Genomic DNA, 576716 nt, shown 5'->3' on the forward strand with positions numbered 1-576716 from the left:
CAGAAACCATCAATAAAGAAAACCAGACTTTAGACATACTGTACAAGGATATTCATAAAATGATCCTCACTAATCTCAAGGAGATAAAGTAAAAGATGGAGAAAGAATGAAAGGAAGACAATGAATTAACAATGTGAGAATCTCATTCAAAAGGAATCAAACAGAAATATTGAAGTTTAAGACCACAATAACTGAAATGAAAAAATTCTGTAGAGGGTTTCACTAGCAGACTGGAGCTGGCAAAAGAAAGAATCAATGAGCTCAAAGACAAGACAATTGAAATAATTCAGGCTAAAGAGCAGAAATGGAAAAAAAATGAAAAAAGTGAACAGAGCCTAAGATATGTGGGACACCACCAACTGTGCCAATATATGCTCTATGGAAGTCCCAGGAGAAGCGAGAAAACAGAGCAGAAGAAATATTCAAGAATGTTATGGTAGAAACCTTTTCAAAATAACAAATGATGTGAATGCGGATATTCAAGAAGCCCAGCAAACTCTGAACAGGATATAAACAAAGAAAGTCATGCCCAACATGTAGTAGTAAAACTGTCAAACACCAAGGTCATGGAGAGAATTCTAAAAGCTGCAAGAAAAAACAGTGTTATGTACGAGGGAGTTCCAGTAAGATTAAGTTCTAATTTCTCATTAGAAATTGTGAGCAAAGAACTTTATATCCAGCAAGACTGACTTTTGAAAATCAGGGAGAGGATAAGACATTCCCAGATAAACAAAATCTGAGGGAGTTCATTACAACTAGACCTGCCCTCCAAGCAATGCTAAAGGGAGTTCTACATAGATTAGGTAAATAGATTAGGCACTGGATTGAAACAGCACAAATAAATAAGGACCTCCAATCAAGGTAACCTATGGTTAATTATAAATGTCAGAACTATTGTGTTGTATTTAATGGTATGTAACTTCACTTTTTACTTGTTACAGTTCTAAAATACAAATGCATTAAAAGTAATGGTAAATCTATGATTTCGGACAGTGTGTAAAAATATAATTTGCAACAAGTACAGCAAAAAGATGGGGGGTTCAGAGGTACAGGAAAAGTGTATGAGTATGTCTGTGGGCTCTTGAAGTTAAGTTGGTATGAAATAAAATGTGATTGTTATATATTTAGAAGGTTAAATTTAAGCCCCATGGTAACCACAAGGATAATATATGAAAAGTTTATGCATGAAGAAATGAGATGGAACTCAAAATGATAAAATATAAATAAATAAATAAATATGAAGTATGCATTAACAGAAGAATAGAGGAAGGAAAAAAGATATGACTTTTATAAGCATAGTAAAATGCAGAAAAAAGTACTGCATTTCCAGTAGTTACTTTAAATATAAATTGATTAATCTATCTAGTCAAATAGCAGATTGGCAGATTGGATTAAAACGTGTGGCTCAAATATGCTGTTTATAAATGATTCAAGTTAAATTCAAAGACAGAAGCAGTTGAAAGTGGCAGATGGGAAATATATATGTCTTATAAGTAACCAAAAGAGAGCTGGGAAAGTTATACCATTATCAGATAAAATAGATTTTTTAAAACTTTTTTCTAATTGTATAATATATATCCAAAGCAAAGAAAGAAAAAAGCAATAGCTTTCAAAGCACTCTTCAACAAGTAATGACAGACAGATACCAGAGTTTGTCATGGGCTACCATACCGCCATCTCAGATTTTTCCTTCTAGCTGCTCCAGGACATTGGAGGCTATAAGGAATATATATATTTTTTATCATCACAATTGACCTGTTTTTTCTTTTTTTGTGAAAAATAACATTTATACAAAAAAGCAATAAATTTCAAAGCACAGTGCCACAATTAGTTGTAGAACAGATTTCTTAGTTTGGTATGGTTTACAATTACACAGTTAGGTTTTTACTTCTAAATGCTCTAAGATACTGGAGATTAAAGGAAATATCAATATAATGATTCAGCAAGCACACTCATTTGTTGAACCCTATCTTCTCTGTGTAACTCGACCATCACCTTTGTTCTCTCTATCCCACTCTTTTGGGGTATTTGGGCTATGCCCATTCTAAGTTTTTCATTGAAAGGGGCTATCAATAATATGGGGTAGAGCGATGGAACTAGCTGATGTTCTGGAGAGGCTGGCTCTTCTCTAGGTTTCAGGACTTATCTGGTCCAGGGACCCATCTGGAGGTTGTAGTTTTCTGGAAAGTTACCCTAGTGCATGGAACCTTTCTAGACAGATAAAATAGATTTTAAATAAAAAACAGCTATGAGATACAAAGACAATCATTATGTACAGATAAAGAGTTCAATTCAATAAGAAGACATAACCATTATAAATAAATATACACCTAATGGCAGAGCACCAAAATATATGAAGCAAATATTAACAGATTGGAGGAGAAAAGTAGATCCTTCTACATTAATAGTAGAAAACTTTGATATATCACTTTCAATAATAGGTCATCAAGACAGGATCTCAGTAAGAAAATAGAAGACTGGAATGATAATAGAAACCAACTAGATATTACAGAATTATATAGAACTCTTCACCCAACAGCAGCAGAATGCACATTTCTCTCTGTGCACTTGGAATATGTGGACGTTAAACAACATATGATTAAACAACCAACAGGTCAAAGAAGAAATTGGAAGGAAAATTGGGAAATATCTTGAGACAAATGAAAGCAAAAGTATAATATTCCAAAATTGATGGGATGCAGCAAAGACAGTACTGAGAGGGAAATTTATGGCTCTAAATGTTTACATAAAAAAAGAAAGAGCTCAGATTAGAGATGTAAATTCACAACTGGAAGATCTAGAAAATGCAGAATAAAGTAAACTTAAATTGGGCAATAGAAAGGAAATGACAAAGATTACAGTGAAGAAAAAAAATAAGAGAATTAAAAAAAAAATAGACTCAATGAAACCAAAAGTAGTTCATTGCAAAGATCAATAAAATTGAAAAACTTTCAGCCAGACTTTCAAAGGGGAAAAAAAAGGGAAAGGATTCAAATAATGAAAAGTCACAAATGAAAGGGGGGACATTACTACCAACCCCTCATTAATAAAATGATTGTGAAAGTATACTATAAAAACCTGTAAACCAGCAAAATAAACAGCCGAGATGAAATGGAGAAATTCCTGCAGTGACACAAACTACCTACACTGTCTCAAGAAGAAATAGAAGAACTCAACATTTCACTAACAAGCAAAGAGATTGAATCTGTAATCAAAAAACTTCCAACAAAGAAAAGCCAAGGATCAGATGGTTTTACTTGTGAATTGACCATTCGAAGATGAATTAACACTATTCCTGCTCAAACTTTTCCAAAGAATTGAAGAGAGAACACTTCTTAACTAATTCTGAGGCCACCATCACCCTTATACCAAAGCCAGATAAAGGTAACGCAAGAGAAGAAAATTGCATGTCAGTATCCCTTATGAATATAGATAAAAACATCTTCAACAAAATACTAGTAAACCAAATTCAACAGCACATTAAAAGAATTATACACCCGGATCAAGTGAGTTTATTCCAGGTTATGAAAGTGTGAATCAACAAAAGAAAATCTTTTACTGTTATATACCACATTAATAGAATGAAGGAAAAACATCTGCTTCATCATCTCAAGTGATGTAGATGAGGCATTTTACTAAATTCAGTACTTCTTCCTGGAAAGAAAAACACATCTAGAAAACTAAGAATAGAAGGAAATTTTCTCAATGCAATAAAGGGCATATATGAAAAACCCACAGCTGCTATCATAGTTAATAGTAAAAGGTTGAAAGCCTTCTTCTAAGATTGGAACAAGACAAGATTCCTACTGTCACCACTGTTATTCAGATATTTTACTGTAAACCCTAGAGCAATTAGGCAACAAAAAGAACTAAAAGGCATCTAAATTGGAAAAGAAGTAGTAAAACTTTCCCTTTCTTGCAAATGACATCGTCTTATATATAGAAAATCCTGAAAAATTGACAGCAAATTGACTAGAGCTAATATACAAGTTTAGCAAATTGGCAGGGTACAATATCAACATGCAAAAAGCAGTAGTGTTTTAAGTGCTATAATGAACAATCTGAAGGAGAAATCAAGTAAGAAATTCTATTTACAGAGCAACAATTCTTAGGTATTCAATATCTAAGAATAAATTTAACCAGATGCAAAGGATTTATGCATGGAAAACTATATAACATTGTTAAAAGATATCAAAGAAGACCTAAATAAATGGATGAACGTTCTATGTTCATGGAGTAGAAAACTAAATATTGTTAAGATGTCAGTTCTACCCATAGTGACTCACAGATTCAGTCCAATCCAATCAAAGTTGTAACAGCTCTTCTATAGTCACGGAAAAGCCAGTTATCAAATTTATTTGGAAGAATAAATGGCCCCAAATAGCCAGAGTCTTCTTGAAGAAAAAAAAAAGAATGAAGTTAGAGGACTCACATTATCAGATCCTAAGAATTAGTACAAAGCTACAGTAATCAAAACAGCGTGGTATTGGCACAAGAGCAGGATTATAGACCAATGAAATCTAATTGAGAGTTCAGAAATTAATCCTTACATTTGTGGTCAACTGATTTTTCACAAGGAGGCAAAGATCACTCAGTTGGGATAGAATAGTTTCTTCAACAAATGGTATTTGGAAAACTTTTTCTCCCTATATAAAAGAAGGTAGATACCTACCTCACACTGTATACAAAAATTAATTCAAAATGGCTCAAAGACCTAAGTATAAAAACCCGAAATATAAAACTCCTAAAAGAACACATAGGGATGGATCTTCAGGGACTCAATGTTAGGCAATGGATTCTTAGACTACGCCAAAAGCATGAGCAGCAAAAGGAAAAAAAATAGATAAATGGACTTCATCAAAATTAAAAAAAAATTGCACATTGAAGGAATTCAAAATCAAAGTAAAAAGAAAACCTACAAAATGGAAGAGAATATTTGGAAAGTAGGTATCTGATAAAGGCTTAATATTCAGGTTACATAAAGAAATCCTAAATTCAACCACAAAAAGACAACCCCATAAAGATATTGGCAAGCAACTTAAATGGACATCTCTCCAAAGAAGATATACAGATGTCCAATAAGCATATGAAAAGCTGCTCAAAGTTACCAAACTAATGTAAAATGTTAGTAACGGGAAGGTAACTGTGAACTCTGTATTTTTTCTGTGTTTTTTCTATAAACCTATACCTTTTGTAATAAAAAAATTAATATGGGTAAAAGGAAAAGGCAGAATGAAGAGAGAAAGTACTTTATTTTTAAAGAGTCCATTTAATAGTTTCAGACAGAGCAGTAATGAATATTTTGTGTGGACAGATTTCTATTTTTATATTCTTCCTTCAAGCAAGAGAAATTAGATAAGGCCAAGAATCAAGTGCCTTCCAGTTGCAGATGTGAAATTCTTCAATGATCTTGTTGAGATCTGGGAAAAAAACCTTCTACACTTTTATTTCAGCATCTAAAAATTTACCATTTGCCATTAGACCACTCTCTCAGGGGAAAGAAACAAACCCTGGTATGCAGGCACTTAATTGCTTTCGGAACTCAGGGTCTAGAAGCCTGTTTTAGGGCGGGCCACGGTGGCTCAGCAGGTAAGAATGCTTGCCTGCCAAGCCCGAGGACCCGGGTTCGATTTCCGGTGCCTGCCCATGTAAAAAAATAGAAGCCTGTTTTAGGGTTAACATATATCCACATGCATACACAGACACCAATAGGGCCTTAGCTTCTATATCCCTGGCATGAAAGAAACATTGCCTCTTAGCATGTTGAAAAGTCTTTTGCTCTTGAGTAACTATTCACCAGTAAAGACACAATTCTATCTTAGTTTGTTTCTATTCTGAATTTACAAGCTTTCCAAATTTGTACCTACCTCTACTGATGCCTTTTTCCTGTTTTGACAGAATTTAGAGTTCAACCAATAATTGGCTTCAAAATTCCATTCCTCACTGAAAACAAACAAACATAAAATGCATGTAACCTCCAAGAGCTTGAGGTCTCTGTCTTCCAGCCTTCAGGAACCCTACTCTGGTTGCTTCCCATATTCTAGTCAAAGGACTATATGCTCTCAACGGAGGAGGAAAATACTGGATAAACTGTCATGTCAGACCCAGGCATCTAAGAACATAGCTGGGAAACAAAACAAAACAAAACTGCCCTTTAGCTTTTGTTTCCTTTCTGTTAAAAGCTAACAACACCTTGCTGTCTTGTGAGACAAGGCAATGAGGGATGACATTTAGTCTCTAGGAGAGGAAGACCACACAAATGAGAAAGGAGAATCAGCACCAGAGCTAGAGTTGATAGCTCCACAACACTCAGGAACTGGGGGAGAAGACTAAATAGAGACATTTACACTTTTCAAATGGCCTTGGAGAGGCCACTCACTCACCTTTAAACTTCTGACTTTACATAACCTTAAAATGATGTCCTCTCTCCTGTCAGTCCTTATAGCCCAGTGTTAATAGAAAGAAAGAATGAATGCCCTGGTCTCTTTCCAGGTTTGAAAAACAGAAGCAATTCTAATAAAAAATGGTGAGGCACACTTTTTTTAACCTTATCAAATTTGCTCAAACCTCATGACATTCTTTGATTTGCTTGTTAATTATATTGTTTTGACTAAGAGCCTCCAAAAAATAATAATAATACCTCAAAGGAAAATCCAAACTATGAAATCACCCAAGTGATGAGTATTTTGCATCAAGGTAGATTATAATCAATAGAATAGTAAATAAAAAGAGAAGACGAAAAAACATAACCATCCTTGACTATAAGATAGAAATCACGTTGGTTCCCCAAACCAGGTAGAAATGTCAAGTGGTAAGCAATATTACGGCCACAATAAAGGGGACTAAAAATGATATGGGAGATCTGAAAGCAGGTTTCTAGAACTAAAGTCTAGTTCCAGGATAAGGCTACCTGCCAAGGAAAATGGCCGAAACTATTGCCAACCAACTGGCTGCACCTATGACTGTATTTAAAAATGTGAACCTGAGAGTCTAGCAAGGCAAAGACAGTCTGTTCACTATTAATCAAACCAACAGCCACTTCTGACATTGAATCGCCATTGGAAAACACTCCCAAACATATTACCAAGACCTAACTCGGTGCTACTGAAGGACCAGGTTGAGGCAACTGCAAAGTCATTAACAGAAGGAAAGAAAAGTTTAAAAAAGGAAAGAGAAAAAAGTAAAAACAAAAGTGACAGCAAAAATTCAAATTTAAATTATGTAGAATATCCTAATGCTAAGAAAGAAAACTGACTAAATCAACATCTAAACCATGAATTCACAAAAACTAAATTAATTTTATGGAACACTGATAAAAACTTTTAAGTTTGTCTGGGATGCACAAACAGAAAATGAAACATTGGCTTTTCTGAAAACAAGTCATGAAAGAATAATACAAAAAAAAGAGAAATATGTAATGTGAAAAATATATTTTAAAAAATAATTCATATAAAATAAAGGAGAAATAAAAATATAATTATTAAAATAAAAATAACTAAAAGGTTAAAAAAAAAAGAAAGAATGAATGAATGATGGGCTTGATTTCTAGACCTACCTTTATAGATAAATTATTTTATAATTATTATCCAATCAATTATCTTCTCTGAGCCTGTTTAAGAGAGTTGACTAGAAGGTTACATTCATCTGATCTCTAGAGTTCATTGACTTGGAAATTGTAATGTTGAAGGATATTTTTAAAAAGTCCAGACACATTACTTACTAGTGTTAATAGAGCTTTTTGCTGATAGAGACGGGCCTTGGTGATTGCTGCTTGGTGTGGTAGCAATGAATTTAGTGTTCATTGAACTCTGAACCTGTGGTTCATATTATATAAACTTTTAAACCTGAAATGGTTTTCCTTCCATTACGTCAACATTGGGCTTCTATCAATAAATGTTTATGGATTAAGAATCCACTTAAAAACAGTATAACCCAATCAAGTTTTGATGGAAAAAGTAAAGAGTAAATATCAAATATAACCCAAAACAGCAAATAACCTTTTGATTTTACAGTATTTTATTTATTATTGCTACTTCTCCCATAGCCAAGTGACTTCCAAATGAGTTACATCTCAAGTCTCTTGAGGAACAATGATGTTTCCAAGACAATTAGTGATTACTCAGGAGTTTCTGAAAACTCTTGCAAATATGTTAATGTCACAGAGATTAGCCTTAAGCAATTTCTAAACTCTTGCAAATATGATAAGGTCACAGAGATTAGCCTTAAGCATTTTCTAAATATCTTACAGTTCTGTTTTTGTCATCGCAGCTAACTTTATGGGGTTCAAAACAGAACTTTGAAAAATAATGGAAAAATATATCTGCACGCATAAATAAATAGTATGTAGGATGGCCTTGAAAATGACTTATCAGCACAGAATGGTACTGATTGATCAAGTGTCTGGGAGAAGCATCCCCATTCTAGGAGAGAGAGAAAAAAATGCAGTGACTAATAAATGTTTTGAATTTCCAGTCTATTAAATAAAAAGTATTCAAGTGTTATGTTTCAAATTAAGTTAGAGCAGGTTTCAGTCTTGAAACATTTAAAAAATATCCACCAAGTCTTTGAAAATATTTGGATATATTTGGACATATTTTCCTTGTGGCAGAGTTTGGGTCACAAGAAATAATTATCTTCATTTTTAAAGTAGAAGAATGCTAATGCATAAATGTATTTCTTCTAATGTATCAGTCTGTAGGGTATTATTTTTCTCATAACAAGAAATGGCAGAAGTAGGTGACTACATTCTTCGGGTAAAAAAGAAAGTGAACAGTCTTTTACAATTACAATGCATAGACTAGAGTGATCCTAGTGCAGGAAGCATAACAATTTGCATATTTTAATTTAGAGGTTAGGGACCCCTGTCAAAGTAACAGCTTGGACCAGGTCAGCCAGGAGAAATGGAGAAGAGAGAAATAATTGAAAAGGCAGTTCCCAACAAAATGAAATTTGTCTCGTTGTCACTTAAGGTTGTCTTCTTGTCTTTCTGATGGAGCAAGGTCAGCTTAAGAATGAAGGGAGAGTACAGCATGGTAGATAGCTAAGGACCTAGGGATAATTTTTTAAATAACAGTGGAAATTGCAATATATATTTATGAAGGGGAGAGGAAAAGAATGCATACAGCTTTCCAGTTAAGAGTCAGCAGGTGTCCTTTGAGTCAAAATATTGCAGACATGTACAAGGCAGATCTAAAGTTTGTCCTCAAAGACAAGCAGGTTACAGAAGAGATGAAGTACTTAATGAAATAATTTAGGGTGACATATTGATATTGAAGGCTGGAAAGCAGACAAGGATTTGCAACAAAATTACGGTATGTCTCTCTTGAAACAGTTCCCCCATTTCTTTCTTGGAGGGCTGGAATGAGTTTTTCATGAGAAAAACTTTTTTCTCTCTCCAAGTTTATGCCAAAACATATATGCCAATGTGAAGCTCAACATCTGCAACCACATGAAAATCTCATTGGAATATAGTCCAAGGGAAAGTTGAGTTATGAAATGTTTCTTTGGTTATGTTTTAGAGTGGTTTTAATCTCTTCAATGTCATGTGTTTTCAGTTAGACTGTACATTAGTAAAAAACTAGGGCACTAGCAGTGAAGGGAATTAGGCTTGGGGAATGTTAGTTTTAGATAACGTCCATGTAGGACGGCTAGAGCTATTATCAGGACATAAAGACAGCAGCCAAATGAGTAGGAATAAATTTGTCACAAATATCCGGGTACATTAAAGAGCCCTTGCTTGAAAAAAATGAAGTATTTCATGTTCATGATATAGTTTAACAATTTATATAAAAAGGAAAGAACAAACATCCAAAATATATATAAATATCTGTGATTGGCAAGCTATTTTCTGTCCTAACCCATCTGAGAAACGCCTTCATGCACTCTCATCAGGGATTAGGAGCCACATTGGTGAGTCTCAATGTGGGAAGGGCTGTGGGTTGGGGGGATTTGCATACAGGTGGGTAGGGAGCCTGCAATTTATATGACTTCATCCCTCCTTCCTCAGTTTAGAATCAGAAGTTAATATTGGGGTTAGGAGACTAGCTGTGCCATGCTAGCTGTGTTACCTTTGTCTATTCCACAGGGCTTTTGTGAAGCTACACCTATGAATGTGCTATTTAAACAGTAAAAAGTGTTGCAAAAAGTTTTTCTTATTAATTGACAGAGATGAATGGACTTACTTGGATTCTCAGTTGTAAATCCATTTGCTAAGTTATTTTTCCTGAAGCTAAATCTCATCACCTATGCTTCCACTCTGTTCTAATCAGATGTACAATGTTATCATAGGTTTCTACTCACTCACCTACCCACGGCATCTCATGAGCATGAGTGGACTTATCTTCACAGTTTCATATGCAATATAAAGAACAACTGTTGCTAGAGAAATGGTTCCCAACTTTCTGTCACCCTAGTACTGATATCTAGGTTGGCTATGATATCCCCTTTTAAAAATTTGTGACAAACACATTTTCTCATTAAATATGTTTAATAATGGGAAGCTTGTGTGAAGCTCATACAGCTTTTGGTAAGAAGATGTAAAGTGACAATCTTGGAGACAAAGTTTATAGAATATGCTTGGCAATTTTGAGCCTTTCCATTAAAAAAAGAAAGAAAGAAAGAAAAAAAAAAAAAGCAGACCACATAGTATGTATGATGAAAGTGTTCTCCAGAGAAGCAACACTTCCTCCTTTTTTCTGGAGGTTTTCCGAATACTCTAAAGTGTTTTTGCAGGTTACTTTACTTAAAGTTATTAAAACTCACAAAATATCCATGAAGTAATAAAGTGGAAACTATTAGTATGTCAGTCAAACAGATATGAGACAGGGCTCCTGAAACAATGTGACTTGTCAAAAGCCCTCTGACAACAACTGCTGCACCCAGAAATAGAATCAAAACATTAGGCAACACTTCCTGTCTTCAGAACTATTACTGTTAGTAGCCTGTGCACATAAACAACCTCCAGCTCCTGGAAGACGGATGAGCTCATGCTAACAAGTCACCCATTCTTTCCATAAGAAACACTGCAGTCATGGCCAGTGAGCTAATTCATGTAATATTCTCACACCATGAGGAACATACATAAGCACTCTTATTCTCACTTCAGACTGTTTTCCCTTGTTGCTTTAAGCTAAACTTCAGTTGAGATTTTAATTTCAAGCTTTAGCCCATAATTTTTGCCCAGATTTCACACTCTGTTCCTTCCTATCCCTTCTTGCTCTTCCTTCTGTATGTCAAATGATGAGTTAGACCATGGTAGGCTAGATTTTTAAAAAGGTATTGTAATCTAGGTATTGTAACTTCAGCAAAAGGCATTCATTAAATGAACATCAGGGATCTTTTCCATGGTCAAGTTTGAATGACTTACAACACTTCTAAATTCTATTTCTTGTCCATAATATGTTAGTTTAATTTAAGGTTATCACATCAGAATGAAATGCGGTCTTAAAGATGATGAAAAAATGAATATTTTTTTAGAAAAATACTTATAAATTTCATCTCAATATACTGTCTGCAATTTTTGCAATTTATATACACTTTTTCCTGTCAAAATATGCCTGAGAAAAGACAATGGAAAAGATGCAGTAGTAAATAGAAATTGTTTACTTCTACTTCAAAGACCAGTAGCAGTTATAGTCCAAAGGTACTTTGCTCACACAGGGTTTAGGTCAAACTGGCACATAAAGATAAAAACCATTAACAGCCTCACCTTCTTTAAATGTTAAAGAAGATGTTCTGGTTACATTGTTGCAGTTAGCAGTGCCTGATTTATTCCCTGCAACTCTTGTACTACAATGTCCAGGGAAAGAGATGCAAAGGTTCAACAACAATGGAAACTGGAAATATTGGTCAAAAATGTGTCAGGCAAAAGTTGGAGAGTCAACTAAGGAAAGCTTAGGCTGGAGGCAGCATGGTACAGTCACATGGGGAAAGTAAGACAGGAGATTTCTATTTAGACAGGCTCGCAGAGAAGCAAGTCCATCTCTCTATTTTTTGATGAAAGTTCCTTTCTGTGGACTCCAAACATGCTGTTGTACCTTTGGCCCAACTTCATCCTTTAACAGCTTTCTGGGCCCATTATTCCTCTGGAATGCAGTGTTACTGAGGCCAAAATGGATGTGGGTTAGAATTTTAGATCCAGATGTTGAAATATTTACTGCCTCATTTTGTTTTGTTTTGTTTTGTTTTTTACAATGCAAGAAATATAGACAATTTCAAGTTATATAGGATAAAACCCCTCTCTGATAAGATAATCAGGTCAAAAGGCCAGAGGATTCTCCCTCAGTCCCACAGAGCCTTGGTAAGTTAAAGACAGTGCTGAACCAGAAAACTGATTAATTTGTGAATGGCGGTTCCTCCTGTATCTTGACATCTGAAAGGATGATGTGAACTACCTCAGATAAATATTGATTAACATCAGCACAGGATGATCCGTTCTTTTCAAGGATGAAGGGATTTCTTTCAAAACAAATAAGAAACACATGAAATTATTCTACAGCACAAAACACAGAAACTATAGCACTAGAGGAGAGCCTGAACATTAAACATTTTCCTCTTCATGTATTTAGTTTCAGCTTAAAAAAAAAAAAAAGACACAATAACAAATCAACAAAAGCTAGAATTCTTTGACTGGTTTCTTCAAAAACCCGAAATACCAGAAACCAACTGAGCAACATCAGTGCTCCAGATCTTAATTTCCTTCAGAAGTCCGGTAATGCAGAGGAGTGAAACAAGTACTTTGTGAATTAGAGATTGCAGGTCCAAAGGCAGAAGTTGTTGCTCTACTAACTCTATATTGCTACGTGAGAATGCTATTCTAAGGCTGCCAACAGTTCTAAACTTTCAAGAGAATCCAGAAATATGGATTTCTATGTGAAATCTCCAGATCTTTACAAAGCCATCAACAAATTCATATTTTCACTTATTTCACAGCTCGGTATACATTCTATATGTGTATCTATCCTACATTAAAAATTTAAAAACACCAGTGTATAATGCAGCTGACAAATCAGTGAATCACAGCAAACAGTTCAAAAATGAGGAAGTAGTGGGATAAAAAACTAATGAAAAAAATGTTAATAATGGCAAATATCTAAAATACAGAATGAAGCCAAAATTTTAATTATGCCAAGAATAAATTTTACAAAATATTCATAACTTAGACATACGTAGACCAGGGAAAATAACCTAATTTGTATGGAAAAGCAATTTATGTGAATTTAAAAACTGGAGAAATTTAAAGCAGTTTTATTTCTTAAAATTGACCAATAGTCAAATTAAATCAGAGTGTATAAGATCCAAATCGATGTCTAAATTTCTAGATGGGGATACATGGTTCATAATGAGAAAGATAGGGATAAATGAAAAGAAACAGAAAACATAAACAGTAATAAAATGCTTAATCTCTCAGATTAGTTTACCAACATCAAATTATGTTACATAAAAGGTTATATCTCAAATAAAGGTGTGCAAACATTTAAAAAAATTTCATACAAAGTTATGTTAGGAAATAGAAATGATATATTAGCAGCTGTTTTCTTTGTCCAATCTATGAATAAAGTTAATGGCCCATAAGAAAAGTCTATGAACTGATGGTCGATGGGTCAAATACTGTTTGTCACCGCATGTGACACTGTTTTGTAAATACAATTTTATTGGAGCACAGCCACACCCATTCATTTATGTATTGTCTATGGCAGTGTTGCGTATATACGAGAGAGACCATATGGGCCACAGAGCTGAAAATATTTACTATCTAGCCCTTTACAGAGAAAGTTTGCTGACACCTGCTCCAGATCATGCATAATGCCATTATTTTGTGGTTCTTCACACTCCCTGTGCATGGTGGCATAGCACTAGAGATATAAATCCTCCAATTTGATGAGTCAGAAATTAATGCATTAGCATCAAATTGATTCCAGTGCAAGTTACACTGGCCAGATTAATTTAAAAAATTGTTCTTAAACTTGTAATTATTTCCACTGGCACTTGAGTATAATGGCACAGGTCATAGTTTTTGTGTCTCCCATTGTCATAGTGAAATATTATGTCATATTAAGGGCATTGTGTCTGCATTAATTTTTATGTTGCTTAGCTAATTTCATAATTATGACTTTTTAGAAAGTTATTTCCTTTCATCTTCATATCTTCCTGCCTTTTTTCTGTCATAGAAAATAATTCTGATGCATTTAGTGTGTATCTGTTTCATTGTACCTATTCTTAGAATTTGTGTATGTATTCTGTAGGATGTATTTTATTTACATTAATGTTATTTTAAACTAAATTTATCCTATTGTTATTTTTCCTTATATTTTAAAATAGTAACCCATGTTGTTATATTTACATCTAATATATTACTTTAACTGCTTTTACTTGCTGCCCTCTGTGGTGTGCATCTATTATACTTCACCATTCCATTTTTCTCAATGATGTACACATGATTACTTCCAATTCCTCAGCTGTATATATGTTGCTACAATACTCATTTCATCTGAAAACGCATGAGATCCTCTTAGGATATAACCCAGAAGCAGAACTGTTGTGTTATAGACTTAAGTGTTCATATAATATAACTAATTAGTGCCGATTACTTTCCAGTTTGGATGTCCATGTCCACGGTCCAATCGCAGATCATGAGATATCCTACTATCCTGTTAGAGCACCTTTTGGTAAAGTCAGTAGGAATTTTCATATAGACAATGATGTTGTCTATTTCTAGAGACATTTATATATCTTCTTTCCTTCTTCTCGCCTGTCATTGGTGAGAACCTTCTGTATAATGTAGAATAGAAGTGATGAGAACAGACATGCGTACACTGCTCCTGGCATAGAGATAAAAGTCTTCAGTCATACAGTACTGTGCTGAGCCAAACTGAAGTCAGAGACAAGAGGAAAAGTCAGTAGTATTGATCCTGTCTTTACTTAAAATTTTGATGTTTTGGTTGTCATAGAGATTTCTGCATTAATTCAGATGTTTAAGATAGTGCATTGAATTAGTATTTATTTTAATGACTGGGTATTTTGATGCCCCTTTTTTGATCCTGAGGTAAGTGCCTCTCTTGCTACCCTCTAGTCCAGGTCCTGCTTTCATCACTAAATATGATACTAGTTGTAGTTTTTTTTCATAAACATCCCTTAACAAGTTGAGGAAGTTTCCTTCACTCCTAGTTTGCTTAAAATTTTTTCATGAATGGATGCTACATTTTGTTAACAGCTGAGCCCATATCTATTGAATAGATCCATTTAAAAAAATCTGGTGTTACAGAGAATTACATTTATTTATTTTCAAATGTTAGTCCAACCTAGGCATGGTATAATATACATTTTATGTATTTTTAAATTTTATTTTCTAGAATTTTTTATAGAATTTTTATGTACCTGCTCACAGGGGTTATTGGTCTATAGTTTCGTTTTCTTGTTCTGTCTTTGTCAGGTTTTGGAATCAGAGTAATGATAATCTCGTAGAATGAGTTAGGCAGTACTCCCTCTGCTCCAAGTTTTCCAAAAGAGTTTGTGTCAAATTGGCATAATTTTATCTATAAATGTTTGATAGAATTACCCAGTGAATTAATCTAGGCCTGATGTTTTCATTGTGGGAAACTTTTTAATTGCAAAATCAATTTCTTTAATAGATGTAGGGCTATTCAAGCAATTTATTTCTTCTTGATTGAGCTTTGGTAGTTTATTTCCCTCAAGGAACTTGTCCATTTCGTTTATCATATTTATTAACATAAAGCTGATCATTATATTCCCTTATTAATCTTTTAATATCAGTTGGATTTGTAGTGATATTGCCACTCTCATTACTGATATTGGTAATTTGTATATTCTCTCTTCTGCCTATTTTGAGGTCAATTTTCTTTTCTTTTTCTAGTGTCTTATGCTCAATTCTGAGATCATTGACATGAAACATTTATTCTTTTCCAATGTAGTCATTTAGTGTTATAAACTTCCCTTTATGTACTGCTTAGGTACTTAAATACTTTAAGTACTATGAATATTGATATATTATCTTTTCATTTTTATTCTTTTTTTAATACTTTTCAAAATTTCATTTGATTTCTTCCTGTTTATAAACCCATGGTTTATTTAGAAATTATTTTATTTTCAAACACTTAGGTATTTTCCAGATATATTTCATTGACTTCTGATCGAATTTACTTGTCACTAGAGAACATGGTAAGACTTGAATACTTTAAAATTTATTAAAACTTGTTTTATGCCTCAGAATACATTCTATCTTGGTAAAAGTTCAGTTTACACTTGAAAAGAAAGTATTTTCTGCTGTTTGCTGACTGGTACTATAAATTTGAAAGAGTTCAAGTTGACTGATAGTGCTAACAAAGTTTTATCTGTCCTTATTGAATTTTTGTCTACTTGTTCTATTGATAATTTGGAGATGGCTGTTGAGATCTCTGGCCATACTTGTCATTTGCTTACTTCTCTTTGCAGTTCTTTCAATTTTTGTTTCATGTATTAGGAAGCACTAAAATTTGGTGAGCAGATGTTTAGGGTTGTTGTGTCATTTTGATGAATTTATCCCTTTATCATTCTAAAATGACCCTTTTAATTCCTGCAATTATTCATTGCTCTGAAATCTACTTTGTGTGATATTAATACAGAACCACCCCCACCCCCCACACAGTTTTCCTTTGATTCGTTTTAGCATGGTTTATCCATTTCCATGAAATCTGTGTATTTCTATTTATATTTTGTATTTCTTCTAGGCAGCAGATAGTTATGTACTGATTATATCTTGATTTTTTAATCTATTCCTATAATCCATGATTTTTAATTGGGGGATAAGCCATTTATAGTTAATGTGATTATTGGCAAGTTTGCTCTTAAATCTACCATATTGCAGGTTTTTTCTTTTTGCCTCTTTTGTTTTTTTGTCCACCTTTTTATTTTCTGTCTTCTTTTTGATTATTTTTTATGATCCCATTTTATCTCTTTTCATTAGATTACTTCTTATAAATCCTTGTTGTGTTATTTTACTGCTTACTTTATGGTTTATAGTATACATATTTAACTTATCACCATCTATATTCAAGGGATGTTATACAAATATGTAAAAAGAAACTTAAAAGTCTGTTTCCATTTCTTTCCTCCCAGCTTTGTGTTATTGTAGTTATATATTTAGCTGCTACAAATTTTGTAAGTAATGCTATATCCTGCTATTAATCTTGCTTTAGACAGTGGATTATCTTTTAAAGAGAGTTAATTTTTTTCAAAAGCTTCTTATTTACGTATGTAATTACCATTCCCAGTGTTTATTGCTTCTTTCAGGGTTGTGTGTTTGAAAAGTCTTTATTTCACAGTGGTTTTTGAAGGTTTTCCTTAATGGATAAAGAATTTTAGGTTGGCAATTTTTCTTTTAGTAATTTAAAGAGTGTGCTCCTTTGTCTTCTTTTTTTGGGGGCATGGGCAGGCACCACCCGGCCTGGCAGGTGAAAACTGCCACTTGAGCCACCTTGGCTCTCCCTTCTTTGTCTTCTATTCTGCATTATTTTCCATGTAAAATATGCTGTGATACTTTTGTACTTTTATATGTAATGTGCATTTTTTTATCCTCTGGCTGCTTTTAAGATTTTCTCTCAATCAGTGATTTTAAGCACTTTGATTATGACGTGAATTAATCTTTTCTTGTCTTTTGTACTTGAGGTTTGTTGAGTTTCTTGGATCTGGGAAGATCTTCATCAAATTAGGAAAACTTTTGTTCATGATCTCTTCAAATATTCTATCTGTTCTCCTGCTTTCTTGCCTTTCGGGTACTCTAATTACATGTACGTTTGTCCCACAACTAACTGATGCTCTGTTCAATATATTTTAAAAATCTTTTATCTTTTATCTCTCTCTTACTTTCGATGGTTCCTTTTGATATATCTTCAATCTCACTAGCTTTCCTCTGAAATGTCTAATTTGCCATGAATCCCATGAAGTGAATTTTTCAAGTGAAACATTGTATTTTTATCTCTAAAAGTTCAATATGGATCTTTTTCATTTCTTCTTGGTCTCTGCTTAACATGTTCAATATTTCCTGCATATAGTTATAATAACTGTTTGAATGATCCTGTTTATTAATTCTCTCTTCTCTGTCATTTCTAGTTCATTGAGTATGTTCATTATGGAGTATTTTCCTTCTTTGTATACCTGAAAACTTTGGTTTGCATGTCAAACATTGTGATTTTTACCTTTTTGGATGTTAGCTATTTCTGTAGTCCTATGAATATATTTGGCTTTTTTTTTTGTCTTGAGTTGCTGTTAAGTTATTTCGGAACAGTGTGTTCCTTTCAGATCTTGCTTTTAAGCATTGTTGGGCTGGACCATAACAGCATTCACGTTTGGATTGGTGTTTTTCCACTAAATTTTTTTACTTAATGTTCCCATTTAGAACTTTTTTATAGCTCATTGTTCTTTCTTATGGCTAATATCTTCTGATATTTTCTTAACACAATCTATCATGTTATTTTTTTATTCTTAATCTCTCAGTTCCAGTATTTCTGCTTGAGATTGTATGTGTTGTCCAATTTGTGCTTTTTCTTTTAAGTGAATGTAGGCCTTGACATCTAGTTATTTTGGTAATTTCAAGCTCCTCTGGTACATCAGCTAATCTGTTTCAGCAGCATTGCTGAATAGAAAAGATGGACCTGAATTTCTGATATGTGTTTTATGTACATGTCAAAGGTTAGGCGGCAGTGTATGTGAATTTTGTTGAATTTATAAATAAAGGCAGCCCTAAGCCCATGAGCAGAGACTCCCAGGCTCCATAGAATGTCTGTGGATTTTCAGCTACTAATTGTCACTCTTCCAGGAGTTTCAAGTAGTCAGTGATTCATCTTTAATTTATTGGTAATGCAGCAAAGGAAGTTGGCTCTGGGTATTTGGATGGAGAGGAAGTGGAAGAGTCATTGTCCAAGGGCAACTAGTCAGCCTTTGCACTGTTGCAGTATCACCTCAGACACTACAATGGTAGTCTGATTAGCTGAACAGATTTCTGGGTGAAAGGGAAGGCAATGATTACCCCAAGAAGAGGTAGGGGAAATGCAAGGGCAAAATCTTAATATGCTCTTCTCCTCTTTATCTCTTCAAAGCTGTCTTTGGAGCCCTTGCATAGAAGGATGAAGATCCTTTCCCGCACATACTAATTCCTGATAGCCTTCTGTCTCTGCAAGGCCTTTTGTTAGTTTTCAAGGTTTTTGTTTTCATTGTTGTTTCTTTTGGTTAGTTTTTCATATAGATGTTTACCTACAGTGACAATATTACAAAATGAATTTTAAAGCTGATTTGAGGAAACTGAGCCAGCAATATGAGCCAGTTCACCATCTTGTTGAGAACTGGAACCCTCAAATCAGTTGCTTAGTTAATTTTGCAAGTAATTTGCTTTTTGCTGTTGTTGTTATTGTTGTTGTTTAGGTAGTTCAAAACCTTCTGCCAAGAGGAGTAATAACTTAAGACCATTCGCATAGGTTTTTTCCTAGAGAGCTCTTAAATAAGCACCAGTATCCATATACAACTCATCATGCATTTAAGAGTTCTGGACTCCAAAGTGGTATCTATTTCAATAAGAAAGACACCAATTTCACATTCTTGTCATTTAAAGTGAAGGAAATAGGAAAGCTTGAACCAAGAGGATTCTTATTCCTAATTTAGTATATTGCTATTCTACTAGTAGTTTAAGCTGACAATAGAACAGATCACAGTGCAAAACAAGTTGAATCGCATTTTTGCCTCCCCCTTCAATTTAGGGGCATTTTCAAAATTAGGCATCAAAATGCAGAAACATTATAAAACAAATTAAAATGCAGAAATTACTACTTGCAGGAAGTCGGTTCAATTTTAATTTTAAACATTTCTAAAAACTCTTCTAAGATGGCATGTATTTTTTTTTTTCTGAAGGGAGGTCGAATGGATAATTTGAATTACAAAAAGCCTTGATAACCCCCCACACATCAATTTACCTGTGAACAAAAAGATTCACACAGAGAAAATGGGATTTGGGACTATTTGATAAATTACTGCAGACTACTTGAATATTCCATTAGCAAAATAATAGCTCGTTATGGAACCTCAGAAGAATGTAGTATAATTACAATAGTACTATCCTCCCATGAGGGGTGGGGGTAGGAATGCTAATGTTAAAAAATGATAGCTATTTTAGGGGAAAAAAGTGCCTCAAAACAAACTGAGAGGTTATATGATTTCTGGAATTCAGGGAAATCTATGTGGTTTCCACCAGCTTTAATTAATTGAATGTGGCTCTGCCAATTGAAGGTTGTCCATATTCTTGAACCCATATAGATATACACATGCACACCTCATGTGATCACAGTGATAATGGAACTGCCCAAGCCTCTGGTAACGTTTTCTGTATACTCTATCTGGCTATATGTTTGAGAAATGATTACATGTACCTTTGGCATCTGCCACATTCTGTGTAAGAGAAGTTGATTATTGGCTGGAAAGTAAGGTAGAAGATCAGAAGAGGGTGTAAAATCAAAGGAAAGAATGGTGAGAAGGATAGGGTGGGCCATGGTGGCTCAGCAGGTAGAGTTCTCACCTGCCATGCAAAAGATCCGGGGTTCGATTCCCGGTGGCTGCCTGTGTAAAAAAAAAAAAAAAAACAAAAAAAAAAACAGTAAGAATGGTGACAAGGGTGAAAGAGGAAAGAAAAAGAAAAGAAAAAGGAAATAATGCAAATATGCCTAGTGTCTAAATTATAAACGTTATACATATCATTGAGCTGAAATACACAATGGCAACTTAATAAACTTGCCCAACTTCATGAACTATTGAATTTGTAGCAAGTGCCCCATCTTTTGCTACTGAAACAAAATTGTAACTGAGAAATCAGGATTTAAGGGATGATTTTGATTATCAAATTGTTATATAAATATTCCTTTGTGCTTTCTGGCATATTGGAGTAGACAGGGAAATACCCGAAATCTCTGAATTGTGATCTAGCTGCCTTGATCTCTGATAATGGTTGTATAGCCCTTATTTTCTGCCCTGTGATTGTAAAAACCTTGTGACTGACCTTCATCTATACCTATTTATCCAGTTTTTCAACTTTAGAGTCTGGTAATCACAAAAGACAGCCCCTATAATATTTGTTAATGAAGGGTCTTGGATCCACCCCAAGTCCAAAATTATATTGATGACTGAGGCTGTATTTAACCTAAGTGGGCACCTGGCATGCGCAGTAGCTTAGACTTTAACCTACAAGTCACCTAGACCTCATTCCACCATGTTCCTTCATACATTCTGTGACTAAGCATGTGATCAATCTGCGCATGCTCAGTAATTGGATCACCTCTAATTACATCATCTGGGGCCACTGTACTCATCCTAAACCCTGGCCACCTTTTCTCCAATAAAACTATCAGAACTACTGCAGTTGAGTAGACAGATTTTGGGCCAGTAGGCCTTCCGTACTCCTACTATGCGCCTAGTAATAAACTCTGTCTTGGAAACCTTGGTGTCTCAGGAGTTGGTTATTGAGCACACTGGGCAGAAGAATCTATGGCCTTTGTCCGGTAACAAAATGATATGTAAATGAATACACAAAAATAATTTTCTTCAAGATTTTAGCTTCATTTTTCAGGCATCAGGATGATAACTGTGACATTCACTAAATCGTCGAGGAAAAGCTGACCCATGCTAGTCAATCTGTCATGGGGCAAAGGCTGCCGATTCTTTTGCCCCATGTGCTCAAATGACTAATGTAAGAATTCGAGAATTCGAGAGTTTTGCCACGCAAAGGAAGACTCCAAGAGACGTTCTCTCATGCAACACGCAAGGGGTTTATTTACCACACATGCATGGGGCTCACTGAACACGCAGGAACAGAGAGCCCCGAGCCTGGATTTTGGGAAGCTTTTTGAGGGCCAGGATAAGGGGGTGGGGTTTGAGGGTTGAACATGAGTTACAGGTTCTGCTTTATGCAGGAAGTAGATAACGAACATTTTGCAAGAAGTAGATAACAAACATTTTGCAAGAAGCAGATAACAAACATTTTTCGCGCATGAGTCATGGGAGATGCTTCATGCAAGAAGCAGCTGTCTTGTGCAAAACTCCCTTACTCAACCTTCTCAGTTGCATTCTTAGATAAACTTCCTCCGGCAGTTACAACCTTGCATAACCAAGGCAGCAGAAAACCTTGCATAACAAAGGCAGCAGATAACCGCCCCTGGGAAGTCCCGGGTTGTTTTTCTTAGCCTGATGGGGCCCATAACTCTTTTCTTTACAATCCTTCTTTACATAAGAAAAGTTAGCTACTGTTAAGTTTTATAAAATCCTTCTTTACACTAATACCTGAGACACCGGGGTTTCAAAGAGAGAAAAAGTTTATCACTAGGCATGTAGCAGGAGATGGCCTGTCAGCCCAAACTCTCTCTCCCTGAACTGCAGTAATTTTGATAGTTTTAATAGAGAAAAAGATGGGCAGGGTTTGAGACAATGAGCACAGAGTCCAAGGTGATGTTATTAGAGCACGTGCAGATAGATTACATGTTTAGTCATAGAGCTTGTATAAGAAAATGGTGGAATGGGGAATAGGTGACTTGTAGATTAGAGTTTAAGCTACTGCGCATGTCAGGTGGGCCCACTTTGGTTAGACCCAGTCTCGGTTATCAACATAACTTCAGAATTTGAATGGGTTGGTTCTGGGTTGACCCAAGGCCCTTCATTAGTAAACATTTGCTGTCTTTAGTGATTACACTAAAGACAGATTAGACTCTGAAGTTGAAAAACTATATAAATGGGTACAAGTGAAGGTTAGTCACAAGGTTTTTATAGTCACGGGGTCTGAAGATAAACGCTTTATAATCATTATCAGGGATCAAGGCAGCTGGCTTACAATTCAGAGATTTCGGGTATTTCCCTGTTTACTCTAATATACCAGAAAGTAAAAAAGGAATATTGATATAATGATTCAGTAATGAAAGTCATCCCTTAAATCCTAATTTCTCAGTTACAAATCCACTTTATCTCTTAAATTAAAAGGCTGCTTTAAGAAAATAAAAGGTATAATTATTAACTTCGGTTAGGAAAGCACAAATCAGAGTAATAAGAAGATTGGAGTCTAGATGTAGCCCCTACGCCTTTCGTAAACCTGGTGTATTATGCCCAAATTTAGGAAATTTGCAAAAATATTTCTAAGCAAGTATTTTACAGTGAGTATTTTACTCACTGAACAGGGATATTCATACCAAAACCACATTGCTATGTTTAATGTCATTCAGTTGAACATGGAGTTTGTAATGCCCCAAATTTCCTCAGGGTAAAGTATATTTGAAAAGAAATGTGATAGGTCCCGTCTCCCTCCTGCCTATAAAGAACACCAGAGGCAAAGCAAGTTGCAGAATAGTTTAGGGGAAACTTCTCCATATTCAAGTCAAGAATACAGAACAGTTGTGCTTATCAGTGTGACTGTGATATTTTATTCAAATATCCTAACCAGTAAAGTGAAGGCAGGACTTCAGCAGACTTATTTATTGCCACGCTGTCAAAACTAGAATTTTGCAGATTATAGACACTGAATAAATATTTGCTGAATGAATAACATAATAAAGAATATTATGAAATAGCATTCTATAGTAAGACTGTATATTATCAATACACAGCCATCTTCCCATAGCCTTAACTAATGTTGGTAATCAGTGGCATGGATAATCCCAAATCATGATTATTTAAATTTGGAAGGTACTATTTTATTTTTTAAAACTGTTTTTATTGAGAAAACTTCACACATGTACAGTCCAACCATAATGTGCAATCAGTGGCTCACAATATCATCACATAGTTGTATATTCATCCCATGATCATTTTTAGAACATTTGTATCACTCCAGAAAAGAAATAAAAAGAAAAAAAAATCCTACATTCCATACCTCTTACCCCTCCCTCTCATTGACCACCTGTATTTCAATCTACCCAATTTTTTACCCTTTCTCACCCTTATTATTTATTTATTTATTATCCTTATTTCTTTTACTCATCTGCCCATATCCTGGATAAAAGAAATTTCATACACAGGGTTTCACAATCATAAGGTCATATTGTAAAAGCTGTGTAGTTCTACAGTGTCTTCAAGAGTCAAGGGGAAAGTAGTATTTTAATGACGAATGCTTTAACTTTATAAATGCTGATCTTTTTGGACACGATTCAAATAGCCTAATACTTCAATATATTGGCAATGTGATGAGAAAAAGTGACTAAGACTATAAATAAAGAAATTAAATTCCTTTGAATAATCTATAAACAGAAAAACAAACAGGGCATATTTAGTATTAATCTGTTATTTATCCAAAGACCCAAAAAGTAACTTATTGTGATATGTAGTAATTTCCCAAGAAATTTTTTTATCCTTTGTTGCTTGAAAATTATTCTGGATGAATTGTTATTGGTATAATAAAGTAAGCATATCTTGCCTTTCCAGTTGAAAGTACCTTTAGAACATGTGTAGATTCTATGGACTGACTATTTATGGACTCTGAAAAATAAATAGTAGCAAGAGAATTGGAGAAGAGTGGAATTCATTACTCAGACAGTGAATTTTCTTCCCCATCTCTGCTCCCTTCTGGTATCTCTTGGCTTGGATTTAACGCAGAAATCTGGATGTGAACACTGTGGTGCAGAGAAAGCTCCAGGAGAAGCTTGGCTTGAGGAGCAGCAGAGGGAATTTAAAACATTCAGAAACGTTGTGATAGCCAACCCCACCCCCATACACACTTTTGTTCTTTGTTCTCTCCTGCACCAGCCCCCAGATATCCCTTGGCAGCAATGTCAGCTGCTCCCATGGAAAGCCACAGGAGACAGAACTCTAAAGGAAGGGGATCTTTCTTTCTGCTCCAAAGAACTGTGATTACAAGAGGGTGGGACTAATCACCATTACTGTTTTCTCTCCTTGTCCTCCTGTTGTTTGGCCCAGGATGGAGACAATGTTTTGCAGGCATTCACCAATTTGGGGACATTTTCAGCTGTTATAACTTCAAATGTATGTATGTGTGTCTGTGTTTTCCAACCCCACCCTCCTTTGCATTCCCTGGGCCTTGGGTGATACAAATGTTCATTTCTGTTTTTTTTTTTTTCTTTCTATTGTTCAGATTAAATAATATATATTAACCTCTCTTCAAGTTTACTGACTTTCCTCTGCCACCTCTATTCTATTATTGAACCATTCTTATGAGTTATTTCACTAATTGTATTTTTCAGTTCTAAATTTTCCATTCAGTTTTTGTTTTATATTCCTTTGCTGAAATGCTTTCTCTTTTGTTTCATGGGTGCTTCTGTCACTTTTTCTTTCGGAGAATTTTATAACTACTTTAAAGCTGTCATCAGATAATTCCAACATCTATGTCATCTCAGTGGTGGTGACTAACCAGGTTCTTTGTATGTTGAGTAATTTTGGATTATGTCTTGGACATTTTGAATATTAGGCTAAGTACTTATTTAAATTGTACACATATTTGATGTTTTTGCTTGAGCAACATTCAACCTGACTGAGTTTAGGTTGTATGTTTTGACAAGACTTGTTTGGGTTGTGGCCCCAATGTCAACTTGATTTTAAAATCCTTAGTGCTGGTCAACTTTGTCCCACATGTGCACTGCCCAGTTTTGAACTTAGGCAGGAGTCTATTCTATAGCTCATTTACTAGTATTTTCTATGCATTTTAGGTTCAGATCCATGTTTGGGCACCTCAGGGTAAATGCAGGGGTTGAAAAACAACTAAAAGGGCATGCTTTCTCAAACTCTTCCTTCATTTCCATTTCCCCTGTACTTTCTCATTCTTTGAGACTCCTTTTCCAATCCTCAGGCCAGAAAGTTGCCACTTATGGTACTTTTTTCTGCTATCCACTTTGCTGGGGACAGGAGGGATGTGGAGTGGAGTGAGGGAGGCAACTGAACCTCCTCCAACCACTTTGAGTCCACATCTCTTTTGTTTGGAGAGAAAGGATTTTTTTTTCTACTCAGAGTTTTTGGTTTCTGTTGGGTTTGGTTGCTGCTGCTGCCACCACTGTCATAAGATTACTGGGAAACTGAGGCACAAAAGAACAGGGCAAAGAAAAAATAAAACCAGAGGATTTCTGCACTCTCTCTAAACATTAGGAGAGTCTTAGCCCTCTTCACGCCAGATCTGGAGTGCTTCTCCTGAAGGGCAGTCTGTGCTAAAGTCTCCTTCCAGTTCTCAGGCTATCTTGTGTTTGTGCTGTGGAATTCTGGAGGAGAAAAACGAGTAAATTCACTATTAGTTTGATGGTACTTTGAATTCTGGACATCTTCTGCAATTTATTTTCTCTTCAGAGTTCTCAAATAGCTGCCCCATGCATTCTTTCCAGGTTTTATACGTGCATTCATGAAAAGGGATGGAATGATGTGTGCCTGGTTTGCAGAAACTGAAACACTCTTTCTCTCTCTCTTTCTCTCTTTCTGCCTTGCTCCACTCTATTTGGACTAACTTAGACACTAGACTATAAAGCTATAAATCAACATTTTACTTTGGAGGTTAAAACTTTGTAGTTTCAGGAATCATTAGTATAAGATATAAAAGTGTAATGAAGTGATTTAGGAAACTGAGTCATTCAAAGATGATGCAGAAATGTTCCACTGTGTTTTCTTATCCTGGTGTAGAATTAGAGATACAGATTTAGACCCATAATCAGCTTCATTATTCTGTCTGAATCAGTGTTTTAAGAGACTTGGCAACCTGAGCCATTTAACCATTACGTATTTGAATCCCGTTTACAGTATCTTTGCTAAGTGGCAGTCAATCTAGGATGAAACTAGAAACATGGCTTTGTAAGGCAGTCCAGTCTGGTTGTTATATAAATACTTCTCTAAATTGAAGCTAAATACATTTTTCTACATTTTCAACCCATTTTTCCTTTTTCTACCTCTTAGGGTCTTAAAGAAGAGGTTTTAAATGTAATTTAATTTAATTTTAACATTGTTTTTTCAAGCAGAGACCCCTTTTAACAGTTAAGGACAGCTTAGCCATCCCATCCTAAATATTCCTGGTTTCTTGTAAAGCTTTTCATATGAAAGCGTATGGTCATGTTTCTCTGGGTGGTCTGTAGGCCATCTGTTGCAGAATCTTCTGAGGTTTCTATTAAAAAGACTGATTTTTAGGTTTCACTTCAGATGTACTGAACCCGAATGTTAGCTTTGAGAGCTTTTGCTCTGTGCTCTTGGAGATGGGCTCCAGCTGGGCTCTGTGTCAACCTGCTCTGTGCTTCTTTTAACTGAGTTTCCTCTGCCCATCAGGTGAATACCAGCGAGGAAATCACCCTGAATGCTGAAAAGTACTTTAAAAATGTTTCTTGAAATAGGCAAGGGCATATGCCTTCAGATTCCTGTATTCTCTGATGAATTATAAATTGATAGCAAGCATGGAGTGAGAGCCACTACATCTGAGGAGCCAAGATACTGAAGCTACAAGTTTAAGGGACCATTTCTGGGTCAAAAAGATGACTAATTAGGGAGAAAGAGAGGTAAAGGTGTGGAGCTTGGTAAACTTGTGACATTTCATCTGGACTCACAAGCTAAGCTGTAGAGTCCATTGCTTCACAGAGAGAGGCAGGAAAAGTTTAGCTCAAATTTCCTCTTTTGTGTCCTGAAAGAAATCCTGTTGTATAAATTTTAGCTCAGTTTCCTATCAGACTCAACTGGGAGCTAAAAAAGAATATTAATGACTGCCTGCTTGTCTATAGATTCTGATATGGTTCATCTGGAGTAGGGCCCAGACATCCGATTTTTTAATGCTCTCCAGGTGATTCTAATGTGTATCTAGGATTGAGAACTGGTCTCCTAAATAATTAATGTAGAACGACCTTTCTGCTTTCATTTTTTGCCAGTGGTCATATGGACCCTTCCAGCTAACTGTTAACTGAATCATGAAAAACCTGGTAACTCTTCAGGACTAAACTCCTTTTTCCTAATTCAATGCTTTTGTAAAAAAACACCACCACCACAGACAAAAAAAAAAAAAAAAGCAAAACAATTAGGAGGAAAATCTCTTTGCAGCAGCAGGGAACAAATAAAAGGAAATTGGTTAAGTTCAGGGAGAAAAATCCTTCACATTGCTTCAGAATCAGTAGGATAAAATGAAACTTGGCCACTTATTTTTAAAGCATAATTTTGCTTCATTAACCTCTCTAACTAAAAAGGGCCCTCCCGAACCCCTCCAACTCCCCTCCCCCTCCCCACCTCCTCCACTCCCTCATCCCCCAACCCCCCCCACCCTGGTTATCCAGTCCATGAAAGCTATAAGACTAAAAGCAGTGACTGTTTTTGAAGATACAAGCTAAAATGTATCCCACATTTCAAAGGCAAGTGGTGATTATTCATCCTATCCCCGAAAACCATGTATGTAATTGGGATTGTAGGCCAATTTCTTCAGCTTGAAGTAAAACTAACATGTTTTTCTTATTTTTTACTCTCTACATATTCATACATAGTGGATTTTCCCTCTTCTGAAAACAATATACTCGCGCAAAACCACATTATAACCAGTCTTGACCTTGTTTTTTTGCCTGCAAGATTTTAACTTTCACAGCTGCTGGGAGCTGTGGGCCAAATCAAAGCTGAGAGAAGCTTTGTAGTTTCTGAAATTTTCTCTTCTTTCCAGAAAGTAACAAGTCTTGGAATGACTGAACCACTGCCAGCCGTCGATAGATCCTGCAAGCCCTGCCTTCCGTCTCATTTCAGAAACTCAGATGACTGAGAAAAGCCACCTGTTCTCAGGCCACCGATTTTCCTTGCAATCAAGAAGTAACCACCACATGGGGAGAAGAATCTCTTTGTTGGTTCTGGTGAGTGCCCTAGGGATTTTGTGGTGCAATCAAATGTAAGCAAACTTCAGCTGAAATCAATGCCAGAACACAGCAGAGGCATATTAATGGACAGCTTTCAGTTCATTTCTCTGTTATGACCAAATTCATCTCTGCTGATCCCTTGAGTTACTGCTTAAAGTTACATAGCTAAGTAAAGAAAGAGACCTTTCCCCTGGCCCACCTTTGGAATTTTAGCTTTTTTTTTTTTTGTCAAGAGAACATTTTTTTTTTAAAGAAAGATGTCCCAGTAGTGATAAGTGGCTGGTAGAAAGGTTTTGTGTTAGGAATCAGTCTTTGAAACACCAGGATCTGACCTAGGCTTGTCCAGTTAGAAGCTTTGGCCTAGCAATTTTAATCTGGAACAGGTGATTCAAAGAGAGAGATTTATAACCCATTCATATTCTAGTGGTATACAATGAAGGTGCAGGTTTCAGCAGCTGTCAGTGTTCTTCATTGGAAGAGGCAACATCCCAGTTGGAGAGTTTTGCTACAAAGCAGTTGTTTTGCTTCTGGCATTTTGTCTTTACGCAAATTCCCTTACTTTTTCTCCATTTCCTAAGTCTGATCTGCCATCCTTCTAGAGAATCTGTGAACCCCATTGGAAAGTCTGTATGTTTCTAATAAAGACTTTTCTATTTAAAATAGCCAGAATCAGTTTCTATTGCTTGCAACCAAGGATCCTACCTGATACACTTGAGGTGAGTGAGAATGGTAAGATTATTAGAATAGGAGGTGATACTTTTCTTTCCAATCCTAACAATAAGTATTTTGGGAAAAATGTCTGCAGTTCTGCAATGTATGTGAAAGTATAATCCAGAGCATGAATGCTAGAGTTAAGATAAACATTAGAAAATTCAACTATGGAGTACTATAAAAAATTGATAGGGGTTATTGAATTTTGAGAAGAAATATACTTCCCTGGAGCTCCATAAAATTCAAAAAATGGTCACTGTTTTAAAGTTGGATGAATGTAATCCTTCCATAAAGCAAGGGATTCTATCTGTGGTTTTCGTATATAATGTGCGTTGAGACTCTCAGCAGTAATGTTTAATGTGAGCAATATTTCCCTTTCTGTGTTCTTTAATATTGAATTGGATATCTTACCTTCTGATGATCTGAATCTGGGTCAGCTATTCTCCACTCTTGTGCGGTTGAAGAAAACAAGCAATAAGCACTCGATCGTTTGGAAAGCTCCAGTCCTTTTATTAATCACTTCGGTGTCCTCGTAACAAATGAGTGCTCTCTGGGACATACAGACTTTGAGGAGCTCCAAAGGAAAGAAAATAAAAACACTTCAGCATTTTTGTTAGTTTGTTTTTGATCATGTGAGGGTGTGGCAGGTGAACAGATAAAGTCTAAGCCCTTGTTTGGTTAGACAGAGCAAGTTAAAGAAGAAGAGCTAGTGAAGCCCCTGGGAATAAAATCATTCTCTCTATAGTTTGCTTTGTAAAGGATAAAGATAGAGTTGAGTGGACCCAGAAGCTTTTTCCTGTTGGTGGGAAGTGGGATTAGAACAAAGATTTCCTTTGAAGCCAGTATGTTTAGTACCGTCTAGTAACAGATGAATCTCACATGACTCAGTTGTGATAAAGCCCTGATGTGTAAATTCTGGGTTAAAGCAGAGTAACTTCTCCAAACTTTTCTCTACTGATCTTTTGTTACCTTGCCACCTAATTTCCTGTTTCTGGCTCTGTTCCATCATTTTAATCCCATTTTACCCTTTACTTGGATGTATTTTTAGGAATATGCCCCCCTTTAAAGAATTACAAGTTGTTGAACAACCATTATTTCACAATAGTTAAGATGACAGTATGTTGAAAGTTCCATAGAGTTGAAGTTCTTATTTTACATTGGACATTCTCCGTGATTGTAGTCTTCTAAATTCATTTTTCCATTATATAATATTTCCTTATATTAGAGGAATTCTGGAAGGAATAAATTATAACGGTTAGTAGACCACTTAAAACTTCTACTGCCCTAGAAATGGTTAATGTTATGAAAATCCTATTGTAAGCTCCAAAGAAACAACTCCCCTTGCTTACCTTTATTCATTTTTTTAACTGCAGCTTTTCCTTAGCAGCTGGGCATGTACATAGCTCCATGCAGTTATACTATTGCCATGTATTTCTATACATGTTCTAAATTATTTTATTGACTTCTTAATCATGTTTTTGATGAAATTTTACTGTTTTGTTACTTTATCTTTCTCTAGCACAATACTCTGGAGTATTATATAGATCATAGGCTCGATAAACATACAGAGGAAAATGGTTTAGAAATGCTTGACTAAGGTGGCCTGATTACATAAAGTCCATGGAATTGTATAGTCCTCGGTTTTAGCACTTTGATTCCATGGTCCTACAATTATTTGCTTATATTTATATTTCTTCTTAGTATATAGTCAGATATCTAGAGAAGTGAAAATTAAGAAAGGCTTTCCCAGCACATGCTCCTAGGGCCACAGTCAGCTGTTGTGTATTGCACAAATCTAAGGGGAGCCATTTCGATTGTATTTTAGATGGTAACCATATATGGCCCCCAAATATACCCCATTTTATACATTTCTCCCCTTTTTTTCAGACAGTGATTACTAAATAATACAAATGACAGAAGGTATCCATTAGATCACCAAGCCGAATACAAGCAATGCTGTTTGTCAGTTATTCCATGATTTTGTGGGAATTGGCTCTTATCTATTTTCTGTCTCATAGCACAGTAATTCCCCTTCATTCATTTATGCTACAAATATTAATTGAATTTCTACTATGTGCCAGGTTGTTAGATAATAGGTACTCTATTCTGTCTGCAAAACTTGAATTTGCTATTCTGTATTATATCTCTGAATCTTTATGTATAGTCTTTTTTCTGACTTAAGGTGTAATTGATGTACAGTGAAACTAATCCTTTTCAGAGTATAGTCCTATGGATTTTTGACACACATGCACAGACTGATAACCACCCCCACAATCAAGATATATAACTGTTCTATCACCCACAAAATTTCTTTCACACCCACTTAAAGTTAACCTTACCACCCAACCCATGGAAACGTTTGATTTGCTTTCTCTTCCTATAATCTTTATTTTAATATTTTTATTTTAAACAATGAACAGACATACAAACATTCTTGATATACAAACATTCTTGACATGATTACAATCAATGGCTCACAATATCATCACATAATTGTGTGTTCATCATCATGATCATTTTTTTGAACATTTGCAAGTTCAAAAAAGAAAGAAGAAAAAAACTCATGCGTACCATACCCCTCACCATTCCCTTTCATTGAACATTAGTATTTCAATGTACTCAATTTACTCTAACTTTTGTTCCCCCTATTATTTTTTTATTTTTATCCATATTTTTAAATCATCTGTCCAGACTGTAGATAAAAGGAGCATCAGACACAAGCTTTTCACAATCATGTAGTCACATTGTAAATGCTAGATCATTATATGATCATCTTCAAGAAACATGGCTACTGGAACACAGCTCTACAGTTTCAGGCACTTCCTCTCTCCCCTCTAATACACCATAAACTAAAAAGGATTTCTATATATCCATAAGAATATATGCGTAAGAATACCCTCCAGGATAACCTCTCAACTCTGTTTGAAATCTCTCAGCCACTGACAGTTTATTTTGTCTCATTTCCGTCTTCCCCCTTTCAGTTGAGAAGGTTTCTCAATCCCTTGATGCTGGGTCCCAGCTCATTCTAGGATTTCTGTCCCACATTGCCAGGGAGGTTTACACCCCTGGGAGTCATGTCCCACGTAGAGAGGGGGAGGGAAGTGAGTTCATTTGTCATATTGGCTGAGAGAGAGAGAGGCCACGTCTGAGCAACAAAAGAGGTTCTCTGAGAGTGACTCGTAGGCCTGATTTTAAGTAGGCTTAGCCTCTCCTTGGTGATGATAAGTTTCATAGGAATGAACCCCAAGATTGAGGGCTCAGCCTATTAATATGGTTGTCTCCACTGCTTGCGAGAATATCAGGAATTCTCCAAATGGGGAAGTTGAATTTTCCCGCTTTTATCCCATTCCCCCAAATCTCTCCCTATAATCTTGCTTTTTTCATTATGTCATATAAACGGAGTCATACATTATTAGTGTATTGAGTCTGGTTTGTTCACTTAGCATCATGCATTTGAAATTCCTCCATATTAATATCCATGTCAGTAGTTTATTCCTTTATATTGCTGAATAGTATTCCATTATGAAGTTGTCTCACAGTTTATTTATCTTTTCATTCACCCATTGAAAGATATTTGGGTTGTTTCCAGTGTTTAGACATCATTAATAGAACCACTCTAAATTTTCTTGTAAGGGTTTTTGCATGAGCATAGGTTTTCATTGCATGCAGGTAATTATCTGGTAGTAGAATTTGATTATTTGTTAAGCAGAGTTTGATTTTATAAGCAATTGGCCAATGTTTTTCAAAGTAACTATAATACCATTTTTTATTATAACCAACTATGTGTGGGAAATCTAGTTGTTCCATATCCACGCCAGCACTTGAAATTGTTGTTTTTATTTTTTTATTTTATTTTTTTTTATTTTAACTGTCCCTTTAGATAGTATTGGTATGTGATTGGGGTTTTAATGTGCATTTCCTTAATGACTAATGATGTTTGCACATAGTTTGATGTATTTATTTGCCTGTATTCTTCCCTGATTCTCTCCCCCATAAGGAATAACAGGTTAAACATTCCTTTTTATGGAAACACCTTCTCGGACTGCCCCAGTCAGAGATAAGCTTTCTTCATTGACCTAAGGAACTTGCCTCTGCTGGTACATTTTTCACTTGACTATACCTGCCTGTTTCTCTGTGAAGGTTGTGAGTTCCAAGTAAATGGGAACTTTGTTCTCTTCATGATTGTATCTTAAGTGCCTGTGTCAGAGCCTAGTGCTTAATTTGTCTCTGACTAATTCACGATTTAATACATGAATTCAAGTCAATTGACCTTCCTCATGTGTGCAATTATGGGGTCAAACAATATGATTACTGTGATTCTGTCTTTCGAGATGCTATATGATCCTGTCATTTAGTCTTGCTGTAGAGAACAAAATCTAGTAAATATGTTGAGGGTGCAAGTTGGGGGGCATATGCATATATGCATGAAGCAGAAGGCATAATAAACTATAATAAGAATAACATGTATTGAGTATAGTCTAGGTGGTAAGAATTGTGCCATGCCAGAAATTTAATGCACTATTTAATTTGTTTCTCATAAACAACTTCTGAAGTAAGTATTACTAATTAATACCCTGATTTTACAAATCAGGGAATAGAGTATTGAAAATGTTTAATAAACTGTCCAAAGTCGCCTGGTTACTAAATTGCAGAGCTAACATATAACTGTATAAATACACAAGCATATATGAAAAGCATATATACATTTTATATATATATATATATTTGTACACACACACACACACACACACATGAACATATAGGTCTGTTATGCTCTAAACCTCTGCCGTTACCCCCTCTGTAATGGTTTCTGTCCTGTGCCATGCACTACCCTGGATCAATTGCACTCCAATTGCACTCCACGAAACCTTGTCCATCCATTCTAAAAACTGTAGTTTAAAGACCTGGAGAATAGGGATTTCTGCCTTTGAATAAACCTAAAGAAAATGTTAGTGTTTTATAAATAACCCCTTAAAACAGGTACAGAGTGGAACACAGAAATAATAATAGGTAGAATTTAATGAGCTGCTTGGATGTCTGAGGCACTTTATCATAGTAGAAAATACTGTACCTTTCTTTGAGAAATTGAAATGCCATATTCTGGGTGGATGAATGAGGAGGCTGATCCCCTGCTGACCACAGTTCGACAGCTGTTAAGTACCTGCCATTTGTGTAAACTCTTTTGGGGGCGGGGAGGTTCTATTCTTTGTGTCACTCCTCTTCCTCAGCCTGAGATCCTGTTGCTTTCTTTAATTGCTTCTGCTTTATTTGGTAGTACCTGACAGTTTATTAAGGCAGAGAGAATCTGTGGTGATTTATCATTAAACTTCCACTGTAATTACATTTCTACACGTGGAAGCTCTTGTCAGCCTCACAAGTCGGCTCGATATTGCGTATGTTCATATTATTAGGATATCAACAACTGTTAGATGTTAGAGCAATCTGTTTCTTCCTGAAGCAAAAGTAACGTTCAGGAATGTGCTATTGAGGATATTGACAAAAGAGCAAAACCCTTAGGCACGGAAAGAAGCGCCCTGTTGAAGCTGCACAGGCATTACCATCCCCCAGTTACTGAGAATTGTGAATTAGTCACCCCAATGTTTACCTGGGAGTGTTTGTCCACAGCAAGGCCCTGAAGTTTTGAGTGGGTAAAAGCAAAAGTTTAAGGAGTTGAGAAAAAGATAATTAATAGTTGTAGTATCTTTTCTGAGAGAAATTCTTGAGGTACGAGTAAGGTAAGACTCATGCTGTGACTCAGGTGAACAACAAGCTTACTTGCCCTCCTCCTGCCTCTCTCTCAGGCTTGGTGACCACTCTTTTGTATTTTCAACAGTCAAGGCACTCCCACCAACAGTTTCCCACTAGGATACGCTCAGGGTCTAACCCTACTGAGATACCATCTGGCCAAAACCGAAGCCCTATCTTAATCAGTGAACTCTGTGGTAATGAAAATTCTGGTAATTATTATTATTTTTTTTAATTCACAAGATTATGGAGGGAAAGGATGAGATGACTGGTTTTAGTATAACAAATATCTACTTCAAAGGCTTCAAAGCAAAATGGAGTACAAGAGTACTGATAGTGAATATATGACTATATTCACCATCAAAAGGAAATGTGGAAGTATTTCTGGAAAGAAACAAAGTGAACCCATGGAAACTTGTTTATACGTTATATGGAATGTCATAATTTAATGTGATATTAACTGCCACTTGGACAAGGTTTATGAATTATGCTATTATCTACTTTATTACCAGACTGCTACCCCCCTCCCCCCTTACATAGGCAGAGCACCAGGAGTCAAACCCGGGTCCTCTGGCATGGCAGGCGAGCATTCTTGCCTGCCGGGCCACCGTGGCCCACCCACCAGACTGCTTTTAAAATATATTGATGAGCTTCCACGGCAGGTTGAAGCGGTTCCGGGCGCAACCCGGTACTTGTACCACCGTTCGGCTTCTTTTTGGCATAGCGATGCCTCAGAAAGCTGGTGCGACAAACAAGGATAAAAGCCAGAGTAAGGAACCAGAGAGACCGCTTCCTCGCTCTGGTCTTGTGGCAGCTGATCCTAAAGGTTGTGTCACCGTAGCCATCCATGCCAAACCCGGCTCCAAGCAGAATGCTGTAACGGATTTGACACCTGAAGCCGTAAATGTAGCTATTGCAGCGCCTCCCTCAGAAGGAGAGGCTAATGCAGAGCTCCGTGGATACCTTTGCAAGGTCTTAGAGCTCAGGAAGAGTGATGTGGGTTTGGATAAGGGTGATAACTCTCATGAGAAGGTGGTGAAGCTTTTGGTCTCCACAACTCCAGAAGAGATCTTAGAGAAATTTAAAAAGCAAACTGAAGCCAAATAGAGACCAGAAATGAAAAATACATCCTTCAGAAACTTTTTTACTGCTACCAATGGAGAGGCTGTTAAATAGGAAAACATATTTAAGTACGGGGGAAAAATATATATATGTATGTATATATCAGGAACAAAACTAAAAATTTTAAAAGTACTATGCATTGATTACAGGGTTTTAAATTCCTTACCCAAAACAGCTTGGAGCACGTAACAATGCTTTCATGGCACTACAGAATGACAGAGCTGGAAAGGAAATTCAAGATGACCTCACTTTACCCCTTTCATTTTATAATGGAGATTCTAGGATCCAGAGGTTGAGAGTCTTAAGATCACACAATGTGAGATGGTGACTAGAACCCAGATCCTTTAATTCCTAGTTGAATGCAATTTATCCTGAGTGTGAATTAAAATGTTTCTATTTGTGCTTTACTTGTTTAGAACATTTCTGAAATTCTGACTGTTTACAAGTAACAGGAGAATACCTGTCACTGCATTGTAGTCTTACCTTATATTTTAAAATGCTTATCTAAATGCAAAAGTGTTGTCTACACATTTTTAAAAAATTATACTGAGGGTGCACGGGTAGTTCACTGGTAGAATTCTAGCCTGCCATGTGGGAGACCAAGGTTAAATTTCTAGCCTATGTACTCCAAAAAAATAAAAAAAATTCAACAGATGGTGCTGCAATAATGGGATATCCCCAAGGAAATGAGTGAAATGTGATCCCCACTGAACATATACCAAAAAAAACTATATTGAGCCTTTTTATGAAAAACTAAATAAAAATAATCCAGACTTGTATAAAAAATACATATATATATATATATTTTTACAAGTCTGGATCTACTTTATAGGATTTCAGAAGCAGCTATAGATACAAGAGAGAAGTTCAATATATATAGATAGATAAACTATTGGATTTTAGATAGCCTTATAGATTTCTCCCCAAATAGAGGTATTTATTAACTATTTGCAGTATTTTAGATGGTTTTCTATATTTTCATAAGATAAAGGACAAGGATTTACCTTGTTTCCTGTGGTTTTGGTAATATGCAAGTGGAAGGGAAAGTGCTCACTTCACTAGCTTTTCTCCCCTCACTGTGTCCCCTTCACCCCACTAAAAGTTGCCATTTGACTGAATTCAGCGTATCTGGACCTTTTCTGGGATGGTTTTGCAGTGTCACTGCAAGCATAAAAATAGCAAATGGTTATTGACATTGGGCTCAGAACCACTTTCCAAACTTGGAGGAAAGAGAATTTAAATCTGAAGAAAGCCTGCTGTTCCTTTCGCTCCATGTTTCCTTTGCTTCCCCCATCACACCCAGAACTTGCTATTCTGGTCAGATTCCAAAACACAAATTAGACCCATTTTGCAGTGGGGGATGTATCTGTTAAAAAGTGATGCACATTAATGTAGCCCTGTGAGTTTTATTTCTTGTTCCTATGTGGTAAGTCAACATGCTTACCCCCACTCTCTCAACCTCTTATCTGTACTGTAAATTAGCAGAGTTTAGCCTGATTCTTTGGGGGAATGGTGTGCTATCACAGTTGTTTTGATGCATTAAATTTCTCATTGATTTTGGCTCAGCAACTTGCTAAAGATAGGATGAGAATTTTAACTTAAGGCCAAGGAAGAGCCTTTTCTTTCCTCTAAGTCAAGCATCCATACCCAAATTTATTACAGGGTTCAATCGAGGTTATGGACAATTGGATAATTATAATAATGTGTAATTGAACTTCTCTCTTGTATGTATAGCTGCTTCTGAAACCCTATAAAGTAGAAATGATGGAACCTGTAGGCTTTGGACCTTCCTGGATTTCATAAAATAAAGGACCTTGCCCTAACTCCTAACAGTTTAATTATTGGATATTTTTAGTACATGAACTTTAATTATTCACTTGTAAACCTCTGTGAAGATGAGACAAATATATATTCCAAGATTTTATCCCTGGTGAACTATAATTATAAGAGCTATAGTAATGGATACTATTTATATTTTGTTTTTTGAATTATGTATACATGTATTTCTCTCAAGGACACTATAAGCACCATAAAGACAAAGATGATATTTATTCATATTTGTCAGATCTAAGAACACAATGCACAGCATGTGTTATTAAGTAAGTGCTCAATAAATGTTGAATAGAATTGAACAAGTTCTATCAATGACTATGTGTCAGTGTTGAAAGGTTAATTTTCTACTGTAGTTTTGTTAAAATTTCTTCCCATTTTTGATCCTTTAGAAAAATAACATCAGAGTTATTTGTAGGTTTTATTTCTGATGTTCCCATATTAATTAAAAATATGTGGCCTAGATCACTGGTGCGTTTGCTCTAGAAGTTATTACTACATTGTTGTGAATAGAGAGAAAGGTTGGAGTTAGAAAAACACTGCTTGTACAATTTTTTTTCAATATCCATTATCAGTTAGCCAGTCCTATTTATCACTAATACCAGTTGTGTTGTTGAGTGAATAAATACAAAATTAAATTAAAGAACTATGCAGGTATTTTATTTTGTTTACGGTTTAGCAACGCTCTATTTACTAAGCAATACACACAGCAAATCTTGTCTTGGTGTTTTGCTTAAGGAATATAAAGAAAGTGGACATTGTCTTTTCCGTATCTCTATATTTCCATCTTCTTAAGAGTCTCTACAATTCTCCATTACTTATGGACAGTGGAAGGTGAGTGCTTCTCCTTATTCTGATGGACTTAGATATGACCAGTAGAAATTTATTGATGGAAGGCAATTACCTCCAACTTTAAAATTTTATAAAGAGCTTGTCATTGTGAAGTTTTATATGAGAAAAGACTGTAATAAGATAAACAGTTCTGTTATATACCATGAATGATTCCATCAAAGAAAACTGATATGCCAAAAAAGATAAAGCACCATTGAATAATATCTGATTTGGAAAATTATACTTTTAGATTCCTTTCTTTGTTAGAATGCTGTAGGGTAAAGTACTGAAAATTGTGTTCTTTGAATACTGAGAATTGTGTCTTTTGGGGATACCTGTTCAATCTTTGAAGCATAATACCCACTATCCCATAACAGAGATGAAAATGATCTGGGTGGCAGGATTTCAGGAGATAATGAGGCTCTTTACAGAAAACCTGAAATATTTAATATAATTTTACCATGTGATCTATATTCCCAATCATAGGACATATGTTTAGGGGAGGGAAGGAGCTGATAAACCATGAGCTGTGTTTTATAAAGCTTTGGCATTGTGAGTAGGAGCTCAAACCTGGAGTCAGGGTTGGGTTCAGATTCCAGCTTCACTACTTGCTCAAGGATGTTCTTGGGCCAGTAGCTGACTCTCTCTGTGGCAGAAATGATGAGCTGTCTGCTAAAAGATTTGTGCTCCTCATCCATCATGTGGAGCTGTTGCCGGATAGTGGCTTTTAGGTCACAGACTCAAGTTCTCAGTCCTCTCCATCTAAGTGGAGTCATGTAATCAGTCCTCACCAATGGGGAAGGTGAACAAGAGTGAAGTATGTTATTTCTAGGCTGACATGAGCAAGGAGGTGGGCCTCCTCTCCTCTGTTTTTTTCCATGGTGACTTTGAGAGCCAAGTGTTGACAACTGTGGAGTTAAAACAGCAAAGAGCATGAGTATTGAATCACTGCATGGAAGGCCCTCCACTTACACTCATTAGACTGCTGCGTGAAAGAGAAACACTTCTTTTGTTTAAAACACTGAGATTTCAGGGTTTATCTGTTCTGGCAGCTGATATTACCTTTATTGCAGTCATTGCATTTTAGTTCTTCTCATTGATAAGAGGAAGATAAAGGTATTTCAACTTCATATATACAGTGGTTATGACAGTTCAAATGAGATGACGTGTGGTGAGCATGAAGCACACAGAAAGCTCTCAAAAACTAATTAGCTAGTACTGTTATGAGTGTTTGCTGTTTTTATTTTTATGCAATTTCTATAAATTTTACTAATACCAAACTTTCCTAGAAGACAAACAGGGGCAGACTCCAAGGGGTATGGATAAATATTTGTGGGAAAATAATTAAACTGAGAATGCAAGTAATGATAGAAATGTTTTTGGAGAAAATAACAGAAGGTAAGATATCCATTCTAAAAAGCATTCTTATTCTGCTTGGGTCCTCAGATAGCCTTATATCCAGAACTAAGTAATTGTGCAATAAAGTTTTGTTAAATCAAGATGTTTATGCAATAAAATCTGACCCCATTTTAAATTCAGAGTTCACACAGGTTTGCAAGTTTAGAGGATTGGATTACAGTCATTAAACCTGTGCACATGAGATCTCATGAATGTGCTGCAGTTAGTAGTAAAGGAGCTTCTGGACTGAGCCTTTTTATCATGTAAAAAATGTCCTCTGAGTTGTTCTGCTTCTGCCAGTTAATTTCTGGGCAAAAGCCCTGAAGACTTCAGGCAAGGCTGATGGCCCTTAATCCAAGTGGTCATTAACTGATAAAAACACTTGACCCAGAGTATACAACACTGCAGAAATATTAGAAAAACCAAGAAAATCCGTGATAATGAAGTTCCTTTTTGTTTGAAGGTCAAATTTATTTCTGTATTCTTCCCTTATGGAGTTTTATTCTTATTCTAGTAAATGACCAGTGGGAAGCGAAATATGCTTTTCTATGCTAGGATATGTGTGTAAAACACACACACACACACACACACACAGTGAAATATCCAATATACCATGATATCATGATATTCTGGGTTGTTCATACAAATCCTTTATGTTATTTGGATGTCTTAATGGCTCTTTTATTTGTCAAAATATATTGTAAAATTAACTTAGACAAACTACACCTGACTGTGTAATGTAGCAGAGTATGTAAAAGAGACCCAGAGTTTTGAAGGTTACTCTTAGTTTTGCAGTGTACAAATTTTGCTATCATGAACAAGTTATTTATTCTCTTTAGTCTTCAGTTTCTCCATCTATATAATGAAAAGAATAACTTTTGACTGTGTTTCAGTAAAGCTGCAAGAATTTAATAAAAAATATAAAATGAAGGCATTTGTATGGTTATACAACTTAAACTAGATTTAACATATCAGATTGAATGTTATAAGTTCAGCTGTAACAATTCTCAGTTTAATTAATGTCCATCCAATTATATATATATATATGATGATATAATATTTGAAAATTAAGTCATTCCCATGAGTACTTTATAATAGTCACAAATCCTTTTTCTTGATGGCAGGTATAATATTACTGTGACAGAAATAGTTATTTAGCATCCATGATGTTTATACTCATTTAATATAGTTCAATAACCTATAATAGTTTGGAAAATTTGTTTCTTCAGAAAACAGGAAATCTTTAAGAAACCCACTCTCTTCTGAGTGTGGAAGATGAAGGTATAGAGAATTTGAGGAATACCCTTTTCCTTCAAACAATCTTGAAATTTCTCCTTGTTTGTTTATGAGTGTTACAAGTATTCAGCACATTTCCCTAAAGTGGACTAATGGTTGCTGCTCATTTTTCTCTGAATATGCTTTCATCTCTCCAGGATGTTATGGTGTTACCTCCGTCATGATTTAATGCAAAAGGTCATTTTGAATGTTCAGGGAAAGCTGCAATTTGGAAGACAGAAATCATTGAGCTTAAGGGAAGTCCTTGCCCAGAACTCACTCAGACCAGACATGCTTGGCTTTAGAAACCTTGCTTCTCTACACTTGATTCCAGTCCCAGATGCACAAATGCTTCCTTAACAAGAGAATTTCACACTGATATTTTAGTGAAATAAGAGAACATTCATAATCTTTTCAATTTTCTTGGTTATTTGATTACTTTCAGTGTTATTTTAGATATTTAATGAAACTTTTATTTGTCAGTTTTTCTATATAGACAGTCTCCCTTATTTTTGTCCATCAGTAGTAACTTAAAAACTTTCTTTTTTTTCCGAAGAAACACCTTTATTCTTTTGTTGTATGTGTATGTGGATGGTCAACCCTGTTTCCTATCATACTGATAAGGAGTGAATTACAGAGATTTTGCAAATTTTATTTGTCTGGCTTTAAGAGTAAGAGAGAAGGAAGGGGTCAGTAGTGAGGGATACAGAACTCTTGGTTTTATGATGCAGATTTGAAAATGGACCTTTTCCTGTTGTATAATGTCAAAGTGGCATTATCAGCCTATTTCCCTACAGAACATTGCAGGGAGAATGATTGGCAGTTTTGCATGGAAATAAAAGCTCTATCAAAAACAACTTCACTGTGGTAACAAGGTGAGGAGTAGCAAGACGCTGTTCTGGCAGCAGTATGGCAGCTAAGGGATGAGCAGCCCCTCCATATAATGCTCCATTTTTGCTCCACAAGCTTCTCTGCACTTCCTTCCCCAAGCATCACAGTACATAACTCCAGAAATCCAAATAGAACACTCAGTGTTGAGTAGCAAGATCTTGGTCATAAATAAAATAAACTGAAAGGCATTTGTTAGTTATCACAGAAATAGATAACTCCTTGCTTGGAGGTCACCTGCCTACACAGCCACTACTTAAAGTTGAAGAGAGAGGATACATAGTGGGGTTTAGTGATTGATTCAAGCATTTTTCTTGAATAATCTTTTTTCTAAGAATGTAAGTCCTCCAATATTTGTAGTTCTGTTTCTTTTAGATTTTAAACTTCATTGTTTTAAGGAACTAGTATCTACAGAGCAAAATATTTTAACTGTTGATAACCTAAAACAAACTATTATTATAGAGTGTAAAAGTGCTTCTCCAGATGCTCAATGAGAGTGCCCCTTTCCTTCAAATAATAGCACTTAATACTGGATAGAGAAGAAGGGCTTTCCATCTCAAGACTAGAACATGTTCCTCCATTTCAGGGGGAATTCACCTTTTTTGTCCTTTTTAATTTATATTTTTAAATCTCATTTCATTTGGTTCAACTATGAATGGATGAATTAATCAGAACTGATTAAATAAAACCTCTCTGGTAATGTACTTTATTTCATCTGATTATTTGAATTACATAAGCTTAAAGGAAAGAACAAATCTATAAAGGAAATTGAAGGCTATTTGTCACCATTCATTGTAAATAAGCTTTAAGGCTGGGATATTTGGCATGACAATCTGGAGGATGCTGTACACATTCTAAGGTTTATAAGTACAGTCCCTCCATCTTGTATCACTTCCACATCTTGGGACTTAGAGTGTGGCAAGTAGAAGTAGGATGTATCTTGTTAGAAGACCTGAGTTGGAAGCTCAACTCAAATGAAATTGCAGAAGTCAAAAGGTGGAAGAGAATTCTAGAAATTGTCTGATTCTTTCTGCTTTTAGCAGATTTCATTACACAATTCTGTGTTCTTTATTTCAAGATGCTTTCTAAAAAGTAGAATTTTAAAGATGCTATTAAGATGGTAATTTTTAAAACTATGCCAACATTTTCAAAAAAAAAATAACACAAATGCAATTTAGTTAGAAGACTTGGCCCAACTTTCTACCTTTTGTCCAAATAGGCTGAACAATTTCAGATGTTGTCCTTTTGATGCTGTCATGGCTAATTTTATGTGTCAACTTGTCTAGGTTATGGTGGCCAGTTGTTTGGTCAAATATTGGCCTATTTGTTGCTCTGGAGGGATTTTGTAGATGGGATTAGCATCTACTAATAGTTGACTTCAAGTAAAAGAGATGACCTTTGATACGGTGGGTGGAACTCATCCAGTTTCTTGGATATCTTAAATAGCAAAAACTGAAAGTTACAGGGATTAAAAGGAGCTCTACTTCAAGACTACATCTTCACTTCTTGATTAGTTTTCTAGCAAAAGGGGTACAGACACAAGAATTTAGCATCACTCTGAACCAAATTTCCAGTCTTTGGCTTGCTCTAGAATTCAGATTTGCTAGTCCCAATAATTGTGTGAGCCAATTCCTTACAATATTTATATTGATATCATCTACATCTATCTCTCTATGTATCAACTCTGTCTCTATGTATCTATGTATGCATCTATGAATGCATGTATGTATGTATCTATCAATCTATCAATCAATCATCCTTCTCCTGATGGTGCTGTTTTTCTGAAAAGCACTGACTGATACAGAGGCTTTGTTAGATAAATTTGAATGCCTCTGTTGTGTTTTTATGCTTGTGTGTCTATGTTCTGCTATATGTTTTACTGCCATTCTTCTCTCAGCCTTATCAGTATGTTTGTAGTTTTCACTTCTGTTTAAACTGCTACTATTAGCTTTTAGCAGTGGAAATAAATCTGGAATAAAAGGGGTTCGGGTATAACTGGTTTGAAAGTAGCAGAATTCTGGGAAGTTGTCTATAAAGTTGTCTCTGAAAACCAAATCACAGGTATCCATGCATTTTCTGAGTGGCTATTGATTACTATTTAGTAATGTTTGTATAGCACTTATGCTCCAGTCTTGATTCTTTTATTAATGTGAGACTAGTTGCTTAGTCCTTATAACAATGCAGTTACAACCTAGGAGGTATTATTTTTATTTCTTATTTACAGATGAAGAAATTTAGGTTTAGAGAGGTTAAATATCTTGCCCATATAAATGCAGGCAATGTGGCTCTGTGGGGTCCCCCTTGTGAGACAGTACATCAGCACTTGTCAACCTACTTTGCTGTCCAACATGATAATAATAAAAACAAAACAAATAATAAAGTTAACAACTTAGTCAATTAAAAAATAGGGATGACATAGCCTTATTCCAAATCAAATCAGCAAACATTGATTGGACACATAAACCAAGCAATATGCTTCTTTTTAGACCAATATTAAATTTAAATCTGGGATTTCAAGAAGAGTGAGGTGTCTTACTGGAATAGGTGGAAGAAGTCACATTGAATACTGTATTTAAAATTAATCTGCTGGCTGATGTTGATTAATAACTGATACAATAAGAAATATAACTTGAATCCTTCAAGTTGTAACTTCAGAGACTTTTGTATCAGCTGTCATCCTAATTTTGATTCTGGTGACATTAGCAATTCAGGCTTTATAAATAAGTTAAGATTTCAATTATATAGAACAGTGTTCACAAATGTGGGCCAAATCTATTGGTATAAACTATATTAGGAATTATAAATGGAAGCATTAAAAATATTTATTAATGCAATTTATAATAACAACCCTTATTGTTATATGTTAACATAAATGGCATGTTGTTATGAAAAATAACTATAATTTTCTAAACAAAAAAAATTGAGAAGAGTGACATTCACAGTTTTGAAAATTTCTTTACTGTTTGGCTTAATAGAAGAAAGCTGGATTCTCAGATTTGCCTCTCTATTCAGACTATTAATGATCTCACACTTTATGCAGCCTCCAGAAAACTTCATTGGATGGTTACATGAGAATGAAAATGAAAGAGGAAAACCATATCTTAGTTATTATGAAAACAGTTTTGAAATCACGGACCTTTAAATTTGTCTTATGAATTCCCAGAGGTTCACTGACATTTTGAGAACTGCTGCTATAGAATAAGTCTGCTTTCAAGGTAATCTTTTGTTATGATATATTTTTGCCTTTTTCCCTCTAATATTGCCCCGAATTTGAAAGTTAGCAATTCAATTTCTTGCTTATCTATGATTTAAAAATATATATTTTTATTGGGAAATCTTCACACACATACACTCCAGACATAGTACACAATCAGTAGCTCACAATCCTATCACATAGTGTGTATTCATCACCATGATCCTTTTTAGAGCATTTGCATCACTCCAGTAAGAGGACTAAAGAGAAATAGAGAAAGCTCATACGTCCTATACCCTGTACCCCTCCTTCTTTCTCATTGACTACTTCTGTTTCAATCTACACATTTTTTAAACCCATTATCTCCCCTATTATTTATTATTTGTTTTTTATCCCCCTATTATTTATTTTTCCTTTTTTTTTTTTTTTTTTTTTTGCTTATTTGTCCATACCTTGGATAAAAGGGGCATCAGACACAAGGTTTTCACCATCACACAGTCACTTTGTAAAAGCTATACAGTTATACAATCGTCTTCAAGAATCAAGGGAAAAGTACTACTTTAGAGACAGATACTTTAACTTTCTAAATGCTGATTTTCTTTGACACAATTAAAATATAGTAGTACTTCAATACACTGACAATGCGATGAGAAAAAGGGACTAAGAATATAATTAAAGAAATTAAATTCCTTTTAATAATCAAGGCTGCTGGAACACAGTTCAACAGTTTCAGGTACTTCCCTCTAGCCTCTCCAATACACCATAAATTAAAAAGGGATATCTATATAATGCATAAGAATAACCTCCAGGATAACCTCTGGACTCTGTTTAAAATCTCTCAGCCACTGAAACTTTTATTTTGTCTAATTTTTTCTTCCCCTTTTTGCTCAAGAAGGCTTTCTCAGACCCATAATGCCAGATCCTTGCTCATCCTGGGAGTCCTATCCCACGTTGTCAGGTAGACTTAAACCCCTGGGAGTCATGTCCCCTCTAGGGAGAGGGCAATGAGTTTACCTGCTGTTTACCTGCTGTTGGCTTAGAGAGAGGCAAGGGGACTTCGCAAATAATTTTATATTCTCTGCCCAAGTTACTCTGGGATATGTTGGGGCATCACACTAACCTGTACCAAACCTGTAAGTTCTCATGCTCTATTCAAGGTTCCATGTAATTATGATATTCAAATAACCTGACCATATATATTAAATTAGATAATGCACTACCCAAAATATAAATTTTGCACCAAATACACATCTCTCTCTGGTTTCACATAGAAGTTGACGTTTTTAAAATATGGACCATATTATCCCTTACCCTGTGTTCTGATTTACCTTAGTTCTATCCAGATTAGCTTCATAAATACCTCTAGTCAAAGTCGGATCACTTTTTCAACTTTTTAACAGCAAGGGATAATGCTGACTTTCATAGCTTTGGTGCTCTAACTCTTGAGTTTTTGGTTTTTATACTTTTATATACTTTGAGTATATAAATACTCACAGTTTCAGGAAATGACCAGGTTATACACAAATAGCTGAGTAACTTAGAATTTAGAAATAAATATTACAACTCTTGCATATATGTGACTGCTATAAGGGCTTACAATCTAGGAGCCTTTACTATACGCATAACCCATGTCTCCACTTCACTTCTCCTAGTTTGTATATTATAGTCATCCATTTGAGTGAAGCATGATAATATTTGTTTTTTTGTTCCTGACATTTCATTCAACAAACTGTCCTTAAGGTTCTTTCACCTAGTTGCATGCCTTACAATTATCTATGATTTCTTTTAGTCTATGATTTTTTTAAAGAAGAACTAGTTGACTCATTCCTAGCATTGGTCTATTTTATGTACTTCGAATATCCTTGAATAAAAAATATATTTTTTTAATGAAGGCAAATGAATATTTCAAGTACTCTGATACCCGAGAAGCTACAGTTTGGTATGCTCAAGCTGATTTGGGCACCAGGTAAATTGAGACAGATCAATAGATAGAACAAATTAGATGTAAATGCAACTCTGTAGGCATCAGCGTTTGGGTTAATGAAAACATAAAGTGTTTATCATCTATTATTTTGTCATGAAAATTAATGGTCTAGTAATTTTGTTCTTTTTACCTTATGTTCCTGGACTTCCTTCTTAAATAACCAGAAGACATAGAAAGGTTAATTAAATCAGCAACAAATGTTACCCTTGTGCAATTGAAAACATTGTCTAGATTGGAAAAGTCAATAAAATATTCAATATTTATAATTATTGCAATAATTTCAAAAGCGTTGTTAATTCACTACAGTATGTTCCATGATGGCACATATTTATTTGGTTGATTTGCTTTATTATGAGTGAAAAGCAGGCCCACAGGTAATAAGAGTGTTTTTAGTGGCTCCTGGTACAGAGTGCAGAGGTTCTTTAGTTTTCCTAAATTCAGGCAGGTTTGGCACTTTTAAATTTACACGGTATACTTGCAAATTGCCTTCTATTTGTACATAACTGTTGAAATATTTCTTTTCCTTTTAATGCCTAAAGCTGTCAGGTATAGAGCTTTTGAGTAAATATTGTGATTTAATTTTGAAGAGCATAATTAATTTTCATTGCTTCAGATGAGTTACTCAGATTTTCAAATTGATATGTTGAAGGAAAGCACAAACAAAAAGTAATTTTATTTTGAGTACTAGGCAGGGAATATCTTTGTCCACAAGATGGTAAACATTTTGTCAAAGAAAAAAGAAATTAACAAATCTGAGTGTGTGTCTGGTTGTGTGTGCATGTTACATTACCCTTTCCCAGAAAACTTGATATTGCAATGATGGTTCAAGCTGATATTTTCTGCCAGTGTGGAAATGTGTCTAACATAAGTCATGGTACCTAAATAGGGCAGAGAAAATAGCCTGGGCTCTCCCTTGTGTTTGGAATTGTATTGACATGGATGAGCAGCTTGTACGACAAGTGCCAGCTGCCCAACATTCACACACAGGAGATTATTCTTTTTCACGGTTACTATAGGAGACTTGAAGACCTCCTCCCACATTTGGAGGATAGAAGGGCTCTTTTCCCTTGGCATCTTCCTTTGGCAGCTGTAGAAGAGAGTTGCCTGGCCTCAAAAACTGTTGCTAGAGATCTCAATATGGTGAAGGCTACAGAATGACATAAAATGTATACATTCACTTAGAGCAAACCATAACAAAATAGGGTGAACAAATTCATGCAGAATTAAAGAGACTTAGTAGTGTCAAAATTTAAAAATATTTTCTTTTATTTATTCATTGTTTGGTTAGAGGTATTCTCAATTTTTAGACACTGATCTAAAACTTCTGAAGTCTCTTTTTTTTTTGATTAGATATAGGTTAGAGCTTGTAGAAATAGCTCCCTTTCCAGTCAATCACTGAAATAAAATATTACATAATTAAGGCAACCCGTTCCCCAATGTATCTATACTTTGTTGATGAGTTGGGATGTAGAAGGAGCTGGAGCCGTTCCTTTTGACCAAGCAATAGCAATTGCTGAAGCCAAATCAATCACATAGCATACTGCATTGATTGTTGGGATGGTCAAAACGAACAGAAACAATAGTGGGGTTTATTTCATATGCATAGACGTAGCCAAAGAGTAATATAGAATACTACCATACACGGGACGTAATATATGCATTTCAATATATAAAGTATTTGGGGAAAAATTGTTTGCCTACCTGAGAATTTGAAGTACACAAAGGTTCTGTCCAGCTACAGTATCATCTTTGAAAGCTGATCTCCAAAGTGGCTACCAGCTGGAGTCCTTGCACTAATGTGACCATCAAAATGAGTTTATTTTCAAACTTCTGTTCTTAAAGTAACCATTTCATAAGATCTCAGTTAAATGCATATATAGATTTTTTAAAGACTTTTATTCATCAATAAAATCACTTCCAACTACAATCAATGCTGTCACCATATCCCACAAGTCTCCAAAGAGGACCGCAGTCAAGCAATTCTTGATGGTCTGGTATTGAGCCATTTCTTTTATTATCCAGAGGATGACAGATTTGCCAATATAGAAAGTTTCTATCCCCAAATTTCCATTTATTGGTAGCATTTATTCTAAACTTTAAGTTAATTGTTTTCAACTAATGTTTGAAAAGCTCACTTTGAAATATTTTATTCCCCCAATAAAATTATGCCATATTACAGAGTGTTAGGTTTACTCTTGCATTCTAAGGATTCTGAATTAATCTAAGATTTCACTAATGGAAAAGTAAGGGGTGGAGTATGTGAGGAGCCAGAACTGTAAATTCTAACAGCTTTTACGTATGGCACAGACCTTGGAGGATAATGAACTGGTGGAAATTCTTTGAAAGATAATGATCTGGAGAAAAATCTTGGTCAAGTGCAGCTATTGTGATGAATAGATATTCAGATTTCTAATTTGAAAAGAGATCATTGTCTCACAGATTGAAAGATGAACCACTGTCATCCATCAATGGCAAAAGGAGGAAAAGTAAATAAGTGCAATTCTTCTTTAGGTAAAGATTGCTGCACCCAATACAAATACACATTTAGATTTCCTAAAAGACAAGGTGAATAGGTCTTGAATAGTCTCATGAATTGAAAATTTGATTTTGATCCAAAACCAGTACTGTTTACAGAGAGCTATGAGGAAGGACTTTTGTAAAATATCTTACAGTATGCTAGCCCCTATTTTGAGAGAAAGAAAAAATATCTGGCCAATTTGAATATGTCCTTTGTTTTATTAACTGTTAGGACATGACAAGACAAAACAATTGGTGCTTTCTTCTGTTAGAGGCTCCTTTGTGTGGGATAATGCCATTGTTTGAGACAAGTAGGATACCTGTTTCCATATTTCTCAGCTTCTTGATGTTTCTTGATGTTCCATGTAACTGCAAAGGAATAAGTTGAGGAAACAAACAATCCACTAAAGCTTTGCTCTGAACCTCACTTGCCCTCAAAGGTCACGATTGAGCGAAGTTGGTTCTTTGACCGACACATTTCATTTAATGACAGGTTTTCCACCTCTGACAAGTGTATCATATATATGAAACTTGCCTGAGAGTCTTCTGAAGAAAGTGGGTTGGAGAGGAAAGCGAGAGATTTCAGTCTTGACTTTGCAACTTGCCTAACCTCTTAAACTTCAATATTTATAAACTCTTTCTGAGTTTCTTTAACTCAGATGGAAATCCCTATTTCACAGTATTTTTGCGAAGAGTAAGTTAGTTGTTTTATTTTTAAACTGAAACTGTCTTGTAGAATTCTCTTCAGCTTACACAATTGCCTTGGTTCTTGGTTTTTTGGACAAAGATATCTGGGACATAGCTATCTGATGGGAAACGACCTTAAGAAATAAACCTGGATCAGAGAAACACAATTTTGTGGAATTATTTGCTCAAGGCATTTGCTCGCTCAGTTCATTTGGTTCATCATGGTGAAGAGGAGAGAAGACAGGTTCTAGAATTAGACCTGGCCTCAAATTCTTGTTTCACCACATAACAGCTTCAGACTCAGTCTGAAATAGTTTCTTATACTCTGAGTCCCAGATCCTTCTCTCTAAAATTTAGAAAAATGATATCTACCTCACAGGAATGTGGAGAATATTAGTTGAGATAAAGTATGTAAAGTACATGGCACAAAGTATTCAATAAATATTAGTACCATTTAATTCAGGCCTTTGAATTAAAAGTCTTTGCTAGGATTTTAGAGCTATAATGTTTCTGATTGGCTTTGTAATTTACATCATTATGTATTTTTTCTTTTATCTAATAGTTTATTAATATTTTATAATATTTTCATGAAGTTCTTTAAAAGAGGAGCATATGGAGAAGGTGGGGGAAGGGACTACTCAATGAGCATTGCACTGGCCAAACAAGAAAATATAGGTATAAGCCCTTGAGGGGGTTGGTCACAGTTCTGACATAGTTCTCATTCCGTCTCTATATTGCATCCTTGATCTTCAAAATCCAAAGTTCTTTTAGTTTTAATATAAGTAAATCTAATCACTGAAATCTAGAATTTCCCATACAGTCAATTTTTAATATTGAACATATTGCATACACCATTCATATACAAAAGGAAGTGTGTGGGAAACCATGACTAAAGAGACCTTCAAGAATTTAATAATAAAAGTTGCCCTCAAAGTTACGTAAAACTCCTGGAAGGAGGCAGGAAAGAAAATCCTTAACCAAATTTTAGAGCTTTCACTTTTATTGATCTGCATTTCAGATGAGTAATTAGTAAAAATAGTTCCCAATTGAAAGAGAAATTACAGTTTATAGGGTACAAGAACAAAGAACTTGCGTTCTTTCCTCTTGAACAGGGAAAACAGATTTGCCTGAGCACAAAGTAGATTCTTTCTTAGCAATAAGGGGAAGAGAGGAGATGATACTTTTTGTGTGGTTTAGTTGAGTCCCCTCCTTCCCTCAACCCACATACACACATGCACTTTAGAGGAGAGGGCAGATGCCTCACTGAGGTCAGCAGCGTGACTTCCTTTACCCTAGGTGTGGCTATAGGGGCATCCACTTCCACTCAGTTCCAACACAATTGAGTTTATGTTGCTAATGCTCACAGAATCAGAATGCTAGATTTGGCTTTGAATATATAATAGGGCAGTCTTTTCCCAGATCTTTCCCCAGCTCGATAGTGGCACAACATTGCCCTCATAAATTATTAATAATTTCTCCCTCAGTAACAGCATCCAGCTTCTCAAGAATAACTGCACCTGAAGTTGGTGGCACCACCCCCTGGTGTCATGGAAACAGAGTCTTATGGACAGATAAGACGCTGCTGTGGCTTGTTTACCAACTGTCTCCTTTGGATCAAATGAACAAAAATAACCTCCTATCAAAGCAAGGCTTTGCAAAGATTTTCCTACTGGCTAATTCTTTCCAGCTCCCACAGTGTATCAAAAATAGGATCATCCTCATTGAGGTCTCAGGATGAAGTACCTGTGCTCCTTCTTTTAGATTATCCATCTGTCAGACAATGGAGGCCAAATTCTCCCTTGGCGATCATGTCTGAATTAAATTGCATCTCTCGTAACCTGTAATCTGCTATGACAAAGCTGAAGTACAGCCTCAGACTCAAGAGACATTCTTGGAACCAGCATTTAATTAAGATGATCATTGGATTTTGCCTCTTTGGAATTGCAGAACAAGCTTGGGGGAATTTTTTTCAGATTATAGATAAATCTTTTACTATTGTTAAGAAGTAAAAATTGGCTACTCATTAAGAGTGTACAGTTATGAGTGGTGAGGGTAAATAGGCAACAGGGTACCTCATGGTTCAGACATCAAAAAAAAGCAATAAAAAATCTACTTGCAGAAAACAAAGTCTGTTTTTTTTTACATGCTGGTATCTATTAGCTACCTCACATGTAGGGAAAATAAAATGTTACTAAATGTTACTAGCTTTCTAATCAGATGTATCTGAGAAGTTTTGCGAATAAATATGAAATATTGAAATGTTTCTCTATTTTATATCTATCAATGACCTTGATAGTTAAAAAAAATCCTCCTCTGTTTTTAATAATATGTAAACTCAGTTATGTTTTTTAAAATCTTGTTTACTAATAAAAGTGTTAGGTGATTTCCATTTGTTCTTTGGTTTAAGGCCTGACCAGGTTTATGTTTTTATTTTCCCTATTTTATGCCTAAGAATTACATGATAAAAAATATTTACAGAAATGCACTATGGCCATAAAAATGTGAGTTGAATGGAAATTCTTCTGGGCTATGTTGTTACGACTATTTCGCACTGCAAAAGCTGATGAGTCACACCAGAATGTCATGGGTTACAGAGCCAAAGAAAAAAGGACAGAGCCCACTTTGGTATACCTGGAGTAGGTTACACACACGGGACTTATCTTTTCCTCAAAGCCAGAAAGCACGGGTAATGTGCTCCCCACTCTGCTTGATAAAGCAGGGCAAAACTGGAAATTAATCACACAGTGCTACCAAGGCAGTTCATTAGATGCGATTGACAGCCTCCTCTCTGTATCTTTAGATGGCTGAGAATCAAGTAGTTGCACATCAAAATATGATTTTTTTTCCTTTGCTTCTTGGCAAGGGACCTTTATCTGTCATTGTTTCACGTCCTCAAAGGCCTGAGAGGGGTTGCCATCTTTAGTCAACAAGGAATGCCATGCAAAGTGGCTCAGAGCTTGAGTTGTTTCAACAGATGCTGTTTTATGTTTTGCCAAAGAATGGCCCCTTTCATTTCTGTCATGAATGCAGTCTTTCTTTCAGTTTCTAAATGTTTTCCAGTATTAAACCTAATCCTTATCTGTCATTCTTTTTGGATGATAGGCTGTCTTGTTGCCTTTCAGACCAGCATAGCCTTCACCAGGCAAATCTGATTTGCAAAGAAATGGAAACTTCACGTTCTTCACTTGACAGCTCCTGCTGATTTCTTTGGGGATGGGAGATGATTCAAGGTCCTTGTAGCTGAGCCACGTTATCCCAACTATAAGAAAAAATGCTGAGATAGAAATGAACAATTTTGCTCCTCAAAGATTCTCTATTTGGGTGAACAGAAGGATTAGAAAGGTAGCTGGTTGAGGAAAATGCCAGAATGAACAAAGCAAGCTCAGAACAGTTTATTCCTATGTTTATTCTTGGAAATGGAACCAGGAAAGGCTGATGGAGGCCTGGATTAATGTAATCTATATAGAGAGAAGCTCTCCTGCAAGGTGATATACAATTATCTCTTACCAGAAGTATATTCAGGATGGCTCCCTAGAAATCCAAGGTATGCTAAGGCAAGGATGGCTTTCCCAGATCTTTATAACCTCTTCCATTTTGCTTAGAGAGCTCCCTGACACGGGATCAGAATTGTGAATTAAAGTTCCTCTGGTGAAAGTTTGAGGGTGGTTCTATTTCTTGTCCCCAATCAAGTTGTTTGAAAGAATTGCCCCAGGAATCTGATTTTCTACAGTATACTAGCAATTTCTTATCTTTGGACGGGCAAAGAGCTAACCACAATTCAAAACTGGGACTTCTCCCATTGTAGTCTGTAGAAACACTTGAAATTTGTTGGTTTGTTTGGCCTGTCTGTCCTGAGGCTGCTTCAGTTCAACAGGTCTTTTTTTTTTGCTTTTTAAGTGCAAAGCCTCTGTTGATAGTGATGGAGGGATTATAGAAAGGAGTGAAAAGCACTCGCTCAAGGTATTTCACAGATAGAGCGATACTCATATACAGTAATGGCAGTGAGGAAAGGAAGAAAGCCATTAGAGATATGAGGAACAAAATATTATCCAGATCTCATAGATTTAGATTGCTGCACAGTCGCTTTGTTTCCCTCTTTCTGAACCCGATTGGAGTTCTCATAATAGCTACCTTCTATATGCCCTTTATGCACAGAGAAGGAACTTCCAAAGAAAGCAAGAAGCCTCTAGCCTATATGTAGAGTAGATATCCTTTACTATTTTTGTCAAAGGCCTAGATAAAACCATCTGGACAATTGAACTTTTGCATTAACATGCAATGTTGGCTAAATCCACAGGCAGCTGGCTGAATACTATTTAAACTGGGTGGTGGGATGGGAGTAGACCTTGACAGGCAGTAGTTAAGGGGCATTCATTTATTTTACCCATGTCCCTGCTAATGATACTGTAATTCTCTCCAAAATGTGGTCCTTTGGCTATTTTTTTGACAAACTGATTGTTATTCAAGGGTTTGTGTTATTGAAGATACATAGACTAGACATTGACATACATATATGCATGTGCATTTGTTTATATAGTTGTGTGTATATATATGTATATTGAAGAATTCATGAGAGTCTGTCATCCATATTAAGTGTCTACACTTTGAAAAGCACTTTTTCTGTTATAGAAAAATATGGACAAAATGTATAAGAGCACTAAGTCCAGGAAAGATTAATCATTTATCTTTCCAGAATCTCACTTTGTGTTTCTAGCAAATGACTCCTAGGAAACAGTCAGTATCACACATCGTTTTTGGGTCCTCAATTCTATGAGTCCATGTTTCTAAATAGAAAATAATTATAATGTTAAACATGAACTAGATTAGCGATTAAGAGAAGAAGCATTGGTGTCAGTTTTACTCTAAATACAACTGCGATTTCTGCCATTTCTAAATTTTGTGAGCCTGAGGAATGTATTAAATCTTTTTGTGCTTTAGTATCCTGAACTGTAAGATGGGAAGTAGTAATTGTAATTAACTTCATAGGATTTTTGTGCAGATTGAATGTGGTAAGACATGTGAAGCATTTTGCAGAAATCATGGCAAAGTATAATTATTACAAAAATGTTAGCTGCTATTTTGGTCATAATTATGGGAGTAATGAAAACTGGGAAAAGCCAATCAGTGAAACTGGGAAACTTGATTATTTCTTTGCACTGCCTGTTTGGTTTGAAAGCTTGTTGACTGAATAGCTGTACCCTGTACTGGTAGAAAAGAAAGTAGTGCATTTCTTTGCAAAGTTTAGAAAAAATAAGGAGATGTTCTCACTGTACCACTGAATTTCTATTAGTGCTAATCATCACACGAATGAACTCTGGGCTTCTTGAAGTGAGGTGCCTGAATCTATTAAATCAGTTTATTAGCAGTGAAGGGATGTGTCTGTGTATAATCATCTTGGTATTTTTGTGTCCATGGAAAACAGCTAGGAGCTATGAATTGGAAGACAATAGACTCAGGTTCAAGCACAGGCTCTAGTAGTAACTTGCAGTGTCATTGTGGGTAAATTACTGAATCTTTTTTAAGTCTCAGTTTTCTTCCTTATACATTTAGGGCTTTGGCTTTTTAAGCTGTCTTAGTTGCAACGCTGTCTTGAAATTCTATGACTCTTCATCAAAAATGGATCCATGAATGCCAACTTCCACTCTAAGAGATTGACTAGGATAAACTGTTGAAGTCCCAGTCTAGTCCAGTGCTTGTCAAATTATAAGACAATAGGGAAGAAACGGAAGAGTAAGACAATAATCTGATCTTAAAAAAAGGTTATGCTTCCTTAGAAAGGTTCTTATATATGAGTCTGATGTGCTTTGTGCTGGAGAGTGTGGTAGCCATTTTGATAGCATTTTGAGGGGTATATTGGAAGGCAAAATTGCTGGAAAAGAGTCCTTTTCTAAAGAAATTAAAAGGAGTATTCCAGTGTTTTTTGCTTAGGTGACTGAGTGAACTGCGACCATTAACATCTGGGGAGGAGGTGTACATTTCATTGGGAAGTACAATGAATTCAGTTTTGTTGTGTTTATGCATGGATATAGATTTTTCATTAGAAAGTCTTGAATTTCTGCTGTCCAACAGAAATCCAATGCAAACCTCTATTACAAATAACCTAGTAGCCACAAAGAATGTATAAACAAGTAATAGGGGATTATAATATAAATTAAACAGTAAATACATTTTCTTTTATTTAACACTGTACCTTAAGTATTATGATTTCACTTCATAATCAATTCAAGAATTAATAAGATATTCTCTTTTTATTTTTTTATGTGATGTCTCAACATCCAGTTTGTATTTTACACTTAGCACATAAAGCCACATTTTAAGTGCTCGATAGCCATATGTGGCTGAGACGTACCATACAGGACAGAGCAGTTCTTGAACATCATAATGTTGATTTCTTTACCAATTATTAATTGAGAACTTAATCAGTTTCCAGAATCTGTGCTAGGAACTGAGAATTCAGTGGTGAATAATACAGAAACAGCTTTTCCTTTGTGAAACTTACAGGTTATGAGGGAACATGGCTTCTGGTTGCTTAAAAGTATCAGTGTAAATGAGTTAAAAACACAGTGTCTGGACAGAGCTGTCCCACCCCAAGGGATCACAGAGTGCAGGCGAGATTTACATTCCCTGTCAGCTCCTCTGCTCTGAACTCTTGCATAGTATAAACACCACCACTCTACTTGTGGGGATGAAGTCAGGAAATACAGATGTTTAAAATAAAATGGGCTGATGTTACAGTGGAGGAAGTTCATGCAGGGAGACTCCGTTGTTTCAAGATCAGGGAAGTCCACCCTAAAGTCATGACAGTTAAGCCTCAGCTTAGTTAGTCCAGCCTGAAGGATGACCAGGAAAACGACCAAGGTGAGGTGAGAGGGTATGCCAGGCAGAGAGAGTAGGATACATTCGACAGCACGGAGGCAGCGGCTTCAGGGCAGGGCATGATCGTGAGAGAGGTTCAGAGCACAGCATGAAAGAGGGCATCAGGCCATGAGGTTGACAATACTGGGGAGTTGCCTGGTAAGAGGGACCAAGGGACAAGCATAGCCCTGAATACTATCCGTGGTAGACAGCAAAGGGATCTGAGAAGGAGTCGTCAGAAATAAGCAATAAAAACCAGGGTGGAGTTATGGTGTTAAAAGCCAAGAGAAAGAAAATTGCCTCTGTGAAGAGGCCAACATCATGTCAAATGCAGCAAGGAAGTCAAGGAAATAAAGGGCAGAAAGCAGCTGTTGAATCAGGCACCAGAGGAGGCACAGGGTACAGCTGTGCTCGGCAGAGAACAGATGGCACGGTGGTGGAGAAGTTTCAGAGACAGCTGACTGCTGGGAAAGAAGTGAGGAAGAGAATGTGCTCACAGAAAGTACAGTGTAAGTTGTTTTTGTTTGCTTTTTTTTTTCTAAGTGATGGAATATCAGCGTATCTCTAAAATTGAAATTCATATTGTGCTCTCTCCAACACTATTACGCCAGAGCAGAGAAATCATCTACAGAAAGAGGCAAGCCTGATGCTCTTTAGAAATGGGCACAAGAATGGAAAGGTGGTATTGAAGTCTCTTTGTTAACAATGCAGAATTGGGGGCTTTTTCTGATCGTATGGGCATCGAATCAAGATACACAGGATCAAGTCATCATGAGGCTATAAGGTGAAGAGCTTAAGAGCCGCTTCCACTTCTCTCTTCTCTTCCATCTATGTCAGTCAAGTACTAATGAAATCATTACTTTTTCATTCATTCAGTAAATCATCATTGAGCACCCACAGTGTGCCAGAAGCTCAGGTCAGCTGCAGCAGCAGTGTATTTATTGATAATTTACTATGTTTCAGACACTCTTCAGACTTAATTGAATGCATACTATTTTTCCCATCTTACCATTGAGAAAAACTGTGACTCAAGAGATTAAATACACTACCCAGAGTCACAAGGCTACGTACTCAGTCAGGCCCTTTGGCCTAAAATACGTGCTCATGCCAAGCTGCCCGCCCACATAATAGGGACCAAATCAGCTATGGCCCCTTCGTCCATTATCACTTCTTTTTAGAACTTTGGTCAACTCTTCTCTTGAAATTCCCCAAGATTTACTTGGAGCCTCCCAGGATACTGAATTTACCTTTTTCATTGTGTTTACTTGGGGTAATTTGCAATATTTTCCTTAGATATTGCTATGTAGCATTCCTAGTTCATTTTCATGTGGTTTAGTTTAGTACCTAGTTGAAATAAGGCCAATTCTAATTCTAAGATCCTCCAGCGACCTGTGTATTTTATCTTCTAGTGGGAGGGCCACCTGAGGTCAATGTCTACTAGTGCGATCTTGGCCTCATCGAGACTCGGGGGAGCGCCCTCCTGCTTCTTTCTTTTTCTAATCTTTTGCCTCCCTCTGTTCAGTTTAGAGTTGATTAGATGACCAAGGTGCCTGGCCCTTTGCCAGGTGTTACAGATGACATAGAGCAGGTATCATCACTGTTTGACCGACACCTACATTCCAGAGGATCTCATCAGAGACGAAGAACTCTTCCGGATGAGCAGTAATTGGTTCTCACAGCACCCCTGGAACCCTTGGGAAGTACCTGGGTATGCAGCAAATATGCATAAAGTGTATATGAGCTTTTCCAGAGGGCAAGACAATTTCCTCCTCAGTGAAATGGGGACCATTAAGATGATCCACCTTACAGAAGTGTCAATTATCCACAATCTAAAAGCCCAGGGAATTACAAACTGCACTGTGAATACATACACACAGCTTTCTTTTATTGTATTTAATTGGCATTCTTTCTTTCCCCTACCTGCTACCTGCAAAGCATACCAGGTTGACACCCCATGGGTTTACCTGCGGTCCTTATTACTGACATGGAGCCTGCTTCCCTGAATCAAGGATTTGCCTGGATCACATCAGAGGATAGAAGAACCAAATTGCCAGGTGCTGACAAACCCATGACAAGCAACTTAAATAGAATTCTGACAGGCCTTCACAACTTTGTACATAAACATAAGTAATCAACACAGAATACATGCCAGTAAACTATAAGTAAAGCAGAAAACAAAAATGCAAGGGGACCATGATAGCTTAATCTAGCTAAATGATAGAAATTACAGTGGCCCAGTTGAATGGTGCTGGGCAAATGAAGTACTCCAAATAAATTCTTGTTAACAACTGCCTGTGATGACACACCTGCCTTTGGGTCCTATTTATTTGTTTCCTTTAATAACTCCTCCTTCTCTACCACCCTCTCCTCTACCACCTTTTCTCATCTTTTTATGTATGACTGTCCTATCTCTCTGATGAATTGAAATTGTGTGCCTCAGGCAAGGAATATATCCTATATTTTATTTTGATTCAATTAAATATGAAGCATAGTCAGAAAAACAAAACCTACCATTTCTACTTCACCTCCTCTTCCTTTGAAATTGCTTATGCATTTTGTTACTGGCACATCCACCATTCGATTGCTTCATTTCTCTTTGCTTCAGCACTTCTTTATTCAACTCCTCATTTCATGCAATAGTTGTGATTTTATTTATTCCTGCACAGACTAGTAAATTGTTTGCCTAAGAGGTAGTTGCAGGAGGGGCCATAATAAAATAAGTGTGAATAACTTTTCTGGGGAAAAGAAAACTTCTATATTTCCTATTGACTACCCCTAAATCCCTTTTTCTCCTAAAGTTAAGTGGACAGAGATGTGCTCCAGCGCATGTAGAGGGGAAACTGAGGCTGAAGGAAAAGGAAGTAGAATGATTATCAGATGTGAAGTCAAAGGCAAAATTGAAAATTAATAAATAAACTATTCCAAGAAATTTCTTTCAAAATATAATCCCAGATCATTCTTTAGAACCTGAGGCTCTTAGTGGAAAATACCATCACCTAATAACTTTTCTCCCAAATATGTGCAGTGCCATACTCTGAACCTGCCGTAGCGGGTGAGCTGAAATAACTAAAGCAAACCATAGAGAAGGGGACAGAGAAAGAGTCAAGTAAATTAGAGCCATAGGTATTGGGCCAATCGCACAAACTCCTCACACCCAAGTGACGAGAAAAGTTCCATGCTTTCCATTAGTCAGACCCTTGCCACATGATTGTAAACTTGACCGTCAGTCGATTGATTGCATATAGAAGAAATTGTTTCAATGACCAAGATGAAAGTTATTTATATTTACCTTAGGAAGATGAGGCGTGAGCTCACACACTTTGGTCCTAAAGCTGTAATTAAAAAAAAAATCCAAAAAATACAAAGCATGTTATAAATATAGCAAGAAGTGATATCCAGGACTCTTCTTTTCGAACAGAATGCATTAAATAGCCTGGAAAATCATCCATTGTAGAGCTAAGCAAAGATACTTCATCTCTCATTCCTTCACATTAATTGAGAAAAGCGAGAGCGCCAAGCAAAGAAATCAACAAGAACTCTCCTCATCAAGCTTAAGAAAAATTTTCTGCAGCTGAGGCCATTATATATCAAACAAGAGGAAATGTAAAGAATTCTCCCCAGAGCTCCCAGTTGTGGTCACAGTGTGGATGGCGATAGAAAAGTGTCAACTCCAAAGAAGTGAGACCCGAATATGCTTGTGAAAGTTAATTTAAAAATACTTTACATGCTGTTAGGAGACACCTCATTATGAGAATGAACTCTGCTTTAAGGGTGGTGTGTTAGATTCAGTTGTCAACTTGGTCAGGTGAGCATACCTAGTTCTGTTGCTGCGGACACAAACCAATGGTATGTGAATCTCATCTGTTGCTAATTACATCTGCAGTTGGCTAGGAGGCGTGTCTGCTGCAATGAGTGACGTTTGACTTAATTGGCTGGTGCTTAGATGAGAGAACGCAATGTAGCACAGCCTAGCGGCTCGGCATTCCTCACATCAGCACTTGCAGCTCAGCCCAGGCCTTTGGAGATGCAGAAAGAAGTCACCCTGGGGAAAGTTGTTGGAACCCAGGGGCCTGGAGAGAAGACCAGCAGAGATCATCCTGTGCCTTCCACATAAGAAAGAACCTCAGTGGAAAGTTAGCTGCCTTTCCTCTGAAGAACCAACAAAATAAATCCCCTTTTATTAAAAGCCAATCCGTCTCTGGTGTGTTGCATTCTGGCAGCTAGCAAACCAGAACAGGTGGTATAAACAAAATATTTAAACTTTAAAGATGTTTTCTTGATTTTTCTTAATAAATGGATAGAGTATTGTTGGAGATCTATGAGAACATAGAAACAAGGAGATGTATTAACCCTGTCAGTGGAAATGCATAAAATATAAATTTAAAATAATAACCAAGCTATGATATATTTTTGTGGCTGAATTATCCAATTTAGATATTTACATATAGTAAAGTTACTGTCAGTCTCCCATATCACTTCTGTGCAGAATAAATGTTGTGGAAGAGAGACCCAGGGCATTAATATATTATTTATTCACTTATTTGCAAGATTTATATAGCATATATAGTCTTCAAAGAGCTAGCGGCCTTTTTTGAGAATACACTACTCTTGCAATATTTAACATTAGAACCTTGTAAAACAGCAAGTAAGTGGGAGTTTATGTTGTTCTGTGGGTGTTGGGACTGTGTGGAAGGACAAAACAACATGGGTTTACTCTAATGTCAATTAGAAAATAAAATAATAAGGGATAAGGTTTGTAAAGCTCGATTCATATTGTGAAGAATGACAATTCTGTTTCCCTAAAGATACTTAAGTAATGTGACTATTGAATATAAAAGAGGTCTCTGTTATATTATCCTCTGTATCTCTTTTGCATGTGAAAACTTTGACTGCAGTAACCAAACAAGAGCACAAAATTGCCCATATTAACCACATATTTACTATATCCTTTGAGTACACTGGAGAAATGTACTGTGTCTTGTTCTCTTTTCCTCAAAAATTCTGCTTCAGAATTTATGGCATTTTTGTAGACAGTTGAGATGCCTGAGAAGTTAGTTGCTGTGGGCTAAAATTCTTCTTTGTTGAAAAACAAATAAGCAAACTATTAAGGGGATGCAAGGGTAATTCAATGGTAGAATTCTTGCCTGCCATGTTGGAGACCTGGATTCACTTCCTGGCCCTTGCACTTCCCAAAACATTTTTTTTCAACTAACGGTGCTATAATAGCAGGATAGTCACATGGAAAAAGAATGAAATATGATCCCCACCATACAGCAAACAAAAACAAACAAACAAACAAAACCTATTAAGAATCTATCCTTGGCTGGAATTGATGTTGATCATATTTCAAGGTAGGTTTGTGATCAGGTAATAAAATATTTATAGGCCTAAACAGTAGAAAAATTCTGATTTCCTTTTTTTGTCTGATAAAGGGCCCCCCAGGACATGTCTTTGGCCCACATGAGCTTCTGTTCCTCAGTTACCTGAGTCTACTTGTTCCCTTCATTGCTTCTCTGAATGCTTTTTAAGTAAATACCCCAAACTTATTTACAGCCCAGCCCAGGTACTGTAGCGCTACAGATTGTCAGATGCTCACTGAAGGATGAGAGTTTCGAAGCCCAAGGAGTTGGCCACCATCGCATATATAGTTAGTGATTGAGTGGAGGCAGAATCCAGAGCTCCCATCCTAGAGAGGGTCCCACAGTGATGGCTTCATTTGTACATTATGGAGCTGTGTCCATTTCGAGTTGGTCTCAGGTTGGGCTGGTTCTAACTCCCAAGGTCGGTTTGGGGGCTTTGAGCATATCGCAGTGTGGCTCGGGTTTGTAGAGCTTCCTCAGGGTCAGGTGGCCTTATCTCCCATTAGCATTTTCCCTCTAAGAAACAGGATTTGTGTTCTTTTCTCAAATAAACTAGAGAATAATTCCCTTCTAAAATGAGAAGAGAATTTCTGTTTGCAGGTGCTTTTTTCACAGAGAAAATGTGATCACTGAGCCCTTGGACTTTGGTTCCATGTTACAGAGAACTGTGAGTTTTGGTTTTATACTCAAAGAATAGCTGAAAATACTTGAGGCTTTTTGCACCAGATGACCTCACAGGCCTTTCTGTCTCATACCTCTGTGGATACAACTCTTCAAAAACTGCCAGCACCTTGGAAAGACTTCAAATCACATCATTTCAACTGCGGCTGGAGTTTACAGGACCTCTTGGTAACAGCAGCCAAGTGATCTGGCAGGATTTTTTGTTCCATACCTGAACTCATTCTTTGCTGATAAGTTAAAACTGTTGTTCTGCCCATTTTGACACCCCAAAATTCTGCAAGTTCAGTATAGCTTCCATCCACTGCTCTTTTGGAGACTGTGTCATGGAGTCCTGACTTGCTCAATCAAGACTTGTATATCATTCTCACTTCTTCTCTGGAAATTGATTCCCCAATCAATTTGGCAACATTGTCACATCTTAATTTCAGAGTTAAAGGTTCTTACATTAGAAAGAGATATTTCTCCATTACATTTATTAAATGAAAGGTTTTGTATCCAAAGAACTGTTCTGAGGCTCTTTTCTGTTGTTCCCTTGTCCCTCCTGACATTGTAGAAGGAAGCCATATCTAGGAGTTATAAGGCGCATTTCCAATACTATAACTGCCCATGTGCATTTAGACAAATTGTTACACCTCTTCGAATTACAGATTCCTCATATTAAACTGGAAAAGCTGTCCTATGTGCCAGGTGGGCAACATTTGCAAGATAGATTTTAAAAAGGTTACAAGAGTAAACAGGACAAGTATAGAGTGGTCTTGCAGTTATAAAAGAATCAATGCTTTTCAATTTGCCCTTCCTTTTATCTCTTCTCCGATTTTGTATTTGTGGATTGCTCCTTTCATTTAACCTGCTTGAATTAGTCCCAGCTATGTAGCAAGTACTAACATAGGTTCTGGAGATTTAAAGGTTAATAACACAGATCTCTATCCTCAGATAGTTTATGATCCAGAAGGAGAGCTGACCAACCCAGTGATTAGTTCATGAGTGCATTGAGCATTGACATGAGTATCTGCAGCAGCTTCAGGGATCAGGGAAGACTTCCTAGATAAGGTGAGATTTGAAGGGGAAAATGGAGTAAATGGTGAGTTGAGGAAGTGAGGAAGTGTATCTCCATTAAAAGAGAATAATGTGGACAAACATTCAGGGATGAAATAGGATTAAGTATTTGGGAATTAAAATCAGTTTGGGATTTGGGATTTGTTCTAGTTTGCTAGCTGCCAGAATGCCACACACCAGAGACAGATTGGCTTTTAATAAAGGAGATTTATTTCATTAGTTCTTCAGAGGAAAGGCAGCTAATTTCACCTGAGGTTTTTTCTTACATGGGAAGGCACAGAATAATCTCTACTGGCCTTCTCTCCAGGCCTCTGGGTTCCAACAACTTTCCCCTAGGTGATTCCTTTCTGCATCTCCAAAGGCCTGGGCTGAGCTGCCAGTGCTGAGATGAGGTATGCTGAGCTGCTTGGGCTGTGCTACATTGCGCTCTCTCATTTAAGTACCAGCCAATTAAGTCAAACCTCATTCATTGCAGCAGGCATGCCTCCTAGTCAACTGCAGATGTAATCAGCAACAGATGAGGTTCACGTACCATTGGCTCATGTCCACAGCAACAGAACTAGGTGCCTTCGCCTAGCCAAGTTGACAACTGAATCTAACTACCACAGTATAGCTACCACATAATGTGATGGTGAAAAGAGAGCAGTTATGGAAGGAAATGAGGCTAGAACAGTGGTCATAGCCTAGGTGACAACAGCCCTTTCAAGTCATATTAAAAACTTGATCTTTATCCAACAGGAGTGATTTGTTGCTGTTGTTTATGGAAAGATTAAATCTGTCTTAGATGTGTGCATATGTTAGGTGTGGGGTCATTTTATATAAGCTTCCATTTTGAAATCATCCAGATTTGGTTCTCCCATACCCTAACCCATATATATAAATTCACTGGATAGGATGATTTCCTTCATGAGGATGTAAATTTTAATCCACAATAAAATGGGTTGGAGTTTAAAAAAATTGGCAGGTGTTCAGTGGCCTGGTTTGAATGAGGTGATTTGATTAAAATCCAAATGTGAATAAACAGAACTTCACACTCTAAACCACAAGTACAATGACCATTAAATTGGACTTGCTAGGGCAGGTCTGGCCAATATGTCATTGGCAAAATTGGTGTGAAGACTGATTTAGATGATGATTTCATGATATTCATTTTTAAAGAACAGAAAGAAATCTTCAAAAGTTTATAATGACTTTGTTGGCAATAAGGAAAGACATTAATTTACTTTGCAAACTGTTTAATTTTTTCAAACAATTTCACAATGAAATGTAGCCATAAGGTGAAAAACTGACCCTCTAAATGATGATTTTTTAGTATGGTTAATAGATTAATAGTGATGAAGATTGTGAGATACCCCATTGCTTTAGCAGATATGTTGGCTCTGCCATGTCTGTTTCTAGGTTCTCCATGTTTCTTATATATTCTAAATGATAAAAATTAATTTATGGCAATTAATCTACTTCTAAATAAAAGTAAACCGTTGAACAGTTGGAAGTTTTAAGGGGAAAGATTTTAATTGCTGCTGTTGTTGGTTTTAAAGGCTTGTGATTTTTCTTGTTTTAAATTCCCTTTTCTGTAACTTTTTGGTGGTTTTGCTAGTCTTACCTCAGGCCATAAACGTTCATTATGTGCTCATAACTCATAAATACTTGGTTTTCTTTCCCTTTTTTCTCTCTTGTTCTCCTCTCTCATTCCCCTTTCCCCATCCTTGTCCCGCTCCTTCTCCTCCTCTTTTTGCTATTCATTACATGTCACTTTTTTTCTTTTCCCACACAATCTTTGGCACTGATTTTGTTAAACCATCAGAAATCATTTCAAAGTCTCCTCTTGCTTATTTTTGAATACAGAGTTTCATCCCAAGGGAATTCATTTCCTGACCTCTCCTAATTCTTAATAACTAACACACCCACTCAAACCCACATCTATCCAATTACAGTTTATTTCTGATCTTTGAAAATTAGTTAAAAGTACTTTAAATTGTTTGTCTTCTATTTACACAGGAATAGAAACCTAGGTTCATTTCCTGGGGCTTCCATTTCTAGGTTAAGCTAAACAATTTCTGTGCCTCAAAATCCAGAAGACCCACCATAGATAATTTTCTAACTTTTCTAAACAGGTACTCATATGGAGGTATATAATGATTATTCATTTGAGATTAGTACACATAGTTATAAGACTCTTTTACTTCTAAGCAGAGCACTTAGTAATAACATTAAATCCAAAGTTCTATTTTTATTTTTTAGCAACAAGGATTTTTACCATGCTCTTTCTGGTTAAAACTACTCAATGTTTTGTAATATTTATGTTTTAGCCTCTATAATGTTAGCAAGATATTAATATATGCATGAAGAGTTGTAGTGAGCATAATTACAGTGGCAAAGTGATAAACACATAGCTATTTTGCCTGGTAATATAATGTATTTAACACGTTTATTTGTTCAACAATTCTAACTTTAATTATATTTTGCCATTTGGGAATTTTTTAGGCATATAACAATCATAGCTCTTCTCTGGCTATTAGTCTAAGAAGATTATTTCCATTATAAATATCATCCAGATATGTTTATTTATTTATTTTTTTCCTAATGCCTTACAAGTGAACTACCAAATGATAATTTTCTTTGCTTCTATATTAAGTGTCACATTTGGAAGCTAAATAAATCATTTTCCATTATTACATGTGGCAGTGAAAGAAGCTAACAGGGTTTGACCCCAGGCCTGCTCAGCCTCCAGGATTATGCTGAATGCTTTCACACAAAGCTGGAGGTGGGTGCTAGTCCTCAAGATTCTGGTTCCAGATCTGAGAATTTCAAACGCTTTGGGAAACAAGGCAACAAAAAATAAACCGGCAATGTGTAGTGAAGCTGATAAATGGATGCCGAGGGTCAGTGTTCATGACAGCCAGGCCTGATGCTTTTGTACTCAACCGTGGCAAGATAATCTTTCTGAAGTTCCGCCCTGTAGGGGAATTAAGAGAAGATGTGGATAAACCCCTAAGGAGGTGAGTTACTAAGCCTGTAGTGGGCTCATATAACATCAGTGAAAATTCAAGAAAATGTACTGATTGTATTTTTGAAAATTGATTATTATAGGATGTGTTTGTTATTTTGGTGTTTATGTAGAATGCAATGAAACTTTTAGTGCCCAAAGGTCTCTTCCACCTCCCATGATCTGGAAATGGGAACCTGCCTCAGCAGAGCTCTTTCAACTAAGCCACATTCTTTCTGTGGTCAATTCTTCTTATAAAAGCAGAGCCAAGGTTTTCAATCTGATAAAAGGTTGGTTTTAGTTTTATCATTTTGGCAAGAAAGTATTTTAGTATAACTGTTCGCCCCTGATAAATTGACCTGAAAAACCTGATATAATAGAAGAAACAAAAGTTCTTCCTCATTCATTCATTATTGTGAATTTTTATGGTTTTGATTTTGGAAATATAAAGATCAAAAGAAACAAATAAACAGGTTAAAAAGAAAAAAATCCTGGCCCTGAAGGAGCTTATAGTTCTGTCTTTTGGGCTTTCGTTTCTAACTATGGTTGCAAATGTGTGCATGTGTGGTTATGTATATACACGTGCGTGCGTGCCGCTATTATTGATTTTATTCCCTCTCTCCCTATATATAAAACAAAAAAGATCAGACAAGGTGTTCATCATGTTAGATGAACCAGATCAGTGACCTTCGTAATATCCTCCCCACCCGGGCATGAAGTTAAAAACGTCCCATAAAAGTTGCCAACTCAGCAAGCATGTTCTGAACCTGATAGATTTAGTTCGAGTTTTATGGTTTCCATCCTGTTGTCTTTCTGCCTTTTTTTTGCCTGACCTCTTGAGCCTGTTGCTTCATTTGGACCATATGCCTGGTTTGTGATAAACCCTTCCCTTCGCACACTGTGTTTGCAGTCCTGGCCCCTTCTCTGAAGACCCTGGGCTGTCTCAGACAGCTCCAGTTGAACCCCATTCATTAACAAAAAGTGTCCTGATAGTAGGCTCTTGCCCTAAGTAACAATATTCTCTTTGCATAAATAGCTGCCTTTACAACCAATTTTCTAGTACCCTAGCTTCCATTAGAAACTGTAAAATTTTCCTTGGAAATTTTTCATCAACTTTGGTAGATAGAAGATCCTACCTTTTTTTTTTTTTTCTTATTTAACAGTTTGGTAAGTTACTGTTTTTTTTTTTTTTTTTTCCTTAGATAGGTTTTCTTTATACCCTTGAATTAAGGGTGATTGGTAGCAGAACTCCTGTCTGTAAGAACCTAGGCCCTTAAATGGTCAACAATCCCGTTATTAAAACTCATACCCTCTTGCACACACATGCTCATATATCTTTACATTTCTGCAACTGTGGTTTAGCCATGAATTATTCTGGCAATGTTTAAACTGCAGATAAGAAACCACCATGAACATGTCACGTTTTTTCCCATTAATAAACTTTGCATCAGTTTGAAAGGAAATGCAACTGATGAAGCAATCGCTGTGTCGTAAATTATAGATATCTGGTATGTATTACAAGGAACAAAACAGTGAAATATCATGAAACTCTTTAATATATACGTTTATTCTGACAGAGAAGGAAAAACACCACTCCGGAGCACCTACTCTACCTTGGCTTGTTTGTGCCAATTTGAAATATTTGCTTCTACATTGTGTGGCTATCTGCAATTAGTGGGGAATTTATTTACAGACTAGAAGGAACTGAAGTTTACTCCATATACACATACGACTGTTGTGCTCGTTCAGTTATGTTGAAATGGAAAGAGTAATACGATGGAAACATTTGATTTGTTTCTGACTTGTGTGTTTGCTCTGTGTCCTGTAACTCAAAGCCTGTATCTTTTGATGTTCCAGAGAGGACACTTCAGATGAGCCTACAAAATGATGGCTACCTTATTTGTAGAACTCTGTCTCGAACATTACCAAGATGCTAGAAAACTCTTCATCTTTATGGCAGAGGGCATGATACGTGGGCTGCATCTTGCAGTGTACAACAAATACCATTTAAATCATTCATTTATCCATCTCATTGTTCAGTTGTTTTTGAAACCAAGTATTCTATGAGGAATAGAATATAATTTCAAATGTTAGTGAAATTATTCAAAATAAGACTTAAGAAAAATTTAAGTTTTGGTGAAAACTCCCTTGTTGCTTAGTTTTTAAAAGTAGATAATCAGCTTCTGGTCTTGGGTTTTTTATTTTGCAAGGCATAATACAGGGATACACTGCCTTCAGTGTGTGCTCCAAATCTTTTTCTTCTTTGAGAAGCTGAATGTTTTTCTTTCAGAACTGTATTTTGGATCTAATAATTTCAAATTGCTGTTAGATATGTACACTAAACTTCTAATCTTTGACATTCTCTCTTATAGCATTTAGTTGTTTAATCAGTTATTTCTCACATTTGTTAGAAAGTTTGTGACTTTTTAATACTTTTAAGTGCTTTGCTATACTAGACGTTACTATCTGAGAGTAAATTGATGTTTTCCCATGATATTTAGTATAGTAAGATAAGAGCAAATTTTTTCTCAGTATCCCCTTGTGTTATGTATTTTAACCCCTTAGTATGAAAAAATATATATATTTTAAACATTTTAATCAGAACTCTCATTTAAGCATTCCTCATATATTGATACATTAGAACATTCTCGATTTAAACTGGTATTCTTTTGAAGTCTTGTGTGGCAGTTCAAAATAATTAACATATGTGCACAGTTAACATTGTTCTTTTAAGGCAAGTTGAGTAAGAGTGAACATGTGCAAAAAATGAAGCAAAAGGAGCCAAAATGCAATGATTTTTTCTTAATATAGTCTTTGATACTATTAACACATTTTTTTAGTTTCAAGTAAGACAATTTTGCATTTTAAGTGCTATAATCTGTGAACTACTGTGAAAAGCTGCCATTTAGTTCTCTGATTAGATATGGGGTTAAAGGGTTGTACAGTTGGATCACCATTGCCACAGAATACTGAAATAAAACTAGGTAAAATGAGTTTGAAGAGATAGCTTCTCTAATTTTGTGTTTTTCATGCTTGCTCTTTGGACTCGTGGAAGTATGGATGTTCCAACATTTATAAATATATAACACTTATAAATATAAATATATCATAATAGTAACATATTTTTATTTTATTATATTAAATATAATATATTATATTTAATATAATAATATAATACATAATATATTTAATATAATATATAATTATATAATATATTATACTAAATTATGTAAATATAACATATAATATGAAAAAATAATATATGTAATATATATTATTATACTAAATTATATTAAATATAAATATTTATTAAATATAAAGACTTTTATACAAATTCCATAAAAGGCTGCGGAGTGTATGAAATCCATAACAACCAAACAAAAATCTTTAGTTTTGAGCCCTGATACTTTTTAGCATTTTAAAGGATTCTGCATCTGCTGGGTATTAATAGAAACAGCAGCACAAAACAAGTTGAATGAGTTCCTAAAAATAGGGTAATGACAACTTCCTCTCACTGATAACTAATTGAAATCAAAACTGCAAATAATACCCAATTAATTTTTGCTGGATGAAATTGAATAGCCAATGACTTCAAAAGTTTGGTCTACAGGAGAAAAAGGTTATTTACATCAGAGCAAATAGCCCAAGTCAAAGTCACGCCAGTAAATAAAATTAAATTTGTTGGCTCATTTGTATGAAGACCTCACATAAGTTAATGAAAAACATAAATTTCCAGCATATCTTAATAATATAGTTGTTATTAACTTGTTAATAAATGTTACATATTTATTCACGCATATTAAATAAAATTAGCACTCATATTCTCGGTTATTCTCACATAAAACAGTTCACTATTTGGATTTTGAAAAAGCAAAATTATCCACACTTGAATAAAGCTTTTCATAAGCTAATTCCACTAAACATTATCCCTGTAAGAAACTCAAGAGCATATGCTTTATGAAGATAAGTAACTTTATGCTCTGTATTAAGTTCCAAAAAATTAACACACATTTGTATTGGTGAATTAACACACATCTTCATTGCAGAAATTAAAAATTTGAGAAACATATTTAAAGCAACCCAGTCTCAGAAATTTATACCTCTATTTTTTATTTTTTTTGCATGGGCAGATGGCAGGCACTGGGAACCAAACCCGGGTCTCCAGCATGGCAGGCGAGAACTCCGCCACTGTGCCACCATTGCCCTATACCTCTTTTTAAACAAATTACTAACTTGTTTCCAATTATTCCTGTGAGTACTTAGAAATTAATTCATGTTTTTTCTTATTTCCACTGGATGTTTAGGCATTACATTATTGGAATAATTATGTGAAAAGCATTTACAGACAGACTTGAGAGAAGTAATTATGGGAATTGTATTGATTGGTAAAAGGTTAAGATGGGTTTCTGGAAACTTCAAACAATCTCAGTACTTTCGTGTCTCCTTCGTAAGGCTCACATTTTGGAACAGTGGCTTGTGTCCATAGTAATTGGTGAATTCAGATCCATTATGCCCTAATTATCAGACTGATATGCCAGTGCTTAGGAAGTAGTCAGTGTAAATAAAGACTTGCAGGAAGCACGATGATCAAAGATGATCAGGATGTTTCAACCATCATATCCATCCCTCTGGCTTTGCATAGGAAGTGCTGTTGGTGAGAGCAAACCAGGCAGATGTGGCCTCTGGAAACCTTAGCCTGAGCTCGAATGACCCTATCCCTTGTAGGCTGTGTGACCTAGGGCAAGGCACTTAACCACTCTGAGTCATATGTTACTCATGTTTAAGATAGGAATGATAGTAATCTTGCCTGTTAGAGTTGTGTTAGAATTAAATGAAGTTATGCTTATAAACGTTTAGTGCCTTATCTGTTATAGAGAAATGACTCACTACATAGTAACTATTATATTTGCCTACATGGATTATTTAAAACATTTATATATTTATTCAGAAGTATGCATGTCCAAGGTTTAGCTCAGCATGGTTTTCCATGGTGCCAAGGTTTTCCATCCCTCCATGGAAGGGGAGGGATCACCAATAACTAAAACCCAGTTGACTTGTGGGAAAATTTCATGCAAATCCAACATGGTTTGGCTTCAGGAAGAAATACCACCAGCATCCCTTACCATTATATATAAAATCGTGTTATAGGTATTAATGAAAAGGAGTGCTGCTCATTTTGGATCTTTAAGTGTAACTTTGATATTATACCTACTAGGGAATGCCCTGTAAGTATGGGATTGTTGGAGAAATCATACAATGTCGCTAACATGGCTGCCGTGCCTGATGCAAGGCAACACGAAATGGCTGACCTGAAATCTGCCCTCCGCCCTAGCAACAACGGTGACCAATCCCGGTAATATGCCCTCCAGCCTAGCAACGATGACCACCAATCCCAGCCCGACACGTGTCCCTGCATGCTTCCCAGCCTATATAAGCCTGTGCACTTCCTGAATAAAGTAGACGCCTTCCATTTTCCTCTGAGGGTTGTCTGGTGAGTGGTGTGGTGTGTGTCTGTGTCTGTGTAAGTGACTCAGAGCGGCCGCTTACCTCTAGCCATCAGCTAACCAGCCACCAGCGAGACAACAGGGATAAAGTGAGTGGTATAATAATAGAAGATTTGAGGGGTGAATTTCTGAATACTCTTTACTGGTGAGCAGAATATAGGAGAGTAAGAAGTCAGAAACTAAGATTGCCTAAGAAGTTTCCACAAAGATTATATGGATTAATTTTATGATATAATACACACAATGTTCCTTTTTTCTGGATCATTACTTGGTCAATGTAGGCATTTAGAGATATTGACTCATATAGTCAGAAAGAGGCCCTTTTACAGATACCATGTACTTATAATGTGAACCCCTTGAAGGCTCGGAATACCATGTATGGTCCCAGAGAAAATTATGAACTGCTTCTAATTTCCTAAATTTCTTCCACATTTATAAAGCACTAATCACTTTTTGAGGAACGTGTTAGCTAGAATATATAAAATTTGCCAGTGAAAGTACACAGGAGTCAAAGGATCTACTTAAATATCAAAACATATATTTGTAAAATCAGTATTCACAGCTTCCAAACCATTGCTTTCAAATCCGTCATGTTCACTCTGAACATACAGACCGATTTGGACAAAATGGAACATACCTATATTTATATCCAAGAAGTCATGTTTTTCAGTACTCCAAATTGAATTTGATTTACCTGTTTGTTTCCCAAAATTGCTTATTGAAGCGGTTTCTGACTCTCACCAAAATTGAAAGCATATATGTTTCCAAGAAAGACTGCTTGCTATTTTCACCTAACTTACAGCAGGAAGTGTTGGCAAGAATAAAAGACTCTTCTTGGATGGTTTCCCACTGACTTACAAAGAGAAGATAAGCAGTGTATGAATACCCAAACATTTTAATTTTTATCCTCACTAAATCTTTGTACAAACTTTCAAATCCTGTCCACCACTCATATATCTACACAATTAATTTGGAAAGGACAAAGGAAAATCAATGAAACGTTGAGTTGGCAGGAGAGTGGAACCTGAATTCAACACTTGGCTTTGAAAAGCACTGTTGTAGCTGTGCTGCTGAGACATTCAACTGGGAGAAGAAACCTGACGATAAGCCAGGAGAACATGCTACCTTTAGTGAGTGGAAGTGGTGGGACTAAGGCTTTTGGGTAAGAATCCTCAGCAACACATGACTATTCATCTGAACTCATTTATCTGATAAGATAATTTATCTCATTTTTTATCTCATTTAGCTGATAAGATAGATACCATAGGAGCAAAAAGGAGTGCCATCCATAATGGCACTCTATATTCTTTTTTTTTTTTTTTTTGAGAATTTTTATCTTTAAATAAATATCACAAGCAAAAGAAAGTAGAGCAATGAATCAAAGCATGCTTCAATAAGTACTTACAGAACAGATTTCAGAGTTTGTTATGGATGACCATTCCACTATTTCAAATTTTTCCTTCTAACTGCTCCAAAATACTGGTGGCTTGAAGAAATATTTTGTTTTCTTTTTTTTGTGAAAAATGATGTATATACAAAAAAGCAATAAATTTTAAAGCACATCGCAACAATTAGTTGTAGGACAGATTTCAGAATTTGGTATGGGTTACATTCCACAATTTTTACTTCTAGCTGTTCTAAGATACTGGGGAGTAAAAGAAATATCAATATAATGATTCAGCAATCATAATCCTTTGTTAAATTCTACTTTCTCTTTATAACTCCACCATCACTTTGATCTTTCCCTTACTTTAGAGGGGTATTTAAGCTATGCCCATTCTAACTTTTTCATGTTGGAAGGGGCTGTCGATAACATGGGAAAGGGGGATGGAACTAGTTGACATTCTGAAGGGGTTGGGCCCTCTGCATTTCAGGACTTATACCATGATCGTTTTAGAACATTTGCATTACTCCAGAAAAAGAAATAAAAATAATGAAAAAGAACTCATATATCCTGTACCCCTTACTCCTCCCTCTCATGACCCACAGTATTTCAACCTACCTGATTTTTACCATTTATCTCCCCATATTATTTATTTATTTTTGTCCTTGATTATTATTATTTTTACTCATCTGTATTGACTGTCTTTTTTTTTTTATTGTGGGATATAACATATATACAAAAAAGCAATGAATTTCCAAGTATGACATTTTAACAAGTAGTCATAGTATAGATTTGAAAGTTTGGTATAAGTTACAGTTCCACAACTTTTCATTTTTTCTTCTATCTGCTCCAAGACTCAGGAGACCAACAGAAGTATCAATATAATGATTCAGCAGTCATACTCATTTGTTAAATCCTATCTTCTCTGTTTACTCCTCCTTCTCTTTAACATGTATACATAAAAGCAATAAATTTCAAAGTACATCGCAGCAACTGGTTGTAGAACAGATTTCAGAGCTTGGTGTGGGTTACAAATCTAGAATTTTAGGTATTTATTTCTAGTTGCTCTAAGGTATTGGAGGTGAAAAGAATATCAGTATAATGATTTGGTACTCATACTCATTTGTTAAACCTGACTTTCTTCCACATAGACTATTTGAAGCATTTTACCCTAGTGCATGGGACCTTTTTAGAATCTTATATAATGCCCTAGGAATTCTTTAAGATTGGAAAGAATGGATTTGGTTAACATCTTTTGGCAATTGTGATTGGTGCTTCTGTGAACATTGGTGTGCAAATCTGTTTGTGTCACTGCCTTTAGTTCTTCTGTGGATATACCGAGTAGTCATATTGCCAGATCATAGGGCAGTTTTCTGGGGAGCCTCCAGGTTGTCTTCCATAGTGGCTGTGCTATTATACATTCCCACTAGCAGTGCATAAGTGTCCCAATTTCTCCATATTCTCCCCAACATTTCTAGTTTCCTGCTTGTTTAATAGCATCCATTTTTATAGGTGTGAGGTGGTATCACGTTGTAGTCTTGACCTGCATTTCCCTTAAAGGTAATGAGAATAAAATCTCTTCATATGCCTATTAAGCCATCTGTATTTGCTCTTCAGAAAATTGTCTATTCACATCTTTAGCTCACTGAATAATTGGTTTGCTTGTTCTTTTGTTGTTGAATTGTATGATTTCTTTATGTATACAGAATATCAAACCTTGAGCCAATGTGTGATTTCCAATGTTATCTCCATTGAGTTGGCTGCCTCTTCACCCATTTGACAAAGTCTTTTGAGGTGTAAAGCATTGGATTTTGAGGAGTTCCCATTTACCTGTTTTTTCTTTTGTTACATGTGCTTTGGATATAAAGTTTAGGGAGCTACCTCCTGTTACTAGGTCTTGAAGAGGCTTCCAATAATTTTCTTCTATGTTCTGGTTCTTATATTTAGGTATTTGATCCACCTTTTGAAGTGTTTTTATCAGAAAAGGATGTTGAATTTTGTTGAATGCATTTTTAGCATCAATTGAGATGATCATCTGATTTTTTCCTTTTCATTTGTTAATGTTTGCTATATTACATTAACTGATTTTCTTGCGTTGTACCATCCTTGCATTCCTGGTATAAACTGCACTTGGTCATGGTGTATAATTCTTTTAATGTGCTGTTGGATTTGATTTACTAGTATTTAGTTGAGAGTTTTGCAACCATGTTCATGAGGGAGATTGGTCAGTAGTTTTCCATTCTTGTAGCAACTTTACTTGGTTTTGGTATTAAAGTGATGTTAGCTTCATAAAGTGAATTAGGTAGTATTCCATTTTCCTCACTTTTTTGGAAAAGTTTGAGCAGGATTGGTGTTCTTTTTGGAATGTTTGATAAAATTCCCCTGTGAAGCCATCTCGTCCTGGGCTTTTCTTGTAGGAAGATTTTTAATGAAAGTTTGAATCTCTTTACTTATGATTGATTTGTTGAGATCTTCTATTTCTTCTTGAGTCAGGGTAGCTTGTTTGTGACTTTCCAGGAATTTGTCCATTTCATCTAAATTTTTGAATTTGTCGGTGTATAACTGTTCATAGTATCTTCCTATGCTTTTAGTACTCGCATACCATGATATATAGATTTTTGCCGATGCTGTTTGTTATTTGTGATTAGGACAGCTGAACAGCAGAAAAATGTAAAGAAAAATGAAAGTTTAAAGCCTATGGTAGGCAGACATTGAATTGTCGAGTATTTTTTGTTATATAAATACAGAGAGAAGGAAGAGGAGAGGTGAATACTGTGTTGGGTGCAAACATAGGAGGTTATTTAAATTGTTCTGTCCATTAGATGAAATAAATTATTTTAAATGCCTAATATTTAAAATAATTACATGTCATCTTTTCTTATGGAAAGAGATTCTATAACTTTAGATTATTTTACCGAATGGCTGTGTGCCAGACTAGTTCAAATCTAGGATTTTTTTTCAAATTATAGAATGTTATGTCTACTAATCCAACAATAAAATCTACTTTTTTCTTGAATTAAAAATAGAATATCTGAGTATTCTTATCTAAAAATTTATTATTGCTACTTACATTTGCTGTGTGACATTCCACCTTTAATTCTTCTGTAACTTAAAAAAGCTGCAGTGGGTTTGCTATAAGAATTATGATATTACTACTTACAGACTTTGGACTAATTGAATGTATAGTGACCTGATTACTTGTTTATTATTGACCTAAGACTGCCTTAACTCTCAAAAACAAGTCATGTTTCTCTTACTTCATATTCTTTATAACTTTACTATAGTTAGTCTAAATTAGCCATAGTATAACCTTTTTGATTATGTTCTTCAGTTATTTGAAAGCATGTGACACTTCCGACCATCAGGGGACATATTAGACATAGAGAACTTTAAAAGACTATCTTTGAATTTTTTAAAAACAGAATAGGTCAAGAGCCTACAGTTAAATGAAAATTTTATTTTTAAAAAGTTTTGGTGAATTAATTTACCATTGGTAAATATATTTCTAAACTTGATTTTTTAATTTTATTTTTTATTGTGGAAAATATACATAATATAAAATTAACAATTTTAACCATTTTTAAGTGTACAATTCAGTGGCAATAAATACATTCACAATGTTGTGTAACTATCACTGCCATTTCCAGAACTTTTTCATCATCCCAAACAATTAAACAATAGGTCCCCAACCTCCCATTCCCCCAGCTCCTGGAAACCTCTATTCAGCTTTTTGTCCCTAAGAATTTACTCATTCTAAATAACTCATATAAGGAGAATGATGAAATATTTGCCCTTTGTGTCTTACTTATTTCACTTAGCATAATACATTATTTTTTTAACTTTTTTTATTGTGTGCTATAACATATATACAAAGCAAAGAAATAAAAAAGCAATAGTTTTCAAAGCACTCTTCAACAAGTAGTTACAGGATAGATCCCAGAGTCCGTCATGGGCTACCATACGATCCTCTTATATTTTTCCTTCTAGCTGCTCCAGGATATAGAAGACTTGAGGGCTTAAATATTTTTTATCATCACAATTGATTTTTTTCCTTCTTTTTTTTTTTGTGAAACATAACTTATGTACAAAAAAGCTATAAATTTCAAAGCGTAGCACCACAATTAGTTGTAGAACATATTTCAGAGTTTGACATGGGTTATAATTTCACAATTTTAGGTTTTTACTTCTAGCTGCTCTAAAGTGAACTGAAAGAGAGATAAATTTTTTTATTAATTAAAAAAATTAACAACAAAACATTAAGATATCATTCCGTTCTACATATATAATCAGTAATTCTTAATATCATCACATAGTTGCATATCATCATTTCTTAGAACATTTGCATTGATTTAGAAAAAAGAAATAAAAAGACAATAGAAAAAGAAATAAAACGATAACAGAGAAAAAAAAGATTATATATACCATACCCCTTACCCCTTGCTTTCATTTACCATTAGCATTTCAAACTAAATTTATTTTAACATTTGTTCCCCCTATTATTTATTTTAATTCCATATGTTCTACTTTTCTGTTGATAAAGTAGATAAAAGGGGCATCAGACACAAGGTTTTCACATTCACAGAGTCTCATTGTGAAAGCTGTATCATTGTGCAATCATCATCAAGAAACATGGCTACTGGAACACAGCTCTACAATTTCAGGCAGTTCCCTCCAGCCTCTCCACTACATCTTGAACAACAAGGTGATATCTACTTAATGCATAAGAATAACCTCCAGGATAACCTCTCGACTCTGTTTGGAATCTCTCAGCCATTGACACTTAGTCTCATTTTCACTCTTCCCCCTTTGGTCGAGAAAGTTCTCTCAATCCCTTGATGTTAATTCTCAGCTCATTCTAGGGTTTTTCTCAGTCTCTTGAAGCAGAGTCTCAGCTCATTCCAGGACCTCTGTCCCACATTGCCAGGAAGGTCCACACCCCTGGGAGTCATGTCCCACGCAGAGAGGGGAAGGGTGGTGAGACTGCTCGTCATGTTGGCTGGAGAGAGAGGCGACATCTGAGCAACAAAAGAGGCTCAAAGAGAGATAAATTTAATGATTAAGCATTCATATTCATTTGTTAAATCCTATCTTCTCTATATAACTCCACCATCACCTTTGATCTTTCCATCCCTCTCTTTAGGGAAGTTTGGCCTATTTTAAATTTTAAATTTTAAATTTTTGATATTGGAAGGGTCTGTCACTAATATGGGGTAGGGAGATGGATCTATCTGATGTTCTGGAGAAGCTGGGCTAGGTTTCAGGACTTATCTGTACCAGGGACCCATCAGGAGGTTGTAGCATTCTGGAAAGTTATTCTAGTGCATGGAACCCTTGTGAATTCTTATATATTGCCCTAGGTGTTCTTTAGGATTGGCTGGAATGGTCCTGATTGGGGGTTGGCAGGTTATGTTAGGTAACAAGGTCTACCTGAAGCTTGCGTCTGTTCATGAAGTTATACTGCAGAGTAGCTTCTTGACTCTATTTGAACTCTCTCTGCCACTCTTAGTTTATTAATTGTACTTTATTTTCCCCCTTTTGGTCAGGATGTAATTGTTGAGCCCACAGTACCAGGTCTGGATTCATCCCTAGGAGTCTTCTCCCACTACACCAAGGAAACTTTCACCCCTGGATGTTATGTCCCATATGGGGGGAAGACAATGATTTCACTTGCAGAGTTGGGCTTAGAGAGAATGAGGCCATTGAATAAAACAGAGGTCCTCCAGAAGTAACTCATAGGCATGCCTATAGGTAGTCTAAGCTTCTGTACTACCTACATAAGCTTCACAACAGTAATTCTCATGACTGAGGGCATGGCCTATTGATTTGGGTGTCCCTAAAATTTGTCACTGTATCAGGGGACTCCCTGATGGTAAGGCTTAATAGTTCCATATTTTTCTCCCACCCTTCAGGGGACTTTGCCAATACTTTTTGATTATCTGCTTAATATACTCTAGGATGTAGCCAGACATTACAACAGTCTATACAGGATTAAAGGACCTCTTTCTTATTTTGTGCTTCCTGAATTTCAGTTGTTCAAATGAGCTATACAGATAGGTTGAGTTAGATTATGCCCTACAGAAAATTTCAGTTCCAGACCAAATAAACCTTTCTTCCATTGGTCTCAAAGAGTATATGTGGTTCTACAATATAGACACTGTCTTCCTTACCCCTGTATTCTGAATTACTTTAACCCCAACCTGTTTGGCTTCATTCTTATCTCTAAATATCAGGTTATCTATATAAAACAGCCTCTGAAAATCCAGAAATAATGGTCACCACACCAGACTTAATGTGTCTGGTGTAAAAGCTTACAATCTAGGCCCCTGTTTTCTTATAACCATTTTCTAAAGGTGACCATACCATTGTTGTTCCTTTGTTTCTGGCTTATTTTGTCTCACCGAATGTCCCACATGTTCATTCACATCGTTGCATGCCTCATGACTTTGTTCCTTTTTGTAGCAGCCCAACCTTCGTTCATAAGTATACACCATCGTTCGCCAATCTACTTCTCCGTCAGTGCATCCTTCAGCCACCTGCATTGATTGGGCATCATGTAGAGGGCCCAAAGTTAATTTACCATTGATATTTATTAGGAGTAGGAATAACTATAAATGTATTTGTGGCTTCCTCCTTTCATGTAGACTAATAGAAAATGGAATATTCCTAGTTTTATAGATTGACACATTTATTTTATTTGTTCATTGATTCCAACTATTTAGTGAGAAAATACCAGTGCTAATATATAAAACCGAGAAGACTCATGCCTTCATGGTGATTATGTCCCAATTGGAGAGGAAGAAAATGAAGATGCCAACAGATATAACAATTTTATGAACAGATTAGTTCTATGAAGGTAGTAAAATAGGGTAATGTATTAGAGATTGGCTGGGTGGTAGAGAAAATGTTTAGAAAAGAGGTGTGAGAGAAGGCCTCACTGAGAATATGACATTTAAGCTGAGTCATGACTGATGAGCTGGAGCCAATACCTGAACATCATGGGAGTTTAGAAATATGGAATCTGGGCCTGGAATGTGCTTCACAGATGTAAAAGGCAAGAATGTTTTAATTACTACATTGCCCACAGTTAGAGTTCTTGCACGGACCACAATGCCACCTTCCTTATACTTCCTTGATCTCATTCTGACCTGCTGGAGTCCTAGAAAACTGGTTTGTGTATCAGGCAAGCATTTGCTCTGACTGCCAGCAAGACTATCAAAGATTATAGAATCTTCTTTAATGCAATTGCTGTGGCAGTGATTAGGGGTGAAAACCTAATCCCCTTTCTCATCATTTTGGATATGATAGACCATGTTTACCAGCTCCCTCTGCAGTTAGGTATTGCCTCTTATAGCTCAGATGGAAATGGGAGTGATGAACTCCCAAATAGTCCTTTTTTTTACCCCATCTACTGGCGGAATTCAGAGAATTTCAAGGACTAAAAGAGGATGAAGCACGAGATAAATTGTGTCTGGGTCCTTAAATAGTCATGTGGGAGGTGACCAGCTAATCAGGAATATTTGTTTTAGACTGTACATGAGTGAGCATGAACTTCTCTTTTATTAAGTCACTGAGAATTTGGGGTTTATCCGCTACTGCAGCTGCTCTTGAACTAACTAAAGTAACATAATATACTGAATTTTCTCCTTCTTTATATGCCACCTCAAAATGCACTCCATGTTCTCACTCGTATTCTGACCAAATATTCTCTGACACAACCCCAGAGTTACCCTCTGCAATCCAAATGTCTCTGCATTTCTCTGATTCAGAATTAATGAGTAGCAGATTTCAGAGGCTGATGGCCTACAAGCCCAGAGGCTGTTAGCAAGTGCTTATAATCTAGGGAATGAGAAAATAGCAGGGGCAGAGTTTTCTCAAACTGTGACACTTGGTTCCCTGCATGGCTTTAAGCATACTCTGTATTAACTACTAGTAAAGCTTCCAAAAGCCCAAGTGTTATGTTCTAAACTAGGAGAGACTGATTCTGATTGTCTCTCAATCAGAGGGTGACTGATCGGCAGCTTGCGAATGAGATAGGATGCAGAATAAGACTTGCTTAAGGGAAATTGTACCAATGTAAAATATGAACCCTCTCTTTTGAGTTAAGAAATATCAATTTCTCCCCTTCTATCTTGAACATGCACACTCTCCCTTTAACACATGACTCTCTCCCTTTTTCTTAGTGTCCTTCCATTAGTCTTCTAGTTATAAGTAATTTAATGCTTACTATAAAGGACATTACAACTTCGATGCTGAATGGTAAGCTATTATGTTGAGAATGATAATAAACTATCACAAAGAACTAAACAAAGGGAAAGAGACTTTACATGAAATTGCAAACAGTGACACATAGTAGAAGAGCTTCTTGACTGTTTTGCACAGCACAGAAAAGGAAAAACATTTCTTTTTTTGGAGGGTTTTCTGGTCTCATCTTCTGGTTTGGGGCTTTAAGGGACTTGAGAGATACCAGGTACAGATGATCACACTTCGATGCATAGTTTGAAAATTGAAGCTGAGAATGTCTGGCCTTTGATGCCAGACAGCCCAGGGTTTGGAACTTGGCTTGCCTGGTTTTTATTTCCGTGTTTAGGTCTCTCAATGGTAACGATATTATTCACCTCACAGTCCTGTTAAAGCTTTTGCTATATAACGGTGACATCAGAGAGGTTATGGTATTGGCAGAGAGATAGGCACATAGATCAACAGAACAGAATAGAGAATGCAGAAATAGGCCTTCAAAAAATACTCAACAAAGGTGAAAAACTCAGTGGAGGAAAGGTAGCTTTTTAACAAATGACAGATGGTCATTCATTGGCAAAATCAAACAAACCAAAAAACCCCAAATAACAAAAAAAACCTTTACTTAAACCTCAAATCTTATTTTTAAAAAACTCAAAATAGATCACAGTAAAATGTAAAACTATTGAACTTTTAGAAAATAACAGGAGAAAATTTTCTGGACCAAGAACGAGGCAAAGAGTTCTTAAAATTGATGCAAAAATCATGATCCATAAAAGGAAAAATTAACAAATTTGATGTCATTAAACTTAAAAAACAAATGAACAGCGAAAATACTTTTGCTCTGCTGAGGAGCCTTTGAAGGAAAGAAGAGAAATTACAGACAGAAAGAAAATATTTATAAACTACATATCCGACAAAGGAATAGTATCTAGCGTATATAAAGAACTCTCAAAACTGAACAGCAAAAATAAACTCCAATTATTAAAAATATAAAGCAACTATAAAACACATGAACATTTATTTCACTAAAAAGGACATTAAGTTGTCAACTAAATGTGCGAAAAGATGTTCAACATGATTAGCCACTGGGAAGGTGCAAAAAAAAATCACCACACACCTATCATAATGGCTAAACTTGAAAATAAAATGATAATAGCAAGTCCTAATGAAAAAGCAAAGCACCTGGATCACTCACAGGTTGCCGGTGGGGATGTAAAATAGTACATCCACTCTGCAAAAGTGTATGGAAGTTTCTTACATAACTCTACATACAACTATCATATGACTCAGCAGACTTTATTCTGGGTATTTCTCCTAGAGAAATGAAAAATTATGTTCACGTAAAAATCTGTACATAGATGTTCATAGTGCCTTATTCATAATAGCCCCAAACTGGAAACAACCCATATGTCCTGTATTAGGTAAACAGTTAAACAAGCTATGTACATCCTTACTATGGAATACTACTTAGCAATAAAACTGAACAATTACTGATAAGCACAGTAACTTAGATGGATCTTAAGAGAACTATGTGGAGTGAAAAAACTACTGTCATAAAATTTACAGACATATGAAAGTGATTCCATTTTGATGTCTGTTCTGATTTGCAAAAGTTGCTGGAATGCAATACACCAGAAACATGATAGCTTTTAAAAAGGGAATTTATTAAGTTGTAAGTTTACACTTCTAAGGCCATGAAAATGTCCAAATTAAGGCATCCAGAGAAAGATACCTTTACTCTAAAGAAAGGGGTGATGAAGGTTAGGGTATCTTTCTCAGCTGGGAGGCACTGGTGACATCTGCTAGCTTTCTCTCCCCATTTCTTAAGTGTTCCCTGGGGGCATTTTCCTTCTGTTCCAAAAATCTCCGACTTTGTGGGCTCTGTTGGTTCTTGTGTCTCTAAGCTTTTTTCCAAAATGGTTCCCTCTTAAAGGGCTCCAGTAAGCAATTCCACCTTGAATGTGTGGAGATATATCTCCATGGAAACCATCTAATCAAAAGTTACCACACACAATGAGGTTGGTCACATCTCCATGGAAACATTAAAAAAGCTCCCACCCAGCAATACTGAATGAAGATGAAAGAACTTGGCCTTTCTGGGATACACAACAAATTAAAACCAGCCCAGTATCATCCTTAAAATGACAAAATTGTAGAAACAGAGAACAGATTAGTGGTTGTCAGGTTTTGGGAACCAGGATGGGAAGGCTGGAAATGAAGAAGAATGGATGCCGCTATAAAGGATTATACAAGGGTTCTCTGTGGTGATGGAACAGTTCTGTATCCTTATTATAGTGATGGTTACATAAATCTATAAATATGATTAAATTGCATAGAGTTATACCCACACACACGCACATACACACACACATACACACGAGTCCATGTAAAACTAATGAAGTTTGAATGATGTCTGTGGTTTGAACCGATGCCTATTTCCTGGTTTTGATAGACAATAGTTGTAGAAGATATTACCATGGGGAAAGCCAGTGCTGGGTACATGGGACTCCTATGTACTATTTTTCCAACTGTGAATCTGTATTTCAAAATAAACAATTAAAATATAATTTTAAATAGTTAGAAAAATTAGAACTATATAGAAATAAATCCAACAATAAATGTACAAGTTCATAAAATTTATAAAACTTTTTTTCTTTTTTTTTTTTTTAACATGGGCAGGCACCGGGAATCGAACCCAGGTCCTCGGGCATGGCAGGCAAGCATTCTTACCTGCTGAGCCACCGTGGCCCTATAAAACTTTATTGATCATCAAAAGAGAAAGCCTAAATAAATAAGAGATACATAGCGTGCTTCTACATGCTTGACATCATCATAATGATGGCAATTCTATAATAGCACAAAAGTTTAATGTCATTTATATCAGTTTACTAATGAGACTTTTCATGGTACTTGAGAATCTAAAATTCAAACAAAGACATTTAGTTATTACAAAATTATAATAATTACAATTATAGTGGACCAAAATATACCGATAAGACAAAGAGGGAAACTAGAAAGAATTTGTGCTATCAATTATTTGAGAAAAAAGAGCTAGGTCAACTTGTTATTCATATCAGAAAAATAAAATGAGGTATCTTTCCTACACAGTTCATTAAAATAAAGTCTAGATGAATTAAAAAGACCTAAACCTGAAAAGCATAACTGTAACAATTGTTACAAAAAGCAGTAATATGTATAGCAAAACCCTTTATTAATTAGTGTTGCAAGAACTTTTTTCAAGAAAACATGAGAAGGAGAACTGCAACTCATAAAAGTAAAGATGGATATGTTTGATCACATCAGAATTTAATGTTCTATTTGACAGGATACATAGAAAATACAAATAGGAATAAACATTACAGTGCATGTGAACAGACAACAGTTAGTTCCCTGACTTGGCAAAGAATTCCTATAAATCAATAAGAAGAATTAAAAAAGCGCTTTATAAAACAAATCTCAATTCACTTCAGAAGAAATAAAATTTACCAAAACATACTCAATTTCATTACCTATTAGGGAGATGTAAGCAAGAAAATCAATGACATAGCTTTATAAATTGGCAAAAAATCCCATATTAAATGTAACAATAAATCTTGGTGAGGATAGTGGGAATAATTATTATATAGCAGGTTACAGATTTGTGCCACTTCTAAATGTGCCAAGTACATAATTGTATATGGGAATGGTGCCACCTTTAATTGTGCCACATGTAGCTGCTCTGCCTATGTTAAAGGAAGATGATATCAGTACTGCCATCATAAAAGGCAATTTGGCTGTCTTAAAAAAGTTCAAAATACTCTTATCCAACAACCAACTCTAACATGTGTTCATAAGATGTCATAAAAAGGTGGCCACGGGCGGGGGGCCACGGTGGCTCAGCAGGCAGGAATGCTTGCCTGCGATGCCAGAGGACCCGGGTTCAATTCCCGGTGCCTGCCCATGGTTAAAAAAAAAAAATGATGGCCATGGCTTGGCTATTTGTAATGACAAAAATGAATGAATAAATGAATGATTGAATAGTTCAATCATTGGATCTCAATATAAAGTTGAATAAGAAAAGTGAATTGCATAAGGTACATGTGCATATATTGCACATGTGCACATTGCTCTATAGTGATATAGAGCAATTTCAAGGGAGTAGCTAGTTTCAGGGAACAAAGGATGGGAAAAGTTAAGGCTTTAGCAAAGTCTATAATATTTTATTTCTTTAAAAGATCTAAAGCAAATATGGCAAAATATGTTAACATTTGTTTAATCTTAGTGGTAGGTGCATAGTATCTGTCACTTTGGTTTTAATCTTAAAAATAATTTAAAGTAAGTTTTGCTTTTCTTTGTCTGGGTGTTGGATGGTCTGGGAGTGAAACTCAGGCTTTCCTCATGGAAGGCAAGCCTTCTACCACTGAACCAAACATACCCCTTAAAATAAGTTTCAAAGAAGAAAGAAGCAAAAATTCAAAAAGTGCAAGCAAGCAAGAGGCAATTTAGTGGTAGAAATGTTTTAAGTAATAAACCTGTACGTTTTATTTTATCCTTCAATCTCCTAAAGCAGTAATATAGAGAATGAGATGTTCCTCTATAAGAATTCAATGGGGGAGGCAATAGGGGACGGATCTTCTGAGTGGCAGGTTGTGGGGGGACAGTGACATCTCATAAACAAGCCTCCTCAGTTGTGTATGTACCCCAGGGTCAGGACAGCTGGCATGTGGTTGGAATTTGTAACAGAGGTCACCTTGGCCATTCTGCAAAAGCAATTCCCTCTGGTTGGTAAACACATTCAGGAGTGTTTACACCTGCCTGCTTGGGTGTTTCCTTATGGGTTTGTGAAGGTCAGTGGGGCAGATGAGTATGCCCATCTCCTCACACCCTTGAGGACTTAGAAAATTATGCCAAGTATGGCCATCAAAATTTTCTTCAGTCCATCACTGAGTCCTGACACAAATGAAAGATTTTTCTTCTCTGCAATTACTTATGGAAAAAATTCCGTATAAAATGATTTAATTTCTAGACTGTTTGTGCTCTTGGATCCTTGTTGCCTCTTTTTCTTTCCAGCATATTCTTTTTCTCATTGGCCACTCCCATTCCCAAGCAGCAAACAGAGACTGTATCTGGTTCTTAGAACAATTCCTCCTTGAATACATTTCTAGCTCTGCTACTAGGTCTTTTTGCTTAGGAAGGCCCTTGGATTAACATAGCCTTAGTTGTGCCATTTATGAAATAGGGCTAATTATAAATGCAGTTGTTGTCAATGAGGATTAATTAAAAGAACTTAGCAGTAGATAAGAATTTAATATATGTCCATGGTTCTTATTAATTATGAGGGTAATTAAACCCTATTTCTCAGAAATGTCATAACCCTAAAGAAAAAAAATATTGCAAGCAAAAAACAGGAAATGGTCTGGAGATAAGAGAAACTTTGATAGGAAAAGCAATTTACCATTCACAAAAACAATATTGAACGTTATAGAAAATCCTTTTTAGACTACCTGGGAAGCTTGAATCAAAAGAAAATCAGTAGAATTGTGGTTAAGATCATAGTCTTTGAAACCAGGTAACCTGGGCTTGAATTCTGGCTCAGTATTTGTTATATGGTCTTGAATACTGTCCTCCACTCTCTGTGCCTCAGTTTACACAGAGGGTTGTTGTGAAGTTTAAATGAAATGCTTAGAGTAGTGCCTGGCATGTACAGGTTGTGATGGCATTTTGAACATGTCATCATGGAAAGACTGGAGTCTCCAGCTATTCAATTGAGCACTAGTCTAGATGTTGCTGTAAAGGTATTTCAAAGATGTGGTTAAAGTCCATAATCAGTTGACTTTAAGTTAGGAGAATTATCCTAGGTAATTTAGGTGGACCTGATTCAATCAGTTGAAAGACTTAGAAGCAGAGCCAAGGCTTCCCTCAGGAAGTAGATGTTCTGCCAGCAGACAGCCTCTTCCATCCATGTCCCAGAGTTCCGGCCTGCCTGGAGGATTTTGGACTTGCCTAGCCCGGCCCTAAGATGATATAAACCAGTTCCTCACAATAAATCATTTTAAATATATATCTCTTACTGGTTCTGCTTCTCTGGTTGAACCCTGACTTATACACATATCTGGTATTATAAAAGATAGCACCAAAAAAAAACATGATTATTTTAGGTCAGAGGTTTGCCTGTGCTGACAGAAGAGAGGATAGGGCATGAAGTTCACTCAGGGGTAAGTGGGCACACCAAAAAAAATATTTGAAAGCTGGAGACCTGAGAAAAGTGATGACGAAATTCCTGAATTCTTATTCTACCACTAGGCTCAGGAAGAGCCTAAGCCGTCATCCTTTAGGCCTGGACTCTCTTGTATTTATCCTCCCCAGAACAGAAGGTCTTTCTGAAGACAATTAATCGTCCCTCACAGCACCCTCAGGAGTATTTCTGTCACATTAAAAGAGTGACACAGTTTTTGACAAATTACAAGTGCCCATGGTTTTCCCTATTTAACGTAACTGATTTAATTGTAAAGAACCTAAACCCTTGAGAAGAAATCCTATCTTATCTCTACCTACAGTTAGTCACTGAAGACTGGGCACTGCAGAGTGGAAATAGCACAGTATTAATTAATAATAATTATATATAAATATTTATATAAATAATTTATGCGTCAGTAATAAGAAGAACCATGGATATTTATTAATTTCTTATATGGGGCTTAGTCTTTCAGGATTTGTTTGACTCCTTGGCATTTGAAAATAAATAACCCTCAGATGTAACAGGGCATTTGAAAGCGTGCACTCTATAATTAGAGAAAAGAGGATTCTTCCAATTTGGAGTCACTTTCCAAGTTGGACACAAATGTGTGACAGGATGAAACTGTGGTTTGGTAGCAGATTTAATTCCACTTTGCTGTGTGTGTGTGTGTGTGTGTGTGTGTGTGTATCAGTTGGTTTCTGTCCCTCTGTCAACAGCTGTATTTTTTTCTACTTGTTTTTCCTGTACCTGCTCAGCACCTCTTTATATTAATGTATTTTCCCTATTAGCTGCAGTTGCTGATAATTGGCTCAATAGAGAGTCCCCAGAAGGGGCAAGCACAGAGAGAAGGTAAAGGTTTCTTTTAGGCCTAAACATGTATTTCTGCAAATGAATGAAATAATAAGTACAGCCTTTTTTGTTTGTACCCAAATTTTATTGACCTTATTAAAATACATTTTTAATGGAAGAGATTGAATTATAAAGACATATGAAATAGGATAACACCCAATGTTATAGATTATTTCTAGAAAGAAGGCAGATTTAGATATCTATAGATACATATAGACACATGCATGCTATATATATAATATATATAATGACTTCGAGCAGTTGTAGGCCAAATGATGAAATCAACTCACCCTTTCTGGGGAATCACTCTTGGGTTCCACACACTTCTAACCTCCAAACTCTCTCTTGACCCCAGGAAATGATCAGAAATGATCAAGGCCTTTATACAATAGGGTAAATCAATCCCTATGTTATGGGTTATTATGGAGAGGACATTTTTCAGTCTTACCCTTGACTGTATAAAGAGTTTTAAACATTAGTCAATGTGCGTGGTGGAAGAAGGTACAGGAAAGGAAAGTCCTTCATTTTTTTGGGCAGTGGAGGTTATTCCCAGCCTCCGTGGTATAACAGTGAAGTTGAAACCAGAAGAGTGCTGCAGCAGAATTGAGAGACCTGGGTTCAAGTCATGACCCTGGTACTTGACAAATATATGCCCTTGCATAAGCCATTTTACCTCCCGCAGCTTCATGATCTGCTAAATCGAGGCTATAATACCCACTTTACAGAGTTGTTTTGAAACCTTAGCATGTTTATTTAATGTAAGATTCTTTCTAAATTGCAGGGTCACTGGTAATAGAAAGATATACTTTCTCCCACTAAACGCATTTGCATCTGCTCCAGTGCTCAGTTCGGTCTTCTGGCCAAGTGCACATTGCTCAAATGGCTTATAATTATCAAAGCTGATACTGGGTTTTCAAAGTGCTAAGCACTGCTCTGAACTCTTTAGTCAAATAGCTCATTTAACTAACACGACGACCTCATCAGGTAGGTACTATTAGTATCATAATCATCCCCATTTTGCAAAGAAGAAAACCGAATCGCGGAAAGATTAAGTAACTTACCCAAGTTTGCATAGCTAGTAAGTGATGGAGCTGGAATTTGAGTCTCATGCAAGAGCAGAGTTATTACCACTCCATTCTACCCGATGAGTCTTTCCTTATTATTTAAGAATATCCAACTCTGCTGTGAAAATGAGGACAATATAGATAAAAATATTGTGAATAAGAAAGTAATGTCTGAGACATGTTAGACATAGATAAAGAAAATAGACCTTCTGTGTTTTGAATGCAAGTAAGAAGGGATGTAAAGACCAAGTAGCCAATAAATATTCTTGAGAACTTAAATCAGTCTCCCATGGGTGATGCTCATTCTGTCCCCACTGTCCTCTGCACAAGAAAAACATAGAAAATCTATAGCTGCTTATCAGACTTATTTCCAAGTTACAGCTATTAGCCATAGGTTCTTGTCCCTGTGCCTTTTGGATAGTGCATGTGTTGGCTCCAGGCACCTTGTCTGCTGAACCTCCTTTGCTCAAACTTCTGTTCTGATTCTGAAACCACAACATCCATAAGGATGGCTCGTGTGGTAGGACATGTGAATAGGGCTTATCCCTGGATTCAGCTAATGTGGTCCATCCCCACCCAGCCCCTCACGACTTCTCCTTGTTCTCACTGTATACTTTAAATTGATTTAATAGACCATTTGATAGTTGGATCTGTGAGTCCCTTTGTTCTGGGACCTCTCCAATAGCTTCCCTATTGGTGTAGTTAGAGGCCACTTAAAAAGCAGTTCCCCACAGAACACCATAAATTTCATGATGGTCAATCATTTCAGGCTCTTCCACCAAAAAGCATCTGCCAAGCAACTAGTGATAAGTGAAACTCATATTTAATTTCATATAGCCTCCCTTTCTTTAGCCACTTGCTAATAATGAAAAGAAAGCAGGTGATGAAAACATAGACCATGAAGCTGATGTGATGGTTTCTCATATTTATTGCCTATGTGATGTTCCAGATCTCATTCAAGCCTTGCAACAACCCCATTAGCAAGCTGCCATGATTATCCCTTTTTTTTGAAGTTGGAAAACTTCAAAATAGTTAAATAGATGGGTAAAGGTAATATTGTTATTAAATAGCTGAGCAGAGATTCATATTCAGGTCTGACTCCATCGTTTACTCATTTTGCCATTGTTTAATAGTATAAATAGACAAAATAGCCCTAAGTTCTCCAAATTAAGTGCTCACTTAAAGGAGAGGGTAAAAGAAGGACCCCAAGAGCTGGCGAATCAAAACCACAATTATTTGATAATCAAATTGACAATGTATATCTACTTATGTGAACACTCGAAAAAATTATATTTGTGAAAGCCCAGAAATAAAATAACTTTTAAATGACTAATTGAAGGCACCATATGTAAATGGATATATTTGCCATATTCAATGCTAAAAGGAGTAATATCTGGAGATCAACCATCGGGACAATGAAGAAGGCCTTTTGCGTTTTGTTTTTGCAATTGTGTATTCTTAGAATTTATACAAACCCATATAATTTTATGTTGATTTTGAAACAATAAACGGGGAAAGGAATGCTGTTTGCACCCCCAAATATGAGGCTGGTGACCAGAGCAGGTTACTGTGAGGCTAGTGAAGCTTAAGCTTCAGGTTCCCTCACACACGTGGGCCTGTTCCTAGAGTGTATACTTAATTTTGTATCTGTAATTTCCTATAAGCCTCAGGCCCTGCAAAGACACGGATTGCCTTGTGAAGACATCCTGGGCAACAGAGAAATACAGAAAGTTATATGAAAGTACCATGTTAAATATCACCATCCAAAGGTATTTTGAGCCATAGGGCAGCACATTGAAAAAAGCTCACACTTCCTGTTCTTTGTTTCCTTTTCTGTGCCTTTTAATTTTACCTTTCCTCCAAGCATCTCTGCCTTTTCATAGAAGGCTGAAAAGATGGCGAGGCCATTTCAGCTGGGAATTTTATACAGATGCAGTGTTTATGATGGCAGTCCTGGGGAGAGTCTGTGATTAATGATCACATATAACCTGGTTCAATATTTTTTTTTTAAGTAGGCTTCCTTATTGGCAGCAATGTGCTGCTAAGGGGAATATACGTCGCAGGATCTCTTAATCTGAGGACACAGACCAATGGGTCAATTGGGCATTGTTTATAACCTTTAAGATCAATGGTTTTGAAGGTCATGTATGGCACCCATTTATTTAGCCTGCCAGTAGCAAGTCTATTTCTTGGGTGTGTTAACGAAATTGCTAATGTTAGCTATTTTCTTTACCTGGTCTTGGATGCCATTTATTTTGCCAAATAACTATTTTAAGAGAGAATCCCCATATGCAAACAATCGTAGGGGCATTCAGCCTTTGACTGCTTCCTTCTAGACATTAGTCAGAAACCCACATACTTGGGAGGTTAAATTTATGTATCAGAAATAGTAGCAGGAACAATAACAGATGCCCTCCCAAATGAGGTATAAAGCATGTTAGAATTACGCTTCTTATGAACATCTTTTAATTTTACGGTTTGTCTTTCCAGATTCCTTCCACTATAGAGTTTTTTTTCTTTCTTTAGGGAAGCCCTAGGCCAGTGGTACTAAACCCAGCCTGCACTTTAGAAACACCAAGATAGGGTGAGTGGGTGGGTCTATTAAAAATGCTCTGTCAAACCATATCTCTAGAGACCTCATTTAATTGATAGAACCCAAGCATTGGTATTTTTAAAAGCTCTCCTGAAGATTATGATGTGCAGCAGGGTCGAGACTACTCATAACTCCAGCTCACTGCTCGGAAAGATATTCAGTGCTTTTTAGTTCCTTGAGTTGGCATTCTTTTGTCCCCTCACCTTTAACTCTTCCCTTTAGTAACTGGCTCTCATACCCTAATTCATTCATCCATCCAAGAAGCATGCGTTATATATATACTAAGTATCTTGAGGGAACATTGGGGATTAAATGATACTAATGGAAATACAGGCACTGTCTTAGAAGAATCAGAGTATATCAGATAGAAGATAAGTGACCAACTATCCTGATATGCCTGGGACTGAGGGGTTCTTGGGATGTAGGGCTTTCAGTGCTAAATGGGGAAAGACCTGGGGAAAATTGGTGCAAGTCGGTCACCCTCATTTGGGAGCAAAGAGCAGAAGGGGAATGCATGAACTGTCTGGAGGTGCTGAAGAAGGTATATGAAAGTCATCATACATACGCAGTTGAACTTTGTCTTAAAACATCAATAGATGCATGTTAAAATACCCATAGAGGCAGTGGAAGGAATAAGGTTTTTTTAAAATATATATAATTAGTTCATTTTTCCCCACTTAATAAGTATGTTTGACTTTTCTGACCCAGTATTTCCCAAACCTATTTTATCACAGAGTTCTTTTTTCATCCACTACTTTTACTATCTTTCAGATCAACTATTTTAGTAATTCTAGGTTCAGTCACATAGCTGGAAATTGGTGGTTACTGGAGGTAAGACTGGAAAGAGGCTGAGGCTAGATTGGGAAGAGGATTTTAAAGTACGTACTTAGAAATACGAATTTTTTTTGTTTCGGGTATTGAAGGGCTTTTGAAAGTTTTTGAATAGGACAATAACCTCAAAAGTTTTAGTTTTAAAAATTAAGACTCTCTTTAAAGTTCGTTCTAACTTTCCCTCATGATAACTGTTGACTATTGGTCTCATGCTGGTAGTTAGACTTTGAGTTGCACACCCAAGCAGGCTGACTTCAGTGCCAGCTTAGTACTTGCTGGTTATTTCAGAGCTGGAATCTACACCTACAATTTTGGACCAGTTTGTTTAGAGTGAACTAGAGGAGAAAGAGATTGGAAGAAATAAATCAGTTAATAGGCAGTCTACCTAAGTGGAAAATGATAAGGGATGAACTAAGATAGTATTGGAGATGGAGAGAAAGGAAAGACTCTTCCAGCGATTTATGTCAAAGGCACTAGTAATAGGAAAAGAAAAGGTATTTTTCTCCCCCTCCCCCTTTTTTTTTTCCTTTCCTCCCCCTTTAAAAAACTATATCCTTGGGTGGACAATGGTGGTACAGTAGCAGAGTTCTCACCTGCCATGTAGAGACCTGGGTTCGATTCATGGTGCTTGCCCATGCAAAAAGGAAAAAAAAAAAAAATATATATATATATATATATATATATATGCCCTACCTGCACATTCATGTTGGTTAGGATTGCCAAATAGGGAAAGAAACATCCAGTTAAGTTTGAATTTCCAATAAACAACAAATAATTTTTATTGTGTGCGTATTTTTCAGGCAATTTTTTCCCCTCAATCTGGTAACGCTCATAGAGAGTGATGTCTCATTTAAAATTTCTAGCTCAGCTAATAGATAACTCCCCAGAAAGATACCCCCTTCCCAGAAAAAATGGTTGATGTCAGCCTGCAATATAATGGGGTTCAGTTTCTTAGTAACAGACACATCAAATGAGCTACACATGCCTATGTTGGATAGAGATATAAACTGAGCTCAATAGCTCCTTGTGAGCATGTATGATGCTTATGCTACCAGCCACCATAAATAGTCAGATTTAGAAATTTGAACCTAACAGGAGACTCACCCTAGCCCCTGTATATAATTCTGATACAGGTGAATTGTTGAATGTTGTCCCAATGTGAAGTAGTGCCTGGCAACCGCATATATACGTAATGAAACCGGGGGACACTCAGAAAACATTATTTTTGGCTCATTGTCAAGTACGAGCTGTTTGTAATTTATACTCGTTTAATTTAAAAGCTGTAGCCAAGGAATGCAGGGGCACTTGGTGGTTATTTAAGAGCTGTAGTCTACACTTTGAACATCTATTTTCATTTTAACTGATCATTCCCTTCAGAATACCTAAACTGAGGCATGCACTGGAAAAGGGTAGAGCTCTAACATGTACGGAAAGACCACGAACATGAAATCATATATTGTAAATAGGCCTTGTGGTAGTCTGCTAATTGCCCCATGCAACTGGACTTTGTTACCTCACCCAGTCAAAAAGTTTGTTGACCAAATCCTCAAATATAGGATAATCCTGTTACTTGTTTTCAGTAATAGAATGTGTTGAAAGTGGCATTGTGTGAGTTCTGGAGCCAGGCTTCAAGCTATTTTACAGCTTCTGCCTTTACCCTCATGGAATAATTTCTCCATCATGTAAACAGAATATACTGGAAGATGAGAAGCAACAGAGAGGAAAAGTGAGGTACTGAGTCACCCGCCCCAGCCCACTGTGAAATGTGGAGAGGAGGTGTAGTCTACACCTACAATTTGGACCAGTTTGTTTAGAGTGAACTAGAGGAGAAAGAGACTGGGGAAATAAATCAGGCATCCCGGGTGAGCAGCCTCCTAAGAAAGCTGCATAAGTTAAGCAAAAGAGCAATATCCAAAATATATAAAAGAATCCTTCAACTTAACAGAAAGACAAACAACCTCATCTAAAAATGGCCAAGGGACTTGAATAGAAATCTCTCCAAAGAAGATAAACAAATGGACAGAAAGCACATGAAAAGATGTTCAATATCATTAACATCAGGGAAATGAAAATCAATTAATATAATAGTACAATTTTCAAAATGTGCCATCATCAATTGTAACAAGTATTTCACAGCAATGCAAGGTGTTAATAAATATGGTGATATATGGGACGCCTGTATTTTATGTGCAATAGTTTGTAAGCCCACAATTTAAGAAAAAAAGGGTCAACCAGTGAATGCACAGAATCGTAAGAAATAATTTATTATTAGAAATCTAATACAGTAGTATTTCCATTCATGGGCTTAGAAGGGAGACAGAAATAAACAACCAGCCCACTGTAATACAGTTACTACATGCAAAAGCAGGAGTTTTAAACAATGTCTGCGTAACTTTTTTCCCTTTCTGCTGTTTCTTAAGAAGCTGCAGAAAATCTTCAGGAAATTGAGGAAAACTGTGAGTAGATATGGATTAACATTTTGGCCCAAAGGTTTTATCTGTCAGGCAAAATTAATCCTCATATTTAGATTCTTTGACACTTGTGGAGCAGAGAAAATTAAATACAGATTTCTTATTTGGCACTGAGTTAGTGCAGGAATGAGCATATATCAAGTGAACTAAGTAAGGTGACATGAAGAAGCATTTAGCAAAATGCCTGGAACTAACATAAATACTGCTTCCCTTTCTAGCTACACACATACAGACCTGGTTAAAAATTAGAATTCATTATATTCAGTGAAGTCATGGGCATCTGGTTTATGAAACTTATTATCTGAGGCATAATTAATCAAGCATATTAAATTAACAGATGGGTATTTGTTGAGCTCATACAGTTCTGTGTGTGAGATGCTGTATCACATGTTCCATCTGTAAAACAAAGGTGGATGGTCTACCTGTCACATGCTCAGATTTCTGGAATGGTGCAGATAGTTCCCCTTGGTGATGATGATACCTGGTAAATGAAGGCCTTGGATTAATTGTTGCATATACTTGAGGGTATAAGAACTATTGGTCATCTGCAGATCAAATGAAATATAATCCTATGGTGTATATTTTATTCAGAAATCTATTGATATTGTCTGTCCATTTCAAATATAAAGAAGGCATCCTAATATTTATTTTTTCCTCTTTAGTACTTAGAATATTTCTTTACTTAGTGCATGTATTATTTCTATTTACACTACTTTTAAAAGTTACATGTGCTAAGAATCTAATGTATTCAAGACAAAGTATGTGTTTATTTTTCATCATTGTTGTGTGAGTATTTTTATATTATTTAACAGACTTTTATTCTCGTTATCTATAACAGAATATATAAATCCCTTTATGTTATTAATAAGGGACAGATTATGTATTCTTCTTTACATGATTTCAACATCTTATACTTATTTAATTATAAAAACAATAGTTTGGGTGGGCCACGGTGGCTCACTGGCAGAGTTCTCACATGCCATGCTGGAGACCTGGGTTCAGTTCCTGGTGCCTGCCCGTGCAAAACAAACAAAAGAACAGTTCATATTTAATGTCCCTTAGTACCAGGGATGGCAGTAAGTATTTTATATGAATGGTGGCCCTTTAATCATCAGCAACCATTTGAAGTAGATGAAAAAAATCTATTATTCCCATTGTACAAGTGAAAGAACTGAAATTTAGCCGTGTTTGTCAGTGCGAAAAGTTGTATGGCTGATAAGTGGCGGGGGTGGGGATGGAGTATAGCCTTTGGCTGCACAACAACAGTCTTGTGTAATAGGTATGGCAGGTACTATGTAGTTTGTTGGAGGCATAGGGGTGGATAGTACCTTTATCAGATTTCAAACTTCTATGTGGCAGGTCTATATATTCATCTTTGTATTTTTGGTGTCTTAGCTCATTGCTGGGCAAATGGGTGGCACTCACTTCCCTACTGACTTGAGGTTGGTTGGTTTGAATCACTAGTAGATGCTTTTGTGATTTATTCAACTTAGCATTGAAAAGCCAGAATAGTTATAAGGAGCACATAGCGTATTATTAAGTGTTTGCTGAACTTGAAATCAGGGTGCTTTATTCATGTTTGAATCAAAATTAAAAGACTGAACGATTTGCCAAAGCCACCCAGTTTATTGGTGACGTTAAAATTTTTAAAAATTAGAATTTTATTCTATTTCTGATCTAGTTACTTGACTTTTTATACCCAACTGGCCCATTTAAGAGTGCAAATGTCCTGGTAAAGTTTGTAGGAAGGAGAGAGAGAAAAACACAAATTGGATGTGGTTTTAAAAATGTTGTCAAGACTCCCTCAAAAAGAGTACCCCAATTCACAGCTTTCCTCTTTTGGCAGTTGGACCTTCATTTTGTAGCTCAGAGTCAATTTGAGATTAAGAGAATTCAGTGCTATTTTCAGAATAGCCACATCACTTTGCAATTATAAGGAAAAAACAATTTATTAGTGGACAAGCAATTAATATATGTCTCTCTGCATGCTTTAAGGTAGAAAATGCACCCATCTATTCCAAATTGTTTCCCTAGAATGCATACTGGTTTTGCTTCCACGCTTTGGCCAGTTTTAGCTTTAGTTTGAATGGAAAGCCCTGGGGTCTCAGTGTGCTTTCCATTAGTCTCCTCATCAGCTTTGTTTCCCCCCTTCAGCCATCTGGTTACTACTGTGAGTAAATGGGAATCACTGATGCTTTATCAAAGCACAGAATGATGAAACCATAACCACCTCTAGTTTTCCACTTAGAAATCAAATGCAATCTTGTTATTCTTTTTGCCTCTTTTATTGTAACTATGTCATGTGTTGTCTAACAAGCTTGCCTTGGCATTCCATCTTGTTAAAATAGGATAGTGGCTGTTTTCAGAAAATTTCTTAAGCACTTCCCATACTCAAATAGCCACAGAGATGTTTTATGTAATTCTTAACAGGTATTTTCAATGCATATATCTGTTTGTGATATACATATTTACTTCCTTTTATTACGTTTTATGCTACATGTAAAACTGATTCTACCACTGACTCAGTACATCCTTTTACAGAAAAAAATTGATCTTTTGTACCACTTACTTTGCTCATTGGCAATATGGAGACTGAATTACTTCAGAGGTAACCTGGGAAAATAAATTACAGTTTGGAGAGAAGTTTGTTTCTCTGCTGAAATATTTTATAATTGATATTATTTTTGTTTCCATCAACAGTGTTGGAAGTCATAGAAAAAATATCTTTAAATGGACAAGGTCCAAGCCTCATGCACAACTCTTCAAGTACAACTCCATTTCCTCCTGTCTGCCTCAAGTTCAATCTCTATGTGATTGGACCTACAAAAGTCAGACTCCACAAGCTCATTACAATCAAATGAGATTTGAATTCTCTTGTCTAATGCCATAATAAGCAATTATGAGTATCTTCTCAGCATTCAGATTGGTAATGGTGAAACCCTAGAGAGACATTATATGCTGGCAGAGTCTGGCTGATGGAATGTTCATATGCTCAATGGATCCCTAAAGGAAGGATTCCTCAGCTAGATGCCAGGGCAGACTGCCCTCAGTATTTAGAGTAGACTTTGCCTTCAATTATGGTTTGTGTTTTATAATCTGAGGAGTTATAATATGTGTATTCATTCTGTGGAACTCACTGCGTCAGTAGAGCAACGGCCTTTCCCTCTGTTTCCCATTTTCACAAGAGAGAACAGCAAATCAAACTCTTCTTTCAACTGATGCTGAAGTTGTAAAATTACAAGTTTCTACTCAGTGCCACCATTTCATTTTAAGTTCGTCCCCCTTTTGCTCACTCTGGGAAAGGTAGCAGGTTTTACATCATCAGTTGGATATTTTGTAGAGATAATTAGATAAATAAACGCTTGCTACTTTATAGCAAGGCATTGAGTAATAGCTTTTAATTATTGGAAAATTTCCCTGAAAATTAGTTACTAAACTACAGTGTTATTTTCAACTGAGCCCTTGCAGCAAAATGAGATGGGTTTTCTCTTTTTATTTTTTTTCCACTGGTTGAAAAAAGAGGTTCAGCTAGATGACATTCCTGCTTGACATTGCATATGATTTAGTGAGCTAATGATCAGATGATGCTTGTACACATTGTAGAACTCTTTACATCAAAGGTCTTTTTAGAAGAAAGCACCTCCCATAATGAACAGGCTAAATGATGCAAAATAAAAAACAAAATTGGGGAAAAAAAATAAAGCTGAACTAAATCAGTTCTGAAAACAAAAATAAGCATTTTTTTTCTGATTTTTTTAACCATGAAGAAAACATAGAGAAGTAGAATGGTTTTTGCAAATTATTGATATTGTTTTAATAAATCCATTATTTCATAATTTGCACAAAACCTATTTCCAAAAACAATTTATGGCAAAGAATAAGACTGAAAATTAAACCATTAACCTCTGCTCGTATAGATACAGCAGTTCTTACAGATGCTACTTCTGTCACTCATTTTACCCCTGGCAAAATGAATGGAGTTATTTCTTTTGTCTTAACAACAAAATCACACTGCTGCATGGTTGATCTGATGTGGGATGGCAGAATTGTTACTGAGATGTTCAAAATATTGAAGGGATCAGGCAATTGCAGATGTGGTCGGTCTGCTTCTGTGAGCCAAATCTCAACTGCATCCCAAATAGAGTCCCTTTATGCATATGAATGGGGAAGGGATTCCTTTCTGACTCTTTTAGACCATCAGCTTGAGCTACTTTAAGACTGTCTTACCTTGGAATGATTGTTTTCTCGTTTTGCAGATTACAGTGGTAACACTTTTTCTTCCAAGTATCATATTCTTGCAAGATTAGTCAAGGTAGTATCCGGTAAAGGGACTAGCACCCATTTTAACACTCAGACCAACAGTCCACTTCTTTATCACAGTCAAATGTAGGAATTTTTAAAGCTTATCGAAAGAAAGAACAAAAATGTGTAAACTGCCCCAAGCATGTTATGTTGAAATTATTTTCAAATAAAAAAACAAAAGGATAGCTCTTCCTCCATATTGGCACGTAATTCAGAGTAAAATTTATTTACACAATTAGGTTTAAGGATCGGATGTGAGGATTAAAAACAAACTAATTGACAACTAACAATTAAGGACTGAAGGAGTATCTGACCCAGTATATGACCCAGTTGATACTGGGTCAGATACTCAACCCAGTTGAATTGCTTCCTGGAGTTCAAAAGGTTTGCTTTACACATCCGTTTTCATAATTCTTATTCCCTCTGCAATGACTCCGACCCGCTGTTTCTATCTGATATCGAACGCTGGTAAGGCTGGGGAAGAAGCAGAAAACAGTGCTCCCAAGTGCCAGAAAAGCTGGGTTTTTCATGCTTTTAACAATGTGACCTTAGGTATTGATTTATAGCCCGCCGCAGCACCCCAGAGCAAAAGGGAAGGCTGGTAATTAAGTCAGTATCTGCACTTTCTAAAATAGTGCTGACTGGCAACAAAGAGAGACCCTTTATTTTCCCCTCTCTGTCTCCCCGTGAATGCAGATGCAGTCACCGACCTCTGACCTTTTTCCAAATTCTCTAGCTGCAGCTGTTATTTTTCTTTTACTGGGCCTTTAGCTGCTGGTAGATGGTAAAATGCATTAAATTGCGTGTACAACTTTCTTTTAAGCAAACACAAAGCAATTTATATACTAAGTCTTATTATAAGTGTACATTTTTTTTTAGCCTAGAATGAAAGTAAATGCTTCCATTTGGACACCTTTTGGCAATCTGTCAGATGAGTACCTAGGCCAGTGACTGCGTTAAGAAGGTACAGACATTTATTTTTGATGAATTAAACACAGAACTTTTCATTGTAAAAACCCCCAAGACTGTAAAGTGATTCGAGTCAGAAGTCTCCTTGTTTTTGTATTCCATTACTGAAATAGGACCACAAAAGGTAATAGCAATAAAACCAAATACCTTGAGATGTGCATGCAAATGATATGCTAATGTATGCTAATCTGAGTACTATGTTCAGTGCCCATAAAAATACTGAATACAGCTAATTAAAAGTAGGTAAGTTGCTGTGTTTTATACTTCAGAGCAATATGAGAGAGGTAGTATATTATGATAATTATAGCATTGCTTGCCTTGAGGAATACATTCAGCATTTTAACTGAATTTCTTATTCTTGTGTATTTGTCCATTTCACTGAATGTGATCACATTTTCTCTTTCTACCCCAGGTCTTAGATCCATGAAGTTAGTGCAAAACTGAATAACAAGTTAAGATTTTAGCCCTGAGGAAAGCAAACAATGTTCTTCCTAGAAACTTTGAAAAGAGTCATGGGCACCTAACATTCCTCTTATAATAAGTGCCGCCCCTCCCCCCCACCCCCACACTGGGAAAAGGGGTTCAATAATCAGCCAAATTGAAAACTTGGGTAACCAGAACCCAGAACTCTCAGCATACCTGGGAAATGCAAGGAACTGGTTCTCTCAGAAATGCAACCTCACTGGAGAGGATTCTTTCCCATAGCAAACTCCAATTATGCAATATATATTTACCTTTTTAATTCTTAAGAAAATGGAAAAATAAACACTGCACCAAGATTTATAAGATAGTATGAAGTTGATGAGACATCTATTTGCTTATAATATACCTGATTTTCCTTAATCTAACCAACAGCTTTATTGGTTAGGATGTCTATTTGATATGTTAATGGTACTTTGCCCCTTTAAATGAAATGCTTTTGTCCTGTTATGCTGAATATGTACTTTATCAGGAATATATAACCAAGTAAGGCAAAGAATATATCTCAAGGGAATTTATTATCTTATGTGTGAAGTTTATGTTGTTGCAGCTTTCTGGGCTTTTGGCTGGGGATTTAACAGCTTTCGATAGATCCATTGATTTTTCATGAATTCAGATGCATCCTCTGACATACTAGTAATTAAAAAAAAGTTACATGCAAATAACCCTTTAATATGGTTAGCAGGTAGATTATTTGTTCTCAAACTTTCGAGTATATTGGCATCATCTAGATTGCTAAACCCCACTCCCAGAATTTCTGATGGAATAGGTCCGAGTGGAACCCGAGAGCATTGTTTCTAACATGTTGCGAGGTGATACTAATGATTCTGGTCCCGGGAACAAACTTTGAGAAGCTCATGCTATAGGCTAAGAAAGCTAATTGTGTGACCTGCAACAATTCAGGTCTTGCAGTAGCTCTTTTTGTAGACCTGTCAGGCCACTCCAACAATCAATACTGTATTCCTTGCTTAAGTAGATGTCATGCTGCTTCACCTTTGTAGGGGGCAGTTTCATCTTCAACCACTCTGCTTGTGTTATGACCCTTTAGTTTTGTGACTCACTTAGGGTGTTTTTAAATTAACCTGGCTTATCTGATGACAGTTATATTTGCCAGGACTCGGGTAGTTGCAAGAACCATAAATCCAACTCGAAAGAATTTAAGCAGAAGAGGAGATTCGGATACAAGGTCCTGGGGTAGTTCATAAGATTAGGGCAGCAGAGAATTAGAAGCCAGAGCTGCATATGGACCTCTGTGACTGGGGAACCTAGGACCTCAGATTAGGGACTACACACACTCAGCAGTTTCCCCTTCTCATTAGTGATAATCTTCATTGTCACAAGCTATGTTATCCCGTCAGGACAATACAGGATAATCACCCTACCTTTAGATCAGCTGATTAGAAACTTAATTCCATCAGCAACCTTAATTCCTCTTTGCTATGTAATGTAACATATTCACAATTTCCAGGGATTGGGACCTGAACACCTCTGCCTACCACATTGGTGTAGGTGCTTGGGGAGTGGTTTCAGAAATGGCCCAGCTGTGAGCCTCCCTTCAGTTATTTCATAGTCTTTTCAAGAGATGGACATGCAAACAAATACTCATCATATAATTTAATACGAAGTATAATAGTTGCATTTTCATGGCTCACTGGTGACCCAAAGGAAGGAAAAGACAATGTAGTTTGTTGGATCATAAAACATTATAGAGAGATGAGGGAATTTAGCCAAATTACTGTATAGAAGTATGAGAAGAAAATTCCCACAGAAAAGTCAGATGGATGGGAATTCAATGCAAAGATAAAAGAACAGGGTACAGGGGGGTACATTGAGGTAGAAAGGGCCATAAGACTGGAGAGAAGCAGATGCACAGTCTTACAGGCCATGCTAAGAACTTGGGTTTTGTTTTGTATGCCATGACAAGCTGTTTATGGATTTCAAGTCATGTAGGTATCAAATCCAAATTTGTATATTAGAAAGATTATCATGTTTTTCTAGAGGAATTTATGTGGCAATTGACAGATCGCCAAGGGGATGGGTGCAATATTCTAGGAAAAATATGATTGAAGTCTAAACTAAATCAATGGCTGTGACAATAAAGGGAAAGAGATGGATTTAAGAGAAATCCTGAGGGGTAACGGAAAAGATTTGCTGAGTGACTGAATGTAGAGTGTGAGGGGAAAATTGAATCAAGGATCACTTCTGGTTTCTGCTTTAGGTGACTGGTTAGATTGTTTTGTCATTAACTAGGATAAGAATTACAAGAGAATAAGCAGTGATGGAAAGAAAGATAATTGCTTCCATCCTGGATATGTTGGTTTAAGTGCCTGTGGGAGGATTGTGTGGATCCTTTTTTATATCAATTAAAGTGAAAACATCCTTTTGTTTGGTTGATTTTAAGCTTAAAAATACCCCCTCTAAATAGTAATTTTAGTCCACCTTAAATGAAGAATTCCTTTACAAGTGGAATTGACTTGTGCAGAAGGAACCCACAGCCAACGATACCATGGGGACATGACACAGAATTGTGTGAATAATGTCAGTAAGGGAAAAAAAAAAGAAATGTACAAAAAAAGTTAAGGAGAACTAAAAGCACTCTGATGAATGTCCAGAGCAAACTGAATGTAAGCAAAGGACATGTTATGTAATATTAACAAATGGCACTGTGAAAGTGGCATCTACTGCGATTTTTTTCTTCTGTCTTCTCCAAAGAAGGGTCTTCAAACTGAAAATGGGTGTAACAAACATGGTAAAGAGGGAAATGAATCCAAAGATAGATGAGGTAGATAGTTAGAGACCATCTGTAGGCTTCAGATGAGTTCCTGTCTTTAAATTTACATCATTCCAGGACACTGAAATAATGCTATCCTAGAACCATTACTAGTAGCTGCTAAGGAGTTAGGAAGAATTGGTGAGGCACCAGAAGACTGGCATCTATAGGGTTAACAATGGAATGAGCAGGGGGATAAAGGTTGCAAATCTTCTTTTTGATCCTGGAGGAATTTGAGAATGGATTACTGAAGCAATTTGAGTGTTGAGAAAAAACTAGAATGGGTTAACAAAATACTTAAATGGAAAGTCATTTCATGTATTTCTGTTTTTCAGATAACAAAGTTTAGCGATAGAGCTAATAAATTGGGACAATACAAATGAATGGAATTATTTCCATTTTAAAATAATTAGACCCATATCAACAAGGTGAAATTTACAGACAGAAATGTAAGATCCTATTCTTAGTTTTTTAAAAAAATGAAATCAGCCAGAGACCCTAGTTTGATTCCCGGTGCCTGTCCATGCAAAAAATAAAATAAAATAAAAAAATAAAAATCAACAGTAAAATTGAGAGTCTGTTAAGGATCCATCTTTAGAACATTAAAAGAAAAAGATACAGAATATTTGGTTGTTTTTAAGTTTAAAAGAAAAGTTCCACATTGTAATCTCAGTTGGCCTTAATAGGCATGATCACCTCAAACAAGGAAGAAAACAGCTTTACTGTACTGGTAAAGATCCTATTTCAAGTATTGTATTGTCTTTTGAATACTGTATTTTAAAGGGACAGTAAGTAGCAGGCTAAAAGAAAGAAACTCATTATCTGGAAATGATGTCAAGCAAACAAAGTTGAAGGAGCTAATGATAATATTTAGGCTAGAAAAGACATATATTCAAATATTTGAAGATATGAGTTTAGGCTCCCAATTTTCTTTAGCTCTAGAAGCTGAAATTACTACAGTGAAGTACAGTTAAACTCAACATTGATAGAGGTATTAAAACTAAATCATCCAAAATAAGAATGAATGCACATCTGATGAGAAATATGGTTCCTCCCCAAAGCAGTCTTCAAATACAGGTGAAATGACGACTTGAAAGGGATGTTGGAAAGGAAATTCCAACATCAGATGGGAGTTTCCAACATCAGATGGGAGTTTGGAATACAACATTTTTTCTTAAGTTTTTAACTATGAGGCTCTCTTTTAATTTTAAAAGAATTTCATGAGTTTCCTTATGGTAATATTTCTAGTATCCATTATTTAAGTATATGAAGTAATAATAAAAATATTTTATTTGGGTCCAGAATTATTTTCATATAAGTATATATTAAAATGGCTCAAAAATGTTTTCATCCTTTTGCAAAATTAAATTCTCAAGACTTTTATTTCTTCCATAGACAATGCTTGTGCTCATTTGGAGTCACAGCTCCCATAAAAACTTCATGTCCTCTTAGGTTTCGAAGGTCCACAAATTAGGTACTGAACAAGATGACTAAATTATGATTCAATAGGTCTGGGTAAAGCTCAAGAATTTGCATTTTTAACAGGCTCTGAGGTGATGCTGGGGATGTTTCTGGTTTGCAAACCACAGTTTGAATAACACGAAAGCATCTTCCAAGATTTTTTTTTCTTACCTCTATCCAAACTTGAAGTTGACACTGCTCCCTGTGGATATTTATAGAGAAGATCCCTGGCTGACTCTAAATCCTGGTTCTCCCACTTCCTCAACCTGAGTGATTTTGAAGAAATTACCTAAGGGTTCTGATTCCTTCATTGGATATATGAGGACTAAATGACTTAATGTATGTAAAGTGCTTAGCATAGTATCAGACATACAGCATTCACTAAAAATTCATGGTTATTGATTGCTTTAATGATGAAAGTAAAGATGGCAATGAGAAATTAAGTAGAATTTGAAACAGGCATTTCTTCTCTAAGGCAATATGTGAACTCCTGGAAAATCTTATATTCTGAAGAATTGTGCAATAAAAATAATAGAATTTAGGGAAACAGTTCTTTCCCCAATGCACCTTTATAATCAAAGCACAAACAAGAAATAATGATTTCTATCTGGGGAGTCAATGTAGGTGGCTCTGGCAGACAACTTGGTTTTGCTGAAAGCTACCACCATGGATACTGGAAATAAACAAGGGAGGATACAGTAAAAATCCTGGCAACAGTTTAATTAGAGCAGCCCTGGTTGGTGCAGAGAGGGCTGAGATTGTAGAGCTGCCATTAAGTTGGGCAGTGCAAGCCACCTTGAGTTGAGAGCTCTGGATTTGCTGGCTGCTGGGCCCCTCAGATTTTTTCAAATACATTTGAATAGGTTCCTGCTGTGACTACAGCTGCTGAACTGATGTGTTTTCCTTTTCTCCTGAAGATTATAATTCTACTACTATTTAGCACCCCTCCTTGCCTGGGTGGGAGTGGTAGGTAGATGACATTTAAACCAACATGACTTCCACATTTCACTGACATCATTCCCATTACAAATTGCATTACAGAATTAATTACTAATTTTAGTTACAGAAACCTGCAGTGTAGCAGAACAGAATGCACAGGGCTTTATAGTCTACATTTAATCAGAAAAACTCTGAGAAGGAACAATTTCTATAACCCTGTTGGATTCTCTAATATCCAGGTGACTAGAAGACTCTCTAAGTTACTGTAGCAGAGACAGCCCTTTTGCAAACCCTTGCCAAATAAAAAGCCTGTGGTAGAGTGGCCAGTTGCAGGGGCTCTTGGTTAAATATCTCCCTTCATCCTCCATTCTGTGGAGATCCCACCCTGGGAAAGGACAAAATTCCTTTATAAAGCATTTTTTTCCTGGTTTAAACTCATTCATAAACCACCTCCTCTCATACCAAAATGCTTCTCTATGCATCTTTTGTCTATGACAGCAACACAAACGATGTGAAGATCTTGTTTGTAAATGGGCAGGTCTTTACATCAAGCCTGTGGTTGCACATCTTTGAAAGGAGCTGAAAGGATCAGGTGTGAGTTTTTGGTTGGTGACCTCAATCCTTTTGAGAAGGAAAGGATACCAAAAAAAAAAAAAAAAAAAAAAATTAAGAGTCTGTGACTGTTGGCTCAGTATATGGCTAGCTAAGCATTACGGTCTCTGCCTTGATGTATGTTTAGGCAGCAGCCTGCAGTCTGGCATGAGGTGGACTTTTCCTTCACTTGTTTTATTCTAAATAGTCTTCAAAAGCTTCTGTGGAACAGACTGTGGCTTTGATTTGACAAACGTATTCAGTACTGTCATTTCCATGAAAAACTTGCATTCTGACCAGCTTCAACCACTTTTCAAATTCTCCTTTAAATTCAAATTGCCCATAATCTTAACAGACTAGAGATAGACACAGCAAGGAAGAGGAAGTGAGATGCTTCTCATGTGTGCACATGACCCTCAGATCAAAGGGACCCATCTAGACAGCAGGGAGAGTAAAAATCCCTGAAGAAAATAGCAAAACACTTGCTGTGTGCTATATACTTCCTAATCTGGGGCTTCAGAGTGATGTTGGTTCAGACAAACCTGTGACATGTTTATTAAGCCTCCCTTAAACATAGTAAATCTGAAAAAAAAAATAGCTAGAAATATCTAAAGAACAGGCTGTTTTGCAAGATTTCTGAATTTTAGGAGCTCTATTCTTGGTCAAAAATAGAAATAAAGAGCTCAGTGTGGTGGGCATTATTGTGGAGGAGGAGCCCTCACTTGGTTTCATTTTATGAGATTTCCTAAAATATGTTGCTAGACTGTCTTTTCCGCCCTTATTCCCCATGCACTTCTCCAAATTCATACTCAAAGACCTTCCCTCATCCTTGGTAACTTGAGGAACGTGGTATACACTAGAGATGTGGGAAGTATTTGGAAGCTATGTGCCTTGGTGACAGACAGTCACACCTTTTCAAGCATGTTGCTCAGGAAATATGGGGTCTGTTTTCTGCTTTCAGCCTATGGCCCCAAAGAAGTAAACCTGATCTTCTACTTGCCTTCTTTGTTAAACAACTTGGTTCCTCCTGGTTTCCCATGGAGCTCCTCTCCCCTGACCCACACTTTGTTCTGGATTTGGTGACCTCTGGTGACTGTGTTTGCAGTTGACTTTCACAGCTCATCTCTCAGGTGAGCTCCTCATGGAATCCAACCTTAGGCTTCTGCTCTTTGTTCAGCTCGTTGGTCTCTCCACTAAGACCGAGGTCCACATCTATCCTCCTTCCCAGTCATTTCATGCTCTACTTTTAGGGGAGTTGTAGTTTCCTAGGATGCAGAAAAAGCAGATACCATGAAATGGGTTGTCTTTATGATGGGAATTTACTAGCCTAATTTTTGAGGGTGAGAGAAATGTCCAAATCAAGGAATCATCTAGGTGATACTTTCTTCCTAAATACTGGCTAATGATGATCCTTGATTCCTTTTCCATGGCAAGGCACATGGTGGCATCTGCTGGTCTTTTCCTTCTTTTTCAGGTTTTGTTGCTTTCAATTTCTCACTTCCATTGGGGCTTGAGCGCGCTCTCTCTCTCTCTCTTTTTCTCTCTTTATCTTTCTTTTTTTCTCTCTCTCTCACCATCGTTCTGTTTATAAAGGACTCCAATAAGAGGATTAAGACCCATCCTGAATGAGGTGGTTCACACTTTAACTGAAATAGCCTCGTCAAAAGGTTCTACTTACAATGGGTCCATAACCCCAGGAGCGGATTAAATTGAATGCCTTTCTGGAGTACATCTAGCGTCAAACCACTACACATAGGATAGCCTTTCTTGCCCCCAAATCCAATTTCTCCAGGAGAAAAGCTGACAAAGCACAAACTAATAATTAATTTATTATTGTTCTTCAGGATATTTAGGGGAGCACATTACGGTATTCTCAAGTGAAGCTCATTTCACCCAAGATTCTTCCCTAAAGGAATACATATATGATGTGGGGCATTAGGTAAGGGTGATTCTGCCACCTCATATTTTTTGAAATTATTCTTTCCTTCTTACCTCCATTTTCTCTGCCATTGCCCAGGCAGGGCAATATTCTTAATCACCAGTAACCTCTTAATTAGTACCGTTGCTGTCAGGTCTAATTCTTTTCACACTGTCATCAGGGGGTAATGTAAAAAATGTCAAAATAGAAGACTGATAAGGTCTCTCTCTTGCTTCACTCTTTAAAACTTTTCACTGCCTATCCAGCATTTACATCAGCATTCCCTAAGGGGCAGGGAATCAGAGATCTCAGCAAAGAAATAAATGGTCAAATATGTGTGGGGAAAGTTGTATAATGAGACCCTCTTTTAGAGATTCTGAATATGTTCAAAATTCAGAACATTAATGGCTCTGAAGACTCCTTCAAGGAAGAAATTTGTTCAATTCAGAATTTCCTAGATGTATTTGATCATGAAACTCCTTTTCCAAATTTTATTAAATATCTGCAGTACTACTTTCCACGAAACACTTTGAATATACTTTGTAGGATAAAAACCAGCTGCTTAACTTGTAGGAATGGGCGCATCCTAATGTTTTCTGTTTTTATCTATCCAGCCTCATTTTCCACCCTTCAATGCCTTGCTCTTTTACGTTCTAACTGAACAAGGTACAGTACACGGTGTTGCATTCCTTTGTGTCTTTAATTTGTATATCACAGTTCATGGAGTGTTTTTCCTCCCCTGATAAACTTTTTATTATTATTATTATTTTTTGCATGGGCAGGCACCCGGAACCAAACATGGGTCTCCAGCATGGCAGGTGAGAATTCTGCCACTGAGCCACCATTGTACCAGCCCCAATAAACCTTTTTCCTCCATCTTTCTAACCCAAGATAGATGACTCATTCCCCAAGTGGGAACCCTTCCCCAGCTCTTGCCCAATAAGGATAACCACTTTTTCCTTAGTTCTACCACACTATACCTTGTTTACATTTTGGTTGCATTCATCATTCTGATTTATAGTTATTGTACTTGTGGGTCTCATGCATCCAAAGGGCTGCAAAGGACTTGGTGGAAGGGGTCAACAATATGTATTCAGTTTTTGGGATATTGCCTGGAACATGGCAGAAGATTAACGATGCTTGTAGAGCAGATGCATGGTCACATTCTGGCCCTGTTGGTTTGGATATTTTAAATTTGGCAACACATAAACATCAAGAAAAAAACAAAATGTTCTCACAGGGAAATGAAATATCTGTGTGTGTGGCCTATATATATTCAATGGACATACGCAGATATGCTCAAATGCACACTTATCACTTATGCTTTCACAGATATTCCTTTTCCCAGTCATTAAACACAGCTCTTCGCTAAAGGAGAAAGAAATACAGGAAGAGAAGCTTCATCAGGGGCGCTGGAACACATAGGTTGTCTTAAGACATAACACCTTGGGAGTTTCAATCTTTACACATAACCTTAGCTTCTAAGGTCTCATCCCGACATCAGACCCACAGCATCCTGCCCAGCACTCCATTTATCTACCTGGGCTGAGTTGACCCCACTGGAAATCGAACATTGCTACAGATATTGATCCAGGTACACAGACACAAGCAATGCTTCCCCCCTCCGCCTTGTGTAAAATGTACAGAAGAGGCTGCTCTAAAGAGCTTGGAAGTGCAGAAGCATCCACAAGGCTGCTGCTTCCCTCAGCGGGGCAGTAGAAAGGAATCCTCGGCCACTGTTGGTGAGGGAGTCATGCCACTGCAGCTTGGTTTGCCTCTCTTCTTCCTCTGCTCCATCACGCCCTGACCCTTAATGTACTGTGACCTGTTAGTCATGACCCTCGCAGGCTGCATGGGTGCTCTGTTCTCCTCTGCTCTGTCTCTTTGGCCTTAAGCTATAGTGAACTCACTGAGCACGAGACTCCCTTTTTAAAAAATGGAACTGAAAGGAGTTTTGTTTGCTTTCTGGCCCTGGAACACCAAGGCACTGTTGTGCTCCTTAAAATTGTAAATTATGTCTGTTTAAGAAAATGTCAGTGTTTTTTAAAACAGAATAACAGTGCTGGAAAAGACTCGGCTGTGCTATTTGTTACCAAAGTTTCATGCAAGAAAAATGATGCATTCATCATTACGAGCACAGTCAGGCGGTCTAATGACCTGGGCACAATACTGCCTCAGTTCTATTAAGTAGCATGATGGACTTTTTTTTTTCCCTCTTCAACAAGTTATCTGAGTAATGTGAAAGCTCGTAAACTGAGAACCAGGGAGGCTCTATCAATAATGCACTATACTTAAAAACAATTAAAATGTAAGGCACATCTTGTATAATTAAATTGATTTTTTTTTTCCTGCCAGAAACAAGACATTTTCAGGTAATGATTGCTTTGGTTGTCTAAAATTGTATTTACTGGGGTGGGGGTGGGGGAAGGAGTTCTGTTGTTAGATTCTGACACCATTTCTTCTTTCTGCAAAATCCCAATTCCTAAATAGGCTGATAGGATGATTTTTGAGTAGTGAAGGGTGACTAGCTTTGGATAATCCATGCAATCAATATTGGATCACTGTATTAGTAAACATGTTATTTAGCTACATAGAATTTCAACTCCGTAAGTGGACTAACAGTTGTAGGAAGGCAAGAGTGCAGGTTTTAGCCTAGGGACTCAGGCCCTGAGTTTTGTGGGTCTGCTGAAAATTTGGGACCCTGCTCAAGGCTAGTAACTTAGCCATGTTTTCTCCAGTCTAATCCAAGCATAAAATAGTGATGTTTTTATGTGTCTGAAATATGTTAAGTTCTTTAAAACAAGAGGTTTTACTTTTTTCTTATATTCAACATTGCTTTTTAGGTGTAAATGTAACACCATCCCTGCAAAGGCAAATAGTCCTTTTTTGACCCCTGAACAACTATACTAAATTGGGATCTTTGCTTGAACTTTGCTTACTTGGCCTTCATTCATGTTAAACAGCTGTTGGAATGAATACAAAGGAACTTGCCTGACTTTCTAGTAATAACCTTGATTTGTTTTTTTCTTGATGGCTTGAAAGCATTTTTAGTGAATTAAGTTTTACCTTTTCTAGCAATGGTAGCGGCTGTTTTTCTATTAAATGTTACCGGGCTTAATGGAGGGATAGAAGCAACAGGAGTTGTAATGTAGAAATCACAAAAGAAAGAAAGAGAGAAAAGGAAGGTGGAAGGAGAAGGAAAGAAAGAAATGTCAATTTTTCCTCGGTTTTCATTTCTTTTTCAAAGCTAGAAGTAACCCAGAGGAGAGCAAATAGGGGGTTCTGTATGAGTGGGTGGAACATATTTGCTGTGAAATATGATGGAATGTTTATGGAGCTGTTTTCTATGAAAGTCAAAATGTTCCTACTCTCAAATCCAGGGGCCTTTTAAAAAAAAGACTGTTTGCTAACTGGTTTAGGGCCATGGGTTTCTCCCCTTGGAAGTGCTGGGCCTATATTCTGGTCAGCTACGCTCATGTGTTGGGCAAAATCCCTACGAGATTAGCTCCATTTCCCAACATGTGGTATCGAGTTCTACCTCTTTCCAGCATTTGCTGGGGAAAAGATTTTTGGGTTAGTTTGGGGGAAAATACTTACCCTAACAGTGCTTCCTTGCTATTTGGGTTATCTAGATGTGTTACAGACCCTGACTCTTGGCCCTGAGCCCACGCCTCTCTGCTCCCTAGGCCCTGGGTGTGTGATAGTAATGTGGTGTGATGGAGAGAAACGGGGACATGGAGGTGACCCAAGAAATAGTGTGGCCTCATGCTCTCTGAGCCTCCATAGTTCATAACATGAAAGCGGTGATACCACCCAACCTTAGTTTGACAACTATTTTTAATAATCGCCTGGATAGAAAAAGAGATGGAGCTTAATACAATAAATTGAAGCTGTAATTGGGTTAGGGCAATGGGATTTTAGATCAATGTTTTCTTCTGTTCTTCCAGATTTTCTACAATTTCCTCTACACATGCACACATAAGGAAAAGCAACACCAAAAGGCCTTTGGGCAGCTCATTCACTATGAGAAATTCAGCAGTTGGTTTTAATCTTCAAGTAAATCATCAATCTTTAATTTAGGAAAAAATAGAATTCATACAAGTATATATACACTATTATACCACTTCAGGGATTGTTTCGAAATTCAACTTAAATGATGAAGTCAGAGTACTGAATATTTTGTTGCATATTTCAGAGATAGTGGTTGCTATTTTGAAAATTAAAAAAATTGCGATAATTAATATCATAGTCCCCTTATTCTATTAAGAATTCACTTTAGGGCGATGCAGTGGTGGCTCAGTGGCAGAATTTTCGCCTGCCATGCCGGAGACCCAAGTTCAAATCCTGGAGCCTGCCTATGCCAAAAAAAAAAAAGAATGCACTTTATATGCCTCAATAATTCTATGATTTAGTTGGCAGTGGACTGATAATACAACTAAGAAAACCAAGAGTTAGAGAATTTGATTACTTGTCCAGGATCACACAGTGATAGAGCTGAGATCCAAACTCACCCTTCTTCTGATTTCTGAGTTCAAGATCTTGTACTCACAACTTATCGACTCACAGAGTACCAGAACTAGAATTTACTCAGTTTGACACCAGCCAAGCAATTATGTGACCATCTGAAGGACATAGTTTATCTCAAATACGTATTTTTATTATTACATATTCATCCTTTTGGGCATGGTAAAATATTAGTTTTATTTACTCAACTTTTAATTTTCAAATACCTATTAGCATTGCTAGATTATAGTGAATCCTATCATTTGTTTTCTAATGATCAAAGATAACCAACTTCTTGATTATAATCAGGTGATAATTTATACGTAGTAACAATTTAAAGTAGTGCTGTACTTAGGTCTTTGATGTTTGATAACAAACTCAATAATTTCAAAGTTATTTTGAATGTCAAACTTGAATTCATTCGGTTGACAGAATGTTAATGCAGATCTTTATTTTGGAAATATGAAGGTGATCCATGTTGGAGGCTGTTACTTTTAATAATTAAATTGTTGTGGTTTTTTGTTTTATATCAAAAAGCAGAGCAGATTTTTAAGTTTTAATTACTACCGTCGATAAATTTTGTGTTTTGGAACTATGTCCATGGTTTTCTCTTGTAAAAATTCAGCTTAGATGTCTGTGGTTCCTTTGGTTTCTTTCACTTATAGTAGATCCTGTGTTAAAAAGTTACCAATTTATTGTAGCTTTTAATTGGTTAAGGACAGATAACTGTCATTAGTGACTTCAGTTTTATAAAACAATGAGATCAAGTACAGTTCATTTAAAATAATTTTTATAGGATTTTTATCTTTAGAGTTGACTGTGACTTCAACTGGTGTGCTGTGATTAATTAAGCCACGTTAATTTGAACTTTTGGTCATTATCAACTAAACCTTGGTGAATTTATTTTGCCCTACATATGTCCACAAATTTGTTATTTATTATATGATCTAAAGACCTTAATAAATACTTGGAAAAGTACTAAATGAGAAAGTGTACTATTATACTTATCTATGTTAGAACTTAAAAATTCCTAAACAAACAAACCAAAAGCAAGCAAGTAAACAAACAAAGAAAAGGAAAGTAAGCTTCATCCAGAGGTAAGTAAACAGGCAGTATAATGTAGCAGAAAGAACACTGAACCGAAGTCAGGGCACTTGAGTTCAGTTTATGGAAATACCTGTGTGGATTTAAGTAAGTTACACCAGGGTCTTAATGTCCTTTATTTCTAAAAGGAGCTGCCTGGCAAAATTATGTCTTTCTAATGATTCTTTAGAAAGTCCAAATAGAAGGGACTATGTGTTCTTTACACATAATTTTTTTTTTAACTAAAGAAACTTACTTTTGTATATTTTATACATTCCTGTTCTATGTATAGTGCAGTTGTGGTAGAGGTGGGATCCTCTATTTTTTTGAAAAAATGCATACAAATATATATTCACATATATATTTATATATCTATATATACATGTATACATGCATGTATATTTTATAAAATCACTGAAGCTATGGCCTGCTCTAATATTATACAACTTAGGGCATTCCTCAGTGTAGAGAAATTCACCTATCTGAAATAATGAGTAGACTATGTATTAATGTCTAATACATGAAGGAAAACTGAAGTCTTGAGAAATAGAATCTCAGAAAGCATTGGGAAATCTGGAATCCAGTTGGGTTCAATCAACACCAGCCACACCACCTTGGTCAATTCTGCTTTCTAAAGTTTCATAATTTATAAGCTGATTCCCTGATTAATCCCACCTGGCTACTAACTTCCCACCTGGTACTTTCCCTCATACCATACAGGGAACATATTCAAAATTACTTTTGATAACAACTCTGACAATGCTACTGGCCTCTTTTAGATTTGTTTGCTCAGTAATTTAAAGTTTTGGATTTCTGGGAACTATTTTGTATTTGTTGTACTGTTCTATCCTTAAAGCATTATTTATTTACCTTAAGCATGAAGAGCTCTGGGCTCTTTTAAAAATGTAATTTGGAGAGAGAAATGTTAGTCTAATTACTTTAACAAGTACTTGTCCTTGGCAGGAGAGATTAAGATGATGGGATGGGATCTACTGAGTACCTAATTGGGAGGAAGGAAGGAAAACAGGAACTCTGACAATTGAAGTGCCACAGAAAGGGAAGATGAGAAATTGCCCCATACACCTACCACACATTTTTCTTGAGGCTCACAGAGGAATTTAGGTCCCTGACATTAAAAGCTTTGAAAATATTCAGTAAAACAAAGCACGGATACAAATGGAACTCTTAAATGATCATACAGGTATGTGCTGGAGCACATCTGTTTGTATATTAATAGACACCCAAAATGTATAAATCAAAAAGATTGCGGTGAACCAGCATCCTTCCATGCAAGTATTTTTTTCTGGAGAATTATGGTAAATTTTCAAATTTTCAATTTGTGGTCTGATTTAGCAGGTAGAATAACTCATCTGGAAAAGTGCTCATGATGGTCAAAGGGTGGGTATATATTGCACATTTTTAGGCCTCAAAGACAGAAAGAAAAATGAGTTGTCCTCATTAAGGCTCCCGGCAGCAGAACAACCTGGCCTGGCTGATAGTCCTAGATTCAGCCCATCCATTGCTGCAGGCTTTTTGTCTGTTTTTTATAAAAGTGATCAGTTTCCACATGCTTATACGCCGTTAGGTACTCAGAAGTAAAGAAATGAATCTATTCATTCATTTCAGTAAAGTGATCCAATTTTCCCAGCATGTACATGTGTTTGTGGTTTGTTAATTTTTTTTTTTTTTTTTTTTTTTTTTTTGCTTTTTGAGAAACACATGTGCTGCAGTTTCAATGGTGGAAAATTTTACACACTTCTATAGTGAGGAATTTTAATTGTAACTTTTTGGAGAAAACCTGTTTTTTTTTTTTTTTTTTCTTTTTTTAAAATAAATATTGCCTTTGCACCTGGAAATACAAATAAGATACTGTATTTAAATATCTCTCTCCCAGGCTCTCCGAAGAGGAATATCGGGTAACAAATGCTTTCTATGCTTCATCTTGGAGCTGTGTTAATTCTATATAAACATTCTAGAAAACAGCATGGGGATATGCCAGTTATCCAAATACATTCCGCTCTTCTGCATGCTAGAATATATTTGAAACAGATTATATTCTGCCTCTGTGTTTCAGTTTTCACAGTTAATAAGACAGGCATTTCCATGGTTGACTTGCTATTTTCATGGGTAGCAAATATTCTGATTAGTATTCCAGACGCTAAATTCCTCCAAATTTTATCCAGAATAGAAAGCCTCATAGACATTAAAGATTTTTCTTCTTGCTGTCTGTATTTAAAACATCAAAATAATTCTAAGCATATAGCTAAATATGTAACTATTGTTCTGGTAGCTGGTGCTTCTCAAAGAATGTTCTTTGAACCAGTGAGGATTTTTATGCCAAGTAAAAATGGTGGGATTAGAAAAATATCTCTTAACACTAATCTTATATTCAAAACTGTGAAATAAGCTCTTGCCTAGGACCAGAGAGATGACAAGAAGGAGGCATATGACGCTGACACTTCTATTATTTTAGTCTTTGCAATCTGAACCTCTTTGCTATTCTATCATACACAGTAAGACTTCAAAACCCCCTCCAGCGCTCGCATCGGCAGCACATATACTAAAATTGGAATGATACAGGGAAGATTAGCATGGCCCCTGCGCAAGGATGACATGCAAATTCATGAAGCATTCCCTATTTAAAAATAATAATAAAAAATAAAACCCCCCCAATATTTTAAGGTCATGATTTGTAAGTTGGTAATTTTTTCAATTATACTTGTGCAACTAACAGAATCAGTTGAGTTTTAAATACAGGGAATTCTCTCTTCTGTAAATTCATACTCTCCCTCCTCTCACAGAAAATAACCTAATGTTTCCACACAAAGGAAGCTCAGCCATTACCCACCTTTTCCTCATTTTTTTCAACCCCAAGTCTTGGGATGTTAAGGATGGTGACATAATAAATTGTACATATAAAAGTCAGTGAAGGGGTTGGAAGGGGAACAGGACATGTAGATGTCACGTGTGAGGGAATGTGAGCAGGGAGTGGAAATGGATATTTCTAAGGGAAATGATAATACAAGAACATATAAGTCTCGGGAGTTCTGTCACAATGTCTAATGAGCAGCCAAAAACTATAAAATTGTGGGGTTGTGTTTTTTTTTTTTTTTGCATTTTTAAATACTATATTCTGCATGCAAATATAGGATAATTTCATGTTGCAGGTTTATTTGTAAGCATGGTGATTTTATTAATTAGTTTAAGCCTTTGGGTTTGAGTACCATAAAATCTCCAAAACTCCAAGCATCTATCACTGGCAGAATAGCCTGAAACTTCATTTACATCATATGCATGAATTGAACTATTTGTCAGATATGATGAATTTTTTCTTTCACTGTAAATACTTTTCCAGGGAAAATATATTTAATTGAGTTTGGCATATAATAAACTGACGCTATTCTCTTTTCTAATAGGAGATGTGAGGATGCATCACCGCTTGGCCAGCTATGCCACCACCAAATTAAAGTTTAACAATGCATGCTGGATTAAGCAGCCTTCATGGATAGTTTTCCTTCTGGATTCTTATCTCACGCATGTTTCTAGTTGGAAAGTCTCTAAGATTTCTGAGAATTATGTATTCTGGACTTTCTACTGGGTTTTATTTTGGTTTCGAGCCAGAATATGTATCAGCATGGTGTTACCGTCTTTTTCCAGAAGTTAAATAAATTGAAGAGAAAGTAGATCAGAACTGAGAAAGAAGATACATATTTTTTAAGGCACGTGCCAATAAGGATACAATTGCACAATGTGCCTTTAAAAAATAAGTATTCTATTCCCATTGGCAGAATCAGGTCTGACCACTTACACTGTATTAACAATAATGTTTAAAAAAGGAAAGAAAGAAAAAAAAGAGCACTGTCTTCTGAAAATTTTCCAAGTGGGTTAATTATAAAAGCAAAATGAAAGTCCAGATCTGGTTACATTTACATAAATTAGCATTCAGTTCTTTGTCAGTTCATTTGTCGTTACCATCATTCATTCGTTCCTTCTGGCATGTGCTAGGAACTGGGACAAGAAAGATGTAAATGACCTCTGCCATATAAGGTAATGGCTTAAAACCACAAGAGAGACCCTTCCCTTAACATGCTTGGGAATATTTGACTCTCAGCAACGTGACCTCCACAAAGTGCCTTCCAATTTCCATTATCCATAAAGCTCTCTTGATATTTCTAGGAACAGTTAGAGTATGATTGTTCTGTTTAATATTTATAAATTGGTTAAATGTGTCAGGCTTTGACCTAAGCCATATAAGATAGGGCAAAATATGAAAGAGGATGGTCACATTCAGAGAGGAAAGCAAAGAGAAAAACATTCTCAACATAGCTGTAGTTATTTTCCGTAACCAACTGGCCCTCCGAAACAGCTGACATCCTTAGTCAGATGCTAAGCGTTTGATGAAGAATGGCCATGGCTGCGTCCCGTCACAGAGCTCTGTGCATCTCCCCTGTGCAGTAGTATTCCAGCTCCCGGGGTCTGCCAGCTAGCGATCATGTTCTCTAAAGAGCTTACACAGAGTTGTCTCTTCGTTAAAATAGGACACTTAGGGAAACACAGGATAGGACACTTAGGGAAACACAGGATACACTGTTGTTCAATTTAGGTGTTCTTGTTACCTCCCATCCTCTCATTTGTAAATTAGAGAAGCAGTTGCCCTCCATGCAGGCTTTACAATTCTTGTTTTCTACTTGTTTAAATTGGCATACACAGGTTCTACATAGTGACTACACAGCTATGAAATGATGCATGAAATGGGAAAAATTTGAAACATTTTTTTTTTTTGCCCTGACTGCCCAGGTCACAGAAATTACAGACATGGATTCACACACAACAAATGGTGTAAAGTCTCCTTTTTGCTTCAGCTAAGAATCAAGCCATGGTCAGTCATACCAATAAAAAGAGGATCGAGTCACAGGAGTACAGGGATTAGGTCTGTCTCTCTATTTGATGCCATGTAATATATAATCTTCTCAAACTCAGCCCTTTTTAATTGTGTGCTCTCTTCTCTTCTGCTCTTTTCTCGCTAAGATTCCTTATACTTAGCAGCTGATAAGGAAGCATGTTGAAGAAAGGAGGATTGGAATGGTGTAATGGAATTTAGGTATTTATTAAAAACACCCAGGAGGCAAAGCCACTGAGTGCTAACTATCTTTAGATGCCAATCCATGTATTCTAAGGAAACAAAAACTTTGCCTCATCATTATGGTTATGATTATTAACCCTATCTTGGGAACGCCCCCTTTCCGAAGCATCCCACGCTCATGTGTACATACCCATAGAATAGGGTCTGGTTTACTCCCCTGCTGTCTAGCTTGAAGTCCTTCCCTTTCTCTCCCACTTGAAAAAACAAATTGAAATGCAAGTGACGGAGTTTTACGTATAACTTGGAAATTTCTTTTAAAGTAAAATAAAAATTCATGCTGCATTTTAAAGGTTATGTTTCTCAACACTTGCTGTTCAGATGTATAAATAAGCCAATGAAACTGATTAGAATCCCCATTGCTTTTCTTTCCATGTGAATCCTTACTGGAATTCTGAGACCCGGGGGTCCCTAGGATATGTTTGGGACTTGACATTAGAATATTAGCATTAGCGTTATGGCTGTGGCACTCACTGGTTTTATGAACTGCGGAAGTTACTGTAGCCTTCCTAAGCCTCAGTTTTCATAGCGGTAAAATTAGAGCAGAAGCCTTCTGAGAGCTTTATGAATTAAATGAATTGGAGTATGTTCAATTAATTTTTATATTTTTATAAATTTTATAATTAAGCTCTTAGAGAAAAAGTTAGATCATATAATCAGGTTCTCTATGATGGTAGCCATGACAATTTTAAATGGCTAACCTATAAGAATACCTTTTTAACTTCTTCAAAATAGTAAGTACATAACAAAATATTTCCAAATATTTGGAGTTGAAGTAAAGAGCCCATTTTAGGCTATGCCCATTCTAACATTTTCATGTTTGAAGGGGCTTTTGATAATATGGGAGTGGGGAATGGAAGCTGACCCCTCTGCATTTCAGGACTTATCTGGTCCAGGGACCCATCTGGAGGTTGTAGATTTCTAGAAAGTTACCCTAATGCATGGAACCTTTGCAGAATCTTATATATCACCTTAAGTATTCTTTAAGATTGACTGGAATGGTTTTGGTTGGGATTTGGCATGTTATGGTAGGTAGCTATGTTTAACTGAAGCTTGTATTGAGTGACCTTCAGAGTAGCCTCTAAACTCTATTTGAACTTTCTCAGCCACTGATACCTTATTTGTTCCACTTCTTTTCCCCTTTTGGTCAGGATGGAATTGTTGATTCTGTGGTGCCACAGCCAGACTCATCCCTGGGAGTCATCTCCCACACCGCCAGGAGACTTTCACCCTGGATGTCCTGCCCCATGTAGCAGGGAGGACAGGAGTTTCACTTGCTCATAATTCACTTTTATTGGTGGTCAAACAGGTACTATAGTAATGGCATGTGGAATTTAATCAATGAATGGAGTTCAATAGCCCATTTTCAGTTGCAGTATTTGGAGAGGTTAATTTTGCAAACATTTGAATACTTTGGAAAAATTATACAGTAGACTGAAGTTATAGTGCATGCTTAATCTCAGCAGGCTGACCAGAAAATGCTCAATACCGAAATGTAATGTTTTCTTGAAGTGAAATCTTTCTCTATAAGTTGCTGGTTTTCTACTGCCTCAATATTTTTATCTTAAATTCACATTCCCCAGATGTTTTTGAAAATAGTTTTGCCAAAATTTTTTTCATGGCCTGGTGACATTTATTGTGTAAGCTGGCTTCCTTCTTTATCATGCCCACTTCCTCCTTCTTGCTCATATATCTGGAAATAAACCCCTATTTGTAACCAAAAGTGTTTATCATTCAGACATAAAATAATATAAAAGCAACCAACCACAAAAACAACAACAGAACCAACAAAAGAGCAAAAAGAAATAGAAAAAGGAAACATGTTGTGTGTTTGTGTGTGCAAAGGCAAGGATAATTGTTAATTCTCAGAATTTTTCATTTAAGTTTTTGGACTACTGATTATTTGGTAGATTTATTTGCTAACTATTTTATAGAGGATGGTTAATAGTTGCTAATAGTCATTGTGCTGGTTTGAATCTGTGATTTACCCCAGAAAAGCCGTGTCCTTTAATCCTCATTCAATATTGCTGGATGGGAGCTTTTTGATTATCCATAGAGATGTGTCCCACCCAATTGTGGTTGGTAACTTTTGATTAGATGGTTTCCATGGAGATATGTCTCCACCTATTCAAGGTGGGGTTGCTTACTGGAGCCCTTTAAGAGGGAACCATTTTGGAGAAAGCTTGAGAGCCATGAGAGCCCAGGCAGCTGGAGACCTTTGGAGATGAAAAAGGAAAATGCCCCTGGGGCAGCTTCATGAGAAAAGAAGCCTGGAGAGAAAGCTAGCAGATGTCACCGTGTTCACCATGTGCCTTTTCAGTTGAGAGAGAAACCTTAAGTGTCATGGGCCTTCTTGAACCAAGTTATCTTTCCCTTGGTGTCTTAGGTTGGACATGTCTATAGCCTTGCTTTAATTTGAATATTTTCACGACCTTAGAACTGTAAAGGTGCAACTTAATAAATTCCCCTTTTTAAAAGTTCCATTTATGATATACCACATTCCAGCAGCTTGCCAACTAGAACAGTCAGAACTGTGTTCACAAAACCAATCCTTTTTATAACGAACGAATGTCATGTTAGGAAATATGAAGTAACTAAATTATATCGAATTAACTAGTTCGTTATGCTTTAACCTTTTTCACGTGACACAAATGCAATTAATTCATTTTCTTAGCTCTATAATTATCGAACTTTTCATGCCTCAGAATCATCTGGAGGGCTTGATAAACATGGATTTAAGGGCCTGTCCCCAGAGTTTCTAATTCAGTAAGTTTAGGGTGGAGCCTGAGAATTTGCATTTGTAAAAAGTTTTCAGATGCTGCTGCTGCTGATCTTGTATCCACACTTTAACAACCACTATTCTTTATTTCCATTGTAACAAAAGTAAGTGACTTTTGTTGTAGGAGACATTAACATTTGGCTCCCTGCAAATGATACCTCCCAGTATCAGTGCCTTTCGCGTGAATAGGGACTAGGCTTGTGACTTGTTATAAACACTAGGATGAGGCAGAAGTAATGTGCCAGTTCTGGACCTGAGAACTAAGATGGTGTGACAGGTTTCCCTTTTGTGTTTGTGGAAACTGGCCACCATAGAGAAGTCCAAGTACTCTGAGACTATCACGTTTTGAGAAAGTGCAAGCACATGGAAGGGCAACATGGAAGAGAACCCAGATGAGAGGAGCATTGAGTCCCCTAGCAGGCAGCCTAGCTAGGCTCCCAACAGCCAGCCAGCACCAGCTTGTCACATGAGTGAGCATATAAATCTGTTAGCCATTAGCTGATACCAAGGTTAAGGGGAAAACCCAACAAGTCAACCCCTAATCATGAGAAATAAAACATTGCTGTTTAAGGTACTAAATTTTGGGGTGACTTATTAGGCAGCAATAGAAAAATCAAAACCAAATTACACCAGCAAGTGGTATATTGCTATAACAACAACAAAAAAGGCTGAATCATGTGGCATTCTTTGGTGTTGGTGGTAATCTGAGTCATGAAGGACCTTAAGGAAGCTGTTACTATAAGTTATTAAAACTGGGAGGTAATTGCTATTGGCAGTTGAGGAAAATGGGACTGGCAGAAAAATTAGTGAGACTTCCATCTGCAGTAAGGAAGATGATAACAAGCATATCTAATGAACTCATGGATAGAGCTCAGGAGAGTTCCACACAGAATGTTAAAAGTACAAACTTGCTTCTTCATGTACCTATAACAGAGAGAAGAAACAATATACTTTAAGAGAGAAATTATTTTTAAGCAAAATTAAGAAAAAATATTGAAGTCAGGTTTTTCTCAATTCAAAGTGAAACTGTTTCTCATTTTCATTCTTTCCACATGTCAGTGAATTCTCAAAATAATAAATACCCTGAGGATAAAGATCAAATAAGGTTGCTGCCAATAAAATATGACCTCTGAGTTGAGGTCTGGTATTAATACTTTATTAATTCCTTAGGAAGTTTATTCTTTCTAGATCCTCTCTGCTAGACAAAAGGACTTCTGTGTCTCACAACCAAAACCATGGAGCAGCCCTTTTTGAAGAGATTTGTGGATGTGACTTTTGTCTATTTTTTAATGGAATGAACTACAATAAGATTCATTGGAAACCCACAAAGTTATTAAGAGAACTGTATCAGCAGACCCATTGCCAACTTTGATTAAAAGTTCAAAACTAGCAGAGGCCTTTGGACCCTTGATTGAGAAAGTTACTCATCTGCAAGATTTGTTATAGAAAAGAAAGGGCAGCTCAGAGGATGGAGACAATAGCCATGGAAAAATATTCCCAATGCAGCAGAACTGATAGCTAATCAAGGAACTAGTTACATGTGCCCTGAGAAATTACAGAATTGATTTAAACCAATGATTGTTATGCACCTCCCATATTCCTGTTTTTGAAAGGGATAGTCTAAGTTTTGATTCTCATGTCTCCAGATCCTCCAACCCCAGCTGAGGCACCCCAGCTGGCACCATGTCAAAGACAAGCTCAGCCAAAATTGCAGAATTGTGAGCATATAAATTATTGTTATTTAAATCCATTAAGTTTTAGGTTGGTTTGTTAAGCAGCAAGAGATATTTGAAACATTTTGTCTTTAGCACAAGGACTGTTTAGGGGCCATCCTAAAAATGACTCTGCCACCTCCTTTCCATCTATATTTCTGATGATCTTTCCTCTAAGACTCCTATTATCTTTTGCCCATTTGAGAGTTTTTCCAGACAATACAGACCCAGTTTTTTTCTACACACATCTTTTTCCCCCTCTCCTTGTGATAATAATTAGTGGCCACATCTGCAGTCATGAACGTTTTCTGATTTTATGTTCAGAATCTAATATTTTATTTCAAAATCTCATCCTCAAAGAAATCATTAAAATGAATCCTATGGAGAAATGTTTGAGTTTGTCCTGTAGGAGTGGAGTTACTAGCTCCTCAGCCTCTGAGTTTTCTCAGCTTGTTTTCCTGGGCTCAAGGGATGCACGAATGGGGCCTAATGGTTGATTGTGCAACACCTTCATGGTACGAGGACTATTCTGGTATCTCTCTCACCATCTCCAGACCTACACAACTGGGAACTTATTTTGTTCTTCTTACTCTATTGTAAAGTTTACTAAATTTCCAGCTCTCTTTTAAGATCAAGTGGCTGAGTCATTATTTTATTTGGGGGCACTTAACACGGAGGCAGAATTTTTTTTCCAGCAATTGTAAGTTGCTAAAGAGAGCAAGAAAATTCCTGGCCTTTAGAAAATTCCAGGACTAAATTAACGTTCTTCTTGCCCTCCAAAGATGGCTCTATTTTATCTTCTAATTATAAACCTGAGTAAATGCTCAGTATGGGATCTATTTGTAGCATTGAACCTTCCTATGCTCCACTGAATTCAGCACCATTCATTCATAAATTCATTTACATATCAACCCATGTATTTTATGTGTTCATTCTTTCTGAATGACACTATTCTAAATGTTGGAATACACATGTATACACACATGCACACACACAGAGAATATGTTCTGACTTTCATAGTGTGCTGGTTTGAATCTGTTGTGTACCCCAGTAAAGCCATGTCCTTTAATACTCATTCAATATTTCTGGGTGGTGTCTTTTTTACTATTTCCATGGAGATGTGGTCCACCCAACTGTGGGTGGTAACTTTTGTTTAGATGGTTTCTTTGGAGATGCGTCTCTACCGATTCAAGGTGGTGTTGCTTACTGGAGCCCTTAAGAGAGAACCATTTTGGAAAAAACTTTAGGCCCCACTCAGCCAGAGACCTTTGGAAATGAAGAAGGAAAATGCCCCTGGGGAAGCTTCAGGAAATAAGTCTGGAGAGAAAGCTAGCAGACTTCACCACGTGCCATTCCAGCTGAGAGAGAAACCCTCAACTTCATTGGCCTCTCTTGAGTGAAGGTAGCCTCTGTTGGTGCCTTAATTTGGACATTTTCATAGCCTTGCCTTCATTTGGAAATTTTCACATCCTTAGAGCAGTAATTTGTAAATTAATAAATTCCCCTTTTTAAAAACAGTTCTGTTTCCGTTCTATCACTTCCCAGCAGCTAGCAAACTAGAAGACATCGTTTTTTATCTAGTTGGCTTCAAGGAATCCAGGAGAGGTAGATTATTTCTTGAACTAATTCTTTAGTTCTAAAATTTTACAAGAAAAACAAAAAAACAGATAGGAAAAATAGTATTCCTGACACATCGTAGAGGTCGCTGTAAGTTTGTTGAAAGTACCAGTACAATGAACGGATATATTGAATGAATGAATGAAAAATCATGTGGGTACTCACTCAAAACCCAGGAAGATCAAAGGAGTCCAAGAAAATTCTGTTTTCCAGATTGGAATATGTTCTGCTGAGTTCATGTAATTTTCCCTTTCTCTTAGCCTCAGTTTCAGGAAATTGTTCATCCTTTACCTACAGATTAACAATAAGGAGAGAAACATGAAAAAGTACTTTTACTTGGGAAATAAATAGCAAACTCTTCCAGATGATCATATAATTGTCCATCATCTTTTTTAGTTTTGAAGATTTGAAATCAAATAGGCTGTCTCCTAATGAGTCTCAGTCTAGGAGACTGAGTTGAAACTGGAGGAGTTGGAGAAAGACAGACTGTAAGAATTGGAGAGGGCCCTGTGTGTTATTAGTTTAGAAATAAATTTTATTCGAGAGTTTAGAATGCAAACAAAATCAAAGGGATAGAAGTATTTGGTTATCTTTTGCCGTGTAGCTAATACCCTATGGCCTAATGGCTTAAAACAATATCTCTCTTATTATTTCTCAGGATGACACAGGGAATTGTACACTGGGGTTGCAATACCCAAGATGGGTCCCTCATTCACACATCTTGGCCTCAGATAGGTGCATGGTTCAAAATAGTTCAACTGGTGTCATATGTCTGGGTCCTCCATTTTCTCTTTCAGTTGGGTTCATTTGTCCTTCTCCAGTTTTCTTGAGGATTTCTCCTTCCTCTTATGTTCCCTCCACATGGTCTTGCCACATGATCTTCCCGTACTTCTTACATGTAAGTTGGGGTTCCCGAAGTTGAAAAGACAAACGCTCCCAGACATTCTTAAGACTTAGACTTGGAATAGGTACAGCATCACTTGTGTCATATTCGATTACCAAAACGGTTAAAGGAAGCTACAGGCCTAGGCTAGACTTAAGGAGAGGGGACCACACAAAAGTGTGAATGCCAATAGGCATGGACCATTGTGAGACCCCAATATAACAGACCCCAACATGAGATATTTATGCTTATCAGCTTGAGTCACAAGTATAAAAACAAGGTTGCAAAAAATTCATTTGGCTCCTGCAAAATATGCAGATGGCAAGAAAGGAAGATCACCATATAATGATGGATGTTATGTCTCACAAGGATACAGTAAATAGGAGGAAAATGCCCTGAAGGAGGAAAGACTATTTGGTTGTCATCTTGAATATCAATTGTTTTTATCAGAATCATCCTTTTCGATATCAGGGAACAGAATGAATTTTACCATTTTGCTGTGAATCACACTTTAGAAAACTCAGACCCTGAATCTAGAAAATAATCTCTAAAGACTTTGTGTTTTCTTGCAAAATTTTATTTTTGATGCGATCTCTCATAAAAAATATAAAATAGAGGAAATAAAAGGCATGCTACCCTAACTAAATCTTACGTATTTTAATGGAGGGCTACAGCCTTCCAGAAGCAGACAGGTATCCAAAGTAATCTCGTACATCAGAACAACACTATTGCATCTTTTGTTCTCCTGTTTTCTTATGTGTTGTGCAGGATCCTAGCTAAAATGAATTAAAGGGAAGCTGTCAAGATGACAGCTTAAAGATAATCTTTTCTGTATTACTTCTAGGTTGTTTAATTGTGTAGTTAAAAAAGAAAAGACATGTTTAATAATCTCCTTACCTGATTAATTCACATTATCTCATTGTTTGATATTAAAAAGAATGACAGGGCACTTCATACTTAGTTTTTGTATTTTTATCTATTATTCTAGGCCTAGCTCAATTTTGAAAACTTATCTTGAAAGCGATGGCAAGGAAAATTGTAGACACAGAAAGGAAACAACAGGAAGCAAGAACTAGACAAAACACCTTATTGCTCATTGGACAATAATTGTTTTTCTTATTTAAACAGTATGTTTTAATTTAAAAATATATTCTTTTAACTTTAAATCGCAGTGTAGGTATTTGCTTAAGCTCACTATAATTATAATCCACATTTCTATTTTTCTATCCCACAGGATGATATAGACTCCGCATGCATTTTTATGCAGCTCTGCAGCAGTGTATATGAGATGAAATATTTGAATAGTAACTGATGCTGTGTGTGCTTTTCACACCAGGGGATTTCTTTCAAGAAAAGGCAGTGGCCAGGATGTCTGGCTCTCTATCTGTATTCACACAGCTTTTATTTACAGCTTGATTCTAATTCTCAGGTAGGAGAATTGGAGCACTAAGCATGTACTTTCTGTCTATACTACACAAAATGGCCAAGGAAGAGTGAAGAAACGAGATTTTTAAACATGATTACTTCCTTAATGTGAAGAAACTAGATGTAAAACCGTAGACAAAGAAACATGTGTGTCCTTGTATGTGTGTGTGTTTGTGTGTGGGGCGTGGTCTGCGTATAGCAACCTCTTCCTTGAATTATGATCAATAATGTTTTCAGAAAAGCTTATACGCAAGCATGTCTATTCTAATTTGATACCATCACTGGGCTATTTATTTTTTGGAATTCATGGCCTTTGTATATACAGGTTTATGAACCTGATTACTTATCATTAAAGGAAGCATTTCTGATTATGTCTCTTCATTAAGAAGGTGACTTCATTGCTTGCCTGAAAACATCAAAATAAGTCAAGCTTGCCTTTCTCCCCTCTTTTACTGGCAGTTTTTCTGAACTGCTCTAAATAACCTAAACCCTTATTCAGCTTGCCGCCAGATGTGAAAAATCACTGCTTGACACAAGGTACAAATAACACCTACTCCAGCCATGGCTCTTAAATGGGAGCTCTGCCCTTGACGGAGGCTAGAGCTTGCTCTGGCTTTTGTAACTTACACATGAACGGTAGTAGGCACAGAGTGAGAAGGATGCCAGGGTTTTAGGTTGCAAGCCTGGGGGCACCTCTGGACCAGTACCGAAAGAGAGGAGTCTGCTTTAAAATGTTTTGAGGTCAAAGGTCACAGTTCAGCCTGAAGGACTAAGTGGACTGATGTGTTCTGCAGATACAGACCATCTACATAAAACAAAACAAAACAAAAAATAAGGGTGAGGAGGGTGTAGGCCAACTTTGAAACCTAAATGACCATTTGCTTTCCTTCTTCAAAACATTCAGGAGGCTTCTAACCATCCAAGGCTAAAGCTGTTTGTGGTTCATGGTGTTAGAGAAAATGGAATCCTGACATCTGACCTTGCATTAACCTGAGTTACAGGGTGGCCTGAAAGGGTTTGGACAGGAAAAGTGCTTTTCCCTGAGCAAACTGCTATGTTTGATGGTTGTAGTTAGAGCTTACCCAAATCCTGAGACTGCGCTTTAAAATAAAACTAACAACTCTTTTTAAATCCAGGGCGTGTTATTGATTGGTTTTTGTTTCTGCTGCATGAATCTTTTTTTTTTTTTAAAGCTGGGTTGCAATGGTTCCTTCCTCTTGGATATCTACTGCTTGTTGTGTAGAATAACAGCATGTTCCATCAGCAGAGAAGGCCCCTGCTGAGTTAATTGTTCAAGTCCAAGGCATTTGAGCTATAAAAATCAGGAAATCAGGTAGTCTTCCTTTATGCTTCATTCGTGAGTTGCCTCTGTTTTATTTATTTTTGCCTTTTCCTTAAGTGTTGTTTTTGTCGAAAGTGAAATTGTGTTCTCTTTATAATCTGAGTATTGAATTTATCCCCTCAGCAAAAATGTGAAATGATTGCAGTTAACAGGGTACAAAACCAAACAGAACAAAATAAAAACTGATGATCCATAAATGGCGGTCAATACTAGTAAGGTTCAAGGTTCAAGGTTCAAAGGACACACAATATATTCTTTAAAATTGATCTAGGTTACTTAAAAGGTAGAAAATGCATGGAAATGTCTTCCCATCAAGAATCATTTAGAAATGAAACATAAGAATCTTAGGAGAGAAAAAATGCTATGTTTCTTAAATAAAAATAAATTGTTCATAGTCAACTCTGGTTCCATTTAGTGCTTGTTGCTGCTTGTTGCTGTGAGGTGGTCTGACTCTGTCATGGATTGCCCACGTGAAGCCTTAGTTGAAACAACTCACTCTAGTTAAATTAAGTTTCAGCCACCTTGGGTCTTATGGCAATGAACAGATTCACCCTCTTTTATTTTGCATATGGGGAAAACCACCTCCTATAAGAATGCTTTGTGACAATGCCCCTCTGAGAAGAGGTATTCAAATTCCTTCGAAAATAATCTTTATGTATTGAACATTTTCAGGAAGTTTAAAGTTGCTGAACTTAAGCAAAAAAATATAAGAGAAATGATCAAATGAAATATAAATGTTGAAAATGCTGATACAAATTAATGTATATGCATTTTGAGTAAACTAAAAACTAAACTTTTTTATTTTGTTAATTGAAGTATAGTTCATATAAAGTACACAGATCTGCATGGTTTTTTTTACATACTGTGTGCTTGTTGAATTATCCAAACAGTTTGAAATACATGACATTTCCAGCACTCTAAAAGGGTCACTTATCCAATAGTCAGTACATCCCCCATAAGGAGTCACTATTCTGTTTTAACTGTTCTTGAATTTCATGTAAATAAATATGTAGAATGTATTTTTATACATGGCTCTTTTTATTTGTCACTATGCCTATGAAATTCATCTACATTGTTATGTGTAGCAGTAATACATTCTTTTTCATTGCTATGTAATATTGTTATATACCACATTTTTGTGCTCATTTTGCTGTGTGTTGATAGTCATTTGTGCGGATTTTTTTTTCCAGTTTTGAATTATTATGACAATTGCTATGAACACTATCACATACATTTTTTTGAGGACATAACACTTATTTCTGATGGATATATACCCAGCAGTAAAAGTGCACGTCATAGGATGTACGTATAAAGAGATATAATAAGTGCTGCCAAATATTTTTCAAAAGCCATTGTACCGATTTGCAAACCTACCAGCAATTCAAGAGAGTTTTCATTGCTCCACATTTCCCTCAACAGTTTATATTATCCATCTTGTTAATTTTGGCCATTCTTTGGATTGTCAGTGATATCTCACCTTTATTGTCGTTTATTTGAGGAATAATTGAGTTGAGCATCTTTTTGGGTTTGTTGCCCTTAACCTTTTTTAAAATAAAAGCTTTTGCGGTTCATCTTAAGAATGGTATAATGTCAGTTTCTTGGCAATGAAAAAGAGGATGATAAAGAGAACTAATCATTACTTAGTGCCTCTTATGTTGAGAGAACTTACATATATCACCCCAGTTCTTTCAACATCCAAATATGGTAGGTCTTTTTTAATGGTTGTTTATGTATATACATTTATAAATTAAATTCATCAAATTTGTATACCCTCTTCTTTTCCTATGCCTTGATATGCCCCAATTCTTCTTTATCCCCACATAAATTGGAAATTAATGTGTTTATTTATGGAGTATAGCGGTTATTCCTGTAGCTTTCTATGGCATTCCTTAACCCGTTAACAACCTAAAATCATGTGCAGTAGTCGTTTGTATGCATTTTGATGTTTTTTGAATTTTTACAATTAATATGCATTAACTTTATAACAAGGAAAAGCTGCAAAGTTATTTCTGTTTCGAAAAGAAAGTCCCTTCTTTCTGGCCAAATAAGAAACCAGGCCCTTGCCTTCTCAGATTGATTATGAGATGGTAATCACTGACTTGTTTGCTCCATTACTTATTTTCAAATGTCTCTCACATCCAAGCTCTAAATTAATAAATAGTCTTGTCCCAACTCCTGAACAATTAAATATTTACACTCTTTTTAGTTTCAGCAATTCCCCCTTATCTAGAACTTGCCATTTACAAAGCTGTTCTCATTTTTATACTTGGTCTCATTGACATGATTAGGTTGCTTAAGAAAAAAAGAAACTGGGTGCAAAATGATGACTTGAGAGGAAAGCCAATAATTTTCTTTGTATATATAGTATTTTACTAAGGAGCATTCAAAGTTGGTTGATGGTGTGTATGACTTTTTTATTGGGTAAAACTTTCCTACAACTCCCTCTCTCTTTCCATTTCCTTACCTACCCTAGCAAACAAAAATAAAACCCCAAAACAAAACAGAAACATCAAAAGCAAAAACCTTGCTTGAAAGGATAAATTTACATTTATCTCTACAAAAAGATAAAAATGTACCCTGAATATTACCCAAAGCCTTTCCAGCATGGATCTTAACAATGAAGGTGAGGGTAAACTAGCTTGATTCCATATATAGGCTTTACGCTGTTAGTATTTTACACAAGGCTGAATACATCGCAAACATGCAAAACATAATTTGATTAATCTCATTCTTCCTTTTCCAGGTACTTTTAAGTATCACTTGTTTCACTGTGCTTGCTTGTCTTGAATATGAACAAAAGTCTATTTTCGGTGTTGGTTCCTTTTACTACAATGCTGTAAATAATGAACCATCTCTTCCTTGAAATGTAGCAAACCACTACAACTTCTGAAACATACCAGGTCCGGATCAGTTTTAATGTCTTCATTAAGGAGTATAGCATTATCCACAAGTGTCATCAGGAGCAAAATCATTAGCTTCTTAGTTCTCTTGGATAATCTCAAATAACATGGCATAACTCCAGCATACCCATGTTGTATATTTCGAATTCTTTTTTTTTTTTTTTTTACCCTTTTCTGCATTTTCCTACATGTGGTGCAATGTTCAGTGATTGGAGGTGTTCATAAGATTTCAAGACATTTTGCCATGCATTTGAGTAGATTCACACGGTTGAGTCAACTTAGAGAAAGCCTGTAGATTTGATATAAATGTGTGGTCTTGTGTTTGGCAACGGCAATTGTGTATTTGGATAGATAAAAGAGTGCTGGCTGTTACTCTCTGTGAAGGTAGCAATTTCTGATGCTTTTTGCCAAGTGTGTTTATATTGCCTTTAAAGTAACTTTCTTAAGTTAAAGAGTTCTCAATAAATCTCTATTGAAAAAAGACTCAGATGTTCTTTGGGAGAAACAGTGTTTGTCTAGGGGAGTTTGAAATAAGTCGGGTTTTTTGCTTTCATTCCAATCTCATTTGAAATGATAGAATGAAACTTTCATTAAGTCAGAGTAAGGAGCTCGAAAAACATACGAACACACAAAAACTAGAAATCTGAAAGAGTGTGAAAAAAAGTGTGTTTCAATTTAGAGAGAACAAGCTTTCTCTAAATTGGCTCAACTGTATGGATCTACTCAAATGCATGGCAAAATGTCTTGAAATCTTATGAACACCTCCAATCACTGAACATTACACCACATGTAGGAAAATGCAGAAAAGGGTAACACAAGAACCAGGAATTGTATTGAAGCTGCTGCTCAAATTGTGGGGAGTAATATTTCTAGCCTGCTATTTGGGATATATGTGTGTGGCTATTCTGAGATAAATGGATGGGCTGTACGGAATATGACTGGGTGTGGCTTCCCAGAAAAAGTTAACAAACATGGAAAGGGTATGATAGAAATGCATACCCTCCATTTAAACAAAGGTTCCTTGAAGATTGAAGTCTTAATCTATGAAGGTGTGTGTATAATGCCAAGGAAAAGCGAATGTCATTTTAACCAGTCTTGCTTATTTAACTTTGAGAGTCATTGTATACAACACTGAGATACAGTACATTCCACTGAAGATACAACTCTCCATGGCACAAGGTTGACTGCAGCCTGCAAAGGAAGGAAGGAACAAAAGAGGAAGAGCCAATTGGAATGAAATGCAATTGCTCCATGTATTTCTGGGACTGACTTGACTTAAGGCTTAGTACAAAGTAGTGACAGCTTTGGAATCCTTGAGAATCAAAGATGAAAAATGAGAGTAACACCTCGTAAATGGCAAATGAATAATATATTGTACTTTTGCCCAAATCCGTGACACAGTTCAGATTTTGACTGTGGGTCCATATTGGAGTGGTTCTCATCATATCATATAAAAGAATAACTTTTTAACATATTCATTTATTCAATAGATATTTTTGAGGACTTAGTGCATTCCAGATGTTATGCTCACTATTGATATGCAGATGTGTATAAAATATAGTTGATTATATGTTATGCTGACCATTGATATGCAGAAATGAATAAGATATAGTTTATTTCATTAAGTATCCCAAATTCTGGTGGGGGAGATGCACCTAGAAACCATCTCATGCAATTCACTTACATTCAATGCTAAAACCATGTACAGGATATTATGGGAACATGGAAGAAGTTTAATTACCTGACATGGCGTAGTAGAAGAGCAGTCAGAGAATTTTATGTCACAGTAGGATTCATGCCAATGGAAGGACAAAGGAGTGGAGGGAAGATATTTCAAGGAGTATGGCGGAAGAGAAAAAAACGCATAGGAGACTTCTTCTTTTCTCCTTATAGGAGGCTTCACATTCCTTGAGTATGAATTGAGGCTGGGAAAAGATGGAAATTAGACTGAAGAGATAGGCAAAGGTTACATATAGAAGGCCTGCCTTTTCCTTCTAATATGTTGGTCTTGTTCTTCAATGCCTATAGGATACTGTAGAAGGAGAGATATTGAACGGTTTTACACAGGGAAATCAGTTGTATTTTAAGTACTTTAAACACTCAACATTCACTTTTCTTCTGCTTTATGATTAGTTTAAAGCTATGCTTCCCAAATTTACCTGCACATTAGAATAATCTGGGAATATTATGAAAAGTCCAAAGGTCAGACCACAATCCAAACCGATTAAATCCCAGGCTCTGGGGATGTGTGTTTAAGGAATAAGTAAAAAGTGAGTATTTTTGGAGCAGGTAGAGTTCATTGAGAAGGGTTTGGCCAATTCACTTATTTATTTTACACTTGCTTTTCTCAAGACTGTTCACTTCCTAGTCTTTAAGTGATGGAGAATGGCATGATGAAACTGTGGCTTCGGCCAAAGGTAACTACTGAGTTGTATTCACTGACTAGGCAAGTGGTGTCCTACTAGTAGAACTAGGAGGTGGAGGTGAACAGAAAAGATGATTTTTTCCAGAGATCTCATTCTTGGGTACATAAACTTTCCTTTAATTTCTCCCATGGTGTAATGCCCACATGGTAATATTTCAATATGGCACAGTTAGAGAATAGCACTTTTTTTTTTAGGTGGTTGATAAATTTTATTATTTCTTGCAAATGGGTTAGACAGACTATATTGCTGTTTTCATTGTTGAGATTGGAAAGTAGACACAGGGAGGATACACATTTGACTGAGCCTGGAACTGGAATGCACTTCTTTTACCTTCCTTTATGCTGTCTCATTGCAGAGCACTGCTATGTTCATTGGTATTTTAGAATTTCAAAAAAGCTTGGACTCTTAAAGGAAAAAAAGCACAAAGAGGCACTACTTAGAAAAAATATTTTTGTAGATTAAATTTACATTTGTATCTAAGAACTAAGGATAGGTACATTGGGGGATAGTTACATTGATTCAACAAATACTTCCAAATACCAGGTATTGAATAGCACTTACTTTTATCATAATGTAGTGCAATGTCTAAGTAGGTATTACATTCCACTTCAATCACTTATAGGTATACCCTTTCTTTGCTGTTCAATTCAGATAGGGATCATTTAACACATAAATGGGCTTTTCCATTAGGTTCTGTGTTACACCTTTTTCTTCTGCTCTGGGTTCAAACTAGAGCCAATATCCTTGGCCTGCCTTGGATACTGAGAAGACAATTCTTTTGTCTTTTACTTCCAACATGGTATTTAATTCAAAAAACAACAACAAAGGCAAACTGAGGACTCATTTTTCTAGTTAGCAGCTTTAAACTCAGAATGAGAAGTAGGATAAATACAGTGATTCTGAGCCCTATTTCCATATTTGACAAATTTAATATATTGTTTAGAAATCCAAATCTTAAGTAAGCAACTAATTTCTAGTATAGTTAATTTTTTATCAATTTTTAAAGCACTGGCATAGACAATAGGATGCAAAGATAAGTAGGATAAAAGAAAAAAAAATTGCCCTGAAAGTGTTTGGGGCCTAAACAATATTTTGTGACTTCCATATTTGTCATAGATATTGTCTCAAATAATTTTTCTCACATCACAAGGCATAAGAAAGACATCCAAACTAGGCCCTCTTCATTGTTTAAGTAGGCTTTTCTTCTTTTTTTCCAAGCCTTTGATGGAGTGTTTGATTTTCTCTTCATCCGTATCTTCTCTCCTGCCTTAATTCAGTTATCTGCCAGGATATTGTTGGTTTGTGCGTTTGTTTGCTCGCTTTTCCACTACTTTTATAATGCTCAGCCATTAGGGGTTTTACGTGGCCAGCCCTGCTATCACAGTCACTAGCACCAGGTGAGTGTCCCTTGATATCTTTGTCCATTCAGTAGCAATGTTGTCACTTAAGGCAGTTGTGGGAAAAAAAGGAATACTGCAATATGTCAATATAGACTTCTGGGTGGTACAACAATATCTCAGTAGCAGAATTCTCACCTGCCATGCCGGAGACCCAGTACCTGCCTGTGCAAAAAATAATAATAAAGACTTCTAAAGACTCAAAAAAAAAAAAAGACTAAAGCAGTGGTTCTCAAACTTTAGTGTGCATCAGACTCACCTGCAGATTTTTTTTAAATGCGGCCTGCTGGGCCCAACCAAGAATTTCTGATTTTGCAGCTTGTGAATAGGAGTCTGGGAATTTGCATTTCTAACAAATTTCCAGGCAATGTTGACGTTGCTGGTCCCAGAACCACAATTTGAGAATACAGGTATCAGACATTATTATGAAATTATCTAATCTCTCCATATATGAATGCTCTCTGGAGTTCCCTTGACTGGAAAATTCCTGGATGCGATGAGGAACGTTAAAATGTGCTAAGAGTAATTGGAAAATTGAACAGGTGTGTAGGGCTTCCTAACATGCCTATCAAATGGGAACAATAAGCCACAAAAAACATGTCACAGGGGAAGCTCCATTCATCTCTAAGAAATTTTACTTTAAACACTGTGTTTTCTCAGATGATGAGTTAATTTACTTTCCTGGAATTTAGATGTGGCCAGCATTATGTTTTAAATGCACTTACAGAAAAGTCATACATGAAATACAGGGTTCCCATATACCATTTTATTACTAACACGTTGCATTGGTGTGGTACATTTGTTACAATTGATGAAAGTAAGTTTTTATAGTTGTACTGTTAAGTATAGGCCATGCTTTAACTAACTTAAGGTTCACTGTTTGTGTTGTGCAGTTCCACAGATTTTTTAAAAATTTATTCTAGTAACCAATACATAACCTAAAATTTCCCCTTTTAAACACATTCAAATATATAATTCTGTGCATCCATCATACCAAAACTTTTCCTTTGTCCCCAATAGAAGCTCTGTTACATTTTAAGCTTTATCCCCCTGTTGCCTACCCCTATCCCATCCCCTGGTAGCGTATATTCTAGTTTCTGACTATAAATTTGCTTATTCTAGTTATTTCACACAGGTAAGATCATACAATATTTGTCCTTTTGAGTTTTGCTTATTTCACTCCACACAATATCTTCAAGGTTCACCCATGTTGTCGCATTTATGAGGACGTCACTCCTTTTTACAACTGATTTATATTCCATTGTACGTATATACAACAATTTTTTATCCATTCATTGGTTGATTAACGCTTGGGTTACTTCTATCTTTTGAAAATTGTGAGTAATGTCACCATGAACATCTGTGTACACATAACTATTCCAGTCCCTGTTTTCAGTTCGTTTGGATATATACATAGAAATGAGATTGATGGGCCACATGGTAATTCTATGCTTGACTTTTTGAGGAACTACCAAATTGTCTTCCACAGTGGCTATAATGTCATTGCCACCAGCAATGAATAAATGTCCATATTTCTCTACATCCTGTCTGAAACACTTGAAATTTTCCTTTTTTTTTGAGTAGCCATTGGAGTGGGTGTGAAATGGTATCTTGTGGTTTTAATTTGCATTTCCCTTATGGCTAGTGATGTTGAGCATTTTTTTCATGTGCTTTTTGGCCATTTCTCTATTTTCTTTGCAAAATGTCTCTTCAAATCTTTTGCCCATTTTGTAACGGGGTTCTTGGATTTCTTAACATATTCTTCATATTAAACTCTTATTGGATATGTGGTGTCAAAATATTTTTCCTATTTTATAGATTGTTATTTACTCTCATGATAATGTCCTTCGAGGCACAAAAGTTTTAATTTTGGTGAGTTACTATTTATTTATTTTTCTCTTGTTTCGTGTTTGTTGGGTGTAAGTCTAAGAAACCATTGCTTAGTACTAGGTCCTAAAGATTTTTTCAATATTTTCTTCTGGGAGTTTTATTTTTCTAGCTCTTGAATTTAAGTCTTTGATTAATTATTATGTTGATTTTTGTATATGGTCTGAAGTAGGGGTCCACCTTCATTCTTTTACAAATGGAAATCCAGTTTTCCTGAAACCATTTATTGAAGAAACTATTCTTTCCAAATTGGGTTGTCTTTTCCATCCTGCCAAAAATCAGTTAGCCATAAATGTGAGTTGATTTCTGAACTCCCAATTCAACTCCATTGATCTATATGTCTGTCCTTGTGTTGGTACCATGCTGTGTTGAATACTGTTGCTTTGTAATAAGTTTTAATATTGTGAAACATGAGTTTTTTCCAACTTTGTTCTTCATTTTCAAGATGACTTTGGTTATTTAGGGTAACTGACTCCTCCATATAAATTATTTTTTCAACTTTTTATTTTTTTCATTCCTTCTAGTCTTTGCCCACGTACACATTTTTTAATGTACCTATTGTCATTCTGTAGAGATATTTGGAAACCCAAATTACTTTTATGTTACTTTGTAGTATAAATATTTCCCCACACTGCTACTAAGTTTTTAAAACCAGTTTTAATTATGAAATATAGCATCTATACAAAAAAGCAATAAATTTCAAAGTGCATTGTAGCAGGTAGTTATAGAACAGATTTAAGAGTTTGGTATGGGTTATACTGTTTCACAATTTTAGGTTTTTCCTTCTACTTGCCTCAAGAAAGAAATATCAAGATAATGATTTAACAGTCAGAATCATTTATTAAATCCTAACCTCTCTGTTATAACTCCTCCCTCTCCTTCACTCCTTCTCCCAGTCTTTAGGGGTATTTGGGTTTTTCCCTTTCTAACTTTTCATGTTGGAAAGGGGTGTTGATAATATGGGATGGGGGGCTGGTCCTATGTAATGTTGTGAAGCAGCTGGCCCCTCTGGGTTTCAGGATTTATCTGGCCTAGGCATCTTATCTGGAAGTTGTAGGTTTCTGGGAAGTACTCTTAATACATGAAACTTTTGTAGAATCTCAGATAGAGCCCTAGGTATTCTCTAGGGTTAACAGGAATGATTTTGATTGGGATTTGGCAAAGCATGGTAATTAGCAATATTTGGGCATAAGAGTATCTTCCAGAATAGTTCTCGACTCTATTAATAGCCACTGATACCTTACTTTGTTACATTTCGTTTCCCCTTTTGATCAGGCCTTCCATATAAATTTGATGATTGGCTTTTCCATTACTGCAAGGAAGGTTATTGGCATAATTATTGTATTGTTTTGAATCTTTAATTCACTTAAGTAATATTGACAGCATAACAATATTTTATCTTACAATCTGGAAACACAGAAATGTGTTTCCATTAGGTCTTTGATTTCGTTTAGCAATGTTTTATACTTTTTTGAGTACAGATCTTTTATATCCTTGGCTAGATTTATTCCCAGATATTTGATTCTACTAGATGTTATTGTAAGCAGAACTTTTTCTTGATTTCTTCTTCTGATTATTTATTACTACTGTACAGAAACATTGCTGATTTTGGGATATTGATCTTTTACCCCACCACTTTGCTGAATACAATTATTACCTCTAGGAATTTTGTTGTTCATTTTTCAGGATTTTATGTATATAGCATAATCTCATCTGCAAATAGAGAAAGTTTTACTTCTTCCTTTCCAATTTGAATACCGTCTATTTCTTTTTCTTGCCCAATTGCTCAGGTTAGAACTTTCAACACTATGTTAAATAACAATGGAAAGAGTGGGAATCCTTATCTGTTCCTGATGTTAGAGGGAAGCTTTCAGTCTTTCACTATTAAGTAGGATATTAGCTGTGGCTTTTTCATACATACCATTTTATGTTGAGAAAGTTTCCTTCTGTTCCTAGTTTTCTAAGTATTTTTTTTTTTATTCGAGAAGTGGTGATGGATTTTGTCTAATGCCTTTTCCACATCAGTTGAGATGATCTTATGGGTTTGCTTCCTTGATTCTGTAAGTGTGCTGTGTTACATTAATTTTCTTATGTTGAATCACCTTTTCATACCTGGGATAAATCTCACTTGATTGTGGTGTATAATTTTTTAAATGAGCTGTTGAATTCAGTTTGCTAGTATTTTGTTGAGGATTTTTGCATCTATATCCATAAGAGATTTGTAATTTTCTTGTGGAATCTACCTGGCTTTGATATGAGGGGGATGTTGGACACTTAAAATGAATTAATGAATGTTCCTTCCTCTTCAATTTTTTGGAAGATTTTGAGTAGGATTGCTATTAATTCTTCTGAGAATGTTTTATAAAATTTCTCTGGGAAACATGTGATCTGGGGTTTTTCTTTGTTGGGAGATTGTTGATTACTGATTCAATCTCTTTACTAATTATTGTTTTGTTGAGATCTTTGTTCTTCTTAGGTCAATGTAGGTAGTTTGTATGTTTTTTCAAATTTGTGCATTTCATCTACATCATCTAATTTGTTAGCGTGCAGCTTTTCATAGTATCTTTTCATAGTCCTTTTTATTTCAATGAGATCCTTAGTAATGTCCCCTTTAATTTATCATTTTAATTTTCACTTTTTTTGTTGTCATTCTAGTTAAAAGTTTGTCAATGTGATTGATTTTTCAAATAAACAAGCTTTTGTATTCATTGATTCCCTATATTGTTTACCTTTTGGGGGGAGGGGAGTGGGGAGTGCAGGGTCTGGGAATCAAACCCACGTCTTCCTCATGGCAGGCAAGAATTCTACCACTGAGCTACCCTTGCACTACCCTCCTTATATTATTTTAATTCTCTATTTTATTTATCTCCACCTTAATCTTTGCTATTTTGTTCCTTCTGCTTTCTTTGGGTTACTTTGCTTTTCTTTTTCTAGTTCTTCCAGTTTGACGTTAGGTCTCTGATTTGAAAGTTTTTTTATTAATGTAAATATTTCATGCTATAAATTTTCCTATCAGCAATGCCTTTGCTGCATCTCAAATTTTGCAGTTGTATTTTCATTTTCATCTAGATATTTCCTAATTTCCCTTGTGATTTCCTCTTTTATCTGTTGGTTGCCTAAGAGTGCATTGTTTAATTACCTCATATTTATGAATCTCCATTTCTCCCTCTGTTATGATTTCTAGCTCTATACCATTGTGTTTGGAGAAGATACATTGTATGATTTCAATATTTTGAAAAAGTTTTAGACTAGTTTTGTGACTTAAGATATGGCTTACTCTCGTGAATGATCCATGGGCTCTTGGGAAAGATGTATTTTCTGTTGTTGATGGGTTAAGTGATCTATGCATGTCTGCTAGCTCTAGTTGATTTAGAATATTGTTCAAGTATATTTCTTTTTTGATCTTCAGACTAGATGTTTTGTTATTGAAAGTGATGTATTAAAGCCTCTTACTATTAATGTAGAACTATCTTATTTATCCCTTCAAAGCTGTTTGTACTTGCCTCATATATTTTCACGTCTTGCTGTCAGGTGCATTTATATTTACAATTGTTACATCTTATTGGATTGACCACTTTATCAGTGTATAATGACTATCTTTGTCCCTTGTAAGTTTTGACTTAAGGTATATTTTATCTGGTATTAGTTTTGGTGTTTGAAGTTATATGTGACCCAGTAAAACAAGTTCTTAAATATAATTTTTTCAGGTTGGTGTAAACCCATTGTAAGTAGGATCCTTTGTTGAGGCTACCTCAGTTAAGGTATGAGCCACCTCATTTAGGATGGGACTTAATCCTATTATTGGAGTACTTTATAAATTAAATGTGGAGAGAGAGGATGAGAGAGAGGGAGAGAGAGGGAGCAAGAGAGAAGGAGAAAGAGACGGAGGGGGAAGGGGGATGGTTAGGGAGCGGGGAGGAGAGAAAGCCATAGAAACAAGAAGCTGAAATCAATTCAAACCAGAAGAGAAGGGAGAGACTAACCAATGCCATGCTGTGCCTTGCTATGTGTCAGAGGAGCCAAGGATTCCTGGCAGCCAATCTTAGGGATGAAACCATTGCCTTGCGGCAATACCTTGATTTGGATATTTTCTTGGCCTTAAAACTGTAAGTGAATAAATTCCATTGCTTAAGCTTAACCATTTCATGGCAACACTTTGATCAGCTGAAAAATCTAAAAGAGTAGTATAGATATCTCAGCTTTCTTTTGGTTACTACTTTGTCTGGTATATTATTTTCATCCTTTCATTTTCAGCTTACATATGTCTTGAATTTAAGGTATCTCTGTGAACAGCGTATAGCTGAGTCATGTTTTTTATCCATTCTGCTAATCTCTGCCTTTTGACTGGGAAGTTTAATTCATTTACATTTAGAGTCACTAGTAATGCTGCAGGAGTTCCTTTTACCATTTTGCTATTTATTCTTAGTAAGCCTTATACCTTTTTTGTCCTTCATTTCTGCTGTTAACGCCTGCTTTCATATTTGTTTGATTTTTTGCCTTGTAACATATTGACTCTCTTCATGTTTAATGTATTTTCCTTATGGTTACCATGGGGTTAAAATTTAATATCATGAATATAAGACAAATATCATAAATATGAAACAATCATATTGAATTTGATACCAACTTACCTTCAATAACATTCACATGCACTGTTCCTATACCCCTTAGTTCCCTACCTATTTTTTATATTTGGTACAAATTATATCCTTATACTTTATATGTACAAGTTCATAGATTTGTCATTATTACTTTTTATATATTTGCATTTTAGTACCTGTAAGGAGTAAGAAGTGGAGTTACATACCAAAAAATACAATAGAATAGTTCCGGCATTTATAATTATCCAAATGGTTATTTTTTCCAGAGGTCTTTATTTTTTTATGCCACTTTGAACCAATGTTTAATGTCCTTTCCTTTCAGTCTAAAGAACTCCCTTTAGTTTTGCTTGTAGGACAGGTCAGGTGGTGATGAATTTTCCCAGCTTTTGTTGTATGAGAATGTCTTAATTGCTTCTTCCATTTTTGAAAAGAAGATCTTGCCAAATATAAAAAAATCTTGGTTTACAATTTTTTTCTTTTAAATTGAACCTACTGCCTTCTTGACCTAATGATTTCTGATGAGAAATTTACATATAAACTAACTGGGGCTCACTTGTACATAACATATTGCTTTTCTCCTGCAGTTTTCAGAATTCTCTCCTTATCCTTTGCATTTGACAGTTTGATTAATATGTGACAGGCCACATTCTTCTTGATGTTTATCCTGTTTGGTGTTTTCTGAGCTTCTTGGATTTGCTTATTCATGTCTTTTCTAAGTTTGGGGAGTTTTCTGTCTTTTTTTCTTTAAATATTCCATTTGCTCCTTCCCCCCTTTTTTCTCTTTCTGTGATTCTCATAATGTGTATATTTGTATGCTTAATGCTGTCCCAGTGGTTTCAGGCTATTTTGGCTTTTTATAATTCTTTGTACTTTATACTACTTAGCCTAATTTATTTCAGTTGTCCTGTCTTCAAGTTCACTAATTCCTTTTTTTACCATCTCCAATTTGCTCATGAAATTTTTCCAGGGAATTTTTCATTTCAGTTATTTTTGTCTTCAATTCCAATTATGCTGTTTGGTTCCTTCTGTCTTTTTATTGAGATTCCTATATTGTTCATTCACTGTTTTCCTCATATCCTTTCATTTTTTCTCTGTATATTCCTTCATTTTCATGAGTTTACTAACTATTTTACTGATATCTTTTAATTCTTTCTTTGTATATTCCTTCATCTCCTTGAGCATATCGAAGATCATTTTTATAAAAGCCTTTCTCTGTTGTGTCTGCAGTCTGGCTCGCTCCAGTGATGTTTTCTAGATTTTTATTGTCTTTGACTTGGCCATCATTTCTTGTTTCTCTGTCTTGTGATCTTTTGTTGCACAGTGTATGTTTTAATATTTTGAAATGTTAAGTTGGATTTATACCCTGAGATGTCTATTTCCTGAGTTTGTAACCAGTTGGTGATAGAACAGATTTGTATCAAGAGCTAAGAAAACCATGAAAATCTAAGCAAAAACACCTTTCACCATTTTTGCAAATTGGTTTTGCATTGGCTGGTACTTTCTGTTAGAATTTAGCTTTCCTTCAGGAAGGTTAGCTCAAGTCAAATGTGAAGTGCAGGATGCTCTCTTTTTGGGGGGGGCTTTTGTCTTTCCTGGGCTTGTACTTGCTAGTTGTGGCCTTACAGGAAATGAATGCCCCCTCTATTTCCCAGGAAACAGACCTCCTCCCTCTCCTGGATTTTCCATTGTAGGACTTAAAGCAGGAAAGCCTTTTTCCTAGGCTACCCACTTCAATTGTTTTTCTTACACTGCATTTGTTGTCTTAAGCTGCTTTTGCCTGTAGAGCAAATTCTGGGAGTACATGCCAAAGAGGGGTTCCCCAAGTCATTCTTTTCCAGCCCTATTAAGGCCAAGGACCCACAAAAGGAGTGCTGGCAGACTCCAAACTGCCCTTAGGAAGGGTTGAGTGGGATCTAGCAAAGGCACCAGGAGCCTCTTCCGTGGCTTCTAAAAGCTGCACTTTCCTTCTTCTGCCTCTGCCCAGCCAATGCAGCCCTTCAGCTGTCCTCTGTTGCTCTGGGGAAGCATATCAGCTTTAAGTCTCCTCTGTCACCTTCATCTGGGGAAGGTTAAAACAGTGGCTGCCGTCATAGCCCAGCCCCCAGTGGTCTGAAGTAGCTAATTAAAAGCAGTGATGAGCAGTCAACCCCCACCCCCACCCCCACCCTGGTTCTTACAGGAAAGTGGATTTTTATGTCCTTTGGCACCAGCAAGCTTTGCTATATGTCAGACTCCACTGTGACCTTGAGTGGGGAATGGGCGCCAGTAACTGCCGCTTAGAAAGAGCAATTTTCTGATATTTACTGTAATTTACCAACCTCTTCCTCCAGCTCTTCCCTGGGTGTTGTACATTGTTGTACTGGACTCTGGAATTTTGAAATATATGAATCACACAGTTCCCGGCTGTTTAATTTTGTTCCAGTGGAAGGACTGATTCCTGGAGTTTCCCACTCTGCCACCATCTCACAATTTCCCCTCTGCCAGTATTATCTTTTAACTGAAGACTGATGTGCCAAACTGGGGCAACTGATAAGGGACCTCCTGAATTTCTTCCTGCTGCCTGCACACTTGGTGTTGCTGCCCAGGTCTATGGTAATGGATAGAGTGGAATGGACACTTTCATTTTCAAGCAAGTTTGATGTGCTATGAATGGTAATGCTGAGAGCACTAGTTGACTTGAGCTAGAAAATTAGCGTGCTGGGACATAGCTGTAAAACTGTTCACGATCCAGCCAATATCATTTTGGCTTATTATCCATAAGACCTCACAAAGAGAGGTTAATTAATGAAACCTGTTGTAAAGTGGTTTAAAGGAAATTTCATGGGCTGGGTCAAATTTCTTGGTGCCAAATGACACTACATCTACCTATGAAGAGACATAGTATGTATATGTGAAGAAACATTGGAACAGTCAGGCTTTTGAAGGAGTGATGGGTCAGCCCAATTGCATGGTCCCAAGCAGTGGACATGCCGTTAAATTAAGAATAAAAGATAGGTCAGCTCGAAGCTACATGACTGGGATTATCAGAGAGTCCTTGCCCATTGCCCCTCCAGGGTGCAAGGATGGACCTGGCTGGCAGTATGGCTCTTGGTTGCCCTCTGCAGGGACAAACGTCAGGAGTCTTTGTCTGGGCTGAAAAAACTCAAGAGGACTGCAAGCCATGGAAGGAAATATAGGCTTGCAGCAGTAAATTCTGTGGCATATCTGGCTCTTTAAGAGCCTATCCAGTGTGGGTGATTTAACAAGCAGGCAATATTTTAAGGAACTGAGGAGCTTAATGTTTTAGATGTATAAGGGATTTGCTGACTTGAGGAAATGAAATAATTTAGATCTGGGAACAGTAGAATATTGAGAATATTTTTTCCCATTCTTTTCCATTGGAGAGCTACACCATTGTAGGGGTGATGTCAGAGTAAAACAAAAACCAAACAACACAACACACACATACAGAAACAACACACATGTTTACAAATTTAGCACTGCTGATGGTACAGCTAATAAAAAGCAGATTGGTCACAGCAACATAGAAAATCAATTCTCAAGCTCTTTCTTATTCGGAGTTTTGATTGTCTTTTGTTCTTATCTATTATGGGAAAGTCTCAAAGTGATTTTCAAGTGAGTTGTTATTTAGAGTAGAAATGGAATACGCTAAGGACACTTGCCCCTGGTCACACAAAGCAATAAAGAGTGGACTCTCTCTGCCTGTGGTAGACCCCTGGTGGATGCCATGCTTGACCCAGCCACATACCAGCTGCTGGTAGCTCTGAGCTGCCCTGAGGATTTGCAGCCAATTCAGGATCTGGAGTTTGCCTTATCCAAAGCCTCAGACTTGAAAGCGCCTGCTCAGCACAGATGCCAGAGCGTAAGCTGTAATTATGACAATTCTCATCTCCCTCCTGCACTCTGGAGAGGGCCAGCTCCCCAGTCCTAGAGACAAGACAGTCTCTTTCTCTTTATTAATTTTCCAGACCCTGGGCAGGTGCCTGAATTTCTCCATTTACCCATTTAGGCATCTCTTCCTCCTAAATTCTGGTGGGTTTTCTGACTCTGAGGGACTCTCCTAATTCAGCTCCTCCAAACAGCTGTGAGAGGGTGTGCACCCTCATGCTGAATTGAGAGGGCCATGGGAATATGCAGGGTGGAGGGGGCCCACCGCATGGGAATATGCAGGGTGGAGGGGGCCCACCGTCCAATGGGAGGCATAACTTTTCCTCCAAATATCGGTTGCCCCAGCCAGATACCCAGCCCTCCTAATCCCTGCACCACCTGAGCCGACCCTCACAGAGAAAGGAGCTCTCCCAAGATTCAGGCACCTCGGATAGTAGTTAGGGGCAGGACAAGTGTCTCTGCCAAGAGGGTATGGGGGCCTGGAGAGAGGGAGGGCAGTGGAACACAGCCATTCAAGCTCCTTGAGATAAGAAGAGGAAAGCGGAGAAACTGAGGCACAACACAATACCAAGAGATTATGATGCTGTGTCATTCAAGGGAAGAGTGAAATACAATGAGAATAAGCCAAGGCGAGGAAAGAAGGTGAAGGAAAAGAGGGCAGAATGGGTGCCAGGAGTGTGAGTATAGAAATAAGGCAGAGACTAAAGGAAATGGGTATCAAGGCAAGTACTCAGTGTTCACCGATTCCCCAGCTCTCACCTCAGAGCACCTCCCTGCAGGAGATGCAATCTTTGTAGAAAAATCAGTGTTCTCTGTTCCAAATAAAAAGAAGCCTCAGGGCAAAAAGGGAAGGGAAGGGAGAAAACACTTCACTCTTCAAATGGGTGCTTTCCCTTTCCCTAGGCTTCATTTTCAGGGCTGATGTAATGGAATTTATAATTCTGTTCCATGAGGTTTCTTCAGGGTAATAGAGCTTATCAGCTGAGAAATGAAATATGCACATTATACATGTATCCATAAATTAGTATTGATTGTCCTTTGGGATATTTCATGACTCCATGGTGACCTAAGGCTTTATCATTTCCCCACATATTAGCAGGCCTTGAAATTAGTAAACCTGGCTGTGGAAATACATATTCAAAGTTACACGAGACTATACTCTCTAGTCTATGGCCAAAGAATACATATTTCTTCTGTAAACATTTACATTATCATATCTTTAGGAAACATATGGAGTGAGACATTTAGAGTATAGAATGGAAATGATTTCTAAACAGAAATTTGAACATTTGTAAAAATTTTATTGTGGTTTTATATATATATATAAAACTGAAGTAATCTATCTATCTATATATAATATATACATATATAAAACCTAAAATTTGTCCTTTTAACCATTTTTAAGTGTACACTTCATTGGCATTAATTATACTTACAATGTTGTGCCACCATTACCACCATCTATTACCAAAACTTTTCCTTTCCCCAAAATTAGCAATATCCATTAAACAATATCTCTCCATTTACTTTCCCCTAGCCCCTGGTAATCTCTAGTCAACTTTCTGTCTCTGAATTTGCTCATTCTAGATCGGAATTGTACACTTTCGTTCATGTTCTTTGTTGAAAGGAGATAAAACCATGTTCAGCTATTTGGATAAAAATGTAAAAATGAGAAATATCTGTGGGTCAGAGGTGGCGTAAATGCCATAATTTTTTTTTTCACCACAGGAATGAAAAAGAATGGTAAAATCTCAGGGGAGCAAAAATAAAGAGAATGAGAAGCAGGCAAGTAACCACTTTGGGTTCCAGTCCCCTCGCATACTTTAATAATTCTGGTAGTATAGCATTTCCAAAACATATTCTACAAAAACACGAATACTATTGGATAAAAGTACGGGTCCTCTAAAAAGGTTCCATTAGGAAATAGGTTGGAGAAAAACCTGTTCAGTTGAGTTGAACATTTTTTTTTTTTTAGTGTGGGGCTTTTTAGACTTCCAGATACTAAGGAATCTTGGAAAATTTCAAGAGGTAGATATGATATACTAAGTTCCCAGTCTTTTTTGACCATGTGACCTTTATCTCCACACTACTATGAAAATGCCGATATTGATAATATTTATTGTCTTTTGTAGCTCTAAAATGATATGAATATATGTAAAAGGATATGTGAAAAGAGAATGAAACAGAAAATGAACACAATTAACAATGCAATTTGGGCTACAATGGCTTTGTTTTACATTTCCACAACACTGTAGCAAGGTACTATTTTTTTTCCCTTACTTTTCTACACTTTGCCTTGTTAGGGTAAAGAAATTTAAGGAAGAAGAAAAAGTCACCAGTAAGAAGAGAAATGACCATATATTTACATGGCAAAGAATGAGCTCTTATTGTCAACTTGGTAGTATCTGAGACCTTCATTAGCAGCGTGGTATTGTTTTAAAGGTAGCACAGTATCAGGATGCAAAAGTGAAGCTCTTCCCTGCTTCAGTTTCCACCTAGGAACTATGAGGCAATTCTCATAAAATGCCAAATACCAGTCAAGGCCCAGGGTACTGTATCCATTTCGGGAAATATGGAAAGTTTCAAACATAAGTGACAAAAATTATTAAGAATTTGGAAAATAAGCCTGATCAGGAAAGATTAAGTGAAATGGGAGAAAAACAGAGAAAATAGAGGCCAGTTAATAGTGATTTATACTATGCAAAGGGTTGTTAAACAGATGAGGGTGACCAACTAATCTCCATTGTCAGCGAAGAAGGAATAAGGTAAAATGTGCTTGTGCTGTTGCCTTGAGGACTTATTTTGTGATGGAGAAAGGTTTCCTTAGTTTGATGGTTTTGCACTAGGATTGCAGTTGCTCCCACTTGATTAGGTCATAAAGGCAGTTTCCTGAAGGTCTTTACCAATGAATAAGTAGTAATGTTAATGTTTATCAAATTCTTACTATGGTTCACGCACCATACAAACACTTTACACCATGTGTCATTTAATTTTTATATGAACCTTTTGAGAAATGTGTTTTTACAGACATGAAAATTAAGGCTTGTAGAGAGCAATGGTAGTCAATGTCTAATGGAGTCAACTTTCAAACTCAAATCTGCCTGAGTTCAAGAGCTATGCACCTAACCACCATAAGGTACTGCTTACCTTCTGTTGCATTGTCCCCTCATATTGCATCAGTTAATATATCTGAGTTTGTTTCTCAATAATAATTCTCTCTATATTTATATTTATATAAGCAAATTTATGGTAATAAAAAGACCAAAGGGAATGTAAACAAAGAACTGAATTTGCCTCTTTCTTGACACAAGGAATCTAGTGTGAGCTTAATTGAAGGAAGAAGAACCCACTGTAATGGCTCCATGCTATTCTAGAAGTTGCAGAATGAATTCTCTGACATCTTTACTATTGCTTCTTACCTTACCTTGACTTTTACTGGTTCCACCATGTAAGTCCAAAGGGAAGTCAGGGATCTACTATCGATAGGATGCGTTCTAATGAACAGGGTCAGTAATGAAAGAGCACTGGGTACTCTATGAAAGCTTATGAGAAGGGGAAGAGTTTCTCAGAAGGTTAGAGTATCAGGTTCCTGAAAGTCACACCCATTCCTTGCACAAGGCCTATGTAAGTAACTAAAGCTGCAAATATATTTGCAATGAAAGTTTACATGGACCCATATGTGTAGTTATATTTGGCAACTGATTCAAGATAGCTAAGTCAACAATAAAAAGAAAAACGAAGAGATGCCCAACATTAGAAATGATGGGAATGATACCTAGATGTCCATTATTTCACCCTAGTTTATATTAGGAAAATGCTAACTCTTTAAATATATCTGCACAAATGTGGACGACAGCATCAGTGACTTTTTTTGGGGGGGAGGGGCGTGACTGGGCAGGCACTGGGAATCGAACCCGGGTGTCTGACATGGCAGGCGAGAATTCTGCCACTGAGCCACCATCACACTGCAGCATCAATGACATTTTAAATCTGTGTAGAATTGGAATGATTATGCATTTAAATTTATTAGTACTTCTTCATTTTCTGTCACCTATTTCCTGAGCAGAAGAAACTGGCAGACCTGGTTGGAAGTACCTTAGGGGTCTGGGCTTGGAATGATAGGCCACCTTGTATATATACTCTAAACTCTAAATAGTGCTACTTTCCTCTTCCTGAGGCTGTATCATGAACCTACCAGTGTTTTATGGGAACCAGGTCAGCATCCTGCTAGAAATCTAAGTCTGAGGATCCTAGCAAATAATGCATATTCTTTTACCAAAGGAAATTGGGATATGAGGTTGAGTAGCCAATGACCAATGGATATTATGTGAGGAGTTTAAAGATATTTAAATAAAACTAAAAGAAGAATCAACAGGAATAGCTCAAGAACATGTATACATCAGCTGAATTCCTCTGTTCTTATTGGGCCCATTTCACCACAACAGAGAACTCTAGTCAAGTTCTCAATAGCATTGAGTCTTCACAAATCTGATTTCTATTGGATTATTTTCCAAATTTTCCCTTTATCTTCCTCCTGCCTCTTTTGGAAGAAAAAGAGAATGAAAAATTTGAATCTACTATTCTAATGTTCATCATTTTCTGGCTCATTTTGCAACCAGTTCACTATGATAATAAAAGTTGCTCTTGGTCAGTAATGTAAGTATGCAGATTGGACATCCAAATGATTTCCAGGATCATCAATGTCCTTAACACTATGCAGCAGAATTACTAGTTGTCCCTAGTAAACTACTTTTTTTTTCGCTTGGGCAGACACTGGGAATTGAACCCGGTCTCTGGCATGGCAGGCAAGAACTCTCCCTGCTGAGCCACCGTGGCCCACCCATCAGCTGCCTTTTCAGTTGTCCTCAATAGCTACTGAAAACGTACAATTTTGATAGCCTCCATCTTCACTCTAGTTATCCGCTGTCTCTCAGGTGACAGTCCTGCATTTCTTTTTAAGAAAATACATAGAAACACACAAGAAAATAAAGAGATCCTCAAACCTGAAGTTCTTTAACTTGAAACCCTAAGTCTTTACCTGCAAAAATCTTACGTTTTGTCTCAGAAAGAGAGACCCTTTCCCTCTTTAAAATGGACCTATCCATCTGGGCGCTGAATCACATTCTTGCCTGCCTTCTCAGAGTGTTTTCCCCAGCAATGAACCTTATACTTCCCTACCTCTCATTCTCTGTTTCCCTTTCCTCTTGGCAAATGATTATGGTGAATTATGAATACATTTTTTTAAACACCCCCCTTCCTCATGGTGCTGCCCTTTATATCTCCTTCCCTTTTAGCAAAGCTTCTAAATATACTGATACCTTTATATATCTATAACTATATCTATGTATATCTATTTCTCTAAAGCTTCTAAATATACTGATACCTTTATATATCCATATTTATCTATGTATATCTATTTCTCTACATATAGTTATCTATAAAATGGTGTCCATTAATTTCTCTCTCATTCACTTTACCTCAAGTCAACATAATTTGATTTATTTTCTGACTAGTCCACTGAAACTACACTTTCTAAGATTTTGACAGCTTCATGAGAACTCATCCCAATGACTATTTTTAAGCCTCACAACACATGTCTTCACTCTGGTGGTTGACACACTTTTTTTCTTTAGTAGAGAAGTTGTGGGTTTACAGAACAATCACACATAAAATAAAGGATTCCCATATACCACCCCACCTCCTTGCGCTGGTGTGGAACATTTGTTACAATTGATGATAACGTAGACACACTTCCTTTTTTAAAACAGCTTCCCTGATGCCGTTTTCTTATTTGTTTCCAGTATCTCTGGGTGTTCCTTATCAGTGTCTAAATTTAGCTCCCTTTTCTGTGCTTTATTTCTGGATTTTGAAGTACCTCAGAGTTCTGTTTTTGGTTTCCTTTCTTCTCCTTTACTTCTCACAGAGCATACTCTCAACTCTTCTGGTCCTGTTGCCTCAATAACTACAAGGCAACAGATGGCTCCCCAAACTGTTCCTATCCCTGTTGTCTCTCGTGAACTTCAGAAAAATATATACTTGAGTGCTTCCTGGACATTGCTGCTTGGACGTTTTACACATATTTCAAAACTAATAAGTTCTATTCTAAAGCTCAGGGTGCCTCATATGAGAAAACATGAGGTGAAAAGAGGAGAGACTTAAGAACACAGTAATTCCTAGAGAAAAATTAGAATTTGGATGAAGAGCATAATTTTGAATTTGTGTTGGTTTGATGAGTGCCAAGAATAATCTTAAGTGAAGAAAGAAAAATGCTACAAACTGAGCGCATGCTTCTGCAACAGATACCCATGTGATTAAAACAAAATGTCCATGCAGGGTCAAAAAGTGGTTGGTGTGTAGCATTAGGAAAGTATTGAAGGCAACATTTAATCCCCATTCTTCGAGTACTTCACTGTCCACTGCACTCCCATAGAAATTAGCATGGGATAAATAATATATTTCTGTCTCTTAATGACAAATCCTCAGGGCAGGAGGAAGAATTGATTTGATCTGTGAATTTTGGGGAAGGAACTGAGTTTGATGGTCTGCTCATACCTCCTTTCTCTCCCTCTCTCCTTCCTTCCCTCCTTCCCTCTCTCCTTCCTTGTCTATCTTTCTGTCTGCCTATCTGTCTGTCTGTCTGTCTGCCTCCCTGCTTCTCTGCTTGCTTACCTACATGAAGGACAAAGTCAAGTTTGTTTGGCTCACTTGTAGTTTTGAGGGATACATTCAATTTAAGGGGATTATTAAGAAATTAATTAAGGCCTCCCATCTGAGCTGTTTTCCTTAAACCAGATTATATTACTAATTAAATTGATGTTATGAACTCCATATGTTTGACTTGTTTATTTCTTTTTATTTCAGTATGGAAAGGGAAGAAAGGGGCATTATTTACTGGTGTTCATAACCCCAATCAATAGTTAATATGATTTCCAACAGGAATAAAACGTGGTGAAAATATTCTTAAATTTGTGGTTTCACAAATTTCTCAAGATATATTTGCCTTATGTACTTCTTATCAAATCTTCTAATTCACTAAAAGGGGTAACCCTTTAAATCAATATATATGGACAAGATGGAAGTTTTATTGTGCTTCACATTTATATTATATTATGTAGGAATATAATCATATAAGGCATTACAAAATTAAATGAAAAAATTAAAATTATCAGTCATTGTCCCATGTAACAAGTAATACTAGCTATGATTGAAATATTTTGAAAACGATAAAATCTAAAAGTTAATGTCTATGAGAAAGAAATCTCATATTCATGGATTGGAAGACAATATTTTTAAGATAGCAAAACTTCTCAAAGCTGACCCTAAAGTTAATATGGAATTGCAAGGGACTTCAAGGAGCCAAAAACAACCTTGAAAAAGAATAAAGTTGGAAGGCTCACACTTCTTAATTTCAAAACTTAACTATAAAGCTATAAATAAATTCATACATCTATGGTGAATTGATTTTTTTGGAGAAATTGTAGGTTTACAGAAAAAATCATGTAAAAAGTGCAGCATTCTTATATATCCTCCCATTATTGATACTTTGCATCAGAATGATAGCTTTGTTACAATTGATGACTGAATTTTCTTTTGATTTTTCTTTTTTGTGCAATATTTTATATATATATAAAATATATTATATATTTTTGTATATATATATACATACAAACAAAAAAAACCAATACATTTCAAAGTACATTTTAACAAGTAGTCATTCATAGAATAGATTTCAAAGTTTGGTATGGGATACAGTTCCACAATTTCAGATTTTTCCTTCTAGCTGCTTGAAGACACTGGAGACTAAAAAAATTATCAATATAATGATTTCAATAGTCATACTTGTTTGTTGAATTCTAAATTCTTTGTTATAATTCCTCTTCTTCTTTGCTCTTTATCCTAATCTTTAGGTATACTTTCTAATGCTTTTCATGTTGAAAAGGGATGTTGATAATATGGGATAGGAGGATGGAACTGATTGATGTTCTTGGAGAGACTGGCCCCTCTGGGTTTCAGGACTTATCTGGCCTAGGAACCATCTGAAGGTTTTAGGCTTCTGAAAAGTAAACTTAGTGCATGAGACATTTGTAAGACCTCAAATAAAGCCCTAGGTGTTCTTTGGGGTCAACAGGAATGATGTTGGCTGGCGTTTGAGAAACCATGGCTATTAGCACTGTCTAGGTGAAGCTTACATAAGGGTAGCCTCCAGAATAGCCTCTCAACTCTATTTGAACTCTCTTAGCCATTGATACCTCTTTTTTTTTTTTTTAATATTTCTTTCCCCTTTTTGTCAGGAAGACATGTTGACCACACAGTGCCAGGGTGAGGCTTATCCCTGGGAGTTATGTACCACAATTCCAGGGAGACTCACACCCCTGGACATCATGTGTTACATAGGGAGGAGGGTTATGATTTTCTTGCAGAATTGTGGCTTAGAGAGAGAGGCCACATTTGAACAACAAAAATTCTCTGGAAGTAACTCTTAGACATAAGTATAGGTAGACTTAGCTTCTCTACTAGAAAAATTTGTTTCTTAAAAGCAAGCCTCAGGATCAATGTCTTGGCCTATTAACTTGGGAGTCCCTCATATTTGAGAGAGTATTGGGGTTTCCCAGGTGGGACAGTTTAATAGTTCATTGTTTTTTCTCCATTCCCTCAAGGGAATTTTTTTTAATTAAAAAAATTTTTTTAAACGTAACTACATACAAACATGAATATTATTACCACATGATCATTCCATTCTTGGTATAATATCAATAACTCATAATATCATCACATAGTTGTATATACACCACCATGATAATTTCTTAGAACATTTGCATCGATTCAGAAAAAGAAATAGAAAGAAAAAAGAAAAAAAATGCATACAAACCATACCCCTCCCTTTCATTGACTGCTAGTATTTCCATCTACCCAATATATTTTAGCATTTGTTTTCCCTATATTTTTCTATACCCCTTACCACTCCCTTTCATTGATCACTAGCATTTCACTCTACTAAATTTATTTTAACATTTGTTCTCCCATTATTTATTTATTTTTAATCCATTTCTTTTACTTGTCTGTCCATACCATAGATGAAAGGAGCATCAGACATAAGGTTTTCACAATCACACAGTCACACTGTGAAAGCTTTATCATTATACAATCATCTTCAAGAAACCTAGCTACTGGAAGACAGCGCTACATTTTCAGGCACTTCCCTTCAGCCTCTCCATTATGCCTTAATTAAAAAGGTGATATCTATACAATGCGTAAGAATAATCTCCAGAATAACCTTTCAACTCTTTTTGAAATCTCTCAGCCATTGATACTTTATTTTGTCTACTTTCTCTGTTTCCCCTTTTGGTTGAGAAGGTTTTCTCAATCCCTTGATGCTGTCCCTCGAGGAAATTTGCCAATACTTTAAATTATCTGCCTAATATACTCTGGGATGTATCTGAGTATTACATTAAGATATACAGAATTACAAGCCCTCATTCCTATTTTGAGTTCCATGTGTTTGGATTGTTTAAATGAACTATCCAGACAGGTTGAGTTAGATTGCTATAGATAATTAGGTTTTGAACAAAATAAAGCTCTATTCCTTTGGTCTCATACAATAGGTGATGTTCTAAAATACAGACACCATCATCCTTAATCCTGTATTCTGATTTACCATAGTTGATGGCAGAATACTATAATTGTGGTATTAAGTATAGACTATAGTTTATTAGGGTGTATTTTCCCCCTAATATATCACCTTATTATTAACACTTTGTATAAGTATGGTACTTTTCTTGTAATTCATGAAAGAACATTTTTGTAACTTGTACTATTAATTATCATCCATGATTTACAATAGTACTCACTGTTGTACATTCCTGTCTTTTAATTCTTATTCTAGTAACATATATACAACCTAAAATTTATCCTTTTAACCATATTGACATATATAATTCAGTGCTGTTAATTATACTCACAATGTTGTGCTATCATTCATTTCCAAAATTTTAGAATCTACCCAAGTACAAACACTATAAGAAACACTATACAAATGAAGCACTAACTCCCCATGCCCTACCCCAATCCAGCCCATGGTAACCTATATTCTAGATTCTAACTCTGTGAGTTTGTTTATTTTACTTCTTTCTTATCAGTGACCTCCTACAGTATTTGTCCTTTTGTACCTGATTTATGTGACTCAACATAATGTCTTCAAGATTCTTCCATGTTGTCACATAAACTAGAATTTCATTACTTTGTAATGCTGAGTAATATTCTATTGTATGTACAGTCCTCATTTAGTTTACCCATTCATCAGTTGATGGACATTTGAGTTACATCATCTTCTAGCAACTGTGAAAAATGCTGCTATGATCATCAGTGTGCGGATATCTGAGTTTGTACTTTCAATTATTTGGGGAGTACAGTGAGTAGAGGGACTGCTAGGTCATATGAGGAACTGCTAAACTTTCTTCAACAACAGCTGCACCATATTACATTCCCACCAGCAATGGATGAGTGTTCCTTTTCTCTGAATTGTCTCCACACTTATTTACCATTTTTTTTAAACAGCTTCTATTCTAATGGATGTGAAATAGTATCTCTTTGTGGTTTTGCTTTGCATTTCCCTAATAACTAAAGATGTTGAGCATATTTTCATGTGCTTTTACAGTCATTTGTATTTCCTCATTGGAAAAATGTCTATTGTTCATTTTTAAATTGGATTGTTTGACTTTTTATTGTTGAATTGTGGGATTTCTTTATGTATTCTGAATATTAAACCCTTATTGAGTATGTGGTTTCCAAATATTTCTCCCATTGATTAGGTTCTCTTTTCTCTTTTGTGATAAAATCCTTATATGCATAAAAGTTTTTTTTAATAATTTTAATACGATACCATTTATCATTTTTTTCTTTTGTTGCTTGTGCTTTGGGAATAAAGTGTAGGAAACTGTTGTTTAACACAAGATCCTGAAGATGCTACCCTATCTTTTCTTCTAGGATCTTTACGATCCTGGTTCTTATATTTAGGTCTTTGATCCATTTTGGATTAATTTTTTAATGTGGTGTGAGAGAGGGGCCCTCATTCATTCTTATGCATATGGATATACAGTTCCCACCATTTATTGAAGAGACTATTCTTTCCCAATTGAGCGGACTTGGCTGTTTTGTCAAAATCAATTGACCATAGATGTGAAGGTCTATTTCTGACTCTCACTTTGATTTTACTGTTCTATATGTTTATCCTTGTGCTAGTACCATGCTGTTTTGATCACTATAGCTTTGTAATAAGCTTCAGAGTCAGAAAGTGTGGTCCTCCAACTTAATTCTTCATTTTCAAGATGGTTTTGGTTTTTTCAGGGCCTCTTATTTTCCAAATAAATTTGATAATTGGCTTTTCCATTTCTGCAAGGTAGGCTGTTGTAATTTTTACTGGGATTGCATTGGATCTGTGAATCATTTTAAGTAGAATTGGAATCTTAACAATATTAGCTTTTCATTTCATCAACATGGAATTTCCTTACATTTATTTAGATCATCTTTGATTTATTTTACCAAAGTTTTACAGTTTTTCATGTATAAGTCCATTACATCCTTGGTTAAATTTATTCCTAGATATTTGGTTCTTTTAGTTGTTATTTTTAATGGATTTCTTTCTTGGTTTTTTCTTCATATTGTTCATCACTAGTTCCTAGAAACACTACTAATTTTTGCATTTTTATCTGATACTCTGACATTTTGCTGAATTCATTTATTAGCTCTAGTACCTTTGTTGTAGTTTTGGGGGGACTTTCTAGATATTGGATAATGTCATCTGCAAATATTGAAAAATTTAACTCTTCCTTTCAAATTTGGATGCCTTTATTTCTTTTTCTTGCCTAACTGCTCTGGCTAGAACTTACAGCCCAATATTGAACAACTATACTGACAGTAGGCATCCTTGTCTTGTTCCAAACCTTAGAGGAAGCTTTCAACCTTTCACAATTGAGGATGATGATAGCTGTGGGTTTTTCATATATGCACTTTATCATGTTTAGGAAATTTCCTTCTATACCTATTTTTCTAGTGATTTTATCAAGAACATTTGCTGGGTTTTGTCAAATGCCTTTTCTGTGTCAACTAAGTTAATCATGTGTTTTTCCTTTCATTTTGTTAATGTTGTATATTACATTAATTGGTTTTCTTATGTTCAGCCACCTTTGCAAACCTTGTATAAAGCCCACTTAATGATGGTGTATAATACTTTTAATGTGCTGTTGGATTCAATTTGCAATATTTGCTTGAGGATTTTTGCCATCTATAATCATAAGAAAAATTAGTCTGTAAATTTTCTTTTAGTATCATTATCTGGCTTTAGTATAAGGATGATATTGGCCTTGTATAATGAGTTAGGTAGTGTTCCCTCCTCTTCAAGTTTTTGGTAGAGTTTAAGTATGATTGGTTTTAATTCTTGGAATGTTTGGTAGTGTTTATCTGTGAAGCCATGTGGTTCTGGCTTTTTGGGGATATTTTTGATGACTGATTCAATCTCTTTAGTTGTAATTGGTATATTGAGAAATTTCTATTTCTTCCAGAGTCAGTATACATTGTGTGTCTCTAGGAATTTGTCCATATCATCTAGATTTTCTGATTCATTGGCATATAGTTTGTATTAGGGTTCTCTCGAGAATCAGAACCAACAGGAGATATCTGTAAATATGAGATTGATAAAGGTGTCTCATGCAACCATGGGAATGAAAGAGCCCAAAATCCATAGAGCAGGCTGTGAAACTGGTAGCTCCGATGAAGGGTCTCAAGAAACTCAACCTGAAAGGCTTGCTGACGGAAGAAGAAGTGAGAAAGTCTCCCTTCTTTAATAGTCTTTCATTGATTAGATTATCTCATTTGTGGGTGACATACCCTTCGTTGATTGCAGATGTAATCAGCCACAGCTACAATCAACGGACTGATGACTGCAGATGTAATCAACCACAGCTGCAATCAACTGACTGATGATTTAATAAACCAGCCTTCTGATTTATCAACCAGCATGAAATATCTTTGCAGCAATGGTCGGTCCAATGCTTGCCTAAGTAGCAACTGGACACATCACCTGGCCAACTTGACACCGGAACCTAATCATCATAGTCCACCCCTTGTTAACTAGGCAACTATGTAGAATACCTAGAAACATGCTTAATTTCTGAATAGAACACAAAAACAGCATATGTTTCACCTAACAAGTTTCAACTGTCCTGTGTACCACCAGAAATGCACTACATCTCCCCAGAATAGGGTGTAAATCTATTTTCACTCTTAAACTTCATATCTTGTAACTTAAATACTATAAAATGAATGATCTAACTTATGTCATGTGATAAGAGGAAAACAAGATATTTGTTTATGAATAAATACAAAATACTCATAACAAAATGGAAGAAATATTCATACCATCATAGTCTTCATTTGGTCACATGGCCGTAGTTCATATTTATTACTACCTTCTTTTTCCTACCCATTCCATGTTTCCTTTACCATCAGCAAGCACTTCAGCTGGCAATGATTCTTTGCCAGGTGGGGTGACCCAAACATTAATTCCTGAAGTTTCTGTGTCATTGGTTGTCCTCCCTGGATGAGCTTGTTGCATGGTAGTACCAGGGAATGGTAGTACTAAGAGATGCTCTAGAGGATCTCCTGTATTCCAGGAAAATACTTCTTTACTTCCATTATGTAAATGTAATCCTATTTCCCCCTGGTAGTCAAGATCAATCACCTCAGACAGTGCATTAATCCCCTCTTGTGCCTGTTGATTTAGAGGCATGAGAAGCCAAAGGGGCCAGGTGGCAGTCTTAACTTCCAGTTCAATGCAATCATTGTTGTGTCTCCTGATAGCCACACTCCTCCATTTGGAACTAAGAACCTGTATACCAGCAGAGTTTGTTTCAGGGACAGGAAGCAAAAATTTTTCTACTGTATCACTAGTGGTGATAGTGAGTGGTGTCACCATTTCCACCCCTTGATTCCTGGACCTATGAATCCTGGCTATGGGAGCAATAGCACCATACAATCGATGCTGATTCAGGACACACACAGCCTCCTGGAGAGTATTGCCTCAGCCCTGCAATGTATTGCCACCTAGTTGGCACATAACTGGGTCTTCAAAAGGCCATTCCACCATTCTCTCAACCCTACTTCCTCTGGTTGATGGAGAACATGGTTAGACCAGAGAATTCCATGAACATGTGCCCATTCCCATGTATAATTTGCTGTAAAATCGGTTCCTACATCAGAAGCAATGCTGTGTGGAATACCATAACAGTGGATAAAGCACTCCATTAAGTCCATGAATGATAGTTTTTGTGGAAGCATTGTGTGCAGGGAAGGCAAACCCATATCCAAAATATGGATCTATTCCAGTTAGAACAAATCGCTACCCCTTCCTTGATGGAAGTGGTTCAATGTAATCAGTCTGCCATGGAGTAGCAGGCTGACCACCTTGGGGAATGGTGCCTTATCAGGAACTGAATGTGGGTTTCTGCTGCAACAGATTGCAGGCAGATTGGACACTCAGCAGTGGCTGTAGCCAGGTTGGCCTTGGTGGGTGGAAGTCCATGTTGCTGAACTCATGCATAACCTCCATCCCTACCACCATGCACGCTTTGTTCATGAGCCCATTGGGCAACGACAGGAGTGACTGGGAAAGAGGATGAGATGTAACTGTAGGATGGGTCATCTTATCCACTTGATTATTAAAACCTTCCTCTGCTGAAGTCACCCACTGGTGAGCATTCACATGGGAAACAAATATCTTCATATTCTTTGCCCAATCAGGAAGGTCTATCCACATACCTCTTCCCCAGACCTCTTTGTCCTCAATTTTTCAATCATGCTCTTTCTATGTCCCTGACCATCCAGCCAAACCATTTGCAACAGCACATGAATCAGTATACAAAAGTACCTCTGGCCAGCTCTCTTTCCAAGCAAAATGAACAACCAGGTATACTGCTCGAAGTTCCACCCACTGGGAGGATTTCCTTTCATCACCGCCCTCTGAGGACATCCCAGAATGGGGTTGTAGTGCTACAGCTGTCCACTTCTAGGTAGTCCCCTGCATATCATGCAGAACCATCTGTAAATCGGGCCTGAGTTTTCTCTTCCTTAGTCAGCTGACTATAAGGAGCTCCCTAAGAGGCCATAGATCTGGCCTGGGAAAGAGAAGGTAATGTGGCAGGAGTGGATGTCATGGGCATTTGGGCCACTTCCTCATGTAACTTACTTGTGCCTTCAAGATGTGCTCGAGCCTTATCTTTTATATACCATTCCCATTTCATGATAGAGTGCTACTTTGCACATCCAAATTTATGACTTGGTGGGTCAGATAACAAAAACACCCAGCTCATGATAGGCAACTCAGGTCTCATGGTAACTTGGTGACCCATGATTAAGCATTCAGTCCATGCTAAGGACCAGTAGTAGGCTAAAAGCTGTTTCTCAAAAAGAGAGTAATTATCTTCAGCAGATAGTAAGGCTTTGCTCAAAAATCCTAAGGGTCTGCCTTTTGTGAGCAGGTCTTCCATGATAAATCCACTGTAACATTCCATCTCTCTAAGCCTCTGATTCCCTCATCTACATTATGCGAGGACAGTACTGGCACTTCGACCTCAGGTAATGTTGGACACCTCTTGATCTCTGTTTCAGCCAACCATCCAAACTGTTAATGCCCTTCCTAACCCCTTGATCTACAATACTGATTGCAGAATCTCTACTTAGTGGGCCCATATCAATAAATTCAGCTTGATCCAACTTTATATTCCTTCCACCATTATCCCACATCCTTAATATCCATTCCTGCACATATTCCCCTGATTTCTGTCTGTATAGATTGTAAAACTCATGCAGTTTTTTTGGAGTATAGCATACCTCATCTTGGGTCACACTTTGTACCTCACCTTTCAGGGCCTGTTGAAACTTTGGTCTAGTTATAGGTCTTGAAGAAAAGAGGGGGTGATGGGGGTGAGTTATGAAAAGAAATAGAGGTTTATTTCACACCAATTATCTCAAAGCATTCCTTTGCAGTTTCATCAATTGAAACAGAATTAGTCACTCCAGATAGAGGAATGAAGCCTGTTTACCCAAGGGAGGTGGTTTCAGGTTTAGCAGGCACTGAAGGGTTAATCTCTTTAGGTGGAGGCTGGTTGGCAGACTCCTCTGGGCAGTTTGGGGTCCAGAGAGATATTTCCTCAAGGAGGGCTGGAGGTCAGGAAGCTCTTTCCTCAGAGTGGTTCATTACAGGTCTATCTAGCAAAGGCTTAGCAGATTCCAGCTCCCCATGATCATCATCATCATTATCAAGACATTTTCCCCATACCACATTTCAGGATCCCATTATTTTCCAATCAAAGCCATTGCTTTAACAGCAGACACCCTGTGATGCTGAGATTTTAGCTGTGTTGTAAATCTGCTACTCATACAGTGAGGCTCTGTGTCTGGTTTTCAGAGCTCTCAAGTCTGTGACTATAGGAAATAATATTTTCTTTCAGGGCACACATGGAAACTTTTACACATTTCATATGGTGCTTAAGTTGAAAATGTGAAGCCTTCAGCTCATCCCTTTAACTGTGTCCAGTGTATTAACAACAACGAGCCAACATTGTTAAACCTCTTAATTCCACAAATCTCCATAAAGGTGTCAAAAACACTATCACCCAGAGACTTGCCTCATATAAGTGTTTAATTAGCAGAATCAAATGGTGATATTTTGTGTGTATCTCTTGCCAACTCACCCCATAAGCTGTCAGTACCATCTTGATTCTTAGAAATGGAGTCATTAGAGCATTTGAGTCTAACCAGAATAGGAAACAATTGTAAAAACCCATTTTTAAGGTTCTGTTTCTCAAGAACCACTCCTGGTACCTAGTTGTATTACTCACAGTTTTCTACAGAAACAGAACCAACAGGAAGAGATATCTGTAAATAAGAGATTTATAAAGGGTGTCATGCAGCTGTGGGAATGGAAGAGTTCAAAATCTGTAGAGCAGGCTGTGAAGCTGGCAGCTCCAATGAAGAGTCTGGATGAACTTCATAGGAGAGTCTTGCTGGCTGTAGAAGTAGTGAAAAAAACATCTCTCTTCTTCTTTAATAGCCTCCAACTGATTGGATTATCTCATTGTGGAAGGCATGCCCTTAGTTGATTGCAGTTGTGATCAGCCACAGCTGCAATCAACTAACTGATGATTTAATAAACCAGCCTTCCAGTTTATCAACCAGTCAGGAAATATGTTTGGAGCAATGGTCAGGCAAGTTCCTCTTATGAGTTATTTTTTATTTCTCTAAGGTCAGTAGTAATACCCCCTCTCATTTCTGATTTTATTTGTTGACATTATATCTCTTTTTTTCTTTTTAAGTGTGGCTAAAGATTTGTCATTTTTTTTTATCTTGTCAAAGAACCATGTTTTGCTTCTGTCTGTTCTATTGTGTTTTTAAATCTCTATTTCATTTATTCGTGCTCTAATCTTTGTTATTTCTTTCCCTCTACTTGCTTTTGGTTTGGTTGTTGCTAGTTTTCTAATTCTTCCAGGTGTGTAGTTAGGGCTCTCATTATAGCTCTACTTTTTTAATGTTTTAGGGCTATAAACTTACTCTTTAGCTCCGTCATTGCTGTATCCCATACATTTTGATATGTTTTGTTCCCATCTTCATTCATCTGAAGATATTTACTGATTTCCCTTGACATTTCTTCTTTGACCCACTAACGGTTTGAGTGCATTATTTAAATTCCGTGTCTGTGCATTTTCAACTTCTCTAGTATAAAGAGTTCCAGCTTAGTTCCATTATGTTCAGAAAGGTTACTTTGTATAATTTCAATCTTTTTAAATTTATGATACTTGTGTTGTGACCAAAAATGTGGCATATCCTGAAAAACAATCCATGGACACTTGAGAAGAATGCATGTACTTCTATATTTGGGTATAATGTTCTATATATGTGTCTTAGGTCTAGTTTATTTATCATATTATTAATTTATGTTTCCTTTTTAATCTTCTGTCTAGATATTTTATCTATTGATAAGTGTGGTATATTAAAATCCCCATTTATTATTGTAGAGGCCTCTATTTCTCCCTTCAGTTTTGCCAGTGTTTACTCAATGCATTTTTGGGTACTGTGGTTAGGTGCAGAAATATTTATGATTGTTATCTCTTCTTGGTGCATTGTGCCTTTTATTAACATGAGCTGTCCTTATTAGTCTCTTGTAAGTCTATTTTGTACAATATTAGTGTGGTTATATTAGCTCTTTTTTGGTTACTATTTACATGGAATATCTTTTCCGTCCTTTCATTTTTAAATCTATTTTGTTTTGGGGTCTAAGTTGAGTTCCTTGTAAACAACATATAATTTTGTGTGCTTTTTCTATCCATTCAGCCAGTGTCTTTTGATTGGGAAGTTTAATCCATTAATATTCAGTGTTGTTACTATAAAGGTAATACTTCCTTCAGTCATTTTTAAATTTGTTTTTTATATGTCATATGTTTTATTTTGGGTTCTCTTTTCCTTTTTTGAAACCCCCTCTTCTGTATAGTTGATTTTTCTCATGTATCTAACTAATCCTTTTCTCGTTATTATTTATGTATATATTTTAAATTACTTTTTTTGTGATTATCCTGGGGTTTATGTTACATAATCTACACCTATGAACTACTAATTTGAAAAGATATTGTTTTAGTTTCCTAGGCTTCTTAAAGCAGATATCATTGTTTAAGGGTTGGTTTAAACAATGGGAATTTATTAGTTTACAGTTTGAAGCTGAGAAAATTTCCAAATTAAGGCGTCATGCATATGAAATGGATTTAAGGAGTCATATAATCAGATAGAGGGATAACTATTAGTTGGCTAAGAAAATATACTGAAAAGACACACAATTACACTTATGTAACACTGAATTCTTCGCAGTGTTGTTTATCTATGCTATAAGATATAGTTGTTTTACAAGCAGTTCTGGAAATGGGAGCAACAGGGAGTAGAGAAGAATAAAAATATGTTCAAGACTCTTGCAATTGCAGAAGAAGACATTGCAATATTTGAAAAAGTATGAACTGTAAGCCTATATTTGAATTGTTCATGTTTAGTCAATTATTGTTCTAACATTTATTCTCTATTACTGAAATGAAACTTTTAGTGATTTCCAGGGCAACGATTGTGTATGTGTGCTTTGGAAGAAGGAGGGAACAGTAGCTTCTCAACAACATATGTACAGTTTTTAAAATACAGATTTATTAGTAAAAATGATTTTACATATATGAAAGAAACATTTAAAAAAAAATGAATGACTTAAATATTTCTTTCCTTTTAACACACATTGAGAAAAGCAATTTTTGCTTCTGAGTGACTACTCATTAATACCTGCATAATACAATGGCTAATTTTAGAGAATAATAAGTGTTTTAATAAACAAGTTGAGTCTGTTTGGTATACCCTCTCATCCATTCTGTTCTTTCAAGTTTAAGTAGTCCATAATTTCAATAAAAAATTCCATTTTCTAAACATGTACACAGTGTTATATCTCAGTTGGCATGAATGAAGTTTCTGGGAACCATTCTGTTCTTGCAGAGAGGTCTCTGATATTCCCATTTCTGCATGGTGGGTATAATGTCTGGTGTTGCCACATAGGATAGGCTATGCTTACCTGTTTTGATATCATTTTGAAAGAGAGGTTGGGCTGTTTATTACATATGTCTATTCTAAATATTGGTGTCTTACTTGTAGATATCAATTGTATATAGTGCTGATATGATATTTAGCACCAATATTAATTATATGGATGATAGAATGAAATACACTCATGCAGTACCTAGTATATGTATAGCAAATATAGAATATAAGGTGGCTAAAAAGACCATATTCCCCTCTGCTTTTGGACAAATGGGAGGATTGCCCTAGTCATGACCATCCTACTGGCTTTAGCCAATGAAATTTGATTGTACATAATATCCAGATGGAAGCATTTGAGAACTAGTAGGTAGTTCCGCATTGCCTCTTTACACTACCATGGTGATCAGAGACATTGTAGCTGGTGGAATATCTTTGGTTGTTAAGTGAGTATGAAATGCAACTGAGTCCCTTCACTGAACCAAAATGAACATAAATGAGTTTTAAACCGTTAAGACTATGGACTTGTTTGTTACGGTAGGATAACCTATTTTATCCAATACATTAAGGGCATATGTTAACAGTATATATCATATGATATACATATGATAAACACATACTCATACATGTACATAAAGTATTATGATATATGATATGTACATATTCTATGCAGTTGTTTCAATGATGGTTTTCTCCTCTCTGGGAACTGGTGAAACCCTATAGTGTATTAGGGATGCATTTGCTCTGGTTCTTGTCTTAGTTTTCTTCTTTTATCATCAAGTTCAGAACAACTTGCAACCCTGTTTCTATATCACAGACTGTTTCATATTAATCAACATTGGACACATTACTTCTTTATATAAAAGCTGACATATGAATTGCAGAGCATTTTCATTCTTTTGGTATGAAATTTTTGAAAGTTAAGTCTATAAATATTATCTTCAATATTCTATTTAAATTACTAGCTGTCTTCTGTTTTTAATTGCCAATTTTTCAAAAATTGAAAAATTCTGTAAATATAACTCTGCTGGTATTTCTAAAAGTCGCCTGCAGAATGCTTCAAGTAATCTTTTTGCTCTTTCCTTTGGTTTTGCTGCCTTCTTGGGATTTTGCTGTAAGTTTCATTGTCTTAGAACCCTGCAGTTTTTCTCCACTGAAACTCACAGTGGTAATTATATATTTATGAATGCACTCATTTTTTAAATGTCTCTTTCAACAATTAGGTTTGAAATATCTGTTTTGTTTACTCCTTTATCCCCCAGGGGCCAGCACCAGGTCAGTCACATAGTAGGTTTTTAATAAATATTTCTTGATAAACAACTGAAAGGACTTTTCAAAAGTGATTTCTTCTCAGCTTGGTGTGTTTTCTCTTCCCAGTACCATTTTTTTTTTGCTTCCCTGAAACTTTAGTGGCGTTCTTTGAAAGAAAGAATTGTGTGGTTAGTATAAGAGGTATCTTTTCCCTCATATCTCCTGGTTTCATATGGTGTATGATATGAATATAATTGAAGCATGCATGTGGTTCTGAATACAAAGCCCATGAAACCATGCAAATCACTTTGTTTTTTAACTTTTTTATGATTGTGATTTATGGTGGTGTTGGTGAGACTGGGTGTCAGGAGGGAGTGTTGCATTTGTAATTAGAGAGGGAAACAGATGTTGAAGACTTCATTTTAAATGATGTTTCCATTATAATAGTCCTCATTGCTCACTGATCATTTTCTGTTCCACCTATCGAAAATCTCATTGAAGAGATCGGGGGCTCCAGATAATGCTCACCATATGAAGGCTACACTGCAGTGGAGCACCAAAGAAAATCTGATTCATTATGCTTATAAAACAAGACCCAAAGACCCTATGTGTAAAGCCACAGAAACAGAAACAAATCAGTTCTTTTTTCTCTTTTGAATCAAAATATTAGATATATAATCATGTTTACACATTGAATTTTGTTTTTTTTATCATGGGCAGGTATCGGGAATCGAACCCAGGTCTCCGGCATGGCAGGCGAGAACTCTGTCTGCTGAGCCACCATGGCCCGCCCTACACATTGAATTTTGGACCCACATTACTGTATGTAGAATTTACTACGGTCATTATCTTAACCCAAATCTACTTTTTCAAGCTGGTCAAAGGAAAAGAGAAAGGAAGCCTGCATCCTAAATCTACCCTAGCCCTGTTCGAAGGTAAGCATTGCTAAAGTAAGCAAGTGTATCTCACATGGTAAGTTAGATGATGAAAAATACCATTTGAGCTTTCTCATGGTGCCTCCCACTCTGTATGGCACACACATGTGGCTCTGATGGAGGCTGAGCAGCTTTGACCTGCTTCTATTTTGCCAGCACCAACACCTGGGCAGTGAGGATGCTATTCTGTTGATTTTAGTTCAGTTAGGATTTATATGGGAATGGTGTCATTGAATAGGAATGGCTGTGAAAATAGCAGGGCATATCAGAAATAGCTTAGGCCTATTCATCTCTCTCTTTGCTTCCCCACCTCTACCTCATGCTGCCCCAACCACCACCTTAAATTTGGGGCAATGTACCCATGTCTGGTTGAAGTTGGAAGAACTTTGAGATATCACAAATATCAAAAATAGGGAAGCTTGAGAAAAAAATGGGGTCTGTCTCACCCCCTAGAATGGACCCAGACGGTAGATTCAGTAAAGCACTAAAATATCTGGAACTAGACCTCAGTTGCCTGGCAACCCTGCCACCTAGCTTCTTTTGCCTTGAGGAAGAAACACTTTCTGCCTAGTTACACCAGTGGAAATGATTGTTCAGTCTGTTCCTTCTTCAAATAGAATGCTGCCCTTAGGAAGGAATAATCATCAGCCAGTGAACAAATGGAACTACGTATGAGATAGAAAATTCAGGTAATGAATTACAGAGATGCATTGAACAGACCTGCTTTGATGTGACACTGGAGTGCTGGTGGCAATAAGATGTTGGCTAAGCCCATTTGATAAAACACATGGAAAGACAAATTTAAACTTCTAGTTCAAGAGTCTGATATAAATGTGTGTGCACACATACATCCCTCTTTGATCAGTTAATGGAATCTCCACTAAAGCACATTTTCACCCCCAAATGGCTGTTAATCAAGTTTTTCACCTTTTGCTTTGCATTCTTTCACAGTGCCTCTTGACTCCATGGAGTCACTCTTCATTATGCTTCAAAGAGAGGTGTATGTTTATTATCCCTATGTGTACACAGAAGAAGAAGAAAAAGCTTTTTAAAAGGAACATTGCAAATTTGCCCAGAATACATATTGCATAGAAAGATTGTGTGCAAGAACAGACTTGTAAAATTCCATTCATTTAAAGGGAGATGTGCTCAGTCAGGGACATTTTTCAAGCTCTATATCTCTCTATAGGGATGAATATTTTTCCTCTGTGATCTAAGGAGACATTTACCAGGTTTCTCGTCAATTTTCAATTGATCAGCTCTTTAACTTTTTAGCAAATGAGGGCTTTTTTTTTTTTTTCCTAGAAATAAACTTGAAGCATAGATCCCTAGTTCATCGGTGATTCAATCCTGCAAGCAAAACATTTTAGGACGAATTGTATGAGGCCGGTCTCATACAGTTTCATAACATGATAACCTATCAAGGCTTCCTCAAAGTAGAGTACCAATCCAGCTTTTCCCAAGCCTCATTACCTTCACCTTATTTATATTTAGATGCTCTTGCTATAACTTGAAAGAAGCGAACAATCCTGAAGGGTCCAGCACAACACCACTGGATGCATGGTGGATGATAAAGCACTAGGTACTTGATTCCAAAAAACCCATACCTTTGAATTAATAGAATGCAGCTCAGTCGGAAGCATGCCACTTGTCACTGGTGTCCTGAGGATAAACCTCTGCATCTCACTGATGTGATACCTCTTCTTCCATTTTTTCCCCCAAAATTTCCACATTAAAGAAAGATGTGCCTACACATATGTCTCACCTGGGAAGAAATAGCAAAATAAGAAGTGTATATTATTTAGGTTATTTTTGTTTCCATCATTCCCATTCTCTGATCTGAATTTTTGAACACTCATGGATGATCAATCTGGACAGGCAGTATCATTTTTTTCCATCAGACAATCTGGTGTTTGTCTTGTTAGTTTTTCTGAATGGGTCAATGCCTCTCCATTAGCACCAGTGCTGCTGTGCTGGGTCCAGCACTGTGGCGGCTGGACATAAGCAGGTGATGGCTTCCAGGTGTTAGTCCTGGGAAATCACTGGAAGTCAATGCACATGTCAAAGCTCCACAGGCAAGGTCAAATTTTTGGTACTTGTAGCTGAAATCAAAGAGAAACTGAAAGCTCAGCCCATATTGTCCCAGTGAAAGAGGCTGCCACTGCAGAAAATATATTTCACACATCTACAATGCCCACTGCTCCTGAGACAAAGTTAAAAAATGAATTTTAAGTGTGTATTTGGAGGAAAATAAAACTGCCTCTTGAATGTTGTCCATGCATGGCAGGTTAAATGAGTCTCTTCTAAGTGAAGGCCATTTGATCTCTTGGTAACCTAGCATTTATTCCTTCATGCACTGCAATAAGAAATTCTGCCTTCCAAAATTCAAGCCATCTGGATTATTAGCAATCTAATCAACCCTCACTAATAAATAACCCCACCCAATGTTCTTTACAACACAAATTTTGTTGTATGTTAAAACATTATAATAAATGATAACATGGTATGACCCATGAGACCTCTTCATGCCATCCATTTCATCCAGCTGGGAAAATTATGACCTCCAAAATCTTCATAATTTTGAGCAGTTATGTCTCCTGAACAAATTTCTAAAGTTGTGTCAGCTTTATGGATTTTAAAATCCATGGAAGTAAACCTTTGTTTTCCTTGAAGTAAGACACTATGATCAAAACTTATTCTTAATTCTTTCTTTGGCCAAGCAGTAGAAGAGTTAAATACAAATTTGGGAGCTAGTTAATAATACAAATTATTTTCTTCTATTAGATAGTAAAATGTATTTGGCACGACTGTTTATCTCATATATACTCCTATTACTTGAGGTTACATTTTACAAATGAAATAAGCTGTCCCTTGCTATGAGAATTTATAGTAGTTTGCAAATATTAAGCAATTAACATCCTCAATCTCTTTAGGGATGGAAGATAGGAATGTTCTTTTTCAAGATTTAGAATCCATGTTCTAAATGTACCCACACCATTCCCCACCATAGCCACAAAGATATGGTGTCTTGTGCAGAAATGTGCCGGATGACTCATTATGAATCTTCTCTTCACCAGGTTACTTTTTTTGAGCAGCCATGAAACTTTAATAAAAATAGTGCGCAGTGATTCCAAACACCAGAAATGATATCCTATGTACACTTATTAAAAGCCCTCAGGAAACTTGTGGATGAACTCTTATCGGTAATAGAGAAGATATGAAATATTTAAAGGGGGATATAAATAGGTCCCTGTAAGTCATCACTGGGATTTAATATTGTAGACGGCTTAAGGTTTTGCTTTAGTCCAATTCTGGCATTTCCCTTGCCTTGGTAACAGTTAGTCTGTCAATTATGCTGTACAGGTATGCTGCATCAAGAAAACATTATTCAAGAGTGGGTTACAGCCCTACTTGTGTGCAAAAATGTTGAAATAACAGACTATTTAGGGAGAGAATTTCAAAAAATAGATAAAATACAGCACAGGTGGTAGAGCAGACAGGAAGTTATATACTTACGCAGTCTCAAAGATAGTTACATACTAAAATCAAGGTAATTCATATTCATATAGCATTTATTCTCTGAATATATGCACTTATGGTCATCTATACATAAAGCCATTCTGAAATTCCAGAGCTCTTGTTTTGGAGATTTTTTTGTTTTGTTTTAAGTATAAACTGTCTAACTTTTCAAATATGTTCATAGAATGTTTCTCAGAATAGCCCTCAGTGATTCACTTCAGCATCCTTCCTCACTTGTCAATCAGTATGCCATTCAGCCAATCAATCGATCAATCAGTACTAATTTTCGGAAAAAACAATCATTCCAGGGCTTTTACATTTCATCAGTCAGTGAAATAAAAAAACATGGGGGCTGACATATAGTTGCTAACATTTTATTTTCCAAATAAGAATTTAAATAAAGAAAAATACAGATACCATGTACCATTACCATTGTTTAACAAAATAAATGACACTTTAACATCAGAAGAGAAACAGAGATAAAATAACAAAATGTGGTCCTTTCTATGAATGATGAGTTCGCAACATTGCACTACTATATTTCTATGCACACACAGAGCTATGTACAAACATACATTCATACATATAACTCCCTTTTATTTTATGGATTCTGGACCACCACTCATTATTTGTATTAGCAAAATTTGGTAGATCTGGGGGTTAAGTTTAATTCCAACTTTGAACAGTCCCCTATACCGCCATAGGCTAATGATTTGAAGGATTTCTCCAATCATAAATCAATCTTAAAACATAGATTAAATGATCAGCTTGGATTTTGATATGTGTTCCAATTATTAAGCTATTGTCTCTCAGCTCCTAGTTTATCCTTCTATCCTTTATGATGCTGGAGCTGGAACTCTACTAACCACATGTCTGCTCTGCCAGCTTCCTCAGCCAGTGAGGGGACACTGCAAGGCTAGAGAAGTATAAAAGAACTCAAGCCTTCCTATCATTTCCACCAACACTTCCGTGGGTGGCCATGCTGACCACTGGATGCTAGCATCCATCCGGCAATGCTGCTTCACCTGGGATATGGCAGTTCCTTCTACTTGAATCCACTGTGCGATTTTTCCAACATTTGCAGAACCAACTTCATCGATCCCCACAGAGAGTCCCACTGACTCTTGCTCCTCCATAGAGAGATCTGGTTTCCAGGCCCATGAGGCCCTTCTTCTAAGATTGTCCAAATTTTTACAATTCGGGACCTTCCCCTTTGTTCCTTCAGCCCTAAGGACAGAAGCTGTTTTGGCAGTTGCAGCGTCCATAATCGTTTAGATTGATGACTGGCAACCCCTGGCTGATGAGCCAAGGCTGACCTGCCCTCTGTGTTTGTTAAACAGAGGTTTACTGGAGCATAGCCAGGACTGTTCATTTATGTGTTTATTGTCTGTGGCTACTTTACAGTTACAACGAGAGTGGAATAGTTTGTGATTGTCCACAATGCCTGAAATACTTATCTGGCCTTTTACCGAAAACATTTGTTGAAGCCTGCCCTACAGTTCTTTTCTTACTGGATCAGCTAACTGGTTAACAACTTCATATCTTGCTAACCTTTTTTTTAAATATTAGATTCTCTTCATTTAAATATCTGGGTGAGGTTTCTGTTTTCAAACCGATATGACATGAAATATTTGTCAATAACGAAATATTTGCTATTAAGAGGACAGTGAAAAAGATACTGAAAAGGACAAAACTACAAAAGCCATCATGGGTTAAAAGGACCTCCCTAAAGAAGGCAGCAAATCACCGGACTCTGAAATTACCGCATTCCTAGTGTTAAAGGAAACACAATGAAACAAAAAGTCTTGCACTAAGGGAAGTGATAAAGGATCAAAAGAACTATTTAATTACATATACTAAAATCAGATAAACCTGCAGCAGGAAAATTTATGAACAAGTACCATTACCACAGGACAAATACCAACAACAGATCAAAAGAACAACTTCATAACCGAACTATACCTCAGCGAAAGAAAACTGTAGCTCCATTTATCATTTTCCTTTGATCTGCCTGAATAATTTTAAATAGATTTTATGAATGTTGGCGATATGGACATTACATCCTCACGTACGTCTGCACCCCTTTTCTTTACAGGAGACTTTTGTGTTACCAAAAAAATTATAATGGTGAGAAAAAAGGAATTACTTATGGGGATAAGTATCTAACTCATTATTTTCATTCCATTTTATTGAAAGGAACCCATTTAGGATATAACTAGTGAGAAAAGAGTTTCAATGATATTCCATTAGACAACTTATTTTTGGCTGCTTATTAAGTATCACTTTACACTGTTTTAATGACTAAATCAAGTTTTTCTTACCAGTAATAAGGAAAGCTTTCTTGGCTTTTGAAGGTTAATGTCAGTCACTATAGAGTAAAAACAATTTTGCTTACCATCTCTGGAGATTTGGTCAGAAACATTTTCTTTTTATTAGAAATCACTTTTATAAAACATTGAAATCTTATTGATTATTCTTGGACTCCAAATCTAGGAAGAGATGAGCCAGCTATCCTGACAAGGTTTCCACCAGAACTGTAGTTATCTATTTACATTTTCTAGGCAGATGATATTATATCTGTTTATATATATGTGTGTGTATATATATATACACAGACATATATAAAAATTTAGTATTCATTTACATTTCTATGTATATGTATATACAATTGTCAACTGAAAGCAAGAGCTCTTCTGATATTTCTTTTTTTATTAATAAAAAAAATAACTAACAGAACATTTAGAAATCATTCTGTTCTACATATGCAATCAGTAATTCTTAATATCATCACATAGATGTGTGATCATCATTTCTTAGTACATTTTCATCGATTTAGGAAAAGAACTAGCAAAACAACAGAAAAAGATATAGAATGATAATATAGAGAAAAAAATAATAATAATAATAAAAATAAAAAATAAAAAATATATAAAAAAGGAAAAAACAAAAAACACAAACAAACAAACAAAAAACTATAGCTCAGATGCAGCTTCATTCAGTGTTTTAACATAATTACATTACAATTAGATAGTATTGTGCTGTCCATTTTTGAGTTTTTGTATCTAGTTCTGTTGCACAGTCTGTAAACCTTCAGCTCCAATTTACCCATTGTATTATCCTGTTTCTAACTCCTGATGGTCTCTGTTACCAATGACATATTCCAAGTTTATTCTCTAATGTCGGTTCACATCAGTGGGACCATACAGTATTTGTCTTTTAGTTTTTGGCTAGACTCACTCAGCATAATGTTCTCTAGGTCCATTCATGTTATTACATGCTTCATAAGTTTATTCTGTCTTAAAGCTGCATAATATTCCATCGTATGTATATACCACAGTTTGTTTAGCCACTCTTCTGTTGATGGACATTTTGGCTGTTTCCATCTCTTTGCAATTGTAAATAATGCTGCTATAAACATTGGTGTACAAATGTCCATTTGTGTCTTTGCCCTTAAGTCCTTTGAGTAGATACCTAGCAATGGTATTGCTGGGTCGTATGGCAATTCTATATTCAGTTTTTTGAGGAACCGCCAAACTGCCTTCCACAGTGGTTGCACCATTTGACATTCCCACCAACAGTGGATAAGTGTGCCTCTTTCTCTACATCCTCTCCAGCACTTGTCATTTTTTGTTTTGTTGATAATGGCCATTCCGGTGGGTGTGAGATGATATCTCATTGTGGTTTTGATTTGCATTTCTCTAATGGCAAGGGACATTGAGCATCTCTTCATGTGTCTTTTGGCCATTTGTATTTCCTCTTCTGAGAGGTGTCCGTTCAAGTCTTTTTCCCATTTTGTAATTGGGTTGGCTGTCTTTTTGTTGTTGAGTTGAACAATCTCTTTATAAATTCTGGATACTAGACCTTTATCCGATATGTCGTTTCCAAATATTGTCTCCCATTGTGTAGGCTATCTTTCTACTTTCTTGATGAAGTTCTTTGATGCACAAAAGTGTTTAATTTTGAGGCGCTCCCATTTATTTATTTCTTTCTTCAGTGCTCTTGCTTTAGGTTTAAGGTCCATAAAACCGCCTCCAATTGTAAGTTTCATAAGATATCTCCCTACATTTTCCTCTAACTGTTTTATGGTCTTAAACCTAATGTTTAGATCTTTGATCCATTTTGAGCTAACTTTTGTATAGGGTGTGAGATATGGGTCCTCTTTCATTCTTTTGCATATGGATATCCAGTTCTCTAGGCACCATTTATTGAAGAGACTGTTCTGTTCCAGGTGAGTTGGCTTGACTGCCTTATCAAAGATCAAATGTCCATAGATGAGAGGGTCTATATCTGAGCACTCTATTCGATTCCATTGGTCGATATATCTATCTTTATGCCAATACCATGCTGTTTTGACCACTGTGGCTTCATAATATGCCTTAAAGTCCAGCAGCGTGAGACCTCCAGCTTCGTTTTTTTTCCTCAAGATACTTTTAGCAATTCGGGGCACCCTGCCCTTCCAGATAAATTTGCTTATTGGTTTTTCTATTTCTGAAAAATAAGTTGTTGGGATTTTGATTGGTATTGCATTGAATCTGTAAATCAATTTAGGTAGGATTGACATCTTAACTATATTTAGTCTTCCAATCCATGAACACGGTATTTCCTTCCATCTATTTAGGTCTTCTGTGATTTCTTTTAAGTTTTTTGTAGTTTTCTTTTATAGGTCTTTTGTCTCTTTAGTTAAATTTATTCCTAGGTATTTTATTCTTTTAGTTGTAATTGTAAATGGAATTCGTTTCTTGATTTCCCCCTCAGCTTGTTCATTGCTAGTGTATATAAATGCTACAGATTTTTGAATGTTGATCTTGTACCCTGCCACTTTGCTGTACTCATTTATTAGCTCTAGTAGTTTTGTTGTGGACTTTTCCAGGTTTTCAACGTATAGTATCATATCGTCTGCAAACAGTGATAGTTTTACTTCTTCCTTTCCTATTTTGATGCCTTGTATTTCTTTTTCTTGTCTAATTGCTTTGACTAGAACCTCCAACACAATGTTGAATAATAGTGGTGATAATGGACATCCTTATCTTGTTCCTGATCTTAGGGGGAAAGTTTTCAATTTTTCCCCATTGAGAATGATATTAGCTGTGGGTTTTTCATATATTCCCTCTATCATTTTAAGGAAGTTCCCTTGTATTCCTATCCTTTGAAGTGTTTTCAACAGGAAAGGATGTTGAATCTTGTCAAATGCCTTCTCTGCATCAATTGAGATGATCATGTGATTTTTCTGCTTTGATTTGTTGATATGGTGTATTACATTAATTGATTTTCTTATGTTGAACCATCCTTGCATATCTGGGATGAATCCTACTTGGTCATGATGTATAATTCTTTTAATATGTTGTTGGATTCGATTTGCTAGAATTTTGTTGATGGTTTTTGCATCTATATTCATTAGAGAGATTGGTCTGTAGTTTTCTTTTTTTGTAATATCTTTGCCTGGTTTTAGTATGAGGGTGATGTTGGCTTCATAGAATGAATTAGGTAGCTTTCCCTCCACTTCGATTTTTTTGAAGAGTTTGGGGAGAGTTGGTACTAATTCTTTCTGGAATGTTTGGTAGAATTCACATGTGAAACCGTGTGGTCCTAGACTTTTCTTTTTGGGAAGCTTTTGAATGACTGATTCAATTTCTTTACTTGTGATTGGTTTGTTGAGGTTATCTATTTCTTCTTGAGTCAAAGTTGGTTGTTCATGCCTTTCCAGGAACCCATTCATTTCATCTAAATTGTTGTATTTATTAGCGTAAAGTTGTTCATAGTATCTTGTTATTACCTCCTTTATTTCTGTGAGGTCAGTGGTTATGTCTCCTCTTCCATTTCTGATCTTATTTATTTGCGTCCTCTCTCTTCTTCTTTTTGTCAATCTTGCTAAGGGCCCATCAATCTTATTGATTTTCTCATAGACCCAACTTCTGGTCTTATTGATTTTCTCTATTGTTTTCATGTTCTCGATTTCATTTATTTCTGCTCTAATCTTTGTTACTTCTTTCCTTTTGCTTGCTTTGGGGTTAGTTTGCTGTTCTTTCTCCAGTTCTTCCAAGTGGACAGTTAATTCCTGAATTTTTGCCTTTTCTTCTATTCTGATATAGGCATTTAGGGCAATAAATTTCCCTCTTAGCACTGCCTTTGCTGCGTCCCATAGGTTTTGATATATTGTGTTTTCATTTTCATTCGCCTCGAGATATTTACTAATTTCTCTTGCAATTTCTTCCTTGACCCACTCATTGTTTAAGAGTGTGTTGTTGAACCTCCACATGTTTGTGAATTCTCTGGCACTCTGCCTATTATTGATTTCCAACTTCATTCCTTTATGATCTGAGAAAGTGTTGTGTATGATTTCAATGTTTTTAAATTTGTTAAGACTTGCTTTGTGACCCAGTATATGGTCTATCTTTGAGAATGATCCATGAGCACTTGAGAAAAAGGGGTATCCTGCTGTTGTGGGATGTAATGTCCTATAAATGTCTGTTAAGTCTAGCTCATTTATTGTGATATCCAGATTCTCTATTTCTTTACTGATCTTCTGTCTAGATGTTCTGTCCATTGATGAGAGTGGTGAATTGAAGTCTCCAACTATTATGGTAGATGTGTCTATTTCCCTTTTCAGTGATTGCAGTGTATTTCTCACGTATTTTGGGGCACTCTGGTTCGGTGCAGAAATATTTATGATTGTTATTTCTTCTTGTTTAATTGTTCCTTTTATTAGTAGATAGTATCCTTCTTTGTGTTTTTTATCTGTTTTACATTTGAAGTCCAATTTGTTGGATATTAGCATAGCTACTCCTGCTCTTTTCTGATTGTTATTTGCATGAAATATCTTTTCCCAACCTTTCACTTTCAACCTATGTTTATCTTTGGGTCTAAGATAGGTTTCCTGTAGACAGCATATAGAAGGATCCTGTTTTTTAATCCATTCTGCCAGTCTATGTCTTTTGATTGGGGAATTCAGTCCATTAACATTTAGTGTTATTACTGTTTGGATAATATTTTCCTCTACCATTTTGCCTTTTGTATTATATATATCATATCTGATTTTCCTTCTTTCTACACTCTTCTCCACACCTCTCTCTTCTGTCTTTTCGTATCTGACTCTAGTGCTCCCTTTAGTATTTCTTGCAGAGCTGGTCTCTTGGTCACAAATTCTCTCAGTGACTTTTTGTCTGAAAATGTTTTGATTTCTCCCTCATTTTTGAAGGACAATTTTGTTGGATATAGAAGTCTTGGTTGGCAGTTTTTCTCTTTTAGTAATTTAAATATATCATCCCACTATCTTCTAGCTTCCATGGTTTCTGCTGAGAAATCTACACATAGTCTTATTGGGTTTCCCTTGTATGTGATGGATTGCTTCTCTCTCGCTGCTTTCAAGATCCTCTCTTTCTCTTTGACCTCTGACATTCTAACTAGTAAGTGTCTTGGAGAACGCCTATTTGGGTCTATTCTCTTTGGGGTGCGCTGCACTTCTTGGATCTGTAATTTTAAGTCTTTCATAAGAGTTGGGAAATTTTCAGTGATAATTTCTTCCATTAGTTTTTCTCCTCCTTTTCCCTTCTCTTCTTCTTCTGGGACACCCACAACACGTATATTTGTGCGGTTCATATTGTCCTTGAGTTCCCTGATAACCTGTTCAAATTTTTCCATTCTCTTCCTGATAGTTTCTGTTTCTTTTTGGAATTCAGATGTTCCATCCTCCAGTTCACTAATTCTATCCTCTGTCTCTTTAAATCTACCATTGTAGGTTTCCATTGTTTTTTCCATCTTTTTTCCTTTGTCCTTCAATCCCATAAGTTCTGTGATTTGTTTTTTCAGACTTTCCATTTCTTCTTTTTGTTGATCCCATGCCTTCTTCATGTCCTCCCTCAATTTATTGATTTGGGTTTTGAAGAGGTTTTCCATTTCTGTTCGTATATTCAGAATTAGTTGTCTCAGCTCCTGTATCTCATTTGAGCTATTGGTTTTTTCCTTTGACTGGGCCATATCTTCAGTTTTCCTGGTGTGATCCATTATTTTTTGCTGGCATCTGGGCATTTAATCATATTTCCCTGGGTGTGGGACACAGCAGGTTGAAAGACTTTCCTGTGAAGTGTCTGGGCTCTGTTTTTCTTTTCCTGCCCAGTATGTGGTGCTCATCTGTCTGCGGGTCCCACCAGTAAAAGATGCTGTGTCTCCTTTAACTTTGGAACACTCTCGCTGTGGGGGAGGGTCGCCAGCCAACGCGGCTTGGGGGAGTGCCGATCCAAATCTCCCAGCTGGCCCGGGAAGCTGTGTGTGGGGTGGGGCGCCGGCCGCCGCGGCTTGGGGGAGTGCCGATCCAAAGCTCCCAGCCGGCCCGGGAAGCGTGGGGGGGGCGCCGGCCACCGCAGGTTGGGGGGGTGCCAATCCAAAGCTCCCAGCTGGCCCGGGAAGCCGCGCGTGGCGGGGGGCACTGGCCGCCGTGGCCTGAGGGACCGCTGATCCAGATCTCCCAGCCGGTCCAGGAAGGAGGGAGGGAGGGGCTCCAGCCGCCAGCCACCATGGCCCAGGGAAGCGCGCGCCTCTTGGAGACCTCACCGCAGCGGATTCTTTTAGCTGGTTCAGCTGTTCCAGAATGGGGTACGCTGTGTTTCTGTTCTCTGTCGTGGCTCCAGGAGCTGTTCTGTACTGTTTCTATTTCTTTAGTAGCTGTTCTGGAGGAGGAACTAAGACCCGTGCGTCTTACTAAGCCACTATCTTCTCCGGAAATCTATTCTGATATTTCTTAATGCATGCTTATGTAAATCGGTAACTGCCTTATATTTAAGGACTGACAATAAAAAACGTACGTATGTATAAGTGATAGGAATCTGCATCGAGAAGGAAATAAAACAATTGGGAAAGTTTTGAACATGACTTTAGTATTTAGACAATTGAAAAACTAATTTAATGCTAGTAAATATGACTTTTCAGAAAATTCCAAGAGAAAATATTTCTTTTGATAACCTTTCTGTATCAAGCCTGCCTGTTTGTCATGGGTTGGTAAATTAGGGACAGTGAACCAGATTGGGCCCACTGCTTATTTTTATAAATAAACTTTTATTGGAACACAACCAGGCCCATTTGTTTACGTACTGTCTATGACTGTTTCACCCCCCACACAGTGGCAAAGTTAAGTAGTCATGACAGAGGCTATAAGTTGCAAAGATTAAAGTATTTACTCTCTGGCCCTGAACAGAAAAAGTTTGCTGACTACTAAGTATATAAATCGAGTATTTCTAACTAAATGTACTATCCCTAAACTTTTTTTATTTCACTTGTTGGAATCAAAAGTTGAAAAATACGAGTTCATGCAGCTCTAGACTCAGTATTTTTAAAATGAGCACATCATCTTTCATTCCATTTCTGATAATTTTCTTCTACTGTGTATGCAGTGGCATCTAAGCATCCTAAATTTCCTCTCTCCCTCACAATCCATACTCCTTGATGAGCCAGTCTTTCCCTTCCATTCCTCATGCATCTCCCTCTCCTAGCCAAACTAGCACAACTTTAATTCCTTTTCTAGATTATTGTAATAATTTCTAATACATTCTAGTTCTCTGCTTTATTGGAACACAGCCAGGGATTCCGTTATTGGAATCCATCATCCTCATTATAAACTGAGAAATCTTTCCAGAATGCAAATTGAACATGTTACTTCCTTTACTCAGTCTCTTTATTGCTTTTCATCATCTCTAAGAGTAGATCTTAATCTTTCTATCATAACACATTGGTATGAGAAGAAGTGTTGTATACTTGGAATTCACTGGAATTTATATATATATATGGAATATGTATATATATTTGGAATTTGAGAACAGAATTTTGTGATAATTTACTATTTTTCTAGATTATCAGTCTGTTGGTTCCTAGTATTCAGATATGGTTTTCTTAAGTAAGAAAGCATGGGATAAAGTTGCAGATAATTTACCTAGAACTGTACATTAATCTACGTGTGCCTATGGAAGTTTGGAAAATGTGGGAACCTAAATTTTCTTATGAGAATTGTGTTCCGTGAGGTAAGACCCAGAACCTAGGTACGTCTGACCTGTGACAACCCCCTCCTTGGACTCTCCCATCAACTCATCATATAGCACATCTGCTTGTGTTGAAGAGCTACCTGGGTTCTGTGGCTGTTCTTTAGTCTGTATCACCTCTGTGCCTTCGGCTTGCTGTTTCCTCTGTCTGCAATGCCTTTCCTCATCTTGACACATGACATACTCCTGTATGTCTTACAAAACTTGACTTAAATAACCCCTGTTGATGGGAAGTCTTTTTGATCTCTCTAGGCAGAGTTAAACACATCCTTCCTCGTTTTCCCCCAAAACCATTTTAATATTTGGTTACAGTGCCTGACGCTCCCCTATAACTTGCATGCACAATATTCATTATATTGTCTTCTGTCTAGAGGACCTCAAATGTTTATTATTTTTCCTTCTTCTTTACATCTACAATTCCTGGGACCATACCTTGGTCACATGGTGAGTACTAAAGGTTGAGACGTTGAATGAGTAGATGTCTTTGCACTGTTAAAAGATCAGAGACAATGTTGATGTTTGCTCTTTCAACTCTGCTCTAACCTCTCCTCACAAGGAGTAAAAATGAATGAAGAAACTTCATTCATATCCAAAAGCTAGGAGTTGGATGCCACATCTGTCAAAGAACTCAAAGGAGAAGAGCCTTTGCCCAAATAAATGAATACTGCAAATGGTGAAATTTCAGACTTTAGGAGAAGTGTTATCAGCATTCTTAGCATCATTTCATTAAACCACATCCTCTGCTGAGTGATGCATCCTGCCTATGTACTGTGTATGGAAACAGTGGTGAGTTGAGGGACATTCCTGGAGGAACCTATAAGGTTTATATGAACTCTGAAGGGTAGCAGAACACCAGAGATAAGTAGAAGGGTTGTTAAAGAAGAGTTTGGAGGCTGTTTGAAATAAAACATACACTCTCCTCTTTTTAGATCCTGCCCGAACCACTGCTGAAAATACAATGCTTATAAAGCTTATAACCAGTCTCCCACTAGCATTTTGATCTAATGGATTTTTTTAAACCAGAAGTTTTGTCTCTATATGTAGTTGTTAAAACAACCAATTAGTAGTTAAAATGTCAAACAACCAGCCTGCACAATTAAACATCATATATGGCTTGACTTTTTTAAGAAAAAACTGAATGAACTAGCTACATTTTATTAAATCACAGGATTTAGTGAGAGCTTTTGGCCTAGTAACAATTAAATAGATTTTCACCTCCTAGTCACTGACTAAGAAAGTGGGATGGTCCATTATAGAATTAGCTTAAAACTTTTGTCATGAGATAATTCAGTCTGAACATTCATTGTGAATAAGAAGCAGGTTTCTGGGTTTTCAATAATAGCACAGGAAATAATTAAACTTGTTCACTGGTGAGAAACCTGTGAAACTGGCAATGTTAAGGGGGCTATTTGGGCCCTCAAAGGTTTTCCTGAAAACATAGGGTAATGTCATTAGTGCTGAATTTGCCCACCTGTAGCAAAACTGTTTCCTTAGGGCAAAGTAGGCATGAGTGGAAACCACATCATGTTGAAGAAAAAGTCTGGGATGATTTATTTGTGTGATCCAACTTGAAAGTGGGTGGCAGAGGTAAGGGGAAAAAAATTAATGACCTTTCCAGGGCTCTTTACTACCTCTAATTCTGTGAAAAGAGCCATGCTCCCCAAAACTGGAGTGATAAAATGAGGACTAAAGGAAAGCCTACCAGGGATAATTATTAAAATGTTCTTATCTTAGCTGGACTAAGAAAGTGAGGCCCAGTGGAATGATTTTCCCTGGAATGTCAAAATGTTTTCTACCATAGTACCAGTACCCTGAATAAGAAGGTGTTTGTTCCCTTAGAGTTTGAAGAGGATAAAAAGTACCAAGGTAAACCGGTGTCTTCAATTTCCTATTAAAGTAGACTCTTTCATGCTCAGTTAAAAGGTCATGATCTCTGTGATGTCTTCCCTCATTGCTCCAGCCTGGAGTAATCCTTATGCTGCCATGAGCGCTGTAAACCAAGTGCTTTAAGGGTGCAATTATTGCACTCTAACTTTTATTATACCAACTTTTATTGCATGTATGCATGTGCATGTGTGTGTATCATATTTCCCCTTGAGCTTATAAGCTCTGGAGAACAAGTAAAACATCATATATAATTTTTATATTATTCCCTGCAGGTAGGACATAAACAGCCTAAATACATATTCATCAAATCCCTGGTTGTTCTACAAAGCTTGTCCAGTGCCCAGTTACGTTTTTTACCCATAATCCTACTTCTACCTCTCCTTTTCTTGTAGTCAATCATCTCCTTACTGTATGAGAGAGTGGGGAAAAAAGGTGCTTTTTAAGGCTAAGGGATCTGAATTTCCATCTCAATTCTCCCACATACTACATGTCTGAATTTAGGTGATCTGCTTAAACAGAGCCTTGACTTTTATATCTATAAATTTGATATGAAAATAATTTATTAGCAAGGACATTATAAGGAACAGTTATGTTGCTTAATGCATAGAAATGCAATCACTGTTAGATTCTCTTCCCTTTTCAGTTTTAAATGGTAAGTAGAAGCATTACTATTTGCACAGTTGGGGTCTGACTTAAACAAACTGGCTACTCTGAATGGAAAACCCATCCCTTATTATTAAGGCAGATTTGCCAGGTCCAAGACAGGAGCCAGCCCCCGGGTGGCTTTTTCCTCTCATCTTTATTTTCTCCTCTTTGATAATTGAGGAACTGTAATATTTTTCTTCAAAGGCAGGAAGTTTGTACATCTGCTGTACTTTCTGCACCCTGTCTTATTGGATTATACAGCATTATCTAAATAAACAGGAATATACAAACCTGTCCTTATGATTGAATGCAAAGCCAACTGAGTTTGAATATCATTCCTTTGTAGCTTGACACACCCTCTGGAGGATCAAATACCAAACCATCTGCCAACTATAGATCTCTAAATAGAGCTAACTATTTACAGTAAGGCCTAAATAGAGCTGATTATTTAGGGTGAGGCCCTTTTTATGGTGTTTGAATGACTTTTGATCAAGTCATAACTTCTTAGAGACTGATGTAAGAATTAATGACAAAGAATGATGTGATGCCTGCCCAGTTACCAGTTGTAAATAATTTTTAAATAATGCAAATCCTGGTCAATTGAATGATAATATTTAGGAAGATCTATTGTGACTCACCAGTAAAATAGCTGCATACAATACTTCCCTATTTCAGGACAAATATCAGATTTGAATTTTCTTTCTCTCTTTTTTTTTTGCACCTTTCTTCTTCCAGTCTATCATCATGTTTTGGTGCTCTTCTCTACAAAATGTATCAAGTCAACATGGCCACTACCTTGGTTGAAATAATTTCTCAGCTAGCATATTGCAGTAGATTTCCAATGAGGTTCCTTACATTCTTGATTCTCTCCAATCTATTCTCCAACTAAAAAATAATCTTTTCAATATATAAACCAATCCAGGATGAGCAAGTTACAAGATACTTGACCAAAGTTAGGGAATTCTTCTACCCCCACCAGAAACACAGCTCTTCCAATATCTCATCATTTCACATCTGAAGCACAGGTGGGACAAAATCAGTGACCAGTCCAGCCCTTCCTCTCCATCTAAGGTGGACATAACACACCAGCAGGTACATTCACAGTACATCCATGAAAAGGTAGAATTTCTCTAGTTGTTACAAGATCTTCAGTAGTTAAGCTGTACCTAGGCCCTCTCTCTCTTGTGGACGGGGATCAGATGAACTCTTGGCAAGGCACACTGCATTTGGGCATTAGCTCCCTCATATGTCCTAGCAATGACAGTCATAAATATAGCAGCAGATATATCATCTTAGCACAGTGCTCCCTTCTGTATCATGTTCTAGAGACACGTCTTGTTTTTCTTTAGGAAGCTTTATTTTTATTTTTTTATTCACCCTTATTGAGATATAATTCACATGCCACACTCACTCACTTAGGATGTACAGTTCAATGAATTTTAGCATATACTCAGAGAGTCATGCAAGTATCACCACACTCAATTTAGAACATTTCCCTCCTCCTCATCCTATCTCCCCCATAGCCCTAAACACCCATTAATTTACAAACATAATTTACTTCCAGAGCACGTCTTTTGTTGTTCAGATGTGGCCTCTCTAAACCAATTCTACAGGTGAACTCACTGCCGTCCTCCACTATGTGGGGCATGACTCCCAGGGGTGTAAATCTCACTGGCAATGTGGGACAGGACTCCCAGAGTTGAGCTTGACCCTGGCATCATGGGGTTGAGAAAGACTTCTTGACTGAAAGGAGGAAAAGAAATGAAACCAAGTTATAGTGGCTGAGAAATTTCAAATAGAGTCAAGAGGATATTCTGGAGTTATTCTTATGCATTACTCCATAATGCATAAGATTATTTGCTTATTCTAGACGTTTCATACAACATGTGACATTTTGTGTCTGGTTTCAATAAGGCTCATCCATATTGTGACATTTGTCAGTATTTCATTCCTTTTTTATGGTTGAATAATATTCCATTTATAGATACATCACATTTTATTTAATCATTCATCAGTTGGTGACCATTTGGGTTGATTCCACTTCTTGTCAATCATGGACAATGCTGCTGTGAACATGCCTGTATAGTCTTTGTCATGGGCATATGTTTTCCTGTCTCTTGGAGTGGAATCCCTGGGTCAAATGGCAAGTTTATGTTTAAGTTTTTAAGAAACTACCAAACTGTTTTCCACAGGTGCTATACAATTTTTCATTCCCATCAGCAATGAATGAGGGTTCTAATTTCTCCACATCATCTCTAACAGTTATTTTCTGTTTCTTTTAATAATAGCTGTCTTAGTGGATATGATGTGGAATCCCATTGTGTTTTTTAGTGCAGTTTTATTGAGATATATTCACATACCAAATAATCATCTAAAGTATACAATCAGTGGTTCACAGTATCATCACTCATCATCACAATCTATTTTTAAATGTTTAAATTACTCCAAAAGCAATAAAAACAATAAAATAAAAGTAAAAAAGAATATCCCAATTATAGAGGGATATATAAATATATATATATATATATATATATATATATATATATATATATATATATATATATATATATATATCCCTCTATCCCCCTTATTATTCATTTATTTTTTACCTTTTTTGTTTTCTCTCTCATCTGTCCATACACTGGATAAAGGGAGTGTCAGTCACACCGTTTCACAATCACAAGGTCACATCTTGAAGGCTTTGTACATTCATCTTCAAGAATCAAGACTACTGGATTACAGATCAACAGTTTCAGACATTTCCCTCTAGCTACTCCAAAACATCAAAAACTGAAAAAGGATATCAGTTTTTGTATAATGTTTTGCATAATCAGTAATGCATAAGAATAACCTCCAGAATGTCTTCTCGACTCTATTTGAAATCTCTCAGCCCCTGAAATTTTGTTTCATGTCTTTTCCTCCTTTCCACCAAGAAGTCTTTCTTGATCATGTGATGACAGTGCCAGGCTCATCTTTGGGAGTCCTGTCCCACATTGCCAGTGAGATTTACACCCCTGGGAGTCATGCCCCACGTAGTGGAGGACGGCAGTGAGTTCACCTGCAGAATTGGTTTTGAACAATAAAAGACATGCTCTGGAAGTGACTGTTAGACACAATTATAAGTAGTCTTGGCTACTTCTTTGTAGGAAAAAGTTTCACAAGGGCCAGCCCTAAGATTGAGAGCTTGGCCTATTAAATTTGTAGTCCCCTATGCTTGCGAGAATATTAAGTCTTCCCCAGGTGGGGAAGTTTAATATTTCCACATTTCCCCCCAGTCCCTAAGGGGATTTTGCAAATACTTTTTTATCTTTTGCCTAGATTACTCTGGAATGTATCTGGGCATCACAATAACCTTTACAAACCAAACCAAGTCTCACTCCCTATTCAAGTTTCCATGTCATTATGGTGTTTGAATAAGCTGACCATACAAGTTAAATTAGATAGTGTGCTATAGAACATATAAATTTTGCACCAAATAAACATCTCTTCCTTTGGTCTCACATGGAAGTTGAAGTTTTAAAATATAGTCCATATCACCCTTTACCCTGTATTCTGATTTACATTAGTCCTAACCAAATCAACTTCATTCATATCTCTAATTGAAGTCTGATCTCTTTCTCAGCTTTTTAAAGCAGTTGCTGTATAGGTTATTGCTGACTTTCATAGCTGCACGACTATAACACTGAGTCTCAGGTGTCACAAAGGTACCCAAAGTTCCAGGTATGACCAGCTTATACCCAAAGAGGTCAGCATTTCAGAATTTAGAAATAATAGTTACAACTCAGGAATAGATGTGACTGCTGTAAGAGCTTATGGTCTCAAAACATTCGCAACATTTCCCCAGGATAACTATGCTCTCATATTCAGTTCTCAGAGTTTGCATGTTATATTTAGTCTGCGTTAGTGAGGTATTATAATATCTGTCTTTTCATTTCTAGCTTATTTCACTTAACATCCTGTCCTCAAGGCTCATTCATCTAGTTGCATGCCTCAACAATTTCATTCCTTCTTGCAGTCACTCAATATTCTATTGTGTGTATACACCAATTTGCCTCTCTGTTCAGCAGTTGATATGCCCTTAGATACTGCCATCCATTGCAAAACGTGAAGACTGCCACTGTAGATACCAGTGCACAAATGTCAATTGTGTCCCTGCTTTCAATTCTTCCAAGTATATATTTAATAATGGGGTTACAAGATCATTTGGCAACCTTATGCTTAGCCCCCTGTGGAAAAGCCTCCTCCAGAGGGCCAGTACCTTTCTACTTTTCTCCCAACACTGAATAGGTATGTCTCTCTCTCTCCATGTTTTATCCAACACCTGTATCTTCTGTTTATTTTTAAACAGTTTCTTTCACTCACTCACCATGCAGTCCATCCTAAATAAACAATCAGTAGTTCCCAGTATAATCACAGAGTTATGCATTCACCACCACCATCTGTATGAGGACATTTCCATTTATGCTAGAGTAGGATTGACAGTGGTCAGGAAACCAAGAATTTGGCATGTTGCTCCAGTCATGGATGATATTCCATGTATGACATGTTCTTTCATCAAAAATCCAAAAAGTAGTTGTCACTTAAATTATCTCCTTTTAATGACCCACTCCCTAATGGAACTACCCAGTGTCAATAATTCTCATGGCCTCAATCTTCAGGAAACTCTCAGTTCCTTGAAACTTCAAGAGTAACAAAAATAGCTATAGGGGGCGGGCCGCGGTGGCTCAGCGGGCAAAGTGCTTGCCTGCTATGCCGGAGGACCTCGGTTCGATTCCCGGCCCCAGCCCATGTAACAAAAAACGGAAAAACAAAATACAATAAAACAAGAAAATGTTTAAAGATGTTTCCCTTTCTTCCTTCCTTCCTTCCTTCTATCCTTCCTTCCTTCTCTCTGTCTTTCCTTTAAAAAAAAAAAAAAAAAAAAAATAGCTATAGGCCAGGATATATCTGTGAGTAATATAGCTGGGGCAGGTTGGGATGTTTCTCTACATCTAGACAGGTATCTTGGCAGACCCATATTTGACAAAGCCAGCACCCCTTCTTAATTAGTCCTCTCTGATGACATGACAGCCACTTAGAGTCATACCAGTTTGGAAGGTTATTATATGGGAAATGAATTATATACAGTCAGATGTCATGGAACATAATAGAAGACACTGAACCAACCACTTTCTTTTCATATTTCAGGACTGCATGCTTTGCTGGTTCCTTGCTCTTGAGTCCTCATGATTTCTCCCTTCTCTGCTTCTTCTTTTTCCTCTCTCTCAGTATGCCGGTGGGAAGATACTTGGATTTGTGCATCAAAAAACAAAGCTAAAAGACAAGAACCAGATGGAAGGTCAATTGAAGTGTTAAATTGGGTGCCAGGGAGACTGAGCTGGTAGCTCAGAACAAGTGAGAACTTACGAATAGCCTGATTGAGAGACAGAATTAGCTACATAACAAGGGCAGTTCTGGAACAAATCAGGCAACTATTGAAAGTCCTTGGGGTTTTTCTTTTTACACATAGCCTGGTGTATTTTACCAAACCAGGAGCAAACTCTTAAAGGGACTAAGCTTCGTAATGAAATCTCATTTTTCAGAGTTGACATTATTCCTTAGACATAGGTATTTGCTAGCCTTCATGAAGTTACTGTGTCACCTCTAAGTAATTGTAGTGAAAATACATGATTTCTCCCCTTAACTTTTACAAAAGCATAAGATTCTTGTGTAGTAAAAAAAAGATATTGCTGATTTAAGGTGTAAAAGAGAGGTTTAACCTAAATGAATAAATACATCTTTACAATTTTATTCAACGTTAAGATACTGTATGCAACAAAACCAAATGCTTTTTTTCAGAACTGGGGTTCTTCTCGAGGGGGTGAATTTACTCGAGATATGCATTAATACTCTAGAAACACATTGCCTGTCACTTACTGCTTGCTGCTTAATTAACAGGGATGTCAGACACTTCTGAATAGACTCTGGTAAATTGTCAAGTTCAACAAAAGAAAGAAAATTTTAGATAAAAAGCACCTTATGTAAATTGTGCCCTCCCGCTAGCCCAATTTCTTTCCTTCTTCTAACTACTGTTACCATCATTTTAGGTGACTTTTGTCTGGCATTTAAAAATGAAATGCGATTCTCTTATTCACTCCCTGGCAACATTCCCTGAAATACTCTGTTAAAGTGTTTTCAATTATATGCCAGTCCCAGTAGGATCTCAGTAAGAGGTTTTAAAAAGATATCTTAACCAGTACACTGTATTTTGCCGTTTGAATGCTATCTGTGTTGCAATAAATATAGATAAATTAAGCAAAGTTAAAATATATTGTAATTGAAATCAGTTAATTTTTAAATTACCAAGCATATATTCCAAGAGGTTTAGATTGTGAAGTCATTTCAAAACTTTACTAGTTTGTCTAGTTCATACACAACTAAATTGCAAAAAAAATTAAAATTGAAGTTGTCCGTATGACAACTAGGTCCCTGGTATTACTTAGTTGTATGGAATTTTTTTAAGTTATGTAGAGAATAAACTTATGGTTGACATTTAACTTGTAAATATTATGAGTAGAGAAAAATATCTTATGTATTTGGGACTAGATTTATTTGATAGAAGCAGGACTAGATTAAGAAAGAAAATCCTTGAGTCCTATTGCAAAGTTCACAATTTTCCAAGATGTATGACAGAGCACTTATGCATTCCATACTTCAATTTATCCCATCTTTTAAGTGGAGATGTTAATATGTGTCTTGCCTATCTTATGGGAATGTTATAATATTCAAATGAGAAAATGTATGCCAAAGGCACTATATATTATAACATACTACACATATGTAAAGCATCATTATCAGTTTCTCTTCCTCTTATGATAGATCCCATTGCCACTCCTTAACCAGTGATGAATTTATAATTTATCATCTGCTTCAACATCCTTTCAATTCTCTTAGATATTTAGGTATGTATACAAAGGTGAAATCTTTTATAGTTCAATTTTGTTGGTTGTGGCATTTTTAACTTGTCATGTTTTAGTAAAGATTCATAATGTGCTCTGAGATTTAAGTCATAGGGATTCAGAGAGTGAAACAAATAGGGGAGGGTTGACCAGAAAGCTGCTAATAGGAATTTAAGATTGAATTAGGATTATTAACATGAAATGAATTAGAGAAGTCAAGAATTTTGTGACTTGCATATATCTTTTAATTATTCTTGGGATGTTTATAATATTAAAGCAGGACTATGGAATGTTTAGTAAACTATACATAGAAGTTCTAAATGAATTTTTAGAATATTCAAATCAAGAATCTACAAACTCTTGTAATTTGAGAAAGCATAAATTAACCGTACAAATAGACCCTTGTCAAATTCCAATTTTGATAGATTAACGAGGCTGGGAGTACTGTTGCTGGGAAAACACCCTGTTTGGTTAATTTTTAAAAATACAGTAAAATCCTTTGTCATTTGCTGTAATAACTAATTGTTCTTTAATTAGCAGCTTTTCAAAAGTGTCATTTCATTCCTTTTAAGCATGTTTCACAAATTCAAATATTCCCCAAAGACAGTAGTATGCCTTCAGCATGAATAAGATGATTATAGGATGACAAAATTTTCCTTGAGACCCATTTTAAAGAGTCATTATATATACTTTGTCAACTTGTTAGATGCCAAATGCATTAGGCTAAGAGACTACTGTTTAAAATAAAGTAGCTGAAATAATTATGGCAATTGACCACTTGGAAATTGTAAAGAGAAGCCTGCATGTTATAATTTTTTAAAATTTATTTTTGTGTCCAGGGGCCTGTGCCTTAAGTTTACTGGGTGTACCCACTGGATTTTCAGTTTTCCTTCATGTTGCTTATTGATTTCCAGGTTAGTGATGCAGTATATACTTTTGCCTCTTTGTAGGTCCCAATAATCAGCCTGTGAACAATCTTCTTTGTCCCTAACAGTGCTGTAATGCACACAAAACTAATGCATATAATTTTCTGCTCTCTCATATCAATAGAGAACCTTCTTTAGATATTCTTTCAGATTTATGCCTGAGGAAAAGTAGCTGACTAAGAAAAAATATATGTAACTAATTGATGTGAATTTAGTGTGCCAGTTGTCCATAGACACAAGCACAAACATTTTGTCGTTTTGGGCAGTGAAATTGAATCACCAGGTGTGCTAGTGCAAAACTTTTATGTACCTCAGAAAAGCTGTGTTCATTTCCTAATCCCTTTTTTTTTTTTATCATTCCCATAAAATGTTTATTTGTGATTCCATACAAAATAAATGAAATATTTACTTGGTGAAATTAAACAAGCAATAGCCTATAGTTTCTCATTAAAGGCTACTTTCAAAAGGATGATTAGGAATTATGAAAAATATGCCTTCAGTGTTTATATTCTCTTAAGAGCGGAAGTATGGTAATTACATTGGAATTGGGAGATCTGAAGCGTGTACAATTTGGGCGCCCACTTTAGAAAAGAATGAACAGCTACAAACACACATTAGGTACAAAGTGAATGCTTAAATAGAGAAAAATACCGCAACAAACTGTAAAATAATAAAAGTGAATACAAAAATGCAACATAAAAATCACAAAATCCAGAAAAATGACAAATGTTTTCATTAATTAAAGATCTGACACCATTCTAATAATTTTAATAATTTCATTAATCATTGGGTTTGTGTGTGTGTATTTAGGAAACTCCACTTATGCAAATGTGGAATCTCCTTTGCTTGTTTATGCATATAATTATTTTTATATGTTTGTTTATTTGCTTATGCATATAATTATTTTTCTAACCCTATTTTACTTTTCCTCTCTTCATTTTCATTTCTTTACTCTTTCACATTTCTAATCTCCATGTTAGAGTTGTGTGTTTTTTTTTTCTACTCCTATATGTAATTCTACAATTTTCTTTTCTTTTTGTTCATTTTTAGCAAGTTTTATTCACACATGGTACAATCCAACCTATGTAAGTAGCCATGCCTTTGCCGCCATAATATATGTGATGATATTTCCTTTTCTTCCACAAAGAATCCATAACACTCCATTATATCCCAAGCTTGTTGACGTTTAGTTTTGGCATAATGCTTTTTTTTTATTATTTTTTTTTATTATTAATTAACGGAAAAAAAAGAAATTAACCCAACATTTAGAAATCATACCATTCTACATATGCAATCAGTAATTCTTAATATCATCACATAGATGCATGATCATCGTTTCTTAGTACATTTGCATCGGTTTAGAGGAACTAGCAACACAACAGAAAAAGATAAAGAATGTTAATATAGAGAAAAGAAATAAAAGTAATAATAATAGTAAAGAAAAAAAAAACCAAAAAAAAAAAACCCTATAGCTCAGATGCAGCTTCATTCAGTGTTTTAACATGATTACTTTACACTTAGGTATTATTGTGCTGTCCATTTTTGAGTTTTTGTATCTAGTCCTGTTGCACAGTCTGTATCCCTTTAGCTCCAATTACCCATTATCTTACCCTGTTTCTAACTCCTGCTGGACTCTGTTACCAATGACATATTCCAAGTATATTCTCGAATGTCCGTTCACATCAGTGGGACCATACAGTATTTGTCCTTTAGTTTTTGGCTGGACTCACTCAGCATAATGTTCTCTAGGTCCATCCATGTTATTACATGCTTCATAAGTTTATCTTGTCTTAGAGCTGCATAATATTCCATCGTATGTATTACCACAGTTTGTTTAGCCATTCTTCTGTTGATGGACATTTTGGCTTTTCCATCTCTTTGCAATTGTAAATAATGCTGCTATAAACATTGGTGTGCAAATATCCGTTTGTGTCTTTGCCCTTAAGTCCTTTGAGTAGATACCTAGCAATGGTATTCCTGGGTCGTATGGCAATTCTATATTCAGTTTTTTGAGGAACCGCCAAACTGCCTTCCACAGTGGTTGCACCATTTGACATTCCCACCAACAGTGGATAAGTGTGCCTCTTTCTCCGCATCCTCTCCAGCACTTGTCATTTTCTGTTTTGTTGATAATGGCCATTCTGGTGGGTGTGAGATGATATCTCATTGTGGTTTTGATTTGCATTTCTCTAATGGCAAGGGACATTGAGCATCTCTTCATGTGCCTCTTGGCCATCTGTATTTCCTCTTCTGGTAGGTGTTTGTTCAAGTCTTTTTCCCATTTTGTAATTGGGTTGGCTGTCTTTTTGTTGTTGAGATGAACAATCTCTTTATAAATTCTGGATACTAGACCTTTATCTGATATGTCGTTTCCAAATATTGTCTCCCATTGTGAAGGCTGTCTTTCTACTTTCTTGATGAAGTTCTTTGATGCACAAAAGTGTTTAATTTTGAGGAGCTCCCATTTATTTATTTCTTTCTTCAGTGCTCTTGCTTTAGGTTTAAGGTCCATAAAACCGCCTCCAATTGTAAGTTTCATAAGATATCTCCCTATATTTTCCTCTAACTGTTTTATGGTCTTAGACCTAATGTTTAGATCTTTGATCCATTTTGAGTTAACTTTTGTATAGGGTGTGAGATACGGGTCCTCTTTCATTCTTTTGCATATGGATATCCAGTTCTCTAGGCACCATTTATTGAAGAGACTGTTCTGTCCCAGGTGAGTTGGCTTGACTGCCTTATCAAAGATCAAATGTCCATAGATGAGAGGGTCTATATCTGAGCACTCTATTCGATTCCATTGGTCGATATATCTATCTTTATGCCAATACCATGCTGTTTTGACCACTGTGGCTTCATAATATGCCTTAAAGTCAGGCAGCGCGAGACCTCCAGCTTCGTTTTTTTTCCTCAAGATGTTTTTAGCAATTCGGGGCACCCTGCCCTTCCAGATAAATTTGCTTATTGGTTTTTCTATTTCTGAAAAATAAGTTGTTGGGATTTTGATTGGTATTGCATTGAATCTGTAGATCAATTTAGGTAGGATTGACATGTTAATTATATTTAGTCTTCCAATTCATGAACAAGGTATGCCCTTCCATCTATTTAGGTCTTCTGTGATTTCTTTTAACAGTTTTTTGTAGTTTTCTTTGTATAGGTTTTTTGTCTCTTTAGTTAAATTTATTCCTAGGTATTTTACTCTTTTATTTGCAATTGTAAATGGGATTCGTTTCTTGATTTCCCCCTCAGCTTGTTCATTACTAGTGTATAGAAATGCTACAGATTTTTGAATGTTGATCTTGTAACCTGCTACTTTGCTCTACTCATTTATTAGCTCTAGTAGTTTTGTTGTGGACTTTTCCGGGTTTTCGACGTATAGTATCATATCGTCTGCAAACAGTGATAGTTTTACTTCTTCCTTTCCAATTTTTATGCCTTGTATTTCTTTTTCTTGTCTAATTGCTTTGACTAGAACCTCCAACACAATGTTGAATAATAGTGGTGATAATGGACGTCCTTGTCTTGTTCCTGATCTTAGGGGGAAAGTTTTCAATTTTTCCCCATTGAGAATGATATTAGCTGTGGGTTTTTCATATATTCCCTCTATTATTTTAAGGAAGTTCCCTTATGTTCCTATCTTTTAAAGTGTTTTCAACAGGAAAGGATGTTGAATCTTGTCAAATGCCTTCTCTGCATCAATTGAGATGATCATGTGATTTTTCTGCTTTGATTTGTTGATATGGTGTATTACATTAATTGATTTTCTTATGTTGAACCATTCTTGCATACCTGGGATGAATCCTACTTGGTCATGATGTATAATTCTTTTAATGTGTTGTTGGATACGATTTGCTAGAATTTTATTGCAGATTTTTGCATCTATATTCATTAGAGAGATCGGTCTGTAGGTTTCTTTTTTTGTAATATCTTTGCCTGGTTTTGGTATGAGGGTAATGTTGGCTTCATAGAATGAATTAGGTAGTTTTCCCTCCACTTCGATTTTTTTGAAGAGTTTGAGGAGAGTTGGTACTAATTCTTTCTGGAATGTTTGATAGAATTCACATGTGAAGCCGTCTGGTCCTGGACTTTTCTTTTTAGGAAGCTTTTGAATGACTAATTCAATTTCTTTACTTGTGATTGGTTTGTTGAGGTCATCTATGTCTTCTTGAGTCAAAGTTGGTTGTTCATGTCTTTCCAGGAACCCGTCCATTTCCTCTAAATTGTTGTATTTATTAGCGTAAAGTTGTTCATAGTATCCTGTTATTACCTCCTTTATTTCTGTGAGTTCAGTAGTTATGTCTCCTCTTCCATTTCTGATCTTATTTATTTGCATCCTCTCTCTTCTTCTTTTTGTCAGTCTTGCTAAGGGCCCATCAATCTTATTGATTTTCTCATAGAACCAACTTCTGGTCTTATTGAGTTTCTCTATTGTTTTCATGTTTTCAATTTCATTTATTTCTGCTCTAATCTTTGTTATTTCTTTCTCTTTGCTTGCTTTGGGATTAGTTTGCTGTTCTTTCTCCAGTTCTTCCAAGTGGACAGTTAATTCCTGAATTTTTGCCTTTTCTTCTTTTCTGATATAGGCATTTAGAGCAATAAATTTCCCTCTTAGCACTGCCTTTGCTGCATCCCATAAGTTTTGATATGTTGTGTTTTCATTTTCATTCGCCTCGAGGTATTTACTAATTTCTCTTGCAATTTCTTCTTTGACCCACTTGTTTAAGAGTGTGTTGTTGAGCCTCCACATATTTGTGAATTTTCTGGCACTCTGCCTATTATTGATTTCCAACTTCATTCCTTTATGATCTGAGAAAGTGTTGTGTATGATTTCAATCTGTTTAAATTTGTTGAGACTTGCTTTGTGACCCAGCATATGGTCTATCTTTGAGAATGATCCATGAGCACTTGAGAAAAAGGTGTATCCTGCTGTTGTGGGATGTAATGTCCTATAAATGTCTGTTAAGTCTAGCTCATTTATAGTAATATTCAGATTCTCTATTTCTTTATTGATCCTCTGTCTAGATGTTCTGTCCATTGATGAGAGTGGTGAATTGAAGTATCCAACTATTATGGTATATGTGTCTGTTTCCCTTTTCAGGGTTTGCAGTGCATTCCTCACGTATTTTGGGGCATTCTGGTTTGGTGCGTAAATATTTATGATTGTTATATCTTCTTGTTTAATTGTTCCTTTTATTAGTATATAGTGTCCTTCTTTGTCTCTTTTAACTGTTTTACATTTGAAGTCTAATTTGTTGGATATTAGTATAGCTACTCCTGCTCTTTTCTGGTTGTTATTTGCATGAAATATCTTTTCCCAACCTTTCACTTTCAACCTATGTTTATCTTTGGGTCTAAGATGTGTTTCCTGTAGACAGCATATAGAAGGATCCTGTTTTTTAATCCATTCTGCCGGTCTGTGTCTTTTGATTGGGGAATTCAGCCCATTAACATTTAGTGTTATTACTGTTTGGATAATATTTTCCTCTACCATTTTGCCTTTTGTATTATATATATATATCATATCTGACTTTCCTTCTTTCTACACTTTTCTCCATACCTCTCTCTTCTGTCTTTTCATATCTGACTCTAGTGCTCCCTTTAGTATTTCTTGCAGAGCTGGTCTCTTAGTCACAAATTCTCTCGGTGACTTTTTGTCTGAGAATGTTTTAATTTCTCCCTCAGTTTTGAAGGACAATTTTGCTTGATATAGGAGTCTTTGTTGGCAGTTTTTCTCTTTTAGTAATTTAAATATATCATCCCACTGTCTTCTAGCTTCCATGGTTTCTGCTGAGAAATCTACACATAGTCTTATTGGGTTTCCCTTGTATGTGATGGATTGTTTTTCTCTTGCTGCTTTCAAGATCCTCTCTTTCTCTTTGACCTCTGACATTCTAACTAGTAAGTGTCTTGGAGAACGCCTATTTGGGTCTAATCTCTTTGGGGTGCGCTGCACTTCTTGGATCTGTAATTTTAGCTTTCATAAGAGTTGGGAAATTTTCAGTGATAATTTCTTCCATTAGTTTTTCTCCTCCTTTTCCCTTCTCTTCTCCTTCTGGGACACCCACAACATGTATATTTGTGTGGTTCATGTTGTCCTTGAGTTCCCTGATACCCTGTTCAGATTTTTCCATTCTTTTCCCGATAGTTTCTGTTTCTTTTTGGAATTCAGATGTTCCATCTTCCAAATCACTAATTCTATCTTCTGTCTCTTTAAATCTATCATTGTAGGTATCCATTGTTTTTTCCATATTTTCTACTTTATCTTTCATTTCCATAAGTTCTGTGATTTTTTTTTCCAGATTTTCTATTTCTTCTTTATGTTCAGCCCATGTCTTCTTCATGTCCTCCCTCAATTTATCGATTTCATTTTTGAAGAGGTTTTCCATTTCTGTTCGTATATTCAGCATTAGTTGTCTCAGCTCCTGTATCTCATTTGAACTATTGGTTTGTTCCTTTGACTGGGCCATATTTTCAATTTTCTGAGCGTGATCCGTTATCTTCTGCTGGCGTCTGGGTATTTAGTCAGATTTCCGTGGGTGTTGGACCCAACAGGTTGAAAGATTGTTCTGTGAAATCTCCGGGTTGTGTTTTTCTTATCCTGCCCAGTAGGTGGTGCTCGTGGCACCCATTTGTCTGTGGGTTCCACCAGTAAAAGGTGCTTGGGTCCTTTAACTTTGGAAAACTCTCGCCATGGGGGAGGTTTGCCAGCCGAAGCGGCTTGGAAGAGTGCCAGCCGGCCCGGGGGTCCGAAGGCGGGGACGGTCGCTGGCCGCCGCAGCCCGGGAGAGCGCCTGACCGAATTTCCTAGTCGGCCTGGGGTGCCAAGCGTGGCGGGAGGGCGCCAGCCGCCGTGGCCCGGGAGAGTGCACCGTTCCCAGCCCGACTGGGGAGTCACGTGTTTGGAAGGAACCCCCCCCGGTCACCGTTCTCCACGGTCTGGGGATTTCTCACTCAACTCTCTCAGTTGGTCTGGGGGACCTCGCGTGGTGGGGGCGCCAGCCGCCGTGGCCCAAGGGGACCGCCTGCCCAATTCTGCCAGCTGGCCTGGGAAGGAAGAAGGGAGGGACTCCGGCTGCTTGCTGTCCTGCCTGGGAAAGCCCGCGCCCCTGGCGATCTCACCGGAGCTGGTTCTCCCAGACAGTCAGCTGTTCCAGGATGGGGTACGCCGTCCTTTGATCTCCGTCGTGGCTCCGGGAGCTGCTTTGTATCATCTCCAATCCCCCAGTAGCTGTTCTGGAGGAGGAAAGGTGAGGGTAGCAAGACTGTCGAGGACGGTGGCAGAGGAGCTGGTGAAGGCGGAAGAGGGCACGGTGGTGGTTGGAGAGCCGCCAGAGCAGGAGGCGAAAGGGAAGGATAAGATGGCGGATAGAGCGCCGCCGGAGGAGAAGGCGAAAGGGAAAGGCAAGATGGCGGCGGGAGCGCCGCTGGCGGGGAAAGAGGGAGAGGAGGGCTGGCTGGCTGGCTGGCGGCAGGAGTGCCGCCAGCGGGGAAAGAGGGAGAGGAGGGCTTGCTGGTTGGTGGTGGGAGTGCCGCCGGTGGGGAAAGAGCCCTAATCCCTTTTTGTGGGGATTCCTGTTGTTTAGGGTGGAAACCTTGGTTAGATTGTTTCCATGGAGATTGACCCAACTGTGGTTGTGGCCTTTTGATTGGATGGAGACATGACTCCACCCATTCAAGGTGGGTCTTCATTAGTTTACTGGAGTCCTTTGAAAGGGAAAACATTTTGGAGTTATACCAAAATAGCTATAGAGGCAGAAAACTGGAGATGCCTGGAATGCCAACAGAGATTAGATGACTAAAGACAGATCTTTGGAGATGCAGAGACCAGCAGACATTGCCATCTGCCTTCCCATGAGATGCTAAGCAAGCCAGAACCCAGTGTTTCACCCTAGAGAAACTGAGTGAGTGCCCACAGATGCTTAGAGAGGAAGCCACTGGAATCAGAAGCTGGAAGCAGCAGAACTAGGAACTAGGACCAGCCGATGCCTGCCACGTGCCTTCCATGTGACAGAGGAAACCCTGGTGCCATCTGGCCCATTCTTTTGCATTAAGATGTCTTTTTCTGGATGTCTTTTTCTGGATTTCTTCGTTTGGACATTTAAAAAAAATTATCAGCTATGTAATGAGGTTCTTTGTAAGTTTAGAACACCAATTTGTGAGGATAAACTCCATTTGCAAGAGAGAAAACACAGAATATGGGTAGCCTTGGAGCTGAAGAACAGCTTTGGTTTTTGGCATAAGTTGTGAGTCAACAGTTTTCTGATCAACCTTGAGCTCCTCTGTAAGCTCCTATTTCTTTTTCTCTTTGCTGAAGATCTCACCTTTCTGGTATCTGGGCTTAGACACAACTTCTTCCTGTTAAAGTAAGCATCAGTGAGATGTTTTGGGATTTTCATACCACTTATGTCAATTTTGGTAGAGGCAGCAATGACAAACTTCTGGCGTGTCCTATGCAGAGGAACTGTATTGAGGGCCGCTGCTTAGCTGCTTCAGGAAAACCGCTCTCTTGTCCCTGTGGCATCTAGTGAGGATGATCAGAACAGTCTCAGGAGTGATGCTAGACCACAGCTTTCTCACATGCTAACTGAAGGGTTGTTTTTCTTGTTTGTTTTTGCCATGTCTCAACAGCCTCTGAGGCACATCTTCAGTGGGATAATATCTAGGCATTTTGTGAAGCTTAATCACCCTGCTACCTCCATTTTTTGTAACCACCAGTATGTTTTGTGACAGTAGCAAGAAACTTCTCCTTCTTTTTCTTTTCAATCCTGGATTTAACTGCTAAATACTTCCTCTTGTACTTGGCCTTTCTGGAATACATTGCAGATTGGAAGTATCTTCCAATTCCTCAGATGAGGACTGGGTTTTGACTACAGTGAGGCTTCCCCTTCCTGGGCTTTTTGGTCTGGAAGCTACCCTTTTTAACCTTGCTATTGCCATCAGCCTTCTTGGCTTCAGGTTTCTTCTCCATAGTAGACAACTTCTCAGCCTTTTCACCCACCATCTTTCATGATGGGAAAGAGAACTTAAGACTTCCAGTCAATACAGCTTTGAAATTTTTAAGTCCTTAGAACTTTAAATTTGTAACATAATAAATCCCCTTTATAAAAGCCAACCCATTTCTGGCAAATTGCATTCCAGCAGCATTAGCAAACTGAAACATCAGGTAATAATGGAAGGCATCGTTTATTTCTTTGATAAAGAGAAATTAAGGCGAAAGTAGCATTCTGTCATTACTCTAACTCCTACACATGCTTCAAAATGCAAAAAGGGATGAAGAATGTCGTTAAACCTTCCCTCCTTCTTTCCTTCCCTCATGCTTTCTTCCTTCTCTCCCTCCCTCTCTCTTCTTCCATCCCTGTCTCCCTCTCTCCCACTTTCCTTCCCTGCCTCTTTCCCTCTCTCTCCCCCTCCCTCCCTCCCTCCCTCCCTTCTCCTTTGAATCCTATACTCTCCACCTGGACTACTACAGTTTAGAGCCAGATGACATCTGGGAAATCATGGAGATTATTTATTAATGGGACAATTACTATGCACCAGGCTCTGTTCTATATACAGGTACTATTGGAGTTCACGAGATAGGCAGTATCCCCAAATTCCCTGTTCTCATGGCCCTTATGTTCTCTGAGGAGGTGACGTTTGAGCTGAGTCCTGCATGATGAGAGGGAAGATGTGCTGTGAAGAGAAGTCAGCAAATCCAAAGCCCTAGATGTAGAAAATAGATTGGAATATTTGAGGGACTAAAATGCCAGCATGGCCAAAGTATAGGAACAAGGAGGAGAGTGTTACCAAGATGTGGTCAGAGGGCAATTAGCATTAGTCTAGTTGTTTGTGGGAAATGCATACAGTTTTTGCACTTTTGAAGTATAAGCATAAAAACAGTAAAAATCTTAATACTAATAAAAACTCATTCCTCAGTCCCTGGGATATTCCCAGAATTTATTGTCGATCTAGGCAATATTGCTAGAATATAAAACTGACAAAGCATTAGCGTTGCTCTGCCTGATAGATAAGGCTCTGCTGGATGATTTAGGGAATTAAAAGAAGGAAAGGTCACCTGATTGACAGGCAAAGATACAGCAAACCTTCCTAAATGAAGAGGTATCAAAAGTTTTGTATCTTTTAATATAAGAAAAATAAATTGTAACTGGAACTCTGAGGATTTCGTTCATAAGGAGAATCTACTCCTTTCATCTAGATGGTTTTCTCTATTAAAGAGAAGCGAAATTGTAATGATGAGTTTGTTCAACTTTTTTTCTTCCAGTTATTTTTCTTATAGAAGGGGCTTCTGTTTAAGTCATCATAGTTTTCAAATATTTGAAAATAGCAAATGTTGTCAGTAATTATTAGAATAAGGGTTTTTAATCTAGGCATCAGGAATTGAGTGAAACCTTTCAAAAATGTCTATGCAATTTTGCATAAACTCTGTATATAGCAGTGTAGGACACTACAGTGTAGTGGGCCATAGATTTTGGTAGAATCTGGAACCTTGCTACCTGGGGTCAAATCACAGCTCTGCCACATACGAACACATGAGTTTTGGAAATTTTTTTTTATCTGTCTGTGTCATGGTCTCTTCATTTGAAAATTGTATATAATGAAGAGTATTATCTAGCTGATAGAGTTTGGTGCATAAATGATTCAATGACTGTCAAGTGTAAGATACAGTGTCTAGAACAAAATCAACACTATGTAAGTATTGCTTTGTATTATATGAATTTTTCTGGGGAACAAGTCCAGGCAAACCCTCCCTCTTTCTTTCACTCCATATAAAGAAAGTTAAGAACAACTGTCTGAGAAGGAGCATTTGATCAGTACCATACTTGAGGAAAGATTATTCTTTAAAGAGACAATAGGCTAACGAGTGGAGGTGATCAAAATATCAATCTATGCCTGCTATTTTTCTCTCTGAGGATATACTCGTTATTCTAATCTTGTTTCAGAACTACTACGGTTAACATTTTCCTTTATTATTAATTCCTCAGTGTCTTTTCTAAAGATTTTGTTCCAGTAAAAATAGTACTATTTAGCTTTGAAATCTTTCAAAATGGAATTATCTATCATAGAGACAAAAAATACAGTTAGTTTAAACAGAATTTTAGGAATAATCTTTAGTTAAAGCAGTTAAGATTTTTTTTAAAAAAAACAGCCTCTGTTTTTTCTTTAAATTGTCTCTTTATTGAACTACAATTGCAGAGCACCCCCCTGTTCCCCCGACACACACTCCAGTAATAAATACCAGACTTGTGCATATCGATGGCTATTACATGCTGGAGAGAGGATGTCCCAAAATCGTAAAGAGAGAAGTGTTCCTCTGACTTGAGTTTTCTCTTTTCCCTGCAATTCCAGAGATGCCCAGAGCCATGGTGGGGGCTATGTGTGTTTCCTAAGCCTGTATGGCCTCTCTCTCATCTGCATTTTGAAGTCTCTGATTGTGATAAAGTTATAGATGACTGGCTTGGCACACATATTAGGCATATTTTCATAGAAAAAGATACAATGAATTGTAGTTAACCTTCAAGCACAGTAATCCTCAAAGTCCATTTAAGATATAAAGTAGCTGAATTAAAATGTGTGGGTTTATATATGCATGTGCATCCAATAAAAAAACAAGAGAACTATTTAAAATCAAATGTGCAATACCCTATTTAAATGATGGTCAGGGTTAAAGAAGCATTTATGGGCAAGTCTGGGGACCTAACATTTATTTATCACATTGTTTCTATAAACAAAAGCATTCCATTGCCTAAATCATCAACTTATAAATAAATATTTTAGACACAAACTCTCTGTTGTGATCCCTTACATTTCAGCAACACTTTTCAGAGTTTTCTCCCCATCTGCCCAGACCCCCCGTATATCCATCTCATTTCAATGCTGTTTGGCTTCTGACACATTTTTCCATGAATACAACATTTCTTCACACACTTTGAGGAGTTTAGTTGACAAGTTCTGGAACCAAATCTGATTTGTCGTACGGCATGGAATTAAGCTACTCTCAGCAAGATTCCAAGCAGCAGAATAAGGAAAACCTTCAGTCTTGACCTCAATCATACCCCACAGGGTTCTGGACCCAAGCAACTGAATGAGTCCTATGAACCATGAGGATTCAGCTTACATTGCCAGGCAGCTTTCTCTTTAAGTTTCTGTATTATTTCCTTTAGCTCCAAAGCATTAATCCAGGTATAGCAGGTGTATTAATGATTGCAGATTCTGCTTTGGCCACTAAAGAGGAAGGCTGCAAGAATTCTGTCATTTATAACACCAGTGCCAGTGAGTTAGAAGCTGATTTGAATCCTTTCTAGGGTAAGATGATATGACGGAATAATGTAGCCTAAGTCAGGGATGAATTTCTTACCATCTTTTGTCGTTAGGTGACTGCTATTATGGTTTTTGGGAGGGAGATAGATTAATACCTGGCTTCTGCACAAGCAGTTCCTAGATAGACACCTCTGGTGACTCTGGAAAGAAAGTGATGTTTGCAGTTGTTGGTATCCCCCCCCCCCTCATGTGAAGCCTGCACCATTCGGAGGGTATAGGTGGACAGAGCCTCCAATGTGGCTTCCAGGTTGGCGGGTGTGGGCCTTAGGATTCCTAGTTTGAGTCACATAATCGAGTCTAGTCCGGTTTTTTTGAAGGCAGTCAGCCCATCCTGTCCTTTTTATCCACACCACCACCCTGGTAGCCTTCATCTGCCCCCTGGAATGGCTGAGATTGGCAGGGAGAGGGGTGAAGAATGGGGAGACATCTGGAGATGCTCTGCATGGGAGGAGCAGGAACTGGGGCCATTTCCCACTTTACTCACTAGACTCTCAGCAAGGGAAAGAGCCGTGGAATCAATCATCGTCATAAATGGCTAGTGGAGGATGGTGGACCGAGAAGTCAGTTAAATTTAATGCAAGTGCAGGAATTTGAGAGAATCACATCAGGAGGTTATTCCTTCAGGAATAAGATTCCAAGGCAATTCTGAAACAAAAGATCACTAATTATTCACTCTCCCCCTTCTTCCAGGGATCTAAGATGTACCCCCTCCCCATCGCTGGCTTGTTGGCTTTCCCTCCGTTAAAAATTGAAGTGCTCATTCCAGTATACTATACTTTTTTTTTTCCAATTCTCTACAACTTGCACCCAAATGTTGTGTCTGGAAGGTACAAGAGAGGCAAAATCACTTTTAGAAAACTTCTCCAGGTATAAGTCTGAATCTCTTGGGCCCTCTTTTGACTAGGTTTCCACGTGAAGGGTATACCAGCCAGACCGAGCTGGTGTTGCTCTTTGGGAAAGGAAAGGCACATCATACCCAGGATGGCCAATGCAAAATCCTGAATTTTCAAAACATAGCTATATAATTTCTGACCCCTTTCATTCTGATCGTTCTATCAAGAAACAGCTAAAACAGGATTATCCTTTTTGAGGACAGTCACAGTCAATGACCAAACTGTCTTACTAATATGTGTGGATCGGGAGGTGGTGAGGGAGGTTAAATAAAAAAATCTGAGTCAATTTTTGGGAAGGCTGTTTTACCACTCAAGAACATCATGTGGTGACTGTGTGATTGTGAAAACCTTGTGTCTGATGCTCCTTTTATCTACCTTGTCAACAGATGAGTAGAACATATGGAATAAAAATAAATAATAGGGGAACAAATGTTAAAATAAATTTAGTTTGAAATGCTAGTGATCAATGAAAGTGAGGGGTAAGGGGTATGGTATGTATAATCTTTTTTTTTCCTGTTTTCATTTTATTTCTTTTTCTGAATTGATGCAAATGTTCTAAGAAATGATTAATTTGCAACCAAGTGATGATATTGTGAATTACTGATTATATATGTAGAACGGAATGATCACATGTTAATGTTTTAGTTCATTTGTTAAATATTTTTAAATTAATAAATAAATAAATTTTTTAAAAAAAGAACATCATATGCCTATAGATGATAGTCCCTCACATGCATTGACCACCAGGCCACTGTTGAGTTACTCTTCTGATAAAAGACATATCATTGCCTGATATGCATATAGTCCAGAAAACCAAAAGCACAACACAGATTAGTTTCATTGACCACAGTGGCACGGGATGAACGGACTGATTGGACTGGAATGGGCAACACTGTCACCTGAAAAAGCACCAGCAGTGGTGAGGCACTGGAGGGTTCAAAAATCAGAGGTAGCCTTTCTACCAGAATTGCACTTGCACAACAGCTCTTGCAATTTAGCCTCCCTCACAGCAAGGCAGATGGGTCAGCTTTTGGCAGGAATCACAAATTTGGCATTTAGTGGTAGCCTTTGTGCATTAGAAATGCAGAGTCCTTTGCTTTGTGCCCAGTCCGTGCAGGTAGACGGGTGCCATGCCTGGCATGATAATGGAGCCAGGCAGTGATGGAGAAGATATGGTTGGAAAAGGCCTGATCAGCAGCTTGATTCCAGTCGATCTCTTCAGAGAATGGGCCCTCTTGTGTCAGCAGCTTTTCTTCAGAGAAATAGCTATCACATGTTCATGCAAAGAAAAGGTGATTCTGTGCCAGACTGTGTGGGTCCTTGAATATGCCATTTCCCTTTGCTTAGCAAGACTTTCTGAGTTCTTGATTTCTTGTTAGTTGTGGCATCTGAGTTAATCAAACCCCAAATACGAATATCAGGCTAGATAGTCATGAGGTTCCCAAAGAGTTAGATATTCACTTTCAATTACAAGAATATATTCAGGTATTCAGCCTAATACCCAGGCAGTAGCTGCTTTTCAAAAGCAATGTACCTAGAAGTCATGTGAGGGGAGAGACACATCCACAACCCCGAGGGAACAACTCCAGGTAGAGGCCTTCCTTTTCCAGAGACTCCATTGGGAAAAATCATCAGCCATAGAGATTTGTGTCTCAAAGGAATTGTTATTAGAATGTGGGGGTCCCAAAAGGAGAGAGTATGCCATAGCCCATTGAAGAGCTTCCAAACAGCCTATTGATTTCAGTAGGGTGCTGATTTGTTGGTTAGCCAATGTCAAGGACCAAGAATGCCACAAGATTTCAGTGAGATGCTGGACCTGCTTTACAGTGATGGGAGCATAATAGTGAACAGTTTTCCTTGATTACTAGAGGAGCTGAGCATTATGGATCCGACCATGTAGTCACAATAAACTTTACTTGGTGAGGAGAGCTCTAAATTTTAGAAAAATTATCATTTAAGTTTTATAAATTAATTTTATAAAAGTTTATCACTACTCTGCAGACAGAGGTGTGATACCACTGCAGTCAAGGCCATTGAGACTGAAGCTTCCAACTTACCAGCCAACAGGACATTATCTACAGAGTCAAAGATTTGGATATTAGAACTTGGAGGCATTTATATTAAATCTGGAATGAACTGCTGGTGGCAAATGGTACTAAAGTTTATCCTTCTAGGTCTTCTCTACATGTGGCTTTTCCCAGCAGGAGAATTTTCTTTTGCACTTGTGGGAAAGGAAAGTACAAGTACATCATAGTATATATTCAGCTATGGAGGTGATAAAAGAGCTCACTGAATTGGCTCAAAAGATCTGCTCACAAGTTTATGTTAGCTTCCCTCTACCACTGGGAATAATGCTCAAACCACAACAGTTGAATCTGAGTGCTTCTCCCATGGAACCTGGTAAGATGATGATTTCGATGCCTATATCAGACAGAGCTATAAGACTTTGACTCCTCCTCTCTCTGAAGTAATCTTCTGAATTAATATTCAGTATTCAGTTCTCTGCAGGGACAGAGAAATCTCAGCCTAACCCCTAATTATGTTTTTCCTTAAAGCTGAGGTTGGAAGCCAAGAGGAAGAGGTGATCAGGATGTGCTGAGGTAGAGAGTGGTCCCTTGCCAGTAAACCAGGCACGCTGGCTTCTCCTGGATCAACCAAACGGACTTCCAATGCTTTCTTTCTGCCCCATGTGAGCTTTTGGGCTCCATAACCCTACCTCCTCCCACCCAGAGGAGGGTAAGCAGCAACTGAGGCATGATTCAACTGATTTGTTTCATTCCTCTTTCTTACCATTTGAGCTGTAAACATTCAGTAATGGGTAGGACAGTGGGGGATCCTCACTCCTCTCATATCTTCACTTACAGCCTGCGTCAGAGGATTTGCTTCTGGGTCACAGGGAGTCTTTTCCTTACTTCCAACCCCACTGCAAGGTATTTTTCTTTATTTTCTGCAATTCCATGCCTATGTTAGCATAGCATACTTACTGCTAAAAACTTTCACACATTCTGAAAGGTCTGAAATGTTACTATATTTGCAAGCTAGCAAGCTAGACTACCAGTTTTTTAAAAAAATATTGGCAGAAGACATGAGACTCCTAGGTCATAGACAATGGATTTTACTGCTCATAGCACAGCAGGCAGCAAGAAGTTCATGTTCACTCTGTTTCTTCATGTACCTCAAGTCCCATAAGAGTGACACAGAGGGACCCAGTTGGATGCTGCATATACAGTGTGTTTGTGTCATAGCTAAGGGACCCCAAGTCCAAGAAACTCCAGTCTATAAGGGACAGCAAGCAAAGCTACCCAACCTTTGCCCCAGAGAGAGACATTATCTTTATTATACTGAACACCAAACAAGTTTGCCTTCTGCCCTAAGGAGGACATTTTGTCTGTCTTTCAAAGTTATTCACTATACAAACATCCTTGTAAAGCTAGTTCAGAACCAAGGGCTGTCAGTGCCTCTGCTCACAAGATGTGCAGATATGCAAGTGACTCATAGATATTTGCCCCAAACATTACCTAATTTATAGTGCTTTGGGATGATTAAATGAGCTCAAATGGATCAAAAAGTATTCATTCATATTAGTTGCTTTTGCTTTATTATTATTCACATAGATTTATTTTAAAATACAAATAGTTTAAATGAAATATTTTTACTTTATTATTTTTATAATTGTAAAAGAAATGCTACTATAAAATGCAAGTAATGTATTAAAAGATAAAGATATATGCATGCCTAAAGGATGTGAAAATTATATTCAAGTATGCAGAAAATTTTAAAGATGGTATAAATTACAGAAAAACAGATCCTGAACTATTATACTGAGTGGGTTTCAGCATTTTAATATGGTTAGGTTTTACCACAATCATAATAGTTCTAATTGAATGCTTTAAGTTAATAAATAGATAATTAGTATATTATTAGCAAATGTTTTGCCTAAGAAAGCAGATACATTGTAATTGTTTCCAGAGCACTGAGAGATGTATTTTATGGTTTACTAGTCTCTTGTATGTGTTACAAGTGCTTGTTTTCTCAAAGTTTGCAAATATTTGGCTAGATTTACTGCTGGCCAGCCCTCACCCCCCATTTCTAACATAGTTCCATGGCTTAAAGACATAAGGTTCGTGGAAGTTTATTGGGGGAAAATAGCACCTGTTTTGATAGTACTGCTCATTAATTGAGCCTTAATATTCTTGTTTTTGAAAGTTTTTATTTGTAGATTTTTAAATACAAAAGTCGAGGAAATAGTATAATGAACACTTAAGTCATCACCCAACTCAGTAATTATCAATTTATGGCCAGTCTTCTTTCATTTTTACTGCTGTGCACCCCTGCCACCAATTATTTTGATACTTACAAAAATGGACTATTATTTCATCTGTAAATATTTCAGTAAATTCCTCTAAAAAATAAGAGTTGTTTTTAAAAGATATAGCCACAGTGCAAGTTAGTAATTTCTTAGTATCAAGTAACTAATCAATTTTCACATATCCCATTTTTTAAAATAATTTAATTTGCTTTTTGTCCCGTTCTGTTTAATTAATTAATTAATTAAAACAGATCCTTTGAGTTAGGATCCAAATAAGGTCCCTCCATGAACATGTGCATCTCTTAGGCTTCTTTTTCTCCATTTGTTCCTACTTGGAGCTTTCGATCATTTGTCCTCTGGAGTGTTCCACATCTTGGATTTTTCTAATTTCATCCATTAGGGTTATTTATCACATTCCTTGTACCCCTTATCTGAAGCACTAGTAAGAATCAAGTTTAGTTTGCTTTTTGCTTTTTTGTTTTGACTGGATGACCTTGTGCACTTTCACTAAGAGTGACCCTAGGAGAACGTAACATTATCGACAACTGATGATTAGTGCTGAATCCGTTATTTTCTAAGAGCTTACAACATGGAAATATTCTAAATTTATTTCTGTAAAGATAAACTTCTCCTCATCAATTATTTGGTTTCCCTATAGTTATACTTTTATAGTAAAGCCATGTTCATTGTCCACATCTTTCCCTTCGGTTATCAGTTCTCATAATATTGAAATGGTTTCTTAGCGTTCTCCAAAGGTCACCAATTTGTTGCTGTTTCCCTCTAAGTATCATTTTGAACTCATGAATTTAAGCTTATTTGATTTTCAGTCTTCTCCAGGTTTTAGCTTTAATAATGGTTAAATTATTCCATCTATGGCTAGTAAGATTTTATTCTGCTTGACTCCTGCCTTTTGACAAGACCCTTCTTGACAAGATATCCATACTTGTTTTGTACATTTCCTGCCCCAGATCTGGAATCAACCGTTTCTCCATGAAGGCTTCTATCCTGTTGTGGGAAATTGTAGTTATACTGTACAATTATAACATTTTGGAGGGAACCAAAGAAACACTCGAATAATATGCTGGATTATATTAGACAGTAGACAAAGGAAAACAGGAAGAAAAAAGATGTTGGCAGGATGTCCATGACTCTCTACATCCACCAGGTCATAATATTGTCTCAAAAAATCAAAAGAAAAATTCAAGCCAAATTTGATCCACTTTTTTCAGATAGGAGAGCTTATTAGCTACTGTTTGCCTAGCACAGGTTTATAATGTAAGGATTTTGATTAAGTAAAGAGTTATTAACATTGCTGTTATGGGCTGAATCACATCCCCCAAGAAGATATAATGAAGTTCTAATACCCAGTGTCTCAGAAGGTGACCTTATTTGGAAATAGGGTATTGAACAGATAGAATTAGGCAAGTTAAAAAGAGGTCATTGTGCACTAGTGTGAGCCCGTAATTCAGTATGACTTGTGTCCTTATAAGAAGATGAAATTTGGACGCTGTCAGACAAAGGGAAGTATGCTATGTAATGACTGGGGCAGAGGATCCCATAGATTACTGGCTAGCCACTGCCAACACCTAGATTTCAGATTTCTGGCTTCCAGAAGTGTGAGTAAATGAATTTCTGTTGGTTTAAGCTACTGAGATTGCGTACTTTGTTATGGCAGCCCTAGGAAGCTAAGACAATTCCAGTAAATACCTTTAAAACTGGATATACTTTAAGAAGATGTTTAATAAACCAGGTGTGGTTTGTCATTGACATAACTGGTTTATGATGTTTCTCTTCTTTTTCGTTTATGCCGACTTATTTTAACGTCTTGCTGTTACTTATTTGGCCTATTGCTGGGTGGTCGGAAACTAAGGAAATAACTGAACCACGCAGAGATGGACGTTATCCTCCATGATCTTCTGTGATAGGACAGCACTACATTTGGTGACTTGCTATCAGAGCTCCTGGCTCGGATATGGATTTTGATGAGGCTCCCGTGACAAATCTACTGGAAGGCTCTGGCTGGTTGATGCGTGGCTGGCCTCCTGCCTTCATTTAACACACAATGCGTTCCTCATTCCACATACCATAGTCTATTTTATGGATTCTGTTCAGAGTCGCTCAGAAAATAAACTATTTTTGGCTTATTTAGTAAGATTGGACACACAGAAAAAGAGAGAAAAAATTGTGCAAACTTTTAGCCACATTTTAGCATGCAGATGGTAACTATAGGAGTTGGTTACAAAAAAAAAAAAAAAAAGAATTGATCAGGAAGATTTGTTTGAGTGAATTTTTATTTTGTTTCCAGCAGACCCCCTCCCATGGCATTGTTGATGCAAATAGACCCTCTTTTCAGAAACTGTCTGGCTTCAGAAAACCCCTGTCAGTGGAGCATAAAAGCTAAGTTGTACAGCAGCAGTCAGCAGACCTTAAAGGAGGGCTGATTGGAGCAATAGATGCAATATGTAGGCAGGCAGGCAAACAGCGGAGCCATTCTTCTCAGGCTCCCAGTGGTGGGTAGAAAAGGCTAGAGACCCCGGAGGAAGAAAGAAAAGAGGAGAAAATAGGCAGTCACACTTCTGCTAGGGAGAAAGAAAAACCTCAAGTAACAGTAGACCAGGATTTTGCACACAGGGTGCTGAAAAGATAAAGGCAGGTTTTATCCTGGCTACTTATATTATCAGTGACTCATATATTGGAAGATAGTGTTTTTCTCTCTTTCCCTCTTTTATTCTTCTCACATGGGATTTAGGGAAATGAAGTAACAATGTTATATGCTTGCTTAAAAAAATAAAACAAGCGTTTCCTTCCATTTTCCTCTTCATTTGGATCCTGACTAGCATTTCTTCTAGGAACAAATGAATACATTTATTAACATTGACGGAAGGGGTGAAATGGAAATCTGAGATTCTACCTTAGTAATCTGTATTTTTGCTAGTCTTTAGTAATCTGTATTTTTGTGCTAGCAACAACAAACAAAAAATCTCCATTTCATTGCAGTTTTCTTATATGCATGTGTGTTTATATGCATAAATAGATAGACTGAACTGTCCATATATATTATGTGGACACTATTCATGGACTGTTCTAAAAATATAAATATTGCACTAACCATAATGACTTAATAAATGAACCAACAGAGGACAAAAATTCATATGAATTCTGAAATATATTTTCAGTTCATATTATTGTTTTCCTTTGCTTTTCACTCTGTTTTATTTTGCTTTTCACTCTGTAAGGAACACGTATTTTTCCATAGAATTTTCTTGGAAAGTAATAGGAATAAAAATCAAAGGTGCTAAAGGAGCTTCTTATCAATAGATTGAAAAACAGTCACTTCAATTTTTCCCTTGCTTCATTTAATATAATTCAGTCTAGAAAGAACTCAGGTTTTCATTTTTCTATATGAATGAGTACTTTTTATTAACCGAATGTATCAATATATGTAATGATATAGATAGTAAAATGTAATGTAATTATATATCAGTACAGAAAACATTGAAACTCCAATAATGAATATATACTTTTTGCTTCAAAACAAGATAGGGCTAATTGTGTCTATTCTGGCCATGGCTTTCGGAATATTATTATTATTTTTAAAACTGGAATAAAGAGCTCTGATCAGGGAAAAAATAAAAAATAAGACTCTAGGAAATGAATAATGTATTTTTAATATTAATTGCTCTGCCTGTCCTGCTTCTGCTGCTTTTAAAGTGATGAACGAGTCCTGGAAGTCTTTTTTTCTAATGACATTGGTTGGTAGCAATCCAGAACTTAAGAAAAGCTTCCTCTTTGAGGGGTTTGGAAGTTGCTAGTCATTACATCCATCTTAGAACCACATCTTTTTGAACTGCACAACCTCAAAAAGCACACTAGAGGAGCATAATCTGCATTTCATAGACCTGGCCTCCATGCAAAATGTTACTGCCTTTGCTTTCCTTTATTACCCACCATAATAACAGCAGACATTTTAGGGGAAATTTTGGAGACTCCAAGCAAAGAGTTATTTTCCATTTGTCATCAGTTTGGATTTTGCATATCAATAAAAAATTAATAAACTAATTTCAGGCATATATGACACAGTTAATGTGGAAGGACTATTGTTAGGAGAGAAATAGTATATTCTTATCAGTGGATTTAAACAGCTATTCATCATTTCTAAAGGGCAATTATTTGGAATCCATTAAACTAGAATTCATAATACCCCTGCATACTGAATTTTAAATAGAATTCTGTATTTAGATGAAGGAATACATTAGTATAAGTCATTAGAGCACTGAAAATCCATGACTTGTTCATTTTTCACTCTTTTCCCAGATAATATGAATCACTAGGGATGTTGGTCCTTTAATAAAACCAAACAAAAAGAAAATCATACACTCTTTTCAGTAGCATTGTTATGGATAATGTTTTATTTCTTTTTTTTTAAATCTTCATGTTCCAGTTTTTTGAATTATTCAGAAAATGAGTCATTCCTTGGCAAAACACCCCAATAATCAACAGAAAACTTCTGACTTAAAAATGAAGGCAGCTTTCTGTGGGTGCAGATTTTCTGGCTACTTGAGCAAATGACCCCTGGAAGTTATTGCTTAAGGTAGTATACCAAAGTTAAGGAGAGATATATGTGGATAATCACACAACTTCAAATAGGATAGCAGGAAAACAACCTCAATTAATTAAAATGTAAGTTACCTAATATTTAAAAATAAGTATGGATTCAATAACTATAAAAATATGCAAATATTGACTATTAAATTTGTTTTACTCCATGGGCCAGAAATTTTTTTTATTTATTATACATGTGCATGTACTGCTTTCAATACTGTGAAGGGGTAGAAGAAATCTCGGTTATGAGACACCTAATAAGGCCAAGCAATATATTTTACAGCATCAATTTATTTAGCATTCCCTTTTCCCACATAACACGTGCTAGAAAAAAGCCAATTTCAAATTAGAGTGGACTTGCATTCAAGATTTTTCTGTCTGTCGTCTATACCATATTCTTCCAATTTGGACTGCTGTTAACGTTTAGATGCTAGTTATTGCTATTGACTTCTTTAGAAGATATATTTGGCAAAGTGGAAATTATAAAGCCTTGTCTATGAAAGGTGGAGATAAAAAGACTTGCCCAAACTGGCCTATTTAAATAATCCTTTACCAAGCCCCCCCTCCCCTGCCCCCTGCTTCCAGCCATTCCGCCATTACATGCAAGTCTCAATGAGGCCGCCTAATGGAAAAGCAAATAAAACAACAGTCATATGATCCATGTGTGTTGATGTGAGTTGGCAATAAATCAGACTTCTAAAAAAACATTGCAGCATATGGCCCTGTGACTTGCAGCTTCGTTTGGAATGGTGCGAACACAGTCTGCTCCAGCATCCATACTGTTAACATTTTTCTTGAAAGAAACTAGGTTTTAAGCACATGCATAAGCATGTACATCTGCTTGTATGTACACGCACATGCCAACAAGCATACATTGCATTCACATACTTTATAGCAGACCAAACCATATGCTAGCAAACGTATAAGCTGGGTGACATTGATTTATGGACAATAGTCACCAAAGTTTAAAAGATCATAAGCCATAGAGTTGCTATTGGAAGTCTGTGATAATATGCAGTCAAACTAACAATCAACAACAATGTGCTTAAAAGAGCAGGAAACCCAGCCAGGCACTGAACTTTGTGCTTTTTGCTGCTTTGATCTTTCTCTAGACCCATTTCTATAATGCTTATTTGTTTTCTCCTATTCTGAATAGATAAGTTTAACTTCACTTTCTTAATTCACAAAGTAAAAATAAACTTTCTTCCTAAGCAACTTTTAAAGATGTATTAATGACATATCTTTATGTCATTATATACACTCCACATCAAATATATGCACATGTGTATGCGTTTGTGGGTATAAAATGGTGAGCAGATGACCACGATAGCTGGGTGGGTCCTATAGATGTCACCATGTAGAACAGCGCTTGTCAACTAAGTTTATTTAATGGTTTCTGGAGGGATTGCCTTCACTGAAAGCTAGGCTCTCTAGCACCATGCTTACTGTCAAGATTCAACACCTGTTCTGTCAAGCTACAGGTGTGTACCTCACCTTGGTGGTAGTTTTCAAAGTATTCCTTAGAGACAAGGAATCAAAGCATAGTCCCTCCATAGCTCAGAAATAGAGTAGAACTAGGCTTGATATAAATTCTGGGATTAGTATTGGAGTGAAAAAGATAAAGGTGGGTAGGCTAAGCAGCTACTCCTTGAATTTTGATAAATCAAGAAGACCCAGACTGTTAGGGCAAAATACCAAGGAGGGCATTTGTGTCTGCCAAGGCTATACTTTCCAATGAGGATTAAACCAGTACTACTTGTCTCAAGTAGGGTTGAAAGTCTATCAGTTACATCTTGTTACCATTAGAATAGAGTGCCTGCCTGCTAATGTTAGCTGAATTCAGTAGTATTTAAGGGAATGGGAATTGGATAAAAATGGAATGTGATGGTTTCAAAGAACTGAAACCAACTCTTAACTCATGGGATGTCTATCTGCCTACCTTGTAAGCTTTGTTTAATTCCAATTTACCCTATTTTAATATAAATACAATGCTTTGTGTTTATAAGATTTCTCATGTTAAGATACAGAATGCGAAAGGGAGCTGCACATAATCTGATGTTTACCGGGTAAGCTTTGAAACTTTGTTACATGCACAGCAAGCAGAGAATGATCAATGGCCCTTTGGAAGATGTATATTTAATGCATATATATTTGGTGAGAAGTGGATGGTGGTTTGGGAGAAGATAAATGAAAGAATTGAGATAAAATTTAGATTAAAGTATTAGAAATCATTGATATGGCTAGAACAGATAAAGTCAGAGAAGACCTTTTGCTCACTGATTGAAATGAAGAGTAGCCTCATTATTTAGATGAGATCTCATTGTGTCCATCTAAATAACTAGTGAAATATCAGGAGCAGAGAATAAGCCCCAAATGAATCCCAAGAGTATAGAGTTTGAAGTTCAGTAAATGATGATATTTAAAGGGCTATTCTTCTTGTGCTATAGCTTTACTCTTTGAATCTTTCAATATTATAGTTTTTGAAATTAAAATTTTATGTGAATGATTTCTCTTTTCATAATTTAGTGATAAGCTCAGTCCTATTTAAGATTATCTCAGTGCTTAGTTTAAATACCTGAGTTTGTAAGATCACGAGGCAAGCTTGTATAAGAAAATCACTGCACCATCTCAAAATAGTAGACAAACTGCTGACTAAACTTAGTAAAGCCCAAGAATGGTCACATAATATCTCAACAAACTTTTATCACGTTCTTGGTTAGAAATGAGCTGGGTTCTGAGTTGTTTGTTACACTCGATATTATAGAATCCTAAATGCCTACGCAGATCAGCTTGCAAACTCTTTGAAAGCAATTGTGTGCTTTCTTTGTCTTTAGTCCCACTTTGAAAGTACATCTGTCCACATGTATATGTTTTAATCTTTCATGTATTTAATTTCCTTAGAAGTTAATTATATACCATGCATAAGGACAATGCATGGTGATCATTCAATAATTAGGTCAGGCTTACATAACCCAGGGTTGGAGTCAATTGGATATTATTTCTGTTTTATTTTAAAGTAGCTTGACACCAAATCTGAAGAATCTCAACCTAAGCTACCTAAGTAGGTAAACCACATCTTTCCATACTTCTAGCTTCCTTTCTGGATTCCCTCTCCAAATGTCCTCATGCTGCTTTTAGGATATATAAAACTCCTCATGGTCTTTACTCAAGCTTACCCTTACATTTTCTACTTTCGCATTGTGGGCATAAGCATCTGAATTGAAATGCCTGTTCCCTCAGTGAGACTTATCTCAGCTGGATGGACACATTTTGATTAAATCAGTTCACTTTAAAGAGTCAATGACAATCTATTTAATTTTCCCAAGGATATTTGCATTTTGAAAGAGGAAAACTATTAACATAAATTAATCTTTTATTAAGAGAAATCTAGACAGCATGCAAAACAAAGACTTGCATGGTATAGAAGAGATTTTGAAGAAGATGTGCTTTCACGCCATTCCTTATATGCTACAGCTCAGTGGTAACCTAACCTCAAATTTTAACAGGGCAAGCGTGTTTCTCCATTCTGATTATTTGTAGGCAGAAAAAGGGAAATACTATACTGTAAAGATGCTGGTCAATTTAAGATGAGTATTTAGATTCATATTTAATAATGTTCATAGAATAAATTTTTAGTTTGCCAAAAGATAGACCGACGTTTGTATCTGAGAGTTGTCCCACAGGACAACATTGAGCTAATTACCTGTTTTCAGAGTTCCAGTGTTGGGTTTTGGCTGATGTCCCCAACAAAAGACACGTTCATGTCTGAATTACTTGGCAAAAGACATATTGAAGTCTTCATTCCCATTCCTGTGAGTGTGAACGCATTTATAAATAACTTGGCAACGTCATTATTAAAGGTGTGGACTCATTTGTGAATGGGACCTTTGTAGATCCTATTTGGATGAGGGTGAATTGAATTCAACGTGGCATTTAATCCATATGACTAGAGGACTTGGATAAGAAGAGGAAATTCAGATGCAGTGAGTCAATAGAAGCCAGAAGTCAAAGAAAGCCACAGAGGAAACCATGTGACAGAGGCAGAGTTGAAAACTATGAGCCCTAAGGATTGTGACAAGCCAGCACCAGAATGCAGCAGTCTCCAGGAGAAAGCATCTCCTGCTAAGACCTTCATTTTGCATTTCTAGTCTCTAAAAGTATGACACAATAAATTTCCATTGTTTAATCCAACCCTTTGAGTGTGTTATGTGTCATAGCAGCCTTGGTAAATTAAGATACCCAGCAGCCCACTTTATGTAAAATTAAAATTAAATGTTCCACAGAGTGCTTCATCTAAATTCAGTTTCATCACATCACTTACTTTTTCTACTTTGCCTTTCCTCGTCAAGAATACGCGTTCTAGTTTAAACTTTGCAGATATCCAACAGGACGATAAGGCAGTGTGATGTTTCTATGGCTTTGTTTGTCTTGTACTTAGAAAGATGGATGAATATATTTAGTTTATCAGTAATGAAGTAATTACTTGTGAAATGTTATTGCTAAAGCAAATTACCACTGAAAAATTTAAAGTAAAAAAAAAAAAATTAAATGACAAAACATGTGTAAAGTGTCAACATGATAATGGACCTTCATTTCTTCAAAAATGTTTATTGAGGTCCTGCTCTGTCCCAAACACTTACATGTTCAATAAAAGTTGTTTTGTTTCCTTTGTTTGTTGACAAACACACACACAAACATGTATGTACAAATAGCACAAAATTGTTAAGATTCAAAAGCACAAAGGATCAATTATGTGCAGCAATATACCACGTTTGCTAACTAAGCTGTTGTTAATTCTTTGTCTCAGTACTTCCAGCTTTGTATGTAGTTTCCATTGATTAGAGTTAGGTTTCAGTCATTTTTTTTTAATACAGAAAATGTTTGCTTGAAATTTAGTCTGAAGGAAAAGTATTTTTTAATTTTTATTAAGGAAATAAAAAACAGATGGTATATAAACTGAAAAAAAGCTACAGCTTAAATTCGAAGAAAAAAATTAAATTTTTTCAAATAGAGTTTATTCTGATCAACTAACTGGGCTTTAGAAAGTCACTTCTCATTCCACATGAAGACAGTTCAGGATCCAGGATTGTCTTGTTTCACGAATGAGATGTAATGTGTAAAGATAAAAACTGCTTAAGGTCATGGTTTAGATTTACCCTTAATCTTCTATCAATAATTAAACTCTGAAAATCTTCCAGGCAACAATTCTCTTTGTTTTCAAAGGTTAATTGTAGAGTTTTTCTGTATATTGCTATCCTTTGAGCAAATATTCTATTAGCAAGTTAGTTAGCTAGCTTAATGTATCTAATTATTTGGGTCTGTTTGCCAGCTGTAAAAAGATAAAACCCTATATGTCCCTCTGTGATGTCTAGGCACATATAATATGTCCGTACCCTGATATTATGATGGTATTGAATCTGGTTATACCACACAGAAATGTTTCTTAGCTCAATGAATTTTATATCACGTCTTGATTTTTTTAGTTTGGCAATCTACCTGCCTTCCTCTCATTTACATGTTAATTTTAAAATAAGATAATCAGTAATGCTGATCCATCCAAGTCATCTCTGTAGAGTTCTCAAGACTATTATTTGGTTAACCTTATCATGTCACTGTGCCTGTTTAGAACTTAGGTTTCTCATCTGTAAAATAAGAGAGGTAGACTCAAGATCTCTTTCTCATTTAATTTCCATTGATCCCTTTACTTAAATTATATGCTAGGCAATGCTGCTGTATTCACAGGTGCACTGCAGACGCATCTCCCAGGTGATGCTTATCATTTTTCCTATCTCTAGATAATGATGAAATCAATAATATGGGCTAGTATGGGAAACTCTCATTAGTCCTGTGATGGGGGATAGAAAACACTGGGTAGGGTTTGCTCTTAAAAGTTTGACTTTGGCAATCTAGAAAGCTGTATAGTGTTTGGAGTTATTTATGATATGTTTATGGGTAGGACTTGAAGAATCATAGAAGAAAATAATGATTGCACTAATAGGTCTTTTCTAGGCCCACACTGACTTTGAGCTGTAAAGCAGGTTGCTAGTTAAACAAATTTGGATGACCCTATTTAATTTTAATCTTCTCCATTTGTCAAATTAGTGAGGGAAATGACTCAATTTTCTATTTTTCTGCTCTCTACATAAAGATGTCCCTTCAACTCAAATTGGTATTGTGTGTATATGTGTGCGTGTGAATTTAGTTAGACAACAAACTTTTGATGAGCACCTATTAGATACCAGAAACTACATTAGTCATGGGAAAGGACATATGCTCTAACAAAAAGAGGGATTGGATCTTTCCTAGAATTTGTATGTATTTCACTTACAACTGAGAAAAAGGTATCATTTCTGAAAATGCAGCTTTGAGGCCCAAATATATTAAACCAATGAAAAGGCTTTGCCTCATTGTGCTTCTGTCTTCCTATTTCTGGCTTTCATGATTAAGGGTTTTTCATTTTATGGCGTTTTTTTTCAGTTTACCATGTAATTTGCTAAGCACAAATATCCTTGTCTCACCCATTTTCCCAAGCTAATCAAATTACTAAAGCTAAACTATACTGGGTGAAACCTTGAGATTTATAAATTGAGTGTATTAGTATGCAGTGAATACTCAGCCTTACCGTGATCTTCAATTTCTGTATGAATTTCCAGTAACAACTGTCTCACACTAAAGCCATCCTTTCTTATAACACCTGCGTCATACCTAATCACAACAGGAAGGTGTTGGTACTCTACTCATCTCGTATGCCCAAATCTTGTGTTGTGTTATATTGCTCCCAGCATATATTTGTTAGGGATTTAATGATCAAAAATCAATTCAGAAATACAACCATTTTGCAAAATATATCCCATAGAGCAAGTATTTCCTAGATGTCAGTAGACATCTCTTGAAAAATGCTAATATGGAAAATTAATTTGAGGTATATTAGGAAAAAGCAATTTCAAAGCATTAATTATACAGTATTCAGAGTTTTTTGTATATAATGCATGCTATGGATGTTTAAAAGGAGGATATGATATACTGGAATTCCCAACCTCATTTGAAAGTGTTAAGCCAACTCCATTTGTGCATCTGGCAGGAATAGAAGAGGATAGGGCACACTGCAGTAAACACCAGGTATTCAGAAAATACTAAAGGGTTCAATTTTGTAGCTTGCAACTTCAATTACAGTAAAGTACCTTGGTTAATGTTTTAACCACGGGTCCTGAGTAACTGGCTTTGCTTGTGCTGTACTCCCAGGACTCCCAGGAAACATCCAGCGATAACTCAGTGTTAAGAAACCAACTTAACAATTAGTCCAGATAATTGATGGAAGTTGAGCAGTTTTTTAAGTCAAGTGTTTATTGGTTGCTAAATAAGTATTAATACAAGGAAAGATATAAATGTAACCATGGTTATTATGGCACTGACTTCAGGAACTAAGGGCAAGAATAACTGTTATACAGAATATTTCTGCAGTTGTAACCCTGACAGCAAATATGTCTGGAATTTCAGCCCCTCTTAAAATATTACCCACTCCACCCCATACAATTTTGAGAATCCAGAGAATTTGCCCATATGTTCTAGCAAACTAGCCCTCCAAACCATGTTGCAGAAACTATCATCATCTTCCTGATTCCCTTTAATTATATCTGCTTCTCAGACCTCTTAATGATTTTCAAGCTGCATGAGAGTGATTTGTCACTGGCTCTGATAATGTGTAGTGTCAGGGAGAATGCACCTGGGTGCATCATTCTTCAAGTTACCATAATTGTCCCTTTGCCATTGGCACCTGCTCCCATTGCAATAGAAGGCTTGGGAGGTCAGCCAATGCTGCAGGGGTTGCCAGGTTCCAGAATGTCCATCAAAGTCATGGCTGCTGTAGGGATTACAATGGGGTGCTTGCCGAGCATACTCCCATGCCAAATAAAAGTCATGCTTTGTTGTTCAGAGCCTCAACACTCTAAACTCACATTCTCCCTTAACCATATCAAATAAATCCCAAAGATTTGTGCTTCCATGTCCTATGGGGTATTTCAAGTAACCCTCTCTCAGTTTCCGTTCTCAGTCTTTTCTCTAGGTCTCAGAACATGGGGACCAGGCTAGAGGAAAAGTCTGAGTGACAAATACTATTTGTAACCCCATTCACTTCCTCCCATCAGAGGCATTGTTCCCACCCCAAGCTGTACTGTCTGAATCTTTCTTACCCTGAAATTAGCTTCCAGCAGGTTCTCAGGCCCCAAACCTCCTTGATCAGTACACTCTTTGAGGTATATCTAAATAATCTATATTTTAATATGATTACAGTTGGAAAGGATGATTTACTTTTTTTTTTTGCATGGGCAGGCACCAGGAATCGAACCCAGGTCTCTGGCATGGCAAGCAAGAACTCTCCCTGCTGAGCCCCCGTGGCCCAGGGTGATTTACTTTTAAACATTGATTTGAGTTGAATCCTCTGACTTCCCTCCTTCCAGTTGAATTAAGTAATGTAACCAAGCTAAGGTAGAAATGTGGATTGAAAGCAGAAGATTCTTGAAGATCAGCTTCTTTTCCTGCTGTTTGTAAATGTCTAAACTCAAAGAAGATATTTTACTGGATATGTAAGCCAGGGCGGGACAGATGACTTTGAAGAGAGAAAGGATGGGAATGAGCAAAGAAAAGAAAGATTTCCCCCAAGCTAAAGGAAAGGATGGTGGTTCTGAGCTCCATGAGCATTTGATATTCCAGAACTACTTTCTCATAACAAAAGTGGTAGTCAGAATTCTAGGAAAATAACTAAACTGAACTCTAGGCACTGGAGCTTCCCCCCATAAAAATAAAGTATCCTATTCTAAGTTACACAATTGCTTTAGGATATCAAGGGCTATGTAGGCATGGATAATGGCATTCCAGTAGAAACAAGGTTGGACCAAGGACTGGAGAACTCAAATATTTGTCACTATTTAAGATACCTGTATAGATTGTATGACCATGAAGGATGAGTCCCAATGATTACCAGAGTTGAATTTCCCACATGTCTGGAGGATGAGAGCTTAGAGCCGAATTTAATTTTATTTAAAGCAAGTCAACATTCTGAACTAAGACTTAAACTTACAAGAACAAATCAACTTCAGAATGAAATCCAGAAATTCTAAGAAATTTAACTAGAATCTTTGACTTCAAGAAGCTTACATTTGATAACTTGTAATACCTAACTTATACCTTTGAACAATGTAAGGTTGTATGTGTCAAATGCCAAAATGATTACAGACTGGAAGCATTTGAAAATTTCAAAGCAGAATATGTGTTTGAACCTAAATATGAGAGAATCTTCAGAGAAAGAAAGTGACTTCTCTTGGGCCATAAATAGTGGGTAGGCAGGGATAGCAGAGAAGGGGACAATTTCCAATAGTCAAAATGTATGAGTAGGTCTATAGGCAGGAAAGAAAGTCATATTTTCAGGGGAAACTGAGGAGACCAGCTTGACTAAGAGATCGGAATGAGAGGACAAGGAGCAGATGCACTAAGGAAATTGTTAGGACATAGCTTCAATCCTCTGCATCTCAATTTATACCACTCTTTCTAAGCCTACTTTATACCAGAGACTATTTACTTCAAAATTTAAATGAATTAAAGGAATGGGCTGACATTCAAAATTCCTTTTTTACACTTTGTCTTATAGGCAAAGTCTGTAATAAGTAACCATTATCATTTATAAGGTAAATTCCATGTGCTAGACTTTGCACTAAGTTCTTTACCTATGCTGTATTCTAATCTTTTGTAATAAATAAGCATGGGAGGTGTTCGTGTTTTTATTTTACAAATGAGAAGACTGAAAAAGAGTGAATGACTTGCTTTAAATGAACCTTGATTCATGGCCAGATCCATCTCAGTCTAAAACTGTAACTTTTATATATTTTAACTACCCAAAATTATCTCAAATATTAAAATATTGTTATAATAGTTTCTAATAGCTAGATTCTTGTATTCTGGGATATATATTAAAATATATTTGAATGGTTAATTAATTGAAGGCAGATAAATAGATGGCTGTTTCTGATTTTCTTTCCACTAGAATTTCATCTTTGAGGAATTTTAAAAATAAATGAAATTAAGCCCTCTATTGATATAGAACAATGCCTTTAATCAGGTGGAAGATACAAGAAATTTATATCAATTAACAAAGCCAAATAAATCCAGAAGAGGATACAAATTTCACTGTGCAGAACCACAGATTGTTTGGCACTTATTTTAATATCATTATCAAAAGGGACAGAATCAATTACCCTCACCATGCTAGTAGCAGAAAAAGTAATGGCCCATGACTAGTGAGTTGAATGGTGGTCTCCCCAAAAGATATGCCCACCCAGACCCTGCAAATGTCACCTTATTTGGAAAAAGAGGCTTTACAGATGTAATAAAGAATCTTGAGATGAGATTATCCTGGGTTAGGGAATGCCCTAAGTCCAGTGTCACATGTCCTTAGAAGGGAAGTGGAGAAGGCAGGACACACCAGAGGAGGAGATGTGAGGACACATGCAGAAATTGGAGTCATGCTCTGATAAGCCAAGGAATGATTGGAGACACCAGAAGCTGGAAGAGGCATGGAACTTATTCTCCCTCAGAGCCTTCAGAAGGAACCAACCTTGCCATAATCCTGATTTTGGATATCTGGTCTCCAGAGCTATGAAAGAAAAAAATTCCTGTTGTTTTAAAGTCACCTAGTTTGTAGTAATTTGTTACAGCAGCCCTAGGAAACTGAAACAATGAAAATGTGTGGTTTATACCGTAAGTGTTTTGGAGATCAAAAAAGTCTATCTCCTGCCTGATATGAGTCTAGTCTTTCACCAGACTGGAAGGTTTCCCTATGGACAAAACAACTACATCAAAATGAATAAAGGAAACAACATTGAGCAGTGTACTGGGATTTTCAACTTTGAACTCAATTTTCTTATAAGCAGGAATGGATACTATGAGAAGGTTCCAGAATTATTCCAACTTACACTTTTCTTGGTCACTGGAGAATTTTGTCCATTGTACATGAGGCTTCATTTAAAGAAAAAGTCACCACATGCTTGAAGGGACAAATATGTATATTTTATCTAAGCTCAACATTTAGGCTTCCACAACTCTTACTTTTTCCTTAACTTCACACATATTTTATCTAAGCTCAACATTTAGGCTTCCCCAACTCTTACTTTTTCCTTAACTTCACACATTAACATGTTTATGTGGAGTGAATAGTGCCTTCATGTGCATGTGAAGTGAATATTCAATGATTCAGTTATAAATTGTGTACAAACGTCTGTCAAGTAAAGCATCTATTATAAATGTAATCACTTGGGTGATTTATTTTGTTTTTATGAGACTGATAATTTAACAGTTTTTTTTTAATGTAGAAGCACTTGATTATGTAACCATCATAAAATAGAATTAGTGTTCTCATAAATACTAGTGCCTGGATTTAGAAGTAGAGACCAAGTCCTGGAGTTCATCTTCAGTGCTATATTTACAGACTATATATCATGTCTAAAGAAACAAGTTTATTTCAATTATCTTAGTCATTCAATGGAAGTTTTTCTCCTGGAATTAAAACACGATGGCACATATAGCAGCCTTCTAAAATCCAGGCCAAATAATAGAGTTTCACAATTATAATGCAAAACAACTTTTATCTCCTCCTGCCTTCTTTCTACTTTTAATTCTGTACAGATGCTGACTTGCCTCAGAGGCCTCTCTATCCTTGAAGTCTTCTGTTGTCACCCAGGTCAGAAATTCTTGTTTTCCAAACAGGTTTCATTGTTACACTACATCCAGAAAAATTCATCACAGGTTGCCATGGGCTGTTCTGATTTCCTGGCATTGTATCACTCCCCCATTAAGTCTAAGTCACTTTTGCTTGACATGTCACGTCTAGTTGACTGGCAGCGAATGCCTGAGGTGCTGCACTGAGAAGGACTTTAAGGCCATGTCATGGGTCAGCAGGAAAAAATAATACTCTGATGGAATAGGAATGTTTGCTACATGCATGAGGAAGTTTGCTCCTTTTGTCCTTCAAGGTAGGGTCATAGTTATTTTTAACAGCACCTAACACAAGGGGCCTGTCTATCTATTTCCCAAAGATCTATTTAATTAGCACCAACATAAAACTATCAAACTCTACCAGAACTGCACCCAAACCAGGCACACATACCCAATCTCTCGCTCATGGAATTCTGGGCCTCTCTCTTCCTCGCATCTGCCTTATATCTCATTTTGGCTGCTCCTCATCCACGGTTTGCTTGGCTTTGAATTGTGGTTCCTTTTCTAGATTTACATTCTTTTGGGTTAATAACTGGTTCCAGATTATTTATCATGAAAAACAAAACCTCTCTAATGGATTTTCCCCTGTTTCTCTCACTGTGGTTATAAGCATGGTGCCACCCCCACACCCATCTCAGACATCTGAGGCATTGGTGACCCTGTAGCTTGTCACAGGCTGAGGATGCAGCCCATCACCCCATTAGCCCACTAGCCTATCACCCCTACACATTTAGGGTAGAGGTTTTGAACAAAATAGGATAGGCTATGCATAAATAGTGCTTGGCAGACTTCTTAATGAACTGATTTTCAAATGTGTGTGTATATTATGGAAACTCATATGCCATAGGAATCACCTTGCTTTTTGTGAAAAACATGATACTCTATTCTTGAAATAAAAAATAATGAAAAATTGGATCATAGAGGCCTGTCTTCATGTTTTTAAGTGACATATTTTGTACTAAGGAAAAATCTCATCTGCCCCTGAAACTTGTGGTTTTGAACAACACTTAGGTATTATTATTTCAAGGAACAATTTGACCTTCACAAGAGTAAAAGGCCCTATTTTTCCTGCTTTTATGTTTCATTTTGATGATAACCAATTTGGTAGAAGAATTTTTCTTTTGAATAAAATCTAACCAGTAAGGAACAAATGATCTTTTGAATGGATACAAGATGGTCATATTAAAAGGAGAGTGAAGTGTTTATTTTTTTCTTTTGTTTTTCACTTTTCCACAGTCTTTCATAAGTGACACTACATCTGTTGTGTGTTTTCAACCATAGGAACCTGTTGCTTGAGAAGAAAATAATTCATCCATACTCCTTAGGGTATTTCATAGGGTACCATAGTCTCTAGAATTGGGTGTTAACAGAACATGGCAGGCTGAGAGGTCTATCAATTTGTTGGAAGCTGTGGGAATGAGATTAAGAACAAAAACAAGTGGGTAATATATAAATAGAGAAGACAGAAGAAAGCAGATAGGTGGTATGGGTCCAACAAAGTCAGCAGATCAAACAAAAAATTATTTAAACAGCAAGGTATGGGGAGTTAAAATACATTCTGGTGTGAAAATGACTGAAAGTCTAGGGTATTCAGCTTAGTCCAATGGAGGGAAAGAGAGCTCCTAGTCACGTGGGATTTAGGTGGACAAGACAACTAGAATCCTGTGGAGGGAAGGTGGAGGTGGGGTCAGTGGACAGTGGCTCATAACTCATAAGGGGTTAAGACGCAAAGATCCTAGCCTCAGCTTAAACCAAGGAACTCAGGCAACAAAAGGTCCGGATCTAGGTTTCACATCTTGTGGAAGACCATGCCAACAACAAAGGTGGTGCAGGGGATGAAGTTAAACTGAAAAGAAGTCTGTGTGTCATTTTATATGACTGTTGTTCGGGAGAAGAATTGCACCAGCCTCACTGGAAGAAACACAGCCAGCACCAGTCACAGTGGCCATTTGGGGAGTGTGGATGCGGTACCACCCCGCCCCCTGCCCCCCAGTCCCTCCCCAACAATGGTTATGGCACAGGCTTTGCACTCATGCCTGAATTTGAGCTTTGGTGTAGCTATTTACCAACTGTTAAACAAACACGATACTTCACCTTTTTCAGGGACAGTTTCTAATATCTAAACTATGGATAATACCACAGTGTTATTATGAGCATTAATTGACATAATGTATATAAAGCACTTAGCAAATTGTTTGGTATATAATAAACAATCCCCAAACAAGAACAGAAATACCAAATAGCTAACTATTATTACTGCTGTAGATGGGAACTCTTAGGAGCAGCAATGTTAGGTGACTTGCTCAAATCACCCAACTAATAAATGGTGGACTATTATTCATAATTAGATTTGTCTGATTCCAAAGTTCCTACCCTTTCAACTAAATCACGTTGAATGTGGGGATAATTCAGCTCAAATTCAGAGGCTAAAGAGAAGAATGATTTCATCTTGATAGTTCAGTAACATGACTGCTTTCTAACAATAAGTAAAACTCCCTAATCAAGATCTGCTGTCAAGGTGAATAACAAAAAAAACTCCCAAATTTCACTGGATTTAGATATGCAAATGACTTTAAATAATCACTGCACCATTCAATAAAAATGTTGCTATTTTTATTAAAATAATGTCATATATGTTTTTGGATAATATGACACATGCACAAGCAGGCAAAGTGCTTTTCTTAGGTTAATACAGTGAAATTAGGGTGAAGGGCTTGTTTAGAAAAACATCTTGAAATAGCTTTCACAGGAGTCCAGTCAAGAATTATCCTCTGTACTTTCTAAATATTTTGCATATGTTTTAAAAATCTTTCCTCCACATTTCTCTCCTCCCTGTCACTTTTTACTTTTCTAACATGGTGTGCAAGCCAGAAAAAGCAAGCATGGAATTGAAGGGATGCATTAGTGAGGGGGTGACACAGTTCTCAAACTCCTCAAGACTCAAAGTTATATGGTTCTGTGGAATCCCAGCCAGAGCTTAATATTTTCACTAATTATTCAGGTACTGATCACTCCAGTGGCTGCAAAAGGAGTTTTCTGTGTAAAACTACGGCAAGGCTGGAAGTCCCATAGCTCTTTAGATTTTTACTTTGATTTATGAAGAGAGAAAAATAAGACAATGCAAAAAATGCTATCCTAATCAGAAACCAGTGAAGTGAGATCAAGAATAACACTTTGTTCTGATCGGTGGAAGGTCAGAACTAATCCTCTCTCTCACCCTCATTGTGAGACCATCAGAGTGCAGTTTTGCAAGGGAATGATGAATTGGGTGCTGTCTAGGCTTGCTAGGTGCTGCAGAACTCATTTATTTTATTTTACAAGTCATTTGGCACAATGGTAATAATGACAATGAAATTGGATTCTTGCTCCTTAAAAGGCCTTCTTCTTTGTGCATAAATACCTTGGCCCATGAATTCAGCTGCCAGGGAAAGTCCATTATCCAGTTACCATCTCTAGTTATAGTAACTTTAATTTAGTAATTTAGTGGTATGATCAGTCCCATGCATAAGCAGGATAAGGATTTGCTATTTAGAAGTATGACAATGATCTCCTTTCCCAGAAGACCTTGTCTACCTACGTGTAAAAGTAGCTGAAACCCTTCCATTAAAGAACCATTGCTTTCTTTTAAAATTCTATGCCCCTATACATCTTTTCAAAAGCATGTAATCTGCAGTTATAAACCATTTACTCATTGATGCAAACTGCATTATCTCCTCTGGGAAAAGCTAGCAAAGACTTTAAGCAACATGAAAAAAAAGGATGCATGAGTAACTATTCTCTATATGAGACGCAATGCCCAGCACTTTCTTATGCATAGGCACTTAATACATGATTTTGTATTAAAAATAAATGCCTGATCTCAAAGTACTGTGGAATAAAAATAAATATCTGAGTTGCAGATGCTATAAAATGAGGACTCTTGATGGCAGATGAAGAATAGTTAGGGAGGGTGGAGGGACAGCTGAGGCTTTGCTAAAGATTGGTAGGGGGAGAATAAATAGATATTTGGGCCTGGATTGGGTGAGAATGAAGGTTTATCAGAAGAATATTAGAGTCTTTGAAAGTAATATAATATAAAAAGCAGATCAAAAACAAACTCCACAGTTCTGCCTTACACTGATCCAGACAGAACAATTTATAAAATTACACAAACTGAAGCTTTTCTTAGCAGTCAACTGTGCATTGACTTTTTCAAGCACACATCTCTCCTTCCCAAACTGGCCCCAACAAAGTGTAGTTGATTTGGATTATTTTAAGAATTATCCTTTCTAAATTTCCCATTGGAATATGCTGAGCACATCCTGACCTCTTAAAGTAAGTGTGTTTTCCAAGGTTCATTAAATCACCATGTCGCAAATATAATTCAATTCCATTCTCATGTACAACTTAAAACTAAGCCCTACATTACTGAAACACCACTGCTCTCGACTATTGCTGAATTTGATGAAGTCACATTTTCTCAAAATTAAAGATATTTACAGAAATGGGTGGGTCGATTCAGATTTGGCTCTTCTCAGGTACTCTCAGCTTCAGGGTCTTCCATTTATTTAACAGTGCAGTCCTGCTATTTAAAAATAGAGTATGTAAATACAACTTTTAATCTACTTTCACTCTCATATACACATCCAAATGCACACAAACAGAATTCAAAAGTCTTTTGCTTGCCGGTGATGACTCTGAAACCATTGATATACTCAATGGCAGCTGTTAATATTTGGGGGCAGTCAAAATCTTGCCCACTTGAAGGATTAACTGCAGTAGTTGCTGGTTAAATAGGGCTTCTCAGCTTTCTTCTCAGATGGTTCCAATGGTTTACCTTCAATAAATGCCAGTTTAGAAACTTAAGACACCTAATAGCCCCAGGTGCCTTGAAATCTGGAGAAGTTACAACACTCAAAAGATGAGACTTCAAGTGGATATTATAGAAAGAATATTTAAATATAAATATGTTTATAGTACCCATAAATGATTTACATCCCAACAGAATTTAGAAATCCTTATTCTTTCTTTCCAGATTAAACTCATTCCATTTCTTATGTTGATAGATATGTTTCTTAACTCTGGTATTATGTTCTTTATATGAAATGATATTCCTTGCCTTATCACCAACAGGGCTACATCACAAAAAGGGAAAACTTTGCTTTAAAGGCTACATACATTCACCCACTCACTCATTCAGCCTTCATTTATTGAGTGCATACCATGTGCCACCCAGTGTTCTAGTTGTTGGCGATACAGTGGTGAAAAGCTAGGCAAGGTCCTTGTGCCAAAGCAGCTGACATGCTATTGAAGGAAGACAGATATTACAGAAGTAGACCAATACATAAATAATAAAATTTTAGAGAGGGATAATGCCTAAAAGAAACAAATCAGGGTACTGGACTAGAGAGATGGGTAAAGGTGGATAAGAAGTTATCTCTGAAGACATGGTGCCATTTGACTGGAGGTTTAATTGATGGGAAGGAGTGAACCCTCAGAATACAACAGATAATAATGCTCCAGGTTCATGCAAGGGTAGGAATGAGCTGGAATTTTCAAGGATGAAAGAAGACCATTGTTGATGGGGTGGGTTGGATGAGAAGGAAAATGTTAGCAAGTGAATTGGCGAGGAGGAGCTAGAGAAAGGAGGGCAAGTTCAAGTAAATCCCTACAGGAATTTGTATTTATTCTGATGATATGGTTTTGGATTTTCGAAAGATCACTTAGATTGCTGTTAGAGATGGTCTGATGGGGCCAAGAATGGAATCAGAGAGACTGTTTAGAAAGTTATTGCACTAATCCAGGTGAAGGGTAACAGTGGCTTTGGGGCTAGTGTGGTAAGAAGATTTTGGGTTTTGGATATATTTTCTAGAAAGGATAAAAAAATGAAACTCCAGGTAAATAATGCAAATCTAGTAAAATCTACTTGGCTATCTATTTATTCTTAATGGAACAAGACAAAGATACCAGAAAAGAAAAAGAGAGAGAGAGAGAGAGAAGCCCAGAAAAAAGGAAAAGAAGCATCGAAAGAGGGAGTAGCTAGATAGAAGACAAAAGAGAAAAAGAATTGTGAATCTCTGAGGATCCTTGAAGATGATCAAGGTTGGCTCCTTATTTTTTACACTGAGCATCCAATCTATGATGGCTCTCTTGGACTGTGTTTTACGTACTTCTGCAGGATATGTTCTGTGGTCCAAGTTGCAATATTTTGGCATGTAAACAGCTTAAAACTATATGATTAAAAAACAATTTGACCAAATAATCCTCATTAAGTTTTATTATTGAACTTCATATCTTAAGTGAATACAAAACCTCCTTCTATTTACTTGGTCTAAAGGGGAAAGCGAATTCACAGTGTCTATGCTTCCTCCTCCTGACAAAAGTATATAAACATTTTTAATCCTTAGTCTTTATACTTTTGAGTGTTTCTTATGAATTATTTGATGCATGTATTACTGTGACTATGAAAGAGTATAATATTTTTTAGTCTACTCTATGCAGAGAAAGGGAGTTCAGCCTGTAGTTCCTACTGATTTTATGTCAGGATGAAACAGAAGGGGGATAAAGTTCTCCTCAGGTCCTTTTACATGAGCTTTGTGCATTCTTTCAGGACAAGAATAACTGTCAGATCATGGACATTTTGTTTATATTTCTAACTTTCCCAGTTAGGTTGGTAATGTAGAAATAATGTAGAAATAATGTAGAATTTTGAGTTAGATTTAGAGTCTGCTCTCCACCATTTATTAGTTGCATGACTTTTTGAAAGATAGTTAATATATCTAATCCTCAGATTCCTGCCCTTTGAAATAAAAAGAATAGTACCTAGTTTGTTTCATCAAGGGAGATGTGCATGTGGAAATGCTTTATATATTTTGAAACACCATATAAATGCCAGGCATGTTGATAAATGGCTATTTAAGTTGACCTCTATATTTCACATGATAGAGATGAAAGTATATTAAGATGTACCATCATGCACAAAATTGGACCTCCAGGGCAGAGCTCCTACCATTATCCTGGAATATCTTCCAAACCCAAAGTTCATGGAAAAAGTGAGGATTGGAAGGAAAAAGATAAGGAGAAAAGAGTCACATTAAAATAACAGGTTGGTAAGGGAATTTAAGGGATCCTGGAGTTCAGGGGTCAGCAATTTTTTTCTACAAAAGGCCAAAGAATGAATATTTTAGGCTTTGTGGGCCATGTAGTTTCTTTTCCAACTACTTAACCCTGCCCTTGTAGCACAAAAGCAGCACAAATGGTTACGGCTGTGTTCCAATGAAAGTTTGCTTATGGAACGGAAATTTGAATAATTTTCATGAATCACAAAATATTCTTCTTCTGATTTTTTTCAACCTTTTAAAAATGCAAAAAAAAAAAAAAAAATGTCCTTAGCTCACGGTCCGTACAAAAGCAGGTTGGGGGCTGGATTTGGCCCAGGGACCATAGTTTGTCAACTGCTGATATAGACTGTTCCTCTTTCTCCTGGATGAATGGAGAGACAACCTGAACCTACAAGCTGTTAATTTATCTATTAGGGACACTTGAGAAGAGAGGATAATTAGAACGCTGCTCAGAGAACTTCATTCAAAACTCAAATAATGAAAAAAAAAAACCTCTACTTATACAGAGAATTTTAAAAAGACTTCATTTAAATAAAGAGAATGACTTACAAACATGAGCCCCAGCAAATGAAGATTTATCGTGGACTTCCACTGATAAGAGCACCCAGCTTGATTAAGAAGTGTGCTAATTGACACATGTAAGTTCTTAAGAGATAAATGGTGCTTCATTTGTAGAACACAGGGGCTGCGTTGTTTTGCACAGACAGACCAAGTTCCCTGTTGCGAAGAATCCTGTCAGATTAAATCAACCTGCAAATATATAATTGTAACATCTTGTTCTCATTGGTACAGTATGTGCCACTATATTCATTATCTCAAAGCTCTCTCACTCTGAGGAGCATCAGTGTTTAATTATATTCTTTTATGAGACCTCATTTGTGGACATCATCCCCTCTTAGAGTTGGCTTTGCTGAGGGAAAGTAGGTCATTATTTTCAAGACTTTCCCCAGTAAGCCTCACCACAGTGTCCTTTTAAAGAGAGCATCTTGTGAATCCAAAAACCCCATATTCCTGCTTCAAATTATTTTTTGAAAGCAAAAAAAGTTTGACCGCTTTGCCACATAATACAACTGCATATTTATTTTAATTAATCATTTTTACAAACACTCTCCCTACCCACATCCTTTAATCTGCTTTCTGTCTCTGCAGATTTCTTATGTCTAGTTCTGCTTCAAGTTCTTTAGCTGCAAGTTGACAGATGAGCTCATTTCTCAATTCCTGCAGGCCCTCGCTGTCCCCAACTCCAACCGAGAGAAGATGGGAAGTTGACAGTTTTGTGGTCTGTTAAGTTTAGCAGACAGGTCATATTCTTCATAACGAATGGGGACAAGCAGTAGTTTATGTCCATATTTCAGAAAATAAGCTATGGTTTTTAATAATTTGAGAATAATGTCCGATAAGCCATGTGAGGAAAGGAATTAAAGTCAACACATGAGGTGAGAGTTGCTCAAGACCAGGGGTTGGTAAACTCCGGCCTGTTGGCCAAACCCAGCACTCTACCTATTTTAGTAAATATATTTTTTGTTGGAGCACTGCATTCTTCATTTATTTATATATTCTCTATGGCAATTTTCATGCTACAACAGCAGCGTTGAGTAGCTGTAACAGAGACAGTATGGCCTGCAAAGTATACAATATTTACTGGTTCTTTATAGAAAAAATTTCCTGTTCCATGCTAAAGACTGTAAAATTTACAAAGTTAAAAAAGAAAATAAATTTACTTGAGTTGGCAGATTTTGACAGCACTGAAAGACTTTTTCAGAATTAAATTCAAGCATGCTATTTTCAACATAAAAATGAGACATGGTGACTAGTATTTTTGTTCCTTAGAATTCCATAAATGCTGTCCTATTTCTATTAAACTTTTCCTAATGAGAATCCATCCACCAATGCCAAGTTAAACATTGCTTAAATATAACATAGGAAATAAAGAAATATATTAGCATCTTTTCTAGAAATTATGATTTTTCTCATATGTATTTTTCTTTTGAAAGCCCCAAAGTAATCCAAAGTAACCATCATGTAACCCACGGGATACTTACCATTAATTATGATTTACTTATAAAGGCCCTCTGTTATGTGAACAAGAGCTCAGTATGTAGAATGGCAGCTTGATTTTCCTTCTCTTGACATCTGTTAAAAATGAGCTATGATATCATCAATCATATTAACTGTGGTATTGTGCTATTCCTTGGGTGTTCCCAGGTTTCATCTGACAAATTTTTCTAAGATTCAAACCATAAGCACTTCCTCCAGAAACTTTAATGAGAGGTACAGTTATAAATCCAGGGGACAGTAATTGTTTAAAATTATAAAATGCATATCTCTGTGCCCCCTCTTTCCCCATTCACAAAATCAATTCCTTATAAAAATTTCCTACAAATTTGGGAAACCAGTAGGATCACTGGAAGCTGAAAATCTAAAGAAATATAGGTTTACTTACCCAGAACTGATGAAGAAAGGAATTTTGAGAGTAATATTAAATTTGTTCTAAAAGGATATAAAACGTGTAAGAAAATATGACTTATCATGAATTTGACCCAAATATAATAATCTGTACAGTGATAACTAAGGATAATTAAGCATGAAGATGTTTATCACTTTGAGAATAATGAAGCGTTATACTGAAAATTTCAAGTAGTATTCATTTACACATTAAGGAACACAAAGAAAAGTTTTGTTTAAAACCATCATTTTAATAGGAAAATAGTATATCGTTACCTCATACCAAGAATATTTCCATTTCTTTTTGGATATCTGTATACAACCTAAGAGTTTTGAACCTAACTTAATGTTTCATTTTTCTTATACCTTTTTAAAGTATTGCTCATTGCAGGAAAAGTACTATGAGACTTTGGCCAGAGCTTTGTGCAGAGACTAGCTGTTTTATCACCACACTCATATCTACTTCTTCCTGAGCAAGATGCAGATACCCTAGCAATCATGCATGTCCAGCCATATGGTTGTGTTCTGGTTGGTTGAATATGAATGGATAGAAGTGGTGTGAATGTTTCCTGGCTGGGCCCATCAAAATCTCCCACATGCAATTCTCTAGCTCTCCTCTATTCCATGGGACCTTGAAAACCATGTGATGAATGTGGTGGAACCACGAGATAACAGGTCCCTGAATCTTGATGAGAGTCACCACCAATCAAGGATACCCATTACGGACTTAGGTGAGCAAGCAATATGCCATGATTATTTAGGCATTTATTTATTAGAGCAGCTGGAGTTACCTTAATTAATACAAGCCTGATCTAATTTAGATGTGATTCTGAATTATTTTTTTAAGTCTGGATATTAGTAGTAGATTTATAGAAATTTTGGAACAAAGGTATTTCTAAATAATTTCCACAAAGTAACTCAAGTCAATGAAAAACCCATTTCCCTATAACTTACTAAGTAGCTTTGATATAAGGAATTTGGGTAGTTGAAGAATAAAAATAACAAAGAAATAAAACAAAGTGTAGGGACTCATTTATATGACCACTTACATCATCTTTCCGTGGGAGAAATATATTGGAAGAAATTCTAGGTAATTGCAGGCACTACTTCTATGAGTCTCATAATTTCATTGAAGCCTACTTCTTATGTGCAGACTACAGAAGGGAATTGACTTCCAAAGGTATGATTTCCAATTCTATATAAATTTTGAATCACAGTTAACCCCTAATTATTGACCTGCTTTACATAGAGGTAGTGGCCATGAGGAAAAAAGGAAGAAAAAGTAATAAAATATTCACCAGTAACTCAGATTCTGTGATCCAGCCCACCATCCTGTTGTTCATGGAGAATACACTTTCCTGGACACCTCAGCATCCTTTTTTGTTTTCTCTGCAAGCACCCAAAAATTAGTCAGGGAAAGAAATCAAAGTCATGTAGGAAAAAAAAAAAAAAAAAAAACCTCAGGAAATTTAGGTTGGCATTGTGCAAAAAAGTAACAGTGTCTTACTACACCCTATGATCCCTTGGTGCACTTGAAATAGAATTATCCTATGTTGTAGATAACTTTTAAGGTGATGCTCGACCACAGGCTTCGTACTCGGAGAATGCCCTCTCCATTCCTGCAGGTTTGTTCCCGGGATTCACGTTTGTACAGTGTGGCTCTACTCCTCATCAGAGCGCATTGGATCAGTTGGGCAAATAAGATTCTCCAGAAATTCTTGGCTGTAGATACAGCAGTCCGAGTAAGCCTCGACCCATTACTAGAAATAGTGCTGTGTAGACTGCAGTGTCCAAAATGCACGCAGTAGCAGCCATCAGAGGAGAATGCTTCAGACTTAGAAATGACAGAACCCAAGCAGGAGAGAGAGAGAGAGAAAGAGAGAAGGGAAAGGGAGAGAAGAGAAATCTAGATTATCTGTTCTAGACTTTCTTCTGGATTGGAAAATTAACCATGGAGCTTTTATCACTTTGAGAACAATGAAGTATTAAACTAATAATTTCTAGAAGTATTCATTTATTCATTAAGGAGCAGTAAAGAAAACAGTTTTATTTGAAACAATGACTCTGATAGGAGAATAGTACAGTATTTCCTCACACCTAGACTTTTTCTTTTCTCTCTTTAGATATTGTATTAGTTTGCTAAAGCTGCCACAATGCAATATACCAGAAATGGAATAGCTTATTATTTTTTTTCACATGGGCAGGCACCGGGAATCGAACCTGGGTCTCCAGTACAGCAGGTGAGAACTCTGCCACTGAGCCATCGTTGCCTGCCCTGGAACAGCTTTTATACAGGGAATTTATTAAGTTGCAAGTTTACAGTTCTAATACTGTGCAAATGTCCAAATTAAGGCACCAGCAGAGGTTACCTTCACTCAAGAAAGGCTGATGCTGTCCAGAACACCTCTGTCAGCTGGGAAGGCATGTGGCTGGCATCTGCTGGTCCCTTGCTCCTGAGCTTCGGGGCTTTCAGTCTCTGTTTCCTGTGGGGGTTCCTCACTTGGCTTCTCCAGGACTGGGTTTCATCTCTTGGCTTCCCTTGGCATTTCTCAGGTTCTCATGAGAAGGCACATGGTGATGTCTGCTGGGCGGACCCTGCATCTCCAAACATCTGGACTTTATGTTAGCTATGTAGCAGCTGTCCTTCAAGCCTCTCTGTCAGCTTTGAGCTCTTTCCAAAATGCATCCCCTTTTAAAGGACTCCAATAAACTAATCAAGACACACCTTAAATGGGTGGAGTCACACCTCTATCTAATCAAAAGGCCACACCCACAATTGGACACATCATACCTCCATGGAAGTAATCCAATCAGAAGGTCATGCCCACAGCTGGGTGTGTCACATTTCCATGGAAACAAACCAATTAAAGTTTCCGCCCCACAGTATTGAATCAGGATTAAAAGAAACATGGCTGCCCCCACAAGATTGGATGAGGAAAAGGAGGCATGGCTTTTCTAGGGTACAGAACAACTTCAAACTGACACAGATGTCTATCTATAACCTAAGAGTTTTGAACCTAACTTGCAATACAGTGTTAAAATGATTTTTCTTTTTTTGTCTTTTTCAGTTACTTAATATTTTATTTGAATTAGAAACAACCAAATAGCATAAAGAGTGTTTTGTCATAATAACTTAGCAAAATATTGATTTCAATTGCAAGGAAAGTACTATTAGAGATTTCTATTTGTTTCTGGATTGGCCCCAAATAAAGGTGCAAATGGATATCATATTCAAGGCTCTCTAGTACAGGCCTGCTCTGGCTAGTATAAAACTCTTCATTTTGCCTTAATGTGTCTTCCCCTTTCAATTACGCCCCCCATCTTTGCATAATATTTTCCCTCTGCTTAACTAATTTTTCAGCAAGTCATTTCCTACTTATCTGTAAAGATCTATTATAAACTCTGTGAAGCTTTATCAAATTCTGTCAGATAAAGTTAGTCATTTCTACACCTGTGTTTTCATAGTACTTTCTACATTCCTGAATTAAAATTATTTGTTTATGCAACTCTCACCCATCAAACAGGGAGAACTTGTGGGTAGGGCGTTCTTTAAATTTCTAGCATCTAGCAGTGTCTGACACATAATAGGTGCTCAATAAATATTCATTAGATGAATGAATCAATGAAGCCAGTTTCGTTGGTGTTATTTCTTCAGTGATGTCTTAAAACACCAAGGATACTCCAAAAAATGCCGTGGGACCCCTCAGCCTTTTGAAGAGAAACTTTTCCTTCTAAGAGAAAGGTCCTTGCCCTCTGCCCACAATCATCTTGAGGTAGGATCCTTCTAGAATACTTGTCTTTCAATTATATAATTTTTTTTCCATAAATATTGACAATCCTTCCTAAAGTAAGGGATCATTAGCAAATGAAGCCTTTATGCTCCAAATATCACTCCAAAAGTGAGTTTACACCTAGAAAATTATACAGAAAGATTAATTTGAAAAGCTTCAAAAATTACTATTATTTAGAATTAATAACAGGAGATACCCTACTTTATTGTTCATATTAACAGTAGTTAAACCATGAAACCTCAAACTGCTTTGAAGAAAAGTATGAATCATAACACAAAATTTTTAGAGGTCCATGTAGGTCTAAAACATATTATTAGAACAGTGAGTGAAACAATTTACATGTTCTAAGTCTCAACAACCCTAACTTTCTCTATATGACATTGGAAACCAGATTTCCAGTCTCACTACTTCTAATTCAGGGAGGAAATAGTTACCTAAAAACCCATACATAGCACGTGGGCTTCTGTTTTACTTTTGTTTTGAAGAGGTATGAGCTATTAGTGCAATAGGTTTTTAAATAACTACAGAAGAAATAAAAGAACAAAAGCAAGGTTTGTGTTTGTGTTTATGTCTGTTTCTCTCTGTATATGTGTATATATGCAAATTACATGCATGTAATACATATGCAAAAATATGTAGACTATATATGTATATATGTTATATTCGAATGTATTTATTATTAATTTTTCAATCTGAAAGAGCTGTTCTGAGCTTTTCCCCCAACCTTTCATAAGGTGCAGTTTCATCAAGCCATATCATGTGACTCTCCAGGAACCTCACTGACGGGTCTGACTCATCGTCTGGGAATTTTAAATAGACATGTGCTTCCATGAGAGTTAATGCTTAAAAACACACATGCACACACACTGGCAGTGAAAGAGAGAAAGAAGCAACAACAACTAAAAAACGCAAGTGAAACCTTTGCTTGGCATAAACACTCGGATCAGACACTGACCATTTGATAGTTCTCGGTTAATTACCCGGTGGAATTACCTTTAGAGCGAAGGTGGTGGCTCAGTGTTCAGGAGGCAAAGGCAGTAAATCTTTATATTGTTATGTCAGCCAGTTTGGATTAAACACTGAAAAAAAAAAAAAAAAACCTCCCCCTGAAATAGTTGACCCTGATTCCCCTTTACATAGGAAGTTGCCCCAAAATCAAGGGTTGTCTGCCCACTAGTGGTGAAATTGCAGAGCTTGTGCCGAGACAGTCCCTAGAGAATTTGATGCCAAATTCTATCAGGATCAGTGGGAAGATGGTGAAGCTTACCCACACTGATATTTTTTAGCAAGGATTTGGAATCTGTCATCTACAGCTCTAGCAGAGAAGTCAGTAAAAATAACATGGGGTAAGGCAATTTTCAAGAAAAGTTTCCATTTGCAAAACTTAGTTAAAACTCTTAATGATGAGTAAGCATTGAAATAGGTATTGAAATTTCTCAGCTATTACCAATCAGTTGTGTTAATAATATCCACTAAAAAGCTCGTAACTTTCTTCTCTCTCCTCCTAGATCCCCATAAAATCCCACACTGATATTTTCCTGTTTGAAAACCACTGAATGTTTTCCCACTGCCATTGAAATAATTGTGAAAAACTTTAAGGTGAAATAAAAACTCTTTCATTAATTTGACCCAAACTATGTTTTCATCATTAACTTTAGCAAGTCCCTAAATGAGATCTGTATTCTTGTTCAACTCAAACACTGGTGTCAGCAGAATTTGGGCACTTTGTCCTCCATGCTTTATTTGTGACTGCCAACCTGAAGTACCCATAATGTTCTAATATCTACCTATAAAAATATACAAATCCTATATGACTGTCAAACTCTACTTATCCTCAATTCCTATGAGTGGCATGTTCTATTTTTATGGAACTTGCCATAGTCTACTTTCATTGCCATATTTGTATCTCAATCAGATAGATATATGCTTCTTGATAAGAACTATATCATATGTTATTTTTACCCTCATCATGTTCAGCAAAGTTATTTCCCTTGCAATAAGGGGTCTACAAATGTTTGTTTGAAGTAAAATACAGAAATAAATCAATGATTTAATTTTTAAGTAGAGACTCAAATCTAGCACAGTGTTGTTGTGGTCCAAGGCAGTAGCACCTTGGCAAAGCTACTCCTCTATGGGTTATGTTTTCTCTAATGCAAGAGCTTAGTCTTGCATGTTGGGTAGGAGGCCATTGGATGGCATATTGACTTCCTGGGAAAATATAGATTTTCTCTGACCTTCGCATGAGTGTTAGAGTTCGTGACATGCAAATTAATAGTCTCAATTTTAATAGACTTTGAAATAAAAATATGATCCTATTAATAGCCTTGAAAAACAAGTCATCTGTCATAAATGTTAATAAGTTGGATATTTCTCTTTCTAATTTGCAATTCTTAGCTCCACTAACCACTCAAATTTGATATCTCAAAGACTAACGCAAACAGTACATTGGTTTCATTCCTGTACTCGCTTAACATTTTACAAAATGCTTCTTCCTATAGTTTCTCTTTAGTTTCATTTTCCTAATTCTTCAAAATAAATAACCTGTCAACTTCAGTTCATTCCAGTATGCTGCTTTCCTCGATTAAAGAAAGATTTAACTCATTAACTAACCAAGTGAAACATTTCAAAAGCATTTTGTCTTTCTCTTTAAAATGACTGTCTCTTGCTCACAATATAAGGCAACAAAAGGATTATACTCAGAAAATCCATATAATTTGGTTCTTTCCAAATATAAGGTGGTATGTTTCTTTTTTCTTTTTTTCTCTCTCAGCCACTGAAACTTCATTTTGTCTCATTTCTTTATTCCCCCGTTTGGTCCAGAAGGCTTTTTCAATCCCAGGATGCTGTGTGCTGCTCATCCCAGAAGTCCTGTCCCTTGTTGTCAGGGAGATTTACATCACTGGGATTTATGTACCACGTAATGGGGAAGGCAGTGAGTTTACCTGCCAAGCGGGCTTAGAGAAGGGCCACATTTAAGCAACAAAAGAGGCTCTCTGGGGGTAACTCCTAGGCATAATTATAAGTAGGCTTAGCTTCTCCTTTGCAGGAATAAGTTTCATAGGGGTGAACCCCAAAATGGAGGGCTCAGCCTACTAAATAGGTTGTCCCCACTGCTTGTGAGAATATCAGGAATTTCCCAGATGGGGAAGTTTAATATTTCTTCCTTTCTCCCCAGTCCCCAAGGGGATGTTGCAAATACTTTTTATTCTCTGCCCAAATTACTTTAGGATATATCAGGGCATCACACTAAATTGTACGAACCAATAAGTTCTCATCCCCTATTCAGGATTCCATGTAATTGTGGTATTTAAAAAAACATGATCAGACAAGGTAAGTTAGATAATGTGCTACTCAAAATATAAATTTTGCCCCAAATAAACTTCTCTTCCTTTGGTCTCACATAGAAGTCGAAGTTTTAAAATATGGACCATATCATCCTTTACCCTGTATTTTGATTTACCGTAGCCCTGTCTAGATCAACTTCATTCATATCTCTAGTCAAAGTCTGATCACTTTTTCAATAGTTGCTGTAGGGGGTAATGCTGACTTTCATAGTTTAAGGCCTCTACTCTGAGTCTCAGGTGTCACATAAATGTCTGAAGTTTCAGGGAACAACCAGATTAAATACAAATAGTTCATTATCTTAGAATTTTAAAATAACAGTTACATATAAGGTGGTATATTTTTTGTTCCTTTTTTGTTCTTTGTCGATGTATTTAATGATGGAAATTATCTGAAGGTTGTGGTTCACCTATTCCTTTCCTTTAACATCAGTTCTGTCAAGGATTGTGATCTGCCTGAAAATTGAGATTGCCCCCCAAAATCCCACCAGGTAAAACATATCTTGTCAGCTTCTTTAGAAGCTATTCATTAGGAGAGTTAAAAGTTTCGAAATGCGAACTTGGATCAAAACAATTACTTTAGTTTAATTATACTGCCCCAAATAAATTCATTAGAAAATACATAAAAATCAGAAAGTAATTAAACTATCAAGCTAGAAACTGGAAGAATTGAGCCATTATACTTTTTAATTCCTTCTCAAAATGTCATCAGAAATCATACTTTAGACACATGAGAAAAGAGATATAATGGGGGAGCTGGAGGACAGAGACTAACTGGTACATTGTATCACTTAACTCTCAAGAACTCATCATAATATCATCAGAAAACAGTGATTCATTAAACATTTATTGAACATCTTGTATGTTTCAGGTACTGTGAGAGGCATTGGTGAAAAAATGTGGGATACATCTGTACTATCCATCATGAGTTACAGTTTTGATTTTTGCAGATTGACAGGTGTTTTACATATATCTTTGTTAAAATATTAACTGTGATCATAAGGCATTTAGCCACTACATGCCACGCACTGTTTTTCAAATCATTACCTTCTTAGCTATTTTCTTATTGATTTGATCAATTTTCATGGAGAAATAGCATAGCAATGGAAAAGAAAACAAAAAAACAAAAACACTGAATTCATTGGTATACAACTTGGCATTGATAATTGGTTCGTATGTTGGCCATTATTCATCCCTTAGAGTGGGATAAGGTTAGTTAGGAAAATATAAAAACAAAGTGATAAATAACAAAAATGACAATGTAAGAAAAAAAGCATAATGGTTTTCTGTGATATTAATGTATAAAAAAATATCTAATCTTTCTAGCTCATTGGTGGCTTAGGAAAGTGAAAACAATTTATAAGCTATCATATTTCAGATATATTTTATTAAGCTATCTATCTTAACAGGTTAGGATCACAAAGGACATAGTATGCTCTGCAAAGATATTCATTAAAGCTTTTATCCCTCCAATCTACAAATTAAAATAATGTGCTCCAGTAGAAAAAAAAATAGGTATAGATTAGGGCTATTCACAATGAGTATAGAATCTCAAGGCAAGAAGTTAAGATAAAAACTATTTTACCTTTTTTTTGGAAAAAGATAGAGAAACCAATAGAGTCCCATTATCACCAATGGTGTATAGTTTCCCTTTCTTTTTTTTTTTTAAACGTGTGGACAGGCACCAGGAATCGACCCTGGGTCTCCGGCATGGCAGGTGAGAATTTTGCCTCTCAGCCACCATAGTACCGCCCTATACTTTTCCTTTTAAAATCAGTTCTTATATGAAATTGTTGGTTCACGTGCAGGTAAAATAAGTTACTGTGACAGTTGTGGAATGGAATATTACAGACATGTTTTTTGATTTTATATAATTCCCATTTTGTTCTAGCAACATGAGATGGATTTCCAAGGAAGAACTGGAAAATAATTTTAAATTTGTTTATTTGTTGTTATATGACAGTGAGAATTTCTTAACTTCAGGGAAAAATTATGAAATTATAGGGGTGAAAGAGAATTTACCAGTTATTTAATCTAATCACATTTTCAAAATGAAGATATTAGGGACCATAGAGTTTCAGTGACTTGTCCAAGATCACATAACTAATTATATTTAAAAAAACCATAGGCAGAACAGATTTCTTTTGTGTGATAATTTAATATTCTTTCCATAACACCATTTCTTCCCTGCTATTTTGGTGGTAATGATGCTGTGTGCTTGAGTTTTCATGTGAAAGTCTTGATGTATTATTCTATGACATTTCATTGATTACTATACCATAAGGTCTCTACCTTCTTGATCAAATCCAGTTGCAATTTCTCCAAAATCTTTAATGACTGATAGTTCCTAGGATAAAGGGGAGTTGGTGGGTTAAGGAGTTAGGGAAAAGTTACCATGCCACGAGAAGAAACTTTGCTACATAAGCCAAATTTACACTCATAAAAGATATGGGAAAATTCTTAAAGTAAAAAGGTATTGTGAATTATTACAAATTTCATATCTTCCTGTAAGTACTTCCAGATGCTAATACTAAGCACAAATGACCATAGATGCATAATGGGTGAAGGAGTCTTCCTTTCTTTCTGGTCAGATTTTTAAAATTCACCCATTGAGAATATATGTCTTTTTCCAAAAAAATAATTGGGGTACTGGCTTCAAGGGCAAGATGGTGGCATAGTGAGTTGTGGAATTTAGTTCGTCCTCCGGAGCAGCTAGAAAATACCCAGGAATAGTAGAGAACAACTGCTGGGGGAACATCAGTGGCTGGACAAGCAGTGTACACTAGTCTGGACCAAGTGGAATGGCTGAGTTTATGCGAAGAACTGTAAGCCCTCCAAACCACAGGGGCCTGCACCCTTCCCCCATGGACATGGCAGGCTGGTTCCCCAAGGGGAAAGGAAAAAGACTTTACTAGCAGCAAGGGCTTAGCTCAACCAAACTTCAATTACAGAATTAATTAAATTCCGACTACTAAAAACAGCCCCCCCCCCCCCCCCCAGTACAGATGAGGAATTAGGAGTTTTTCCCCTGGTAGAGAGGGGGCAGGGCTGATGGAAACCAAACCAAACCAAACAAAGGCTTTTTGAGTTGGACAGCACAAAATACTGGAAAAGGACTGGGCCCACCAAGTAAAGGGGGCACATACAGTCTGTAGATCCATAGAGCCACGTACCAAGTCGAGCTTTTGATTGACAAACCCGAGGATCAGGGGTCTGGCTTTGAGAAGGCATTTTGCTTTTTTTTTTTACTTCTTAAATAGCTCATTAGATAGAATTGGAAGCACTCTTAAGCTCCAGCACTACTACAGGCAAGGGCAGAAATAAACTTGTCTGAGAGACAAAGTAACTAGTCAGGTGAAAGGGGTTAATTCCCTAAAGGGTGTATCTTCTCCAAGAATAGGGGACAGGGCCCAGCTCAAGTGGAATCCCTCTTTTAAGGAATTCAGGCCCCAGGGACTGGAAAAGAAAAGCAATCAAAGCCAACCTAGTACCTCACCTCTGTCTCAACCACACCCCTGGCAGGAAGAGTCCTCCCTCGACTTGTTTTGATTTTTGATGAGATTTTCCACATCTGTTTGAAAACCTTGAATTAATTGTTTCAACTCTTGTACCTCATTGGAAGTGTTGGTTTGTTCCTTTGACTGGGCCATATCTTCAATTTTCCTAGTATGACTGGTTATTTTTTGATGGCATACAAGCATTTCATTTCTTTAATTACTTTATTCTGGAGGCTGTTTCCACTCTTTTATGTAGGGTTTTCTTGTTGGATAGCTTTGTTTTCTATCTGTTCTTTGACATTTAGTTCAATTTATTCTAGACCTCTAGCATAGGTTCTTTTTAACTGATCAGCATTTTTCAGTTCTTGTTTTTTTGTTTCTTGCCCTGACTATATGGAGCCTCTTTTTTAGGAGAGTCTCCTCAGGTATTATAGACCCGATTGGATTTCCTCAGACTAGACAGGCCCACATCTCAGAAGGAAAGAATAGCCAGCATCAGTTTTCTCTGAAGGTGAGACACAGTATGTTGTCTGATGAGTGAGCGAATAAGCTGTGGTATATACATATTATTATGCAGCTATAAGACAGAATAACGTCATGAAGCATTTAACAACATGGATGAAACTTGAGGACATGATGCTGAGTGAAATTAGCCAGAAACAGAAGGACAAATACTGTATCGTATCACTAATATCGACTAACATTAATGAGTGAACTTTGAGAGTTGAAGTTAACACGGGTTGTCAGGAGATAGAAACAGGGTAGAGATTGGGCATTTGATGCTGAAGGGATACAGATTGTGCAGCAGGACTGATTGTAAAAATTCAGAAATGGATAGCATGATAATACCTGATTGTAGCACAATAATATAAGTACACTGAATGAAGCTGAATGTGAGTACGATTGAGGAATAGGGGCTCAGGGCACATATGAAACCAGAAAGAAAGATCGAGGATAAAGACTGAAATGGTATAATTTAGGCGTGCCTAGAGTGAACAGTGATGGTTATTAAATATACAAATAAAAATGAGTTTGCATGAGGGAGAACAAATGATTGTCAACATTGTAAGGTGTTGAAAATGGATGGTATACAGGAAAAAGTACAATCAACTCAAGCTAGGGTCTATAGTTAACTGTAACATTGTAATATGCTTCCACTGCATTCAGTGGAGCATAAGGCATTGTGCAAAAACTAAATGTCAGCATGTGGGGGGCATGGGGAAGGGGTATGGATTCTTTGTGGAAGAAAAGTCTTCGTATAGATTATGGTGGCGAAGCCATGTCTATTTACTTAGGTTTGATTGTATGGTATGTGAACAAAACTGCTTAAAAATGAACAGAGAGAAAGAGTGCTAGAAAAAGATGCAGAGATGTACCTGTTCACTGTTGGTAGGGAAACTGAGAGGTGCAGCCCCTTGGAGGGCAGTGTGTGGTTCTGCAGGAGATTAGTGGTGGGATTGCCATATGATCCTGCAACCCCATTGCTCCGTTTGTACCTGGAAGAACTGAGTGTGGGATGTGAATGGAAATTTGCCCACTGGTGTTTATGGCGGCAGTGCTCCCAATCCCCAATGGATGGTGGCAGCCTAAGGGTACAATGATTGAGGAATGGAAGGTGGAACTGTGAGGTATACATACAATGGACTCCTGAGTGGCCCAAAGAAGGAATAAAGTTGTGAGGCATGCAATTTAAGGAATCTATGTTGAATGAAGTGTTAGAAACAAAAATACAAATTTTATCAGGTGTCACTCATATAGATTAATTGTAATCTAAAACTCGGTGAATTGAAGTCAAGAGCATGGGTTATCAGGTTGGGGCCTATTGTAAAGGGTCCTAGACTGTAAGCTCCCATAGCAGTAGGAGTTGTAACTGTTACTTCTAAATTCTGAGATACTGAGCTGTTTGGATAAAACCTGGTCATTCCCAGAAACTTCGGGTATTTATGTGACACCTGAGACTCAGAGTTAGAGCTCTGAAGCTATGAAAGTCAGGAGTACCCCATACAGGAACTGTTTAAAAAGTTGAAAAAGGGATCAGACTTCAATTGGAGATATGAATGAAGCTGATCTGGACAGGACTGGGGCAGATCATAATACAGGGTAAAGGATAATATCTTCCATATTTTAAAACTTTAACTTCTATGGGAGACCACAAGGAGAAGTGCTTATTTGGTGCAAAATCTATATTTTGGGTAGTATATTACCTAATTTAATTTTTATAGTCCGTTTGATTGAACACCATAAGTACATGGAATCTTGAATAGGGCGTGGAATCTTGTTGGTTTGTCCAGGTTAGTGTAATGCACCGATATATCCCAGAGTAATTTGAGTAGTAAATAGAGAATTATTTGCAAGTGAGTAGAGAAATTATTTATTTCCAAGAATAAATTCTTAGGGAAATGGGGAGAAAGGTGGAAATATTCAACTTCCCCATTTGGAGAATTCCTGATATTCTTGCAAGCAGTGGGAACAATCAAAATAATAGGCTGTGCCTTCTACTCCTGGAGTTTGAACCTATGCAACTTATTCCTGAAAGGGATAGGCTAAGTCTACTTATAATTATGACAAAGAGTCACCCCCAGAGAACCTCTTTTGTTACTCCTATGTGGCCTCTCTCTCTAAGCCAAATTGGCAGGCAAACTCACTCTCCTCCCCGCTACATGGGACATGACTCCCAGGGGTGTAAATCTCCCTGTCAATATGGAACAGAAATCCCTGGATAAGCCGGAACTCGGCATCATGGAATTGTAAAAACCTTCTTGACCAAAAGGGAGAAGAGAGAAATGAGACAAAATAAGGTTTCGGTGGCTGAGAGATTTCAGAATTGTAGGTTATCCTGGAGATTATCCATGTGCATTACATAGATTCCCTTTTTAGTTTATGGTGTATTGGAGAGCCTGCAGGGAAGTACCTGAAACTGTTGAGCTGTGTTCTAGTAGCCTTGATTCTTGAAAATGGTAAGATTCAGCTTTTACAAAGTGACTGTGTGATTGTGAAAACCTTGTGTGTGATGCTTTTTTTATCCAGGGTATGGAAAGATGAATAAAAAAAATATGGATAATTTTTTTTTAATTGTCATTTACTCTTTCTTTCTGAGTATGAAAGTAATACATACTATCTGTAAAGGTGTTGAAAAACTGAAGAAAAAAGAATAAAAATCACCTTTAATCACACTGCCCAAGAATAAACACATTCTAATGTTATATATTTTTATTGTTTTGGGATATTCATACCATCTGTATACATTCTTTTTTTTTCCTAAACAGGGCAAAATAATTCTCAGAGTTCAAATTAAGTAATTGTTTGCGTTAATTTCATCAACATTTCTTCATTCAAAGGGTAAAGGTATAGACAATTACTATCCTAAAGAAAAGTTCAAAGCCTAGTATTGAGATAAGGCCAGCATATCTAGGATTTTATATTTTGTTCTCGTGAAAGAAAAAAAAAATAAACAAGAACCTTTCTTTATAGCCAGCAGTTTGCTTCAAAAAGGAAATGGGTAAGCTGTCAAAAACAGAAACTTAACTTCGTAATAAATTCTAGGCAAGAAAAGAAAAGAAAAAAATGGAAATGGGAAATTTCAGGCATACTAAAAACAGTGTACTTAATTTTAAAGTGCTGTTGAGGAGCCACTCCCTGATTTAGGCTTAATGACTGCTTTTTAAAATATTTACTGGACAGATTCTCCGTCATCCAAGACCTTTTTCGCGTACTGGTTATTAACAAAGTTTGCCGATAGCAAGGTGTGTCGTGTATTTAGATTAGCTACTCAATTCAGAGTATTAACTGAGAGAGATGCTTTCACACACCTTTTCTTAGGCAGTCCAAATGACTTTCATTGGCTTAGATCCAGTCATTTCACCTCAAATAATCTTTGCACTCCTTAGACTTTATATCAGACAGACTACAGTTTGCTTCAAGGTATACAAGTTACCTTTTGAAACAGTACAATCTAATTGAAACTGTATTGAATCTCTTTATTCTAGGCAGCCTTTATTACAATACCTATTCTCACATATACCTTATTTTTTCCCAGTTGTGAAGCATGAAGTAAAATCATACCTTTAGCTTTCCAATGTTTTAGATCATTCAAATTATCAATACATTTAAAACACTTCATAAGGAAATGAAAATAAAAAATTTCAGAACACATATTTTTGACCCTTAAAGCTGCTATTATGGGGAAATGAAGGACTAATTCATAATGTTCTGAATATTAATATGTAGTTCAGTCATAGTATAAAGAGCTGCATTTTTTTTCCTCTGAGAGAAGTCTTCATTTAAAAAATTAACTTAGGCCCTTTCTAACTTCCTCTATGCAAAACAGAATGTGCTGAAATCACAAATTATCAGTGTTTATTTAATATCACAGAACTTCAACTTCAGAATTGGGTTTTATTAGCACTCAGCACTTGTCCCATTCTTTTTTGTAATACCTTCTAGTTGACATCATGGCCTCCAGAAAGCCAATTCCCTCTCATCAAATCTTACTTCTCTCCCATTTCCTAAAAAAGGAAATTATCCCTTTTTGTTTATTTGTTTTGATATTGTTTTGCACAAGAAATGTAAATAAATTATCACTATAAAAGATTCAAACGTTACAGAGCACTTAGAAAAAACTGTAGAAATAACTCTGACACCAACCACATGCAATTTTCTCAGATAAACCCAGTTAATAATCCAGGGTGATGCTTCTTGTTTATTTTTTTCTATTCATTAATGTGTGTGTGTGTGTGTGTGTGTGTGTATATATATATCTCACTTTATACATAATATATATGTTTATATATCACTTTATAAATAAATAAAATTATAATACAACCATTATTCTGTGACATGCTTTTACATTTTACAGCACATTTTTGCAATATTAATTTTGCAATTATTTTATGAGTCTACCTTTTTCTTTTCAATTGCTACATGGCATTCTATAATAATGGATAGTTGATATTTTATTTAAAGTTCGCTTCTTGATGCACCTTTAGTTCTTTTCTAATTTTTCAGTAGTTTAAATAAATCACACCTATGTACATCTATCATCACGGACATGCGTAGGAATTCTTTGCAAAATAATCCTTGGAGTAGAATTCTGGATCACATCACACGTATTCACATTTTTGGCAACTACTGATACAGTATTCTCAAATGATTTTGCATATCCACCACCATTTTATGGCAAGACCCCTTTTTTTAATATCTTAACCAAAGCTGAACATCATGGTATCAGTCAGGGTTCAGTTAAGATAACAGAAATTGTTCCATTAGGATAATAGAAACCATGCATGTTATTTAAAATGATAAAATAGTATATTTTAAAAACTGGTTAAATAAGTATTGGAAGACTTAAGAAAGGCAAAATAAGGAATAGTGAGTGAGAGCTGGTCATTGCAGGAAGCAGCTACCATTCCTTTTTTTTTTTTAAGGTTTCACTGCTTGTGCAGTATAGTTACACAGATTTTTTTTTTAAACCTTTATTCTGTTGCCATATATACAATGTAACATTTTCCCTTTTTTAGTCATATTCTGATAAATATTTTAGTGCTGTTAGTTGCATTCACAATGTTGTGCTTCCATTACCAAAATATTTCTATAATTCCAGATAGGAATCCTATACATTTTAAGCCTTAATTTTCCATTCCCTATACTCATACCATCTTCCTGATAATCTACATTCTAAATTCTGACTATGAGTTTGTTTATTCTAATTGTTTCAAATCAGTGAGATCATAAATATTCATCCTTTTGTACCTGACTTATTTTATTCACCACGAGGGACTTCGTTCCTTTTGATAGCTGGTGAATATTCCATTGTTACCATTCCTTTTTAATTGTGAGGAAAGAAAGGGAATAAGTTGGGATCACTATCAGTTAGTGAACATGAAATAGGGATCCTATAGATCTAGAACCCAGACTCTTAGGGAAGGGATGCCTGAGCAGTTGATGGTAGAATATAAACATCCCAGAGGAGGAACTGAAGAGCTGGGAATATCTGGAGAAAAACTGGGAGGAACCATGGCCATACTGGAATCAACTGCCACTTCCAAGATGAAAGATTATAGTTGGAGTGATGTCGAAAAGAACAAGAAACAGGAAGGAGCAAATCTATCTGGGAAGAGTAGTTAAAACTGAAAGAAGCTTTGCAGATCCAATTCATGTGTGAATTCAAATAAATTGTATGAAGTAGGAAGATGTGGGAGCATTTTGAGCTCTATAAAGTCTCAAAACTAACAAATTAAACCTGTCTTCCAATATAACTCCCCACATGAAGAAGCTTCTAGGAATTTATCCAGTTTGAGTAGGATATGGACAATTGGGGGCAAGGAGATGATCAAGATCAGGGTTTGGCTAACTTTTTTTATCAAGGGCCAGACAGTAAACATTTTAGTTTTTGCTAATCAGAGAGTCTCTGTTACAACTACTAGTTGTCTGCAACTGCAACATGAAAGCAGCTCTAGACAATACCTAAAGCAGTGGCTATGCTATGTTCCAATAAAACTTTATTTAAAAAATAAGCAATGGGCCAGATTTGGACCATTGGTAAACATGCTGGAAGGGAATGGGTGAGGCAGTTCTTAGGAAGCATAAAGACACCTATTCATGAATTTTTAAAACAACAGAAGATGGAGATCTAAAGTAGTGAAGATAATTTACTTGGCCCACTACTCCCTTGTAAAAGTACAAAAAAAGTAATTTCACTTAAAGAGAAAAAAAGGCAGCAGAAAATGAGTGGGAATGAATCCTAATAAAATTTATTGCAACACAATGATATCAGAGTATAGATTAATATGCCTATAGACAATGAAATCACACAAAATGGTATTTCCAGAAAACACATGAAAACTATAACCTCATATTTCAAAATGAACTAAGAGCAATTCACTATAATAAAAGCAAATATGTTAGAATTTGAAAAACTGGTTGAAGTAAAGGAATATTGGAGCGGAAGGGATACAGACTGTGCAACAGGACTAGATATAAAAACTCAAAAATGGACAGCACAATAATACCTAATTGTAAAGTAATCATGTTAAAACACTGAATGAAGCTGCATCTGAGCTATAGGGGTTTTTTTGTTGTTGTTTTTTACTATTATTGCTACTTTTATTTCTTTTCTCTATATTAACATTTTATATCTTTTTCTGTTGTGTTGCTAGTTCCTCTAAACTGATGCAAATGTACTAAGAAACGATGATCATGCATCTATGTGATGATGTTAAGAATTACTGAGTGCATATGTAGAATGGTATGATTTCTAAATGTTGTGTTAATTTCTTTTTTTTTTCTTTCTTTCCGTTAATAAAAAAATAAATAAAAAAAAACCAAAAACAAAGGATTAGAATTTAGGGAAGACTTGTGAAATAAAGACCAAATTAAAAGAAGCATGAGAGAATAAACACAATAGCTAATGCCCTAACAAAAACATAATGTAAAGAAGAACATTTTAGAAATCAAGAAGAAATATAAGTATAAAAGAATTTTAGAGAAAATGATAGCTGTAGATAATAGGCAAGGAAGATAAATAGATAGGTAAGTGTTCCTGAAAAAGAAAACCAAAGCAATAGAATGGAACAAATACTGAAAAGTATGATTTACGCAAATGTTCCTGCAGTGAAGGCAACCTAAAAATATGTATTGAAAGGAGCATTGTGTTTCTTTGAAAGCTCACCTAAAATAGTCAATATTAATGTATATCCCAGAAAATTGTTGGACTTGAAAGAAATTTTTTTAAAAAAGACAAGTCATGTATAAAAGAAAGAAAACCATATTGTCAACATAGTTCATACCAAACATCAATGGAGTAAGAAATTTGAGATACTAAAGGAATGACAGTGTGAGCTAGGTTTTTATATCCAGCCCAAATAACCTTCAATTCTGAAGGTCATAGTCAAACTACTATGAATATGCAAGAACTCAAGTGCTATTGTTTCTTGGGCCCTTCTTAATGATTCTCCAGAGAACAAGTTTCAGAATTTAAATGCCATGTAATTGCAGAATATCAAAGACAAAGAGAACTTCTTAAAGTTAAACACAAAAAGGATTATTTAAAAAATAAGCAGTAATTAGACTGATAGATAAATTCTCACCAGGGACAATTAATCAGAACCAATTGCTAACCATTAATTTTATCCCTAAGGAAAATAACTTAAAAATGATACCAAAATAGACACTTTTTAGGCAAAAAGAAGTTGCTACCAAAACACCCTAAAAAGGAAATTCTAAAGGTAGAAGATTAACAGATGGATGGTATGAAACATTAGAAGGAATGAAAACCAAAGAAAATGGTAAATGTGTAAGTAAATCTAAAAAAATTGAATCAAACTTTAGTTGTACCAATGCAACAATAATATTTCTTGGTTAAAAAAAAATCCCAATAATGCTAAATGACAATGATGTCAGTAGAATGTGAGAATGTAAAAGCATAATCCACAAAATGAGGGAGGATTTGGAGCACTGAGGTATTTAATAAGAATTGTGAAGAACTAGGGTATTTCTTTCATCTTTATCTTGCATATATATATTTTTTTGAAAATTCATTTTTAATGGCCTTTATGTCAGTAAGAAAGCTATTAGAAAGAATAAAAGCTTTTAATTTTCAGTGGTTGGATTAAATGAGTAGTTATTCTTTAGCAATATTATTTTCAAATTTATTAACTGTGATACTCTAACCACAAAGTGCAATTTTTTTTTGAAGACCTGATATATTTCATATTATTTAAGCCACATATAATAAAGAAAAACAATTTTATCTTTTTCTTCTCTGGTAGTTGCAGTTGAAATGACACTAAAGTCAAAGTGATGTGGCGTATTAACTACTTTCCTTATTTGCTATGTGATTTCCCCAGCTAATTTCTAGTCTTTCTTTTCTATATATTAAGATAATTATAGTCGTTAGTATTACAGTGTAGTAAAAAGACAATCACTATCATAGTTTCATATGAGCATCTTCATGATACCTAACTTGAGAAAATGTGAACATTTGTCCTCAGAGAGCTTTAATGTAGTGATATGTTAAGTCTGTGCATGGCATGAGCAGGGAGGAGTGGAGACAATGGAAGAAAGAGCTTGGAAGCGTTAAATGTAAGTGAACGTTAATCATGAAAAACACTGATTAAAGTGTAATGATGTAAAAGTTAATCTAGCTACTATGCAATTAACTTAAAATTACAACCATATATTGTATGTGTAATCACATTCTAAGAAACATATTACATTAAAAAAAAATGGAGCTACTTTAACAGGATGCTTATGGGAGTCTACTGACAGATAGCTATACCAATTTGATAATTAACTTTTTAAGACTAGTTCGCATTTTGTGTTCCTAATTAATGCCTACTTAATTTTTGATACATTCTATATTAGGTTAAGTGCCAATTAAGTGCTGTGCAAGCTCTAGGAGAGGAAAATGCTCTAAACCTCAAAAACCATGTGATTTTATCATTAGATTGCTCAATAGAAATTAAGTAAAATACCACTTTCTCATTAATACCCTAAGGACCTAGTGAATTCAAGTGATCATGATGATCATTATGATAATATTTTCCAATTGTGTAGTCATTGTAAGACTTTCTTAAGGTAACTTGCATAAAATCCCCCAATAATCTCTGTTAAGATCCCAACAGATATGCATAATAATTACTTCATTTGCAGATAAAAAGAGCAGTCCACAAGGTCGAAATCTCATCCAAGAACACCAGGGAAGATATATGGCAGGATGAGGACAAAGCTCTGAAATCAGAAGACATGGAGTGAAACACTGGGAAAGTTCTGTTTCATCCTAAACCTCAGTTTTCCCTTCATATAATGGAGATGAAAACGTTTACCTCAAAGGATGGTTGGGAGGATTAAACAAACATACGAGACAACAACAATGACAACCAATAATACTAATAGCTAAAGTTTATTTATCTTGAGAATGTGCCACAAAAAATCCTGAATTATTTGAATATACAAACTCATTTCTGTCTCATAACAATGCTACAAATGAAAACTGTATTCTTTTTCCCATTTTACAGATGGGAAATCTGAGGCAAGAGGGCTCTTAAGGAAGATGCCAAGTTAATAACCAGAGCTAGGGCGTGAATCCAGGCAATCTAATCCCAGAACCCCAGCTCTTAATCTCTAAATTATATAATTCAATAAAAGTTAATTGAATTTGCAAGCGATTTCCCACCACTGACCTCGTCAGTATGCCTCTGTGTCTTAAAAATGGTATACTTTATGACCTCAGGATATTCAATATTTGTGTATGCCATGCTTTTATCAACTATAGGGTAATATGGCAAATTTTCCTGGATGTACAGTTAGAAGAACCTTAAAGAAAAATTGTAGTACATTGTAAGCAAATTTTAATTTTAAATATATAATGCAAATTTTATTCTTGAGTAAACTACTTACTGACATATCATATATATAGTAAAGTACGCAAATGATTAGGGTATGCTGCGTAAATTTAAAAATAGACACATACATGGAATCAAAACCCACATTAAAAATAGATAATTATTAGCACACCAGAAGCTCTCCACAATCCCCCACTCCTACCTACTCCTCAAGATTAGTCATTATCTGATTTCTAATACCATATATTATTTTGGCTTATTTTTGGACTATATATATGTGGAATCATACCCAAAACTCCCTTCTGTTTTGGGCTTCATAAATTAATCATTCTGTTGGTGAGATTATTCACCCACTTGATTGAACATAGTTAAACATCTCAGTTTTTCTCATTACTGTATAGTATTATATTTTATGAAAATATGACAATTTATTAATTCACCCCATTGTTGATGAATATTTAGATTGTTTCCAGTTTATATACTTATATATCTTTTTTTGGTGAATATATGATCAGATTTCTATTGAATATATCCTTACAGCAGAATTGCTCCATGCATGTAGTTATCCAACTGTCCCAGCACCATTTGTTGAAAAGACTATTCTTTCCCTATTGAATGTTTGGTACCATTGCTGAAAATCAGTAAACCATAGATGTGTGGGTTTTTATCTGGATCTATATGTCTACTTTGTGCAAATATCACACTTTCTTGACTACCATTTGTAGTAGTTAGGTTCAGGTGTCAGCTTGGCCAGGTAAAATGGTGCCCAGTTGTTTTGTTGCTGTGGACTTAAATAATCAGCATGTGAATTTTGTCTAGATTGATTACATCTGTAGTTGGCTAAGGGTTATGCCTTCCACAATGAGTGAAGCTTAAATGGAGAGGTCAAAAGAGAGGATCTCAGAGCAGCTCAGACCCAGACCTTTGGAGATGCAGAAAGGGCATGCACCAGTGAAAGCTGTTGGAACCCAGAAGCCAGGGAGAGAAGGCCAGTAGATGTTGCCGTGTGCTTTTTCACCCAGATGGAAGCTAGCTGCCTTCCCTCTGAGGAATACACATCTCTAGTGCATTGCATTCTGGCAGCTTTAGCAAACTAAAACTCCATTGTTCTGTAGTAAGTTTTGAAATCATACAGTCTGAGTACTCCTACATTTTTCTTCTTTTTCAGAATTGTTTTGGCTCATCTGTTTCCTCTGAAATGCCAAATGAATTTGTCAAATTGTCGACTTGTCAATTTCTACAAAGAAGTCAGCTGGGATTTGATGATCATTATATTGAACCTGTAGATCAGTTTAGGTAGTATTACTTCTTAACAATATTAACTCTTTCAATCAAAGAATATGGGGCATTTTCCCAGTTATTTAGAGCTTTACTTTCTTTCGACAATGTTTTATAATTTTCAGAGTAAGAACTTCTGCACTTCTTTGTAAATTCATTCCTAGATGTTCTATTCTTTTTCATGTTATTTCAAGTGAAATTGTTTTTTTAATTTAATTTTTGGAATGTTCATTACAAGTGTCTAGATATATAGGGATTTTGTTTGTTTGTTTTTTAAAATTGCTCTTGTATGCTACAACCTTGTGGAAACTGTTCACTAGTTCTAATAGTTTTTAGTGGATTCCATAGGATTTTTGCATCCAGGATCAGGTCCTCTCTGAATTTTGATAGTTTTAATTCTTCCTTTCCAGTCTCCATGGCTTTTATACTTTTTGTGTGTGTCTAAATTCCCTGACTAAAACTTCCAGTAGAATGCTTTTACAAGTGATAAGAGCAGACATCTTTATTTTATTCATAATCTTAAGGGGAAAGCATCCAGTCTTTCACCATTAAGTATAATGTTAGCTCTTTGTTTTTCATAGATACCCTTCATCAGTTGAGGAAGTTACTACTATTTCTAGCTTGTTGAGTGTTTTTACCATGAAATTGTGTTTGTCAAATGCTTTTGCCACATCTTTTGAGATAATCCAACTTTTCATCCCACTTGGACATGTGTATAATTCTTTTTATATGTTGCTGGATTTGGTTTGCTAGTATTTTATTGAAGTTTGTTTTTTTTGAGCCAAAATTCACAAGATTTATTGGTCTATCACTTTCCTTTCTTGTAATGCCTTTTTCTGGTTTTAGTATCAGGGTAATACTGGTCACACGGATGAATTTGGAAGTGTTGCCTCCTCTTCCATTTTTTGGAAGAGTCTGTGAAGAATTGGTATTAGCTCTTCTTCAAATGTCTGTTAGAATTCAGTGATGAAGCCACTGGGGTTTACACTGTGTGTAAGTTTCCTTTAATTATGTCTTCAACCCATTCACTTACTATGGATCAATTCAGAATGTGTATTTCATTTTGAGTCACTTTCATTGGTTTTTGTCCTTCTAGGAATTTTTCCCATTTTATCTAAGGCTCTAATTTATTGGCATACAATTGTTCATAGTATTCTTTTATAATTCTTTTTATTGCTGAAGGGTCAGTAGTAATCCTTCCTCTTTCATTTGCTATTTTTGTAATTTGAATCTTCTCTCTTTTTTCCTTATGAATCAATCTAAAAGTTTGTCAATTTTGATCTTTTCAAAGAACCAGCTTTCTGTTTCATTGATTTTCTGTATTGTATTTTATTCTCTATTTTGTTAATTTCTTCTATAATCTTTATTATTTCTTTCCTTCTTCTTGCTTTAGGTTTAGCTTTCTCTTCTTATTCCATTGTCTTAAGGTAGAAAGTTAAGTGATTGATTTGAGATAGTTTTCTTTCTTAATTTAGGCAGTTATGGCTGTCAGTTTCCCTCTAAACACTGCTTTAGCTGCATCCATAAGTTTTTATATGTTGTATCTACCTTTTTTTCATCTCAAAATATTTTCTGATTTCCCTTTTAATTTCTCCTTTCCCTCATTGGTGTTATTTAAATTCCAGATATTTGTGAGGTTCATAAATTATTTCTTTCTTTTGATTTCTCCTTTCATTGCATTGTGCTCAGAGAACATACTCTGTATTATTTTTTTTCTTTTTATTAATTAAAAAAAATTTAACTAATACAACATTTAGAAATCATTCCATTCTACATATGCAATCAGTAATTCTTAATTTCATCACATAGGTGTATAGTCATCATTTCTCAGTACATATGCATCGATTTAGAGAAAGAAATAGCAAGACAACAGAAAAAGAAATAAAATGATAACACAGAGAGAAAACAAAAATAAAAATAAAAAGTACAAAAATATATAAGAAAAAAAAAAAACTATAGCTCAGATGCAGCTTCATTCAGCGTTCCAACATAGTTACATTACAATTAGGCAGTATTGTGCTGACCATTTTTTTTTTAGAAATCATACCATTCTACATATGCAATCAGTAATTCTTAACATCATCACATAGATGTATGATCATCGTTTCTTAGTACATTTGCATCGGTTTAGAAGAACTAGCAATATAACCGAAAAAGATATAGAGTGTTAATATAGAGAAAAAAATATAAAAGTAATAATAGTAAGAACCAAACAAAACAAAACAAAACAAAACAAAAACCTATAGCTCGGATGCAGCTTCATTCAGTGTTTTAACATGATTACTTTACAATTAGGTATTATTGTGCTGTCCATTTTTGAGTTTTTGTATCTAGTCCTATTGCACAGTCTGTATCCCATCAGCTCCAATTACCCATTATCTTACCCTGTTTCTAACTCCTGCTGAACTGTTACCAATGACATATTCCAAGTTTATTCTCGAGTGTCGATTCACATCATTGGGACCATACAGTATTCGTCTTTTAGTTTTTGGCTAGACTCACTCAGCATAATGTTCTCTAGGTCCATCCATGTTATTACATGCTTCATAAGTTTATCCTGCCTTAAAGCTGCATAATATTCCATCGTATGTACATACCACAGTTTGTTTAGCCACTCGTCTGTTGATGGACATTTTGGCTGTTTCCATCTCTTTGCAATTGTAAATAACGCTGCTATAAACATTGGTGTGCAAATGTCCGTTTGAGTTTTTGCCCTTAATTCCTTTGAGTAGATTCCCAGCAATGGTATTGCTGGGTCGTATGGCAATTCTATATTCAGCTTTTTGAGGAACCGCCAAACTGCCTTCCACAGTGGTTGCACCATTTGACATTCCCACCAACAGTGGATAAGTGTGCCTCTTCCACTGCATCCTCTCCAGCACTTGTCATTTTCTGTTTTGTTGATAATGGCCATTCTGGTGGGTGTGAGATGATATCTCATTGTGGTTTTGATTTGCATTTCTCTAATGGCCAGGGACATTGAGCATCTCTTCATGTGTCTTTTGGCCATTTGTATTTCCTCCTCTGAGAGGTGTCTATTCAAGTCTTTTTCCCATTTTGTAATTGGGTTGGCTATCTTTTTGTTCTTGAGTTGAACAATCTCATTATAAATTCTGGATACTAGACCTTTATCTGATATGTCGTTACCAAATATTGATTCCCATTGTGTAGGCTGTCTTTCTACTTTCTTGATGAAGTTCTTTGATGCACAAAAGTGTTTAATTTTGAGGAGCTCCCATTTATTTATTTCCTTCTTCAGTGCTCTTGCTTTAGGTTTAAGGTCCATAAAACCGCCTCCAATTGTAAGATTCATAAGATATCTCCCTACGTTTTCCTCTGTTTTATGGTCTTAGACCTAATGTTTAGATCTTTGATCCATTTTGAGTTAACTTTTGTGTAGGGTGTGAGATATGGGTCTTCTTTCATTCTTTTGCATATGGATATCCAGTTCTCTAGGCACCATTTATTGAAGAGACTGTTCTGTCCCAGGTGAGTTGGCTTGACTGCCTTATCAAAGATCAAATGTCCGTAGATGAGAGGGTCTATATCTGAGCACTCTATTCGATTCCATTGGTCGATATATCTATCTTTATGCCAATACCATGCTGTTTTGACCACTGTGGCTTCATAATATGCCTTAAAGTCCGGCAGCATGAGACCTCCAGCTTCGTTTTTTTTCCTCAACATGTTTTTAGCAATTCGGGGCAACCTGCCTTTCCAGATAAATTTGCTTATTGGTTTTTCTATTTCTGAAAAATAAGTTGTTGGGATTTTGATTGGTATTGCATTGAATCTGTAGATCAATTTAGGTAGGATTGACATCTTAACTATATTTAGTCTTCCAATCCATGAACACGGTATGCCCTTCCATCTGTTTAGGTCTTCTGTGATTTCTTTTAGCAGTTTTTTGTAGTTTTCTTTATATAGGTTTTTTGTCTCTTTAGTTAAATTTATTCCTAGGTATTTTATTCTTTTAGTTGCAATTGTAAATGGGATTCGTTTCTTGATTTCCTCCTCCACTTGTTCATTGCTAGTGTATAGAAATGCTACAGATTTTTGAATGTTGATCTTGTAACCTGCTACTTTGCTGTACTCATTTATTAGCTCTAGTAGTTGTGGATTTTTCCCGGTTTTCAACATAGAGTATCATATCGTCTGCAAACAGTGATAGTTTTACTTCTTCCTTTCCAATTTTGATGCCTTGTATTTCTTTTTCTTGTCTAATTGCTCTGGCTAGAACCTCCAACACAATGTTGAATAATAGTGGTGATAGTGGACATCCTTGTCTTGTTCCTGATCTTAGGGGGAAAGTTTTCAATTTTTCCCCATTAAGGATGATATTAGCTGTGGGTTTTTCATATATTCCCTCTATCATTTTAAGGAAGTTCCCTTGTATTCCTATCCTTTGAAGTGTTTTCAACAGGAAAGGATGTTGAATCTTGTCAAATGCCTTCTCTGCATCAATTGAGATGATCATGTGATTTTTCTGCTTTGATTTGTTGATATGGTGTATTACATTAATTGATTTTCTTATGTTGAAACATCCTTGCATACCTGGGATGAATCCTACTTGGTCATGATGAATAATTCTTTTAATGTGTTGTTGGATACGATTTGCTAGAATTTTATTGAGGATTTTTGCATCTATATTCATTGGACAGATCAGCCTGCAGTTTTCTTTTCTTGTAATATCTTTGCCTGGTTTTGGTATGAGGGTAATGTTGGCTTCATAGAATGAATTAGGTAGTTTTCCCTCTGCTTCAATTTTTTTGAAGAGTTTGAGGAGAGTTGGTACTAATTCTTTCTGGAATGTTTGATAGAATTCACATGTGAAGCCGTCTGGTCCTGGACTTTTCTTTTTGGGAAGCTTTTGAATGACTAATTCAATTTCTTTACTTGTGATTGGTTTGTTGAGGTCATCTATGTCTTCTTGAGTCAAAGTTGGTTGTTCGTGTCTTTCCAGGAACCCGCCCATTTCCTCTAAATTGTTGTATTTATTAGCGTAAAGTTGTTCATAGTATCCTGTTATTACCTCCTTTATTTCTGTGAGGTCAGTAGTTATGTCTCCTCTTCCATTTCTGATCTTATTTATTTGCATCCTCTCTCTTCTTCTTTTTGTCAATCTTGCTAAGGGCCCATCAATCTTATTGATTTTCTCATAGAACCAACTTCTGGTCTTATTGATTTTCTCTATTGTTTTCAATTTCATTTATTTGTGCTCTAATCTTTGTTATTTCTTTCCTTTTGCTTGCTTTGGGGTTGGCTTGCATTTCTCCAGTTCTTCCAAATGGATAGTTCCTGAATTTTTGCCTTTTCTTCTTTTCTGATATAGGCATTTAGAGCAATAAATTTCCCTCTTAGCACTGCCTTTGCTGTGTCCCATAAGTTTTGATATGTTGTGTTTTCATTTTCATTCGCCTCGAGGTATTTGCTAATTTCTCTAGCAATTTCTTCTTTGACCCACTCGTTATTTAGGAGTGTGTTGTTGAGCCTCCACGTATTTGTGAATTTTCTGGCACTCCGCCTATTATTGATTTCCAACTTCATTCCTTTATGATCCGAGAAAGTGTTGTGTATGATTTCAATCTTTTTAAATTTGTTAAGACTTGCTTTGTGGCCTAGCATATGGTCTAACTTGAGAATGATCCATGAGCACTTGAGAAAAAAGTGTATCCTGCTGTTGTGGGATGTAATGTCCTATAAATGTCTGTTAAGTCTAGCTCATTTATAGTAATATTCAGATTCTCTATTTCTTTATTGATCCTCTGTCTAGATGTTCTGTCCATTGATGAGAGGATGAATTGAAGTCTCCAACTATTATGGTATATGAGTCTATTTCCCTTTTCAATGTTTGCAGTGTATTCCTCACGTATTTTGGGGCATTCTGGTTCGGTGCTTAAATATTTATGATTGTTATGTCTTCTTGTTTAATTGTTCCTTTTATTAGTATATAGTGTCCTTCTTTGTCTCTTTTAACTGTTTTACATTTGAAGTCTAATTTGTTGGATATTAGTATAGCTACTCCTGCTCTTTTCTGGTTGTTATTTGCATGAAATATCTTTCCCCAGCCTTTCACTTTCAACCTATGTTTATCTTTGGGTCTAAGATGTGTTTCCTGTAGACAGCATATAGAAGGATCCTGTTTTTTAATCCTTTCTGCCAGTCTATGTCTTTTGATTGGGGAATTCAGTCCATTGACATTTAGTGTTATTACTGTTTGGATAATATTTTCCTCTAACATTTTGCCTTTTGTATTATATATATCATATCTGATTTTCCTTCTTTCTACACTCTTCTCCATACCTCTCTCTTCTGTCTTTTCGTATCTGACTCTAGTGCTCCCTTTAGTATTTCTTGCAGAGCTGGTCTCTTGGTCACAAATTCTCTCGGTGACTTTTTGTCTGAGAATGTTTTAATTTCTCCCTCATTTTTGAAGGAGAATTTTGCTTGATATAGGAGTCTTGGTTGGCAGTTTTTCTCTTTTAGTATTTTAAATATATCATCCCACTGTCTTCTAGCCTCCATGGTTTCTGCTGAGAAATCTACACTTAGTCTTATTGGGTTTCCCTTGTATGTGATGGATTGTTTTTCTCTTGCTGCTTTCAAGATCCTCTCTTTCTCTTTGACCTCTGACATTCTAACTAGTAAGTGTCTTGGAGAACGCCTATTTGGGTCTAATCTCTTTGGGGTGCGCTGCACTTCTTGGGTCTGTAATTTTAGGTCTTTCATAAGAGTTGGGAAATTTTCAGTGATAATTTCTTCCATTAGTTTCTCCTCCTTTTCCCTTCTCTTCTCCTTCTGGGACACCCACAACACGTATATTTGTGCGGTTCATATTGTCCTTGAGTTCCCTGATACCCTGTTCAAATTTTTCCATTCTTTTCCTGATAGTTTCTGTTTCTTTTTGGAATTCAGATGTTCCATCCTCCAAATCACTAATTCTATCTTCTGTCTCTTTAAATCTATCATTGTAGGTATCCATTATTTTTTCCATCTTTCCTACTTTATCCTTCACTTCCATAAGTTCTGCGATTTGTTTTTTCAGTTTTTCTATTTCTTCTTTATCTTCAGCCCATGTCCTCTTCATGTCCTCCCTCAATTTATCGATTTCATTTTTGAAGAGGTTTTCCATTTCTGTTCGTATACTCAGCATTAGTTGTCTCAGCTCTTGTATCTCATTTGAACTATTGGTTTGTTCCTTTGACTGGGCCATATTCTCAATCTTTTGAGCGTGGACAGTTATCTTCTGCTGCTGGCATCTGGGCATTTTTTCAGCTTTCTCTGGGTGTTGGACCCAGCAAGGTTGTAAGATTTTTCTGTGAAATCTCTGGGGTCTGGTTTTCTTATCTTGCCCAGTAGGTGGCGCACGTGGCACACATTTGTCTCAAGCGTTTGGAATGGGTCTCCCCCGGTCACCGATCTCCGTGGCCTGGGGATTTCCGACCAATTCTCTCCGTTGGTTCAGGGGCCGCGCGTGGTGGGGACGTCAGCTGCCGCGGCTTGAGGGGACCCTGTGGCTGACGCGGGCCGCAGTGGGCCTGGGGGATTCGCCACTGGGCCAGGAAGCCTCCCGCGGCGGGGGGCACCGCGGCTTGGATAGCCCTCTGATCCGAGACTCGTAGCCGCGGACTCGAAGTTGAGACTCGAAGCCGCCCGCAAAAGAGGGGCGCTGGCCGCCTCGGCTTGTGAAACTTGCCTCTCCGAGACTCTCAGCCGGCCCGGGAAGGAGGGAGGAAGTAGCTCCGACCGCTGCAGCTGCCGCTGCTCCGGAAATCGCGCGCCGCTCGGGGGTCTCACCGCAGCCAAGTCTTGTAGTCAGACTAGCCAGTCCAGGCTTTGGATAGCCCTCTGATCCGAGACTCGTAGCTGCGGACTCGAAGCCGATACTCGAAGCCGCCCCCAAAAGAGGGGCGCCGGTCGCCTTGGCTTGGGAAACTTGCCTCTCCGAGACTCTCAGCCGGCCCGGGAAGGAGGGAGGGATTAGCTCTGACTGCCGCAGCTGCTGCTGCTCGGGAAATCGCGCGCCGCTTGGGGATCTCACCGTAGCCAAGTCTCGCAGTCAGACTAGCCAGTCCAGGCTGGGTTATGCTGTGTGTCCATTCCCTGCCGTAGCCCCGGGAGCTGTTCTGTACTGTTTCTGTTCACCTATTAGTTGATTTGGGGTTGGAGGAACTAAGACGCATGTACCTTACTAAGCCGCCATCTTGGATCTCCTCTGTATTATTTTATATCCTATTAAATGTATAGAGGTTTGTTTTATGTTGTAGCATATAGTTTATCCTAGAGAACATTCTGTGTGCACTTGAAAAATTATATATTTGTGGTTAGAGAGTTTTATAGATATGTTCCATCTACTTAGTTGGTAGTGTTATACTATTTTTTTTTTAATTTCTTGTGTTCTGTTCTATTATTGAAAGTAGCATACTGAATATTCCAACTATTACTGTTGAATTATTTATTTCTCGTTTCATTTCTGTCAATTTTTTCTTCCTTATTTTGGTACTTTCTTATGTGTTTATATATAAGATACATGTTATAATGTTATATAATATATATAAGCATATATCTCTATAATTGTCATATCTTCCTGTTTTACTGAATCCTTTTATAATTATAAAATGTTCCTTTTATCTCAGGTAGCATTTTTTGTTTTGTTTTAAAGTCTGTTTTGTGTGATAGCAGTATGGCAGGTGTTGATTCTTAGCAGAAAAAATTTTATACATCTAATAAGATGATAACCTTTGTTCACTCAGTCTGATGAATTTCATTGATTGATTTTCAAATGTTAAAATTCTGGAATGTACCTAACTTAATCATGACATATTATCCCCTTTAATATATTGCTGGATTTTGTTTGTTATTCTGATTATGATTATTTGAGCTATGTTCTTCAGTGAATTTTACCTGTAATTTTCCTTTTTTATGGTGTTATGGCTAACTTTTGTTTTAAAGGTTATGCTGGATTCTTAAGACAAATAAGGAAAGGTTCTGTTTTTCTGGAAGACTTTTTGTAGATATGGTGTTGATTTTTCTATAAACTCTAGAATTCACTGGAGAAGCCCTCTGAGCTTGGAGTTTACTTTTAGAAAACTTTGCAATTATAGACTAAATTTCACTGATAGTTATTCAGATTTTAAATTTCTTTATGTGTTAATTTGGTAAGATTTTTGCAAGGCATTCTTCTATTTTATTCTATTTTCAAAATTTTTCAACATGGAATTTCCCATTAAATATTTTTATGATGTTTACAACACGCTTTAGGTCATCTAGTAATATCATTTTATTTTGGCATTAGTCATTTATTCTCTTTCTCTTCCTCTCTCCCTCCCTCCCTCTTTCCCTCTCCCTCTCCCTCTCTCTCCTCTCTTTCTCTCTCTCTCACACATACACAGATACTCTTGTAAATTTTTCTAAGAGGTGATTTATTGGCTGATTGATCCTCTTCTTTGCATGTCATTCTGTATCTCATTAATCTCTTGTTTTTTCTTTGTTATTTCCTTCCTTCTACATCCCTTGGATTTAATTTGCCTTTCTGTTTTCCAATTTCCTGTCATGGATATTTATGTAATTGGTGTTTTGCCTCTCTTTATTTCCAATTAGATGAATTTAAGGCTATATGCTTCCCTATAGTCACTGCTTTAGCTGCATCCCATTTACATGATCAGCCATTCAAAATAATTTCTAATTTTCATTGTGATTACTTTTGCTGCACACAGGTTATTTAGTATGTTGTTTAATTTCAAACAACTGGGTTTTAAAAAGTTTGTTGTTGATCTCTAGCTCAAGTCCACTGAGATAAGAAAGTGAAGCCATTTGACTTCAATTATTTGATAAATTTTTAGATTTCCTCTATCCCCAGTGTGTGAATCATTTTTTCCAAATACTCCATATGTATTTGGAATGGCAGAAGGCTGTGCTAAGGTCCTGCGGGCAGCTGCTTATATAAAACGGTTCTGTCCAAGGACACCACTGGATGACTCAAGGAAGCAATCTGTTGCACTATCCTCATGGTCGCTTCCTCCAGTTGCTCTGCTGGTACCACTTTGCTGGGCAGCCCATGGTGCAAGGCCTCCTGAGCTGAAATGGGGTCCCCAGTGAAAAGCATTTCTAAGGCAACCTTTCTTGGCACTGTCCTCCTCAGGGCAACTGCAGGGGTGGAGCAGAAGAGCCCCACACTCATGGCCAGAGTAGCTTAGGAGGATCTGTCACTGGCCACGGCTTTGTCACAGCTGGTAGCCAGCTGGCAACCAGCAGTAGTGGCAATGCATTCCTCTTCTTTGGATTGCTCGAGACAATGTCCCTGATGCCATCCGGCGGCCGCGTGGGCCCCGACCCCCATCCCACTGCCAAGGTGGGCTGCATGTGGGGCCAAGTTGGAGCCAGGGTCATGACGCCCAGCAGGCCCAGGAGCCCGGCCCCGAGGCCATGGCAGCTACCTGGTTCCACGGGCTGCGCGGGCCACTTCCCACGCCTGAGCCAGCCACAGGCTCCACGTTCCGAGGGACTGGCACGGACTCCAGGAGGGCAGGACCCTGCCACCCATGCGGGCCGGCCTCGCCTGGCTCTCCTCCCTGGCCGGAAGTACCCACTGCTGCCCGGCCCCGCCCCCTTTATTTACATTTTAAAATAACCATAATCTAGTTTGTTTATTACAACATGAAATTTTCTATGCCCAATGACTTCCATATTACCAAAACGTACAACATACTCACTAATTGATATGTTCTTTCTTTCGCTGGTTCTTTTGATAGTGCTGATCATTAGTTGTATCTTGAAATTCCCTCCTATTGGCTTCAAATACGCTATACTCCTCTGTGTCCTCTCTATACCTTCAACAGTTCTTGCAGGTCTTTTTTGTTTTGTTTTGTTTTCTTATGCTCATCCTTTAAACACCATGGTCTTCTGTGCTGGATTTTAGCCCATTGCTGTTCTCATTCAGCCCACTGGGCTTTGGGGTTTTTATTTGTGCTCATTGATTTATCTTCTCCATGATGGTGGCAACTCCCAAGGATATAGCTTTATTTATGATGTGCTCCTTGAGTTTTAGTCTTACAAATGTCAAAGTGTGCTAGAAATCCCACTTGGACATTGCACAGAGATCTTAAAATGCACTTGATACTCACATGATTACAAATGCTATCATTTTTCTAAGATCTCTTTTATTTGGCTGCTGATAAGATTTAATGGAACTAAATCAATTCATAAGTAAAACAATAATCACCTTAGTTCTTTTATTGTATCTTTTATCATGGGAGGTATACAGCCATTTCTATGAATAAATTCTTGCATAGACGCCCAAGTAAATGATATTTTTCCCTGTAAAGCAGGAATATATATACATATTTCTTTTCTTTCTTTCTTTTTTTTTTTTTATGTGGGCAGGCAGCAGGAATTGAACCCAGGTCTTCAGTATGGCAGGCGAGAACTCTACCTGCTGAGCCACAGTGGCCTGCCGTATAGATAGCAATTAAGACTGAATTCAATTTTTCTAATTTGAGATTCCAAGAATTTCATGAAATAGGAACATAACTACTATTGACTCTTTTTTATATATAAACCTAGTAAATTTCAGAAATGCAGGAATTTACATTTCTAGTTAAGAGCTAAGAACTATGTGTTTGGTATATGAAGCTCAGCATTTCTTAATTCTAACAGATTTTTATTTACTATAGGATTATCAAGGGTGCTTTTTGGCTTCAAGTTGTTTTACTGTTACCTTCAAGATAATTCCTTGGAATTTACCTCTTGATTCATCAGTGTTTGATGGTCCCCAAGGAAATGAACTAATTATATGTGACTTCATTATCATTGTTGTATTAATGTAATATTTTTTCTTTGCCTGTTCTTTAAGGTATCAAAATGCTTAATTTCTCCTCCTTAGTTATTTCCATGTGTACATTAACAGGGCTTGTAGCAGCCTGATTTGAGCTGTATGGAATTATTACCCAGTTTCAGCTGTAAGTGTGATGTGGGAACTCTTCCTGAACGAACCACATTCCCTCAATCCATGTAGATTTGAATCTGCTGGGAGCCCGTGTTTTCTTATACCTGACCTTACCTGTAGTGGGCAATCATTTTACTCTATTCCTTTTTTTATTTTTTAGTGCCAGCACACCTGTGTGTTCACTCATGCTTCTACTCCATAAAAGTTTAAATTTCTTCTAAAGATTAAGAGAGCATTTAGATTTCTCTAGGTATTGCATCTATATTGCAATAGAGGCATTTTACCTTGTTCCACTTTTCTTTCTCTTCTTAAGCAAATGCATTCATTTAAGTGTTCAAATAATTCATGTGAATAAAAGGAAAATACTTGACCTCATTTTAACTCTACTCCAGATGGACAAAGTTATTGCTATGGGAAATTTTGCCATAGAACTTTTTAGAAAAGGGTTTACCAGACCCCAAATTTGTCATCAGTTTTTAAGAAAATGAAGTTTTCTGCTGCTTGAAACATTTGGCCTACTTTTAAGCCAAAAGTCTGGTGAACTATAGGTATTTTTATTTACATAAATTACCCAGGATTATTGTATTATGTATATTTTCAGGATGAAAACAAGGACATTTCACCTGAATTTTATAATGCCGAATTATAACATAAGTAGATCACTTTCAATAAATTTAAGTTGATTTGAATCTCCTAATCACTGTCTTAGATATCCTCTTGCTGCTACCTCAGTAAACCTTTATTAAGTAGTATGATTGCCTCCTTAATTACTATTGAATGTTGAGAAAATGTCCCAAAGCATTTATTTCTTTGCCATTTAGATCCTTGTCATTAAAATGAACTACACCAGAGCAAGGGCTTGTTTTAATGACCACAGTATTCCCAGTGCATAGCATTTTGCCTGCCATGCAATCAGCATTAATAAAAGTTTGTATAAAGAATATATATATATATATATATATATATTTAGAGAGAGAGAGAGAGGGACATAAAGAGTCAGATTATGCTGTATTAAATAAATATGTTCTAATTGTGTGAGTGGGTTTTTTGGGTTTTTTTTTGACAATTGTCCTTAGAAATTTGATCTACTTGATTGGATATATAAAATAATAGGTTAGGAATAAAGAAATAATTCAATATGTCCCTTGTGAGTAAAGATGGATGTTTTTTCATAGCCCTTTTTGGACTTAAGCATATCATATTCACAGTATTAACAGCAAAATCATAGCCTTTGGCACCTCATAAACCTAGTTGAAATACTTTATCTGTCCCTTACATATCAAGTGAACTCTGCCGACTTATCTAACCTCTCTGTAGCTCTATTAAAAGATGGGTAAATAGACGAGATCGGGCGTGTTCAGGGTGATATGGCCATGCAACTATGTGATGATATTGTGAATTTACTGATTATATATGTAGACCAGAATGATCAAAAGTTAAGGATGTTTGCGTTTGTTTGGTGGTTTTTGGTATTTAAAAAAATAATAAAAATAAAAATAAAATGGGTAAATAAGACCAATCTCAAATTGGTTTTGATGCAATATAGTAACAAATGTGTACATGCCAACTTACCCCCTAAGGAAAATGCTCTATAAATCTTGCACCCTTCATGTAACAAATATTTGTTGCAAAGCATGTAATTGGGAATTTCCCAATGAGCTTCTCTCCAAAGTTCACCAAATCTTTGTCACTAAGCATTGGGACGAATTTGGATATGGTAGCAATGATTGATGTCTACATATCATGCAAAGAATACAAACATAAAATTTTATTGGCCTTTTATCTGTTTTTTTTAAATTTTGCACAGGCAGGTACCAGGAATCGAACTGTGGTTCTCATTTTCATGTAAAACCCATTTTCTACTACTAACCTCTGGTCACATATTTCTTCTTCGTTGGTTGAAGCCAAAAATGATTGAATTGGAACATTAAGATAATACAATTAGAGATAATAAGGTTACTATAGAATTATTATTCAAGCAGAATCATTCCAAATAGATTGAAAAGGGAAATGAGTACAGGCAAAAAGATTTTTAAAATGACTATAAGAATCAAAAAGACATGTACTATGTTTTATGAGTGTTCATATGGAGGTTTTACTATGAATTTTAACTCTTAGCTCAAAAAGCCCTAGTTTGTTTTGGACACAGATTGTTAAAATATCTCTATATTCTTTCCCACTATTTTGCAGATAATACTGGACCTGATTGGCTGGTTTGAGTCTGGGTGGGTGGATTTGGACCAGAAATGCCAGAATAGAATCCCCATTGTTAGCATTCTCAACAACTGTAAAACTGGAATTTGCGTTTCTTAGTGCTCACTATTTCATCCTATAGTGTGGGGATGAAATAGTGAGGCAGCCCCATGTTCCTGTGTGTGGACAGAAGCACCTTTTATTAATAAACAGAACTTCAGTCTCCAGGGCCCATTTCCCTAGCAGTCCATTCACTTAGAAAAATAAAATGTTGTTTAATTGGCAGGAAAATTGCTTAAATCTCTGTGACAAACTCAAAGAAGTATATTCTGTAGATGGAAAAGGAAAGAGAAAAGGATATAAATTAAATGTTAATTATAAAGATGATTAAATGTAATAATATACAAAATTCATCTAGCTCCTCAGTAATTGATGAGAAATTATATAAATTTGGGATGTGTAATCACAATCAAATTAATGTTATAAACTTAAAAATAAATTGCTTAAAATTGATGCTTAGCTTCCATTGTGTTGACAGCTATCTACTAAATCTGTAGAGAAAGCTAATTTAATAGGAATGACTTGCATTTAAAAGTCAGTTCAGAATTTAGGTTAATTGGCATCCACTTAACTTGTGAAGTCTACCTTGTTAAATATAATTTTTTTTTTAAAAGTAATGCCAATGGAAGTGAGAAAATCATTTGACACAAGGCAGCAATTAACTATATAAAACCAAAATTCAAAAGAATCTAGAAGCCAGTAAAGATGAAAACTCCTTTACTTGTCCTTGAATTTACAAATCAATCATATGTCAAAATAAAATGTAGGAAAATAATCCTCTTTTTGGTGTATATCCAATACTCAATTTTATTATTTTAATATTGGTGAACATTCTTTCATCTTGATGTAACATTGTTTTAATATCAAATTACCTTCCATCCTTTGTTTTCTCATATGTAAAATGGGGATAATAGCAGACATCTTAAGGAATTTGTAAGAATGAAATATGATAATTTATCTCTAAGTCTTAGAATAGTAGCTGGCTTGTAATTAGAAATTATTAAATTATGTGAGCATCTCAGCAAATTATAGGAATCTTCAGGAAAAGAAACCCAGGATAATGTTCAACACTATCAAACACAGAGCTCTGATAAGATGTAAGACATCAATCATTTATTCCTTCATCCAAGAAATGTTCTTTGGGTTCTCACTGTTCTCTAGGGATGGTTCTAGGTGGTTCGAATATCGTGATAAACAAAACAGGTATTGTCCCTTCCACCATGGACCATTAAAGTTCATTGGAGGGATATAGACAAGTCAATGATTAATTATAAAACAGTGAAATAAATGTTATGAACAGGAAAGTCTGAAGTGCTTAAGAGCAGCTGAGGAAAAACCCAAACTAGACCTAAATTATCAGATAAGTCACACTAGAGACACTGACTTCAGACTTAAAACCTGGGCAGGAAGATTTAATAAGGGGCAGTGAAACATGTGGCAAGCAGAGGGAACAACATATCCAAAGTCATTGGGGCAAGACGGAGACCATGTTGTGAGAATATATTTGAGAACAATGAAGAATGTTAAATATGAACATGTCAGGAAAGGAAGGAGAAGAAGACGGAATATGAAAGATGAGATTGGAGGGGGTGGCAGGAGCCAGATCATTTAGGGCCTTTGGAATGTCTCCTGAAGCAAATTAAGAATGTACTAGAAGGATTTAAGCAGGAGAGTTATATGATCAGATTTGTACTTTTTCTGATTACAGTATGAAGGTGGATTGGAGGGGCAAGATAGGAGCAAACAAAATAAGGAGACAGTTTCAGAGTTCCAGGAGTGACATAAAGCATCCTCACTAAAGAATTGGAAAAGGGATTCTATAAAGTTATGATTTTGAAAGATATTTAGAATGTCATATTAATAGGCATTTTTGATCGACTGGTTGTACACAATAACAGAAAAGCAGAATAGGCAATTGAACAGATAATAATATTTTGAATTTTTACTTTGGGCTCCATTGTTCTATTATCATTTCATTTGATCCATACAACTCTATGAATTAGATAACGTCGTCATGTCCATTTTACAAATGAGAAAACTGAAGCTCATGCTCCATTTAAGTAATTTTCCCAGAGTACCATAGTTTGTAAATGGTGGAGCCAGGATTCAAAGCCGAACTGAATAATTGCAGAGCATGTAGTCTTAACTACCATGGTTGGAAAAGAGGCAACCCGAGAATCATTTGGGGCATAGTCAATGGATGAGATTTGAGACCTGGTTAATGTGGGGAGCTTGTGAAGCCTATAGGTACACATAAGGAGTGAGACAACAAGCACAATAATGAAGATCATGGTTATGAAGTTGGACTTGGACTTGAGATCTAGCTCTGTCACAGAGGAAAAGAAAACGGGAAGAACATTAGCTTTCTCTCTCTGGGGGGCGGGGTCTCAAAAATCTCATGTGTAAAATGGAAATAAGAAAAGGGATGTTGGAAGAATAAAATGAGAAAATTCCTGTAAAACGCTTAGCAAATAAGGTTGATTGGCGCATACTATGTTTTCAGTGAATGTGAATACTGTACTTAATATTATCATTTTAAAGAGATAGTTGAAATATGAATTTTGAGTTCAAGAGAGTGACCCCATTGGGTGACCTCAGAGCATAGTATTTGAGAGGGTGGACTGAGAAAAAGGCATCTGGTATGATCAACAAAGAATGAGAACAGAACCCCCAAACAAAATCTCAATTTGAAAGTGTTCATAAAAATCCTTGCAAAAATAATATCAAAATATAATTATAGCATAGTGATAAGTACACTATGCAGAATTCACAACTCTGAAAAGTTCCCAGCAACTTAAAAAGGAATGAGAATAAACCACGTGTAAGAAGTCTCATTAGCATCACGGCAGGTGGGAGGAGGTCGGGGGTGGACACTTTAACACACTAAGGAAAATTACTTTTAAATTACAATACCCAGCCAAAATTCTAGCCAAATGTGATGGTGAAAGGCATTCTTGGATATGAAATACACAAAGAATATGGTAAGGATCTTGTCTAGCAAAATAAGGGAAGAAATTGAGAAACAGGGTTTCTTGGGGAAAGAAATAGAATAAGGAAAAATAAACAATGCAGTTCAATTTAAAAATGCCTGTGAGAGGTGGAGGAGAAAAGAGAAAAAAGTTTAGAAGGAAGGAAATACAGAAAACACAAGAAAGATGGGAAGGACAGTCCAGATCTATTGATAAAATTACACATACATAGGCTTAGAACAGGAAAGTGAGGGTGGTTTAATCTCTCTCTCTCCTTCTTATTCTCATTCTCATCTGATATATATATATATATATATCATGTTTGAGAAGAAAAGCCAAACTATTATATCAGTAAAAACAAACAAAAAAAACGTTTTATAAAATTTAATACCTGTATTTGATATTAAAAAAACTTTTATCAAACTAGGAAAATAATAAAATTCCTTTAATGTAATATAAAACATCTACCAAAAATTGTAGGACACACAATTTTTAATAATGAAGCATGGTAGAGTTCCTTTAAGATCATGGGAAAAAGCTACAAAGTCCAGACACACTTCTTTGTAGGGCATAGTCAGTGAATAACAAATGGAATTACAAGCAAATTCCAACATTTTATTATTCGCTGGTGCTTTGACTGGCCGTAAAAAGAACAACCGATTATTAGAATTGATAATGACTAGCACAGCACCAATAGTTCATGGAGCAAAAATCACAGGTGATATAATGACAAAAATACAGAAACACACAGGAAATAGGAAATTTTAATTTACTTCTCTTAGTACCTGATCCAAATCAAGTAGATAAATAATGATATAGAAGATTTATATCATGTAATTAATGAGGTTGAGATGATTGATACATGGAATTCTGCCCTCTGAAATACAAAATACACATTCAGGTACCCATAGAACAATCACAAAAATTTTCACCATACTTCATATGTCACGAATAATCTTAATACATTTCAAAAGGTATGAAAGACAACATTGCCTAATCCAAAGGCAATAAAACTAAAAATTAATAACAAATTTGGTGATCAGCTTTTCTATTTCTGCAAAGAAGATTGTTGGAATTTTGATAGAATTGCATTGAATCTATAAATCTCTTTGGGTAGGATTGGCATCTTAATAATCTTTATTCTTATAATTCATGATCATGGAATGTCCTTCCATTTCTTTTAGCAATGTTTTGTAGTTTTCTGTGTACAGGCCTTTACATCCTTGGTTAGATTAATTCTTAGATATTGGATTCTTTTAGTTGCTTTGTAAATTGAATTATTTTCTTGATTTCTTCTTCTAATTGCTCATTGCTAGTCTGTAGAAATACTACTCACTTTAGGTGTTGATCTTCACTGAATTCATTTATTGACTTTAAGAGATTTCTTGTGGATGTTTCAGGACTTTCTATATGTATAGCATCATGCCATCTGCAAAAAACGGAAGTTTTGCTTCCTCCTTACCAATTTGTATGCCTTTTTTATTTCTTTTTCTTGACTGATTGCTTTGGCAAGAACTTCCATACAGTGTTCAATAACAGTGGTGACAGTGAGCATCCTTGATGGCCTTATTGATCTTAGATGGAAAGCTTTCAATCTTTTACTATTAAGCAGGATGTTAGCTATGGTTTTTTTTATACATGTCCTTTATCATGTTGAGGGTTTACTGCTATTTCTAGTTTTCTAGATGTTTTTGTCAAGAAGAGTGCTGGATTTTGTCAAATGCCTTTTCTGCATCAATTGAGAGGACCATGTTTTTTTCAGTCAATGTGGTGTATTATATTAATTGATTTTCCAATGTTGAATAACCTTGCACACTAGGAATAAATCCCTTTTGATCATGGTGTATAATTCTTTTAATATGCTGTTGGGTTCAGTTTGCTAGCATTTTATTGAGGATTTATGTATCTACATTCATAAGAAATGTTGGTCTATAGTTTTCTTTTTATGTGTTATCTTTATCTGGCTTTGGTACAAGTGATGTTGGCCTCAAAAATTAATTAGGGAGTATTTCCTCCTCTTCAATATTTTGGAAGCGTTTCAACAGAATTGAAGGTAAGTCTTCTTGGAATGTTTGGTAGAATTCCTTTGTGAAGCAATCTGGTCCTGGGCTTTCTTTGTTGGGAGGTTTTGGATTATTGATTCAATCTCTTTACTAGTAATTGATTTGTTGAGATCTTCTATTTATTCTTGAGTCAATGTGGGTAGTTTATGTGTTTCTAAGAATTTGTCCATTTCTTCCAGTTATCTAATTGTTGTTCATAGAATCCTCTTATAGCCCTTTGTATTTCAGCAGGGTCAGTAGTAATGACTCCCTTTTCATTTCTGATTTAGTTATTTGTATCCTCTCTCTTTTATTCTTTGTCAGTCTAGCTAAAGGTTTGTCAACTGATCTTTTCAAAGAACCAGTGAAAGGGTAGGTGGTCCTATATAGCCAAAGCCATCTTTAGAAAGAAGAATGAAGTTGGGGGTTACATGCTTCTTGATCTTAAGCTTCCTGAATGTAAAATTTATTACAAAGCCACAGTATTCAAAACAGCACAGTATTTGCAGAAGAACAGACATATAGACAAATGGAATCAATTGAGTGCTCAGAAATCAGCCCTCACATTTATGGCCAACTTATTTTTGACAAGGGGCAAAGGCCATTCAATTGGGAAAAAATCCATTTTTTCACCAAATGATGCTGTGGAAATTGGATATCCATTTGCCAAAAAATAAAGAAGGAAAACTCTACCTCACACCTTATTCAAAAATCAACTCAAAATGGATCAAAGACCTAAATATAAGTGCCACAGTTATCAAATTCCTAGAAGAAAACATAAGGAAGCATCTTCAGGACCTTGTCTTAGGAAATGGTTTCTTGGACTTTACACCTAAAGCACAAGCAATGAAAGAAAAAAAAACAGATAAATGGGACCTCATCAACATTAAAAACTTTTGTGCCTCAAAGGACTTTATCATGAAACTAAAATGAAAACCTACTCAATGGGAGAAAATATCTAGAAATCATATATCTGATAGAGGTTTAATATACTGAATATATAAAAAAGTTCTTCAGATTAGCAACAAAAAAGACAAACAACCCAATTAAAAAATAGGCAAAAGTCTTGACTAGACATCTCTCCAAAGAAAATATACACAGGCCTCAGAGCACGTTGCAAGATGCTCTACATCATTAGCCAGCAGAGAAATGCAAATCAATACCACAATGAGATACAATTTCGTACTCATTAAATGGCTGATATTAAAAAAAAGGAAAATAACAAGTGTTGGAGAGGATATGGAGAAATAGGGACACTTATTCATTGCAGGCGGCAATATAAAATGGTACAGCCATGGTGGCAGACAGTTTGGCAGTTCCTCAGAAATTTACATATAGTACTAACAAATGACCCAGCAATTTCCCTACTAGGTTTATATCCAAAAGAATTGAAAACAGGGACTTGAACAGATATTTGCACACCAATGTTCATAGAAGCATTACTCACAACTGCCAAGAGATGGAAGCAAACTAAGTTTCCATAAACCCCTGAGTGGATAAACAAAATGTGGTAAATACATAAAATGGGATATTATTCAACCATAAGGAATGAAATCCTGATATATGCAACAACATGGATGAACCTTGAAGACATCATGTTGAGTGGAATAAGTCAGACACAAGAGAACGCATACTATATGGTCTCACTGATATGAAATGATTACAATAAGCAAACTCATAGAGTCAAAATCTAAAATATAGGTTACCAGGGGACAGGGTAGTGATAGGGAATAAGAAGTTAAGGCTTAAAATGTACAGGATTCCTGTTTGGAATGATGAGAATGCTTTGGTAATGGATGGTGGTGATGGTAGCACAACATTGTGAACATAATTAACAGCACTGAAATATGTATCTGAGTGTGGTTAAAGGGGGAAATAGTAGATTATATGTGTGTGTGTGTGTGTGTATTATATATATAGCAACAGAATAAAATTTTTAGAACATTCATGGAACTACACTACGAAAACGTGAACCCTACGTCACATCATGTACTATAGTTAATAGTACAATTATTTAGAATTGTGCTTTCATCCATTGTGACAAGTATTCCACAACGATATAAGATGTTAACAATAGTGTGATATGTGGGAATCCTGTGTTCTATGTATGATTTAGTTCTGTAAACCATGACTTCTCTAATAAAAAAAATAGAAAAACACACAGACACTAGGAAATAAAAGGAAGGAATAAATAGAAAAAAAACAAGAGACAAATAAGGTAGACAACATAAAATCAGTAGAATAAAGAAATTAATAAGAGATTAAAAAATGTATCACCAGCTATCTGAATTAAGGAATAAATAGATATGAATGAGGTGGGGATGGGGGTGAAAGATGAGGAACAGGAAAATTACAACTCACCCAAATAAGAATGTTTATGTAGAAATAACCATCAAATCTAAAGAAATTTTAAATAAAGCCATGCATCATCTTTTTCAAACCATTAACTAGTATATGAAAATATTATAAGAATTGATACAACTCCCCAAAAGCCTGAATAGATAATTTTCATAGAATATATTGGGAAACTTGTAAAGGAACTAGCTTCTCATATACTGGTAAGAATGATTTCATTGTGAATTTCAAAACAAAATTTTTGAATGAAATATTATGAAGTAGAATCCAAATATTTTAAATATGAAAAAATTCAATGTTAGGAAAGCTCTTAATATAATTTATCATATTAATAGATCTAAGAAAAATCAAAATAGTATCTCCATGTTTGCTGAAAGGGAATTTGGCAAATTTTAACAACCATCCTTGATTTTAAGACACTCAATCTTTTCTTACCATGTTGAAGTATATATCCATTTTAGCACCAAAGCTAGTCTTGTGCTTAAAGGAGAAACATTAGATGCATTCACACTGTAGTCAGCGAAAGGCAAACTACCAATATATCATTTTTATACAACTTTGGCCTGGTGATACTAGGTATAAAAATTAGAAAGGGGTGGGTAAATTGATGACTGTTTGCAGTTGGCTTATATATACTCAAAACTTTCATAAGGATGTACTAGAAAGCTACTAAACACATGAATACAATAGATGTTAGGATAAAAGTTTATTAAAATAAATCAGTAGTTTCATAATAGAATCAGCAATTAGTTTGATGCTATAATGAAAAATAGACCCCATTTATAATTGTAATAAAAAGGATAAAATTCTTAGGAATAAATTGAGAAAGAAATATGCAAGACCTCTATGAGGAACACAAAAGAAAATAAATGAAAAGGTATACCATGTTTTTCCTTTGGCAGATGTAACATAGTAAAGATATATCAGTCTGCATAAGTTATTTATGAAGTTAATATGATCACATGAAAACATTGCTAGAACTTTTTTTTTAATTAGCAAATTGACCCAAATTTCAATTTCAGTGATTAAGAAAATCACTGAAGAAGAAATAGTAGGAAGTAGAGGCTATATTTACCAGCAATAAAAAATAAAAACAGATAAAAATTTTAAAAAGCCTTGCTAATTAAAAGTAAGAGTGATACAAAAAAGTAAGAGTGAATAAACATATTAATGAAACAGAATGTTCATAGACTTCAGTGCATCTTTGTCAGTTTAGTATAAAATAGTGATAACATCTCAAATCAGTGTGGAAAAGATGGACTAATAAAAATTAGTGATGGGAAGGCAGATTTAGACCTCATCTTTATACCATGATGAATTTGATGAATTCCAAGTGAATCACAAATTTTAAAAAATAGTGATAAAATTACTAGGAAAAAAAAAAACCAATAATAATTTCTTATAAACTTAGAGCAGAGAAGACCTTTCAAATTGTGACTCAAAATTCACAAGCCATAAAGGAAAAGATTGATAAATTTGAGCACTTATTAATATTAAAATGAAATCTGAAAACTTTCAGATGGCAAATAAGCCTTACCAGTGAAGTAAAGAAACAATGAAAGAAAAAACTGTAAAAATTTTTGCAGCTCACATCACAGAAAAAATTCAATCATTCCCCCTATTGTATAAAGAACACAAGAAATTGAAAAGGAAAAAAAACAAAACCAATAACCCAATAGAAAACTGGGTAAAGTATAATAACAGGAAGTTCAAGATGAGCAAAGGCTAGATGTTTAATCTAACCATATTCACAGTAAGAGAAAAGTGAATGTGATACCATTTTTTCATGTACCAGAATAATAAGTGGAAAAGTTAAATAACATTCTGCAGACAAGGCCACAGAATTAGGGACTCCCACTGGATTTTAGTTGGGGTATAAATTTTTGCAAACCCGATAGAGGTCAATTTAGCAATATATATCAATATTGAAACAAACCTCTTGAGCAATTCCACTCCTGGAATTTCATGCATGTGATATTACATATTCAATGCTGTTTATTGCAGCACTATTTTTAATAGCAAAAGATTGGAAACAACCTAATATCCATCCATAGTGGGCATGTTAAATAAATAATAGAATACAACTGAAATAAAAATGAGAAATCTTTCTATATACTGATATGGAAATATCTTCTAGAAAAATTGAAGTGAAGAAGCAAGGGACAAAAGATTATGTTTAGTAGGTAATCTTCTGGGGACAGTGGAGAAGAAAGAAAAATAAGAACAAATTTGAATTTTCCTACATATTCAGAAAAAAATGTTGGAAGAACACACAAGAAACTAAATACAAAGCCTTTCTGAAAGTAGGGATGGCAAGGAAAGACTTGCTCAGATGTTAAATAAGGGTTGAAGGGGGTGTGGTAGTTAGGTTCAGGTGTCAACTTGGCTAGGTGAAGGTGCCTAGTTCTGTTGCTGTGGACATGAGCCAATGGCATGTGAACCTCATCTGCTGTTGATTACATCCACAGTTGGCTAGGAGGCATGCCTGCTACAATGAATGATGTTTGATTTAATTGGCTGGTGCTTAAATGAGAGAGCTCAATGCAGCACAGCCCAAGCAGCTCAGCATACCTCATCTCAGCACTTGCAGCAGCCCAGGTCTTTGGAGATAGAGAAAGAAATCACCCTGGGGAAAGTTGTTGGAACCCAGAGGCCTGGAGAGAAGGCCAGCAGAGATCACCCTGTGCTATCCCACATAAGAAAGTTAGCTGCCTTTCCTCTGACGAACTAAATGTTAACTAAATAAATTCCCTTTTATTGAAAGCCAATCTGTCTCTGGTGTGTTGCATTCTGGCAGCTAGCAAACTAGAACAGGGGGGATACCATTTAAATATGAAAATCATGTAGTGTATTACTTCAAAAAATTAAAGGAAAACTAATATTTGTTAATATATATATGAAAAATGTTATAACTGATGCATATTAAAGTGCTGAAGTGTGATGGTTAATTTCGTATGTCAACTTGGCTAGGTTATGGTGCCCAATTCTTTGGTCAGAAGTACTTGCATCTATAATGAGATGATTGCATCTATAGTTGCTTGCATTTATAATCACCAAAGGAGATTGTCTTCAGCAGTAAGGGAAGTCTCCCCATCCAATTAGTTCCAGGTCTTAAAGCCAGAACTGAGGATTTCAGAAGTCAGAAAGAAGAATTCTTGCCTCTACTTCTGCCTGCCAGCTTCTTCTGGGAAATTTAACCTATTTTCATCAGTTTCCAACTTGTGGCCTGCCCTGTCGAATTTGGATCTATCAATACCCAAGGTCACATGGATCAATTCCTATAATAAATCTTTTAATATTTGCATGTATATGTATATGTATGAGTGTATCCTGTTGAGTCTGTTTCTCTAGAGAACCTTTACTAACACACAGGAAACACTGATGAGGGAATATTCAATTATGTCCAGGTAGTAGGGAAATTTGCAGAGATAAAATCCTAATAATATTAATATTGGGTCTAAAATATCTAGAAGTTCACCGGGATAAAAGGGTGGCAAGAGTGAAAATGCATTTCAGTAATATAAGGTGAGGCAAAACCATATGTACACATGCTCGGGTTGGTGGGACCTGAGGATATTTCAGGCTGACCTGGCTCAAGAATCCTGGTGATGGAGTTTTCTTCAGTCTCTCTGCAATTGAGTTTTCTTGGCTTTAGAAATATCTGTCTTCCTTGAGTGTGTGTGTGTGTTTACTCTTACTCATTCATATGGAATAAATATCAAAGTAAGATAAAGTTTGGGAAACAGACCTTTACTAACATCCAAATTATAATATTCACACATCAGCATGTCAGTTTGTCTAACAAAGCAAACCCACCAATGATAGGAATTGTGTTGACTTCTTTTCCCAACTGCGTGATAGATTTAAGGTTGAGTAATTTTTATTTTCCCTCTCCAACCCCTTTTGATGATTGGAAAAAAACTGTTGCCACCATGCTTCCCTATCTCTATAGCTCCCATTCAGAATCTTCTCTCATCTTTCTCATCCAGATCCATAATTTCCTAATGTGGTTTTGCTTTCTCAGGTTTCTTCATCCTCCAATCTGAGGACACTGTCATAGGAGAAATTGTAAGGAAGATTTATAAAGTTACTAGGCTTAAGTGATTTCCTGAGGCATCCAGTGACTTATTGAGGCACTTTCTGAATTTTCTCCCAGGACACTCAACTGCTACACCAGTGGCCAATAATATCTCATAAACTTGGATACCTCTGCTTCTAAATGTGTTACAATTCAGGTAGGGTTAGAGCTGAAGCTTCCTTTATATTTCTTACATAGAACTTTTTACCAAATTGTAAAATTTGCAAAAATTGTTTCACCAAGACTGCCTGGGTAATTTCTAGACTATTTAAGAGAACAAATAGTTTTCAAGCATTGGTAGGCAGTGTAGAAGAATCTATTTATATTTGCATTATTTACTAATGACAAATCATTATCAGCTATTAACTAAGAAAAGCTACTTAAATACAACTACTAGGCAACACTTTGTCAGACTTGTTCTAATTACAGGATTGGAAATAATAAAACTGTGGTTAAAAATAGTTCGTAATCTATATATTTTTTCACCAGTGCAAACATATCTCCTCTCATTTCTACTAGACCAAATGCTTGTGGTTTTAATGGACCTAAAAAAAAAAATAACTCAGTACAAAATAATACTTATAAGAGGAAAGCTGACAAATGTTCTGAATTCAAGAAGTAAGAACTCTCAAACTTACTTCCCAACTGAACTCTTCCCATGGACTTCTCAAAGCTCATAATCAAGGAGGAAAATCAACACAGCCCCAGAAAAGACAGCTGCATGGGAAGCAGAGATAAGTGTTTGTTTTCACTTTGAAAATATGAGCCCACTGCCAGCAGGTTTTGGGATCCCGTACAAGTCTTTCCAGAATTACACAATGATTTCAGAACAGAAGAGAAAAAAATGGCCAAAATTTCCTTTGATTTAGCACATAGTTCTTCATCAAGAGTGGAAAGATAGAAGTCAAAGTACATGTACCCATAATCCACTTTGGAGGTCAGTTTAATGAAAGATGGAAAAGAGCACTGCTCCATCCTTGGAATACAATATAGAACTAGGAGTAGCTCAACTGATTACAGAGGAGTACAGTGGTATCTACAGCTTCTGTGTCACAAAAAGATACAAGACTTGAGTTAAATTTTGATTCCCACCCACTTAATCCCTTCAAGTTTCAATTTCCTTGTGGTGTAAATCAGACTGTAGAATTTGTGGAAAATTATGAGAGCTAATTCTTTATGTACGAAATTGGCAGATTGCATAGTACCTTTAAGATGTTAAGTGAGATTGCTCCCAGCTACTAGTTGACACTACTAAACAAACAGACCATGAAAGTCAGGCTAATTGAGAGGACTTGGAAATATCCTTTTTAAGTAATTGTGAAATTACGTGACAAGGTGTTTTAGAAAAGAGAAAGAAATATGTGTTCCATAAACATAGGTTGCATGAAAAAAATGTGTACATGTCACACTAAAGCGAGGGCTAATATATTTACATAAACTTGAGTGGAATGAATAGGATAGGTTGAAGGATGACCATACAAGTAGAGTAAGCGATTGCCAATATTTTAGTTTATGTATATATTATTTTAAAAATCAAGCAAACAAATAAATGGCACCAGGTATAGACCAACAAAAACTTGTCATGAACCACACAATGAATCCAAATGCACCTGAATCTTTCTTAAAAATGTTAAATTATTTAAGGACAGCATTTAAATATTATCCTATTAACCAGATTTCATTTAAGTTAATAATGTCATTAGTATTTGTCAACTATCAAAAAATGCTTCCTCTACTGAAGATCTCCACATTTTTCTATTTTCCCCAAATAGACCAGCAGGTGTAAGAAAGGCGCCAGTGTGGAACACCTCTGTCAGCTGGGAAGGCTCATGATTGGCATCTGCTGGACCTTGTTCCCAAGTTGTTGCTTTCAGCTTCCAATTCCATGGTCCTCTCTCAGCTTCTCTGGGGTATGCTCTGGATTTCATCTCTTAGCTTAGCATTTTCTTTTCTAAGCTTCTCTAAACTTTCTTGACTTTCCATGTGCTCTCTTAAAGGACTGCAGCAAGCTGAGGAAGACCCATTTTGAGTGGGTGGGGTCACATCTCCATAGAAACAGCCTAATCAAACGGTCAATAGATCTGCCCCGAAAAAATTGGATTAAAAGAACATGGCTTATCTAGGGGCACATAACTGTTTCAAACCAGCACATTGTCCTATTGGAGTATCGCTAGATAGGCATTAGAAGCTAGGAAGAGAAATCAGGTAAACAAACACATCCCTTATTGTTGTCTGTTCCATCATCAGATAAAAGGGGGAGGCTCTCATTATGAACTTTTTGCCCACACCTAAGTCAAAATTGAAAGTTGATGCTATGAGTATTCAGCTGAGCTCTCAAGCTCAATATCTGGTCTGAGACTAGAAAGTACCTTGCCAAAGATTTTCTTGATTTTATGGTATTTCAATCTTGGAACTTCTTAATGCCCTTGTGAAAGGCTCTCAGGAATCCTATATAAAGAAATGTATTAAATTTTATTTGACCTGGAACATTTCTAAACAAATTTAAAATGGAATCCTACAATTGAGAAACATCTATTGAAGTCTCATGAAACTACTCTTTCTTAGAGTGCATTTTGGGGAGACGCTGGCTTATACAAAGATACTTTGTATTATTTTACACTGCTAATGGAGTGGTACAAGAGAAAACACTCAGTATAGAAGAATGGGAAGAGATAAAAAGCAAGTGAACAGTCTTTGGATGTTATTGGTGAGAGTACCAATTAGTAAACAGAGCATCATTTTTTATGAAGAATGAAAAATTGTCTTAATACCTGAAAATCAGTGTTTGTGTAAAAATATTTATGATAATTTTTTAAGGAAGTATATTAAATCAAAGTCACTTGAAATGGAGCTGGAATTTTTTAACTATGAAATTACTTCATTTGTTTTTCTAGGAATATCTTTGGCAAGTGATTCAGAGAGAAATATTCCTCTCTTCTTTAAGTTTTTAATATATGCTCTGCACAAGTAATTTCATTTCTGTGTTGTATTCATCACAGCCATGTAATGGGGGTTTCACATAGCCGACTTCTCTTATCTCACTAAAATTGTCCTCTTAGGGCATCAGTAGGACAAAGTAAAAGAGTGAAGAGTAAGTATGGTTTAGCATCTTAGGTCTGGTCCCAGAAGGAATGCCAGGAGAACCAAGGAGAATGTCAAGTATTTCAATTTACAGTCTCTCTGTAGAGCTTGAATATTTATATAAACCACTGAATAGAATGCAAACAAAGAAGAGAATGGTTAGCACATTTTTGGAGTAGTCAGTTCTTTTAGAAGCAGAGGTTTACTGTTAAGACTCCTCTTGGAACTCAGGAAAAAATTGATGGGATGGGAGAGTATGTCATTTGTATGTATGCTGTAAATACTTAGCATTACAAATATGTGTCTATGAATCACAAAGCAATATGCCCCCAAACAATTGCTTATTTATTCTTTTGCCAAAAATTTATTTCTTGAATTATGGGTACTGATTAGAAGAGAATTATGGAAAAGGAGGAAATTTCCTGTTTATTAATTTAGATTAATCACTCTCCATGAGAAAAACATTCAAATTCTGATTCAGAGAGGAAACAACTGAGAAGCTTGTCCTCTGCTTGAAGCAAAGCTTTGATGTGTTTGAAAACAAAGGGTATGTGTCTGCCAAGGAACTGAAAAAGGTCTGAATAGCTACTGCAAGAAATAACTTCTCTACAAGCTTTCTGATCTGGAATGTTCTTTAGCTTGAATCAGATTTATACACACATACATATCCATACTCATACATCTTATTTAATAAAATTGCCATATATATATATATATATATATATGCATAGTACTAAATGCTTTCATGATAGAATTTAATAATAAAATAATAGCTATAACATTAAAATGCAAGTGTAGGCAACATTGACAGATGATAAAACACGCTAAGTGAAAAACAGGTTATGATACAGAATCATCAAACTTACAAATGAATGTATGGGCTTCCCCTCAATGCCTGAAGCCTTGATAACTTGGCTCTAGCTATCTCTTCCAAGAAAGCATTCAACTTAACCAGCTCAATTTCTTATCTTGTTCAAAGTCCTCTCACTTGTATACCTGTTTGAGTGTGTGATTTGAAAATTATAGCAGAAAGCTTTATTCTCTGACATGTTTTGTTTTCATGGGCTAATAAAATGGCCATGACTAAACTGTGATAGGACTCAGAAGATCTAAGGAGCATTCCTATAAGCATACGTGCTCTCGCAACTGAGATTTTCCCCTGTCCACCAAGGTGCAAAGGTGGCAGCAACAGTGTATAGGTTCTCTTGAAACTCTAGGTGCGTCTTCAAAAGTGATGATGCTTAGAGTACTGTAATTGGAAAGCCAAAAGTTGTGGATCTAGCGTAGTTTTAAGCAAGCAGTCCTTGAGAGCATTAGTCATCCTATGTCTTCTCTGAGATGCCTGGGCTATCTTAGCTTGAAGCTTAGCTCATATGTAGGTCAAAGAACCTCCCCATGGTCTGCATCCAAACAATATCTGGGGATGGTCTTCTCAAGCATAGATTAAAAATGACGGTGCTTGCTAAATGTCCTTCCAGCTATGATTCTATTTTCCTCTGTCATCATAAAAGGACTTTTCTTGCCTAAACGCAGACTTCTTATTAAGTAGTTCCTGGGGAGTACCTTGGTTAATGGTCAAGAATATGCTCTCCAGAATACTTAGTTTTGAGGCCTGACCTCTTTACATAACTTCAGTGTGATATTTGGAAAACTCTTTTACCTATAAGTTTCTCCTTCCATAAAACGTGGATAAATTGTTATCATTAATAACACTTCATGGGTATTAATGAAAAGTAAAATGCATTCAAAGTGCTGAGCACATGCAGCTTTGCAGAAAAAATAATGAAAAAAAACATTAGGTATACTGGTGATCTGAACTGGACTTGGGGAAAATGTGATATGAATTGAGTAGGTATGCTGGTTTGAAAGGAAGCATGTCCCCTAAGAAAAGCCATGTTTTAATATAAATCCTGTTTCATAAAGGGAGAATAATCTCTATTCAAAACTGTATATTTGAAACTAATGAGATCATCTCCCTGGGTGATGTGATTTAGTCAAGAGTGGTTGTTAAATTGGATTAGGTGACGTCATGTCTCCACCCATTTGAGTGGGTCTTGATTAGTTTCTGAAGTCCTATAAAAGAGGAAATACTTTGGAGAATGAGGGATTCAGAGAGATTCAGAGAGAGCAACACTACAAAGCAGAGAGTCCACCAGCCAGCGACCTTTGGAGATGAAGAAGGAAGACGCCTCCCGGGAAACTTCATGAAATAGGAAGCCAGGAGAGAAAGCTAGCAAATGATGCCGTGTTCACCATGTGCCCTTCCAGCTCAGAGAGAAGCCCTGACTGTGTTCGCCATGTGCCTTCTCATTTGAGAGAGAAACCCTGAACTTCATCGGCCTTCTTGAACCAAGGTATCTTTCCCTAGATGCCTTTGATTGGACATTTCTTTAGACTTGTTTTAATTGGGACATTTTCTCAGCCTTAGAACTATAAACTAGCAACTCATTAAATTCCCCTTTTTAAAAGCCATTCCGTTTCTGGTATATTGCATTCCAGCAGCTAGCAAACTAGAACAGTAGGTGGTCAAGAACTGATGCTAGATTCTCAAAGTGAGCTCTGTCCAAGTATGTACCCACTAACAAGGCCATTAGGTCCTGCAAGAGGAAAGCAACTAAAAAAAAAAAAAAAAAACAGATTTGAAACTCGGCCCTCTACCCAAGGATTATGAATACTCCATCTCTATTATTTATAAACAGTATTAGGGATGTGATTGCTTCACTGTTGACTAAACTATGTATAAGTATGCACACAAATCAGGCATAATATAATCTGCATACTGTTGACCTGAAAAGTCATATAAATGTGGTTCTTATTTTGATTTTTTTTTTATTGACCTTGATCTAAATAAAATGAAAGTTATGAACTTTAAAGTCCAGGATTTGTGTTTTTTCAAATAGCAATGAAGTCATATGCCCTACTCTGAGAAGTAAACTCATTGCTTTCATAGTTCTTTAGGAGCATGTGGACACACACAAAGAACAATGACAAGTAAATTATACCTATTATTTATTACTTATAATATGATCCATATCAAGTTTCCATAATATGCTCTAAAATTCTTATTTGGGTGTTTTAAAGCTACATTCTTCCAAGTTTAGTTCATCTTAATCCTTGGCATATGTTGTACATCTTGTAGTTAAAGAGAAACTACTAGTTTAATAATATAAAAAAAGCAAACAAAAGAAGTGTTAAAACCACTAGGAAAGCAAAGTATTTTCCTCCCAATTCTTTATATAAGCCAACAACATATGCCTGATTTCCTTTTGACAGTGCAGAACTGAGTTAGGGACTTACAGCAAGCCTATCTCCCCATAAATGTGGCCAACTATGAAGGAAAGATTCAGGGCTCTGCTCTCAGAAAGTCAGTATATTGTTTCATGAAATCTAATCTAGTTCTAGGAAAACAAACCCAGCATATGAGTTTTGATTACTATGGGATTCCATGATTTCTTAACTATGCTCTCTCTTTTCCTTTTGACAATCTGGATATTTCACAATTAAAAGAATGGGCTACCCCAAAAGGCCTTTCTTCCAGCTTGATCTTCTGTGCTGCCCGGTGTACATGTAATCTCAGCCTCTGACTCACTGCTTACTTTCTGTGATGCTGTTTTGAGAGAATGCCAGGGCCGTAGGGAATATACCAAAACCACTGAGGTCGCTGTATAAACAGGCTGTGTTTATAGGAGGTTTTAAGAGGTCCTTGGAAATGCAAGACCCATTGAGGTTCTGCCCAGGGGAAGGACCCCCCCCCCCCACTCCCTTACTCCCTAATTCTATCTTACTCAATCCGTGGAAAAAGATTCAATCAGACAAGTTGCTGAATTTAAGGTCAAATTGAAATTCTTTTCCCACCCCTTTCATTTTTTCCAAGCCAAACATTTCACTGGCTCTAAGGCAGAAAGCATAGAAGTTTATCCTTACTTGCCCTAGAAACCCTGTTATTTTCCTCTTAAATAGTGTCTCTCTGAGCTTTGAGCTTTTAACCCACTACCAGGTGAAGTTTTATTGAATTTATTCTCCTCTGATTTCTCTCAATTTCTGCCTCTTTACTTTATAGAAATACAAGCCATGCTTACATGCACACAGCCAGCCATTTCACTCTCCCCATAAGCCTCCTCTCCAGCCTCTGTTCCAATTTTCACCACCTCTTTTAGCAGAAGTCCTGTAAAGGTTGTCTAGAAAGACGGTCTCAATTTTCTTATATCCCATTTTTCTTTAACCTAGTCTAAAGTAAGTGTTTGTTCCCACAAATTAACTGAAACTCTCTCATGTAAAGATCACCAATGAGCTTCATCTTAAAAAATTTAATGATCAGAAATGTAAAATCTAAAACTGTGCAATTTCTAGAAGAATCCATAGGAAACAATCTTTGTGTCCATGGATTAGAGAAAGATTTCTTTGATATGACACCACAGGCATAATCCTCGCAAGAAAAAATTAAAATATTAGAATGCCAAACTTAAAAACTTTGCTCTTCGAAAGATACTGTTAAGAGAATGAAAAGACAAGCCACTGAGTGGGAGAAAATATTGGCAAAGTATATATCTGATAAAAGCCTTGTATGCAGAATATAAGAGAATAATCATAACTAAATAATAAATAAAAACCCAGTTTAAAAATGTACAAAAAATTTAAATAGATATTTCACCAAAACAATGATATAGATAGAAGATAAGAACATGAAGAGATCCTCAACATGATTAGTAATTAGGGAAATGCAAATTAAAACCACAAGGAAATAGTACCTTTTAGAATGGCTAAAGTTAAATTTATAAATAAATATATTTATCTATCTCTATCTATCTATCTATCTATCTATCTATCTATCTATCTATCTATCTATCTATCTATCTATCTATCTATCATCGAGAGAGAGCATGCAACTGGGACTCTCATACATTACTGGTAGGAATGAAAAGTGGTTCAATAACTTTGAAAAACAGTTCAGATGTCCCTAATAAAGTTAAATACACATCTACCATATGGCCCAGTAATCCTTCTCCTAGGTTTTTACCTAAGTCCAATGAAAACTATGTTCACACAAAAACTTGCATGTAGATATTTGTAGTACTTTTATTTATAATATTCCCAAACTGGAAACAACCCTCAATATAGTACAACAAACTATAGTACATCCATACAAAGGAATACTACTCACCAGTAAATAGGAAGAACCTTACTACTTCTAACATGGATGAATCTCAAATGCTTTAGGCTAAATGAAGACAGCCAGATCCCAAAAGCTACGTACTGTTTGATTCCATTTATAGGATATACTTACAGAACTGTATAGGCAGATCAGTGGTTGAGTGTGTGTGTGTGGGGGGGTCAATTATGAAGAGGTACTAGGGATTTCTGAGAGTGATGAAAAGTTTTATGTCTTGATTTTGATGATGGTTACACAACTGTATATGTTTCTCAAAGCATACAGAACTGACACTAAGAAGAGTGAATTTTACTATTTGTAGTTACACCTTATATCTAAAATAGACAAAAAGCCACAGACATTCATGTTCACATCTTATACATGTACAACAGCCTATAATCTTTCAAAAACAATCCAGTGGTTAATTCTAAGTCTGCATAGTATCTGATCTCTCAGCAGCATTTGACAAGGTTGATAATTTCCCTCCCTTCATGACCTCCTTAGTTTTCCCCAAAATTCTGGCTTCACAGATAATATACTATTCTAGTTTGCTAGCTGCCAGAATGTAATATACCAAAAACAGAATGGCTTTTAAAAAGGGGAATTTAATAAGTTGCTAGTTTACAGTTCTCAGGCCGAGAAAATGTCCCAATTACAAGTCTATAGAAATGTCCAATCAGAAGCATCCAGGGAAAGATACCTTGGTTCAAGAAGGCCGATGAAGTTCAGGGTTTCTCTCTCAAATGAGAAGGCCTATGGTGAACACAGTCAGGGCTTTTCTCTCAGCTGGAAGGGCACACGGCGAACACAGCATCATCTGCTAGCTTTCTCTCCTGGCTTCTAGTTTCACGAATCTCCCTGGGAGGCATTTTCCTTCTTCATCTCCAAAGGTCTCTGGCTCATGGACTCTCTGCTTCATGGTGCTACAGCATTCCTGCTCTCTCTGAATCTCCTTCATTCTCCAAAATGTTTCCTCTTTTATGGGACTCCAGAAACTTATCAAGACCCACCCACATGGGTGGAGACACATCTCCCCTAATCCAGTTTAACAACCACTCTTGATTGGGAGACATCTCCAGGGAGATGATCTAATTACAGATTCAAATGTACAGTATTCAATAGGGATTATTCTGCCACTGTACAAAATGGGATTTTGATTAAAACATGGCTTTTCTAGGGTCCATGCATCCTTTCAAACCAGCACATATACTCTCTTTATTTTCCTTTTATTCTACTGGCTGTTTCTCTGCAGTCTCATTTGCTGACCCTTTCTCCTCTTACTAACCTCTAAATGTTGAAATGCCTTAGGCAAGGTGACCAGGGAAATGACCTTTTCAGGAGATAAAAGTTGAATAAAAATACTCAAGAGATTAAGAAAGAGAGAATAAGTCTTTTGGGACCAGATAGGGGCCCAATGAAAATATCAAGCATCTTGTTAAAAAATTATTAAGGATCTCAAGTTGGCGACAGCAGAGCGTTAAAGCCAACTCAGGGCCTTCTGAGTGTGGCACTCTATTTGGTTGCTCAGGTTGCACAGCGATGAATTCAGCCAGCCGCTCTCAGCATATCCACTGCTAACGCCCACATTGAAGCCACTTCCCAGGCAGTTCCCGTAATTTTGTAACTGATCTACTGGTTTTCACTACAGGCAGTTATTTACAGCATAGCCAGAATTGTCTTTTATAACCAGCGTAGATCGTGGCACTGCTCTGCTCAAAAGTTTTCAGTGGCTTTCCTTCCCTCTCAGTATGAAGTCCTGAGTTCTTAACAAAGGCAACAGGATCCTGTCATTTATAGCTTATAATTTTCTGACCTCAGTTGCCACTCCCTCCTTCACTCACACTGCTGTAACCACACTGGCCTCCTTGCTCTTTTTCAAACACCTTCCCTCCCTAGGGCCTTTGCACTTGCTAGTCATTTAACATAAGACCTGATTCCCCCAGTTAATTTCAAGGTTTTATTCTTTCCAATTTCCCAGGTTTCCATTCAGTTGTCATTGCCTAAAGGAGGCCGTGCTCAACCACCGTGTCTAAACTCGCATGTCCAACCTCATACACCAATTCTCTCTGTACTCCCTCTCACTGAATAATTTGTTCTTTATAACACTCATTTACAATTTCTTGAACATTAGTTTGTGTGTTGTTTGTCTCCACTACAGTTAAGGAACCTTCATGAGAGCAGGACTTCTCTTGTTCCTTGCTGTATATCTGGTACATGGGGCAGTGCCATGTACATAGTAGATGTTGAATAAACACACTCACACACACAATTTGTCTTCTTTCCTTTACCACCTTCTATACAATTTCCCCTGGCCCTTTCACTCATCTATAATTAAATTAATATTAGATTGAAACACACGAAATTATGAATATTTGATCATTTTAGATCTACAAAATGGCAGTTTTATGATTCAATTTAACTATGTTGTATTAAAAACAAAACAAAATAAAAATGCATGAATATATCAATGGCACATTTGACTGAAATAACAAGGTTTTATATAGGAAAGCAGACATAATAAAGAGGATATTATTATATGTAACTAGAACCTGACTGTGACACAGTTGACATCTTTACTTTCGGTGGGCATTGGTAAGCTAAGAGAGTGGCAGGACACCTGCTTTTTGAGCAATAAGAAGAAGTGAATGGATTTACCACTGACAACTTGTTAATCCATTCCCTGATAACCACAACATTGGAGACTAATCCCCAGTTTCAAAAACCCATGTTCTCTCTTAAAGTCTTATTTAGGTAATATCTGTGCAATCTGTAAATAAATTTAAACCATATATAATAATCACAATGGCATTTACTGACAGATATTAGCTCTCTCTCTGATGATCCAGGGGAAGGATTTTTCATTTTTCTTTCCAGCACACCAGCTATTATTAAATTTAAGAAGGGCCCTAAAGTATACTGTTTTCTCTTTCTAATAACTGAAACATGGTATTTGCTCATTATACCTAATTGCAGATGGTTATCAACAGCATAAATCTTGCATTGGTATGCTAGTTTTAATGAGATCTACTTGTACATCTAACCTTTAATACTGTAGATGGTTTAATACTGAATCATCTTTATCCTGCAATATTCTTAGCCCCTTTACCTATGTACATTCTCTTACCCAAAGTTTTTCTGACAGCTTTGTTAGTATCATAGATCTATTGTTGTCTGAAGTCCATCTGACTCCAAACTTAATGGAACTGAAATCTATTTTGTTAGGTAACTGAACATAAGATTGGGGATTTCTCTCCTTACTCCTTTCTGATTTTCCCTTATCAGCTAACATAATTTATAAGCATATGCAGTCCTTGAGAATACTCAAAATATGATATTTATTCTTTTGAAAAAATATGGCAATGATCAAGTTCACTTCTGATAACTCAGTTTATACCACCACCATTAAACCCTGATGGTTCAGTCCATGCTACAAATGGCCTTCCTATCAGGAAAGGGTACAAATGCTTTTGGTTATTAATTAATCAGACACTGAGTCAACAAAGAATTATTAATAGCAAGAAATAAAGGGAGAGTGGCATCTTTGCCTGTAAAATCAAATCAGAGTCTCCTTATAATTAATAAGAATCTAAGATTTCTCTCATGTGGCTTTTTTACTAGACAGTTCTGAAACATTCTAGCACATGAGTGGATTGCTTAAAAATTTAAGTATCAAGGCATAATAAAGACTCACAAAGTAAGTAATCATATGGCATATTTCCAAATTAATGCTGGTTAATTTGAAATTTATACTGCTAATCTGCTTATATTTTTATAAAACATTTATTAAGATAGCACAGATAGAGCATCTATGTGTGTGTGTGTGTGTGTGTGTGTGTGTGTGTGTGTGTGTGTGTATCAGTAGGGAAAAAGAGATGCCAATAATAGTAGTTTGGTCTAAAAGGTGAATGGCCCAAGCTGATCAAGACTTCATCTCATTGTCGGTACTTGGATTAGGTGATGACATTCCAGGATCCTCCCTTCTCCCACCCATATACCCTTTTCATAGGCATTGTAAGTTTAGGGTTCTTTTGTTAAGACCGCTTAAAATTATCTGAAAAATATCTTTGACTTTCCAGCTTGAGTTCTCTTAGTTAACTGGCAATAGTATGTCAGGTTCCGCATTCCTTGAATTGGGATTTTTGCTTGACCTAGATTTCTTTTTACTATGGCCCAGGGCAAGGGAAAACCCACAGATGGGTTTTACAGCTAGGGATTGAGTCAGTCCACTACTATCCTTGACTGGGCTGAGGAGGGGGCTTAGCACAGAAACATGACAGCCTCAACCACATGTTTCATTCTGAGGTTCAATGACTAACTTTATTTTTTTCTTGCAACGGTTCAGGGGTGATCAGGCCTTGAGAGAGCTATTTCCTCTCACTAAATTACACACAAAAATGAAATAAACATCAAAATGTCTGTGAATGACATATAATCCAAAATAATCAGGTTTTAGCATGATCAGCACAGTTGCACCTTGTGGCAAACTATTCCTAAAGCCAGATTGTAATTAGAAGCCTCTCCATTAATTCATTGCACACCTTCATGATTACATGGGCTGGATGTATTCAGAGAGAATTTAGTGAGTGTGGAAACACAAAAAGTTAATTAAGTGGATCAATTGTTTAATAGTTTCAGGCCAAGATATGCTTATGTATCTATTTACACTTTGCCGTTGGGAAAGAAACTGTTCAAGGTCTAAAGGTAAATATCCTGCTTCCTCGATAGAGTTCTATGGGTTGTTCCACTGTTTTTATTTATGTTCTTTCCTCATATATATAAGTACATTCAGTTGGTTTCTATCAATACCTGATGACCGTAATAACAGCTAGCCAGCATTGTTTTATTTCACAATTCCTCTCTTAGATGGTAAATTTTTTTTTTTTTTACTCATTTCTAAGTTGTGCAGAGGTGCCTCACTATGGCTCATGGGTAGTGCGAATGCTAACAAATGCTTTGTGTAATATTTTGGTTACCCTCACTTCAAATAAAGATTGGTCCCTAATAAATGTATAAGTTTCTGGCTTGCTTTTTCTTATGAATTTATACACAAGGACAGTCAAACTCAAAACATAAAGAATCTGGTGATCACAAATCCATTTCCACCTGACATTGTGCTCTCCCTGCAGCCAGACTGAACGTGACTCACTCAAGGATTCATTAAGGCTGAACTCAGGTAACTGTTTCAGAATTTACCAAGCCCATTTCTGTTTTGATATCTAATAGTCCCAAAGCTGGATTCAGTTAAATAAAACAGAAACACTCACAGGTTGGGGAGAAAAAACAATGCAAAAAGAGTCATCTTATTTGTGCCTTGGTATTGGACATTTGTGTATATTTGTCTAAATTTGTATATGTGAACACTTGGGAGGCGTAGCTATTTTAACTCAGAAATTTATCTCCTTCATCTTTCCACACTAAAGAGGTTTTGTTAAAAAAAAAAAAGGACATTCAGAAAAGCTAAAATTGTTTAATAAATTAGATAGTACTAGAAATGTTTATAAAAGAGGGAAAAGTGAAGAAAATAAAGTGCTTTTGGAGAAAGTCATAGATCTTTATTGCATATTCCAGTTCCCATTTGTAGGGGATTCCCTATAAGAAACAAAGATTCTATTCATGTTCTCTAAATCTAATTATTGGACACTTAACTCAGACTTTTGAATTTGGCAGTATATTCCCCACTTTACTATAAAACAGGCCTTTCCGGATTTCTTTAAGCTGCGGAAGATCAGATTTTCTCTAACAATGGTTCTCAGCCCCGGTTGCACAATAATATCACCTAAGGAGCTTTTAAAATAAAACTGATGTTTTGGCTCCTCCACAGAGCTATTAAATCAGAATTTTTGAAGGGTGAGACCTGGAAGGTGGTGTTATTTATTTATTTATTGTTTTTTTGACATGGGCAGGCTCCGGAAATCGAACCCGGGTCTCCGGCATGGCAGGTGAGAATTCTGATACTGAGCCACTGTTGCACCCCCCCTAGTGTTTTAAATATATTTTTAAATTGAAGTATAATAGGAAGACAGAGGAGTGTGGATGTCATAAATGTACAACTCATGGAAATGATCACAAAATGAACACACCTGTGTAACCCGCACTCAGAATAAAATATAAACAGCATTAGCATCCTAGAAGCCCCATTCATATCCCTTTCCAATCAGGCATTTTATTTTTTTAATGTGCCTCCAAGGTTCTGAGATATAGCCATGGGTGAGAACCACTATATAATTTCTTAATTTCTTATTTTGATTGACTTTAATATTTTGCTATAAGGGATAAGAAATGAATAGCTATTGAATACATACATGATGTTATAGATGTCACAAGCATAATCTTATTCCATCTGTACAACATCTATTTAGAATAGTCAGCTTTACCTCCTTTTGCACACATGCAGATGCTGAGGCTGACAGGGTGACATAATGTAAGGAATCTGTATTGGTAAATTGAAAAAGCTATAATGGAAACCCAGGTCAGCTCAGTGGCTTTAAATCCAAATTGGAGTCAGGCAGACTTAGGTTTGACTCCCAGCTCCTCTGCTTATTCAAATGTGTGGCCTCACATCTATCAGTTCCGATCAATTATCAGTAAAACAGAGTACATAATAGTATCTTACTCCTACATACTTGCTCTAAAGATTCAATGTAACTGACTTGGAATAATGTCTGTCAACAATTATTATGGCTGGCTTTTTAGTCTCGTTTCTGATTCCAGAGCCAACTTTTCCCACTATTCCAGACTGCTTCTGCTAAAAATCTGCAAGTGGAAGGAACCTATATGGTAGTTTCGTGACAGACCTTTACTAAGGTGATTATTCAAGGAATTAATTTCTATAGGACCATCAGAATGTTGATTCATATGGTGTGAGAGTCAGAGAAGAAGGCGATCATCATATATAAACTACAGTGTCCAAAAAGTGTGAAAACAGAGGAAAAAGTTTATACTTTTTGTAGATTTTTCAGACTAACAATCCTACCCTCTGCTTTAAAGTTAGAGGGACTTGATCTGAAAAGGTATCCAGATGTTGAAGACAAACATATTGAAATACTAATTTCAAATGAAATTGGCATGCTGTTTTATAAGTTTATCCTATGTTTCCTGCCTTTTAAGTATATATGCTTTAAAATCAGCTTAATTTAAAAATAAATCCTGGGGATTTCCTTCCTCTCCTGTTTCCCTGAGATTGAATCTGCCCACCCACAGAAGCTTTAAAAAGTCAAGTGATACACTAGGTGAGGAAATCAACATTACATCACTGTTGTCCTTTCAGGTTAGCAAACAAAGGTTGAATCTAGCAAATTCCGTAAATCTGAGCCAGATACCTTTGCCTTACTAAATTACAATGTGAGGGAATTTCCATTACAGTCCTCTGGAAAAGCCACTTCCTAATTAGAACCTGTTACCTCACTTGACCTACCCTTACTGCTACTTATCTATTTCTTCTAGGAAAAAAAGAAAAGAAAAGACAGTGATTAGTAGTCTAGTCTGATGGGTATTTACTCTTTTACTTTGTAATTTTGGGAGACAAGGAATAACAGCTTCCTTAAATGTTTAACCATTTAGATGACTGGTGCTCTAGGAATTCTATAAGTAAGATCATATATTTGTGGAAAGACCTGTGGCTAAGAATCAGGGAAGGTATTTTGCATCTGATTCTGATAATCTGTCAAGTCCTTTAGACTTCAGCTGCCTCGTGTAAAAGTTTGCTTTACCTCAGTTTCCCTGTGGGATTTGACTTTGGTAGGTCAAGTTCAGGACAAAAACAGAAATGCCACAATTTTTTGTTAATTTGTTTGTTTGTTTTTAAAGCTTCAGCTTATGTCCCTGTTAAAGAAGGGATTTCCAAGACAATTCAGTCAAAGACTGGCCAAGTAATCACAACCTATTGTAATATTGTAATATCAATACATCTTAAAGTCAGGGACACCCACTCACTGGTGCCGTCAACAAATTTCAATTATGACTAGATGATTCCTCTGACCCTTACTTCCTTCTCTAGATATGGAATTCTTAATATTTTAAACCAGCAGATTAAATCCTAGGAAACTTGGTTTTAACACCAAATGTTTATGATTAAATAATACCCACCATTATGTATAGACTTAAGTCTCATACAGGAGTGATGGGCAGCACTTTAGTAGGTAGAGGACTAATGAAAGCTTCCAGTGCATAAGATTTTGGGGGGCACAACAGAAGTGCACTAAACTATTTAAAAACTCACATTAGAAACCAATCTAATTTAATCCAAAAAATTTGCCTCAAAGATGTGATGACAATGAAGAGAATAAGAAGAGGGATGTAAAACTAGTTTAAAAAGAATCAAGTGAACTTGAAATGTATTAGCTGCTGCTTTTTGAGAGATGGGATTTGAATGATTCCATATAAAATTGGATAATAATAGATGGAGGTTTCCATATAATTTTAAAGTTTTCAACCATTTTAATAAAGATAATTTTCGAAGTAACCCTGTTAGGCATATTTTGGACAATTTAGGATTGAACCTTGCTCTGTCTTGGTGTACTTCATTTACTGGAGTATATACACCCTCCTGCACACACAAGCTTCGCGGAATAAAGGTCAGGCGGATGGTGAGTCATTTGAAAACCAGATGATGATACTATTCCTGGGAGCTTATTGGGATATCTGGTATCAACCATATAAATCAATGTTTCCCAAAGTGAATTTCATATAACTTTAAGCTTTCTCAGTCTTGGCCAGATATTTCCTTGTTGGAGGCATTGTCTTGTGCATTGTAGGATGTTTAGCAAAAATCCCTGGCTTCTCCCCACTAGACAGCAGTAGCGAAAACCTTGTCACTTGTGATAACCCAAAATGTCCCCAGGCATGGCTTGATGTCCCCTGCAAGGCAAAATTACCTCCAGTCAAGGACCACTTGTCTAACATTTTATCCCTCCCAATAGATTCTATGATGAAATTCATATGACAATTTCTGCTCTTAAATACTTACACTGACTATTTAAAATTAAATATTCTGAAAAGTCTTATTGCAGAGAAACCAATTTACTTTCATTTAATTCAACGTTTCCCAAATACTTTGACTATAGAATCATCCGTATCTTAGCAAGGGCTCTTATGACTTTCTACACAAAACACACCAGAGAATCCTGGAGCAGATGAATGTTTACAAAAGCACTTGATTCACTTAGAAGAAATCTTTTCAGGGTTCTTTATAAAATATTTGATGCATTTCTGTATTTAAGTTCAAAATTCTTCACTTACATAATAATAACAATAACTACAGCATCAACAATAGTAAACTAGCAGTTTTTATGGTGCATAATAGTTTGCCAAGTTACTTGGCAGACATTCATTACCTCCTTGTGCAGGGACAGGTATTAGTATTATTCTCATTTTGAGTGATGAGATAAGAGTCTTAAGAAGATGAAGTGACTTGCCCACACTCTTATAACTGCTGGGTGGGGATCGGAAATCAAAGCCACCTTCTCAGATGGCAATCCTTTTGTAGTGTTTCTGGTGTTGGCCATTGCAGCATCCTGCCACCCTCGCCCACTGTGCAATTAGGATGGTATTATGCTCACCTGCCCCGTCTCAGGGGTGATTGGCTTCATATGCTTATCTTAAAAGCATCCCCTTTTCACAATGACTGCTTTTGAGAGAGGCACTTAACCCAGACCTAAACTGGGTAGTATGTGGCACTAGGAGTCCATGCTTGACTGAAATGGGTGCAGATAGAGGTGTAGGATTTCAGTGCAATAGTTGAGGAAGGAAAGTCCTTGGAGCCCAGGTGGTCCGGTGAGCAAATCTGAAGATTTTTTTTTTTCAACAGATGACCTTGACTGCATCTTTAAAATATCACAAATAGTTCTGAAATCTTGTTCTTCCATAGCTGGATAACTGTTTGCTCTTATTCAACAGCCTGCTGACCTGTTCCTTTTGAGGAGCCCTAGATGCCATCCCCCCCCCCCCATTTTCTGATACCCTCGTTTATGACTGTCAGGGATTGCTGAATCAAATCACCAGCTGAGTTTGATACAAATTCAGTGTTATTTCCTTCAGGAATTAACTTATCTTTCTGGGCTTAGAGATATTGTGCAAACAACTCCTGACCTCATCAGAACCCTGCAGAGAGGGTGGCAGGATGCTGAGATGGCCAAACCAGGTACACTCCAAAAGGATTGCCATCTGAGAAGGTGGCTTTGATTTCTGATCCCCACCCAGCAGTTATAAGAGTGTGGGCAAGTCACTTCATCTTCTTAAGACTCTTATCACTGAAAATGAGAATAATACTAATACCTTTATTGTTTCACCCATTTTTATTTGGGTTTCTGTTAACTGCAAGAAATTTCGGATTCCAGCATGAGACCCACTCCCCTGAGTAACGACGCTGATGGGGAAGTGGACACACAGACCCCTGTTTGTGAGGGAAGCCCAGTGTGAGGCCCTTGCACTGGCTCCACACATGACAGCAGGTAGCAGGAGCTGCAGCCAGCTGCTGCCTGTTTCCCTACCATTCGTCAACCTGAAGCCTCTTCCTTTTCCTCCCAAGAAGACTGAGTTTTACACTAATGGGATGGAATTCCCTCTGCAAGGTTCCTTTGGGGCCGTTCTCAATAACTGAGCATCCCTTCAGCGTGATGGCGACGTCTTCTGGAATGCGGACATCTGCTGAGAACGGTCTTCGGTCTTACAGTGTAAGATGCGAGGCTTTTGTCTGATGCAGAATTTCTGCTGCACTGGTAGAAAACCGAAAATGTTCGAAGACAGACCAACAGAACACCAGGGTAAAAGAATCAGAGTCCCAGAGTGTTCTAGCTTGCTAACTGCTGGAATGCAATACACCAGAAACGGAACGGCTTTTAAAAGGGGGAATTTAATGAGTTGCTAGTTTATAGTTCCAAGGCTGAGAAAATGTCCCAATTAAAACAAGTCCATAGACAGGTCAAATTTAAGACATCTGGGGAATGATACCTTGGTTCAAGAAGGCCAACGACGTTCAATGTTCCTCTCTCAGCTGGAAGGGCACATGGCCAACATGGCGGTGTCTGCTGGCTTTCACGTGGCTCTACCAGAAAAGGGGCTCTCTCCAAAATGTTTCCTCTTTTAAAGGATTCCAGCAAGCAACTCCACCTTCGGTGGGTGGAGACACACCTCCATGGAAATCATCTAATCAAAAGTTACCACCCACAATTGGGGTGGGTCACATCTTCATGGAATCAAAATGCTCCCACCCAACAATATTGAATGAGGATCAAAGGGCATGGCTTTTCTGGGGTCCACCACAGATTCAGACTGGCACACAGTCAAAGTGTCTAAAGCTAGGTCTATCAATTGAGGTTCTCACTGATCCAATATGTCCTTTATTGCTTTGCCCATTTTTGTTTGGGTTTCTATTAATTGCAGTAGAAACCATTCTTATTCATAACACCTGAAGTGGAAATAGCACTAAATGCCATGCCATTTCAAAAGTTATCACAGTAGAAAATGAGATAATTAATTCAAAATCATTTTATAAATTTGAAGACAACATACATTAACATTAAAATTCCTAATTTAGATGTTTCTCAGTCACATACTGTTAATTACAAACTCTAAATCACAGTAAAAACAAATTTCAGGTGATATGACTAGACACAATTATGTGGTAACTCTAAAAGAATGTAAAGACAACCAGCTAACTGGCAGATACAAAAACAGTATCTGGAGAGAATGGCATAGGCACATCTTTCTCAAAGGAGAAAAGCCAGGGTGGATAAAGAATTCAGCATGTAATGCTATTTAGGAAATTCATCTGAAAGGGTAAGTAAAATAAGTTACATGTTGCATTCTTTTTGCAAATAGATTAATGACCCTGCTTAATTATTTAACTTACTGTGAAGAAGTTGGAATCAGGGGAAAGATTAAAATCAGTCCAAATATTTTTTTCAGTTTCCCCATAAAATGATTCTTATAAGATGTGATTTTCTTCCAATTCCATCTCTAAGGTCTATTTCATGCAAGAGACAAGTTTCTTCATTATTCCTGCAGCTAATCATGTTTCTAATTTGGCTAGCTCTCTGTTTTTTGAAATCCTGACAAATTCATAGCTGTGGATAACAAAGAATACTTCTTTAGATAACCGTCACATGCTAGCGCCATTCTAAGAAATGTCCAAGTGACATCAACTGAATCCCAGAGTGAGATACTAGCCCTTACCTTGGTGGGAGTGCTAAAGAATGATAGCTCCTTGAGGTTACGTACCTATGACAATCCAGCTGGGTTCCACATGACTCTGAACCCATCTTTATTGCATAAGGCACTAACTTTTGCTTAGAGGAAAATAAAAGGGAAGAGAGAGGATCTATTGAGGCCACATTCTAATGGAGTTTTTTAACATTTTATTTATTGCAAAATATGACATATATACAAAAAAGCTATAAATTTCTGAGTACATTTTAACAAATAGTTACAGAACAGATTTTGAGGTTTGGTATGGGTTACAGTTCCACAATTTTTTGTATTTTTCTGTTAGCTGTTCTGAGACACTGGACACCAACAGAAATATCAATATAATGATTCAGCAGTCATACTCATTTGTTGAATCCTGTCTTCTCTGTTATACTCTTAATTCTCTTTAAACAATATATATACATAAAAGCAATAAATTTCAAAATACATTGCAACAATAAGTTGTAGAACAGATTTCGGAGTTTGGTATGGGTTATAATTCCAGAATTTTAGGTTTTTATTTCTGGCTGCTCTAAAGTACTGAAGGCTAAAAGAAACAACATTAAAATGATTCAGCACTCATACTCATTTGTTAGCCCAACCTTCTCTGTATAACTCCACCATCACCTTTGATCTTTCTCCCATTCTTTAGGGATATTTAGGCTATGCCCATTCTAACTTTTTCATGTTGGAAGGGGCTGTCCATAATATGAGATAGGGGGATAGAACTAAATGATATTCTGGAAGGGCTGGTACCTCTGCATTTCAGAACTTATCTGGTCCAGGATCCATCTGGAGGCTGTAGGTTTTGGAAAGATACCCTAGTGCATGCAACATTTGTAAAATCTTATATAATGCCCTAGGTATTCTTTAGGATTGGTGGGAATGGTTGTGATTGGGGTCTAATAGAGTTTTCAAGTAGAAGGTATTCCTAGATGCATCGTTCTTCTGGGGCTCTCAACAGCAATAATTTGGGGGGGTTATTGTATACCTTGCTGTGATATGCCAACAATATGATTTGAATACTCTCCACCATGGTGGCTTCTAATATCTTACAAAAATAATTTCCTTAGCCTTTGCTTTATAGTTTTTCTTTAATTACTCTGCTTACTCATAGTTTCTGTTACCTCATAACTGTGGCAAAGTCCACCATTGTCTTTTCAGGATGTTTTCTATACTAATTTTTATTGGACATTTTCTTTTTATTGTGTAATATAACACATATACAAAGCAAAGAAAGAAAAAAAGCAATAGTTTTCAAAGCACTCTTCAACAAGTAGAAACAGGACAGATCCCAGAGTTTGTCATGGGCTACCATACCATCATTTCAGATTTTTCCTTCTAGCTGCTCCAGAACATTGGAGGCTAAAAGGAATAAATATATTTTTATCATCACATTCGACTTTTCTTTTCTTTTTTGTGAAAAATAATGTATATACGAAAAAAGCAATAAATTTCAAGGCACAGTGCAACATTTAGTTGTAGAACAGATTTCAAAGTTTCATATGTGTTACAACTCACAATTTTAAGTTTTTACTCCTAGCTGCTCTAATATATGGGAGACTGAAAGAAATATCAATATAATGATTCAGCAATCATACCCTAGCTTCTCTGTATAACTATACCATCACCTTTGATCTTTCTCCCACCCTTTTAGGGGTATTTGGGCTATGCCCATTCTAACCTTTTCATGTGGGAAGGGCTATCAGTAATAAGGGATAAGGAGATAGAACTAGCAGATATTTTGGAAAGGGTGGTTTCTCTAGGTTTCAGGATTTATCTGGTCCAGGGGCCCACCTGGAGGCTGTAGGTTTCTGGAAAATTACCCTAGTGCATGGAACCTTTGTAGAATCTTATATATTGCTCTAGGTATTCTTTAGGATTGGCTAGAATGGTTTTGGTTGGAGTTTGGCAAAGTTATGATAGGTAACAATGTGTAACTGAAGTTTGCATAAGAGTGACCTCTAGAGTAAACTCTCCCCTTTATTTGGACTCTCTAAGCCCCTGATACCTTATTTGTTACATTTCTTTTCCCCTTTTTGGCCAGGATGACATTGTTGATCCCATGGTGCCAGGGCCAGGCTCATACCTGGGAGTCATATCCCATACTGTTAGGAGGGACTTTCACCCCTGGATGTCATGTCCCTGTAGCGGGGAGGGCTATGATTTCACTTGTAGAGTTGAGCTTAAGAGAGAGTCAGGCCACATCTGAGCAACAAAAGAGGTCCTCTGGAGGTGACTCTTAGGCACACCTATAGGTAGACTAAGCTTCTCTGCTACATACAAAAGCTTCACAGGGATAAACGTCTAGATCAAGTGCTTGGCTTATTGATTTGGGTGTCCCTAATGTTTGACACAGTATCAATGGTTTCCCCAGTGGTAAAGTTTCATAGTTCCATATTTTTTCTCCATCCCTCAAGGAACCTTGCCAATGCTTTTTGATTATCTGCTTAATATATTTTGGGATGTATCCAGGCATTCCATTAAGCTGCACAGGATTAAAGGCCCTCATTCTTATTGTGTGCTCCCTAGTTTTGATCGTTTAAATGAGCTATCTAGACTGGTTGAGTTAGATTATGTGCTATAGAAAATTTAGGTTCTGGGCAACATAAGCCTTTCTGCCTTTGGTCTCAAATAGTAGATGAGGTTCTAAACTACAGACAATGTTTTCCTTACCCCTGTGTTCTGAACTACGTTAATCCCTACTTGATTGCCTTCATTCTTATCTCTGAAACCAGGTTATACATATATAAAGCAGCCTCTCAAAATCCAGAAATAATAATTACCACTCCACACAAAATGTGACTGCTATAAGAGCTTACAATCTAGGCCCCTGTTTTCTTATGAGCTTTTCTAAATAAGACCATACAATAATTGCTCTTTTGTTTCTGGCTTATTTTGCAGCACCAAATGTCCCACAGGTTCATTCATGATGTTGTGTGCCTCACAACTTCATTCCTTTTTGCCTCAGCACAACGTTTGATGATATGTATACACTGTCTTTCTCCAATCTAATTCTCACTCAGTTTATCCTTCAGCCACCTCCGTTCATTAGGCATCAAAGTCCATAGTCCATCAACACTCTCAATTTTAGATAATTTCATTCCTCACCAAATAGGAAATCTAAATTTCCCCTTAACTCTTGTCCCTCCCCCCCATTATTTACACCTGGTGTTGCTGTGGTAATGCTGATATTTTCCTGTTAAACATGCAATAGCAGTTTTCTCCCATATCCTCAAAATACTCCTTGTATGTTTTCTGTAATATTTAGCTTTGTTTCTTGCTGCTAAAGGATTCATTCCCTTAGAATTTCCTAGTTCTGATTATCAAATGAGTACATCTTTTGTAAGCCAGGCCACATTACAATTTCCTCATCACCTAATAGATTGCTGCCCTTGAATCTGATATCCCACCTCTTGGTCCAATTGGGGATGATTAAGGAGATGAAGACCTATGCAGTGAGTCAGCTGTAAGGAAGCTTATCCCAGTAAGGACTAGTCAATGGTCAACAAGGCACTTGAATGTCTAACATAGTTTAACTCTTGCTAGTCAGCAAAGCAAACTGTTTATTTCCCATCTACAAAATTTCAAAGTTGCACCCAACTAATATGTTCTATTTGCTACATGCACTTTAAATAAAGTCACTCTTCACACATAGAATGCTGTTAATCTTGTAACTATACATACTGGCTCAAAAGGTCACTTCAAAAATGTCTTGACAGTCTTAGTCTGTGGGAAAAGTGTATCATTCAGTCTTCAAAATAAAGTTAATACTAGTGTTGCAGAGTACTAGGTGAGTGTTCTGTGAAAATGGTCTACTGGGTTCTGATTTAAACTGTCTGGTTATGAAACCATTTTGATATATAATATCTAGGCAATTATTTTAATTTCTTTTTTCCTGGGTCTCCTAATCTATTACATAGGTGTGCTACTCACATACCTTATAAGGTCTGGGGAGGATTAAGAAAATTAATATATCTAAAGTGCTTAGAAGAGTACTTGGCACATGGAGTGTTAGCTATTGAGTAGTACCATTAAAATGCAACGTTTAAAAAATTTCCTCTCTGCAACATGTAGATTATACAATAAATTCTTTCCTACTACTAATGCAACTAATGTCCAAGAATGTGGAACAGAAGATCTGTCATAATGGCTATCTTTTATGGAAGAGAAAAATAGGAAGAAATCTTCACTTTCAGTACTTATAGCCATTTATTTATTTATTTATTTATTTATTTATTTATTTATTGCTGATCCTGAATATATCCTTCATTCTCTAGAAAATTCACTTATCTTGCCACCCATGGTTCCCAGGGTAGGTAGTCTAAGACCATTTTTTTAAATGGTCAGATATATAATATAATGAATGACTTCCAAGGGTATTAGCTTACTGCCTAGCTTCTGTTGCTGTGAAGAGAGTCTTGATACTCTGAACCCCCAGAAATCACTGCAACTTTATTAGCTGATTCTGTTTCTGGATCAAAGCCACTGTAATAGTCTAGTGATTTTAATCACCTCACCATTTCCACTTGCTTAAACCCCATTCCTTATATAAATTTATTTAAAGTAAATAATTAAATTTTTTTGAAGTAAAAAGAATCTCATTCAAGTTGACTCAATAAAAGGAGATATATGTATTTGGAAGACATGTGGTCCAGATCTAGAATAAGAGTATAGACAGGAATTGAAGTAGCTCAGAGAAACAGCTATTCTATCTGTATCTCTCAAGGGTCAAACATTTCCTGTGTCTTAATGCCGTTGTTTTTCTCCAAGTTCTTACCGTTTTATAACTTCAGTTTTTCATATTCTCTGCCGTACTGCCCCAATACTGCCTCATGGCTTTTCTCTCTATGCCTCTTTTGAACTTCAGCAATTGCTACTGCTTGATTTTCTCTGGGCCTCTCAATTAAAATCCAAGAGAAAGTGAATTGCCCTAGTTTACTATATCGTAGTTTCTGCATGCCCACTGGATTAAGTGCCTTTAGTCAGTAATGGTTCCTGGAGCAACCGTTTGAAGAGGGAGGGGTGGAAATGCCATTACTTACACAGGGCTACCTTTCCTCAGGGACTGTGAGCAGAGGCATTTCTCATAGGAGGGTCTGCATAAATGGAAGGTAAAATGAGTAACATATTAATATAATAGCCTGAGCAGAGCAAAGCTTATTGCTGAGGACATGGTACTGGCCATCAGGTTTGGAGGACCATAGAGAAAACTCCGTATTCAGTTATGTCAGGTTGGTAGCTTGAAATTGGCCAAGGTGGGAGTGTTTATTACACAGGAAATCAGCAAACACTACAAGTAAGGGCTTCCCACCTCCACACCCTCTACCTTCCTCCACCACCTTAGATTTGGCTTATTAATACTCTATTGGCTCTTACCCAGTAGGTTAGGAGGAAAAAACCATATTGACTTGGGCCAGACGCCAATACCTAAAATTATTACTGTGCCCAGAGCATGTATTAATTGGTTTGTCCAGGTCTGAGTCTCACATTCGGTCTAGGAGCTAGAGCATTGGTCAACCCCATCAGAAGCACAAAGACTGGGGTAAATAAGAGCAATTTCAAAGCACAATAAAAGTTTGTAGAAGAATAAGTTCAAATAATGAACATGCAAAAATCACAAGGTATGGTTCTTGGAGAATCATGGACAAGTTTGGATTCAAAGGGCAAGATGGGACAGGTCAAGCAGTTCAAGTCATTTAGGATTGTAGGATCCTGGGGGATTGTGTTAATGTTACTGGTTATATTATGATACCTTAAAGTAGAATTCCTTTTTCAAATTTATCTCATTTATCACCAGGCTTTCCTTAATAAAATAAACATTTAGTATATGTACGAGAACATAAACATATGCAAGCTTTTATTCTCTAGATTGTAAACTCTTAGAGAATAAGAATGACACTCATTTAACATATTTCAACTATTACTTATTAATAGAACACTCCAAATTAATCTCTCAGACATTTTCCCAAGTGTTCCAAAATTAGATTGTGTACATGCATACATTCAACTAAAGAGAAATCATGATAGCATTCATCTGGTATAGCTTATATTCACACTAAGATCCTTTTGGTTTTCACCAATTGATGTGAGCTTTCACAACCATACTTCTTGTTAAAACAAATAATACAGAAGTAAAGAACAGCACTGGCTTAAAGGGCCCCTATGAATATAAATGCAATTGCCAGAATGTCATTCTAACCACAAAAAACATCCCTATTGAATGGAGGGAGACATAAATATGAATGGTACAATATCTTGGCATTGTCTATTTGTCACAGCTGATGCAAAATGTTGCCAGGATTCACCAAAGTTCCAAGGGTTCACATGTAAAACAACCATTTGGTTTTACCTACCATATGTTTTCATGAAGCATTCAAACACTGGAGGTGCCCTTGTTTTCTAATTAAATAGAAAACAGTCATAGAAATGCTAAGAAAGGTATTTTTGTTCCTCTTACATTTCATCTCTGAATTTGTTCTTTTAAACTATGGTGTGTCTGGGAGACATGCAAACAAAGATGCAGAACGTTCCTTGATTTTATTCTCTACATCTGACCCTCAGCTGTTCCCAAACAAGAAGTGCTTTCCTCATTCCTTTTTTCCTATATGCCACGCCCCTCAAATAAAAAATTCAAGCTATAAAAACAAGGGCACCTCCAGTATTTGTTAAATAATCATCCAGTGGCAATTTTTCCTCTTTGACTATTGATCACGACTATTTTATAGGATAAGGGGTCAAGATGTCCACATACTTGTCAATAAAAATTAATCAGCATTAAATGAAATGAGGAGCAGAAAATTAAAGCTGGACTATTCAGTCTGTATCAAGAATACTTTATATGGGATACATTCACAGTGACCTTTCAACATCTTGCTGAATTGACTTCAGTAGGGTTTCTTTCATCCCCATATAGGACTGAGAAAGCTACCTCCTGTGCAGGTTGAGGCTTACATGAGGTCTCCCTCCCTTGATAAGATTCTGGATCAAAAGAAAGGTCATGAAAGCTGCACACTGATCAGATTCTAAACCTTTATGCCCAAGCCCCAGTGGAAGCCTGGATTAATGAGACTGATAAACTCTAACTTACCCTTTAGGACAGTTAAAGAAAAATACCCCGTTGTGATCATTAAAGGCCACAGGATGCAGGCCATCACCAAACTGAAGCTCTCTTAACTGGCTTTTGTTCCAAAGACATCTTTGAATCACAATAGACCATGGCAAATGAACGAACTTTCCTTTCTTTCCTTTTCCTTGGGAAAGAAGGTGACACAGTCAAAGAACAAAATTTTCAGGATGAGAGGTATACCAATGATTACTAGAAGGTTATACTTATCAAAATTATTGAAAATGCATTTTATTCATAGCATCATTGTAAATATTTTGCAAATGACCCATTTATGCTGTACTGGTATCTCTCATGTTTTCTTTTAGTTCTTTGACTTCGGGTGAAAGTGGCAATCAGGTGTAAAATGTTCAAAACGTTTGTGGAACAAAAATCCCATTTTAATACGACTCAAACAGTTTTCAAGATGAGAAAAATAACACATGACACAGAGATAAATATTAGATTAAGGAATCTACCCTGATTGACAGATATTTTAATTATATACCTACAATTCAGGGTGACATAATACATGAGCTTCAAATTTGATGAACCTAGATTTTCCACTCACATATATTTTATTATAATTGCAGCATAAACATACATGTGTTCTTGCCCTGTATTTTGGAACCTTAGTCATCTGTAATATGGTCTGTGCTAGGCAGAATAATGGCCCTCCCAGAGACATTCATGTCCTAATCCTGAGAATCTGTGAATATGTTATCTTGCATGGCAGAGTGAACCTTGCTGTTGTGATTAACTTAATGATTTTGAAATGAGGATATTATCCTGGGTGATATGGGTGGCTCAATATTTAAGGACAAGTGTCCTTAAAATGGAAGAGGGAGGCGGGAAGGTTGGAATCAGAGATGTGGCTATGGAAGCAGAGTTCAGAGTCATGTGGTTGTTGGTTTTGAAGATAGGTACAAGGAATATGGGTATCCTCTAAAAACTGGAAGAAGCAAGGGCATGGATTTTCCTAGAGCTTCTAGAAGAATAGCCTTGCTGCTACGTTGATTTGGTCCCATGAAATCTATCTTGGACTTCTGACCTCTAGAATTGTAAGATAATAATGTTGCATTAAGCCACTGAATTCATGGTAATTTATTATAGCAGCAACAGGTAACTAAGAGGTTGTCTAATAACTTTACTATGAAGCCATTATAATGAATCAATGAGGAAGTATATATAAACTACCTAGTATGCTACCTGTTGTTAAAATGATTATCAATAAATCTTAGTGGACCCTCCATTTATCTCAAATAGTTAGGTCCAATATTCATCAATAAGAACACATGACCAAAATACATATTACTTATTTCCTACTTAAACTCAACATAATCCATGTTATATGTCCTTAAAGTATTTGCAAATTTATCAGTTTGTTAAACAATCTATTGAGCTAAGACAAAGTTACTTTATTTAATATGTTGCTTAGTTCATTGTTGGCAATCCATAAAACATTATTAAAAAATAAGGGATAGAATTAAATTCCTGTTTTATTTTGAGATAGGCTATCCTTTATGGACTTTAAGAACTAAAATTATTAAATTCACCTTTAAAATGAATTAGACTTATTTCCAAGTTCCTCAAAATCGAATGTGTTATTTAAAATTTACAATGAGGGCCAGGAAAATCATAAAATATTGCACCTATATTTTTGTTTTTAGGTGCATGAGCAGGCACCAGGAATCAAATCTGGGTTGTTGGCACGGCCGGTGAGAACTCTGCCTGCTGAGTTACCATGTCCAGCCTTCAAATAATGCTTTTAAATTTTGATTAGAAAAAGAAGCTTTGATACTTTTATCAGGAGAGATAATACTTTCAATTCCATTGAATATATTCAAGAAAAATTCAGATATTAGACTACATTTGTGCATTTTGAGATAATGATAATATTCTACTAGTCAGAAAGAGCAACAGGAAATATGGAAAATTCCGGAAAGAAATTGGATCTATAAACTTAAACAATTTCTTCAGTGGTTGGGGTAGGAATAAAGCATACATTTTTTAGATTCTGTAAGATTTCTCACTGAGAGTCAGTAAGTCCTTACTAAAACTTGGAATCATTACTTGTAAACATTTAGTCTGAGAAACTTTAACAGAGAAAACAATTTGGTTGCAACCTCAAACTTTTCAGACTTTGTCAGTAAGATGATAGAGTAAGAAGTTCCAAATTCCAAATGTGTATCCCCTCACCCATAGAAACATCAAAAAACAGGCAAAATTGGTTCGAAACAATATGAGAACTTTGGAAAAACAGTCAAAAGTAAATAGTAACTAAGCCCATAATGAATTAAGATAAAGGAAATTTTAAAATGTTAATAAATCTGTGCAGCACTTTTATTTGATCTAGCCCACCCACACCCAGTTTGGGTGTGCCTTTGGAACAGACATCCATGTTACCAGTGCGATTTCCTGGTTTCTGGTTGTGGTAGTAACAAAGCACACCTAATATATACAGTTGGTGTGTTTGTATGCTTGTTCCACCCTTCTGTTGGATCCCTAAAAACCTATTCAAGATTCTCATATGTTTCACCTGATCTCAAACTCAAGGTAGAGAAATAGACTGGTAAATAGCATGAACAGAGCAACTACAGCTTCCTGGAGACATATGAAATAGTGCCTTGGGCATGAAGGGAGAAGTTGGGGATAGAACATTTTTGGGGGAGGAGGTACATTATTCAGATACCCAGAAGCATTTGTGCATACTGGGGAAATGAAAGCTACTCTACAGGCCCAGGACAAAACACATGCTCAGAAAGACCTGAGTGGACCCTGATAGTTTGATCTGTAGGGTCAGCATAAACTAGGCAAAACATTAAAGAAGAAGCTCAACCAGAGCCAATTTAAACTACTCCCTTCAACAATCAAAAACAAAAACTAAACAAACAGAAAGCATGGGGATGGCAAAGAATCTGATGTCCAGAATAAACATAGTAAAATATTCAAATTTCCAGACTTGGACAAAAAATTGTGAGATCTAGAAAGAAACAGGATGTGACTGACAATTAAAGGAAAAAAGTAACATGACAGAAACTACTCCTGAGAAAATCCAGACATTGGAATAACTAATCAAAGATGTTTAGTAAACTCTCCTGAACACATTCCACAAGCTAAAGGGAAACAGAGACAAAGAACAAAAAGAATTAAAGAAAATTACGCATGAATTAAAGGAGGAATGCAGTAAAAATATAGAAATTTTAAAGGGAAACCACAAATAAATTCTGGGACTGAAAAGTACAGTAATTGAAATAAAAATGCACTAAGAAGTTCAACAGCAGATTTGAGCAAGCAGAAGAAAGAATTAATTAAACTTGAGTATGGGATAATTGAAATTATTCAGTCTGAAAGGCAGAAAGATAAAAGAATGAAAAAAGTGAACAAAAGAAGCTTGTGGAATGCCTTGAAGTCTATTAACATGCACATTATAAGAGTCCCAGAAGGAAAAGAGAAAGAAAAAGAAACAGAAGGAATATTTGAAGGTATAATGGCCAAAAACTTTCCCACATTGCTGAAAGTCATGAATAAACACATCCAAGAAGTGCAACAAATTCCAGATAGGATAAAAATCAAAGAGAATTACACTGAGACATATTATAGTCAAACTGCTGAAGGCCAAGGACAAAGAAAGAGTCCTAAAGGCATTAAGAGAGACATATAAGATATGAACACATACAAGATATTGTCAAACAGATTAATTGATGATTTTTTTCTTAAAACTATGGAGGCCAGAAAAAAGAGGGATGCCATGTTTAAAGTGATGAAAGAAAAATCAGTCAACAAGGAATTCATTATCCGGAAAAAAAACTGTCCTCCAAAAATGAGAGGGTATTTAAGACATTCCCACATAAACAAAAACTTTGGGAGTACATTACCACTAGACCTGCCCTATTCAAAATTCTAAAGAGAGTCCTTTATGATTAAAGAAATGCTAGAAAGTAACTAAAAGCCATGTGAATAAAGATCCGACAATAATGGTAATTACATGGGTAAATATAAATGCCAGTATTATTTATTCTTGATTTGTAGCTCTACATTTTCTTCTGTGATATAAATATACATTCATAAAAACAATCTTTGTGCACAAAGTATAAAGATATAATTTGTGACAAGAACAACATAAAAGGGATGGACAAATATATCTTATGCAAATAGTAACCAAAATAGAGCTGAGGTAAGCTATGCTAATATCAGACAAAATAGACTTTAAGTCAAACACTGTTATGAGAGACAGGGAAGGATACTATATTTTTATAAGAAAGTCAATCTATCAAGAAGATATAACAATCATTATCATATATGAACCTAAAAACAGAATCCCCACATACTTAAGCAAACAGTGATAGAATTGAAGAGATAAAGAGTTCTACTGTAACAGATGGAGAATTTAACGCACTATAATGGATGGAAACTTTAATGCACTAATTTCAATAATGGATAGAATATTGAAACAGAAGATCAAAAAGGAATCAGAGCCAACCCAACTAGATATAACAGACATCTCTAGAACACTATACCCAACAATAGCAGAAAACACATTCTTCTCAAGTATAAATGGATCATTCTCCTGGGTAGACCATATTTTATATCATGGAAAAAGTTTCAGTGAATTTTAAAGGATTGAAATCATGCAAAGCAGCTCTTCCAACCACAAAAGAATGAAGCTAGGAGCCAATAGAAAAAAAACAAAAACAAAACACAGATATGTGGGATTAGGCAGGACAAATGGATAAAGAATAAATCACAAGAGAAATTAGACAATTCTTAGGGATAAATGAAAATGAAAATACAACATACCAAAACTTAGGAAATGCAACAAAGTCAGTACAAATAGGCAAATTTGTAGATATAAATGTCTACACTAAAAAAGAAATCCAGCACTCTTTCATGATAAAAGCATTCAAGAAATTAGAAATATAAGGAAACTTCCTCAACACAATAAATAGCATTTATGAAAAACCAATACTGACATTATATTCAGTGGTGAAAGACTGAAACATTTTTCCTGAGATCACAAACATGTCCTCTTTCACTGCTACTCTGTTTTAACAAGACAGATAGGCAAGGAGAAGAAATAAAAGACATCCAAGTTGGGAAGGAAGAAGTAAACTCTCTCTATTTGCAGCTGACATGATACTCTATATAGAATATCCCAAAGAATAAATGAGAAAACTAATGCCAGTAAAGTGAATTCAGCAAAATAACAGCATGAATATTTAACACATGAAAGTCAGTTGTGGTCTGTATACTAGCAATGAACAATACAAAATGGGAATTAAACAACAATTTCATTTACAGTAACATCTAAAATAAAAAAAATCTAGAAATGAATTTAACCAAGGAGGTGAAAGATTTGTGCACTGAAAGCTATAAAACACTACTGAAAGAGATTTCAGAATATCAAAATCGATGGAAGAACATCACACGTTCATGGATTAGAAGACATAATTGGTAATTTGTCAATACTCCCCACAGTGAGCTGCAGATTCAATGCAATGCCAATTAAATTTAAAGCAGCCTGACTTAATAGAAATGGTAAAGATAATCCTCAAATTCACATGGACTCTCAATGGTCCCTGTTCTAGTTAGCTAGCTGCCAGAATGCAACACACCAGAGATGGATTGGCTTTTAATAAAAGGGGATTTATTTCATTAGTTCTTCAGAGGAAAGGCAGCTAACTTTCATCTGAGGTTCTTTCTTACGTGGAAAGACTCAGGGTAATCTCTACTGGCCTTCTCTCTAGGCCTCTGGGTTCCAACAGCTTTCCCTGGGGAGATTCCTTTCTGCATCTCCAATGGCCTGGACTGAGCTGTGAGTGCTGAGATGAGTATGCCAAGCTGCTTGGGCTGTGCTACGTTGTGCTCTCTCATTTAAGCACCAGCCAATTAAGTCAAAGGTCATTTGTTGCAGCACACACACCTCCTAGCTGACTGCAGATGTAATCAGCAACAGATGAGGTTCACGTACCATTGGCTCATGTCCACTGCAACAGAAGGAGGTGCCTTCACCTGGCCAAGTTGACAACTAAATCTGCCACAGTCCCCAAATAACTAAGAAAAAGTTGTAGGTCTTACATGTTCCATGTCCAAAAATCACTACAAAGGAGCAGGGATCAAAGTCTATGGCAATGTCATAAGGATAAACATATAGACAAATAGAACAGACTTGTAATTCCAGAAGTGATTGCATATATCTATGGCCAACTGGATGTAGGGAGAGAAGTCTCCTGAACAAAAGTTGCTGGGACAGCTTCACATGGACATCCAAAGAATGAATTTGGACTTCTATCTCGCAGCATTTACAAAAATTAACTCAAAATGAAGCAATAATTTAAACATAATAGCTAAATCAATAAATCTCTTAGAAGAAAATATTGGGAAAAAACATTCATGACCTCGGATTTGGCAATGATTTTTTAGATATAAGACTCAAAGCATGAAAAATGAAAGAAGAAAATAAACTGGGCTTCATCAAAATGTAAAGCCTTTTTTGCATCAAAGGACATTATCAAGTAAGTGAAAATATGACATACACAATAGGAGAAAATAGTTACAGATCAGATATATGATTAAAGTTTAATATCCATAATAAAAAATAACTCCTAAACTTCAATCACAAAAAGGTAAAATAAAAAGTTTAAAAATGGGCAAAGGATTTGAATAGATATTTCTCCAAAGATTTACAAATGGCCTAGAAGTCCAAGAGAAGATCTTCAACATCATTAGCCATTAGGGAAATGCAAATCAAAACCACAATTATTATTTCACACCTGCCGGAATGTCTGTTATTAACAACAGAAAATAAGTATTTATAGGATGCAGAGACAGTGGGACACTTGTACAGTGTTTTTGTTGGCATGAAAATACTGCTGTTTCTGCTGAAAAGTTTGGCAGTTCCTCAAAAAGTTAAACAGAGAATTACCACATGACCTGACCATTCCACTTCTAGCTATGTAATGAAAAAATTGAAAGCATGAACTCAAATAGAGATTTGTACGCTAATGTTCATAGCATCATTAATTCACAATAGCTAAAGGGTGGAAAGCATCCAAGTGTCCATCAATATATGAATGGATAAAAAAAGTTATATATATATATATATATTTGATGGGGTATTATTCACTTGTAAAAAAGGAATGAAGTTCTCAAGTAGCTAAAACATGCATGTACTTTGAAACTGTCATGTTTATTGAAACAAGCCAAATGCAAAATGTCAAGTCTTGTACAACATATATGAAACACCAATAATATGCAGATTTATAGAGACCAAAGTAGATTAAAGGTCACCAGGGGCTGTGAGGAAAATGAGAATGGGGAGCTATCACTTAAGGGGTACGGTGTTTCTGTTTGAGGTGGTGGTAAAGTCAATAATTAAAAAAATCTTTGGCCTTGACCCTATCTGTACCCACAAGATGACCTGATAGATATTAGCCATACTTTCACAATTGTGAAATCTGAAACTTTAGGACTACAACTGACTGCGACTTAGGCAAAAAAAATGCAATAAGCACTATTTATAAAGCAGTTTTATTGAAATATATTCACATACTATACAATCCATCTAAGGTAGGCCATCAATAACTTTTAGTATGATCAGAGTTGTGAATTCATTTCCACAATCAATTTTAGAACATTTTCATTTACTCCAAAAGTAAAACCCCATGCTCCTCAGCTTTCACCTCTCAATCCCACTACCTTTCCCCAGCCCTACATACACTAATCTAATTTTGGGTCTATAAAAATTTATATTTTATATAAATGGGAACATACATAAGTAGTACTTTGCATCTGGTGTTCCTTCGCTTAGCATAATTTTATTTTCAAATTATTGTTTTGTTTTTATTAAAGATGTTGGTTTACAGAAAAATCATGTAAAATGTAGAACATTCCATATTGTTGACGCCTAGCATTGGTGTGGTACCTTTGTTACAACTGATGAAAGAATTTCAAAATATTACTATTAACTATAGTCCATAGGTTACATTAGGTATATCTTTCCCATATACCATCCTATTATTACCGCTTAGAAATAATATATATTTTTAATAATTCATGAAAGACTATTTTTATACTTGTACTATTAAGAACAGTTATTGACAACAGGTGTTATATAGTCCCATGTTTTATCTCCTAACTTCCCTTCAAGTAACACACATGACTCAAAACTTTCTCTTTCAACCACATCCATAAATATAATTTAGCACTGTTAATTACAACACAATAATGTGCTAACATAACCAATATCCCTTTTCCAAACATAATGTCCTCAAGATGCATCCATGTTGTTGCATGCATCAGGACTTCATTCCCTCTCATGGCTGAATAATATTCTATCAAAGTAAATACCAAATTTTGTTTATACATCATCAGTTGATGGGTGATTGTGTCACTCCATCTCTTGGCAACTGTGAATAGTTCTGCTACGAACATCAGTGTGCAAAAGGTTTTTGAGTTTCGGCTTTCAGTTCTCCTGGGGATATACCTAGTAGTGGGATTGCCAGGTTATATGGTAATTCTATAGTTAGTTTGCTGCCAAACTGCCTTCCATAGCAGCTGCACCATTTTTCACTGCCACCAGCAATGAATGAGTGCTCCTATTTCTCTCCATCCTCTCCAACATTTATAATTAAAGCAAGTCTATAAAAATGTCCAATTAAGGCACCAACAAGAGGTTATCTTCACTCAAGAAAGGCCAATGAAGTCTGGGGTTTCTTTCTTGACTGGAAAGGCACGTGGCAAACATAACAACATCCCCTAGCTTTCTCTCCATGCATCTTTCATGAAGCTCCCCCAGGGGCGTTTTCCTTCTTTATCTCAAAAGTCTCCAGCTATGTGGGCTCTCATGGGTGTTATGACTCTTTCGTGGCTCTCCTGTGGCTCTCTTATGGCTCTCTCAAAAATGCTTCCTCTTTCAAAGGATGCCAGTAAACTAATCAAGACCCACCTAGAATGGGTGGAGTCACAACTCTATTCAGAAAGTCAATAGCCACAATTGGGTGTGTCACATTCAATCAACAGATTCCAACCTTCACTATTGAATAGGGATTAAAAGAAATGGTTGCTTCCACAAGGTTGGATCAGGATTAAAACATGGCTTTTCCATGGCATATAATCCTTTCAAACCAGCACAGCATTTATCATCACAATTTTTTTTTCTTTTTTGTGAGAAATAACATATACACAAACAAATTTCAAAGCACATCGCAACTATTAGTTGTAGGACAGAGTTCAGAGTTTGGTATGGGTTACAATTCCACAATTTTAGGTTTTTACTTCTAGCTGCTCTAAGATACCGGAGACTAAAAGATATATCAATATAATGATTCAGTAATCATACTCATTTGTTAAACCCTACCATCTCTGTATAACTCCACCATCACCTTTGATCTTTACCCCACTCTTTAGAGGTATTTGAGCTATGCCTATTCTAACTTTTTCATGTTGGAAGAGGGTATCGATAATCTGGGATAGAGGAATAGAACTAGTTGATGTCTGGAGAGGCTGGCACCTCTGAATTTCAGAAATTATCTGGTCCAGGGACTCATACAGAGGTTGAAGGTTTTTGGAAAATTATCCTAGTGCATGGAACCTTTGTAGAATCTTAAATAATGCTGTAAGTGTTCTCTAGGATTGGCTGAAATGGTTTTGGTTGGAATTTGGCATGTTATGATAGGTAGCAATGTCTAACTGAAGCTTGCCTAAGAGTATTCTCCAGAGTAGCCTCTCAAATCTATTTGAAATCTCTCAGCTACTGATACCTTATTTGTTACAATTCTTTTCCCCCTTTCAGTCAGGATGGCATTGTTGATCCTATGGTGCCAGGGCCAGGCTCAGCCCTGAGGTCTTCTCCCACGCTGCCAGGAAGCTTTCACCTCTGGATGTCATGTCCCACATAGTGGGGGAGGCAATGGTTTCACTTGCAGAATTGGGCTTAGAAAGAAAAATGCGACATCAGAGCAACAAAAGAAGTCCTTCAGAGGTAACTCTTAGGCATCCTTTAGGTAGGCTATACTTCTCTGCTACATACATAGGCTTCACAAGGGCAAGCCTCAAGATCAAGGGCATGGCCTATTGATTTGGGTGTCCTTAATGCTTGACACAGTATCAAGGGTTTCCCCAGTGGTAAAGTTTTATAGTTCCATATTTTTTCTCCCAATAATTTTTGATTCCCTGTTTAATGTAGTCTGGGATATATCTAGGCATTACATTAAACTATACAGGATTAAAGGCCCTCATTCTTATTCTGAGCTCCTGTGTTTGGATTGTTTAAATGATCTATTCAGACAGGTTGAGTTAGATTATATGCTACAGAAAATTTATGCTCTTGACAAAATAAACCTTTCTTCCTTTGGTCTCAAAGAGTAAATGAGGTTCTAAAATATAGACAATGTCTTCCTTATCCCCTGTATACTGAATTACTTTATTCCTGACCTGATCATATTTGTTCTTATTTCTAAATACCAGGTTTACATATATAAAGTAGCCTTACAAAAATCCAGAAATAGGGCAGTGCACTGGTGGCTCAGTGGCAGAATTCTTGCCTGCTGTGCCAGAGACCTGGGTTCGATTCCCAGAGTTTGCCCATGTAAAAAAAAAAAAAAAAAAAAATCCAGAAATAACAATTATCACTCTGGATTGCATACAGTATTTGCTCTTTTGTTTTGGGCTTATTTTGCCTTACCAAATGTCCCACAAGTTCATTCACAATATCTCATGCCTCACAACTTTTTTCCTTTGTGTAGCAGCACAATATTCTATCATATATATGATATATATTTATATATATCATATATATATATATATATATATATATATACACACACCATCATTGTCCAATTTACTTCTCAACCAGTATAATACTCCATTCATTGGGCATGATGTATAATGTCCAAAGTCAACAGTCCATCAGTAGTCTCAATTTTAGATAATTTCATTGTTCCCAAGAGAAAGATAACCGATAAACACACCATCACCAAATAGGAAATCTAAACCTCTACATTCCCACGGTTACATGAGACACTTTTATAAATTTTATATTTACGAATATTTCCTGTTGATTCTGTTTCTCTAGAGAATCCTAATACGCTCTCCAACATTTTTGTAGTTTCCTATTTGTTTAATAGCAGCCATTTTTATAGATGTGAGGTGGTATCTCATTGTAGTCTTGACCTGCATTTCCCTTATAGCTAATGAAAATGATCATCTCTTCATGTGCTTTTTGGCCATCTGCATTTGCTCTACAGAAAAATACCTATTCATATCTTTAGCCTATTTTATAATTAGGTTGTTTGCTGTTTTGTTGTTGAATTGTATGATTTCTTTATTTATCCAGGATATTAAGCCTTTATCTGATGTGTGGTTTCCAAATATTTTCTCCCATTGAGTTGGCTGCCTCAACACCTTTTTGACAAAAGTTCCATTCATCTATTTTTTTCCTTTGTTGCTTGTGGTTTGGGCATAAAGTGTAAGGAGCAACTTCCTATTACTAGGTCTTGGAGATGTTTCCCTACATTTTATTCTAGAAACTTTATGGTACTGGTACATCTGATTATCTTGATGAGTTTACTCTGAAAGACAATTTCTTTCTCTTGCCTAGGGTTTTATTGTTGACTGACTTTGCATTAAGGGTGTTCTATGACACTTGGTTCAACTTATTCTAAACCTTTAGAATTACTTGTGTTTAACTGGTCAGAATTTTACAGCTTTCTTCATCTAATTCTTTCCCTGGATATGCAGTACAATTTTTCAGATTTCCCAATTTAGGCAATTGTTTAATCACCAAGAGAAAGCTTCCTTTCCTCTGTTTCTTCACTGGGAATCTTGAACTGTTCTGTTTGTATCTGTTTTGCCTGCATAGTTGTTTTGTTTTATTTTGTTTTTTCACACTCCTTCCATTATCTCTAGCTGCTTTTACCTGAAGGGCATATTTTGGGAGGAGGGTCACCCCTAACAGGACTTTCCCAAATCAGCATTTCCCAGACAAATAGGGCCCATGAGTCATGAAGGGGGCAAAGACCAGCTCCAGGAGTCCTAGGGAGAGGTCCAGGAGAGACACCAAAAGCTTCTTTGATGATTCCTCAAAGCTGTGCTTTGTGGCCTTCCCAGAAAATGATGTTCTTCAGTAAACTGTTCCTCGCTGCCCTAAGGATGTAGGTATGTATCAGACTCTACTGCCTCAGCCCCTGTTGCAGTTGGGGTTGAAATAATGGCCATGCCTTCCCTGTCCAGGGCAGACTAATACAGCAGCTCAAAGCTGGGACCCAGCAATTAAAATTCACCAATCAAAAGCCATTGTCAGGGTGAAAGGGTAGTTCAGTGGTTGAATTCTTGCCTGCCATGTGGGAGACCCAGGTTTGATTCCTGGTCCATGTACTTCCCTAAAACAAAACAAACAAGTAAACAAATGAAAGAAAAAAGAAACAAAAATTCAACAAATGTGCTGTAATAACAGGATACTCACATGGAAAAAGAATGAAATGTGGCCCCTGCCATTCAACATATGTAAAAAAACCCAAAAAACAAAAAGAAAACCATGATTGGTGCTTGGCAGAGCTCCTGCCTGCTCTCCTCAAGGTTGCTTGCTTTGGCAGTGGTAGACAGACACTGGTATCCACTGTGGAATGAGCTACTCACATTCCTTTACCTCAGTTTCTCAGCCTCTTCCTCTCTCTCATCTCTGCTATACAGTGCTCCCCTGTCCTCCAGAGCCCACAAAACAGTTGTTTCAGACAATTCCTGCCTGTCCACTATCCGTTTAGTGGGAGGAGTGAGTCCTGGGGTTCCCTACTCTGCCATCTTCCTCTGACCTCTCCAGCAATCACTGTTTTTAAAACAAAGATATATGTGCCTGGTTCTAAAACATTGGTTACTATTACAAAATTTGGGTTTATAATCTTTCAGATGGAGAAAAACTTATTATATGGAAATATATACTCATAATGATGATTATGAAGTAGTTTCATAATCTGTTTTTTCACCTACCACTATACAGAAATTTTCACTTGATGATGTTAATTTGCACCTGAATTTTGCTATTATTCACATGCCATTAAATGAAAACATATCCATTAATTTTCTTTGAGAAAAATATGTATTTAATTCCAGCCCAGTTTCCACCAATGAAAGAATATTCAGTTGCACAATGGAAACAAATACAAGTAATAACAATATAAAAATAAGTAAATACACTTTGTACACAAGCTATATTTTACTCACTGTAAAAGAGGAAATGTCCTTCAGTAGTGAGTGGTATAAGAGTGGTGTGAAGGTGTTTCCTTTCTGTTATTTCCAGCTTTACAACCCTTTTGGGCTCATGGTTATTTTGCACTCCAAACAATCTTGCTTTTAGAAATAAAGTTATGATATAGAGAAATACCTTGAAAGCTGTACTGATTTGAAGCTGTATATACCAAAAAAACAAACCAACCAAACAAAAAAAACATGTTCTTAAATCTAATCCATTCCTGTAGGTGTGAAACCATGATAAATAGGACCTTTTGATGAAGCTACTTCAGTTAAGGTGTGCCCACCTCAATCAGGATGGCTCTTAATCCTATTACTGGAGTCCTTTATGAAATAATGAAATTCATACAGAGAGAGAGAGAAAAAAAACCCCATGGAATAAAGAGCTGAAATCAATGACCTGGAAGAGAAGGGAGGGACCAGAAGATGCCACCATGTGCCTCACCATGTGATGAAGGAGCCAAGAATCACCAACAGGCAGTCTTTGGGGAGAAAGTATTGCCTTGATGATGCCTTGATTTGGACATTTCCCTGGCCTCAAAATTATAAGCAAATAAGTTCCCATTGTTTCAGCTGAACCATTCCATGGTATTTGATTTAACAGCCTAGGAAACGAAAACAAAGGCAAAGTTTAAAAATGGGACCACTTCAAAACCTGTAGAATTGTTGGAGATGCACAAGAACCAAAGGGGCAGATGCCATCTTTTGATCTGGCTTATAGGATAAGATACTCCAGGCAAAACATTCTGCTTTGGGTTTATCCAAACCTGGTACACAATCCAAATTTCTTTCTTTTGATACTTTCTGACGAGAAGCTATTGTCTTGTCATTGCCTGTAACTATTATACTGAATTATTTCTTCTTATAACATATTTATTTTAGTGTGTTTTAGGATGAATTCTTTGTTATTAAAGATAAAAGAAAGGAAGGGGATTTATCTGAAAAGTAATACTGCTTTTCAAGATGTATTGGGGGAAAAATTATTAACTAAAGAGGCTTTATGTAAGATAATGTGTTGTGAGTATAATCAGAGATTTATAAAGCTATGCATCATTATCCTGAAGGAATTTACATTCCACTTGGGGAAATGAAATGGTACACTTCAGAAAATGTATGTGTTCTTTATAATAGTGACAATGTGAAAGTTAGATATCCCTATCTATCTATATATAAAACAATATGAAGATATGTGAAGTAACTTATGGTACATTCATATGCTAAAACAATCCAAAGCCATTAAAATATATTTTAAATAATAGTTAACACATGAAAAATTCACTGGATATATTAAGTTAAAACAAAATCAGATTATACTATATTTGAATCAATCTCAAATTTGTAAAATATCTAAACACAGATTTATTCTTAGAATAGTTTAAATAGAAACAAATATTAACTGGGTTTTTTCTGCAATGAAATGCTGGATGATTGATACCTTCTTCTTCCCTCTTTTTTTGTATTCTCTATTTTTTTCAGCAATTGCAATGCATTTTAAAATTTTAATTAAAGAGAAACCAGTCATTAATGGTTTTTAAGATAGAGTGATAAAAGAGAAGAATGAAGACTGAGAGATAGGCTTAGGTAGCAATTATATTAGAAGTAATATCGATTTAGAGTGATGAGGGTCTCAATTAAGTAATTGATGTTCATAAAGGAAAATGTTTCTGGGAAATTTATATCAAATTAACCAATGAAAAGTTAGCCAAATGTTTAAAATGGTAGTCTTAGAACATTTGCTTTTAAACATAAAAAATACTGGATAAATTTTGGCTTGTTCCCAAATCTTCCAGTTTGGTTAGCAGGATAGGTCAAAATCCCCATACTTTCGAAGTGTTTTGAAGTTAAGGACTAATTTATTTTTGATTATTAGGTTGTCTAAAGTGGCCATTATACAGACTTGCTCGTACTAGTTTGTAATCTCTGCTTGTGAATTTCTTTGTGGGCAAAGTTTGCCATATCATGTTGTTCATGTGGATATAACTGAAGGATTCTGAGATTGGCCAGGGATTTTGGTTAATAGAAGAGGCTGACTACTCAGCCTTATTCTGTCGTCAATAATCAGCACCTTTCATCATTTTGTTTTATGAAAGTAAATAGAAAAAGAATTCATTACAAATTCATAGAACAGTCAGCTGTGCTAGTATATGTACACATATGTTAGAATATTTAGAAATAGCATAAAAAAGAGACCCAACAAATGCCCAAACTAGATTTACTTTTTTGGCTCCACATTCTGTTATACTTTAAAATTAATTTATCATATTTAAGGTTTTGTTTCAAATGTTCAAGGCACAGGTTTTTAAAAATAAGATTATTATAAATACTGTTGTGTTAGTTAGATTCAGTTGTCAACTTGGCCAGGTGAGCATACCTAATCTTGTTGCTGCGGACATAAGCCAACGAACAGTACGTGAACCTCATCTGTTGCCAATTACATCTGCAGTCGGCTAGGAGGCGTGTCTGCTGCAAGGAGTGACGTTTGACTTAATTGGCTGGTGCTTAAATGAGAGATCGCAACGTACCACAGCCTAGCAGCTCAGCATTCCTCTGTCTCAGCACCAGCAGCTCAGCCCAGGCCTTTGGAGATGCAGAAAGAAGTTACCCCGGGGAAAGTTGTTGGAACCCAGGGGCCTGGAGAGAAGACCAGCAGAGACCATCCTGTGCCTTCCACGTAAGAAAGAACCTCAGTGGAAAGTAAGCTGCCTTTCCTCTGAAGAACCAACAAAATAAATCCCCTTTTATTAAAAGCCAATCCGTCTCTGGTGTGTTGCATTCTGGCAGCTAGCAAACTAGAACACTGTTATTTAGATTTTGCATGCCCAGGATTCGTAATTATCTCAAAGAGTCTTTTCACTCCAGGCCACCTTGGAGGCAAAATTTTAAAGTAGGGAGAGTTTGCATTTAGTATTTCCTTCCCTATCCCCTTCCACCCTTAGAAATGAATCTATTACCCTAGGCCCTGAGCTAACCTAGATGCCCATATATAGCCTTTTCCTCTTATCCTCAGTATATGTGTTTCTGTCTATTCCACAAGATTCAGAGTCTTGATTTAAGGTAAGTAATCACTTTTCCCACTTCTATCTTGACCACGGTTCTCTGTTTTAAATGGGGTTATTCACACACTGAGTGATTACCTCTCCCCGCCCCCACCTGCCCCAACCATGCAACACTCATAATGCACAAAGTCTTTAGCACTTGCATAGGATCTCAAGTTGCCTGAAATAAATATACAGTTTTCTATATAGACTAGGTTTGAAGGTAAAAATGAGAACGTTTGTTCTGGTGGTTATAGCTGAACAACCCTGAAGGGTTTCCATACAAGTGAAGTGGGGACTATAACCAAAATTTCTTGGGAAATGACTCTACATCTGAGTAACTCAACTGATATTACTTTATCCTATAAAACTGCGTAAGGCATCACAAATATAAGATTCATTCCCCTCCAGTTCATCACCATTCTTCCCTTTACTACTTTTTCTATTGCAGTTAAGATGGACCTATCGCAAGGGATCAACATGTTACTTTGTCCTTGTTAAACTGCATTTTTAAATATGCTTTGAGCTTTCCATTTTTTTGTGATTCTGTCATTTCATTTTTAGAATTAGTGTGCTTTGGAAGAGAAGAGAGAAGCATTAAGAGTATCTGAGGTTATTGTTAAAGAACTAACACAATTGTATGTAATTAATTTTAAAGGCAGTTGTCTTTTAGGGATGGGAAGAGAAACTATAAATAGTGATTCTACATATTGTTTTATGGAGCAACCTTTGTAGCTACTGAAATTGTGAGAACTTTATGCAGCATTTGCTTTGCAGCCTCATTCATCTTTGCTCTCTTCTTAATTTTCTGTTTGGTTCATATTATAAATTAAATTTGACCAATGGAAGATTGATATAGGTGACTTATGAGAGATCTACATAGGAAAAAAATGACATACTTACCTAATTTATGACTTTGGCTCACAGGTGTCCCTGTGGAAATCTGGAGTTCCAGTTACATGGGAACAAAAGAGCATTGAATATGAGGTAGGAGACTTGCCTGCAGACATGAACTAAAATAACTACCCTCAGTCATGTATGTTTTCACAGTATGTTAACTCATAAGATGAAGACAAAAGCATGAAATAACAAATCCCAACTTCCTAAAAATAACCAAAGGTGCATTTGTTGGTAATAAAATAAAAAACATACAGTTTCCCTCTTGTCTAAATATCATGTTCTTTCTCACTATCTGAAGGCATAGATTATCAAGTCCCTGGCTCCCAGGATGTATTAGTGGAGGTGAAAATTCTGACATGCAGAAAAGCTGAAGGATATGCCCACTGTCACCTAGTAAATTAATTGATGCAGAAAGAGACCAAAATACTGCCACACTTTCAAATCATTGGCAGATACTCAAGCCATAAATCCAAACATATAGAGTCTGCTTATATGTAGGCTTATAAGCCAAAATATATATGTAAAAATAGAGCAGATTATCTTATTTATGTGCATAGTTTTAATTTTTATTTTGAAGTGATTATAGACTTTTGTGCATATTTGAAATATTTTTTTTCCCAAGAAATCTGCCTAATACAAGAATTTGAAACCTGCTAGGATTCCCTCAGTATTCATATTTTTTTGCAAAGCTTGCATCAAGGAATATTTCCTCCAGAATCCTACCTAGTATGATTATTAGAGGGGATGATAATAAATACACGTTGCAAATAAAATGCCATCCCAACCCACACATATAATCACTTCCATATTAATTTCCTCACAATCAAGTAGCTAGGTTTCTACACTTTATAGGTCATTGTGCCTGAAACTTAAAATTGTAACAAAAATAACAGACAGACTTGCCACAATAGTTCTTATAGTTTACTTGGTGAAAACAATTTATTTATGTCCTTGAAAAGTCCCGTGTCCTAACAGAGTAACTTCTAGTATTCTCAGTCTCTGATATTGCCTGAATTCCTACATCTGAAACAAGACACAACAGGCTAACACAGGTTAAATGCCAACTAAAAAACATAGGAAATAAAAGCATGAGTGTAAAAATGGAAATTAATTTCTTTCTAGAAATATTTTGCATTTAATACCTCACTTTATAAACATAAAAGGTTTTAAAACCTAAAATAGGGAATATTCTGTCCAAGAAATGGTGGCAGAGTTTGACTCCAGGCTCTGGCACGCATTGTGTGATTTTGAACTAAACATTTAACCACTAACACTGTTTGGCAATGGGGTAGATATTGGCGTTTGGATCTGGATAATTCTTCTCTGTTAGGTCGGCCTGAAAATGTTCCAGATGTTGGCATTACTGTCTCCTGATATAAAAGATCAGTGTCACCCTCATTTATCTCAGAACCAATCCCTTAAACCCTTAACTCTGGGTAGAGGTTGGGGGTGGGTGGGTGTTACCTGGTTGAAAACTTCTATTTCTTAACCATTATTAACCATGCTTTTATTTTCTCATTTATAAATTAGGTTTTTAGTTCACAAATGAGTTTACTCTTCTTTCTTCTGAATTTGTCAAATTCCCTACACCTTATAACATAAATTAAAATCATAGAGATAACCTTTTTAGTCTATTTTTGTTGCTATTGCCATTTTATGCTTTTATTTTTCTTGTCCACCATTATTATGGTATAAGAGTCAGGTATTTTTGGGGGCATTTGAAAAGGAGATGAAGATCGGCAAGAAGCAAAGCATACAGTAGGATAAGACAAAAATGTAACCTTTTCTGCCGTATGCATTTATCAAAATCCTTCTTATCTTTCAAAGGCAATACACATACCTGCCTGAAATATTTCATTTTATTCTCTTGATTTTTTTCACTCTCTTACAGAACTTATCAAACTATGTGTACACCACAAAACTGGGCAAAACAGTAGAGTACTGGGTTCCATCCAACATGGTAACTTTTAATAAGAATAAACACTAAATTTGCACTTCAGTCTAAAAAGTTAACCAATTTGAGTACAGAATAACTTAAGTATTGCTCAGCAGCATATATTAAAAAGACCATGGAAAATACTCAAAAATTTTATAAGCTACAATAGCCAAAACAAAGCTAATTATGAATATATATGTATGTTATTATAGGAAAGAATCAGATAATTATAAATGAACCAGAGATTTTGGTAGGATAAGGCCCCTCTTCTCTTCAACATCAGGACAAATTTCTGTCCCACAAAGATATCTTTCTAGAGATCCGGATGTATCCCTCACCTGTTGCCCTGTGAGCTCTACCTCAAGTTCTTCCTGTAATAATAGAAATAAAAAAAGGTAGGCACTGCCAAGGACAAAATTCTGAGCAAGCTAAAATTGATCCTGGATGACTACCTTTGCTATCTCTCTCTTGCTCTCTCTCCCTCTCTTTCTCTTTCTTTTTCTCTCTCTCCCTACTGCCTTCCTTCTCTCCCTCCCTCCACCATAGTGGGTTTTGTGATTTTGCATCCACTTTCTTTTCTGAAATTTAATTTAGTCAAAAACTCCAAGACATTCTCATTCATTTTGTGATTGAGTTTTATGGCTTTAAATGGAAAGAAGGTTGGGTTGAATACATAAAGGTAGGCAACCTTTAGCCAATGATGAAGTTGTGAGAGAGATTTATGATCTTGAAAGGATTTGTGTCCACTCAGTTGGCAAATCCCAGCATTTCCAGCCTCTGCAGTTACTTAATTTCCTTCTGCCGCATTGCTCTGCTACAGTGTTCAGTCATTGTCTTTTTCAGTATGTTTCAATTGACAGGAACATTTACAAATGAAATTCTTACTAAAGGTGAAGTAAAATGATTTTCTCCTTCAAGATATGAATTTAAGAACCTGTCTTTCCTTATAAGAGCTGATGGCATCTCTGATGTCTAGGAACAGATGAAAGAATACATCTGTTGGCAGCAAGGCAAAAAAGGGGATGTACATGAAGTACCGGATATTTGCAATGTGTTCCAAATACTAGAGCCACGAAGTGTTTGAGTTAAAGTGGCAAGGCTTCAGTGGCAAGGGTTTAGGCACATATTCATGATTGCATGCATAAGTGGCATTTGAAATGAGATTAAAGAAAACACTTTGTTCACTTTTCCTCCCTCCAAATCATAATAAAGGATGACCTCTAATATTAAAGCTGGAGAAATAAAAAAATCAGGTACATGGTACCCTTTAAACAATATCACTGCCATCTAGTCTGCTTCTTATCACAGTGTAGGTTTACAGATGCTAAGAGAGATATATATGGAAACATGCCCTTTAACTTAGAATGTTGATCTATTTCTTTTTATATTTTAAATTCTTTAAAAATTATTAATTTGTACTTGGGAGTAAAAGATGTGCATACCAGTCCCCCTAAAACCGACTGAATCAGCAAAATAACCTATCTGGCTTCTGTGAATCACAAGATCATTACCTAAAAAATTGGCTCTTGTGAGCTGTCTGGGTTGGATCACTTTAATGATGTGTTAGCAAAATATATGTGAGCTGCTGTAAACAATCTCCCTTTTGTTTACAAGAAAGAAAGAGAGAGAGAGCAAGAGCAAGTAAAACCCTTCCTGTTGCAAAGCAATCTCTCTTAAAAACAATTCCTATACCTCTTACAACATTCTTACTTGACTGTCCACCAGCGGCCACAGAGGTCCATGATGGGGCATGTAGAGTGAGTGCTCCACTCATGGCTATCTCCTCAGAAATGTTATTGAAATTGTTAGCTACCTTTCATTATACCTCTGAAAAATTGCAATTTTTCATAACTGTTTCAATTTATATATTAATGCTGAAAAAACCAAATGGCCTCAAATGCCTCATAAAGAATGTAAACCTTGTCAGGTTTGATGTACTGAAAAAGACACTGGACTCCTCCTTCTTCAGCTTACTGCTACCTTTGAGAGAAATCACTCACCCTCACACATAAATTAAACCTATCACATAGATTCTGTGGGGTTTATGTGAAATTAAGTAAGTGAACATATCCGGCCTGTTGCAAGTGATCTATTACAGAGATTGGTTGACTCCAAAACTGAATCTAATCTATTATTCACTGTGAGAATCAAAACAATAGTTAGAACTGTTTTTCACAATTTGGCCCAAAACTTAAACAAAGCATACGCATACATAAACACACACACATATAATTTAAGGGGACAAGAAGACTTATTCAAACATGACTTAAATGAATCACAAGGGCTATTAACTATAGGTCTTTTTAAAAAAATGTGTATTCTACCACAATGATGTGATGTTTTACAAGAGCTCTTCCTTGAATAAGAGCAAACTTAAAGACTTAGGCTTAATTTTTACTCTGTTTTTCTCTCCTTACCCCCTCCAAACTTAAGGTAACAATGAAGTAGGGCCAGGGGAGTGTAGGCAACAGAGAAACACATGCTGTAAGATTTGCCTAGAACTTGAACATCAACTGAAGTGGAGATAAGCTGGGCTTTTAATTCATAGAGAAAGAGCTAAAATGTGGTTCTATTGCCATTACTTTTGCATTTCATCTGTTTTAGTGTAAAGAGAGAAAGGCGCATGCTATCTGCCACCATTCTTCTTTCTGTTAACTGAAGCTTTTCTGTCTCGCCACACTCTCTGAACAGGCATTATTTTGAAACAGGTTCAAGCTCAAAATCAATTTAAAACCACCCATTAGCTTTGTGTTTCTCCCTTTTATATAAGGCAGTTAAAACATCAGGATGTGAAGGAGATTTTGTTTTTTTTATGTCAAGAAGTCGAGGGAATCTCTGTGGAACCAATTTATGCTAGTTCTGGTGTCAAAACTTGCTTTGTTAAGACTTACTCAAGAACTCCCAAAGACACTGCCTTTCCATGAAGGCATCAGTATGTGGATGAATCAATAGGATTGTTGGATAAGAATCATCTATAAAATCTCCTTCTTCTAACATTCAGTGAATCTGTTTAAGTGGAAACCCTGGGGCCAAAGTTTAGAAGAGAGTGCACGATCCACCCACAAGAAATTCTGTAGAAACAGACCCCATCATTTAGCTGTCCCTAGTTTATGCCAAGAGTCTTCACCAGGAATTTGGGCAGCAATTACAAATTTCTTAATATATTTAATGCACAGTGAGCTGGAGCTCCCCTAGAGCTTTTGATCTCCACTGTCACAGGAATTCAGGTGGGTGGGGAAAAGGGAAGCCAATCACATAGACAACCTGATACATGCACACACGCACACACACACACCCTATGCTCTACTGTCCCTTCTCCACTTTACTGCCTGTTCCTACCACTCATATGTTTAGCAAGGTCTCTCAGCTAGTTGGTCAGAGGATTCCATTGGACACTTTGTTTTCATTGACTCTCAGGATTCTGTTTTTGTCAAAGGTACCTAATGCATAAGCACCTAATACATGCTAGGGTCTGGGCTATAGAAAAAGAATAACTCAAAAAGATTAGTGCTCCTAGTAACTGTGGATCTCAGAAATTGTTTTTAGAGAAGATTCAACTTGATTGTGCTTAGGGATTATTTGGGGATCTCAATACAGAGTGGATTCTGATGCCTTAAGTCTTGGGGCAGAGGCTGCGCTTCCATATTTCTAACAAGTTTCAGGTGAGGCTTCTGCTGCTGCTCCTTAGGCCAGTTTCTGACCATCCTTGGGAGAATGCTGCACCACCTCTGGAGGGCCTTATGGAGCAGGGTTGTTCAGTGATGATACTGTACCCACAGCTTTTCCTCATATTCCCGCCCCCCCCCCCCCAAATTTTAGTTTCATTATGGAAAGCAAGGCCTATGTAACACTAAATGGAGGTTCACTTCTAGATGATTTCCCAGAAATGGTTTCCTGGGCTTGAGGCAGAGATGGCCCAGGTCCTGTGAGTCTTCACTGGTTCGTAGTAAGGCGAAGGTGCTTTGTCTCATGTTGGAGTATCCTGTCCTTTGAGCACTCCTGACCACTGCCAAAGTTGCATAATTTGATAATGCAGCCACCACCCCAAGAACCTATTTCTTATCTATCCATGGTTCACCGAGGGTGTATGGCAGGTGCTTCCTAGGAACAACTTTGATCCTGCCACTTCTTACTCAGCAGACCTTTTATATAGTGACTGTATTCCTCTAGTTCCATACTATAGGGGGTTCAGAAGCAAAGTCAGCGGACTAATACTCTAATGTCTTCTTTCCAGACAAATTGTTGACACATACTTCAAGAAGAGTGCATCTTCCGTTGAGGTTATGTCCTCTACCCTTGGTCATTGTAACCTACTGACTTCCAGGTCTTTTTTCCAGCATTCGTTGCAAACTTTGGCCTTTCTTATAGTTTTCTGCACTCTATATGTTGAAACCATCAACCACATACTCCTTCACACATCCCACATATTAGCCCCAATCTGCAGCTCTTGCTATCATTTCCTATAATAGCTTTTCAAATATTCATTACTGTCTCCTAACCTACTGCTTCTCTGTTAACAATCAACAAAAATCAGTCTATTTCACAGAGGATATTAAGCTTCCTAAGCTTCCTAATCCAATCAATATGTCCACATCCTCTTGTACCCTTTCCTCCCATCCTGCCATATCAGGATGAGGGATTCCTCCTCTATCCAAGGTTAATATCTTCATTGAACTCTGAGGCAATCTCTTCCTGCCTCTGTGAATCATCACTTACCTCTTCTCTCATCTAAATTATCAACCCCTCTGTTTGTTTCTCATCTAACTTATTTTCTTCAGCATATAAATATGTTCAAAATCTCCTATCTTAAAAATTTTCTGTGATTTTTCTATTTGATGATTACTATATTTTCTTTTTACATGAATAACAAAGTTCTTGAAAGAGTGGATTGTCATTGATGCTACCAATTCCTTAACTCTTATCAATTCCCTGTCCAAGGTGGTTTCTGTCCCCATCACTGTGCAGAGCCTGCCCTTGTGAAGCTCAGCATCTAGCTGCTATGTGCAGTGGATATGCTTCTGAGTCTTCCCCTGAACTTTCTGAAACTTTGACACTGAAATAACTCCTACATTTTTGCATTCCTCCTCTAAACTTTCAGTTTATTTTTCCTGAATTACCTTTTCTCTCTCTGGCTACTTCATCTTTGCTTCCCTCTATCTGAGATATTCACAATAGGTGTGCTAGGCATTCTGGTGTATACCGAGAAAATATAGTTGTGATGGAAATAGTTTCTCTTAAGAATCATGGTGGATACAGGACTTCAGGAGTCTGTAGGTGGTTGACTATAGTTTGTATCATGTAAACAATTGTTCCTTTTTTTCTGCATGCCATGATATTGAAAAGATTGGAGATCAATAGAGTAATCTTTAAAAGTTTGCTGGTTTCAAGGATTCAAGTTAAAGTCCCCTTTAAATTCCTCTTTTCTCCTTATTCTGCTGATGCCCTAAATGATCTCCTCTCTCCTATGTGCTGATGATTTACATATCTAGTTCTGAGTCACACTCTGAACATACAGATCCATCCACTTCTTCCTCAGTCTACCCGATTTATTTCTCAGACATCCCAAATTCTTCCAATTGTCCTAAACTGAACTTATCCTTCTCTCTCTCCCAAAATGGCTCTTTTGACTAAATTCTGCATGTTGGGAATAACCCAGCACACTACCCAGTTGTCCAGACTAGAAACCTAGGGTCAACTTTTCCACTGTTTTCTCTCTTACCATCATAGTTGTTAGTTGCTATGTCATGTTTTTTATCTCTGTAAACCTAGGGTCAACTTTTCCACTATTTTCTCCCTTACCGTCATAGTTGTTAGTTGTTATGTCATGTTCTTTATCTCTGTATCTTAAATACCTCTTAGCTCTAACCACACACAGATCTTAATACATCACTCTCTAGTTTAAGAATAATTTCCTAATGCCCTTAGGAACAAACCCAAACTCCATTTTCTGATACTTAAGAACTTTCCTCATTTTGACCCCTATCAGTTCAGCCTTATCTCTCACTATGTCCCTTCCCCCCATACCTTCTTCCAGATCCTTAACTCCAGCTATATTTAGCTTCTTGGCAGTTCACTGGTGTATCCTGTTCTCACTCTCACTTTTGTCATTCCATATCCTCTTTCACTTCACTAATTCATCTTCAGTTTTCATGACTTACCTAGGGTGTTCTTTGGCTCTTCTCCTTTAGAAAAAAATCTTCTACAACTTCCTTGGTACCCTGAATTTCACTTAACCATAGTATTTACCACTCATGTGGCAGTTTTCCTTTCACTTATAACTTTGCTATTAGTTTGTGAGACACTTGATGACAGGGAACATGTCCAATTTATCTTTTTGTCCTTTGCCTTTGCTGCTATACCAAGAACGCCAATTTCTTTTCTTTTTTTTTTTTACATGGGCAGGCACCAGGAATCGAACCCGGGTCCTCTGACATCACAGGCAAGCATTCCTGCCTGCTGAGCCACCGTGGCCCACCCTAGAATGCCAATTTCTTGATGAATGAACAGCAGCTCCTCCTCCAGAAATGCTAAATGTGTGGTACCTCTGCTTCCACAATTTGGTCAGGATAGGATCTGTCATTATCATCTGTGAAGTGCAGGTGATAATAACAGTATCCTTCTGGGAGCTGTTGTGATCAAATTAATAAATACATGTGTAAAGCACTTCCAAGAGACTATTAAATGTTCGAAAGTGCTATTATTGTTATTACACATGGTACCTAGGGGAGTACATTCACACCAGGATACAGATCTGGGAACAGAGGTGCCACCAGATCCCACCAGTGCAACCAGTGTGTGCGGCTTGCATAACTGGCTGTGAGACTTATCATTACCTGTCAAAGGCTATACACAGTTTTCCAGCTATAACTTTGGACCATGCTTTTTTCCCCTTAGGACTGAATTTCTGAAACTGATATAATTAAAGGAGGTGGGGGCGGAGCAATGTGATTCACTTTAAATAGATATTTGTTTTTAAATCACTACTTAAGAGTTACCTTTTTCATTAAGTAAATTTGTCAAGCAAAAGCCAAATTTTAGAGAATAAATAAGGGTAGAGTATTCACCTCATGCAAGGAACATTAGCTTTTCAAAATTTCCTTAAGAAAGACTCATAATTTGTTTAATAAAATGAGTATATTGAAAATTTATTGGTCAAATATCTAACCCCCGAGCCAGTGAGTTCACCCTGGTAATAGATAAAAATGTGTTTATCTTGCAGTTCACTTCATTTGCTCCCTTTATCTCATTAGAAGTGTCTCCTCCTTCTTTTAAGGTTCCTGAGGGTGAATGCTCTAACAGCCCTCTAACACCTTGTAGATCCTGCTCTTGGAATTGAATCTCAGCAATATGCAAGCTCTAACTTGTAAATAAATTTTAAATGTTTGTTGTGTTTAAGATTGTTCGCCATTGTGTAGAGCTCTTAGGGAACTTCATGCAAAGGAATGTATGAGAAAGGGACCGTTAGGGAGCTGTAATTGGGAGGCTTATCAATAAAGCCAGAAGCAGACCAGATAGGAGACTACCTATTGCACATATATGTAGGTGACCCTGACGTTAAGTTCACTCATACTTAAAGCAACAAGTGAAATCTTTAGGAAATAAGTTATCCCTTACTGGCCTTGAGGATTTTATGCAGTTCTTCAAGCCCCCAGCAGTCACGGGGGGGTGGGAGGGATCCAGTCCAATGGTTTCTGCTTAGTCTAGGTGCTTTATGAATGTTCACAGGGGGATTTTCAATATCCAATTTGTTCATCTTTTCATTCGTTCCATAAAGCTCTAAGGCTTGCAAGAATAAAATCAGTTATGAATTTGTTACTTCCTTTATAAACATCCCTGGAGAAAGAGTCATAAATAAACAATAAGTGAACAAAATAGTTGTGGGGAAAGTGAGAAGGATAATCCTGGAAGGTTGGGTTTAAGTTGCTGAACATATTCTGTGGCTTTGAATAGCCCAGTTCTTGAACTCTTCATTAAGTGCTATATAGTTTTTTATACAGAGCAAATACAGTTTGCTTGAAATTAAAAAAAAAAGAGAGAGATAAGAAGAAAGAAAAATCAGCAAAACTTAGCACCTTCCATTTGGCTGGTCTCATTGGCAGCGTTCAAAGAGTAGTATTGGCAGTTTGTACAATTAGGAAAGTGTATTTGTGGAAGAAAAGGGAAATCAAGCAAGCAGTGAAAAATTTCAGGTTGATCTCTCTTCCCTGTATTCACACCAGTACTTTTCCGAGTTTCCTTTTCAAGGCATGTACGAAATTATCAGTGGAACTGAAGAATAGGGTAGGGGAGCTTGTTGCCACATGCAGAATGAAACTCTGCTTTCTTTGAGTTTGGAATGTATATATTTTATGGATAACTGAACTGTTATAAACCATTTCTGAATATCATTATACATCATAGCTATTTTTCCACAAAAATAATTCTAAAACATGGTGATTTCCAAGCTATGCTGCCTATTATATGGAAGGGACAACTGAGTCATAAAGCACACATCTTTTAGGATAAATATAATCTCTTCAATAAAGGAACGTTCCATTTCCTGAAAAGTATCCCAAACACTGAATATAAGAGAGATTCTACCCACTAAAGCCAGGAACAACCCTCACCCCATTCCTTAGGTAAAACAAGCCACCTCCCCCAATTCCAACATTACAAGCAGTCCCTGTGTAGTTGGGACTGCTCCTGGTTGAGAGGGATAGATCTAGAATAAAAAATCATATTTTATTAAAATAGCAAAGGCAATTCTCAAGGAAAGATTTTATTTTTTCTCTTTGAATTCATCTCCTTCGCACATCTCAAACAGAATATCAAGCCTAGAAAAATCTGTTCTTTGATAGAATCAGTGAATTACCAGAGCAAGAAAATTTGTGCAATAACTGAAACAGAGCAACTGCTCAATGAAGTTTCTCTCCTCTCTCATGGCCATTTTTCCAAGACAGAAAACAAAGTAAGGAAACACTTCATATTGGAATATTTTGATTACACCTTTATCGCTCATTTGGAAAGGATACACTGTGTTCTTACCCATTTGCTTATCAAAAGCAGGCTGTCCACTCTTATTTTCTCACCTCAATGGACAAGGCATAATTTGTTTCATATTGTGACACAGTTTCAGACTCTTCTAGCCAAGTTGCAAACAAATTTCATCTGCAGAAATTATCACCCATTAAAGGAGGCCGTGTACAAGGCACCAGCACTTTGCTGACTGATATAGTTAGCTATTTTATTTTTGGAAAGTAGCCTAAAGCTATTATGGCTCTGGTTTTTTGACGGGCATCATGTATTGTTATTTCAGAAGAAAATTTAACTTTAAAAATCAAGCAGCCTAAGAGTTTTGAATCGTACTTAAATTTTTAATAAATTGTCAAAAAGGCTTTGCAGTATTCATTTAGAACTGGACTAAACTCTGTGCAACTTAATATGTAAACGGCCACTGCTCCATTAATAGTTTGTTATGCATGAACACCTGAAGGACCAGTTATCAAGTTTATACAGCACACCTCAGAGATACTGTGTGGTTTGGTACCAGGCCACCACAATAAACGGAATATTGCAACCAAGCGAGTCATAGGAGCTTTTGGTTTCTCAGTACATATAAAATTTATGCTTACACTATGCTGTAGTCTTTTATGTATGCAGTAGCATTATGTCTTAAAAACAACGTGCATATTTTAAAATACTTTATTGCCAAAAATTTCTAACCATCATTTGAGATTTCAGTGAGTCATGATCTTTTTGCTGGTCCAGGGTGTAGCCTCAATGTTAATGGTGCTGACTGATCAGGGTGGGTGGTGCTGAAGTTGGGGTGACTGTGGCAATTTCTTAAAATAAGACACCGATGGAGTTTGCCGATTCTATTTACTCTTCCTTTCATGAAAGACTTATTTGTAGCATGCGATGCTGTTTGATAGCATTTTATCCACAGGAGAACTTCTTTCCGAATTGGTTTCAAGCCTCTCCAACCTTACTGCTAAGTTTCAATAACATTCTAAATCCTTTGCTGTCATTTCAACAATGCTCACCAGGAGTAGATTCCAGCTCAAGAAACCTTTTTTTTTGCTCATTTATAAGATACAACTCCAAATCCATTCAAATTTTATCATGAGATTGCAACTATTCGTATTCCACTTGTAATTCTAGTTCTTTTGCTATTTCTACCATATCTGAAGTTACTTCTTCCAAAGAAATCTCGAGCCCCTCAAAGTCATCCATCAGGGGTGGAAACAACTTCTTCAAAACTCCTGTTAATGTTGCCATTTTTACCTCTTCCTATAAATCACAAATGTTCTTTATAGCATCTAGAATGGTGAATCCTTTCCAGAAGGTTTTCAATTGACTTTGCCCAGATCCATCTGTGGAATTACTATCTATGGCAGATTTAACATTAAGAAATGTATTTCTTAAATAATAAGACTTGAAAGTAAAAATTACTTTTTCATCCATGAGCTGCAGAATGGATATTGCATTAGCAGGCATGAAAACAACATTAATCTCATTGCACATCTCCATCAGAGTGCTTGCTCTACTGGGTACATTATAAATGAGAAATAATAGTTGGAGAGGAATGCTTTTTTTCTTCTTCTGAGCAGTTTGTAAATAGATGTGCTATTATCCAGGCTTTTTGTTCCACTGGTAGAGCACCCACAGGAATAGATTGAGCATAGTTCTAAAAAGCCTCTATGATTTTTGAAATGGTAAATAAGCATTGAGTTCATCTAAAAGTCACTAGCTGCATTAGGCCCTAACAAGCTGTCCTTTGAAACTTTGAAGCAAGGTATTCACTTCTCTTGTCTCGCCATGAAGTTCTAGATGGCATCTTCTTCCAAATGAAGGCTATTTCATCTACACAGAAAATCTGTTGTTTATTGTAACCACCTTTGTCAGTTATCTTAGCTAGAGCTTCTGGATAACTTACTGAAACTTCCACATAAGCATCTGATGCTCCATTTTACACTTTTATGTTATGGAAATGGCTTCTTTCCTAAAATCTCTTGAACCAACATCTACTGGCTTCTGAAGTTTCCTACCTCTTTCAATCTTCAGAGAAGTGAAGAGACTTAGAGCCTTACTCTGGATTAGGTTTTGGCTTAAAGAAATATTGTGGCTTGTTTGATCTGTCCAAAATGCTAAAATTTTCTTCATATCAGATATAAGGCTATCTTGCTTCATTATCATTTGTGTGTGTTCATTAGGGTAGCCCTTTTAATTTCCTCCAAAAATCTTCCCTTTGCATTGACAACTGGTTAACCATTTGGCACAAGAGGCCTAATTTTCAGCCTATCTTGGCTTCTGATATTTCTTCCTCACTAAGCCTAGTCATTTTTAGCTTTTGATTTAAATTAGAGACATATGACGTTTCTTTTCACTTGAACACTTAGAGGCTATTTTTATTAATTAACCTAATTTAAGCACTGTATGTCAAGAAACAGGGAGGCCTGGGGAGAGGGAGAGGTGACGGAGGAATGGCTGGTCAGTGGAGCAGTTAGAGCACACCCAACACTTATTAAGTTTGTCATTTTATAAAGGTACAATTAGTGACACCCCAAAACAATTAACATCAAGCATCACAGGTCAACATAACAGGTATAATAATAATGAAAATTTTGAAATCTTGCACCAATTACCAAAATGTGGCTAAAATGTGACACAGAGGCATATTTCCATGTTGTTGGAGAAATGGCACTGATAGATATGCTCAATGCAGCGTTGCCATAAACCTTCAATTTGTAAATAAAGCAATAACTGTGAAGTACAATGATAAAATGAGGTATGCCTATACTAAGAGAAGTAGGAAGTGTTAACTATTATTTATTCTCTTTGTGCTAGACAGAGATGTACTATTTTTAATATATGTCTGTCTGGAATAACCTTAGATAGTCCTTCGTTTGGTTGTTTTCATTGTGACCATGCTAATGAAGTCTCATAATAGGCCCTCCAGAAAAGCATATTGTTATCCAGGGACACTGAAAAATCTTTTTAGCATCCATAAAAAGAGAGACAAGAGACAGAGACAAAAAGACAGAAAGAAAGAGAAAGAAAGATTCTCTTGTTTGAGGTTGAGATGGTGACACTGATCAGTGACTTAGTTGTCTACGGAGCAGCATTCAGAACTGATTACCTGATCACTGTTGTGCTGGTTTGCAAATGGTATGTACTCCAGAAAAGCCATGTTCTTCTAATCCAATCTCGTGGGTACAGACCTGTTATGGGTGAGACCTTTTGATTAGGTTATTTCCATGGAAATGTGATGCATACAATTAAGGTGGGTCTTAATCCTTTTACTGGAGTTCTCTATGAAAGGAATAAAAGGCAGAAAACAGAGAGAGAGCTCAGAGCCCACTGAGAGCAGAGAGATGAAACCAAGTGACAGACATTTGGAGATGCAGAAAGACGATGCCTCAGGAGATGCCGGAAGCTGAGAGAGCTGTTGGAGGATGATGGTGCATCTCTCAACTGTCTTTCTTTTAAACAAAGGCAGGGAGCCAGGCTCAATTCAAAGAAAAAAGGTGGTATAAAATACTGAGCTACTGCATCCACAGAATTGCTGATGGATGCAGCAGCATTTTCTAAGCTCCAGTGAAAATGACCTTGCAGATCACTCAACAGCTAATTGGTTAAACATATCCAAACTGTTTACCATTCCATGAAATGGAAGAATCTACACTGTTATAAACAAGAAAAGGAAGTAAAACACCACATTGGTTAAAGCTCAGATTTTGGAATAACAAAGACCAAAATTCAAACCTTAGTTCCATGATTTGTTAACTTTGAGATACTAAGCAAATCACTTCCAGTTATATACCAAATTAATTTTCTAGGATATTTTAAATATTGGCTTTACAAGAAATTGGAAGACCATATCCAAGTATATAATTTTTGAGTTCCAAATGTTCAACAGTTTTGATGGATTATTTCTGCAGATTTAACTAATTCTAAAATGCATTAATCTGAGTATATATTTAAAATAAAATGGACACAAAAATTGATTATTCATTAGAGATAATGTCAAGTTCGAGAAACACTGTAACTAAGGAAACCATTGGGTAATGTTTGTGAATCAAGGTTTGATGACAGAAACCATTTTTGGAAGCAAGGCATCAAAGACAGGAAGTTAAGAGGTCTGAGCTTTAGCCTTGCTGTATCTCTGAGTTCTGTGAGCTTGGTTCAGTCATTTAAACTCTCGGTCTCTTTTTCTATTCAATTCAGTTTAATTTAACAAAAATAAATTAAGGACAGTAATATTTACAATGTATATGTTGGACTAAATAAGCTTAAAGGTCCATTCAAGTTTGGTAATTCTTCAACCAGCTATTACGTACAGCCTATAAATCTGTAGAAATGATTTATATTTAAAGAAGTTTGCATCCCTTAGTCAAGGTTTGGGACCCACTTTGCATTTGTCAGAGATATAGTTCCTGTCTGTGGCAGGCAATCCAAAAGGCCTAGGTATTTTCCTCCTTTTCCATTGGGAAGATACCAAGATATGTTTGGCTAAAACTCATTAAAAGTTAGCTTAAAAGCAGAGCTTTTCACGTAGCATTACACTACAGGCGTAAATGCTTTCTGTTAGATTAGCAAATAAGAGGAGGGAAAATATACATGAAGTAATGACTCATTTGAATTTTTTTTAACTCAGTTTATTCTTTCAACACACATTGTTTATTTAAGAAATTCCTGAGCTGTTAATGAAACCAGTCTCTTTGCTTGAAGTGTTAATTCTAAATTTAAAATAGCTTTATTCATAGAGACACAGAAAAAAAGTGTTTTACCAATTTTAATTCCTCCAAAAAAGTATTGGATCAAAAAACTTAAGTGCCCATCCCTTTAAATGTATCATAGAAGAGCTTTTCCATTCAGACCTTTGTAGAATTTAGGGTTTAATTTTTAACAGACATGATGAAAATATATTAGGCTGGTAAACCCGACATGACTTATCTTTTTGTTAGTGATAAAAGTAGGAAAAGACAATAGTCTCACTTCCTTTCTTCTTTATGCTTTTATGCCACAGTCATGTATATAGTAACTATTACGCTGAACTGACATAATGCTTTAAATATAACCCCAAAGCTATTTCTAAGACTCTTACCATCCTTATAATTTTATTTAGGAGTCTAATTCTTCTTTTGTTTCCTCTAATGAAAACTTGCAGAAGTTCTAGAATCTGACTGGATGCTTTCAGCTACAAAATAAAATTTCACTTCAGTAATACAATACTCCATTGATTATAAGAACCAAAACCACCAGCTTGATTTGATATGAAGGTTTTTCCCATTTCCCTAGCTAAGGCTCCACAGATGGGGAAGACAAGATGCTTCCTTCTTTCCCCATCAGAACTTCTTCTTCCCCCTCTTTTGGTTAGTTAGTTTCTGACTTGAGATCAGGCAAAAGTTGAGAAAAAAAAGACCGTAGGAAATCCTTAAATTAGCAAAAGCTGCCCTGAGCTGGTCTTAGTGTTTTAGGGGCTTGGTAGAATTTTAAACCTTATTTTCTCTTGAGATTTGTGATTTCTTTGGAGACCTCCATGTGGTCTCTGCCTTCCCCCCACTGCCACCCAGCTGAGGATCTCTGAAATCTAGTTCTCTTGCGGATGGTAAAGGTCCTCGGGATCCCGTGATACTGATACTTTCATCATCGCGCTGCCAGTTGGCTCTCGTGGATTTATCTCTGGGAATCACTTATATCTCCTCTGCTTCAGCAATCTCTGGCAAGACAACTACTTTACAGACCTCTGCCCTCTCTCTCTGTCATAGGTTGCTTCTGCCAACCCTTTAGATACAGCTAGTATGATTTCAGTCCTTTGTATAGGCTTTATTTGAGGAGACACCGCAAAGGATACACCCAACATTTTGGTGATTTCTTTAAAGTCTCCTTCCCCTCCAGGTAGAAGATAAGGAGCACACACTCTCATTCTTTCCATTTGGATAGGAGATATTTGAAGAACTCTCTCCAAAGAAATCCACCTCAAAAATACTCTTGGACAGTGTGATGGTGGCTCAGTGGTAGAGTTCTCACCTGCATGCCGGAGACCCAGATTAGATTCCCCCTGCCTGTCCATGCACAAAAAAAAAAAAAAAAAAAAACCTCTTGATTCCTCACTTCCAAACTTTTTTATACCCTCAGTGTACACAGGGAGTTTCAGAACTGGGCAACACGTACACACAATTATTTTAATTTTCCCCCAGTCTTGAGCTAGCACTGTCTTTGAAACGTGCTTCACCTGAAACTTTCAATTAAGCATCTGTTACGTAAATAATACTAAGAAATTTTACTCTGTACCTAGCCTTGTTTGCATAGCTATAAATGTGTTTGTTAAATGGTTTCTGAGAACTTATGAAAATAACTTTGAAATGTTATTATATCTGCTATATCTTATTTTAGCTCTGCATATGTTTTGTGATTATGTAAGACTTAAAATAATCGGAATATAACTACAGATGGCCTTTGAAATGTCAGCTCTGAATGCTCTAAAATAAACTTTTCATGTATTACAATTAAAAAATATTAATCATTTTGATCATCCCAATTTTGAGGAGGAATACTTATTTTTTTTGTATTTAACAATAAAGGAGCAGAAATGCTATGAATTATTTAAATATACATTCAGAAATTCAAGACTAGGAAATACATTATAGGGTCTGCTATATTATCCAGTATGCTAGTCACTGGCCAAATGTAGCTATGAAATGCAAATTTAAATTACCTGACTTACATAAAATTAAAGATTTTGGTTCTTAGGCAAACTAACCACAATTTAAATGCTCAGTAGTCATAATTGGCTGGTCTGCCACATTGGAAAGCATAAATACATAGCATTTGCATCACTGCAGAAATTTCTGTTAAATAGCTCAGCTCTAGAAGAGGATGCTACAATTAAACCTATATGCATGGAAACAGATCCCCTCTTTGTCAGGGAAGGTGGAAGAATATTTGAGAGCTACTTAGGATCAGCCTCCTAAAGAGGGTTTGCTCCATAGAAAGGACTGAATACCCTTTCTGGGGACAGCACCGCTTGCTTTGGTCATGCAGTTTAGGAGGGATTCAGGTTGGGCAGACTGTTAGAGAACTGGTTCTGCTGAATTATTAAGGTGATAGCTGCTGGGAAATTATCTTGCTGAGATTAGATCTAGACCTAACTGCCTCAAAGAAGCTGAAAAACATCATAAAAGGGGCAAAATAAAGATCTGACATGCTGTAAAATTGAGCACTCTACTAAGTTTAACACTTATCTTTGAAAACCCACATAATTTACAAGTGTGAGATATTTCCATTTTCTTTTCCTATGTCCTTAAAATAGTTGTGATTTCGATCCACAGTCATTTATTAGAATAATGTGATCTGCAGTTGCCATGTATAAGGTGTCACTGGAACTTTAATAGGGAAAATTGTAATGTAGCTTCTCTTTTAAAGATTTATTTATTCTTCTCTGCTTTTAAAGAGTGAGTTCTTTTGTTTGTTTCAAAAAACCAGGAAAGGGTGAGATAAAACCTGGAGATGATGAAAAAAATATATCCTGTTTTGTCTATTTTCTGTACAAAACAAAAGGTTAGAGCTATTATTTTTTTTTCCTTCAAAATAAAGCAAATAACTCTTTGGTCATCTATAATAGGGTAGAGCTATTTTGAACAGTTTGATGTCATTTCTGCATCCCTCAAGGAAACAAAGGGGAAAGTCAGAGGAAGGGGAAAAGGCAGCCCTGATAACGTTAAGCCAACCACTCATCCCAAAGAGGAAAGCATCCTGTTTTTATCGTGTGGCTGAAAAACAGTGGAAAAAAATTTACTGTGATCAATGGTGTTCATTCTGTTGTTATTTCACAGCTACCTGCCACCATTCCCAAATACAAAGTTAAATGAGGGTTTTTTAGTGACAGCTTTGAAACAATGGGTCAGTCTGGATAAAGGTCGCTGGAAAATTACAGTTTGAGAGAGAGAAAGAACGGTAAGAATCCAGAGAAAGCTCATTTTATGAATAACAGAGTCTCGAATACCTATCATCCCTAGATTTTTATGTCAGCCCTATCAATGCCATCAATTAATATTTCCAATTATGGTACAAAGTACTGGCCTCTACTACACATAAAAAGTAATAGAAAATTTAATGCTCATAAAAATGAAGAATTCTTTCCAAACAAAAAGAGCTTTTTTTGTGTGGGCTGGGATTTCTCTATTCATTAATCATTCAATCATTTAGAAGAACTTCTAGAAAAATGGCCTCAACGATTGCGGCAATTCAGAATTCCCATCCATTCAGTAGTCTTATCTCTGGGTGTCCAGATGCAGCCCTAGAGCAGTTATCAACCTAACATCTGTAGGCTGTCACTTTAGCACAAGTTTGTGTGCACAATTATACAAGAGACACCTTTTTCCTGGTCTTTGTATCAGATTGGCCTTCTCCTTATAGCCTCTCTGCTAGGATAGAAAGAGGAAGCAGCATCGCTAGGTGTTAGCATCGTTAATGATGATATTTGAGACAAAGTCCAAGCTCTTTTCTTTATGAATATGGTTCTTTAGTTAAAATAAGATTATTAAACATAGAACTCTCTAGTTTCTAACTTGCATTCCTAGAATCCTTCTTCAGACTTGGAAGAAGTATTTTAATAATACAGTTAATCACCTGGGTGTTTGTTTTACTTGATGCCAAACATCTGGATGTTTAAACTTATTTGTTCACTGTTTTTCATATGAATTGTGAAGATAGAGCCTAAGATTGAGGGCAAGACCAGCTGAAATGATTCTACACAGCTATTATACAATTAAACCTTTATCAAAGGGGAATGTGGTTTAAACCTCTGTCATTTAAAACATTATTATGATTTATATGGAATAGGCATACTATTTTAGAATTTCTGTATTTTGTTCTATTATATGTTCAAGCCTCCTAGTGATTGAAAATATTCAAATACTTAGAATCCCAATGGATTGTCAGTAGGAATGAGCAGAAGGTCTCTCTCCCTCCCCTTCCTTTTCCTGTTTTCAAGTTACAGGGCCAGTTATATGGTTGTGAGACAACACAGAAGCAGTGTCAAGAAAGCCATTTCACTCAAGGGACCTGGCAGCTGAACTCTCCCCAAATGCTTTTAAAAAGAAAAAATATATATATTAAAGGCCAATTTCAAACAAATACAAAGATTTGTGGAAACCTTGTTCACCTCATGATGATCTAGAGATATGAATGTACACCAAATGAAGTACCAGATAAAGAAAGTCTATGCCTAAAGTCTCTTGAGTTTTCTAACAAGAGATCTGGGAAATTTAAAAGCATATCAGGTTTCTCAGAGATTATTAACTCTGGATTGCATTTCAAAGTATATCAAGTGCTGTCTGCTTTATACCAAACAGAAGGGAATGTACTACCAGACTAAGCAGACAGAACTAATAAGAGCTGTAATAAATCAAATTAAGAAATATTTATTGAACATCTTCTGGGTCTCTAGCATTGAGTTATGAGGTGTGTGCTGTGTATAAAATAGAATTTGAAAAGTCTGTAGTCTCTAAAATTTTTAATGAATTTGGGGAGATTAAACAATTGCACACCCCAAAATAAACAATAGTGCAAAATTTGAACAACGATTCAAAATGAGTGTCTCAAAAATAGCATAAATAATATAAGTGGACCAAACCAGGAACATAACAGAAGTATTATTTACATTTCTAGACTGCAAAATAGCTTTATGAACATTTTTCTTTCCAGAATAATTTTAGGATCCAAGACATACATATTTATATTTCATCATCAACACCAGGCTTTGACTGAATACTATGCTTGTTTCCAATTAGAAACAAATGGCCAAAATGACTACTACTCGTGGGGTAAACTTATAAGCAAATGGCCAAAATGACTACTACTCGTGGGGTAAACTTATAAGCAAATTGTAAAATAAAAAGTTTATAGTCAAGGCACTGTATCTCAGTGTAGGATAAGAAATGGACTGTTGCTCTTGAAAACATCACAATACGACAATAGTCACTACAGTTATCATTCAAGATGCTATACTTATGTCTACCAGCTCTGCCCACCTTCAAAAAGTCCAATCTCTGAATGGCCTAGGTAGAATTTCTTCTCTCTTACTTGGCTAAATGTGTTTATTAAAACAGAAATGAAAACAAAAAATTGTTTTAACCAAAATAAATTGTGCCCCATTTTCTTTGACCTGAAGGAGCCTAAACAACCCCTGATGTGATTGACTCGGCATTCAATTGTTGCTGTTTCATAATTCTGACATGCAACAGAATTTAAAGAAACAATAATAAATATCCATGGCATCCAATATAAAATACACAAACCAATGGAATATTTTAAAATGAAGAAATAGACTTTACAATCCAGTTTAAGTTAGCTAAAACAGAGAAAGGGAACAAGATGGAGAAAAGGCCAGATCCCTTAACTTGAAGAAAGGGGGATCAAAAATTATTTCATTAGATATTTTGGCGGCTTAATATAGTTCTAAGAATAACTTTAAGGCATTAAGCTAATCTCAAATAGAACTAAAATAGAATGTTTACTTTGAAAATCCCTGCTGAAGACGGAAGAGATTCTACAGCAAAACAGAAAAAAATATATAAAGGGCAAATAAACTAAAAATAAAACAAGATGACAAAATTAAAATCAAGCACAGTGTATCAATAAGGATATTGACCAGGAGGCAGAAGACATCGGGTAATTTATAAAAGTTTAATAAAAGCCCATGTCAAGTGTATGGGAAGGTGAGGGAATATCCTAAAGGTGAACTCAATATCTGGGGAAGAGCAAAATCAGGAAGCTTTGTCACCTATAAGCCTGAAGGGGCAAAGGAAGTAAACTGCTGTCAGAACCCCAAAATGTATAAGGAGAGGGCATTTGACAGTGCTGTGGCACTTGGTGCTGGGACTGATGCTCAACAGATAATAACCTCCTTGTCTTCCTTCTCTTCCTTTTCTGCCACATCCTGTTAGAGCCTCCCACAGAGGAACCCGAATGGCAAGGAACTCATTGATGTGGTCCATAAAACTCAGCCTTCTGTACACAGAGCAGTAGAAATGGTGAGCAGTTGATCTGGAGGAGCAAAAAGAATATGTCTAGTGCGGACAACAATTACAAAAATAATCATAACTGGATATAATGTTCTTTTAAAAAAAAAAAGAGATCAGTTTATATCCTCACCCTGAAGTCAGAGTGAGATGATCCAGGGCTTTGTCTCTTCACAGAAGCTTTGACAGCTAAGAAAAACTGGCAGAAGCATCTTGCTCAAAGCTCCAGAAAACAGATAAAGGGTCATAGTGACAGGATGAGTACTGATTCAAGAAAAAAAAAAAGCTTTAAAGTAATAAGACAACCTCATGGTGCCTTTGCTGGTCCCTCCTGAGAGCCCTCACTAACTTAGCACACAGTTGCCCAAACTTCCAGTGTGTCCCTGGTCACAATTGTAGATAGAACAGAGTAACATTTGTGCACATACTGGGGTGTAGGTATGTCTGTGCCAGTCTGTCTGAGGATAGCATGAAGAACTGAATCAGGACATACATTGAAGGAATGCTATTTCAGAACCTGTCCTTTGCCTAGAGGCAGCTCACAGGGCTCTCCTAGTGAATATTGTAGGAAAACACTCATATCATAGCCTGGGACAAAGGAATACCAGCTTGTGATGTACATTGTAGAGCTCAGGACCATTTCCCAGGAAAATGAGGAAATCCATATCCATCCAATGAAATGGGGAAATTTCTAGGGTCACACATACATACCCAGAACAAGTTACATATGCAGAAAAGCCTGGGGGTCCCTACATTTTTGCCTCAGGTTGTTCTCTAAGCTCATTGTATGGCAGTTAAGTTAAGTTAAGGAGAGAACTTGTGCACAGACTAATTTGCAAAGTCTGAAAAAGTTTTCTTTTTTTTTTTTTTTGCTTTTGGTTACCTCCTGGTATTGAAGGAAATCTCTGTCATAATACTAGCTGGATACAAGTTTAAGGAACAGACACCTCAGAGTCTAAATTCCATAGATAACCCAATAAAATATCAAAATGTCCAAGCTGAAATAAAACTACAATACATACAAAGTAACAAGAAACTATTGCCCATGCAAATCATAAGATTAAAGCTTTATAAACCATCAGTGAGGTGGATGATTTCTTAGACATACCAGGCAATTTTTTTTTTAATGTTCCTAAATATGCTCAAAGAGCTAAAGAAAAACATGTAAAAAGACCTAAAGGACATAATGAAAATGACAAATGAACACAAAGAGAATATCATAAAGAGGTAGAAATAATGAAAAAGAATGAAACAGAACTGAAGATCATGGTAATAGAAATTTTAAAAATTCCATAAAGGAGTTCAGCAGCAGATTAGAGTTGGCAGAAGAAAGAATCAGTGAACTTGAAGATAAGACAATTGAAGCCATTTAGTCTGAGGAGCAAAAAGAGGCCAGGGTGGTGTAGGGAACGGGAAGTTAATGCTTAAGTTGGTTCAGAATTTCTGTTTGGAGTGATGGAAAAATTTTAGTAATGGATTTCTCTTATATGAAATATTTAGAATAAAAAATTAATAAAAATAGAAAGTAGAATGATGGTTTCCAGTGGTGGCAGGAAGAGGCAATGGGAAATTATTGATAAATGAGATGAGTTTTGGTTTAGGATGATGAAAATAGTCTAGAAATAGTCAGTGGTGAGTGTTACATAGTATGGTCAATATACTTTATGTCAAAGAATTTTCTCTTAAATAGTTGAAGTGAATTTTTGTTATATATAATATATCACAATTAAAAAGAAATTATTTTAAAAATCAATTGATGATAACTGTTGCTTTGTGGTAAGATTTGTATTTGGGAAATATGAGTCCTTTAAATTTATTCTTTTAGTCAAGATAATTTTGGCTGCTCCGTGTCCCTTGCATTTCCATATGAATTTTAGGATCAGTATGTCAATCTATGTAAAAAACAAAACCAGAAAACAGATAGAAATTTCCATCAAATCTGCCCATCAATTTGGGAGTATTGCTATCTTAGCAATATTAAGGCCCCCAATCCATGAACACAGGTTATATCTTGTATATTGAGCTCTTCATTAACTTCTTTCAGTGGTGTTTTGTAGCTTTCAGTGTGCAAGTCTTGCAATTCTTTTGTTAAACTTACTCCTATAAATTTAAATGTATTTTATTATATTTGATATTATAAATACCATTGTTTTCTCTATTTAATTTTTGAATTGTTCATCAATCACCTATAGAAGTATACTTTATTTTTATTTATCTGATGTCCGACAGCCTTACTGAACCAGTACATTAGTTCTAATAGTTTTTCATGGATTTTTTTTTGGATTTCAGTATATAAGATCCTGTCATATCTGAATATTGATAGTTTTACTTCTTCCTGTCTAATTCAGATGCCTTTTTATCCTTGTCTGGTTGCTCTGGGTTTTTATAGAAGTGCAATGTTCCATATGGAAGGGCCGTCTCTACATTATTCCTGATCTTAGGAGGAAAGCAATCACACCATTAAATATGATTTTAGGTATGGATTGTCACAGATGGTCTTTGTCAGGTTGAGGAAGTTCCCATCTATCTCTAGTTTCTTGAGTGATTTTATCATGAAAAGATGTTGGATTTTGTCAAATACTTTTTTTGTGTCTAGATTATCATGTTTTCCCCCCTGTATTCTATTAATATGGTATATTTCATTGATTGACTTTCATTTTAAACAACCAAATTTGCTGGGATAAATCCAAAATGGTGTATCTTCCTTTTCCTGTGTTGCTGGATTTAGTTTGCTAGTATTTGGCTGAGAAAATTTCAAAGGAATATTAATCTGTAGTTGGTTTTTTCCCTATTGATGCCTTTATCTGCTTTTGGTTTCAGAGTAGCACTATCAAATAATGAGTCAAGAAATGCTTCTATTTTTCTGGAACAGTTTGGGAGGGATTGGTATAATACCCACTTGGTTCTGGGCTTTTCTTTGTAATTTTTAAAAAAAATTCTAATTCAAACACATTTTTTTTTTATTATTATTGGTCTATTCAGATTTTCTATTCTGGAAAATTCAGTTCTGGAAGTTTGTGTCTTTCTAAGAATTTGTCCATTTCATCAAGGTTATCTAATTTACTGACAAATAACTGGCCCAGACATTCCCTTACAATTCTTTGTACTTCTGTGCATTTGGTAGTGATTCCCTCTCTTTCATTCCTGCTTTTAGTAATTTGAACCTTCTTTCTTTTGTTCTTAGTCAGTCTAGCTATATTTTTGCCAATTTTGTCAATCTTTTAAAAGAACCAATTTTTACTTTCTTTGATTTTTCTACTCATTATTTTTTTCATTTCACCTCTGAAATTCATTAATTCCTTCCTTCTGCTTTCTTTGAGTTTAATTTTCTTTTCATTTACTACTTTCTTAAGGTAGACAGTTAAATTATTGAATTGAGATCTTTTAAATATAAGCATCCACAGTTGCACATTTTCCTCAAAACATAGCTTTAGCTGTTATTTTCCTATTATGCTATAGCAAAAAATGATCATAAGCACATATGTGATCATGATTATGTTGTGATCATAATTCACAACAATGTGAATTTATCTTACATTTCTGGAAGTCAGAAATCCAATGGACTTCACTGGGCTAAAATCAAGATATAGTGGAGTTACCTTCCTTCCTGTAGAATCTATGGTGAATCCCTTTTATTTCCTTTTCTAGCTTCTAGAGACTAACACACAATCCCCAGCTTTTGCCCCCCTTTCACAATAAGTATAAGCAATGGTCAGTGAGGTCTTTATCACATTGAACCACTCCCACTCTGATTGCCCTATCTCCCTCTCAATAGTTTCTGTTGACTCTTTCCACCCTCTATGTAAGAGACATACTTTCCTATTTCCTTATCTGTCTTGTAATTTTTGTTGAATCTGGACATTTAACAAATATAATGTGGCAACTCTGAAAATCTGATCCCCCAGTTGAGTTTATAATCAAACGAAAATTCACACAACAGAGTAGACCAAAAATAAAATATAAATACAATATTATCAGTTATAATTGCCCTCCAAAAAAGGGCAGAATTGACAGTATTACTATTAGAAACAATAGAAATCAATGTTATTCAAAACAAAATTTAGGAAATGGGGCAAAAGGGTTAATTTCATATTTTCAGTATTTCATCAATATTTAATACTTATGGATATTCATGTAATAAGTAATTTATTATTAATTACCTATTGCATAAACAGAAACTCAAGGAAAACTTAACCCTGCTGAGTGACCACTTGACCAATGTAGAAAAAGATACTGAAGATTTGAAAATATAATTTGAACTATTGAGTTTATACACGTTTGAGATTTGCAACTTAAATAGAGATTAGCTACTTCCTCTTCTAGCTACCATTGAACTTGAAAAATTGTGTAAATTTTGCTATAAAGAATGTCAAATAAATTTCTTAGAGCAGGCATTTTATATGCATATTCTCTGTCCACAATAAAATATGTTTAGAAATTAATAGAGAATGATTGCTTTTAAAATTCTAATTCTTGCAACCTAAAATACCATTCTTAATACATAATTATTATGGTTAATAAGAAATATTTTCTATTATTTGGGTAAAACTGAAATGAGATTACTACATGTCATTACTTAAGGGATGCATATTAATAAGTCATTGAGAGGTGGAGCAAGATGGTGGCATACGGAGGTATAGAATCTAGTTAGTTTTCTAGAGAAGCTAGTAAATTGTCAGGAACTGCCTAGAACAACTGTTTGGTGGACCTTCTGTGACCAGACACACATCATACACCAGTCTGGAATTAGTGAACTAGAGGACAGGACATCTGAAATCCTGTACCGAAAAGAACAGAAAAGGGAAAGAATGGAAAAATATGAGCAAGGTCTAAGGGGATTGAATGACACAAGCATATGAATATATAGGTTACAGGTGTCCCAGAAAGAGAGAGAAGGGAAAAGGGGCAGAAAGAATAATGGAGGAAATAATGACTGAAAAATTTCCCATCTCTTATAAAAGATATAAAAGTACAGAACCAATAAGTGCAGCATACCCTTATCTGAATAGACCTACTCCAAGATACCTACTAATTAGAGGTCAAAGGCAAAGAGAATTCTGACAGCATCAAGAGAATAGCAATCCATTACATACAAGGGAAGCTTGATGAGATATGTGCAGCTCTCTCAGCAGAAACCATGAAAAGGAAGTGGTATAATATATTTAAGATTCTGAAAGACAAAAACTGCCAACCAAGAAATCTATATGTGGCAAAACTGTCCTGCAAAAATGAGGGAGAATATAGAATATTTTCAGACAGACACTGAGAGAGTGTTCTAGTTTGCTAGCTGCCTGAAAGCAATATACCAGAAATAGAATGGCTTTTAAAAGGGGGAATTTAATAAGTTGCTAGTTTACAGTTCTAAGGCTGAGATAATGTCCCAATTAAAGCAAGTCTATAGAAATGTCCAATCCAGGGAAAGATACCTTGGTTCAAGAAGGCCGATGAAGTTCGGGGTCTCTCTCATCTGAGAAGGCACATGGTGAACACAGTCACGATTTCTCCCTCAGCTGGAAGGGCACATGGTGAGCACAGCGTCATCTGTTAGCTTTCTCTCCTGGCTTCCTGTTTCATGAAGCTCCCCAGGAGGCGTTTTCTTTCTTCATTTCCAAAGGTTACTGGCTCGTGGACTCTCTGCTTCGTGTTGCTGCAGCATTCTCTGCTCTCTCTGAATCTCCTTCATTCTGCAAAATGTTTCCTCTTTTATAGGACTCCAGAAACTTACCAAGGCCCACCCAAATGGGTGGAGACATGTTGTCACCTAATCCAGCTTAACAACCACTCTTGATTAAATCACATCTCCAGGGAGATGATCTGATTACCTTTTCAAACATACAGTATTGAATAGGGATTATTCTATCTTTATGAAATGGGATTTTGATTAAAACATGGCTTTTCTAGGGGACATACATCCTTTCAAACCAGCACACAGAGTTTGTGAAAAAGTGATCTCCTCTACAAGAAATGCTAAAGGAAGCACTACAGGTTGATAAGAAAATACAGGAGAAAGAGGTCTGAAGAAGAATGTAGTAAGGAAGACTATCTGTAAGGGTAAAAGGAGAGAAAAAATAAGATACATCAGAATAAAATCATGATGCATGCCACAATGTGGATGAACCTTGAGATCATTATGTTGAGTGGAATTAGAAACAAAAAAGATAAATACTGTATGGTCTCACTAATATGAAATAACATTAATGGGCAAACTTTAAGAATTACAGTTGAGAACACCGATTATCAGGAGATAGAAAGAGGGTAGAGATTGGGCATTTGATGCTGAAGGAGAACAGAATGTTCAACAAGATTGGTTGCAACATCCAAAAATGGATAGCACAATACTATCTGACGGTAGCACATTATAAGTACTCTGAACAAAACTGAATGTAAGCGTGGTTGAAAGAGGAAGGCTAGGAGCATGTATGACACCAGAAGGAAAGATAGAAGATAAAGACTGGAATGGTGTAACTTAGCAAAACCTAGAATGGAAAATGATGGTGATTAAATGTAAATAAAAGGATGTTTTTACATGAGGGAGAATAAATAAATATCAACAGTACAAGGTGTTGAAAATGGGATGGTGTATGGACAAAATATAATCAATGCAAACTAGGGTCTATAGTTAACCGTAACATTGTAATGTTATGTAAATGTAACAAAGGCAATATACCAAAGCTAAATATTAATAAGAGAGGGATATAAGGAAGGGGTATGGGATTCTTGGTGTTATTATTTTTCATTTTTATTTTATTTTATTCTTTTTTTCCTCTTTTTCTTTCTTTGCAGAAGAAATGGTAACATTCTCATGTAGATTTTGGTGGGTGAATGCCTAGCTATGTGATTATGCTGGGAACCATTGATTGTTTCCTTAGGATGTATTGTATCATGTTGAATAAAACTACTTAAAAATAAACATGAAGATACAAGTGCTGGAGAACATGGAAAGAGGGAGATGTATCTATTCACTGTTGGTAGGGAAGTAGAATGGTGCAGCCCCTCTGGAGGGCAGTGTTGTGGTCCCACAGGAGGCTAGGTATAGGGTTGCCATATGATACTGCAACCCTGTCATTAGGTATATACTTGGAAGAACTGAAAACAGGGATATGAATGGACATTTGCACACTGGTGTTCATGGTGGCAGTATTCATGATTTGCAATGGATGAATGTAGTCTAAGTCGACATGGACTGACAAATGGAAGGGGGAACTGTGGTATATACATATAATTGAATATTGAGCAGCTGCAAGAAGGAGGGAAATTGTGAAGCATGAAAGTAGGTGTGTGACCCTTGAAGACAGGAGGTTGAGTGAAATAAGCGAGAAATGAAAAGACAGATATAATGCATCATAATAGGAACTAACTATAATGTGCAAACTCTAAATTCCAGAGCATGGGTTATCAGGAGAAGGCTTATTGTAAATGTTTGTAAATTGTAAGCTCTTACAGAAGTGACATCTGTTCCTGAGTGATAACTAGTCTTTCTAAATTCTGAGACCTCTTTGTGTATAACTTGGCTGTTCTCTGGAACTTCAAGTATCTGTGTGATACCTGAGATCAGAGCTGAAAGCCACCATTACCCCATACAGCAGCAGTTTAAAAAGCAGAAAGAGATCGCGCTTCAATTAGAGATATAAATGAAGCTGATCCAGTTAGGACTAAGTTAAATCAGAGTAAAGCGTAAAGGATGATATTGACTGTATTTTAAAACTTCAACTTTTGTGTGAGGCCAAAGGAAGATATTTACTTGGTGCAAAATCTGTATTTTGGGTGGTGCATTATCTAGTTTAACTTGTATGATCAATTTATTTGAACATCATAATTACACGGAAACTTGAATAGGGATTGAGATCTTGTTGGTTTGTTCAGGTTAGTATGATGCCTTGATGCACACTAAAGTAATCTGGGAAGAAGATTTAAAAAAAGTATTTACATGGAAATATTAAAGTTCCCCACCTGGGAAAGAACTGATATTTTCACAAGCACTGGAGCCTGCCAGTTAGATGAGCCAGGCCCTTGATCTTGGGGCTTGCCGTTATCAAACTTATTCCTGCAAAGGAGAAGCTAAGCCTACCTATGATTATGCCTAGCAGTCACCCCAGAGAACCTCTTTTGTTGCTCAGATGTGGTCTCTCTCTCTCTAAGCCAGCTCAGCAGGTGAACTCATTGCCCTCCCCGCTATGTGGGACATGACTCCCCGGGGTAAGTCTCCCTGGTAATGTGACTCCCAGGGACAAGTCTGGCCCTAGCATTGTGGGATTGAGAAAGACTTCTTGACCAAGAGAAGAAGAAAAATGAAACAGAATAAAGTTTCAGTGGCTGAGAGATATCAAACAAGGTCGAGAGGTCTTTCTGGAGGTTATTCTTATATGTATATAGATATCCCTTTGGAGTTTTTGGTATGTTGGACTAGTCAGAGGGAAGTACTTAAAACTGTTGAACTGTAATACAGTAGCCTTGATTCTTGAAGGCGGTTGTATAACTTTTATGGTGTGACCGTGTGATTGTGAGTACTTTGTGGCTGATACTTCCTTGATCCAGTGTATGGACATATGAGTAAGAAAATAAAGACATATAATAAATAAATAATAAGGGGATAGAAGGTATGGGATATTATAGTTGCTCTTGTTTACTTTTATTTTTATTCATGTTTTTAGAATAATGAAAATATTCAAAAATCGATGGTGATGATGAATGCAGAGCTATACAATATTCTGAACCATTGATTGTGTAATTTGGATGATTATATGGTATGTGAATGTATCTCAGTAAAATTGCATAAAAAATAAGTTGTCAAGATGAATATGCTGAATTCTTACAAAGTGCCTGGTTTGGTGCTACGCTCTGCAGATTATTTTCTCCATTTTATAGATATGGACTCTGAGGATCAGAAAATTAAGTCTCCTTGTGGTATGATATGTGTACCTCAAAGTAAATCCACTACTTTAAATCTTTTCATTATTTAAGAAGAAATCATGAAACTAAACTAAACCATATGCAAATAATGTATGAATAATTCAATAAGTTGTAAAAAATAAAGCACACTCAAGGCAATGAAGAGGAAGGAAACCATGGGATTTGAAAAGGATCTTTTTGACTTTATGTCTTGAGATCTGTATACCCAAGTTTAAAATTTTAAAAAAGAGCAAAAAGGTATAGTACTAAATACATATCATGAAAAAATTAAAACGTTTGAAAAACCTAATCAAATGCCAAAACAAACACAGGAAATCTTCATTTACAATCTTAAGGCTCTGAGATTATATAGTGCGTGGGCCAGATGTTCTAAAACAACATTAAATAGAAGGGGGAATAGTAGAATATGCGTAATTATCTTGATCCCAACTTTGTGACAAATGCTTCCAATATTTCACCACTAAGCGTTTGCTGTAAGTTTTTGGTAGATTCCCTTATCAGGTTAAATTTGTTTCCCTATATACATGGCTACTGTGGTTTTGATCTCTTCATTACTTCAATGTACCAAACTTTTCTCAACTTGGGACTTTCATATACACTGCCTCCTTTTACTAGACTGCTCTTGTCTTTACTTTTCAACAAAATGATTCCTCAGTGTCACTTATTCTGGCTGGATTAGGCTCTCATGTTATGTGTTCCTACATTTCCTTTATTTTTACCTCAGATCACTCATAATCATTTTAATTATGGGAAACTATTTGCTGATGGCTTCTTTTACCCTGTAAGCCCCATGAGGGCAGGATGATGCCTGACTGGTTTTAGTTCTGTATCCTTAACAAGCTGCTCAAAATGATCCCTAGTTTATGATAGTTGCTTGCTATGTGTTTGTTGAGTAAATAAAATAATATTTATAATAAAATAAACTTTAGTTGCTTTTTTTTTTTTGAAAATAGAATTCTTAATTTATTTCTCCTCCCTTTATAAGACCTTTATAGCATCCGGAGATGCTTTCTTTTTCTTTTTTATTTTTTTTAAGGTTTAGAGAACTTCTTTCTCATTCTAATTCCTTGCGTGCTTTAGTTTTCTTCCTAGATTAATCACCAAATAACATCTTATATATTTATTGTTATCTTTTTTCCCTAACAAGGATGTAAGCACTCTAAGAACAGGGATTTGGTTGATTTCATTTATCATATTATCACCAACACTTAGGGCAACACCTTGTGGGTTCTCCATAAATATTTCTTAATGAATCTTGGAAACTCAAAATGGATTCCTCATGTAGCAGATTCTGAAAATATTATATGTATGTAATAAAGGAAAAAATGTTAATGTTTGACTATTCACAACATTCTAGCTTCCTCTGATATTAGGAAGAGAGATTCTTGGGTGCTCTAATAGCCCCGCATTATCCTTTTTTGTTAATATTTTGGTTAATTAGAGATGGGAAAACGTTTTTTTAAGTTGAAGAGGTCTGGTTGATCTACATTAGAAAGAGGTAGACAAGCAAGAAAGAGAGAAAGAAGAAGAAAGATGGCAATACTTGGTGGGGGTAAGAGTTTTTTGCATTGGAATTTGATTGTGGGTGAGAGAATTTCAAGGGAAATCTTTTGGAGAAACAGTGATGGAGGGAGATTATTCTGTACATTAGAACTGCACTGGGACTGCATTTACCTTTTAGTATTTCTTGAGATTGTAAGCTAAGATGTGATATATTTATTAACTAAATTTTTTTGTCCCAATGTTCCTTTGAAAGCAGCATTACTCGGGGACTGCACTCTATGAGCCCCAGTTTTATTTCTGTAGGTAATGAGGCCTAACCTCTGGGATCATGAACCTAGAGAGATGGTCTCAGTTTTACCTTCAATTTAAGTTATTACATGAGATATGAGCCAATAATTTATTTATATCAGACTTTCAGAGTTTTGGAAAAATATTGTAAAAGACAGGGAGTTGGTTGATAGGACAAATATTCTTGAGTCATCATAGTCCTCAAAGGAGACACACACACACACACACACACACACACACACACACACACACACACACACACACACACACACACACACACACACAAGCTCTCTCCCTCTCACATGCACATAAACATTCCAGAAGATCAAAAAGACATATCGGAGTTCACACTGAAGACAAAATTGCTGTACCCAGGGAGAATGTGCTGTTCGGGACTGTGTGTTCCAGAGAGAGAGAACAGGATCTATGAAACTGTGTATTCCCTAGAGAGAGGACATCTTAAAATCTTCTTCTGGTATTTGCTGCCTGGGAGTGTTTAACCCAACCTCCATCAATCCCTGTTTCTTAAGAAGATAACAGTCACTTTTGGGAAGTGTAGTGAAGATTGATGATAATCAAGCTTGAATTAATTCAAAGTTTTGGGTACCATGAGTGAAATTGGATCCCTGGGGACTTGGAAACTGCTGTGGGATTTTCAAATAAACAGGCTTGGAACCACTGAGACAAGCTGATTGCTCACAGAAACTTGAGAAACTGGCAAAACCATGCCAATGACTGGTGAAAAATATTTGGTTAGATCAGGACTTTTAATGGAAAAAAATGGGAAGTCTCAGAAACTTGAATGTTCTGATAACTTATTCTGCAGTCTGGCCCAAGGATTTATCAGTGGATTCAAAGTAATCCTGATGTATAGTTCTGTGCTGGGCTCTGTTACTGCTTTAGAGAAAGTGCATAGACCAATGAAGAATTCTTGGGTATCACTAGTTGAATTTTAAATGACTGCAATAAAGAAGAAAAAATATTATTCATGCTAATTTTAGATTAGAAGCAGGAATGATTTGCCAAAGGACCAGTAAAGTAAAGCTGGAGAGACCCACACAGTTGGACTAGATTTGTGAGTGATCTTTAAGCCATGCTAAACCTTGTTGAATTTCATAATAAAACACAAGAAACACTTTGAATTTCCTTTCTCAGTTGAATTAATCAAGGCTTAGGAAAACAAAGAGATCACATTACCTGACCTCTGGAAGTTGGACTGAGTAAAATGACATTAGATGTTAGATCCTGGTGCAGACTTGAAAGTCAAAAGTTATGCAGGCATTGATATTCTCACAAGCAGTGGAAGCAACCAAAGCAATAGGCCAAGCCCTCAATCTTGGGGTTTGTTCATATGAAACTTATTCCCACAAAGGATAGGCTAAGCCTTCTTAAAATTAGGCCTAAGAGTCACCCCCAGAGAACCTCTTTTGTTGCTCAGATGTGGCCTCTCTCTCTCGGCCAACATGAGAAGCAAGCTCCCTGCCCTCCCCCTCTCTACATAGAACATGACTCCCAGGAGTGTAAACCTTCCTGGCAACATGGAACGGAAATCCCTAGAATGAGCTGGGACTCAGCATCAAGGAAATGAGAAAAACTTCTAGATCAAAAGGGGAAAGAGAGAAACGAGACAAAATAAAGTGTCAATGGCTGAGAGATTTCAAACAGAGTCGGGAAGTTATCCTGGAGGTTATTCTTATGCATTATATAAATATCACCTTTTTAGTTAAGGTATATTGGAGAGGCTGAAGGAAAGTGCCTGAAAAAGTAGAGATGTGTTCCAGTACCGATGTTGCTTGAAGATGATTATATAATGATATAGCTTTTGCAGTTTGACTGTGTGATTGTGGAACCTTGTGTCTGGTGCTTCTTTTATCTATGGCATGGACAGATGAGTAAAACATATGGATTAAAAATAAATAAATAATAGGGGGAACAAATGTTAAAATAAATTTAGCAGATTGAAATGCTAGTGATCAATGAAAGGGAGTGATAAGGGATATAGAAAAAATAGGGGAAACAAAGGCCAAAATATATTGGGTAGATGGAAATACTAGCAATAAATAAGAGGGAGGGGTAAGGGGTTTGGTATGTATGAGTTTTTTTCTTTTTTCTTTTTATTTCTTTTTCTGAATTGATGCAAATGTTCTAAGAAATGATCATGGTGATGAATATACAACTGTGTGATGATATTGTGACTTATTGATTACATACCAAGAATGGAATGATCATATAGTAAGAAAGTTCATGTTTGCATGTTGTTATGTTTTTTAAAATATATAAAAATTATTAAAAAAAATATACATTCCCTCTTGATCAACAAAACCTACCTTTAGGTCATCAAGATTTTAAAAATATTTCTTCCATTTTCATCAAACATATATATTTTATTGGTAGATTCTTTGGAACTTTAATGAATTATTCTAAACCTGTCTTTCAAGTTGCATAAAAAAAAAGTTCCATTGTCCAATCTGATAGATTGTTATTGGATAACTCAGGAAATCTGCACATACCATTTTGTTTCATCAAGTATATCTATAAACTGATACCCATCAAAAGCACTAGATTGTTGCCCCACGTGCTCAGATAACCAATTCCTGAGACACCTGGGTTTCAAAGAGAGAAAGTGTTTATTACTAGGCATGAAGCAGGAGATCAGATGGTCCATCAGCCCCAAAATCTGTCTTCCTGAACTGCAGTAATTCTGATAGTTTTATAGAATTAAAAGATGGACAGAGAGAGTGCAAGGGTAGCTCAGTGGTAGAATTTTCGCCTGCCATGCAGGCGACCTGGGTTAGATTCCCGGTCCATGCACTTCCCAAAAAACAAACAAAAAAATTCAACAAATAGTGCTGCAATAATGGAATACTTATATGGAAAAATAATGAAATGTGACCCTGCCATACAGCATACAAAAAAGAAAAAAAAAAGGTTATCAGGTATGCTTCAGACTCTTGAAATTGAACCCCTTAAATATTAGGGTGCTGGTAGATGGAGATTAGTTCTATTTTTCAATGCTGATTAGCACATTCTTCAGAACTAGCTAGCAGCCCAAATTGGATATTATGCCTGTTTTAGGTTCCTGTCTGCTAAAACGAATATCTAGTAATGGGTTGGCTTAAAAATGGGGATTTATGGGCTCATGGTTTTGAAGCTAAGAGAAACCAAAATCAAATCTTCTAGAAGATTGCATCACTGGCTGGCTGCCAGTGATCTTTGGTCCTTGGCATTTCTGTCACATGACAGGGCACGTAGCAGACTTCCTGGCTTCTCTTCTAGGACCTGTTGACTTCCAGCTTCTGGCTGCTCCCTATGTCTTTCTCAAGGTCTCCAGAGACAGGATTAAGACCCATCCTAATTCATTTGGGCCACACCTTAACTGAAATAACCTCACTGAAAGATTCTTTTTATAATGGGTTCACACCCACAGAAATGGTTTAAATCTAAGAACACGTTTGCTTCAAACCACCACAATGCCCCTTAATTTGCACTTAGTTTGAGAGCATGAATTATAATTATTTTAGGCAAAGATACTGAAAATGGAAATGGACAGTCACATTTGAGTTATATTTACAAAAGAAATGAAACCAAATTGTTAATATAGGTGAGGGTGGATGTAAATGGTAGAGTTATCTCCCAAAATAGAGATAAAGGAGGAAGACAAATTTTGGCAAGGGAAGGTATATGTACAATTTTAAATCTACTGGACTTCAGCAATGATTTAGCCCAATTTATCTTTACTAATCAGGAAACAACTGAGAGGCCTAAATCTTATATAATACACAGAATTCACAGGAAAACCAAGATCAGAACCCAGACTCAGTAAAACTTACATCCAAAGATAGTGTTTCTCAGAGATGAAATAACCAGAATCTTGGCTCGATGATCCAAATGGTAAATTGAGATTTTCAGAATAACTAATAGTAGGATAAAGGGATGGTAGAAAACTGAAGACATGCCTAATCCTCAGTGCCTTTAGGGGACTGACCACGAATTTAGTAAAAAGTTGAAAGAAGGCGGAGATTAGATGGTGGTAGATAGGGTTAGACATTCTGAGCCTTACGTCAAGAGGTTTCATAGGAAGAAATGTTTGCTGTAGAAAATGACAGCGTATAGTTAACTTAGAGCCACTCTCCCAGAACTGCTCTTACTCATCTGCTCCTTACAGTCATTTTAGTTATTTTTGTGCAGTGAATACAAAGTAAAACAGGGAAAAATATCCACTTGTACTAGTAACCAAAAGTTTCCTATGATTATTGGCATGCTCAGCATTCATTGTTACTACTTTCAGCCCTTGTGAAGATAAAAAGCAGTGGTGAATGGGAATATGCATATAATGCATAAAAATAAACAAGCCAGGGCCGGTAGTGAAGCTAGCAGAGATTTCATGATGGCATCTCCCTCTACTCTCTCGATGGATCTCCTCAACTCGAACTTTGTTACTTCCCCACATCTTCTCCACAATCACTTTTATTTCCATAAAGAATCTCTTCACTTTGATTTAAAAACCATTTGATCAGGATATTCCTGAAGAACCTAAGCCAATAGAATATGGATTTGTTTTTCTTGCTCTTTTAATTATGTGCTATAACCGATATAAATGTAGTAAATAAACCACCGAATTAATGGATTGCTTCTGGCAGCCAGTGGCTAAGTCTTCATAATGTAATATATTTGTGGTTGTCGGTAGGCAGAGGTTATATTTACTCCAAGGAACAAAAGAAAAGCAAAACAATTCTTCTGTGGTCAGAATGCATAAAATCAGAAATAGATTTTATGTTTTATGTTTAAGCCTTTTGTTTCCTGGTTTAATATTTTGAAACAGTTTTCCCTTTAACTCCTTTTATACATCTGCAACATTTGGTCTGATCTGGATTACTTGGAAAAGATGAATCCAAAAGTGGCTGTTTCCTTTTAAGGTTTGCTGACTATTGTTTTATGTGGATACTAGAAACTGAAAAATAAGATGAGTATGTTCTCGTAAGGGAAAAAACCTGTATTTGGAGAGATTTAATAGAAATTAGTCTCAGCACTGAAAAACTAGTACTACATATGACATCTAAGGCTTTTAATACCTTTATTTGGAGAATTTTCATATGATTTACAGAAAAATGTTACTCTCAATAAACTGTAGAAAATGAAGAATGTATTTACACAGTATAAAATGTCAAGATAAAGTTGCCAATGTATTTCAATCCCTCCTCATGTATGTTATGGTACAGTTCTTGATCACAGTGGCTTTACAGATGGAGACTCAAAGGAGAGTTTGATGATTAATGCCAATTCTAAAATACATTGTGATGAGTGCAAAAATCTATTTAGTGAGATGATTTAAGATGTTCAAAATAGTCTTGAACAAACCTAATACAAGCTTTCTTTGAAAAATGGATTTTGTTCCTTTTTAAAAAATGACATCATCCCAGATGTGTTTTTAATCAATTATCATTGTAGATAATTCAGAGAGCAACATCTTTGGAAAAACAATGGTGTGATTAACTAGGCGTTGACCTCGTGTAGTGGCAGTGGTCCAGGGAGAGTTTATTAGCTTAAGCTGGCAGTAAATATAATACCCAAGGCATCATAAATCACAATAGTAGGAATAAATCTGAATCAGAAAAATGGGAAAAACTTAGACATTCACAGTTAATCCAAAAATAGCAAGATGAGGACAGGGAAGACATCGTAATTTTCATACACAAGTCTATGAACAATCCTTTCAATACTCTATCTAGAATTTGCAATCAAAGAAAATTGTCCTTACATTTTTATGAGAATTTTCCCTAATTAAATGAATCAGAAACAGTGGCACTTAAGATTGCTGCTAATGCTAGTCAAGATGAAATCTTTGCAGGAGAGCCATATGTATTTTATTTCTCAAGGTGACTTGTCTAATTATACATTAAAGAATCAGAGAATCAATATGTTAAGAGTACAATTTTAGTACCATACACTCTTATTGTTTAGTTTGCCTGGCTTACCACAGAAGTTTTCATTCTTATGACCCATGTTTTTTTTCCTATGCAAGCCAATTAATTGGCTGTACCATATTGGAGATGACAAAAAAATTGTTTGAGGAGTTTAAAAATCTGTTCTGATTCATCTGTAATAAGCAGTCATGTACTTAATCAGGATTAAAAAAAATTGTAATGAAGCTTCTAAACTTATTTTCCATATTAAGAACCAGTATCATAAGAGTTCACTACATTTGGGGTGGCAAGTAGATGTGTTTGTTTTTACCTGTCAAGAATATGTTAATCTTTAGCTTGCAACATTTGATAATTGGTCAGAATCAACATACTTGGGCTTTCATTTCATTGTAATTTCTGGGCATAAATCTACGGTATTATGATCCTCAGAGAGAGATAACATTAGATAAAATGCCATGAAAGTCATTATTTGGTAGTATAGTAAAATAGCAACAGTAAAAATTGTTTTACTAAATACAGTCATTTATTATTTTAAAAAAGAATTCAGTAAACTCAACTGAGCATGGAAACACAGCCAAATACATATAGTAAGCCAAAAATATTAGCTAATCAGAAACAAGCCTGTGCTTCATACTCCTTTGGGATTTCTATATGGGCATTCTTTTATTTACATATTTATTTTTCAAGCAGACATGCTAACCATATGTAAAATACATATTTCCCTATTGTTATCTGCTTATAAGCCAGCTGCTGCTGTTGCTCTAATATTCTTCATTAAGACATATTTGTTCTTTCCCAGAGACACTGGTGACATTCTTGGCAATGTAAGTCACACTGATGACCCATTTCTGTCTCAGGCTGAATCAATTTGGAAATCCTAATTCCAGAAAGTACTAGGAGATCAGAAGAGGTGTCCTGCATCTGTCTTTTTCTAGTTTAGTCCATTCTAGAAATGTGCATAGAAAATAATCATTCCTTTCAACCTACAGTGAAGTTCTTTATAAGCAAGCCCTATAATTTTCTTGGAGATTCACAGTAGATGCTAAGCGTGAACAAAGTAGCTGATGTAAAAATGTTATTGCATATGTGATCACTATCCTAGAAGGATGACTTTTTAAACTTTAGAGAGAAATTTAAATTAACTTAGTAAATTAAAAGATCATAATAAAGGAGGTTAAAAGAAAAAAGGAAAAACATCTTTTTATAATTAGAGAAAATATGAAATGATATAAGGTATTTGAAAAATTTTATGCCATTCAATTTTGTCAGCATATAGCAAGTCAATAAGATAAAATTAAATTTTAATGCTTGACTGATTTTTTAAATATTCATTTTAAGCACTGCATTTAGTGTGTGTTATATTATACAGGAAATTCCAAAGAATGTCTGCAGCATCCAGGAATTAAATGAAAACTATACTGTCAATAGCCTAACAGGGGCTTTTGATGAAGTATTATGACATTTCTGTGTTATGCAGTACCATAAAATGCTAAATATACACAGAACACAGGACTATAAGTTTTAAAACGCACGCACTGAAAACTAGGGTGTTTTGGCATTTATAGCTGGCTAGCACGGGAAGATAATGAGGAGTTTGATACCTTGGAAATCATAACTGTGAGATATATAACAATAGTTTCCCATCAAGATGGATCATATATCACACAATATTGGAGGATAATTCAAGTCTGCAATGCAATCTGCTTTTCATTTCAAGTGGAGGGCTGATGTAAGTCATAATTTACCCAGGTAGTATTCATGTGGGAAATAATGACAAATTTAGAGCAACTCGTGAAAAAAAACTCCACATAGGAAAATCAAGAAAGGTTTTATTTTCTTTGGGCTCTTAACATTCAACAACCCCCCCCCCCCCCCCCACACACACACACCACCCCAGCAACATCGCTGTTCTTACATTTCTCCATAAGTGAAAAACCTTTTGTGTTAATATGGATTCACAGTGCACATATTAGTAATTCTTCAAAAGTATAAAAGGAGACATATGATTACCAGAAAATACTTCCAAAATTGTTGCTAGAAATAAAGTAGGGTGAATCCTTTATAATGACAGTTTATTGTGGGCATCTCAGTCTCCAAGAAATTCTGAATTTAAATAATCGTCTATTAAAATCACTTCCTGTGTAAAGATATACAGTGGCTCCGCTCTAATCCACAAACTTTTTCCCCATCAAAACAACTGTTTTATATCATATTGAAATGGAGTTGGGGTGCATAGGACCAGCACTCCTGGACTTTGGAAACAGCTGCCTTTACTTTTCATCTAGATGTTTAATAAGTATTGAAAGACAGTAGGGAGAGAGAAGGAATCGTTAGTGAAAAAATAGAATAGTTTTTGTGATCTGCTAAAATAGTGGGAACTGTTTGGCCTCTGGCATTTCCCACCATCTATGAAGGCTTTGGCTAGCTGCCACGGGGCTCTCCATCTCATGACACTGATGAAAATATACCAAGGTTAACAGAAGTTTAGAAAGGAGCTTAACCATATGGATCTCAGGCTGAGCTCCATTTCTGCCTTTATTTCCTTTTTCTATAATATAAAGACTGAAAGATATCTTTCCACTCTAAAATCTGGAGAAAAGCACATCATGAAACAGGACTTTAAGAATGTGGGTTCTAAATTGTATAAAACTGTGTCCAAGGCTATGGTTTTTATAGAGAGATAGAAGGATGAATCCTGCCCTCCCCACTTATAAGATGTATGATCTTGTTAAGTCACTCTGCCCTTCTGGGGCTTAGTTTCTTTATATGCAGCTTGAATTATCTGCTGTATGGTATTGCTGTGAAAATTATTAAAAAATAAATTATTGGCGACAGTGAATAGCAAAACATTAACAAACGGCTATTGTTATTATTTTTATGAAACTTTTTATAGAAACAACTATTTTCCCTCTTCAAATATGTATTCCTGAATGATACTTTCAGAGAGAGAACATTGAGTTAAAGAATAATTTATGATATCTCTCTGATCATTAAGTTATCTACCTAAGCATTCTTAAATAACCTTATTCATGATCAATACTTCTGTTTGTCTATTCCACCCTTGCAGATAACAGCTTGTTCACTTTCCTGAAGAAAGCTGTGATTTCTCATTTGATGAAGTAGTGTATAATTACTCTAATTGTTGGGTTCATGTGTCAGCTTGGCCAGGTGATGGTGCCCAGTTGTCTGGTCAAGCAAGCACTGGCCTCTCTGTTGCTATGAGGACATTTCATGGCCTTTAATCATCAGCGCATTGATTGCATCCATGGCTGATTACATCAGCAGTTGACCAAGAGGAGTGTCTTCTGCAATGAATGACTTTTAATCTAATCATCTGAAGGTTCCTTAGGAGAATTCGGAAGAGAGAATCTCCAGTCAGCCAGCCTCCTCTGGGGAGTTTATTGAGGACCTTCCTTGGGACAGTTAGCTCACAACCTGCCCTATAGATTGTGGACTCTTGCATCCCCACAGTTGTATGAGACACTTCCAAATCTTATATTCATAGATCTCGCCCATTGGTTCTGTTTCCCTGAGAACCCTGACTAATACAATGACCATTACTAAGCCCAATAAAGATTATTTGAAAAAGTTTGTCTAACTTTCTCAATTAAATCTCATTGAAACCATCTTTGTGACCCTCTTCTCAAATAAAACAAAATAAAATAAAATGACATTTTATTTGCTTTATGACAGTAGATGAAGAACAAAGAAGAATTTCCTGATATCCTCCTTTATGATAATAACTTGATAAGATATCTGGAAAACATCCTTTGATTTTTTTTTTAAGTATGGGAGTTAGAATCAAGCAAGGGAAAGAAAGGATAAAATAAAAGATGGAAAAATGTGGGTGTTTAATACTTCCTTTGTTATAAAGACTTTATATTACTTAAACAAGCCAAATCTTTTTTAAAATCAGCAGAAATTCACATAACATAAAATTTACTATTTTAAAATGTACAGTTCAGTGATTTAGTACATCCACCATGTTGTGCAACTGCCACCTCTATCTAGTGTCAAAATACTTCCTAGCCCCATATGGAAACTCCTGTGACCATTACGCAGTCACTTCCTAGTCTTCCTTCCCTCCAAACTGGCTATCACCAATCTGCTTTCTCTCTCCATGGGTTTTTCTGTTCTGCATGTTATGTATAAATGACATCACACACTACATGACATTTTGCATCTGACTTCTTTCACTTAGGATGCTATCTTCAAGGTTCATTCATATTATAGCACATGGTGGTTTAAAGCTCTAGGTACCCAGAGACACATGTTCTTAAAGTTAATACATTCCTGTGGGTATAAATCCCATTGTGAGTAGGATTGCTTGATGAAGCTAGTTCAGTGAAGGTGTGACCCACCTCATTTAGGATGGGACTTGATCCTATTTCTGGAATCCTTTATAAAGAGAATGAACACAGAGAGAGAGAGAAAAAAAGCCATGGAAGTTAAGATGCTGGCAGCAACCAGAAGAGAAGCAAGAAACAAACAGATGCCACCATATGCTTTGCCATGTGGCAGAAGAGCCAAGAAAAGCCAAGTAGCCAGTCTTCAGAAAGAAACCATCATCTTGATGACGCTTTGATTTGGACATTTTCTTTTTTTGGCCTCAAACTGTAAGATAATAAATTCCCATTGTTTATGCCAATCAATTTTATGATGTCTGCTTTAACCAGCCTAGAAAACTAAAACAGCATATCAGTATTTTTTTTCCTTTTTATAGCTGAATAATAACCCACTGAAAAATGTATTCGTTTTTCATTTATTCCTACAAGCATGGTGGTTATTAATAGAGTACCGTGTGAACAGAATCTCAAATTTCTCTGGTTCATTGTCCTCACCTGAATTCTATGACCCAATGCCTCAAATTTTCCTCCACTTTGTTTCTCAGTTTTCCAAGGACGACTCAAATTCTGCTATACTGAGGGTAGGCACTGTACAAGAAACCACTTGAAGAGGCTCCTAATCTTTGCTGATAACATCTTGGCCAAATCACTAGAAATGCAGTGATTTGCATTTAGGTCGCTAACCTAAGTTAGGTTAGCCCAAACTTAGTCTTCCCAGTGCTGGAGCCACAATGCTTCTTAAGAAGAAATGGCTTTCCCCATTTAGTATCCCATCTTTCAAGTGGGTAGGTAAAAAGATACTTGCTACTGTGTGTCACAAAACAAAAAGAAGTCCTTGATATGGTACCATCATATTTTTTCTCTTCCTAAGGGTTGGGGAAACATCCACCTGACCCATTCCCACAATTCAACCTCAGTGACAAATTCCTTCTTGCAAATGAACTCATGGATGTGAGAGTAAGTGAGGTTGCTGGGCATGCCGACTCAAAAGACACAATGAGACAGAACTAAATGATATATTTAGCCATGAACCAAAGGCACCATAAATAGATTTTTGTGGGATCACTAACAGAACTTTAATTTCAGTAAGAAATAAGTAAGAGGGAAAATGAATATTCATAAAAAAATGACCTTTCCAGTAAAAAGAAGAGAAATAGATGCATATATAAGTAAGTTCTTTGGCATTAGCCATGATTTGTGCCCCAAAATGAGTTCAAAACATATTTTATATGGTTCCAGTATTTTACGGACTTACATGTGATCAGATTGCTGGGGAGGAGGGGAGTGATGATGGTGGAGTTCGTTGATTTTAGAATGACATAAGCAAATATGCTGAATGTCTTTTCAAAACTATAAACATCTGGAGCAGATGTAAAAGTGAGCTTTATGTTTAAGCCTTATGTTTTTTTCTTCTCCATATTTAGGCAAAAATTTACATCCGCATCTTAGTCTTCATAAAGATCAAAGAAAATTTAGTAGTTTTCAAAGAAAAAGCAGTAGTTCAAGAGACAGTCCTGTCTTTTTATATCTGATGATAAGTGAAATCTTTTTAATACTAACTCTTGTGCTTCAGGGATTTTTTTTCCCCTTGTGCTTCAGTTTTACTCTTCCTTAATACATATAAATATGGTGATAATCCTTACAATGCATATGATTGCTTTTCAATTATTCGGACTAATGTAAGAAAAAGTAAAAATGAGGTTAACAAAAATTCTTAATAATTTTATTTTAGCTTTAAAATATTCAGGTTTGCAAATTTGTATTTTTGTTTTACTGTTTCCTGAGCCACTGTTTCAAATGACTTGGAGTCTTTGAATATACTCAAAGAGATACACAGAAGGTAATGAATAAATTCCAATATAATGTCCTCAAGGTAACTATTATTTAAGCATATACCACCATTCTCCTGTTGTTCATTTCAGATTTTAACATTTAATTCCTCTTATTTTTATTCAGACTTTTTGTGTTTGTTTCCTAAAGAGAAAGAATACAGCTGCACAGAGTCTGCATTTATGATATTGGTTAACATCTAAATATTATTATTTAATTATCATTATCATAATATCACCCATCAAATTCAATTAATCTTAACTTCTTTTATATTCCTTTATGTCCTTTTTGCCAATTATTTAATTATATCAGCTGTTCTACTTGATTTTCTTTTGATGTATTTAAAGTCCTCTTTTTCATCTTATTCTCTCTTAAAAATTAGGGACACAAAGTAAAAAGTTGTACATCTAAAAATATACAAAAATTAAATATGTTAAATGCCTATTTTTTGGCAGCATTAGGGAGGAAAGCAAAAGTTCAAAAAAAAGAAGCTTGAACTTTAATAGCAAGGCTTAACTTAGATTTACTTACTTATTTACTTAAAAATACCCTGACTCATTTCACAAGGAATTGTGAGCTCTCACAAAACTAAACATGAAAAAGAAAAAGAAAACACAAATAAGTGAGAGAAGCAGAGTAAAAGGAAAGTAAGGATGATGCTGTATTAAAGCCCTTGATACAGAAAGTATAAATATATATATAATGTACGCTTTGTAGTTACTAAAGGTAGGTCAAAATTTTGGTCTCAAAACTTTTAGCAGCCAAAGCAAAAAAGGAAACTATTGTCACTTTCAAGATTCATGGTATTTTTAGACTTAAAAGTAAAAATAGAACAGAAAAACATAATTCAGACACAAACCCAAACTAAAACCTGAGAAATGTCTCTCATGGCCTCTCATAAAAAAAGGCATTGAAAAAAGTAACAGAGATATCCCTGTAGGTATAATGGCACATTTTATATTATTGTTTCTCACTGTGCTTTTCAATGCAGATCACTGGCATAACATTATCGTACAATTTTTAGTGAAAACCAATCAAAATGGTGCCAAAAATTTGGTTCATTGTTCAGCTCTTGTATGCCTTGGTTTAATGCAAAGATAAAGTAAAAATACATAAAAGAATATATATTCTTTATACATATATAAAAGAAGTGAATTTTTAGAGCCCATAAGACATACACAAATAATTCCCCATGGCCTACTTTTTAAATAAGGATTAGCAAGGAGTTAATTATTTAAGTTTGTCAGTCTTACTGATTAAGGATTGAGTCATATTCCTTAAAACTCAATCAAACAAAAATAGGGTCTTCACAGACCTTACTTACCTGAGATAGAATAGGTCCTACTCTTAAGGAATGATGTGGAAAAGAAATAATATGTCAGCCCAAAGGAATAGCTGGAATCTCTCTTTCTATTCAGGGCCTATCAGCCTTCAATAGACACCATTCTGATGTACCTGTGTGGATAGCTGCAGCCTTCTATGGGAGAGATAACTCACATTTCAGGAGAAGTAGTGCTTCTGATGTTAACTAAAAGTAGGCATCGATACCGATGTCTGTTGCGTGACTTACGTTTCGATAGAAAGCTTTGTTTTAGTTTATTTGAGGTCAAAACACTAATCATGTTTCATAACCACAAAAATGAATTAAAATGCATACAGTACACTCTAAATGTAGTTTTGATTTGCTTGGCTTCCCACAAAAATTTTAAATGAAATGCTGCTACTCTTTTGCCAAACACATCAACTATTTGGTCAAATCAATTTGGGGGGGAATCCGGAGAATGTTCCATTGCTTTACAAGTTGTATATTTAGAGCAAAGAGGACGCTTGCGCCTTCTCACCCTCTCACCAAGAAGGAAATGCTGGAGAAGAGAATTCTCTTGGAAAAAAATTTCCAGGTCTGTGTTCTCAAGGAAAAATAAAGGCCTTCTTTGCTTCCTCATCTCACTTCCAGGGCCACACAGCAGTTTTTTTCCATTGCTTCTCCACCCCATCCCACCCCGTAACCTCTCATCCTCACAATACTGAAAGAGTTTAAACAAAAATGACTTTGTTTGGCTTTACAGAATTAACACAGCACTCAGGTTTACTTCTAATTGAATGCAGATGTTTTCTAAGCAGAGAAAAGCCTCCGCTTTGTATGCATAATGCTTATACTGCCCTAAAGAAGAGAAGGGAATCTGAAATTAGCAACTTTTTAAAGCCAAGTCTGGCTAAGTGCCACACACAGACTTTCTTTCTTTTCTTTTTTTTCTTTTCCAAGGGAACACAAACAGAAGGTCTTTCAAAATGTATACTGGAAGGGCCACCAGGTTTCTAAGAAAAAAAAATTTTTTGAAATCAAACCTATCAGAGTTGTGGAAATGTATCACTGTCTCCCCTCTGCTCTCTGCCCTCAGAAATAAAACATTAAAAACCTCACAAAAATGTTGCCCTCTGCACAGCACAGCAGCAAAACTTTGGAGGGAAAGAGGTCAAGTCAAGGGTGCTATTTTGCTTGAGTTGCTGACTAGGACAAACTTGCGAGCAAGTGGATGAAGAAAAGGACACTCTGTGTTCTTTCAATTCCTTCAACAGTTTGCCACTACAGATACAACAACCTTCCAGAATTCCTTCCAGACTCAACGCTGTTTATATGTCTAGAACAGCAGGCTCTGGGGCTGATGATTTCAGTTTTTTACAAAAATCACTTTGATCATCATCCACAACCTCATAATTAGGCATTCTGTGCAATATCTGCGTTCCTGAGGCCTGGCCACAGGACTGGTGAGAGAAGAAATGCACAGACGTTGGATCTTCGTGTTTTAGAAAGAGTCTGTGTTTGTCTTGTTGTCTTCTTTTCCCATTGGTGAAAGAATTCAGGACAACGAAGCTAACTTTTAAAATGTCTGATTACAACTAATGTGAAAATAAGTCATTCCCAGAAATTACATTAATGGGTTGAGAACAAAAATGTGTACCTGGATGGAGGGTAATAAGGTCAAAGAGCATAAGAAAGGTCAGCCCCTGATTTATAGTTAGGTTTGGATTTGGATAAATATCCATGTAAAGAAGAGCATTCCTTACCTTCAACCGGGTTGCCAGCCCGTCACCTAACCCATAGACACGAGAAGTAATTCTAACCCAGAGCTCTTTTGGTGCCCTGACAACCATTGGGTTCTTATGGATTTCAATAACGTATTTGAATTTCATATAAGTTTGCCTGCAGGCATAGCATTTACTGGGTTTTCATAATCTAAAAACTGTTGGCCAGACACAGATGTTACCTTCATGGGATTCTTTTCGAGGGTTAGGTTATAATCCTCTTTCTAGGCTAAGCATCCTCTGCAAAAGCATATCGTTGAGAATAAGGCTTTTGGGGAGAGAATAAAGGTAGAAACATTATCTCCATTTTTTTTTTTTTTTGCAATTTACAATAGCCCTACCATATAAGGAGGTTCCATTACAGTGCCAAAGTAGATTACAACTCTAAGAAGTTAGAAATCAAATCTGACTTTTAGAGATTTAATTCTTCCTTTGCTCAAACAATGTATACGGAAAAAAAGAATCCTTCCTGCAGAAATATTATGTGAGGCACTTTCACAAAGCCACTTGACTGTTAGCCTTATATTTTCTGTTGTGGAATGATGCTGGGCAACATCATAAAGAGAAAAGAGGTCTTATAAGCTAAATATGGTAGGCGGCCCATATTTAATGTGAATGTTCTGTTTATTAGGCCATTCCAGTGCTAGGAAAAAGTCATGAAAGAATAATCCCATGTCTTTTTTTGGAGGGTGGGGAGGGGCATTGAAAGAAACTGTCATTAATAAAGTACGTATTATCTCCAGAAACAAATGTGCAAAAAACTCTGAAGTTGCCTTAATAATAAGATAATCTCTCTAGAGTTGGGAATTTTTCATAGACTCAGTCCATCTCTAGATCTGTGAAAAGATTTGGGACTTTAATGATAAATAATTGCTATACTATCTAAAAGTAAGTTACAATATGGAAGTGGAGAGAAAAGAATTGTCAGAGATATGAGAAATATGGAAATAATTTGGCTTGTCCACAAAAATCATCTGCCATGAATGTTCTTAAAGATTCAAAGAGGTAAAACATCTAGATGTCAGTGTATCACACCTATCTCACCTGCTTCTTTACCAAGCAAAGGTCAAGCTGAATATAGGTGCACAAAATTTAAATATATGTAACATTAAAAAAGAAAAAAACAAAACCACCTGCAAGCCAAACCAACACTTCCTTCCTTCAAAATGCAAAGGAAAAGACGATTATTTTCACACTAGGCATCCACACTAAAATAATGGTAGAAAAGACTTGAATAATCTGTCATTGAGGAACACATTTTATGCCTTTAGCAACCAAATAGACTAACCCAGACCATGGAACTAGGAAATAGTTCTATTTCCCTTCCATAAAGTACCAAAAAGCTTGAATATACATAAGGGTGCAGATCAGGGTATTCACTAGGAAAAAAAACCTTCCTGTACTACTGTAGAAGTTTTTTATTAAGCAATTCCAAATATATTTATTGTTCTGCTTCTTTTTCCTTGGTTTCTAGTCACTATTATTTACAGCTTGCCTTATTTAGTAACCTCCAGAGCATATAGGTAATAGCTTTTAACTAAATAATGTCTGGTTTTAAAGGGAATTCTTCGTGTGATATTCTCAGGTTATCTTGTAATTGATTGTTTTTAATGGATAGGTCTTTCTGTTTAACCAAGGATTTCTGACCTTTAAGACTGTTAGTATTTCCAGGTGGTATTTACTCTGTTGATCTCTTGCTTTCATTGTTTCTTTGCACTCTTTGTGTGTAGTTTTCTGTGTTTAAACTAGTTATTCCATGCATTTGAAACTAAACACTTAATCTTGATGTGTGTACTGTCTGGCCCATGTCTATGGAAGCACTCTCCTAATGGATTAGAGCAGTGCTGAAATCTGGTCTCAGATAAAAGTGTCTTGTTGTTGAGGGAAAGAAGCAGTCACTCCATGTGGCTTAAAAACTTTGGTTTATTTTCTATTTGATTTTTGGTTTATTATATCTAATTATATCAGACCTTAGCACTTTAGTCATTCACTGAGAGGAAAGGAAAAGAAAAAAAATCCTACAAGATCGTTGCACTATGAATTATTTTCTCCTTTCCAGAAATGTTAAAAGGAAAAGTGATACACTTAAAATATTGCTACTCATTCCCCAAGGATAATACCAGGTTATAAATTACCTGCCAGGTGGCTTGAGGGCAAATCTGATAGGTTGGGATAGCTTTGGGAGGATGTAATATTTTACTAGAGAAATCAAGTTTTGAAAAAATGCTGAAGGAGGTTTTAAAGGAGAGAATCAACCAAAGGGATGTCTGAAAGTGGAAAAGGTCAATGGATCCTTTTTATCTCAATAATTTATTCTGTGTTTATGGAATGGCTGTATCAGGTTAAACCTCAGATTTGCATTAACTGGAGTTACTATGTCCACTCCCTGCTCTCAACCACCTGCCTGAATCCTTGTCCAATGTCATGGTCCCTGTAGTAAGAAGGCTGTCTTCCCAGAGACTGGAATAATGACTGATCCACTAGACATTCAAGTGGATCTTACCTATCCTTCCAAAATCACTCCAGTCGTAGCCAAGTGATCCCATTTTCAGAGGGCATGAAAACCTCAGAGGACCCTCCTAAGTAAAAAAGCAATAATCAAAACTGAGGTACTTAAGAAGTTCCAGCAAGCAGGAAAATGCAGCAAATATTCCATTTACTGGCTTTCAAAAAAAGAGAGTCTTAGCACCAAAGTACACTTAAGAAAGAAAAATCAAGACAGTATAGTAGAAGCAAGGGGAGGAGGGAATATAGAGTAAAAATTCCCTCTGAGCCCACAGAAAGCAATAAGAGTTCTCATTTAACCTCCGAAAATGACTTGAGAATCACTTGTACTTTGAAACGATTCTAAATTACAAACTAATTTCCCAGTGGGATATGTTGATGGCCTACTGTACCCAGCATAAATAATGAGTTTGCAGCCAGGACCCCAAATAAAGCAATGCTCATTCGTAGAATTTATGATCAAGTACTTCCCCCCCCCCATCCCCCCCTCATCTGACATTGCAATGTTAATGCTTCCAGTTAGAAGTTTTACTGTGTCAGCAGGTGAATTCCCTGGCAGTAAGTCAAGCCTTAATGGAACCTGCCGGTTGGGATGATTATACTTCTGCAGTGTAAAACTCTGCTGTCAGTTTTAGGCTTCTAGAATACATGGGGACAGCCTACTCGGTACCCTGATTGCAGGTGCTCTTGACATTGACTTTAATGCTACACTTTGTCCACCACAAAGTAAAATTTCTATCTTATAAAGGATTTTAGAACTGTAAGATACAATGAGATCCAGTCAAGCCTTTTTTATATAGGGAAGAAATCTGAGGCTAGAGGGATTAAGTGGCTGGTTAGATGATACACATTAATAAGTGGACCCTAATCTATGAACCTCCTACTCCTTCAGTGCTCCTTTCCTGTCTCTTGCAGATGTTGTCTTTTGTTGGAAAAAAAAAGAAAATGCAATAGCTTCTATAAATGTGTTTACGAAAACTTGACAAAAATATGAATCTCAGCTATCATTTAACAATAGAAAGCAAAGCATAAAAGCTGGTACATCTGAACATCCAGTCCTTTCTGGCTGTGAAACAGACATCTAATATGACAAGTCTACAAGTGATTACAATATTTTACAAGGTTTAATCCCTCAAATTTAAAGACATTACTTTAAGTCACTAAAAGGTTAATAAGTTGTCTGTAAACAGCTGAGGATGGGTAGCAAGGAGGTGGGTGAAAACTGATGGTCCTGACCTGCCTTTCCATAATGGAGCAATCCCTTTGAGTCAGAAGGAATTGATGTTTCTGAAAAAAAGCCTAGTCTGCTGTATGGCTTAGTAAATTGTAACCTGGTATGCATGGCCATGTCTCTTTGAGATTACTCATGGAAGTCTACACTCTGGGGCACATATGGCTTCCTCTCCAAAAATTATTTGCTATTAAACCCAGAACTATGCTACATGATGTGGCTTCTGCCCCTCAAGTATAGTCCAGCTATACCACCCTCCTTATGCATTCCAGGACTGACATAATTTACAAATAGTGTTGCTTTATTGCATCTTCTTCATCAGACTCCCAAGCTGATGAGTAAGATCTGAATTTTATTCTATCAAGAAGATCAGTGCCACTGCTACAAAGCCTCCCCACCTAGGCTTGCAGTGCCAATCAGTGATGCTTCCTATAGTGGTTCCTTATCTTCTTATTTACATGTAAAATTTCAATCAACCCTTCTTTCCAATGATTTACCCTCCAACCTCATTCTCCATAGATGAGCATCCCTTTCCACAATCTGCTACTAATCTCAAGCAATCTGTTTCCAAAGTCATTGTCCTCTCCTTATCTACAATCAGTTCCTTTATTGTCTGTATTATACCACATTTTCCTCTAAGGAAAGGAAATGCTGCTCACATTAGCAGTTTCCTTTCAGAAGGTAAACATGTTCAGTTCTCCCAGACTTAAGAGTCAAAAGGAAAACAGAAACAGAAACAAAAGTCTCACTGTACCACGCATTTCCCTTTAGCTATTATTCTGCCAAATTTCTAAAAAAAAAAAGCACCTTATACTCCTAGTTCTGTTTCTATTTCCACACCTACACTGTGAACATGCACCTCTGCCCACCCCATATGACACCTCTTTACCAAAATTGTCAATGCCTTTCCAGAAGCTAATACCAAAAACAGGTTTAATTCTTCATCCTACTAGTCTTCTCTGCCAAGTTTGGCCTTGGACAATCCTATGTCTTGTAATCCTTTTCATAACCATTTATTTCATATCTTTTCATAACCAGTTATTTCATAACCCCTCCTTTTTGTAACTGTCCCTTCTTCTGGTATCAGTGACACCTTAGCCCAATTTTCTGGTATCTGTTCTTGACAGCTCTCAGGAAGTTCCTATTTCTATCTCTTAATGATCAGTTCTCCTAGGATTCCAATCCTTTCCTTGGTTTCTTTCCCGTTCCACCCACTCTCTTTGGGTGAAAACATGGCTTTTATATCTGCAGCTACTGTCTTCATGAGACAGCACCTAAATCTGAATTTCTAATACAGACTTGTCTTCCATGCAGTAGATCGATATATTCGACTGTTAACTAAATTACTGTATCAGGTAATGCATCTAAATGGATACAAATGTAAAGATAGCCCCTTCTTAGATAAATATCCCTGCTCCTTCTGTGTTCCTCTTCTAGATGAAGGGAATATTCATCCACCTAGTTGTCCCAATTGGGTAATCCTTTCCTTCTTCCTAACCCTTATCTTTTTTATCTTAATATATCATGGATCTACTATTTCTTCACTATCTCAGCTCCACTGCCTTACTTCAGACCAGTACAGCTCTCTCCCAGATTATGGATTACTCAAAAAGCAAACTGAGTAGTTTCCCTGCCTTCAGTCATGCCTTCCTCCATTCCATTCCCCTGATCCAGAAGTGAGATGAATAAACATTTTTCAAAGACTTCCTACTACTAAGATTAAAAGCCAAACTCCTTAATGTACAGAAAGCTCTTTCTCATTTCCTGCCTCTCAACTCACAGTCTGAAAGACATACCACCTTTCCTGCTGCTCCTAAAAGTCTCTTCCTCCCTCATCTCTCTAGAAATCCCTACATATGGGACACTCTATCTGAATGTCTCTTGCAATCGCTGCACTTGACTATATCTGAGCTGTCACTCCCTCCAGAAAGCTCCCATTGACTACCTCTTCCCAACTCATGGATTATGGACCCATGCACTAAACTCCCATTGCCCCACATACATAGCTCTACCATTACATTTACACATAGTATTGCCCCTGGTGTTTATCTCCTTCCTTCTCTATATGCTATCTGAGGCAGCAGGAAAGGAAGCGTGTCTTTCAACACTACATCACACTACTGCCTGGCCCATAGTAAATACTCAATAAAAGCTTCCTTAGGGACTGGATGGTCATATATTTAAAGGAAAGTATTGCCATTTTGATCATATATTTCATGCATAAGCTTTTAAAGGGTTTTTAACATTTTTGTGCAATTATATGCTCTTGCCAATAGAGTTGTTGCATGTCACAAAATATCAAACAGAACACTGACATTTATTTCCAGTTCTTCTCACCTAGCTCTGTGAGCTAAGAAACATATTAAGGATTCATTATTTCTCAGGAACTTTTTTTGTCACTCTTTACTTACTTATTTTATTTTTTTCAACAACTTCATAGATGCTGTTGGTATTATTGTTGTCTCCATTTTGCATATGAGAAAAATCAATGCACAAAAAAGAAACTGTGGGGATTAGAACGTGGATAATGTGCCTCCAGAGCCCTGTTCTTAACTGCTATGACATATTCCAAAGATCAGTACTCACAGGGCCTTGAGGTTGTGTTTCTTCCTGGCTTCCCCTTCCATCCCTCTGTTCATTTTCCTGTCTACTCCTCACAGCATGGATTTCACAATTATATGACATCATTAGCAATATTTCTTCCAACTTAAAGGTGATGTTTCTTCCCCCAAATGGCCTGGCTTTGTCCCTGACACTGCATCACATGTATATAAGGCAGGAAAATTGTTTTTTGGAACATTAAGAAAAATGGCTGCAAATGAGTTCAAAAGTGACAAACACTATTAGAATCTAAAAATGCTGGAACATTCCCTTCAGAATCCATGAGGCAGTACAAAGATGTTTATAAAGAACATCTATGCAAAAAGTTCTAAAATAAGATATCCAGTTTGTCTAATAGTGACAAACACTATTAGAATCTAAAAATGCTGGACCATTCCCTTCAGAATCCATGAGGCAGTACAAAGATGTTTATAAAGAACATCTATGCAAAAAGTTCTAAAATAAGATATCCAGAGGTGGATATTCCTTCTGTATTTTTTTTTTTTGCATTTATTGACAGAATTGCGGGTGAAAATATGTCCCGTGTCAATAACGTGATGGACTCTTGCTATGTTCATATAACTCCAGTATCACATAATCCCCAAACTTCCAATTATTTATAAAATCTTTGAAGATAAGGTAAGATATTAATATTCTAAAACATACTCTTCTAAGTGCTGAATGCTTTCCAGAGTGTTATGACTTGTGTCAGGGTAATGGTGATGGCAGGGAAAAATCTGTTCATTTGTTTATGCCTACCAGTTGAAATCAAAGTAAACTATCATCTAACATAATTCAGTTGACTCTGTTCTAAAATACCTGCCTCCAACATGAAGCAGGATTTCATATTTACAGAAAATATTTATTCCAACCTGCAAGCAATAGTATACTGGCTCTTTGTTTCATACTGCTAAATCACCATATTTAGATAGGTTAGTAATGCCAAGTCAGTGTTTCATACTACTAAATCACCATATTTAGGTAGGTTACTAAGGCCAAGTTAGGTGTCTTTCAACATATGGTAAGAATGAAGAGTGTCATGGAAAGTATTATAAACTCTTAGAAAAGCTGCATTTGATTCTATAAACCTGTAATGGGTATCAGTGGGAGAGCAGCACAGTCGGCATTTACCAACATTTGGCCAAGCATGTGGTAATTCACATCTGCCCACTGGTTAACCTGGATTGGTCAGCCTGGATTCATGACATTGTGGTCTGGCTAAATTCTTCAAAAGAGGGTGAGGAAAGTAGGCACACAGTTATACAGTCTACACATTCACTCGATTGCCAAGTGGAAAATATGAAGAAATTTTTTTGTCTGAACTGTGGCCATGTCCTGTATCCTTTGCTGGTGTTCAAAGTCAGATTACTACATTCCTCTTAACTGATTACTTAGTTAAAAATAAGTGTTTGCCCTTTCACTTTTATGGCTAATGTATAAGTGTAAAGGCTGCTGCAGCTGTTTCATCTTCTTTCCCTCCTCTTCCTCCTCTTCTTCTGACAGAAAGAATAGTTTTATTATTTCACTTATTTTTTTTATAAGCATTCATTACCTTTATATACAACTTATCCATCACTGGGCTAGGCAATAGGATTGCAAATATAAAGGTAAAACCTCTCTTCTCAAGTGAGTTTCAATCTCTTAGATGAAACACAAAATAGGTCACAGTGGGATATGATAAGTGCTTTAGCAGTAATATGAATAAATCCTATGGAAAACAAAAAAGAAATCAGTGTAAATTCTTGGTGTTTAAGTGGAGTGCCTGAGAGAACTCTTTGGCTGGATCTGAATAGGTGAATAGAAGTTTACCTGAAAGGGAGGTTGCCTTCTATGCAAGTACAGAAATACCAAGTGCTAAATGATCTAATGGGTCTTTCACCTTCTGTTGTTACAGTGGAGGGTGATGGGGGTGTTGGGGAAGGGTGCAGAATGAAGGAACTTTGCACCTGAATCAAAGGACAAACATTGGAGGTTTATATATATCAGCCCATCATAGGCTTGAAGGATAAGGTGCATTTGCAAAAATTTCAAGGCACTGAAAAATATTTGTGCTTAATGGTTACAAGCATTGCTCAGATTTATCAAGTTTGGAATCCAAAGAATTATCAAGACAATACATGGGAAGCATTATGTCCAAAGCATTGTGTCAATACTGCAACACAGTCATTCACGCAGAAGAATAGACGCTAAAGCCATAAAATTATAATAACGAAGAAAAATCTGAACAGAGACCATAACGCAAGAACCCTTATCCTGTTCCTTCCAAGTAAGATTACCAATACCAAGGTGGAGAGAAAACACATTTAATAGGTTGCGATTATACCTGAAAATTCCTTACAAAACATTTTATGTATGGACACAAAGGCTGATGGTATAATGTTTAGCTGCACATTTCTTGGCATGTGGACCAAGAATATATTTATATATATATGTATGTATGTATATATATATACAGAATGGATGAATACATAAATATATAGAGAATGAATGAATACATTATTGCTTATTCCGTAGTTTCCCCCCTTACTAACCCTTTATTGGTTATTACAAATGCTAAGTTAAAAGATACCTTTCAGCTCTTAAATCAAGGTCCTAGATGTGAAAGAACCTACCAAGCACACATGCAGCTTTAGCTGCATTTATATATTCATATATTATAAAACAAAGGCTGTTTTATAATTCTCTATCAACAAATGTTGAGTTATTCCATTGCATACACCATAGAGAGAGGTGGTGGAATGGGCTATTTCAGTTTGGAAGATCTCTTTTCCTACAGTCGTTGCCTTTCTGTAAATATAGCTTAAAGTGACAAAAAACATTATCTAGGTTTGTTAGAGTCTCATGTTGGTTACTGTTTTGGTGAGAGAAGAGTTTATCTGAGAGTCAGACAGCTGTGGTGGGTGATATATTTATAATGACTCCTGTGACAAAAGATGCTTGTATGCTTCATCTTTATTAATCACTGCTGGAGATGCTCTTCAAAGACTGGGCCATGTTAAAGAATGAAGAGAGGTATTCTAAGCCATTTTAGAGATAAGGGGAGAATTGAAAAGCTCGCAATGATCTGCAAACACTACCAGAAGATAAGTTAAGTTTAACAGTATTCACCAAGATTCCAGATAGCAAAAAGCTAAAATAACCCAAATGTGATTGTGATATTTACCATTATTTAGATGATTGACTTAGAGTGGATTGAATGTTGCCCCTCCATCCTGCAGAAAAAGAATATATATATATATATGTATATATTCACTTCCTAACTCTAGGAATCTGTGATTAGTGACCTTATCCGGAAAAAGCGTCTTTGAAGATGTAATTAAATTGAGGATCTTGAGAGGTCATCTTGGAGTATCTAGGTAGGCCCTAAATAAAATCACAAGTGTCATTAAAAGAATCAGAAGAGAAGGGGAGAAGGCCATGAGGAGAAAGGGAGAGGATGAAGTTATGCAGTCATAAGTTAAGAAACACCCAGGGTATACCAAGAAATGCCTGGAGCCATTAGATGCTGGAATGGGCAAGAAAGGATTCTTCTGGAGAGTCTTTGGAGGAAGTGTAGCCCTGCCAGCACCTGGATTTCAGATTTCTAGCTTCCAGAACTGTGAGAGAATGAAGTTCTGTTGTTTTATGCCCCCAAGTTTGTGGTACTTTACTGTAGCAGCTGTTGGAAACTAATACAGGCTAGATATAACTTTTGATTCTTTCTGAATCACAGAATAAAAATTAAATTCAGGACAATTTTGTTGTTAAATATGTTTAATAATTTCCCATTTGTTTGAATTTTGGTAAATCATTGTTCTCAATCATATAGATGTTACTCATTATTTCAGAGAAATATTTAGTTTCTATTGTCTGACAGATGGTATGCTAGATGCTGGGGGTGGAAATAAATTAAGATTGGTCCATGCCCTCAAGAAGCTTAAAATTTAGAGTATTAGAACTGGAACTCTTTCTTTGTTTTAACCTGATCCATCTGAGTAAGATGATGAGTTCATAGCTGGTGTGTAAAATGATGGAGGAAAGGAACATTAGAAAGGGTGGCAGGAATACAAAAGGTCTTCTATAACTTATATTGATAGAGGCAAATTATTTTTTTAGAAAAAAAAGTCTATATTTTCCGTCAAATTGAAAACCTGCTACTAAAATACCTTATATTAGAACTGTTTCATGGCCACTTGGTGGTAAGGCAAAATCCAGATTCAAGGCAACTGAAACATTAAACTCAACTTAATTGTTCTTTCTCCTCTTAATACTGCCTATTAACATTTTGTGATTGGAATTTTTCCTATCTATCTTTTCTTGAATCGTGTGCATATAGTGGATGCAAACTATTGTCACTCCATCTTTTTAGTCTTCTCTCTGCTTTGCATTGACACACACAAAAAGAAGAAATGATAGCTCAATCATACATTTAGTGATATGGGTTCCTTTTATTCCATGTACAAAGTCTTCCGTCTGATTTCAAACTGATTTACTCACTATTATATAGAGAACACACACACACAAGTATAAAATTGATAATAATTGTGAAAGTTGGGTTGCATTTTTTTAATATTCAGAGTAATCTTAAATGTAAAGATTCTCTTGTATCAATAATGGAAAAAATCAAATGTACCAACTTAGAAAATGTTGGTTCTTGATATCTTTCCAAAGCAGTGTGGCATTCAGGCTTCTCCCTCACAGCTTTTTAACAGGCACCAGAACTGCAAGACTAAGGGGCACCATTCACATCATAAATCTATGAAGACTACACTCCTTGAAGGTGTGCGAGGTATGGCCGGGTTGGGTTTGTACAGTGGCCATTGGGTAGAGCCCTCATGAGAGCTCTTTTCTATTTACCCCTTTATTAACTGAATAAATATATTTATTTATTTTACGTGCACAAGATAGTGATAAGCCATATGGGAGAGACCTGAAGGCTTCAGAGAACTTGTGGTTCATACAAATGTGAGGATCTGTGAAATATTTACAGGGAAAAAACCTCACTAATTGTCAAGAAGAAATGGAAGTGAATAACAGACAGAAGGTATACTTTCCCCTTAAATAGAAGAATCTTAGATATAAAAACAGGCTTGTTTTGTTTTTTGTTTTTTGTGCTTTGTTTGGGTCTTAAAAGAAATAAGAGCCACATATATAGTTCGTCTAGCCAACTTAGATTAAAAAAACAGTCTTGTTTTGTTTTTGTTTTGTTGTGCTTTCTTTGGGTCTTAAAAGAAATAAGAGCCTCATATATAGTTCGTCTAGCCAACAGGTTTCCACCTATTTGAATAAAGTATGTTAAAGTCAGCCAAACTTTATGCAAATGCAAGAGACATTCATGACTATCTATGAAACCCATATGAAAAAGTCTAGCTGTTTCTGCCTAATTTTCAGTGAAAACACAGAAGCATTGATAAGCCAATTAATGATGGAATATATATTTATACAACTTTCTAGTTACTGCTATGAATCACAACCATTTGCCTAGCCATGACCTTCTTTAAATAATGGAATATTTGCAAAATCATCTGTGCTTCCTTTATTATTCAGCCTTCACCTTCATAGTTGGTTGAAAATCATAATGGTTTTGGACCACAATGGGGCCACGTTAGACCAAACTCATATTAGAAAAGTGGAATGGTATTTATTGGACATCAGAATGTTTATTGTTTTGGGCATAGTAAAATTTTTAAACTGTGATGCTAGAGAAGAAAGTAAACATCAGAGTACATAGGAAAGTCAAATGCTCAGACATAAGACAGAGTGACCAAAAGGTGAATTTAAAAGAAAGGGAGGGTAAACAGATGTTTTCAAGGTACTTTATTTATGTTTGAAATAAATAAATAAATCTCATTTCAAATGGCATTTTCTTATTTCATTTGATTATTTGTTTAAGGATTTAATTTACCTTCCCAGTAGTTAACATGATTAGAAGAACTTAGGACTAGAAAACAGAGGCTGTTTTATAATTCTACATCAACAAATATCAGTACATAATTTAGGAAAAGGCTGTTTCTGTAGCTCAACCGATGCTCAGAACAGAGCATGTGAAAGTTTTTGTTTTTCTTCCAGTTTCTGAGAAGTGTGACTGAAAGGGCTGCAACCATTTCCTCCTTTATGACAGGGAGATAATACCAGTGTCTGTCCCTGGGCCAGTATGAGATTAATGCAGTCTAAAGCAGGAAGCATAATTTCTTCTAAAGCCATAGAGTTCTTCATGCAGTTTCAAATGGCAATTTTAGAAGCATGGGAAGCAAAGATAATGCTGAAAATATTATGCACTTGATAACCATAGTTTATCTTTTCTCTGAGTAATTTCATTACGAGAAATATGCAGATGAATCCTGAGTGAATTCATTGTTAATGGCGATCCTGTATTTTAAAAAAAGTTTAGTAGCTAATTATGCTTATGGGCATATTATGTTAAACATGTCTTTAAGTATCCTTAATACTGGTGATCTTGTTCACTCATCCCTTTCAAGTTTGAAGTCCTCAGACACAAACCAAGCTATTTAAGAACCAAAACTTAGAACCAAATGGGCTATTACCTCTTTGGTCCTTCCAGAATATAGCTCAAGCTTCCAACTCTCGTGCTCTGATTATTATTATTTTTTAAGATGAGATAACAAAATGTTCACAGTGGATGGAACAGATACTTCTAAACATAAGTAATCCTGCGGGGTCGGTAGCCAAGGTTCCTCGCTCTCCGCCCGCCTGGGGAGGCCGGGGTTTGCTAAGTCCCGGTCTCGAGGGGTCTCCGCGCCAGCGGACGGGGGATGGTGGTGATCAGTCGCCTCCGGGGGGCTCGAGCTGGTTTCGGAGCGCGCGCAGTCAACGAGAGAAATGACGACCACGGGACCAGGAGGAGATAGCAAGTCTGCGTATCAGGACGTTTTTTTGTGGAAGTACAAGGGTTTATATAGTGGTAAGGAGAGGGTGGAAATAACTGGGAGAAGGGATGGTGTTTAATAGTGATTGGTAGGGTAGGATATGTGTTTGTTTCTAATTGGGGTGCGGGGTTTATACGTATGGTTGTATTAACGTGATAATGAGTTAAGCAAGTATGTTAATGAGTTATGCCATATTATAATGTGTGGTTAGCTTTTGTCCTATCAGGTATGAGAAGTAGGATGGTATGAGGTGATATATGCAGTTACTATGCTATCCTATGAAGAGGTAGCTAGCGCGTGGGGTGATATATTTGTCATAGGTTGCTGGGCAGATAGCTAAAAGCTGGGGCCGTTTCTAAAAGAGGAAGTTCGAGAAGAATCTGAAGCCTAAGGTCTAGGAGCATAAGTATGGCTATGTAGACAACATAATCCAAGTATTCTATGGCAATAGCTAGTCATTTCAGCGGAATATTCATGCAATTCATTCAGTGGAAGACAAGCCATTTCTATGCTTGAATAAGTTTGTAGTTGATTAAATTTATGGCACTCCAGATCTTTCTAGGAAATATGCTAATTTCAGAAACTATTTTATGATGGAATGTTCACACATATGCATGCCGTGTGTGTGTGTGTGTGTGTGTGTGTGTGTGTGTGTTAGGGGGAGAGGCATTTAACATGCCCTTCCTATTTCTCCATGATTATTCAGGAAAGCGTTTTTCTGGAGAGCTTTATTTCTAAGCTTCACATGAATACCTGCAGTTTTCAAGGTGAAAATGATTCCTCGTGGATTGGTTTTAACAACAAGCTGGGTAGTGCAAAGTGAAGGGGATTAAGGCAGACAATGTGACCACACACCAATTTCCTCCCTTACAAACCTTTTATATCACTTATCAGAATTTTAATTCCATCGGCTGAGTAATGCAGGTCCCAAGAGCAGAGGTTATGCATGCAGTCACAGGTTAGATTTGCAAGCTGCTTTTTCATTTTATATTGTGCACTGCAATTTCCATAAGCTTCTTTGGCGATGGAGCAAGGAATATTTGAGTTAGTGGGTTAATTATTTTATTTATTTTTTATAGGAAGAGAAACAATGGGTTTTAAAGTTTGTTTACCCATTGCTGGACAAAGGACATCTCTGATTCTTAGGCCCAAATATCTGCAGGCTATCAACTGACATAATATTTCAGAACAGTCACTGGTCCTTCCTACTTCACTGTTTTAGAATGGTTTAAGTTAGGGCATTTAATGATAATTCCTGGAAGGGAGAAGTTCTTTCCTTAGCCTAGCTGGAGTACTCATTGGCAGGCAGCAGACATGGGCTAAGTTAATGTCAATTTCTTTACTTTTTATAAATGCCACCTGTGTTACCAGCATTGATTTGAAGGTGATGTAATTTTCTTGCAAATCCATTAGTTTTATAGGTTTTTGGCAAGCCCCACTGCTGTGTTGATTAGATATAGTAACTGTGTCTATTTAAACAGGGTTTTAAATGCTTGGCTTGACTCTCTGTATTGGCTGGATAACAAGACATACAGTAGATGCTTTAACTTAAGGGTGTGCAAAGCAGTGATTTGACACATGGCTTAGTGTTTAGCCATTTGTGATAATAAGCACTTTAATTGTGGAGTTAATTGCAAGTACCTGCAAGACATCCCTTTAAGTGATCCTGACAGATAAGTTACATACTCTCCACCCTCTTTATGTGGCTTTATTCTAGCACTTTCTCAAACTGCAGCCCTCAGACCCACATCAGCATCATCTGGGAACCTATTAGAAATGCAAATTCTTGGGCCCACCCCATATCGACTTTATCAGAAACTTGCGGAGTGAGTCCCAATAATCTGTGCTTTAACAAACCCTTCTGGTGAGTCATCTGCATGCTGCTTTGAGAATCACTATTATGAGAGAATCCCTGATGCACAGGTGCTGCTGTAGTTTGCTGATGAACAATTTAATCTGAAATACGTTTGAATTATTCCGAATGAATTAACCTTCTATATCCAAATTAGCTATGCTGGAAAATAATTTAATAATAAAAAAAAAATTGGTTGTCTCAATTTTTAGAAATATTTATCATCACATTGATAGACCTCAGTTTATTGTAAATGTATTAAGATTGAGGTTTGGAGTGAGAGAAAGCAGCTAATCTTTATTTTCCTTATCTCTCCTTGCCTCCTCTTTTTCATTATCTAAAGAAGTTAACATTGCATGCTCCATTAAACAAGATGCAGCTTTTATTATCTTTTATCTGTTCCTGAGCCCTTTCTATAAATGCTACTTGATTACTCTTGCATGTTGCGATAGACATTTAGAATAATCAAAATATCAAGAAAGTGTGACGCTTGGTTAAGCCACAGCAGTACAGCTCCCTTGGAACAGACAAATGGGTTGAGACTGTTGCAAACATAAGGACTATTGGATGGGCTGAGATGATGTTTTAGGGAAGGTATCTGGTAAATGAGCTGCTGCCAACAAATAAACAAAATGGTGAAAAAGATATTTTTCTAACAAAAGAAAGGTTAAATTTCCCAAGGGAAAACAATAATCCTAATGCTGTAGAGATCTAAAACTCACTGCAGGTGTATCTTAAAGTTGATTTAGTTGTTCAATTGCAAATTCATTTATTCCTTCATCACATATTGAGAAGTTTTTATCCGTTCTGTTTGTTATCTCATTTTAGCTGTTTCAAGAAGTACCTTCCCTGCATAATTCCGTTCTGTTTGTTATCTCATTTTAGCTGTTTCAAGAAGTACCTTCCCTGCATAATTCCAGATTAGTATGCACCAAAGAGAGGAGGCATTTTGCATGAGATCTGGAATGCAGATGTGAAACACAGGGCTCTGGTGGCTTGGAGCTATGTGACCCATCAAAACTCATCCTTCACCCGTTTCTGTTGGTACAAACTCTTCTAAATAGAATCTTTCAGTAAAGGTGTGGCCCAGGATGGATCTTAATCAGGATGGGTTTTAATCCTGCTACAGGAGTCCTTGATAAACAGAATGAAATTCAGACACATAGAAAGCCACAGGGAACAACCAGAAGCTGAAAGTCAACAGAACCCAGAAAAGAAAAGAAAAACCAGAAGGGGTTGCCATGTGCATTGCCATGTGGCAGAAAAGCCAAGGACCAAGGATATCTGGCAGCCAGGCCCAGAGTGCCACAGTCTTCTGAGAGGAAACATTCCATTGAGGATCCCTTGATTTTGGATTTCCCTTAACTTCAAAACCATGAGCCAATAAATTCCCATTATTTAAGCTAACCCATTGCCATAGTAGGTCTTTGTTTTAGCAGCCAGCCAGGAAACTAGCTAAATTATTTTCAGAGCATTTTCTCACTCATTTGCTGGCTCATCTTGTGGAATGTTACATCACTGGCCTACACTTTCCAACTCCTGTCAGATCTCCTTCTGTTTCTCAGAATCATATATGGGTTTACCTTCATTACAAAAGCTACCAGTTTCTCCTACCAGTCCCCCCATTACCAAAGGAAGATTCCTGGAGATGAATGCAGGTTCCAGACCATCCTTGTGGATTCCAGCTGGTCCTCACAGTTCCCAGTCAGTCCTTGTTCAGTTCTCCTCCTCCAACTTCATACCCGTCTTTCCTTCAAGACTTTCTGCTCTGTTGCCAGTTGGCCCAGTTCCTGATACAGACATAACAGCCTCACATGGTCTCTTTAACCAACCCGTACATTTTTATAAGGTCAAATATCTATAATATACATGCTGTTAGATTTGTTAGATACCACTTCTGGTGGTTCTGCTTCTCTGACTGAATTGTGATACAGAATTTAGGCTCTGGAAGTGGCTTCCAAGGAACCAAACCTTAAGGATGGTTTCTCCAAATTGGTTTTGAATTATCTGGATTGTATTCTCTGCTTGGTTTAGATTTAAAGGCACCACTAGCCATACTTCCAGTGTAAAGGGGCTACAACATGCAGAGGCAAAATATTTACTTATCACTTATAAACACTTTTAACCAAATACATTAAAAGGCAAGTCATCAGTGACCAAATCTGTTGCTGCAAATGACCCCTAGAATCTCTGTAATTTACAAGCCACAAAGATTCATTTCTTGTTCCTACTGCATGGAGGTGCCTGCAGTCAGCCACATGCTTCTCATCTTGCAACTTAAACAGAAGGAGTAGTGCAGAGGAGATGACCAGGAGTACTGGTGAGAACTCGTCCCTCTCAAGGTCTAGGTTCAACTGTGCCATTTGTCACCTATACTCACATCCCATTGGGCAAACATATCACATGACCAAATCTGAATTCTATGGGACAGGAATACATTATCTCCTAACTGGGAAGGGGAAAAATGAGTATTGGTCAACAACAATAGCCATGGTGATTTATTAGATGGTGTGAGAGAGAGGCTGGTTATTATTTATTAAAGGCCTGGAAGATCAAATGGAAAGCTATGTAAAAGTAAAGAGAAAAATATAATAAGGACAAAATTATAGTGAAATAAACAAATAATCATAATTTCAGAAAAGGAGGGAGGGGATAGATGGAAGAGAATCATTACTTAACTAATAAAATTTTCGTAAATTGAAAAAAAATTCTAATATTTCTCCAGGCTGAATTAATTAAGAAAACCCCATTAAAATTCCTGACTCTAAGAATAGATAAAGAAAAAAACTACAATTTTAAGTCAGAAATAATAAAATACCCCCAAAAGGTAATGAGGCTGGCATCAGGCTGTTCATCTCTAATGCTGGAAGTCAGAAGAGAATGAAATAGTGACTATGGAAAATAACGGAAGTAAAAAGGGCTATTGCCAAAGAATCCTACAACAATCAAGATCTCATACATTAATGAAAATGAAGGATAGATATTTGAGTTTATACAGGAATCCTGAAGGTCTTGTCTTCCACTTACAACAGCAAAAATTATATGAACCAAAAATTAAATCTAAAATTAAATTCTAAAGAAGAAGAAAAGAGAAAAATTTAGTTAAAAAATTGATATGCGGGTTACAGATCTGGTTAGATAAATAGGTAGCTAAATAAACATGGATGTACGTAAAGGTAGATACAGAATTAAATGTACATGTAGCATATGCAGGGCTATGTACGTCTGTATACAACCAGACTTGCAATTTATGGATGGTGTCTCTTAGGGAAATTTGGTGGCCCTCTCTGATGGGACTGGTGTCTGTGCTGTACTGACTGTTTGAAATTCTGGATATACCCCCTGCAATATTAATGGTATTACTAAGAGTTCCTGGAAATTTTAAAGACGGACTTTTTTTTTTTTTAAGAAATAAAATGATAATATAGAGAAAAAATATATATATATAAAAGAAACAAACAAAAAAACTATAGCTCAGATGCAGCTTCATTCAGTATTTTAATATAATTACATTAAAATTAGGTAGTATTGTGCTGTCCATTTTTGAGTTTTTGTATCTAGTCCTGTTGCACAGTCTGTATGCCTTCAGCTCCAATTACCCATTATCTTACCCTGTTTCTAACTCCTGATGGTCTCTGTTACCAACGACATATTCCAAGTTTATTCTCTAATGTCGGTTCACATCAGTGGAACCATATAGTATTTGTCCTTTAGTTTTTGGCTAGACTCACTCAGCATAATGTTCTCTAGGTCCATCCATGTTATTACATGCTTCATAAGTTTATTCTGTCTTAAAGCTGCATAATATTCCATCGTATGTATATACCAGTTTGTTTAGCCACTCTTCTGTTGATGGACATTTTGGCTGTTTCCATCTCTTTGCAATTGTAAATAACGCTGCTATAAACATTGGTGTGCAAATGTCCGTTTGTGTCTTTGCCCTTAAGTCCTTTGAGTAGATACCTAGCAATGGTATTGCTGGGTCGTATGGCAATTCTATATTCAGCTTTTTGAGGAACCGCCAAACTGCTTTCCACAGTGGTTGCACCATTTGACATTCCCACCAACAGTGGATAAGTGTGCCTCTTTCTCCGCATCCTCTCCAGCACTTGTCATTTTTGTTTTGTTGATAATGGCCATTCTGGTGGGTGTGAGATGATATCTCATTGTGGTTTTGATTTGCATTTCTCTAATGGCCAGGGACTATGAGCATCTCTTCATGTGCCTTTGGCCATTTGTATTTCCTCTTCTGAGAGGTGTCTGTTCAAGTCTTTTTCCCATTTTGTAATTGGGTTGGCTGTCTTTTTGTTGTTGAGTTGAACAATCTCTTTATAAATTCTGGATACTAGACCTTTATCTGATATGTCATTTCCAAATATTGTCCCCCATTGTGTAGGCTGTCTTTCTACTTTCTTGATGAAGTTCTTTGATGCACAAAAGTGTTTAATTTTGAGGAGATCCCATTTATTTATTTATTTCTTCAGTGCTCTTGCTTTAGGTTTAAGTTCCATAAAACTGCCTCCAATTGTAAGTTTCGTAAGATATCTCCCTACATTTTCCTCTAACTGTTTTATGGTCTTAGACCTAATGTTTAGATCTTTCATCCATTTTGAGTTAACTTTTGTATAGGGTGTGAGATACGGGTCCTCTTTCATTCTTTTGCATATGGATATCCAATTCTCTAGGCACCATTTATTGAAGAGACTGTTCTGTCCCAGGTGAATTGGCTTGACTGCCTTATCAAAGATCAAGACCCATAGATGAGAGGGTCTATATCTGAGCACTCTATTTAATTCCATTGGTCGATATATCTATCTTTATGCCAATACCATGCTGTTTTGACCACTGTAGCTTCATAATATGCCTTAAAGTCAGGCAGCATGAGACCTCCAGCTTCGTTTTTTTTCCTCAAGTTACTTTTAGCAATTTGGGGCACCCTGCCCTTCCAGATAAATTTGCTTATTGGTTTTTCTATTTCCGAAAAATAAGTTGTTGGGATTTTGATTGGTATTGCATTGAATCTGTAAATCAATTTAGGTAGGATTGACATCTTAACTATATTTAGTCTTCCAATCCTGAACACTGTATGCCCTTCCATCTATTTAGGTCTTCTGTGATTTCTTTTAACAGTTTTTTTGTAGTTTTCTTTGTATAGGTCTTTTGTCTCTTTAGTTAAATTTATTCCTAAGTATTTTATTCTTTTAGTTGCAATTGTAAATGGTATTCGTTTCTTGATTTCCCCCTCCGCTTGTTCATTGCTAGTGTATAGAAATGCTACAGATTTTTGAATGTTGATCTTGTAACCTGCTACTTTGCTGTACACATTTATTAGTTCTCGTAGGTTTGTTGTGGATTTCTCTGGGTTTTCGACGTATAGTATCATATCGTTTGCAAACAGTGATAGTTTTACTTCTTCCTTTCCAATTTTGATGCCTTGTATTTCTTTTTCTTGTCTAATTGCTCTGACTAGAACCTCCAACATGATGTTGAATAACAGTGGTGATAGTGGACATCCTTGTCTTGTTCCTGATCTTAGGGGAAAGTTTTCAATTTTTCCCCATTGAGGATGATATTAGCTGTGGGTTTTTCATATATTCCCTCTATCATTTTAAGGAAGTTCCCTTGTATTCCTATCTTTTGAAGTGTTTTCAACAGGAATGGATGTTGAATCTTGTCAAATGCCTTCTCTGCATCAATTGAGATGATCATGTGATTTTTCTGCTTTGATTTGTTGATATGGTGTATTACATTAATTGATTTTCTTATGTTGAACCATCCTTGCATACCTGGGATGAATCCTACTTGGTCATGATGTATAATTCTTTTAATGTGTTGCTGGATTCGATTTGCTAGAATTTTGTTGAGGATTTTTGCATCTATATTCATTAGAGAGATTGGTCTGTAGTTTTCTTTTTTTGTAATATCTTTGCCTGGTTTTGGTATGAGGGTGATGTTGGCTTCATAGAATGAATTAGGTAGCTTTCCCTCCACTTCTATTATTTTGAAGAGTTTTAGGAGAGTTGGTACTAATTCTTTCTGGAATATTTGGTAGAATTCACATGTGAAGCCGTCTGGTCCTGGACTTTTCTTTTTGGGAAGCTTTTGAATGACTGATTCAATTTCTTTACTTGTGATTGGTTTGTTGAGGTCATCTATTTCTTCTTGTGTCAAAGTTGGTTGTTCATGACTTTCTAGGAACGTGTCCATTTCATCTACATTGTTGTATTTATTAGTGTAAAGTTGTTCATAGTATCCTGTTATTACCTCTTTTATTTCTGTGAGGTCACTGGTTATGTCTCCTCTTCCATTTCTGATCTTATTTATTTGCGTCCTTTCTCTTCCTCTTTTTGTCAGTCTTGTTAAGGGCCCATCAATCTTATTGATTTTCTCATAGAACCAACTTCTGGTCTTATTGATTTTCTCTATTGTTTTCATGTTCTCAATTTTATTTATTTCTGCTCTAATCTTTGTTATTGCTTTCCTTTTGCTTGCTTTGGGGTCAGTTTACTGTTCTTTCTCCAGTTCTTCCAAGTGGACAATTAATTCCTGAATTTTTGCCTTTTCTTCTTTTCTGATATAGGCATTTAGGGCAATAAATTTCCCTCTTAGCACTGCCTTTGCTGCGTCCCATAGGTTTTGATATGTTGTGTTTTCATTTTCATTCACCTCGAGATATTTACTAATTTCTCTTGTAATTTCTTCCTTGACCCACTGGTTGTTTAAGAGTGTGTTGTTGAGCCTCCACGTATTTGTGAATTTTCTGGCACTCTGCTTATTCCAACTTCATTCCTTTATGATCCGAGAAAGTGTTGTGTATGATTTCAATCTTTTTAAATTTTTTGAGACTTGCTTTGTGACCCAGCATATGGTCTATTTTTGAGAATGATCCATGAGCACTTGAGAAAAAGGTGTATCCTGCTGTTGTGGGGTGTAATGTCCTATAAATATCTGTTAAGTCTAGCTCATTTATTGTAATATTCAAATTCTCTGTTTCTTTATCGATCCTCTGTCTAGATGTTCTGTCCACTGATGAGAGTGGGGAATTGAAGTCTCCAGCTATTATGGTAGATGTGTCTATTTCCCTTTTCAGTGATTGCAGTGTATTCCTCACGTATTTTGGGGCATTTTGATTCAGTGCATAAATATTTATGATTGTTTTGTCTTCTTGTTTAGTTGTTCCTTTTATTAGTAGATAGTATCCTTCTTTGTGTTTTTTAACTGTTTTACATTTGAAGTCTAATTTGTTGGATATTAGTATAGCTATTTCTGCTCTTTTCTGGTTGTTATTTGCATGAAATATCTTTTCCCAACCTTTCACTTTCAACCTATGTTTATCTTTGGGTCTAAGATGTGTTTCCTGTAGACAGCATATAAAAGGATCCTGTTTTTTAATCCATTCTGCCAGTCTATATCTTTTGATTGGGGAATTCAGTCCATTAACATTTAGTGTTGTTACTGTTTGGGTAATACTTTCCTCTACCATTTTGCCTTTTGTATTATATATATCATATCTGATTTTCCTTCTTTCTACACTCTTCTCCATACCTCTCTCTTCTGTCTTTTCGTATCTGACTCTAGTGCTCCCTTTAGTATTTCTTGCAGAGCTGGTCGCTTGGTCACAAATTCTCTCCGTGACTTTTTGTCTGAGAATGTTTTAATTTCTCCCTCATTTTTGAAGGACAGTTTTGCTGGATATAGAAGTCTTGGTTGGCAGTTTTTCTCTTTTAGTAATTTAAATATATCATCCCACTGTCTTCTAGCTTCCATGGTTTCTGCTGAGAAATCTACACATATTCTTATTGGGTTTCCCTTGTATGTGATGGATTGTTTTTCTCTTGCTGCTTTCAAGATCCTCTCTTTCTCTTTGACCTCTGACATTCTAACTAGTAAGTGTCTTGGAGAATGCCTACTTGGGTCTATTCTCTTTGGGGTGCGCTGCACTTCTTGGATCTGTAATTTTAGGTCTTTCATAAGAGTTGGGAAATTTTCAGTGATAATTTCTTCCATTAGTTTTTCTCCTCCTTTTCCCTTCTCTTCTCCTTCTGGGACACCCACAACACGTATATTTGTGCGCTTCATATTGTCATTCAATTCCCTGAGCCCCTGCTCAATTTTTTCCATTCTTTTCCCTATAATTTCTGTTTCTTTTTGGATTTCAGATGTTCCATCCTCCAGTTCACTAATTCTATCCTCTGTCTCTTTAAATCTACCATTGTAGGTTTCCATTGTTTTTTTCATCTCTTCTACTCTATTTTTCAATCCCATAAGTTCTGTGATTTGTTTTTTCAGACTTTCCATTTCTTCTTTTTGTTGATCCCATCCCTTCTTCATGTCCTCCCTCAATTTATTGATTTGGTTTTTGAAGAGGTTTTCCATTTCTGTTTGTATATTCAGAATTAGTTGTCTCAGCTCCTGTATCTCATTTGAGCTATTGGTTTGTTCCTTTGACTGGGCCATATCTTCAATTTTCCTGGTGTGATTTGTTATTTTTTGCTGGCATCTGCACATTTAATCAGATTTCCCTGAGTGTGGGATCCAGCAGGTTGAAAGACTTTCCTGTGAAGTCTCTGGGCTCTGTTTTTCTTATCCTTCCCAGTATGTGGTGCTTGTCTGTCTACAGGTCCCACCAGCAAAAGATGTTGTGGCTCCTTTAACTTTGGAAGACTCTCCCTGCTGGGTGTGTGGTGGAGACAGAGGAAAGGTTGTAGGTTGGTTTTAATGGCTTCAAATTGTGAAGTCCTGGGATCTGAATTCCTTGAGAGAGGGATTCCACCTAAGTTGCGGTTCACCCCTCCCGTGGGGAAGGTTCAGGTGGTGGAGAACCCTGAAAGCAGCCTGTTTCTGCATTCGGGGCAGTTGTAACCTATGTAATCCCAGCGCTGAGCCCAGAGGCAATGAAGCCTCCGTAGAAACAGCCGCAGAAGGCTCTGTTTTGCCCCCTTTCCTCTTTTTCAGTTAGCCCAATCGGCGACTTCCGCCTTGATCAGTTTCGCCTGAGCTGAGGGCCTATTTTTAGCAGTCAGAAGTTGTTCCTTAATGCCGCTATTGGTGTTAGGTTGGGCTCAGTCTCTACTAATATTGGAGACTCTTTCCTTTCCCTCTGGGAAGTCGCCTGTGGGGGAGGGTCGCCACCTGCTGCAGCTTGTGGAACCACTGTTCCAATGCTCCCAGCCGGCCCGGGAAGCCGTGCATGGGGGAGGGTCACCAGCCGCCACAGCTTGGTGAACCGCCGATCCAAAGCTCCCAGCCGGCCCGGGAAGCCGTGTGTGTGGAAGGGGCTCCAGTCACCACGGCTTGGGGAACCCGATCCAAAGCTCCCAGCCGGCCCGGGAAGGAGGGAGGGAGGGGCTCCGGCCGCCAGCCACCAGCCGCCGTGGCCCAGGGAAGCGCGCGCCTCTCGGGTACCTCACCACAGCGGTCAAGCCGTTCCAGAATGGGGTACGCTGTGTGTCTGGTCTCTGTCGTGCCTCCGGGTGCTGTTCTGTACTGTTTCTAGTTCTTTAGTAGTTGTTCTGGAGGAGGAACTAAGACCCGTGCTCCTTACTAAGCTGCCATCTTCTCCGAAAGTCTTAAAGAAGGACTTTTGAAACAGGTGGAATACATTGGCTTTGGTGTCTCTCTGGGAATAGAAGCACAGCTTCATAGGAAAAATAGTAACTATCATTAGTTTCAGTAAATAATAAATTCCTATATATCTTATTATGAAGATATAGAACTTTCTTGATTTTAAAATGTCAGTAGAATTCCCACTTAAGGAAAAAATTAATGGAATAGAAACTTGATGAAATTGGCAAACATATAGAAAGAAAAAGAGAAAACAACAGTATAAAATAAATAATAAAATAGAATAAGATGGAAGAAATAAAATCAGGTTTGCCAGTTGTGCTGGCTTGAAGCTGTTATGTACCCCAGGAAAGATCATGTTCTTTTAATCCATTCTTGTGGGTACAGACCTATTGTGAGTGGGCTGTTTTGATTAGGTTGTTTCAATTGGGATGTGACCCACCCAATTCAAGGTGGTTCTCAATCCTTTACTGGAGTCCTTTATGAGAGGATAAAAGACAGAAAACACCCAGAGAGCTCAGAGAGGTGCCGCTCAGAGGTGCTAACACAGGACCACAGATGCTTAGAGAGAAAGCCACCACAATCAGGAGCTGAACGCAGTGGGGCGTAGGAGTGAAGCACCAGCAGATGCCAGCATTCCCCATGTGACAGAGGCATTCCAGACACCAGTGGCCTTTCTTCAGAGCACAGATATCATCCTACTGATGCCTTAATTGGGAAATTTTCATATCTTTAGAACTGTACATTTGTAAATGAATAAATTCCCATTGTAAAAACCCACTCATTTCTGTTATATGACATTCTGGCAGTTTTAGCAAACTGAAACACCAGTTATTAAGGAAAATATGAATGGTAATTAAGAAGCATTGAGTCAAAGAGAAAATTGAAAGCAAAATGGCAAACTAGATATTCGTAAGAATATGTATGAATATAAGTATTTCAGAAGACTATATATGTAACATAGCAAATTATTTTCTATGTACTATTTCCCTCTTTCCTAAATAGAATTAAGAGCCTTAAAAGCTTTCCTTTTTAAAGGAGAGAAGGAATTAAACATCCATTTTAAGAAATTAGAAAATAAACACAGGAATTAGAAGTTCATAGAGATAAATTTAAATTAATGAAATAGAAAAATAAAGAAAATATTTAAAATAAATAAGTCAATTCTCTGAGGAAAAAATACACACACAGTAAAATAAATAAACTCTTTTGAATTCTGTTTATAGAAAAAAAGTACATAGCCCAAATAAATAAGATTAAGTATGAGAAAAGAGATATAAACACAGGGAGAGAAAAGATAACAAGACATAGCAGAGCATCCTGCTTCAACAGTGCAATTTACCAAAATGAACAGAGTAGAAAACTTAAATAGGAACAATTTCCATGGAGGATATTGGAAAGATGTATCAGGATAACAGCTCACAGTCAAACATAAAATCTTTAAAGGACAAATAAATAAGTCAAATTTTATTTCAATAATGGAATTCTCTCTCATTTCCTTTATGAAATCAGCATTACTTTGATATCAACACCTGATAAGGGTAGTATAAAAAAGAAAGCTATGGAAAAATCTCAATAATGAACAAAGGGACAAAAAACAGTAAATAGTATAATATCAAACAGAATTCAGCAATATAACCAAGAGACTAATACACTATCATTAGTCAGGGTTTATTTTAAGAATGAGAGTAATTGACATAAGGATATCTATCAGTGTAATTTATTATGTTGTCCATTTTCAAGAGATGCTAAAACTCATTTGATAAAATTCAAAATCATCTCTCATTAAATTCCAAATAAACTGAAAGTAAAGGGAAAATACTTAACCATAATAATTGGTATTTATGAAAAAAATGATAGCACAACTTATATTTAGGTACAAATTAAAACAGAATTTCATTTAAGATATGGGACAAAAAAAGACTGTCCATTACCATTATTATTAGTTAATATTTCTTCAAGATTTAAACATAGTTAATATTTCTTCAAGATTTAAACATAAGCAGTAAAACAAGAAAATTAAAATAAAACAAACATTTGAGAAATAAAACTATTTTATGCTGAGGATATCATTGGAGATTTAGAGAACCCAAGAAACTCTAGTTTAAAACTCATATAATTAGTAACTATATCTGGACACCCTAATCAATGCCTTTTTTATACTCTAGAGCTACCTCATAGAGATGGAAATAGTGAAAATGATTCAATTCACAACTGTGTAAAAATCAATTAAAAGTAGAGGAATGAAATTTAATAAGAAAGCTATGCTACCAAGAGCAAGAAAACATAAAATATTATTAATTAACTGAAAGTATGATTTGAAAATATGTAAACATTGATTTTCTTGGTTGGGAAGACTCATAGTTACAAGAAAACTTTATATACACACACATACACATATGTACACACACACACTCCAAATACAATCCCCAATTTTGTGGGGATTAAGTGAGGCTTTTAGAAAGATAATGGGATTAGGTGATGGCTTTCAGAAAGAAAAAGAACTTCCAGGGAAGAAAGAAAAGTAGGGAGCTACAGGATCACTCTGCCTAAAAAAAAAAAAAAAAAAAAAAAAAAAAAAAAAAGCTAGTGGACAAGCAGAAATTGTCTGAAATAAGTGTTTTGGGGTTTCAAAGGCCAGGGGAATACTGTACAGCCTCCAAAGAAGAACAAGACAAAGAGACTGAGAAACTGCAGTAAAAAATTGTGAGAAACTCCCTCCATGAATACAGGTGGTCCCCATTCCCCGCCCTCAAGGTATGATACCTTGGGTCCAGTCTTTGGCTGGCTGCTGCAGATGGGAAGGTCATAGAAACCTCTTCTCCCAAAACAGGGGGTGGCATGGCTGAGTATTGATCATGGCTTTTGATTGGTGAATGTAGACTGCTGGGTCCCAGATCTGAACTGTAATTTTAGCCCGCCTGAGGGTTAAGTAGGCTAAGAAACACCAGAGCCATTGCTTCAATCCTGTCAATGACTGGGGCAGAGCCAAAGAAGGTTTAAAGACACACTGCCTGCTCTCCCCTCTTTGTCCACTGGCCCAGCGTGCGGCACCCACGCCCCACAGCAGCCGGCCCGCCCGCCCTCCTCTCCTCTCCTCTCTTCCCCCTCCTGCTCCGGCGGCTCTCCAACCACCACCGTGCCCTCTTCCACCTTCACCGGCTCCTCCGCCACCAGGCCTCGACACCCTTGCCACCCTCACCTTTCCTCCTCCAGAACAGCTACTGGGGGAGTGGAGACAATACAGAGCAGCTCCCAGAGCCACGACGGACATCAAAGGGATGGCGTACCCCATCCTGGAACGGCTGACTGTCTGGGAGAACCAGCTCCGGTGAGATCACCAAGGGGCGCGGGCTTTCCCGGGCGGGACGGCAAGCGGCCAGATTCCCTCCCTTCCTCCTTCCCACGCCAGCTGGCAGAATTGGACAGGCAGTCCCCTTGGGCCGCGGCGGCTGGTGCCCCCACCACGCGATACCCCCTGGACCAACTGAGAGAGTTGGGTCGGAAATCCCCAGACTGCGGAGAACGGTGACCAGGGGGTCCCTTCCAAAGACGTGACTCCCTGGTCCGCCTGGGAACAGTGCACTTTCCCAGGCTACGACAGATGGCGCCCTTCCGCCACGCTTGGCACCCCGGGCTGACTAGGAAATTCAGTCGGGCGCTTTCCCATGCTGCGGCGGCCGGCGACCCTCCCTGCATTCGGACTCCCGGGCTGGCTGGCACTCTTCCAAGACGCTTCGGCTGCCGAACCTCCCCTACGGCGAGAGTTTTCCAGAGTTAAAGGACCCACAGCAACTTTCACTGGTAGAACCCGTAGACAAATGTGTGCCACGAGTGCCACCTACTGGGCAGGATAAGAAAAACAGAACCCAGAGATTTCACAGAAAAATCTTTCAACCTGTGGGGTCCAACACTCAGGGAAATCTGACTAAATGCCCAGACGCCAGCAGAAGATAACGGATCACGCTCAGAAAATTGAAAATATGGCCCAGTCAAAGGAACAAACCAATAGTTCAAATGAGATACAGAGGCTGAAACAACTAATGCTGAATATACGAACAGAAATGGAAAACCTCTTAAAAAATGAAATCGATAAATTGAGGGAGGACATGAAGAAGACATGGGCTGATCAAAAAGAAGAAATAGAAAAACTGAAAAAACAAATCACAGAGCTTATGGAAGTGAAGGATAAAGTAGAAAAGATGGAAAAAACAATGGATACCTACAATGATAGATTTAAAGAGACAGAAGATAGAATTAGTGATTTGGAGGATGGAACATCTGAATTCCAAAAAGAAACAGAAACTATCGGGAAAAGAATGGAAAAATTTGAACAGGGTATCAAGGAACTCAAGGACAATGTGAACCGCACAAATATATGTGTTGTGGGTGTCCCAGAAGGAGAAGAGAAGGGAAAAGGAGGAGAAAAACTAATGGAAGAAATTATCACTGAAAATTTCCCAACTCTTATGAAAGACCTAAAATTACAGATCCAAGAAGTGCAGCGCACCCCAAAGAGAATAGACCCAAATAGGCATTCCGCAAGACACTTACTAGTTAGAATGTCAGAGGTCAAAGAGAAAGAGAGGATCTTGAAAGCAGCGAGAGAGAAGCAATCCATCACATACAAGGGAAACCCACTAAGACTATGTGTAGATTTCTCAGCAGAAACCATGGAAGCTAGAAGACAGTGGGATGATATATTTAAATTACTAAAAGAGAAAAACTGCCAACCAAGACTTCTATATCCAGCAAAACTGTCCTTCAAAAATGAGGGAGAAATTAAAACATTCTCAGACAAAAAGTCACTGAGAGAATTTGTGACTAAGAGACCAGCTCTGCAAGAAATAATAAAGGGAGCACTAGAGTCAGATACAAAAAGACAGAAGAGAGAGGTATGGAGAAGAGTGTAGAAAGAAGGAAAATCAGATATGATATATATAATACAAAAGGCAAAATGGTAGAGGAAAATATTATCCAAACAGTAATAACTCTAAATGTTAATGGACTGAATTCCCCAATCAAAAGCATAGACTGGCAGAATGGATTAAAAAACAGGATCCTTCTATATGCTGTCTACAGGAAACACATCTTAGACCCAAAGATAAACATAGGTTGAAAGTGAAAGGTTGGGAAAAGATATTTCATGCAAATAACAACCAGAAAAGAGCAGGAGTGGCTATACTAATATCCAACAAATTAGACTTCAAATGTAAAACAGTTAAAAGAGACAAAGAAGGACACTATATACTAATAAAAGGAACAACTAAACAAGAAGACAAAACAATCATAAATATTTATGCACCGAACCAGAATGCCCCAAAATACGTGAGGAATACACTGCAAACACTGAAAAGGGAAATAGACACATATACCATAATAGTTGGAGACTTCAATTCACCACTCCCATCAATGGACAGAACATCTAGACAGAGGATCAATAAAGAAATAGAGAATCTGAATATTACTATAAATGAGCTAGACTTAACAGACATTTATAGGACATTACACCCCACAACAGCAGGATACACCTTTTTCTCAAGTGCTCATGGATCATTCTCAAAGATAGACCATATGCTGGATCACAAAGCAAGTCTTAACAAATTTAAAAAGATTGAAATCATACACAACACTTTCTCGGATCATAAATGAATGAAGTTGGAAATCAATAATAGGCGGAGTGCCAGAAAATTCACAAATACATGGAGGCTCAACAACACTCTCTTAAACAACCAGTGGGTCAAAGGAGAAATTGCAAGAGAAATTAGTAAATACTTAGAGGCGAATGAAAATGAAAACACAACATATCAAAACTTATGGGACGCAGCAAAGGCAGTGCTAAGAGGGAAATTTATTGCCCTAAATGCCTATATCAGAAAAGAAGAAAAGGCAAAAATGCAGGAATAAACTGTCCACATGGAAGAACTGGAGAAAGAACAGCAAACTAATCCCAAAGCAAGCAAAAGGAAAGAAATAACAAAGATTAGAGCATAAATAAATGAAACTGAAAACATGAAAACAATAGAGAAAATCAATAAGACCAGAAGTTGGTTCTATGAGAAAATCAATAAGATTGATGGGCCCTTAGCAAGATTGACAAAAAGAAGAAGAGAGAGGATGCAAATAAATAAGATCAGAAATGGAAGAGGAGACATAACTACTGACCTCACAGAAATGAAGGAGGTAATAACAGGATACTATGAACAACTTTATGCTAATAAATACAACAATTTAGATGAAATGGATGGGTTCCTGGAAAGACATGAACAACCAACTTTGACTCAAGAAGAAATAGATGACCTCAACAAACCAATCACAAGTAAAGAGATTGAATTAGTCATTCAAAAGCTCCCTAAAAAGAAAAGTCCAGGACCAGACTGCTTCACATGTGAATTCTATCAAACATTCCAGAATGAATTAGTACCAACTCTCCTCAAACTCTTCAAAATAATCGAAGTGGAGGGAAAACTACCAAATTCATTCTATGAAGCCAACATCACCCTCATGCCAAAACCAGGCAAAGATATTACAAAAAAAGAAAACTACAGACCAATCTCTCTAATGAATATAGATGCAAAAATCTGCAATAAAATTCTATCAAATCATATCCAGCAACACATTAAAAGAATTATACATCATGACCAAGTAGGATTCATCCCAGGTATGCAAGGATGGTTCAACATAAGAAAATCAATTAATGTAGTACACCACATCAACAAATCAAAGCAGAAAAATCACATGATCATCTCAATTGATGCAGAGAAGGCATTTGACAAGATTCAACATCCTTTCCTGTTGAAAACACTTCAAAAGATAGGAATACAAGGGGACTTCCTTAAAATGATAGAGGGAATATATGAAAAACCCACAGCTAATATCATCCTCAATGGGGAAAAATTGAAAACTTTCCCCCTAAGATCAGGAACAAGACAAGGGTGTCCACTATCACCACTATTATTCAACATTGTGTTGGAAGTTCTAGCCAGAGCAATTAGACAAGAAAAAGAAATACAAGGCATCAAAATTGGAAAGGAAGAAGTAAAACTATCACTGTTTGCAGACGATATGATACTATACGTCGAAAACCCAGAAAAAACCACAACAAAATTACTAGAGCTAATAAATGAGTACAGCAAAGTAGCAGGCTACAAGATCAACATTCAAAAATCTGTAGCTTTTCTATACACTAGTAATGAACAAGCTCAGGGGGAAATCAAGAAACGAATCCCATTTACAATCGCAACTAGAAGAATAAAATACCTAGGAATAAATTTAACCAAAGAGACAAAAAACCTATATAAAGAAAACTACAAAAAACTGCTAAAAGAAATCACAGAAGACCTAAATAGCTGGAAGGGCATACCGTGTTCATGGATTGGAAGACTAAATATAATTAAGATGTCAATCCTACCTAAACTGATCTACAGATTCAATGCAATACCAATCAAAATCCCAACAACTTATTTTTCGGAAATAGAAAAACCAATAAGCAAATTTATCTGGAAGGGCAGGTTGCCCCGAATGGCTAAAAACATCTTGAGGAAAAAAAACGAAGCTGGAGGTCTCGCGATGCCGGACTTTAAGGCATATTATGAAGCCACAGTGGTCAAAACAGCATGGTATTGGCATAAAGATAGATATATCGACCAATGGAATTTAATAGAGTGCTCAGATATAGACCCTCTCATCTACAGACATTTGATCTTTGATAAGGCAGTCAAGCCAACTCACCTGGGATAGAACAGTCTCTTCAATAAATGGTGCCTAGAGAACTGGATATCCATATGCAAAAGAATGAAAGAAGACCCGTATCTCACACCTTATACAAAAGTTAACTCAAAATGGATCAAAGATCTAAACATTAGGTCTAAGACCATAAAACAGTTAGAGGAAAATGTAGGGAGATATCTTATGAATCTTACAACTGGAGGCGGTTTTATTGACCTTAAACCTAAAGCAAGAGCACTGAAGAAAGAAAGAAATAAATGGGAGCTCCTCAAAATTAAACACTTTTGTGCATCAAAGAACTTCATCAAGAAAGTAGAAAGACAGCCTATACAATGGGAGATAATATTTGGAAATGACATATCAGATAAAGGTCTAGTATCCAGAATTTATAAAGAGATTGTTCAACTCAACAACAAAAAGACAGCCAACCCAATTTCAAAATGGGAAAAAGACTTGAACAGACACCTACCAGAAGAGGAAATATGGATGGCCAAGAGGCACATGAAGAGATGCTCAATGTCCCTGGCCATGAGAGAAATGCAAATCAAAACCACAATGATATATCATCTCACACCCACCAGAATGGCCATTATCAACAAAACAGAAAATGACAAGTGCTGGAGAGGATGCGGAGAAAGAGGCACACTTATCCACTGTTGGTGGGAATGTCAAATGGTGCAACCACTGTGGAAGGCAGTTTGGCGGTTCCTCAAAAAGCTGAATATAGAATTGCCATACGACCCAGCAATACCATTGCTAGGTATCTACTCAAAGGACTTAAGGGCAAAGACGCAAACGGACATTTGCACATCAATGTTTATAGCAGTGTTATTTACAATTGCAAAGAGATGGAAACAGCCAAAATGTCCATCAACAGAAGAATGGCTAAACAAACTGTGGTATATACATACGATGGAATATTATGCAGCTCTAAGACAAGATAAACTTATGAAGCATGTAATAACATGGATGGACCTAGAGAATATTATGCTGAGTGAGTCAAGCCAAAAACTGAAGGACAAATACTGTATGGTCCCACTGATGTGAACGGACATTCGAGAATAAACTTGAAATATGTCATTGGTAACAGAGTCCAGCAGGAGTTAGAAACAGGATAAGATAATGGGTAATTGAAGTTGAAGGGATACAGACTGTGCAACAGGACTAGATAGAAAAACTCAAAAATGGACAGCACAATAATACCTAATTGTAAATTAATCATGTTAAAACACTGAATGAAGCTGCATCTGAGCTATAGGGTTTTTTTTTTTTTTTTTTACTATTATTACTACATTTATTTCTTTTCTCTATATTAACATTTTATATCTTTTTCTGTTGTGTTGCTAGTTTCTCTAAACTGATGCAAATGTACTAAGAAACAATGATCATGCATCTATGTGATGATGTTAAGAATTACTGAGTGCATATGTAGAATGGTATGATTTCTAAATGTTGTGTTAATTTCTTTTTTTTTTTCTTTCCGTTAAAAAAAAAAAAAAAAAAGACACACTGCCTATTTAGGGCTGTGGGGAACAGTTTGCAGAAGAGTGCCATCTGCTGGGTAGGCCAAGAAAGCATAGCACTGGGGAGCCAACAAAAAGGCTTTTTGTCATCTTTCTAATACTCTCTCCTGGGCCCTTTGGAACTGGTCTGTGCCCTGTTCATGGATCCCTGGCCCTGTTCTGGCTAGGGAATTCTGACCTGGGAAAATCCTCTCTGGAATAATCCTCCCCCTAGAATTTTACCTCCAGGCAAAAGCAGCTAGAGGCAATGAAAGGAGACTGAGAGCAAAAAAAAAAAAAAAAAGGAAGAAAAGAAAAATACACAGGGAAAACAAAAACAAACAGAATAGACCAAGATTCCCAGAAAGGAACAAAGGAAAGGAAGCTTTCTTCTGGGAATGAAACAATTGCAAAACACACAACAATCTTAAAAATTGTAACACATATGTAAGGCAAGGTTCAGATATTAAGGAGTTGAATAAATCTCACCAGTTAAACACAGACAATTCTAAAGGTCTAGAAGAAGTTAAGTCTAGTAACAAGAAAGAGCATTAACACAAAGCCGATCAACAACAAAATCCTAGACAAGAGAGAGAAACTCACCTTCAGAGTAAACTCATCAAATTGATAAGATGATTACATATCAGTGAAAAATTACAAGCCATACTAAAAAACAGAATATGGACTAGTCAAAGGAACAAATTAAAAGTCAGAGGAGACAAAGAATTTGGAATTAATCAAAGATATTCAAAGAAAACTTGTAAATCAATTCAAGGAGATGAAAGAAATTATGTCTCAAGAGAGAAAGGATATTAAGAAAATACTAGGTGAACATAAAGAAGGATTGGAAAGTATGTAAAGAAAGTAAATAAATGGCACAATAGAGAAGAATAAAAATACACTAGAGGCATAAAACAGCATATTAAACAGGCAGAAGAAACAGTGCACTAGAAAATATGACATGAGATCTTAAAGATGGAAGAAGAGATAACGAAAAGAAGGAAAAATTAAGCAGGATTTCAGAGAATTGAATGACAGCTCTATGAACTTGTATGTAAGACCATTTTGAAAACTGAATTAAACATATGCATCATGGCTGTCCCAGAATGAGAAGAGAATAGAAAAGGGACAGAAAGAATATTTGAGGAAATAGTGGCCAAAAGCTTACCAACTCTTACAGAAGACATAAATATACATATATAAGAAAGTCAGTATACCCCAAACAGAATAAATACTGATAGATAGAACTACTCTAAGGCACATACTGATCAGAATGTCAAATGCCAAAGAAAAAGATAAATCCTGAAAGCAACAAAAGAAAAGCAGTATGTCACTTATAAGGAAAGCAGTAAGATAGAGTTCTGTTTTCTCATCAGAAACCATGAAGGAAAGAAGAATTTGGTATGATATATTTAAGGTCATAAGAGAGAATAACTTTCTGCCTAGAATTTTTTATCTGGTGAAACAGTCCTTGAGAAATGAGGGAGAGTTTAAAATGTTCACAGATAAAGGGAAACAGGGAGTTCATCAAGAAGCAACTGGCCTATAAGAAATAGTAAAGGGAGTTTTACTTTCTTGTCCAAAAAGATGAAAAGAAATTAAACCAAATAAAGTTTCAGTGACTAAGAGATTTCAAATAGAGTTGAGAGGTCACTCTTAGGCAAGCTTTAGACAGATCTTACAAACTGCCACAGTATGCCAAGCCACCACCAACTGTATTTCCAAAAACCTTAAAGAATATATTGTGCTGTATCTAAGATTCTATAAAAGTTTATCTTAGTAAGTTTATTTTTTTTCAGAAACTTAAGGCCTCCTGATTGTTCCTATGCCAGATAAACCCTGTAACCCAGAGGTACCAGTTTCTCCAAGATCATCAACCAGTTTCATTCCTCTTCCCCAAAATGTCAATACCCATTTCCAGCATGAAGAAGTAAAAGTTAAAATGGACATTGCCCAGGTATCCCTGAAGATTGAGAGAATGATCAAATGAGAGGGAGGATTTGTAGCTGAGAAATTAGGTTCCACAAATTATTATGACTCATTATATAGATACTTCCTTTTAGTTCATAGTGTATTAGAATAGCTAGAAGGAAACTGTTGACCCGTAATCCAGTAGCCTTGATCTTTGATAATAATTTTATAACTATATAGCTTTTATTGTATGACTGTGTGATTGTACAAACCTTGTGATGGACATTCCTTTTATTTAGTGTTTCAGTATATGAGTAATAAAGACCAAAATAATGGGCTGATAAGGGATATAGGCAGTTCTTTTTTTATTTTTAGAGTAATGAAAATGTTCTAAAATTGATTGTGGTAATGAATGAGCAACTGCATAATGACACTGCGAACCATTGGTTGTATACTTTCAATGGATTATATGGTATGTGAATATATCTCAATAAAATTGCATTAAAATATTTATGCATCTAACCATAGTGCCCCAAAATAGCACTGGTAAAACTAAATGGAGAGATAGATTTCTTTGCAATTACAGTTGGAGACTTCAGTACACCACTACATTTGATAGACAGAATATCTAGACAGAGGAAACAGAGAACTTCAATAATATGTAAATGAATTAAACCTATCAGACATTTAGAGGACACTGTACCCCAAAGCAATAGTATATACATTCTTCTCAAGGGCTCATGAATAATTTTCTAGGATGGATCATCTGTTGGGTCACAAAAATGTTTCAATAAATTTTAAAAGATTGGGCGGGCCGCGGTGGCTCAGCGGGCAAGCGTGCTTGCCTGCCATGCCGGAGGACCCCGGTTCGATTCCCGGCCCCAGCCCATGTAAACAACAAACAAACAAAATATAATAAAAACAAGAAAATGTTTAAAGATGTTTCCCTTTCTTCCTCCTTTCCTTCCTTCTATCCTTCCTTCCTTCTCTGTCTTTCTTTAAAAAAAAAAAAAAAAAAAAAAAAAAAATTTTAAAAGATTGAAATTATACAAAGCATTTTCTCTGACTATAATAGAATAAAGGTGGAAATCAATAACAAGTGGAGAATTGGAAAATTCACAAATATATGGAGGTTAAACAACATACTATTAAGCACTCAGTGGGACAAAGAAATTGCAAATGAAATCAGTAAATATCTTGTGATGAATGAGAGCGCAACATATCACAACTTATAGGATACAGTGGAGACTACTAAGAAGGAAATTTATAGCCCTAAACATTGACATTATGTAAGATTCGAGCTAAAATCAAGGAACTAACTGCACACCTGGAGGAACTAGAAAAAGAACAGCAAACTAATCCCAAAGCAAGCAGAAGGAAAGAAACAACAAAAATTAGAGCAGAAATAAATGAAATTTAGAATAAAAAGCAATAGAGAAAAATCAACAAAACCAAAAGGTGATTCTTTGAGAATATCAGTAAAATTGACAAACCCTTCACTAGACTGACAGAGAAAAGAGAGAGAAGATACAAATAAATAAAATCATAAATGAGGGGGTGGATATTACTGTTGACCCTACAGAAATAAAAAGGATCATAAGAGGATACTATAAAAAATGTACACCCTAAAATTATACAACTTAGATGAAATGAATCAACTCCAAGACACCCATACAACCTAAACTGAATCTAAAGAAACAGAAGACTTCAACAGACCAATTACATGTAAAGAGATTGAGTCAGTAATCAAAAACTTCCCCACAAACAAAAGCCCAGGATGAAATGGTTTCACAGGTGAATTCTCACAAGCATTCCAAGAAGAATTACTACCAATCCTGCTCAAACCCTTCCAAACAGTGAAAAGAAGGGACTATTAACTGACTTATCCTATGAGGCCAACATCACCGTAATACAAAAGCCAGATAAAGATACTACTTGAAAAGAAAATTAAAGACCAATTTAATGAATACAGATGCAAAATTCCTCAGCACGAACTTGCAAATCAAATCCAACAGTGCATTTTAAGAATTTTATGCCATGATCAAGGGGGGCATATCCAAGATATGCAAAGATGGTTCAATACAAGAAAATCAATTAATACAATACATCACATTAACAAATTGAAGTGGAAAAAAACACATGATCATTTTGATTGATGAAGAAAAGGCATTTGACAAAATTCAGCATCCATTCTTAATAAAAACACTATCAAAGTTAGAAAGAAAAGGAACTTCCTCAATATAATAAAGGCCATATATAAAAAACCTTGCACTAACATCATATTCGGTGGTGAAAGACTGTAATCAGTCCCTCATCTGGAACAGGACAAGGACGTCAATTGTCACCACTGTTATTCAACGTTGTACTAGAAGTTCTAGCTATGGCAATTAGGCAAGAAAAAGAAATAAAAGGCATCCAAATTGTAAAAGAAGATGTTAAACTTTCACTATGTGTGGATGACATGGTCCTATATACAGAAAGTCCTGAAAAAGCTACAAGAGCAAATGCACAAGTTCAGCAAAGTGGCAGGATAAAAGATTAACACACATAAATCAGTCACGTTTCTATAAACTAGTAATAAGCGATTTGGACCTAAATAACCAAAACCATCTTAAAAAAGAAGAATGAAGTTGGAGGACTCACACTTTCTGACTTTATACCATATTATAAAGTTACAGTAGTCAAAACATCATGGTAGTGGCATAAAGATAGATATACTGACCAATGGAATGGAATTGAGCATTCAGAAATAAATCTACAAATCTATGATCAATTTATTTCTGACAAAGCTGCCAAGTCAACTCAACTGGGATAGAACAGACTCTTCAATTGATGGTGCTTGGAGACCTGGATATCGATACACAAAAGAATGAGAAAAGGACTCCTATCTCACACCTTATATAAAAATTAACTCAAAATGGATCAAAGACCTAAAGATAAGAGCCAGGATGAAAAATCTCCTAGAAGAAAATTCAGGGAAGCACCTCCAATATCTTGTGGTGACAATTTTTCTTAGACTTTATACCCAAAGCATAAGGAATGAAAGACAAAATAGATAAATGAGACTTTCTCAAAATTAAAAACTTTTGGGCTTCAAAGGAATTTGTCAGGAAATTGAAAAGGCAGCCTATTCAATGGGAGAAAATATTTGGAAACCACATATCTTATATGGGTTTTATATTCAGAATATATTAAGAAACCCTGTAATTCAACAATGAAAAAACAAACAACCCAATTTAAAAATGGGCCAAAGACTTGAATAGATATTTTTCCAAAGAAGAAATATAAATGACTAGAAGCACACTGTCTGTTAGAGAAATGCAAGTCAAAACCACAATGAGATACCATTTCATGTCTTCTAGAATGGTCACTATTAAAAAGCAACAACAACAACATAAAACTACAAGAGTTGGAGGGGATGTAGAGTGATAGGAACACTCAGTCATTGCTGGTCGGAATGAAAAAATGGTGCAGCTGCTATGGAAAGAACTTAGTGGTTCTACATTTAGCATTATCCTGTAATCCACTAAAAGAACCGAAAGTGAAAATGTGAACAGGTATTTGCACACTGCTATTCCTAACAGCATTATTCACAATAATGTGAGAGCCATTGATTGTACACTTTGGATGGATTGTATGATATGTTTATATATAGCTAGAAAACTGTTTGTAAAAGTTAACAATTTTGAAAAAAGGGAAATTGGTAAGAGGAAACTAGCCTTATCAGGTATCAAACATAACATAAATTCACTCTAATGAAATAAATATGGTATTGGGGGAGGAATAAACAAATAGATTAGTGAAATAGAAATAGACTAGAGGTCCTAGTTTACATATCTTTAATTCTGAACAAAGCCCTATTTAATTAAATGGTAAAAAAAGGAGGGTTTCATAGCTAATAAGGCTCAATTGACTAACCATCTGGCAGAAAATAAACTAGAATTCCATTTATGCCACATATAAAAGCATGTTCCAGATAGTCCAAACATTGATTTGGGAAAGAAGATTTCATAAGAAAGTTAGAAGGACTATATTTACTTAGAGGTCGGTGGTTGAGTGTCCATTAAAAACAATTCTGGCAATCAGAAAGCTATTAAAAATAAGTATAGTTGACTATATATAAAGAAAAACTGTATGGCAAAAATACCATAAATAGTAAAAGATGAATCATTTGTAAAATTATTTCTAAACTGATCTCATACAAGTATTAATATTTATTAAGGAATAGTTCAATAGAAATAGGATAAGTATATGGCTAGAGAATTCACAGGAAACTATAACTTTATAGAAAACAAACTCATGAAAAGATGCTCAAATTCACCATTAGTTTGAGAAAAACAAATATATAAATTAAAATGGCCAAGAGAGATTACTTTCTACCTACCAGATTGGCAAAACTTAAAAGGAAAACACAAATGAATAATAGGGTTGTGGGCGAAAGAGTACGCTTATCTGTTAATGGAAGAAATGTGACAGACATGTCACAGACTTTTTAGGAAGCAATTTGGCAACATCTATTAAAATAAAAATTACAAGTGTCCTTTCAATCCAACAGTCTCACTCTAGGAATCAGGGCATGGAAATAACAGTATTAGACTATCCAGGGCAGCATTGCTCATAGTGAACAACACCAGAAACATCGGGAGTGCCAATTAGTAGAGGAATGAAGTGGCTGAAAGTTAATATTCTCTTAAATCTTTGAACTTTTGGGGTTGTGTTTAATGTTCTCATAAATTGGACTACTTTTTATCCTAACAACAGAAATAGACTTTTTTAAGCACACATGGAACATTTACAAAACGGGCTACATGCTATTCTCCAAAGTAAATCCCCCCAAAAATTCAAGGGTATTAAGCAGGCATATTCAGGTCACAAAGCAGTAAAATTAAAATCAATAATCAAAATATAGCCCAAACAAAAATAACAATGACAATGAAGACACCAACAGCAAAAACAACAAAGCATAAATAATTCATGGGTTAAAGACAAACATAATGAAAAGCATAAAACATTTGTAAGTGAAAAACAATGAAAGACTTTACCTCTTTTCACCTCTCCAACTCATCAGATTATGAGATATTCATATATGTGACATTATATGTCAAATTTATAACGTTATAACATTTGCATTCCCTTATAAACCACTACACATAGTTAATTGTTCTTTGTTCTGTATTTAAAGGAATTTAATGCTCACCAGTAATTCTTTTACCATAGCTTCTCTGTTCATCTTTTGGTTGGTTATATTGCAACACTGAGGATTCTCTCCTTGCACCTCTGCTTCCACAAGGACTTATGGTTACTATTTTCTTTTGAGTTCTTATATACTTGTAAACATCTCTTTGTTGCCTTTATATAGCAACAGTAAATTTGTTATGTATAAAAACGTCTTGATTTACTCATTCATTCCCAAAGTACTTAATATTATTGATTATTTCACTCTCTTCTATGATTTACTATTCCTTATGAAGAAGGCTGAAGCCAACCTTATTGATTCTTTGTGTTGGCGCCTGGTTTTTTATACTTCGATCACTGAGGAAATATTTATTTGCCTGAAAGCCAGTTACTTTAAGGACATGATTTAGTATTAATTGCTTTGTATCAATTTTACTAGGACATATTTAACATTCTAATATGTAGATTAAGGTATTATTTTAATTTTGAAAAGTTTACTACTTCTGTTATTCTAAACAATATAATTCAACTCCATTTTTCAGGTTTTTATTCTAAGAACAATTTTGTGTGCTAGATGACTTTTATAGACATAATTTTCCACTTAAATTTCATCTTCTCATACTGTCTTATATACTACTAATATTATTTTCTGTCATGTCTTTTGAATTTTTGCTGCTTCCAATGTGGCTTTAATTTTATCTTTTTATGGTGTTCTTTTTATTACTTTCAGGGAGAGAATGCTGTTAGGAACAGCATTTTTCTGAAAATATTTAACCAGAAGTGCCAGTTTATGATATTAAAATTCTTTGATCTGCTATGCGGAAAATCTAATTAGGGCATGTGGAAACAGAAAGTCCAGATAGGAGCCTACTTATAATTTGGGCAAGAGCTGATTGGTACTTGGAATACAAATATAACTTGTGATGGAGAGATGTAGGCACACTGAGATACACTATGGAATAGAATAGACAGGATTTGTAAATGAATTAGACCTAGTAGTTGACATGAGGGAGGTGATTCTTTCCTACTATACCTTCAATTATATTATTGCTGATTACACTGTCAACTCACATTGAATGCTTCCATTCCTAGTACTTTTGCATAAGATTATATTAGTTATAAGGAAATCAATCAAGAGCAAAAATGAGTAACAAATTCTCCAATCTATTTCTCAATACCAGCTCTATAGAAAATAATCAAGTGAAATCAGTGTACCTTTTCTACATGCCTTCTTTTCCATTTTTTTTTTTTTTTTAGCTAGTTCTAGTATGGTCTTTTTCATTTTAATAGTGCCTAAAATGTAAAATGCCATTAAAATCCATGACAATGACATTTTTCAATTGGGAGAATAAAGGATTTTAAATATCTAGTAATAGTTTAGGTTCCAGATAGAAACCTTCCAGTGAAAGTAGTTAAACTGCTGGAACAACAGAAATCATTAAAGTTTTAATGAGATGGTGAGTGAGTACAAAATACTAAAGGGAGGGAGTGAACAAATATAGGAACACAAAGAGGTGACCGAGCATGGAAGCTTATTTCATTCAAGGAAATATGTGAAGCCAGGGACACTTGTTAATCTGTTTTCAAGGCTTCATAAGGCTTGGAATATATGAGATAAAGTCCAGTGCCTACTAATAGGAGACCATCCTCTATATCTGCGATGCCAAAAGACTGTACCTTCAAAGAAATGGTAAAATAGAAATAAACCCATCTACCCACCTACCACCCTAATGAACTACAAGTGAAAATTCCTTATTTGAACCCTGGTGCTGAGTTACGAATTGGTATAACCGCTGAGAAAGTGTCTTGATAAACAGGCTCCTACTCAGATTAGTAGCCTGAATTCAGTTCATACTTCTATGATCTGAAAACCTCAAACCAGTGATTTAATTTAAAGGAGTCCTGGACTTATATTGATCCATGAGGCCTAGAAGAAAGAAGCACAAAACCTTTCTGGAGAATTTTACTGTTATCCAGACCTCAGATGTATTACACTAAGTAAAATGAGCACAAGGAACAAAATTATTAAAATCAGAGAAAAAAGCACCATGAGGGAGTACCATCTGAAACAAAAGATCTGCAAATACTTCAGTTATTAAAATATCAAACATAAAGTATTAAGTAACTATGTTTTTATATTTTTCAAAGGTAAAATTTAAATATTTTGCAAGGAACAAAAATCTATAAATAATGGGCATAAGGACTTGAAACAGAATCATAGTACACTACAAGAGATGAAAAATAAAATGAAAAGAACTTTCAAGTAAAAAAGTTTATTAACAGATAAGATATAGCTAAAAGGAGAATTAGTAACCTGAAAGATGTATAAACATAAATTATGAAGCTTTGGAGAAAGAGAGAGAGATTTCCAGAACAGAAGAGAGAAAATTGGACAAAGTCAATATTTGAAAAGATAATGACTGAGGACTCTCATGAATAGATGAAAGACATAACTACAGGTTCAGGAAACCAAATGCATAACATCATGCAGTATATAATAACAAAACCCATGCCTATTCACATCAAAATGGCACTCCCACACACAGAAGGCAACATGGGTAAAAGTGAGACATGGCTTTGGCATTACTAATCATAGATAACTGCTGGTATCAACAGACTCCTACATGTTAAAGAACTTCATTAGTATCATCACCAGTAGCAAGGGTAGGTCCTGTTCAGATGCTACACCAGCAGCAGCAAGCCATTGCAGGTGGTTATAGGTAACTGAAGACTTCTGAAAGCTCCAACAGCTTTGACAGTACAGCTTTGACAGTACAGAAAATAGGTATGGCTTCTGGACAGGGAGAGAATTGCTGCCCTTAGAAGCTCTGCAGCATCTAAATTCAGTGGCAGAAAGTAAAGCCCAACAGTAAAAGCAGATTTTTGATCTCTAGTAATATCTCCTCCATTTTGTTCCAGAGTGGTTAGAGTGGTTTCTGCTTCAGTGAACTGCAAAATGACTGATAAAATGACTAACAGGCCTAAAGTGATTCACCCTACAAGTGAAGACTATAATTTTTTTCAAACGCAAATGGAATATTTATAAGAATTGACCAGATTCTGTGACACAAAGTAGGTTTGGACAAGTTTGATAAGACTAGTGTAAGAAGACCATATCTTCTGATCACATAGAAAGTTAGAAATTGTTAAAAAAAATATAAATACATGTGTTCAGTAAGTTTAGAAATTATGAAATATCCTCCCTCAAAAAATGCATTAGTCAAAGACAAAATTATCATAGAAATTAGAAAATATTTTAATTATATGATAATGAAATTATGACAACTTTTGAGGTGCCTAAATCAGTAGCTAAAGAAAAATATTAATATTGCATTTCTATATTCGAAAACAAAAAAATACTAAGAATAAATCAGTTAAACATTGCTCTTAAAATTTCAGTAAAAGAACAGCAAAAAAAAAAAAAAGCATAGAAAGTCAAGGAAAAGAGAGCCAAAAGTTATACTTCAAAAGGACGAATAAAATCTATATATTATTGATGAGATTGATCAAGAAAATGCTTGAATTAAAAAGATCAGGAATAATGAATGACTTTACTGTAGATGCTACAGACTTTTAAAAAGTATCTGTGGTAAAAAGTTTATTCAAGTAACTTTGAATATGTAATGAAAGAACAAAAGTTCAACTTACACAAATTGGCTTTAAAAAGTTTAGAAACTTGAATTTTTTACATCTAATTTTTTTTGAAAGTAGAATTAGTGGTACAATAATGTCTTCCTGCAAAGACAACTATACCCAGTTAGTTTTTTCCTTGAGTGCATCCTATGAAATATATAAGTAAAAATAATTGAAATGTTACATTAACTATTCCAGAATATTGAGAAAGAGAGGACCTTTCCCAATTAATTTGTTAGTAGAACCCTGATTATAAAATTTGGCAAGGACCATAGGGAAAAAAGAAATTTCCATTTCACCTTTATTTAGAAGAGATGTAAAAATCTTAGCCAAAATTGTATCTGTCTGAATCCATAATTATATAAAAATAATACTACATAATGAGCAAGCTGATCTTATCTCCATGAATCTATATTTGGGATAACATTTTAAATTATCATTAACCATTTTTAAAAATGAAAGGAAAAATTCCATGATCATCTTAGTTTATACAAAGTGTTTAATAAAATTCACCCTCCATTCATGTAAAAAAAAAATAATGAATTGAGAATAGAAGGAATTATCTCAAACTAACAAGGGGTATCCTAAAATACAAATAACAAATATCATGTATAATGGTAAAATACTGAAAAGTCTCATTGTGATTCTGGAAAAAGACAAGGAGTGTCCTATCATCACTTTTGTTATTATTCAGAAGGTCTTAGAGAAGGAAAAATAAATGAAATTATTGGAACTAGAGCAGAAAAATAAATCTATTATTGGGCAGGGGTGATATGATTGTTTATGAAGAATGTGAAAAAGGATGTCCATTTTAATTATGAAAATGAATAAATGAAAAAAGTTCTATATAATATCAGTATATAAAATAATTTGCATTTCAATAAATAAGTAACAAAAAGTTAGAACTTAAATTAAGAATAACATTCACAAGAGCATCCAAAGTTTAAAGTTACCAGGAATAAATCTTAAAAAATGTATAAGACCTTTTGGGAGAATATAAACAATTTTTTCAGCCACACCAATATAGACTTAAATAGGTGGAAAGATGAACTATGGTCATGAATTTGGAGATTCAATATTGTAAATATAATTGTCTCCCTAAATTTATTTAATGATTCTATACAACCCCTATCAAAATCCAATAATAGAAGCTAATTATAAAATTTATATGAAATTGCAAAAGATCAATCACTGGCAAAAGTGCTCTTAAAAAAGAAAACAATATAGATATTAAGAATTATTATGAATCTGTAGTAATAAAGGCAGTTGAGTATTGGCACAGTAATAGACAAATGGACCCTAGAACTCAACAGAGAGTCCAGGAGACAGAGCTGTGTGTATAAGGACCCTTGATATATAATGGAGCTGCTTGCAGATCACTAAGAGAGGCTGAGCTTTCAATGAATGGTTCTAGGATAATTAGGATTCACATTGAAATAAATATCTAACTGGTGCCTTATTGCATACTATATATAAAAATCCATTTCAGATAGATTAAAAACTTAATAGATATTAAAGGCAAAACTATGAAAGGTTTAGACAAAAATCCTGGAGAATAATTTTATGACCTCAGGGCACAAAAAGATTTCTTTAAAACACAAAAAGTATAATCTTTAAATGATAATACAAATAAATTTGATAACATTAAAATTAAGGATATTTTTTCATCCAAAGTTACCATCAAGAAAACGAAAAGAGAAGGTATTTCCAGCCCAAAAGACTAACAAAGAATTTATTCCCAGAATATATAAAGCCACCCTAAAAATCAACAAGAAAATGACAAACAATGCAATTTAAAGTAAGTGTAATCTTTAAACAGATACTTCATAGAGGAAGCTTCAATAGTTAATAAATATAAGATATTTTTAATCTTTTGGTAATCAGTAAAACATGAATGAAAGCTATACTTATATGCTGTTAAACACCATCAGTGCTGGTTTGAAACTGTTATATATACCCTTGAAACTCCATGTTCTCTTAATTCTGATCAAATCTTGTGGAGTCAAGCTTATTGTTTAGGGTAGAACCTTTTGATTAGGTTGTTTCCATGGAGATGTGGCACACTGAATTGTGGGTATGACCTTTGATTAGATGTGAGTCTGCCCATTCCAGGTGGGTCTTCATTAGTTTACTGGAGTCTTTAAGAGAGCTCACAAAGAGGGAAGGAGTTCAGGGCTGAGAAAGTTGCAGACTTTTGGAAATGCAGAGCACAGCAGATGTTACCATGCGCCTTCCCATGAGATACTAAGCTAGGACCCACAGTATGAAAAGCCAGAACCTGGAGAGAGCCAAGGGGAGCTAAAAGCAGAAATCTATCGATAGATTCATCTGTAGGGTTAAATGTCAAAATCCTATGTTGAACTAAAAGTAAATCACAGAAGGAAACATGCAGTATAATTCCATTTTATAAAATTAAAAACTGGTAAAATTCAAAAGATTGTTTTAAGGGATGCACTAAAAGTAGGTACAGCTATACTGAAAGCAAAAGTAGTGTCACAAATGTCAGATGGTGAGAAAGACAAGGAATGATTTGATGAAGGAGTAGATACCAGGAGGGGTAGTTACTGGCAATATTCTATTTTTAAAATGGTGGGTACATGGATATTTGCTTGTTTGTGTATTATCTTTTTTTTCTGTTGAAATTTTGATTGAGATTATTGTAAATTCCCTTGCAGTTGTAAGAAATAACATGTAGAGATCTCTTGTACACAACTTGTCCAGTTTTCCTGAACAGTAAAATTTTGCAAGGCCTGTCCTATTTCCTGGCAACCAATAATGCATCCTCCATTTTTAAAGTTTTTTCATTTAACCATGTTATATAAATGGAATGATGCAGTATGCAATCTTTTGGGATGGCTTTTGTTCACTCAGCATAATTCCCTGGAGATTTATCCAAGCTGTTTCTTTTTCATTTTTGACTAGCAGTCCGTGGTAGATACAGACCACAGTTTAACCATTCACCTATTTAATGACCTCTGGACTAATGCAGTTTTTGACTATAATAAGCAAATCTGCTATGAACAATCCTCTGCAGATTTAGCACATAATCTTAGCCTACTTTTGTGGGCTGTGGTTCCAATGACAGTTGAATTTTCAGAGCCTTTATAGTTTTATGTTGGTCTGCTTCATTTATCTGGTGCTTCTGGGACTCCTACTGGTCTCTGCTGATGCTTTCTGAGGAAAGGGAAAGAGTTTCCCCAGCCCAGGTCCCTGGGTGCTCTTGGTGAGGGAGAAACCTGGTGGGGTCCTTTCCCTTCTCAGTTCCCCCCCAGTGTCTCCAGGCAGGGTAGGAGAGTGTGAGCGCATGGGGACAAAAAGGCTTCCAGGACTAGGCCACTTGTTTTGGCTGCATCCCCTTGCTAGTTCTACCCATCTGCCCTGATATCTCTGGGTGGAAGAGGAGAGTCACAGACCTCTGGGGACAGAGACTTCCTGGACTAAGTCCCTTTCTGTAGTTCTTCCACAGCTGCTTCTTTTTTGACAGGGCTCTCTATCACCCATCTTACTCACCTTACTCAACAAAAATGTTGTTGTTTTCCAAAAGGTTTGGTTGTCTCTTGTGTCATTTCCAGATAGTTGTGCTTAGTGAGCACGAGCAGGGAAAAATGGTATATGTCATCTCGTCTACATAGAAGTATCCTTATTATCTTTTAGACTGTGTACATATGATTTTTACATCCTCTTGTGGTTTAGATATTTTTATGGTAAATTAGAATTTAAACTATAAATAGTTAACAGACAGTATTTTTGGCATGTCTGATGCCCTCTTAAAACACTATTAGATCACTGTCCATAGGGAATAAACAAAAGGGACTTTTTTTCCTTCTATAAAATGAGATCCAACAAGCATCTTCAACAAGCTTTATATGTGGTATATATATATATATATATACTGCATATATACAAGATATCTTTATTCTGTTTGACTTATTGTATTCTATTATGGAAATAATGGTTGGTATGAGACAACCATGTTATAAAGGATAATATCATTAATTAGAAGATTCTGTTTACTAGTGTCTAATATATATTTGTTGTTTAAAATATATTATTCAAGTTTATCATCATAACAGACCTACAGTCACAGTATTATTATCCACATTATATGAAAAAGAGACTAGTGTGTTTTTTAATATAATTTATCAAAGATCACATAAAGTGGTAAATCTGTATTATGAATTCTTATCTATCTTCTTCCAAAATCCACTTTCTTTATATAACTTAGAATTCCAAACTAATGTTGTGGAGAAAGAAGGAAAAATGCTGATGAACCTATTTGATTTTCTCCTCTCTTTTTATTTCTTACAAAAGTAGAATTTCTATTTCCTTATTGAAGAGTATACATGGAATATGAGCCCCAGAAAGTTAATATATATATATATATATATATATATATATATATATATATATATTGCAAAAGAAAAGTCCTGCAGAAACTGGGACCCAAACATACTTTTCTCTCCTTTCCTTGCTTTATTATTTTTCTTTTTTAAATTAAATTTTATTTTTTTTATATTTTTAAAATTGTGAAATAGCACATATACAAAAAAGCATTACATTTCCAAGTATGTTTTAACAAGTAGTTATAGAACAGATTTTAAAATTTGGTATAGCTTACAGTTTCACAATTTTTCATTTTTTCTTCTAGCTGCTCCAAGACCCTGGAAAACAAAAGAAATATCAATATGATTCAGCAGTCATATTCATTTGTTAAATTCTGTCTTCTTTCAAAGCACATCACAACGATTAATTGTAGAACAGATTTCAGTGTTTGCTATGTGTTACAATTCAACAATTTTAAGTTTTTGTTTTTAGCTGCTACTGGAGCCTAAAAGACGTATCAGTATAATGATTCAGCACTCATCCTCATTTGTTAAGCCCAACCTCTGTATAACTCCATTCCTTTAATCTTTCACTCTTTAGGGGTATTTGGGCCTGTCCATTCAACTTTTTTCATGTTGGAAAGGACTGTTGATAATATGGGATAGAAGGATGGAACTACTTGGTGTTCTGGAAGGGCTGGCCCCTCTACATTTCAGGACTTAGCCGGTCTAGGTACTCATCTGGAGATTGTAGGTTTTGGAAAGTTACCGTAGTGCATGTAACTTTTGTAGAATCTTATATAATGCCGTAGGTATTCTTTAAGATCGGCAGGAATGGTTTGGGTTGGGGTCTGGCAAGCTATGATAGGTAGCAATGTCTAACTGGAACATGAGTAAATAATAGTGGCTTCCAGTGCAGCTTATCAACATTGTTTGAACTCTCTTAGCCACTGATACTTTATTTGTTATACTTCTTTCCCCACTTTTTGTCAGCATGATATTGTTGATCCTGTGCTGCTAGGGCCAGGCTCATCTCTGGGGGTCATCTCCCACACCACCAGGGAGACTTTCATCTTGGATGTCGTGTCCCATGTAGTGGAGAGGGCAATAGTTTCACCTGCAGAGTCGGGCTTAGAGAGAGACAAGCCACATCTGAGCAATGAAAGAGGTCCTCCAGAAGTGACTCTTAGGCATATCTATATGTAGGCTAAGCTTCTCTACTACATATATAAGCTTCACAAGATCCTTGCTTTATTTTTAAGAAATTATATTAGAATCAGTAATACATACTCAAAATTGAAAACATACCGACTGAGGAAAATACACATGACATTAAATTAATCTTTTTTCCCCATACTCTCAGTATATTTAAGTAGACAATAAGAAGGGGAGAATGGAATTCCCTACTTTAGATTGAGTGCTATTACTTTGAGCTTGATATAAATATTTTGAAGAAAATAAGATTAATTGAATAGCTGGAATATTTGTGAGAATGACTGTTTCATCACTGTATTCACAGAATTGACTTGTAATTTTATTCTGGGATATTTTTACAAGTGTGAACACTTCTAAGTGCTTAGGTAGAAACAATTTCGGTCTGAAATGGGACATTGAAGGTGATTTTTCAGGGATCCAGTTAACCCTTTATCTTGTAAAAAGAGTGGATTCCGTTTTGTCGTCCCATAAGCAGCTTCTATTTAGTGCCTGTGCCTTGGCTTATTAAGGAAGCTTAACATACATTTCACTGCAACACACTAAAATTTAAATACAAATTGGATGAACATTTTGCTTGGAGAACAGAGGTTAAAAGCCAACCAACACTCTTCAGTCTTTAAATTTGTAAATATCATTTCAGCCAAAGAAAGAACTCCTTTTGAAAATTTTCAAATAAAAAGCATACCCGATATATTTTTATCATATTAGTCCTTTAAAAATTGGATATAACTGCCTCCAACATAAATAAGCCTGGGCTAGACATTTTTTATCTCACTGGGTTGAAGTTTTTCAGCCAAATCTTATATAGCATTCGCCTTTCTTTCAAAGTTCTTGAATAACTATGTTCCCTACTAAATATTTCCTTAACCTTTTAATGTTTGTCTTTTTTTTTTCCTTCTTAATTTAGCATTTCACTTTAGCTGCTGGAAATAATGCCTTTGCATCCCTTGCCCTTTGACCATTTTCTTCCTTAGAATTTACTGAGGTAGAGACTGGACCTATGGATTAATGTGCAAAAGTATTTACTGGTTGGATATAAATGAAGATCACTTAGGAAGACCACATAATCATTACCGATTTCTGAGTTGTGATCTAAAGTTAAAAGATTAATATTAATTCGAATGTTAAATCCAGAGCCCAGACATACTGGCTTACCTCTTGGGATGGCATCCATCACATTTCTCATGAAAAAAAAAAAATCTTTATCTGTCTGTCTATCTATCTATCTATCTATCTATCTATCTATCTATCTATCCATCCATCCATCTATCTGTATTTATCATATATATATATATATATATATAAATGAATGTAGTTTTAAAAATACAGCAAAAAACAAGCAACCAAACAGCCGATTCCCAACTGTTCTTGTTTATGTTGATTCAGGGAGACCCTTCCTAAAACAAATTCTGAACTTAAAACTCTTCTGGCTCTTGTTGAAATACAATGCCTTTGGAGCATGTCACACATTCCTACAACTAACTAACATTTGCAGAGGTTTAGTGATGATGAAGGGAGTGAATTTATGAAATCTGAGAAATGTAAAGAACTCGTTTAGCTTTCCCTGCTGTATAATATTCATAGATATGGAAATAATATTATGTTGTGAATATAAGCATGGTTTTTATTTCTTGTCTATTGCAATTAAAGATGAATGTAATAGTATTATTGCTTGATGCCTATTGCGTTACATGAATATTAAGATTTTCTTTGCCTTTTCCTGCAAATCAGTTGGGTGTGGCTAGAATCCTTGGGCTTACCACAAATGTACGTTCTCTCCATACACATTTTCACTTCAACCCAATGGATATTTATTAAGCACCTCCTGTGTGTCAGGGCCACTGGTCCTAGAGCTGTCTTTGATCTCATCTATTCTCAAGCAAACACAATAAAAAAGCCAGAGTTTGAACCGATAAAAAATAAACCCAACTCTGAATTCCTATTCATTTCCTCCTGTAGCTAACAAATCCCAAGACAGTACATCCATCTAGTAAATCACATAAAGACGACACTGATCATGTTTTATTTTGATCACAAAGAATGTGCTTCTCCACCCCTTCTGCTTTTCTTTTTGGTCCATGGAGTCATTTGCTTAGGAAACAACAAAAAAATAAAAATAAAATAATTTCTGGTTATTTTTTTCTTATTGACCATATAACTAAAAGCAAAATATTCTCTGGAAATAACTATAGATCAATAACAATTTATATAGGAGAACATGTACAAACCTGGGATTTATTTTCCATTGCATGACAGATACAGGTGTCTGTGCTCCCTGTGAACTTTATTTTCAATTGTTTTATTATCCTCGTTTAAAAAGATGTCTAATAAAGATGCCACTATAATATTGTAAATTTAATATATTAAGTGCATCCCAACAATAGTCTGCAAGGTTTACCTCGTGAAGCAGATGCTGCTTACTGATTGACGTATGTTCTATTTAAAAGCCATTGTTAATGGGTTATAACTTGCTTTAAAAATGTCTCTGGTATAAATTTCAAAAATTTGGTTCTATTGAAGCCAATGACATGTTTTCCACATTATTTCCCATTTAATGAAAAGCTCTCATTCCCACTCCAGCGCCTTGAAATTTTGACTATTATAGACAAAGCAACTGTTCGTCTATTGGATTGGAACTATTATTTTTATGAAGCTTATCGGACATTTTAATAATTTAGAGGTTAATGCTCAGTTCAAGGCTGTATAACTTTTTGTGGAGATACCAGAAAGCATGGGTTGCATTCGAACCGTATAGAAATGTTAATATATTAGTCTCAGGGTTTTATTTTGACAATACTGCTGTCCTTTTATTTGCTGGTCTGTATCCACCCCAAAAAAGGCTGATTGGGTCTATTATTCCCCTAGTGCTTAAGCCAGGGCCTTGCACAGAGCACCCCATAAATGATGGTTGGATTAGTGAGTGATGATTACAGCCATTAATATCAAGCCATCCTGTCTGTTGGCTCTCATCCTGCTCACCAAGAGATGACTAGAAATGGCATGTTGTTTCTTTTCCCCTTGAAAATGCAACTGTATTAACCCAGATGGATGCACTCATGCAGATAAATCCATAACCTACTCATTCCTTAAATCCATTTTTAATTAACATTTGCTAATGCTTAATTTTCACTGAAGCCTCAGTGAAGCTCAAAGTACCCCTTCTTATTTAAAAACTCAAACGGTGGTGAGATGGCTGCATCCATTCCGTTGGAAATTAGTGCACTCATTAGAGGTGTTATTTAAATACACAGTCATTATGCTGTGCAGTATTGAAGGGTGTCAGCGAAAGAATCAATGGTAATTTATTTTCACAAATTCGTTCTCATGGAACGCTAAGGTCCACATGGAGGAAGTCATGGAAAAGCCATGAGCGCGTAGACAGCCTCCATTATCCTTGCCGTAGGGGTTCTCCAGCCAAGTATCTACATTTGTTTTGAAGATCGAAAGAGTCAGGATGTGATGGGTTTTCAAAAAGCCCATCTATGTCAAGTTTCTGCTCTCAGCCACTGGTTTCTTCTTCGCCAGTGTTCCCTAAATCTCTGCCATGTGCCTGACTGCATGGACTGACTTATTTGTAATACTTGTAATCTTCTTGTGACCCCACAGGTGGCCTGAGCATGGTCAGCAAGTAGTGGACTGATTCTTAAGCATTTTCACAAGTTGAACATTAATTATAAGTTGAGCATTAAAATAACTCAAATTCATAGTTGTTGTTTTTCTTTTTTCCTTTTTTATAAGGTCCCAATCGTTTCCTCTGTGTCATGTGCTGTAATCGTACTGTGAGGCAAACATATGTGACTCCAGTAGATTCCAGTAATTCTAGAGATACCAGATTGAATGGGGTTGAAATGTAAAATTTGTCTTTTACAACCTTTATTCCCTTCTCCCATTTCAAATCCTTAAAAACTATTAAGGGGAGCTATTACTGTGAAGCCAGGAGAAGTCTGATTTTAAAAATTAATGAATTTCATTTAGAAGAAATTGAATTGCAATTTTTTCCTTCTACCTACAAAGAGTATAGAAGGAAAAAGTGTTCACTATTATACTGCGAAGGCAGAGTATTCATGAAAAGACCTTTTTCTTGCTATATTTAGCAGGAGAATTTAAATGTTCTGTATACAATAATATTCATCCTTTTTAGGTGTGCATTTCTATTAATTCTGACAAAGGCTTACAGTCACATAACCGCCACCAAAATAAAAACATAGAACATTGCCATCTCCCCAAAAATATCTCTCAAGCACCTCTATAATCAGTATTTTCCTATTATCCCCAGCCCTTAGCAATCATGGTCAACTTTCTGTCCCTATAGTTTTGCCATTATCAGAATATCATATAAATGAAATTACACAGTTATTTAGCAAGTTAGGTCTGGTGTCTTTCACCAAACATAATGGATTTGAGATGCATCCATGATTTTATGGGTATCAAAAGCACATTTGCTTTATTCCTGAATAGTATTCTGCTTTAGATTGCTAGCTACCAGAATGTGATATACCAGAAACAGGACAGCTTTTATGAGGGGGGATTTATTAAGTTGAAAGTTTAGGGTTCTAAGGCCATGAAAATGTCCAAATTAAAGCAAGCTATAGAAATGTCCAATCTAAGGCATCCAGAGAAAGATACCTTGATTAAAGAAGGCCAATGAAGTTCTGGGTTTCTCTCTCAACTGGAAAGGTACATGACGAACATGGCAATGTCTGCTAGCTTTCTCTCTAGGCTTCTTATTCGATGAAGTTCCCCCAGGGGCATTTTCCTTCTTCATTCAAAGGTCTCTGGCTGCATAGGCTCTATAGCCTTTGTGGCTCTGAAGCTTTTTCCAAAATGTTTTCTCTTTTAAAGCATTCTGGTAAGCGATTCAAGACCTACCTTGAATGGGTAGAGTCAGTCTCCCTCTAATCAAAGGTTAATACTCACATCTCGGTGGAGATAATCTAATCAAGCTTCCAACCTACAGTGCTAGATAGGGGTTAAAAGAAATGGCTGCTTCCACAAGATGGATCAGGATTAAAACATGGATTTTCTAGGGTACATAATCCTTTCAAACTAGCACATATTCTATAGGTAGGATGTTGCATTATCTATTGATCCATTCCCCAGTTGAACATTTGGGCTATTTTCAGCTTCTGATTGTGAATAAAGTTTCTATAAACATATGCATACAGGTTTTTGTGTGAATATATATATGTTTTCACTTCTTTTGGGTGAGTGGGATTGCTGGTTGTATTGTAAGCATACATTTGACTTGATATGAAACTACCAAACTGATTTCCAAAGTGGCAGTACCATTTTTCATTCCTGCCAGAAATGTATGAAGTTTCTGTTGTTCTATATTTTTACTGATACTGGATAGTGCTATATATTTTTATCATTCTTAGATGTGTGAAGTGGTATTTCATTGTGGTTTTAATTTGCATTTTCCTTGTGTCTAAGATGCAGATCATCTTATTTGCCATTCACATAGCATCTTTGGTGAAATATCCAAGCCTTTTGCCCACTAAAGAAAATATAGTTGTTTATTTTCTTATTATGGGAGTATTAATTAATTATTGAGAGTTCTTTATATAATCTAGCTACCAGTATCTGTTGTATATTTATCATACATGTGTTTTATAATCATTTTTTACTAGTTGGTAGCTTTCATTTTATTTTCTTTAGAGTATATTTCAAAGAGCGTAAGCTTTTCATTTTGATAAAGTCCATTTTAGCACATTTTTCTTTGATGATTCTTGTATTTATCTCCTATCAAAGAAACCTTTGCTTCACCCAAGGTCTCAAAGAGTTAGGGGAATTTAATTCAATGCCTTGAGGTGGGTTTATGAGGCATGGCGATCATGTAGGCACACCAAGGATGGAGGAGGTAGGCTCAGGAACTTGGTCCATGTAATGATCACGCAAAGGGAGACATGGTGAACAAAACCCCCACTCCCAGCCCCCCAGTAGAGTCAGACAGCAAAGGGTTAAGCAGACAGGTAGGCACGGGGTAAACAGACACCAAGACAGAACAAATTCATATGTGATTCAGACAATTGTCCACAAGAAGCCAAATCATACCTGGATGGGATGGGATGAGTATTCTGAGAATTCAGGCAGAGAAATGTCATTAATCAGAACATCTCCCCCTCGTGTCAGGAATCCAGCTAACAGGCAAAGCCTAATCCATTTCTCAGAGAGCTTCCTGGTTCTCCCTTCTGGGGAAACTTAATTCCAGGAGTATTGAGGTGTACTGTGACAGCCTATGATTAGTTCTTGATTACAAGATCTCAGGTCTTAAACCATTGTTTCTCAAAGTGTGATTCCAGCACCAGCTACACGGCAGTCACCTAGGATGGTCATTTAGAATGCGCACTCCCGGGCCCCACCTCAGGTTTGCTGGATCAGAATTGTTTGGGGAATGGGAGGGAGGCTTCAGAGTTTTTGCAAGCTTTCCAGGAGTCTGCTAAGAAACAAACTCCACTGACTGAAAGGATGACAATATTAAACACCAAAGGATTGGGCTAGAGGGGAGATTTGAGGAGAGGCAGCTCTGTGTGTTTTTATGTAGTTCCTGTCTTTGGATGGGTTGCTTCAGGAGCTGGAGCTTTATTTCATTCTTGAAGTAAGAAAAATAAGTAGTATTCCTGCAGAGGCAGAAAAAGAGAAGGGAGAACTAATATGTTATTTGGCAAAATATATTATAATAATGCGGGGGGGGGGGGAGAGAGAGAGAGAGAGAGAGAGAGAAAGAATGTAATTTGGGCCAATAAAAGATTCAGTCATTATGGAAGCAGTATAAATATAATAATTAGGACAATATTTTCATTGGAAGTTTTTGTATTTTGTTTTGAATGAAATGCTTTGTTTATTTAAAATGGCAACATCATTTTTTAAAGATGTCAATTCAGTAAATAAAAGTATCCCAGTAAATGAAGCTTGGAAAGTCTTTTGATATAAAAATGGTGATACACATATATTTTTAAAGAAATTTTAATTGTGAGATATAGCATATATTTAAAAAGTAAATTTCAAAATACATTTTAACAAATAGTTTTAGAACAAATTTCAAAGTATGGTATGGGTTACAGTTCCACCATTTCAGACATTTCTTTCTAACTACTCTAAGATACTGAAGATTAAAAAGAAATATCAATATAATGATTCAGTAGTCATATTTATTTATTAAATAAGTATAATAAAAATTAATATAAATTAATCTTCTCTGCTATACTCCTCCTTCTCCTTTGATCCTTCTCCCAGTCTTTAAGGATATTTGGGCAATGGCCATTCTAACTTCTTCATGTTGAAAAGGGGTATTGATAATATGGGGTGGGGGAATGCAGGTAGTTGATAACTCGTGGAGAGAGGGGTAACTCTGGGTTTCAGGGATTATTTAGCCTAGGAAACATCTGGAGGTTTTAGGTTTCTGAAGAATAAATTTAGTGAGTAAAATTTTTGTAGGGTCTCAGATAGAGCCCTGGGTATTCTTTAGAGTTTACAGGAATACTGTTGGTGGGGGCTTGGCATACCATGGCAATGAGCAATATCTAGGCGAAGCTTGCGTAAGAGTAACCTCCAGTATAGCCTCTCAACTCTATTTGAAATCTCTTAGCCATTGATACCTTATTTTGTTACATTTCTTTTCCACTTTTTGGGCATTGTCAATCCATGGTGCCAGGGCCAGGCTCACCCCTGGGAGTCATGTCCTATATAGCCAGTGAGACTTACAGCCCTGGACATCATCATGTCCTTCATATGGGGGGAGAGTAAAAATTTTACTTGCAGAGTTGGGCTTAGAGAGAGAGAGAGGTCATATCTGAGCAACAAAAGAGTTTCTCTGGAAGTAACTCTTAGGCATAATCATACCTAGGTTTAGATTCTCTGTTACAGATAAAAGCTTCATAAGAGCAATCCTCAAGATCGAGGGCTTGGTTTATTAAGTTGGGAGTCCCTAATGTTTGAGAGAGTATTAGGGTTTCCCAGGTGGGAAAGTTTAGTAGTTACATATTATCCTCTAGTCCCTCAACGAACTTTGCCAATACTTTTTAACTCTCTGCCTAACATACTCTGGAGTGTGTCTGGATATTACATTATGCTATACAGAATTGCAAGACATGGTTTTCAATTCTGTGCTCCACATGTTTAGGTTATTTAATTGAACTAACCAGACAGGTTAAGTTAGATGGTGTGCTACAGAAAATTTAGATTTTGGACAAAATAAACCTCTTTTACTTTAATCTTAGACAATAGTGAAGCTCTAAAACACAGACAATATCATCCTTTACCCTGTATTCTGATTTACTTTCATCCCAACCAGATTGGCTTCGTTTTTATCTCTAATTGAAACCTGATTTTGGCTTAACAGTTGCTGTATGCACATTAATTTTTAATCAGAATTCTTAAAGATTGTGTCTGATTTTCTCACCTTATTTATTATATTATTCTTTTTCTCATAATTTTTTTCTAATTTCCTGACTCTACACATTTAAAATGAATCTCTATAAAGCAAGTGAAAGTTCAGTCTGTAAATATGAATAAAATTATGAATAGAAATAAGCTTTGTGAACAGAAACAGTAAGCTCTTTTCAAGCTGAGATGTAAAATATCAGTTACCCAAAAATATCAGTTAAGACTAATTATTTTTTAAAAGAGAAAACCAAAAAGAACTGTAGAAAAATTATCTTTAAAGTATTAAAGCCATGTGAGTGCAGCAAGGCCCAGTTATGTTTATTTCACAAGTGAAAAAGAGACCTTGCTCTGGAGGACTGTTTCATTTCTATATTCTACCCCAGCAACTCGCCAAAAATGAAAACCAGACTTTGGGTCTGTTGCAGCATTAAAGAATTTCATGTTTCTACATACAAGTGAATTGTATTTTGGTTCGCTTTTGTGCAGCATTCATTAACAAGGTGTCAAATGAACATTGTGGCCCCGTTTTTATCTCATGCAGACTAAATTCAGAAACTAAGAACAGAACTTCCTTCTGCAGCTCAGCAAAACTGTACTTGGAGCATTTCACAAGTTTAGCTGGTTCTTGGGGACAGAAAATCTCCTGCATCCTGGTTCTCATCTGGTAAGAACATTTCCACACTTTGTGACTCATGTGAGCCTTGATCTCATGGTGCTTTCACTTCCCACTAATTATATTTGCAACCTCTGCTTCCTCAGCTGAGTGTGGAGAATCTACCATAAAGAAAGTGCCCCTTCAGCTCTAGTATTTCCTCCACACAGCTCTACCCTCATTTTGGAAAGCTCTCAACTCTTCCCCTCCCCTAGACACAAAGAACAGCAGAATGGAAGAGTGAAAACTGCCAAAATGCTAATCATGAAACAGGATCCAGATGGGGAAAAAATGGACATGTTTCATTTATCCTGGGAACCTCTACAGTACATCATTTGTGATGCATCATGCATCCAGCCTTGGTCTTTTATAAACAAATACTACAGAGGCATATGCCACTAGTTGGCTGTAAATTTGATGGGGCCATACACTCAGCTTTGCACACACTGCATTGGCTTATTCAACAGTATCCAGGGGCTATTGTTTTTTCCCTTGACTTCTAATCAATTTTGTAATCTCAGCAAACCCAAAGGGGCAGAATCCCAGTGGACCAGTTCACCCTAATGAAAAGCAGAAGGATTTCACACCAAAGAAACGACAACTCACTTCGCCTAGCCCCACACTTGCATTTGGGGAGTCACTTTTATAGTGACAGGGTTTCTGAAGGACTAGGAAAAACTGTTCTTGAACTTCAGTGGGCAAAGGGTGGCTGACTAAAAAAGCAGATTCCAATGGTCTCACTTTCACTTTGCAACCTCCACCCATCTCTACTGATTCAGTAGATATTTATTTATTACAGAAGTTATAGGTTTACAGAAAAATCATGCAGAAAATACAGAGGATTCAATAGTTTTTGACTAGGGCCTTAACAAGCACTTCTGGTGAGTTTGAAGTAATTGATTCAGGAAAGATATGTAGAGCAATACTGAAATAGATAATTATTGAGAATCTATTTTTAGGAATACAGATGATATTCTAAGAGTCATTCCTTCACCTTTATTGAGGAAGGACCTGTAATAATTGTAATTGATCGTAAAGGAATAGAAACACATATATAATAGACTATGACTAGGCACTTAGATTATACCATTCCCAATCATGCATTGCAAACCATTTTATGCCTAAGAAACAATTTACACAGACAGTGTCTGGATTGCCAATGACCAATTTCTTACACATTATATGTCTGCTCCCCATCTCTACCCCGTAGCCTGTGGGTTTTGTGCAGATGAAGTGTGTATATGTTAATTTCTGGGATTACTTTTCTCTGCCCCGACTGATTTAAGAATGAGCAGAGCAGCAGGACCTTGAGGGAAACAGATTCAGGATAAGTTAGATATCTGATTCCATGAGAATTACTTCATCACTCATGTTATGGTTGGGTTCATGTGTCAACTTGGCCAGGTGATGGTACCTAGTTATCTAGTTAGGCAAGTGCTGGCCTAACCATTACTATAAGGACATTTCATGGCTGGTTAATAAACCAGCAGGCTGTTTTATTAAATCATCAGCACATTGATTGCATTCATTGCTGATTACCTCTACAGTTGGCCAAGAGATGTGTTTTCTGCAATTAGTGACATTTAAGGAGAAGTCATAAGAAAGAATCACTCTCTTCACTTCAACCAACCAGCTTCTCTTGAAGGGTTCATCAACAACCTTCATTGGAGCTGTCAACTTGCAGCCTGCCCTATGGAATTTGGATTTCTGTTACCCCAGAGTTGTATCAGACACTTTAAAAATATCTCATATTTACAGATATCTCCTTTTGGTTCCTTTTCCCTACAGAACCCTAATAGAACCTTCTAGATCAATATTCCAAAGCTAAAATAGGATGTAATTTGGAGCATGAGGTAGAAAAATGAGTGGAAGTTTGGAAATACACCAGGCTGGATCAGTGAGTCTGAGGCCCCAGGTGGCAAGGAACACGGAAAGGCAGGAAGTATACGGTGGTAAAGGATGCGAAGTTAGCGAACAGTTCCCAAGACCACCCTCACTTCTGACATCAATTGCAAGCTTGAGGGTCCTCATAATTGTACTTAAATTCAATAATTTGCTAGAATAACTCACAGAACTCCCTAAAAGCTGTTATATTCATGTTTATGGTTCAGTACAGCAAAATAATAGAGATTAAAATCAATTAAAGGAAAAGACTGATGAGGCAGACACCAGGAGAGTTCCATACATGGAGTTTCTAGGTGTCTTCTCCAAGTGGAGTCATAGAGAGTGCTATCTCAGCAACAGTGTGTGCCAATACACGTGGAGTATTACAAACCAGGGAAGCCCATCTGAGCATTGGTGTTCAGAGTCTTTATTGAGGCTCCATCATGTAGCCTCATGTGATTGACCTCAGTCTCCAGTCCATCCGGAAGTTGAACTAATACCATGTGACCCCAAGCCCTCACAATAATTCATTTTATAAGAGTATCTTCTGTGGCTCAAGGAACCTAGGTAAGCAAAGGCCCTTCTATCAGGAATGGTATTCCAAGAGCTTAAAGATGAACTCTCAGTAGCTGAGAAAAAAGGCCAGACTTCTCTTTGGGTAAACTTAACTCAGAGAGGTACTAGGTACTAGGGAATAATTTTCCTTTACTGTACCTGCATGTATTTTGTTTTAGACTGATGGAAAGGTATTGCCTACTTAGGTGTCTTCTGTTCTCTCCAATCCCAGGTCTTCAATTCTATATATTTCCCCAAACAATTATTATATGGATCCCAGGACATGATGGGTGCTCATGTCTACATCTATATGGAAATATCTTAAGCCTCAGGAAATAGAAAATAATAATATAGTACCATAGTATATCTTTTATCTTTTCTCAAGTTTAGTATTTTTGTTTTATCTTTAAATTTTCTATTACCTATTATGGTGGTTTGAAACTGTAAGTACCCACAAAAGCATGTTCTTAAATCTAATTCATTCCTCTGGCATCAATACATTGTAAGTTGGAACTTTTCTGAGGTTACTTCAGTTAAGGTGTGGCCCAGGATGGGGTTTAACCTCTCACCAGAGTCCTTTATAAATGGAATGAATACAGAGAAAGAGAGAGAATGCCATGGAAACAAGAAACTGAAAACAATGAAACCCAGAAGAGAAGAGAGAGACCAGCAGATGCCACCATGTACTTTCCCATGTGGCAGAAGAGCCAAGGATCACCAGCAGCTGGTCTTCATGAAGAAAGCGTCACCCTGATGAAGCCTTGATTTGGACATTTTCTTGGCATCAAAACTGTAAACTAATTGTTTTGGTTTGCTATAGTTGCCAAAATGCAATATACCAGACATGGGTTGGCTTTTACAATGGGAATTTATTAACTTATAAGCTTACAATTCTTAGGCCATGAAAATGTCCAAATCAAAGTATCAACATGTGGTGCTTTCTCCCCAGAGACTGGCTGCCAGTGATTCTCAGCTCCTCTGTCACACAGCCAGGCATATGGCAACAACTGCTTGTCTCTGTATTTTCTCCAGGTTTTGTTGCTACCAGGTTCTGGCTTCCATGATTTCCTCACTATTTCCCTGTGTGCCCTCTCTCAGCTTCTCTATCTTTTTTCTCTGAGTTTCTCTGAGGCTTTTTTTTTCTGTTTTCTCTCTGTCTTCTACCCTTTTATAAAGGACTCCAGTAAAAGGATTAAGGCTCACCCTTAATAAGGTGGGTCATATCTTAACTTAAGACAAGATCCTACTTACCAAAAGATCCTATTTACAATGGGTCCACACCCATGGGAATGTATTAGCTTTAAGAATATGATCTTTTTTGGGATATGCATTACACCAAGAAAGTTCCATTGTTTAAGCCGACCCATTTGTACCAGTTTGAAGCTGTTATGTACTCCAGAAAAGCCATGTCCTTTTTCTCCTGATCCAATTTTGTGGGGGCAGCCATGTTTCTTTTAATTCTGATTCAATATTGTAGGGTGGAAATTTTGATTAGATTGTTTCCATGGAGATGTGATACACTCAGATGTGAGTGTGACGTCTTGATTAGATGGAGATATGATGCCACCCATTCCAGGTGGAGCTTAATTACTTCATTCAAGTTCTTTAGGGGAGACATTTTAGAGAAATCACACTTGCTTCAGAGCCAACAGAGACATCAAAATTTGGAGATGCTTGGAGTGCTGACAGAAAGAGCATATGCCTAGACATGGACATTTGGAGATGCAGAGCCCAGCAGATAATGTCATGTGCCTTCCCATGAGATCCTAAGTAAGCGAGAACCCAGAGTTATGTCTGGAGAAGCTAAGTGCAAGCCCACAGACACTTAGAGAAGGAAGCCACTGACATCAGAAGCAACAGAACCAGGAACAAGGACCAGTAGATGCCACCCACATGATTTACCATGTGACAGACATCAGCCTTTCTTGAGTCAAGGTATCTTTCTCTGGATGCCTTAGTTTGTATATTTTTGTGGCCTTAAAACTGTAAACTTGTAACTTAATTAGCCCCCTTTATGAAAGCTGTTCCATTTCTGTTATATTGCATTCCAGCAGCATTTAACAAACTAAAACACTATTTCATGGTATTTGCTGGAGCAGCCTAGGAAGCTAAAACAATTGTTTTCAAAAGATTTTAGCAAAGCCTAAGTCTTAATAAATCTTAATACCCTTGTCCAGACCAAAGTTTATAACTGAGACAGAAATTGCTTGACATGGTTCTCTCAAAGGCTTAAATCAGACTCCAAAGATCTGAGATATAGGGAAATATTATATTTTCATGTTTCCATACATTTATACTTGTTGTCCTCTTTCCTTTAGGTGGAAAAAACTAAAACAAACAAACAGTCTAATCTGCCTCCTCTGCATGACATCTATATTCCAGGGGCTTTCATGGTGTGATGCTTGAGATTGGGTAGCATCTGATTCCTAGCTATCATCAGTGGGCTGGCGTCTGTGGAGCCATATTTCATCCTGCATGTTCCATTGACTTAAACTTATGCAGATAGCAATGGGATGTCCCTTGCTTCTGATTACAGGAGCTCTCCATTTTCATCTCTCTATTAACTGGACTGGGACCTGGGAAACTCTGTGAATGATCTGCTACTGATAATTATTTGCTCTTCTGTCATGCACAGGACTATTATTTCCCATAATAGTCAGGTCAGGGCTCATTCTATGTACTTGCCAATTTCCCAGAATTTTCTTTATGGCTGTAGGACATGTATCTGTGCCCTCAGATTTCTAATCCAAGCAAAAATTCTAAGATTCCCCTTCCCCAAGTGAGCTTCATTGATGGAATAAGGTACATGGATCTTCTCACAGATTTCTCTCTGTTTCTTTTTTTCCTTCTACTCTTTCTTCCTTTTTCTTGGTCTGGCAAATTTTATCTAGATACTGTTAGTTAAAAACACTGGTTCTGATTTTGTTTTCTTGTATTCTTTAAAATCTATTTTCTTCCTAGATCTGCGTCTTGACTTTTTGTTTTTCTTTCTTTCTTTTCTTTTCTTTTTCTTTCTTTTTTTTTTTTTTTTGTGAAAGCCACAAGCCAAGATTTTACTCTTTGCTGGCTTCTAACTTCAGCTTGATACCATTCCTAAGGCAATGCTGGCAGAATGCCTGTGTTCTAGTTTAGTTTCTAGGGGTGACAGGAAAAGGATTAGGGATACAGGAGTAGTGGGAAATCCTTATTGGTTAGTATATCAAAATATTTCTCACACACTTATTTGTAATCTTATATGAATATATTTTTAGGCTTAAACGCAAAAAAATCCAAAGAATGGTTGAGGTGGAATAAGGTCAATGAGTATGCGAACACAATTAATACATTTTAATGAATTTAGAAATATGCCTTGAATTTAAGCTTTTGTTCAGTTTCCATAAACCAATTATATTTAAATTCACAGAGGCATAAACTATGTGGAGCGATGACAGACTAGATAATGAGTATAAGAAAAAATAAAGATTTAGATTTGTTTTGGAAATTTCAGGGTTTGAAAGAATATAAATGCCACTTGAAGCCCAGCCATAACTCTTAATCATGACCATTTGTCTTAGTTTGTGCTTTCCACACTCATTTTGATTCTATGCATCACAGTTTCTTTTTCTTTTCTTTAGAAATACTTTCATCTTCATATGACTTTTTTCTTCTATTATTTTTTAGCTGATAATTAGGATCATTGACCACGTTTTACCTTGGCTTTTATCTAAATTCCTGAGTTCATGAAAGCCTAGAGCTAAATTTTCTCCAATGGTGAAGCTGAAGGTGAGCACACAGGTTGACAAAGTATTCAGTGTAATAGCAGGAACAACTGGTGTGAGAGGGAAACATGAGTTGAGACCTGAAGCTGGGTTTATACACAGCTGGGAGGATAAAGAAGTAGAAGTAATTGTACCAGGAAAATGTGTCTTCCTTTCCATAGTCTGTTTTAGGCAAATTAGAATTAGAAAGGGAAGTTCTAAGACTTAATACATAATTTTGATTTTTGTGTCTCAAATTTTCAGGTAGCTGACCATCTGGAAGTTACTGAAATGTGTTTATCAAAATATATATTTTGGTAAAGGGTGGTGCGACGGGGGCTCAGCAGGTAGAATTCTCGCCTGCTATGCTGGAGACCTGACTTCGATTCCTGGTGCCTGCCCATGCAGGAGGTGGAGAGGGGGAGGGAATAAAACAGAAAGATATACTATTTTGTGTGTAGGGGTAAGGAGGATGGGGGAAAAGAAATTAAGATGAATTGAGTACTAACTATATGCCAGGCATTTTCATTCATTCTTTCAGTAAATATTTATTGACTTTGAAGATGTGCCACATTTTGGGTGGTGGTGGGGTGGGAGCAGTAAGTATAAGTTGGTGAGCAAAATAGACATGGTCCTTCCTTTCATTGAGTTTACAATCCAGAGAGAGAAAGTTTAACCAAATCATCTTGCAAATTAAAGTAAAAAGCTATATGTTCCATAGCAAGTTCTTCCAGAAATGGAGTTGATTGAGGATGAAATCAAAACCTATTGGTAAACTCCATCTCAGTCTAAATACTGGAATGCAACCAATAGTAATTAATAATGGTGATGGTAATGATGATGATTTGGGTTACTTTCAACAGCCATAGTGGTTTTAAAATATTAATGTAGTCATTTAATTGTTGTCAAATTCTCTAAGCTCATATGTGTCTACCTGCTCTGCCTACCTTGGCCTCTGCCCAGGAATACCCTGAATCCATCCCAACTTAGACCACACTGTAACCCAACAGCTAATCAGTAAACACTTGTCAGACTGGGCTCTGCTTCAGTGGCTGGCATTTGATTCTCATGTCATAGTTGTTAACTGTGATGTTCTTATGTCACCCCTGGTCATATAGAAAAGTTTAACATGAAATTTTCTCTAAGGCCATTATAGCTTCTTTGATGGTTAGTGTCTGGTGTCAACTAGGCCAAATAATCATGCCCCGTTGTCTGGTCAAGCAAGCACTGGGCTGACCATTGCTATAAGAATATTTCATGGCTAGGTGATTAAATCATCTGTCAGTTGATTACATCTGCGATCAACTAAGGCACTTCTCCCACAATGAGGTAATCCAATCAACTGAAGGCTTTTAAGGAAAAAGAGAGATTTTTTCATTGCTTCTTCAGCCAGTAAGCCTCTCCTGTGGAGTTTGTCCAGACCCTTGATCAGAGCTGCCAACCTTACAGCCTGCCATACAGATTTTGGACTCTTGCTTTCCTGTGGTTGCATGAGACACCTTTATAAATCTAATATTTACAGATCTCCCGTTGGTTCTGTTTCTCTAGAGAACCCTGACTAACACAGCTTCTAAGCAGAGAAGTGATAATTAGGAGTTAACTTGGAAAGTGTGTGTGCTTGGAGGGGTTCATACAGGGAAAGCTATGAAGGATCAAGCAGATCTGAAGAACAAAAAGATCAGGGTGGAGAAAGCAGACAGATCAGTTTGGAATATGGTGAAATATGGTTTGAAAGTAGACAGGAACCAGATAAACGTAAGGCCTTGAAAGTCATGTAAATTTGGGATTTAACTTGATAAGGGATCCGCCGTAAGGATAGTTATGTAATGGGTGGCACAATCAAATCCGGATTTGAGAAATTTATCTGTGACTAAGGTAGGGAATAAATTAGAGGGGACATGAGTGAAACAGAAGGAGACCTAAACATCAAGACTAAAGATAGCTTCATCTACAGCACTGGTCCTCAATAGGCATATCATATCCCCTCAGGGATAGTTTCAGAAATTAGTGTGAATGTTTTCATTTTGTTCTGTTTTTGAGGGGGTTGGTGGCTATTGGCACTTATTGATAGGTGTGGCCCATGTATGCTAGGCACAGCTTGCAGTGTGCAGGACATTCATACTTAAAGGAAGATTTGTCTGTGCCTCACAAAACTACAAAGCAGAGACTTTCATACAGATGAAAAACCTGCTTAGAATCTAATTCCACCTTACATATAAACACACAGTAATGCTGTATGATTTAAATATATACTAAATTTTCCACGAATGCACCTATTATATGGAAAGATAATTGTATCTCAGTTTGTTTAGAAAATTCTAGGAGTTTTGACCATACTGGAAAATTATATCACTGAAGGTAATGCTGCTCAAGCTATTTGAGTCCAATGCAGTAGAACTGTGTCAGTCCACTTTGAAGCTGTTATATTGTAGCGTGAAAACCAGGAACGAGGCCGCAGGCCTCCAGGAACGTTCTGCGAAGTTAGAACAGGCTGAGACTAAGGATCCGCAGTTTCAGGAAGCAGGTTTTATTAGCTCGTGCGCACAAGGGCCCAGCTAAGTCACCTCAAAAGTCTGAGCCCCAAACAAAAGGCAACCTTAGCTTTTATAGACTTTTTGACATGATAAAGACAAGGTGCACAATTGGCTGATTTAAGCTGAGAATGGCCCAGAGCTGAACCATTGAGGGACCCCACCCCAGGAATGTCTTCTTTTGCCTATGTGCATCTTCACCAGTTCCTGAAGGCTAGGGGAGGGGGTTTCTATACCAGGAAATGAACCTTAACTCACTTGCCTGCAAGGAGAGGAGGTTTGGGGATTTTCCACGGAGAGCACAGCTAAACCAGAAAGAGGGCAAGGCCTGCCTGCTACAATATCAAAAGAACATTTTACATATGTACAAGCCTTTATCTAGCCATGCCTGATGTTTTTGTATAGAAATATATATTATACTATATTAATTTTTTCTCTTTATTTCTACTTTCTATTGCATATTTCTACATATTTTGGTGTTTTGAAATTTTGCATGTGAGTTTGGTTATATTATGTACAGATTTAGTTCAGGATATTAAAGGAAGTATTATAAAATATTTGTTATAAACAAGAAGCATTGTTCTGAGACAGTTGTTATTTGCTGGCCTTGGTAGTAGACATGGGAAAAAGTAGATGGGCCAAAGATATTTAAGAAATGAAATTAATAGGAAGTGATGAATGATTGGATATGAGGCTGGAACATGTTGAGAAACAAGGAAAAGTCAAATGTGGCACATGGATTATGGATTGTACAAATAAATAGATGCAGGTCCATTTAGTTAAAGAACCCTGGGAGAGGGCCAGATGGGAAAAACAACATGAATTTGGTTTAGTGCATTTGTTTATGAGGTCAGATAGGATATGTGAGACTGAAGCATGGAAAAGAGACCTGGGCTAGTAATATAAATTTGAAAATTATCATATGTGGCAATAATGAGTAGGAGAGTGTAACAATGACATTCCACATGGAGAGAGTATAAAGTGAGAAGAGAAGAGGATGTTAGACTGAACCTGCAAGAATTCCAATACTTATAACACCCTGCATTAAATTCTCACCATAACCTGTGAGAAAATCATTGCTTACTATTCCAATTTTATGGTTGAGAAAATTGCTGCTAATTTATGTAACTCTGGCTAAAGCCATCAAAGGGAAAATAGCAGGTTTTGGGATTGTGGATTGAAAGGACAAAGCCTAAGCCCATTTTTCAAGCTTTTTGGATACATCAGTTGTCTTAGTTTCCCAGGGATGCTATAACAAAACTGGGAGGCTTAAAACAATAGAAACTAGGCAAGCCACCGTGGCTCAGCAGGCAAGAATGCTTGTCTGCCATGCCATAGGACCCAGGTTCGATTCCCGGTGCCTGCCCATGTGAAAAAGAAGCAATAGAAACTTGCTGTCTCACAGTTCTGGGGGCTAGAAAATCAATATCAAGGCAGGACCATGCTACCTCTGAAAGATGAAGGGGAGATTCTTTTCTTTCATCTTCTAGCTTCTGTTGCGTGATGGCAATCCTCAGCTTTTCTTGGCTTGCAGCTGCATTACTCTAGTCTCTGCCTCTTTCTCCCTTGGGTCTATCTGTGCCTGTGTCCAAATTTACCTCTACTTATAAGGGCACCGGACATATTGGTTTGGGGCCCACCCTAATTCAGTATGATCTCATCTTAACTTGATTATATCTGCAAAGAGCCTATTTCCAAATAAGTTTACATTCACTGACTTCAATATAATGGGGAGGGGGTCATAATTTAATCCATAATGTCAATGACAAAAACAAAATTCCTCTTGGGGCATCTAGATTGGGGAGGCATATATAAAAGCAGAAAATATTATTTTATGGTTGAAAAAAAAAGTCTCTGTGGGTCTCTTATGTTTCTGCATATCTTGTTAGTGAGGCACTGCCTGCCCCTTGTTCTGGACAATCTTTACAAAGATATTTGTACAATGAACAGCCTTGGAAAATAAAAATAGCTTCTTCCTTCGGAGCAAAGGGAAGGTTTGCTACAGCCTTGGAAGAGAAAGTGTCACCCTCTGGACTGAAGGGTAGACATGCTAACTTGCCCTCTAAAAAAGATTGGGTTTTCCTAATCTCAGGGCTCCTCTCTGGTAAAACAACCCACTAAGTGTGCAGGCATCCATCTGGACCCACTCATAGTATCCCCATGGAATGTGGGGCAAATGGAACTGGCACAAATAAGCTGATAAATATATGTGGCTTTCTGTGTCATGAGTCCTTTTTCTGACCCAGGATCTCATATCCTCTACCAGCATCTGTGAAACTGTGGTAAGCTAGTTTATTAGCTTGCAAGCAGAGCAAAATCTTGACAATTCTTAACACTTACATAGTATGCTAGACACACAACATGCAGGAAGATGATAAGCTCTGTAAGAAAAAAGAAGAAAGAGAACAGTGTAAGGTAGAAGAGGAACCTCTAATTTTAAATAGATTAGTCACATTGTATAGTTCACATTAGAAGGTGAAACCTGATCAAAGATTTGCACTAAGTAAAAGATTTAATCTAAAGACATAGAGTTGAAGAAAAAGCCAATGCAAATAGACTAAGGCTGAGCACAGACAGCAAGGGGGAATAGAATAGGGGGTGTGGGGGACAACGTCAGAGAATGGGAACCACCACAGACAGGCTCTTGTAGGCCACTGAGGATCTGGGTTTAAATTCTGAGTGAAATGTAGATCCATTGTCAATGTTTTGAGCAGCAAAGTAATATCTTCAAACTTATGTAGTGAGAGTCACGTTTGATGCTCTGCTGAGATTACACAATAGGGAAGCCAGAGAAAAAGCAAAGAGATAATTTAGGGGACATCTGTACTTTACTGGCCAAAGGTTTTATGGTTCACCCACAGATATTTAGCTTATTTATTTTTTAAATCTTTCTGGAAAATTATTGAAGCTTGGCCTTTATTATTGGTATATTTGTTAGCTACTGCTCTTTTCCATTGCTCAACTAAAGTGTGCTTTTATATTCCCCTTTCCTAAACTTTGCAAAATTCAATATACTGAGTTTACAAAAGCAGTTACCATTTTTCTGAATACTTAGATCCTGTGGTGATATTCAAGTGACAATAAGACCACAGGTGACAGAGACCAAGAGCTTTGATGGGGGTGATCATCATGGTTGCTGAAAATAAGGAACTAAATTACATTTACCAAACCAAGTTAGTGTTAACTATTCCAAGTATCATGCCTTTATTAAAATACTAATTACTTTGTGATGGTAATAGACAACATTAACTTGGCAGGTGCAATAGATGATTGTAAATGAGGGAATTATTTTAATACAATCTACTCTTTCTTTTCTTTTGCCTATTTAGAGACAATATGATTTTAATTCCATTTGTGCACATTGGCACCTGTGACGTTAGCTTTTCTAAATGCCGCAAAGTAGATTTGCTACACTACTCCAACCAGGAAACTTCATTATGGGGCCTCTGAGGAACTTGAGAAGAAATAATTTTTGTCATTGCATCAGTACTCTAACAACCCTAAAAAGGTGGTTCACTGACTAATTTGAACCAGAATTTCACTGCAGTATTACAGCAGAATTTGGATAGAATAGTAATTGTTATTAGATCAGTGCATGTCCTAAATGCCTGTCTGACTTTACTACAGAGACAGAGCTGGTGGGCTGCCCCCCAAATGTAAATTTTTACTGGGAATGAAATGCAAAATGACCTATATGGGTATGTAAGTCAATGAATGGGATTTGGAAAGAGTGGGCACTTTCCAATTTGCCTAGAGTAAGCACAAATTCAGTTAGCTGCTGACTAAATGGGTTAGCAAATTCAAGCATTTTCAGGTTGGAAAGAGAGAAGAATTTACAAATGAACAGGCGATGGATTTACCAGTTTTTAGCCTGAGGTAGTTAAGAAAATATGCACAACAGTTGCCTGGGAAATGGGGGACAATCTTGAGATAAGCACTAGTAAAGGATCAGATTTGCTTTTACTTGCAGATGCTGGGTTCACTGACTCTCCAAATTATTGTTAATTATTTCAGCATTCCTAATTGGGTCTATTTCTGACTGGGTCTCAAAAACAGGTGCACTCTCTGAGAAAGCATTATTTACAAGTAGCAGGCCCACATAAATAAAATATTTTGCTTTCTTCTGTTATTGAAAATATTGAAATACCATATACATAACACAATAAAAATTCAAACTGCAAAGTCAGGCATAGTTGAATATGGCTTAAAATGTCTTAACACACTATAAAAGTATGTGTTTCACACAGAAATGTATGTGTTCAAATATTAATAAAACTAACTGGATTTTCAACATTATATCTTCAGAGGCTTTTTCAAGTTATATTGCTAGCCATAAACTATCCATTGAACACTTTTGCTATAATACTAGATTACAGGCAAACATTCTACCTGAGTGATTCCATAAGGAGAGACTCTAGTACACTTTCATCTTTATTAAACTTGTGTCATTCCCTGGAAGAATGTAATTCATGCATTCTACCTCTGAAGCCAGGACACCATGTGTGAACACACACATGATCAGGGCTACAAGCCACATAAGTGGTAAAAATAGGTCCCAGTACAAAATGTTATACAAATCCCCTTTTGATATATACTCTTTTTACAATTAAAAGAGTTATTGTTGGTGGTGCCAGGGTAGTTCAGTAGTAGAATTCTTGCCTGCCATGTGGGAGACCCAGGTTCAATTCCTAGCACATGAACTTCCCCCACCAAAAAAAAAAAAAATTAACAAATGGTGCTGCAATAATGGGCTAGTCACATGGAAAATGAAAATGAATGAAATGTGACCCCCACCATACAGCATACAAAAAAAAAAGAAGACTCATTGTTACCAGGCAAAGGTGATGGATTCTCTTTCCTGTATGCTCAAATGACAAATTCCTGAGACATCAGGATTTCAAAGAGAAGGAAAGGAGTTCATTACTAAGCCCAAAGTAGGAGATCAGATGGCCTAGCTACCAAAAAATCTATCTCCTAGAGTTTAGGAGGTTCAAGGTTTTATGGACTCTAGCAAGGGAAGATGAACTCATTAAAATATTCAAATAATCAAGTGTAAGCAGAAAGGGAGACAGTTAGCAATTCAAAAGTGCAAGCCAAAGGAAAGGAGGCAGAGTTATCATTTCAATAGCAGAGTCCAGCTGATACAATTTACAGATGTAAAGGGCTGGAACTAGTTAATGACTGACTCAACTTCTTCATTAGCATTAGGACCTTTGCTCTACTGGTTTAAGAGACCAGATAAGGGGAGTAGCAGCTCTTAAACAATCACAAAGGCACAAGATAAGGACTTTTACAGTCATTTCAGGTATCTGGGCTGCTGAATTGCAGTTCAGAGATTTCAGGTATCTCCCTCTGTCTACTCCAATATACCAGAAAGCAAAAAGGAATATCTATATAATGATTCAGCAACCATAATGATTTCTTAAATCCTAACTCTTCAGTTACATTATATCCTTTAAATTGAAACCAGGGAAGTAGTTTTTGGCTAAACAAGAACAAAAGCTCTTGGGTTTAAGTGGGGAATGAGAAGAACTGTATATTTTGGATAGAGGATGGTCCTCTCTCTGGAGCCCTCATGAGCTCTCCTTCTCTCTTAAGAAGGTGATAGAATTATAGAACACACACATTGTACCAATATCAGATTCCTGGCTTTGATACTGTAATATAATTAAATAAGCTGGAACCACTAGAGGTAACTGGGTGAAGGGTACCTAGGACCTCTCAGGACTTTGGCAATTTCTTCTGAATCTGTGATTATTTCAAAACAAAAATTTAAAAAAAAAAAAAAAAGAAAGAAAGAAAGAAAAGAAAAGAGAAATAAAAAAACCACCCACCACTCTTCACGGTGTGCTAAATCTATTTTTTTAATATATTCTGTAGAAGGACATGAGCTATGAGGTAAAACTAAATTAACATCTTTGTTTCCAAGCTTTGTCAGCCACTGTAATAATAAATACTGCAATTATCTTGAAAATGATAACTGAAAGTATATGCTAAAAACACGGTACCATATTTTGGTAGGTATCCTTTTGTAGCTGTTGCCAAGGGAAGTACATGGCCCCACTTTTATTAAAAGACATTTTCTTTATTCATCACAAATCATATAACAAGGTCCTGAAACCACCTTTAATTGATTAGAAAAGAGTTGTGAATGTTATTTCAAGTACAGCGAACAAAAGGACATATAAATTGTTGCCTGAATACTAAGAGCAACTATCAATTGCTAACTACAATTTGTGTTTTTGAACATGAGAAAAACCCAGCAGGATCTAACTGAACAACAAAGAAATTTCAAGCCATCTTGCCATATTCAGCTAGCTTCAATTCTAAGATATGAATTTAAGAAAGCCGAGAAAATAACGTCACCAAGGCTTTACCTTTATATCATCAAACACTTAGATAAGTCGAGAATAATGCTGTTAGTCATGAATTTACATATGATTATTTTAAAATTCAACTCTCTTAGAATATTATAGAAAACATTTTTGTTATCTATGCTGGATGGCTCATCAAATTGACTTTCATTATATTTATTGTTCCAGACTTGAATCAGTAAAAATATTGTCCTATATATACATTATACACATTTTAGAGCATGTGATGTTTTTGAAAAACTGAAGTATTATCCAGAGAACAAGATGGCTTTTTAAGTGTCCATGTTTGATGTGAGTGTTTAATTGTCTAAAAATATAACTGATTTAAATCCATGTTTCCTAATTATTTTTGAAATCCTTAAAAGTGGAAAATTATGATAATCTGATTTCTCAAATACTTTCTCATCCCATATGTTTGATGTACTTTCCCTGAGTCAGACACATTGTGTTCCAGATGTGCTGAGCTGGCAAGGTTGTCAGGTGTCATTTCATTTTTGGTTTTCTGATTTTGAGAGAGATGAAGATATGAGGAACAGCTGGATTGTCAAGAAATGTAATTGCTGATAAATTACTAAACAGTGTGTGTATATCTCTATGAAGTGGCATGAAAACTGAAGGGGTTCCAATTGTAGTGTAAAAGAAAAAAAAACCAATCTTATGGCAAGCATAGGATAAGACAGAAAAGCAGATTTATAGTTTAAAACAGTACTTATATACTAATGAATACCCTGGCTGGAACCTCTCTTTCGAATTCCAGACTCATAAATGCAATGTCTACTCAATATATCCACTTGTCTTCCTTTCCAATGCACATCTAAATCTAAACATGTCTCAAATAGAACTCCTGATCTTCTCCCCAAAATCTGCTCTCTCTGCAGTCACTTCATAATCAGTTGATGGCAAATTACTTGTTAAGTGAAATGCCTTGGGTCATTTTTAATTCTTTCCTTTGTTTTACAGTCGACATCCAGTTCCATTAAGATATTTTGCTGGTTCTACCTTCAAGTATATCCAAAATCCTGCATTTCACACCTTCACTGCTACTACCTTAGTCCAAGCAATATTTATATATATATATTTGTCCTGGATAAGTACAATAGCCTCTTCATAGTCTCCCTGCTTCCAATCTCTGCATTCCCATTTCTTCTCAATCCCTCAGCCAGATTGAGCCTTTCACTCCTTCTCAAACCTTATAATAGTCACTACTTTCATTCACACAGAAGCCAAAGCCTTCACAATGGCCTACACCATTCTGTTAAGTATGACTCCGCCTCATATCTCTTTCCTTCTCTGTCTTCACTCCATTCCAGTCAAACTGGCTTCCTCAATTTATCACAGGTAATTTTGGGTCCCACAGTCTTTGCAGTAGCTGTTCCTTTTGCCTGAAAACTCCCCCCCCCCATTGCCACATGAATTACTTACTCATCTAGCTTAAGATTTTCCTCAAATTTTGTTCAGTCTTTCCAGACCATTCTCTTAAGACTAAAAGCACCAAGTGTTGGTGAGAAAGAACAGTTTTGGGGAGTACAAAACGATTTAACTACAATGGAACACAGTTTAGCAGTTTCTTATAAAGTCTCATATGTTCCCATCATATTTTCCAGGATTCTACTCATAGTTATTTACCTAAGACAAATGAAGACTTATATTCACAAAAAATTTTGATTATTCATAGACACATTTATAATAGCTAACAGTGGGAAATCACCCAAATGCCCATCCTTGATGGGATGGATATACAAATCAAGGAGCATTTGTATAACAGAATATTATTTGACAATACAACAAACTAATAAGCATAATAACATGGGTGACTCTCAGAAACATTATGTGGAGCTGAAGAAGGCATACTCCAAAGTACCATAGCATAAAATTCTATTTATATGAGTCTAAAAATAAAGGCAAATTAATCTATAGTGAAAAAAACAGCAGCAGCATTTTTGTCCAGAATTAGAGGATATACTGCTTTAAATCTATTTTGTATCCCAGAAAAGACTGTGTTCCAATCCATTCTTGTGGGTGAAGACCTACTGTGGGTGGGACCTTTCAGTTAGGTTGTTTCCATGGAAATGTGACTCACCAAATTCATGGTGGGTCTTAAACCTTTATTAGAGACTTTAAGAGAACTCAAGGAGTGAGAGAGACCTTAGAAAGAAAACACCCCAGGAGAAGCCAGAAGGACCCACAGGAGCTGAGAAAGCCATTTTTTAACTAACCTAGGAGATAAGCGCCTGCAGATGTCACCATGTGCCTTCCCTTGTGACAGGGCAATGCCATCTGCCTTTCTTCAGAGTCAAGGTATCTTTCTCTGGATGTCTTAATTTGGACATTTTCATGGGCTTAGAACTTAAATTTGTAACCTAATAAATCCCCTTTGTAAAAGCCAATCCACTGGGATCTGTCCTGTAAATACTTGTTGAAGAGTGCTTTGAAAACTACTGCTTTTTTATTTCTTTGCTTTATTTATATGTTATACTATACAATAAAAAAAAGCCAACCCATTCTGGTATATTGCATTCTGGAAGTTTTAGCAAACCAAAACAGGGGATACTGGCTGCAAAAAAGGAGATGAGAAAAATTTCACAGGGAAGGAAATGTTCTTAATCATGGTGGTAATTGCATAGGTGTATATATTTGTCGTAACTTGTTGAGCCCTGTTAATGGGTGCATTTCATTGTATGTAAATTAAGCTTCAATAATGTTGATTTAGAAAGGGGGCAGAAATGAACCCTTAACTAATTTACTACAGTCCAGGACACTAACAACCCCAAAGAAACAGTAGCCCATGTGCCACATTTTCTGTACTTAATGCTATTAATATAAAACTGAAATGACAGTTTATAATAATCCAACAAAATTTGGAAGCAAAATGTATGCATATATTTTCTATTACTAATTTAATACTTATTGTATTAAATAATAACTTATTAAATAAAATAATTTATTTTATTATTTAATATATAGTTAATGTATGTAGTAGTAAATAAACTGTGAGCAAACACAGATAACATAATGGGTATCATGAAGTATTTAGACCTGTACCACAATTAATATGTAACACATAAAACATTTGTGGGTCGCCACTAAGGAAGCACTTAGAGATAATCAATTACATTCAGAATCATATAAACTGAAAAGTTAAAGGAAGTTTGGAAGGAAGGAAATATTAAACTTAAGAGCAGAATATAATAAGCAAAAATATATGGATGACCAATGAATCCAAAAGTGGCTCTTTGAGATACAGATATGATTGACAAATTTTTGGCAATGGTGGTCAGGAAAATGAGAAAAGACACAAATACCCTGCATTAGGACAGGGATAGTAAGCAGTAAAAAATGTATAACAGTATTTTGAATAATATTGTTTCAATAAATTTGAAAAAAATTCATGGAATCAACAATTTAAAAACTAATCATCAGTATTTAATCAAGAAAAAATGGAAAACCCAGATTAATAAAAAATTTTATAAGGGAAAAGATCAGAAGTAAAAACCTCCCACTTTTTTAAAGAAACAGATTTGCAAAATTGTCAAGAATCAATAATTCCTCCTTCACAGAAATTGCCCAAATAAAAAAGGATAATAAAATTATAAACAATTATGCATTCCCATTAAAAATGAATGCAAAACTTATCAATACAATCTAATAGAGTGATCCTTTAGAGTTTTAAAAGTTATATGGTGATCACATGGAGTTTTCCTGAGGAATGTAAAAATAATTGAATAAGAAAAAATTATCAATATAATTACCCAAATTTAACAGATTTTAGAAAGGAAGAATATGTGATACTGAAGTAGGGAAAACACCGAACACTGTGCAAGAAAGCAACAGAGGCTCTGAAAAGTGGACAAAACTTTTACTGCCACGGCAGACTCAGAGGACTCCTGTCCAAAGTTTGAGCTCTGAATATCCTTTGTCTCCAGATTATATAGGCTAGCAAGCAGGGCGGGAGTTACTGTGGGAACAGGCTGTAAACTCTGGAACAGTACAGAAACAGAACTTGCAGGGCAGGTGTTACTATGAAAATGGGCAGTAAACACTGGCCCTTAGATTATATTTTTTGTCTGAATTGCAGGCAGCCCTGGACATACCTGGGCATGCCTGGACATAGCTAAGGCAGGTACAGCAGACATTTTGTTTCAGTACTTTTAGAGAGCATGCTTTTTACATATTTTTAAGAGTACATAAATTCATAAAGTGATACACATAAATTCATAAAGTGATACACATTAATTCATAAAGTTGTATAAGAACAATACTGAGGTTAAACTTACGCACTACCTCATTCCCCCCTTTTGATGATATTATTCATCATATTTTATTCTATAGGTGTTGCACCATTTTCACTTGTGGGGACTAATTCATAATTGTTGTAGTTTGAGGGGTGCAGGTCTCTGAGATGAAGTAAGAGGGAGGCCATTTTTTTTTGTCTACTAAGCCTTCTATAGTTTGACTTACACTTTTTTAGTCAGAAAGGGAGGAGGCAGGGGAGGATAAGATATATACCAAGCAGCACCAAGACACTTCCAATTAGAGTTTTGAACACTCTAAAGGTTGAGAACCACCCTCCGAACAGGTTTTTGAGGTCCCAGCAGTTCCAGATTTGAACTGGGACATGGGCTAGGGTTCTCATACGATTGGTGATTTCCTCTATTACCTTTCCTTGATCATCTAACTGCAGGCAACAGTTGGGAAAGTTGAATTTTCCACATATTCCACCTTCCTGTGCTAGCAGTTAGCCAAGAGCCAGTCAGTTTTGGTAGATGGCTGCCCTAAATTTAGTTTGTTACTGTGCCAACAGATTTAAGGCATGGCAGTTTCATTTGTAATTAGTTCTACTACTGCCTGGAGCTGAATGATGTGGTTTAACATGTAAATTGGGGTCCAATATGTTGCCAGACCATAATACTGGATGATGTGCTGAGGAGGCCACTTGTTTTCTTTCCGCTTTCCTATCTGTGTGCCTCTCTTATGGACCCAATTATTTTCTGATTTATAGACTGCGTATTTTAATAGTTCCCCTTGCTTTAGGGGGATTAGGAAGCAGGAAGGTTGGATGGATCCTAATACGCAGGTCCTGACTAGCCTGCAGGGAATTCAGAATAGGCTGTTCTGCCACAGATCCAACACAACCTTTCAGGGGCTTTCCAAACCCCTGGAGCTAAAATATGGTTCCCAAAACTTTTTAGGGTGGGGAAAGAGGCTAATGGTGATGAGTCAGGAGCTGTGTGATTTTTATCTGATCCCTACCATAAGGTGGCATTTTTACTCTGATTATAGTACTGTTGCTCCCAATAGATGAGGCTTCCAACTGGAACCAGGAAGTTGTTTCCCCATCTAACTATTCAGTTTTTTCCAATTATGGAAGTTTTTAGTTTCCACTGGCTGGGTCCAGGCTGGGAGGCAGTTACATTTACTTTTTCTGTTGGCATTAATTCTTTGCTTCCCATGGCCATTGGCCCCCCATATCTGTTCCTCCACAGACGTAACAGCAGGAAATGCTTAGGGAAGTGGCTACCTATTCTGCTAGTTGGAAGAACAGATTTTGAGTGCTCGTGGGAATGGCTGGGTGGTGATTTTGTATTTCTTCATAGAAGGTATGGAATACCTGGAATTTTTCTCAGTTGTAAGAGTTCATGTGCTTTTGTTTTTTTTTTATATAGGGTAGGGCCAATGATGGCTCTAGGGGACCACTTCACTCTGAAGAGCACCTGGACTTCTTTTTCCCACCAGGTATCAGGAATATTTAAAATGTAAAGATCAGCGAGACCGCAATGCCATGTTCTGCAACTGGGGGTACTTCATGTTACTTGTAAGAGAGGGTATCTCAGGGGGTTTCTATTTGCTATAGCACAGAGCAACTGGTGGTACTTACTGCTTTTTGTAGGCAAAGTACCTTGGGGGCTTCCTATTCATTGTAACACACAGTGTGTAGCCAGGCCTACAGCAGGCAGACCATAGAAGTGTTAAAGAGTAGAGACACTGCTTGTTGGTTTATTGGAGCAGTGGCTCTGCCTACCATTATTTCTTTTCCCCCTTCTCACAGTTTTAATTCTCCCACAGTTTCATGCGCAGTCTTGTTAGGGTCATGGCAAATGTGGTGATGGTCTTCCCTAGGGTCACAGATTGAGGATGTGGTCTGATTGTAGATACAGAAGCCTTCATGGATACCTTCACAAATGTAACAGGTGTGGAATACCAGGGTGAAAGTGACTGTGTCACTGAGCCAGGCAGTGCAGATGTATTCGTGGCAGAAGTCTGGGGCAGCAGCCCTGAAGGGACCATGGGAAAGTACAAACAAGGATAGGTATAAAAGCAATGTTCTGCAACATGTCTGCTTCCCCTTTCCCATCTTTTGTTGGGGCATTCTGCTTTCCAGAGTCCTTCCTCCTTACAGTAAGCACACTGGTTTCTTCCCAGTGGGGCTGCCCTCCTACGTTCTCCGGGTGGCCCCCAATAAGTAGGTGCTTTATTTTCTGGCCCTGGATTCTTGAAGGTTCCAGGTTTTGAGAATGGGGCTTCCTGGTGCCCTGAGTGAGCGCCACAGCAGGCAGGTCTGCTTTTCTCTTTAGTCGGCGGTCTGCTTCTCTCCATGCCTCCTGGTCTCAGTTCATGTAGACTTTTGCAGCTACTTCAAGGAGCTGGGATATATTCATTCCAGGAAACCCTTCTAATTTCTGCAACTTTCTCCAGATATCAGGTTGGACTTGCCTGACAAATGCAGAGTTAACAAGTTTTTGGTTTTCTGGTGCTTCAGAGTCAAAAGGTATATACAGTCTAATGGCTTCACAGAGGCATTTGTGGAACTGGCTAGGAGCTTCATCTGGTTTTGCAAGACTTCAGTAGTTTTTGATATATTAATTTTTTTTCTGGCCCCCTTTTCCATGCCTTGAATGACCTCATCTTGGTAGACATTTAAACTGTTTCTGCCAGCTTTGGTGTTCAGGTCCCACCATGGGTCAGCAACTGGGAAGGAGTTTTGAGCATATTGGGATAAGTTTGTTGACCCTACAGGAGCATTTTCTTCTAACCACTTCAGGGTGGCTTGTGAAATTCATCTGAACTCTTCTGTGTTGAAGAGGGTGATGCAGAGCTGTGAGGAATCTTGTCAGGTAGGTCGATGGGTCTGTATAAGTGACTGGAGTAGGTCAATCATAGCCTGGAGCTTTTCAGTGTAGATGGGAGTGTGGTTTTTCCAGTTTATGAAGTCTGTGCTTGAAAACGGCTGATAGACCTCCCTGCACCTGGCCATCTGGATCATAGTAAACTAGTGCTCCAGTCTCTCACAGAGACTCTGAGGCAGAGACTCTGAGGCAATGCAGGTTTTTCCAGCCTGGGATTGAAGGTTCCAGGTCTGCAGGATCTCTGGAGAGAGTGGGTGGACTGGGACCAGGAGAGATGGGAAGTGACTGTGGAGAGCTGGCTAGAGTCCCTGATGAGATGGAGTCCCCAGTAGAGGGTGTTGGGGGAGCTGACAGTGCCTTCAGAACCACGGCTGGTGTTTGAGACAGGGGTCAGGGAGCCAGAGCTGAGTAAGGTGAGTGGTAGTGGATCTTCCTCTACAGCTGGGAGGACTGGAGGTTTTTCTGGGGTTGAGGACTTGGGAAGATGGGGGTAAAGAGTCTCTGTTGGCAGCAGGGAGGGTGGCTTCTTTGTCCCTTTATTTAGGTGGCTAGGTGTTTTGTTTGTTTGTTCGTTTTTTTCTGTTGGCAGCAGAGATCCTTCTGGGGTTGCAAATTTAGTGGCTATATGGGCTAATTGCTTCATGGCAACTGCTCAGGAGAGTGCAATGCCCAGATTGGTGTGGGCTACCAGGAATTTTGCATGTCCTTCAATGCAAGCTTTTAGCCATGGTGGTGAATTCTGGACAATTTGGAGCCAGGAGTCAAAGTATGGGAACTAGTCAGGGTGGCCAGGCTGCCCTGTGACAACTTGCCAGATAGACTCGCATCAGTTAGGGGTCAAATGACCCCTTGGATGACCATCCAACTCCAAAAGTGGGCCAGTCCAATTGGCAAAATGTGCACTATTCTTGAGGCTTAAGCTTCACTCCATAGTCTCCAGTAAATCCTTTCTTAAAATTCTTAATGAGGCAAGCTAAAGGGGTTTTGCTTTCAGTACCACCCATAGTGATCCTCTTGGGGCACCAGAGAACAATTAAAAAATAAACAAGATGACAATTGCTTCAGACAACAATTAAACAAATAAATAAGATGAAAGTTGCTTTGTCCATATCTGACTGCTTCCTGCAATGGAGAATTTAGGGTTCTCTTGGCATGAGGCAGGTTGGTATTAACCCCCATTTTGATCAAGAGCACCATCATGCAAGCCATATGAGAACCCACAGCCCTGCAGATCGGGACACACACTGCGCTTCATAGATGACACAGCACTCAAACTTCTGGACAGAGCCATGGCTTGTTCATGCACTTTCACACAGCAGACACTCGACAACATGACAAGTTATGTTCCCTCCCAAAACCGGAACATACCTAACTACTGGGGGTTTCTCCTTTGGCTTCTCTGAAGGGTACTTGGCCTGGTTTAGGAGGTGATCAGCCTCCTCTTCTGCCTGAAAGGCAGGATCTATCAATTCCTATACCTGATTGAAGGCAAACTGCCATTCTTACTAGTCTGATGGGCAGAGCTCCAGTTCAGTTCTCAGGGTTGCTGAGGTCCCTCCCAAGTCCACAGAAGACAGTGCCCCATTCCAGTCAGATGATTCCAAATCAGAAAAAACAGATTCCAGGGGGAACCCAGAGATGATTGAGATCAGTCCATGGCTTGGGCCTCCCCAGAGAAATGGAGGGGACACAAGGGTGTCTCTTCCTTGGAGTGCAGAGCTTCCCAGAAAAAAAGTAGGGAAAACTCCAAACACCACACAAGAAAGCACCAGAACCTCTGAGAAGTGGACAAAACTTTTATTGCTGTGGCAATAAAAGATCAGACAACTCCTGTCCAAAGTCTGAGCCCCAAATATCCTTTGTCTCCAGATTATATAGGCTAGCAAGCAGGGTAGGAGTTACTATGGGAACAGGCTGTAAACTCTGGAAAAATACAGAAACAGAACTTGTGGGGCGGGAGTAAAAAAGCACAGAAACAGAACTTGTGTATGAGAACAGGCAGTAAACTCTGGTCCTTAACTGATTTATTTTGTCTGAATTGCAGGCAGTCCTGGACATACCTGGGCATGCCTGGACATGACTAAGGCAGACGCAGCAGAAATTTTGTTTCACTACCTTTAGAGAGCATGCTTTTTACATATTTTTGAGAATACATAAATTCATGATGTAATACACATAAATTCAGAAAATAATATACATAAATTCAAAAAGTTATACAGCAAAAATGCTGAGGTTAAACTTATGAACTACCTCAATACCTTCTAATAATCATAGACGATATTTAATGCTGAATCATTACTGAAAAAAATCTTAGCATTCTAGAAATAGAAGAGACCATCAGTAACCTGAGTATAGGAACTTTCCAAAATACCAACAGAAAATATCATATTTAATACTGAAATGCTAGAGATACTCCCACTTAAGTCCAAACAAACAAAAATCACATCAACATTGTAATGGTGATTCTAGCCATTGAAAAAGGAGGCATCTAAGTCTATGATTAATGGAACCAAAAGTCATTATTTGCATATTATATGATTGTTGGCATAGAGAATGTACATTTAAGTAAGATCTCAGTAAAGTTGCTTTTTAAAAGAGCAAAATTTGATTTGTTATGATGAACAAAAATCAATGGGTTTCCAATGTACTTATGATGAACAATTGGAGAATATGATAGAAAAAATAGTATAACAAATAATAATAACAAAAATAGCAATAAGAACAACAAAGCTTTTTAAATTCCTAGAAATAATGAAAACCAAACATATCTACTTTGGAAATCCAAATGTATGAAGAGAATTCTAAAATATTACCAAAGGCATTAAAAGTATTGCTACATGGAAAGCTGGGTCACATATGAATAGTCATGAATGGATAGACTCAATATCATACATACATCAATTTTCTACAATTAACATAAATGATAATCTGTAATGAAAGATATGTATACAGACACACACATACACACAGATATCTCCAATAAAATTTCTAACAGTTTCTTCTATCTTTCCTGGAATCTAGATTTAAAAGAAAAAAATTAAACAGCCTCATGCCATTTCACATCCCTGAATTGGTAAAGATTAAAATGCTTTATCATAATAAGTATTGTAGGAATATGACAAGGATTTTCTGCTTATAGAAAAGACCAGGAAAAAAAGCATTTTGAACCATTAGGTACTTCCTGCTAAGGTAAAAATATGCCTAGTTAACAACATATTGATTTTTTTTCATAAATATCCTAGAGAAACTCTTGTACATGTGTACCAGGAGACAACTGTGCTTAAGAATATTAATTCTACCATTGTTTAATAATATTACAAAACAAAAGAAATACACAACTGAAAAAAAACCTGGAAATAACCTAAATGTGATCATAAATAAGTTATGATAGTGTAAAAAAAATTAAGGAATGCTAGGGATATTAGAAAGCAATATTATATGAATGAACTAGATCAATACATATCAAGAATAGATTCTGAAAACAATGTATAAAGGGAGCAAGTTGTTTAAAGATTGAAAGTTGCACCTATTATTGAGACAAAAGTAATGCTATATTTTGTAAATGATTACATTACAAGAACACAGTCTGGGGGTAGACAAATGGAATTTATGATAAGTTGCCTCCCCAAAATGAGAAAGAGAGAGAAAGAAATGGGACAAGAGACTATCAACCCCTTCTGTTTTACAAAATAAGTCTCTGAATAAAAGATGACAATATCAACACATCATCTTAGAGTGTTGGGTAGATGGGGTCTACTCATATTCTCTGCCTTTTTTGTAACTTTCTTAAATAAATAACATATTATTAATACAAATTATTTAAATAAATTAATAAATCTAATGACATTCATCAAAACTAAATAATTTATAGAGATATCTAAGTAACTGTGCGGTTTGAAACTATTATGTACCCCAGAAAAGCCATATTTTAATCCTGACCCAATCTTGTGGGGGCAGTCATTTCTTTTAATCCTGATTTAATATTGTAGAGTGGAAATTATTTTGATGAAATTATCTCTACAAGATGTGGCGATCCCACCTGCAGGCATGGCCTTTTGCTTATATTATCTCCAGGAAGATGTGGTGTGTCCAATTGTGGGTGTGGCCTTTTGATTGATGGAGTTGTGACTCCACCCATTCAAGGTGGCTCTTGATTAATTTATTGAAATCCTTTAAGAGGAAACATTTTGGAGAGAACTCAGAGCTGACTCAGATACAGACACTTGAAGAACAGTTGTTTCAGAGCTGACAGAGGCATAGATGTTTGGTGATACTTGGCTGCTGACAGAGAGAGAAGATGCCTAGACACAGGAAGAGCTCAGCCACGTGCTTCCTGTGACATGCTAAGCAAGCTAGAACCCAGAGCTGTGTCCTGGAAGAGCTAAGTGAATGCCCACAGGCACTTAGAAAGGAAACATTGGCATCAGAAGATGGAAGCAATTGAACAGGAACAAGGACCAGAAGACAAAAACCATGTGCCTTTCCAGCTGACATAGTTGTTCCAGATGGCATCAGCCTTTCTTGAGTGAAAGTAGTTTCTTGTTGGTGCCTTAATTAGGACACTTTCACTGCCTTGGAACTGTACACTTTGTAATAAATTCCCCTTTTAAAAGCAGTTCCATTTCTGCTATAATGCATTCTGGCAGCTTAACAAACTAATAGAGTAAAGCAACGATATTCTTCCTGAATCTGATAAAAGATATTTATGAAAACCCCCAGTTCATATATCTTATTTATAGACTGGATACTTTACCCTAAAGATCAGGGACAAGACACAAGGCTAAATTCTCTTGCCACTTATATTCAACATTGTAATGGAGGTTCTAGCTAGGGAAATTAGGCAAGAAAAAAAAAGGAGATCCAGATGTGTGTGCATGTGTGGTGTGTGTGTGTGTGTGTAATCCACTAAAAACACTCAAAGGGTTTAGCAAGATTGCAGGACACAAGATGAATAAGAAAAATCATTTGTATTTTTGTACACTAACAATGACAATCTGAAATGAAATTAAGAAAACAATTTGATATTTAACAGCATCAAAAATATAAAATTATTTAGGAATAAATTTAACAAAGAAAAGCAAAACATACACTCTGAAAACTACAAAATATTGATATTAAAGAAGATCAAAATAAATAGGAAAAATCCCACTTTCACGGGTTAGAAAACTTAACATTGTTAAGAAGGCAATACTCCCAAACTGATTTACAGATTCAAAGAAATTCCTATCAAAATCAAAACTAACTTGTTTACAGAAATTTATGAACTGATTCTAAAAGTCATATGGAATTGCAAGGACCCAGAATAGCCAAAAAAAAATCTTGACAAAATAAAAAAAGTTAAATCTCAGTTACTGATTTCAAAACTCAATACAAAGCAACAATAATCAATATAGTGTCTTACTGGCATAAACACTGACATAAAGATCAATGAAATAGAATTGACAGTCCAGAAATGATTCCATGTGTCTAGAGTCAACTGATTTTTGACAAAGGCACCAAGACCATTCAATGGGGAAAAATAGTCTTTTCAACAAATAAGGAAAAAATAGAATTTTCAACAAACGGTGCTCTGACAACTAGATAGATACAAGTAAAGGAATAAAATTGGGCCTTGTTTCACACCATATAAAAAATATCCCAAAATGGGTCAAAGACTTCACTGTACAAGCTAAAAGTTTTGTACTTTTCAAAGTATAAAAGGAAGCATAGGGCTTTTTCAAAGGAAGCATAGGGCTAAATCTGCATGACTTTGGATTTGACAATGGACTCTTAGATATGACACCAAAACACAAACAACAAAGTAAAAAAATAGATTAAAATCTTCATCAGAATTAAAAACTCTATTTTTCAAAAGACACTTTCAAAAAAGTGAAACAACAGCTCTTAAAATGGGAGAAAATATATGCAAATCAAATATCAGATACGAGACTTGTTTCTAGCTTATATAAAGAGCTATTATGGAGAATGCAATAATACAACAAATATTCAATTTAAAAATGTTCAAAGGATCTGAAGAGACATTTCTTTTAAGGAGATATACAACCAATAAAAATACCTGGAAAAAGACGCTCAACGTCATTTAGTTATCAGGGAAATACACATCAAAATCACAATAAGATATCAATTCACATCCACTAGGATGGCTAGAATAAAAAATCAGATAAGTGTTGGTGAGGATGTGGAGAAATTGTAACCATCATATACTCTTTGTGGGAATAGAAAATGGTGCAGACATTTTGGAAAAAAGTCTGGCAGTCCCTCAAATGTTTACCCTATGACCCAGCAATTCTACTACTAGGTTTATACTCAAGAGAAATGAAAACTTACGTCCACACAAAACCTTGTACACCAATGTTCATAGCAGCATTATTCATAACAACCAAAAGGTGAAAATGACCCAAGTGTCAATCAGTGGATGTACATTTAATGTATAAACATAATGTAGAATAGCCATGCAACGAAATACTGAAGTCACTAAAACAAATGAAGGACTTGTATATGCTGCAACATCATTGAATCTGAAAAACATTATGATAAGTGGCAGATTCTAGTCACGACAGATCACGTATTATATGATTTAATTTAATATGAAATGTTCAGAATAAGCAAAACTGTAGAGACAGAAAGTAGATTAGGGGTTGTTTAGGGCAGGAGGAATGAGTGTAGTTTATATCTCAGGGTATGGGGTTTCTTTTGAGGTAATGGAAAGATTCTAAAATTGACAGCAGTGATGGTTGCATATATCTGTGATTAAATGAAAAAGCATTGAATTATATATTTTAATGGGTAAATTATTGCGTAGTTTGTAGATTACATCACAATAAAGCTGTTATTTAAAAAAGGATAAAACTCTAGCTATAAATCCAATTAAAAAGTGTTGATTTCTTGTTTTAATGCAAAATAATCTACACCTTGCACCTGAATTTCTACCCGACCAGATCTCTAAAATATAAAGTGCCTCCTGCCATTATGTAAAAGCTTTTGTTTATCTGCCACAACCAGCAACAAATATTCATCACTTCAGCATCTCCTAAATGTTGCCGAGAATGACTTACCCTGTCTGAGCGACAACATGGCATCTGCTGCTTCTTTACACATTACCTTCAGTTGCAGTTGTTTTCTGTTTGCTTTTTTTTACAATTATCACAAGATTGTCTCATATACGTTATAAGACTTTCACAATGAAAACAGTCAATATCCTCAATGGGAAGATAAATTTATGATCAGTCTTTTAGACAACTCTATTTCTAGCCCTGCCTTGATTACATTATTGATAACCCATTGCTCCTTATTAAATTTTTCTTAAAATAGAGAATCTTTTCTTAAGACATCTAATTGTGCCATTCCCAAATCCTTCATGTATTCTGAATTTCTGGATCACCTCCTACATTTTAACCTCTTCCTTCCTCACAATAAGGTTAATGATAAATGTAGACACACTTAAAAAGAAAAAAGTCTATAAAGCACATTTACACATTAACTTTTAACCAACCAAATTAATGTCTTCCTTTGATGTGTAAAGACTAGTGTGGATATTACTAACTTTTGAACTTGCACTTATTAAAAGAAGCAAGGAAGGAAGAGACTGAGGGAGATAAGGAAGGAAGGAGGCAAGAAGGCAGGAAAACAAGAAGGGAGAGAAGGAAAGTTCCAAAAAAAACGAAGAGTACCAAAGAGTCAAAGCAGGCTGTGACATCTAAGGGGTTTGAAGGGTCCAGCCAAGTTTTCAAGAAAGCAGTTTAGTAAATTTGAACTGAAACTGGTAGTCAGGAACTTTTGACTTTGGACAAGCTGTATAAACTGTAATAGATTTCAGACCTCAACTTCAATTTACAAGGGGATGGCTGGAACAGGTGGTCTATAAATACTCAACTTTAAAAATCCTGATTCTAGCTTCCCATCAACCAATCAAAAATAAGCTCATAAAATTACATTGCTTTTGTTAGCTAAGGCATAATATGAGCTAATATGACATGCTGGATCAGGTATTTGATGGTCTAAAGATTATAATTATGAAATTAACTGAGTCATTCAAAGTTGATAAATTACAAGCAGCAGGGTGGGCATTTTCCTCTTTCTAACCCTATACTTTTACAAGCGTAACTTCTACTTCAAACTCCTATAAACAGACTTTCCTAGTTTTCTACACATGAATCATTTAAATAAAATATCTGCTGGTATTGCTACAGTAGGATTCACTAATTCATTTGACACAAGATTTTGAGTTTTTTTCTGTGTGCCTGGCATTTATCAAGGCCATGAGAATTCTCTGACTAACAGAGAAGTTCTCTGTCCTCTTGTAACTTATAATTGACTGAAGAAGCAGATATTAAACAAATACAACCATAAAATATGAAGCATATCAGATTATGATCAGATGCATAGAGAAAAATAAGAAAGGGGATAGGAATTTGAGTGTACAGATTGTGATTTTATTAGAGTGGTCATCAAAGCCTGGGGAAGAAATGGCATTTGAATAGAGTCCTGAAGGAGTTGAAGGGGTAGGATCTGTCCAAGTCTAAGGGAAGAACTTTCCAGGCAGTTGGAAGAGCAGCTGCAAAGACAGTGAGGTCAGATCAAGAGCATTCTTAGATGAAGAGACTGGTGGAAATTTGGTAGGAGATGGTATTTCAGAGGTGATGGGTTCAAATCATGTAGGGCCTTAAAAGCCATTGATAGGACTTGAATTTTTACCATAAGAAGGGAAATCCTTTGAGGATTTTTAGCAGATTAATGAACGAGTCAGATTTAAACCTTTGAAAAGGGTCATACTTGGCTGGATAGGCAAGATCAGATAAGAGTAATTGCAATAATCCAGATAAAAGATTATTGAATAGTGGCTTGAACCAAGATTAGCAGATAAAGTCAATAAGATTTTTTTGTTGAATTTGATGTTAGTTGTGAAGTAAAGAGAAGAGTCAAAGATGATGTCAAAAGAATTTTTTTTTTCAATGGCAAAAGAGAAGATTTTAAGAGGTACAGGATTGGGACCTCAACTCAGGAGCCCACTTTTGGACATCCTAAATCTGAGAACACTATTATTCCATCCTTGACAAAAAAAAGAGATGTGACAGAGGACCAGCACTATTGATAATGGTGAGGAAATTTGGAAAACAAAAACTAAGGATCATGGACAACAGGTAAACTGGATTGGAAATGTATAATTGGAGGCTACCTTGAGTAACTGAACCTTGTCAGGAGGATTGGATTCTCCATGGAGGGAAAAAGGCAAGCCAGGCATAATGATAAGGGCACGTACCCTCTGTCTGTAGTTGTTTTTCTTCATTCAGCCCCAGTGAAAGCTATGAATGCTGGTTCTATCAATAGTGAATGAAGGCTTTGCTTTCAGCTGTCCTAGATTGGTATAAACACATGGTTATGCCCTAGCCTAACCAAAAGTTTCATTCACAGAGACATTCAGTTAGTTTAACAAACTATCAATTTGTGCAGTCCCTTGCACATGTCGTAACATACACACAAGGCATCTCTTTGTGAACCAGTAACTGTCACATCTCCAGTTCACAGCTTCATTAATCATATGTTCCAACTTGCGATTGTCTAAATTGTGGAGCCATTTGAAATGGGAAAAACACTGGACAGAAATCTTTCTTACACTTTCAGAATTAGAAACAGCTATAAATAAGAATGGGAAACACATTTTTGAATCAATGAGAAAATATTTTATTGTCATTTTAAATTTGTAATAGAGTCATAGATAGACACACATATACATAAACAGATATAACTAGATTAGGGAGTGAAAAGTAGGTCTGTTTCCCACACCAGACACTAGATCACCAGCACTTTCTTGAGAAATTTTTCACTTTCTTGAGAATTCCTCCGTCAGTACTTTTTGGCTTATCAAATACCATAAAATAATAAAAAAATGGAAAAGCACCTTTTTTTTTCTTCTTGAAGTAACATTATGCTTGCTCTTAGAGAAAATTCGACATCACTGATAGAACACTGCTGCAAAGTGCTAAACCAAATATTATAGGTTAAGCTCTAATGCCCTGGATGTGGTCTGTGAAACAAATGAGTTTTGCTGCCTCTTGGCTTACTTCTCTTTTATTTATTCATGGCCTATCTAGTAGGAAGTGATGGGGAAATAAGGCAGAGAAATTTAAAGCTTATCATCTATTCTGGCAGGGAGTAAAAGTTGGAAAATTGAAGTGGCAGATGTTGTAGCTTGCCCAATTTGTTCAACTGTGGGGAGATACGTGTTTCTGGAGAAACTGACATTTCCTCATCTTGGGGCTGAATCTTGATTAGTCTAGGCAGGCCAATTCCAGTAGTCATTGTCACTGATTTATTTATTTAGGTAGAGGCATGTGATGCAATTTGAGCCCATGAACAAAAGCCTCACTGCTTCCTGGAAAGGTTTTCTTGCTTTTAAAGAGAGACAGAAGTCAAGGACAAGCCCTTCTCCCTTCACCTGCCTTTGGATATTGAGTGATGCCTGGAGCTCCTGCAGCCAATATGTGGTCATGGGAGTAGAAGCCAACATGCTCAGCCTACCTCAGCAGAAAGATGGAGAGAACTTGGATCCCTATAGACATGACTGAGCAGTTGAATCAACCAATCCTGAAACCATCCCACCTCTATAGTTTTATTATGTGAATTAGTGTTAGCTGGATTTTCTGTTATATGTGATTTTTAGATTATTTGCACTTCATACTTTTTCCTTATTATAATAAATTAGACTGGCATAATCTGGTGATGCATTAGAGATACTATAATTCAGTGGACCTAGGTAGGAGTTACAGGCAAAGGACCCGAGTTTGAATCCTGATTACTATTATCTAACTTGGTGAATTTGAGCCAGTTACTTAACTGCATTTATTCATTCAGTCAGACAGTCACCCATGAAGTCACAAACACTTTTTGATTCTATATTCTGCCCTCACTTTACAGTCCTCAAGGTGATGTTAAGGCCACACAGAGCAAGAGAAGAAATAGTAGATGCAGATTGCTCTGAATTCTAACATAACCTCCAGGAGAGAATGTTCTTCACCTCGTCTAAGATTCCTGATATGTGAATTTTCTTCCAAGAAGTGATCCTGGGCTGGTGATACAATGTGGATATATAACAAGATGATTCATTATTTAACAATAACTCCTTGCAAAGTTGGTAGGAAAAGCAAAAATCAGTAATATCCAGAATAACTCTTTAGCATACAGGTTCAAGTCAAGCTTTTAATATGTAAGGTTTTTGTTTTTGTTTGTTTTTCCCAGTGGTTTGCTTGAGCCCTCCCTTACAGGCTTGGGAGGACCAATTGTACATAAACCAGGATTTTTCCTTTCCTTTCCCTTTTCCCACCCCTTCCCTTTTTCTTACCCCTTTTCTTTTTCCTTCCCCTTCTTCTTCCTTCCCCTTCCTTCCATCCCCTCCATTTCCCTCCCTCTTCCCTCTCCTCCTCTCCCGTCCCTCCCTCTCCTCTTCTCTCCTCTCCTCTTCTTTCCTCTCCTGTCCTTTCCTTTCCTCTCTACCCCTGTCCTATCCTGTCCTGTTCTTTCCTTTTCCCAAGCATGCCAGTTATGTCAGATCCCATTCGATAATATGCTGCAAAATCCCTCTCAGATTCTCCTCATCTCATTTCTTAATTTGGAGCAAGCAAGACTTATTAGAATCCACAATATTTCTTTCATTTTCTGTTTGTCCCCCTCATTTTAAGGTTATTAGTAAAAATGTGGATCTTATCATGAGGACAACCAGAAGTCATGTACGTGCAGTGCAACTTGCTCATATTTCTACCGTGTTTTCGTCTTCCCTATTCTTACTACTAAGATAATACAAACAACTTTTTTCCCTCTTGCTCTCAGTTTTTCCTCTTTCTCCCTCAATAAAGTCTTACTCTTTGTCTCAGTTACCCATTGACTTGGCCATATTCTCCTGCACTTACTGATGTAAATATTTCTTCTACTTATCTTTTATATCTATCCTTTCCTCTTAGACAATTGCATTATCAAAAATGGGATTGTTGGTGATAAAATTTTTAACAAATTTCCTTGTTTTTCATGGAAGTTCAGTGAGACACCGGTGTAAAGGTGTTTGGCAAACTGTTAATTATCATTTAGGTACCAAATTTAGCTGTCGATAAGTCCTCAGAGAGTAATAGAGCATTTCAGTCTAAGGATATCAAATTTTAATAGGAAAAACAAGTTTTGAATGTCTTATTTTATTCTATAAACCTGTTTTGTAGTCTTCTCTGTTATCAAAAACATTTGAATGAAAATGTAAAAAAAGTATTTCTCAGATTTTTCAAAATATTTGGCAAAGTGCTGAACATTTTCAGTTGTCTTTAACATCATATAATGAAAATATTATGTTGGGGTAGGCATCGCTATTGAAAATAATTTTACTATATTTAAGGTTTTATTTGTAAAGGGGATCTTTGTTAGTCTAGTGAGTCATGAAATGTACAGCTCATTTGAAAGTTAGATACTAAATATTCTGACCCTTAGAGGCTTAATCATCTCCTTGCCTCTTCTGCCTTTAGCCAAAAGCCAATGTGGCTGCATTTTTCCTGTTAGAGATTGGGATCAGTTACAGTAAAAAGAAAATAAAAAAAGACTTCAATTCTTAATTTTCGTACCTTCACCTCATTTTATCTTTCTTCATAAAATCTTGTAGAGGTTAGCGCTACAACAAGGATCTTAAAATGTGTATTTGTTTTACTGATATATATAGGGAAGATGTAAGCAAGACACAAAAAATACAAATGATCTACATGGCTGGGAAAGAGGAATCCTCAGCCCTACACAGGGTGTGTTCTGACTATTGTAATCAGTGAGGTTCTAATAATTTCTCTTTTCTTGTCCAGTGTAAGTTTTCTCAACTGATCATTTTTCTGTGAGTTCCCTTGTGCTAGAGCATCATATTTAGGTACTGTTTCTCCCTATCTGAAAATAGTATCCTAAATTTTATTCATGGTTTTATTGTCTCTCTGCCTAAACCTACTAATCAATCTCTACACTATAACAACCCTCCACTTTCAAGTAAAGCAGACTTGGCAAAAAATCCTAAAACTATCATGGTGATGACTTTAGTGAGAAACACAGGGATCCATGACTTGGATTTGTGTCTGAAGAATTTCCCTCTTCTTATAAGGACATTTGTCATATTGGTTTTGGGCCAGCCCTAATTCAAGTGTGATCTCACCTTAACTTGATTGTATCTGCAAGGATCCTATATACAAATAAAGCCACATTCACAGGGCTGAGATTAGGACTTGAACATATCTTTTGGGGTAATATGAATCAACAAGCTTAATCCCTGTGGCTGTTGTGAATCTGTGATTCTCAGAAACCACAAAGGGTTGACTACAGAAGCCACCTCATCATGCCAAAATAATGACACTGGTAAAAATGACATTTTCTGCCCTGTAGGTGACATCAACAGGTAAAAGCATCAGCACATAGCTCACGTGGCAAGGATACTCCCTGTATTTCCAGCATCCCAGAATAAAAGGAAAAATTAATGAACATGGTCAGAACACTGAGACCAGAAGGTAAGAGGGAGCAGAAAATATTGAGCTGCCGCTTCTTTATGGACAACTTCCAGGAAATAGTGGGTTTATGTTTTTGCACATTCTTCCAAGGTGACATAGACTGAGGGAATCTTGATATTACTGAAGATGATTATGCAAATTAGAGCTTATTTACTTTTTTGTTATTTAGGGGGAAATGTACCAAGCAAAGTACTATGAAAATACCAAAATGAATACGCCATACCCTCTGTCTTTAAGGTCAAGTGGGGGATTAGAGCTAAAGGATCAATACCTAGGTGGTGTGATAAGGAGTGTGACAGAGGTATGCTTTGGGCATGTGGGTAATTTACTATCCATTTACAGTAGCTTAGAGAGAGAACTCAAAGAGAGATTTATAGAGTAGTAGATGGGTTCTAGTCTGCTAAATATAGGAATATTTTTAATTAAAGAAGAAGATGGAAGTGGGGGTAGTACTGAAAAGTATTCATGTGCTAACAAAGGAACAATACTAAAATTTTCTGAAATCAATCAAAGGATAGTATTTGTAGGGGTATAGTTGAGAATTTTTAAAAGTTATCATCTTATTTCCTACAATTTTTTATTGTAAGTATTAAAGGATATATATCCAAAAAGAGTCTCAGAAGGTGATTTTAATTTTCACTGAGAAAAACATCTGCTTAATCTTCATTTCTAAAGACAATCCCAATGGAAAAGAAAATGTAATTGCTCACTCTTGGTACTAGTATGTGAATGTGGGGGGGAGGGGGTACTTAGAGAGAAAGAGAAACAGACAAGAGACAGAGAGAGAGAAAAAAAGAAAAGAGAATTATTGTACTAGTCTGAATCTCGTAGGTGCTCCAGAAAAGCCATGTTCTTTTAATCCAATTGTGTGGGAACAGACCCATTGTTGGGTGGAGCCCTTTGATTAGGTCGTTTCCATGGAGATGTGACCTTGCCCATTCAAGGTGGGTCTTAATGCACTTACTGGAGTCCTTTAAGAGACATGCATTTTGGAGAAAACAGAAGCTTGGAGACCAATGTCCTGGGAGATACTAAGCAAGGATCCACAGAAACTGAAAGAAACAGAACCTGGAGAGAGGCAAGAGAAGCTAAGAGATGAAATTCAATTTTTGTCCTGTGCAGGACACAGAGAGAAAGCCACTGGAATCAGAAGCTGAAAGCAGCAGAACTGGAAGCAAGAACTAACAGATACCCGCCATGTGCCTTCCCAGCTGACAGAGGTGTCCCAGATGCCAGTGGCCTTTCTTGAGTCCTGGTATCATCCTGCCTTAACTTCAGACATTTTTATGGTGTTAGAACTATAAATTTATAACCTAATAAATCCCTTTATAAAAGCCAATCCATTACTGGTATATTGTGTTCCCTCAGCTCTAGCAAACCAAAACATTATCTAACCCTGAATGCGGATATGGGTTATGACTGAAGGAGAAGGAAGAGGATATACTATTGGCAGGGCCTCTGAGACATGATTTTGACTTCTCCCAGGGGATTGAAGGCCTTCACTGGCACTTGTCTGGGCTACTCGGCCCTCTGAGCATTTGGCAGAGTGATCCTCAGTATAGTGCTAAAGGTAATAGAATCCTTGTAGTTCCTGGAGAAGCAGTTATGGAGGCCTCTTCAAGGAGAGCAGCCTATGTCCCCATCCAATGACCTCCCACTTGTTAAAGTAAAGCCTGCCAAGGATGAACTGCTGAAGTGAGCAAGGGATTGCCCCTCTTCTACAAGCCTGGTAGGCAATTTATGCAGGAACACATCTCTGTTGGGAGACCTGAGGTTTCTTTCCTCTCCAGATCCTTGATGTCCAGAAGCTAGTCTAGTTTCATTCACATTAAGCAAATTAAAGGCCTCCTGAAGCTGAACCTTCTAGGCAGTCACTCTTGATAATGATCCTTCCTTTCCTTAGAGGTTTCATAGACTTTCCAAGGCAACAGGGTTTCCCTGTATAAGTCACTTATTTCATACGTTACATGTATACAAATATTTACTAATTCATCACCTCTGCTAGGTGCTGGGGATATAATTTAAACAGGAGAGAATGGCCCCTGACAGCATGGAACTTACAGACTAGACAGAAATATAAACTTTAATAATTAACAATTTCAATCAGAGAAGCAGAACTTATGAACATATCAAGGGATTTCTTATAGGGACATGAACTTACCCAGTTGTGGGAGCTTGGTTTTGTCTTGTTTTGTTTTCTTTTTTTATGCTTACTGAAATAAAAAATCAACCTAACAACTTTGAATTTATTGATTAAACAATGACAATATATATCCACAAAATATTTGAAATGTATCTTTGCCGTCAAACTTCATGTCTCATTCTAGATTTCATGGTCTGAAATTTTAGCAGAAAATGACAAAGCCAGTGCATATCAATAATGATAATAATAGCTAACATGTATTAAAGGTTTATTCTCTGCTGGGGACTAAGTCATCTCAGTCACAGTGTATACAGTACCATTCTATTCTTATTTTGCAGGTGAGGGGGCTGAGACACAGAGGAACTCAGGACTAGCCCCACATTGTGCATTATGTTGCAATTAACAGTGGAGAAGAATGGGACAGAGGATGATTTGTGGGAGCTTGTTTAATACGCTGAAGGCTGATGCTGGAGCTTGAGGTCTACAGAGCAGGAAGTGGATTAGGGAAAACGAATGAAACGAGGAGAGCACAAGGACAAGTTGGGAGCAATAGGTGGAGCCCAGGAAGATGGAATGAAACCCATGTAAGAATTTGTTACCTCTGATCTTGGAGGTATAGAGGTCCTGCAGAATCCAAGACTCTTCATCACTGAATTGAACACACACACCTAACCCAGGAGTCTGAGACACTTGAAGAAGAGTACAGGGGAAGTTGAATGAGTTGCAGGGCCGACTGTTGCCTCAAAGTAAGGAGACAAACCAGCAGATTAACACCGCATATGAGGTACCAAATGGCTACTGCTTCACTTCTGTGTCCTCAATGTCCCATAAAAATCTCTTTCATGCCTCACCCTAACTGAAATCTTACAGGAAAGGGAAGTCTGGTAAATACAGTTCAGCAAGACCAAACTGACATATTACGAAGGCAGCACAGTAGTGTTAGAAAGCAGGATTGTAGTTACAGCAGGGGAGAGACAGTAAATGGGAGAGGACCGTGGAGGCTTCTGGGATTCTGATACTCTTTTAAGCTGGCCTGTGGTTACACAGGTGTGTTCACTTTGTAACATTTCATCAAATGCGTTTTTCTCTGTGTAAATTGTACTTCCATAAAAAGTAAACGAAATATTAAAAGCCCCAATAATTACGAACATAGTGAGCATTATGGACTGGAACGTAAAGGTACTGTGAGAGCCTACATGTAGCTGGAGCTAACCTGACTGGGGCCTCAGGAAAGGATTCTCTGTCTTTCAAGGTGAGTCATGAAGACGAAGAAGTAGCTACCCAGCTGAAGGTCGTAGAGTGAGTTCTTCAGATAAAGGCAGAGAGAGGCCATTATGATTATAGCTAAATTAAGAATAAGTAGGAGGGGAGGAAGAAACCAGGCTGGAGAAGGATGCAGAGACAAATAATGGAGAGCTTTGTGTGCTGTGTAAAATATTTATTAACTCCGTCTTGAGTCCAAAAAGAAGCTATTGAAAGCCTTTGCATGTAGGAGTGCTCTCTTGAGGTTTGAAAGATCATTCTGTTTGCAGATTGGAGAGGGTGAAAAGAACAAATGCAACGAGATCTATTGAGAGGAAGTTGCAGTGTTCACAGACAAGGGTGGGGTAGGGTAGGGGTGAGGGGGGATAGGGAATGATTGCTTAGATTAGATGGGTCAAATACTGTTGCAAAGTGGCTGAGAACATCACAGGCTCAAGTCAGAGAAAAACTTGAGTATGAATCCAGGCTCTACTACTTACAAGCTGATGTGATGGTTTGGGGCAAATCACCTTTTTGCCTATGTGCATACTGATTTTGTCCACCTGTAAAATTGTGAGCACACTGGAAAGTACCTCTTAGGATGTTACAGGTTAGGTTCCTTGGGAACCAGAAGCTGAGAAAGTGACATTTATTGGAGAGGGCTGTCAGTGGGGAGCATAAGAATAGGATTGGGCAGGGGAGAGGTGTGATATGATGCAGTCACAATAAGGGTCTCCACCAATCATAAAGGGAGTTCCAGGGTTGTCTGGAATTGGGGTGAGGGCCTTTGCACCCTGCACTGAGCAGGCATTGGGTGGGGGTGTGACATTAGGTGAGACCCTTCACCAGGGACAATCCCAGAGAGAAATGTAAACTGCCAATACTATTAAGAGTTGAGGGAATGAGAATGCCTCGTGGGGGTTCTGTGACATTTCAATGCATAATTGCTGCATAGCAGAGCACCTATATATTAAATTAGCTATCTTTTTAACACATTAAAGAGGATCAAGTTTTATTAATTAGAACATAGGAAGCTAACACGTAGTCTAAAATAAAGCATTATCAAAATCCACGATTTGCTCCCTGGTCAAAATACAGACAATCAGCAGTTGAGATATATTTTTCTTTCCAATGCAGTGAGATATCTGAGAGTTGCATTTTTTCCATTTTTCAAGAGTGAGGCTAGTTATTAATTAAACTTGGATTTACAGTAAAGTTCTACCCTTTCAGAGAGGAGTCATCCATTATTTTCCCCTGATATTGCTGGACATTTCTTTATTTATACCACATCAGCTATTACCCGTGACTTCAAGCTATTGCTACTATGAAGAAATATTAAGACCTTAAAACACTGGCCAACTTTTTCTTCCTAATGATGATTATTGTGAAATGAAATGGACAGGATTCCAGGATATATTTTTGAATGATAAAAACAAAGAAAGGAAAGTATGTATCATGCGATATGCTTATACCTTTTGTGGAAGAAAAACAAAGAATGAATTTGCTAGTATTTTCAAAAAAAACAATATTAAAAAGAACTTCAGGGCAGTGTGACGGTGGCTCAGTGGCAGAATTCTCGCCTGCCATGCCGGAGACTCGGGTTCAATTCCCGGTGTCTGCCTGTGCAAAAAGAAAAAAACACACATTTAAAAGAAGTTTAAAAAGTAGTTTCATTCATAGGGAATATGTGTTTTGGGTGGGTGGAATAAGGTGTAGTTTCTCACAGGGAATATTTTTTGCTGGAATAAGCAAGATGCAGGAAGGGTTCAGAAGTAGAATAAAGGCTTCTGTGTGAAAACCTTTCTATATAGTTTTGAAATTTGGAAATAAAAAATGCATGATCTATTTTTAAAAATACTTTAAATTCCAAAAATACCTAAGATTGAATACAACCTAAAACAAAACAATCAATATGTTTATCAAAATGGTAATATAAATAAGCAAAAATATTCATTACTCTAGAGGGTGGGCCATGGTGGCTCAGCAGGCAGAGTTCTCGCCTGCCATGCCAGAGAGTCGGGTTCAATTTCCAGGCCTGCCCATGCAAAAAAAGCCTATAGAATAGGTTTATTTGATTTAAATTGAACAAAAGAGTCATTTAGACTCAAGAACTTTGGCTATACACACTTAGAAGGATGCTTGTTAAGAACAAAACACACAGAAAAATATTTTAAAATTTAAATATTTAAATTTAAGTATTCAAATATTTTAAAAATTCACAGTTTTAATTTTAAAATAGTTTATCTTTGCTACTCTGAAACTAGTTTCTTTTCATTGACGGTTCAAAAATTAGGAAATTATTTTGGTGTTAGAAATTAAGATTTTCAGAATAAGGGAAAATCAAAGAAATTAAGGAAAATCCTAAATATTACATTTGATTTGAAATGCCAGTGTAAATTGAGTTTTGAAAATACGTATTCTTTAGCTCTGTCCAATAAAGGGGCCTAGAAGCAGCATTGCACCAATACAACCATATTTTGTTTTCTAATACCATTCCATCTAAAGGAACCAGGATTCTTTGAGAAATTATTGACTCCATGTCTAAGAAAAGAAGTGTACAAAATAAGCCTAGAAAGATAAAAAAATGATGGGTTCTGATTTTGCAAATGACACAATTGTCTACATAGAAAGTCATAAGGCATCCACAGAGCAGCTCCTAGAAATGTGAATAAATTTAACCAGATCAAAGAACACAAAATAAATCTTTAAAAATCACCTGTTTTTCTATATAGGCATTGAATAACTGGAAGTTGAAATAAAAACAATACTTAGAAATGTGATAATTTTAGGGATAGACTTAATAATATACACACTCAATTGTATTTTTATGTACCATTGCAAATAATTAGAAATGAAATTTCCAGAAATTCAATTTAAGATAGCATAAAAAAATAAAAATACTTAGGAATAAATTTAATAAAATAGATGCTCTACTTCTAAACTTAAAATTACAAAACAGTTTTAAGAAAAGTTAAAGACCCAAATAAATGAAGAACTATGCTATATTAAGAAAAAGTTCTCCACAAATTGATCTACACACTTACTGCAGTCACAGTTTTAATCACAGAAAAGTATATGTATATTTATATGTATAAATATGTGTATGTGTGTATGAATTTCCTACCTCTGTCCACTAAGAGTTCACAGAAGCAATGATTGCTCAATGGCAATGAATGCATCTGGTGCCCCCGAAAGTGGTTTCTAAATATCATTCTTTACTACCGGAAACTGGGGCCCCTTTGAGAAAAGGAATGGAAAATATTCTTGTACCATAAATAAAGGACATGCTTAAAAAATGATAAGGGTATAGCAAAAGTGTAACTGAGCTAGCTCGAAGCTGCTCCCAGCTGGGACAATTTGACCATAAAAATGAAAAATGATAGTAATGGATTATAACCCATTAAATAAAATTAAAATCCATATTAATATAAATAAATGAAAACTGGGGAATGGGAATAGAAAGCTCTTCCTCACAGCAGAATTCCAGCTAATAATTATGGAAGGAATGATGAAGTTAGAAAATCCAGTGAATGCATGGGTGAAGATTTGATGAGAAACAGGATATTTACGTAGTCTCAAAGTGCCTCCCAACAAATTTTGGACCAATTAAAAATGGAAAAATAGTAACATTACAATAGAGAAACCTAGTAGTCACCATCCATACAAGTGATCAAAATCAGTATCACCAATATTAAGACAAACCATCATGTGCCTCAAAATAGGCTGTACTAAGTAGGACACAAAACTACTTCAGTGATATTCATGCCTGTGCTGGTTTGAAAGGATGTATGTCCCCTAGAAAAGCCATGTTTAATCTAAATCCCATTTCATAAAGGCAGAATAATCCCTATTCAATACTGTATGTTTGAAACTGTAATCAGATCATCACTCTGGAGATGGAGTGGTTGTTAAACTGGATTAGGTGATGACATGTCTCCACCCATTTGGGTGGGTCTTGATTAGTTTATGGAGTCCTATAAAAGAGGAAACATTTTGGAGAATGGGCAATTAGGAGAGAGCAGAGAATGCTGCAGCACCACGAAGCAGAGAGTCTACCAGCCAGCGACCTTTGGAGATGAAGAAGGAAAACACCTCTCGGGGAGCTTCATGAAACCAGAAGCCAAGAGAGAAAGCTAGCAGATAATGCCGTGTTCCCCATGTGCCCTTTCAGCTGAGAAAGAAGCCCTTACTGTATTCATCATGTGCCTTCTCACTTGAGAGAGAACCCCCCAACTTCATCGGCCTTCTTGAACCAAGGTATTTTTCCCTGGATGCCTTAGATTGGACATTTCTGAAGACTTGCTTTAATTGGGACATTTTCTTGGCCTTAGAACTGTAAGCTAACAATTTACTAAATTCTCCTTTTTAAAAGCCATTCCATTTCCAGTATATTGCATTCTGGCAACTAGCAAACTAAATACCTGTGAAAAACTTAAAATTAATTATCCTGAGGCATCAGATAAAGCCATATATATAAAATGTAACTGGCCTATTCTCCTCACAAATATCAAGGTTAAAAAAAGGCAAAGTTGAGGAAATTGTAATCTTAAAAAGTCAGCATTCTGAGGTCCCTAGTGAAAGGATTGGTACAGGCAAGATTACTGTTCCGGTTTGAATCTGTTGTATACCCCAGAAAAGCCATGCCCTTTAATCCTCATCCAATAGTACTGGGTGGGAGCTTTTGGATTTTCCATGGAGATGTAACCCACTCAATTGTGAGTGGTAAATTTTGATTAGATGATTTGCATGGAGGTGTGTCTCCACCCATTCAAGGTGGGGTTGCTAACTGAAGCCCTTTAAGAGGGAACCATTTTGGAAAGAGAGAGCCCACAAAGCTAGCAGACTTTGCCATGTGCCCTTCCAGCTGAGTGAGAAACCCTGAACTTCATTAGCCTTTCTTGAGTGAAGGTAACCTTTTGTTGGTGACTTAATTTGGACATTTTCATAGCCTTGCCTTAATCTGGACATTCTCACCACCTTAGAACTGTAAAGTTGCAACTTAATAAAGTCTCCTTTTTAAAAGCCATTCTGTTTCTGGTATATTGCATTCTAGCAGCTTGCAAACTAGAACAGTTACCCGTGGTGTTAAAAAGTAGGTTTATAATTAACATGTCCGAACACTGGTATCGTGCCAAAGTAACACCAGGCTAGATTTTGTTCACATATGTAATTGTAAAATGGAGGGATTAGGTTGTGATCCTAATCCCTTGCTCAAATTTAACTTTATTAGATTGTCTACATGATGTAGTTCCTGACTTCAGGAAATATGAAGTGTATCGCATCACATATTTTGAAATCCAACCAAGAACATATAACTGATAGGTTACAGGAAATACTGTGGGTTGAAGAACAAGACAAAAAATAATGAAGAGGGAAATTGTGGGAAAATGGGAGTGTAGAAAGCTCCGGGAATAAGTTCCTCCACCAGAAAAACTATTAAACTGGCCAGAACTTTCACAATCAACCATTTTGAAACTCAAGTCCAGTGGAACACTGTGCAGTATCTTGCAAGTGAATTGCTGTCTCCGTGTGTCCCATCCCCCACTCTCAAGGTAGACCAAAGAAACCTGGTTCCTCAAGATGGGGGCGAGGAGCACAGTCTGATCCCCTGATGACTGCTTTTAATAAGTCACTTCAGATAACCAGGGTCCCAGCTCTGGGTTGGCCACTGTCCTAACCCACCGTGGACAAAGGCAATGGAAGAGACTTAAGACAGTATGCGTCCTCAGCACTACAGAGGACAGTTAGAGATTTGCTGTGCAAGTATCCAGTTGAGAAAGCACAGCTTTGGGAAGCCCTGAAAGAAGCTCCTGGCATCCTTCCTGGCTCCTCTTCCATCCCCTCCCCAGGGCTATTTGGAACCATCTGGCACCCCCTTAGACCCTGGTCTTGTTCCAGCTGGGCAAGACTAACTGGGGGCGGGGGGACTCCTCTCCAAGGTGGTCAATTCCTCTCACATGAATTCCTCCAAGAATCTGCCCTTCAGGCAAAAGCAGCTTGAGACAATGAAACCAGCGTGAGAAACAAGTGAGGTGGCCAGCCTGGGGCAAAGGTTTACCTGCTTGTAAGTCCTGCTGTGCAGCACCCTGGAGAGGGAAAGCTCTGTTTCCTCAGAAGTAGAGGAGGCATTCAAAGCCCTGTAAAGAGGGGTACTCCTAAGGCCACTAATAAGCACAGCCCAGGACACGACACAGGCCCAGAAATGACAGGGAGGACGCTGCACTTTGCATTCATCTGATCTTTGTGATAGGAGGGCTGAACTCTGAAGAAAAGCAGCGGCCAGTGCAAACCCCATCTGCAAAATTAGTGAAAATAATGAACACAACTGAAGTATACATTTGAATGTGGTTAAAAGGGGAAATTTTAGATTGTGTATATGTTACTAGAATAAAACTTTTAAAATCCACGCAATGGTAGAACACAGTGAACCCTGCGCTAAATCATAGATTGTAATTAATAGTATAATTATAAAAATGTGCTTTCATCAACTGCAGCAAATATACCATACCAATTATTAAGGTGTTAATAATAGTGTAGTATAAGGGAATCCTATATTTATGCATGATTTTTCTGTAGACCCACAACTTCTCTAATAAAAAAAAAAGTAATGAAGGAACAATCTGACAAATCCAGGCGATGAGAAGATACACTACAGGATATACCTTCAATAAATCAGTGTCATAAAACAAAACACAACAGTGATATATGTGTGTGCAAGATTAGAATATATCTGAGATAAAATATTGAGATGCAAGGCATGGTCCTGGCTTGCATTCCAGTTTCAACAACCAACTTCATAGCACATATTTGAGACAATTATGGAAGCAGGAATATAGACTTCCATTAGATAAGGAAAAATCATGGCCATGGTAGGTTAGAGATTCTCAACTATAAAAAATGAGGTTGCAAAATATCCTGAACAAAAACAAAAAGAAAAGAAAATTTAAAAAATGAACATAAAAAATAAAGAATAAAAAAATCATGAACAGTGTAACCTTATTTTGGTGAATCTGTATATACTATTTAATATATTTTTATCTGTATTTTCTACCTTTCTACAATGAAATTTATTGATTTGGAAATAAAATTTAAAGAGTGAGATGTATTGAGACTATACAGAGAGGTGGGCAAATACAAAATTTGTTTATAGATAGACTTTGTAGAATAGGGTGAATGGTTTCATGTGGGGATTAAGGCAGAAGAGAGGCATTTTATACCCCCTGGGGTTTGCCATGAACAAGTGGGTACCTGGCAATGTCATTGACTGGGACAGGAGAGGAAGTTTGGGGTGTGAAGTTATATTAGTTAGGGAGATATCCGTATCTCATGTGTGGGAGACACACCCTTAGTTGATAGTAGATGTGATCAACCACAGCTGCACTCAACTGCCTGATGATTTAATAAACCAGCCTCTAGTTTATCAACCAGCCAGAAAATGTCCTTGCAGTAATGGTTAGGCCAGTGCTTGCCTGACCAGACAACTGGGCACCATCACCTGGCCAAGTTGACACCTGAACCCAACCATCATAGAAGGTCATGACTTCAGTTTTTGGACATATTGAATTTGAGAAGTCTGTGAAATACCCAGGTAGAAGTGGTAAGAAGGCACTTGAATATAACAATAATAATAAGAGTAAAAGCCAAGTAACTCCCGTGGCCAAGGCCACTACATTGTGTCATGGGTTAAAGATATTCCATAATCTTAAATAAATAATTTAATGTCATGAATAATTTAAAGATATCCCAGTCTTTATTGCCCTTCTCTAGTAACATCAAAGGAGAGCTATTTCAACATGCATAGTTATTTTCTTAAAAAAAAAAATTCTTTTCTACTGTCATTATTCTTATATCCCACAGTTGCTCAGAATCCTTTTATTTTTTCATCTTCTTACTTTAGCAAAAAATAAACAAACCAACAAATTCTGCTGGACACCAATGAGTGAGGATTTTTCTTCCTCTCGCTACCGCAATGCTTTATTCAGTGTTAATCCACTCATTTTAAACACTGCCTCCCTCGGCATGCCCTCCCTTCTACATATGCCTACCAGGACTCCTTGGGTAATGGAAGAGTGCTCTCTGTGTCTCTGACACTCTTTTTTTTTTCATCTTCCTAGATGGAACAGCCTCTTTCTCTTACTATAAGGGATTTTCTTATAAACAAATTTGTAGAGAATGTATGATGAAAACAAGTCTTTATTATAAAAGTTACTCTCAGTATTAAGTATTTACTATATGTCAAGCATTGTGCTAAGTGCTTTACATAGTCATTTAATAGTTAGCATTGTGCTAAGTGCTTTACATAGTCATTTAATAGTTAGAACAATGATTTACTGTTATTAATCACACTTTTTAAAAATGAGGAAACCAAAGCTTGGAGAAGTCATATCTTTAGGTAATGAAGCTGTTAAGTGGTAAAATCAGTAATTGAGCTCATCTTTCTTTCACCTAAATTTAGTAATCACTATACTTACTGAGTAATCCAAACCACCACTATCCCTCAATCATAAGTGCCTAACAAGAATGCTCAGCTAGGCAGTTGACTCTAGCAAGTCTCTCCTTAATCAGTGTATTAGGTTCCTAAGGTTGCTGTAACCAATTGTCACAAATTTATCCTCTTACAGTCCTGGAAGCTAGCGATCTTAAACCGAGGTGTTGGCAGGGACATGCTCCCTCTGGGCACTCGAGGGAAGAGCCCTTCTTGCCTCTTCTAGCTTCTGGGGGTCCTAGGTATTTCCTGACACAGAGCAGCATAACTCCGCTCTCTGCCTTTGTCTTCAGATGGCCATCGTCTTCCTGTGTGTCTCCATCTGTGTCTGTGTCTCTTCTCTTATTATTTAGATACCAGTTATATTGGATTAAGACCAAGCCTAAGTCAATATGACCTCATCTTAACTTTATTATATAGGCAAAAGCCCTATTTCCGAATAAGTTTACATTCCCAGGTATCGGGGATTAGGACATCGACATATCTTTATGGGGCACACAGTTTAATCTGCAACACCTTCTGTAATGCATAAGTATAACTCTCAGGAGCACGGAAGTCACAGGAATAGATTTTAGACAGATTGACATAGACGTGCTTGCCAAAGACTTGGGATTTACAGATATCATAGGGTAAGAGAAGAAAACCAAAGTGGAAAAACAAAACAACCTGAACATTAATGAAGCTGGCAAAGGAGAAAGCACTGGCAAAAGCACGTGAGAAACCTCATCAAGGAAGCCACAGGCAGAGAGTTTCTTGGAAGAGGGACTGGCAAAGCAATATAAGCAATGAAAATGTTGGACATTTTATTGGTTTACATCAAGATCGCCAGTGACTTTGTCGACAGCATTTTTCGTGAAGTGAGTGAGCAAACACCAGGTTGGCATTCACACACCTTCAAAATAACATATTTTAATTACATTTATAGAAGATCTTTTTAGATAGACCAATAAAATCATTAGAGGAATTTCACAATTAGATCACTTATGCATGAAAATAGCATTGGCATTTTTATGAAATATAAGTTGCGATACTGTTACTAATTACATAATCAGAAAAAAAATCAAACAGGATTAGTAAAATAAAGCTAATGTATTCAGGATGGAGTAAAAACAATTGGATACAATTACTCCATTATCATAAATAATTCAGAGGTATATATGCATGCCACAATCCTACAAAACCAACAGCTTTATTTTTAATTTATTAGTATACGAGATGTCAAAATGAAGATAATGAAAACAGAAGTGAACTGAAAAAATGCACCTTAATTTATGTGTTCCAAGTAAAATGGTGCATTATATATATTTTTAATAAAGTTTTATAGGAAAGAAAGATAATATAATAAGTTCTATTGGGGAGAAAATATTCATTTTGGCTTTGCAATTTGCCAGATGTTTCCTGGATGTTTTTCCTCTTCCCATCAATGTCAAGTTAATAATTTCCAATGGGCCAAGCTGTGATGAAAAGTGGAATTAACTTCCAGAGGTAATTTTCTGGAAATAACAATAATAGTAATAATAGTGATGATGATGATAATGATAATGATTATTAAGAGCTAGTGAATATTTAGGTAAATTGAATGGAGAATTAGACTTGTATTTGCTATACACCTTCAAAGTTTATCCTCCTTGAAATAGCATGCATCATATTGATAAGTGGACAAATGAGGACGTCTTCATTGACTAGCAAAGAAACAACTGAAGTTAATAAAGGGACATACACATGGTCTTTACTATATCCTTATATCCATCTATCTCACTGATATAAATGTAAACCCAGAATTCTGTCTCTTTGCTGAATCCCTCTTCCAGACATCAGTGAACACAATAGGTGTGTTTATAATTTTATAACTACAGACATGATTTGGCCGTGGGGAGCATGTGGCATGTAATAGTATACTCTCGGAAGAATCCAACTTTGCTAGAAGTCTCTGTGGGTCACAGAAGGATCTGAGAGAGTCAGATGAAGTTGGGATCTACCAGGTGAAATATTTGGATCCATCTATAGAGGGAAATCTTCTTGGTGAGCTCAAAGGCATGATAACAGAGGAAAAATGAATGAGCTATTACAACAGGAAAAAATTGCCTATATCCTGTCATTTTTAATATAACAGCTAAATTTGAGATCAGGGCATGCACATCTATAATATGATTTAATTTTGTCATTTAATGAACCCTAATGGAAATGTTTAATGCAAGAACTCATAGGGTAGTTGATGCAAATGAAGGAAGCAATCAAATTTGAAATAACTGTTAGTCCAATGTCTTCCAGTGACTGTAATGAACCTACAGAAGCCCCTAGTCTACTTCTAATCGATGAGCCAGAGACACATCTTCCCAATGAAGGAGAACCAGTATTATCTCATATATTCCTTCAGACTCTTTGAAGAGATCATTGAACCCATTTAATATGCTTCCCTTTTTCCAAGAAAAGGAAATAGTGGAAGGTTTATTTTACTTCAGAAAAATCTGTTTCTCCTAAGAGATAAAAGTGAAAGAGTTTTTTCAAAGGGATCCATGTGATTTTGTTTAAATGTATCCAGTGATTTTTAGACTGCATTGGTGTCTCTATCTTGCTTTCTGTAAAGATTAATAGTTTCTATTGATGAAGTTTTTTGAAGCACTTGGATAAAATACTGAAGAAAGTTCAATGTCTGATTATTTATTTTGTTCATTGAGCATTTTGGTCTCCAGAATGGAATCTTACAGATTGCATAACATATGTTTTCAAATATAGAATTATTTTCCAACAAAATTATTTGCTTCTTCTGCTCAATAACAGAATTGCTTGCCTGCTGGATACTGTGTAATTTTGTTATGCAATCATAATAAATTTTAAGAGCTGACATTTCTCTTTTATTTTCTTGTACAGCTTTTTTTTTTTTTTTTTTTTTTACAAAAGGAATAGATTCATAAATGGAGAAAGAGAAATTTGTAAATTCTACCTGAGCACTGGTAACTGTGCCCATGATCATAAAAATGACATAAAATGAACTGCAGATGATGTATTGGTTTAACGATATATATTGGATCAGAAAAGGAAGTGTTTGACTATAAGGGGTAACACAAGGGAATTTAGGGGGTTAGGGAGCTCTTCAATATCATGACTGTGGTGATGATTACATGAATCGGTACAGATCTTAAAACTCAAAGAAATATAGACAGAAAACTATATATATATATATATATATATATATATCTTGATTACAGACTTAGTTGAATTTATGTAAACATTTTTAAAAACTCACTGAGGGTGGGCCACCATGGTCCACCGTGCTCTGCAGCAGGCAGAGATCTTGCTTGCCATGCTGGAAACTCAGGCTCGATTCCCGGTGCCTGCCCATGCAGAAAAAAAAACTCATTAAGCACTTACCATAGGAAAATTAATGAAATCATATATAAAATTAAATAATATATGATCATCTTAAATTATATATGCCTCCACAAAGTTGGTTAAAAATATGATCTCGTCATGTCCTACATATCATACTCCTGCCATATAAGGAAAAAATAATATTTTGTATGCAATGTATACCATGCTTTGAGCAACATTAAATATACTATATCCTGCTCAAAAACATATTGGTGATTTTTAATGTCAGCCAAAATAATTGACTTATTTGCCTTTAATTTTTTAAAATTATGAAATATAACATCTATACATGAAAGGAATACATTTCAAAGTACATTTTAACAAGTAGTTTTAGGACAAATTTCAAAGTATGGTGTGGACTGTAGTTTCATAATTTCAGGTATTTCTTTCTAGCTGCTCCAAAACACTGGAGACTAAAAAGAAATATCAGTATAATGATTCAGCAGTCATACTCATTTGTTAAATCTTACCTTCTCTATTACAACTCCTCCTTCTCCTTTGATTCTTCTCCCAATCTTTAGGGATATTTGGGCAACACCCATTCTAAATTCTTCATGTTGAAAACGGGTGTCAGCATTATGGGGTGGGGGATAAAACTGGTTGATGCTTTTAGAGAAACTGGTAACTCTGGGCTTCAGGGCTTGTCTGACCTAAGAACCATCTGGAGGTTATAAGTTTCTGAGAAATCAACTTAATAAGTGAAAATTTTATAGAGTCTCAGATAGAGTCCTGGGTATTCTTTAGGGTTTACAGGAATACTGTTGATTGGGGCTTGGCATACCATGGCAATTAGCAATATCAAGCTGAAGCTTGCTTAGGACTAACCTCCAGAATAGCCTCTTACCTCTAATTGAACTCTTTAGCCATTGATGCCTTCTTTCGTTACATTTCTTTTCCACCTTTTGGTCAGGTAGTCTTTGTCTAGCCCATGGTGCCAGGGCCAGGCTCATCCCTGGGAGTCATGTCCCACATTGCCAGAGAGGCTTACACCCTGAACATTATGTCCCATGGAGGGAGGAGAATAATGATTTTGCTCATAGAATTGGGCTTAGAGAGAGAGAGGCCACATATGAGCAAAAAGAGGTTCTCTGGAAGTAACTCTTAGGCATAAATGTTGGTAGGCTTAGCTTCTTCACTTTACATATAAGTTTCATAAGAGTAAGCCTCAAGGTCAAGAGTTTGGCCTATTAAATCAAGAATCCCTAATGTTTAAGAGAGTATTGGGAATTTCCTAGGTGGGAAAATTTAATAGTTCCGTATTTTTTTTCTAGCCCCTCAAGGGACCTTGCCAATTCTTTTTTAACTATCTGCCCAACATAGTCTGGAGTATATCCAAGTATTACATTATGCTATACAGAATCACAAGACCTCATTCTCAATTCTAGGTTCCATGTTTTTAGGTTGTTTAACTAAACTGGCCAGACAGGTTAAGTTAGATTGTGTGCTACAGAAAAACTAGGTTTTAGACAATATAAACCTTTCCTTCTTTGGTCTCATACAGTGGGTGAAGTTCTAAAATACAGACAATATCATCCTTTACCCTGTACTCTGATCTACCTTACTCCTAACAAGATAGACTTCATTCTTTAACTGAAGTCTGGTCTCTTCTTCAGCTTCTTTAGCAGTTGTTGTATGTAGGAATTCTGACTTTCTGGCTGCAGAACTCCTACTCCGGGCCTTAAGTGTCATAAAGGTACCCAAAGTTCCAGGAAAGTACCAGGTTATATACATATAGCAAAGCATCACAGAATTTAGAGATAACACTTAAAGCTGAGGAGCAAATGTGACTGCTGTAAGAATTTATAATCTAGGCCCCAATTTTCTTATAATTGCTTTCTAAAAGAGACCACGCAATGGTCTTTAACTTTTCGAGCTACTTTAATCACAGTTTTCCTTTTGTTCCACTATGCTCTAAAACTTAGCTTTAGACTTTTTTTCTACTTCAGATACTGAAATTAGAATTGGAAAATGATCTCCATATTCAATATCAGGACAAGGATTCTATTTAAATTAATATAGTCTTCTTACAATTTCAGTATTGTGCTGGTTTTTGTTCTTTCATTTCCATTCAACATTGCTTGGTGGGATCTTTTTCATTGTTCCCATGGAGATGTGACCCACCCAATTGTGGGTGATAACTTTGGATTAGTTGGTTTCCATGGAGATGTGTCTCTGCCCATTCCAGGTGAGGCTGCTTACTGGAGTCCTTTAAGAGGGAACCATTTTGAAAGAGCCTGCAGTGCTGAGAGAGCCCACACAGCCAGAGACCTTTGGAGATGCAGAAGGAAAATGCCCCCAGGGAAGCCTTATGAAATGAAAAGAGAAAGCTAGCAGATGTTGCCATGTGCCTTTCCAGCCGACAGAGTTGTTCTGGATCCATTGGCCTTTCTTGAATCAAGGTATCTTTGATGTTTGGACATTTTCATGGCCTTAGAACTGTAAGCTTGCAATTTAATAAATTCCCTCTTTTTAAAAGCCATTCCATTTCTGGTCTATTACATTCCGGCAGCTTACAAACTAAAACAAGTATACTTTTTTTCTCTAGGGAAGTAATTGATAAACTTGAGTAAAGATAGATTTAAAAATAAAATTAGAGTCTCCTAACTCCAAGACTTCCCTTAAAATAGTCTTGATAACCATATAAACAAAGATTCATTCATTCATTCATTTATTCAACTAAATATTGAGTTCATACTATGTCATGGACTCTTCTAGGTGTTGAGATTTCAATGTGAATAAGACTAAGTTTCTACCCTCTTCGAGTCTGCACTATGATGGTAAAAATAAATTATAAATTAAAAAGAAGTATAAACCAAATAATTTTATTAGAAATTAAATAGGGTATTCTAACAAGGCATGCTTGAATGGTTTGGAAGCACCATTGGACATGACTTCACTAAGGCAGTGCCATTTGAACTGAGAATTGAGGATGGGAGAGAGCTAGCCATTCAAATAATGTATGTAAAGAGTATAAAAATCATTAGTGAAGAACTTGAGAGAGAAGGTACTTGGCAAAATATAGGAAGGAATGGAAACATGGAACAGTGGCATAATGTTGAAAATGTGGATAGAAGCCAGATAAGATAGGGTGGTTTTTAAGATTAGACAACATTAGTAAAACACCACCTTTATGATCATGACATGGAATTGACAAGTGTTATACCCCATCTACAAAAATAATTTCAAAACAATGTAATACCCTCCTTATAAAAGATAAGAAAAGTAAAAGAGAAATGATTTATAATGAAAAAAAGGTATTACAATATGTAAATGTTTGGGAACAAATGCAGTAAGAGATATAATTAAATAATAGAAGTTTTCATCTACCTATATACATATAGACTCACCATAAGTGTGGTTGTTACAAGTGGAAGCTGAATTAGCTGTTATATTTGTTATTCGAAAATTATCAGTGTTGTGATTTTCTGAAATGGTGAGGTTTCAAACAAAACAAAACACAACTTTCCATCAATTCATACAGAAGATTTATTCCTTCAAAATTTAGTGCATGCTACAGCCTTGCAGAAAGATTTTGGATCTTCTGTGGAAAAGAGATTTTTATTTTAGGCACAAATAAATACAACAAGGTTTTTTTTCACCCATACTTAAATATCTTATGGCACATTAAAAAGTCAAGGAAAATGAAAAAAATTCATTTTTCTTCATTTTTTGAGACTATATATTGCAAGGTGCATTTCTGCTTCCCATGCCAGAAATGATCACCCAATCATTTGTCATAATCAAAAAGCAAACAAAAAGGAAAATAAATTTCCAAAATAACTTTGAAAGGATAGTATTGATCCTTTAGAAAACTCCTGATCTGGGCCTTAAGTCATAGTTAGGAGTTATATTTTATTAGACATGCAATTTGGAAGCCACTAAAATTTTTTTAAAAGGAGTTAATATTTTTTATTTAAATTCCAAATTTTAAATTTAACTACAGTGTTGAAAGCAATTAAGTGATGGGCCAGTGACTGATTTAAAATATTCAGAGTCTAGAAAGAGGTCATTGTAGCTTCCACAGGAATTCAGATACGGAGATAGAGAGAATGGGTTGTTTTCAACTCATATTCTAATAGAACAGATAAGACTTGCTGATTTTTTTAAATGTGAGGGGCTAAAAGAAATAGGAGTCAAACCAAACCCCTTGAATTTTTTTTCCAGCAACTAGATGGACAGAGAATCACATACTGGTTTTGGAAAGGGAAAGAGATTATATTTTGGTTTTGTTTATTTGTTTGTCTTTTATTGGGTATGGGAGTGAGGAGGCATATAAAGATTTCCATTTTCTATATATTAAGTTTGAGATATTAATATCACTAATAAAAAACAAAACTGCAAAACTTCTAAAATTTAGATTACTGCATTAAAAAATTGTAGCAGATGGTACTTTGCTGAAACTAGTTTGGCAATAATGTGTTCAAAGTTGAAGAATGCTTTTTTTTGTTGTGTTTTCACTTGTTTCCTTGATCCTTTCAATTCTGGGACTGATTGTTAACTTGTTATATTTTTTTAATTTTCAATTTTAATAATTAAGTCCTTTATAAACATTAGTCAATTTTATTGGACACTCTAAAATACTTATAATGTTCTCACTGCATGCACAATATCATATTTATTGTTAATGAACTGTCCCAACATGTTATATACCAAAACAGAACTCAAGAAATTCATCCATTTGCATTGTGAACGTTTCTTGCTTCTAAAATTTTTTTTTAACGCTTACCTATATTTGATTTTTAAGGAATAATTTTCTTCCACCTCTTTTCTCTTTCAGATATCCTATAAAACCATTGTTTGTTCAGTACAGCAGAAGGTCATATGGTTTCATTTGCAATTTATATCACCTAAATTACTTTTTTCATTAGACACAACAATTAAAAGAGCACCTTTCTGCATTGCATAACAGCATTTTCATGTTGAAACATGAAAACCTCAATTTATTAAATAACTTAAGAAACAAAAGCTCTTATCAATTAGCATAATTTTAATAAAAAATTATCAGTGTAAATGAAAAGTTATAAGTGCATAAAATAATTCAGGTGAACACAATTGCAAACAGTAGATGTTCGCTAGCTTCTCAAGATGAGATGTCAATCAAAGGGCAATCAGTTATGATTACCAAATTAGTGGGCCAAGAAATACATTATGCAGAGTGAGATTAGCCAGAAATAAAAGGACAAATACTATATGGTCTCACTGACATGAACTAACATTAGTGAATGAACTTGGAGAATTTCAGACCATCAAGAGATAGAAATAGGGTAGATATTGGGTAATTGGAGCTGAAGGGATAGAGATTGTGCAACAGGACTGACTGTAAAAATTCAGAAATGGATAGCACAATACTACCTAACTGTAATACAATAATGTTAGAACACTGAATGAAGCTGAATGTGAGAATGATAGAGGGAGGAGGCCTGGGGGCACAAATGAAATCAGAAGGAAAGTTAGACGATAAAAACTGAGATGGTATAATCTAGGAGTGCCTAGAGTGCACAATGATAGTGAGTAAAAAAAATAAAAAATAAAATAAAAAATTAAAAAGAAGTACATTTGGGAAAAGTTTCATTTTCAAAAATTTCTAGATGGAGAATTAGTTATCAGTGGGCATGTACATTTCTAAGACTGTGTGTGTGTGTGTGTGTGTGTACGTTTCCAAAGTGTATCAGTTTATGGTCATTTCATACTTCAAATTATTCACAGCTATGGTTTTACTTGTTTCTATTGCCACTTTGCTAGACTAAAATTGGTATTTCATTTAATTTGCGATTGTTCAAAAATTATTAAGGAGGCTGAACATTCTTATTCAAGTGCTTATTGGCATTTGTATTTCTTCTGTGAATTAAAATAATAAATATTGAGAGCCTTGTGGAAGTGAATGAAACATAAAATTTTCTGCCTTAATGAAGGTTTTATTTGAGTAAATGCATAATCACAGCCTTTGATGCTTTTCTACTGGTACATTTATTATTAAAATATTAATATTGAGTGGTGTGACAGTGGCTCATTGTCAGAGTTCTCGCCTGCCATGCTGGAGACCCAGGTTCGATTCCTGGTGCCTGCCCATGCAAAAAAAAAAAAAAAATATATATATATATATATATGTATATATATATATATACTTTTATTATTATTAAATATATATTAATATTTAGTTAATTTACTGTTCGTCATTTTCATTTAGTAAACTTTTGATTTTGTTAAATTAATCTAGCGTTTAACCCATTAATACGCTTTGGAAACGTACACACACACACACACACAGTCTTAGAAATGTACATGCCCACTGATAACATGCCCATTTCTAGGAGATGGTTTCTAAATTAGATTTCGATGCTTAGAAAGATATTTCCTACTTATATTTATTTTGTTATCATTTTTTTCCACTTCTTAGTCTACTTTGCCTCTGAGAATATAATTATTTATGTTATGAGATCTATTTCCAACTTTCTTTGACCTGTTCAAATATTGAGCCCAAGACGGAACTCAGGCAATGCAGCAATTTGTATTGTGAATGTTTTTCTCCCAGTCCTATTAATTGAATAATCTTCCCTTTCTCTACTAATTTATAGTGACCATTTTATCATCTATCACATTATTTTAAAAATAGGTGTCTCTATTTAAGATACCTCCTCACTTCTCTTATACATATATTTTCATTTATTCCAAACTATTTAAATTGCCTGGCATTATCATATATTTCAATATCTGGTCTCCCTTCATTACTCCTCTTAAAAAACATCTTAGCTAATTTATGATTTCTGTTAAACACTAAAAACATTTTTAACTTTTTAAAAGTAATTGCTGGGATTTTATTTAGAATTGTATCAAAACTATTTTAAATATGAGAATGAATTGTCACTATTAAAAGTATTTACCTTTCTTGTAAGCACAGATAGCACATGGCATAGCTTTCCATTTAGTTAAGACATTTAATATGTAAACGTACTCTATAATTATTTTCATATATGTTTTAAAGAGTTTTGGTTAAATTAATAACTTGGTATTTTATATTTTTGGCTGATAATGCATAGGGTGTTATTTCCCCCATTTCATATTTAAATTGATTGATTATTGATTATTGATTTTAATTCATATTGGGTTTTTTTCCCCCAATGAATTGGATAAACTGGACTTTGTAATTTTGAAATACTTTCCAATACTGATTCTTTTTAGTTTTCTTTTTCATTAGCTCTTAATGGATTCATTGGATTTATAAACTATACTGATTTACTACCATTCAAAGTCAGTATTCAGATTGTTCAGTGAGAAAATTTTTCATTTGAAAAAATTTAATATTCCAAGGCTTTTGGACTGACAAACTTGTGCTACTTTCTCATTTACAGATTTTCAGTCCAGATAGTGCAAGCTATTTATAAATGACAAAACACTGTAACAAATTAACCCATGTGATATATGTTTTAACAAAAATTGGAATAAAGCTTTTAGGCAAACAAGCAGCAACTTTTCTTGGGTTTGACATCTCAAGTGCCTGTACAAGCTTAATGAAAGAATGGGAGATGGCATAAAGGCACTTAGAATGTTTCTTTTGGGTTTCCATCTGTTTTCTCATTTCTTCTCACATACTGACACAGTTACTCAAAAATAAGATATTGAAAGTAAAGCTGTAGTTGTGCAAAAAAATGTCAAAGTTAAGAGGAAATCAGTAAAAGCCTGTCTTTTTTTTCTTCCTACTTCTGATTGAGTTCTAACTCTGAAAACTCTTTTCTTTCAGACTTTAAAAAATTAAGGCTGTATTTTACCATGAATTCCAACCAAGACAAACCTGAACCTATTTGCTTGTTGAACACAAGCCCAGGCAGTTGTTTTCTCCAAGATCTTAATAAATAGGTTGCAAATTTCCATGTTGAGCACCAGCCCAGCCAATTATCTTCTCTAGGATCTTTATATAAAGGTTGTTGAATAAATTGGTCTTATTGGAAACATCATTTTTCCCCACATTCAGTTTCCTGTTCATGGAATCCAGGACCAAAGTTTTAACAATGGCACACGGAGATGAGATCCAGAATGCAGCCTTTGGTTTACCTCATAAAAATGATGCTAATCTACCTCTATGCAAAAGCCTAGGTTCTCTGCAAAAGCAAAATATCAGTGGGTGCCTCTGGCAATTATCTAATGAATTCAATCACTCAACAGTCCAACTGAATCATTTTTTTACTATACACAGAACTTTCTTTTTGTCCTTCATAAATAACTGTTGGAAGGACCATTTCCTCCACCCACACCATCATCCCCACAAGGCAACCTCTTCAATCCAGTCCCGCTACATGTCTCTTTTATATAATTACAGAATTAGGGAGAAGAATGTATGAGGAAATAAACTGTTAAGATGAACATATATGGGTTAAGCGCTAGCTATTGCATTTAGTTCTATGCTAGTGAAGACCTCTTATTAAACCAGGTATAGTGTTCAATGCATAGCGCATAACAATGAAAAAGAAAATGTTCCTGCTCTCAAGGAGTTATTGGACCCATGAGGAACTAGACATGGCATCCACCACTTCAAATTGATTACAGACTGCTTTGGAGGCAATGGAAGCTCAGAGAAGAAAGCAGCACAATTCCAAAGATTCTGGAAACCTTCCTGGATCTACAACACAGGCCCCTTAAGAAAGGGCATACACATCACCATCTCTAACATCACCTAGAAGACCATGAAGTTGACATTTCAGACTCTGAAAGCAGGCCTTGTTTACTGATGGAGGAACTTTGTGTGTGGTATGTAACCTTAGGTAAGCATTTTCTCAAAGCTTCCTCAGATCCTTTGGTCCTATAACAGTTTCTTGACCATGAGTGTGCCTTTTCCTTTCTTTTCCAGCTCTAGTTTGTACACTGGTTCAAATATCTCTCATGTCAAGGTCTTCCTATTTAATCCACTTTATCATAGATTACCATCTCTACCTCTGTTGCTGGCTTCATGACACTGATTCAGCACGACTTAAATCTCCACAGTTCTCATACCCTGTCCTCCACTTTAACAGAATGCTACCTTCCTATTCCCTGACATACAAACCTCAATACTTTCCAACTTAACTGCTCCAGCCACCTCACCTTGAATATTCTATAATTGTGTAGCATCTCCCAACCTAGATTGGCCCAGTTAGTCCAGCTAGAGAAAGGAAATTTCTGATCCTTAACTAAAAAGAATGACCTAACTCCAACCTATTTGTTTATTTGTTGATTCCAGACAATTCCCTAAACATGTACATTGTCCTCCATCAAAGTTGTCAGCTAAGGAAGAGGCAAAATTAATCTAAACATATTTTAAATGTTTTTTTCTAAACTACTTTTAGAAACATTTTTTCAGAGGTATGGTACATTACACTGAGTAGCAATCAAGTTTGAAAAATCTTTCTTCCTGCACTGGTTTTATTTTTCAAAACCACCAAAGCCTTTTCAAAACAATCAAGGGCCTTATCAAGGTGGATAAGACCATTTTCTTTTTGGTAGAAGGAAAGTATGATTATAAAATAATGGCAATATTTTTTGTATTACTTGACAATATTTTGTTGTATTTGCAAACTCATTCCAAATTAGAATTTCTGAAGTAGGTTTGAGAGAAGTTAAGGTTCTTAGAATACTTGTTTTCCACAAGTATTCCAAAGCAAATACTTTACTGATGAAAAATAAATTAAAATCAGAAATTTATATTGTATTAGCAAGAAGCTCCATCCTAGGCAACTACAGACCAGTAGCAACAAGCACCTAGACCCAGATCTTGGTTTCTAATACCATTCTCCCAATTGAAGGAACCAGGACTCCTCAGAAAAATGGCTGGTTCTAGAACTGGGGAATGAAATAGTCAAGATGAACCTGGAGCATCTAATAGGGTCAGAAAGTAAGGAAATGCTTAAAATAAAAAGAAAACCCATACTGATGCAGGTCTGTCAAAGATGAATGGGAGATAACTGCAAAATCTCTCAATGGCCAAAGCTAGATCAATTTGAACAAGAGAATAAATACAGTAATATTGGATAATATACTAAATAAAAAATCCATTTTTTTCCAAAAATCACAATAGAAAACCCTATAAAATACCTGGACAGCACTTCTCAAACTGTCAAGTTCACCAAAAATAACGGAAATCTGAGAAATTGTCATAGCCAGTGGAACCTAAGGAGACATGACAAAAAAGAAAATGCAATGCAGTAACTCGGATGGCATCCTGAAACAGAAAAAAGACATGATGTAAAAGCTAAGGTAATATGAATAAAGTATGGGCTTTAGTTAATTATAATGTATCAATATTGGTTCCTTACTTATAATAAATATACCATATAATGTAATATGTTAATAATAGAGGAAACTGGTGGTGGGATACATTGGAATTTTCTGTACTGCCACCAAATTTTTATAAAAATCTTAAACTGTTCTAAAAGACTTTTTTTTTTTTAATGAAAGGCAGCCCTACTACATCATATAAGGCTTCCTATATAGTGTGGAAACTGATGAGAACACTAATTTAATAGAATAACTTTTGCACAAGAAATATTATGTTTTTCCACATGTCCCACCTCCCCTTACCCTCTCCCCAAGAAAACAAAACCATAAAACAAAAACACTTGCTTGTACCAAGTAAACCCATGAAAAACTTTGACCATACTGGTTGCTTTTATGTTATCTTAGCCCCTGGAAAACTAAGTATGAAAATGGCAAATGAGAATTGTCACCACAAATAGACTAATAATAGTCCCAACATTAGAGGAAAAATTGTGTTTTTGATCTTTACATTGCAGTGGTCGCTAGGCATTATCTGATCTGATTTTAGCATGATTCTTACTATAGATTTGATGCACATGATAGAGTTCAATAGACGGAGATTAGCCAATGTTAAATACTCATACCCAGTAGTTATGCTAAACTGCTTTCTCTTTTGCATGTATCAAGTTAACTAGCTTTAATTTCAGCACATATAAAAAATTCAGGCTTCTAAAAAGTATTTGAAATGCAATGAATCTTTACTCTTTCATCTCGAATTTAGACATTTTAAACAGCTTATGTAAAATGTACCTCTCTCATACCAATTTTTGCTTGGATAAAACCATCTCACATGGAATTCTTTTCTGCTCGAATATTCAATTCAGAAATGTTAGTCTCTCTTTTCCTTTCTGGATGATGAGTTATTCATCACTTTACACATTAATAATTATGTTTCCAAGGACATGAAAGTATAAATATTATAAAAATACCATTAGTATAACTGGAATAATTTAGTCACAAAACACTGGGAAGCAATAAATGATCTTCAGAATAAGAATCAGAGGATCTACAGCATGTTTCATTTAGGTGATAGAACATCCCAATCAATCTGTGACTTAATTTTCATTTGTTTCCTAATGAATAATTTATCTTTGAATATGACTTAATGTTTAAAGAACTTTGCTAATTTTGTAGTAGCTAAATCTTAAGTTTTCTAATTCCCAAATTTAGTAATAATATATTTAGTACCATTATAATACTGTTCGATAATTTGATCATTACATTGTTTTGTTTCTAGGAATCTTTGGTAAAACCTTCAAGATTGAGCTATTGTCCATTCTTGTCAAAGCAGATCCTACAAATCAAATAAATTATTACCAGAATTTGTACCAGGTACATTGGAAGATAGTGTGATCTTTCCAAGATCCAAAATATCATATATGATACCCTAATGTACCACTCAAAATGCATATTTCTTAACTACAGAGTAGCTTTCTAACTTGTTAGACTCTGGACTATTTGTATAAAGAGAGAGTAAATATGAGGTTTGTAGTGGTTTGAAGCTGTATGTAGCACAGAAAACATGTTCTTAAATCTAATCCATTCCTGTGGGTATAAACCCATTGTAAGCGGGGTCTTTTGATGAGGCCACTCCACTTAAGGTGTGACCCACCTGATTCAGGATGGGTCTTAATCCTCTTACTGGAGTCATTTATAAATGGAATGAATACAGAGAGAGAGAGAGACAAGCCATGAGTGCAAGATGCTGAAAGCAGGCACTGTCATGTGCCTTGCCACATGGCAGAGGAATCAAGGATTGCCAGCAGCTTGTCTTTGGGGAGAAAGCATTGCCTTGATGATGCCTTGATTTGGACATTCTCATGGCCTCAAACTGTAAGTTAATAAATTCTCATTGTTTAAAGCCAGCCCATTTCATGATATCTGCTTTTAGGAACCTTTGTTTTAATAGCATGAAAATATAAAAATAATTTTTAATTCCCTTGTTTTTTCCCCTTCATTCTTAAGTTCTGTTTCTCACCTTCCTTTCTGTGCCTTCATGGATTTGTAAGAAAATATATTTATTCATTTTGTAGTTTTCCATGTATTCAGTTTGCTTTTTTCTAGTTATGGAAAAGATTATTTAAGATTCTTCCAAAAATCATTATTTATTAAAAATAATCTCAATGAGAGTTTTAGTAAACAAACAACACACACACACACATTATCTATAACTATGCTAAATGTGCAGTTTCCTTTTTCCCATACACTATAAATGACCAGACCAATGGTTTTTCTTTGAATGTAACTAGAAATGTGATAAATCCACAAATCCATTTAATATCCATGAATCCAAAACCAATTTCCCTCTTGGCTCATACAGTGAAGGCAGTACATAATTATGACAAACTATAGGCATGTATTATCCATTTATATGAAAACCACAATTGGTGAGGGAGCAAGTTTATACATTTTCTGCGACCTTTGTTAACAGGCATTTGAGAAGTTGATTTCTTTGAAATAAAACCTCACATTAAAAACATTATAGGCAAACCTATAACCTACTTCAAAAAAACAAACAAACAGAACAAAACCTATGCAAAATAAATTCAAGCCATTCAATAAAAATGTCTCTTTTATTAAATTATAAATTAAACAAAGAAACATTAAAATATTTGAACTGACAGTCCCAGTGGTCCCTTACTGCTCTAAACCACAGTGCAAAAGACAAGGAGATATTGAAATGTCAGTAAAAATTCCATTTTGCAATACTCCTGCTAAACAAGAAAAGGCATTTGTCTTTAGCATAGAATTATTTAAGAGTCCAGAAGCAAGGTAGGAGAAATAAATGACTCTTTAAAAAAAAGTGTAATTCAACTGACCATACTGGCTACTGGGAGAAAGGTCTAGCAGCAGTTGGAAAGTCTCTGATACTGACTTCAGTTAGACTCAGGACATTAACTCATTCATCCATTGACGTATAAGAGAAGAACATTATCTCATAGGTAAAAGCTCTCATTTGTTGGTCAAACAGAGAAGAAGAAAAATCCTGGCAATCTTAATCTCATGGACATTTCATTTATATTTCCATGGTGATGGCTTCAGACTTACCACTGAGGAAGCCCTACTAACTCTCTGCTCTGAGTATGTCATTTATTTCTTTGGATCCTCTAGTTTGACTTAGTCCCTTGAACAAAACAGCTCCTGCCATCAATTTCCTCCTAATGGGTATAATGAAAGGAGAGTTCATGACTTTCATTGGTTTATTTTAATGGTGGAAATAATTAAAGCTGGTTTAAATATTATGTAACATAAAGTATAATTATCTTATGAAGATGATACAGTTTCTCATCTAAAGGTTCTGCAGCCTATCCTGCAGATATATATATATATGTATATATATAATGCATTGTTTGAAAGTTTTGAGTTTTTTATTTGTAGTTTTCATTCAAGTGCTTATCTGCTTCTTACAAAAATACTCTTTTTTTTATTTCTTATTTATTTTTCCCAGAATATCCAAGGCCATCAATCATTCAAACTAAAAAAATTAAGCTCAGCTGATCTCTAAACCTTTCCTTTAACTTTCAGAAAGCTCTGACATTTCCTGAATCTACAGATACCTGGTTCTTTTACAAGCAGGGTAGGCTGTCCTTAAAGCACTTACATGTGCCAGGAATGACTTCTTTGTTTACTGAACAACCAAATTTGAAACAGTGATTCTGCTGGCTATGCTAGGGCATTGTATTTTCTATGTACTCTTTAATTTTAGAGTTAAATCCAGTTTTCACTGGGCATAGCTGTTCTAGGTTGTTAGTCAATAGTCCTTCAAATCTTAAGCTCTGCTGTGACTGTCATATCTGAAAAGCCAGAAGCTACAGAATCATTCAGTATTTAATAATAATATCTAATACTAAGGAAGGAGACTAAGATGATCAGCCTGCCATCTATAGTCAAAATATAGCTGCATAGCTGCTCCATAGAGGAGATAATTCTATTTTGCTTTGCAGTGATTTGTGATACTTAACCAAGCCAGTGTCAAGAGAAACTTCTGAGTATCTTAGTTCTATGACCATCCAGCCCTTATTCTAAGTCTAACTGAATTCGAACATATATGCTCATCCACACATTCACACACAGACACACAAATACAAAAGTCTGCCAGTAGAAATATGAAACCAATCAAAGTAAATATTACTTATGTTCAAGGTACTATTTGGAGTCACTTAGAACCTATCAATTGCTACCATCAAGTTGTATGAGTATAAATCTAGCAGTTCTGATACATATTATCTTCATTTCTGGGCTGTAAAAGCCAAAATAATTATCTGGCCCCTTTATGGCCAGTATACAGCGGTACATTATGGAAAGGATAACTTCAGTACATTTCTCTGATTTGGAGCAGGGACAAATGGAAGATACATAGCAATTACTTGTCCACAGAAATTCTGAAATTGTGGGTTTTGCAAAGGTCCACCAAGTTCAGAGTGGTCAGCATTTCCTTGATTAGAACTTTATTCTTCATGCTGGGAGAGGCTTGCTAAACTGTCTTTCCCTGAGACTCTTGCTTCCTTCTCTTTCTTCTCTCCTTTCGTCTCTGGCCATCTATGAAGTGGGGCACTGAAGAATATGACCTGTTCAGAGGCCGAGCACCTTTCTCAGTCTACTTCCTAGGCAGAGTTTGGAGCCTCAAGGTTCATTTTAAATATTGAACAGTCACAGACACTTTTAGTTCAAACTTATGATTTCTTTGACAGTCCATTCTTTTAAAATTGTAATTATCCATTGGTTAATTTGATTTTAATTACTGCCATGTGCTAATAGCCACATCCAATTTTTCTAGACACACTTCATATTTTCTATATTTCTCTGTTGCCTCACATAAATTTCTTTCATGATATACTTGTAGGAATTTTGAGCATACAATTAGATAGTATATATGCTATTAATAGATATAATGCTCTATCGCACTATACTCATATATATGTATACAGATTTACACTGCAGAAACTGGTACATTTCCCAAAACTACAAATACTATCCCTCCCTTTCTCTTCATTTTCTTGTGCTTGAAGGACTTCTACATTTACTATTCAATGATTATCACCAAGTAAATGGCAGTTTGTTTTGTTAATGTAAGGTCTTTAATTAACTTTTATATTATTGTTGTTAGGCTTTTTAATTTGTTTCTTGTTTTGTTTTAATCTAGCTTGCAAACTCTTCTTGTAGTAGATCTTTCTTAGACCCTGATACATAAAACTGGTTAAAAGCTCCTTGAAGTTGGCTGGACTAGAGTTATATTCCACTGTCTCCTTCTTCAACCCTGAAATACAACTGCCTTTGCTCCTCCAGGAAATAAAATTTGAAAACCAAGGAAGGGTAAATTTCCATCAGCATGAAAACATAAGATGAAGATAAAGCACATACAGTTTCACTAATAAATCTGCAATTATTTTAATAGAATAATTTAAATATTTAATGTAATTACTAGGTTTAAGCATAATTTATGTATGATACAGAGCCAAGCAGAAATATGTAACATCTCAGAAGCAGTTAGTTAATTAAGGTTTTGGTTTTGTTCTGTTTTGTTTTCTTTTTTAGTAAACATTAAATGATTTGGGATTGGTTTTATTATTTATCTTATAAAAACTTAATAGCTATATTTTTATCTGTAAATTTGAGACAATCATAATACTTATTTCATAACATTGTAAGGTTTAAACCTTTAAAATTCCTTTAAATTCTGCTTGAAAATGGAGCAAGTACCACATATAAGAACTGTTGCAAAAGATGAGTAGAAATCTAGAGGTAGCTTTAAGCTCAAGTATGACATGCATATAGAAAGAGGGGTCCTGGAATAATTGTCAGGGTGATTAAATCTCATACGGATAATCTTTAGCTGAAATGGAATTTTATCCACATAAGTCAATAGAGTCCAAAAGTCTTTGGGAATGAACACACAGACAGAGAAACATGATAATATAAGCCTATGAATTTCAAAATTTCCCCTTCCTTATTCCTTTAATCAATTAATATAAAGTCAAATTTAAAACTAATGTGATCTATTAATTTATAACTTTTTATTCTAAGTAAATTGTGGGGTTTGGGATCAGGATTCTTGGGTCTTATTCAAAATTGTTCCTGTAACCTGAGAAACATCCAGCTTAACCACCCTGGGACTTTGTGTCCTCATTTGTAAAAGAGCTGCATCTATAGCTACTTTTACCCCTAACCTCTATCATTCTCTAAACAATCCTCTTTCTCTCTTTAACAAATTCTGCCATTATTATTGCAAACATTTTAGGTTTATAAATTTGAGCTCAATTCAGGTATTGCAATGTTGAAGTAGTTCCAGTATTCACAAATATTAACATAATTGAGATTTGATATATGAAAGATAGTCTGATAGCCCAACATTTCCTTTTTGCCACCTCTGGTGGTTTAGAGCTGTATGTGCCCCAGAAAAATACATGTTCCTAAACTTAACCCATTCCTGTTTATGTAAACCCATTATTAGTAGAATTTTTTGATGAGGTTATTTCAGTAAGGTATGACCCATATCAATTAGGGGTAGATCTTAATTCTGTTACTGGGTCCTTTATAAGCAGAATGGAATTCAGACAGAAGAGAGAAACACACACACACACACACACAGAGAAATCTAGAAGCTGAAGGTCAGTGGAACCCAGAAGAGAAGAGGGAGGCCAGGAGAGGTTGCCACATGCATTGCCATGTGGTCGAGGAGCCAAGGACCCAGATCACTGGCAGCCAGCCCCAGAATGCTAGCCTTTAGGAAAAAAGCATCACCTTGATGACAACTTGATTTGGACTTTTCCCTGGTCTCAAAACCATAAGCCATTAAATTCCCATTGTTTAAGGCATACCTTTGCATGTTGTTTGCTTGAGCAGCCTAGGAAAATAAAAGATTTTGGTACCAGGAGAGTAGAGTGGGGCGTTGCTATTGCAAATACAAAAACCGTGGAAATGGCTTTGGAATTTGGAAATGGGTAGAGGCTGGAAGAAGTGTGAGGTGCTTGATAGAAAAGGCAGATTGCTTTGAAGACCCTGTTGGTAGAAACATGGAAGCTAAAAGTACTTCCAATGAAGTCATAGAAGAAAGTGATTGATGTATTATTAGAAACTGGAAGAAAGGTGATCCTTGTTTTAAAGTGTCAGAGAATTTGGTAAAATAAGTTCTGATGTCTGATGGAAGGCAGAATTTGAAAATGATGAACTTGTTTATGTAGCTGAAGAGATTTCCAAGTATGGAAGGTCCAGTCTGGTTTCTCCTTGCAGCTTTTATGAATGTGTTAGAGTAAAGAGATAAGCTAAAAAGTGAACTCTTGAGCACAAAGAAATCAGAAATTGACAGTTTGGAAAATTCTGAAGCTATCTAGGTAGTGTACTGTTAGATGAGGGCCAGAAGCAGCTCTATGATAGGGTGCTCTGAGACTAGGCCAGAAGAGCTTCTCTGAGGGAACTCCCTGAGTTTCCAGAAAGTAGGTTCCTGGAGAAGAGCATTTCATGTGAAGGTTTAACTGATCCAGTGAGCCATTTCAGTGCAAGTTAGGACTGGAGGGGCAATTAACCAAGAAGCATCTAAAAGAAGTTCTACTGTCTGATGACTTGGACTCGCATGAACTACATGCAAAGCCAAGAACTTTTTTCTGAAATTTTTATGAGCAGAAGCTATGCCAGTCTGGACTTAAAGGAAAAATGGCTTCAAGGGCAGAACCTTGGAAATGGAGGTCTAGACCAATGAGCTCTCCTCAGGCTAAGATAGTGAGCACAGCCAAGTACATGGAAAGGGTGGATCTGCACAGCACATGGAGAGAACATGCCTTCTGCTCCATTGCTTAGGAAGAGTGCTGACACTCCAAGGTTCAGAGATGGTGGGGATGTGCCCCAGGACATGCAGAGACACTGGCTGCCATCCCAGTGCTTGGAGAGGGTGGAGCTTTCACTTCAGCGTTCAGAGAGAACAAGACTGCTGCACAAGCAATTGGAAGGGGTGTGCTGCTATTCCATCAGTCCCAGAGGACAAAACATCAATCCATAGATGATATTCAGACTTTGAAATCTAATGGAGTTTTCCTTGCTTGATTTCAGGATTGTTTGGGACACATGACTCCTGTTTTCCTTTCAATTTTTCCCTATTGAAATGGGAATAGTTTTTCTTATGTCCCTCCATTGTATGTTGGAAGCAGATAACTTGTTCACTAGATTTCACAAGTCCACAGGCAGGAGAATTGTGCCCCAGGACAGACCACATCCATAACCAATTTTGTTGAGACTTTGTACTTGAGCATTTTTATGGAAATGACTTAAGACTTTTGGGATGTTATGATGGAATACGTGTATTTTGCACGTAGAAAGAACATGTTGTTTTGTGGCTCAGAGGATGGAACTTGGATGTTTGGAACTGTATATACCCCAGAAAACCATTCTTAAAGCTAATCCATTCCTGTGGGTGTGAACCCATTGTGAGTAGGACTTTTGATTAAGTTATTTCCATGAAAGTGTGGTCTATCTCAATTAGGATAGGGCTTAATCCTACACCTGGAGTCCTTGAAAGTAGAATGAAATTCAAACAGAAGCAAGAGAAAGCCATAGGAATCATGAAGCTAAATGTCAACAGGACCAGGAATAGAAGAAGGAGGAGGAGAGGCAACACATGTTGCCATGTGACAGAGGACCGAGGACCAAGGATCACTGGCAGCCAGTCCCATAATGCCAGTTTTCTGGAAGAAAGCATTGCCTTGATTTGGATTTTCTCCTGGCCTTCAAATGTGAGCCATTAAATTCCCATTGTTTAAGCCAGCCTATTGCATGGTGTTTGCTTGAGGAGCTAAGGGACACTAAACACCACCTATGTTTGTATTTTAGTGCTTCTTTTGAGTGGAAATCCTTCTCTTTTTCTATCCCTTTAGACCATTGCAACTTAGTATCACCTCCATATTCTCGTTATAAAATTTGGACTCTGAAAATGTCCTTATGTTAGCAAAACTAATATCTATCACCTATTTATGTATCTCTATTTCTATCTATTTATTATCTATCTCTATCTATCTATCTATCTATCTATCTATCTATCTATCTATCTATCTATCTATCATCTATCTATCTATCTCCCTATCATCTATCTATCTATATCTATCATCTATTCTCTGTTTTAATCCAGAAAAGATTTAACTTGGACAATAAAGCAAATCAATGAAAATCATTATGTTGTCTATTTAAGAACTGTTTTTATTTCACTTTTAATCTATGTGAATTAAATATCTACTTTTGTGGATATAGGACATCAATTGAAGAAGTAAAAATATTTTGAGATATTTGGGGAGAGATAAAAATTCCTGGTATTAATATGTAGGCTCCTTTCTCTTTAGCTTAAACTGAGCAGTCATGTGATCTTCCCTGCACTCCTAACTTTGTCTCACATTAATTATGCCTGTGCAACACCCCTTCCTATAGATCTGTGTTTGTGTCTGTGTGTATATGATTGGGGTGGTTTGGGGTGATATCGGGTGGTCCTTTTCCTCTGTACAAATCTGTGCAATCTGCAGATTTAAGTTCAATCCCCACTCTGTAGGAGGTAAGAAGAGATAATGAATTAGTGTTTTCAATAAAGAAGATTATTTAAAGGGTCTTTGGAACAGGCATAGAAGTGGGACAGGAGGCTAGCCTTTCATTAAACACATTTTATCCACCTTCTCTGAAAAGACCTTTCCCTAGTCTGTGTAAGTATAAGAGGAAAATATCTAAAATCTGAGCAAGTTTCAAATTGTAGTTTCCAGAGTAAGGAATGGACCATTAGAAGCTATAAACAAAGCCCCTCTGTTTGCCATAAAATGCCCATGATCTATTCACTTGAATACACATAGGGAGGCATTTTGTGGGAAAATAGGGTAAAATACAAGGGAAAAGGAAAACCATGGCAGGCAGACATAGTTGCCAATGACTTAAGAAAGACACCAAGTTAATTTGGAGGCCAATTTTTCAAACATTCCCTTTTAAACAGCAAACTTCAAAGTTGCCAAATATTGAGCTTGAAATATAATGCTGTGGCTAGAAAACGTCCCTTAGATAATCAAGGTTGTAATTGCAATAGAGTAATGAAACATGTTCTACAATTTCTACTTTGGCTGATGCCATCTATTTAAGACATAAGTTTTTCCTCACTTTCCTCCACATCCTTCCAAATTTTCTATAAATTTTCTTGGTCAAACCAGTTTCACTGTGGTTGCCCATGCTACTGTTTCAAAGAAAATCAGTGTGAATAACTAAAGGAAATTTATTACCACAGGACTGGTAGCCCACAAATCTGTGTGACTTTTGTGGAAGCATTCTTGCTGTTATTAATAAATTGTACCAAAGTCACATAAATGATATTTGAATATGTTAATTCTATGAATTCAATTTTATATCTCAAAGTAGATTTTATGACTACCCCCTCAGAACTCGCACTGCATTATATGACCCTATTTGCCTATCTTTTCAATCATTTAAATCATTTAAATATGATATTTGATTGGGAAGCTACCTATTAAGCTAGGAATGAACAGGAGTGAGGAGACAGCTCAAATTAAGATAAGAACATTAGTCATCTCTGAGAAAACATCTTTAGCTGAAAATGTGCTCAAGGTAGTTGAAAAAATGCAATGTTTCCATAGCAGAATTTGATAAACAATTTTGAATTAATTTAAAAAAAACCTGACTTCTTTCACACACTCTGCTCTCCACAATCAATCCTACTTTATAATAAGAAAGAGAATGCTGATCTTTCAAATCTGGGATAATTCCTCCTAATTCTTCCAAGCCAAGATTAACATAGATGGTTTTGTTTGTCCTAAATGTGATCTACATGAGATGAGAACAAAGCTATGGACATCATAGCTAAATGATACTATGCATGCGTCAGATAATTCCGCAGTCACAGAGCCAGTATAAAATGCTTGCTGGTAGTAAATAGGAAAATGGGGGAGAGGGAAAAAAATGAATGATTATTAAGAACTTGCAGCACATGACATTTTACATGTGAAATGATTAACTCGGATTTTCATTTAGTCATTTGTCCTTCCTCACATCTCATCTTTAGAGCTTGGGATACAATAGTGAGATAACCGTTAGTAAAAAAAATTCCTGTCCCAATGGTGCTTATATTTTATGGTGAAGAGGGAGCTCATGCAATAAATATAAAAGTTAACTAACTTATAAAGTTAGTTAAAAGCAAAAATTTCTATAGGAAAAGAAAAATAAGCTAGAGAATGTAAAAGGAATCAAGGTGGGGAAGTTGCAGTTTAAAATAGGGTGGTCAAGGGGTGTAAGTCTCCTTGGAAATGTGAGACAAGATTCCCAAGGATGAACCTTGCTCTGGCACCATAAAATTAGTTAACCAAAAGGGGGAGATAAAGTTTTAGTGGGTAAAATATTTCAAATAGAGTGAAAAAGTCATTCTAGAAATTACTCTTATGCAAGTTGCAGCCAGTTATTGCAAACTGCCACAGTAAGCCAAACATCAACCAACAGTGTTCCTGAGAGGCCCAAAGAATACCCTGAGCTCCAACTTGCTTCTGCTTCTGTTTGGAGTGTGTATATTAACATTTCTCACCCAGTTTGTTTCTTCCAGATTTTAAGCCTTTCGGAACAAACTGCTCCTCGCCAGAGCGATACACCCGTTCTCCATGCTCAATCAGCCACCGTCAGTAACATAGCTAGGGACCTCTATGCTCCCACAAGTGGGGCATGTGACCCACTGACAGCTTGAAGCAGCTACAGAAGATGGACCATCATCCCCAATTCCCTTAAGATTAAGGGAAACTAAAACTCTCTGAGGGGGAAGTTGAGGCAGGGTAGATTACGGCAGTAGCTGTTTGGTGAGCAAAGGGCAAATTCCAAGAAGTGGTCAGGCTGCAAGGAGAAGGATATCTCTGAAAAGAACAGCAGTAAGCAGCACCTGCGGTCAATCCACCCTCCTGAGTCATCTGTGATTAAGCATCGGCAAAGGAGGAAGAAGGGAAGGGTGGTAAAATAGTTAATAAAAATTACAAAAGGCACAAAAATCTATAAAAGGAAACCCTTCCTGCACTGTGGGGTGCCTATTGCCTCTTTCTTCTTGTGAGAGTACCTGCATGCTATTCTTTGCGTGTGTACGTAATAAATTTTCTTCTAGATTACTCAAAAAAACAAAATAGGGTGTTCAGATAAGTGGTATTGAGAAGGAAGCATTTGAGCCAAGACATGCAAGAGGTGATGGTGTTGACCATGTGGATGTCTGGAGTAAGAACATTCCTGAATAAAACATAGAGTGCAAAGATTCTTAGAATGGACTGTGCCTCAGGATATCAAAATACTTCATGGAAACTGGGGTGGCTGAAACAGAGTAAGTGTGAGGGAGAGAGTAGGGAATGAAATCAGAGGAAAACAGAGACCACATCACATGAGACTTTGTACCACACTGCAAGAATGGTGGAGGTTACACTGAAGAAAATGGCCAGTTATTGGAGAGTTTTCAGTAGAGGAGTGACAGGACCTGAATGAGGTTTAATAGGCTGCTTTGTGAAGAATAAACTGTAAAGAGATACGATTAAAGGTAGCCACATTTATTCAGAGGCTTTTGAAGTAAATATTAAAATAATAAAGTTTATGGTGACTTCAACCTAAATATTAGTCATAGAGGTAGTAAGAATTGGTTCACTCCTGGGCTTGTTTTCAAGCAGGATTTCATGACTGAATACATGTGAGATGAGAGATAAAGGGAGAAAGTAATACTGACTTCAAAGTTTTTGTCCTGAGCAATTGGAAGGATGAATTACCACTTACTGAGATATGGGAACTCATTTTGCAAAAATCGGAAATCTCATCTTGAATATAAATTGAAGACACTAATTAAACATTCAGTCTGAGATGTCAAGCAAACTTTTGGATATGTGAGCCAGGAATGAGGTCCAGACTGAAATAGCAAATACCAAAAAATGATATTTAAGGCATGAACACAAACCTGGGTGAAATCACCAAATAGGACATATAGTTAGAAAAGGGAAGAAAACAGTGATTTAGTCTTGGGTCACACAGAAAATAAGAGGTAGAGGAGAAGAGGCAGATTCAGCAAAAGCTTGAAAACAAGTCACCAGTAAGACAAGAAGAAACCTGATAAAACACCAAAGGAAGGGTTTCAAGGAGAATAATGCAATGAACTGCATTAAATGGTGTGGATAATTCACTAAGATGAGAATTTAGAATTGATTGTTAGAGTGAGTAAAGAAGGTCATCAGTGACCTTTGTAAGAAAAGATCAGTGGAGAGGAAGGGGCAAAACTTTTACTGGAATAGCCTTGATGACAAATGGAAAGAGAGAAATTAGTGATAGCAACTAATGACAGTCATTTTAAAAAGAGGTTTTACAAAATAGTTCAAACAATAACTACCTAAAGCATTGGTAGGACTAACCTTTTGGCTTTTTTCATAGATAGGAAAAATAATATTTTATATGCTGATGAGAATAATCCAGTAGACAATAAAAAATGATTTTAGAATGAGAGGAGGAAATATCTGAAATGATGTCCCTGAGTAGAGAGACAGGCTAGGATTTAGGGGCCAAGGAGAGAGACTGGCATTATCCAGAAGCATAAACAGTTCATCTTTAGAAACCAAAATGGACACAGCTGAAATGAGTGTAGATGTGAGTGGCTGTTGCATTGGAAAGTCTGTGAAAGTTCTCTTCTGGTTGTTTTAGTTTAATAGTGAAGAAGGACACAAGGTCAGCAGCTGAGAGTGAGGTTAAAGGAGGAGATTTCAGCAAAGAGTAGAAAGTATAAAAGAATTATTTAGAAGAGCCCAAGAGTAAATAGACGTGTAAAATATAATATGATCAACGGGGACAGTAAACCCACCTGAGGCCATTTGGTGATCATGAATCAAAAGTTCAGTAAGCCATGAGGGTTTGTTTGTCTCCAGTCACATTCAGACACAAAATAAGTAAAATGTGCACAGAAAATGGTGATCCTTATTTTTCTAATAATTAATATGGCCTTTTGCCAGAGTACGTACTTACTACTTCAAGTGAGGAAAAAATACAACTGTTATTTTTATCCAGTTTAAGTTTTCCTGTCCTTGCTAAATATTTAGTGAACCCTATTAACAGTGGTGTCTGTGTGAGGAAAAAAATTGCCTCTCAAATGGTGTCCTTTTCTGCTTCTCCTCCTAAAATGGGCCTGGTATAGGGGTATGGCTTGTTTGATCTCAGGGTGGGCTGCCTTCCCCTCCTTGTGCTGCTCCTGGTCTCCTGGAGTGCTGCTTGACCTCAACTTAAAACCAACCTTCCTCTATACTGATGTGCAAAGTAGAACTGGCCAGGTAAGGTCAGTCTACACCTACCTGCATTATGAAACTGGGTGCCATAAGGGAGTGGGGGCATTCTTATCCATAGTCTCCAGTTAAGAGCTCTGGATAGTGATCAATCTGCAGTCTTCCCCACACCAACCTGGGGCAAGGTCACATCTTGGTAGCACATTAGAAACACTGAAGTTAAATTAGCTTTGGAGTCACTGCAGGATCCCTCTTGGTATGGGCACATATTTGGGAGACAGAGGGCCCTCCACAGAGGACCTTGCAGTGGAGGCTAGGGTGGGCACTGGCCAGTGGGCTGGATGGAGAGCTAAGCTGAGTGTCTGTGGTGTAACCAGCAGGAGCTCACTGAGGCTAACTCAGCCAGGGAACACTGCTGGTGTCTGGCCAAGCATGCAGAAAGAGTAGGTTATAAAGTCCTTCACACTGCAAAAATGAATACTCACCTATTATTTGCAAGGAGAATCTGTCAATGAGAAGTATTCTTTTGAGGGCAGGCAGGATATATAACGGAATAAAGTATACAAAGTGAACAAAAATGATTAATGATCCTAGTAATTATACCCTACTCATATATAATTATTTTTGGAGATATTTTCATCATGCTTTGCTCCCTACACCCCATTTTCATATTAATTTTGCTGGGAAAACTTAGCACTGCTTTCATGGAGTATAAGTGGAGCCCAGCGAATGTTGACTAAGTAAATGAGCCAATGAACAAATACTTTAGGAAAGATATAATAGAAAAGGTAGTCTTTGCATTTTGAACTAGACTCTAAAGGATAATGAATAAAAGTGAGTGGGAGTGCTTGCTTTTCATGAGGGAGACCTATTCAATTCCTGGACCATGTGCCCCCTGAAAATAAATAAAAAAAATAAAACAAACCCACATTCAACAAATAGTGCTGTGATAATGGGATATTCACATGGAAAAGGAATGGGATGTGACCCACCCCACACACAGCATACAAAAAAAAAATAGAAGCTCATAAATAGCATATGAAAAATCAGAGACTATAAAGTATCAGGTAGGTATGAGTAATATCAAGAAGTCTGTTATTTGCTTAATATAAAGAAAAGTCCATAGGACTAGTAAACAAGCTTTGGTACAAATCCTGAGTTTATGCTCTGTGTAAACCTGCAAGAGACAGTTAACCTCTTTGCTCCTGTTTCCTAAGTTAAAAATGTATTTAAAAAATTCACATTCTCTTTCAGAATTGTTGTAAGGACTGTGATGGTTAAGTTTATGCATCAGCTTGGCTAGGTTATGTGAGTCCAATTGTTTGGTCAAGTAAACACCGGCCTGATTGTTACTCTAAGGGTATTTGCTGGATTTAAATAATCAGTCAGTTGATTGTATCTATGGGTGAGTATATGTACAATTAACAAAGGATATTGCTTTCAGCAATAGAAGAAGTCTCATCCAATCAATTGAAGGTCATAAAGGAAGAGCAAATGATTTCAGCGGTCTGAACAAAGACTTTCTCTCTCCCTCAACCAGCCAGCTGCTCCTAGGGAATTTATCAAATGCTTCATCCAAGTTCCCAATTTGGGCTTACCCTAATGAATTTGGACTTGCCTCTCCCCCTGGTCACTTGAGCCACTTCTTATAATAAACCTCTTATATCTGCATTTTATACATATTTATATATCCTATTGGTTCAGTTTCCCTGGAGAACTCTGACTAATATAAGGACTAAATGAGACAATGTAAATGTATCATTTAACATCTATGAGAACAGTTTAAATAAATTCCTGTTTAGTGTGATTAGTTTAACAGGATTCTAAATCGTCCATAATGCTTAGGTTTCATCAGTCCATGCTTTCTCTCTACCATATCGTATCAAAGAAGGGTTTTCTATTGCAAAGGAGGTTTTGGATACCTGGAGTCATCCAAATTGTCAATTTATGAGAATATTTATAAATCCTTTTTCCCAACTTTTAGAATCATGTAAAACTTCCTGAGCTATCACCTCGGGATGGCAAGGGGAGAACAAATGAGTGGGATGCGGGATGGCAAGGGAAGAACAAATGAGTGGGATGCTGCGTCCCCACCTGACACCAGGTGTTAGGAATTAAATTATGTACCCCAGTAAAACATGTTTTTTTTTTTTTAATTTTAACCCATTCCTGTAGGTACAAACCCATTGTAAATAAGATCTTTAGGAGGTCCTATTTTAGTAAGGTGTGACCAGCTGAATCACATTGGGCCTTAATCTGGATTAATGGAGTCCTTCATAAGCAGAATGAAATTCAGACATAGCGAGGAAAAGGCACAGGAATAACAAGAAAATGGAAGTGATCAGAACCTAGAAGAGAAAGGAGAAGACTCAGTCATGTGGATAGCCGTGTGACAGAAAAGCCAAGGACTGATGAATTACTGGCAGCCAGCCCAGAATGCTGCAGTCTTCAGGGAGAAATCATTGCCTTGCTGATGCTTTAATTTTGGACTTCTCCTGACCTCAAATCCATGAGCCAATGAATTCCTGTTGTTTGTTTAAGCCAACCCATTGTCTTGTATTTGTTTTAGCAGCTGGAAAACTAATATACCAGCCATGGCCTTTCTCTCTTTTGTTGCTATCATATCAGGGTTGTGGTTGTTTTTTTTTAGGATTTAATTTTTTTTTAATAGGCACTGTTTCTTGACACTCTTTGCATGTTTTGTCTAAAACTCACCATCGTGAACAGAGCTAACTGAAGGCAGCTTTGGCTTTGGCTTCCTAGCAGGCTGTTTCAAAATGTAAATGTTTGTCCTCATTCAGTTTTTGCCTATGGTTATAGTGAGACCTTGTTTGAAAGTGAACAATTATTCAATCTAAGCATTCTAGCAACAATCCCTTTGATAGCTTTTTACCTCATTATGCTCCCAGTATGCTCCATTATTAAGCAGAACAGTTTAAATGAAGAAATGATTAAAGCAAGGGAAATGGCTTTCCAGTTATATTTGCTTTAAAAGCTCATTGGTCTTCTAGTTTAATACTAATATTTTATCTATTAAAAGATATATTTGAGGCAAGAAGACTTCTTGAACTATTTAAAAAAATGTGACTATTATGCTGTCTTTCACATTTTCACATTACCAGTACTAATACTGAAAATATACAGCTCCACAGGAGCAGCGGGAAAATGAAAGAAAAATAAAGCTCAACAGCCTGATTAAAGTAAAGAAAGATCTATTTTCTAGGAAAAAATGTTTGAATTTTGGAAGACTGCAGGGCAGATATGAAGAGAACAACGAGATTTTGAAGGCAAAGTTGGATGGTGGTATTTCTATGTAGTTTGTACATTCTACACCATTCACCAACATATTTTAAATATGCATTCTAAATATAGTGTTGATTTGGGTATTTCCTCTTGTTATTCATCATCAGTGGGCTATCTTACAAATTATCTGCAGAACTTGATGGTTGGGTCATATCCTATTTGCATCTGAAATTGGTTTTACATGTGGGTATGTGCTGGCTAAACACATAGCCACACAATAAATTTGGTATAACCCCTGGTCAATATATTGTATAGAAAAAAGGCACTGTTGTCCCTGTTTAAAATTCTTTCAAGGATTTCGCATAGTCTCTAGAATAAAAGTTTAACTTATTAATGATGCATAGGAAGTTGTCTGTAGACATGGACACATGATCTGTTAAATCAGCCTCTCATCCTTGACACTCTGGATTACCATCTATAAGAAGAGTTTGGTATTGGGCTGCCTATCTTTTCCTGTTCTCTTATCAGCATCCAGATCTCCTTTGACCTTATATTTCATTGGGCCATTCCTAATGCTTTCCTCTAGAACTCTTTTTTCCTCATAAGCAAATACCACTACAATCTTAACCTATTTAAATGTGTAGCTCATATTTCCCTGCTTTAACTGAAACATGGCAGTTGTCAGCAACCTTTGTACCCATACAAATGTGCCTTGTCCACCTTGACCTTAAGACTCAATTCAGATCTTCACTCCTTATATTAAATTGCCGGTCTGTCTGCCAACCCTGAAAGTCTGCTTCAAAAATCATGTTTCCTGTAATGAAGGAGAAATATTATTTGGACTGCTGTCCCCTTCTATATCTGATTAAATTAGGAAAAGAGACCTCCAGCTACAAGGACAGTCAATTGATGAGTTGACCAGAAACTGAAAATACGGTCTAGTAAAAAGAAATGAAATAGTCCAACCAAATTCTCTCTCTGAATAATTTGAATGACTCAGAAAAATTATTGCAAATTCAAAGGCTAAGAAGGCAATTTAAAATGCGTATCCCTGGAAATCCTTGCCTTAGGAATAGGGAAATCAAAGGGAAATTGTGAGGTTTGAAAATTACTTTTGTCTTACTATCAGTGCAGAAGCAGTGGGAGAAAGAAAGAAAAATAAAACTTGAGAGTCTGATTAAAGTAGAGAAAGCTATTTTCATAAAAAAAAAGGTTTTCAGATTTTGGACGACTGCAGGACAGATATGAAGAGAAGAATGAGATTTTGAAGGTAGAGTGTATGGGGAAAAAAGCAAAAAAAAAAAAAAAAGGAAAAGAGATACATGCATGTCTAATGGTACTTAGTGAGAATAAAAGAAAGGGGTACATTGATTTCATTGTTATTGAATCAAGAATTGAGACTAGACCCTCAAATTAATTTATCAAGAGAAAGAAAGAAAAAGAAAAAGTGTCCGTGATAACTAACATTGATTCCCCAGAGGAAATCCTAGAAATAATTAAAATAAAGGAAACAAATGGAGTCAACCTCTTAAGGCTGCTCAAAGTAAGAGCTATTGGGAAGCTACCTCTTGAAGACCAAGGTACTGTCCAAAGTGCTTATACAACATTTAGAATAATTTGAGAGGTAAAGGCTGGAAAGACCAGCATAGAATTTCAAAATATTCATTTATGAGCTTCTAATATTATTTATGCGGATATAGCTATTGCCCTAGTTGAATATATCCTAGAAATTTATGGAGTCAGGGTTATGAAGTCATAGGTAAGAAAAAAAAAATGTTTTTGAAGGTGAGCAGGCAGGTCAATTGTGGATTGAGTCCAGTCCTGTTTGGATGTTGTTTCAATGCTACTTTACTATATAGGATGCCCGTTCTATATGTTAATCTTTGTATGTTGGTTCATGTACAGAGTTGGTCAAGATGGCTCTGTATAGGTAGAATTGAGGTCATTTTTCAGGTAGGAAAAAAGAGAAAGAGCAATGGGCAAAGGACAAATACAGCAGGTTTGTTATGACTCTATTTAAAAATCTTTCTTGTAACTCCCTATCCTGAAGCCTCTGCACACATCTCTTTAGCCAGAAATGGGTCTCATGGTCAGCCTTTCTGTAAAGGAGCCTGAGGAGGAAAGTAGTTTAGCAAAATTAGACTTCCATTAATAAGCATGATGGGAATAATAGATATTGTGCTATAGTAAAAACTGTGTGAATAATGAAGGCTTTCAACAAAATTAGGACTACTAATTTATTTCAAATCTTTCCCATGAACAATCATGCAAGATAAAATTTAGAAAAGTAGATTAGCAAAAGAAATGTCTGAACCAGAAGACAAAGAAAAAAAAATAAGGAAACACAAAGATCTAGTTAACAGTGCTAGTTCTACATGAATCTAAGAAGCAGGTTGAACTGTCTAAAAATCCAGCTACGCTTTCCTCAGAGGAGTAAAGAAACTACAGGGGAAATACACTAAGGGAGACATATCTGAATATTGCATTAAAATCATTTTCAAAGCTTGGAACATAAAAAAAAGAGTAATGATACTGCCTTAAAGAGCAGAAAGGAGAGGTGTTGGTAGTTATTAGGTCTCTAGGGATACAGGTTTCATACATATCAATGTTAGGTTAACAGCATAAGTTATGCTATTAAATCTAATGCTGCCATTAGATTTAACAGCATAATTTATGATGAGCTGTATTTACACGAAGGGGCTGGGCACACTTTGGAAGGAAAAAAGAGAATGAGGAACATTTTTTGTGGCCTAGGGCACAGCAGGTACTTACTTTACATATGATGCTGACCATTGCAGCGCCTTGGGGGAAGGGCAAAACCTAAACTCTTCCCAGTGCCAGAAGGAAACCCATTAGGTTTTTGGGGAATAGTATCATGAAAGATGAGCAGGATCGTCTCATAGAGTGGTGTTTTCCTTCTCTGAGAGGGATAGCCACACAACCGGTGGCATACAGACCCACTGTGTTAAGTGCAATGGATTAAGCAAGCAAAAAGTTGAAATGTGACCAGGGAACTTTGAGTTTCCTGATATCGTTCTTTTATTTAGAAGAACTTCCACCAGGCTTCTCTCCCATCTGTTAATCATTCTTCCTTCATTAAAGGACTGAGTTATATCTTTAGTGAGTGTGATGGTTAATTTTATGTGTCACCCAAACACTGGCCTAGATGTTGCTGTGGAGGCATTTTTGTTTTTGGTATGGGCAGGCTCTGGGAATTGAACCTGGGTCTCCAGCATGGCAGGCAGGAATTCTGCCACTGAGCACCATTGCACCACCCTTGTGGAGACATTTTGTCGATTCAATTAGCATCTACAATCAGTTAATTAAAAGAGATTACTGTGCATAATGTGGGAGGGCATCATTCAATCAGTTGGAGACTTTAAATGCAAAAAATCTGAGGGTTCCAGATAGAAGAGGGAATTCTGCCTCAATAATCCACTCTTCATTTCTTCCTGAGTTTCAGACTCAGCCTAAGGAATTCAGACTCAAAAGTTCAACATTGCTCTTGCCAAATTTCCAACCTCCATTCTGACCAAGGAATTTGGACTTGTCAGTCCTCAAAAGCATGTGAGCCAATTTCTTATAATAAATCTTTATCTTTATCTATATCTATACCTATCATCTTTTTATCTGTATCTTGTTTGTTTTCCTTCCCTGGAGATCCCTTACTGATGTAGCAAATCTAGAAGAAATGTCTGGGCATGACTAACCCAGCTCCATTGTCTTTCCTTTCTGAGCCAGCTCTCTCTGAGGGAGGAATGCATGCTGGTCCTCTTTCCCCTGTGTGGTCTTAGAGCCGTGTTCATGATGGCTGGTGAGTTTTTCTAATTCAGGAGAATAAGGTTAATGAGCTTTTTACTTGCAAATCAAAAACGTGATCTCCAATTATTTTATCAGTAACAAAGTTGGTATTTTGATGTTCATCCCTTTGATCTGCATTTATCTCTCAGTTGATGCTAACTCAGAAAGGATGTTATTTTTGCCCCATTGAAATCCCAACACATCACAATATACATCAAAACTCCCAGCCTTGATGCATGCTATAATCTGTTTTCTTTTCTCCTACATGAATAAAGGCACATCACCCTTTCATTTTGATGTTTTAAACTCACTGTCTCCAAACTCAGTAGGATCTTCAGGAACACAAAAATTATTTTAGCCATCTTGACATTCATGTCCCAATCCTCTCAATGACTTATCCTCAAGCCTCCCTTAAGGATTTCTATACTCCTGCACTCAGAAAATCCAGTTTTGTTTTTTTTTTAAGAAACTGAGGACATTATTTGTGCCTATAGTCTCTGCCCCATGTTTATAACATGCCCTGACTGCCTCTGCTGCTTAAATTGTTATTTACTGGCTTTTTACTCTGTATTACAAAATACCAAAACACTTTTAGTTTATATACCTGTTACGTCTGGACCTTTTCCCTGCAGTTCTCTTTCCTAGAATATCCTGCCCTCTCCACCATCCACTTTTCTCTGCACATGCATAATCTGTCCTGTACAAATTTGTTTAAACAAATAGTTCTATAATATACTACCCCTGCAAGATTTCCTCATTAGTATTAACTGTAGTTACCTTAACTTAATTTAATAAGAGTTCAACAATTAATTTCTAAAAATTTAATTAATAATTGGCATGAATACATGAAAACAGTTAACTAATAGCAAAGTTTCTAGTATATATAAACTATTTCACAACAAATGGATACGTTCTTCTAATAAAACTGGACAGAAAAGTTTTACCTAAAAGCAAGTCTGTACCGTGACTACTTTCTCATCATGATTTGTATCCAGTTCTCTCTTTACAGTCTGTTGGACTAGAGAGCAGTGTCCTTTTAGCTGTTCACAATGTGATGAATTTATAAAGGAAAAATGGTAAAGAGAAGATAAATCGATAGTTCTGCAATGGAAAATGATTCCCTCCTGCCTGTCTCCTCAAGGACCCAAGGGGAATAGTGAAAACAGTGCAAAGAAACTATCATTGTATCATAAGCCATGCGTTGTTACTACTGTCAACTGACATGTCAAAGTCAGTACTTTCCTATGATATATTTACCTTTGCCCTTCTCTTTAGTTTTGTCCTATGGGAAAGTGTCTGCCCTGATTTCAGACCCAGAAGTAGTTGTATAGACTGAATTAAAAACAAAATAAAACAAAATATATGCCTGAATTAAATATAGATCATTTTATAATACTCAAAAATAAAAATTCATATGCAGTAAATATATCTTAATATTTGAGTCAAAAAGTTAAATTTCATTTTGCATTTTTTGAACCAAACCTTTGGTTCATGTAATTCTGAATAAGAGGTTCCCAAGTGAGAGGTACTTGGTGAGAGTTACTCACCAGGAAGCGCTCTGCCTCTATCATAGTGCCATTAAACTGTGTTGAAATTATTTCCTCATCTGATATCTGTCCTTGTGATGACTAATCTTATGTGTCACCTTGTCCAAGTTATAATAACCAGGTGCTTAGTTAAACACTAGCCTAGGTGTTGCTGCAAAGGTATTTTGTAGATGTGATTGGCATCTATAATGAGTTGACTTGAGATAAAGGAGACACCTCTGAAAAACGTGGGTGAACCACATTCAATCAGTTGGAGGCCTTAAGAGCAAAACCTGAGATTTCTCAAAGAGGAAGAAATTCTGCCTCAAAACTCCCGTATCATTTCTTGTCTGAATTTCCAACCTGGCAACCTTCCATGAAGATTTCTGACTCAAGACTGCAATATCAAATGTTGCCAGAATCTCCAGGCTGCAGTCTACCCAGATTTTGAATTTGCCAGTCCCCACAGTTGTATGAGCCAACTTCTTAAAATAAATCTCTTTATATCACACACACACATATACACACACATACACATCTGTCCTGTTCTCTGGAGGGTCCTGACTGATTTTCCTTCTTAAGAGAAAGAAGGGATGTTATCTTATCTCTGTAAGTTTCTATAATGCCTGAAAGCCTATCTAAAGTAGGTGTTGAATAAATATTTTGTAAATTTTAAGAAAAAAAACTGAATGAATAAATGACCTCAAGACATGTTGATTATTTCCAGACCTCTTGATAATAAAGAGCTTTGGAATTTTGAGATGGAACCCAAAAAGCCCCTCTACTAACTCTCAAACATGCAAATACCAGCTGGAAACAGAGGAAAGCATTCACTATTGCAATGGTGCTTAGAGGTAATCTCCATTTAAACAGCTCACAAATGTTACCCCTTTACAAAGAGTGTACTGTAGGGTGAGTCACTTAACCCTGACTGAATAATGGGGAGAAGTATTACTAAAGGTGATTATAACTAAATGCTATTGCTGTCCATTTGCTTTGACCTAAAATGTCTTTTTTACTTAGGCGGGACGAATGGGGCCAGGTTAAAGTTAAAATAAGACCTGCATAGACCTTCCTATTTAAAGCAAATAAATCACTGCTCATAACCTTCATGAGGCACAATGAGGGAAAAATAATCTCTGTAAAGAAAATTCATTTCATAAACAGAGATATATTTAAATATGAGTATTATCTCTAAAGGGAGGCGCCGTCATGGGCCTGGGCCAGGTCTGTACTTACTAATGTTTATAACAAACCAGGGCTGGCTGCCAGGTGACCTAACAGGAATTTATTACTGAATGTCTCTAAGTGAAGGCCTAGAAACCTGCACTAGAACAATGGAAGGGATAATGAGATAAGTAAGCTGTTTGGAGATCTGAAAGCAGGATAATTTCATTAGAGCTGGAATGTTACATTAGATATCAAAATAAAGAAGTTAGCTAGCAGGGGCATATTGCCTAGGAAGAGACCATAGGAAATAAGAACATCACAACTGCTGACCAGAAACTTTCGTAACAGGTTTAAGAGGATTTCTGTCAAAGACATCTGAAAATGATATGTAGTGATGACTAAGCTGTAAGAATTGGGAATCAGCAGGAAGATCTCAAATTTCAGCTATTTTACTTATAAGTTTGGGGATTCTAAGCTAGTTAATTATGCCTTAGTTTCTTCATCTACACAATAGACAAAATAAATATACATGTGTAAATATTTATTGATATATTGCACATAAGACACAACATTGTCTGGCACACATAAATTGTCAATAAACAATACAGAAGACATTATCAGCATACAAAAGTCTTAAATCAGGGAGAAAATCAGACAGCACTTTGACATACATAAAAAAATAAAAGAAAGGATTTTTTTTTCTGTGACTAAGAGCTGTACAATAAGAATATATGGAATGGAGAGAGAAGCCAAGTGGAAGATCAAGAATAAAAAATGCTAAAAACCCTGACCTTGATTTAAACTCTATCGGGTATAAAGAAGAGGCTGCATTCTGTAGTTCTCTTCTTGGAATATAACCTGTACCCCTATCAACCCAACCTGAGTTAAATTTGTAGGGCATTATAAAATCACAGATCTCAAGTTGTACAGAAAGATTCAGAAAAAAAAAGTTAGTCAACTAGAAAAAGCCTATAATACCATGAGGTTTGGTATCAAACCCCCTAAATTCTTGTAGCACCATAAGCACAAGACAACATTATTTTGCAACTGCTTGGTTTTCTTCCTTGCTATCAGACCTATGGTTACTTCGATAATAAATTATCATCTAATTGTTTGCAACCTGTTAGTTTTGTTGCTAGGACAATGTTTATAACACATTGTTACTTGCAAAAAAAAAGGAATTGGAACTATTATGATCAGGTTAAAATAATGCTGAACTTCTTGCAGGATATACCAGCACTCTCAGGTCCTGGAGAGAAGTCAGAATTACTTATTCCCACCCAGGTCCTTTAGCCTCATGCCAGTGTCATTACAACGGGTGACCCTCCATTCTCTTCCTTAGTTCACAGTTTCTGCCTTAGTTCCTTACACTGACCCAACTTCCCTTCAACTTTCTGGCCTGCTCCTAATCTTTCTGGCTTCTGAACTTATGACTCACTTTCCTACTTACAACTTTAATTTATTCCCAGATTTAACTTAAGCAAAACTGTCAGTGCTGTGCTTTTGCCTTCTCCTTTACCAGGAGATGTATTTCTTCTTTATCTCAACTGCCTTGAGTCACCATTTTTAAATAACCTGAGTGATCCAGCCAGGATTTGAGAGTTCATATCTCACCACCCATCCTTGAAGGCCTCACACCTTCAAAGTAACCAGATCACAAGGGATCCTCAAATTGGAGGCATAATTTCTGGAGAAAGCTTCTAACTTTAAATCCTTTCTCCACATCTATTATAGCAAAAAGGACATTATCAAGACTCCTTTTAACTCTCTTAATTTTGGTAAAAGCTCTGCATTTCTGCATGCACAGAAAGGTTCAAAACCCATTTAACGTTTCAAATTAATTCATAATCTGTAATCATTTTACTCCTTTTATTAAAAATATAACCTAACTTTCCCTTACCTGTCTTATCTGCATAGGAAGCCTATCTAGGGATGAATAAGCATATTTCAGGTTGTTTGCCTCTTTTTAAATTGCAGAAAAGGATGCTTTATTTTACAACATCTCAGTCTTTCCCTAGCTTTATTATCAAACCCTTTGGATCCACACCTTATGTCCTAGGTACTTCCCAGAATCCCTTTCTGAGAATTTGGGGTGAAGGCAGAAGTTAAGTGGTGAAATCAGGGCATGTCTCAGATCAAGTGGAAGGGTCAGTATCATCATGACCAAGCTCCAGGATCATTTGATTGTATCCATCCAGCCACAGCCACTGCTTCCATCCAGATTCATGCCAACCAGTTATTCCAGCCTCTGCTTGCACTTAAAACGATCATCTTCCTCGTTCACCACATCCATTTTTGGTAGAAAGGATGGTGGGAAGAGGGGTGTATGGCCAAAATACTTCAACTCCAAGACATTAGTAATTGCAAGAAGGTGAAAATCACTTATTCAATAATAGCTTTACTGGGGAAGGTCTTTATAAAACACATCCTTATCACAGAAGTTTTTTTTTACATTGCTAATCTTTATTCTCTTTTCATCAGTTTTTTAAAATTTTGTTTTATTAATTTTTTATAAACATAACAATAAACACAAACATTCTTACCATATCATCATTCCATTCTACATATATAATCAGTAATTCACAATATCATCACATAGCTGTATATCCATCATCATGATCATTTCTTAGAACATTTGTATCAATTCATAAAAAGAAATAAAAAGAAAACAGAAAAAAATTCATACATACCATACCCCTTACCCCTCCCTTTCATTGATCACTAGCATTTCAATCTACTAAATTTATTTTAACATTTGTTCCCCCTATTATTTATTTTTAATCCATATTTTTTCTCATCTGTCGAGAAGGTAGATAAAAGGAGCATCAGACATAAGGTTTTCACAATCACACAGTCACATTGCAAAAGCTATATCATTATACAATCATCTTTAAGAAACATGGCTACAGGAACACAGCTCTACATTTTCAGGCAGTTCCCTCCAGCCTCTCCATTACACCTTAAATAAAAAAATGAAATCTATTTAATGCATAAGAATAACCTCTAGGATAACCTCTTGACTCTGTTTGGAATCTCTCAGCCATTGATACTTTATTTTGTCTCATCTTGCTCTTCCCCCTTTTGGTTGAGAAGGTTTTTTTCAATTCCCTGTTGCAGAGTCCCAGCTCATTCTATGTTTTCTGTCCCATGTTGCCAGGAAGGTCCACATCCCTTGAGTTTGCTTGTCGTGTTGGCTGAGAGAGAAAGGCCACATCTGTGCAACAAAAGAGGTTCTCTTGGGGGTGACTCTTAGGTCTAATTTTAAGTAGACTTAGCCTATCCTTTGTGGGGTTAAGTTTCATATGAACTACCCCCAAGATTGGGGGCTCAGTCTATTGCTTTGGTTGTCCACACTGCTTGCAAGAATATCAAGAATTCTCTACTTGGGAAGTTGAATTTTCCCCCTTTCTCACCATTCCTCAAAGGAGGACTTTGCAAATACTTTTTTATTCACTGTTCAAATCACTCTCACAGAAGTTTTAAATGTGTAAAAATATCTTTGAATGGATGAAAAGTGTTAATACCTATAGATTATTTATTGCATGTTACTAGGTCAAGCCCTATACTAGGCACATTTTATATGCATTGACTCATTCTTCTCAATAATCCTGTGTTGCATCCAATTTTATCTGCTTTACAAATGGGGAAACTAAATTTCTTTTATCTAATAAGCTTGCTCAAGATTATAGAGCTAGTAAATGAAAGAAAGATCTATGTTCTTTAAACCGCTGCCAAATTCATGTTTTCATTCTTATTGCCATGGTACCTGGAACATTTCACTCACTAGTCTTGAAGAGCCCTGAGTGGGACTGGGTTGTACATGACCTCCTGTAATCCAACCATCTTCTCCAACAGCCTCCGAGTAACTCACTTCCAAGGCCACGCTTCATCACCTGGGATTGTTTAATCTCTCAAATTTAAATCTGAATTCCCATTTAAACCACAACATTTTATTTGTTTGCTTCTCTCATCCATTAATCTTCACTATACTTTTGCCTGATCTCCTAGTGCTTTGAAACCTTTTATTTTCTATCTATAGTTACCATGTGCAGCTTTATTTTCCTTTCTCCTGAACTTGAATTACCCGGCCCATCTCACCATGTGTTCTTTCACTAGCAAACTTCCCTCCCTTATTCCCTTGTCCTTCCATCTTGCCAATTCCCAATTTAGAACTAATTCAATAACTTATTACTTTGCCAAGTACTGTTTTCAGAAAACTACCCAACCATAAATAATGGATCCAATGCAAATACCTAGTGTCCAACATAATTGGGCCTCAAACACATCTGAAAACCTGTATTATATTTTCTCTAGTGATCTTCCTTTCTCTTATCTCATAGTGGCTCTTCCAAACTTGCATTCCTTTTGTTAAGTATTAAGTTCCTTACTCCAAGATTGCATTGTTCTTGTGGATGGGCTTACTATCTACTTTTTAGAGAAGAGTCCTGAAGTCCCTCTGCTTCAAAACTCATCCTCCCTTTTCTACTTATGTCAGTTCCTTCAGAAAACTGTGGGACTCATTTCCTTGAGTTTTGGCTTATGTTCACTTTTTCAATCTTAGCTACTCTATTTATTTAAAAGGACCTCCTTCTTCTGTTGGCTTGACCCTCTTGGTTCCCCCTAATCAATTTCTAACATTCTGCCTGTATCTTTCTATCTATCTATCTACCTACCAGTCTGTCCATCTATCTGTCTATCTATCTATCTATCTATCTATCTATCTATCTATCTATCTATCTATCTATCATCTATCTATCTATCTATTTTTAACCCAAGCACCTAAAACAGCATGTGACTGATGGCAGGTCTAGTAAATATCTGTTTGAATCAATGAATATGCATAGATGTTTTATTTACATGTTTGCTTCTCATCAGTCCTCCCAGACGAAGAGGTTACTAACCCAATTCTAGATGAGGCTGATATTAACAACTGCTAACTCAGCAAAGATCAGCAAGATTATCTAATTTGCTTGTTTACATCTCAATTGCAACTTTTAAAAAATGTTTAAAAACATTTTTTACACACTCAGTATGGAAAAGCTTTTCTTGTCATTCTTTCTTCTACAGTAAGTAGTTCAAGTGCAGGGAATACATTGTGCTGACTCCCTCATCCCTGGTTACCTCTCAATAAATCTGGACAGAACACATACCCCTGCTGTCCTCTATCTCTGTCATTAAATACACTTCTCAAACAACTGTCCTCCAGGTTGATCCAAAGGGACTGACTCCTGTTGTATTTCATTTTCTTTGATAACCTCTGCTAAGGTTTTCTGTTACTGAAACTGAATTTTGTGCAGATTACATTCTACCAGAGACTTCATTGAAACCAGCAATGTTTTTCACTCCAGAACACAAGTTGAACTTGAGTTACAGTCCCTAGTGAACAAGAACAGTAGACCATAGAGTAGTAATCGAGTCTGTTATTGCTTTTGGCTAAAAGCTGTTTGCCCAGAATCCGCAACCTGCTGGAAAATGCAATGCAAACATCTGCTGTTTACCAATTCCCTGGGATAGAATATGACTGCAAACATTTCTTTATCAGATAAGGTAATATTTCTAAATGCCGGGTTGTAGGCTTTTATCAGAGAAATTCTTCAAGGATCTATTGCATTTATTTTGGGTGCCTAAATCCCACAGAACTGATACATCTTTTCTTAATGTTTGAAAACACCTTCATTGCTTTCCTTCCCATTCTCTTGATGGAGAATAGCAATTCATTTAAATAAGACACAAAATGCCTTAGCTCAATATATTCTTGCAATTGTCTTTACTTCTTGCCTTGATTCTTAGCTGTATATAGGATTGGTTTTGTTTTGTCTGTATCAAAATATCTTTTTTTAAATTTTAAAGTAATATGCTCATGAAATAGAGATAGTGCTTTATATGATATTACTCTATTATTTTTAAAAAGATTGATGATTCACTTTTAATTTTTTTAATACTTTAAAAGGAATGACTATCACCTGTTTGCTTCTACAGGAGTGCTATATTGAAGCAGTTCATGGCTAAGTTAGGTACCAAATTGCTTTCTCCATTATTTCTTCTGAAAGAGCCTTTTCTAGCCTTTTTTTTTCTTTTTAGGCAAACTGTTGGGTTAGAGATTCCATTTCATTCTTGAATTCTGAACAAGAAGTCAATTCCCAAATTACAAGTGAATTGTCACTACTGATGTTTGTCATTTGCATTTGGTTTTTTAAATCTCTATTAACTTTTAGGTAGAGATGATATTCTAACAACAGTTAAAGTAAACTTCTTTGGATAATATTTTTCATTTAGAAAGGAAGCATGGTAAGTATTTCAGGCTTTTTGCTCTTTCGAATCTTTCCTATCCTGTTGGTTTTTTCTCATCTGTTTCTGTTATACTTTCTTTTTTGACCTTTCTGAGGCTTTTTGTGATTTTATTCCTGTATTTCACTCTAAATCTCCAGGCCCTCTGGCATTATTTATCTTTCTTCCCAAGTAAATATAGACCCATTCATTTATCAGCTACATACTCATCAGCAATTTTAGCTTTTAGCCTTTTGCTAAGTGTTCAACATATCACCATTCATAGATCATCTACTATTACATATGTGAGATTTGAAGTGTCACTTGGATATGCAGCACTGTTTTATCCACTTATAAATTTTCACTGTTTTCTTTAGATTTTCTGTCTCATTCTCACTCCCGTTCCTTCACTTTTAACATGAAATTTCTATTTTTCTTTTAAAGAGAAATTAGAATCACAAAGTATAATTGCCTAAACCTGTCTTACATAAACATTCGTCCTTATCTTATTTCCACCTCTTTCAAAGGAAAAGTTGTTCTTCCTTTTATCAAGTTTAGTCTGTCCACTTATTCTTTTGTAATTTTCTCTTATCTTTCTTAAACATATTTTTCTTAAAATTTTCAACTATGTAATCTCCACTGGGCTCATTTTTTATTATGATAATATATATGCACATTTTACCCATTTTAAGTGCACGCTCCAATGATATTAATTGTGTTCACAATGCTGTACTGCTACCTCTATAACCCATTTCCAAGACTTTTTCATAACCCCAAACAGAAACTTTAACTATTGAGCAGTAACTCCCCATTCCTTCCTCTTCTTGGATCCTGACGACCACTTCTTTACTTTCTGTCTCTATTAATTTGCTTATTTAAACTATTTTATATAACTGGAATCATAAAATATTTGTCCTTTTGCATCTGACTTATTTCACTCAACATAATGCTTTCAAGGTTCATCCATGTTATGGCAAATATCAACTTCATTCCTTTTTATGGCTGAGTAATATTCCATAGTGTGTGTGTGTGTGTGTGTGTGTGTGTGTGTGTGTGTGTGTGTGAGTGTGTGTATCACTTTTTGCTTATCTGTTCATGCGTTGACATACATTTTTTGCTTTTTTTTCCCATCTGGTAGCAATTGTGAATAATATGGCTAGGAACATTGTTGTACAGTCATCTATTTGAATCCCTGATTTCAGTTATTTGGAGTATGTACCCAGAAATAGGATCACTGGGTATATGAGCTTCCTGTTTAGTTTTATAAGGAACGTTAACACTGTTTTCCATAGTGGCTACACCATTTTACAATCTCACCAAAAATGTACAAGGGCACCAATTCTCTGCATCCTCACTGACTTTTGTTATTTGGCATTTGTTTAATAATAGTGAGTATGAAGAGATATTTTATTATGGTTTCAATTTGCATTCCCTGGTGACTAGTAATATAGAGCATTTTTTTCCCATGTGTCTATTGGCCTTTTGAATTTCCTGTTTGGAGAAATATCTATTCAAATCTTCACTCATTTTTTAACTAGGTTGTTTGTCTTTCTATTGTTGAGTTGTAGGAGTTCTTTATATATTCTGGATAGATGTTAAACCTTTATCAGATTTATGATTTGCAGCTATTATTTTCAGTTCTGGAGGTTGATTTCTCATATTCTTAAGCCTGTTCTTTGATGCACATCTGTGCATGAAAGAATATAATTTTATCTATTATTTCCTTTCACTGTTCATGATTTTGTTGTCATATACAAGAAATCATCACTAAATGATTCTTTATAAAGATTTATTCCTATGTTTTCTTCTAAGGGTTTTATGGTTTAACTCTTGTGCTTAGGTCCTCGATCCACCTAATTTTGTACATGGTGCAAGGTAGAGGTCCAACTTCATTCTTTTGTTTGCAGATATACTGTTTCCCCAGCGTCCTTTGTTGTAAAGACTATTCTTTCCTCATTTAAAGTACTTGACATCTTTGCTTAAAATCAGTTGGCCATTGTGGTAGCTTCAAGTTATGTGCCACAGGAAAATATGAGCTTAGTCTGAATTCATTCCTGTGAGCATGAACCTATTGTAAATAAGAACTTTTGTAAGCACCTTACTTTGCTTAAGGTGTGGCCCAACTGAATAGGGATTAGTCAAAATCCTACTCTTTTATGATTTGTAGAGAAGGTCACAGAGACAGAAGCCATGGGGAGCAGCCAGAAGCTGGAAATTACTGGAATCTAGACGAGAAAAAAGATTCTGCCATTTGAATGCCACCTGATGGAAAAGCCCAAGAGCTCCAAAGGTTTCTGGCTAATCAGAAAACACTAATCACAGGAGAAAGCAAGTCTTCTAGCCTTGAAACCACAAACCAATCCATTTTATGGTATTTGTTTTAGCAACTGGGAAACATAAACAGCCACAGATGTGAGGGTTCATTTTTGGACTGTCAATTCAATTTCATTCAAATATAAATCTTTTTTTAAATGCTAGTACAACTTTGTTTTAACTAATGTGGCTTTGTAGTAAGTTTTTAAATTGGAAAGTGTGAGTCCTCCAACCTTGCTCTTCTTTTTCAATATTGATTTGGCTATTAGGGTTCTTGTGATTCAATATGAATTTGAGGATTGACTTGTATTTCTGAAAAAATGGCTGTTGATATTTTGATAATGATTACATAGATTGCTTTGGATAGTATTGATATCTTAACAGTAAGTACCCCAACCCATGAACATGGAATAACTTTTCATGTATTTGGGTCTTCTTTCATTTCTTGCATGTTTTGTAGTTGTCAATGTACAGATATTTCACTGTTTTATTAAATTTATTCCTTGATATTTTATTCTTTTAGATACTGTTGGAAATGTAGTCGCTTTCTTCATTTCCATTTTAGATTGTTCTTTGCTGGTATAGGCAAACATGGCTGATTTTGCCTGTTAATCTTGTACCCTGCAACTTTGCTGATTTGGTTTAGTTCTACTTGCTTTCCTGTGGATTCTTTAGGGTTTTATATATAAAGGATCATGCCATCTGTAAATAGAGATAAGTTTCACTTCTCCCTTTCCAATTTGTATTTCCAATTTAGATGCCTTTTATTTCTTTCTCTTGCTCAATTTCTCTGACTAGAATTTCCAGTAGTGGTGAAAGCAGGCATCCTTGTCTTGTTCTTAATCTTAGGATAAAAGCTTTTAGATTCTCAGCACTGAGTATAACATTAACTGCACATTTTTCATAAATGCTCATTATCAGGTTGTAGAAGTAGACTTCTATTCCTGTTTCTCTGAGTACTTTTTTAATCATGAAAGAGTGTTGGATTTCGTAAAGTACTTTTCTGCATAAATTGAGATTATCATGTTTTTTTTACCTTCATTCCCTTCATGTGGTGTCGTAGTGCAAAACTAGGAACGAGGCTCTGCAGGAGCCTCCAGGGATGCTATGCGGAAACAGGACTGGAGCACACAACCAGGAACAAGGCTGCAAGCCTCCAGGAACTTCACAAAGAAACAGACCAAACCAGGACCCAGGCTCTGAAGTTTCAGGAAGTAGGTTTTATTAGTCTATGGCCACAGCACTCAGCCAAGTAGACTCTGAAAGTCTGAGCCCCAATCAGGGGCTGATACAAGGTATTTATGGACAGAATGGCTGGTAGCATCTTCCTAATATAGCAATTGGTTACACTTGAGAGAGGAGATTGGCTGCTGGCAGTGTTTTCCTAATATGGTAACTGGTTACATTTGAGGGAGGTGATTGGCTACTCACTGGTGGCCAGAACCAGGAAGGGTTGTGAAAGCTGAGTTTACAGAAGCAGATGAGTGGTAATGGGGGGCCAGGTCTGCTTGCTGCCAGGAGCTTGCTTGCTACATTTCCCCCTTTGATGCTTGCTCACACTAGTGAGAAATTGCATCACTTATATCTCATCTTCCTGTTATGATAGGTGCTGGTATTTCCACACCACCAGGACCTGGGCCGTTGTTTTCTTTTCTACCAGAGTCTCTATGGAGCACTGCAGACCACCTACCAGGAGCAGCAGGAGATGTGGCACAAGCAGCCATATGCCTAGCAGGCCTAGGACACTGATGATCAGGGTTTTGAATTCCCCAAAGGCAGAAAACCACCCTCCAAATAGGTCACCTGGGCTCCTACTTTTCCATGTCTGTACGGGCACAGGGCTAGTTCCCTCATCTTATCGGTTAGTTCTCTGAGAGCTTTCCCTCATTAGTCTGTTTGGAGGCAACAGTCAGTCCAATTAACCTTTCCACAAACCCCTACCTCATCTTCTAGGAGAGAATCTAGAGCCAGCCTATTCTGATAGATTATGGCTCAGATTTTGTCCTGATTAACTCCAACATGGCCTGAAAATGGATGATGCAGTTGAGCATGTAAAGGGGAGTTCTATAGCCCCAGGAAGCATCTTCGGCCTGGGTTGCAGGTCCATAATATTGGATTATTCATTCTGGGGACCACTCATCATCCTTCCAATTACCAATGGTTATTTCTGCACTTACACTTCTCTTCTGTCTCAGGCTCACTCGCATAGGGTATCCTAGCTGTCCTCCCCATGCCAGAGGGGCTAGGAAAAAAGGCTGGTCTGATGGTTCCTATTGTGCATGACCTAGTCCACCCGGCATGTCACTGCCTATAGGCTGTCTGCCCACACATCCAGTAGAGTCCTCTCGGGGCTGGCCAGGGCCCAGGGTGCTCACATTCTCCCAACATTTAGTCAGATTAAACACAGGGAAAGAGGATGAAAGGCTGTCATGTTCATTCCCTTTCCAGGTAGTTTTCCTGGTGCTTGTGTTGTATACCTGCTGTCCTAAACATGGGAGCTCACTGACCAGTATGGTAAATGAGGAGCCCCATCACGCCATACGTTTCCCCACCATGGCAGTGACTAGACTCCCCTGGCTGCCCTGAGGCTTGGAGAATTCAGAGAGAATGAAGCTTACATTTGCAGGGACTCCCCATTCCTGGGCTTCTCACAGCCACTGACCTCCTATTCCTGTTCCCCCCGAGACATAACATGAGGTGATATTGAGAGAGGAAGCTATCTACTCAGCCTGCTGTACAAGTAGGTTCTGGGTGGGTCTGTGCAGGCCTGACTCTTGTCTGAAGTAAGTGGAGTAAGGGATCTGTTGAGAACAGTGGGCAGGCCCATGTTTACCCGTGCAGCAGAATGGGACCCTGGGTCATTTGTCAGCATGTTGGCTCCAACTCCCAGTTAGGGAATCCCCAGGACTGTGTACACCTATCTACCAGGAGGACTGGGAGTGGTGAACTCCTTAAGCTGGCAGTGTTAAAACTGTACTGAACCTAGATGCAAGGGGGGGAGTGTCCTGAATGTCCCTGAAACCTGTGCTGGTGGCTGGAGCTGACTGTTAAGCTCCCTACCATGGTCCTGCAAGCTTACAATCAGGTGTGTGAAGCCCAGCCTCATACATGTGTTGAAGGTTAGACAGACAGTAGGGCTTCCCTCAGGGGCAAAAGTGACAGTTTTTCCTTGATGAGTCTAGCATTACTTGAGCTGGTGAGGTGGGGTTATAGCCTACTGGGGGACCTTCCTTTAGGGTGCATATATAATACTGGGTTCCAGTAAGAATGCAGGTCTGAGAACTGACCTGGCATGAATATTGGTTATAGAAAACTATGGTAGTTTCCACATTTTTCCCAACATAGGTGGTCTTGCCTGGCATGCATCTTTCACCTTAGAAGGGCTTATGGCCATGCTGAGCAGAAGCAGAGGAGTGAAATGCATGGTACTGGCTATGGGGAGGGCCACCGTATGAACATACAGTTAGCCTCAGGGAAGGAATGGAGCCACACTCTCGGCAGCAGCTAGGAAAACCAGGAAGATCAGGAGCCTGATTAGCAAAACAGGGGGCTAAAGGGAGCACTCGTGGCACAGAAACACTTTTAGGGAATGGGAAGGGGACACAGGCTGGTTTTGCAGCTCCTCAAGCTTTGGCTGTGCATAGATCAGTCAGCTTCTGGGATGAGTGAAGCAGGGCTTGAAGGGCTCCTCAGGCTTCAGCTGTGTGTTGACTAGCTGCTTCCATGAGCTAGAGCCAGGCAACGGTGATCACTCAGGCTTCAGCTGCAGGCTGACCAGTTGACTTTGGCTGCAGTGGCGAGCGGCACAGCAATTTCCAGAGGATAATGCATGTTGGGTGTATAGTATCAGAAATGCACTCCCAGGGGTCATTTGGTGGCTCGTTTGACCCGAGAATGGTGGATCCATGGGATGATCTCTGCAACTCTGACAGCTGTTGGGGTGGCTAAAATGACACAGCAAAGACTCACTGAGGCTTGAGGGAGTCTTTTTTCTCAGTCTTTTACCCATACCAAGTCCCCTGGCTCAAATTCATATATCGAGGGGTCAATGCTAAAAGGCTTGGGAACTGCTTCTAATGCTTTTCCTTTTAGCTCACCTAAAGCTAGGCTTTTCCTAGCTGAACCAAATGCTCGGTTAGACTTAAGTTTCTAATTTCCCTTTAAAATTCTGGTGACGGGTGATGGCCTCCCATACACTGTTCAAAAGGGGAGAAGCCTGTTTTCTTTGTAGGGGCAGATCTAATTCTAAACAGAGCTACAGGGAGCACCTGTACCCATTTCAGTTTTGTTTGCTGGCAGATTTTTTTCAATTGTCCGGTTTGTTCATTCCACCTTTCTACTGCTTTGTGGTTAGTAGCAGTTGTGGAGTTCCCAAGTTATCTGTCAGGCCTTTGCCAGCTTTTCGAGGGCCTTGGCTCCAAAGGTGGGGCCACTGTCTGAGCCGATGGTGAGTGGCATTCCATACCCAGGAATGATGTCCTTTAAGAGGACCCAAGAAACCTCCTGAGTAGTTTCTGAGCAGGTGGGGTATGCCTCCACCCATCTTGAGAAAGTGCAGATGAATACCAGGAGGTAGTGATACCCTTGTGCCTGTGGCACTTTGGCAAAGTCAACCTGTAGGTGTTCAAATGAGCTTAGACCTGCTAACTGGTTTAGTCCTCCCATCCTGGGGCTAAGTTGTTTGGCATTAAGACCCTGATGGCTGTCCCTTCCCACTCCACATGGATGGACAGGGCTAAGGGTTTCTCCAAGTCTGGGAGGCTTAGACTCAGGGCCTGCATGAGTGCCATCTCTGGACACTGGAAAGCATTCTCTTGCCCAACTCCCCAATGGAATGGGTCTCTGTCGCCCTCCCCCCCCACACACACACACACCTTGTGATTTCATAGACAGGCCTTGCTAAAAGTGCACAGTTTGGGATCCAGATTTTGCAGAACCTGTTTGCCCCCCAAAACTCTGACTAGTTTCTGGAAGTTGGTGTGGGGATGGCACAGACTACCCACTTATGCTCCAGCCCTAGGCTTTGGGTGCCTTGCTGTAGAGGCCCAGATATTTGACATGCTGCTGGCAGATTTGGACCTTTTTCTGGGACACACGGTAGTCTGCCTGGTTCAAGTGGTGAAGAAGGTGCTCCGTCCCTTGCTCGCAGTCACTGAGGGGTTCAGTGGCAAAAAAGGTGGTCACCTAAATTCTGTAGGACAGTGCAGTTGTAATCTTAGGCGGGAATAATTGTAGGTCTTTCCCTAGAGCTTGCCCAAAAATAGTGGGGGAGGTTTTTTTTTGAACCCTTGGAGTAACTGAGTTCAAGTATACTGTCTTTTGATTCCCACGGAGGGTCTTTACCATTCGAAGGTGAATATTTCCTGGCTGACCGGGGCTAACTGGATGCAGAAGGTATCCTTCAAGTCTGGGCAGTAGAACCACTTGACCTTCCCCAGGACCAGACTAAGGAGAGTGTACTGGTTAGGGACCACCAGGTGAATGGTTTCTGCAGCTGCACTGACTGCTCACAAGTCCTGGACTAGGTGAAGTTCTCCTGTTTGGGCTTTCTTCATGGGTAGTAGTGGGACGTTCCATAGGGAGTTGCAGGGCTAGATGATCTGGGTGGCATCCTAGCCATGACAGGTGGCCTTGGATTCCCTCAAGAGCCTTCTGGGGAATTGGATTCTGCTGTATTGCTGCCAGCCTTGCCATCAGTTTCAGGGCAATCAGGGGGCCAGTGTTTGACTAGGCCTGGTGAATTGTGTTCAGCCCAGACTCTTGAAATGTCTGGAAATGGCAGCTAGGGTAGACTTCCCCTCCCACCTTGGGCTCCTTGTGCAACAGCCACTCTTCCTTCACCCATTGGTGCAGTTAGAAGTAAGATCTTCTGGGGCCATCAATCCCTAAGGAGGCTTTACCCGTGGGTCTAAAAGTAATCTGGACATGCAGCTTCCTGAGGAGTTCTGTCCCCAATCATGGCACCGGGCATTCCAGCACATACAGGAACTGGTGCAACACTGAGTGGCCCTCAATGCTACATTCTCTGGTCTTCAGGAATGTTTTTTCCCATACTATACTGGTGGTGCTGACTATGTCTACCACTGAACCTAAAAACAGTTGAGCTCCCCAGGGGTTGGGTTACTGCCAAGTGTTCAGCACCGGTATTTACCATAAAGTCCAGTGGTTGGCACACCCAATTTTACTTGACCATGGATTCCTGGAGGCTAGAAAAATGGGTCCCGGTCTGTCCTAGTCAGAAAGCTCTTCACCAGCCAGGGCAATAGCAGCAGGATCAGCGTGAGGCCTGGCGTGTGCCAGTGGGGCAGATTTGTTGGGGCACCTCTTCCAATACCCTTCTCCCTTGCAGTAGGCACACTGGTTCTGCCCCAGGGGTGCTCGGGCTCTCTAGTCTTTTTCTTTTGGCTGGGGTCCACTGTCTCATTTGTCATGCCCGGTTGGGGTTGCAGCTGCTGTGGCTTGGCCAGGGGGTAGGGGTGGCCAGGAGTGGTCAGACTCAGCAAAGCCTTGGGTGACATTTCTGGACTACTGGGAGAGCCTGGGGATGCCAAGGAGGAATTTGGCAGAGTCGTGGGTGGCAGGCAATAAGGCAGGGGATCTTCTTCTGTTATACTGGATAGAACCAGGACCTTGGACTTGCCCTTCAGTTTCTTGCATGGCTCATCCACCACTCGGGCAAGGAACCCTTTATCCACCTTAGCTGCTTCTTTCTGACTTCCAGCCAGGTAGTGATGTGGAGAGACTGATCTGGGTGTTTAGGCGCCCCTGCCACTATACTACACTATAAACTATCTTGATCTTTTCTAATTCAAAAATTCCCTTGGATGGCCAGTCCACCCCAAAGGTGGCCCATTCTAATTTACACGAGTTCCTAAGTCGGTCAGGGGTCAGCTTGACTCCCCAGTCATTAGTAAAAAGCTTTTTTAAAGTTGGACATCACACACCATAATGGTGTCTTGCTAACCTCTCCTCCCGTATTACTAGTGCCAGCAGATGGAGAGGGGATTACTAATTGTACAACAGAGGCTTTCAGTCCAACAGTTGCTTCATTCGGTCTGACCACCCCAAAGGGGATGTAGGAATCACAGGGTCCAGACTCAATCATGGCCTGGAACATGGCTCCTACAGCCCAGGACTTCCTTTCACTCACACAGTCACACACATTCGACTTGACACACCCTTCCCAGAGCCGGACCTGAAGACTTCCATTTCCCCTGGTCATCCGGATGCAGACTGGTACTTGGATAATCTTGAGAGGTGATCAGGCTCCCCTTGCACTCAGGCTCCCCTAGCCTTTTACGAGTGGGCTGATACCTAATGCGCCCAGGTGCTGACCAGTCAGATGGGTGGTGCTCCCTGGTACCAGGTTCCAGAAACTGTCCTGGATCTGTCGCCACTCCAGTGTGATGAGCGCCCTGGCTGGGGAGGTCAGGAATCCGAAAGATGGGGAAAAGCTCCATTGCCAGCACTGGATTCCATCAAATCTCCATTCTGGGCAATGTCACTGCCATAGGCAAGGGAGGTGAGAATATCACCAGCCTCTCAATCCTGGACAAGCCCCAGAAATGTAGCACGAAACCAGGAACAGGGCTCTACAAGAGCCTCCAGGAATGTTACTCGGAAACAGGACTGGATCGCATAACCAGGAATGAGGCTGCAAGCCTCCAGGAACATTACCTGGAAACAGAACAAACCAGGATCAAAGCTCTGAAGTTTCAGGAAGTAGGTTTTATTAGTCTATGGCCATAGGGCTCAGCTGAGTAGCCTCTGAAAGTCTGAGCCCCAATTAGGAGCTGATACAAGGTATTTATGGACAGAATGACTGGTAGCATCTTCCTAATATGGCAATTGGTTACACTGGAGGGAGGTGATTGGCTACTGGCAGCATTTTCCTAATATGGTAACTGGCTATATTTGAGGGAGGTGATTGGCTACTCACCCGTGGGAGGTAACTGGCTGCTCATTGGTGACCAGAACCAGGAAGGGTTGTGAAAGCTGAGTTTACAGAAGTGAATTAGAGGTTACAGGGGGAGGGGCCTGCTTGCAGCAAAGAGCATGCTTGCTAAGGTGTATGAAATTGATTGATTTTCTTATGTTGAAGCATCCTTGCACTTCTAGTATAGATGCCACTGGTCAGGATATAAAATGTTTTTCACATGCAATTTTTTTCAATTTTCTAGTATTTTGTTGAGAATTTTGCATCTGTATTTATAAGGAAATTTGGTGTGTAATTTTCTTTTCAATGATGTCTTTATCTTGTTTTGGTATCAGGCTGGCCTCATAGAATGGAGTCATGGAGTTCACTACTCTTCAATGAGTTTGAGAAGGATTGGTGTTCATTGATTTTGAATGTTTGGTAGAATTCACCATCTGGTTCAAGACTTTTTTTATTTTGGGGGTAGGTTTTAGATTACTTTTTAAATCTCTTTACTTGTTATTGGTCTGCTGAAATCTTCTATTTCTTCTTGAATTAGATTAGGTAAATTGCATGTTTCTATGAATTTATCCATTTCATCTAGATTATCTGATTTGTTAGTGTACAATTGTTCATGGTATTCTATTGTAATTCTTTTAATTTCTACATGATTAGTAATGTCCCCATTTTCATTTATGATTTTATTTATTTGTATCCTCTATCATTTTTTCTTTATCAGTTTAGCTAAAGATTTGTCAATTTTATTGATATTTTTAAAGAATCAAATTGGTTGTAGGATATGTGAAATTATTCAGTGTTTTAATTTGCTAAGCTGTTCAAAGGAGGTACCATGATATGTGTTGGCTTTAACCATGGGAATTCATTAGCTTATAAGCTTACAGTTTGAAGCCATAAAAATATCCAAATCTAGGCATCATCATGGTGATGCTTTCTTCCTGAAGACTGGTTGCCAGCAATCCTAGACTTCTCTATCACATGCCAAGGCACACGATAGCATCTTCTGGTCTCTCCCTTCTCTTCCAGGTTTCCGTGCTCTAAGCTTCTTACTTCCATGGCTTCCTTTCTCTCTCTGTATTCATCCTATTTTTTTATTGACAAAACAAAATAACATACAAACACAAACATTCTTAACATATGAACATTCCATACTTGGTGTACAAGCAATGACTCACAATGTCATCATATAGTTGTATATTCATCACCATGATAATTTCTTAGAACATTTATATCACTCCAGAAAAAGAAATAAAAAGAAAAAAGAAAAAACTCATATATACCATACCCATTACTTCTCCCTCTTATTGACCACTAGTATTTCCATCTACCCAATATATTTTAACCTTTGTTCCCCCTATTTTTTCTATACCCCTTACCACTCCCTTTCATTGATCACTAGTACTTCAATCTATTCAATTTTTAAAAATTTGTTCCCCCTATTCTTTATTTATTTTTAATCCATATTTTTTACTCATCTGTCCATACGGTAGATAAAAGGAGCATCAGACACAAGGTTTTCACAATCACACAGACAAATTGCTGAAGCTATATCATTATATAATCATCTTCAAAAAAAATGGCTCCTGGAACACAGCTGAACAGTTTCAGGCACTTCCCTCTAGCCTCTCTAATACACCTTAAACTAAAAAGGGGATAGCTATATAATGCGTTAGAATAACCTCCAGGATAACCTCTCCACTCTGTTTGAAATATCTCAGCCACTAACGCTTGATTTTTTGTCTCACTTCTCTCTCCCCCCTTTTGGTCGAGAAGGCTTTCTCAATCTCTTGATGCTGAGCCCCAGCTCATTCTAGGATTTCTGTCCCACATTGCCAGGAATGTTTACATTCCTGGGAGTCATGTCCCATATAGAGTGGGGAAGGGCAGCTAGTTTGCTTTCTGAGTTGGCTGAGAGAGAGAGAGAGAGAGATAGGCTACATTTAAACAACAAAAGAAGTTCTCTGTGAGTGACTCTTAGGCCTAATTTTAAATAGGCTTAGCCTATCCTTTGTGGGAATAAGTTTCATATGAATAAACTCCAAGACTGAGGACTCAGCCTATTCATTTGGCTGTCCCCACTGCTTGTGAGAATATCAGGAATTTTCCAAATGGGGAAGTTGAATTTTCTCCTTTCTCCCCATTCCAAGGGAACTTTGCAAATATGTCTTTATTCACTGTTCAGATCACTCTGGGATTTATTGGAGCATCACACTGGACAAACCTACAAAATCTCATGCCCTATTCAAGGTTCCATGTACTTATGGTGTTCGATTAACCTGTCCATATAAGTTATATTAGGAAATGCACTAGTCAAAATATAAATTTTGTACCAAATAAACATTTTTTGCTTTAGTCTCACACAGAAATTCAAGTTTTAAAATATGAATGACCATCTCTTTATCCTATTTATAAAGAACTCCATTAAGAGGATTATGACCCACCATGGGCTATGCCTTAATTGAAGTAAGCTAATCAGAAAGTCCTACTTACAATAGATTTACATCCACAGGAATGGATTATCTTTAAGAATACATTTTCCTGAAGTATCTACAGTTCCAAACCACCACATTCAATCTGAGAAGCAAAATTATTTTTCTTTTCTCTATTTCATTTATCTTTGTTCACATATTTATTACCTTCTGCTAACTTTAGGTTTAGTTTGCTCTTCTTTTTCTAGTTTCTTATGATGGGAAATTAGGTTATTGATTTGAGATTTTTTTTTCCTTTTTAATGAAGGAATTTATAACTATAAATTTCCCTTTGCTGAATCCAATAAATTTTTTTTGTGTTGCATATTTATTTTCACTCCTCACTAAGAACTTTCTGATTACTCTTGTGGTTTCTTCTTTGACTCATTGGTTGTTTAAAGTTTACTGTTTAATTTCCATATATTTGTGAATTTTCCAATTTTCCTTCTCTTGTTGATTCCTAGCTTCATCCCTTTGTGGTCATAGAAGATGCTTTGCATTATTTCAATATTTTAAATATACCAAGGCTTGTTTTATGACCTACTATATGGTCTATCCTGTAGAACGATCCATGTTCATTTGAAAAGAATGTGTATTCGGCAGTTTTGGGGTGAAGTGGTCTATCTTTGTCTGCTAGGTCTAGTTCAAGTCTCATGTTTCCTTCATTATCTTCTTTATAGATGTTCTTTTCACTGTTGCAGGTGGTATGTTGAGACCTACTATTAATGTCTGTAACTGTCTGTTTCTCCCTTCAGTTCTGTTAGTTTGCTATTACCAGGTGCATATATATTTATAACTGCCATATCTTTCAAAAGGATTGATCGTTTAGAGAATATATATTGTCCCCCTTGTCTCAAAAGAGTTTGTGACTTAAAGTCTGCTTTGGTTGATGCTAGTATAGCCACCCCATATGATTTGAAAGTGAATAGTTATTATTTGCATGGAACATTTTTTCCATCCATTCACTTTCAAATTATATGGGTCTTTGGATCTAAGGTGAGACTCTTGTAAATTGAATATAGTTGGTTTATGCTCCCCCCCCCCCCAATTCTGCCAATGTTTGCCTTTTGATAGAAGATTTTAACCCATTTACTTTCAAAATAATTACTCTTAAGGCGGGACTCAATTTCGCTATTTTGCCATTTGTTTTTTATAAGCCTTACACTTTTTTGTCTTGCAGGTCAGGTCTAATGGTAATATACTTCCACAGATATTCTTTATCTGAAATGTCTTGATTTCCTCCTTATTGTTGATAGTTATGTTAGATAGCTAATTCTTTGTTGACTTTTTTTCTTTTAGCACTTTAAATATGCCATCCACTGCTTTCTGGCTTCCATGATATCTGATGAGAAATCAGTACTTAATCTTATTGAGAATCCCTTGCATGTGGTGAGTTGCTTCTCTCTTACTGCTTTTGTCCTGTGATGGTTTGACTATAACATGCCTCAGTGTGGATCCCTGAGTTTATCTTATTTCTAGTGTGTTGAGTTTGGGTGGGTTTTTGTTTCATGTTTTTCCTCAAGTTTTTGAAGTTTTTAGCCATTGTTTCTTTAAATATTTTTTCTTCTTCTTGCCTTTTGACACTCTCAGAAGTTGATGTGCTTCATATTGTCCCACTTACCATTTAGGGCTTCTCATGTTTTTTATTTTTCTCTCTGTAACTCAGACTGAATAATTTCAATTATCCTACCATCAAGTTCACAGATTCTTTTTCCTGCCTATTCACATCTGTTGTTGAACCCCTCTAATGATATGTTTGTTTCAACTATGATACATATTTGGTTCCTTGTTAAAATTTCTAATTCTTCCTTTTGTTCATGTGTTATTCCAGTTTTCCTTTAGTTCTTTGTCAATGTTTCCCTTTAGTTCTTTGAGCTTATTTAGGAGCATTGACTTAACATCCTTGATTAGTAATAAAAATGTCTAATGTTTCTCATAGATAGTTTTTGCTTTTCTTTTTTTGCTTAATTTTGTTTCTTTCAGTAGGTCATCACTTCCTGTTTCTTTGTATGCTTTATTTTTCATTGAAGTCTGGACATCTGAACAGTTTGGTGTGTTAATTCTGGAAATCAGATTCTCCAGCATTTTCTGGGGTTTATTTTTATTGCTGTTGAAATCTGTAGTGTAAATAGGCTCTGTGTTGAGGCTCTCCTTCAGTGCATATTCTGGTTTATACTGAGCCTATAGATCAGCCCAGTGTGAACAGTTTGATTATTCCCAGGTCTTTCTGAGCATGTGAAGAAGATATTAATGAAAAGCTCAGAAATAAGGAAGAAATTGTTAACTGTATATCAGACCTCGCAAAGGCAGAGGCTGGTACTGAGCAAGAATTCAGACCAAGGATAAAGAAGCCCAAGCAGCACATGTATGAGAATCTAGGTTTTAGATAAGTAGAAAGGTCAGTTCTTGGGCAGTGAGTAACGATAAGAGATTTGAGTAATTGTGGACTAAACCGGCTGCAAACAAAAAGATTTGTCTTAACAGTTTCTTATTCATTTGGGAGCTATCAGCCATTATTTGGGTGACTGAGGGTAGGGATATTTGACAAGGAAATTCTAACTTGAGTTGATTACATTGTCTCTGATGACAGGATCTGAGTGTGAGGTTCCTGCACAGATGTTCCCTCTACTGTAGTATGTGTGCTGAGATCTGCAGGCAGAGATCTAATGGTCAGAGACCTGATCCTAGAAGCTGATAGAAGTTTAACATTAATCCAAACTTTACAAATCAATGGGAGCCACTGATAAGCACTTCCAGTGGAAGTCTCCAGGCTCAGGTCATGCAGTAGGCTGTATTTCCCATTAATCTGTTCACAAAATCCAGGAATTATGATGGCCACACATGCAATTATAGAAATTCTAATTATCCTTTCACTCAATTTTTCTCCTGATGTAAAAGTATTTTTCTTTAAAATACAACCATTCCATTCACTTACTCGAATCTGTTCTTGATACATTAGTGACAGAAAACAGAATTAGGCTAGCTTTGTGTGATGGTTACACTCATATGTCAACTAGGAAATGTTAGAATGTTCCAGTTGTTTGGTCAAGAAAGCAAGGGTATTTCATGGATTTAAATAATTTTCAGTTGATTTCATCTATGCTAAGGATATCCACAATCAAGAAAGGTGTTTGCCTCCATCACTGAGAGAAGTCTCATTTAATAGGTTGAAGGCTTTAAAGGGAGAACTGATGATTTCAGCAGTCAGAAAGAAGAATTTCTACCCCTAATTCAGTCAGCCTGCTTCTCCTGGACTCCCTGGACTGCTGCACTGGACTTCCCAGCTTGCAGCCTGCCCTATGGAAACGGCACTTGCCAATCATCATGATCACCTGAGCCAATTCCTATAATAAACCTGTTAATATTTATACACACACACACACACACACACTCACACCTCCTGTTGGTTCTGTTTCTCTGAAGAAACCTGTCTTTCTTTTTCTGAGGTTTAATGGGATTTGGTTTAGCTGTAAATAATCTTATTCACCATAGTATGAGATGTTTAAAAGTACTCTGTTATAGATACAGAGCAAAGCTGTTCACTGTGCCTAATCTGAAATAAGCAAAGGGAGAGATTCAAATTTTGAGAGATGGAGAATATAAGGAAAGTAACTCTACTTATTTACCCAGAATATAGAAATAAAATAATATAAAACCAGGATGGGTAGTAGGGGAAGCTATATTGAAATTTCCACTTTATAATTCAGATATTTTACATTAAGTATGCCCAATCACTAGTATCTCACCTGCTATAGAGCATATTATAATCTTTCCCCTATAAAGATTGTGTTCATGCAGATGTTATGTGTCTTATGATGGAAAGACTTGCAAAGGGGCAAAGTGATTTTCTTCATGTTAAATGTAATAAACCGAACCAGGTAAGTCAGTTTTGCAGCCTGGAATTCTATTTGTTTGCATTAAGTTGACTTTTCTCATATATCTTTCACTTGTAATATCAGACTGCATATTCAATTTGATGATGTAGAAATGGAAAATTTTCCATGTAAAATCATATGGGAATGTTCACAAGATCACTTTTACATGCTTTCTCTCTTCTTTTTTTTTTCCTGCTGTGATTTTGGAAGGCTTTACTTTTCTTCTGTTAAAATGATTAGTGCTTTAAGTGAATGAGATCACTTACTGAAATAAATGTTCAGCCAAGCCATATTCTCATATTGTGATCTCATGTAGGCTCAGTCCCAAGAGAGTAACCCTGAAAGATTTTACAAAATTGTTCATCAATTGTTTTATGCAGTCTCTGTTCAGAAAGGAAACATGGTTGACTAAATCTAGTGAAAAGGGCCCATAGATGCCAAAAGCAATATAAACACATGTGCTCTAACATAGGTTGCTATTTTGCAAAAATAATATTCCTCTGTTGAACATACAAAACCCATGGTACATGAAACACCTGTATTCTGATGCAATCCTTGCTCTCTGTGGTGAGAGACCCAAGATTGTGGGTTCCATACATAGCCCTGTGCCTAAAAATGGTTAATGCGGCATCTTGTGATGCTGAGACTTCCTCTAAGCTTCACTTGGCTTCAGAGCTTTTAGATTGCTGCTCCTCTATAAAAGATGTCTTTTGATTTTCCAATCAAGAAATATAGCTAGGAACAGTGGTCACTGAGCATTTCTTAGTTTCTAAGTGGATCCAAAATGATCATGAAAATATCAGGTAACTGTTGGCTTTCCAGTAAAGTTAATCTGGAAAACACTGCAAAGTGATGCCCACCACTTCGGTGAGTTCTCTCTTTTGGTCCCCTGCCCTTTCCTTTCCTTTCTTATTAGAGTGCTTTTCTTCCTTCCCTAGCTCCCCTCTCCTCCCAGTTTCCAGTCCCAGTACTTGCTCTGCCAACCTCCCAAATCTTTCTCCTCTAAATAAAATACACTTCATTTTTTATGACAAATCACTGCCTTTTTTTTGTATTGAGGTGAAATTTGCATAAAGTGAAATTCTCAAGTATGAAATTCACAAATCTTTGCCTACCACAAGATTGTGAACATATTCCTCTATGTCTTCTGTAGAAATTTCTTAGTTGCAGTTTTTAAATTTCTATGATAGACAAAGTAATTTTTGTGTGATGGAAATGCCAGATTCATTTTTAATATATCATATTGCTCTAGTTGCTAGAGAGCAATTTGTTTTAAAAAACGTATGCTTTTTATATTGAACTGACTTATTGTGTTTGTCAAGAATCAATTGACCTTTATGTTGGGGACTATTAACTGAATTCTTTATTCTGTTTCATTGAGTGTTTAGTGTATCTTTATACCAGCATTAATACCCTTCATTATTGTACCTTTATAGTGAGTCTTGAAATTAGATAGCATGAGTCCTCCAATATTGTTCTTCTTTAAGATTGCTTTTGCTATTTAAGATCTGTTGCTTTTGCTTCTAAATTTTATAATTAACCTGTCAATTTTTCTGAAAGACAGTTGTGATTTTATTTGAATTGCGCTGATTTTAAATATCAATTTGGGGAGAATTCACACTTTTAAAAGGACATAGTAAACACATTCTGTAAAGTTTTGTGAAGTTCTGTACAGAGTTTTTGAAAGATTGGTATTATTTATCCTTAAACATTTTTGTAAAGGGGTAGATAGTAAATATTTTAAGCTTTGTGGGCCATGCTGTCTGTGTGGAAAACTACTCAACTTTGCCATTGTAGTACAAGAGCAGCCATAGACGATATGTAAGCAAATAGGTGTGATTGTGTTCTAATAAAATTTATCAAAACAAGCATTAAGCTGGATTTGGCCTGAAAGCTATATTTTGAACTGCATTAAAAGATTGAGTCTTCTAGCCTAAGGCATACTGTATACCTGCATTTATTTAGGCATTCTTTAATGACTCATTGAAGCATTTTATACTCACTGAAGTTTAGAGGATTTACACATCTTTATATATATTCCTTGTCTTTTTGTTTCTGATGTTATTGTAAATGGAATATTAAAATATCATTTTCCAGTTATTAGCTATTGGTGTATAGGTCAGTTTTTGTGTATTGATTCTGATTCTTGAGAACTTATTATGTTGGCTGTGGATAAAGACATTAGAGTACAAGTCATAGGCCGTGCAATGGGGCCGGGTATGTGCGTGTTATGGGATGGGGTTGGGGAATGCATAGGTGGATTTAAATTGGATATGAATAGAAAGAAAAATCATAAAACTATAGATATATTTTCTTATAATGTCTTGTCTTGTTTTAGTGTCAGAGTAATGCTGGCTCATAGAATGAATTGTGAAAAATTTCCATCTCTCTAAAATTCTAGAAGAGTTTGTGAAGAACTAGCATTATTCTGAAATGAGATTTTTGTGGGGTGGTCTTTTACTTTTATAATTCAGTAATAAAGCCATCTGTGCCTGGAGATTTCTTTGTAAGAAAGTTTTTAACTTCAGATTTGATTTAAGAAACAAGCCTACACAGGCTATCAGTTTATTCTAGAGTGAACTTGGGTAGTTTGTGACTTTCAAGGCATTTTTCCAGTTTGTCAAATTTCTAATTTATTGACATAAAATTGTTCATAATATTTCTTTACCCTTTAAAATCTTTGATATCTGTCCTTAGGTCATTTCTCTTATGGATGATGTTGACAAAATTAATTCATTGTAGTCAGAGAAAATATTTTTACAAATTCAAGTCTTTTTCAACTTGAGACTTGTTTTATAACAAATAATATGGTGTCTTTTGGTAAATGTTTCATGTGCAATTGAAAAAGGAATGTGTATTCTATTGTTGTTGTGTGCATTGTTTTATAAATATCCACCAGATAAAGCTGGTTGCTTATAGTGTCCATGTCTTATATCCTTTCAGAATTTATGTTTCTTTATTTCTATTGTTGAGAAGGATGAGGAGTGGCTAAAATCCCTGGTTACACTTATGAATTTGTCTATTTCTCCTTGTAGTTCTCTCGGTTGTTGCTTCTATTATTTTGAAGTGCTGTTTTTAGGGGCATACATGTTTAAGATTATGTCCTCTTGATTTGACTCCTTTATAACTATGAAATGACCCTCTTTATCACTTATCTTTGCCTCAAAATCTACTTTTTCAATTATTTATATAGCCTTTCCAGTTTTATTTAGATCAATGTTTGCATGGTATATTTATTTTTAACCCATTGTTATCTTTACTTTGAAATTAGGCTTCTTGTAGACATGTTATAGTTCAGTTTTGCTTTTTTAAAAAAAATCCAGTTTGACAATAACTGCCTTTAATTGTGGTATTTAGATCAAATAATGAATTGATATAGTTAGGTCTAAATTTTCTACCTTGCTAATTGTTTTCTTTTTTACCCAACCATTTTCCTTTTTTATGTTTTCCTATTTTTCTGCTTTTTGGAATGACTATTAATTATAATTCCAAATTTTTCTCCTTTGTTGGCTTATTAGGCATCAATGCTGTTTTTTTTTTAATCTTAGTATTTTCTTTAGAGCATAGAGCATATGTCTTTAAAGTGATATTTTAACACTTTATGTTTAGTACAAAACAACAACAATATACTTCAATTCTCCTTTTCCAGCCTTTTTGCTATTGTTGTCATTTATTTTACTTCTACATATATTACAATTCCATAATGCATTGTTAAAAATTTCTTTTTAGACCATGGATCATCAAACTACTGCCTGAAGGCCAAGTTCACATCACACCTACTTAAGTAAATATAGTTTAATTTGCACATAACACATCCATTTGTTTATATAGTCTGGGATGGCTTTTGTGCTACTTGCAATGTTTAAGAGTTACAACACACATGGTATGACTCACAAAGCCTACAATTTACTATCTGATCCTTTATAGAAAAAAGTTTATGATCCCTCTGTTTAAAAAAATGAATTTCAAAGAGTTGAATTATTAAATTTGTCCATATAATTACCATTTCCAATACTTTTAACTTTTTTTTTTGCATGTGTAGATCCAGATTTGCATATGAAATCTTTTTCCTTCTGCCTAAGGAATGTCCTTCAATATTTCTTTTAGGGGTGGTGTTTTAGTTTCCTAGTTTCTAAAATGCCATATAGTGGGTTGGCTTAAATAATGAGAATTTACTGGCTCATGATTTTAAAGGCTCTGAGAAGTCCAAAATTTATGCATCAGCAAGGTGATAATTTCTCCTCAAATACTCTGGTGTTCTGGGGATGGCTGCTGACAATCTTGGTTCTTGACTTTTCCATCATGTGGTAAAGCACCTAGTGACAAATTCTCCTTTCTCTTCTGGGTTTGGTTGACTTCCAGCTTCTGGCTACTCTTGTGGCTTCTCTCTCCATCTGAATTTCACTCTGCTTATAAAGGACTCCAGTTATTCAGTTTAAAGCAACCTGATTCAGTTTAACTGAAGTAACATCTTGAAGAGATGTTATTTACAATGGGTCCACAACCACCAGAATATGGGCCACAAGACCAAGAACTTGTTGACACTGAGGTGCATTTTCCAGCCCCCAATAGGTGGGATGCTGAAATTCTTTCATCTTCTGTGTGTCTGGAAAAGTCTTTTGTTTTAAACTTCATTCTTGAAACACACTTTTTGCAGGGGATAGAATTCCAGCTGAGTATAGAATTTCCTCTGTTAGAACTTTAAAGATGTTCTGTCACTGTCTGGTTTCCTGTGTTCCATTGCTTTGGAGGAAACGTTTAATGTCATCATTATGTTTTTTCAGTATATAATGTGTCTTTTATTTCTGGTTGCTGTTGAAATTTTCATGTTATCAATATTTTAAATGTTTTTATTTTGATGGGCCTTAAACATAATTTTCTTCATGATTTATGTGCTTGGGGTTCAGTGAGATTATTGGATTGGTTGAGTTTACATTATTCATCAAATATGGAAACCTCTTAGCTACTCTTTACATAATTTTAAAGCAGTTTTATTGAGATATGAGATACCATAAAATCCATCCAAGGTATACAATCAATGTGCCAGTTTGAAAGAATTATACACCCTAGAAAAGCCATGTTTTAATCCTGATCCATCTTGTGGAGGCAGCCATTTCTTTTAATCCCTATTCAGTACTATAGGTTGGAAACTTGATTACCTTATGTCCACGGAGATGTGACACACTCAGTTGTGGGTATTAACCTTTGGTGTCACCATGTTTGCCATGTGCCTTAATGGTTAAACAAAAATTCCTGAACATCATTGGTCTTTTTGAACCAGGTATCTTTCTTTGAATGCCTTAGATTGGACATTTTGATAGATTTGCTTTAATTTGGACATTCTCATGGACCTAGCACTGTAAACTTGCAACTTAATAAATTCCCCCTTTAAAAGCCATTCTGTTTCTGGTGCATCACATTCTGGCAGCTAGCAAACTAGAACACTTCCCCTATTGTTGACACCTTTCATTGGTGCGATGCCTTTGTTACAACTGATGAAAGAATATTAAAATACTGCTGTTGAGAGGTGGGGCAAAATGGCAGTGTAAAGAGGTATGGAATTAGATAGTCCCCTAGAGCAGTTAATAAATAGCAGGGAACGCCTGGAACAACTGGTAGGAGGAAATCCATGACAGGACACACATCATGCACCAGTCTGGAATGGGTGGAAGGCTAAGGTCATGGCAAGGAACTGTGAGTAAAATGGCTAAACTCCCTGGCTGGGACCCCACCCCCACTGGCATGATAGGCTCAATTGGAGACACTTTCCTATAGAAAAAAAGAAGTGGTCTCTGCTGGGAGCAAGGGAGGGCACATAGAGCCAACCACCAGCAGTAGCTCTTGATAGGCAAACTTAGGGGGCTAGGGGCTGGCTCTGAAAAGGGATTCCTTGGTTGAAATCTTTTTCTTTTCTTTTAAAAAACTATTATATGTAGCTTATTAGGGAAAGCCTCAGGCATTATCATTTCTCAGTCCTGACCCAGGCAAGGGCAGAGTTAAGATAGGTCTGAGAGACAGAATAACAAGTCAAGTGCAGGAGATAATTTCCTAAAGGGCTTATCTGCTCCAAGAAAAGGGAAGGTATAGAGCCTAGCTCAAGTGGCAGCCTTGAATCAGAGAATTCATACTGTAGGGGCTACAGTATAAAGCCTGCCTTCTAACAGTCTCTGTTTCAACAAAACTCTGGGCAAGTACAGGATATGCTTAAAATGAAAGGCACCACACAACTTTATGCCAGTTGGGAGGTGTGGGCTGAAAGTACCACCTGCTAGGAAGAAAGGGAAAAGCACAGAACCTAGAGGCCTCACAGAAATTTCTGACAACCTGCTGGGTATCATTCACAGGGAAAGGGATACTGTTTACACCCTCCTCCTGAGACCTGGGCCTATCTTGTCTGGGAACATATGATTGGGGTCAATCATATGTGGGGAGACTCTCCTCAAAAAAAAAAAAAGTTTCCATTTAGGTAGTGCAAGAACCAGAATGCAAGAGCCAAAATATTCTAAACAGTTCAATAGAAGCTATGCTAGAGGTTTAAAATAAGTTGAACTGAATGACACAGAACGGATAGAGAACAAAGCCAACCAAGAAGAAAACCCTAGGTAAAAGAGTGAAAACAACAAATAAACATAGCAAAAAAAGCAGATGCCGAGACACAAAATTCCAAGTCACACTTGGAAAAAAGAAAATATGGCCCAGTCAAAAGAACAAACTAACACTTCAAATGAGATACAGGAGTTGAAACAACTAATTAATGTTCAAACAAACATACCAAATCAATTCAAAAATCAAATCAATGAGTTGAGGGAAGATATGGCAAAAGATATGAAGTATATGCAGAAGACACTGGGCAGCCATAAAGAAGAACTTGAAAGATTTAAAAAACAAATGGCACATTGCTACCTATCATAACTTGCCAAACCCCAATCAAACCATTTCAGCTAATCCTAAAAAAAACCTAGGGCAATATATAAGATTCTACAAAGGTTCCATGTACTAGGGTACCTTTCCAGAAATCTACAACCTCCAGATGAGTCCCTGGACCAGATAAGTCCTGAAACATAGAGGGGCCAGCCTTTCCAGAACATCACCTAATTCCATCTACCTACCCCTTATGGTTTACAGCCCCTTCCATCATGAAAACATTAAAATGGCCATAGCCCAGATATCCCTAAAGAGTGGGAGAAAGATTAAAGGTGATGGTGAAGTTATAGAGAAGGTCAGGTCTAACAAACGAGTATGACTGCTGAATCATTATATGATATTTCTTTTAGTCTCCAGTATCTTAGTGCAGTTAGAAGTAAAAACCTAAAATTTTGGAATTGTAACTCATATCAGACTCTGAAATCTGTTCTACAACTAACTATTGTGCTGTGCTTTGAAATTTATTGCTTTTTTCCATATATATTTGTATTAGTTAGGGTTCTCTAGAGAAACAGATCCAACAGGGAACACTTGCAAATATAAAATTATGAAAGTGTCTCACGTGACCGTAGGAACGCAGAGTCCAAAATCCACAGGGCAGGCTGCGAAGCCGATGACTCCAATGGATGGCCTGGACGAACTCCACAGGAGAGGCTCACCAGCCAAAGCAGGAATGCAACCTGTCTCCTCTGAGTCCTCCTTAAAAGGCTTCCCATGATTGGATTTAGCATCACTAATTGCAGAAGACACTCCCCTTTGGCTGATTACAAGTGGAATCAGCTGTGGATGTAGCTGACGTGATCATGACCTAATCCTATGAAATGTCCTCATTGCAACAGACAGGCCAGCGCTTGCCCAATCAGATGAACAGGTACCACAACTTGGCCAAGTTGACACCTGTCCCTAACCATGACAATATTATTTTCACAAAAAAGAAAAAAAGATGATGAAAATATATATATTCCTTCTAGTTTCCAATGTTTTGGAGCAGCTAGAAGGAAAAATCTGAGATGATGATATGGTAGCCTATGAAAAACTCTGGGATCTGTCCTGTAACTACTTGTTTAAGAGTGCTTTGAAAACTATTGCTTTTTTCTTTCTTTACTTTGTATATATGTTATATTATACAATAAAGAAGTTTAAAAAAAATGGCAGAACTTATGGGAATGGAAGGCACAACAGAAGAGATGAAAAATACAACAGCAGATTTGAGGAGGCTGAAGAAAGGATTAGTGAACTAGAGGATAGGACATCTGAAATCTTACACACAAAAGAATAGATAGGGAAAAGAATGGAAAAATATGAGCAGGCTCTCAGGAAATTGAATGACAACATGAAGTGCTTAAATATACATGCTATGGATGTCCCAGAAGAAGAAGAGAAGGGAAAGGGGCAGAAAGACTAGTGGAGGAAATAATCACTGAAAATTTCTAATCTCTTATGGAAGACATAAAATTACAGATCCAAGAAGTACAGCATACCCCAAACAGAACAGATCTGCATGTTCTATTCCAAGACACTTAATACTCAGATTGCTAAGTGTCAAAGATGAAGAGAATTCTGAAAGCAGCAAGAGAAAAGCAATCTATCACATACCACAGAAGCTCAATAAGAGTATATATGTATATATTTCTCAGCAGAAACCATAGAGGCAAGAAGGCAGTTTGGGATATAGTTAAGATTCTGAATGAGACTAACCAAGAGTTCTATACCTGGCAAAACTGTCTTTCAAAATATGAGGGAAGTTTTAAAATATTTCGGACAGTCATTGAGAGAGTTTGTGAACAAGAGACCTACTGTACAAGAAAGCCTTAAAGAGAGAAAGGAAAATACAGGAGACAGATGTCTGGAGAAGGGCATAGAAATGAAAAGTATCAGTAAGGGTAAAAAGATAAAAAAAAAAAAAAGATATGACATATAAAATCCAAAAGAAAAAATAATAGAAAGAAGTACTGCCTTTACAAAAATAACATTAAGTGTGAATGGATTAAACTCCCCAATCAAAAGACATAGACTGGTAGAATGGATTAAAGAAGAGGACTCATCTACTTGGTGTTACAAGAGACTCACTTTAGACCCAAGGACAAAAAATAGGTTGAAAGTGAAAGGTTGGAAAAAGATATTCATGCAAACAACCACCAGAAAAGGATGAGTCTTGCTATACTAATATCCAACAAATTAGACTTCAAATGTAATATAATTAAAAGAGACAAAGAAGGGCACCATGTATTAATAAAAGGGACAATTCATCAAGAAGATATCACATTATAAATATTTATGCAATGAGCCAGAGTGCCCCAAAATTTGTGAGGCATATACTAACAACACTGAAGGGAGAAGCAGACACCTGCATAATAATAGTTGGAGGCTTCAATACACTGTTCTCATCAATTGATAGAACATCTAGACAGAAAATCAATAAGGAAACAGATTTTTCAACAATACAATAACTTAACTAAAAGACATTTACAGAATATTACACCCCAGAACAGAAGGAAATACATTTTTCTCACATGCTCATGTATCATTCTTCGGGGTAGACCACATGTTGAGTCATAAACAAGTCTCAATAATTTTAAAAAGATAGTAATTATACAAAACTATTTATTGGATCATAATGGAATAAAGTTGGAAATCAATACCAGGTGGAAGTCTAGAAAATACACAAATATATGGAGGCTAAACACATACTCTTAAACAACCATTTGGTCAAGGAATAAATTACAAGAAAAATTAGCAAATATCTCAAGGCCAATGAAAATTAAAACACAACATATCAAAATTTTGGGATCCAGCAAAGGTGGTGCTGACAGGGAAATTTATTGCCTTAAATGCTTATATTAAAAAAGAAGAAAGAGACAGGGTACAGGGTAGTTCAGTGGTAGAACTCTCACCTGCCATGCAGGAGACCCGGGTTCAATTACTGGCCCATGCACTTCCACCCACCCCCCAGAAAATCAACATATGCTGTTGCAATAATAGGGTAGTCACATGGGAAAAGAATGAAATGTGCCCCCCACCATACAACATACCAAAAAAAAAAAAGAGCAAGCAAACATTGAGGGAAAAAAGAACAGCAAACTCCAAAACAAACAGAAGGAAAGAAAAAAAAATTAAGAGCTGAAATAGACGAAATTGAAAACATGAAAATGATAGAATTTACAAGACCAGAAGTTGGATTTTTGAGAAAATCAATACAATCCATTGACCCTTAGCGAGGTTGACAAAAAAAATAGAAAGAGAGAGGATGTAAATAAATACAAATTAAAAATGGGAGATAATGAGAGGCTACTCTGAGCAACTATATGCTAATAAACTAGATAATGTAGATGCAATGCAAAACTTCCTAGAAAGGCAAGAATAACCAACATTAACTTGAGAAGAAATAGATGATCTCAAAAACCAATCACAAGTAAAGGGATTAAATCAGTCATTGAGAAGCTCCCATAAAAGAAAATTCCAGGACAGGATGGCTTCACGTGTGAATTCTATCAAGCATTCAAGAAAGAATTAGTATAAATCCTGCTCAAACACTTCAAAAAATTGAAGAGGAGGGAAAGCTACCTATCTGATTCTATGAAACCAACATCACCCTACTACCAAAACCAGGCAAAGATACTGCAAGAAAAGAAAATTACTGACCAATCTCTTTAATGAATATAGTTGCAAAAATCCTCAACAAAATACTTGCAAATTGAATCCAGCAACACGTTAAAAGAATTATACACCATGATCAGGTGGGATTAATTCTAGATATGCAAGGCTGGTTTAACACTGGAAAAACAAGAAATGTAGTATACCACATTAATAAATCACAGTGGAAAAAACACACGATCATCTCAATTGATACAGAGAAGGCATTTGACAAAATTCAACAACCTTTCTTGATGAAAACACTTTCAAAAGTAGGATTAGAAGGGAACTTCCTGGAAATGATAGAGGGAATATATGAAAAACCCAGAGCTAACATCACACTCAATGGGGAAAGACCAAAGACTTTCCTTCTAAGATCAAGAAGAAAATAAGGATGCCCACTGTCACCATTGTTATTCAACATTATGATGGAAGTTCCAGTTAAAACAATTATGCAACCAAAAGAAATAAAAGGCATGCAAATTGGAGAGGAAAAAATAAAACTTACACTGTTTACAGATAACATGATACTATATGTAGAAAATACTGAAAAATCTACAGTGAAGCTACTAGAGCTAATAAATGCATACAACAAAGTGGCAGGGTAAGAGACCAACACCTAAATATCAGTAGTGTTTCTATAAGCTAGTGATGGGCAATCTGAGGGGGGAAATTTAGAAAAAAATTCCATTAACAATAGCACCCAAAAGAGTAAATGCTTAGGAATAAATTTAACCAAGGCCACAAAAGACGTATACACAGAAAACTACAAGAAATTGCTAAAAGAAATAAAAGAAAACCTAAATAAATGGAAGACATACTGTGTTCATGGATTAGAAGACTAAATATAGTTAAGATATCAATTCTACCCAAATTGATTTATAGATTCAATGCAATACCAATTAAAATCCAAACAACTTACTTTGCAGAAATAGAAAAGCCAATAACCAAATCTATTTGGAAGGACAGGGTGCCCTGAATAGCTAAAAAAAAAAAATCTTGAGAAAGAGGAATGAAGTGGGAGGTCCCACATGACCTGACTTTAAGGCATATTACAAATCTACAGTGATCAAAACAGCATGGTACTGGAATAAAGATAGATATACTGACCAGTGGAATGGAATTGAGTGTTCAGAAATAGATTCTCGTCTATGGACAATTTAATCTTTGATAAGGCAGTCAAGTGAACTGGGACAGAGCAGCATCTTCAATAAATGGTGTTTGGAATAGTGGATGTCCATAAAAGAATGAAAGAATACCCCTACCTCATGCTTTATACAAAAAAGTAACTTAGAATGAATCAAAGACCTAAATATTAAAGATAAGAACACAAAACTTTTTAGAAGAAAATGTAGGGAAATACCTTATAGCTCTTGTGATAGGAAGTGGTTTCCTAGACCTTACATCCAAAACATGAGCAATAAAAAAAAAAAAAGAATAGATAAATTGCATCACATCAAAATTAAACACTTTGTACATCAAAGGACTTTGTCAGGAAATTAAAAAGGCAGCCTATGCAATGAGAGACAATATTTGAAAACGACATTTCAAATAAGGGCTTAATATCCAGAATATATAAAGAGATTCTACAACTCATGTACAAAAAAAGATAAAAAACCAAATTAAAAATAAAAAAATGGGCAAGAGATATGGACACACACTTTTATGGAGAAGAAATACAAATGGCTAAAAAGCATGTGAAATGATGCTCAATCTCACTGCCTATTAGGTAAGTGTAAATCAAAATCACAATGAGATATCATTTCACACCTACTAGAATGGCTATTATAAAAAAAACAGAAAATGATAAGTGCTGTAGAGGATGTAGAGAAAGGTATATTTATGCACTATTGGTGAGACTTTAGAATGGTGAAATGCTCTGGAAGATAGCGTTGGCAGTTCCTCAGGAAGCTAAATGTAGAATTGCCAAATGATCCAGCAATCCAATAAGTAGGTATATATCTGGAGGAACCAAAAGCAAGGACATGAATGGACATTTGCACACCAATGTTTATAGCAGCATTATTCATGACTGCCAAGAGATGGAAACAGCCCAAATATCAATCAATGGATGAGTGGATAAACAGGCTATTGTATATACATACAATGGAATATTACATAGCTGTAATAGAGAATAAAGTCATGATGCATGAAACAATGTGGATGAACCATGGGGACATTATGCTGAGTAAAATTAGCCAGAAACAAATGGGACAAACACTGTACAGTCTCGCCAATGTGAACTAACATTAATGAGTGAACTTTGAGAGTTAAAGTTGAGAGCACAGGTTATCAGGATATGGAAAGAGGGTAGATATTGGGCATTTGATGCTGAAGGAGTACAGAATGTTCAACAGGAGTGGTGCAGCTGCTCTGGAGGGCAGTGTGGTGGCTCCACAGGAGGCTAGATGTCAAGTCGTCATATGATCCCACAACCACGTTCTTGGTTGTGTATTTGGAGGAACTGAGAGTGGGGACAGGAATGGACATTTGTACACTGGTGTTTATAGCACAGTGTTTGCAATTGCAATGAAGGGAGATGGCCTAAGTGTTCATCAACTGATGGATGGAAGGGCACACTATGGTATATACATTCAATGGAATACTGAGTGGCTACAAGAAGGAATGAAGTTGTGAGACACGCAACTAGATGAGAACAGTATGTTTAGTGAAATATACCAGAAACAAAAAGACAAATATTATAAGACCTCACTAATATGTATTAACTATAATGTACAAATTCTGAGAATTGAATCCGAAAGCATAGACTGTCAGGCGAAGGCCTATTGTAAAGGCTTCTAGATTGTAAGTTCTTACAGCAGTCACATCTATTCCTGAGCTGTAACTGTTATTTCTAAATTCTGAGATGCTGAGCTCTTTGTGTATATACTGGTCATTCTCTGGAACTTCGGGTATCCATGTGACACCTGAGACTCAGAGCTAGAGCTCTGCAGCTATGGAAGTCTGCATGACCTCTACAGCAACTGTTTAAAAATCTGAAAAAGAGATTAGACTTTAGTTAGACATATGAATGAAGCTGATCTGTTAGGACTAAGGTAAATTAGACTAAAAGGTAAAGGATGATATTGACTGTACTTTAAAACTTCAACTTCTGTGTGAGACCAAAAGAAGAGATGTTTATTTGGTGCAAATTTTATATTTTCTGTAGTACACTATCTAATTTAACTTGCATGTTCAGTTTATTTGAACACTATAACTACACGAAACCTTGAAAAGGAAATGAGATCTTGTTGGTTTGTATAGGTTGGTGTGATACACCGATATATCCCAAAGTAATCTGGGCAGAAGATAAAATGTATTTGCAAAGTACCATTGCAGGAATGGGGGAAATGTGGAAATATTGAACTTCCCCACCTACGGAAGACATGCTATTCTTGCAAGCATGACGGCCTGACAATTTGATGGGCCAGGCCCTCAATTTGGGACTTGTCCTTATGATATTTATTCCTACAAAGGAGAAACTAAGCCTTGTTATGATTATGCCTAAAAGTTACCCCCAGAGAACCTCTTTTGTTCATCATATGTGGCCTCTCTCTTTCTAGGCCAATTCTGCATGGGAACTCAACTGCCCTCCCCTCTACGTGGGATATGACTCTCAGGAATATAAATCTCCCAGCAACATGTGACATGACTCCAGAGGTGAGCCTGACCCTGGCATTGTGGGAGTAAGACAGGCTTCTTGATCAAAAGGGAGAAGAGAAGTGAAACAAAATTTCAGAGGATGAGAGATTTCAAATAGAATTGAGAGGTCATTCTGGAGGTTATTCTTATACAGTTTATAATTATATGTTTTCAGTTTTTGGTGTATTGGACTTGCTAGAGGGAAATACCCAAACTACTGTAAGCCTTGATTCTTGAAGATGATTGTATAAGTATATAACTTTTATAGTGTGATTGTGTGATTGTGAAAACCTTGTGACTAACACTCCCTTTATCCAGTATATCGACAGATGAATAAGAATATAAAAACAAAAAATAAATACATAATAGGGGTGGATGGGGGGTGTGGGATGTTTTGGTTGTTCTCTTTTACTTTTATTTTTATTCTCATTTTAACTTCTTTTGGAGTAATGAAAATGCTCAAAAATTGATTGTGATGATGAATGCACACCTATTTGATGATACTGTTAACCACTGAACATACACTTTGGATGATTATACTGAATGTGAATGTATAGCATATTCCAATAAAATTGCATTTAGTTTACATTAGGTATATGAATTAATCAGGGTTCTCTACACAGACAGAATCAAAAGGAGATATCTGTAATTATGAGATTTTATAAAACTGTCTCATGCAACTTTGGGGATACAAAAGTCCAAATTCCATAGGGCAGGTTGGCTGGCTGAAATAGAGCTAAAAATTCTCTCTTCTGATTGCTGAATTCATCACCACTCCTTTTAAAGATTTTATCTGACTTGATTAAATGCCTCCTATTGTGGACGATACTCCCCTTAGTTGATTACAGATTTAATCAACCATAGATGCAATCAACTTACTGATGACTTAAGTCCATGAAATGTCCTCAAAGTAAGTTCAGCCAGTGCTTGCTTGATCTGACAACTGGACAACATCACCTGGACAAGTTGACACATGAATCTAACCCTCACAATATATTTTTCCCAATATATGGGAAAATTACAAATGACATCTGGAGGTGAAAGTCTCCCTGGCAGTATGGGAAATGACTCCCAAGGATGAGTCTGGCACTGGCACGGCGGGATCAACAATTCCATCCTGACCAAAAGGGGGAAAAGAAGTGTAACTAATAAAATATCAGTAGCAGAGGGAGTCCACATAGAGTTGAGAGGCTACTCTGGAGGTTATTAACACTCCCTTTATCCAGTGTATCGATAGATGAATAAGAATATAAAGACAAAAAATAAATATATAATAGGGGTGGATGGAGGGTATGGGATGTTTTGGTTGTTCCTTTTTACTTTTATTTTTATTTAGTTACACATTGCTACAGTTAGACATTGCTACAGTATTATGTTTTAATGTTTTACAGATTTATCAAGGTATAATTTACATAAGAAACTGTAGTTATTTAAATGTAAACTTTTATTTTTGACGTGTGTCTACACCCATGAAATCATCATCACTATGAAGATAATGAACATATCTGTTGCATCCAATTGTTTTCTTGAGCCCCTTTTTAATCCCTCCCATCAGCCCTTCTCTGTCTCTCCCATCCCGCCAGGAATTTGTCCATTTCATTTAATGTAATCATTAAAATATTTCAATTTGCTAATGTTTTGCTATTTGCTTAGATGATCTCTTATTTTTCATTCTTGTGTTCAATTTTATCTGCCTTCATTTCAGTTATCAAATACTTCTTTAGTCCGCCATTTAAATTTCTCTAATGGCTTCTTAACTATATCTATTTGTATTTCAGTGGTTTATCCAGGGCAGTAGTTCTTAGCTGGGGTGATTTTGCCCTATGAGGTAAAATCTTTTCTGATTATCATGACTTGATCACTTCTGATAGTCATGACTGAGGATTGCTACTGGCATCTTGGTGGCAGAGCCCGGAGATGCAACCAACCACCCTGCAATACACAGGACAGTCCTCTACAGCAAAAAGTTACTTGGCCCAAAGGGTCAATAGTGCCAAGTCTAGAAAACCACAATTTGGGGATTACAAACTGCATTCTTTATTTATCACAAACTACTTTAAGTTTATGTTGGATGAATTCACCTAAAATATAAGAATCTTGCAAAAGAATGATTCCATTTATCCATAACCTCCAAAATCATTTGAGCCATATAGTTTACATCTACATACAGTATAAATCCCAAAATACAATGCTATAATTTATTTCATTAAAAAGTATGTCATCTTTTTTTTAAAGTATGTCATCTTTTAAAGGAATTAAAAGAAGAGGAAAGGATATTTTATATCTGCTCAAACTGTTGACATTTCCTGTGCTTTATAGTTCTAATATATTTGAGTTTTCTTCTGTATCATCCTGAATATTTGCCTTTACCATTTCTAGTTCAAGTGCTATGGCAAAAAGATTTCTCATCCAGTATTTTATAGCTTGCAAAACAAAATATTAGGTTAGGAGCATTATTGATGATATATGATTTACTTCTCAGAATTATGTAATATAGATAGTAATACACCCACTTTTGATATAAACAAAAATGCTGAGACCCAGAGAGTTATAATTTCCCAAGAGCCATTTGTAAATGGTACCATTAGTAGATGGTAAAATATGATCTGCATTTTATTATGTGCAGTTTCAAAGCCTATACATTTTGCTTTTATTATGATGTTTCCTTGGCTTATACTCAATGCTCTTATCTTCAAATTAGGGAGACAAAACATGAAGATTCAGAAAATAAACAAACATATAAAATAAACATAAGTTGGAGACACTGGGTATGAATTAAATAAAAGATGAGCTATCCATACAACGAAAAATGTGTAAAAATTCAAAAGAATGAGATAGGTTTTTATGCACTGGCAGACATAGAACTCTCTTCAAGATATTAGTACTTGAGAAAGTCAACTATATATGAATGCATGCATCATGATGTGTAAATTTTTTAAAGGTATGAAAAGATTTATACTAAATTGATTTAGTAGTTTCCTCTGAGCAGAAACTAGAAGAAAAAGGCCAAGGTATACTTCTGTTCTATCTGCACTGTTTGACTTTTTAAACATTAGGATGTAGGTAGGTATCATTTGTGTACTTAAAAATTGGATTGCAAATATAGTTTAGAATTTCACTTAAAAGAAAGGAGGAGTAACAGGACTCAGATTCATCCCTCCGGCATTAAATAACTAGAAAACCAGACATATACATGAAACAGTGGATTTCAGATGTTTGACGACACACAACATGGGATCATAATCCCTGAAATAAATAGAGTTTTAAGTAGAACAATACTCAGAGTTCACACAGGACTGGGGATAATTTTTTGTTGCCATTAACCAGACTGGAAAAAGTCTATTGTACATAGGGTATTATATAGAATCTTCGGATAAAAAAAAAAAACCTTAGTGGGACTAAATAAGCCATAAGCTAAAGGTTTCTTCGGGGCCAACCTAAGAAAGTTTAAAAGGAAATTCAGAAAGTTCCAACAAAATTCCAAGAAACTGAACTGAGTTTCAGAAAAAGATATAGCACTATTTAAAGTGTTAAGACAAACAAAACCTCCACAAAATTCAATATCCAAAGAAGTACAATTCATAATATCTGTACTCAGTTAAAAATTACTTGAAATGCAGGGGTGTGCAATGGTGGCTCAGTGGCAGAATTCTCACCTGACATGCCGGAGACCCGGGTTCAATTCCCGGATCCTGCCCAGGCCAAAAAAAAAAAAAAAGGAAAAAAAAAAAAAATGACCTGAAACGCAACGGAGGAAAACATGATTTAAAAAAATGAATCGATTCTCACCTTCCATGCAGGAGACCTGATTCAATTCCCAGCACATGCACATGCACTATTTTGAGTTACAAAAATAACTCAACAAATGGTGCTGCACTAACAGGATAGTCACATGGAAAAAGAATGAAACGTGACCCCCACCATATGGCATACAAAAAAATGAGTCTAAGCAATCACTAGAAACATGGCCCCAAATGACAAGTATTTGAACTAATAGACCGGGACATCAGATAAACATCATAATATGTTCAATGTTTAAGAGTGTTTAGAGGAAAATAGAAGCCTGGTGTGGGGAGAAGTAAAAGACAGAAATAGAATCAAACTGAATACCTAGAGACAAGAAAAATTACCACAAACTTGGTGACTTTGTACCAGGATTAAGCATCACCGTTGGATTGAGTATTCATGAAAATTTCCACCTAACCTTTTGCTTGAGCTATGCTTGCTTTCAGAAATTAAGCACAGGATGCTAAAACCACAAGAGCAGCCCAAAGAACCATAGCTGGGCACCATGTGCAGAACTGATGAGTGCAGAGGGCGCCGAGTTCAGAAAGCAACACGTCTATCTGCATATGCCCAAGCCATGCCCTCTCATCCCCTATGAAATAATCTCATTCATCTTCCTTCTGGGAGGAAGGGTTATTAGAGGAACTCAAGTCCAACTTTCAACATTCTTTGATCAAAGAATAAAGTTTCTGCTCTGCTTTACAGTATCTGGTCTCATTCAGTTGGCAGGAGCAACACAGGACAGGAGACTCAATTTGAGGGTGGGCCCAGGGAGCAGCCTTGGTCCTTAACAGTTTAAAAGCCAGAACTTTATTCTTTTTCAGTTCTAGAGGCTAGAAGTCCATGCTCCCCCTGAAAGTTCTAGAGAAGAATCTTTCTTTGTATCTTCTAGCTTCTGGTAGTCCCAGACATTTTTTGGTTTGTAGCAGTTTAGATCCAGTCTCTGCTTCCCTGTTTACTTGCTTTCCTATCTCTGCGTTTTTGAGCCTCTGCATCCTCTTCTCTTCTTATAAGAACACCAGTTGTTGGATTAGAACTCTGCTCAATCCAATATGAGCTTTTCTTCTTCCTTACATTGATTAAATATGCAAACACTTTATTTCCTAATGAGATCACATTCTGAGGTTCTGAGTAAATATGAATTTTTGGAGGACAGTATTTAACTGCCTACAACATACAAACATAATTCTAGAAAGATTGAGTAGCTCTATTAATATTTGAAAATTATATTTCAGATCAAGTACCATCAGAAATAAAGTGAGATATTTAAAATGATAAAAAGATTAATTCTAAGTGAGTGTATACCCCATAACAGTGTTTCAAAATGAAATCAAGCTAATAAAATTGAAAAAATAAATACACAAAATCAGTAACTATCACTGAAGTTATCACATTTTCAAATAATTAATAGAAAAAGGTGACAGAAAAGCAGTAAAAATGAAGAAGACTTGATCAAACCTATCAATGAAATTTACTTAATTGATATTTATAGAATATTCCATCCATCAATAGCTGAAGATAAATTCTTTCAAGTGAACACAGGATATTCACAATCATTGATCATACTTTGGCCTATAAAACCAGTCTCAACCAAATTTAAAAGGTTGGAATAAATAGTATATTTTATGATCAAATCAGAATTAAAGTAGACATGAGTAACAAATCCCCAAATTTTTGTAGATTTTGTAGAAAATCCCGAAATATTTGGTAATTAAATAACACATTTCTTAAAACATAATTCATATAAGAAATTACATGGCAAATTAGAAAATACTTTAAATGAAAATCAAAACATAACATATCAAAATTTATGGCATGTAACAAAAGCAATGTGTAGAGGGAAGAAGATTTCGAATCAATGAAATAAGCTTCCACTTCAAGAACATGTGAAAAGAAGAGAAAATTAACATGAAGAATCAGAAAGAAATACATAATAAAGATAAAAGCACAAATCAATGAGATACATTACAGAAAAAGAATAGAGTAAATCATTGAAACCAAAAATAGGTTCCATGTACAGATTAATAAAACTGATAAACCTTTACCTAGAAAGGCCTATCAGCAAAAGGAGAAAGAATACAGTATACAAATTACCAATATGAACAAATGAGGGGAATCACTATAGATTATCTTGACAATACAGAGTAGTAAAGAAATATTATAAACAATTTCATGCCTATAAATTCTACAACTTGGATAAGAGAGACAAATATATTGAAAGAGACAAACTTCCAAAACTCAGTCAAGGGGAAATAAATAATCTGAATAGCCCTGTTTCCTATTAAAGAAATTGAAGTAGTAGTTAAAAATCTTCCCAGAAAAAATACTTTCATCTTAGATGACTTCACTGGTGAATTCTTCCAGATTTAAAGAAGCAACAGCAATTCTACAGAACATTTTTGAGAAAATGAAAAGGAGAAAACATTGCACAGTTCATTTATAAGACATTCATTTTGATGATTCAAAAACCTGAAAGATGTAACAAGAAAAGAAAACCACAGACCAATATCACTAGTGAAAACTGACACATTCTTCAAAATATTAAGCAAATTTGAATATTCAATGAAGAAACAGGATAATATACCATGATCACGTACAGCATTCAAGGCATATAGAGCTAGTTTCATTCTCCAAAAACAACCAGTGTAATTCACCATATTAAAAACTCACAAAGAAGGGCGGGCCATGGTGGCTTAGCAGAGTTCTCCCCTGCCATGCCAGAGACCCAGGTTCAATTCCCAGTGCCTGCCCATGAAAAAACAAACAAACAAACAAACAAAACTCATGAAAAAAAAAGATGATCATCTCAACAGATGCTATAAAAATTTGACTTCTTTTTGAGAAAATTTGGCAATATTCGACAGAATTTGACCTTTATTCATGGTAAAATCTCTCAGCAAAATAAAAAATAGAGGGAATCTCAACCTGATACCATCTACAAAACCTACAGGTAACATCATATTTAGTGTTGAAGATTGAATGCTTTCTCACTAAGAACAAAGTAAGGATGTCTACTCTCACCATTTCTAATTACCATTATATTTAAGGTTCTAGACACTAAGGAATGAGGAAAAAAAGGAGAGAGATAAAGTAAAATCTTTATTTACGATTGATAAATTATCTATGTAGGAAATCCTAAGGAATCTACACACAAAAAATGACACTGTGTGAGTTTAGGAAGGTTCCAAGATACACAGTTAGTATACAAAAATCAATTGTATTCTTATATTACAAATGAACCACTGGAAATTTAAACAAAAAGAAATGATTTGAAATAATCTCAAAACCATGAAATACTTAGGGAGACATTTAAAAATATGTGTAAGACCTAATAAATAAAAATTGCAAAACATTGCTCAGAAAACATAAAGAAGGCCTAAATAAATGGAGAGAGATGCTCTATTTGTGGATAAGAAGATTCAATATTGATAAAATATAAATTATCCAAATTGATCTATAGAGTCAATGTAATCCCAATCAAAATCCTGACAGGCTTTTTTTTGGGGGGGGGGGGTGATAGTGGTGGTTAGAAATTGTCAAACTGATTCTAAAACTTGTGAGAAAATAGAAAGGACTAGGAAAGTGAAAAACTTTTGAATAATAAGTACAAAGTTAGAGGACTTACATGATTGCAATACTGAGTATAAAGATACAATAAGCATGCCAATCTAGCATTGGTACAAATACAACCGTATAGATTCAACTGAATAGAATAGAGTCTAGAAAGAGACTTGCCATATGTGGTAACTGACACTTAAAATATCAAGACAATTCATATGGAATTTATAGTCTTTCCAACACAGGGTGCTAGAAAAATTTGATATCCAAATGCAAAATTTAATAATAATAATAAATCAAAACACATGCAAAAAATTAAAAAAATCCTTGACCATCACCTCACACATATACTTACAAACACACATACACACTTCAAATGGATTATATACTGAAATATCAGAGCCAGCATTATAAATTTGTAAGTATTAACTTAGGAGAAATATCTTCACAAACTTGGATAGAAAAACATAAGTTAGATAAAACAGAGAAAGAAGTAGATAAATTGGACTTTATCACATTTTAAACTACTAAGAAAATTAAAAAGGTTAGTCACAGACTAGGAGGAAATATGTGCAAAATTTATATTTGATAAAGGACAAGTATCTAAGAATATATGATGAACTCTTACAACTCAATGGGACAGAAAAAGAAATAATTTATAAAATTTTGAATGTAATCTGAATAAATATTTTCCCTGAAAAGATACAGAATGTCCAATGATCACATTAAAAGGTACATCACTAGCCATTAGGGAAATGCATATTAATACAGATCTATTAGAATAGCTATGATTAAAAAAGACAGATGACAACAAGAATTGTAGAACAATTGGAGCCATTGAACATTTTTGGTGGGAATGTAAAAATAATCACTTTGGAAAACACTGGTAGTTTCTTATGGTTAAACATACACTTACCACAGAGCCCAGTGTTCCCACTCTTAGACATTTATTCAAGACAAAATGTATATTTACATAAAGATGTGCTCCAATGTTCATGACAGATTTATTCATAATAGCCCCAAAGTTGATACAATCCAATGGCCATCAACCGTTGAATAGATCAACAAACTGTGGCACATTTATATGATAGAACACTGCTCAATAATAAAACAAAGCAAACTACCAACACTGTACAACAACCTGTATGGATCTTTTCAAGATTCTCAACATTTTCTAAGAGAAAAAAGCCAGATGCAAAAGGTTCCACAGTTCTTGGTTCTATTTGACTGGATTTCTAGAAAATGCAAAACTCTTATGACAGAATGCAGATTTGTTTGCAACTGGCAAAGGGTAGAGATGGTAGATGAACTCCAAAGGGTACTTTCTGGGGGTGATGAGATATTCCATATCATGATTCTGATGTTAATTGCTTGACTATATGCATTTGTTCAAAATAGGTGAATGCTATTATAAAGAAATCATATCCAATAATACGTAAAAATCATACTTTATTTAATCAATATAATGATTAAAATATAAATAATAATGATTAAAATAATATAAAAAAAGAAAAAATATAGTTCAAACTCGGTTTTGTATGGAAACATGGGGAATGTTGGCTTTCTAAAATATATATTTTTGTAGACTTAGAAAATAACACAGCTCAAAAACCACAGAAGAAATAACTTAGGATATTATTTGAAAAAAGCAAGAATACAAATAATAAAGAAAAAAGAATTCTAAACAATAGATATATATCTTAATCATTGTCATTCCAGGGATCAATGACAAAGAATGGCCTCAAGAACTACCTGTTTTAAAGGCATATGTATATTTCAATGGGAGCTCTCTATTGGAAATTCAGATCAGGTATATGTGTATATGTGTGTGTGTGTATGTGTGCACGTGCATGCTTGTTGATAGGAAGAATGAGACTTCAGCAGAGCTAACTAAGAGAGGCTGAACTGCAACCCTGCCCTCAAAGGGCTGGTCAGGGAGGCTCATAAGAAGATTGTCCTGATTCACAGCATCTTCTTTGAAAGCTTTTTGCTTACAAGTGCTCCTTGTTCACAAACAGCAATCCATCTTTCCGAGTTACATACCCTTTGCATAAGTACCTTTCACCAGGAATAGAGGGGGTACTGATTTGCTAAAATGCGAAGTATTCTGTTTAGTAATGGCTTTCAGTGGCCCACTTAGAGCTCTCCAACTGTTACAGTATTAGATTGGACCTGTAAATTGTTCATACTAAATACAATAAATGGTAATATACTGCTCAAGTATATAACTGATTTTTATTCTCTTTGATTTTCTCCAAACAAAATTAACTTCACCATCATTTCTTGCTACAAGTATTCAGAAATAGTATTTTTTTTTCCCCAATCTGCTTGGAGACATGCCGAGAATACCACAGGCTCCCTGTATTCCCTCTCTGTATTTTGCCTCCTCAGCAGACAACAAATGATCAGAGTAGGGACAATTGCAACAATAAAATCTTGGTGTCCACAGTTTACCTTACAGTAGCCCATGCTTGCTCCCTGATTCACTCCATCCCTTCCTGGCTTCTGAAAATAATAGATGTCATTATTTTACTTCAAAGCTCTGAGCTTACACTGCTTTCCCCGATACGTGGGACATGACTCCCAGGGATGTAAATCTCCCTGGCAACGTGGGACATGGCTCTACGGAATGAGCCTGGACCTGGCATTGTGGGAGTGAGAAAGCCTTCTTGATCACAAAAGGGGAAGAGAAAGGAAACAAAGTTTCAGTGGTTGAGAGATTTCAAATAGAACTGAGGCCATTCTGGAGGTTATTCTTATGCAGTTTGTAGATACTCCTCTCAGTTTTTGGTGCATTGAAGTAGCAAGAGGGAAATACCTGAAACTGTTGAACTACAATCCAATTGCCTTGATTCTTGAAGATGATTGTATAACTACTGAGCTTTTAAAGTGTGATTGTGAAAACCTCGTGTGATAGTTAGGTTCAGGTGTTAACTCGGCCAGGTGATGATGCCTCATTGTTATGTTGCTGTGGATTTTTTTTAACATAAAAATCCTTTATTCAACATAATCCAGACAGTATTGATAGTTTGCTCTATTAAAAACAAGATGTTTAAAAAAAATTACAGCACAGTTAGCAGGCAGTGACAGATTAAGTCACTGGATTTAACTTTATATACTTCATGGTCATTTATTAATCATGTAATAACAAACAATATTTTCAGCCACTTTGAATGGAGAGAGAAGTTGTCTGCAAAGAACATAATTCTACTAGTTGTCACTGAATTTTGTAAAAGAAGTTAAAACACTAAAGTTTCTAGAAATCACACAATAGAACAACATGAAAATAAACTGGAAAACACAAAATCCAGAAATCTACATCATTCCTTTGTCTCCAAATCTTTTTTTTCCCACTTCTTCATTCCCTTTTACTAGAGTGGGAAAAACATGTTTTCAAGAGAAGAATTCAGCAATTTGGAAAACAACTACATCTCTGTAGGGGCTATTTTAGACCTAGCATGCCTCTGTTACTTTAATTTTTCAGTTAATCCTGAAATAGTCTTGCATTTCAGAGACGAAACTATAGCTCAGAGAATTTAAATCACTTGGCCAAGGACACAGATACAATTATTTAAAAAGTTAAGATTTGAACCCAGGTCCATCCAACTCGACATCAGTTCACGTTTTTTCACTGCTTCATAGTGGTGTGGGCAAACTTTCTGGAGAGACTAAGGCTCTTGTAATTTAAGTGTTCAATTCCAGAGCTAGAGGCCACTCTGGTCCCAGGCACTTACAGTTTCCTCCCCACAGCCCTAGAAAACCTCTTCCCCAAGAGATTAGAGCCGTCTCTCATGAGCTCTGATGCCAATAAACCCAAGCAACTATTCCTGCTTCTCGGGTATTAAAGTAGTAAATGAGGAACTGTGTGCTTGTATAACTTAGAAACAGCTGCCTAAAATCTGTTCTATATAACAAAACTATATAGGAAATTTCTATTTAATGTATTTTCATATTGAAAATTAAAAAGAAGTCATATATTTCACAATTATAGTTATATAATCTGTTACTATATTACATTATATATCATAGAATTTATATTTCCCCCTTCAGAGCTGCAGCAGTATTCTTAATGAGGCTCATTGTCAAATCCTCCTTCCCTCCTTAAATAATTATAACCTTAATGTTCAAAAGCCAGTCACAAAAACACCAAACATTATAACTCAAAATTAAGACATTCATACCATAGAAAGGTGCTAGTTGTTATTTACTAAAATTCACATACATTACTGCAATCTAAGTAGCTCAATCTATACCCACTACACTCCTAAAGAGAAGTGGCCACTTACCAGTAAGGTGAAACATTTACTATTGCCATGCATTAAATCCTGTGAACAAGAAAACAAATAAGTTTTTGGAACTATAATTTAAAAAATTAAGTTTAAATAATGAAAATAACTGCAAGACCATTCAGATTGCTGAACATTAAAATGGCTACTCTTTATTGAAATGGCTTCAAATAAATAATTCCTTCTGAAAAATTAATACAAAACTAGTTAAACAGTGATCATTACGGTGCTGGCCTCATCAACATGACAAGCAAGCCTAGAAACATTAGTATTGCTATGCTATAATATAATGCCAAAAACAATGACCTTGATATTTACGCAAAACTTCTTGTTTCCACAATGATCTCCTCCCTGATATAAAGAAAAAGAGCTCAAGGCCTCACCTTGGTTTACACACTGCCAGTTTTCTACCTGCTGAAACGAGATTGAAACTCTAAGAGCGGGGACCAAGGCAGATGGGGGGGTGTTCAACAAATATCTGAATAACTGAATCAATGAAAGAGGAGAGTAAAATAACTTTATTTTTTGCAAATCTTTCTGTGCTCAAAAGACTATAAACTGACAGCTCTAATCTCTAGAAATATGGACTTCAAAAGCTTTATTCCAGTGATGGAAGGACCTGATGACTCTCTCTCACCCTCTGTATATGTAATTCGGATTGCACGAGTGAAAACTATATTATGAACAATGAAATGTCACCATTATATAAATGAAATTGAATAGCTAAAAATAGATCTGGAGGCCCTGTGAATTTTTACTCTAGACATTTTGGAAGTCATCACATGGGTTAAGAAAAACACAACAAATTCATCTGTTCAGATAATCTTTCGAATGGCTACATATATTTTTGGTTTGTTATTTCTTTATAACTAATTTATTTTACATTTCCTCATAGTAATATATGGTCCTGTTTAGAAGATAATCAAATTAGGCCAGTGAGAAAAATCCTCATACTACCTTCACTGAGTTGCTGATTCTAAGAAAACACTGAAAAGTAACATCTACAAAAGAGGCATTTGAATAAAACGACATGTGCATCTTCTAATATGTGCACAGTTTGACCTCTACATTTGTCTGGAGAAAATATGAACAAAATCCAAAAAGCATGACCATGCCAAGATACTGTTCGGATGACTGCCATAATGGAAGTACATACAAAACAATGAAATAAATCATATTCTTAGGTTCTGGGATTACTGAGGATTTTCCCTACCCTAAACCCTTTATTGTATTTCTTTAAAATAAAGGAGCAGCAGCTTATCACAAGTCTGCACTGATGTGCATATGATGGAATCAAAACAATACAACAGATTCCTATGGCTGAAAGGGCTGCAAGAACACCTAGAAGTCACAATTTTATGCTTCTTGCTCTGAAGAATTTAGAATTTTGCGGTGTGCCTGACGTAAATACTGCTGTTGTTTGAAGTACACCTTAACTGCTCCTTTTATGACCACAAAAGCAATTCCGCCCAAGACTGTCCTTTGTAAATTCGAGTTAATACTACTGAACATCAGTTTACCAGTTATGGTCGCAATAGTAGGAAAGAAAAGAGCTCCACACAAAATTCGAGTAATAAAGACATGATCTGCTAAAGGATTAGCCTCAGCTGGAATTCGAGGAACAGGACAACCAATCCCTGGAAATATACCATTCAAAATTTGTAGCTTGTTAGAGTGTCTGCGCCATAATCTAAGCACATAGACCTCCCAGTGAATCATCTTGCCTAATATCAGCACCGCAGGAATAATAGGAAGTCCAAGTAAAAGGAATAAAGGATCAGCTTTCTCCAGAACATCCAGACCCTCTTTATGGCCTACAACCTGCATCACTGTCACAGCTCCATAAGTCACAGCTGTCCAATAGATAGAGCCAATCATTAGTCCTGCAGCAGCAAAAGGACAGGCTTTCGAGATCAGTCTATCTGCAAGATCCAAGACGTAGACAACTGGACCCAACGGTGGAAAAACTATTAAGTATTCAGCATTGCACTGAGGACATGTCACTCTGGCTGTAGGGTTTCCTCTTTGTTTTTCATCCACCCAGCACTGTAGACAAGCCTGGTGAACCCATTTTGTAGATCTCTTGCACCTGCATGGTTTCACCCATTCAGCTGTTCTATCATCTTCATCAGTGGCAAAGCACACCCAGCAACTTCTGTCCAGTGTCTGCTGCACAGCTTGGTCCGGCATCTTGGGTGGGGTGGACGCACTTGGCCCTCCCTAGTGAAGCCCCACAGGGCCCAGCCTGGTCCAGGGACAATGACACTGAGACACTTTGGCAGAGTAGGTCTCAGTCCAGCAGTAGCAGCAAGTCTGTCACCCAACCTCCCTGGGCGGCTCCGTGAGCCCAGTGACACCAGTGCGCAGCCTGCAGGTGTCAAGAGAAGGCAGTGGGCAGCAAGGAGGACGTGCCTTGGGTGGGAAAGCAGTGACGGCGGCCCAGGTTTCTGCTTGTGGCCAGTGGTTCCAGTCCATGGACCGCAGACGCGGAGTTGCTGCTGGCAGAGGAGCTACCCCTGTGAGATTTTTGCTGTGGATTTAAATCATCAGCATGTGCGATTACTCTATGACTAATCATATCTGCAGTCGGCTAAGGGGCGTGCCTTCACAACGAGTGAGGTTTAATTTAACTAGCTGGAGGCTTAAAAGGGAGAGGTCAGAAGAGAGGTCAGCAGCTCAGCATACCTCATCATACCTCATCTCAGCACCAGGAGCTCAGACTTAGGCTTTTGGAGATGCAGAAAACAATCACTCCAGGGAAAGCCATATGAACCCAGAAGCCCAGAGAGAAACCAAGCAGACTTTGAGCCTTCCCATGTGACGGTGAAAGCCAAAGGAAAGCCAGCTGCCTTTCCTCTGAAGAACTCTAAATTTGTAACTCAATAAATCCCCTTATTAAAAGCTAATGTAGGGTGATGCACTGGGGGGCTCAATGGCAGAATTCTCACCTGCTTTGCAGGAGACCCAGGTTAGTTTCCCAGAGCCTATGGTGAAAAAAAAAAAAAAAAAAAGCTAATCTATCTCTGGTGTGCTGCATTCTGGCAGCTTTAGCAAGTTAAAACACCTTATGACTCTCCCTATATCCAGTGTATGGATGGATGAGTAAGAAAAAAATAAAAGACAAAAAATAAATAATGGTGGGGGGGAATGGGATGTTTTGGGTGTTCTTTTTCACTTTTATTCTATTTTTTTAATAATGAAAATATCAAAAATTGATTGTTATAACGAATGCATAGCCATATGATGATACTGTGAACCACTGATTGTGAATCATCAATTTGGATGATTATATGGTATGTGAGAAGATTTTAACTTCTAAGGGTAAGAAATGTAGAATAACATTCTTTATTTACCTCTTGACATTGATTCAGAATGTATGAATTTGGAGAACACATTTACAGAGATTTTAGATGTATCTATGGAATGCAAAATACTGTCCGACTTCATTCTCCCCACAACCTATCCCCTTGTGAAGTTCATGGTTTTGAGTTCTCAAACGAAGACATCAAATTGGGAAGAAAAATGTATTCACACACACACACACACACATATATATAAGCAATCTCATCTATTAGTTCACTTTACCCTAAGATAAACATTTTAATGTATCATTTTAATTTTCAAAAGGTAATCATTTTATTTTTAAAAAATACTTCAAAAGTCCTAGGGAAGGAGTTGAAGCTGCTTAAGGATCTGATTCTGTCATGTCTGTTTGGAAGGCCAGTAGAGGGTTCCCCACATCATAGGCTAATGAGGGTCAAAGGGAGAATGAGTGGACATGCTGCAGATGTCATGGCTCTAAAAACTTACATCCCTGAGTTATCTGAGCAGGGGGCAGAACATGTGCTTCTTCAAGCATTGCCCTTGAACAGCTTGCATAAAAATCACCTGGGATGTCTGATTAGTGCAAATTCCTGGGCCTCATTAGATCGACTCAATCAGAATCATTGGAGATAGGACCCTACATCCTACACATCATCCCCAGGTGTTCCTGCAAAGCTTGAGCCTCCATTTAGGTTATAAGCAACATGACAGCAGGAGCAGATTCTGTCTTGCTCAATGTTGTGTCACCAATACCTAGTGAGAGGCAGATCATATACTAGGTGCCTCATAAACAGTTGTCGAATTGGAAACAGAGGTCCCAGTTAAATTCTAGAGGTTATGACAAGGGGGAAGCAATGCACCTGAGGAGAATGTGAAGGTGAAGCGTTCCATGATCCATTTGAACAATGAAAGAGAAATCAATGCAAAATGGTATGAAGACCTAGTGCATTTGGCAAAGGCAAGTTGTTTTGGAGCTATTTTGTGTTAGAGTATCCTCATCCTGGTTGGGAAAATGTTGACACTCATGTGTGAGCTTATTTTCAATGGCCATGTCCGAAAGAGTTTTCTTTTCACAAGTTCTCTGACAAGTTACAGTAGTAGAGAGTTCTTCTGAGTTCAGTAAATATTTTTATCCTCATAGTCAATAATTTATTGCTACACTTTTACCCTTTTAGTCCAGTGGAACAAACACTGTACTGAGAATAAGAGTCTTAGATTATGATTACAATCCCAAGTGTCATAAACTATATGCTCAAGGGCGAGTCCATTAAAATTCTCTAAATCTCAGTTTTCTGGGGTTGGGCTTGTTCTTGAATGGCCCTACATGCAGTAAAATTCTGTGACTCTATCACTTCATCTATCAGAGGTCCTTCCTCCTCTCCCTCTCTCGTCCTCTCCCCTTCTCTCCACCCCCCTCCCCTTTCTTAGTGATTTTTTAGCCAGGAAGCTACAGAAGATTTCAAATGTGATTCTGAGTTGAAGCAGAACAAGAGATTCTCTCATCTAAGGTCTTCTAGCTTTTGGAAGAGAAATAAATTTTCATAGTAACCATGTTCAGACACACATAAATGTTTGCGTTATCTTTGCCTCGCTCTTTTCTTTTCTCTTTGTCTTTTTTTTTTTTTGATGGTACACTTTAATGGAGTCACACAAGTGATAGAAGGCAAAAGTTGCCTAAAGGTGATTGTGTTCCAGATAAGTGTTCTTTCACACTAGCATAAATTCTACCTTGTCCCACTTTAATCTTATCGATGCAATTGACTAGGTACAAACATATATTAAAAATACTGATTCATAAAATGAAAATATATATTTATACAGTTTACTAGGAAGGGAGAGTTTTTATTGTTGTTTGATTTTCTTTTTTTTTGGTGGGAGAAGACATGCGTCAATGGAGAAGATAATCTAGTTTTGAGAAATTAGGAAGTGTTTTTAGGAAACAGTGATGAAATGGAATGTATACATGCCTAAATCCCAGGTTGCCACACATCCCAGGACAGAATTGTTCTTTCTGTTATGGAATGAAAAATAAGACCAACAGCAGTCATTTCGTATCAAAATTTCTTTAAACAATTTTTACAGTCCCGGCACATGTCTCTGTAACTGATCTTGGCAAATGAATGCAACTGAGCAAGTCACACGCAGCTCACTGAGAAAATCAACAAACATTCCTGAAACCAGTTTTACTATTTCATTAGCATGATATCCTCCCACTTTTGTTTATGAGCCGAGTTCGTTTTTTTTTAAATGCATTTTATTGAGCATTGAATTGTTACAGGTTCAGTACAACATCACAAATCAGAGTCTAGAGATATCATTTAGTAACAAGAGTTGGCAGAGAGCTGTAAGTATTTCTGGAATTCATATGTTTCAGATTCTCTTTTACAATTGCCTAGGAGACTGTAAATAAAATCTTACTTAAATATAAAAACAGGCAAAAGTTGTAGCTTCTGTATATGGAGAAATTACGTATTGAGATGCAAACAGTGATGACCTTACCAGTCTCTTAGCACTTTCTAGCTCAAGATCTCTGTCCATGCTGACCTGTTCCCTCAATCTGACTTCTTACTTTATCCCTTTAACCTGATCATAGATTTTAAGCCAGTGATACCCCTTTATTCTCTATATAAACTCACCACAATAGCCGTTTTATCAATTTGCTGCTTTATTTTTGG

At 36.4% G+C, this 576716-nt stretch overlaps 2 long non-coding RNA genes, 1 other non-coding gene and 3 pseudogenes across 3 annotated transcripts; 4 read left to right on the forward strand and 2 right to left on the reverse strand.

Annotated features, from left to right (window-relative positions):
- Positions 1 to 24791: 24791 nt before the first annotated feature.
- On the forward strand, positions 24792 to 388775 carry LOC143668873 (uncharacterized). The gene is made up of 5 exons (XR_013168606.1): positions 24792 to 24993; positions 28625 to 28808; positions 169671 to 169885; positions 329869 to 329928; positions 388697 to 388775. It is a non-coding gene; the product is annotated as an uncharacterized LOC143668873 (long non-coding RNA).
- LOC143668886 (UPF0235 protein C15orf40 homolog pseudogene) lies at positions 34302 to 37122 on the forward strand (annotated as a pseudogene).
- LOC143669400 (U6 spliceosomal RNA) lies at positions 118634 to 118740 on the forward strand. Its single transcript, XR_013168912.1, has one exon. It is a non-coding gene; the product is annotated as a U6 spliceosomal RNA (small nuclear RNA).
- LOC143669048 (large ribosomal subunit protein eL6 pseudogene) lies at positions 201966 to 202826 on the reverse strand (annotated as a pseudogene).
- Positions 388776 to 469940: 81165 nt separating the features above from the next.
- On the forward strand, positions 469941 to 475882 carry LOC143668875 (uncharacterized). The gene is made up of 3 exons (XR_013168608.1): positions 469941 to 470146; positions 472405 to 472526; positions 475008 to 475882. It is a non-coding gene; the product is annotated as an uncharacterized LOC143668875 (long non-coding RNA).
- Positions 475883 to 572073: 96191 nt separating this feature from the next.
- LOC143669123 (E3 ubiquitin-protein ligase MARCHF5 pseudogene) lies at positions 572074 to 572907 on the reverse strand (annotated as a pseudogene).
- Positions 572908 to 576716: the final 3809 nt, after the last annotated feature.

This window comes from Tamandua tetradactyla, chromosome 25 (assembly GCF_023851605.1).
Source record: "Tamandua tetradactyla isolate mTamTet1 chromosome 25, mTamTet1.pri, whole genome shotgun sequence".
NCBI lineage: Eukaryota > Metazoa > Chordata > Mammalia > Pilosa > Myrmecophagidae > Tamandua > Tamandua tetradactyla.